This window comes from Odocoileus virginianus, chromosome 1, assembly GCF_023699985.2.
Source record: "Odocoileus virginianus isolate 20LAN1187 ecotype Illinois chromosome 1, Ovbor_1.2, whole genome shotgun sequence".
NCBI classification, from domain to species: domain Eukaryota; kingdom Metazoa; phylum Chordata; class Mammalia; order Artiodactyla; family Cervidae; genus Odocoileus; species Odocoileus virginianus.
The window spans coordinates 21,755,433-22,332,148 of NC_069674.1; the positions used below are offsets into that span (position 1 = coordinate 21,755,433).

General features: G+C 48.2%; 1 protein-coding gene and 5 long non-coding RNA genes across 8 annotated transcripts; 3 read left to right on the forward strand and 3 right to left on the reverse strand.

The window, feature by feature from the left end:
• Nucleotides 1–9,682: 9,682 nt before the first annotated feature.
• PLXNA4 (plexin A4) lies at nucleotides 9,683–482,189 on the forward strand. Of its 2 annotated transcripts, XM_070465677.1 has the most exons (32): nucleotides 9,695–10,611; nucleotides 81,995–83,246; nucleotides 102,249–102,431; nucleotides 314,726–314,857; nucleotides 370,606–370,706; nucleotides 380,817–380,940; nucleotides 381,612–381,765; nucleotides 383,017–383,116; nucleotides 385,494–385,608; nucleotides 397,456–397,656; nucleotides 404,294–404,390; nucleotides 404,756–404,946; nucleotides 409,355–409,506; nucleotides 412,239–412,356; nucleotides 417,927–418,063; nucleotides 419,344–419,508; nucleotides 422,229–422,322; nucleotides 422,808–423,047; nucleotides 423,705–423,851; nucleotides 424,765–424,999; nucleotides 427,964–428,106; nucleotides 436,366–436,634; nucleotides 439,525–439,591; nucleotides 440,323–440,469; nucleotides 445,509–445,668; nucleotides 458,215–458,318; nucleotides 458,849–458,948; nucleotides 460,467–460,657; nucleotides 461,623–461,792; nucleotides 465,818–466,030; nucleotides 472,587–472,737; nucleotides 475,051–482,189. In XM_070465677.1, exons 2-32 carry the CDS (start codon nucleotides 82,062–82,064, stop codon nucleotides 475,144–475,146), a joined length of 5,682 nt encoding a protein of 1,893 aa, XP_070321778.1. In that variant the 5' UTR covers nucleotides 9,695–10,611; nucleotides 81,995–82,061; the 3' UTR covers nucleotides 475,147–482,189. The 2 variants fall into 2 exon arrangements, with proteins under 2 accessions (XP_070321783.1, XP_070321778.1); XM_070465682.1 differs by lacking the exons at nucleotides 314,726–314,857; nucleotides 370,606–370,706; nucleotides 380,817–380,940; ... (24 more) ...; nucleotides 472,587–472,737; nucleotides 475,051–482,189 and adding an exon at nucleotides 144,622–145,358 and having other exon boundaries at nucleotides 9,683–10,611.
• Nucleotides 15,400–16,716, forward strand: LOC139035279 (uncharacterized). Its single transcript, XR_011487954.1, has 2 exons — nucleotides 15,400–15,697; nucleotides 15,958–16,716. It is a non-coding gene; the product is annotated as an uncharacterized lncRNA (long non-coding RNA).
• LOC139034430 (uncharacterized) lies at nucleotides 38,675–48,429 on the reverse strand. 2 transcript variants are annotated; one of them, XR_011486933.1, is made up of 4 exons: nucleotides 46,726–48,429; nucleotides 44,368–44,526; nucleotides 42,761–42,947; nucleotides 38,675–39,447 (listed from the first exon to the last, which is right to left on the reverse strand). It is a non-coding gene; the product is annotated as an uncharacterized lncRNA (long non-coding RNA). The 2 variants fall into 2 exon arrangements; XR_011486932.1 differs by having other exon boundaries at nucleotides 38,675–42,947.
• On the reverse strand, nucleotides 52,958–57,296 carry LOC110127715 (uncharacterized). The gene is made up of 3 exons (XR_011486934.1): nucleotides 56,559–57,296; nucleotides 55,548–55,666; nucleotides 52,958–53,384 (listed from the first exon to the last, which is right to left on the reverse strand). It is a non-coding gene; the product is annotated as an uncharacterized lncRNA (long non-coding RNA).
• Nucleotides 82,839–83,458, reverse strand: LOC110127716 (uncharacterized). Its single transcript, XR_002310896.2, has 2 exons — nucleotides 83,362–83,458; nucleotides 82,839–83,135 (listed from the first exon to the last, which is right to left on the reverse strand). It is a non-coding gene; the product is annotated as an uncharacterized lncRNA (long non-coding RNA).
• LOC110127714 (uncharacterized) lies at nucleotides 180,155–189,525 on the forward strand. The gene is made up of 3 exons (XR_002310891.2): nucleotides 180,155–180,245; nucleotides 187,288–187,447; nucleotides 188,318–189,525. It is a non-coding gene; the product is annotated as an uncharacterized lncRNA (long non-coding RNA).
• Nucleotides 482,190–576,716: the final 94,527 nt, after the last annotated feature.

Sequence of the window (576,716 nt, forward strand, 5' to 3'; positions counted from 1 at the left end):
CCAAGAAAACCTTCCTCGATGCTGTTTCGATGCATTGAGGATGATCTTTGGGGTTTCACCACTCAGTCAGTTGATCCATCCAGCCCACATTACCCTGTGTTCTAGAAAGATCTTATTAAAGAATCCTTGATCAATTCAGATAGTCTCTCCCACACTTCTTTGATGTGAAAGCCTCACCGCATTGTTGAATTAGGGAGCAAAACCAACCTGGTAGGGTTTGTTCTTGGCAATCACAGGCCCATTCCTAGCACTCACTGTATAATTTTGTAAATAATCACATGCCAGCCCTTTACTGAGCCAATGGTCAATATCTGGGCCAGCTCATCTGTTTGTAGTTTTCAGAACTTACATTATTTTCACCTTTTGAAAAATGAGAATGAGGTTTGCCTGTCTCTAGTCCTTTCCCTGTCCCTACACAGTTCCTGGGGCTTCCCAGGTGGTGCTGGTGGTCAAGAACCTCCCTGCCAATGCAGGAGACATAAGAGACGCGGGTTCAATCCCTGGGTCAGGAAGATTCCCCTGGAGGAAGAAATGGCAACCCACTCCAGTATTCTTGCCTGGAGATTCTTGTGGACAGAGGAGCCTAGCAGGCTACATTCTACGGGGTCACACAGAGTCGGACATGACTAAAGGGACTTAGCATGCACACACTCACAGAGTTCCTGATGAGATTAAAAACACAATATGGAGTTTTTCTCCTGTTAATATCTAAATGCTTCCTGGCATTATTATGTGTTTAGCCTGTGCCATTTCTGGGTATCAGTGTCCATGAGTTTACTGACCACAGTGGAGAAGAATACTGCCTTTGACTTAAAGTTACTTGCTTTGAGCCTTGCCATGTGGCTCGATGGTAAAGAATCCACCTGCCAATACAGGTAGTCCTCGGGTTGGGAAGATCCCCTGGAGGAGGAAGTGGCAATCCACTCCAGTATTCTTGCCTGGAAAATCCCATGGACAGAGGAACCTTGCTGACTACAGTCCATGGGGTTGCAAAGAGTTGGACACGACTGACAAACTGTGCAGGCATGCAAATTTACTTGCTTTAGCATGGAAAGAATGTTCTGGATCATTCCCGGAATCTCCCTCCAGTCAGTTAGTACCAATGGAAGTCCTCAGGGCAAGTCGGATGGTGGCTGGTCTTTAGGAAATGAGAGCTGAGAACTAGAACTTGGATGTTGACCCCATCATGCTGAGCAGACAGACTGCTATGTGACCTTCATGGCAGCCGGCAGAAGACAAGCAAGATGGAGCAGATAGATAGTCAGAAAGTAGAACAAAAGCAAACTTGAATATGATACAGATGGGGTGGAGGAGTGGTTGGCTGGATTCGGGAATCGAGAGTGGTGTGATGAAGATGCTTTTAGCAGCAGTGTTTTTTTGTTCCTTTTTAACTAGCCTTTTTAATACTTGCATGGAGCATGTAATACTTGCACAGGGTAAAATGTCAAAAAGAACAAAAGATATACAATGAAACAATAAAATAAATATCACCCTGGCTCCCACTCTTAAGATTTCTGCTGGTAAGTATTTTTTGTCTCCTTCCAAAATGTTCTATGTATATATAAAGCTATATAGATATGTATGCAGTATTCTCTATATTCAAAAATATGCAAGCATACACACAAATACCTTTCTGCATTTTTTCCAGAGCATTGATTACATAGATTTACTTCATTTGTTTAAGAACTACACTGTGTTCTGTTGCATGGGTGTACCGTAATTTTAACAGCAGTGCTTTAAGGGAATGAAAATAGAATTGTTGCCAAATCCAAGGTATTAATCTGAAAGTTGAAGTGGTGAGAGTAACTGACAGGTGTTAACAGGTTTACATTTCAGATTCCTGTGTAACCTGAGATACGTCACTTCAACATCTCTTGCCTCAGTTTGCCTGGCAAGGAAAGGAAATCACTTCCCTTCTTGATGCTAGTGTCAAAAAACATGAGGCAAGGCTCCTTAGACACAGGACTTGGGGAAGAACAGCTACTAGGAAGGGTATGCCTTAACATTTTCTCCTTATCTAGAGGTGGGGCGTGGGCAGACGGGAACGCTCACTCTGGCCACAGCGACACTAAATTGAGCTCCTGTGGCTGCTGCATTTGCTGGGCACCCATGAACAGTCAGCCGAACAGCTCAGCCGGCCTGGCCTGCGCTGACCTGCCTCATTTTGGGCCCATCACTGGCCTGCCTGGGGCCTTTCTGGAAAGGTTTAACAAGTGCCGGGCTGAAGAGAGATCACAGTGGGACCGCCCAGGCACTTAACTACCAAGCACCAATATGACCTTGGCTACTCCATAAGGGACAGACACCCAGCATTGTGTCTGCAAAGCTGGCGGACAGGAGTGCTTTGGGAGGAAGCCCGTTTAAAACAGAGGAAAAGAGAACGAAGGGAGATGTGAAGGAGGAAAGAAGTCACCTTCGGTCTATGCATGGTCCCCGGAAACTCTGTGAGGCGTCATCTGCAGCTCTTTCTGCGCCAGCTCAGTTCAGGCACCTCTTTCCCTTCATTTTCTTCCTCTTGGCTTCTTTCCTTCCTCCTTTCCTCCTTCCCCTTGTGGGTGCCTTGGCCCCTGACGACCCTCAGGCGCTGTCTGGCTCTCCAGAAGCTGCAGAGGGCTGAGGAGATTCCTCGAAGTGGGTGATGGGCGGAAGTCCTCACAGGGCACCGCGTGGAGGAGAAATGGCCGCCTCCTGTTTCCGGTCGCTTCCTGCTGTCTTCTCTTGAGCCCGCGGACCTCCCCGCTGCCTGGCAGTGCAGGGAGGGTCAGACTCAGCGGGGAGGAGCTTTCTCAGTACCGCAGGGATGCTGCTCACACCAGAGTCCACTCAATCTGACCTCCAAGAGGCTCCCCGTGAGGGCAGGTGCCGGGCAGCTTGTTAACATGAACAAGATCCAGCCCCACTCTGTGCCTCAGTGTGGGGCGTTTCTGAAGCCGCGCCTCTGGAAATGACCACATCCTCTTAAAGTGAGCATGACCCTAGCACTGTGTGTGTTGTGGCTTCCAGCCCCCTGCTTGGGTCTTCTCATTTCCACGTAACACAGTGACATATGGTAAGGGGCTTGATGCAGGAGCTCTGCAGGGAGTTCCTGGCGGGGCACATACATACTGGTGCCCAGTCCTGCCTGGTATAGTTGGTATCATGCATCAAGCATGTCCCTCTCTGTCTTTCTTTCTAAAGCCAAGTGAGCTCAAAGAATAAGAGTAAGAGGCTGATAATGCCAAGGTTAGGGGGAGGATTCCCTCTCTGTGAGTCACTATATGATTAGTTATCCACAGCTGAGTAACCCACCTCCAACAGTATCCGAAATCACTGTGGATGGTGACTGCAGCCATGAAATTGGAAGATGCTTGCTTCTTGGAAGAAAAGCTATGACAAACCGAGACAGTGTATTAAAAAGCAAAGACATCACTTTGCTGACAAAGGTCCGTCTAGTCAAAGCTGTGATTTTTCCAGTAGTTGTGTATGGATGTGAGAGTTGGACCATAAAAAGCTCTGAGTGCCAAAGAATTGATGCTTTTGAATTGTGGTGCTGGAGAAGACTCTTGAGAGTCCCTTGGACAGCAAGGAGATCAAACCAGTCCATCCTAAAGGAATCTTCATTGGAAGGACTGATGCTAGAGCTGAAGACGTAATACTTTGGCCACCTGAGGTGAAGAGTCAACTCATTGGAAAAGACCCTGATGCTGGGAAAAACTGAAGGCAAAAGGAGAAGAGAGCAACAGGGGATGAAATGGTTAGATAGCATCACTAACTCAATGGACATGAGTCTGAGCAAACTCCAGGAGATAGTGGAGGACAGGAAAGCCTGGCATGCTGCAGTCCATGGGGTCCCAAGGAGTTGGACATGACTGAACGACTGACAACAGCAGTATCTTGTCTCTGCTCTACAATGTCTGGGACCTCAGTTGAAAGACTTAAAGCTGGAATCATCTGAAGACTTGACAGGGGCTAGAGGATCCACTTTCAAAGGAGTTCCCCCATGGGATACCAGGTTGTGCTGGCTCTTGGCGAGAAATCTCACTTTCTCTCCTCAAGGACACTTGAGGGTTCTCACCACCTGGTGACCTTCATCCCCAAGAGAGTGACTCAAGAGACCAAGCTGGAAGCTGCAATGTCTTTGACAACCTAGCCTTGGAAGTCACACATCATCTTTTCTTGGTCTCCTGAGTCAATTTCTGTGGGAGGAGACTGCAGGAGGGCATGAATACCAGTTGGCAAGGATCACTGGGGCCATTTTGGAGGCTGGTTATCACAGTCACGTAGAAGATTATACTCAGACCACCTGGCAATCACCTTGGAAATGTGTGTTACCAGATAAGGTATTTCATCCATTAGCGCAAATCCATCTTCATTACGAGGAAAACAACCGGGGCCTTTGTGCTCTTGGAACCCCAGTCAGAGGGGCCAAGTGACTCGCTTTAAGCTACTTGGCAGTGAACGGGGCAGAGGCAAGATGGAGCCTTCATGTGGAAGCCATGAATGACATCTGGTTCTTGGAATTCAGGCATGCTATAGGACCTCATGCCTCCTGGGGCCGAACCGCCAAGAAGGATCACATAGAAGTGTTTACATTTTCTTGTTGTAGCAAGATATGGAGTTGGCCAGAATGGGGACTCTGCTATTTCTGGCCAATCGAGTTAGGTCACATCCCCACCACCCACTGTATGCTCCAACTTCTGGTTCCTGCAGTTGAAAAGACAAGTGGTTCATTAGTTGGAAGAGAAGGGAGAATCCTGGAGAGAGGTGGTTGGTGAAGGGTCTGGGGAGGGTCTTCTTGCCTGGAGAATCTTATGGACAGAGGAGCCTGGTGGACTACAGCCCATGGGGTCACAGAGAGTTGGACACAACTGAGTGACTGACACTTTCTCACTTTCTGGGAGTGAAGGGGATTAGGGCTTGAACCCTGGGAGGCATGGGATGACCAAAATCCCCCAAGCATGTGAGTGGGAGAAGTGAGCGAGCATCCTCCCTGCCTTGGCACTGGACCCCTGGTGTGGCCTGGGAAGCCACAGCAGAGCAGCAGGGCTGGCCATGCCCAGCGGTGTAGGCGGGCAGCGGCGATGCTGAGATGTCCTTCCATCATGTGGCATGTGGCAGTGGATGTCTATGACGAAGCCTGCGGAGGATAACATGATCAGACTTGTTCCTCAGCACAACAACTTGGGGTCTCTGACACATGCAAAGAGTCAGGGAGGGGCTTGTCAGTGGAGGCCAAGTCTGAATGAGCAGGAAAAGGCTGGGAGATGAGATTCAGATGTCACTGTGAGATTCCTCGCTAGCACCCACAGGCTGAAGAAGCCTGAGGTGATTTGGGTCTACTAACGATACCCAGTCACCAGAGTGTCAGTCGCTCAGTCGTGTCCAGCTCTTTGCAACCACAGGGACTGTAGCCTGCCAGGCTCCTCTGTCCATGGCATTCTCTAGGCAAGCATACCAAAGTGGGTAGCCATTCCCTTCTCCAGGGGATCTTCCCAACCCAGGAATTGAACCTGGGTCTCCTAAGTTGCAGGCAGATTCTTTACCATCTGAGCTACAAGGAAGCACCACCCCCCCAAGTCACCAAGGTCAAGTACAATTGGGAACTGTGTTGCCACAAGGATGTTCCCCCCGCCATCCTCCTCCAAGGGAAGTCATTTCTCTGTCCCATTTTACAGCGTTATAGCCTGGAGTCTTGGAAATGGAACCCTTAGGTTAGAGGCTAACTTAACCTCTTGTTTCTTGTTGTTTAGTCACTAAGCCATGTGTGACTCTTTTTTGTTCGCCCCATGGATGGTAGCCCACCAGGCTCCTCTGTCCATGGGATTCTCCAGGCAAGAATACTGGAGTGGGTTGCCATTTCCTTCTTCAGGGGATCTTCCAGACCCAGGACCCAGGGATGGAACCTACATCTCCTGCATTGGCAGGTGGATTCTTTACCACTGAGCCACCAGGGAAGCCCAACTTAACCCTTTAGGAGACAGGGAAAAAATGTTTGTTTTCACAGACAGAATCTTGAGAACAGTTGTGGACGCCTCGAGATGGCAGCTTTCGGGAGGATGCAGATTGAAGCTGGCAGGAGTGTGGTGGACACCTGGTGACACACGTGGAAATCAGGGATCACTTGGGGGAGTTGGGGTCCTTCTCTCCATCTGGAACCCTGACCCCCTGTTTCCAGCGCAGTGTCACCTCTTTCCTCCCCGTCTCCGCTGCTTTGGGATAATGTTGATATTTCTAGTCGCCTGCAGGTGGCGCCACAATGTAGGTTTTTAAGCTGCGGACTTGACTTTTTTTTTTTTTTCCTCGATCCAGCGCCGGGTGCCCTGTTTCATGGGGCCAGTTATGGGGGGAAATTTTTCTCTATAGCACCACCAGGCTCTGGTGATTTATTTAACGAGCAAATCTGGCTTTTATCAACTTAAATAGCGGTTCTGTTCCTAGACTAATAAAACGGTGGTGGCTAAGTGAAGGAAAACTCGAGGATTTCTTCTCCCCTCTCCTGTTAAATCTGGCCTTTTATTCAGCCTGAGGGATGAACCACTACTCTACTCCTCAACTGCCTCTAGAAACCACCACCAAATTGCCACCAAAATAGTCTCCTTAGAAAACAGGACTTTAGGAAGCAGTGTGCCATTTAGTTTCTCCCTCTTGTGGCCGTAAACCAGGCAATGACCTCTGCAGTGTACCCACTAGCGCAGGCAGAGAGTGGGTGACTTGCAGACCCAGGAGAAAGCTCCGGTCTCTCTTGGCCCCCTCCCCGGCAGACAGGGGCCAGGGGGTGTGCAGGAGCTAAGAGGGTCTGTACGTCCTGCAGAAACCCACTTCCAACTGGTGTAGAGGCTGTGTTTCCCAGTGTCGGAGAATGGTCAAGATGATAGAGAACCTTCTGGCCCTCCCTGCTATTTTTAAAAAGACATGGTCCCCTGAAAAGCATTGCTAATCCCTTAGGTGTGTGTCATGCTTACCTTAGAGTCTCCAAGCACGTGGATAGCATCTTCTTGAATGTCACTGCCTCCAAAGGGTAAATGGGGCAGGTGAGAAGACATTGTCACTGAGAAGGTCTGATTCACCCCAAATTATAGAGTGGGCAGGTGGCAGCATCAGGACTAGGACCCAGGTCTTCTAACATCCCATCTAGAGCACTGCTCATCCCAACCCAGCTCACTCTCCAGTGCAGAGAGAGTAAATACAAGCGGCTATCATAATAAAAAAAAACCCCAAAAAATGAAAACAGGTCCAACGCTGTTGCTAATTTGGCCTTTCATGTTCTTCCTTGCAAGGACCTTATAACCACCCCTCAGCACACCTTTCAGCTGGTTAAGTGGCAGGTTAAATGGAAGGGAAAGGAAGGAAAATGGCCCTGTTGACTACAGGAGAATCGGCTGGTGGGGCCCCTCACCTGCCCACTGTTGGGCCAGCTCTTTGCCTCATTCCTTCTCTGTCATTTGGCTCTGTTATTACTCTTCAGGCACCACATGGCATTCATTTCTTTGAATGAAAATAAATGACGCCACACACTAGGCAGGAGATAAAGGAGAATAAATACATTTTATTTGCTACCACTAAAAAAAAAGTCTTTGACTTCCCATCCATCAGAAAATGGACCTGGGGCTTACCAGCAATATTCTCACACACACACACACACACACACACACACAAACACATACACTCATGTGCACACACAAGCTACAAGAGGGAAAAATCAAGTTGTATTAAAAATACATGCTAGATGGCTGAGAAGGGAAGCAGGGCTCTTTTTCTCACTCCCCCCACCTTCGGCATTTTTATGGCGTACCCTGAAAGCTGAGTGGTAAACACATTTGAAAGGGTTCCCCCTCCCTCCTGCTTTTATGGAACCATATTCCGTAAGTAACCCATTAGGGTTTTCCGTGGGGCTGTCACCTCTGGGAGAGGACTGTGATGGCTTCATGCAGCAATTTTAGAGAAGATATCTTGAAGTGGGGCCCAAACCAGGGTGAGAACCGCCTGACAGGAAGGCGCCTGAGCATGCGTGCCTCCTGAAATTTTGCCTCCTGGGCGCCTGGCTTGTCTCTCCCTAGTCTCGGTTCTGCCTGGAGAAACATTTGGTCCTGGGCTTTCTCAAATCCTGATGGAGGTCCAAGAAGCAGCAGGACTGAATTATTTTGTTCTGTTTCTCTGGACTTCTGAAACTAACCTGATAGTGTGTGCTTTATCTAGAGTCTGGGATCCGGGGTTTCTGAGAAGAGAAGAGACAGATCAATGTATTAACACAAGCTAATAAGATAAGTCCTTGCTGCTTTCTGGGCCTTGCAATGCTCAGCGGAGGACCAGAAGCTCCCAGGGCTCCACTGTGTCTCCTGGAATACCCTCTCACCAAACAACCCCCATGTCTGGCTTCCTTCTCACTGGGTTTTGGCGCTGTCCTGCTGATCCAGGCAGCCACCTCTCCAGGGCAAAGCTTCAGCAAGGCCTGTCTGGATGGGTCCGGCCTGACCTGAGGGCGCTGTCACCTTGGGGCTTGTATAGCCTGCCAGTGCCCAGCTGGTTTCAGTCTCCCTGGTTTACAGCCCTGATCTCTGAAAACAGAACCCCTATAGGAAGGCATAGAAATGTACGCTGTTGTCAATCATTTCCACCCAATAGGAAGATTCCCTGAAGATGTTTTGATGGGAGGACAGTAATGGATAGGAAGTTGCTGGGTGTGGGGGGAAAAAAGGGAAAGTTGAAGACCAGACAGGAAGGAGGAAGCTAGAAACCATGGGCTCCTTTTGAAGGTCATCCTTGATGGCTGCCCATGAGAGGAGGTCCTTGGAGGGCAGAACTGATGGTGCCACTTTGGGGGGTGGAGGCTGTAGTGTAGCTGGGATGAGAGAGAGACACGTGGATGTCTGGGGCTAAATTAAGTGTGGAAATTGCAGTTTCTTTTGCTGGATGGGGCACAGTTCTGGGAGGATGGAGACAGAGGTTTCAGGGATAGAGCTGCTCACTTCCATATTTGCTCCCTGCCCCATGGCTCTCTAAACCTGAGCAACTGTCGTGATTGTTTTCTTTGGACTTCAGAAACCACCCTGATGTTGGTATTGTCTGTTTTGGCTCTGGTCTAGGATCTAGGGTTTTCAAGAAGAGAGGAGCCAGATCGGCCTCAGTGTGAACAGGACTAGAGAAGTCAGGTGAGCAAGGGAGCTCTAGGGCCATTGACCACCCATAGTCTCTCAAACAAGCCTCGCATCCTCAGGTCCCTCGCTGGGTGCTGGGGCGGGGTTCTGATTGGGGCACGGGTGCCTGTGTCGGTGTGTTGGCTCTGAGCACCTGGGGGTCCCTCCGACCATCGGCGCCCACATCCGGACCTGCAGGAGGCGGCTGTGTGCCCCATCCCACGGGCGCGCCCGGCTCCAGTGCCACCAAGTACGCGCCCCTCCGCCCCACCTTGCCGCCGGCAGGGTCGCCCGGTGCGGGCCGAGGGCACCAGGCGGGTCTCCTTCAACGTGGGAGCGGGGAGCGCGGGCGAGGCGGGCGGCGCGGGCGCTGGGTGCGGGGAGGCGCCCCCTGCCCCCTCTGCCGGCCGCTCTCGGGCGGTCTAGCTGTCAGCCGAGCTCCGAGCCAGCAACGCGAGCCAGGGAGGGAGCGGCGGCGGGCGGCGGGGAGGGGCGGGGGCACCGCAAGGGAGGGAGGCAGGGAAGCGGGGAGGGCGGGAGGGAGGAGAGGAGGACCCAGAGAGCGCCAGGCAGCTGGAGTTTTTGCAGCGCTTGGCCGGGCTTCAATGCACAGCAGCAGCGAGCCGCGGCGGCAGCAGGCAGCCCGGGAGCTCCGGCGGCGGCCGAGCCAGCGGCGGCCCCGCTCCCTGCCCCCTGCAAACTTTGCTAGCAGCCTGCCCGGGGGGCCGGGGGCGCGCCCGGGAGGCCCGGCTCGGCCCGCGGCCGCGCTCTCCGCCGCCGCAGCGCCGGCGGCCACTGCCGCCGCCCCGCGCCTCCCCGGGGAGCAGCCGGCGGCTCCCGCGGCCCCCCAGCCCCGGCCCCTCGGCCCGGCCCGGCGAGTCCCCCAGCGGGGGCGGGGGCAGCCGCGGCGCGGCAGACCGCGGGTGGCCGGGGGGTGGCCGCCGCTGCCCAGGGAGGCGCGCGGAGGCGCGGACAGCGCTCCCCGGCGGGTCCCCGGCGCACTCGCCGCGCCCGGGCAGCGGCCCGACCGGGCGAGCATGGGCGGTGCGGAGTGACGCCGCCGTGCCCGCTTGGCATCAAGGACATTCAGCCCGCGGGGGTGGGGACGAAGGGGGGCGGCCCCGCGTCGCCACCGCAGCCCCCGGGAGCCGCCACCGCAGCTGCTCGGGCTTCGGGGCTCGGGGTCTCGGGGAAAAGGGGTGCTTGGAAGCTAGCCGCATTTCCCGACCTTTCTGTTGGACATTCCGCCCACCCTGGACACCGCCGGAGGAGCTGTCAAGTCTCGCAGGCTCTGATTTCGCCCTCCACTTCCCTGGCCTCCCCCCTGGGTTCCCCGCGCCTCTGTGGAGTATTCGCGTTGGTTCGGGGCTGGGCTGGAGGAGGCAGCCACACGCGCGCACACGCACACGTTCAGAGGAGGGCGAGAGGCAGCGGCCCCAGCACCATCTGCAGTGTCAATGCGGCGCTCCCGCTGAAGCAGGCAAAGCGGCGCTTGCAGGTAAGGAGCCGGGCGGGCGAGTACAGCGCGGGCGGAGATACCCGCGCGGTCCGGAGTCCTAGGCTGCCCCGGAGCCAGCCCCCTGCACGCACGCACACACACACACACACACGCGCGCGCACACACACACATACACACATAGGCACACGCCGCGCATTCGTACCTGTCCACGTCCCACCTGGACACCCACGTAGGTGCGGCGCTGCCGAAGCAGGTTTTCCCGTGTTCTTTCTCTTCTGACGCTCTGGGACTCAGACTTCGCCAACCGGGACTTTCGGGTGGGATTCTGTGCCTTCTTGCCTTTCCTTCCCGGCCAGCCAGGTTGAGGAAGCGATTTTTCCCTCCCCCAGTTCCCAGCCACTGGCATCCCTAGCTGGTTTAAAAAAAAAAACAAAACAATAACAAAAAACCCCCTCCAGAGAAGTCATGGTCTTGGGAGACCTGCCCCAGGTAATCTCTGCTCCGTGGCCTTGGCGCACCGGGGGGTTTTAACGCTGGGACGGACCGACAGATATTCAGACAGATCTTTGGAGAGCGGGGTGGCCCGGCGCACGGGAGGAGGCCACAGAGGCGGATGGGGCCGCAGTTCTGTAGGGCGGTGCGTACGGAACAGGCACTGCGTTTCCCCAGTAAGAGGCAGCACAACCGCCTTTCTGAAGCGAGGCACCGCTTTCCCGGGAATGCGCCGGGGTTTCAGCAGGAAGGGGCTTAAGCCTCGCTTTGGGTGTGTGGCTGGTCTAGAGAGACTGTATGGGGCCGGATACTCCATAGAAGGTTTAACCTACTAGCATCTCCAGTCTGAGGGCAACAGTAATCCTACACACGCCTGGGGCTCCCTAGCCTTCCCTCTGCACTGTGCCCCGGGAAACATGGAGATGCTTTCCCCTGCCTGCGCCTAACACCTGCCACATGCCTTTCGAGCTGTGTGTCTGAGAAATAGAACTAGAAGGGAGATGGAGGACGGCGCACTGCAGGAAGGGAGGAGGGTCCCCCCCACCCACCTTCATGACCACCTCAGCGGTTCTCACCTTACAAAAAGGCCAGGCATTCTTGGGTCTGGCAGCGTCTCCCAGAGCCAGGCTGCTCCTGACATGTGGAACCACAGGGTCTCCAGAAGCCTGTGGTTCAAGGCTCTGTCTCCCTTAAGCTTGTCTTTTTTTTTTCTCCCTGGCTGGAGTGTCACAGGCTGCCCATTTTCAAACTTTTTCTGGAGGAGGTGGGAAGTGATAGGGTTCCCAAAGTTTTTTTTCCCCCCACAGTTCCCATTTGGGGATCAACGACCAACCCGTTCAGGGCTCAGTTGTAGGGAGCAGAATGTGAGATCCATTACAACAGCAGTTTGGAGTTGAATATAGATTTAGCGAGGTTCTGTGTTTCTAGAGCTGTCCCTTTTGGCAAGCTTGTTGGGCAACTTGGCAAGAAATGGAATCAGCTTGTACTCTCTATACAAGATCATGTGTTCAGCGTGTCCTGCAAACCCACCAGTGGGAAAAATATGTTGGGAGTTTTCCAGAACATTAGGGGGAAGGAGGCAACATTCTTTCGAACAAGTGGGCCTCAGTGCTGGGCACAGGATTGGGCTGATTCTGTAAATACTGAAGATGGGTGCTGAACTAAAGGGCTCTCTTCCTACCCCCATCTCTCTGCTATTTTCAAACTTTTTTCAGCTCCTGCAAAGGTCTCCGGTTAGGCTGGGAAGGAGAGAGCCAGACATCCCCCGGAGGGAGATTGTATTCCCCGCTGTGTGCTGTGTGAGCTGCCCTTTGATTGATTGAAAAGGGTAGATGGAATAAAGCAAAGCTCTCACAATGGGGAGAACCCAGTCGGGAAAAGAGACACTATTCTCTTTTTAAGAATGGTGGGTGTGTGTACACGCACCTAGATATACGCGCACCTTCTCAAAGAGCCTTGCTATATGTGGTCAGCTCTTCCAACGACATAACAAAGGTTGACAACGGGGCCCACCTCTATCTATATCTTTGTGGTTATGGAAGAGCCTTAACGTTTCACACGCATGCCCTGTGGGTGCGTGGACAGGGAGATCCCATGTATGCGTGGAGCAGCACATGGTTTTCTACAGAAATAGGGAGCACCAGTGACGATGGGTGGCTCCCAGGTAAACATTCCCTCAGGGCACCTTGAAAGGGCAGAAAGGTGGGGTCCAAGCTTCTGGAAAGGTCTGTGTGCCTTCCAGGGGAAATCTCTGCACATTTCTCTCCTTCCTTCCCCAACCACTTTTCTTTCTTGATTATTTACAGCCTCAGGATCCATCATATTCACGCCAAGCCAGCAGTCACTATGCTGGTGACAAGCTAAACATTTTTTTTTTTTAACGTGGATTCAAAAAATCCCCACACTTTCGGAACTTAGTGTTAGGTACCAATTTGGTTTCTAGGACAAAGCAGGCATTAATTAACATCTGTGTAAAGCTGGCTGTATATCTCATTTTTTCCCTGGCTCTCTGGCCCAGCCCTGGAGCATGTCACGTTCATTGTCACTCTCCCTCTCCACCAGTCCACCGGTAGCCTTCCAGTTAAGTTCTCGGGGTTGGGGGGGTGGCTCCTCATTGCTCAGAAGGGAGTCAAACTAGCTTCTCTGCAGACCCTCGCTGCTGCGGGGCTGTGCTCCGGGCGCCTCTGCTATGGGCGCGCGGCGTGGCTTGCCCGCGAGCCCTTTCTTCTCGCCGGATCCAGCTACTGCTGGGCTTGCCTCTGTCCTCCCAGCCCATCGTTCTGGATGCCCACCGACGCTCGGGCAAACGTTTCCGGAGGAATCCGAGGCCACCAACTTGTTTCCTTTCTGCGTCTCTGCACCTCTTCCTCCCCGCGGCCGCCGTTCCCCGCAGACAGGGAAGTCTGCGCCGCAGAGTCTGCCTATACTTGGCCTCCCAAGCCTTCTAATCACGACGAAGGCTGCTGGGAATTAAGGGAGGGGGGCGGGGGGGTGTCTTTCTAGCGTGGCAGCGGTCCTGAAGTGGAGAGAGCGCTCAGGGGCGGGGAAATCACCCGCTCTTAGCTCCTTTTGATGCAAAAGAAATCGCCGCCCATCTCTCTCCTCCTAGCCAGCTAGGGGGCATTTTTCAGTCGTTTTTCTCCCCATCCTCACCCGGAGAAGCCAATCCACAGACAATGCCACTTCAAGACCTGTTGGGGTGGCTTCAGCGAAGGGCTGTGCTAGGGTGTCTGCCCTGCAGAAAACCCGCCCGAGATCCAGGCTGGGATGGTCTGGGATGCAACACACGTGCTACTCTTTCTAGCCTCTTTTCTCCTCTTCATCTGTGTCCAGCGCTGCCCGATGTGAAGCCAGTTGGGACCCTCGGGCAGTGGAGCAGGGCTCATGTCCCTCCCTTGACACCCCCTCTTCCCCCCCCTTTCCTCCCATCCCCGCCCCTCCCCTTGCCAATCCACCTCGTGGTTTTGTGCACACATCCGCTAGCCCATTCGCCCTCAAATTTGTGGCACTCCAAGAGATCAATATAACATGAATTTAACGACAGCTGGATGATTAAGTGTTATTTATATTTAAGAGCGGCATTTTAAAAAGACGGCGCACTAATAAATCAAACGGCTGTTGCGGAGATGCACGTGATTAGGGTAATTGCCCTGTAGGTTCTGTGGAGCAAGGCTTGGGCGAGAGGAGCCCTGCGGAGGCTACATTTTTAGCAGGTATGCACCCCACTGCTCTCCACCCTGCACCCCGACCTGATCCCCTCTCTTGGTCCGGGCTGACCGGTTTTTCCTTCCTCCCTCCTCACTGCCCAGGTCACAGCTCGCCTTCCAGTTGTGGCAGGAAGGTGTTGTCAGCAGGGAGGCGGAAGGGGGCCCTGCTGCTTAGTGGTAAGCGAGGGATCTTTAAAGTGGAGGGAGGCAGGGGGTCCTCATTCCCAGAGCAGGGACCTTGTTTCCAAAAGAGGAGGCTGCTACCCTGCTTGGTACCAAGCAACTTGGAAGAAAAGCTTCCGGAGTCCCAGGGCAGGTCTGCATGAACCCCCCCATCTCTGTGCTTATGATCATGTGACATCAGCCTCCCCAGGGAAGAGGCTGTGAGGATGTATTTGTCCTTGTGAAAATAACAGAATGAAAAATAATAATAATTAGTGGTGATAATGGTGGCTAGTATTTCCTGAGCACTTACTTGGTAGAGGCATCGTTTAAGGGTTTGCACAGGTTGGCCCAGGTCTTCCTTGTAACAGCCCGGAGGGACAATCACTGTTATTATCCCCATTTCTTCCACCAGAAAACTGAAGTGGGGGCAGTGTTGGGGGAAGGGTAAGGACTTTGTCCAGGATCACACAGCTAGTAGGGGGTGGAGTCAGGTCTCAACCCTAGGCAGACTGACCTGGCCCCTTGTCACTGTGCTGTTTGCATCCTTAGCAAGCCAGGGGGAGGTTTGCGGGGAATGTGCTGGGGTGAGGTTTAGAATATCTGGTTTCTCCTTTGGACCACCTCTGTGATCCCAGGCAAACCTATTCGTTCTTTGAACCTCCACTTCCCCTATCGCCAAATGGGGTTGGGCCTTATCCTTGACTGCCGTTGGTTGTGAAATTTCGAGGATCATTCTGGCAGAGTGCTCAGTTCCTGAGGGTGACTCTTGCCTCATTTGGCAGCTCCCATTTCATCCTGGGAAAAACCTAAGGAGGAGTGAATGAGTGCAGTTCTGATCTCTGCTTTTGACTCTGTGAGGCTCTGAGTCTTACACTGGTAGGAGTCTAGTTCTCCCAGAGGCTGCTTCACACTCTCATTTAATCCTTCAAATCACCCAGTAAAGTGGGGATTATTTATTCTCATTTTGGTGGTCTAGGAACTAAGATGGAATGAATGCCCAAGGCCCCAGTCTGCTATACAGCGCATGGTCTTTTCATTCTTTGGGAAGTATGCACACAGTATGTGCTCACCACTTTGCCAGCTCATTCATTGATTAGCCGTCCTAGGGTTCCAGATTTTGGAAGCCAGAGACAGGAAAGGAATCTTTGCTTGTGAATGTCATAATGTGCTGGGGGCCTGGATCGTATGGTGTTGGAGCGGAGATTCATTGGAAATTGGTGCAAATGGCCTGTGGGTGGGGAAGGTCATTGTGCAGACTTACGGTAAGTGTAGCGCTTGGCCAGGAATGACATCCTGATTCTGAGAAATGTGGGCAGCAAGGCCCTGATGGAGCCTATTCATCCAGCTGGGTGCTGTCCCACCTGGAAGTCGGGCCTAAGCTACCTGACTTGGTCTCTCTGGCCTGAATACTGTAGGGAACATCCACAGGTGATCTGCTGGTGGTTAGTTTGTTTTCTTGTCTCTCCGAGAGACAAACTTTCATTCTGTGTGTTATTTATTTGGCTTCTCCTCCACGCTGAAGTGAGTGAAGCTTCTGCTAAACTTGAGGCGGCTAGAAGGGTGCCCTTGGATTTCATCACCTCCCCTCCGGGCCGCAGCAGGAGTGGCTGCCACCGTTGGCCTGCTCAGACTCATGCCAACAGGTGTGTGCGAGACCTCCAGCATCCTCTTTGCCGGCTCAGCTTGGCTACCCGCCGCCCTCTTCACGGTGCCTTCTCCATGAACCAGGATTCGCAACAGCAAATTGGATTTTGGAATGTTTTGTCACTCCAACACAAAACAGATCACTAGCTAAGAGGATATCGTCTCCGCAGTCGATGTGCTGAACACAGTCTCGTTGAATCAATCCCCGAGGTCTTCCAGGGACGAGGATTTTCATTAGGAAGCGCGAGGAGAGGGGCATCAGAGGACGAGGTCACTGAAATCACAGGAAATGAAAACCAGAGCTGGTCAGAGGCTCTCCTGGTCTCTGCTCAAGTTCGGGTTCGTGTTTGACAGCCTCGTTGAACTTTTCTGCTATGAGCCCAACTGACTTTCCCTCTGGGTAGTGTGGGGCTGGACACCAGAGGGGGAGCAAGCCATTCCTTGGCTTTGGCCCAGAGCTCAAGAGGAAGGGCAGGAAGTAGAGATGGATGTTTGCTTCTCCTTTTGTGGAGGGAATAGACAAGAGGAGGGCCTGGCAGGGCGGCAGCCAGCCCCCCAGAAAGTGGGATTGAACCAGCCTGCATGGAATGCCGGCTGACTTTGCGGAGACGATTAAAGTGGATTTCCTTCCTCCTCATCTCAGTTCTGCTTCCTGAAGGTGATACCTAAAATAGAGCAGAATTTCACATTGCGTACTCTGTGAATAGGTGTTACACATACACAAAGTTTCCATGGCCAAAGAAGTTTGAGAAATCCTGAGTGTTAAAAGCAAAGGGAAAGGGGTTCTTTGTTGCAGGATTTCTCAGAGCCTTTAAACACGTGAACATGCATTGGGAAAACCACAGGAAGTAGATACAATGTGTTGTGGCCCTGGGAATCCCCCGAGATGCCAGACTTGACAAGCACTTTCATTCCTCTACTCCTGTGAAAGAAGGAGTGGAATCTATCTAAAAAGTTTCAGTTGAATCATCATGATAAGTATTAGGTTCTGCTGATTATATAGACACTAGGGTTTCAAGCAGAATTTTGCCAGGTGGGTGGACAGTTCAACTCCAGACTCAATGTTTGGCCCTTGTCCTTCCAAGGCAGCTGAGAAGTTCTCAAGACAGTAGTGAGATCCAGGAGGTGTGTATTTTCTCAGGTTCCTGGATGATGCTGTTGTGTCCCCCTGGTTTAACAGCACTGGTGTTTTGGGGGAAGGCTAGGTTTTGAAGAGGGCTTGCCAGGTGGCTCTCGTGGCAAAGAACTTGCCTGCCAATGCAGGAGACTTAAGAGACATGGGTTCAGTGCCTGTGTCAGGAAGATCCCCCGGAGAATGGCATGGCGACCCACTCAACTATTATTGCCTGGAGAATCCCATGGACAGAGGAGCCTGTCGGGCTACAGTCCATAGAGTTACACAGAGTTGGACATGACTGGAGACAGATGTAGATGATCCCAGCTCTGTCACTTACTAGCAAAGGGGTCTTGGGAAAAAAATCACCTTATGTTTCAGTATTACTGTTTATAAAATTAGGGAGTTGGTCTAAATCAGTGATTTAAAAAGTGTTTATGCAGTTGCATGCATGAAAGCTAAGTCCCTTCAGTCATGTCCGACTCTTTGCTACCCCATGGACTGTACCTTCCCAGGCTCCTCTGTCCGTGGGATTCTCGAGGCAAGAATGCTGGAGTGGGCTGCTACGCCCTCCTCCAGGGGATCTTCCCAATCCAGGGGTTGAACCCGTGTCTTTTATGTCTCTTGCAGCAACAGGTGGGTTCTTTACCACTAGAGCCACATTATGCAGTGGAATTCTCTACGAAGGCAAAGGAATTCTAATGCACAGAACAGATGCTAGATGGGTTGTTCTGGTGCAAGCAATGTAGAACCCAGGGCCTGATACCCTTCTGTTTCTCACCACCCCCAGTCTTGGCCTGGATTCTCTGGAAAGCAGAGCCCAAGGCAAAAGCTGATGTGGCGACTCTTCATTGAGGGGTAGAATCCCAGGGCAGCAAGACTGAGCCAGAAGAGAGGAGAGGGAGGGAAAAAGCGTACAGAGAATGATGTATTACCAAGCCAACCACTGTGCCCGCAGGAAACAACTGGTGGCTCAGGCTCTCAGGATGTAAGGAGAGAAGCTTGATGAGAACATGGTTTCAGAAGAGCCTGGAGGCCAGGCACGGCCAGCATCCATCTGCTTGCTGGGTCCTTCTTGCTGCAACTCTCTGGGCCCTGTTTACCCCACGAGGTGGGAACTCCCCTGCCCCTTGGGGTCATAATGGCAGGTCATTCTGGAGCCTGTTTGGTCAGGCCCAGGGACTGGGCATCCGTGGCTCCCCCACGGTGGGTCTGTAGGTGTAATACCTGCAGGACCCTGACCTTCACCCCTGAAGGAAGAAAAGGAGCAGGAACTTTAGGAGCAGAGGAATGAATGGGGCAAGGTGTCTATAGGGCTTCTCTGGCAGGGAGCAAGCATGGCCAGGGGTTGAAGTTCGGAACTGGGAACGGGGTGGGATGTTAGGTGGGGCTCAGTGACATGAGCAGATACATATCTGCTGCTACTGCTGTTGCTAAGTCACTTCAGTCGTGTCTGACTCTGTGCGACCCCATAGACGGCAGCCTACCAGGCTCCCCCATCCCTGGGATTCTCCAGGCAAGAATACTGCAGTGGGTTGCCATTTCCCTCTCCAATGCATGAAAGTGAAAAATGAAAGTGAAGTTGCTCAGTCGTGTCCGACTCTTAGTGACCCTATGAATGGCAGCCTACCAGGCTCCTCCATCCATGGGATTTTCCAGGCAAGGGTACTGGAGTGGGGTGCCATTGCCTTGCTCTGGGGTCTGTGATAATGGGTTCCATATAAGGAAGCAGTGATTCCTCAGAATAGTCAGTGAACCACAGCAGCTGCTCCAATAAGGCATCATTCAGCCGCTAGAATCATGACTCTGGCCGAAACGGCCAAGCACAGTGTGGTTTACCCAGTTTAAACCCTGAGAAACCACATGAAGAATGCGATCCAGCCAGGTTTCCTGACCTCTAGGGCTTATTGACCAAAGGCATGCCTTCCGCGTGCTGGTGCGCAACTAGCTCAGACACTTCTCTTGGTGGGTGCAGAGGGGCATAGCCGCTGGGAAGCTGGAGGCAGATACAAATGACCTTTGCCTCCTCCCAGTAGTTACAAAATATTGTAACCATTGGCAGACAAAGCAACAGGGGACATTTCTGCATAAAATATTTCCCATAGATCATTGCCTGGAGTCAGTCCCCTCCCACCCCCGTTTTTAACAACCCTTGTTCTTTGATGCATGCTTAGTCAGACTAACTCTTTGGGTCCTCATGGACTGTAGCCTGTCAGGCTCCTCTGTCCATGTAATTCTCCAGGCCAGAATACTGGAGTGGGTTGCCATATCCTCCGCCAGGGGATCTTCCTGACCTAGGGATTGAACTCACATTTCCAGCATCTCCTGCATTTGCCCTGAGCCTAGCTCCTCTAGGGTCTGGTGGAGCAAAAGTTTGATGGCCACACGGTGCTTGTGACCACCATCCCCACTCTCGTCGCCATTAGATAACTGACCCCTGTCTTCTTCCCCTAAATGCACTTGCCCTTAACTACTGATTGATGCAAGGAGCTTGCTGACTTTGAGACAACATCTGTGTTAGCACGACGGCTCCCTGAGGTTTCCGGCTCCCGGAGGGTCGGAACCAGCCCCCCTTGAAGCAGTCTCTTGTGTAATCGGGAACTTAATACATACTTTTTGATGGTGCTAAAGAAGCCGCCACTGGCCATAGCAATGATGAAAATAGCATTGAAATTACTGATTTCTGTGTGCCTTTAGATGACAGGGCTTGTTTGTTACGTCTTTTGAATACTCAGTACCCAGCTTAGGGCCTGTCTTACTGGAAGCAGTCAGTAAATATTTGCTGAGTAGAAAGAATGAATGAGTGGAGGAGGAGAGCAGAGGAACAGTCTATAAATGAGAAAACTAGGGAGTTGAGAACCAGCTGCTCTGGCGGGTGCCTGCTCCCTGGCAGGGGCTGGCTGGAACCACATCAAGGCTGGTGGCTGTTTCACAAGATTAAGATGAACAAAGGCTAGCACAGGCTGAACCCATCAGTCACCCTAGAGTGTTCTGGGTGATGGTGGTTTGGAGGCTGGCAGGTACCATGGTCTTGTCACACTGATGCACACAGAATTGAATTCTTGCTCTCCATGTAAAACTTGCTATGGGTTTAGATGCCAGTAGATTGGGAGAGATGACCAAACTGCATTTACCAGAGCATTCCAAAGACAAGCTCCCCCCACACTCCTGCACCATGGAAAATGCATTCGTGGCCAAGCAAGTCTTGGAAACACTTTATGCTGTGTCCTCCTCTTGGAGAGTCAAGATGCACATTAAAGGCAAAGGAGTTTGGCTATAGAGAATCCTGGTTAGTTATTCTTGAAGTGAAGGAGTGAAAGTGTTAGTTCAGTCCTGTCCGACTCTGCGACCCCATGGACTGTAGCTCGCCAGGTTCCCATGTCCATGGAATTCCTCCAGGCAAGAATACTGGAGAGGGTAGCCATTCCCTTCTCCAGGAGATCTTCCCAACCCAGGGATCAAACCCTGTTCTCCTGCACTACAGGCAAATGCTTTATCATCTGAGCCGCCAGGGAGGCCCTATTCTTAGCCAATCATTTTTTTCAATGGAGGGATCCCTTTGTGTGGGTGTATTTAAACCTGTTGACATTTCTTGGAATGAGTGTTCCCCAGAAAGCATTTTGAGAGATACTGGCCTTCATCTGGAAGCTTTCAGGTTTGAGTTTAGTTTGGAGGAGAAAAATCAGAACAAATTTACTGTTCTCTTAAAACAAGGACTGGTGAGGTGCTGGCTTCCGCTTATCCTTGTCAGTTGCTTTTGGGAATCTCAGAAATGGCTGTGAATTGCTATGAGACATTGGCGACCCTGTGCCTTCAGCTGTATGTTTTCTAAAGGGACCGTTTTAGGAGTGTGACTGCAGTTCTGACAGGTTTGTGGCAGCGTTTCCAACAAGTAGCACTTTTCAGTTGCGCGTAATAGATCAAGATGGATGTCTGCAAGATACGTGAGTAATGACATTCACCTTCTCAATATATTTTTTTCAGCGGCACTTATTGAATAAGAGACTTCAATGTAACTGGCAAAGATAAATGGTCAGAATTAACAAAAAAGGCGTGAGTTATTAAGATACAGCTCCCTAAATTTTGGATGGTTGAAACACATTTTCTCTCAGGGAAGAAACTTTGCTATCCCTGAGAGGCTGAAGGTTTCTAATTAGACTGTAAATCCATGGTTTCTACCATTGGGTAGTGACCCAGAGAGCAAAGCTAGGCATTTCCCATGGGAAGACTTTCACCGGCTAGGATTTGTCTTACCTAAGTAACGATGTGTGTGTGTGTGTGTGTGTGTGTGTGTGTGTGCTTGCATGTCTGTGTGTGTGTATGCTTGCGTGTCTGTGTGTGTGTATGCTTGCGTGTCTGTGTGTGTGCATGTGCATGGGTCAGGGCGGGGGTGGGGTATCACCTCCATGGTCCTTGGCTTTGGCTCACTTGCGGACACTGACTGATAAACTATGTGCCCAATTACAGGGCCTCATCACGCTTTGCCCAAGCACCGTGCTCCTTTTCAACGTGAGTAACAGTTGCTAACACACACTCACTAACAAAAGTCCCCTGACGCCCATTCATAAAGCAGAGTACTGGTGACTCCAGCAGCATTAAACTGTTTGGTGACCGAGTTTAGAATTATAGGAATCGGGGAGATGAATTAGCAGTAAATCAAGTCCCAGCTGAGTTCGAACCCAAGTGCGGCGAGTTTTAAATTAAAAATATCTTGCCATGATGAAGGCGTTGTAAGTCAAGCGCTGGAGCTCTGCCACTCTTGACTCTGGAGGAGTGTGGCAGTCACCCTCTGAAAGGAAAACCCCGACCGCAGCTTGTATTGATTCCCAGGCATTCTGGGAAATTGCCACTTCATTTCTTCTTCATAAACTGTTGACTTTCACTTTTTTTAGAATAGGAGTCCTGTTCGCCGGGACTCAGTGGGGCTCTGGGAACAGGCGGGTGGGAGAGCGCTCAGGTCCAAGGGGGACCAGACGGAGCCTTCTCTTTGGTCCTTCTCAGGAGGAGTCATGTGGAAGGGGGACCTGGGTCCGTGAGTGCGGTGTGGTTTGTTTTCCTGCTTGGACTGTATTGGATTCTTTTTTTCTGGGGGATCCGTACAGAAAAACAACAAAGAGAACACTTCAAGGAGGCTGCAGCACAGTTACATTGCAGTGACAATTGCAGTGTAATAGGAAATCATTTATGTAAGTTATGATGCCCTCTGAATGGAGCTTGGTGGAAATATGGCTACAGCTTCTTGAGGCTTATTTTTTTCTCCCCCTCCTGCAAAATAATCCTGAGGTTTTCATTTTCAGAGCAATTGAAGAAGTATTACGTGCTGGCCAGGGAATTGGGAGCCCCGGCTTCTAATCCTAGGGTTGCTGAATCGCTTTCAGCGAGTTCCCTCTCTGGGCTCGGCCTCGATTTCTCTTTCTTTCAAGCCACAATAAGCCCTTGCTGTTTCTGACCTGAAGGCCCAGACGTGAGGTTGAATGTTGCCATGCATAGAAAAGGACCAGGTGAGCATCAGAAAAAAGGTTCTGTTTACATCAGTGTTAGAGAAAATCAAGTAAGAGGGAAGAGTGTCTCAGATTAGGCCTCTCATCATCACACCTTTACCAGCTCCTGTGTGTTTGCTGATCTGATGAAGAGTGATTAGTGATAAAAACAGCTTGCAGAGGGTCAGACAGGAGAATGCCCGTGGGATAGCAGGAAACCTGGGGGACAATGGTTAGCGCGGCAGTCCAGAGGCTTGGATGTGAGGCTGGGGGTGGGGAGCCCGATCCTGGCAGTAGTATGTTAATCAGGGACCATGTGCATGTGCGCATGCTGTCGATTCAGTTGTGTTCAACTCATTTTCAACCCCATGGACTGTAGCCCACCAGACTCCTCTGTCCTTGGGATTTTACAGGCAAGAATACTGGAGTAGGTTGCCATGCTCTCCTCCAGGAGATATTCCTGACCCAGGGATCGAACTCACGTCCTTTATATCCTCTGCATTGGCAAGCGGGTTCTTTACCACTCGTGCCACCTGGGAAGCCCAGTCAGGGACCACAGAGATACCCAAAAGGTCTTTGATTTCCTTCCCTATCTGCCATTCCTACTTGGGACCATATGTATATATTTACATACTGTAGGTAGATTTGAGCTAAGGACTGTTTAACCAATGAATTGATCAATTACCAATGAATCCATCAATTAGTATTTCCTGAGTGCCTACGATGTGCTAGGCATGATGCAGGAGTTTGGCTGGAGAGAGATGAAAGACTCAGTTCCTGCATGGAGGAGCCCGCACACAGCTTGGTGTGGCCACAGTGCACACATTTCTAGATCATTAAACGCAGGATGGTGAGACATTAGCTCTGTGCATGCAGAGGACCTTCTGTGAAGGTGTAAGAAGGGGCGCCCATCTAGATATGAAGCAGGACATGATGAAAATCTTCTGGAGGAGGGCAGCATCAAGCAGAGCTTTGAAAGGTATTTTGAAGGGAGAGCAGGACTGGGCTCATGAACACATGGGGAAGAGGTGCTCTGAGGGAACAAGCAACATAGACAAGGCACCCACAGCACAGGTTGGGAAGTGGACCAGATACAAACACTGTTGGAGGCCGGGCCGGGACAAGGAGAAGCGTCCAGATCAGGGTCTCATCCAGCAAGCAGTGATGAGGCCTTGGGGATTTCCAAATGAAAGAAGCAACAAGACCAGCTTTGCATTCTAGAAAGATCCCTGTGGGACCGTGTGGGGAAAGAATCAGATGCTACTATGGTAATCCAGAAGACGTGGAAGAGGGCTACCCAGAGGTGGTGGCCAAGGAGAGAAAGGGACAGATTTGACAGGTCCATGGGCGTTAGAGTTGACGGATGGTGAATATGGTGATGAGGGAGGTGGGAGGGAGGGAGGGGAAGGGGAGTTGGGGACATCTTGCAGGCGTCCAGCTCGGGCAGCTGGTGAAAGGTGACCCCACTTCACTGAGCTACAAATTTCTAAATTGAGACTTGGTTGAGGGGCAGGATGTGGTCTTTTCTGGATGTGGTGAATTGAGGTGCACATAGATTTGCGGGTAGAGGTGACCAGGTGGCTAGTGGCTATATGGCCTCTGTGTTCCTGGCAGTATCATCTCCTTGCTTACTATGCTATTTACCGCTGATCCCGTTTGTAGACTTAGGAGCTCATTTTGGGATCTGGCAGAAGCTTGGTAAAGAAGCAAGAAAACCCACATATAGATTTTTACATTTTTCAAGTAGTTCATGTTTTGAATTAAACATACTATCTTGAACATTTTGCTTGAGATTATTCTGAAAACATCCAGGCATTCACCTTGCCTTAGGAAATTTTTACTATTTTCCAATGGAAACAGCATGGTCCTGGAAGGTTGAGTCATATACAGCTGATTACAGAGTAGGATCAGAATAAAGGCAGAAGTAGAATTCGCCAGAGCAGAATCACAGGCCTTTGTTCCAGGCATTAGCTTGTTCCTCTTCTTGGTGTGTTCATCCCATTTTCAATGTTCAGTTCAATTCGGTTGCCCAGTCATGTCTGACTCTGTGACCTCATGGACTGCAACATACCAGGCTTCTCTTATTATCAATTCCCAGAGCTTGTTCAAACTCTTGTCGAGTCAGTAATGCCATCTGATCATCTCATCCTCTGTTGTCCCCTTCTCCTGCCTTCAATCTTTCCCAGCATCAGGGTCTTTCCCAATGAGTGAGTTCTTCGTATCAGGTGGCCAAAGTATTTGAGCTTCAGCCTCAGCATCAGTCCTTCCAATGAATATTCAGGACTGATTTCCTTTAGGATGGACTGGTTGGATCTCCTTGCAGTCCAAGGGACTCTCAAGAGTCTTCTCCAACACCATAGTTCAAAAGCATCAACTCTTCAGCTCTCAGCCTTCTTTATAGTCCAACTCTCACATCCATACATGACTACTGGAAAAACCGTAACGTTGACTAACAGACCTTTGTCAGCAAGGTAATGTCTCTGCTTTTTAATATGCTGTCAAGGTTGGTCATAGCATTTCTTCCAAGGATGTGGATACACTCAAAACAGTGTTGTTGTTGCTGTTCAGTTCCTCAGTCATGTCTGACTCCTTGTGATCCCATGAACTGCAGCACACGTGAATTCTCTGTCCTTCACAATTTTCACAAGTTTGTTCAATCTCATGTCCTTTGAGTCATTGATGCCATCCAACCATCTCATCCTCTGTCGCCCCCTTCTCTTCTTGCCCTCAATCTTTCCCAGCAACAGGGTCTTTTCCAATGAGCTGGCTCTTTGCATTAGGTGGCCGAAGAATTGGAGCTTCAGCGTCAATCCTTCCAGTGAATATTCAGGATTGATTTCCTTTAGGATTGACTGGTTTGATCTCCTTGCTGTCCAAGGGACTCTCAAGAGTCTTCTCCAGCACTACAGTTTGTAAGCATCAATTCTTCAATGCTCAGCCTTCTTTATGGTTCAACTCTAACATCCATACATGACTACTGGAAAGACCATTGCTTTGACTAGACGAACCTTTGTTGGCAAAGTGATGTCTCTGCTTTTTAATGTGCTGTCTAGGTTTGTCATAGCTATTCTTCCAAGGAGCAAATGTCTTTTAATTTCATGGCTCAGTCACTATCCACAGTGATTCTGGAGCCCAAGAAAATAAAACAGTGTGGTCTGGTGAAATGAGCCCCACCCTGAGCTGAGGGATGGGGATTAAAATTTTGACCTCGCCGTTTAGAAGTATTATTTGTCTAATTTTGTGTCCTGTGTGCAGGAACAGGTTTGCACAGTCTAGGCTTGCAGGTAGGATCTGTCCACTAGTGAGGTTTTGCTTGGTCCAAAGAGCCTTCAAGAGAAATTTGTGTGATTCTCATGATGAGACGTTGGGTGGGATGGTCCCTCCTCAGGGGGTGGGAGGTTCCCCTCCCTGTAGTCACACCTTTGTTTCACCCATTTATGGTGGAAATATTTGAATTAAAACACCAGCAGCCTAATACCTAAGAGCTACTCAAGTAGTGGTCCTTTCCCCCTCTTTACAGTATGTGGGGATAAAATGAGTTATTTTTGCATCCAGTGTTCTGCATTCTGCAAGGACGCTTTGTCATTTATTGGTCCCTGTTAAGCCCAGGAGACAGAGACATGGCTGCTGGCAAAACTTTTAGGCACTCTGTGCTTATACTATGGAAACTTTAGGAAGCAGGATGTTTGGTTTGAGCACTGTGTAGAGAGAAAAATACCTGCTTCAAGTCCACCTAGACCCTTTCAACCCCCAGCCCTGCTGTGTGCTGCTGTGGAAGGGTCACCAGGCTCCCATGAAGCTGGGGGTCCTCCGATGAGTTGAGCGGTCCAGCTGGCACAGATGCCATTCACACCAGCCTTCCTGAATGAGGGATTCTGGGATTTCAGCTCCAAAGAGGGTCTCCAGCTGCAAAGTCGCCATGCAATTTCGAGGGAAACAGTGTGACTACTCTGGGTCGCCCCTGGGTGTCAGAGCAGCTAATCAGAATGGCCTGTGCTGCGGTCTCCCGTGTGGAGAGGGAAGAGGGGCAGGATAGGTGTTGTTGAGCTCTTACCTCCTCAGAGCCCCGCAGAAATGACAGGGTTTGTGTTCTTCCCACCCCATGCCTCTGTACCAGCCCTTCTCAGCTCCACTCAGTACGTACTATATTTATGTAGGCGTGCTGCTGGTCTCAGGGAACTCAGTAGCTTTTCCCACTTTATCTGATGGCGGCTTGTTTCTCTGTTTGAGGGCAGAGGGCAGGGCCTGGAGTTGTAAGAAGGGAAGTAATTTAACCACAGTGATGTGTGGTGAGGACCAAAATAGACTGGTTGACAGCGCCCAAGGCCATGCTGGTGGCATCCCCTCTGCCTGGCTCTGAGTGCTGGGAGGCAGGGGGCTCCGGATCGCTGGGCCACGTGCTCTCCGAGGCTGCCTCTGAGTCTGGGACAGAGGCAGGTGATCCCCACTGCTCCTGCTTTTCTACTTCGCTGCCCCCTTACGTATCCTCGTAGGGACTTCCCACTGAACCTGTGCTTAGCTGACGCCCTCAGAGCGGGTAGATGGGAAGATCCAGGAAAGGTACAGGTACCTGAGCTGTTGACTCTGTGCTCAGAATCAAACTGAGCAGAGGGTCTGGGCCGTTGATGGGCCCTGGGCTGGGTGCTGGGGGAGGTGAGGGAAGTACACTTTGCTAAACCCAGGCCTGGTTTCACGAGGAGGTCGCTTTTGCTCATTCTACCCTCCTTACTCCTTTTTTTTTCTTTAAATTAAAAAATTTGGTGGCTCAGATGATAAAGAATCTGCCTGCAATGCAGGAGACCTGGGTTCAATCCCTGGGTCAGGAAGATCCCCTGGAGAAGGGTGTGGCAACCCATTCCAGTGTTCTTGCCTGGAGAATTCCATGGACAGAGGAGCCTGGTGGGCTCCCATGGGGTCCCAAAGAGTCAGACACTACTGAAATGAAGGAATGTACCCAATTTCTTTTTGGCTGCGTGGGTCTTTGTTGCTGCTCGTGGGCTCTCTCTAGTTGTGGTGTGTGGGCTTCTCACTGGGATGGCTTCTTTTGTTGTGGAGCACAGGCTCTAGAGCATATGGACTCGGCAGTTGTGGTCCACGGACTTAGTTGCTCTGCAATATGTGGGGTCTTCCAGGACCAGGGATTGAGCTCATGCCCCCTGCATTGGCAGGCAGATTCTTAACTACTGGATCACCAGAGATGTCCTCCTCATTCCTTTTTTTTTATTTTTAGGACTTGATACTAGTAAGAGCCAGTGCTTCTTGGCAAGTACTAAAAAGTAAATCGATTGCATATTTTATTTAATTATTTTTAAAAATTTTTATTGGGCAATAGTTGCTTTACAGCGTTATGTTAGTTTCTGCTGTATGCAGCTGCCCTTATAGGGTAAAATGGTATTTCCCTGCATCCTTATTGAAGATGCAATAGAAATTCTCTTGCTTTAATTTGAAGATGCCTGTGTTTGAAGTGTTCCAGAGAGCTTGAGTGTAAAGCTTGAGGAACATCATGTGGCCAAAGAGAGAAAAGTGACTCCTAAAAATATCAAGCAATATTTCCCCAGCACATATTGTTTTGAAAGAATGGCATTTATATTTGCAAATTAAAAAAAATTCTTCAGGCCTGGGCAAGTTTTTCCTAGCTAACAAATTTTGCATGTAACCTTGTCCACATTCCAGACATGAGCCAGGAACTTCTATGTCAAGATAGCATTCGTATAGCTAGAATCTCTCTGCAAATTCAAGCTGCCAAGAGTTTGTTTGTCATATATGATTTACTGACTTGTATTTTTAACATTTACATCTCATATCTCCCTTTAGCTACAAGCTTCTTGAAAGCAGACAATTGTCTTATTTCTTGTTCAATTGTTAAGTTGTGTCTGACTCTCTCTGACCCCATGAACTGCAGCTCAGCAGGCTTCTCTGTCCATCACTATCTCCCAGAATTTGCTTAAACTCATGTCCATTGAGTCAGTGATGCCATCCAAACATCTCATTCTATGTCGCCTCCTTCTCCTCTTGCCCTCAATTTTTCCCAGCACCGGGTCTTTTCCAGCCAGTCAGCTCTTCACATCAGGTGGCCAAAGTATTGGAGCTTCAGCTTCAGTCCTTTCAGTGAATGAATATTCAGAGTTGATTTCCTTTAGGATTGAATGGTTTGATCTCCCTGCTGTCCAAGGGACTCTCGAGAGTCTTCTCTAGCACCACAATTCAAAAGCATCAATTCTTTGTGCTCAACCTTCTTTATGGTCCAACTCTCATATCCATATGTGACTACTGGAAAAGCCATAGCTTTGACTATACAGACCTTTGTCGGCAAAATGATCTGTGCTTTTTAATACACTGTCTAGGTTTGTCATAGCCGTTCTTCCAAGGAGCAAGCGTCTTTTAATTTTGTGACTTCAGTCACCATCTGCATTGATATTGGAGCCCAGGAAAATAAAGTCTGCCAGTGTTTCCACATTTTTCCCATCTATTTGCCATGAAGTGATGGGACAGGATGCCATGATCTTAGTTTTTTGAATATTGAGTTTTAAGCCAGCTTTTTCACTCTCCTCTTTCACCTTCATCAAGAGGCTCTTTAGTTCCTTTTCACTTTCTGCCATTAAAGTGATATAATCTGCATATCTGAGGTTATTGATATTTCTCCCTGCAATCTTGAATCCAGCTTGTGATTCATCCAGCCCAGCATTTCACATGGTGTACTCCGTGTATAAGTTAAATAAGCAGGATGACAGTATACATCCTTAATGTACTCCTTCCCCAATTTTGAACCAGTCCATTGTTCCATGTCTAGTTCTGTTCCTTGTTTTCCTGCATACAGATTTCTCAGGAGGCAGATAAGGTGGTTTGGTATTCCCATCTTTTTAAGAATATTCCACAGTTTGCTGCGATCCACATAGTCAAAGGCTTTAGCATAGTCAATGAAGCAGATGTTTTCTTTGAATTATCATGCTTTTTTCTATGATCCAGGGTTTGTTGGAAATTTGATCTCTGGTTCTTCTGCCTTTTCTAAATCCAGCTTATACATGTGAAGTCCTTGGTTCATGTACAGCTGAAGCCTAACTTGAAGGATTTTGAGCATAATCTTGCTGGTATGTGAAATGAGTGCAATGGTACAGTAATTGTACTGTCTTACATGCATCTGCAATTCATTTGGCTCCAATAATAGGGTAGTTTGGTTTTCTTCTTGGTTTCCTGAGCTAAAAAAGAGGGGTACTGCAATGGGCAGATGGTAGAGGGCATCATATATAATGAAGAAACTTTGAACCCACAGGAAGTGGGAGGTAGTTTCACAGGGAAATCAGCATGCCATGATGTCTGCGTGCTGGTGTGTAATCTTCCATCTAATCATAGTTGCTCAGTGATTGTGAATGGAGCATCTCCTGAGTTGTATAGTCTTGACCACAGACTTACTGTAATGCTTGGGAAGACATAGGAAGACTTGGGAAGATCCAGTCACTTTCCTTCCCAAAATGAAAACCCCATTAAACTAGTCTGCCTTCCTGTGGTCTTTGGCTGGAAGGTTCTCAGGTTTCATAAAAGTGCAAAAATAAAAAAGATAATATCAAAGTGAAATTCAAGGAAATAAAGAGATTTTTATTTAGGGGCACGGATGGATTGCCCCTTGGTAGTTACTGGCTTGCTTTTTTGTATCTCCTTCCTCTGCCCACCCCATTCCTTCCATTTTCTGTGAAGAAAATCTTAAATTCTCAGCTTGTATCAACTCTCCTTCCACTCTTTTCTCTGAGCTACACGTCTGGGCTGTGCATCTTTGTGGGGGGTGTGAACAACCCGTCTTGGTGACACATGATGGTTCTTTCTCTTCTAATGACCTTCCCACATGGACTGAGAGCTCATTGCTGCCAGGAAAGAATAGGTCTGACTCCACATCTGACTTGGGGACAGATGTATGGAGAAGGTGGGAATCTGTGGGAGGTGGGACACCAGATCCCAGTGTTAGAATTCCCCTGCATCAGAGGTGCTGGGCACAGGCTCCCATACACTCTAGGAGCAGCCCCATCCCACAGCTGGCCCAGAATTGGGGGGTTTCTAGATGCCTCCCACACTCATTTGATATATATTTTATGTTAACTTCTGCCGCCTGGTACCTTATTCACTCATGTGTTTTTTAAACCTAAATTTTGAACTTAGTTTTTGTTGTTGTTGTTTAGTCACCAAGTCATGTCTGACTCTTTGCAACCCCATGGACTGCAGCCCACTAGGCTCCTCTGTCCATGGGATTTCCAAGGCAAGAATACTCGAGTATTCTTTTGGCAACTCAAGTTGCCACTTCCTTCAAGATCCAGAGGATCTTTCCAACCCAGAGATTGAACCCGCATCTCCTGTATTACAGGCGGATTCTTTAGTGTTGAGCCTCGAGGGAGGCCCTGAACTTATGTTTATCACATTCAGTTTCATCTTGGAATCAAGTTTGGGTCTGTTCCAGCCTGCTAAGATAGTTTTGAATTATGTGTCATTATCACCAATAGAGACCACATAACTTCTCCCATTGCCTCTCATTTGACCTTCACAAATCCTAGAGTTTGTCTTCTGCAATTCTGAGAATTGTCTTCATTCATATTACTGATAAATTGTGAAACTGCAGAGCAGCAAGGACAGAACCCTTCGGCATGGCATTTCCTGGAGAGCTTCCCTTATATGTTTGACAAATAACAATTGATTAAAATTCTTTGGGGGCTTTCCAGGTAGTGCTAGTGGTAAAGAAGCTACCTGCCAATGCGGGAGACACAGGAGACCAGGGTTCAATCCTTGAGTTGGGAAGATATCCTGGAGAAGGAAATGGCAACCCATTCCAGTATTCTCGCCTGGAGAATCCCATGAACATACAGACCTGATGGACCATAGGGTTGCAAAGAATCAGACATGACTGAAGCAACTTAGCACACACAAGTTTCTTTGGACTCAAAAAGTAATGGAACCACAAGGACCCAGCAAACACTTTGGAGGCACACAGACCTGGCATTGCAATATGGCTTATGCCAACTGGTCATTCATTCCCAATGAATAGATTATCTGGGGGCTCAGTTTCTAGTGATTATGGATGAATGAGAGCTGTAGGTCTTCTCCTCCACAACCTTCCAACAAAGCAAGTATCAGACTGGATTCCACCACACACATCCATCTTGTTAGTAAGCAGACAGAAAAGCAGTTGCACTCCTGTCCTGAAAGTTCAGGGATGACCCTGTCTTCTTGATCCCAGTTAGTGCACTAGGGATAGCAAGTCCCCTCAGCCCCGCTGTGGACATATGGGGCATACAGATGGCAGAGCCCCCAGGCCAGCCCTCTCTAGCTCCAGAGAGTAGCACAAATGTTATCATTTTCTTCATGTGTCAGGAAGTGAGAAAGTTTGGGGAGCACTGACTTAGTGACCATCTTGGTCAGTTTAGGCTGCTATAACAGCATACCGTAGAAAGGGTGGCTGGAACAGCAGACATTTTTTTCATAGTTCTGGAGACTGGAAGTCCAAGATTAGGGCACCAGCATGGTTCAGTTCTTGATGAAGATTCTCTTTCTGGTTTACAGGTGACTGCCTTCTCCTTGTATGATGTGTGTGTGTATATATATATCTATATATACACACACACATATACATACATATATGTGTATATATATGTACATATATATATGAGTGTATATATATGATGCATATATGATATGTATATATATATGATGTGTATACACACACACACACATGGGGGCAGGGGGACACTTGTTCTCTTCTTATAAGGACACCAATCCTATTCAGAAGGGCTCCACCCTTATGACCTAATTGCCTTGCAAATGCCCCATCTCCTAATAGTATCACACTGGGGGTTAGGATTTCAACATATGAGTTTTGGGAGGACACATTCAGTCTCTAAAATGACTCTGTGAGGTTTATTTGAAGGGAGGTTTACTTGAGGCAGAGGCAACAATAGTTTGCTTATATGTTTCAGCTCATCTTCTAGTGGGATCAGAGGACAGAATCATTTGAAAGATGAAACATAGATCTAATGGGGCCCCTAAGCTACAAACTCCAGTTTCTTGTGCCATAGAGCAGAGGAGCCCAGACAGTATTTCAGTCCAATTGTCTATCTTTGACACCACTTAATTTCCCACTGAAAAATTATTTCCAACGTCTCTTATGCTTTTTAACAAACCCAGTGGTGCTGATCAAGATAGTGAAGTTGAAAGACTCAGGGTGGACTCTGATGTGAGTCTTTCAAAAGCCAACTCAGCAACCCTGGAGTGTGTGCGCATTTTTGATGTCAGTACTTCAGATATTGACTAACTGTCCTTGGGTGTAGATTAAAAGTAACTTGCATACATTATACCACACTGTCTACACTGAAGTGTTTTAAAGTAAGTTACAGATGTCATCAAACCCTGGCTCCTTGGCTGTGTGACGCCGGGCATGTAACCCATCCTCTCTGATGTTCAGGTTTCTTATCATCACAAAGGTAAAATAACACATCACAGAATTACTAGGACAATCAAGTGGCATAATGCACACTGCTTGGCACATATTAAATGCTCATAATTTTGCTGAAAATTATTGCCTCCTCCTCAGATACCTACTGATAGTTATGATTCTTGCTACTCTGTTCTGGATTAAAGCACTTCACCTTTATTGGCTTATAAGTAGTCACACCTGTTTCTAACACTAGACTTCAGTATGCCTACCGCTTGAGATTGTACATGCACATGGGAGGAGAAGAGAGGCGGGTGGCTGATCCCATGGATCCTGGCTCTCCTTCTAAGTGTGGTGTCCTAGCAAAAGATTTAAAAGTTTCTGTAGGAGTTTCTTCATTTTGGGAAAACCCAGTGTTTTCCTGGAGTTTAACAGCAGTATGTATATCTTTGATCTGTACTCAGCTCAGCCATCCATTTTGCCACTGCACTCCTGTAAACACACATGGTTTTATGTATGTTTCACCTTCAGTGATATCTTAATGTGTTCTTCTTGCCAGGCGGTGGCGATGGTCGCTGTTTTTCTCAGGCTTACCACCCAGACCCCAAGATTTGGTTTAAGGGAGAGCAAATAGGAGACTCTTGGCTTTAACTCAAGGCAGTGACTAACCATTAGTGGGTAATTATTGCCTGGAGCCTACCTGATAATTACGTCAAGCTCTGCAGGATGGAGCATCTGCTGTTTGCCTGCTTCAAAGTCATAAAGCTGACATGGTCCATTGGAGACCAGAAGGGTGGGTCCAGTGTACATGGCATTGACATACCTGGAGATACTCACCTGAGCCCAACAGGAGATATTTATGAAAACAGCCCATCTCAGTTGTCTTCAGTTCCAGGCCGATTTCCTGGTAAGATAGCCTTTAGCTAGATTATAAGGGCCTCTGGGATTTTTCTGCATGCTTTTCACTGTATGTGTCCAGTGACCCAGTCAGAATCCATTGCCTCGAGACACCCTGATTGTCAGAGCACACCCAATTTCTCCTGGTCACTCAGTTCTGAAAGCAGTTAAATCTCTGCGTGATGATGGACTATTAAGCTTGAAACATGAATTTTCCCCAGCAACATCCTGGCTGAGGGAGGAAGAAACCACTGGTTGACTGTGGAGAGAGGTGATGAGCCTCTGTGGAGAGGGAACAAAAGCCTGGGAGCTTGGGAACTTTCAGTGCATTGGTGGATTTTGAAGATGATGGAGCTCTATGAACGGTGAATTTAGCCAGCTTGGAATGAGATGGTCATTCTAGAGCAATCACACCACAAAAACACCTATCACTTCTCCTCTGTTCCCTGAAGGAAAAGAGGCACTTATTGGCAGTATCACCCCCATATCCTTGTCACAACCATCCTCCACTCTTTGGCCTGTCAATAGTGACCATACACCCTGGGTTTGCTAGAAACAGACTTCAGATATTCTATGCCATTGCCCAAGCATGTGTCCTGGTATTTTTGGTTTAAAAATAGTCACTGTGTAGGTATAGATATAGATATGGACATAGATATGGGATATACATATATCTATATGTATAGATACAGAACCCACATACACATATACATATATCTATCTCCATATCTGCTTGTGCCATCGACTCAATGGACATGAGTTTGAGCAAAGTCTGGGAGATTGTGAAGGACAGGGAAGCCTGGTGTACTACAATCATGGGGTCGCAAGGAGTTGGACATGACTGAGCAACTGAACAACGTATCTCCAAAGATTATCCTTGGAGAAAACTGGGAAGTAGTTGCCTTTCTCCTTAAGAACTCAGAGTGAAACCTCTTCCTTTCTGCCTCTCTCATTTTCTTTCGACAGGCCCTCGGGGGTCTAGTTGTATATCCATGACTCAGGAGTGAGTGAGACCTGCCGCTGTGCCATGTCCCGTTGGCCAAGCTTTGTTTCATCTCCTTGCTGAGGAAAGACTTGTCTCTTTCTTCTACCAAAATCCTTCTGCTCACCAAGCTTTAGTTGACCAGAGAGGACGCTTCCCCTCGGTCTCACCATGTAGCCTTGGAGAGCAGTGGGCCCCTGCTGTTTGAACCCTCTCCATCACCTCTTCTGCCTGGTCTTCTGTCCCTCTGTCCACAGGGAAAGGGAAGTGATGGAGGAGCCACAGTGAGGGGTGGGTTGTTGGGAGAGAGAATGTAGCGCTTGACTCAAAGACACAAAGCTCCGATGGTGGCATTTCAGGCATTTCAGTGGAGACGGTAAGGTGAAGACTGAGGCAGGGGGACTTCTCTAGAACTTCTCAAACCCCTGACTACCAACTTTCAGGTGGTCAGTCAGTTCAGTCGCTCAGTCATGTCTGACTCTTTGCGACCCCATGAATCGCAGCATGCCAGGCCTCCCTGTCCATCACCAACTCCTGGAGTCTGTGTTTCAGATTGGGCCTGGGGCAGTTGTCTTGGGCCCCTCCTTCTGCGTTTGATTTTGTGGCCCTGTCTGGAAGCTCTGCCCCTGCACTGAGGCTGTCACCCTTTGGTTTCTCTGATGGATTTGGGGAGGAGCTCCTTCCAGCAGTGTTATGAGCTTCCTGGGGCAAAACACCATTAGTTGTCCTATGGAAAATAGCCTCAGGGGTGGCTGAGAACTGCCTTCTCCCCAAGGCCCCATGCTTCCTTTTACATGTCTCCTCACTGTCACTCCAGGAAATGCTGGCTTTCCAGTGAGTGGGTCACAGGCACTACCTGAGGCTGGCAGAAACACACCTCATTATGTAGTCTCTGCTTCTGGGTCATCTGGTGTGGATGCAAGTGCTAGGGATAGGTGTGCAGAGCAGCAGGATTTCTGCCTGGGGCATAGCTCAGAGAGACTTGCTTCTTCAGAAACAGGAATTAGGAAGACCCTCATTTTCATGGGGGACCTTACAGCAACCCAGAACCCTGGGTCACACACCCTATCAGGGCTAACAAACCAATCCCCTGCCTCCTAGCAGAACCACCCCAAGGGGTTTGTCGTGGGTAGTGCCAGCCCTAAGGCAAGATTTCTTTTTCTGAGTCTGTTTCATCTGAACAGTTTCCACTTCACTTAGTATCACTTAGCTGGTATCTACTTAACAAACATCTACAACCTAAAAGTTGAGCGTTATGTTTGATTTGGTGTCAGTTTTTAGGACTTCAAGTCTGAGAGACAGCATCTCAAGTGATCCTGAAAGAACTGCTCTGAGGAGGAAAGGGGGGGTGCCAGATTATATAGAAGTTTTGCAACAAAGGACAGGTAGTCTGAACGTCAACAGATTATTGATTAAAGAAAACCAGATCTCCCAAGTTAAGGAATTTAGTGTTTTTCTATGTACTGAAGGATGCAGGAGTGGGGACTCACTGAAATCATTTCTTTGATATGCACCTCAGCTATTTGCGGGCCAGTATCCCTTGTGCTTTCACATCCAGAATTTCCTCAGGGCTCACTGGGAGTGACTGTGGTCTGATGGCTGCTAGATGTCAGATATCCTTTCCTTCCTGAGTTCCCTCAGGGCTCACCAGCTCCTGTTGGCTGGAGGGCTGCAACTGCTGATGACTCTGACATCCTTTGTTTACTGATATGGCAGGCAATATTCCATTTATCACTGGTATTGGGGAAGGGGCTGAAGCACTGAATTGGTTTTGTACTGAAGGGTGTGACTCCTGAAATTAATCTCCAGGGAAACGAAAACCCAGGTTTCTTTAGTTCAGAGTTTGGGAGCCCAAAGGGGTGTATTTCCAGGTGGAGGAAATGCATTGAGGGTATCAGTGCTAACCTGAGCCCCAAGGAAGTGGGGTGGGCTTGCAGGTAATCAGACCACCACTTCAGCTGGAAACCTCATATCTGCAAAAAAAATTTCCTCTTTTGACCTTCCTGAGCCTTCCTGGTCTGAGGTACACTACAGGAAATTGAGGGCTGATGAAGGGCAGAGTCTGCCCCATTACCACCCCTAAAGCTGTCTCAAGCCCTCCAAACCCTTGGCCTCCTAGCACCCCATCTCTGGGAGCAGAGGTACTTCCAGCTACTCTTTATGGACTAGGAGTTTGGAAGGGGAGTAAGAGTAACAAAGAACCTGTGACAAATAACTCCCATCGTGGCTTCTAGTTTAGAGCAAATGTTTGCTAAGGATGAAATCAACCCTCCTAGCTTGTTATTTTTCAGTATTTTAAATAAGGGTCTAGGAGTCAGGTCTTCAGCGCTGAGGTTCTGGGTAAAAACTTTGCCAGCTGTGATCTGGACAGGATCTCTGAATGGCTTTTCCAGCCCCAATTAACATCCACCCTGCCAGTCCCATTAACTCTCACCAGGAGCTTTCCTGTTAAAGGGAGGAGGCGTGCAGGCACTCAGCTTTACACACACCCTCCACTTGGGCTGCATCTCAGTTGCATGTGGGACGTTGATTTTACACATTGCTCCTCAGCAAACCTGCTAATGAGATCCTTTTCCCTCCCTCTCCCTCCTTCCAACCCCCTTCAACCTGGCCCGACTCCTGGTCAGACCTTGATTACATGTCTCATTGATTCCATTCAGCTATTTATTAATACACTAATTAGTATGTTCATTTAAAGGAGAGTGACATCGCTTTTTAAAAATAAATGTACAGAGGTGCAGGTTAATGGAAATTTCTGTTTATTTAACATTGACGTCTGGTGTGAAGAGGATTAGTTTTGGATGTTAAAAGGACACGAGGGTTTTTTTCTGGGGCTTAAATCACTTGTGCTGACAGTCTTTGAAAGGTGACACCTAGAGTCATATTGCATTTTCCTTCGGAGATCAGAGGCTTTCTCCACTACTCGAGTAGGGAAACTGGAGGGTGTCCGAGAGAGTGTGGGACTGTCTGTACTCCATCTCTCACAGGAGGCTCTGGTTTTGTGTGAGGGTGGCTGGCACATCCTCATACACAATGGTGAGTCACACTTACTGCTCTGCCTGTAGGGCTGTCTAGAATTTTGTAATTCAAGGTCAATGAATGGATGGCCATTGCTTTTCTAGTGTAAGCTTGTTCTGTTTGTTCTTGAGTTGCTCATGAATGGTGTATTAGTCAGCATCAGTGATTTCTGTAGCAAACAGCCCCAAAGATCAGTGGGTTTGCACATTGCCATCCAATATTGGTTCATATGTTATGGGGAGATTTTGCTCTGTGTAGTTATTGATGTGAGATCCTCCTTGGGGGCTCAGATGGTAAAGAATCTGCCTGCAAAGCGGGAGACCTGGGTTCAATCCCTGGGTTGGGAAGATCCCCTGGAATAGGGCATGGCAACCCACTCCAGATTTCTTGCCTGGAGAATCTCCATGGACAAAGGAGCCTCGTGGGCCACAGTCCATGGGGTCACAAAGAGTCGGACACGACTGGGCAACTTTCACTTTCACTTTCTATCTTTTAATGCTAGATTGGGAATTTACCAGAAAGCACCATAGAATTCTTGGTGTTTGGTGAGAACTCCCCAACTTTGAGTCAGAACAGGTGTTTCTGGGATGGGTGGTGGGAACAGAACGCAGACTGCCTAGCATGCGTTCAGCTACAGGCTTGTCCACTGTTGGCAGTTTTGTCTGTTTCTAGCCTGTCCCCGTCTTCTGGACTCTACCCGCCAAGCAAAACCCCCAAAGGTAGACAAAATGATGGGACATTACAAAAACAAATAAAACCTCCCCAGAGCTTGAAATGGCCCTAGGCTCATCGGCTTATCATAAAATCCTTTGGCAGTCATCTTGAAGTTAGAATTACACTGTACTCTGAATTAATTTTGCATTAGGCTTTAATTTGATGAAAGACCAGGGCTACGCGAGCCTAGACTCCACTTCCTACTCTGACAAGGAAGCGCTGTTCAATGCCCGGGGCTCTCCAGACCCCTCCCAAACCCCACCGGATTTGGGACGTGGCATTCCTAGAAACTCTTTTGAGCCTTTCCAAAGCGAGGCTTTGTCTGTCTTCACGCTCTCCCCATCCGCGATCCTGGAGCGAAGCCATCGATTCAAAGGGCTCTGTTTGGCTGGGTGTTTTCTTCGGTTTCACGTTTTGTTCGACAGCATTAGATGCGCTCACGCTCAGACTCCCTGGGGCCCGTGTGTGCGTCAGTGATGGCTTTCTGTCCTAATTTGGTCCGGGTGATCTGGGGATCTGGACTTGTGGTTGCAGAGAGGTGCTCTCTGGTTTCTTCTCATCCCCAGCATTCAGCTGTAAGCTGGGGCAGGGGCTGAAATGCAGGGCAGCCCAAGGAACAGAAATCCAGGCAACTAACATACTCTCTTGTCTTCACCTCTGATTTGATGCTCTCGGTGGGTGTTTGTGGAATCCTGAGGGCTTTCACCCCTTCCCTGTCTTCTCTGTGGTTTGGGAATGCCTGTCCTTTGGTCCTTCTGCACAGTAGACATAAATCAGAAATCCTAGCATCATCAGGCAGTCCTGGGAGGAGGCCTATATATAGCTCCCAGCCTCTCTCTGACCTCTGCCACCCGCCTTGCCCTCAACGGTGCCTGCACACCTCCAGGAGGGCCCTCACATAGGGGCTGAAGGAATTATGTTGGCGTGGAGGGGATGTTTGTTCAGTGACGTTCAGAGATCCAGGAACAAGCAGAGATGTAGATGTGGGAGGGGTGAAGGAAGAAGCATGCTGCAGGCTTGAAGGTAAAGACTTGGGTCAAATGTAAGTGAAGTTCAATCTTCCCACTTCTTAGCCTGGGCAATGAACTTAACCCTCTACTTCTTCATCTGTCGCATGGAATCCCAATCATTTCCTTATAGGGTTAAGTGAGGTGATGCATGTAAAGTGCTCGACTCTATGCCAGGCCCAGAGCAGGCATTGTCAAAGAACGTGGCCTCATATCTCTTCCTTTTGGAAAGGATTTTCAGTTTTAAATGATCTCTGTGAACTGGAATTGGGGAAAATACCACTGTGGAACTAACCTGATGTAATTCAGTGTATTCTTTAAAGAGAGGAAGTATTTGAAAAATAAATGTATTTCTTAGGCCACTTGTAATGAATTAACATACTTTGGGAATCTCCTGCCTTGAATAGTAGAACCAGCTGGGTTGGTTTGATATTTGGCCTGCATATTTTCATTCTGTGAATCTCAGGGTTGACCCCATGGTTCCCAAGCCCTGCTTATTTTAAGATTCACCTAAGAAAATTTGAAAAATTGTAGATATCCTGGCCTCAGCCCAGGCTGATGTAATCAGAGCATCTGAGGGTGTTGGGAGTGGGGGGTTGAGAATGGAGAACCTTCTGGAAAGGGTTTCAAGGAGGATCCGATGATCTGTCAGTTTAGGAAGCCTGAAGCGAGATCACTGACTTTGGAGTGCAGGGCATAGGAGGGAGACATGTGTTCCTTCTCCCCGCTGCCCACTTTAGCTTAAAAAGCTCAAAGCTCAGCACTCAAAGAGTTATCAGTGTCTGCCAGCTTCTGTTCTTGAGTCTGGATGAGTGTCTGAGTTGTGCATGGCTCTATGGGGGTGACAGTGATGCTATAATCTGAAGATAAGTTTATGAATGACTTCCATTGGCATTGTGCTTTCACTTGGGTGTTTGCATCTGACATATGCATTGGATAACTGTCTCTTTCAGTTCCTACATCCAGTAGTATAGTCTGGTGAACCCCCTAGGGCTGATAGAAGCAGGGGAAAACCCACTAGGGCTGATAGAAGGTGGGGCAAGATCAAGACCACCTCAAGCAAACCCATGTCAGTGTGATGTCCTTTTCCCTCCCTCTCTCTTATCTTCAGATTCTCCCTAGCTGTGGCCTTGGGGAGATGTGAGGGGAAGAGGGAGAAAAGCAGGAGATTGGGTGTGAGGGTGGGTGACCCGCCTTGACCCTTCCTCGCCTCCCCTTCATTGTTCTGCTCGGCCCCATTGCCCAGGGCTCCTGCTAGAGCTGAGGCAACAGCTCTCTGCTGATCCTCTCAAGGAAGATGCTTCTGAAGGGTTTTCCTGATGTCCGTAAGAGCCACTGCCGGGAGGACAGACTTTAGGAAATACACTGGGTGATTTTGTTTCCATTTCGTTTTCTGCTTCTCAAGGAGGGATTTTAGATGTTGTGAGGGACCATATTTCAGAATATGCCAGCTTTATTCCTCTTATAGATTCTGGGAGCTCAAGGGAGAGACCTTGGAGCCTGAAATCTGTGAATTTCCAAGAATCTTGATGGCTTCTGGCAGGTCAGTGAGGACCTCAGTGAAGCAGAGAGTGCTTCAAGCCAGGAGGGCATGCCTCCTGTGACGGGAGCTGTGGATCTGCCCCCGATTTGATGGCGGGGACGTGAGACCACATCCCCTGGGGGGGTCTTGAAAAAGTGGAGTCTTCCTTCTCTTCCCTGGGAGGAACCAGAAGGCTTCACTCTAGCAGACTAGGCAGCCACTGGCTCCTTTTGCTTCTGTGGTCTGATTAAGATGGGAAACAGAGGGTCTTGCTAGGTGTGGCTGAGAAACATTCTCAAGTCTGTTGTTATTGAGTCACCAAGTTGTATCTGACTCTTTGAGACCCCATGGACTGCAGCACACCAGGCCTCCCTGTCCCTCACTGTCTCTCAGAGTTTGCCCAAGTTCATGTCCATTGAATCAGTGATGCCATCCAACCATCTCATCCTCTGTCACTCTCTTCTCCTTCTTCCTTCAATCTTTCCCACCATCAGGGTCTTTTCCAGTGAGTCGACTGTCTGCATCAGGTGGCCAAAGTATTGGAGCTTCAGCATCAGTCCTTCCAATGAGTATTCAGGGTTGATTTCTTTAGGCTTGACTGGTTTGATCTCTTTGCTGTCCAAGGGACTCTCAGGAGTCTTCTCCAGCACTGCAGTTAGAAAGCATCAATTCTTTGGAACTCAGCTTTCCTTAAGGTCCAACTCTCACAACTGGATCCTCAAGTTTAGCAGTTATTAAAATTGATCCTAGACTAGTGGTTCTCAATCGTGACTATTAAGTGGAAACCCATGAGCCGAAGCACACTTGTATTTCTTTTAGGTATATGGAATATTTCCCCATGGCCAAAATTTAAAGATCAAGAGATTTCATGTAAAATGTGGTTTTTACACATCTGAAGAAATACAGGCATATCTGAGAACACAGAGCTGTTCTTCTCACATGGCAATCACAGAGTTGGCTCGAGGCCACTTCCCAGAGGACATGTTCTTCAGCTTGCAAAGCTACATGCTCTCTGCCCAGCTTGCTGTGTTCTCTGTGCTATTTGCCTTCCTTGCCTGGGGCCCAGGGTTGTCACTTGATTTTGGGAGCCCTGCCTCCTGGTGTCATAAGAGACACCTAAAGATCTATTATCTAGAAGTTTGCTTCCTGTACCCTCAGAGGTTCTGATCCCATGGGTGCGATTCTGCTGCAAGAAACTCCACTTGGAGAAATACTGCCCTAGAGTTCAAGGCACAGTTTCTTATGAGGGCGAGTCTGTGACCACAGAGAGGTCCAGGCAAATCCCACCAAGGAGAGCAGCCTCAGGTCTCCCCATCAGCTCAGTGTTAGTAGTTGGTATGAAGACATCTCACTTCTTTTTCTTCTCTGGAGCCAGGGGTCTTGGGTGGGGAATAGCATCTGTCACACAGCTGAGCTCTGCGTTTGCACCTGTCAGTGGAACGTGAAATTCTGCCTTCTTGGGGGCTCTGCTTAGTGAACAGAACTTGCCCTGATAAGCTTTCCAGGAGAAATAGAACAGCCACTCATTCCTCCACTCACCGTTCAAAGTGGAAGCCCTGCTCTAGGCCCTGGATGGCTGGACAGTGATTTCTGAAGAAACGGAGAGGGGAAGCCTGAGTGCAATCCAGGTTGGGCCAGAAGCAAGCAGGGGATGGTTGAACCACATGTAGAGAGTCCCTGCTTCCTTCACTGGTCAGGGGCTTCTGGAGGAAACTGTAAACTCTGCCTGGGGTAGACAGATGAAAATAAAGAGAATTCAGACTTCTGGGCCCAGAGATGGGAGGAGCTAAGAGAATAAACCAGAATAACCAGAATAACTATGAGGCTCTCTAATGCATGCCCACTCCTGGACGCTATAATTTTTTGTGGTCCTGGAAGCATCCATTTCCACATATCTGCCTTCAAACATTTTCTTTTCAGTGCTGCCCTTGTTTTTTTTTTTTTTTTTTCTTCTGGTTACTCTTTATTTTGGGCTTCCCAAGTGGTGCTAGTGGTAAAGAACTGGCTTGCCAGTGCAGGAGACACAAGAGATGAAGGTTAGATCTCTGGGTCGGGAAGATCCCCTGGAGGAGGGCATAGTAACCCACGCTAGTATTCTTGCCTGGAGAATCCCATGGACAGAAGAGCCTGTAAGGCCGAAGTCCATAGGGTCATAAAGAGTTGGTCATGACTGAAGCGACTTAGTATGCACGCACACCCTTATTTTGGGTTTCCCAGGTAGATCAGTGGTAAAGAGCCTGCCTGCCAATGCAGGAGCCACAGGAGACACCAGTTCAATCCCTGGGTTGGGAACATACCCTGGAGTAAGAAATGGCCACCCAATCTGGTATTCTTGCCTGGGAAATCCTATGGACAGAGGAGCCTGGCAAGCTACAGTCCATGGGATTGCGAAAGAGTTGGGCATAACTTAGTGACTAACCAACCAACCTTTATTTTATTATCAGTTTTATTTGAGTATAATTGGTTTACAATGTTATGTTAATTTCTGCTATACAACAAAGTAAACCAGTCATGTGCATGCATATATTCCCTCTCTCTTGAGCCTCCCACCCCCCATCTCATTCCTCTAGGGCATCACAGAGCACTGAACTGAGTTCCCTCTACTATATAGCAGATTCCCACTATCTACTTTACACGTGGTAGTGTATATATGTTAGTCCTAATCTCCCAATTTGTCCCACCCTTCCCTGCCCCACCCCCATGCCCGTTGCATCCACATGTCCGTTCTCTACATCTGTGTCCTTATTCCTGCCCTGGAACTACATTCATCTGTTGCTTTCTATTCCAGAGGTTAGCTTTGGGAGTAGGCAAGATACAATTCCTGAAATTGTAGCTGGAGGACAGGACCCCTGGCCCTTGGGTGGTGGCCAGGGCATCACAGAGGGAAACTGTGGCATAGTTCTGGCTCAGGCCTGTGCACCCCTCTGGAGTGCCTTGTCCATTGCGGACAGTTGTTAAAGCCACTGTTGCTCTAGCTAGTGATGACTGGAGTTATCAGAGATAATTGGTTACTCAGCACTAGTCAGTTTCCAGGGTTGGTGGGTTGCTGGTGGCCCTCTTCTCATCTCCCACTTTAGCTGTGAATAAACAAAGTTATTCCATCAGTCAGCAGGAATATACCTGGCTACCTCCTGCTGGGTCCTTACCCGCAGGTGCTGGTAGCTACGCGGTGGATGGTGTCAGCCCTCAGCCTTGCAGATTCTCCACCCCAGCAACACTCTTGACTTTTCTTAGCCTCTTCTTTTCTGTTACACTTCTTAACACCTTCATCCCAACTTAACCTTATCCTCACCTTCTTTCTCTTCCTGCAAAAAACCACAGGAAAGTCATGTAGCCCTCCCTTTCTCAGGAGTCTGGAAATCCAAATGGTCTTTTGCTTTTTTATGGAACGAGTGCTTTGAGAGGCAAAAAGAACACATTTTCAGGATAGGGGGACCCTCCTTGGGATGATGTAATGAAAGAGTTAGAAAAATATTGTGCCAATCCATTGCCTGGCTCTCAGATGGCAAAATATTTAAGAATTATTTTTAAAGACATGATGCCTGGCTTGCTTTCCTCCTCCCTGGAATCTCAGTTCAACAGTTCTGGCATTTATGGAGTATGTCCCATAAGCTAGGTATGGTGCCAGAACCTGGGGTTCAGCGGCAAATCAGCCAGTAGGACTCCGCCCTCAGGGAACTGATGATCCATTCCTGGAACACCTTTACACAGGCCTCACTATGCCTCCATCGGTTTTCCAACCTTCTAGCACACCCACAGCTTCTCTGATGGCCCAGTGGTTAAAGAATCTACCTGCAATACAGGAGACTCAGGTTCGATCCTCAGGTTGGGAAGACCTCCTGGAGGGGGAAATGGCAACCCACTCCAGTATTCTTGCCTGAAAAATCCCATGGACAGAGGAGTCTGGCGGGCTATAGTCAATGGGGTTACACAGAGTTGGACACAACTGAGCGACTCAGTGAGCAGGTAGCGTAACTACAATCTAACTTTCATTGGGTTAAATGTAAGCTGCTTGCAGGACCCGAAGACCTGATTGCAGGAGATGGGTTCCTTTGGGGAGAATTAGTGGGAATTTTTTGAGCCCAGAGGATATTGGGAGAGAAAGCACATTTGCTTTCTGCAGAGCCCATTGATTTGGTGCAGACAATTAGTAAGAAAGTCAGGGGCAGACAGGTTCTGTACACTTGGTGAGCTTTGCCTGATGTGGCCGTCCTGTTCTCTTCTGTCTGTAGCCCGAGTTCAGCTGAGATCGATGCCAAGCCTGGTAATTTATTTATGAAATTATATAGCCCTTCCCAAAGTAACATTTTACTTTTATTTTATTTCATCTCCCAGATCCCTACCATGAAAGCAGAAGTTATTTTCTCACAGGTGGCTACCTTTTGACACTCATTCATATAAATGGAAGGGAGGAAGGGGGAAAAATATCTGTTGTACACGGCAGACGTGTAGGCTGAGGAAGACGTGATGATAGTTTAAAGGTTTACATTTCTATTGCATTGAGTCTCTAGCTGGAAACCTGGGAGTTCAGTCCTAGTGGGCACTTTCTGTCGCTCAGGGGAACCAGTGATGGCGGTCTTAGGAGTCTCCAAGGACCAACTGTCACATAGTGATGGGTCTGCACTTCTTGCCCTCCGCGCATTTAAAATCCATTTCTATGCTCTCTATTTTCTATGGAACTTCCTGGCTTGTGTTCTGATGTCCCAGAATTTCTGGTTATTAACAAAGTGCCCTGAGAGCTTTCTCCCTGCCCTGGACGGCATTGTATAGTCAGTTAACATCACTTAGAGAATCTTTGAAATCACAAAATGAGTTGATCTCCCTCTCGCCACAGGCTGGTCCTTCCTGCCTGATCACATGCTATGCCGAGTGGATGCTCTAGTGGCAGGTTCCGTATTTTAGCCTGAATTTCTCCCTCCCCTGGCAGTTTTCTCCATCGGAGAGTAGCGCCATCACTAACTTCAAAAATGTTGTATCTCCCCATATCTAGAAAAGTACTAAAATTCTTCGTGGTGATGACATTCCTCATGACTAACAAAGCTTCACGAGACTAGTGGAAACCTTCTGGAAAAATATGTGCTTGACTGCACGCATTCCCCCTTCACCAAAATCACATGTACACTGACCTTCCCCCCCCACCCTGCCTCTTTGGAGCAGTTTCTCAGAGCTTTATGAGCTGCTGTCTCCTGGGCTTCAGTCCTCATTTTGCTCCAGATGAAACTTCACTGAAACACACACACAAAAACCAAAACCAAAAAACCTGATAGCATGCTAGAAATTATAAAGAATATATAGTAGATGTGCAACCAAAAAGATGTTCCAGAACTGAAAAGTAGAGCAACTGAAATTAATAACTCAGTGGATGGACTTTTAAATTCTTTAGACACAGCTGAAGAGATAACTAATGAAGTGGGAGACAGGGCAAGAGAAACTATCCAAAATGGAAGGTAAAAAGTACAGTAAAGGGAGTAAGGGACATAGTGGATACATTGAAAAGGTCTTACCTATTTGATTAGATTTCTCCAAAGAAAGAGAGAGAACCGGGAAGAAGTAATGGCTGTGAGTTTTCCATCAGCCATCAAAAACAGATTCTAGGAGGCCTACAAACTCCAAGCAGGATGAATAAAAAGAAATCTACATCCAGATATGTCATAATGTACATGTAGAATGTTGAAGACACATTGTATTACTTATGATTTCCCAAGCAAGCCCCCTGTTTCCTGTACCTTTGCATATACTATTCCTCACGTCTTCATCTTTGTCTCCTCAAGCTTTATCTGATAATCTTCCTGTTCTTACCACCCACTAGATTTATAATTAAAACTATAAAGATTTTTAATGTCATCAGTGTCAATTCTACTTCCTGATGACTGCTCTCATTATCGAACACTGAGTTAGTTCCAGGCACTGTTTGAGTACTCATGATACACGATCTCATTTAATCCTTTTAAAACTCACCAGGGGTTTCTGCACAGGAAAAAGTGCGGCCACCCAGCCCTCTTCTGAACCTGAAGCATTTTACCTGTCTTATACCACCTACACTCTTTTCCCTTGCACTACTGTAATTTCTGAGCCCTTCTCATCCAGGGGAGGATCCTTTTTCTTCTTTTTCTGTCTCACTCTGTGCCTTGCACCTAGCTTTGCATATGCGAGGCAAGTGCCCATTTACTTGTTGAGTGAGTCTTGCATGTGGTTTGTCCCCAGAATGCCTTAAGTGCCTGTGGATCTGTTAAAAGTCTGAGCAGATGCACCAATGGAAGCTGTGAGCCCGTCTCCACACCTTATCATCTCTGCCTGCCTCAGCGGCTGCCGTTCACACGTTAAATTGAAAGCAGCGACCGATGCTCTATTTAAAGTGTCCTCGAAAACGGTACTCAAGTGTGTAACACAGCTATTTCACTGATGTGGGCAAGGTATTTATGGAGAGGTTGTTTTTCCTTTGGATAGGAGGGTTTGTAACCAGAAGCCATTATAGAACACCTATGTGGATGTCAAAAGGAAAACAATGAAAAAAAGCCCCCAAACTCCTCTGCTTGTTACCTCCAGCTCTATCAAGACATCATCTCCCTGGTTATTTTCTGCATCAAGTCGTGTCTCTTCCATCAGCATCCAAAGATCACAAAATGTGACCCGGGGCCAGTAAAGTTGAACAAGGGATTGTCCAGAGCAGAAAGAATAATTGCAGTGTTTGCCATTAGCATTCCAGCTCTGGTGTGCTCTCTGGATTTGTTCACCACCTGCCTTGACAGCTTAATGGCTTGCAAGAGAAGAAACGTTTTAGCACAGTCTCTACCCCTTGTAGGGAGGAGTAACTGGTGAAAGCACTGGGTGAAGTCTCTGGAGGAAGGAAGGGGGTGGTGTATGGGAAAAGAGGTGTTAAGTTAGGGGGAGCGGCCCACTTCATCAGGGTCACACACTGTCCCTGCTTCCGCAAACTGGTGACTTGTATGCACTGTTGCCGCTACCCTTTCCCTCCTCCACTCTCTGTCTGGGCACCTGTTCACTGGGTATCCTTTGAAATAAACTTTTACTGATTCTACTGATTAAGTCCACTTCTTGCATTTTTGACATCCAGGATGTTTTACTTTGAGAACACCATTCACATTCTGCTTCCTTTTCTCTCCTTCTCCCTTTCCTGGGCATGTGTGCTCAGTCGTGTCTGACTCTTTGCCACCCCATGGACTGTAGCCCACCAGGCTTCTCTGTCCATGGGATTTCCCAGGCAAGAATACTAGAGTGGGTTGCCATGTCCTTTCACAGGAGATCTTCCCGACCCAGGAATTGAACCTGTGTCTCCTGCATTGGCAGGTGGACTCTTTACCACTGAGCCACCTGAGAAACCCTCTCCCTTTTTTAGCAGCACATAGTAAATAGCACAAAAATTTTAAGGTAAGTCCCATCATACCCTCTAGTCTCTGCACTCAGCGGCTGTTTCCCGTACAAGCTTCTGGAGAATCCTCAATACCACAGAGCTGGACAGCATTTTCCTGGGTTGTGGAGGTGGAGGCTTGTGTAGGTTTGGTGGGAAGCTTTAATCATTGCATGTTCAAGTGAGAACAAAATGTCAAGGCTAAAACCAAGCCCTCACCACACTCGATGTGGGAGTTTTGGGGACCCTAGCAGGAATCCTGTCCCCTGAAATTTCCAGCCCTTCATTGCAATGACTGTGATTTCATTGCCAGGTTCTCCAGGCAGCCTCTGACACAGAGTCCTGCTCTTTGTAGCTCTGAACCTCTGGGGAAGCCTATGTTTCTTGATGGAGGTGCCACTGGGCCTTTTGGTCAGGATAGTTCTTCATTATGTATGACTGTCTTCCAAAATACAGGGTGAGCATCCCTGCCCCACTGGGGGCTAAAAGCCAGGGGTCCTTGGTCAACCAAAAAAGCCTCCATACATTTCTGGATGCCCATGGCAGGCACTCCAGACTGAGAACTTCTGCAAGTCTGAGAAGAAGAGCATGATTTACACTCTTCCTACACGTGACACCTGTTCCTCTTTCGTTATCTTAGAGAAATGACCTTGAACAAATCATATCAAAGACTCTCTGAGCCCTCAGGGTCCTCACTTGTTGAATAGTGATCATAGTAAAACCTATGTCTTAGATTCAGGAGGAAGATTAACATTAATGTTTGTGAAGGTTTAGGCAATTTGCTAAGCATGTTACATGCAGGATCCCATGTAATCTTTGTAACCAACCACCTGAAGAAGTGGGTCTCATTATTATTCCCATGTCACAGATGATGGAACTATTTTTAGTCCCATCTTACAGATGCTAAGACTCAAGATTATTCAGCCACATAGGCTATAAGTTTAGTCAGTGGCTCTCAAACTTCAGAATCTCCTGGAGGGCTTGTGAAAATCACAAGTGGTGGGAACCCACCACCTGAGTTTCTGATTTCAGTAGGTCTGGGATGGGCCTGAGAAATTGCCGGGGCTGCTGTGCTGGGCGCCACCTGTTGAGAACCACTGACTTAAGTCTGAGAACCACTGACTTAAGTCTTCCAGTTTATTACTTCCAGCAATTTGCCATGTATTGTAAGCTCTGAGAAGACAAGTGGAGAGTATGTCCCTTATCCCCTTGCACACATAACACACACACACACACACACACACACACACACATCCACACATCAAGGGATTTTGTATGTTTGATGTAGCCTTGGAAGGGCTCAGTCCCTGGGGCAGGGGACAGAGTGTCACTTGGGTTGTGTCTTCACTGTCAGTCTGCTGAGGCTCAACATGTCCCTGAGCTCTAGCTGGAGAAGCAGGGTCCTGAGAAGTCCTAGTGAGGTCCTTTAATAGGAGAGAGAAGGGGAAGGTGGGTGATGGGGGTGGCAGCAGCCACAGGGCTACAGGCAAGGGCTGGGAGCTTGGAAAGTCCTCTAGAATGTGCTATTACAGATCCTGGGACTTGTGCTCAGGATGCTTTATTTCTACTGTGTCTGAATTTTTGGGCACTATTGGGTTTTTGTTTCCTCTACTGACACTGTCAACCTCTGCACACAGGAAACAGAAGAAGGGGTCTTCTTCCTTCCACACCTAATCCAGGATGTTAAGAGGGGAGCTGCATCGCTCAGTGGCTGCTCATGATGGTGACCAAGTGAGGGAAATCCAAAGAGAGGTGGACACAGGGCAGGACAGCTGCCAGCAGCATCCAGGCCTGGTTGGTCCAGCTGCCCTCCCCACCCAGAGATCCTTCCAATATTATTATAACTGCCGCTCATAGCTGCTGATTGCTTACTGTGTGCTAGGGCTTAGACTGAGCACTTTATAGTAGTTGTGGGTTTGGAGCCTATTTTCAATTCCATTTTATGGACAAAGAAAGTAAGTTTGGAGATCCAAACATTTGGAGATCCAAAAATTTGCTCAGGTTCACATCAGGAGCAAGCAACAGAGTAAGACGTAGGGCCCAGGGCTGCCTGAGGTAAAGCCCATGCCCTTAACCCTTTCACACTGAAGTTCAGTAAAACCTTGGCACTTTCTCTGTCTCAATTAGGGTGGCTCGGATGGTAAAGTGTCTGCCTGCAGTGCGGGAGACCTGGATTTGATCCCTGGGTTGGGAAGATCCCCTGGAGAAGGAAATGGCAACCCACTCCAGTACTCTTGCCTGGAAAATTCCATGGACGGAGGAGCCTGGTAGGCTACAGTCCATGGGGTGGCAAAGAGTCAGACACTGAGCGACATCACTTTCACTTTCACTCACTGCAGGAGTACCTTACCCAGGGACTTCCCAGGTGGCTCAGTGGTAGAGAATCTGCCTGCAACGCAGGAGACATGGGTTGGATCCCTGGATAGGGAAGATCCCCTGGAGGAGGAAATGGCAACCTACTCCAGTATTCTTGCCTGGGAAGTCCGATGGACAGAGGAGCCTGGTGGGCTACATACAGTCCATTGGGTCACAAAGAGTTGAACACGACTTAGTGACTAAACAACAGCAACTCCTCACCTAGAAGCAGGTACTCTCTGAGTCTCATGGAGCTGACGATGCCCCAGGCTTCAGACCAGGTTCTGCCCGTGAACCTGAGCTGGTCCTCCAACTCCATGGGCCTGAGTGTCTGCCCTTTGTGAGGTGAGGACCCCTCTCCCCTCTTGTGGGGCTGCTGTGTGGACAGCTGATACACTCAGGCTCCTGGGAAGAAAGGTGGTGATGGTGTCCTCTATCCAGACCTGTGCAGGGGCTGTTTCCGCCCCCCCGCCCCCAGGACTGGCACTCCTGGTGGTTGCATGGCTCCCACACACCTGCCTCCTCTGTGCGGGCAACTGCACCAGGAGAGCTGGAGAAGGGATGTGAGTGGGGATGAGATTGGGTCAGGGCAGGTTCAGCGATGCTCTGCATCCTGCAGAGGAGTTGCTGTGTGCTGGGGGATTTTCCTGTCTGCTGACTTGATAAATGATCCAGGGCTGGGTGTCCAGGCCGAGCCGTGGGTCACGGTGGCCCCCGCTGCCTGCACTCCTCCCTATGAAATTGACAACAGAAGTTCCTGGCTTGAAAAGGGCTTGATCCAGATAAAGACTTTTTTTTTTTTTTTTTTTTTTTTTACCTACCAGTCTTATCAGAGGTTTCCCTGTCACTGTGGACTTGACACCTCACTCTCAGAGGGCCTTGGGTCTCCTTTTCTTTCTTCCCACATGTGCCTCCCTCCTCCTTTTTCCTGCATAGCACGAGCTGGAGACATTGTTTCAGGGAAGGGACCCCTGCCCTGTGCTGAGACACTTGACTCTCAGTCCAGGTCTGGCCTCCTGTTTCAGGCCGTCTATCCCGACCTGGGGAATCTCAGTGAAAGTCCTTTAAAGGGGTCTTAACTTTCTTTCTTTCTTTTTAAACTTATTTAATTATTTTATTAATTTTTTTTCTTTTTGTGGCTGGCTGGGTCTTCGTTGCTGCACACAGGCTTGCTATAGTTGTAGTGAGCAGGTTTCTCTTCGTGGTGGCTTCTCTTTGAGGAGCACAAACTCTAGGGCACGCCTGGGCTTCAGGAGTCATGGCACACAGCCTTAGTTGCCCTGGGGCATGTGGAATCTTCCTGGACCAGGGATCGAAACCGTGTCCCCTGCATTGGCAGGTGGATTCCCAGCCACTGGACCGCTAGGGAAGTCCTTAACTTTCTTGAAATGGTATTTTGGGTGCTGAAAATAACCACATTCAGGGCAATAGTAGACTTGAAGGATTAAGACCCCCTTGAAAAAGGCTGTTTTTATTATTTTTGGCTCAAAAGAACTGCACTATCTTATCACTGGATTAATAATTACCATAAAAGCTATCATAGGCTGAGTGCTTAGTAGGTGCTAGATGCTGCTAAGTGCTTCTTTCAGCATCAGTTTGTGCACTCCCCTGCTTCTGTGCACAGCATCCCTGCCAACTAGACACTTGGCTCCTGCCTGAGCCTGTCTGGGGCGGCCATGTCTGAGCCTGTCTGGCATGATTGGACTGGTCCCCGGGACTCAGAGAGGATTGAAATCTCTCTGCCTCATGACCTCTGCTCACGGGTCCTATTTCTGCCTTTTGGAGTCATCCAGAAAGGTCACTCTCTCCTCCCAGCAGCCCCCAGCTTCAGCCGAAACATTCCCAGCCCCTTCAAGACTTCCTGGTCCTCTGTAGCTGCTTGGTTCTTTTCATCTTTTAAGCAGCCTGATACCTCTGAGAGTACGGTCAACTTAGTAACTCTTCTCTGCAAGAAGCAGAGTCTGAGACAGAATAGGAATTCCACAGTTCACTCTCAAAAAATATGCTTTTTTTTTGTTTTTTAAATACCCTTCTCATGAACATCTCTCCCAACTCCTTGCAGTTAGGACCTCCGACTAGTCAAAGTCAGCCATCTCTGTAGATTGGCTTCTCACTGCGGGGAGGGCTTCCGAGTTCTGCCCCTGCCGCCACAGCTGCTGGACAGGGCAGCTCCTTGAAGTGGCTCTGTGATTGCAGCCTTCCAGCCTCTCTCAGCAGCTGCCTCCTGTTGGGTCCTCTGGGCTGATTTGCCCAAGGACTGGCTGCCAAGTTAGTCTCCAGGTGTCTGGAACCCCAGCGAAGCAGCCTATACTGGGCAGACTTCCTCGGAGGAGAAGGCTGGATGCGCCAGGTGGCGGCTCTGCACGGGCTGAAGGAGCCCTGAAGCCCGCATCTTTCTTCTGCCCGATTCGCTTCCTGGCTCCTTTGCTGAAGACCTGGCTGTGGCAGAGAGCTGTGTGAGGAAAGGGGAGTTCGGTCTTTCCCCTCTGTGATCTATAGCTTCTCCCCAGGCCTGGAGCAAAAGTCGGGATTGGGATAAAAATGACGAGGAGTAGTCTCTCATGGGGGATGAAAAGAGAGACTAAGCTTCCTGGGAGAGCAATATAACCCAAGGATGATGGCAGTAATCACGGCAAACACTGATGTGCCCAGCACTGTTCAAGGCATTTACACCTGTTCACTCATTTAGTCCTCACAAAAGCCCCACATGGTTTGTGCTATTGTAACCCCAGTTTTTAAATTAGAGTATGCTGCTTTACACTGTTGTGTTTGTTTCAGCTGTACAACAAAGTGAACTGGCTATGTGTATACACATATGCCCTCCCTCTTGATCACACCATCATGGTTGTATGGGTCATGAAGATCATGAGCACTGAAGAATTCATGTTCTTGAACTGTGGTACTGGAAAAGACACTTGAGAGTCCCTTGGACTGCAAGGAGATCCAACCAGTCCATCCTAAAGGAGATCAGTCCTGAATGTTCATTAGAAGGACTGATTCTGAAGCTGAAAAACTCCAATACTTTGGCCCCCTGATGTGAAGAACTGATTCATTGGAAAAGACCCTGATGCTGGGGAAGATTGAAGGCAGGAGGAGAAGGAGGTCACAGAGGATGAGATGGTTGGATGGTATCACTGACTCTATGGACATGAGTTTGAGCATGCTCCAGGAGTTGGACAGGGAGGCCTGGCGTGCTGCAGTCCATGGGGCTGCAAAGAGTTGGACACGACTGCGCAGCTGAACTGAACTGAACTCCCTCTTGAGCCTCCCCCATCCCACCACTCTAGGTCATCACTGAGCACAAGCTGAGCTCCCTGTGCTATACAGAGCTTCCCACTAGCTAGCTCTTTTGCACATGGTAGTGTATTTTGTATTATGACCCCATTTTATACATGGGAGCCTGAAGTTCAGAGAGCCACTCATCCAAGGTCACAAGACAGATGCAAGTTTTTCTCTAGACTCAGCACTCCTGACCTACTTGAGAAGCAGAAGAGAGGTGGGGAGCTGAGATTCCAAGCCTGGAATAGAGTCTGGACTCCAGCCCTGAAGAATGCCTACCCTCTATGAACCCCAGTTTCTCCCCTTGTCAAAGGGCAAGAGTCATACCTCCCTCAAGGGGCTGTGGTGAGGATTATCAGAGGTGATGGGGTCAAGCATAGACCCCAGTGCTGGGCATGTGGCGAGGTCTCAATAACTTGCTCTTATGAAGGGGAAGATACCTTGATCTTCATTCACAGAGAAAATCTCCTGACTGTGGGGACTGCCAAGAGGCTGTCCATCCAGGACTAAAGCAAAGTCAGGGCAAAGGCAAGGGACCTGAGTCCTCATTTCTTGGCAACACACTTTTTTTTTTGGTTCTCTTGGGTGAACTGCTGGAACAAGGGGGCACTGGCCATGGGGTAGCTGCCATGAAGGTGAATGAGACAAATGAAGTGCTTGAAGAGGAAGGGACCCCTTCCCTTTTCCTCCGGAGCCCCAAATCTGTGACTGATGTGAGAAAGAGGGTGGGAGGAGAAATGAGTTAGCTGGTTGGTCTCAGCTCAAAGGCCTTTAGGAGGAACTGGATCTTGAGATACGTGAGAGTGTAACCCCACTCCTTCCTCATGGTCCCACAGGAGCCCACCAGCCAGATCACAGGTCCTCCCTGCCCCAGCCCACCCACGGAAGCCCACGGTGGACCAGGACACGGACTATGGTCTGCCACATTTCAGTGTGTTTTGCCATCCTTGAGGCGGTATCTCAAGGTAAACCAGCGCTTATGGGGAAGGTCAGCATTCAATGCATTCACAATGGTGAATAGAAACCCAGACATCAAAATAGTCTTCTGAATAATTTTGATTTCTTTTTTTTTAGAGAAGGGAGTGACTTCTGGTCTGGTTAGGTGGCCCTGTGACTTGTAATGCGGATGGTGAAGAGTTTGTGCTGGCAGTAGAAGGAATAGAAGGATGACCTCTTCATTCTCTGATTGCTTGCTAGCACTTGCCCTTCGTATTCTTTTCTAGCCATACTCTTTTTATAGGAATATTTTAAAGCCATTTGTCCATTTTGAAAAACACAGGATGGTAAAAATGCAATAATGCAGTGCATCATAAAACCCCTTACCTGATGCAGATATGCAGCCATATCTTGCTCATACTGCTGGCAAATTCAGGTGTGAGGGGACCACATGAGTCCCTCGGCATCACGAGAGCCCAGCTCTGCTCTCAGGACACCTGCTCTCCCTGCAGGGCACAGAGCTGTTGATATGTTAACCCAGGGCCATGCTAGTTCTCTGTGTCAAATATTTGTAGAGCTGTTATCTTTCATTCTTTTGAGATAAAAATACATTTAAGTAGAAACTCTAGTATATTCTTCCCATATCTCCTTATTTTGGAGACCTCTAAAAGAAAATACCTTCTGCACCAGCCAACCTAGCATCTGTCCCATTTGCTCTGACTCTCACTCGGAGACTCCATTCTCCTCCGTTTGCGCTCTCCTCTCCTCCCTGCCCCTTGTGTCTGTAAGCATGTGTATGTCTCCATGCGGATGTCCCTTAGAGCCAGGCTCTCGCCTCTGCACTGCGGTAGGGACATAAGCATAGGGAGACCATGCTTCTCTCTCCTGGAAGATGAGGTGCCCCTTCCTTACTGGGACCCCTACAGCAGGAGTGTGTCTAATGGTGGGAGTAATTAGTAGGACAGGTGGCCCCGTAGTGGGTCAGTTGGGGAGCCCTAGATTAGGGTCGGGGAAGAACTAGAATTGCTGATGGATCTCACTGGGTATCCCTCTTCTGGCCAGGCAGAGAGAAGCAGTGCATCCTTTCTTTGTTTATGCTGAACAGTTACCTGTTTCAGTGGTGGCTCAGATGAAAAAGAATCTGCCCACAATGTAGAAGACTTGGGTTTGACCCCTGGGTTGGGAAGATGCCCTGGAGAAAGAAATGCCAACCCACTCCAGTCTTCTTGCCTGGAGAATCCTATGGACAGAGGAGCCTGGTGGGCTACAGCCCATGGGTTGCAAGGAGTTGGACCCGACTGAGTGACTTACACTGTCACTGTCCATTTCAGTGTAAGCTCCTGCTCCCCCTTCCTCTTCACCTGCCTCCCCCCACCCCTGCAACCTTCCTTCTCTCACATCAAGCTTCCTCTTTACTGGCCTTTTCTTCTGAGTTGGCTCAGCCCTGGAAGTCATCACTGAGCGGCCATTTTGTTTCCCAGCCTCCCCTTCTTCAGCCTTCCCCCTCCCCCCATCAAAGGAATGTCCTTCAGTCTCATTGCTTCTGTTGCTTGGCGAGATGCCAAAACAAACAGAACCCCTTTATGTGTCCTTTAGAACCCACAGCAGTCTGGTTCTGCAGGCAGTGGGCCCAAGCCAGAGTTTCAGAGTCCCAGGATGATGTGGCTTTGCTCAAGGAGGTGGCTTGGTCTGGGGTGATGGTACCAGGGATGCCCAAGGCAGGCAGTGAGCAGAGGGGAGGCGAGGTCGTGCTGGCAGTGGGTGGAGGAGGGGGCCTGCTGTGCTTGCAGCCTGTGTGTGGAGAAGCCCCCAGACTCCACGGAGTCAGAGCTCCCTGAGGTGGGCAGGGCAGCTGCAGCTCCATGGACAAGCAGAGCACCAGAAAAACAGAGGCCCAGAAGCATCAAATGAGAGAAAAATGGTTTTCTTGTTTTAAGTAAGCACAAGGGACTCCTGTTGTGGAAGAGAATCTTTGAATTATTGGAAGATGCTTTGGGGATGGAAAACCAGGCTGAGGATGGCCTCTGGGGATTTGGGGGAACTCTTTGAACAGGGATATCTGGAGACCCTTCTCAAAAGCTTAGCAACGGGTTCACAGGATGAATTAAATCTTTTCATGTTGGACGCCTCAGTTCAGTTCAGCCACTCAGTCATGTCTGACTCTGCGACCCCATGGACTGCAGCACGCCAGGCCTCCCTGTCCATCACCAACTCCCGGAGCCTACCCAAACTCATGTCCATTGAGTCGGTGTTGCCATCCAACCATCTCATCCTCTGCCATCCTCTTCTCCTCCTGCCTTCAATCTTTCCCAGCATCAGGGTCTTTTCAACATCAGGGTGTTGGAGGCCTCACCCCCATCTGATTGCTGACTCTGTGGCCTGCCCAAGGATGTGGCTACCATGATGGGGCTGAAAGCACTGGGAGGGACATTCTAGGGTCCATTTATGGTCACACGAGACTGATCATATATCCTCCCAACCCCTATTGGACACTTTCACTGGGTTAGATGCTGAGCTCTGAGCCTTGAACTATACATAAGAAGCATGTCTTCACCTCATTAGGGCTTAGGTAGCTGCCAAATGAATACAGGCATAAACATGATGGCAAGTGCAAAGTTCAAGTGGTAAGTTCTGATATTTGCACACATTGTTTTGGAAACTCAGGGAAGGAGAGAGATTCCTTTGGCTTAGGTTAGGGGGGCTTTGTGATGATGGTAACCATTTATGCTAACTGCCTCAGTTATTCTCACCACAATCTAGAAGGCAGGACTTACCCTCATCCCCATTTTACAGTTGAGGAAACTGAGGCCTAAAGGGAATAAGTAATCTGTCCAGGGTCAGATTTGTAAGGGCAGAGCTAGAGAAGAGAGAAGAAAGGAATCTTAGGCAAAGGGAACAACTTGATGAAGGTGTGAAGGCAGGAAAGCATGGGACATGTATGGGCAGAGAAGAGGAGTTCTATTCAAGTGAAATGATGAAAGTCAGATGAAGGAGGTATTTGAACACAAAGCTAAGTCTCTCCTTCATTCTGTAGACAATAGGGAGCCACTGAAATTCCCCAAGTAAGAGAATGTCTTGATCGGAGCAGACAAGCAGTCAGGAAAGAAGAGAATCAGATGTGTAGAGAATTAAGAAGTGACTCTTACAGAGCACGTGAGAGGTAATTCACTGTGCCCAGAGGCGTATTACTCTGGACAATGCAGGAGAGAAAATTTCTTTTCATTTTGATAAGAGGTAACTCATTTCACAAGAATGAAGGGAAAGTGGTCCGCATTTCAATTCCTTCCAACTCCATCTACACATTTGCACCTATTACCCTGACCCCTAGACTGGTCTCTAGTTATTACTGCTTCATTCTCTTCCTGTCTCCTTACTGGATGTTTTGATGCCAGTGCCAGTTGCTTTCTAGATATCTCTCACAACATTTTAGTGGAATGAATCTAAACATTTTTTATGCCTTCAGACACTTATTGACTTTGAGGGAGGTGGTTGGTGAGTGCACAGAGCACTCAGCTCGGGTTCTCAGTCCAGGCTATAACTCCTTTTGTGGTTCTAGGACAAATGATTTTTGATATTGAGTTTCTGCATCACTTTGCCAACAAAGGTCCATCTAGTCAAAGCTCTGGTTTTTCTAGTGGTTGTATACAGATATGAGAATTGGACCAAAAAGAAGACTGAGCACTGAAGAATTGATGTTTTCAAATTGTGGTACTGGAGAAGACTCCCAAGAGTCCCTTGGTCTGGAAGGAGATCAAACCAGTCAATCCTAAAGGAAATCAACCCTGAATATTCATTGGAAGAACTGATGCTGAAGCTGAAGCTCCAATACTTTGGTCACCTGATGTGAAGATCTGACTCATTGGAAAAGACCCTGATGCTGGGAAAGATTGAGGGCAGGAGGAGAAGGGGATGACAGAGGATGAGATGGCTGGATGGCATCACCGACTCGTTGGACATGAGTTTGAGAAAACTCTGGGAGATAGTGAAGGACAGGGAGGCCTGACATGCTACAGTCCATGGGGCTGCAAAGAATTGGACACAACTTAGTAACTGAACAACAACAGCCTGCAAGATGGGGATTATAACACTGGAGCAAGTGAGAAACATGAGATGGTGATAAGAGAAATGAGAGTCCATGTATCAGTGGTCCTCAAAGTGTGCTCCCCAGGCCAGCAGCAGTGTTGCCTGGCAGTTTGTTAGAAATGCACATTACTGAGCCCTGCCCCATCATGGGAAGATACCCAGACCACTGGTGTTCTAGCTCTATGGGTGGTGGAGGCTGCTGTCCAGTGGCCCCTTCCCTTACCTGGGCTTGCCGCCTCTCCTGCTCAGGATTGGCTGTCAGGGGTACTTATCCACTCTGCATATTAGAGCAATCACTTGGGAAGCAAGTGATTATTGCTTATTTTAAAAAGCAGCATTTTATTGTTTTATAATTAATTTTGAATAATTATTGCTTTAAAAAAAATACTGCTGTCTATCCCACATCTTTTGGATGAGAGTTTCTGGGGATGGGATCCTGGGTCTTTGCTTTTTACAAAGCTCCCCCAGTAATTCTGATGCACAGGAAGTTGAAATGATTTTCCTCACAGCCTTCTTTTTTTTTTTTTTTAATTTTTTTTTTCCTCACAGCCTTCTTATCCAAAATTCCATGGTTTATATGTCACTTTGTATTCCTCATGTTGATTTCATTTTACTCTCAAGAACACTGTGAGGTAGGTAAGAGAGATGTTTTTGTTTAGTCGCTCAGTCATGTCTGACTCTTTGAGACCCCATGGACTGTAGCCCACCAGGCTCCTCTGTCCACAGGATTCTCCAGACAAGAATACTGGAAAGGGTTGCCATTTCCTCTTCCAGGAGAATTTCCGACCCAGGGATCGAACTCCTGCATTAGTAGGCCGACTTTTTTTTTTTTTTTTTTAAACCACTGAGCCACCTGGAAGCCCCAGGAGAGATGTAGCTTGTTTAAAAACGAGGATGCAAGTGCATAGAGTAGATAAGGGACTTGAGTGGATATAAATAGGTGGGGCTGGAAGGAGGCATGTGTTTACCATTGTTCCCTCCAATTGCTATTAAACAAGGTGACACCAACATTCAGGCAGCAAGTGGCCTCTGGGTAGGGTACCCCACAGTGGAGTTACCATGGACCAGGGTCTGACTCTGCCAGTGTATCCAGAGATGGAGAGATTCTCAGGACTAACTCAATATAATTCTCTGGGGTATTGATATTTAAGGTAAAAATGCCACTTCATTCATTGTCGTGGAGTCTGTTTTAGTTAATGGAAGAAAGGTGCTTGCTCTCCTAGATACCCTTCTTGGCTTCATGGTGGCAGGGTATCTGGAGCTGCTGCTGCTGGTGGTAAGTCGTTTCAGTTGTGTCCGACTCTGTGTGACCCCACAGCCAGCAGTCCACTAGGCTCCCCCGTCCCTGGGGTTCTCCAGGCAAGAATTCTGGAGTGGGTTGCCATTTCCTTCTCCAGTGCGTGAAAGTGAAAACTGAAAGTGAAGTCGCTCAGTCGTGTCCGACTCTTCGCGACCCCATGGACCGCTGCCTACCAGGCTCCTCCAACCATGGGATTTTCCAGGCAAGAGTACTGGAGTGGGGTGCCATTGCCTTTTCCTGGTATCTGGAGAACCCCTGTGTAACCTGAAGGTTTTCTGGGTGAGTCAGTGAGAGGCTTTCAGCTGCTGTTAACAGAACCCAAAGGATAGTGTGGACGGTAAGTGAATGATCGTCTTCCATGAGACGACTGCGGGTTGGTGCCTCCAGGTGGGATCATTCAGTGGCTCAGCATCCAATGATAAGGTGGGGTGATGGGTCACACCGCCCCCCGCCCCACCCCCAATATTTTCTGTCCTCTGCTCAGCCATGGTGGGTGTATCCGTGATGTCTCCCCTGCCGTTCAGGAGAAACCTGCAACAGTTGATGGCACCAAGGGCGGTGGACAAGTGAGGACGAGGACTGATCCTCTGTGTGGAGTCCCCAGTAGGCTTCCCATTTGGTCTAATGGGCCAGGCTTGAGTCTCATGGCTGTTCCAAAGCTCATCAGTGAAAGGGCGAGGGAGACCCCCATGACTGGCTTAATCCAGTCATAATTACCCACTGGGACTGGGATTCACTGGCTTATTCCAATCTTGATTGGCCCCCGTTCTGAGGTGAGGCTGCCTATGGAGGCTGTACTCCTGAATAAAGTTGGGGGGATATACCAGCAAGAATGAATCAGGGGGTTCAGCTGGCTCACTGGAGTAATGTGGAATTGGAACCAGGAGGCTGGTATCATCCGTGCCATGGAGAAGCCTGGTAACCAACTGCTGTCCTTCCTCCCAGTGAATAAGCCCCATACTCATGTCTGACGGCCACCCCGATGCTCTCTCCCTGGTTGGTATGAGATTAAGACTCAGCAGTGCATGCTGTTTTGCTCTGTACTCCAGGCCGACTGCCCTGAGTTGGCTGATATCTTCTTTATTCAGACTACAGCCTTCTAGAGTTACATTCTTGTCTTGAGGAAGAAATCATGTCACCCCAAGTGGACTTCGGCTCCCTGCTCTTTCAGTAGTGATCTGGGGACACTTAGTCCCTGTAAGGTGGCTTCTGCAGATATCTGCTGCTTCCGTGAGGATGTCTTTATTGTTACTAAATTAACTCTCTGAAGGTGACCTTATCTCCTCGTTCCAGGGGCTTCTTTCTGTAGCCTGTCTGTGCGAACTCCATCAGCTACCTCTCAGGGATGTTTGAAGATGCTGTTCGAATCAGCACCGTGGGGCACCTAGGTGGAGGTTGAATCTGGTACTCGGGGAATATGCTGGCAGGTGGCATGGGGTGTTGGTTTGGGCAAATACAAACGTGACCATGATGTGGTCGGGTGTCAATTCAGGTGGGAATACGGGTCGTTGGTCGGTTGCCTCATCGATCTTTACAGGCTGAGCATTTTGCCTCATTGATTTTTCACTGTCGACTGACTCTTGCTCGTTGTTCACTTAGAGATCACTTCATTTCTTTTCAATTCATTTTTCTGTGCCTGTTTGACACTTTACCACACTGTGTTATCCTTCCTGGATGTGGTTGCTGATCACTCCTTTCCTGGGACAATCTCGGTGACCTTTGGAAAGGCCTTTAACCTCTCTGAGCCTCTGTTTTCTCATCTACTCAATGGAGAGGATAATTCCTGCCCAAAGCATCTAGAAGGTGGAGAGGTGGGCAGGAGGGGATCTGGGAAAGTAGAGGTGATGGCAGGATTTGCTGTCAGGGAATGATGGCCTTGCTCAGACCTGGCACTGGAGGAAGAACCTCCACTTGAAGGGGAGAGGCTGAGATCCTGCAGCCTTGACTCTCCCCGAGAGATTGGGGAGAAATCCTGCTAATAACTGCAGCTTCAGCTGCATTGGCTCCCAAGGACAGGATGTATCTTCCTTAGAACCTCAGCCCAGGAATGGATTTACAACTGCCCATTAATATCTAATAGCATGGTTGAGACAAGGCTGGACATTTTAATAGTATTTTGCCTAGGGCCTTGGTATCATAAAAGGAAAATAAATACTGTAACAAGTCATTCTGATTTCCAAGTTATGGTTTATTTTTCTTCATTGGTAGATGAACACGCACTGTGCTGCCATGTCCACTGTCCTTTTTTGACCCCTGGCTAGAACCCTAGAGACCCTTTAAAGTTCAGGCATAAAGACTGGGGCCCAGAGAGGGATGGGAATTCCCTCTCCTACCTCCAAAGTTGTGCCATTTGGGAAGCCACCTGTTACTTGGATGACTGATGCCATTTTAGTCACCCCTTCATGAGACAGGATAGAGGCTCATCATCCTCAAACAAAGCAACTGCCCCCACAGGGGCACCGCAAACACCTTCACTACAGGCTGAGAGGCAGTGAGGCTTCCAAGCCAGGTGCCTTGAAGTTGAACCCACTCTTTGGCTGGAAGATGGAGGGGCCTTTGAACCTGGGAATGAGTTAGGAATGTCTGAAGCAGAAACCCATCGTTTGTTCAGAGAGACACATTTTATGTGTCTTCCTTTGTCAGTGTTTATTTCGTTTCCCCATCAGATTTCATATTATCATAGGGAAAATTGTGGCCTCTCTCAGCTGTGTAAGGAGGAAGAAATGGCAGCCTACTCCAGTACCCTGGCCTGGAGAATCCCCGTGGACAGAGGAGCCTGGTGGGCTACAATCCATGGGGTCACAAAGGGTCGGACACGACTGAGCGACTTTCACTTCACACTTCACTTCAGCTGTGTAAGAGGCAGCAGGAGAGGCTGTTCTCACGACCATGTAGTCTTCTGCCAGAAGGTTAGAAGGGGGGATGCTGTGTGTCCTGGGGCTGTGGCGATGGTGGACATGGTGTGTTATGTGAGTGGGCTTTTAGCCGAAAGGGACATCAGGGGAACAGAGTCCAGACCACTTCTTCCAGATGCTTCTCTCACCTGGACATTTTCCTTCCAGACCTAAAGCTTGATAGTTTTGTGTGTGTGTGTGTGTGTGTGTTTTAATACGTGAAGCAAATTAACTTAAATTTCTCAATCTACTTGACAGGATTTTTATAAAGACTAAGTGAGAAAATAGATGGAACAGTATTTTGAAGACTGGAAGCCAGCACACCAACATTTCCCAAAGTGCGGACGTGGAACAGTGTTCCTAGAGACATTAAAAGGTGTTAAGCAATGGAAGATATTAATAGGTATTAAACATCTTTAGTCAAACATGTTTGAGAAACTCTGATTAATAATCCTTCAATGAGTGTCTTCATCAAAAGACTTCTCAGGACTATTAACAATAAGCACATGGGGTCGCAAAGAGTGGGACACAACTTAGTGACTATACAATAGCAACAAATATGCAAATTAACTGTCTAGGAGGGTGACTGGTGTTTCCCAAACTTGCTTCATCAGGGACCCTTTTAGGGCAGAGCTTTGTGAGGGACTGATGTTCTTCGTGTTGCCATGTCTTGAGTGTGCAGGTTTGGAGTTGCAGGTATTGCAAGGGGGTGTGCTTTCATTCAAGAAGCTTCCATGGGCATTTATCCTATTAAATTTTCTCATTTCAACATTTCTTCCCATTCTCACCAGTGTCCATGAAATGGCAACTGTGAGCAGGAATTACTTAGAATCCAGAAAAGTTTTTTTGACAGGGGAAGTCCATGTTTTAAAATTAAACAGTGTCTTACTCTACATGCTACAACCTAGATGAACCTTGAAGACATTATGCTAACTGAGATAAGCCAGACACATAAGGACAAGTACTGTATGATTGCAGTTAAGTGAGGTCCCTAGAGTGGTCAAATCCATAGACAGACAGTGGAATATTAGCTGCCAGGGGCCTGCGGGGAGAGGGGTTTGGTGAACTGGTGTTTAATGGGTACAGAATTACAGCTTGAGATGAAGGGAAAATTCTGGAGATGGATGAGAGTGATGGTTGCACAACAATACAAATGTTCTTAATGGCACTAAACTGTACAGTTAAAAATGGTTATATATACAGTGGTTATAGCCCCTATATGTAGAATCTGAAAAGTAATGCAAATGAACTTGTTTACAAAACAGAAACAGACTCACAGACATAGAAAGCAAGCTTATGGCTACCAAAAAGGAAATGGTAGGGATAGATTAGGAGTTGGGAATGAACAAACTACTATATATAAAATAGATAAACAACAAAGATTTACTGAACAACACAGGAAATACCTGGGCTTCCCATGTGGTTCAGTAGTAGAAAATCTGCCTTTCAATGCAGGGGACACAAGGGAACGTGTGTTCGATCCCTGGGTCAGGAAGATCCCTGGAGAAGGAAATGACAACCCACTCCAGTATTCCTGCCTGGGAAATCTCACGGACAGAGGAGCCTGGCGGGCTACAGTCCTGGGATTGCAAAAGAGTCAGACATGACTTAGTGACTAAACAACAGGCAACTATATTTAATATCTTATAATAACCTATCATGGATAAGAATATGAAAAAGAATGTATATACACATATGTATTAACTGAATCATTTTGCTGTACATCTAACACAACATTGCAAATCAACTATAGTTCAGTAAAAAAGAAGAAAAATGGTTAAAATGGAAAATTTTTACCTTATGTAGATTTTGCCACAATTTTCTTAAAAGTTAATATTAAAAGGTCTTATCCTTAGCTTGAATTCTTTTGATTTCAGCCTAATTTCTTAAACCCTCACTAGTTAGCATAACTGGGTGCCCAAGATGCTCTTTATAACCTGGAGAGAGAACGAAGAGAGAGCTCATTGCTAAGAAGTATATGACTGATGCTGAATATCCTTTGCCATTTCCACTCTTTTAATATTATTAATTTTCGCTACAAATTTATGAGGTTACAAATTAGCCTGTACTTCATAAGCATTTGCAATTTCCCTTTAGTAAAATGGAAACTTTGATGTGATAGTTTTTCTTTCACAAAATGTAAGTGTAAAATGCTAGGTCTCTTAGGAAAATATTTTAGTTGGCATCCCCCTTTGCCAGCCAAGGTCCCTTGGTTCAGTCTCTGCCTCTACCAAAGGCTGATGCAAGCAGGACGCCCTGATACCTCTGGGGTTTTCTGCAGGCTCAGGTTCAGATCTCAGTTTCACTTCATATTAGGTACTGAGAATCAGTTTCTTATCTAGAAAATAAGGATACCATTAGCATCCACTTGCAGCATTTAAATGAGATGCTTTATGCAGACCACACAGCTGGGTTCTCTGTAAGCCACTTCCCTCCATGACTCCCTTCCATCCCAGCATGGCAAACTCTGCAGACAGCCTTGCCCTTGATGTTCCAAACCAAACTCTTGACATCCTTCCTTTCTTGCCCTGTTCCTCCCTAGCCTTCCCCATATCAGTAGAAAGGCACTACCATTCACCTAGGTGCTCCAGCCAAAATCAAGGTGGTATTATAAATATTCCTCTTATTTCCATATTCACCAGTAAGCCCTACTGGAAAATGATTACCCTGTTTTCACCTGTAACACCTCAGTCAGGCCACCATCACCCCTCAAGGAACTCTGGCAGGTCACCTGTTCCACCCTCAAATCATCCTGCACCTGGAGCCGGACTGAGTTGGTCAATGATATATTGATCGTGTTACTTCCTCGCTCAAGACCTTTTCATGGCTTCCCATCCCATTTGGAATGAAATCCTCATTCCTTCCCTGGATTTGAATGTCCTCTATCATCTGTCCCCTGCCTTTCCCTCGGACCCCATTACTCACACTTCCGTGCTTGCCCAGTGCCTTCCGGCAGTTCAGCATTCTGCCTTTTCCTTGCCAAAATCAGCCCCCTCCTCAGAGTGTCTCACTCATTCTGCCTTTGCTCTGGAATGCTGTGTCCCCAGACGGTTGCATAGCTGGCTCCTCCTTGTCGTTTGTTAAGTCCCCTTCAAGCATCACCTACGAGGCACCTCTACTGGCCACTACAGCTGGGGAACACCCTGCCTGAAGTTATTCTGTATTAAATGACTATTCTTTTTTTTTTAAAAAAACAACTTCAAAAATTTGAAAATAACACTATCTGAAAATAACTGCTTTTCCTGTTTATTGTCTGTCTTCTTCTTGTTAAATGTAAGCTCTGTGACATCAAAGATCTTTTTGTCTTACTCACTGTGTACCCTTGGAACATAGGTTTCTGGTATGTAGTAGGAACTGATTAAGTGTTGTTGATGAATGCAGAGATGGACTTGGGTCACCCACCCTTCTTGCTACTTGGCCCCTTATATCATCCTTTGGCCACTGAGAACTTGTCCGCTTGTGCCATCTCCTTGGTCTGAAGGGAAGGGTCCCCTCCCATCACATGCAAGCCATCAAAGTATATGGAGGTCATGACGGTCCAAAATTGTTTATACTCTAACAGGCTAGGAGGCCTCCCTTTCTTCCCAGCTAACCACTGCATTGGTCATAGTGTCTTTATCTTCTCGACTTATCCCCATCCCATTTTTGATATACCATCTTCATTGATGGCTCTGATGGATGGCCTTGTGGTTTACAGGGAAGTGTTGGGTCCATCAGAAGACTTGAGTTGTGGGCATATGAAGAGCAGGGCTTTGGGAACTTAATGGAATTCTCTGAGTCTTGATGTCCCCATCTGGACAGTAATAATAATGGGTTGGACAGGGATGGATATATATTTTTGGAGTCATGAGGGCTGATTGCATATGAAGGAGCATATGGAAAGCCAAATATAACCCACAAACAAGAGGTGATGGTGGTGGAATTTCATGCTGTGTAACAGGAGGAGATGGCCGGTGCTGGCAGATGTTCTCTCTCAGTGGAGCATGGTGTGTTTCCATCCACTGAGTGATGTGCAGAGCAGATTCATAAGGACTGCAGGGTCTACTTCAAGGTCTCCTGGGTTTCACAGTGGGTTTGATCCTCTATCACACCTTGGATCTACCTCTTGTACTCTTGTGCCTCTGGTAACACAGCTTCTGAACAGGTCCTGAAACAAGATGTCGGCAGCATCCAATAGGATTCCTTCCTCTGCTTGGCCTTGCTCTGGGCCATCCATCACCCTGCCCCCCATGTTCTTGTCACCTGGAGAAGGAGGAGGGGTTGACCGATTCATAGGGGTGCTATGGACGGGACCAGCTTCCCTCGGGAATGCTGGTGAGAGGGCCTGACATTGATCTGGGGGAGAGGTGGACTTTGAGACCCATGCTGTGTGGCTTCTCCAGTGATGGGCACCTTGGAGAATGGTCTTGTAGGGCCTTTGCCATTCTGTGCCTCGCTTGAGAAATGGGGGCAGAATGGGGGTTCAGATTTCCTGCTCCTTGTTCATATTGTTGCTGGCACCAATATGGAAATAGAGTGAGGTCTCAGCAAAATGGTGTGGGGTGGCTGGGAGCAAAGGAGTTGGAAGATAAGACTGTGTTAATGGAGAATCATTGCCAGAACCCACAGGTCTCCTTGGTCCTTTGATTCATAGGTGTGTGTCCAGCAGGTGGGAGAGGCAGGATGAGACGGTGGCTCAGATCCCCCCACTGCCTGGGACCCAAACAGCTAAAGCCCATGGGAATAAGGAAAGAGCGGGGGGGCTAAGAACCTTCTCCTTAGGAGGTACGGCCTCCTAATACTAGCATTACTTGATCAGATATTTTAAAAATTCAGTGTTGCCTTGGGGTTAGGGATTATTTCCAAACTTGAAGATATCAAATACCCTATTTTGCTAGCTCCTTGTCTGTTTACATGTAATAGTGCCTGGTCTCCAAACTTTGTTCCAGTCGATTCTGAACATTTTTTTTTTTTTAAAGGAGTGAATATAGCTCTGTTCGGCTTCCGGCTGCAGGGGAGATTTCTGCCAAGATTTGCGGCACGCAGCTGAAATGTGTTTTGTATTTTATGAGCTTTGGCTCATCGTGGAATTAAATAGCACTAATTACATGAATATAGACCAGCAAGGGAGACAACTGTTCACTTCCTGATTTTCTGGGGGATTGAAAAAGAAAGGGAGGAGGAGGAAGGACAAGGAGGGGACCAGGGAGAGAGCTCTCCCATCAGACAATAGGTGACACAGAAGTGCAGTTATTTAGCTTAAATTTGCCCCAAATGGCCTGTTCCCTCATGTTGCCACCGTTGGGTGGATTCACTCACTCCCTATCAGCAGGAAGACCCTGTGGGCTGGAAGGCAGGAGGCTGGGCTGTGGGATGCAGGTCTACTCTGAAGGAGCTGGCGTTGATGCTCTGGGTGGGAAGAGGCATTCTGGGAACAGAGTGGTACCTGGGAGAGATGCTGAGTGCAAGGATCTGAGTGCAGTGGGTTCCCATCTGGGTCCCCCTAGCAACCTGCCTCTAGCATTCTTTCCAAACCTATTGACATTTTTTAGTTAGAAAAGTCTACTGAGAGATTTCCAGCCGTCTAAGGTGAGAAATTTCCATTCCTTTAAAAATTTTCTTCTCCTGCTCAAGATAGGAGATGAAACAGGCAGGATCTCCTTATCATGGGGTGGTGGTTAAGCCCTTAAGTGGGTGGGGGAGCCTCAGAGCTTGGAGGCCTCCTGCTGATTCTTCACTCAACTGTCGAGAGACTCAGTGTCCTTAGAGGCTGGAAGCAGTGAAGACCCCTCCTTGGAGAGTTAACTTGCTCTCTGGAGTCTGACTCAGTGAATTGGCCAATGCCTGAGCTGACAAAGTGTGTCTTGCTCCAGCAGTCCTTACTGAGAGAGAGAAAATAGGTTCAATGAGTGTGATGGAAGCCAGCTTAGCAGCTGCGTGCCCTGCGTTCTCCAGGGCCAGGTCGTGGGACTCAACCAGCGGGCCCTCCCGAAGCACCTCACAATTTGGACTTTAGCCACTACAAAGCCTTTAAGTGAAGACGCAAAGAGACTCGAGAGAGAGACTTCAGCACCAGCCTTCAGTTTTGCAGTGAACACCCACCCCTGGGTGTTGTCATCCTCACCATTTCATGGCAAAGGCCACTTGTGGAACCCTCCCCACATCATTGTCGGCCTGTGCTCCACGCAGCCTGAAATGCCTCACTCTCACTCCTTCTAGAATTAAACTCCGAAAGAAGCATAATGAGTGACCTTGACTCAGCACCCTGTTTCCAGAAATGCCATTTTACAGATGGGGACACTGAGGCATCAAGAAAGCAGGACTGTGGCCAGCAAGGAGGACCACTCCTGATGCCTGTAGCATCCTTGCCACTGTGATCCAGAGAGAAAGGGGTTCTTAGGGGTGACATTGGCTGACAGGTCAACGGCTCTGAACGAAGAAGATCCTGCCTCTTCCTGCGCCCATGGCAGGAGAGAAGGGCCTTGAGAGAGAGGAGCTTGCTAGCCTGAAGACCACAGGACGTCACTTGGCTTTCAGGTGCCAGGCTGGGGGTCCAGGGCGAGAAGATGGCCAGGCTCAGGGGAGTGGTGAATGGGTGGCTGGGGAAGCCTCCGTTTTAAATGAAGATCAGACAGCCAAGCAATCCTTCAGTCTACTTCACCCCAGGCCACACACTTGAGATGGGGCTCTGTGGATCGATGTCTGTTGGGCCCCCCAGACCCCTATCTGTGATGTGAATGTCTACCCACATCTTGAGGCAGCAAAAATGACAACAAATACTCCCTTTGTCACAGCTTTGGGGTGTCTTGAGCATCTTCCCATGATATGCCCCCATTTCTGCATATCCACAGGCCAGTGGGGACGCTCAGAAGTAACTGGGAGCCAGCCTCCCTGGACAGGGCATTTTTCACCGGCCAGACCAAGGATTGGGATGGGAGAGAGTGACCACACGGATGCCAAGTCAGCTTGGGACATCTGCCCCCCAGTTCCTGGCTGGCCGGTTCCTTTAAATGAGACCCTGGAAAGAAGCTGACAATTGTGTCCTCCCAGTCCAGGCTGCCACTGAGAGTGTTGTGTTTTGAAAGCCTCGCAGCCAGACTTGGAGTAAAGAGACTCATTGCTTAGCGACTCCCCCGCCCGAGCGCAGCGCCTGGAATATAAAGGACTGCCGTGGTGTAATAATAGCGTTCCATATTGGGCTGCCTGGGCTTCTGGAGCTCCCACTCAGCTCTGCTGGGAACGGCAGACTTGGCCAGGAACAGGTGGTTCTGCACCCTGGGAGCGGGGGCTCCCTCAAGGCCAAGGAGGGGAGGCTTGGGGGAGGGGAAACCACAGATGGGGGCCTCAGGGATCCAGCAGGGACCTAATCTCTGAATGGGGGCGGCTCCCTGGCTCATTCTCCGGCAGGGGCTTCTTCCAGGCTGGTTGCAAAGGCTCTGCCCATGGTCATCGTGTTCCCCCAGCCCTGTCTAATAAACTGGGAAGTAAAGGATTCAGTCACCGAGCTTGGTGCGGGATTTCCCGGGGACTGGGCTGGTTGCCTGGCAGCCAGACTCTAAGCTTGGGCCTGGCTCCCCATGTCTGCCTCTCCGTAGCTTTTATGCCCTTCCCTGACCCCGGATGGCACATTTCTTCTTGCTCAAAGGAACAGATCAGAGTGAAAGCAGACTGGAGGGATTGATCCCTGGGCTTGTGACCTGCCCCTGCTGTTGCTGCCTTCTGCTTTTGTGCTGGGTTTCAACCAGTCTGACCCTTCTAGGTTCCCCCCTCCACCATCTCTGCATAGGAAACTGTTTAGTCACAGCGCTGTGACCTCCTCTTGGGAGGACAGTTCCTTTGACCTGACCTTTCCCCTAGTGGTAGCACTATGACATCCACACCGGGAGTGCTCTTCCTGCCATGAATGCGGCGGGCGTTTCTGAGACATCGACGAGGAGGAGCGGTTGCAGCAAAGGCCAGTACTTGGCAGTGCAGTGCACAGGGGATGCTATAACCATCGTGGCTTCAGAAGGCAGGCGCAGATGTTCTATGAAAATAATAATTCTCTGGAAAAAGAGGGAGAATCACAATTCATGGCTCCTTCTTCTAGAAACCAAGAGTTTAAAGTGAGAAATGCAGACAGGAAAAAATACCAGTTACTTCCTGAGGATGTTCTTCTGAATGCATTGATTACAAATTGGAGGAGGAATCTTACAAAGGCCTTTGTCCATTTTGCTGACTCGGATCAGTGCTTGGCTGGTGTTTCTTAGGTGAGATAGACAAGGGGCCTGGGCTGTCCCCTCACTGCTTCGAGCTGCACACACACAAGGTGCCTCCTTGGTCCCAAACCTCAGAAAGACCACTTCAGAGTAACATGAAGATTTTTTGCCCCGGGAGACACTGGCATGGCCATCTCCCACCTCGCTGGGCTTGGTGACTTGCCGTCTGGCTTTGGGAACAAGGAGGGAGCTACTGACACCTAAAGAGGACTTTCCCTGGGGTCAGCCTCATGCACTTCAAGGAACAGAACCCCCCAGGTACCAATCTCGGGTTGGAATCGGTTCAGATACACTGTGTGCTGGCTGCCTTCTGTGTTCATTTGGTTGGCTGCCAACTGTTGGGACATACAAGTCCATCAGTTCAGAGCCTTGTCCCAATTCAGTTCAGTTTAGTCACTCAGTTGTGTCCAACCCTTTGCGACCCCATGGACTGCAGCATACCAGGCCTCCCTGTCTATCAATAACTCCCAGAGTTTACTCAAACTCATGTCCATTGAGTCGGTGATGCCATCCAACCATCTCATCCTCTGTCATCCCCTTCTCCTCCTGCCTTCAACCTTTCCCATCATCAGGGTCTTTTCCAGTGAGTCAGTTCTTCACATCAGGTGGCCATAGTATTGGAGTTTCAGCTTCAGCATCAGTCCTTCCATTGAATATTCAGGACTGATTTCCTTTAGGATGGCCTGGTTGGATCTCCTTGCAGTCCAAGGGATTCTCAAGAGTCTTCTCCAACACCAGTTCAAAAGCTCAATTCTTTGGCGCTCAGCTTTCTTTATAGTCCAACTTTCACATTCATGAATGTCTACTGGAAAAACCATAGCTTTGACTAGACAGACCTTCATTGGCAAAGTAATGTCTCTGCTTTTTAATATGCTGTCTAGGTTGGTTATAACTCTTCTTCCAAGGAGCAAGTGTCTTTTAATTTCATGGCTGCAGTCACCATCTGCAGTGATTTTGGAGCCCCCCAAAAATAAAGTTTGTCACTATTTCCATTGTTTGCCCATCGATTTGCCATGAAATGGGACCAGAGGCCATGATCTTAGTTTTCTGAATGTTGAGTTTTAACCCAACTTTTTCAGTCTCCTCTTTCACTTTCATCAAGAGGCTTGTTAGTTCTTCTTCACTGTCTGCCATAAGGGTGGTGTCATCTGTGTATCTGAGGTTATTGATATTTCTCCTGGCAATCTTGATTCCAGCTTGTACTTCATCTAGTCCAGCATCTCTCCTGATGTACTCTGCATATAAGTTAAATAAGCAGGGTGACAGTATACAGCCTTGACATACTCCTTTCCCTATTTGGAACCAGCATGTTGTTCCTTGTCCAGTTCTGACTGTTGCTTCTTGACCTGCATACAGATTTCTCAGGAGGCAGAGTGGTTTATTTCTTGTCTGACTTGGATGTCTGTGGTTGGTTGGTGGGTCCTTCCATCCTGAAGCTCCACGGTCTTGCAGGGCCTCAGAATTCTCTTTATTCAGCTGGTGAAAGGCTCTGTAGAGAAGACATAGCCATTTCTTACCTGCTTTGGCATGAAAGTGTCACCATGACTCCTTCACCAGTCATGCAGTCACGCCTGGAGGTCATGTAGATGCAGAGAAGCCGGGGAGACCATTGCTGGTAGGCATCTCTTATCAACAGCTTTACATCAGCAGCTACAGTGATGGAGAAGCATACCGTTTTGGTATGTTCTCTGTTCTCTACTGTTCTCTGCTTTGGAGTGTCTGTAGCCCTTGACACCCAGCTCAGAACCCCACACGTGATAACATATTCCATCAACACTCATTGGCCGAATGAACAAACACATCCTGACTTCCAGCAACTTCATCTCCTGTGTTGTCTCTTTTCCTTGCTGCAGTTTAGTTTTCAGGCCCAGTTCCTTCTTCTCAACAAAGTCTGTGCCGAGTTCCTCTGCTGAGTAGGGAGATGGTTCTCAAGTCTAATTTGTGGATGCCAGGCAACCTATAATGATGTTCCACTTGGTGGACTGGCAGCTCTCATTGTAAACCGTGTCTGAGAGATGTATTTTCCCCGTTGCATTTGAAGTCATGTTTTTAATGGACAAAATAGGCTATTTAAGTAGCTTCATGCCCTGGATTAGAGTGGGTAAAGTCAGCATTGTGAGTTGGGCCTAAGTGGCTCAGCACTAAGATTTCCATGGCACTTCAGTTGTAGGGGAATCCCAGCTGCCGTCTCATACACTCTTCTGTGAAGTCGTCATTCATTCCTCGTTTAGTCACTCATCAACTCATTCATTCATAATTCATCCATCTACTCGCTGATGCATTCCCAAACATTTATGACATACCAACCATGTATCCAGCTCTGGGCTTGAAATAGAAGAAAATAGTGGCAAAAAATACATAGTAATTTCTAACCTCCAGAAGCTCATATTTTTTAGACAAAGGGGAGCATCAATGGACAAATATAACAGCGTTTGTGGAATGTGAGACTGACTTGAGTTCCTGCGCTAACGTATGGGTGGGGGGCTGTCCTAGACCCATGCCAGAGTCAGACATGATTCATCAGAAGAATGAGGCCTTAGGGGAGGGGATGGGGTGGTCATCCCAGGCTGGGTAACCACCTATGCAGAAGACACAGGGGTGTGGACAGGTGAAGATCCCAAGAGACTTGTCAGCATGGCCTTCAAGGCAAAGGCCCAGCAGACAGGGGAGCATCGTGGTGGACTGTGAAAGTCAACAAACACATACAAACTCGGTATTTGCAAAATTCTAGTTTATCTCTGGGGCAGTGGGACCCGGGCATGCTTACTTCTTCTTGTGAAAGGACAGTCTATTAGAGAGGATGTGGTGAGAGACACTTATTCTTTTGGCTGGAAGGCTGGATTTTTCTGTGTATGGGTCATAATTCTTTCATTAACAAGTGCCAGAACCCTCGCTGGCTTATGTAAAAGGGGAATTTTTGGCTCCCGTAGCTGGAAAGTATAAGCATAGAGCTGACTTCAGTGCACGTGATCCAGACATCTGTGTGATCACCAGGACCTGGGACTCAGGACTTCCCGCGCCCTGACTCAGCTCTGCTCTCCCCGTACTAGGCTTCTTTCTCTTCAGGCTCCCCGACCCCCTCCAACCCCCAGGTTACAAGATGGTGCCCAGAGTTCTTAAGCCCACCCCTTTCCAAGGCCACAGCCAATGGCAGACCTAGAATGTTTTCCTCAGCACTCCCGTCCAAAGTCTATTGCCTCCCAGAGATTCTGATCCAACCAAGTGCCCATCCCTGAACCAGTCACTGGGACCCGCCTCTGCTCTGTGCTGATTGGTTTGAGCTTGGGTGACGTGTTCTCTCCTGGACTGGGGGTGAAGTTAATTTTCCCAGAAACTTTTGGCTGAGAAAGGGTGAAGGGGTGGATCTCTAGAGGATAAATGAATAGTAGCAAAAACAACAGGTGTCTACTGTCTCTAACAGCGCCTTCCAATTTTTGTTTTTTGATCACAACTGTATTAATCAGGGTTTTCCAGAGAAGCAGAAGCTCTGTGTGTGTGTGTGTGTGTGTGTGTGTGTGTGTGTGTGTATGTGTGTGTGGAGAGAGAGAGACAGAGGGATTTATTTTAAGGAATTAGGCCATGCAATTATGGAGGCTCCAAGTCCAAAATCAGCAGAATAGGACTGCAGACTTGAGACTCAGAGGAAAGCCCATGTCGTAGTTCAAGTCCAAAGGCATCGGCTGTAGAATTCCCTCTCCCTTGGGGAGGTCAAACTTTTGTTTGAGTCAGTCTTCAACTGACTGGGTGGCTGCACACCCATATGATAAGGGGAAGTCTGCCTCACTCAAAGTCCACTGATTCAAATGGTAATGACATCCAAAAACACCATCTCAGAAACATCCAGGGTAACGTTTGAGCACATATCTGGGCACCGTGGCCCAGTCAAGTGGACACATCATAGTTACCATGATAGTGACTGACCATAGGAAGCAGACTTACTTCACACTCATGCATGCGCTTACGTGGCTGAAGCATAAGTCTCACAGAAGTTTTATCCTTCCTAAATGTGACATGCTTTTTATTTCTCTCCTCTATTTTATTTCATTAAAAAGAGCACATGTGGCCTGCTCAGTTGATTTCTAGACTCAAGATGGATTGTGATTTGTCTTTTGAAATTCCATCCCAGAAGACATTTTCTGGATATCCTATTATTCCATAGCAAAGGTCCTGAGGACAAGAGGATTCTGTTCAGAGGGTCAGGGAAGGTACCGTGTGCCACCGAGGGAGACCTGAAGAGATTTCCCAGTCCCAATATGACTGGGCGTGACCCCAGCCAGGACCTCTAACTACTCATGTGTCTGTTTCCTTATCTGTAAAGGTTGCCTGCTTACAAATACTTCTGCCTAACAGGATTGCCATGCACAGTACAGTCAGAACAAGGTAATATATATGAAAACACTTTGTAAACTCTGAAGTAATTTTGTGCAGTAATTGCTATTTTTAAACTACTCTATAATAACTTTCTTCTCTGCCACTCAAGAATCTGAGATGATGCTATTTCATGAAAATTAGTTTGAGCTCTTCACCACGTGCCACATAAAACAAAGCCCCAATTTCTTTAATCAAAATGATGATCAGCTTCTAAAAATGAGTCCCACCTCTCCTGAGATGATTTAGAATTAAAATTTGATTTCAAAGAGGGGAAAACAGCAGCGTGTTTGGGTTTGATTCAGAGTCTTTCAGTCCCACCTTCCTGAGCCTTTCCCATTCTTCCTAGTTCCTGAGCTCTTCAGGGCCATTTGGGGGTCACTCGGCTTCATTATTTGCCTTAAAGCATCAGAACTGGGCTGAATGCCACCTCCAATGCTTGGTTTTTCAAATCAACTGAGTGATGACCGAGAGGGAAATGGTGGATGGGACCTGGAATCTCAATGGGGGTTTCCTAAATCACATCCTCACTTACCAGGATTAAATCCAGCTTTGCCAGGACGGACAGCCTCAGGCAGCCTTGGGGGGCAGGGGGAAGGGTGGGCAACTTTGCCCACCTGTGGGTCTGGCACTGGGCTGGGAGGGCAGCAGTTGGTTCACCCTGGGTGGTGCCCGGTGGGGTCTCTGATGGGGCAAGCTGGAGCCCTCCACATCCCTGGAGTTCACATCCCTACCTCCCCCATTCTCTTCCATTTCTCTTATTTGTTTTCTAATCAGTCTCTTTCGTGGTGTGTGAAATGAGAGGCTGGTTATTCCTATCACACGTTATTGTTTTCTGTGGGTTCCCCCCTCTCCAGGCGCAGTAATTTCACCATCCCCAGATGAGGGTGACGAGTGTTTGAGATGCATAACTGTGTCTCATTTCAGTGCCTAATAGAAGATGGGGAATGAGGCCTGGCACCTTTCTGCTCAGTAAATTTATAATTACAGGCTTCCTCGTCTCGCCTCTTGCAAACCAGAGAGCTGTTGATTGGCTTGCGGGCCCGTGAGTGGGTACAGTAAGGCAGGGCTGTGGCAGGCACGCTTTCCTGGTGCTCGGCAGGTTCCAATACGGGGACTGTTGACAGTTTCCTCCAGAAGGCTGGTGGCTGAGGCCTGACCCGCACCTGCCTGTCTGGAATGAGGATTACCAACCCTGCTGGAATTTGGCTGTTGGCAGCAATGTCCTCAGAGCTGCAGTAGCCAGCAGATCACATGGCGCCCATACAGCAGGCTCCTCCAGACAAAGGCTGAGGTGGGTTCAGGTAAAGTCGGGAGACAGGCCACGGGTGGTGAGAAGAGCCCTGGATTGTGAGTCCAGGGACTTGAGCTTGACCCCATCCCCACTGTGAGCTCATTGCATGACCTCCGGCAAGTCATTTAATGTCTGTGGGTCACAGCTTTCTTGACTGTAAAATCAGCAATTGGAATTGTCCAAGTGGATCATCTCTTTCAGATAAACTCTCAGATTCTTCTCTGTTACTTAGATGTGCACAGGCAATTCATGATGAACCATCCTGACCCCTCATCACTTACAGAGATGGTACCTTTGGGTATTTTTTGATCCTCGTTCTTCTAATCTTGTTGAAGTCTTGTCAACAACAACAACAGTGACATCCACAACAACTCATACATAAGAAACACTTACTTGAGGCTGGGAGAGACTGTGTGCCAGGTACTTTCCAGGCGTTATTGCTTTTAGAAATAAATGCCTGTGCCTGCCTGATGGGTGTTACCTGTGAGGTTATGCCCCGGGGATGCCAGGGGCTTTTGCTCTCCTCCTACAGAACTAGGGGAGGTATTGCTGGGTGATATATTGGGATTTCTGTGTGAGGGAACTTAACATGGATTCAAATGGACTTCCAGGACTTCTCTAGTGGTCTAGTGGTTAAGACTTCACCTTCCAATGCAGGAGGTGCGAGTTCGATCCCTATCTGGGGGGCTAAGATCTCACATGCCACGTGGCCAAAAAAAACCAAAGCATAAAACAGAAGCAGTGTAACAAATTTGATAAGAGCTTTCACTGGAAAGAATCAAAATTTAAAAATAAATAATAAAATAAAATAAAATTGACTTCTGGGGGCTCTGGAATTGTGCTTTCCTAGAAAGAGGATGGCTTTTGTAGTACTACAATGCTGGGCTTCACCTGAGCTTCCCTGGTGGCCCAGTCGGTGAAGAATCTGCCTGTAGTGCAGGAAACCCAGGTTCGATCCCTGAGTTGGGCAGATCCCCTGGAAAAGGAAATGGCACTCCAGTCCAGTATTCTTGCTTAGAAAATCTCATGGACCGAGGAGCCTGGTGGGTCGCAAGAGTCAGACACAACTTAGTGACGAGACCACCACCACCACCATCGCTCGGTTTCAGCCTCAGCTCTGCCAGCTTATGAGCCATGAGCCATGTGCTCTTGCTGAGCTGGCTTCCTCACCTGCAAAGCAGATCAAACACTTCTGACCCCAGCCAACATTTCTCTGATGAGTGAGGTCATGAGTGTGCAAGCTTTTGGCTGGGGCCTGGGGTCCTGTAAGTGATACACAGATGCTAATGCTCCTCCTCACCTCCAGCTCTCTTCCTACCAGCCAGAAAAGAGGTCTTGAGTCTCCATCCCATGTCAGGTGTGGGTCTAGCATGGTGGACACACCAGTGAACAAGGTACTCCCCGCTCCTGTGGAGCTCTCACAGGCCTCAGCTCCAAATTCAGTTCTTTCAGCAAAGGCTAAACTGACAGGAGCATGGAGGTCCTTTCTGGGAGTAGGACCCAAGCTCTTCCCAACTTTCTTTCTTCGATACCGTGTATTTTAGTCTCAACCTCCCAGGGACACCTTGACAAGGTCCTGTCTCCCTTTCTCACCCTATGTCCTTCTGACTCACGAACCGTGTTTTCCAGACAGACCCCTCCTGGCATGCACCCTGAGGGTGCCCTTGCTGTGGCTCCAAGGACCCCTCCCCAGGGAGGCCCTTCCTTTCCAGCTCTTCACATCCTCTCAAAGTTCAAGGCTCAGCCCAAATGCCCCGGCCTCTCCAAGGCATCCTGCAGCCTTTTCCTAGTTCCCCTTGCCCCAGGTTAGAGGTCAGCTGTACTCATCTGCGCTCTTGCAGTCCATCATCTAACATTTCATCATCTGAGTAACTGGGGTTGGCGGTTCTTCCAGGGCCTGGTCCAGCCTCGGCCATCCTTGGATCCACAGTATCTTGCTCATTTGGAATGTGCCCCGAGCGCATGTTTGCCTTGTGGGGGAAGAGATGAAGGTCATCTGCTCACAGGACTGCTGTTGGTCCTGGGTGTGCTATCTGCCAGTTCCCCTCCTCTGACGTTTTTTTTTTGAGAGGATTTGTGGTTTTCACTGGGACTTTTTGCTGACAATGTCAAGTCTCTGTTTTGCTTTCTTCTTTCGCCTTTTGTTGTTCATTCGCTCAGTTGTGTCCGACTCTTTGTGACCCCGTGGACTGCTGCACACCAGGCTTCCCTGTCCTTCACCATCTCCCAGAACTTGCTCAAACTCGTGTCCATTGAGTCAATGATCCCATCCAACTGTCTCATCCTCTGTTGCCCCCTTCTCTCCCTGTCCTCAATCTTTCCCAGCATCGGGATCTTTTCCAGTGAGTTGGCTCTTCACATCAGGTGGCCAAGGTATCAGAGCTTCAGCTTCAGCATCAGTCCTTCCAATAAATATTCAGGGTTGATTTAATTTAGGACTTTGCACTCTCTCTCTTTGGGATTTCCCTGGTGGCTCACATGGTAAAGAATCTTCCTGTAATGTAGGAGGCCCAGGTTCGATCCCTGGGTCGGGAAGGTACCCTGGACAAGAGAATGACTACCCACTCCAGCGTTCTTGCCTGGAGAATTCCATGCACAGAGGAGCCTGGTGGGCTACAGTCCTTGGGGTTGCAAAGAGCCTGACATTACTGAGAGACTAACATTAATTAACAAGCTGCTTGGGGTGGGGGATGGTTCTTTGGCTCAGTCATCTACCTCTTCCCATCAGCTTGTTTCTGAGTTATTTGGGCGGGGACTGGGGGGAGAATGAAAGAAATTCCACAGAGGTGCGATGTCCCTGAGTAAGATATAGGCCATTCCTTCCCAGATTTCTCCTGAACTGGAAGAAATATGAAAAACCATTTTCTGGAAATGCACGCCGAAAGGCATCTTGAATAGAAATGAATGAGACCATTAGGATGGAAAACTATATTGTTCCACAGGGAGTTGTTTATTTATTTATTTACTTGACCATTTCTTAAAGCATTTGTTCTCTGCCTTTAATGAAAACCTCTCAGAGGAGGCCTCACTATGGGCGGCAGCCAAGATCTGCCTCATTAAAATGACATCGAGGCTCAGAGCTGGGCAGTGGACCCAGAGGACCGGGTTGCTGACATGCAGTGAAGGGATTTGGGATTTGGGCTGTTAATTTGGCCTGTTGCAGGGATTGGGGTGTGGCAGGGTGGGGCAAAGGAGAAACTTCCCTTGCAGTAGGTGCAGATCCAGGGGGCCAGAGCTGTAATGGACAGTCCCCAAGGAAGCGTTGTTTGAACTGGTTGATTGTGTATAAGCCATCAGTGGTGGACGTTCCCATCTGTGCCTGGCTGGGGTAAACTGAAATGGTTTAGCAGGACAATACGAGACTGTGGACCTCAATTAACCTTTGTGCCAATGACCTGATTTGCATGTATGATGTTTCCATGTGTGTATGAGTCGGCCTCTCTTGCTTTTTTAAAAAAATGAGTCAGTTTATTCAAGTATAGTTTAATACATATATAGCACTTCAAAAAATTTATTTATGTTTGGCTATGCTGGGTCTTTGTTGGTGTGCATGGGCTTTCTCTAGTGCTGGTGAGCAGGGGCTACCCTCCAGTTGCAATCCATGGGCTAGTCATTGAAGTGATTTCCCTTCTTGAAGAAGCATGGGCCCTAGGTGCAAGAACTTCACTAGTTGTGGCGCAGGGGCTTAGTTGCTCTGAGGCATGTGGAATCTTCCTGGACCGAGGATCAAACCCATGTCCTCTGCATTGTTGGCAGGTGGATTCTTAACCACAGGATCACCAGGGATGTTGGATGACCTTTACTGCTTTCACCTGTGCATCTTGGATAACTGCCCTCAGCTCTAAAGTGGGAATGTCAGAGGTACTTACATCAGGAGGCTGCTAGTTAGGGTCCTAGTAGGAAACATCGTACATGCAAATCAGGTCATTGGCACAAAGATTAATAGAGGAGCTGTTGACCAGGTGCCTCCTCAGAGGCAGGGTGGTATTTAGGGGCAAAAACACAGAGGCCCGTTACCTCCCCCAGGACCAAATGGAGGCAGACAGGAAGCAATTCACAGACCCCGGGGATGGGGAGGCTGAGTACACACAGCCCACTTCCCCTCTTCCGAGCCTCTCCCCCTCCCACTGGGCTTCTGCTGATTATCCTCAGTTGGCTGCACCTAACTCTGCCCAAGGGCAAGTAACCTGCAGATGTAAGGGTGTCTGGGCACAGAGAAAGGAAGAGAGAAGAGCTGGGTGTGTGTGTGAGTGGGGGGCAGGGTGTGGGGCAGGTGGAAGATTCACAGCACTAAAAATTTGTTCAAATGAAATGAGAGTCCCTGGAAGGTGCTGGACAGTGACTGATGCAAAGTCAGGCATTCTGTGGGCAATGACTATCTATCATCAACATCAACATTATCATCATCATTACCACCACCATTATCACTGTTGCTACCATCGCTAATCTTATTACTAGTACTACTACTGACATGCCCGCCTGCCACCACTAGCTTGGGCTGACTCATACACGTATGCTGGGGACCAGCCCCAGCTTCCCCCCTTGCAGATCTATTTCAGCGTGTGCAGGATGCTTTGAGGGCCCAGCCAGACAAGCTATGGGATGAAACTAAGACTTGACCTTTGTCATCAGCATCACCTCTTTCCTTTCCCCCACAGGGAGCCTGCACTCCTCACGTGACACTGCTGTGCCCAGTGCCCCGTGGCCCGAGGCCGCGTCTCTGAAATGAAAGCCATGCCTTGGAACTGGACTTGCCTGCTCTCCCATCTCCTGATGGTGGGGATGGGCTCCTCCACTCTGCTCCCCCGGCAGTCGCCCCCACCACCCCAGAAGCGGTCTTTTGTCACGTTCCGCGGGGAGCCTGCCGAGAGCTTCAACCACCTGGTGGTGGACGAGAGGACAGGACACATTTACGTGGGGGCCGTCAATCGGATCTACAAGCTCTCCAGTGACCTGAAGGTCCTGGTGACCCACCAGACGGGGCCGGATGAGGACAACCCCAAGTGCTACCCACCCCGCATCGTCCAGACCTGCAACGAGCCCCTGACCCCCACCAACAACGTCAACAAGATGCTGCTTATAGACTACAAGGAGAACAGGCTAATCGCCTGTGGGAGCCTGTACCAGGGCATCTGCAAGCTTCTGAGGCTGGAGGACCTCTTCAAGCTGGGGGAGCCGTTCCACAAGAAGGAGCATTACCTGTCTGGGGTCAACGAGAGTGGCTCTGTCTTTGGGGTGATCGTCTCCTACAACAACCTGGATGACAAGCTCTTCATTGCCACCGCTGTGGATGGGAAGCCGGAGTATTTCCCCACCATCTCCAGCCGGAAACTGACCAAGAACTCGGAGGCAGACGGCATGTTCGCATATGTCTTCCACGACGAGTTTGTGGCTTCGATGATCAAGATCCCTTCAGACACCTTCACCGTCATCCCTGACTTTGATATCTACTATGTCTACGGCTTTAGCAGCGGCAACTTTGTCTATTTTTTGACCCTCCAGCCTGAGATGGTGTCTCCCCCGGGCTCCACCACAAAGGAGCAGGTTTATACGTCCAAGCTTGTGAGGCTTTGCAAGGAGGACACGGCCTTCAACTCCTATGTGGAGGTGCCCATCGGCTGTGAGCGTGGTGGGGTGGAGTACCGCCTGCTGCAGGCCGCCTACCTGTCCAAAGCCGGGGCCGTGCTCGCCCGGACCCTCGGGGTCCGCCCGGAGGACGACCTCCTGTTCACCGTCTTCTCCAAAGGCCAAAAGCGGAAGATGAAATCCCTGGACGAGTCGGCCTTATGCATCTTCATCCTGAAGCAGATCAACGACCGCATTAAGGAGCGGCTGCAGTCTTGCTACCGGGGCGAGGGCACATTGGACCTGGCCTGGCTCAAGGTGAAGGACATTCCCTGCAGCAGCGCGGTGAGTCCAGGGAGGACCCGCGGGCCGGGAGGGCACAGTGAGGAGGCCCAGGCTGTGGCCTCCACAGGGTGTGAACCACCTGTCCCATTTTGTAGACAAGACAAGTATATCCCACCTCTGGGGCTCCTTAGACTCGGATCATCACCAGCTCAGGCATGCTGTGACTACTGGCACTGAGCTTATGAGAGTCAGAACCGGAGCTGAATGTAGATTTCCTATCGGCACTTTGCCCTATTCTGATTGGCTCACTGGCTGAAAGAGGTGGGGCTAGAATAGGCGGGCATTGTATGCTGTACATTCCGCATGGACCAGGCATTGTTGAAGGCTGCATTGTGTGTGCTATGATACCAGATGTGTACCCAGCTTCTTCTTTTTTTAAAATTAATTGATTTATTTTAATTGGAGGAAAATTATGTTACAACATTGTGATTTTTTGGCCATACATAATCATGAACCAGCCACAGGTATACATGTGTCCCCCCATCCTGAACCCCCCCTCCCACCTCCCTCCCCACCATATCCCTCCAGACTGTCCCAGAGCACTGGCTTTGGATGCCTCACCTCGTGCATTGAACTTGCACTGGTGTACCCACCTTCTTACCAACCACACCTGTTAGTCACCCTTCTGGGAGCGTAGAATAAAACCATTGGGTGATGGGGGCAGAGCTTAGACTAAAACCACTACTGGGAGTAGGGAAGGCAGTCATTTCACATTTGGAGTAGATGTAGAACTTCTGAAGAGGTATGTTTTTAGCCCCTTGTGTCTTTAGGAAATGGCAAAATAAGATCAGAAGGAATAGGATGAGAGTCCAGTGAACATAGATGAAAAACAGAGCTTGCTTAGAAAACTGCATTTGTTAAGTATCTTCTCTGTGAACAGTGCCATGGAAAAGATATGTCACAATGTCCAGAATCAGCCATGTAGCAGTGCTGGGTGACAGAGGGCTGAAGGAAACTGGAGGAAGGGGAGAATGAAGGGTTGGTTTGGGAAGCCTGCCCAGGGTCCTGATGGACAGACTGGACCTCAGGTTGCTGGGTGACCACAGGTGCTACGGGTAACACAGACTCCTCCCTCTCCCAACCTAACCCACTTGTGACCAAAGTGAAAAGCATCTGCCTTTCTACGGCTTGACTTCTGTTCATCTTCATGATTGTTTTTTCTCAACCACTCTTCAAGTGACTTGGAAGGTTTAGCTATTGGCATCTTTTATGCCCTATGTCACTCTCCTTTCCCTTTTTCCTATTTATTGTCCATTTGAAAAATTATGAACCTTGTGTGAGAAAATCTATCCCATAATATTAGTGTAGGAGAAGAAAAGTCAGTTCATTCATCAGGTAGAAGCATGCATTTTTGTGGATGTAGTTCTTGACTCCTAGTCGAACTTTGGTGGAATCCCATATTAGGGGAGAGTATTTGGATTGATTAAAGAAGTGCAATAAAGTGTGGCTGCTTGCCAAGCAGCCCTCAGAGGACACTGGTGCCCCACCCCTAGCATGTGGTGAGGTCATTCCTCAGGGCACTGGGATTTGGGGTGATGGCAGGGGAGAGGAAGAGAAAGAAGGAACTCACTTGCCACCCAAAGTTTGTCTTTGGTGCTCTGGCATTTAGGCTCAGGCTGTTTTCTAGTGATGAGTTTTCCAGTGGCTGAAATGAAAAGGTGTCATTTCTTCTTGGGGGTCCTGAAAAGCCAGGAGACCCCCTAGTGTCACAAAGGGAATTGAAGAGGCATTGAAGAGGCACCATAAGCCAAAGAAAGAAGCAACACATTGAGGGGACTTGAGGCCAGGGAATGGAGGGGACTCCCTTGTGTCTGCTGAGCCCTAGGGACTTTGGTTTGGGCAGTAGGTGATCCACTCAAGAATCTATAAGATGGGTTCATGGACTTCCTGGGCTGTGGACAGCTCCCACATGAAGGCAGTGAATGACAGGCCAGATGCTGTGCTGTGTGTGTTTATTACACATTCAGATGTAGGTCCCTGGGGGAAATGCCCTAAGAGTGTTTCCATGGGAAGGTGCTCAGAGATCTCCCAATCTATACCTTTGTTCTGAGGCCCAACAACTTGAGTGAGTTGCCCTAAGTCACATACTTTGTGTGTGCATGGCAGAGACTGCATTTGAGGAGAAAACCCTTGCCTCTCACCACCACGCTTGCACACATGCCCACACACACTTCTATACACATGCATATGCATGTACACAAGAAATACCCCCATGAGCTCACACACATGCTCCCTGTGTTAGAAAATAGTAAGTTTATGCTGTGCGATTACTTAACAGCTAGTTCTTTTAAGATTAGAGGGGTTGGCTATTTTTGCTGCAGAAAACTTGCTCCTAGCCTGTCTTTTGGGGCAATGCTTTTGGGAGTAAAATCAGCAGCGGGGATCAGCCTGACTGCCCACAGACAAGCATTTGTCTTGCCCTTGCTCCCTGCCATAGCACAAAAAGCAGAGTTCATCACAGGGAGTCTGCAGAGCTGTAGGTCCTAACATCCGCCTGGCGGCCTTGGAGAGAACAGAGGAAAGGCAGCTTTGCAAGACAGGGTAATGCCAGTACTGGGACTAATGGAGCCAGATAACAAGCTTTTGATTTTTCTTTGGGCTTTAATTAGCCTTTTCAAGTTCGAGGCAAGTTCAGGGTTGAGAGCAGAAAGGAGGAGGCCAGAAACTCCACACAGGGCTGAGGCTGTCTCCCCAGCCAGTCTAAAAGGCCACACTGGCTTTTAATGCACAGTATCAGTTTCCTTTGATTCAGCCGATGCTCGAGTTACTTTGCTCTGGGGCTAGGCTATGGTTCTTTTGGCCTCAGCCCAGACCACACAGGTTTCACCCTCCGTCAGCCAGGCCAGACTCCTGAGCATTCCCGATGAGGAGCACTCTCGGGCACTGTTTGCAAACCCAGCTTTTCCCGCACTCTTCATTCTCAAGGCCATTGCATTCCTTTCTCTTTTGCCTTCTTACCTTGAGGCAATTAGGGATGGGGATGGGACAAATTCTAGAATTTTGTTTTGTTTTGCCTCTGAGTCCCAGATTCCCTTGAGGCCTGAGAAAGGGAACCCTATCTCAGATGACCTCTGTCCTGTGATGTTTCAGCTGCAGGAAAGTGGAGGAGGGGTGTGTAAGGCACAGGAGGCTGACTTTAGGACTTATGTTTTGTAGGGTTGGGTCCCTTATAGGTTTTGTCATAGTTACAGCTCAAAGAGCTTGCAAAGTGGTTCATTTTAAAGTGGAGGTGAAATTGACATGTAACATGACATTAATTTCAGACATACAGCATAATGGTTCAATATTTGTATATACTGCAAAATGATCACTGCAAGAGTCTAGTTAACAGTCCATCACTGTACATAGTTACATATTTCCTTATGACCAGAACTTTTAAGATCTATTCTCTTATAGCATTGACATATATACACTGCCATGTGTAAAATAGGTAGCTAGTGGGAAGCTGCTGCATAACACAGGGAGCTCAGCTCAGCGCTCTGTGATGACCTAGAGGGGTGGGATGGGGGGGGGGGGGGAATGGGAGGGAGGCTCAAGAGGGAGAGGATATATGTATACATTTAGCTGATTCATATAGTACAGCAGAAACTAACGCAACATTGTAAAGCATTTATACTAAAAAACAAAAACCAAACCTCTACTCTGTTCAGTTCAGTCGCTCATTCATGTCCAGCTCTTTGTGACCCCATGGACTGCAGCACACCAGGCCTCCCTGTCCATCATCAACTCTCAGAGTTTACTCAAACTCATGTCCATTGAGTCGGTGATGCCATCCAACCATCTCATCCTCTGTCGTCCCCTTCTCCTCCCACCTTCAATCTTTCCCAACATCGGGGATCTTTTCCAATGAGTCAGTTCTTCGCATCAGGTGGCCAGAGTATTGGAGTTTCAGCTTCAGCATCAGTACTTCCAATGAATATTCAGGATTGATTTCTTTTAGGATGGACTGGCTGGATCTCCTTATATCCCTAGGGACTCTCAAGAGTCTTCTCCAACCCCACAGTTCAAAAGCATCAGTTCTTCAGCTCTCAGCCTTCTTTATAGTACAACTCTCATATCCATACATGACTACTGGAAAAATCATAGCTTTGATTAGATCGATCTTCGTTGGCAAAGTAATGTCTCTGCTTTTTAATAAGCTGTCTAGATTGGTCATAACTTTTCTTCCAAGAGCAAGTGCCTTTTAATTTCATGGCTGCAGTCACCATCTGCAATAATCTTGCAGCCCAAAAAATAGCCTCTCACTATTTCTACTGTTTCCCCATCTATTTGCCATGAGTGATGGGACCAGATGCCATGATCTTAGTTTTCTGAATGTTGAGATTTAACCCAACTTTTTCACTCTCCTCTTCCACTTTCATCAAGAGGTTCTTTAGTTCTTCGCTTTCTGCCATAAGTGTGGTATCATCTGCATATCTGAGGTTATTGCTATTTCTCCCAGCAATCTTGATTCCAGCTTGTGCTTCATCCAGCCCAGCATTTCTCATGATGTACTCTGCATATAGGTTAAATAATCAGGGTGACAATATACAGCCTAGATGTACTCTTTTCCCGATTTGGAACCAGTCTGTTGTTCCATGTCCAGTTCTAACTGTTGCTTCCTGACCTGCATACAGGTTTCTCAGGAGGCAGGTCAGGTGGTCTGGTATTCCCCTCTCTTGAAGAATTTTCCACAGTTTGTACTCTCTTAGCAACTCTTAAATATACAACACAGTGTGTACATGCTAAGTTGCTTCAGTTGTGTCTGACTCTTTGCAACCCCATGGACTGTAGCCCACCATGCTTCCCTGTCCATAGCAAGAATACTGGAGTAGATTGCCATTCCCTCCTCCAGGGGGTCTTCCCAAACCAGGGATTGAACCTGTATCTCTTTTGTCTCCTGAATTGGCAGGCAGGTTCTTGACCATTAGCACCTCCTGGGAAGCCCATACTACACAGTATCATGAACTGTATTACCATGCTCTACATTACATCCCAAGACTAATTTATTTTGTAACTGGAAGTCCATTCCTTTTGCCCAGTGACTCATTTTTAATGCACTCTTGTTGTCCTAATTCCTTGAGCTAGAATACTTGTCCCATGGTGCTCTTCAGGCTTTTCGGGTCTCTTCCATTTTCTGGGATTCACATTTCTTCCCCTGAACTCATGCCTCCAGGACTACAAGCAGGAAGTGGTATGAACCTGAGGCCCCAGCTCCTCACCAGGTCCCTGCTGTATTTGGCTGTACTCAGGGAAGATGAGGTCTGAGGGTCTGCATGTGTGGGGCATCAGTGGAGCCATGTGGTGGCCCATAGTCTGGTGACCAGGTGAGAGGACAGACTTTGGGCTGGGAGCCTGGAGTCTTGATCTGCAGATCCCCAGGGAGCAACCTGTTGTCTTTACTCTTGGAGAACCAGGGAAGTCTGGTTGAGCCCCCATCATGGATAAGGGCCGGTCAGTGAGGAGTGGCCTCCTCATTGGATTGTGTCCCTGTGAGTGTCAGTGAATATTGCAAATGCAAATCCCAGAATAGGCATTGGGTGTAGAGGCTGGGGAAGCAGGCCAGGTGTTTGCTGGTGCTTGGGGAGGGCGGCGTGGGGAAAGGGGGAAGAAACTTCTGACTTTGTCTTCTGGCCCATTCCTTCTTGGGGGCTGTTTCTTTTTTTCCCCAGCTTGGATGGATGGTAAAAGGTATCCAAGATCAAATGGGCTGGTGTCTGAAAATTGCTCTAAGGACCTCAGGAGGGCCTGGGCAGAGGATGGGTCCTAGAGGGATCGACCAGGCCTCCTCCCAGTACGTCTTAGGATTTGGGAGGCTGTAGGCCAGCCTAAGGTCCTTTGCTGGTGAGCATCCAAGGGTGAGGGTTAAGGATGGTGGTGTAATTTCTGTGTTTCTGCTATTCAGCACTGAGATGGTCTCTATCTTTGGTCCCTTTAAAGGCTACTGCCTGATCTCCCCAAACCTTCTTCTGTCTGCAATTGGAGTGAGAAGCTCATAGCCTGAGGCTATTGTCATGTCCCATGACCTGAGCAGGCTAAGGTAACAGCTCTCTGTCCCTTTCTGGGAGCCCCAAGAATCCTGACCTGGAGTAGGCCACCAGGCTGGAGAGTGTGCTGTTGGGCTCCAAGACCTTGTGTTCTTTGTGGGTGGAGAAGCCAGGCATCCTAGTGCTCCCCAGGCATAGCTATCTACACCTCCTCACCCTTTCTTCAGCCTTCTGAGGTCATCTACAGAACACTAGACCTTCTGCCTACAAATGAATTAATGAATGGATGAAATTTTTATTAGGCCCTTGGCAATATACTGTCTCCTGGCTGATGCCAAGAATCATGAAATGACATCAGTCTCTAGGAGCCTAGGAGTCCAGAAGAGAGATGCCTCTGAGCAGGTCATTATAGCCTCTGTGATGGGAACAAGGGCTGTGGCCCTGGGAGTGACCATCACTCACGCCACTTAAGTCTTCCCTAAGTTTTGAACCAGTTGAGAAGTGGGTGTAGGAGTTAGGCAACATTAGCTTTAATGCTGAGAAGGCTGGGTAGGGCAGAAAATGTCAGTCTCCAACTCTTTGTGACCCCCTGGACTATAGCCCGCCAGGCTCCTCTGTCCATGGAATTACACAGGCAAGAATATTGGAGTGGGTTGCCATGCCCTCCTCCAGGGGATCTTCTCAACACAGGGACTGAACCTGGGTCTCCCACATCGCAGGCAGATTCTTTACTATCTAAGCCGCCAGACCTCAGCTGCTTAATCTCCGCCTCCAAGACTTGAACTTACAGTGAACATCCAATAGAAGACATTGGTCCACGGGGCAGAAACTGTGACCAGAATCCCTGCATCGCCCCTGTCTAGCCTCCAAGCAGAGCATGTTGGCCTCCGAGCCACCTGACAATCCCACTGGAGAGTCCTTGTGGGGTCTGACAGCTTATAAAGGGCTTCATTGCTTCCTCTTCTTCTCCCAGCAGTTCTGTGGGATAATAGGAAAGGCAGACATCCCATCTAGTTGAGGAAATGGAGGATCAGAAAAGTCAAGGACTTCACTGAAGGTCATGTAATCGGTGGACCAGAACCTTCTATACATCTTAATTCTCAGCCTGGGGCTCTTCCCACTGGTGTTTATCGATAGGGCCGTAGGGGGACCTGGGGCAGGGGCATGGTTGGTGGCGCTGGGCACTCACGTTGCTGGACTGTAGAACCCTATGTGCCCACGGCACTCTGCAGTCCCTGCAGAACCAGGAAATCCCTCATGTTTCCTGGAGCCCCTGATTGAGAGCCGTTGCCAGACCAGGCGTCTTCTCGCCTTCGAGGTTTACTTGCCAGTCTCGCTCAGACTCACAGAGGCACTCGGACCGAGCTTTTCATTTTTAACCCCAAGCTTCGCATCCAGCAGTGGGGAGAACCCACTGGTGTGTGCTGTCGCTCTGACTCACTTCCACAGCTCTCGCAGGGCAGCCCTGGGAGGGGACAGGGTCACTCCCTGGACGCGGGCTGGCCTCCCAGCCCAGCCTGGATGGCCACTCAGTGAGGTCTGGCGCCTGGGATCCTGACACTCCACCAGAGTCCGTATCCGGAATGGCCAGGCAGCCACCCCAGGCTCCAGGGGCTGGATTGTGCCCATCTGCTCGGGCTGTTTTCTTTTCCTGTCGGCAGGAAGTGCGGCTCTGACTAGATGGGTGTATCCTGTTGTTTATGGTGCAAGGCAAGGCTTTCTCTTTCTGCTCAGCCAAAGTCCTCTCTTAGACCATGATCTCCCATCCCGCCTTCCTCAGCTCCACTACATTCGAGACTTATGCACGCGCACACACACACATACATACTGGGACCCAGCCCATACGCCACACTCAGGTCCCCCTGCCAATACACATCACAAATCTCCTTTCATGTCAGTGCAAGCCCTCCCCCCTCACAGTCCAATTACCCCTTCTGGTTTAGCTTTGGGGGGCTTCCAGGTCACAAAGTCTCCAGGTCTCCAGTCATTATAGATTCAGACTTTTCCCCCTCCCCTAGAGAAGACCCTGTCCCAAGTATTCAGGTGAAAAGGACACCTACCTCTTTCTCTTTGGGAGAAAGCATTTGCAATAAAAGTTGCATCCCGGCCAAGTACATGCGGTGCTTTGGGTCCCTGACGGTGGCCAAGCTCTAGGTGATGAGCTGGCCTGGTTAGAGGAAGGGGCTTGAAGCTGGCCCCCTCGGCTGGGTGTGACCTCCCAGGAACCACTGTGGAGCCCATCGGGCCTTCAGGGAGGGTGATGAGATCCAGGAATCAAGTCTGCAGATGTTAACCCAGACAGCTGCCGTGGCTACAGGGCAGGGTTTACCGGACGGGGGATTAGGACATGGGGCCAGCCTTGCCATATCTTCACACTGAGAGCCTGACTCTGACTTCATGAAGCCCTGCATGGAAGCGTGCACCCTGGTACACACCCACTCGTGCACACGCATCCTCTCTGTCTGGATGTCCAACTCACCCTGTCTGTCCCCTGTCTTTTCTCTCTGTCGCTCTCTCTGCTGTGCTTCACTTTCTCACTTACACTCATACCCTGTGCAAGGCACCCCCGAGGCTCCCCGTTTCTGTGATGGATCCTCCCCCACACCCCCACACCACACACAGCAGCTCACACCATGAGTACAGCCATGGACACACACCCATGTACACACACACTCGTGCACACACACCCCTAGACGGTGTGCAATGACCCAGCCCAAATCAGCCACCGAGCCTCTCATTCGGTCAGCACCCAGACCAGCCCAACTTATCCATCCAGGTCTGCCTTTCCTTCAATTCCTATCACCCTCTCAGGGTGGCGTCTTGGCCAGGATGCTGGCCTGCAAGCTTGGGTCTTTGAGTCTCAGCCAGGTCCCGCTCATGAGAGGTCACTGAGCTGGTGAGTGGTTTCCCTTTTGCTTTGAATCATGCATTTCATCTTTTAGAAGGAGGTGATAAAACCATATCCCTTTAATAAAGTGTGCCGAGACTCCTAGGGAAAGAGAAATACAGAGACATTCATAAATGATGATAGACATAGAGCACCTTATATTTGTAGAACACTGAAACAGCTCACGGCATCATCCACATAGTCTCCTTTGGTTACAGTAACCACTTGAGGAGACAGAAAGGGATTTAATAATATTGCTGTGCTTTCATACCTACCTTTTTTTCCTCCACTGATGTCTGCTTTTGAGAAATTTGGGCTGTGCCAGACCCAGACATTATGTTCGGAATCCCATGCCTGGAGTGTGCCCACCCGCCTTCCCTGTCATCGGCACATGATATGAATGCAAAGGCAAGGCCTTTGAGGGAGAGGAGATGTTTCCAGCTAGATCCTCCCTGCGGTCACCTTCCTGTGCCCCTCTGGTTTTTGTAAGGCAGAAGGGAATGGCTCCACGTTGGCACACGGCACTGGCGTCACTTCATTTACAAAGTTAGTGGAAAGAAGGAAAAAAGACAACTCACGGAGTTCTCCATTCAGTCTCTCAATTTACATATTTTTAAATTTTTCCTAGTGAATTGGGCCCCGAATGTTGTCTGCATATATGAAACGGGATCAGCCAGGGGAGAAGAAAGCCCGCATCTTTTCCCAGTCTTGGTGTCATTACTGTGTCTCTGTCAGTGTTCCAAAATATAATGGGATTTGTTTGGCTGATTTATCCTGCATGCCAGCAACATTATCCAGACCCACACTTGGGCCCGAGGAGCAAAGAGGGGGAAGATGCATGGCAACGAGACTGGGGCTAATAAAATTTATTCCTCCTAACAAGGGAATGACCTCCCCCGTAATTCAGCCTGGCGAGCGGGGCCACTGCTTCCCAGTGCTGGCCAGAAAACACGCAAACTTAATCATTGTGGTGTGCCCCGCTCCAATTACAGTTCCGGTGGCGGCTCAGGCTGTCTGCAGTACACAGGGAGAGCAGTGGGGACGTGGAATTGATGGACTGGGGGACAGGGAGGTGGCTCTTGATCCTTGACAGGCAGCCACTGGGGACCTCTGAAGCTTAAGGTACCCAAGGAAAGGGACAGCACCCATGTGAGTTTTACTCGGTGCCATTCCAAGGCCTTTCCTGGTCTGTCCCAGGGGTCCAGCTTTGGCTTCTGCACTGAACCCATCGTGGAGGTTACCTGCGGAACTGGACGAGTGGTTTTGTCCATGCTTCTCTTGCTTGGCCAGCCTGAATCTCTGGTCATGGTGTCATGGCCCTCTCTGCTTACCTAGAGGGAGGAACCTGGGTCTCTCAGCAGCTGAGCTAATGAGGAGAAGGTCAGGGGTTCGATCCCTGGGGTTCCTGACTTGGAGCTGCTCTTTGCCTGCCATGCTCAGCAATTCCTAGGAGGGGTGCATTGCTACGGCTCGCCATTGGTTACAGCCTGGAGTGGGCAGCTCGAATTAGTGGCATTAGTTGCCTATTAGAAAGATAACTTGTTATCAGGATGAGAGAATGGCCACTTAGATGACCTGTATTTTGGTACCCATCTCTGTGAGATGCTTAGAAACAGGGTGCATAGCTCGTTGGGAATCTTGGTGTGATTCATTGGGTTCTTTTTCCAACCCCAAGACACTTTTCACAAAGCCCCTTCAATAATGTGTCGGTCTAACCAGGTTACTGTGATTGAGGTTTGCTGGCTTCCTCTCTCTTTCTCTGCACATTCATTTCTCCTTCAATCTCATTGAAAAAGACACAATGAAGAGCCATTCGGAGATAATGTGTTAGTAACTAAGTGGATGAGGTCTCCTTCATGCTCTTTTCTTGATATCTGGGCTCATGGCCGAGGTGTGGGGCCAACCTTTGCCTCTACTGGGGTTTCTCTGGCTCTGAAGTGAGTTTGCCTGGGATCAGCCTGGGCCCTGGGCAGAGCTTTGGAGAGGGTTAGAAATTATGAAAAAGAGGAAAGTTTGTGAAAAACAGCAAGCAATCATAGGGCGATATCGTCTGAGTTTTTGGATCTCTTTTTTTGTTTTAGAAACGAGTGTTCAAGGCACATGGGAATATCTTATGGTGAAACAAGCTTTCTGATGAAAGTAACCTTAAGCCAACCAGAGCCTCCCCATGAGGTTCCTGCCTCCCTGAGGGTTCTCCCTGCTTCCCTCCCGCCCTGCTGTCAGAGGGCTAACAGAGTTGTCTCCAGGGAGAGATACACTGTGGGCATCAGAGCCTGGCACATCTAGGAATGCCGTGGGGTCAGCGGTTCTATTTGAGATCTGGCCCCAATAAGCGGGGATCATTGCCTTCCTGCACTGCAGAGATATACAGCTAGAGTCTGTATTTAGACATGAGCTACTGTACTTACCTGATCAATATCTCCCTTTATAAAGGAATCCCTCATGTGTAATTCACCTATTCCCTGTTTCCTGTGGAGCTCTACTCTGGTCAGCTCCCAGTGTGTGTGTGTGTGTGTGTGTAATTCATTAGTGGGTATGTGTTTGGGGCCGCTGAGCATGAAGAATCTAAAGGCCTTTACTCTTCCACATCAACAGGCACCTCTTTTCTCCTAACTTGTGTTTCTTTTCTAAACTTCAGCTTTCCCTCTCCTTAGGGACAGGTTGGTCCAGGAAAGGAGGAAGCACACTCTGATGACTGGCCAAGGGCCTCCTCCAGACAGGAGGGTCGGTTCCTCCCAGAGATCACAGAAAGGCAGAAGGCTTGTCCTGGATGGTAACAAAAAGAAGTCAGGCCTGCCCCTCCAGCAGCCTCTCTCATCCTGACATGTTGAGGGACCAGTTCCCTGATCCTCCTCCCTTTGGGGCCACCCTCCACCACCCTAGAGGAAGCCTCTATGTAATACCACATTTTCCCCCTCCAGACTCGGAATTTAGGGTTCTGTTATCAGTAGCTTGATAGAATACAAGAGGTCATTTCACTCTCTAAGCCTCCATTTATCTCTTCTGTAAAATGGGACTGTTCAGTTCTAAGCCCTGGGGTCATTTCCCTCTGAAATTGCACAAGGTGTGAAAGCATGACCGTGCCCTGTCCTGGATGGAGAACCCACAATTGACTCCCAATGTTGCCTCTTCCTTGAAACCTAACTGCCCGCCCCCCCCCCCCCCCAGCAGTCATGGGCCCACTCTCTGTCCCTCCAGCCCTGGTGCACACCTAAAGCTGGGCATACATGGCCTTGTCTAGTCATGGACCTGATCTGCAGGTCCTCTAAGCCATCTTTCTATTGTTAGGTCCTCACTTGCTGCTTGGTGCCTAGTAGATCCTCCTAAACATTCTTAAGCAAAGTAATCAGTGAGGAACAGTAAATCCTGTTGTCTTCATTTAGTGCCTCAGTGTCCTCTAGTGGAAACAGAGAGTTCCAGTAGCCTAAGAGACCAAAAGTTGGATGGAAAAAGGCCCAACTGGAGGCCTCACAGTGGGTGAGCTTGGGAAGGTCTCTGATGCCTTCTTCCCCATAATGGTCCAGACTTTTAGTTTTGCGGGTGGGTGTGGAGTGCTCAGGCCTAAACGGCTTGAGGCTGGATGCTACTTTTGCCTTCAGAGAGAGCTGGAGAACCAGTTTGCTCCCAGGTGGAAGGATTCCTCTCTCTCCTGGGCCAGGAGCTACCACGAGCAATGGGAGGACGAGGTCTGACCTTGTATTTTTCCTTCCTGGGTTCAGAGACGGCGACTGCCAGCTCAGAGTAGTTGGCAGCTGTATCCCCAGAGGGAGGCTTCGCCCATCTCCGCAGGCTCACCTGGTCAGCCTTCTTTGGATCAGTCTGGGATATTTGTAAATGTGGACATCTGGGGTGAAAGGGGCAGCCTATGGCTATGGAAGAGACCAGGTCCCAGAGCTGAGCTAATTGGCCCACAGGGGCATGGGCCTGGTGATCTTTATCTCATTAGCACTGCTTTTGGACCACTGAGCTCTGGTCTAGTTCTGATCTTTCCATAATAAGGACTACATCTGGGGTTTCTGCAAAGGTAGGGTGAGTAAGGGTGGGGCTAAAACAGCTCCACCCGGTAAGAAGCGTGCATCTAGAACCAGGCCGGGCGCCATGCTAGCCAGGATAAAGAGTGATTTCAGAATCAGGTCCCCACCCAAGGCCTCATCACCGGAGGTCTTCAGGGTAGATTGTGCCAGGTTATGAGGGTGATGGTGGGGCAGGGGTTGGAGGGTGATGCCCACTGTCTCCCAGGTCTACTCCTTTCTCAGGCCTTCTCAGAGGGTCTCCGTGGAGACCACTGGGGTCCTTGGGTGGCTGTTCTGTAGCTCTGCCCTGGAGCCTGGGGAGACTGAGCAGGAAGGATGCTGGCAGCACTTAGAATCCCCTTTCTGTGGAGATGATAGAGCTTTTCAGAGTGCCAGTCTCTCTGCAGAGTGGGAGCAATTTCCCTGTAATTGGTAAAGTAACCGTAACTGCTCTGTCATTTGTATGTAGCGACACGTAATTGCACGGTAACCTTTGCCGCTGAGTGCGAGGTAAGCGCGGTAAGCTATTAGATTGTAATTCGGAGTGTCAGCTCTGGCTCCCCACGCCACCGCTGCCACCGCTGCTCGGCTCGGGGAGGCTGCCACGGGGCCCCCCTGCCTCCAGGCCTAGCGGGTCCTGCTCCCGTGGTTATGCTTGTCACATGGTGCTCTCTCCTGAGTCTAGTCTGTGGCACCCTCACCAGGAAGAGACCCCTCTGGTGACCTGGGACGGTGCTTCTCACTAAATCACCTGGGAAAGGGTTAGGATACAGATCTCTGAGCCCCAGCTCCAAGAGTTTCTGATCCAGTAGATCTGGGGTGGGGGTGACCAGAATTTGCATTCCTAAGGAGCAGCCCTAACTCTAGCCAGTGCTTCCCTGGTTGCTCAGACAGTAAAAAATCTGCCTGCAATGCAGGAGACCCTGGTTTGATCCCTGGGTTGGGAAGATCCCCTGGAGAAGGGAATGGCACCCCACTCCAGTATTCTTGCCTGGAGAATTCCATGGACAGAGGAGCTTGGTGGGCTACAGTCCATGGGATTCTCCGGGCAAGATCCTCTCAGACCTCAGAGTCAGATGTGACAGAGGGACTAACACACATACCCAGCCCTAACTCTTCTGGACCTAAGACTATTTCTCCTTTATTCAGCCTTATTGACCTGATAGATCTTTAGGAAGAACCACCGCTGCTCTTTCATCTTGATAACCTTAGTGCCTTTAATCTTGATCACACCTCTCTGGGACAAGTATCATGAATTTCCCCAAAGATGCTAAGACTCACAAAGATTATTTGAATTGTCTATGGATGACCTGGGTTCAATCCCTGGGTTGGGAAGATCCCCTGGAGAAGGGAAAGGCTCCCCACTTCAGTATTCTGGCTTGGAGAATTCCATGAACCGTATAGTCCATGGGGTCACAAAGAGTCGGACACAACTGAGCAAGTTTCACACGCACAAGGATGACCAGCAGTAGCTAGAGCTAACCACTCTCTTGTTCATTGTTGCTGTTTAGTTGCTAAGTTGTATCCCACTCTTTCGAGACCCCATGGACTGTAGCCCACCAGGCCCCTTTATCCATGGGATTTCCCAGGCAAGAATACTGGAGTGGATTGCCATTTCCTTCTCCAGGGTATCTTCTCAACCCGGGAATCAAACTCAGGTCTCTTGCATTAGCAGGTGGATTCTTTACCCCTGAGCCACCTGGGAAGCCTGACACTCTCTTAGCACTTACTAAGTGCCAGACATTGTTCTTCATGAATTAGCCATTGAATCCTCTCCACAGCATTGGAAAGTATATGCTATTATTATTATTATCCCTATACTATCCATGAAAACCTGCGGCACAGAGAAGTTCACTAACTTGCCCAAGGTCACACAGCACCAAGTGGTGAAGCTGGGATTCTAACTAGGCTTCCTGGCTCTAGTTCCAAAATAGTGTTAGCTGTTTTGAGACTCAGGTCTTTATTTGGTCGCCCATCAATTCATCCATGCATTTTCCATTTAATATATATGTCTTAACCTATTATAAACCGGGAACAGAGCTAAGGGTACAAACATGCCTAAAACTTGGTGCCATCCTTGAGCTCATGGCCAGCCCCTGGAATCCAGTGGATCACCAGTCTCACTTTACAAGTCAGGCACCCCATGAGGATATCTGTGGAAAGCAGATCTGGTATCTTCATTATGGGCCAGAAGGGACCCCAGAGGCTATGGCCCTGTCCGAGGCTTTGGGGTCTATTCACAGAGGTGCCCACTGCATACATTCCCATGTAGCAGACCCTAATCTCTTTCCCTGGTAAGAATGAAGCTGCTGTCTAATGAATAAGCACTGGAGCGGTGGCCAGAGCTCATTCGTGGGTATTTGTGGAATGGCAGGGGAGAGGGCCTGCAGGCGTGCCCGGCTCCTGATTACCACGGAGACCAGCCCCTTCCTGGCTCCTCTGGCTCTAGCTCTGATCTTACTGTTAATGGGGCCCAGGGGAGGGCTCGGCTAGGGCCGAAGGAGCACACACTCTCCTCTCCTGTTGCCCAGGGTGCTCAGGAATCTGCTCCAGCCTTCGCTTGTCGAAGGTGTTCTCCAATTAGCCTTCCCTTCCAGGGGCCCTGGCATCTGCTCCCTACACCCCAGCCCCCCGGGGTCTGCAGGCCCTGTGGGACCCTCCCTCTGCTCTCCTCTCCTTCTGTGCTGCAATTACTCTGATGCTTTGGCTTAGACTCAGGGTGGTGTCCTCAGGAGCTATGCTCTGGCCGCAGGCATGCAAGGGCCACTCCCTGCTGCACCATCTCCATCCCCCCCATGGCTGTTCTGAGGAGTTCCATCAGAAAAATGAACCCAAAGAAACACTGTACCTTGAAGGGCACTCCAGTTTAGCCAGTGCCTTCACACCTGTTGTGTCACCTGGGTCTCAGGATGAGCCCGTCTTGCTATTTTACTGTCAAGGAATGGTAGGCCTAGAGAGCAGCAGGAGGAGGCTGTGCCAAGGTGTATGCTTGGGAAGCTGCTCAGCTGCCATGTGAACCCAAGTCCTATGTTTTCTCCCACTCCATCACTGTTAAAAATCCTTCCCTTATCAACCCCGGCTGGAGGAAGTGAAGAGTAAGACCCCACCCCCACCCCATGCCACAGCTGGGGACCTCAGCATCCATGCCCACCTAGGCTGCTCCTGGTCCAGTATCTCCATCACCCTTTCATCACCTGCGGCACCGCTCAGAGGGAGAAACCAAGGCACAGGGGAGTCTGGGTGGGAAGCCATCATTGTCTCTGGAATCCTAAGGCCACAGTAGGAGCCCCAGTTGTGGCCTTTGCTTCATTTGAGCCTGATGACAATACCATGAGGTCAGTAATTTGGGGACATACCTGCAGGTCTAGGTGAGGAGCCCTGGATCTGCCTCCTGTGTGGGTCTCGCAGGGAGCTGTCCTGAGCTGAAACTGGTGGAGTCCTGGCTGCCAGGACACCAGGCTGAGCTGTTCTCACTCCTCCCACCTCAATGAAAACATTCCTCACCAGGCCTTTGGCGGTGCAAGATGCCACCGTGGTAAAGACTCGTGGGTCCCCGACTTTCTGCCTCTGAGCAAGCAAGGATTTAATGCAGTCATTGGCTGAATGTACACTTTGGTTTTTGTAGGTAGTTGGTTTTCACCTCATGTTCTGCCCAGTGAAGAAGAAAGGTGTCTGGTAACTTAAAACTCAGAATTGCAGTTCTGGGGGCTGAACAACCTGAGCCTCATCAGGTCAAGGCAGCGTGTTTGTGCCAGGTGCGGTGGGAAACATGGACAGCCTTGTTCCCTGCCTCAGTTTCCCCTTGTGGAGAGTGGACAGTCCTTCAGCCTTATCTACTTGGAAAATGGCAGTAGTGGGCAAGGTCCTTTGGCTAATGGCAGACATCCCGGCAGCACAGTTTAGGGCTGAGAAAGTCCAGGGTGAGGACAGGACCAGAGGCAGGAATGTGCAAGGCCATGAAGATCCCTAAGCTGCCCTCTGAAGGCTTGGCAGTCACCGTGGTTATGTCCACCAGGGAAAAGACATTGTCTGTCCTTTACCTGTTTCCTCTCCATCTCTTCTACTCTCCACCCTAGCTGTCTCTCCCATCCCCAGTTCCTCATTTTAGGAAAGAACCGTAAAGGTCAGTCTAGACCTTGAAAGCTTCCTCCTGCCTTTGACTCCTGGAGTTGTTTTTGGAGGGAATGGAGGTAGTAAAGGCTTCCCTGGTAGCTCAGACAGTAAAGAATCCACCTGTGATGCAGGAGACCTGGGTTTGATCCCTGGGTCGGGAAGATCCCGTGGAGAAGGCAATGGCAGCCCACTCCAGTATTCTTGCTATGGACAGAGAAGCCTGGTGGGCTACAGTCTATGCGGTCGCAAAGAGTTGGACTTGACTAAGCGAGATAGGGGGTGTGTTTGGTCTGGGCTGTTGGATTAGACGATGCAAGAGAGGCCAAAGGCAGGATGTGGGGTGGATGTCTGCTCTGCACGTGGCTGTATGAGCTCCCTCCCTGCCCTGGCTGCCCCCACCACGATAAGAGGGAGGTCAGCATGCTTGGCACACAGACATTGCCTGTCACCCCCGGCCCCATCGCTGGGAGGGAGCTGAGGGCCCCTGCATCCCTGGAAAGCTCGGAGTTGGCCACTTTGAGCGGCTCTGCTGGTAAGAGCCTCCCTGCTGGTGCTCCAGAAGCCTCTTCCTTTGGCTGGATTGGAGCCTTTAAAAAATGACACCTTGCATTTTATTTCCCTGCTTTCTCTGAGAAGTCCAAAGGCGTTTACAGGCATGAGTTCTATAGGCTTTATGGACGCCCATCAAAAAGCAGAGGTTGTTTCCTTCATCTTTATAGAGTGGGAAATCAAAGCACAGAGAGATGGAATGACTCAGGAGAGACAGTTCTTCTGAGAAAAAGGGGGAAATCCGTTGTAGGATCTTAGAGCCTCAGGGAGGTCTGTGCCAACCCCCAAGCTGCTCAGTGGGGGGCCCTGGAGGCCCCTCAGCAACCACTGTCAAGGTCTTAGCCACTCCCCGGGAGGACTGCCTAGCTGTGACCCTCTGCTTACCTGGGGATCTGGGAGCCTGGAGTAAAACAGGTAGAGACTCAGCTAAAACACTGGGGGGGGGTAGGGTAGGGTGGGGAAATGGCTTCACTTGTTGGTTCCTGACTCCTGAAATTGTCCCAGAGTCATAAGCAAGAGTTGGGTCCCTGTGTCCCACAGGGTACCTGGGAATCCAGGGAACGTTCTCTTTAAGGGATGCTAAGAGGTGTTCCCATGGAAAAATGGTTTAGGAAATAAATTGTTTGGAAAAAATGCTGAGAGAATTTTAAACCTATTTCTTCCTGAAAAGACTTTTCACACCTTTTTTTGTGTGTGTAACAATTAGGAATATCTTACATGATGTTGTAATGTACTGGGTTTCAGGATATTGCCCAAAATCATTTGCCCAAGGAACCCGTTTATGGTAGGAAATCTTGTGGGACTTGCATTTTGGGAAATGCTGGTGAAAGTATGACAATGTCAGGGCTGCCCTTCTTCACTATGCTGTAAAAGAAGAAGGAGCCTGAGATGGGACATAGGAAGGCACCTGTGGCCTGACTGAATTCATCCACAAACTTTCCACTCCTCCCATTCCTCCTTTCCCCAACCAACTGTCCATACATGTCTCTGCCACGGTGTTGGCTTACGTGTATTAACATTCCTGTTTCTCCATTCCCCACCTTTGAGTCCTGACCTGTGTGTCTGCTCAACACTAAGTGTGCAGATGTGGAACCCTCGCCCCTCTCACTCCCTAGCAGGGATGCCTGGGTCCCATGCTCGTGGGTGGTGGCCCAGTGTTTTCCCAAGTCTTGGTGATGATGGGCTATCAAGATGGTACCTGGAGTGGTTGGAGGTGGGGCAGAGAGGTTGCCGAGTGTGGTAGAAAGAAGACTCCAGGGATCTGTGACTTTCTGCCATGGTCCTGCAACCTACCTAGATGACTGTTGACAGGCTACTTAGTTTCTCTGGAGCTGAGTTTTTCATGTGATAAAGCAGGGATTTATACCAGATGATTCACCTCTAAGGATTCTCCTAGCTCCAGAGTTCCCTGACTCAGTACCTCTGCAAATTGCCCTACTGTTCACTTCTAATTCTTCTCCCTCTTCATTTTTAGCTCTTAACCATTGATGACAACTTCTGTGGCCTGGATATGAATGCCCCCCTGGGCGTGTCGGAGATGGTGCGTGGCATCCCTGTCTTCACGGAGGACAGGGACCGCATGACTTCTGTCATCGCTTATGTCTACAAGAATCACTCTCTGGCCTTCGTGGGCACCAAAAGTGGCAAGCTGAAGAAGGTAGGACAAGGGGTAGTTATTTTGGTGATTGTGCGGACAGCCTGTCCCCAGTGGGACGGATGTTGGCTTGCGTTCTCTTGCTACCCCGGACCTGGTTGGCTGGTGATACAGGTTTGTGCTAAGGAGGTGTGTTGCTGTTTTGAGGCAAACAGTGGTACTCTTGTCCCTTCTCTGCCTTCACATGGAGGATTGCTGTGGGACTCACACTGGGTGAGTGTGTGGATCCACCTCTTGGGGCTGGTGTGTTCCTGAGAGGTGTGCGTCTCCAGGCTCCTAGTCTAAGTGGTGTGCTCTGTCCAACTTGGGCTTATGCCCCTAGGCAAGACCTTTATTAGGCGTGGATGGTTGGGGAGGATGGACGGGGGCAAGGGTTGTGCCTGTTCCTCCCGCTTCAGCCCTTCTGGCCGGTGCATCCATCTGGAATCCATTCAGGGAACAGATGGAGGAAAGTATATGGTACCCGTGGGAATTGCTACTGGGGCTAAGAGCCGGATCGTGGGATGAGGAAACCATGGATGTTGTGGGAGCACAGAAATGCCTTCAGGTGGAGTGGAACCATGTGATCCGGGGACATGAACTTTCCTCCTCGTGCTCCAGAAGCTTGCTGGCTTCAGCGGTACTGGGTGACCTCGGCCCATCCGCCGTGTTTCACGTCTCCATCTATGCAGAACTGCTCTGCCACCCGCCTCTGCGTGGGCTCTCATCTCAGTGGGTTGGCACTGGTCCCCCAGAGTGCCCTTCTTGCTTGGATCAAAAGCCTTTCTAAAACTCAAGGCAGTAGGTCCCGTTTTCTGTTGGCCAATAATCATTCTTGAGTCTTTCTCCTGGGAAATACTGATGATGCTGTGTGGAGATCCTGCTTGTTTTAATTAGGCCTACCCTGGAATTTTCTGGACATCATGTGGTTCAGATGGATGAAGCAGCAGTGCCTTATCTGAGACCGAGTTTTGATGCCTACTTTTCTCTTTGCTGTGTTTGTGGGTATATGCTTGATGGTCAAGGGGAAATGCTCTCTGCAAATCTCGAGATTGTACCTGTTAAGCTGTCCTATGGTGTGACAGCCCATTCCAGCCATTGTTTTTCTTTCTTCAGATTGTGCATCTTTGTGGAACAGGTGGTGGGGCTGGAGGGTGAGAGTGTGGAGGGGGAGAGGCAGGGAGCAGAGTGTGTGTGGGTTGGGGACGTGTGTGAAGCAGTTACATGGCTAGCGGCTGGAAGAGAAAACATATGTTGGTGAAATGCCATGGCACGTGGCAAGGGTGATGCGGGCAACCCAGCACGCACTGGAATCATCCACCTCATTGTAGTGTACTGCCTTCTATGCCAAATGAATAGATTAATTTAACCTTTGTCCTTACAGCTTGCAGAATGGTATTTCCTAGTCACCTGCCTTTCTGAGGAGACTATATTAAGCACAACTGAACATGGCCTTCTTGTGGTTACTACTCACATGGCGGCCTGGCCTCATGGACGCCCAGGAAGGCTGCTGGAAGTGCAGACGAGTTGTGTCTGATTGTTGCAGCTGTTGCGGCTCTTCCTCTAGAGCACCTTGTCACTCATCACTTCCAGATGCTGCCAGGAATCCTGGTCCACATCAGCACCCTTCCTCCTCCCTGAGCTGCGGCTTCCAGCTTTCAGTGAGCTGCGAAATCAGATAACCAAACTTGCTGAAATTGTGTCTGATAAGCCTCCGTATAAGCCAAGTTGGGGGGAGGTCCACGAGCTTTAGAGCAGGGACTTCGGGAAAAGATGATTCTGTTGGGTGCTCAGGTGACTTCATTCTTCATGAGGATTCAACGAGTTCGCTTTGCTGGCAAATACCAAATACCAAAGTCTAAATACCAAAGTCATTCCCATATACAAGTCACACAGTGAAATGTCTGTTGACCTGCTTTGCTAAGTAAGCACTGTTGAGGGTAAATAAGTAAGCATAGGAACTGGGAGTGCTTTAGGTCTTGTCTCTACTAAGCCCATCTCAGTGGAAGGGAGAGGTGACTTCCTTCAATGTTCTGGAAGGTTCCCACCCCCTCAACTTCCTACCAGGGGCCAGAGGATCTTTTCACTTGCTGGCCAGACCAAGTAGACCCTATAGAAGAATTTTTTTTTTTTTTGCTATTGTCTGAGCTGGTGGGTATATGGTGTCCATGATATAAACATTGAGAATTCACTGCACATAACAGAACAGAAGTTATTTTCTCTTGGGGGGAAAAAAAAAGATGTTTCCTGGCCATGGCTGCATCGTAAACCTAAGTTGGTTGACTTGCAAATAAATGTGTGCTCTTGGTCAGAGGGTTGTTGGAGGCTGATGGGGGCTGACTCTCTCACCTGTAGAAGCTGGTCCCTTGATGGGGGGTCAGAGTGAGGCCCATCTCTGTGAGTGGGGGCTGAGGACACCTCCAGGACCCCAGGCAGGCCAAGTGACACAGACATCCATTGTGGGATAGGCTGTGGCCAGAGCCTTACCTTGAAGTGTCCCCCGAGGTCAGCCAGGCTGGCCATGACAGGCCACACCTGATCAGGGGCTTTAGGGCTTTATAAACCATGGACTGGCATTTCTCATCTTTTACTTTGGAGCAGAGGCTGGGGGCGAGGTTCTATTTCAATCACTTGGGACATTACATTTAATTTCCAGAGCTGTAGTGGGACTGGTGAAGCATAAACATTTGAGAAGTAGGGCCAGAGAGTCATGTGTGGGGGAATGAGCCAGTGGCCCTCCTGGGGGAAAGCCAGGCCATGGGGGCAGCAAAACTTTCTGCTCCGAGAGCTCAGAACGGTGGCCTTTTTAATAGTTTTGCTGAAGCCCAGCTACACTCCTGCAGACTCAGCCGGCCCTGGGGGACAGTCTGAATAGGGAAAGGAAAGCTGGGCCGCCGCGTCTGTTGTTTGAAATAATAAAAAGCGAAACTGGCCCATTTATTTATTTTTTTCTAAACAATAGAATTTCCCACCACTCTGGCTCACTGAGCACCACTCCCCTTCCCCTGTCATAACTCTGTCCTGCTTTTCCCAGAGGTTATCAGGACCCCATTCACTCTTTGGGCAGAGGCCCAGCCATGAAAAGCTGTGGGGCTGCAGGAGGATTTAGTGGGAAGTTTTGTGAGCTACTGAAACTGGGGGCTCAGGATAATAGAAATCATATGGCTGCCGTAATTACAGAGCTGGCTTCTCTGAGCCCTGTAATAATCTCCCGCGTGAATCAAGGGCCTTGCAGAGTTCTTTGCAATATGACAAGGGACTCAAGGTGGGAAGGCTGGGCGGGAGGGAGTTAGGGGCTTTGCTAAGAGTAAGGGAGTTTGCTGTGAGTTTCAGGAGTTCAGGAGCTAGACTGTAGCAGCTATCCATGGGCTGCCCTGAAAATTACTGACTTTCCAGTTTGTTTGAAAGGTATGGGTCCCCATCATTGGCAACCTTGTCTCTGATGACCGTAATTTTACTCCTTTAGTGCACACATCACATGAGGCAGGGGGAAAGGAGGTGAGGAAAGTACCAATTTGGATGTCTTTTATTTTTTCTTGTGTGTGTGGGTGTGTGTGGGTGTGTGTGGGTGTGTGTGTTACGGCTGGCATTGGCACATACATGCTCCAGTCATCAGGAGGTACCTAGAAATTTAGGAATAAGTTACAGGCTGTTACAGTTTCAACTACAGGTTAAATTCTTAAGGCCAGTACCATTTCGATTTGCTTTAAGGTGTCTGTGTAAATCTGAAAACCTTTGACCCAAGTTGGGGGAATGAGGTCAGTGTTGCCTCAGAGGACAAGATCTCTTTGCTTAAATATTCCAGCTCTGATTTCTCTGTCTCTGGCATTTTTACCACTAAGTGATCATATTTTATGGCTGCTGTTCGGCAGTGAATTACTGCCTGACATTAGTGGGAGAGACTAATGTTCGTTGTGAACCAGAACATCATAAACTTCCACTTGAGGTGTGATTGCTCCTTTCATTTTGTGATTGCATCTTTCCTGGGTGTTTTGTTAGGTTGAACTGCACACACCAAGGGGCGGAGCACTGGGAGAATGTTGGGTAAGCAGAACCCTGGCTGGCCTTGCTGTTGGCTTGTAGTAGGATGTGTGTGTGTGTGTGTAGGTGTGTGTCAGCGTGGAGAGTCACAGGAGTAGAGAACACCAAGTCATTCTTCTTGGGAATTGTCATACAGCTTAATTCAGTCTTCCTAATTTTTTTTTTTTTTGAGCCTGTTTGAATTTTTTTTTTTACTTTTAATTTTATTGACATATGGTGGATTTATACATAATATTGTGTTAGTTTCAGGTGTATAGTAAAGTGGTTCAGTTATACATATCTAGCTTTTCTTTTCAAATTCTTTTCCCTGACAAGTTATTACAAAATATTGAGTAGAGTTCCCTGTGCTATACAGTAAGTCCTTGTTGGTAATCTATATCTATTTCATGTATAATAATGTGTATATGTTAATCCCAAACTCCTAATTTATCCCTCCTTCTCCTTCTGCTTTGGTAACCATATATTTGTCTTCTATGTCTATGAGTCTGTTTTGTATATAAATTCATTTGTATCAGATTTTTTAGATTCCACACATAAATGATATCATACGTATTTGCCTTTTTCTCTCTGAGCCTGTTTGGCGTTGATTCGCCTGTGTGCCATAGGCCCTGAACACGGATCCAGAAGCCAGAAGGGCACCTAGTAGAGGTGGAGGGAGACTCGCCTGAGGCTGTCGTTCTGAGGACAAGCTCTCTGAAACAGATGCTCTGTGTGTGTGTGTTTCTGCAGTGCTCGAGTCACAGGGCAACACCAGATCAGAGATGTGCAGCCCCTGCCTTGCAACTTCCTCAGGGTATCCGAGAACTCTTTAATAGACACCTGGAAATTTATCAATAAATCAGTTGATAATAACTAATTACAATAACAATAGCAAATAAAAGAACAAATAACAAAATAAAAACAATAACAATAACAAAAATAATAATAACAATAAATTAACTAAAAAGAAATTCATGTCAGGGAAAGCTCTCTAGATGGCTGGAGGCATCATGAAATTCAGTGGAGATACAGTTAAAGCTAGCTTGCCCTGTGATCAGAGCGGAAGCTGAGTGTACCAGATATAAGGTTTGGTCAGTTCCCTCTGTTATGCTGTTGTTGTCGTTCAGTCGCTCAGTCGTGTCCGACTCTTTGCGACCCCATGGACTGCAGCACGCTGGCTTCCCTGTCCTTCACCATCTCCCAGAGTTTGCTTAAACTCATGTCCATTGAGTCAGTGATGCCATCCAACCATCTCATCCTCTGTTAGGAGTTTTTCAAACCAGAGAGGCTGGCCGCTTTGCTTGTGGGTAGTCACTCAAGGAAAAGGGAATAAGAAATATTGAAGAATCAATGCCAGACAATTTCCATAATGAGAAAAGTGCATCAAAGTTGTTGCCTTTTTGTTGTCATTGTTGTTATTTTTGTCATGCTGTTTTTGCATTTCCCACCCCCGGTTTTGCAAGTATTAGGCCCGTGTAGATCTTAACCATCCTTTTTGTGTAAATGTGTTCCCACTCATGCTATTTTCTTATCATTCCCTACTTTTCACTACTCAGCCCTAAGGCTCACCCCCTGTCCTGCAGGTCTCTGGGCGGGGATCCCCAGTGGTCACCAGTGCTGACCTGAGAGGCGTTAGAGTGGTGTCCTCTCAATGGTGCGTCTGCTGCAGCCCCTCTCAAGGCAGTTGGACCCCAAGAGCTGGGGCTTAGACTTGTTCTCCTCCTGGTGTCCTCTTGAAACACACTTTGAGATCCCCAGAAAATATTACCCTGGAAACATTTGTCGTTCTATTTTCCAAATGATCATTGCTAGCGCACATGACTTAAGGAGATGATTTCAAATGAGCTTTGCCAATTCAAGATTTATTGATACGTGTGTGCCATTTTTTTTGAATCATGTGTGTGTGTGTGTGTATATATATATATATATATATATATATATATATACATTTGTGTAGAATGATCCTGATCATAAATTAAAGCACAGACATTAAAATTAAAGAAAGTGCTGCAGAAACACCCCAAATCATAGAGTGTGCTCAGTCAGCTGATGCTCAAATGCCAGGCACGCCAGAGGAATTTATCCAGTGACACATGCAATTGAAGTAAAATATTGTGCTTTACAAGAACATATCATTAAAATGAAAACTAGCAGCATATCAGGAGTCTGGCCATGTAACCAAGACAACAAAGATGGGAGAGGATGAAAGGCATGATGTACCAGAGGAAGAGGGAGGAGGCAGGAGGCAAGAGGAGGAGGTGGGGCACCTAGCTGTCAATGGTCCCCTCACTGCTGGGCTCGTAGCTGATTAATCTTGGATGGGAAGAGGATAGAATCTGGGTGGTGATCCTGGTGGAGGCTCCAAGCCAGGATAGGACCAGGGATGGAGAAGGCAGTGGTAGCCAGATTGACTCAGAGTATGCCAGTGGAAGCTCTGATTGGGGGACGGGGTCTGCTTATAGTTCCTACTTGTTCTCGAGTGACTTCCCATGAATGTGGCCACTGGACTTGCTTCCTGGTGGTGTCATGGTGCTTCTTCCAGCAGCTTTGGTTTTTCATAGAGGGATTCCTGGTGACTTCTAAAATGACTCCTCACATCTCCCACATCACTCTGTGACTTCTATCCCACCCCCAGGGGACACAGATGTGTTGATTATGGACTGCTCTGTATGTAACAAATGACCCCAACACAGAGGCTTTAAAAAATTTATCTCACAGAGTCTGTGGGTCAGGAATCCAGGTCTGGCTTAGCTAAGTCCGCTGGCTCAGAGGACTATAATCAAAGTGTTATCTGGAGCATCCATCATCTCCAGGCTCAAGGCTGGAGTGGGGGAGGATCCTCTTCTAAGATGATGCACTTGGCAGTGTGAGGCCTTAGGTCCTCACTGGAGACCTCGGCCCCTGGCCACGTGGGCCTCCCCATGACAGCCACTCACACAACACGTCAGCTGAGAGAGGGAGCCAACAAGAGGCGGTGAGCATGAGGAGAGCCCGATTTTCTGAATCCTAACTTCAGAAACGACTTTTGTGGCATCCTGTTCTTAGAAGCCGGTCACAAGATCCTGCCTACACTCAGGGGAGGGCCTTCCACAGTGGTATGGATAAGGAGGCAGGGGTCATTAAAGTCACCTTAGAGGCTGCCTGCCACATGATGGCTTTGTTTCTAAGCCATCAAGGACACCGGAACCTGTGCTTTTAAAGTTCAGGTTGACTTTTAGTGGTGTAGGAAGAAGCACAGCCTTACTCAGGAACCATCATGGCGCCAGCACTGAATCCTGACTTTGGGCTCCTAGAGACTTTGGTTGACATAGTAGAGAACCCAAAGGATGAACCAGAAGGGGCGAAGTGGCCTGCTACACTCACAGGGCCAGAGGGCACCACATCGTCTTGAGTGTGTAGTCTGGGAGCTCAGGAAGGCGTCCTTGGGGATTCAGCTCATCTTAGGGAAAGGGTAGTAATTTGTGATGGTAGATGAGCGAGATTTACCTTTCATGTCAGTAACTGATGAGAGCTCTGATTCCATGGAGAATCCATGCCCCATGACTCTGGCCTCTTTGGGGGATCACCTAGCTTTTAAAGTGAAGTGAGGCAAAGTGAAAGTCGCTCAGTCATGTCTGACTCTTTGCGACCCAATGGACTGTAGCCCCCCAGGCTCCTTTGTCCCTGGGGATTCTCCAGGCAAGGATACGGGAGTGGGTTGCCATGCCTTCCTCCAGGGGATCTTCCCCACCCAGGGATCAAACCCAGGTCTCCCGCATCGTAGGCGAATTCTTTACCAACTGAACCATGAGGGAAGCCACAAGATGGTGGAGTAGAAGGACGTGTGCTCATCTTTGACCTAGCTTTTAGGAAGTGTTATTTTCCTGTGGATTGCACCTGGCAGGAAAGAAGATGGGAAGGGGACTACCATGCTTTGGACACCTCATAGGCACCAGGCACTGTTCTAGGTGTTTCCCTTGTGATGTGTACATTGGTCATGTCATGCATCCTCAGCCTTTCCTTTCGGGTAAAGACTACAGCCTCCCTTCTACACAGGAGGAAAGGGATTGAGTAACTCGCTGGAGGGTGCATGATTTGATCTAAGATCTGCGCTCACTGATACAGGCAAGTCATGGGCTCCACCTGTGGCTACGTGCTCAGCTTGTGAGTAAATCTTACCTCCTGCATCTGGCCAGCATACCTGTTGGCCAGAACCTTCCTACTTTCCCTTCCTTCCCTCTGTCTCTGCCCTGGCTCAGGGCCCCAGTGGTCAAGTGTGGATGTTTGTAACTGAATTCCCCATCTCAAGGTGCTCCCCGCTTTAATTTCCTGTAGATTGTGCCAGACTCATCTATCTAAAACAGCTCCAATTCTCTAACACTTCCAGTTGAAAACCTATATATCTTTTTGTCCAAGCTTCTGTGACACCCCACTGCCTGTCACCCACCTGCATGTCAGAGGTCCAGCCTCTCCGAGGACACAGGCCCCCCAGCTCAGCCCTTCAGCCCTGCATGCTGCCTGGCCCCTCAACGTTATGAGTCTCCAGGATCCCAGCTAAATTGAAGTACCAAGGAAGGGGCTCCCACCTGAGAAATGGTGGGGTCCCACCTCCGCAACAGCTCTCACATTGCAAACCTCCTTCCAAGAACAGCCTTCTCTCTTGAGGGGCAATTACGCTGGAGCGCATTGCGCAGCAGAGTGGGCGGTGGTCCTGAGGAGGGGCCGGAGGCTTTCTGGAAAACAAGCTGTACTTTATCACTTACCACTGACCTGCCACCCAGGACTCACTTGGGGTGTTTGTCTTGGGGGTTCTCACTAGAATTCTGTCTCCCAGCAGCCCCGGGACTATGCTCAGGGGTTCTTGATTACTTTTCCTGTTATTGGTCAACCAAGGTCCCCGTGACTGGATCGTATCCCATAACTTCTTGGCAAGCCCCCTGCAACTGAGGACCTAATTATACCGTCTCCTTAGACCACGTGGTCATTGTAGCATCTACCTCCACCGGTCCATCCAGCCTTCTTTTTCCTCCTCAATGCTGGTCCCGTCCACCCAAGCCTCGGGGCTTTTCTCTGGCCTGGACCTGCTCACCCCACGTTTGCTCTCTCAGCTCTTGTCCTCTGCTTCTTGTTGTTGTGTGGCTTGTACATTTTACATAGGGGAAATCCGTTCGCAGATGTTATCTTGACTGATTACCCAGGATGACAGTGGGGTAGTAAGTCCCGAGGCAGCTCTGGATCCACAATTTCTCCATAGATTTAGTGGCTCGAGAGACATTGTGATCGGATGGTTGACTCACTTGACCTGCTTTGCCCTGTTGGTGCCTCTGTGAGTCTCATTAGGAAAAGTGGGCCAAAGAGTGGGTCCTTGAGCAGTGGGTGTTGGCTCAGGGGTCCTCCCCCCTCCACTGGGTCTCTTCCTCGGGGCCACTCTCTGGCATCCCCAGTGCCTTCCCTCAACCCAGTTTTTCTGCTTTGAGCCCCCTTCCAGAAGGTTCCTCCCTCACCATCCCCCACTCCAAAGGCTCCAGAGGGCTTGGGAGCAAGAAGGGTGGAAGGGAAGGCATATAGGAAGGACTCTCGCCAGGGAGTTGGATTGTCTTTCTGCTTAACTGAGGCTTCCCTGGTAGCTCAGGTGGTAAAGTGTCTGCCTACAATGTGGGAGACCTGAGTTCGATCCCTGGGTTGGGAAGATCCCCTGGAGAAGGAAATGGCAACCTACTCCAGTACTCTTGCCTGGAAAATCCCATGGACTGAGTAGCCTGGTAGGCTACAGTCTATGGACTCCAAAAGAGTCGGACACGACTGAGCGACTTCACTTCACTTCACTTCTACTTAACTACTCATATCTCCCACCAGACTGAGAGTGCGCTGGGGGTGAAGGAGCTGAACTTGGGTGTGTCCTCAGTGGCTGGTTGGACTTGAGGGGCCAGAACGATGCTGAGACCAGCTTATGACCCACTCTCATCACTGCATCCACAAGTCACATCAAATCCTGATGCTTCTCAGGTCTTCCCAGCAGGAATCCCAGATGCCAAATGTTGCTTCAGGCAGGTTTATACCTATAATCACATGGGTATCTTACACGCTTTGTGGTTTCTGATAACAGTGAAGATGGTTAGATACCTTTGATTCATTCTTAAAGATCTGTAAGTGGATGAATTCTCTACCTTGGTCCTTCTGCTAACTTGCCAGCCTTCCCCACTGTGATCATTCAATTCTCTCTATTTTGTCCTACCTGCCCCCAAAGAGCACAGCATTTATCCATGCTTTTCTACCAGAAACAGAATCCCTTTACAGCGATTTCTCATGATTGAGGCACCAGCTTTTTGAAAAGTTGTATGTACCTAAAGCCATATTTTAAATGCTTTATATGAGCATACAATAAGAATGTCTTATTTAATCTTTATGATTAAAGCTCTTCTGGGCCTTCCCCCAGATATACCAGGCTTGGGAGAGGAAATTACATTTAAATATCACTCACAGAATCCATCTTTCTTAAATCCCATGAAGTTTTATCAGGCAGGATCATCTGAGGCCTCGTATGGACCTGAACCACGCTGTTGGCCTTAAGTGCCCCTGTGGCGGCTGGGGAGCTGGTCTCCTCCATGAGCTGGGCAGGGTCAAGGACACCTTGACTGACTGCTTCATTGCCTCAACAAGGCTGTGGGCCTCTTCAACCGATGGAAAGATCATGGGCTTAAGAGATAGGAGTTCATCAAAGGAACCAATGAATCCTTTTCTAAACTGAAGAATGCTTTCCTAAAATTAATAGCTTCTGAATATATTTATTTTACTAAGTTGAGTTTTTATTCAGTCACAGTTTGATGACCCAGAAATCATAGGCAATAGTTTCAAAATCTTAGGATTTTTCCCAAGAGGAATTGGTTCATTTTCTTTGCATTAAAAAGTGGTTTTCTTTTCTTTTCTTTTTTTTTAACTTCTGGATCAGACTTCTAAACTTCTCCCCCAGCATGTCTAAACCTTTCCTAGTTAGATGTAGGTGTCCAGCACAGTGCTTTCCTGAAATGCTAAATAAAAAACGTGTTTGAAGATTGACTCTTGGGGCTTAGGGTCTTATAGGACCTGTGTGTGTGTGTCTGTGTTTGTGTGTGTGTATCAGCTAGTTTAGGCTAAGTTATGTCACAGTAACAAATAACCCCCAATTTAAGTGACTACCGCAGCAGCATAAACTTGTTTCCAGCTCATGTTCATGTGCACCCTGGTTTGGCTGCAGCTATGCTCCGTTCACTTCTTTCGAACAGAGGCTTAAGACATGCCCAGATCCCTCTCAAATGTTAATATTGTGGCTTGGAAGCAGCACATGTCACTGCCCCTCACATTTTATTGGCTAAACCAAAGGGCATGGTGTGGAGACTATTCTCTCACCACAGGAAGAGGCCAGGCACATATATGTTCCTGGAGGGAGGAACAGAGAATATTCTGTCAATAATGCAGTTTACTTTAAGGATTATTATTGTGAACATCACCTTGAGTCAAGACATATCTACCTGACCTATCTGTAATATGCTAGGTGTTTCTTGAACTAAAGAGCACATGGTTATCTTCTTACTTAATATTGGAGAAGATGTATGAAAAATATAGGATGTGGCTGATTTTATGTCATCGAGTTCAGAAATAGTCTTGGAGATTTTTAAAAATAAAATGCTCTATCAGCTTGTTTTTCTGTGATTTGCTTTTTCTTCTGAAACTGAAATTAGAATCACTCAGTCCCTTCCATTAGTGAGGGCTGTAGTTGTTTGTATTTCCCTGCATCCAGTTTTCCTTAAGAGTGAGGGTACTTTTCTACTTAAATACAAAGATTAGACTGTGCTCAGTGGATGTCTCTTGGAATAACTAAATTATCCAAATTTATTAAATCATTTCTCATAACTACAATTAAATGGAATCTTCCAAGTTAATTTTCCCCATGTAATTTACTCCACCCATCCATAAATTCCCCCATTTCCCCTCCGTCCTCTTCTTTTTTGACTATGAATTCTAAAAAATTCACTCTGGACACAGTCAGGACCACTGGCCCTTGAAATTCATCCTCCAGGCAAGGAACCTAATTTGGGAATTCTAGTTCCAAAGCTGGCTACTGACTCAGGGCCAGGTTCCCTGTCAGGCTCCCCCACCATCTCCTCCTCTTTGGAAAAGGCAGAAGGGCAGAGCTGGAATCCTGCATGGAGGAAGCAATCCTGCAGCCTGGTTTGAAAAACACTGATTTTTTTCAGCCTTCAAACTCATTCTGTGGATAGCCAATTTTTTGGCTGACATGTCTTAAACTTACATCATATTGACGATGCCTGAGGAGTCCTTGAACATCCATAACTGGATGGCACATGGAATACTTAAATGACATGTATTTTCATGGCTGAGTTAGTGGCAGCCACTGGGTGGATCTTGGAAATCAAAGAAAGCTTATAGGGAGTTGCCCTGTTGCAGATGTGCTAGAAGAAAACCTCTGATCCTTTCTAAGCTCTTCACCTTCGATTTTCAGGTGATACGAGATACACCCGCATATGCGTGACTGTGGACCCTCTGCCACACATACACACACATTCATGTCATAAACATGCACATGTACTGAATTCCATACATACCTGTGTGCACTCATGCATGCTGATGTGTACCCATGCATGCACACTTAGGAGCCAGACCCGTCTTTTTTTAAAAAAATTGAAGTATAGTAGATTTACAATGTTGAAATAACTTCTGCTCTACAGCAAAGTGGCTCAGCTACACACATATATGCATTCTTTTTCTCAGATTCTTTTTCATTATGATCAGTCCCAGGGGATTGGATATAATTCCCCATGCTATACAGTAGGACCTTGTGTGTATCCATTCTAATGTAATAGTTTGCATCCACTAACCCCAAACTCCCAGTCCTTACCTCTTCCTCCTCCCCTCCTCCCCTTGGCAATCACGTGTCTGTTCTCTACATCTGTGATTCTGTTTCTGCATTGAAGAGTGGCTCATTTGTAGACCCTTCTCTTTGCACTCAAGCCTGGGGCAGGTCCTTCTGTGCTCTGCCCTCTTGGACTGAGCCCACTCCCTTGCATTCTCTTTGGGAAATTAGCAGCACACCATCTAATCAGTTTACCTCTGACTCGCCCACTTTGGCTTTGAGATGATGACAGAGTGCAGCTATTTAGCTGTCAAACGCTCTGACTATTGCCCAGATGGACAGCGCCTTAAACATCAGAGTGGTTTCTTGCTCACTCGTGGGTGGGTGGGGGGGTAATGAGTCTCCCAGTTGCTTTTTTAAGTGCTTCATGCATCTGCCTTTAATTTTAATGCCTCTTGCCTGCTGACCTCGCTTCCCGGCAGCCAGCCTAAGTGTGATTCCCATAATTAACTTAGTGATAATTTAATCTCTCTGCTTTAAATTTGATTGTTTTTGAGGGACTGGGGTCTGGGGACAGGAGAAAGGGGAACTTTGCGCCTCGTTTGACCTTTGTTTTTGTCTGGACTCTTTCTTTGACGGCAGCAAGACCAGAGGGATATAGCTGGGTCGGGTGAGGGGACACAGAGAGAGAGAGGTTCAGGGCATCATGGGTAGATGCGAGAAAGGATGCTAAAACAAAACTCTCTCTCCATTCCTTTTCTTGTAAGAAGTCATCTTTCTTTGTCCCCATTTCTCCCCTGAAAAGGTGCAAATATGTGAGCGAGAGTACACAAATGCTTTAAGATGCTTTGATGGGGAGTAGCTTGAAAATGAAAAATAATAAACTTCCTTTTGGTCATGGCAACCATTCTCTTAAGCCAGAAGAAGGCGAGAAGGGGCAAGAGGCACCATTGGATGCTACCCTGCTACTTCCCATGTTCACTTCTAGGCCCGCAGCCTTTGTGCCCACATGTCTGCCCAGGTCTGTGTCAGGGGTTTCCCATGCTTCTAAGCTGCTGAAACCAAGACCGGCAGATTGCCTGAAGAGGTGGAACCGACAGCTGGGAAATCTCGACTTTGTTGCTGGCTGCACTCCTGATTTTGGACAAATTGTTTATCTATACATATTTCACCTTTTGAGCAACTAGCCTGCTACTATATCACCCTCCGTCTCTCATATGAATAAGCTGAGAATAAAAGGTCTTCACATCTGGAGAACATTTCTTGATTCTGTAGGAGAAACAAATGAATAAAAATTAAGACAATGACAAGGACCAAATGATTTTCTGTGCTTAGTAAACTTCTAAGGAGAGTCTTCAAACTCCATGATGTAAACACCTATATGAATCCAGGCAGAGTGTTAGAGCAGAGGGTGGAAGTTCCCCAGGGAAAACCTCAGAGATTCCAAATAGATGCACTAACCAGTCCCTGTGGGATTTGTGTGTGTGTGTGTGTGTGTGTGTGTGTGTGTGTGTGCACGCGCATTTACATGCTCAAGATCTCTTTGGGAGAACTTCAGGAAGCCACCCTTGGTTCCTCTCTAGATTGCTACTGCATTGAGGTGCATACTGTGGGTGAAGGAAGGGGGACACAGGGCAATACTCAGTTCTGAAAAGCTTGGGATTCTTCCTACCACCTCCTGCAGCCTGGAAACAAGGTCTTTGATTTATGAGCTAACTTTTAATTAAAAGAACAGCAGAAAAAAAAAAATCTCATTTTGCCTCTCCAGGATAAATGGTTCACAGTCTGAACTAATTTTGTTTCTTCTCCGAATGCCCCGGTGCTGCAGGGGTGTGTGAATATGTGTGTGTGTGTGCACACGTGTGTGTGTGTGTGCACACGTGTGTGTCATGGGATGTTGGCTGAGTGCTCTGTGTCTTTGCTCCTGCAGCTGACCCTGCCTCTACCCTCTGGGTCCTGGCGTGTAGCCCTAATGCTAGCTTCTTGCTCTGTATCACAGTTTCTCCCTGCAGTTTTTTTCTGACATCTTTACTTAAAGAGACGCTGCTGTCAGTTTCATTCTGACTTGCTTATAGAACTTTCCTTCCTTCAGCCACAATGATGTCTCTGCTGTCTTTGGTGGAAGAGATTTTATTTTGGTGGTCACCCCAAATTCTCAATATGTTTTGATTTATTTCTCTGACAGCCCCTCATTACCTCCCATTGGCACTTCCCAGAATGGAATTTATCAGACCCACAGCCCTTCTTCTCCAGGAGTTGATCTTCCCTAATATGACTGAATCTGACATGCAACTCACCCCTAGTGGGTTGGGATATAAACCAGGCCTTTCTTATATGACAACTTTTATTCTCCATCACTATCCATCACCTTTAGCAGTGTGATGGGGACCACTCTTTTCTGTGAGTCCTACCTTCTAGGAGTACCAATGTTTATTTGGTAGTTAGAGGTGGATTTCTTTACGTAAGAGAGGTATCAAGTCCACTCTGTTAGAATTTTCATTCCTCCCTTCATCAGAAAGGACTGTGGAGCCCCATCCATTGACTGCAGAAGCCAGAGCCAGGGGTCCTTGTCTCAGACTAAGAACCTGCCCCCTCCACTGCCCTGCTGGGTCTTTGGGGGCAGCGTTGGAGGAGCTGCTGTGGCTTCTTTGTTCTGGAGAGAGAGCAAAGTGTCTGTCCATGACAGACATTGAAAAACCTCAGGAGAACTGACCAGCCAAAGTCCCTAGTTAAGATAAGACAAAAAACCAACTGCGAGGCCACAGAGAGGTGGCCTGCGCCAGCGGCAGAAATTTGGGTTTGCACTCGATGACGAATTCTCAGCCTTCTCTGCTGCTGACTCACTTCAAGGGGCAAGGGACAGTCATCACCAACCTGGCCCTTCTCAGGGCTTTGGTCTTATTTGCAGTAAACAGCAGAGGGAATGAGCTCTAGGCCTCCCCTACCTTCTGCCGCCGCTCCATTTATAAACACTCTATCACAGCATGTCCTGGTATAAGCAGGAGCGGGGCTTCACAGGAACATAAGGCACCAGCTCATGGTTAGGATAGCTGTTACTGCTCACTGCTCATCACAGCAAAGCACGTTGGTATATACAGACTCACCTTAAAGCGCCAGCTGACTGTACCTGGGTTCTCTGGGCTGCGGGAGAGCAAGGTGGCAGCAGCCCAGGCCTCACCCAGTGTCCCATCTGCTCCCATGCCCTGGCCATCACCCACACCTGCTCCTCCTGGGTGAGCCAAGGGAGGGACCCCTGGGCACTCCACCTACCTGATGGCACCAGCAGTGACGTCCACTTTCCAACTTGCCAAAGTGATGTTTCCCAGAGCACTCTGAGGCCCTGGGGCTGTTCTGCAAGATGAGATCATTGGTTCTAAATTTGTCTTTGCTGACAGCCCAGAACTGGGTTTCAGGGCCCCTGGCAGGCTTGGGAGGTAGACTGCTGGAGGAGACTCCCACATATGCCCCAGCTCCTGCCACCACCACTGTCCCACAAGAGGGGCTTCCTTCTCCTCCGACAGTTCTCCTTGTGTCTTCAGCTTCCCTGGGTTCCCTGTTCTGAAGATTAGCTTTTGTGCCTAGGACCTCAACTTAGGAAAGAGCCAGCATAAAAACCAGCCTAGAGAGTGCGCCCAGACTCAGAACAAAGGGCCAGGTTCTTCCTTGTTTTTCCTTGCTTGTGGGCAGTTGTCCTGCATCACAAGCACTGGTGCTTGATGTTTTTCAAGTCTACCTCCGGGTGCCGGAGCATCCTCACCCTCCCCCGTGTCTGCAGTCCATCATCTGACAAATTAGCTTGCAACTCGAAGGGTCCTAGGAATAAGCCTTGGGAGTGTCTTTAAGGAAGCAGAGCTGTTTGAAACTGAAAGAGAGGACAGACTGCTCTTCTGGTGAGGGCCTGGGCCAGAGCTCCACAGAAGTAGCAGGTGAGGCCGGTGAGCTTCTCTGCTGGGAGGACTCAGCCAGCAGCACCTTTGGAAGAGTCAAGCCCTGGGGGAACGTGGGGAGGGAGTGGCAGACGCCTTGCCGGGGACCAGCAGTGTAGGTGTGTCTCCTATCACTGCTGTGACAGATTATGAAAATTACTGACTTAAATCAGCACAAACTTACTGCCTTACAATTCTATAGGCCAGATGCTCACTCGGCTGAAACCAAGGTGCCAGCAAAGCTTTACTCCTTCCTGGTAGCTGACACGGTAAAGAGTCCACCTACAATGCAGGAGACCTGGGTTTGATTCCTGGGTCAGGAAGATCCCCTGGAGGAGGGAATGGCAACCCACTCCAGTATTCTTACCTGAAAAACCCCATGGACAGAGGAACCTGGTGGGCTACAGTCCATGGGGTCACAAAGAGTTAGACACAACTGAGAGGCTAACATGTTCACAAAAGTTCTGGGGGACAATCTGTTCCCTCCCCTTTTCCAGCTTCCAGTGGTTGTCCACTTTCCTTGGCTCATGGCCCCCTCCCACCATGCTCAAAACCAGCAGCATGGCATCTCTCTGCCACTTCCTCGAGTGCATCTCCTACTAACCACAGCTGGAAGAGGGTCTCTATTCTTAAGGATTCCTGGGATTGGATTGGGCCCACCTGGCTAATCCGGGATAATCTCCCCAGGTCCTTAATTTGTGTGTTAGTCACTCAGTCTGACTCTTTGCAACCCCATGGACTGTAGCCCACCAGGCTCCTCTGTGCATGGCATTCTCCAGGCAAGATTACTGGAGTGGGTTGCCATTTCCTCCTCCAGGGGATCTTCCCGACCCAAGGATTGGACCCACATCTCCTGCATTGCAGGCAGATTCTTTACCACTCAGCCAGCAGCTGCTGCTGCTGCTGCTGCTAAGTCGCTTCAGTCGTGTCCGACTCTGTGCGACCCCATAGACAGTGGCCCACCGAGCTCCCCCGTCCCTGGGATTCTCCAGACAAGAACACTGGAGTGGGTTGCCATGTCCTTCTCCAATGCATGAAAGTGAAGTCGCTCAGTCGTGTTTGACTCTTAGCAACCCCATGGACTGCAGCCCACCAGGCTCCTCTGTCCATGGGAGTTTCCAGGCAAGAGTACTGGAGTGGGGTGCCATTGCCTTCTCCGCTCAGCCACAGGGAACCTGCCAAATCTCCTTTTCCTTGTGAAGTAACATAGTCTCTAATTCTGGAGGTTAAGATGTGGACATCTTTCTTTGGAGGGGCTGTGATGCTGTCTACCACAGCAGAGATGGTTCTATATAGCTGCAAGGTTGTTGGGGGAGACGTGTGAGGGTGGAAGTTTGGGGAGGCATTTTGGGACCAGGTAGGACCCGTGAGAGGCCCACCCCTAGAGGGGTAAGATGGGAAGGGGTGGGAGAGAGGCTCAAGAGGGTGGGGATATATGTATACTTACGGTTGATCAATGTTGTTATATGGCAGAAACCAACACAGCAGTGTAAAGCAATTATCCTCCAGTTAAAAAAAAAATAAAAGAGAGAGAGAAGTAAAGTGTTTAAAAAGACTGAAAATCCCACCAGACTTTGGCATAGTTCTCAAGCAGAGCACTTCAGCTCCTCCCACCCCAGCCAGATGGCATGAGGATGGTCTCCCATGTTTCTGAACCCAGGAAGCTCCACTGATCAAGACAGCTTTGGGCTTTCCTTCTTGGACATTGGAATGAAAGGGGCCTTTCATAAACTTAATCAGTTTCAATGACTTTATTTGGAATTTCATTATCTGTAAGTTTGCTTTCCCTTGGTTTCAGAAGAGCTTTTTCTGGGCGAAAAAAAGGCTTTTGGAAAGCTCCTGTTTCTCTTGATTTTACAAGGCAGAGGAGGCTTCATTTCCTCCACCATGTGCAGCAGCTACCAAAGCCCAGTGGGAAGAACTGGAAGGAAACCTGTCAGCAGGAGGGTCAGTTGTGACAGCTGTGAACAGTGTCCCCTCCCCCGAAAGGGAGTCACCACTGACCTTGATGATTTACCGGTTGGGAAACTGTGATTGGCCAGGCTCATGTTTGTGTGTCTATTTTTGTTTCCGTCCTGTAATTTCCCAGCGCCATGGCCAGCTTCTCCTAAGGTTTACTGTTGAGCAAGATGCAATTTTAGGCATTGTGAGATGACCAAACAAGAGAAAAAATAAGGCCCTTATGGCCTTGGTGACTTTAGGTGGGCAGAGCGAGTGAGAAAGGGCCAGTGGGTTTGTTAAACCAGATTGAAGCCCGCCTTCAATCTCAGGTGTACGAAATAGAACTTTCAGCCCTGGGTGAATTGTCAGTGAGAGCTGCTTCTGCTTCTAAGGTGGAAAAAATGACTGGGTCTTCATTAATGGCTGGGGAGGAAAGAGAGAAGCTGGAGGTGAGAAAAAAGTGAGCAGCTACTGTGTGCTGTGTCCTTTGTGGCTCAGACCTTACAGTGACTGTCTTGTGCCCTGGCAGCAACCCTGCATGGTGAGGATTTTTGCTGCAATTTTGCCCTTGGAGAGATTTGTATTCAGAAAGGTAGAATGCTAGCTGGCACATAGACTCCAAAATCTATGCCCTTATAATCCATTATGCAATCTCCACCTTTTATGAATATAAATGACTTTTTTGTTCCTTTTGCCAATGTGCATTTTATTTTATTATTTTCATTTTTTAAAGATTTTTTTTGGATGGGATCATTTTTTAAAAGTCTTTAATTGGATTTCTTATTTACAATAGTGCTTCTGTTTCATGATTTGGTTTTTTGGCCTCGAGATATGTGGGATCTTGGCTCTCTGACCAGGGACTGAACCTGCTCTTATGCATTGGAAGGCAAAGTATTAACCACTGGAAGACCAGGGAAGTCCCCCTGAGTGCGTTTTCCAACTCAGTTTTGCTTCCCCATCAAATATCCAGTTTTGTATAGGGATGTGTTGTTGCTGCTATTTAGTCACTAAGTTGTATCCAACTCTGTGACCCCATGGACTGTAGCCCACTGGGGTCCTCTGTCCATGGAATTTTCCAGGCAAAAATACTGGAGTGGGTTGCCATTCCCTTCCCCAGAGGATCTTCCCGACCCAGGAATCGAACCCGGGTCTTCCGCATTGCAGGCAGGTTCTTTTATTGTCTGAGCCAGCAGGGACACCCAAGTATACTGGCGTGGGCAGCCTATCCCTTCTCCAGCGGGTCTTCCCAGCCCAGGGATCTAACCCATACCTCCTGCATTGCCGGCGGATTCTTTACCATTGAGCCTCCAGGGAAGCCTGGGTAGAGATGAGGCTGGGGCATATGGGGAGTTTGAGGCTCCAGAAGGAAGCATTTAAGACTAGCGTTTTTGGGTGGCTCTGCATGCTGGAAGCTTCTAGGCATTTCAGGGCCTGCGTTCTGAGCCTGCGAGAGAGTGGGCCTTTTCCCTCACTGCCGGTAGCAATCCCTGGACTCTCACCACAGGCTTCTCTATTGCAGGATTGCTCTCAACTGGGCTTGTGAAAATGAACAGCTGATGTGTTCTATAATTCCTTGTCTCTTCGTATGTGTGTGTAACAGTATGCACATAAATATAGTTGTGTGTGTGGGGGGGGTGGTGGTGGGGTTGTTCCTGGAAAAGCTGAAGAGGACCTGTTTGCCATTTTGATGACTTATTCTAAAGCTTGGCCTTGCCTTTCTTCTCATCTCTTTCTGCTTCTTCTCATCCTGAGGGAAGAAGGAGAGAAGTGCTGGAACGGCAGGCCTAGAAAGGGACCCTGGAACTCTGTGTGGGCCCGCTACTGTCTCTCCTACTTTCTCACCACGAGTCAAGACTTCCCCATCTGACCTCAGTCTTTGGGTTCCCAAGATGAGGATTTTTTTTTTTCCCTTTGCAGTTCATGGGGATTGAGTGTGCCAACTAACACTGTTAGGAAAATGTGTTTGTGTAAAATATATGTGTGTATGTGTAAACATTCACTTACAAAATGACAAATGGGGGCAGTTTCTAAATAGAGTTTTTAAAATATGAATTATAAGTTTTCAACAATATCCTATGTGTGTATATCAGTCATTTAAAGCCTGGCAATTTGAATGTAAAGATTTCCCTGACTCTGGGACATCCCTGGTAATCCAATGGTGAAGACTCTGCACTTCCACTACAGGAAACATGGGTTCAATCCCTGGTAGGGGAACTAAGATCCTGCATGCCATGTGATGTAGCAAAAAATTAAAGGTTAAGTTGTTTAAAAAAAGATTTTCCTGGGCTTGCCTGGTGGTCCAGTGGTTAAGACTCTGCACTTTCATAGCAGGGGAGTGGGTTTTGATCCCTGGTAGGGGAACTAAGGCTTCCCTGGTGGCTCAGATGGTAAAGAATCCATCCACAGCGCAGGAGACTCAGGTTTAATCCCTAGGTCAGGAAGATCCCTTGGAGAAAGGAGAGGTAACCCACTCTAGGATTCTTGCTTGGATAATTCCATGGACAGAGGAGCCTGGTGGGCTATACAGTCTATGGGGTCACAAAGAGTTGGACACGACTGAGTGACTAACACGCTTACAGGAGAACTAAGATCCCACATCCTGTGTGACATGGCAAAAAGAAAAAATTAAGTTGTTTAAAAAAAAGAGATTTCCCTGGTGGCTCAATGGTAAAGAATCCGCCTGCCAGTGCAGAAGACAAGGGTTCAGTCCCTGATCTGGAAGATCCCACATGCAATGGAGCAACTAAACCACGAGTATTGAGCCTGTGTTCTCAGGTCTGGGAAGCGCAACTACTGAACGCACGTGCCACAGCTCCTGAAGCCTGAGTGCCCTAGAGCCTGTTCTCTGCAACAAAAGAAGCCATCGCAAAGAGAGGCCCGTGCACAATAATTAGAGAGTAACCCCTCTTCCCTATAGCTAGAGAAAAGCCCACACAGCAATAAAGACCAAGCAGAGCCAAAAATAAATAAATAAAATAAAAAATAAAGATTTTCCTAACTCTGTCATAATTACTTCAAACTTATCTAAGCCCAGTTGATACCAGACTACAGAATTTTATGCCAGTTTTCCTAGAGAATTAAGAAGGAGGGGCTCTTCCAACTCGGTCATGCCAGGATTGACAGGGAACACACCCAGGTATATACCCAGGGAAGCAGCCGACGAGGCAGGTGGAGGCTGGGTACATATGATTGTATGAGAGCCATATGTAATTACCTCTGATGGTGTTAGAGAGGACAGGTGTTTCATTAAGTTTGAGAGATTTGGAACATTTCAGCTATGCCGTGGTGGGATGCTGGCATTCCAAAATGAGCTAGCAAGGATCCCACTGCCAAGAAGCTGTATTTCTCAGCAGCACTGTCATCCATGCATGGCACATGTTCCCACTTGGAGACCACTGCCCTAGATGATGAGCTTATTTGAAATATTAGAATGACTTGGAAACAAGGTCCTTCCATACCGCCTATGGGAGTGCTCTCTTTGACTATCATGGGAGTAGATGGAAAGACTGATCCCTGGTTCACTGCTTTGACATGTTGTGATCGTGCGCAGTAACCTTGGCCTCCCTGTGTATTCATTTCCCCACTGTCTACTGCAGGCCAGAAAATATGCTTGTGAAGCAGACCTTTGAGAAAGCCCTTGATGAGAGCAGCCTGGGAGTGGACCAGTTTTCAGAGCCTAGGATTGGTGGGCCAAGTTGGCCAAAGCAGGTAGTAATGAGGCCAAGGTCTTTCACATGCCTGCCTCCCCCCCACCCCCCACCACCCCTTGCAGGGGGACAGCAAACAATTCTGGCTGGTGGCCTCAGGCAGAACCCTGAGCTCTTGCCTAATGGGTCACCTTGACCACAAAAGAGTGTGACTGTTGCAGCTCTGGAAGAAGAATGCAGGCTCCACACCATCCCCACTGGGGGTGGTGAGCCTCACACCTCTTTTGGCCCCAGACCAGCCACTCTGCGAAGCTCAGGGGAGGACTCCAGGGCAGGCGGACTGGGAGTTCCTTCTCTTATTTGATTACTTGATTAAGTGAGGAGACAGGCAAGCTGTTAGGAAGATCAGAGCCTGTGGGACCTCAACCCCTTCCCCACCAGGAACCTCTCTGGCTGTCTTGAAGCTTTCCCATGTGTGAAACAAGTGGTGAGCGTTATTACCTGACGGAGCTGTTTAGGGAGTTGCTAATGACTATGTTGGCCAGTTAAGGTTGGAGGATGACAGTGTGAGTTTCTCTAACAGGCTAAAACACATTCCAGGCAGGTGATAACCCTCCCGCCCCCAAGGTACTTTTATTTGTGAGTCGATGACTGCATCCATGACCATACTCATTGAGACTTCTTGAGAGTTGGCTTGGTGATCTGACTTTATGAAAAGAGCACAGAGGAGGAACTTAGAAAACGTTTACAAAACTTCCAAAGAAGGGAAATGGAGGGGTTGGGGAAAAGAAAAGATGGAAGAGATGGAAGTGGGGTGGATGCTCCCTAGGAGGCGGTTGTGCCTAGAGACAATTGCTGTTCACATCCTGCTGCCACCTTGAGAGCCTGAATGATCCACCTCATGCCCATCAGTTAGTGGGGCTGAACCCAGTGGGGCTCATTACAGTTGGGGGTATTTATCTGGGACTTGTCTGGCCAACATTTTGTGCATGGTTGCTAAGCATGGGCACTACTCTGGGTGATGTAATTTATTAATTAATTTATTCGATCCTCAGGACTGCCCTGCAAAGTAGTAGTTGTGGTTTCATCACTAAGTCATGTCCATCTCTTTTATGACCCCATGGACTGTAGCCCACCAGGCTCCTCTGTCTATGGGATTTCCCAGGCAAGAATACTGTAGCGAGTTGCCAATTCCTTCTCCAGGGGATCTTTCTGACCTGGGGATCGAATGTGCATCTCCTGCATTGGCAGGTGGATTCTTCACCATCTGAGCCTCCAGGGAAGCCCTGCAAAGTAGACATGCTTGTTATTGTCAAGGACACTTGAGGAAACAGGCCCAGAGAGGTTCAGTGGCTAACCCAAGATTATATGGTTAAAGCTGTGGAGGCAGGATCTCAGTGCAGGGTGCTCAGAGCCCATGCTTCTGCTCATTGTGCTTTCCTAGTCTTGGCTGAGCCCATCATCCATGATGCCCACAGCCTCCCAGAAGTATCAGATGGTACCCTCGGCTTTCTGTTTCTCCCATGGACTCAAACAGGCCCCCTCTCTTCATCCTCCTTGCCCTGAGATATTTGGTAACCAAGCCCTGAAGTGTAAATCCTCCCTGCCTATCTGGATGATGGCTTCAATCTTCTCATGTCCCCAGGGAACAAGCTGGGGCAAGTGGCTCTCCCACTGGCTGACCTCCTGATGGTTCCCAAGTTGGGACCCAGCCCCCGGCCGTGTGGGTACCGGGGAGAGTATGCTGTTGTTTCTTGAGTGCTTTCTGCTCCCTTTGAAGGGATGCCCTCCTGCTCTAAGTGGGCATCTCTTCTTCCCGAGCCTCCTCCTCCTTTTCCAAAAATGTGCATTTCAGAAGAAGCAGATGGGCTCACGGGTGCTCTTCTAGCCCCTCTCTCCTCCCGCTCCATGGGGAGTTGCCTCCTCTCGGTCTTTCTGCTTTCTTTCCTTCCCCCAAACCTTCTGTCCATGTCCCTTCCAACTCACTGAGAGTGCTTTGCTCATTTGGGCTCATTGGCCTGAGCTGACACCCCTGGCGCCCATGGTCCTCGTACTGCTGCCCACGAGGAGGAAGAGCTATTTCTGTGAATGAGACAATTCCTTGTCCTCGGGCTCAGTAGCGACAAGTCCAGGGAAATCCTAGATGGTGTTCCTATTGGACTGCGTTTTCTCACTTAGAAAACATTGTCATTATTTGGGTAGGGAAGAGGCCCTTAGGTGACTCTGTTGCAGCCCAGGGCCCAAGATCCTCTTTCCATAGACTTATTACAAGCTTCTAGAGCAAAGATTTTTGAAGCTCTTTGGAGAACTTTTTCTTCAAAGAAAACCTTACGAGGAAAGTGAGAAGTGAAAGTGTTAGTTGCTAAGTGATGTCTGATTCTTTGAGACCTCGTGGACTGTAGCCCACCAGGCTCCTCTGTCCATGGAATTCTCCAGGCAAGAATACTGGAGTGGTAGCCATTGCTTTCTCCAGGGGATCTTCCCAACCCAGGGATCGAACCTGGGTTTCCTAAATTGCAGACAGATTCTTTACCATCTGAACCACCAAGACACCAAGCCACTAAGCCCCCAAGACCCTCTGAGACACTTTCACACTATGAGGAAGTCAAACATAAAATATAAAATTCAGTCTAGGTTGGTGTTGGTGGGATAGGTGAGGGGAAGAGGGACATGGTTTCAGAGCTTCCCTCTCTGTCTTCCCAATGGCTCCCAAGACACTCCTAGGATACCACATGGATTGTAGGAAGCATTATGGAGCACAACAGCATGTCTCCACCCTACACTGTTGCCTTGTGGGTGGTCTAGACTGAATGATGAACTCATCCTGGCATCTGGGCTGTGTCCTGTGTCCCCTGGGTGGGGTGCTGGAGAATGAAGGCGGTAACTGCAAGGGGATGGAAAAAGAGAAAAGACCTTCTGTTGACTGACTGTCGCACCATCACAGAAGATGTCACCTGGGTTCCCTGGGGCTATGTCAGGTTCTGAGTGACGGTTCTTACAGGGAAGCTAGCCCTGGAGAAATGCCTTGAGTGTGATTGGGCATCTGCTCTCTCAGTTGAATATCTCAGGGCTATGAGGACAGTGGCTGTTGGCCAGGCCACCTTTGTCTTGAGGATGAGATATTTCCATTTGAGAAACATCCTTGAAGACAGGTGCGGACCCATGTGCTAGATCAGAAATGATGTCTACTGAGCTTGTGCAACAGAGTTATCTGAGCTACTAGTGTTATTTTAACCCTGCTGAGAAGAGTGAGGCTAACTCAGGATAAATTTCATTTTGCTAACCAGTGAAGGTTGCATTGGGCTTCTCTGGTGGCTCAGCAGTAAAGAACCCACCTACAATGCAGGAGACCCCCGACAGTGCAGGAGACATGGGTTTAATCCCTGGGTCTGGAAGATCCCCTGAAGAAGGAAATGGCAACCCACTATACTATTCTTGCCTGGGAAGTCCCACAAACAGAGGAACTTGGTAGGCTAGAGTCCAGGGGATCACACGAGTTGGACATGACTTAGTGACTAAACCACCACCAGCAGGGTTGTGTTGGCAAATGTCACCTGCTTCATCACCACCACCAGAAATAATACCTAGGGACCTCCTCTAACATCTGAGTCCCACATTACAATTTACATAGCTCTTCTGTATGTTACCGCCTTTAAGTGGCTCACACCCCTGTGAAGTAGGGGCTGCCAGTCCTGACTCTCATCTTGCAGATAAGGAATCAGTTTAGAGAGGTCACCTGACTCAAGTGAGGTCACAAAGCCAGTTAGGATCAGGGTGGGGACTCAACCATCCCATCTCTGACTGCGAGTTCAATGCCATCTTCACTCTTCCATAGGTGTCTTTAGTGCGCACATGGGGGGGCTCAGGTCAGAAGAGGGTCAAGATGTAGAAAGGTGAGAAGAATGAAGGCATTCTAGCAGGTTCTCTGCAGTCTTCTCCGAATCTCCCCTCATATTCCTGCCTGCCTCCCCTGCCCTCTAGGTGAGACCAAGCTGAGCTCTTCCCCAGCACATCCCCATTGTTATTTTCCATATCTCGCACCACGTGTATTGCTATTTTTATCCTGTACTAGAAACTACTGAGTGGGGGAGAAATGTTAATTGGTATTATTACAGCAAACTGTGTCCTAGTAACATTGCAATTCAGAGGTAAGCTCTCCATTCCCCTCCCCTGCCTTTTTGGAGAAGATAGGGATTTTATTCATTTGGCTGACGGCCAGCTTGGGTTTCTGTAGCTGCTGCCGAGCCTGTGGGGAGATGGCTTCAGGACTCTGACATCCATTGGCCAGACTGCTGGGCCTCCACCGTATGCTTAGTTTCTGAGCGAAGGACGTGGGGGTGGGTGGAGTTGTGATGAATTTGGTTCGGTTTCATTCTGCTGAAACTAGACTGGAGGGATAGTCTGTCTGCTCAGGAAGTTCTCATGGGGTGCAGCTTGCAGGGTCTTTGTGCAAGAAGCTGGGGCATTTGTATTCACGGTCCAGCTGAAAGTAAGAGATAGCAACCCTCACAGTATGTCCTCCTAAGCCAGCGCAAAGTAGGGACAGATTAGAAAAGAATAGCAACGAAGTCAGACAAGTTTTGCTTAACTTCCAGAAGAGAGAAAAGAAAGGGGATTTGAGAAACAGTCTGTCCACTGGCTGCCAGTTCAAATCCTGACAGTGTTCCTTCCCAGCTGTCTGACCTCAAACACGTCTCTCCTCCTCTCTGGCCTCAGTTTCCTCGTCTGTAAAAGGGGGCTAGTGAAACCTGTCTCTCTGGGCTGCTATGAGGATTAAAGCACGTGGCACAAAGCGCAGAGTAAAGACTGGGAAAAGTAGAGCTCTCATGGTAAATTATTTCTCAGAGGGTCCTGAGACTCCTGAGGGCTAAAAGTGCAGAGGCAGCGGGAGATGGAAAACCCAGATACCAGCTTATAGTGTCCCCTGATTGCTTGAACCCAACCCACACTGATAATATCTTCCAAATCCTCTTGGTCCTCCATTCTGTACTGAGGGAAGAATCCTCAGTTTGATGTCATGGCACCCTAAAACTTATTTTTATAGTGCTTGTTGCTTTCTGAACTTATTGTAGCAATAGCTCTGGGCTTCCCTGGTGGCTCAGATGGTAAACAATCTGCCGGCAATGCAGGATACCCGGGTTTGATTCCTGGGTCAGGAAGATCCCTTGAAGAAGGGCATCACCACCCACTCCAGTATTCTTGCCTGGAGAATTCCATGGACAGAGAAGCCAGGCGGGCTACAGTCCATGGGGTCACACACAGTTGGATATGACTGAGCAACTAACACACACATAGCAATATGTATTATTTGTGGAAAATGTTCAGAAAGAATATATAAGAAAATGAAAAATCACCTGAAATCCTACCACCTTCAGAAAATGACAATTGACACAAGCATGAATTTTTGTGTTTTTTTTTTTCTTAAAAACATACCTTAAATATATGCATGTTATTGCTGCTGCTGTTTAGTCACTAAGTTGTGTCCAACTCTTTCAACCCCATGGGGAGCCTGCCTGGCTCCTCTGTCTATGGGATTTTCCAGGTAAGAATACTGGAGTGGGTTGTCATTTCCTCCTCCAGGGAACTTTCTGACTCATGGATCAAACCCGTGGCTCCTGCTTGGCAGGCAGATTCTGTACCACTGAGCCACCTGGGAAGCCCAAATATATGCATAGATGATCTAAAAACCTTTCATCTAAAGAAGGGAATCTTTCTTTAGCTCAGGGTGAAATTTTCTTCGGTTATTTCTCATGAATGTTTCACTTCTGTTTGCTTGGCTTTTTCTTCCTGGAAATCCCATTTTATTTATCTCAAACAGGTGCTGTCCCATAGACATAGAATTCAAGCCACATGGGCAATTTAAAATTATCCAGTAGCCACTTTAAAAATAGAAGTAAAATTTTAGTATTTATCCAAATATATCCAAAATATTATTGTTTTAAAATCTAATCTAAGAAGTATAACTGATTCACTTTGCTGTATACCTGAAACTGATACAACATTGTAAATCAACTCGACTCCAATAGCAATTTAAAATTAAAATGTAAAATGTAAATATACATGTAATTGAGATCATGTAACATCTATAATATTTGCATATGTTTATATTGTGCCTTTGCCCCACTTTTCATTTTGAGCATATTCCCATATGATTGAATATCCTTCTAACATGACTTTTAATGACAGACTATTATTTTATAAGGCAGCCTTTGCTCTTCTGTATCTTTAGGCTTTCTAGCTTCCTTTTAAATGCATTTATTTCCTATTTCCTTTTTATCTGTTAATTTTTGCTCTGTGGCTTGAATTTTCTCTGCCTTCCTTCCCTCTGGTGATTTGGCAAATATTCTCCCTATTTGAACTTAATAGAGATCATCCCTAAGTTTTTAAAACTGGATTTAAATTCATAAGCATCAAAGTTAAGGATTAAACACTATGGTTTTATGTCCTTTCCCTCCTCCAACTTTCCAGTTTTCCTTAATATGACATAAGTTTCGAAGCTCATACTAATATTTTTACATTATGATCATTTCAGTATTCATTCATCCATTTCAAACATTGTGTTTTTGCATTTCCACTATTTTGAATAGCTATTCATTGCTCAGGGTTTGTCAACCTACACATTTCTCACCTATGGATTCTTAATTTTAAATTGTCTTTTGGTAGATCAGCATTTGCCTTTAAGACATTCTTTTTTTCCATGAAGGGAATATTGGTAATGTGATTTTTAAGCCCTTGAATGTTTGAGAATGTCATTCTCTTGACCTTACATGTAAATGGCTACTTGGTTTAATATTTTTCTTTCCTCAAAGTTGTTGAAATTACTCCATTGTCTCTGAGCAATGAATACAGGAGAGAAGCCCAAGGCCAACTGGATTTTAGTTCTTTTGTATGTTTTTCCCTTTTACTTGTCTGAAGGTTTATAGAATGTTCTCTAGATACCAAGGAAGTGTTTCATGATGTGTATACTTGTTGATTTAATTTATTTTGCCCTATATTTCAATATGATCTTTCAATCTGTAGCCTCAAATGTGCAGCTCAGAAAAGATGATGATGATTATATATATATATGTATATGTATAATATAATATAATGGAGGCAGGGCATGGCAACCCACTCCAGTATTCTTGCCTGGAGAATTCCCAAGGACAGAGGAGTCTAGCGGGCTGCAGTCCATAGGGTCACACTGACCGACTAAGCACAGCACATGTATATATATATGTGTGTGTGTGTGTTAGGTCCCCTGGTTTTGTCACCCAGGTTTCATTTTTTTTCCCCTCGCTATCATCCAGGTTCTGGGAGAGCTTTTCAAGTGTATCTTTACTTCTTTAACTTGATTTTTTGCAGTATGCTTTCTGCTGTGTTCAGTGAGGTTTTGACTCGGGCCACTCATCTAAACGTGCCTGACGTGAGCTCTTCCTTCTAGATCAGATGTGAAAGACAGCGTGCGGCTGCGGTCTAGATCTGTTCCCACCCATCCCCTGCCTGTTGTCCACTGGAGCCAAGCTGAGCACTTGCGAAAGTTGAGTGATTGCCAAAGACATCATGTGGCCCTCAAAACTGTTAATGTTTACTCTCTGGTCTTGTAAAGGAAAAGTTAGCTGACCTCTGCTCTAGATACTGTTTACTTTGATTTTTTTCAGACCAAAGTCCTCTTGAATCTTCCTGAAAATCGAATAAGAAAATTTCCCAAGCATTCTCTTTCTCTCTTTTCCTTCATGGTAAATCTCTCTCATAGGAAGATATTTGCCAGCCATCTTTTTTACTTTTTGGATGTCCTGATGTTAATTTTTGCTGTGTGTCCAGACTTACTAAGGGGGGTGTGGTGGGTTCACAAAAGAGCAATGTGGACTTTGCTTCGGAATGTTTAGATTTCTCGTACCTCTCTGCCTTTCTCAATCTCTCCCTTTTTATGTCTCTCTCTGTGTTTGTATTTCACTGAAAAGCCAAATTCACCCTCTTAGGGAGTGATAGGTGCGATTAGCAGAGGTTAGGATTCGTTCTTCCTGTTTTATGCAGTAAAGGAAGAACAGAGAGAACCTGTGGGGCAGGGAGGCTGTGACAATATACAGTTTTGACTTGAAACACTGCCTTCTTGCTTTGAAGCCCCCAGTCCACTTCTCAGCTGGAAGCCCACCTCCAAGTGTGTTGACTTGACTTGGTTCCACTGTAGTGAAACCTTACCTGGGACCCTTTGACACCTGAAGCCCTTGAAGTCTGCAGTGCTGTCATGCCAGGGATGGACTCAGTGGAGCCCCAGGAGGGAGGGGTAGCCATGCAGCTATTCTTGAAAATATTTGGAGAATTTATGATTTGAATTCTTTCTATGTTGTACATGTATTGTACATAGTCATAAGTATTCTTGCCACTGGTTGCCATCTTGTAATTTCCATACCTGGACTTTTGGAAGCAGAAGGTGTGAATGTTTACCTGCAGCAAAGCTGGGTATATTCGCTAACTTAACTTAAAATATTGTTTGAGAGTGGTACTCCTTCACCATGCATGTCCTCACAGGCTGGCAGGGTGATGTATTGCCAGCGTGTGCGTAAGTGTGATCCTCAGAGGGGAAGGGAATAGAGAAGGGGCCAGGTGTGGGCTCACTTCTTTCTACAGATGTGAATTTGAAAATTAGGCATATTTGCAAGTTAATCAATTCCAGTTATCTGTACTTCTGGAAGGGAGATGTGATATGGATAATTGAAACCAGCAGATGATTGAAAGATGATGTCCACTTTGTTCTGGGATTGTTGTTGTTTAGTCGCTTCAGTCGTGTCCGACTCTTTTGCGACCCCGTGGACTATAGCCCTCCAGGCTCCTCTGTCCATGGGGTTCTCTAGGCAAGAATACTGGAGCAGGTTGCCATTTCCTCCTCTAGGGAATCTTCCTGACCCAGGGATCGAAACTGAGGCTCCTGCATTGGCAGGTGGGTTTTTTGTTTCTACTGCTGAGGCACCAGGGATAGTTTGCATTAAATGCAGAGGAATCTCCCATTTCACATCAGGCTCCTCACCCCCGACCCCTGCTCCCCTGGGTTTACCCTCTGGTCAGTGCTTACTTGGGCTGACAAACCCAGATTCTCCAACACGCTGACCATTGGCCTGAATGTCAGGAGGAGTGGGACTATGGATTGGAAATTCTCAAGGGGAATAAACCCCCACAAAATCTCAGGACTGGACCCCCCTCCATCTTCTTCTCACAGCATCACTAACACCCTCTTGTGCTTCATCTGAAAGAATCTTACAAAATCAAATTTACTCCAGCCCACTTCTCTTCTGTCCCCGGCATTCCTCTCTGTACTGTCAAGGAAATATGATCATTCCACTTCACATTTGCTGCCATTCGTTCTCAGCATCTCTAGAATGATAGATTATAACCAAGGGATTGAATTTCAAATAGGAAAAGAAGATAGGGGGTCTTTTCCTGAACAAAAAATCTTATTGGTGTTAAAAACAAGATCTTAGTTAAAATTTTACCCTGTGCTTTTTCACGCAATTTTAAAATTAGGGATTCTGTCCCAGAAAATTTGCCCCCAAAGTTGCTGTCTTTGTTCAGACGAGAAACCCAATGTGACCAAGAGCTTCATGGCTGGATGGGAGGAGGCAGGTGGAGGCTGGGCCGCACTCTGCATCGGTCACGCCGTGTGAGTGGACCTGCCTCACCCAGGCTCTCGGAAATGTATGCATTTATGCTCACTAAGCTGCATGTTTCAGGGCTGTAATTGCATCCCGTGTCCCCACAACATTATAGACATGAAAGGAAAATGAGGGCTTTGCACGTTCCCAGCGATGTAATTATGGTAATAGGCAGACCTTGTTGGCTGTGTTTGTCCCGTTCGGCGTTTAGCCCAGCTCTCCGCTGCAGTGGCTTGGGAATGGTTGGGCTTGGTGGAGGAAGTGTTTCCCAACTTTGATTTCTTGGATGACTTCTTACTCAACTGTCATATTCATACAGGGAAGGGCACACCTCCTAAGTGTACGCCTCAGTGAGTTTTCACCTGCAGGACTTGTCCGTGTAACCTGTACCCAAATCAAGAACCACAACAGTCCCCACCATGCGCCACCCTCCCACACCCGCCAGCCCCATTCTGGTCATTACCCCTGCCCTCCCTAGGGTGGCCACCCTCTGAATCTCTCACAGTACAGATTAGGTTCTCTGGTTTTGTACACTATACAAATGGAATCCCATATCCACTGACTCGTGTCTATTCATTTTTCTGTCTTTTATTCAAGACATGGATTTCTATCACTGCACAGAGTTGCAGCTTTTTCATTTTTGTGTTTGTATAGCACTCCATTGTGGACTATACTAAAATTTACTTTTCTGTTTCATTGTTGATGAGCAGTTGAATGGTTTCCCATTTTTGCCTTTTATAAACATATGTTTAATCACTAAGTCACCTCCTGACTCTTTGTAACCCCATACACTGCAGCACACCAGGCTTTCCTGTCCCTTACTATCTTCGGGAGTTTGCTCAAACTCATGTCCATTGAGTCAGTGATGCCGTCCAACCATCTCATCCTCTGTCGCCCACTTCTCCTCCTGCCTTCAGTCTTCCCTATTATCAGGGTCTTTTCCAATGAGTTGGCTTTTCACATCAGGTGGCCAAATTATTGGAGCTTCAGCTTCAGCATCAGTCCTTCAATGAATAGTCAAGGTTGATTTCCTTTAGGATTGACTGGTTTGATCTTCTTGCTGTCCAAAGGACTCTCAAGAGTCTTCTTTAGAGCCACAATTTGAAAGCATCAATTCTTTGGCACTCAGCCTTCTTGATGGTCCAACTCTCACATCTGTACGTGACTGCTGGGAAAACCATAGCTTTGACCATACAGACCTTTGTTGGCAAATTGATGTCTTTGCTTTTTAATATGCTGTCAGTTTTGTCATAGCTTTTCTTCCAAGGATCAAGCATCTTTTACTTGTGTGACTGCCATCACCGTCCACAATGATTTTGGAATCCAAAAAAATAAAGTCTGTCACTGCTCCCACCTTTTCCCCTTCCATTTGCCATGAAGTGATGGGGCCAGATGCCATGATTTTAGTTTTTTGAATGTTGCATGTTAAGTCAGCTTTTTCACTCTCCTCTTTCACCTCCATCAAGAGGCTCTTTAATACCTCTTCACTTTCTGCCGTTAGGGTGGTGTCATCTGCATAGTCATTTCCTATGGCTGCTGTGATAAATGTCCACAGAGTTGGTGCTTATACCAACACAGACTTATCCTCTTACAGTTCTGGTGATCAGAAGTACAAAATGTGTCTCAGTGGGTCAAAATCAAGGTGTTAGCAACACCATGCTCCCTCCAGAGGCTCTACAGGGGAGTCCATTTCTATCTCCTTGCCTTCTCAAGCTTCTAGAGCTGCATTCCTTGGCTCGTGGCTCCCTCTTCCATCTTTAGGGACAGATCAGCATAGCAGCTTTCAATCTCGGCTCTGTCTTCCCATTGCCTTCTCCTCTGTGTAGCCAAAGCTCCCTCTGCCACCCTCCTATAAGAACACTGGTTATTGCACATAGGACCCTCCCACCCACATGGCCCAGGAGAGTCTCCTCATCACAAGACCTTTAACTTAAATCACATCTGCAAAGTCTCTTTTTCTGTGTGAGGTAAATCATAGGTTCCAGGGATTAGCGCCTGGATGTCTCTGGGAGGCGTTACTCAGCCTTGTACCTTGAGTTTCACCATGTTATCCATAATACCCACCTTCGTAAAGCCTCGTCATCCTACATCACAAGGTTGCCGAATTGTTCCGCCATTCTCTATGCTTCTCATTGCATTGTGTGAAAAAGTCACTGAGTGGGACCAGAGAAATATATTTAAAGGATAGATGATGAATTGTTTCATCAAATTATTAATTCACTTTGTTACTTTGGTAACAAAACTCTCAAATGGATAGGAAGGAAAATTTCAAAATATAAGTCACCCTGAGAGCAATGCGGGATCTCGGATTGAGTCCTGGAACAGAAAATGGGTGTTAATAGAAAAACTGGTGAAATCGAAACAAAGTCTATAGTTTAGCTAACTTCATCTTGGGAATTATACCATGGTGATGTATGATATTAACATTAGGGGAAGGATATATGGGAGCTTGATCTGCCTGCAATGCCAGAGACCTGGGTTTGATCCCTGGGTTGAGAAGATCCCCTGGAGGAGGGAATGGCAAGCCACTCCAATATTCTTGTGTGGAGAATCCCCATGAACAGAGGAGCCTGGTGGGCTACAGTCCATGGGATTGCAAGGAATTGGACACGACTGAGCGACTAAGCACAGCACATATGGGAGCTTTCTGTATTATCTTTGTAAGTCTTCTGCAAATCTAGAATTGCTTCAAAGTAGAAAGTTTAAAGAAATGCAGGACCCTCAGGTACTGGTGGGAAAGTTCCAAACTCCATCTGTTTTTGTGACATGGGAGAAAGGATCCAGAGTTGGCAGAATGTGTTCAGAAGATCCAAACAGAAATGATGAGGTTTACAACACATAGAAGCATTTAAGTGTAAACAGAAGTATGAGGCAAGACGGTGTTTGTTATCTTGCTGGGAACATGTGGGTCATCTCCAAACCCACCCAGGGCTCCCCCTGGGGAGCGGGGAGCGGGAGCTGGGCTGAGGGTGGTCCTCCCGTGTGAAAGGAGGAGTCCCGCCCTCAGGCTCTGATTGATTCATCAGCTCCTGCCGCCCCCTCCCCTCTTTTCCGGGCCCCATCAGGGCTCAGGCTAAGGGCTCCCGGGTGGCCAGCCGCCTCACAGCTGAGTTGTTATCTTCCCGTCACACACTTATCTGGGCACGGTTAGAGCTTCCTAATAACATTTGTCACTGACTGTAATCCCATCACTGTCCAGACCCGCTTGATTAGCCCCTCTGGTTGTTTTGGCTTTGCTCTGCCCCTCAGCTTCTTCCGAGGAAATTGGTAGAGAGACGAGTGCAGAGAGAGCTCCTGGTCTTGGAAAAAGAGAACAGGGACGAAGTAAACCAGGACCACCAAACTACTTCTCCAGTAATTAGACCCAAGTGGCTCCGCCTCCCTCCTGCTCCCCATCAACCCTACTTCAGGCCCAGAAGTAGGAAAGGGGCCGTCTTCTCTGGTGGTACGTCAAGCTGCAGAGTCCAGCCTCGCCTCCGTTGTTCTCCTGACAGCTCCACTTGTTCCCTGCGCCCATCCTCGGTCTCCTGAGAGGGGAGAGGGGACCAGGGGTCAGGGAGGCGGAAACTGCAAGCCCGCTTACTGGGAGCCATGCACCCACAGCCCACACTAGCTGTGAAGAGTCAGGGCCACATTCCCCTCCCCTCCGCCAGGCTCCAGGGAGTGTCCTGGCAGGCCCTGTGGTTGTGTAACTCTCTTCACAGCTGTGTGCTGGAGGGCCGGTTCTGCAGCCCAGAACAACAAAGTATGTGGTGAATGCAAAGGGGGGAATCCTCTAAGGGGCACCCTCACTCAGCAGCTAGCTTGTGCGTGCGCCCCAAAGATGTGTAGACTGTGCCTGGTGTGGGAGTGCGGGTGGACATGTGAGGGCAGTGGGATCTGCTGTGTCTGAAAGTGTTACGTGCAAGCAGTCCCCCCAAGTTGTGTGTGTGTGTGTGTGTGTGTGTGTACATGTGTACGTGTGTGGCGTAGACGCTGGCATGCTTGGCTGTGAGCTGGCCCTTCCTCCCTCCTCTTCAGTTCTGCTTCCCACACAGCTGCTACCCACCCCCCGCCCGTCCCCTCTGCACAGGGTGGGAGCCAGCTGCCCCTCCCCGCTCTCTCTTGAAGGTATCCTGTTCTTGTGAATTTCCCTTCATCTCTGGGCTTTTCCTTCCTCCATGGTCAGGGCTTTTTGCTCTCACTCTCTCTCTGGGCACCTGCCAGACAGGAGGGAAACCCCGGAATGGCTGAAGTGAGCACTAGCCGTGTGTGTGCATAGGAAGCCCCGGGAGGCAGGGCCTGGAGGCCGTGCTGCCCCCCAGAACCTCCTATCTCCCTGCGGTCCTGGCCCCTCTGCAGGCAGGGCAGGGCGCCTCTGCAGCCTCCAGCCCCTGCCCAGGGCCAGGATGAAGGGCGCCTGCACCGCTGGCCAGAATCAGGCCCAGAGGGGGCGCGGCAGGCGCTGTGAGAAGGTGGACGGCTCACAGAGGGGACGGGAGGGGGCAGCGTAACGGAGGTCCGCAGGCTAGGTGGCTTACAGCAGACGTTTATCGTCTCATAGCTCTGGAGGCTGGAAGTCCAAGGTCAAGGGGTTGGCAGGGAGGGATCCTGCCGAGACTTGTCTCCTCAGCTGCAGATGGCTGTCTTTGTCTTCACATGGCCTTCCCTCTGCGCCTGTCTGTGGCCACATTTCCCCTTCTTATAAGGATGTCAGCCATACTGGATTAAGGCCCACCCTAATGATCTCATTTTACTTTACTTACCTTTGAAAGACCTTATCTCCAAACATTGGGTTGGCCAAAAAATTTGTTCAGGTTTTTCTATAGCGTTTTATGGAAACATCTCAATCAATCATTTTGGCCAACCCAGTACATCTTGAGGTGCTATAGTGAGGAGGGCAGTGTATGAATTTTAGAGGACACGGTTCAGTCTATGACAAGGTCGTCTCCACCTGCTCTCTGTAGGGCCATTTTCCAGCCAGCTCTGGCCAGAGCCATGGCCTGCCCCTCACAGAACTCGAGCTCTTTGTCCTGCATGGCTGATATGGCAGCTCTGGGTGTCGTGGCTTGCAAATTAACTGCAAAGAAAATGGAGGATTTGGGTTGAGGGGCTATTCTTTTAATAATTTTAGAGAAAAAGGCAATGCAACATAGTGGCACAAATGGGAGACAATAGTTGTGTGGCCTCCGTCAAATTACTTCACCCCTCTGTGTGTGTTTTCCTATGCACACCATCAGACTCTGTGGGGATTAAGTGGGATCCCATGTGTGAAATGCCCAGGGCAGTGGCTGGGCACCTACTATGTGCTCAACACTTGCTTCCTTTACTTTCAGTTTCAGTCCGGATACCGCTGCCACCCCTGCAGACAGGACAGTGTGGTGATGACAGGTACCCTTCACCTGATGGGCTACTTGTCACATACCTGCTGTTCATATAAGGGAGCTGAGACAAGGGTATGCTGAGTGCTGCACGCAAACTGCATTCTGCTGCTTCTGAAAGAACTACGCTCAAATGTCATTTCTGCTGGTGTGGTCAAAGGCAAAATCTCTGTCTATAAAATGATTTTATTTTCATGGAAAGCAATGTCCAGTCTCAAGGGGTGTTTTGAATACAAGATTTGAAGAAACTCACTAGCGGCAAAGGATGGAACCCCAAATTAGAATCCCCTGTCCCTACGGAGTGGTTCTCAGACTTAAATGTGATACAGAATCACCCAGTGGGGTGGGGTGGGGTCTGGTCAACACACAGATTGCCAGGCCCCAGCCCTAGTTTCTGATTCAATACACCTGGAGTGCATGCGTGGATGCGTTCTAAGTTGCTTCAGTTGTGTCCGACTCATTGCGACCCTATGGACTGTAGCCTACCAGGCTCCTCTGTCCATGGGATTCTCCAGGCAGAAATACTGGTGTCGGTTGCTATTTCCTTCACCAAGGTATCTTCCTGACTCAAGGATTGAACACAAGTCTCATGTTTCCTGCACTGGTGGGTGGATTCTTTACCACTGTGTCACCTGGAAAGCCCCAGAGTAGGACCTGAGAAGTTGCATTTTTAGCAAGCTTCCAGGTGATGCTGCTGCTGCTGATCCAAGGCCACACTCAGAGAAGCACAGAATCCAGCCCTGGCTAGGGTCTGTGTCACCTTCTCTCTCCAACCTGTCCTGTCTTTGCTGTTGTCCTACCTGCCTGAACTGATTTTTCTGCTCTCATCCTGGGGGGTGTAGGGCAGTTTGTTGAATCTGCTCCATCTTCTCTCTGATTTATGTAGGCTTCTCACCTGCTAATGGGCAACTGTTTCTTTGACCTTCTTCTCTCTTTTTCTGTTTCATTCCCTTTTCATGTTTGGGCCTCCAGATACTTCATCAAGAATGAAGAGTAGACCCAGGTGAGGGTACAGCTCCCTCACTGAGGCCTGTGCTGACCCCAATTAGGAAGAGTCAGATGCGAAAAGAGCATCTTTCCCATCACCGGCCTCATCTTCCGTACCCCCGTGTCCCTCTACCCCAGCGCATCAGTTCCCTGGCCCCAATTCCCTAATCACTTTGGCAGAGTAAATAATTGCCGGTGTATGGTGACCCCAGGTCATAGCCAATGGAGGAATGTAATTAGGGCCTTCATTTCCAGCCATCTTGGGAGCCGTCTTCCAGCTGATACTTGTTCCTCTGGCCCCCCGTGCTGGTGTTCCTATCTTTCCAACCCTTCCCTGCTCGAGACCAGAGAGCCTGGGTTGGATTGAGTTGCTCATGAGCAGAGGTGGGTGTTGCCTTCCTTTGTGTCTTTCCCTACAAACATCCTCTTCCTAGGGGCTGGGTTCCTGCCCCTCATGCCTCTCACACCACGCCTCAGTGTGTGCATGTGTGGTCAGTTGCTCAGTCATACCTGACTCTTTGTGACCCCGGGACTGTAGCCTGCCAGGCTCCTCTGTCCATGGGATTCTCCTGGCAAGAATACTGGAGTGGGTTCCCATGCCCTTCTCCAGGGAATCTTCCCCACCCAGGGATCAAACCCGTGTCTCAAGCGGCTTCTGCATTGCAGGTGGATTTTTTTGCCGCTGAGCCGCCAGGGAAGCCCATAGTATGTGAATGCTCTTTAGTGACCATTTCCGGGAGAGCTCTGAGCCTAGAAGCTTGCTCTGTGCCACGTCTTTTTTGGACTCTGCAGCACACATGGCCACCCTTGCTTTTCCAGTGTTAAGACTGTCTTATGATCTTTTCCCCTTGGTATTGGAGCCCTGCTCATTTCTGCTTGCTGGGAATGGGCCTGGGCAAGCTCCCTTGGGTTGAGAAGGCCTGAAGGACTTGGTGGCAGGTGGGACCCTAACATGGGAAGCAGAAGCCTTGCCTTTTCTTCCTGCCTCTTCTATCTCTTGATCCTGGATTGATTTCCCTTTGTCTTAGACACATGGTGCCAGGGTGCTCCAGTGGGGAGATGATGACAGATAACTGTTTTTGAGTTATTTTGGAAATGTTCCCCCCCCACCCCAGTCAAAGGAGGGGAGGAAAACATCTTGCCTTTTCTCTGACTCTTAAAGCTCAGCCAGATTGGAGGCAAAAATAAACCCATGACTACTCCAAGAGAAAGGCCAAGAATCACTTGTATGTCCTTCCAGAGAGCCTTTTTGGAGTGGGGAGGGGACTTTGAGGGAAAAAAAATGGGCGGTAAATGTGATGTAATGTTTTGGTGTCTGATGCCTTGAGCCTCATTTTGGAAGAATGTCCAATCTAACCCTGAGGGAAGCAGAAATTTTATTGATTTAAGAAAAGGAGGCTCATTGGCCGTCATCTCCAGGAGGATCATTGCTGCAATAAACTTGCACAGTCCCCACACCCCACCCCTGTGCCTGGGGACCCCAGCCTGGTATGCCCGGTCTGTTCTGGGCTGCTGGGGCAGCCAAAGGGTGCAAGCTTGCTCTGTCCGAGTGGGCCTGGCCTGGCCTTCCCTACCTGGCATCCCACTGGGTCCAGGGATCAAGCTCTCACCTCCTTCTTGTCCCTGAAAACTCTCCACAGGCAAAAAAAGAGTCTTGACAGCTCACCCCACTGCTGTCTCCCCTCCGGACACAGCAGACACAGCCTACAACAAAATGCAAGGGGGCCACGAAAGAAACATTTCTTTCCTTGCTGGGAATCAGTGTAAGAGAGCCCTCTCCAAAATTTTTACTTGGGAGTAGGTATCTCCATTGCTTAATGCTTGTGTTTAATATCTATTCCCATATGTTGGTAAATTTCCCCCACTGTCTGGGGACCAGAGCTGTCTCCACCCTACCTCCTCCTGAGCTGTTCAGCACATCAGCTCATGGTGGTGGAGGTGATGCTAGTTGGAAGGACACTGCCACTGCCTCCGGCTCCCTTTCTGTGGAAACCCCTAGAAGCCTTAGGATGGGGGGTTAGTGAAGAGGGAGCCAAAAGCAGACCTCAGCCAGAGGACATGGAGGCAGAAAACAGCTGTCTTCCCCACTGCTCACTGGATGAGCACTCTTGGCCAGCGTGGATAATGCTTTGGCCGTGAAGGGTGAGCCCTCATTCATTGTGGTCTGGGCTCACTCCACCTGGCCTCTCACTTTCTATCAGTACACGGTCTCCTGTAGGTGTAGGAGAAAATTGCCACTTAAAAGGAAGGGGCAGGTGGGTCTTGGTAGCTAGGAGCTTATCTCGAATTAGCAGTCAGGAACCTTTGAGTTTATACAATCCCTGTTTGGAGGGGTGGATACAGAAAAGAGTGTTATCCAGGAGTCGTCCTCAGGCTTGAATCACCTTCTTTCTGAGATCTCTAGGATTTGGCTCCTGCCTGGAGTCCTGAGCTGTGAAGCAAGAGGCCTGGGCACAGATTTACCAGCTTGGGCCTTTCTGGATCTCCAGCTTGCCCAGAGCACCTCGAGGTCAGAATGGAACAGAGTCTTCACTTACGGACATGCAGAGATGGTTCTGGAGGGGAGGGCGAGGTCCTAACTCCCATCCCTGCAGCTGCCTGGTGGGGAACAGCCCACGCCAGCTGCCGAGTGGTTGGAGAAGTTAAGGAGGGGGTGTGAGATGAATGTGTCCACTTGCTGGAGCAGGATTAAAATTAACAGGATCTTATAACTGCCCCATTAATGCTGGAGTCAGTGCTGTGTCCATTTCCAGCATCAGTCCTCTAGATGTCAGCTCAGGATGGACAGAGATGCTCTGCCTAGTCTGTTTAGAGACTTCCTTCCCTTTCAGAAGTGCCTTTCAGAAGGCACTTCCTTCCCTTCTGAAACCTTTTGGTGGGAATTCCTAGCTGAGGAGATGTTGAAGGCCAAGGTTTTAATGTGGTTGTTTCTGAGATCTGCGGAAACTACATCAGGTAGCAGCATCATGTAGCTGCTTTGAGTACGAGAGAGAGCCCCTCAGATACGCATCCCAACCCCAGCTCTCTTAGTAATTTACTGTGTGGGCCTGAGCCTCTTCCACAGCCTCTCTGATGTCAGTCTGTAATGTGCAGGGATCCCATTCAGTAGTCCTCTTCCTTCCTGGAGACAGGGAGGGATTCCAGAGATGAAAAATAGGAGCTGGTGTCCAGGAAGGAAATGGACAGTGTGACTCAGAGAGGCCTTTCTCCTGGTGTCCTCAATCTGGAGTCACTGAGCTTTTGGAGCCTTATGAACCCTCTGAAGTCATCTATGAAAACCGTGGGTGAGTGAGCACTCTTCAGAGTCTCCAAGAAGATTCTCAGAGAGGTCTTGGCACCCAGGAACACCCACTGGCAGCTTTCGGTGAGAGCAGTCACGAGACTGGGGAGAGTTGACCTCCTCTTTAGAGGCGGCATTTGAATCAGCATCTTGGCCTCTAGTCCAAGGGACCAAGAGCACGTTGATCCTGATTCTGGGGGATTTGGGGGAAGGAAGAGAAGCATGAGAGATGGAGGCTGCTATGTGTGACGGGGAAGTTGGAGAAAGACAAGTTTCCAAATGAGGTGCATCTCATCCTTTGTGGGCACAGAGCTGGGGCTCAGAGACCAGGATATGTCTCTTCAAATCCTTGGGCACTGGTTTTCCTGTAGGGGATCAACTGTGGGAAAAGCACTAATAAGGCAGGAGGTTTTGGGGAGATGGTTCCTCTAGCTTCTGAGCCACTTTGGAGGTGGCTCCCTTTGTTGTCTTGGCCTGACTAGAATTTGAGTTGCCCTCATCTGGGGGTGTCTCAGGTACACAGTTGAGTATTATCAGTGACCAAGTTAGCAGCTTACTAAGAACCACAATCTCAAATAGAATCATTCTTAACAGGAGATCAGGATCCTGGGAAACTGGGAAGAAGGAAGATAGCCTGCTGGGAAAATGAGAATGAGGTGGAGCCATAGGCATGAGCTCAAGTAAGTTCCAAGATCAAGATCATGTATGACCTAGTATCTGTCTGCCTAGCCAACAGCTAAGTTTCATCTCATTAGAAAAAAAAAGGGCTCTGATAAAAAGTCAGTGGTTGGTTTGTCATCAGTTCGATTCAGGTCAGTTAATAAACCAAATGTATGGATATGAGAGTTGGACCATAAAATAAGCTGAGCATCAAAGACTTGATGCTTTTGAACTGTGGTGTTGGAGAAGTCCCTTGGACAGCAAGGAGATCAAACCAGTCCATCCTAAAGGAAATCAGTCCTGAATATTCATCGGAAGGACTGATGCTGAAGATGAAGCTCCAATACTTTGTCCACCTGATGCAAGGGACTGACTCACTGGAAAAGACCCCGATGCTGGGAAAGATTGAAGATGGGAGGAGAAGGTAACGACAGAGGATGAGATGGTTGGATGGCATCACTGACTCAATGGACGTGAGTTTGAGCAGGCTCCGGGAGTTGATGATGGACAGAGAAGCCTGGCATGCTACAGTCCATGGGGTCACAAAGAGTCAGACATGCCTGAGCTGATCTGAACTGAATAAACCAAATATTTGTGGGTTATCTGTTTGTCTTTGGTACCTTATCAGACACTGTCAAGAATGTATAAGAAATAAAAGGTACAGTCTCTGATTTTGATGAGCTCATCAGTTGGCTGGGTAGAATAAACATTTATATAAGGAATAGCTGGAGACAACCATGGCTAAACTTCATACAAGTGTACATCTAGAATTCAGCCTCTGGTCAAGTGCTCTTAGCTGGTTCTTTTATCTCCAATTTATGTCTTTCGATAAATGATAGAATTCAAAGATTCACCTGTCTCTTCAACCTTTCCCATTTTAGGTATGAAAGTGTGACCAGTGATAGTTTTCCTGGGAGGAAGTGACATAGAAATGAAGAGAGAATGAGGTTGTACCAGGCTAGGAGATGAGGAGGAGGGGTGATTATGAAATTAAAGGTTGTTCCTTCCAAGAGATTTAAGAATGTGGATTCCTCGACTTGCCTCTGTTCCTTCCATCTTTTACTCCACCTGTTCTTTGCCTTCTGCCTCTATTTAAGCTTATCACCTGACCGGGGACTCGTTTCAATAAACCCCTCATTCTCTAGGGAAAAAAAAAATGTCCTGATTTATAGCATTTTATAATGCCCTGATGTATGCCAGTTTCTGTGGTGTAACTGTTCCCTCCATGATGAGCTCAAACTACCAATGATTTAATGGCCAGATCCCAGAATCCCTAGAATTTAACACTCGGCTGTCCTGAGCTGGCCTGCCACTACAAATTTTCTCTCTGTTGAGCTGGTCATCCACCGACCACTTAACAGAGCACTGGGTCCAGATGTTATTGGCAGAGTGGTGGCTTCCATAAAATTCCAGCTTGGGTATCACTGGGCAGCATCCACTGGGGATGGAAAGTTCAGGAAGGAAAATGTAGCTCTGTTTGGTACCTGTTACCCCAACAGAATGATCAGAGACAAAAACTGAAAGTTGAGAGAGAGAGCGCATCTATGCAGTTGACTTCTTAAACTCAGGACAGAAGCTCATCTTATTGAGATATGCTGTGTGGCCTGGACAGAGGACTGGCTTAGATGACCTCTGAGGATTATGAAGCCGTTTTTAATAAACCTCTCTGAAGTTTTCTCAATGGGTTAGAGATCAGGACCCCTCTGTTTTCAAGATCGTATCCCACTGCCTTTCCACCCTGCTCATTGAGCCCATCTTCCTCATAGCTTCTGATCCGTTTTGCTCCAGGATAATCCCCTTCGTCATCTACAAGATGTCGAATTACCCATGTCTGGTTGAGAACGTCAGTACTTAAGAGGTCAAGGCTTACTGGTCCTACCTTATAAGGATATGCATTTTTTGCAATTTTCCTCTGCTCCCCTGCACGTTGAGATCCCTGATGGATTGAGGAGTGTATGCCCATCCACGAGATACATTGGGAACAGAATCCAGGGGGCGTTGAGTCTTGGCATCTGTGAGCAGGTAAGCGTTGGGTTGGGGAGGTTCAATTCAGCTTTTCCAGGTCAGTGGTCCTCAACCTTTTTGGCACCAGAGACTGATTTTGTGAAAGACAATTTTTCCATGGACTGGAATTTGGGGAATGGTTTCAGGATGATTCTAGTGTATTAGATTTATTGTGTATTTTATTTCTAATCTAATACCACTACTCACTGATCTGACAGGAGGTATCAGTCCCCGGCACGGAGGTTGTGGGCCCCTGATCCAGGTGATGTGCTATTCCAACCCGGCTCCTGTGGGAGCCTGGAAAGTCTACTGAAGGCCTCTAAGGTGAAATCAACCAGAAGTGTCAATCAGGCAGTGGAGCGGGGCCAGAAAAATCAATGCTGAATTCCAGATGCCAGGAGGGCAGGAGAGGGGGGAACAAGAGGACAGAATGAGAGCATTTGTTTGCAATTCTAATATAACAAATCAACAGATCACTGGGCAAAGATGCTTAATGAAAATGCACATGGTGGATGTGTGTGGGGAGAGAGAGAGAGAGGAATGGAAGGTCCAGGCGTGGGGCCTGCTGAGAAATTCAAAGGTATTCACATCCATGCCAACCATGCTGCCAAGGGCAAGGGTGCCCAGGGCAGCTAGCCTTGGGCTGAAACCTTAAATTTGCCATTTATTCATCATGCAGCCTTAGACCAGTTACCTCACTTTTTTGCTCTTCCATTTCTGTATAATACAAACCGTGTAGGGGCTTTGTGAGAATAAAAAGGGATAACCAGGATAGTTATTACCCACTATATGGAAACAGCCATTATTTTATATTCTTATTTAAAATGCTAATTATGGTGACTGAGGATAAAGTTAATTTCCTTTCCTTTCTGGGGGGCAGTTTGAAGGCCTTCACCAGGTTTCCTGTCTGGGCCCCTTGGAGGGAACCAGAAAATTCCACTCTTCCATAATTTTGCTTCCAAGTCTCTAACTGTGTGATGTGGGGCAGATTTCACTGGCCTGAGGTTTGCCCTTCCTCATGTGTAAAGGGATGATCACGGTGCCTTGCTGCCTGAGGTGCTGTGAGGTTGAAATGCAGGGTTTTATGGAGATGGTGGTTGTCCTGACCTCACCTTTACTGCTGAGAATGACGGGCAGTCTCTGTTCTAAGGCTGCCACATGTAATATCTCATTTAACCACAACATCTGAAGCACCTCGTGTGTGTTTGTGCTCAGTCACTCAGCCATGTCCAACACTTTGCAACCCCATGGATTGTAGCCTGCCAGGCTCCTCGGTCCATGGGATTCTCTAGGCAAGAATATTGGTGCGGGTTGCCATTTCCTTCTCCAGGGGATTTTCCTGACCCAGGGATCAAACCCATGTCTCCTGCATTGGTAGGTGAATTCTTTACCACTGAGCCACCTGGGAAGCCCAAGCACCTAGTACCGTTATTCATTTATGACTCAGGGAGAAGGGAAGTCAGACTTGGTTACATCCAAGAACAAACCTGGTATCTCAGCCTTGGCACACTGGCTCCCCTGCCTCCGTCTGGCGTGGTGTGCTCTCACTAACACGATGCAGGACTGAGTCGAATCCATTAGGCAGATGTCAGCTCAGCTTTTAGAGTGGGGCAAACAAACCCCTTCATCAAGAACTTGTGAATTTAACCCTTTAGCTATGGCCTTGATTTCATCACCTTATCCTGTGAGCCCAAGAGGCTGTGAACAATGTGGATGTGAAAATGCCATCATCTGCCCAGAGGTGAGTGTCATAGTCATGCAGTGGTGGCTGTGTGCTATAGACAGAATATGGGTGACCCTCAAATTTGTATGCTGGAACCTAACCCCCAGGGTCATGGTGTTAGGAGGTGGGGCCGTTCAGAGGAGCTTAGGTCATGAGGGTGGGGCCCTCATGGATGGGATTTGCATCTTTATAAAGGAGGCCCCAGAGAGTTCCCTCACCCCTTCTGCCATGTGAGGTCACAGAGAGATGACAGTCGGCTATAAACCAGGAAGAGGGACCTTACCAGATCAGAATCTGCTGGCTCCTTGATTTTGGACTCAGCCTCCAGAGCTGTAAGAAATAGATTTCTGTTGTTTACAAGCCACCCAGTCTGTGGTATCCTGTCATAGCAGCAGTTCATATCTTATGAACGAAGATAATGCAATAATTTCTGGTTTGCACCAAGGAGATAGTCACTTAAGCACCACCCCCTAGGCAGCTAGATGCATCTCTGTGTCTGTGAGGTGCCTGCTATGGGCATGATGAGGGTTGAGTAAATGGACACCACAGCAGGCATGCCCACCCAGCTCCAGGGAGGAGAAGGCTGTGAAGAACATCAAGATGCTATGCATGTGGGTTACTCCAGACAAAACTCTGCTCATCTTCTCCATAGATATCAGGGAAGAAGGAGCAGGTGGCAAGTGTTGAGAGCAGCTGTGGCTGTAAGGGTGGTGGTGGGGAGGTGGTCTGTCTGGCCAGATCAGGAAGTTAATGAAAACCCAGCTTGAGGAGATGCCCCTGGAAGGGCCCAAAGCTACCCTTATTCACCCTGGGAGTGGGAATGGCAACTGTCAGCTTCCTCTGTACCTTAAAAAAATGATGTAGCATGGGTGCACTGCAGGTGTATCCAGCCGAGTCCTTGTTGTGTGTGGTTGGGGGCTGCACATTCACGGGTAGGCACACCCGCACTCAGACCTCACAGTCCCTCCCACCCTACACTAGCACCCACCTCAGCAAAGCTGGGCCTCAGGCTGCCTGGTGTGGGGTGGGGGGGTGGGAAGGGCTGGAACATTCATCCCTTTGGATGCCACCACCAGTCAGCACACTGCAAGTACAAAACGTGGTCCTCTGTGTCCAGAAGGGAGGTGATTGCTGATGACAACACCCAAGAGAAAGGCATGGCTAAGTGGGTGAGAAGATGCATGTTTGCTGTGCTTTACTAATTTAAAGGGGAGCAGTACGTGTGGGAGAGGATTTCAAAACAAAATGGTCAGATTCTAGAAAAGAAGAATAATGAAGACTGAAATTCAGCAAGATGACGCTCTTAAGTTCATGTGAATGTTTTTGATCAGGCTCAGTTTATAAGCAGGGTGTTTCGAGAGAGAGAGAACAAGGTAGGGGGTTCCCCCAAGTTCACGGAGGGGTATGTGGCCCTGTTGGCACCTGTTATAGTATATGCCGACCTGTATTGAAGCTGACGGGGTCCCTGATCCTCTCTACCCATTGATAGGATCGACCTGTTAATTGTGTTTCTGGACTGGAGGCACACAGCTTTTAAAATGAAGTTCTGCCAGAGACGTTTTAATTTGAGAGAAGTGCCAATTTAGAAAACGAAGGGGAACCCTGGAGATGCCAGTCTCAGGAAATTCTGCTGAGTCCTTCAGTGACAATATTTTCCCTTCCATGTAATAAAGAAAGGGTACAGACATGAGGTTAATTAAGAGGGATGTATCCAAGGAAAGCTGAGCGCAGAGCAATCCAGGGGGAACGCGGCCGTGACCACCTGCGGCATGGTCGTCACCGCCCTTGATTCCTATCGACTGAGAAAACAGACCACGCGCCCACTGGCAGCCGCAAATTGATTCTGGAAACGTCGAAGGTGAGAGGGCATGGAAGGCGCGATCATGAAACCATCAGTGTCTCTTATCACTGTTCAGAAGGACGAAAAGAGACAGTCTGCAGGGTGTCAGAGGAACCGGGTCCTGGGAAGAAAATGGCTTGGTTGGCTTTACCTTCAGGGAGCGTGGCTCCTCTTTGTGAAGTCTTGGAGCTTTAAGATGCCACTGGGAGCAGCCTGGAAGATGGACGTCTCCCCTCAAAGAGAACAGGGTGGGAAGAAGATGATGCCACTGGTGGGATTCGCCTTTGCTGTGGAAAGAAGGCTACAGAGACTGGAGAGGCTCTGAGCATTGTGAAGGCAGGTCTTCCAACTGGGGCGAAACGTTCTGGGAATGCTGGGTGTGTAAATTGTGGTGGAGAAGACTGCTTTCCTTGGACCCCCGGCCTTCTCCTTGATGAAGCACCAGTGGTCAGGGGCACAGCTGGAGCAGCACAGACACTGCCACTCAGAACCGGCCCTGCTTGCAAGCAGCCCATCGGACCCCATCAGTGTCACCCTGCTCGGCATTGCCAGCCTTAGGCTCACATAGGGGTTTGGCTTCTCAGAGCCATGCCAGTCCCAACAACCCATAGCCTGACGACTATCAGATCAGGACAAGGGGAGGCCTCCAAGGCCTCCAAAGGACTCCAAGAAGAAGCCAGACAGAAAATTAGGTGGCAGAAGAACTTCCCTGGTGGTCCAGTTTTTAAGACTCTGAGCTTCCACTGCAGGGGGTGCGGGTTTGATCCCTGTTCTGGGAACTAAGATCCCACATGGCCATAAAGCTAAAAAAGAAAGAAAGAAAAAGTCAGGAGGCAGAAGGTATTGCTTTTAGGGGCAGCCTGGTTCCTTGTTAAAAGCTCTGTGTGTGTGTGTGTGTGTGTGTGTGTGTGTGTGTGTGTGTGTTAGTTGCTCAGTTGTGTCAGACTCTTTGCAACCCCATGGACTGCAGCCCCCCAGGCTCCTCTGTCCATGGGATTCTCCAGGCAAGAATACTGGAGTGGGTTGCCATGCCCTCCTCCAGGAGATCTTTCCAACCCAGGAATCGAACCCAGGTCTCCTGCATTGTAGGCAGACTGTTTACCTTCTGAGCCACCAGAGAAGCCCTCTTTCATAGTAAATTATAAGCTCCAGGATGCCTGGGACAGTTTTCTGTCTTAGCCACTGTTTTGTGCACATTGGTGCTTAGCCCAGGGCCTGGAGCATAGGGTATGCTTCATGAGTGCTACCTAAATGCATGAAATGAGTTTGCAAAGGGGGACTTTTCTGAGTGACAACTTGGAGAGGACAGAGGTCAGCATTTAAAAGAAAAAAGGAAAAGAACAGGAAGAATCCTAGAGAAGGAGCAGATTGGAATCCAGAAAGCGAGCGTAGGTAGTGGAGTTAGCTGCCCACTGCGGAGAAATGAGGTCCTGAGGCATTCCCAAGAGATGGGGGTGGGAGAGACATCTGCGAAAACTTCTGAAAAAGGAGTGGGTGCTGGAAGGATGCCTCATTCCCATCTTTCCAGGATTTTTCCCGTTTGTTTCTTGTTTCCCGGCTTGCTTACCTGCAGTCTTATACACACCCTGCAGGCTACCCCCAGCTGCTGGCATCTGGGACCTTTGGGACCCTGGAACCCTAAAATCCAGGCTGGTGACATCTCAAGCATGTTCCTTTCATCACCAGCTCTTTGCTCCTGACCGGTGACTTTTCTCCATCCCTTCAGAAATGTCCCAGCTATGTCGTCGCTTTTGCCCCTGGGTCTCCCAGGCCAGACCCAAAGGCAAGTGTGACTCTTCAGGGCTGGGGCTCCTCCTCAGATAGGATGAACCAATGGCCCCCCAGCCTCAGCAGATCTAGGGCTTCCTTTCAGTGGATGGAGCGGTGACTCGAGGCCAGAATGTCATTCTTGTGTGCATATTTTCACTGAGAGTGCTGGTGACATGCTACTTTGCAAAACGGTTGGCACTCCTTTCCCCGAAGGGTCCCTTTCCAAACACAGCCCAGTTTAAACCTCTGGCCTCATTAAGCTGGGTCTGCCTTTGGGAATCTTCCATCTCTGACGTTCAGCCTTGACTGGCCTGGGGCAAATCGTTCTTTGAGAGGCCTTCATTTCCCTGACTGGCGGCCTAGCAGTCGGATTATCATATGACTGAATAGGTTGTTTAAATGTGGTAGATTCAGAATATCTTTATCTTTGAGCTTAAAAAAAATAATTCCATTCATTACTACCTAGAAAGGCAGAGCTGAGTAGAATAAGCACGTGGACACACCGCTGTTCTACCACGTTGGGATCTGTGGGCAGTGTCCTGTGCTTTCAAGCACGTGTCCCTCACTTGGAGACATCAGTGGGAGGTAAACGAATTCTGTTGTTCTCAGTGTGGAGGACACAGACTAGCCCAGGCACTGTGCTGGGCACTGCAGACCCTGAAAGAATGAACCACGGCCTGGGGAGCTCCCAGTCTTATAGCTCAGTCTTCCAGGATGCTGTAAGAAGGAGCATCTTATCCAGCATCTCACAACAAGTTCAGTGACAGAGCCAAGTTTAGAAATCCCTTTTAGACAAAATTTGCATTTTGTTGCAGTGCAGGCCAGGTGCAGTCTCATGGGGCAGAAGCGAGAGGGGGCAGGGAGGGCACCTGGGACCAAGTCAGGAGATGTGGGCACTAGCTCTGACCCTGATGGAAACTCACCACGTGATCGTAGACAAGCCACAGTGTTGGGATTTACACTGGAAGGAACCCAGGGTCCTCTGTTCCTAGCATGTGATTAAGGAGGCTGAGTGAGTCTTTATTACTCCAAGCCTCTGATTTTTCTGTGTACTGTATAAAATAGAAATAATAATAAGATGATGCACTTCCTTACTTTACATTGACTTTTAAGAAATAAAATGTGAGAACAGCCAGCTGTCAGAATGTTTAGGAAAAGCCCGAAGTCCATAGGCGTCTGGATTCTGGTTTTAGAAGCATCATCCTGTGTATCAACCTTCTTTGGTCTTGATTCCCTTTGGGACCAGGTGTCCCAGTGAAACCCTATAGAGCCCAGCACAGTTGTGGCAAAAAGAGTCAAAGACGATTTTGGAAAACACTCCACTTACGGGCAAAAATGCCTCCGCAGCATCTGGGCCTTGACCTCTACAGAGTTGGCTCTTGCCACAAACCTGTGCCTGATCATCACCCTTCTTGATGAACTATTTGATTTATTCAATGGAGGCTCATTGGAGAGCCTTTCTAAGAGGAAACTGTGTAATAACATTTACCAGCAGCTTCAGGGACAGAGTGGAAGGAACAGAGAGAATTATGACCACACACCCCTGGAATTGTTATCGTATTAAACCTGTGTTCCCTGAGTGGATGGATTTTCTGATGCAGTTGGTATGCACTGCCTCTGGACAGTGAAATTGCTATCCTCTGCCACAGAATAAATTACCTGTCAGGCTCTTTTAAGCAGTTTCAGGATGGTTAGTTTGAAGACAGCAGCACACGCTGGGGAAGGCAGGCGGGGCCCCAGGGTGGGGAGAGCATACTTTCAAAAGTTGCCGGTTGCGTGTCATAGTGTTATTTGCTGTGTCGTGTTGATCTGGTGCAATGTGACAGCTCCTCGTGAGAGGCAGAACCTCAAAGACTTGCAAACTGCCTGCCAGGTGTTTGTCTGTGCACCTACGTCTGTGGAAGGCATGGTAAAGGTAAAACAAGGCTCCCTTTTTAAATACAGGGATCCTGGCATTTTCCTGAGGTTGAAGCGCAAAACTTTTATGGTGGCCTCCTTGTGGGGAAATGGAAGGATGTAACTGAATCCTGTAAAAATATAAGTGTGTCCTATGGCAGCAATGCACAACCTCTTGCAGACTCACACATGTGCGTGCGCGCACACACACACACACAGACCACATACACATACATGGAGTAAGATTTTCCAATTACCTTGTCAGAGCATGTTATCCTAATCTCATAAGCTTCAGAAGGTACATGCTGTTAACTTATATTTAGGACATTTTCTGGGGTCAAGAACCAGGTGCTTTTCACCCTGGTAATCCCCCAGCCAGCAAAGCCTGGAGGACTATACATTAAAAGGTGACTGTATTAAAACATGTGCAACTGGCTTTAGAGAAAGGGAAAGGAAGAGAGAGCAGAGAGGATCACTCCCATGGACTGTGGCTGATCATCTATCACCTGATCTGAGTTCAGGTCTTGCCCCTTTAATCAGGGGTTTACAAATGTCTTTGGCCACCTGATGTGAAGAGCTGACTCACTGGAAAAGACCCTAATGCTGGGAAAGATTGAGGGCAGGAGGAGAAGGGGACGACAGAGGACGAGATGGTTGGATGGCATCACCGACTCAATGGACATGAGTTTGGGTAAACTCCAGGAGTTGGTGATGGACAGGGAGGCCTGGCATGCTGCGGTTCATGGGGTTGCAAAGACTTGGATACAACTGAGTGACTGAACTGAACTTACAAATATTTGGATTCCTGAAGCTGTTTGAGCCACAGAAAATGCTCTTCTTTCTCCCACTAACATCCCTGGCAGTCGTGTCACTTGAGATGAATAGGAAGTGTGGTTGTTTAGTGGCTAAGTTGTGTCTGACCCTTTGCAACCTCATGGATTGTAGTCTGCCAGGCTCCTCTGCCCATGGGATTCTCCAGGGAAGAATGCTGGAGTGGGTTTTAATTTCCTTCTCCAGGGGATCTTCCCGACCAGGGATCGAACCCGCATCTTCTGCACTGGCAGGTGGATTCTTTACCACAGAGTCATCAGGGAAGCCTGCATAGGAAGCGTAGTCACGCACTGATATATGCATATGCATGGATCTATGCATATGTATGTCTATGTACTGTATGTGTATGTGTGTGTGTGGATGTGTATATACGTGTGTGTCATCATATAGTATGTGTGCATACATGTTAAGTTGCTCAATTGTGTCTGACTCTGCAACCCTGTGACTATAGCCTGCCAGGCTCATCTGTCCACGAGATTTTCCAGGGAAGAATACTAGAGTGGGATGCCATGACCTCCTCCAGGGGATCTTCCCGAGCCAGGGATTAAACCCACGTCTCTGATGTCTCCTGCATTGGCAGGCGGTTCTTTACCACTAGTGCCACATGAGAAGCCCCAATCATATATTATATGGATAAACATTATTTATTCATGTGTTCTGAGAGTGGATGGTCACCCCTTCTGGGAGACCTGTCTGCAGACAGCCAGGAGGATCTTGTGAGGCACCCAGGGATGATTTCTTTCACAAGGGCTGGCCTCCTTAACTGCCAAGCCTGGGCAAGGCGGGCCACCGCGTCTGTGGTCCTTGTGTCTGGAACTCCGACACCTGCCAGCTGAGATGCGAGCGTCAGGGCAGCTGGATCTGGCAGAGCTGATTTTCTGCTTCTCAATTCCCTCCAGGCTCGAGATAAAATGAGAAGTGCAGTTTGTGAATGAACCAGGGACAGTTAACATTCTGGCTGAGAGTAAAGCACGTTGTATGTTATACGTGGTGATAATGGTGAGTTCATGCTTGCTGCCTGGGATAGAGAGTTTGAAAGGGATGTGGCAATTTCTCTCAACGGTGGTGGAAGAATTAGTATGTCCATATGCTTCATAGAATCGTGGCCTGTTGAACCTTCCATGTGCGTGCATGCTCAGTGGTGTCCGACTCTGCAAACCCATGTACTGTAGCCTGCCAGGCTATTCTTTCCATGGGATTTCCCAGGCAAGAATACTGGAGTGGTTGCCATTTCCTCCTCCAGAGGATCTTCCTGATCCAGTGATCAAATCCGGGTCTTCTGTGTCTCCTGCACTGGCAGGCAGATTCTTTACCACTGAGCCACCTGGGAAGCCCAAACCTTCCACACCTTCCTGTAAAAGTCTTTTTAATGACTTACTATCCAGCAGTAGCCAGCCGATATGAAACAGAATTTTTTGTTTTGATATGCTGACAAATAGTCATACAAGAGATTGAAAAGAAAAAAAAAAAAAACAACCATGAGATCCAGAATAGAATTGTCAATATAAAACACATTTAAAACTACACAGGATTATACTTTTTAAAAACATTTATTGGGCTGTTAGTAGGTGCTGATTTGGGCTAAGCTAGGCTAATTGCTAGCAAGAGGTAAATATGGGATAATACCACAGTCTAGTATCAGAGTCTTTGCTTTCCCATTAAGCTATATGACTCTTTTAAATGTGTGTAAGACTAATATTGAGATTATCTAGCTAGGATGATCGTCTTATTCTTATATTTACTGTGTGATTAGGAAGAGAGCCTTTCCATGCTGGGTAATGTGAACAATAGCTGTGCTGCAAATCATAACATTATGTATCAAACACCCCTTTATTTTTGCTGTCATTTTGGACCTTAGATGGTGGGAGCCTGGAAAATAACAATAAAAGAGATGAATGTTTATTGAGTGCTTACTACATGCCAGACACTGAGCCCAGTGCTTTTTTCATGGATTTTGTCATAAAAGCAACCAACCATCACTTAATATCATCTGCATCTCATAGATGAGAAAATTGAAGCTCCAAGTGGGCACATTTTAACCAGAATCCTAGCCTTTACCTCAAGTTACCATCATGTGCTTTGGGGTTGTTATGTGCAAACCCCTTTATATGTTTTCTTATCAGTAAGCTGTGCTGAGACTTTCCTGCAGATACTGTACCCAAGAGGAGCTTCTTAAAACCGTGCTCAGTTCCCCCACAGATGGCCCCCCTCCTCCCACCAGTACAGCCACGTGATGGATGTGGCTCCTGCCACTTCCCTCCGGCTGGCCTCCAGCCTTCCCTCCACAGAGCCCTTGGCTTTCTCCTGGCTCTTGCTAACCCCACTTCGCCCTCCCGCCCTCTCCTTCAGCTCCCGTCCTAAGCCTGCTGGCCCTGCTCTAGTGACTGTACCTGCCCTCATCATCGTGGTCCCCTCCTCTGGGTCTTCTTGTATCTTCCAGGTCATGGGCACTTAGTGACTTGCATCAACCTGGAGAGGATGAAATGAGGGAGATCTCTGCTTGGTTGGCACTGGGCCAGGTGATAGAAGGAGGAGCTGAAAGAATGAGTGAAGGCATAGGAGGCTAAAGAGCTCTTGGTTTAGAGGTTCCGATTCAGCAGGTTTTTTGACGTCAAGTGCTCTCCCTCCATTCCTGATCCTGAGATACACATAGTCACAACACTCACATCCATATACCACCAATTATTGTGGCTTCATTTCCTGAGAATGTGTGCATTTGCGTGCACTCACTCGCACACACTGTGGCCACACCCCTCCGTGATAGATTTCTGCCCCTCACAAGTCAATTTCATCAGGGTCTTTAATGATTTTAGCTCAGGCAAGGAGATCCAACCAGTCAACCCGGATCTTCATCGAAAGGATGGATGCTGAAGCTGAAGCTCCAATACTTTGGCCACCTGATGCGAAGAGTCAACTCATTGGAAAAGATCCAAATACTGGGAAAGACTCGGGGCAGGAGGAGAAGGGGGCAGCAGAGAATGAGATGGTTGGATGTCATCATTGACTCAATGGACATGAGTTTGAGCAAACTCTGAGAGATGGCAAAGGACAGGGAAGCCTGGCATGCTGCAGTCTGTGGAGTCACAAAGAATTGGACACCACTGAGCGACTGAACAGCAGCATCAGTGGAGTATTATGACCGGGAAGCCACTGCAGGGACTCCATCCTTGCTTGGGAGAGGGACTGGGGATTTCAGTAGTCATTCTTAGCCAGTGGCAGACACTCTTTAGCCAGTCCCTTCCCTCTCCTGTTCAATGACCTTCTCACTAATTTCTATCCTGTGCTGATTTCAGATCTCCCAATGTCTTTGGGCTATCAGCTGTGAACTGAAATTCAAGACCCCAATTCTCCATGTAGCAGCTTGGAGGGGAGATTGGAATGGGAGCTTTTCTCTAGGACTCCCTAAGGGTTGGGAATTGCAGAGAAGACAGCGTTGCTTCCTCTGGGATCTTCCACCCCTCTGGCTCCTTCAGCTGTGTTTCCAGGGGAGGGTGGAGTGCTCGCAGCGTGGGTGCAGGTGGACAGCTGGCACTCCTGGAGCGACTGGCTCTGTCTCTGCTGCTCACCATCCTTGGGGCAGACCTTCCCCTGTGCCCCTCTCCCCTGGCTCCAGTGTGGTGTGGCGGTGTGGATTATCCTGGACCGCTGCACAGTGTTCATTGCCATGGCCTTACCTCATCGGTCCCCTGTTTTCCACTCTAGCTGCTTAAAATATAAACCAGACCCCCTGTACCTACCCCCGCTCCAAGCCCAGACTCCCTTCGGAGTGGGACGGAGTGTGGTGCGTCATGTGTCCTCTGATTTGTGGTGTGTTTGGGTGATGCCAGATGGGTGTAGAGGGAGGGAGAGGGCGGCTCGGCCCATTGCAGGGGGAAGGGAGTTCAGTTTTCTGGGGACCCCAGACCCAGAAGGTGACCTTGCTCGATGCGTGGTTTGCCTCTGAGGTCCCATCTGCAGATCGGAGGTAACCTGTAAGTCACCGACCATTTTCTGGGAACTTAGAGGAGTCTGGGGTCTGTGTGGCGTCCCTAAGCCATAAACCCTTCACTGCAGCGTGACTCTGGAGAACGTCGGGGACCGCAGCTGTCTTCATCCCAACTCACCCAGCTGGGGTTGGGGGCTGTGGCGCCTGTTTCCTGCTGGGCACCGACCCAGCCCCCACCTCGCCTCTGCCTCCCAGGGCTTATCTTGGGGCGTCAGAGCTTTGTGAGAGAGGAGAGAGAGAAGACACAGGAGGCAGGGCATCAGAAAGGGGAGGGAGGCGTGGGCAGGTTCAGCTGGCGTGCCCACGGCAGTCCCGCTTGTGAACGGGCCACTGTCGTCATTGTCCCACCAGTGCCCGGGGCTCGCTGGTGCCCAAATAAGCATGCCTGACTTGGGCAGTCCCAGCACACACACACGATTATTGCTCCCACACTTTTGCTCGGAGAGATTCTCAGTCTTCCTGCCTCTTTTCACTTTCTCAAGCGCCCTTCATCTTCCTTCCCTCCCCAGCAAAGCCCACCTTGTAAGCTCAGGCCTTTTCTCCCTTACAGGAAATGGGGTCACAGGAGGGGGGGAGCTCATGGTCTTTCTGAAGGAATGGAGCTGGGGGCCACCATGGACAGGGTTGAAGGATCCATCGACAGCACTGATTAGAAAGGCTGCGGTAAAACGGAGCGTTGTCACGGAAACCAGTTCTTGATGTTGTCCAGATTTCAGAATCCCTCCCCTCTCCGCACCTTCGTTATTTTCCCTCCTTCCTGGTGTTTAGCCCCAAGGCTATGGCTCCATGTTTGGCAGGAGTTTGTGGGCCCACAACCGAGAGTGAGGACCTCGGATATCAGCCAGTCCCCGCCACACACTGCCCTTCTAAGTGAAGACCTGGCCCTGCATGACCAGGAAGCCTGAGGCGGGGCCCACACTCTTGTGCTCTGATCCTGAAGGTATAGGCGGTGTGTCTGGATGCCAGAAGCAGAGCCTGAGCCCCTGAGACATGCCCTCTGTGTGTGGAGAGGAGTGGGGGGGCTGGGAAGCTGGGATCAGAGAAGCTGGGAGGGGGTGGCAGACTTGGGATGCTCACTGCAGGCGAAGAACCAGAGCGCAGACTTCGGTTGTCACCACCCGCAGGGCCAGAATTCAGGCGTGGCTCAAGCGTTCCACCTGCACGGGGCACATCCTCTAATCCCTCCACCTACAGCCAGTCAGGGTCGTGCTTGACTGGCTGAGGGTGATGAGAACCAGATGTGGTGGCATTTAGACTCAGTACGGTGTCCTTCAGTGCTGTGTGCTTCCGTGTCCCCAAACTGCAAAGTGGGGCTCACCTCCTCAGGTCTGACTGCATCCATTCCAAGGTTGAGATCAGGCTAAAGAGAGACAGCAGAGAGCAAACTCTGGAACCGAACAAGTCACACACACAGGAAAGATGTCATCGTTGTCCGGAATTTACTTGTGAGGTGGACTTGGAACCACAGGACTTACTAAGAGCACCGCACTGGCCCCCTTGTCTCAGAGAACCTGCACGTCTGAGTCTGAGTTTTGCTGAATTTCTGGGAGAGATGTTGTTGTTCTTGCTTAGTTGCTTCATTGTGCCCAACTCTGCAACCCATGGACTGCAGCATGCCAGGCTCCCCTGTCCTTTACTATCTACTTGAGTTTGCTCAGATTCATGTCCATTGAGTTGGTGATCCTATCTAACCATCTCATGCTGCACAGTGCCTAGAGCACATTTATCCACCTTCCCTTCCTCTTTGATCACCCCCGTGGGCATTGGCATGGGCGTGGCAGAGATGCCACCAGTCTGGCCCATGTGAGCTGGGCCCCAGCTACAAGTGAGGTGGACACCCAGCGTGGCAGGAGACCATGCCAGCTAGGGGTTAGGTGCAAACTGTGGCCAAAGGGAGCATTAAAATTCGATGCTGGAAGTGCCAGGTCTGGTGCCAATGAGGAGACTGGGGATGAGGAGCGGGAGATAGGAGCACAACATCCGAAGCTGAGTAGACGTGGGAACAGAAGGGGAGGTGAGACCACAGGCCGACAGTGGGCGGCCAGCTGTTAACTGGCCGTTGCAGTCATCACACTGAAGTGCTGAGCCCTGTTTGGTTGGTTAACATGGGTCACTGTCAATCCCTAGGGATCTGGATTCTCGGTGATTCTCTCTGTGTACCCTTAGTCTGAGTTCAGGCACAGGAAGCATTTTGTTTCTCATTTTCATCCTCTGTCTACTCAATTGAGTATAACGAGGGTATGGAGGGAATTCCCAATGTGAGTTCTTTCCAGAATCCAGGGAGATGTTAGATGAGTTATCAGGAGGGATGGGATGCCCCAGGTCCCTTTATCTGACTTTTCAGGAGGTCCGCGGTACCCCAAGCGGTCTTCTGTCTGGGGGCCTCTTTTGCTACTGCTACTGCTAAGTCACTTCAGTCGTGTCCGACTCTGTGCGACCCCATCCCTGAGATTCTCCAGGCAAGAACACTGGAGTGGGTTGCCATTTCCTTCTCCAATGCATAAAAGTGAAAAGTGAAAGTGAAGTCGCTCAGTAGTGTCTGACTCTTTGCAACCCCATGGACTGCAGCCTACCAGGCTCCTCCATTCATGGGATTTTCCAGGCAAGAGTACTGGAGTGGGGTGCCATTGCCTTCTCCGGGGGGCCTCTCCTAACAGGGACTAAAACGTGCCTCACTCTAAGTTCTGTTGTGCTTAGTCGCTCAGTCGTGTCCAACTCTTTGCGACCCAATGGACTGTATGTAGCCCACCAGGCTCCTCTGTCCATGGGGTTTCTCCAGGCAAGAATACTGGAGTGGGTTAACCATGTCCTCCTCCAGGGGATCTTCCCAACCCAGGAATCGAACCAGGGTCTCCTTCATTGCAGGTGGATTCTTTACCATCTGAGCCACCAGGGAAGCCCATGGATACTAGAATGGATTGCCATGCCCTCCTCCAAGGGATCTTCCCAACCTAGGAATCAAACCAGGGTCTCCTGCATTGCAGGTGGATTCTTTACCAGATGAGCTACCAGGGAAGCCCCACTCTAAGTTAGGAAGATAGTAAAAGCTGGGGTGGAATACGGCTGATTCTCTGTCCTGAGAATTGAGAAGCAACTTCACATACAAGGCAGCCACGCTCTTCTTTCAGTGGTGTCCCAGAAAAACATCCTGTCTAGGATGGCCCTGCTCATGGTCACTTATGTCCTCTCCCAGGGGTGTTTTATTTGCTGTCCTTTTCCTTCTAGCTCCCTGTTTAGCACTGACTAGCAAGGTGGGCACCAAAGTCTTTGCTGGTGTTTATTTTAGGACGGAAGGTGTTGAGAATGTGCCTCGGCCACTTTTAGGGACCTGAAGGCATGTTTCCAGTATCACGTTGGCTGTTACAATTTAAGGGTGACATCAAACCAGTTACTGGGATAACAGGCAGCATCACATAGTTGCCAAAGTGAGGAATGACTTTCACAGTCAAAAATATTGATTTTTTTAAAAAAAATTTTACTTGGGTAAGGGGATATCCGTAGAATTTTGGAAATAAAATATAGCTCCTGATGTTGTCAACCCAGTTGAATGCTTTAATCTTGTCATTTATCCCTGTTGCCAATTGAGTACTCGCACCAAGCAGAATTCGAGAGGAGAATTACCTACATGAGAGCAAATAGAATGAGCATTTATAGTGGGGTGATGGCAAAGCATAGAAAAGACACAATCACTCTAGGAGCATGTTATAATTCTTTGCAGAGATGTTATAGTGAAAAAAAAAAAACCACACTGACAGGGAACTCAAAAGCCCAAATTCGAGTTTCAGCAATGCCATTTCTAGCTGTGTGACTTTGGACAAATCACTTAATCTTCCGAGCCTCATCTGTAAGAGAATGAAATGAGCCTGCCTCCCAGGGATGGTGTGAGAAATAGATGGAGAATACCCGTGAAAGCCCCATCACCTGCCAATCACTGTTAACAATACTCTCTTCTCACTGTGGGCAGTGCTTCACAGCCTTCCTTTCTTGTGCCTCCCCTCAGTTTTTCCATCTGTTAAATAGAGGCATCAGTTCCATCCTGCCCCACCCCACCCGCTGCTGCACACCTCCTCCGGCATCTCCCCCAAGTTAGTGCAGAAAGAATAATGTGAAAAGCTTTAAGTTCCTTGAAACCAAGGAGGTGGGGTAAATACTCTACTATATTGATTATGATGATTATATCTGGGACCAGGAAAATATGATTGCCTGGTTGCCAATGGCAACCAGATGGCAACGCAGAAGGAGGACTGTGCGCAGAGGTGCCCTGGGAAATGAAGGATGTTTCTTTTCTTCTCTTTAAAAAAAAAATCCCCATTCCTTCTGCCGTGGTCTGGCATTCCTGCTCTTAGGAGATGTGGTCAGTCATAAATGGGATTTGAAGGGAGTGGCAAAGCGGGCTGACTCAGGGCGTCCACAGGAATGGCTCACGAGTGACTGGTGCCTTCCTTCGGAGTCACGTTTCCTTCAGACGCAGAGTTGGGAGATCCAGCTGGTTGGCAGGGAGGACCAGGGTGGACCCAGGAGGATAAGGGGCCGTCTGAGGGGGTGGGTAGAGCCCATGACTGAGGCCCTGGGTTGGGGGTGGTGGGGGGTGGTGGGGGGAGCCTGGGTTAAAGCCACTTCCTTCTCCCAGGTCTGAGGCCGATGTGGACTGAGGGAGGAGAAGCCTCATCCTCTTCCCAGGAGGTGAGCAAAACCTCAGCGTTTTTAATTCAATGGCACTGACTTCCAGAGTCCTCCGCCTTCACGCCAGAGGTCCCAGTGCTGGGCTACAGTGAGGGCCAGACACTCATGATCTCACGAACCCTCCCTTGACTGCTGTCCTTGTTTACGTTTACGTAGCCAGGGAGTGGGGACATTCAGGTCAGAACCCCAGCATCGTCCGCACCCCTGCTCTGCCTTCCACGATGCTGACCACTTTCCGGGCAGGTCAGAGCCTGACAAGCAACTGATCGCTAGTCTCAAGCGTGAGGGATCTGAAAGGACAGGCTTGGCCTATGAGACGACCCTAGACTTGTCTGCTGGCCAGAGGCCTTGGCTCGGATCCCTCTGTGACGCCTCTGTGTTCTGAGATAGAAGGCCTTTGGCCTGTGGGTCAGGACCCCCTCCCTCCCACAGTGCTGGGGGCTGGGAGCTTTCTGCAGAGCACAGTGACTTTTCTTGACTAAGGTCCCGTGTGGGGCCACACATTTCTGGCTGCTGGCGGCCACTAGCTGACTCTGGGGAGTGACTGGGAGGGTATGTCTGCTTCCTGAGGATATGGTGGTTCCGTGGTCCTGGGCTTGGAGGATGAGAAAGAAAGCAGTGGGGAATATAGAGTGTTCTTGGCTATCCCCACGCTCTGCTGAAAAGAACCTGAAAGAAAGTGAAAGTGTTAATAGCTTAGTCATGACCCCGTGGACTGCAGCCCACCAGGCTCCTCTGCCCATGGGATTCTCCAGGCAAGAATCTTGGAGCGGGTTGCCATTCCCTTCTCCAGGGGATCATCCCGACCTGGAGATCTAACTCTGATTGCTTGCACTGCTGGAGGGTTCTTTTACCTTCTGAGCCACCGGGAAAGCTCAAATACCGGCTCTGGCCCAAGTGTGACTCCTGAACAATGGAAACAATTTGACTGCTGGCTGCATAGAACTGTGTACTATTTATCACAGCCCTCAAAAGAGCACTTGTGCGAGTGACTCTGTCATTGTGGCGTTTTCCTGGAATACAAGAACACTGACAGCTAATGTATATTGAGCATGTATAGGCATGTACATGTGTGACCTCGCCTAAACATCACAGTGACCCTATGAGAGAAACCATATGAGTACTGAGTGACCATATCAGAGAAAACTGATATGCGGTGATTGTCTCATTTTATTACATTTATCCTATTTCATGGGTGGGGAGGCTGGGCCCTGGTGAGGACTGACCACGTACAGTGACTAAGCCCTGGGGCTGGACCTGAGCCCAGCTTCTCTGACTCCTGGGTGTGCACTGATAATCACTGATCGTGTTATGAGTCCCACGTCATCGCAGGCCACACTTCTCTTCCTACCAGGGGAATGGCCCAGCTTGCCTGCTTTTGTCCTTCTTGCTGACTCCTGTCTTGATGTTCTCAGCTGCCATATTAATTTTAGTAATCTCATTGCCACTCGACGACCTCTGTTCAGGAGACTCAACACCTACACAAGTTTAAACTTCTTTGCCTGACATCCTGGGCCCTCTGGTGACCTAGATAAAGCTCACCTCCTGGCTTCTAACCCTCATTGTCATTCCTCTAGTTGCATGTAAGAATCAGCAGGGTAACCTGTTGGTGTCCTTACAGATGTCATCACTCCTGAGGCCCTTGCTGGCTATCCCTTCTGGCTGTAATTTCTTCTTTGCTCTTTCTCTAGGCCCCAGTGGTACACGCCTAAATCTCACCCATCTTGTTAGCCTTAGCTCAGTCACCTCCATTGTCACTGGGCCTTTCTTGATTTTCTCAGAAGGGCACAAATTCTCACTCCTCTAAGCGGGCATAGGATTCGATCCATCTTACACCATTAACCATTTCCGTCTCATGCCTTCATTCTTTTACTCATCCGTTCAACATTTTCTGAGCCTCTCCCATGCAGTGCCAGGTGCTGGGGTTGAAAGAGGAATCGTTGGTCCCAGCCCTGAAGCCACTAACTGCACGGAGACTTGGACCTGTGTGTACCTGACCTCCTGTGCCCAATGGTCACCCGGCATAGAGCCGTGGAGGACACTCAACACAATTGCTTTGAATGAGTGAAGGTGCTTGATGTTCCCCAATGCTAAAAGGAGAGACTGCAGGAGGACACAGGGGTAGGTTGGCATGTGCTGCGTCTAGAGCCAGGAGGTTGGTCCTCAACTAGTTTATATGCCAGGAGACCTTCTGTCTTGTCCAGAAAGAGGCAAACTGGAACACAGCCCCTCTTCCATCCTCTTCTGGGAAGGGACTGTTTGCCCGGCTGGGGAAAGCTCTCCTCTGCCTGCCTAGCTTCCTCCCGGGGCCCAGGTGCTCACAGATGGCATGCCTGCATGCTAAGTCACTTCAGTACTGAGTGACTCTTTGGGACCCTATGGACTATAGCCCACCAGGCTCCTCTGTCCGTGGGATTCTCCAGGCAAGGATACTGGAGTGGGTTGCCATGCCGTCCTCCAGGGGATCTCCCCAACCCAGGGCTTGAACCCAGGACTCCTTCATTGCAGGCATCATGATGGCAAGGATGTCTTTTCTTTTCTTTTTAAAATTTGGCTGCACCAGGTCTAAGTTGCAGCATGCAGTATCTTTAGTTGATGTTGTGCTCAGTTGTGTCTGACTCTTTGTAATCTCATGAACTGTAGCCTGCCAGGCTCCTCTGTTCATGGGATTTTCCAGGCAAGAATACTGGAATGGGTTGCCATTTCCTTCTCCAGGGCATCTTCTCAACCCAGGAATTGAACCTGCATCCCCTACATTGGCAGGTGGATTCTTTACCACTGAGCCACCTGGGAAGCCCAGAAGGAATGTCTTGAGTAAGACTAGTAGGATGACGTCCTGAGGGCATCCCATGGTTAACATGTCAGCATGACCTAGCAAACACTGACCACCAAGACTTTCCAAATGCCATGCTGAGTCCACAGAGTCCTGTTTAGGGTCTGGGTATGGAGCAATCAGAGAAACACCAAGTATTCTAGCAATGTTCTGGAGCAGGGGTCAGCAAGCACCATCCACCATCTGGCTGGCCACCTGTTTTTGTACAGCCTGCAAGAAGAGAATGGTTCTTCCATTTTTAAGTGCTTGGGGGAAAAAATATCAAAAGAAGAATAATATTTCATGACATGTGAAAATGATATGAAATTCAAATTGCACTGTCCATAAATAAAGTTTGGCTGGAACTCAGCCCTGCTCGTTTGTTTACATCTTGTCTATGGTTGCTTATGCAGTGGAATGGCAGAGTTACAACAGAGAGCACATCGCCCACAAAGCCTGAATATTTATTCTCTCGCACTTTAGAGGATAAGTTTGTGATCTTGTGCGAGAGGATAAAGTTCTTTCTATACCTATCCTTCTTGGTCAAGAATGAAGGGCTTGGGGCTTCCCTAGTGGTCCAGTGGTTAAGAGTCCACCTACCAATGCAGGGGACATGGGTTTGATCCCTGGTCGGGAAGATTCCACATGCCACAGGGCAAAGTAAGACCATGCTCTGCAACAAGAGAAGTCACCATAGTGAGAAGCCTGAGCGCTGCTCCCAGAGAGTAGGGAAACAAAAACCCAGTGCAGTCAAAAATAAATAAATTAATTCATTTTAAATTAATTAAGTATTTTTTTAAAAAAGAAGGAAGAACTTTCCAGTGTGGAGAGCAGGTCAGCTGCTGGCTTTGAGAACAAAGCCAGGTGTTCAGGGTGTTGCAGATGGATGAATCCTTGCCTTGGGGATCGGTATCCTGAGTTCTGTGTGGTTTGGGGATGAGACCTTTTCTTCTCCGGATCTTTGGTCCTCGTAAGTTTGGGCTGCATGCTCTCTAAGGCCCCGTCTTCTTCACAGGTGGGCACACTTCTTTGGTCTAGGAGGCTTGTTCTGCACACTACCATAAGGATGACTTTGGGCCTTCCAGACTTGTGCTTTGCGGCTTTGGCCTGGGCAGCCATGAAGGCCCCAGCTTGGCCAGCTGATGGACACAGTAGCTCCTTGGCTGCCCCCATCTCCCTGGGCCCCAGCCCTTGCACCCCCACCACTCACCAGGACCACCGTCTTCTCCCTCGCATTGATCCCTTTGGATTTGAATCCTGGTTTTGGACTCAGTATGGCAGTGTTTTTGAAGCACCCCGAGATCTAGGCGGACTGTAATTATATAATTCATCCTTGTTATCGTTTCTAATTGTTCTCAGAGCTGTTTCCTAAACTGATTGGAAACAATTGCAGACAGGGAATGGAGTGGGAAGTAGGCGAGGACCTGGCGGCTAGCCGGGGCTGACTGTATGCTGGAGGCCACGTCAGAGTGGGTGGGCACAGGGTGGGGGCAGAGAGGGCCCCCCTCGTGTTTCCTTGTGTCTGGGTGGTGAGGGTGACAAGAAGAAGCACGCTGAGGTGCTGGGCGCTTTGGTTTTATCACTCATAACTAATAAACCTCCCTCCTGCTCCCAGCCCCACAGGCCGGCTGCTTTCCCTTTCTCAGTGGCCTCCATGACGCTGGTGGAGCTCCCAGGGGAGCCTGCCAGCGGGCAACAGGGAGCCTGGCCCTTCCCTCCTGGCTTCAAATTGTTTGTGCTTCCTTGACACAGAAAGAATGCATCTCTTGAGCCATACCTCACCCCCAGAAAGCCAAGGAGAGCCCGTGGAGGGAGAATGGGGTGGGTAGCTTCCTCCTGATTTGGGCCTGAGCAGGTGAAATGGGGCTCCTGCTTATGTCCTCTGGGGAGAGCAGCCAGAACCCCAGAAAAGGGACCCAAATAAGTGTTCCCCGCAGGGCCCCGCTGTTAGGAACATGTTCCCCAACTGCACAGTGCTCTGTGCCCCGTGGGGCCAGGCAGAGAATGGCTCATTTGGGGGTGTGTGTACCTGGAACATCTTTCCCCCCGACACCCCCACCACCACCAGGTGTGTGACCTGGTCTGAGACCCTGTCATCCTTCTCTCCCCCATTCCTCTCCCCACCTGCCTGCAGAAATGAAATGAGACAACTTCCAAGAAAACCACTGAATTTCTAGAAAGGGTGGAGAAGCCAGAATGGGGCGGAGACCCCCAGGCTATCTGGTGCTGGAAGAGATGCTCACCCTGGCAGGTCATCAGTGATGCCTCTGTTCACATTCACCAAGACCTTCTGAGGGCAGGGAGACCGTGATGCCCATGTTTCTACTGGGAAGCGAAGGATTACATGATTCCAGAGACAAGTTGAAGCACCTGAACGTGGCATGTACTGGAGGAGGCGTGGGGCACAGAAGGTGTAGGCCAGTGGAGCCAGGCCTGGGACCTTGACTTCCCAGGTTCCCATGATGTTGACGCCGTACTTGTAGCCACGTGTGTCTGACTCCAAGCTCTTCCCACAGGCCAAAACTGCCCACTGAGGCAGAGATTGGTCAGGCGGAAGCCACACCACTTGCCTGGAAGACTCAGCCCAGGGTCACTTTCGGTGGGGTGAGGTGGGGTCCCAAGGACCTTCACTGGTGCGTATTTAAGTGGGTCAGAGGGCACAGGTGTCCATTTTGCTGGTGTTTTTTTTTTCCCCTCTCTCACTCTTCAATTCTAGTCTCTGGAGCCAGAGAAGCAGGAAAAGGAAGTATGAGGGGTACCTGAGGAGTTCAGGGACTCAGAGTTCCTCCCTCCCACCCAGGCCTTCTCCCCAAGCACCCTGGCTCCACCGACCATGTTCAAGGACCTGCATCCTCTCAGCCCCACCCTCCATTCCTGCCCTAGGAGTCCGCCTGGCCAGTCCATCGGGTACCCCATCTCTCAGGGCTTGAGGTCTGCGGTGAGGGGTGTGAAGAGCTCTGTGTTTTGTGTTCTGGAAGCTCTTTCCTGGGACCTGGAAGGATACACAGCATTGTGGCACAGTTGCCTACACTGGTGCTGCTTCAACCCCCAAGACTGCTGGACTCTCCCACCACCTCTAACGCTTAGAATTATCTTTGTCGGGATGTCTAGGGGTTACCCACTAAGACAGAGCCTGCTCCTGTGCCCCATGTCCCCTTCAGTCAGCTGAGGTCAATCCCCATGGGCAGGACATCAGCGAGTCCAGCCTGGATGGCCATGGAGGTGGACCCTGGGGTCTAGCGTTTCTCAACCCTTTTCTCATTATCACTTTCCTCCACTAGGAGAAAAAAACAACTAAATTTAAATTCTTTCAAATGCGAGACTATGCTAAGCTATGAGAATTTGGGCTTTGGAGGGCCCAAACAGACCACCAAAATGTCCAAGAGGGTTTTTTGCCCTCCACTTTCACCCTCTTGGGGGTGCTCATGCCCCCTTGAGAATGCATGCTGTAGGCTTTCCAGAATGTGTTTCCAAACTGGGTGTAGTTTCTCTGTAGTCTCCTTCACCGTATAGAACCAAAGGTCTTCACGAATGAAGAATATGGTCTCAAGGACTGAGGCAGACATACACATCTGCTACTGGAGTGAATGGTTTCTCATGTCTGAGGTTCACTTGTTTTGCTTATAAAACTCAAACCCTCGCTTCTGCTCACCCAACATGGAGGCCACACCGAGGATGGGGCATGCATAACACTGGCCGCTGTGTGTGGGCCTCGCAGGGGTGGGGGGCCATGATCTTCCCTTAGCCTCTGCCCCACAACCCAGTCCGAGGCGTGGAGCCCCCGGAGGGGGGACAGAAAGGGGGCACCCACTCTTGCCTCCTTGGCTGGCAGCTCTCCTGGTTGTGACTGTGGGCAGCAGAGGGTTGGTGATGGCCTGGCGCTGGTGGGTAGGGTCTGCAGGAGGGGTGGGGGACACTGCAGAGGTCACTCTTCTCCCTGGCCTCCTTTCTTTCTGCAGCCTCCTCTGGCGGGGAGGTCTTCTCATCTCTTCACCCGGAACCAACACCCCACTGTACAGCCATCCCCCTGAATGAGGCCCCTCAGGACCTCTACCTTGCATGTTAGGATGTGTGTTCTCAGTTTTGGGACCAGGCAGTTCTCAGTTTTGGGGTCCACTGGGCAGGGTGTGCCTGGAGGAAGCAAAAGGGCTACAGAAGCCCCGGGGCCTCCCGTTTGGAACCAGCTAGGCCAGGGAGCACTTTCACATGCAGCCCCCTGGAGTCCTACCCTGCACGTGGTGGGTAGTTGAACAGGAGGCCTAAATGAGAAACAGGTTCCTGGAATCTAGCCATGGCTCCCATCTTCTCTGTTCCCTCCAGCAGCCCTCTCCTCCTGCTCTTTTTCTCTTCCTTTTTTTCTTCTTGTATCCATACCAGGCTGAGTGTCCACCTGCTGTCCAGCTTCACATTCATGCAAGGCAGGTGCCCCTGATCAAGGCAGGACATGAGATGGGGGTGGAGGGGGAGAGGGAGGAGGAAGCAGAAGGGGAGGGGGAATAAGGAGGGTTCCATCCATTCCTATAAATAGAAATTAACCCTCCCAGCCCAGGTCAACCACCACCCCCCACCCCCCCACCCACTTCCCTCCGCTTTCCCACCAAGGTCATAAAATTCGCTTCTAACTCTTACCAATTCCCCTGTTAGGACCAGAAGCACACAATTAGCTTTCAAAGTGTCTCCAAGCTGTGGCCAGTTAGAAATTTATGACTTTTTTTTTAAAGGTTTCCTTTAAAGTGGCTAATTAGGTATATTTCTCCAATGGTAATTTTAAAAATGCTAATTGGTCTGTTCTCTGGAAGGAGGAGGAGAAATCTCCCCCCTTATTATCTCAGCGCTGGGGAGGCACAGAAGAGACCAGCCTGGCCCAAGCAGCCTCCAAGGACCAGGTCCCGGCGCCAACCCTGTTACGGGTTTGGCAGCGAACAAGTCGGGGATCTGGAGGAAAGGTTCTCTGTGTCCCACACACCTCCTTGGGAAGGGGAAGCAGCAGCATGTCTGGAGATGGTGGCCGGGGTAGGGCAGGGGTCGTCACGACTCACCCCACTGGTGCGTGGGGCCAAGATACCCAGTCCCATGGCGAACCTGAAAGACACCTTCACAGTGCCTTCCAGGGAGGATGCATGAGCAGGGAGGATGTGTGGAGGGCTGATCTCAAAGAGGACTTACCTCCCAGTCAGGATGTAACAGCCCTAGCACAGAGCTTGACAGCTAGTAAACTGCATGCTAGCAGAATATGCCATTTGAGAGAGGGTGTTTATTAAAAGTACAATTCCAAATTGAACCTAAAGGGGGCAGAGTTCAGGTGTATGGTGTCCTCTGAAACCCTTGTGGGGTGCTCAGGCGTGTCCAATGCTTTCCCACCCCACGGACTGTAGCCTGCCAGGCTCCTCTGTCCATGGGATTCTCCAGGCAAGAATACTGGAGCAGGTTGCCATTTCCTCCTCCAGGGGATCTTCCAGCCCCTGGGATTGAACCTGCATCTCCTGCATTGGCAGGCAGATTCTTTACCACTGTACCACCTGGGAAGCCCCACAAACCCTTCGTTCCTTGGCTAAAGGGCTTGCTCAGGAGATGGTCTGGGGCAGCTCTGGCTGGGGGGGGGGGGGGGTTGGCCTGGGTGTCACTCCACTTGGCCCAGGGAGCCCCGGGGGTGAGCAGTGCATCATCCTGGAGGGGTGTCCAGTCTTCCCCTTGGCGCAGGCGCTGCTGGCTCTCGCCCTTCCATCCTGGTGCGTTGCTATGTGAATAACACAATTATGAAGACACAGGACAGGGATAAGCACAAAACATTCTGCAGCAGAGAGAGCGGGAGGGAGAGACAGTCACAATCAGATATTTTGTTATTGACTCATTTCAGGGAAGAGTAGAATTCTTTAAAACCCGGCGCTATTGCAGAAGGGAGGTGTGATGAACGATTAAACAGATTGCTCAGTTTTACTTTTCAACATTAGCTTTTATCAAGGATCTCTCCCAGCTCACCTCCTCTCTTGGACTCCATCACCATCTCTAGGAAAGCCAGATAGAAGTGTGACTGGGACTCTAGTCCCGAGTCTGCAACCACTGCCCTGCCCTGCTCATGGACTCAGCTTCCTCATCAGTCAAATGGGAGGTGGGGCTGTCCCTGCAGTATATCTGGGGCAGAGGACAGATTGGTTAGAGTGGGCGGAGCACGGTCTGAATCCTGGCTTTTACACTTCTCAACTGGGTGAGGTTGGGAGGATTACTTTACTTTATAAGCTTTGGCCTACTGGGAACAATCAAATGAAATAATGCACAAATTGTGCAAAGTGGAAATAAAGACTTGATGTTATTGTCCTAAAAATGAATTGAGATGATGGATGCAAAGTATCTAGCACAGTGTTGGAGATGTGGAGCCCCCTGGAGGACAGATTTTTGCTTGATGACCAGCCCTTCTTGGATAATTCTGCCCTGTTCATGCTGGAGGCTAGAGAGGAAGAACACTTGTGACCTGTGTAACCATTTCCGAGCCACCTCAAGGGGCTGGAGGGACAGGGATGATAAATGATCCATTTTCCTCTCCCCTGTGTCTCTGAGGCTGATGAGGCGAAGAGACTTGGTGGCCTCAGCTATGGGAGAGTTAGTTTGAGGTTCCCATGGTGCTATGGACCACCTCGTCCATTCACCTCCTGGGTTGTCTAGAGTTACATAACCTTTCTGATACTCTGTCCAGTGGGGAAATTACCCCCTTTCCAAGGTTATTATGAAAACTAAGAGAGCTAATGTATTCCAGGAGTTCCTAGAATAGGGCTGGGGTCTTAGAAAGCACTCAGTGAAGGCTACTTTCCTTCCCTCTATGAAGCCAGTGGCCAGAAAATTGGCAATTGGATGTTGGACTAAGACCATCACTAATTAGCTTCAGCCATAAGGGGGAGAGAAAGGAAACAAGGGCCAGGCCTTTAGGTAGGACCAGTGCGAGTCCATCTCTGATGGATTTATGATGGATATTTAGGATTGGGTTTTATTAGAACGGCTGCGTAGAAGAGTAGATTTATAGAATTTGGAGGCAGACAAAACTATTTTTGATCTCAGCTTTACGAGATACCAGCTGTGTGGCTTTAGACTAATTACATATCCTCACTGTGCTTCTTTCTATGTGCTCACATATGGGAAGGATTAAATGTCATTGTGGGTGTGGAATACTTGGTAATACACAGTAGATCCCCAGTAGATGTTAACTTTCTCCTCTCTGAGGTGGGTGATCAGTTTGGTCTGCATAAGACACCCATTGTTCTCTCAAGTCACAGTCTCTGGGTCACACATGTGCACAGTCATGCATGGTGATGGGTAATGAGGTCACTAGTTCATCTTTGTTTCCTGGCCTCTCGGATGGGTCTTGGCATCAGGTGAAGACTCAAAGCATTCAGGGAGCAACTGGGTGTTTTAGTTCCCAAGGTATTAGCATTTGTTGTAACCACATGTGTACATTTGACAGTGACTTCCCTGTGAAAAGCTCTGAGCCCTTTGAAGCCCTTGTCTCATTGTGAGCAAGATTTTAGAGCCATTATTTACTAAACTTCACAGAGGAGGAGGCTAGGGGATAGAACGACGCTGGCTTGCCCAGGTCACAGGAAAGCAGTGCCATATTTGACATCTTCCCAGGCTCTGACTGTGGTCCTTTTTGTAGTAACTCAGTTGGCATCTCAAAAAGAGGTTCTGGGATTTTCCTGGGGGTATCTCCAGGGTTCCTTTGGGATACTAGGAACCAGACTGTGACCCTGGAAATGATTAATTGGGTGAAAAACAGTTATAATTTTGAGGACTAAGTTCTATCTTTGTGTTAGACAATTTGCTTTTCATCTCAGTTTACTTTTACAACACCATTACATGTAAAGTGGATGTTTCCATGTTATAGATGAAGTTTTGGTCAAAACCTTTAGCTCATACAGTGAAGAAGCAGCTAAGATTTAAATCTGGGAGTGTCAGCCCCAAATGAAGCCTGCTTCCTCCTTCTGACACCACACTAAAGAGTGGGAGGGTAAATTGAACCAGGGAATGTTCTAAGAACAGGGTAATGACAAGGAGATGGAGTGGCATCTAAACTTTATATTTCTGGGGGAAAATATAAAGAAAGTTTGTCTTGAAATCTGTATTAAATTTGGGAAAGGCCCAGTTATATTCTCACTTTCTAGGAATGTCCGGGGAACCCACCTGTTAAAAGAAAGTGATCTACTCAACTTTAAGAAGCAACTGACATGTACTATGATAAGGATGAACCTTGAGGACATTATGCTCAATGAAATAAGTCAGTCACAAAAGACTTCCCAAGTGGCACTAGTAGTAAAGAACCCACCTGTCAATGCAGGAAACATAAGAGACGCAAGTTCAATCCCTGGGTCGGGAAGATCCCTTAGAGGAGGGCATGGCAACCCACTCCAGTATTCTTGCCTGGAGAATTCAGTGGACAGAAGAACCTGGCAGGCTACAGTCCATAGGATTACAAAGAGTCGGACATGACTGAATCGACTTAGCACAGCACAGCAAAGGACAAGTACTGTATGAGTCCGCTTACAGGACACCTAGAATAGTCAACACACAGAGACAGAAGTTAGAATGGTAGTTTCCAGGCCCTGTGGCTTTAGATTAGCTGATGGGGCTATGTTCAGCCAAACCCAAGAGAGGAGGCCCAGGGAATGAGCTCCCGAGTAGATGGTGTCCATGAGCCAAGAAGAGGCTTGGAAAGATCAGATGCTTTCCCATCTTCTGCTGGACCAGCAGCTTCTGGGATCTATTGCCTCACATTCTCATGGAGACCATAAGCAAGCAAAGTGATATTTAAAGACAGTGGGAAAAACTCATGTCAGAGAAAGCACACTCTCTCTGAACAAATTGTTAACTGAATATGTTAGAACTCAGATTCTGCCACACAGGCATGAGATCAACACGGGCTTGACCCTGATTAAGGGCACCTGTGAGGAGGAGGCGTTGCTAGGACTTTCCACAGCCCTGTCTGTTCATGGATACCAAACCCTTGAGAGAAGGATTAGGAGCACACCCCAAGCCTGGTGGTGGACATGGTGTGGGCTGGGGGCTGGCAAACTGTGGCTGGACCACATCCTGACTGTACAGCCCAGGAGCTAAGGATGGTTTCCATGTTATTTAATGATTTTTAAAAAAAATCAAAAGATGAACAGTATTTCATGTCACATGGACATTATATGAAATGTGATTTATCATGTAGCTCAGGGAAGTTGTGTTTGAACACAGCCACACTTATGTGTTCACTCATCATTCGTGGCTGTTTCCTCTTGCAACAGCAAAACTAAGCAGTTGTGACAGACGATGTGGCCCGCAAAGCTGCACGTATTCTCACCTGGCTTTTACCGATACGTTTGCTGACCCTGGTCTACTCCGATATTTTTTTTTCAAACTCTGGGTCACAACCCTCAAGTCAGTTATGAATCAATTTAGTGGAACCTGATGATCAGCATTCAAGGTGGAAAAAAAAAAACCAGAAAGATGGCAGAAAATATCAGAGTACATCATTTGTTGTAAGGCAGTTTTGCTCCTTATAGATTTTTTTAAAATTTCACTTAAGTATGCATATGTGCCCTCAGTCATGATGTGAACTCTTTCTTTGATTTATGGGTCTTTGTTCAAAACGTAAAGAAAGCTACCAATCTAGATGAACCTAGGAAATTTACTGTTGTGTACCTGGATATTGGGGATGACATTTGGACACATGCCGCTCAGCTACGTCTGCTCAGAGCGTGGTTGTCTGTGCCCAAAGTCCAGCTTCAAGCCAGGTGGGTGTGGATTCCCCACTGCGTCTCCCTCCCCCAGAGCACTGTGGTCCAGGATGGTCGAGATGCAATGCCTGATCCCAGGTAGGGCCATTTCCTCATTTCTGCCCAATTTTTCTCCCATTTGAAGAGGGAGGTTTCAATTTTCCCAGAGGGCAGTGAATAAAGAATGTTTGCTCTTGAGCAAAGAGAAAAACAAGCAAGACCCAGGACCAAGGCCACAGAGCTCCCTTCCTGACCCGTTCGATTGGCAGGTGACACGGAAGTGACAAAGGATGGCTCTTGTGCAAGGTGACAAGAGGCAAGATCCAAGGAGGCTTTGTGTTTACAAACATATTGCCCAAAGTGTCATGGATATCATTGAAAAACATCAATTATCGATCGAGGGTGACAGATCACGCGTCCCAGCCATTAAAAATAGAACAGAAATTCAGGTGTGGAGGAAGAAAAGGGGAAGAATGTGCAGAGGGTGGAAACACTGGTGTAACATCCCCACTACGTCTCCCCTCCCCGTCCCGACCTTGCTCTATCTCCGTTTTCCTTTCCCTCTGCGTCTCTACCTGCTCGTCACTGCCGGTTCTTCTTTATGCAATGGAAGGAAAATTATTGATTTGTTCAAGAGCATTTGCCCCAGTCTTTACAGGCTACCTGGTTTCCCTTTCTTTTCTCTCAACTGTGTCTGGCATGACTATAAACTAGACAAAGTAATGACTCCATGATTTAGTGCTTAGCCAAGCTTCCTATTCTCAAAGCTGTTTAATCATCAGCATCCTCCATAAAGACCTTTAACAACCAGATAACAAAAGCCTTTACAATACAGTTTGCTTAGCTGGAAGCAGACTCTTCCAGGCCTTAAGAACTAAGCTGGGTTCAGTCCATCTTGATTCTGGGAGTTTGGGAAGGTCAAGGGGACATGTTCATCAGGAGGCTTTGACCCTCATATCATAGTATAGAACAGATCGCACCATCCTGTAAGGAAGAGCTATCCACAGGTAAGGCTTCCAAGAATTTAAGGTGAATATGCCTTTTCAGTCCAAGGGACGAGGGTAGACACCTGGGATGGAGAACCTTGGGGAAGAATGAATGAACCCTGATAGAGAGTGAGGAGAAACTTTATTAGGTTCAGGTCACTTTAGGATGTGAGAATGATAAAATAAAATAAGATAAAATACTATAATAAAGTAAAATAAAAAAAAATAAAACCGACAGCAGCAGCGGGATGGCTTGGTATGGGTGATGGGGCTGCCAAGGGGTCTAGGGAGACCCGATCATCTAGAGGACAGAGTTGGCTGGGTGCTTGGTGGTAGATGATCACTAAGACTTTTTCAGTGCCCAGCATCTCTTATTGTAAATCAGCTCAAAAGAATCTTAAACACAAAAACATTGGATTAGGGGAATTTGATCCTAGTAAACCAAAATGAGAGGGCTTCCCAGGTGGGTAAAGATATGCCTGCCAATGCAGCAGACACAGGTGTGATTCCTGGGTCAGGAAAATCCCTTGGGGGAGGAAATGGCAATTCACTCCAACGTTCTTGCCTGGAAAATCCCATGGACAGAGGTGCCTGGAGGTCTACAGTCCATGAGATCTCAAAGAGTAGGACATGACTTAGCAATTGAGCAGGCACACACACAAACCAAAATGACCTAGGACAAGAAACTTTAGAGGGTGAGAATCAAGCGGTTACAGAGAAAGCAGTTTCACCACAGAATTGAAGGAGGTAAATGGGGACCTAGTAAGAAAGAGAAGGGACCCAAGGACCAAGTAGCAGGCCAGCCTTCCTGGGGATGAAACAAGAACTGGCTGAGTACCAGCTGAAGTACCAGGGATAGTGCTGGCGGGGTCTCCCTCAGTCTCTCTCCCTCTTTCTCCCTCATTTATTTATTCACCCTTTATATTGGTGGTTTATTATTTGCCAAGCATTTTTCTGCATGGTGGAAATTCAGATTTAAAAGATACAGAAATAAAATCTCTGCCCTCAAGGAATTTGTGAGCTAAAGCATTATCTCATTCCTTATCTACCAGGCAGTGTCTATATCCTGAGATTTCTCATTTTGTCTCAAAACAGTTTAATCATTTAAAGGGCTGAATGTGTAGTTGGAGGGAACACCGTGGAACGTGAGTCCAGAAAGAGAGAGAAACAAAGGAGGCAGCCCCCATCCCTAGCCTGGGCCCTGTGAGGAGGGCAGCAAACCTGCTTGTCTAAGGCATGGAGAAAATGGTGCCCAAGAGCCCTCAGATGAGGCACCCCTTCTGCCATTTCATTTCTGATTGTCAGAGGCTCCCCAGTAGTCCTTTTCACTAAGTGAGGTGTTAGGAAGATGGATTGGCCTTGCAGTGAGATGGGTAATGATCTTTGAGGCTGAATGGGAAGCAGGAATCCCTGTAGAGTGGTTGCATGCTTGGCTTAAAGTCTGTGGATTTCTAAAGCAGGCAAAGTGGCATCCAACAACATTCCTCTGCAGAGACACAAACCCCTTCTTTGTCCTGATATTATCAGTAGGACTACACTCACTCTCTAATATTGGGCTCAGATCACAGTTGAGTTTGTTCTACATTCTGAGATACTTCTCCTTTTCTGTAGTATGTGAAGAAGCACCCATGCTTGCAACAATAGCAGTGGGGGGTGAGAGTGGAGGGGTTGTGGTACCAGCCCATGAAGTGGTTAAAGAACTTCTATACAGGTGTCTTCTGTCCATCCATCCATCCATTCATCTACCCATCCTTCCACCCACCCATCCATCCATCCATGCATCTATCCAATCAACCAACCACCCACTCACCCCACCCCACCATACACTGGTTTACTTGAGAAGTATCTACTGACATCCCATAATGTGCCCTAAGCCACGCCCTAGGGACAGAGTAGAAAACAGTCCTACTTCACAGCTTCCCAAGCCCCAGGTGTGCCATTTATCTTTCCAGTGGCTTCCCTTTTACAAAGGCCTGACTTTTCATTCTTGAGCAGCCTTGCATCATTACAAGAAGGGAAGAGGCAACTAGTGGGATGAAGGCAGTTTATTGCTTCCAAGCAAAACTTACCCAATAGGAGTCAGAATAATGTGAGGTCATGATGAGAATCACCTCTTGAGTACATATCTCAAGAGGGATCAGGAATGAGGACAATGGAAAGGACCCAGGATGACAGGCTGGGTGGGATGGGGAGAGCCCTGGACTTAGTTAACTGTGTGCCCCCAGGGCAGTGGCTTCCCCAGTGGTCTCTGGCCTCCTTTGTAAGGGGAAGGGGTTGGACGTGTGAATCCTCAAGGTCCCCTCCTTCTGCAATATTGAGTGAATCTATTGATCTGTCTCTCACTGCCTCCACTCTCTTCTTTCCTGTTTTGTTTCTTGTCCTTTCTAGATCTAACCAGCTCACAAGTTGATGCAATCCTTCCTCCAGATTTTTTTTTTTTTTCTGAAAAGCATTCCATTTTGCCAGCATCTTAAATTATCGTCTCACCTGCTATTTCCCAATAGATCTTCCAGCGATGATGGCAGTAGTCATTTCTGCACTGGTCATTCTGGTAGCCACCAGCCCCATTGACAACTGAGCACTTGAAATGTGGCTAGTTTGACTGAGAAACTGGACCTTAAATTCTATTTAATTTTAACCTAACATATGAATCTAGTAACTGCCTTATTGTACAACAGCTCTAACCTCTTTTCCCAATGCTCTTTAGTCATTATTGTGTTTATCTATTTATTCTTCTTAAACAGATAGGTTGAGAGCTTGGTATCTGTATTCACATGTCCTTCACTTGAATTCTGCATAACCACTCATTAGCCATGGGACCTTGGGTAATTAACTTTTTCAAGCATCAGTTTCCTCACCTGTAAAATGAGAGTACTGATCATCCTACCTGCTAGGATTGTTGTACATATTAACTGAGCTAATGAACATAGAACATTTAGCATAGTGCCTGGCACTTTGTAATTGGTAGGTGAGTGTGGGTGCATGCTTAGTCACTTTAGTCATGTCCGACTCTTTGTGATGCTACGGACTGTAGCCCACCAGGCTCCTATGTCCATGGAGATTCTCCAGGCAAGAATACTGGAGTGGGTTGCCAGGCCCTCCTCCAAGGGATTGTCCCCACGCAGGGATAGAACCTTGGTCTCCTGCGTCTTCTGCATCACAGGCGGATTCTTTACCACTGGGCCACTGGGGAAGCCCCAGTTGTTAGATGAGACTAGGGAAGAAGAAGGAGGGGAAGAGGAGAGGGAAGAGAGAAAGAGGAGGGGAAGCAGGAGAGGAGAGGTATTTCATCATTTCTTTTCTATTAGAGTGAACTCTTGGGACTAAGACAATGTAACCTTTAGTTATTACCAGTTAGCGTATGAAGACCATACTGTCTCCCAGGGTTCACATAGGTATCCTTTTTATTTGATCCTCAGTCTCCGCCCAGTTACCAGCTCTCCCATGTAGGTGCCCAGATACCCCAGTCCTCTGCCCAAGGGCAGATACACACCTGCTACAGGGCCCATCCTGAGGAGGTAGGTGAGGAGAGCAGGCAAAATGGCATCCAACAGCCTTCCTTTGCAGAGACACAAACCCCTTCTTTGTCCTGATATCATCACTCTCTAGTATTGGGCTCAGCTTGCAGTCGAGTTTGTTCTACATTCTGAGACACTTTCCCCTTTTTGTAGTGTATGAAGAAGCACCCATGCTTGCGTGAATAGCAGTGGGGGGTGAGAGCTGAATGATGGTCACCCCATTCTCACACACACATACATGTGCACAAATGCTCAGTTCTCATGGAATGGATGGACCCGCGATTTCATTCCTTCAGACACATCTGTGTCTCCTGCCGCTTGCTCCTGCTCTTCTGAGCGATGGGGGACAGGGAGATGACCCCATTAACTCCAGGCAGGTCCTTGTTGCTCAGCAGGTCCCCGACCCCCTTCAGACCTCCCCTCTGGCCAACCTGATCTCCCAAGTGACACCTCTCAATCCTGCCCCAGGAATCAGATGTCTAAATAGCAAATGAAAGATTAATGCCAGTGACCAAGATTGGGGCGTGAATAATTTAAAGGGCAGAAAAAGAGCCGGCTCCGCTTACCCACAGGGCTGCCTGGGCAGAGGTCAGGGAGAGGGTAAGGGCCAACTCCGGGCCAAGGATAGGAGGTGGCAGATTCTAATGAATTGGTCTGGGAGAGGGTTTGCTGTCCTTGGTGTTGGGAGGAATTTGTAGTCGCAACCAGGAAATGGGTTCTTTGGCAGTCTTATCAACCCAGAGCTTGTGGGTTTCATGAGGAGTGTGGGCAGTTTTCAAGTGGGTGCCACATTTCTGTGGATATTGTAAGGCTAGGGACTGCCCATCAGATGGATATCCTGTGCCCTTCACCATGAGGACCACCCCTCACCAGGGTCTCTGTCCTTGTTGCCGCCTTGAACCTGTCGGGCTCCAGGAGTCCACATGACTCGGGTATTTGGTGGAAGGCTGCCTGGGGGCATGGGATTTGAGGTGAGGAGGGAAAAGCAGCCTGATGTTTGTGAATCGTGCATATATCTTACAGTCAATGTGGCTCTTGTCCAGGTAGAAAACCTCCATGTGGATATTTTCTTCCTCTCTTCCTACCACCTCGGTCACCTCCCTGCTATCCTGGCTTCCTATTAGGTTTACCGCAGCCTCTCCTCTGATGGTTTGGGGGTTTGATAAATATTTTCCCCTCCGGAAGTCTTTAGCAGTGCAGCAAGAAGGTTACATGATAGATTCTCCCCATCACTTAATTGAAGCCATAAAAAATGGAAAGAGAGTCTCCAATAAACCAAACCATTACTCACTGGTGGATAGAGAGGGGAGCCGAGAACCGGGCCCCCGGGGGGCGCAGCTGGGAAGCCCTCCAGCTGACTGTCTATTATGATTATTAATCACAGCGGCAACAGGGTTCATCTGCACGGAGCTTCTTAATGAACTTGGACTCATGTCCTTACAAGGTTGTAGCCATTATAGCAACCAGGCCCTTTTGGTTTCAAATCCCTGAAGGCTTGGTTGACTGGGATGGATGTCCGAGTGGGCACGTTTGTCCTGGTGCTCCCCCGGGTTATGAGATATGTGTGGTTGTGTTTAGGGCCCAGCAGTGGAAGGGAGGAAGTTCACCTGCTGCGGTTGGGAGACTGGGGTGGGGACTAGGAGTATGAGACTATGCCAGCTGGTGGCTGGTATATTATGTGTGCCTAATATTGATGTGTGTGTGTGATGCACCCATTGTAGATTAATGGTACACGATGTGTGGGAGGTAGTGGGTGGCGGACGTGGGGGTCAGAGTAAGGCATTTTAATAGTTGTGGGTGGACATACTTTAAAATAGGCTTCCCTTATAGCTCAGTCAGTAAATCGTCTGCCTGCAGGAGACCCGGATTTGATTCCTGAGTAGGGAAGATCCCCGGGAGAAGGAAATGGCAACCCACTCCTGTATTCTTGTCTGGAGAATTCCATGGACAGAGGAGGCTGGCGGACTACAGTCCATGGGCTTGCAAGAGTCGGACACGACTGAGGGACTAAAACCACCACCACACTTTAAAATAGTATCATCTCTATGAGGATTCCACACATTTGAGTATCCAGGTGCATCACAAGTAGGAAGACTCTAGAATTTCTTGCCCAAACGAAGAGTTTTAAAGTAAAAGGGGGCATTATTAATAGTTTGCCTCGACCACTCACATAAAAGAGGATTGCTCCAGGCAATCAGAGATGTGTGGGAAGTCTGTTTGTAAGCCACCCCTGAATGGCTTAGATATGTTTTCCACTGTATTGGGTGAGTTTATGCTGAGAGGGAGTCTGTCCGAGTTAGAACTTAGAGGCATGGGCGAAGGGTTGCCTCTTGGTGGCCTCATAATTGTGATGTAGGCCCCAATTGCTGCCACGTGCTGGGAAAAGCAGTCCATGGACCCTGCCCTGGCTCACAGCTCCTGTTTCACAGATGTCCTGGTGGGGCAACCAGGTCTTGATACCTGGGGAGCTTTGGCACACACTCTAGGTGTGTGTGCTCGGTCACTTTAGTTGTGTCTGACTCTTTGCAAGCACATGGACTGTAGCCCACCAGGATCCTCTCTCTGTGGGATTCTCCAGGCAAGAATACTGGAATATTCTTGTGGACTATTCCTGGAGGGAGGTTGCCACTCCCTTCTCCAGGGGATCTTCCCGACCCAGGGATCGAACCCATGTCTACTTCATCCTGCACTGTAGGCGGATTCTTTACCCACAGAGCCACCTAGGAAGTTTTGGCATACACTCTAGGAGCCCTAATTCATTCAAGATGGAAAGTGTAGCCAGTGAGCCAGCAGGCTTGCAAGCTCACTGCTCTGGGAGAAGGTGAAGCTGCCGCTGTCTGGAGAGTCTTTAGAGTCATCCTCCGGGGGTCTGCTGTATGTGCCCTGTGTCACGGTGCATGGTGAGTCAGGAGCCAGACTCTGTTTTATTGTAGTTGGATCTGTCCTGGACTGTTCCCAGGCCTCAGTTTATCTCTACGTGAAACTCAGGGAAGAAGAGTATTTACTAACAAGAGTGTGGAGGTTTGAGATAGCGACTAAGATGAGCTAAGAGGAAAACACCCTTTTCTGTTTCCCTCCATCATTGTTTAATCCTGCAGCCCTGCAGTTCTCTTACGTGTCAGGTCACCTTGTCTCTAAAACCCTACATTTTGTTCCTGGGAGTTCTTCCACTTCAGCAGTGGCAGCCCTGAGGTTTGGGAGGGAAGAAGAGTGGAGCCTCATCCAAATCTTGGCCTGTATTTTCTGAGTGGAGGTCCCGGCCAGGGGCCCTCATTGTCTTTCTGGCTCACCCTGTGATTTTCAGCAGGCAGTGTACTTCCTAGTTGCTGTTTAGTTGTTAAGTCATGTTCGACTCTTTTCAATCCCATGGACTGCAGTCTACCAGACTCCTCTGTCTGAGGAATTTTCCCAGTAAGAATACTGGAATTGGTTGCCATTTACTTCTCCAGGGGATCTTCCCAGGAATCAAACCCACATCTTGGGCACTGGCAGGCAGATTCTCTACCGGTGAGCCACCTGGGAAACCCTGTGCTCCCTAGAATATCACCTAAAGGATTCTGTGCAGGCTGCTTTCCCCAGAGGCCCTCTCTCCCACCTTCTCTCTGAAAACCAAGAACTCCCTGGGCCGTAAGCAACTAGATGTAAACAGAAATTAATCCATCTGCAAAACCTCAACATGTCACCTGATCCTTATCAGGGCCTCATAATCGCCTCCAAGGAAGATCTTATTATATTAAAAAGCAATTGCCCTCCAAGCCAGTAGCACTAATAGATTTTCTGTGATATTTATACCAGATTTAGCTTTCGGCTGACGAGATGCCGTTCCCTTCCTCCTGCCTCTGCCTGAGCTCCTTCGTTTTTGCATAAGCCTCCTGCAATTTCAGTTTCTCATAGGGCCTCTCTCTGCAAGATGAGAAGCCCCATGAGGCCATCTGTCTGGTACAATGTTGCATCACCTGAGTTGGAAAAATGCCTGGCATGGAGCTGGCATGCAGTTTCATTCATCCATCCAATTCATTCGTTTGTTCATTCAACAAAGGGAGTCAAATTATAAACAGGGAAAGGACAAAAACAGATAAAATAATGATAAGTAGTTCTAAGGACTTTGGAAGAAACAAATAGGGTGTTGAAATAGAAGATAATCAGGTAGGGGGGGGAGGCCCTTACTCTGAATGGAAGGTAGGAACACCCACCCTGAGATCTGCTGGGTGACAAGGAGCCACCCCGAGTGAGCAGAGGGGAGAGTTTCTAAGCTGCGGGATCAGCTCTGTAGGGCGTTGTTGTTGTTGTTGTTCAGTGGCTCAGTCTTGTCTGACTCTTTGCAACCCATGGACTATAGCACGCCAGCCTTCCCTGTCCTTAACTATCTCCCAGAGTTTGCTCAAACTCATGTCCATTGAGTCGGTGATGCCATCAACCATCTCATCCTCTGTTGCCCCCTTCCCCTTTTGCCTTCAATCTTCCCAGCATCAGGATCTTTTCCAATGAGTCGACTCTGCATCAGGAGGCCAAAGTAGTGGCACTTCAGCATTAGCTGAAGTCCTTCCAATAAATATTCAGAGTTGATTTCCTTTAAGATTGACTGATTTGACTTCTTTGCTATCCAAGGAACTCTCAAGAGATTTCTCCAGCACCACAGTTCAAAAGCATCAGTTCTTCAGCGCTCAATCTTCTTTATGGTCCAACTCTCACATCTGTACATGACTACTGGAAAAACCACATAGCTTGACAATGTGGACCTTTGTCAGCAAAGTGATGTCTGTGCTTTTTAATATGCTGTCTAGGTTTGTCATAGCTTTTCTTCCAAGGACAAGCGTCTTTTCATTTCATGTCTGCAGTCACACTCTGCAGTGATTTTGGAGCCCAGGAAAATAAAGTCTGTTGCTGTTTCCGTTTTTTCCCCATCTATTTGCCATGAAGTGATGGGGGTTATTACGTTGGGATAAAGCTGAACACCTTTGAGGGCCTAGGAAAGGCTCCCTGAGGATAGAACTCTGTAAAGGGAAGTGTTTGTTGGGTTTGGAGAGGTAAACCATTTAAAAAATATCTATCTGGTCAAGACACTCCAGGATGTGGTTGGTGAATAGAATTTGGAATCCCTCATACTCCAAGCATAAGGATCTATATGATCTAGAGGAAAAGGCCCTGGGAAGTCTGGGTTGTGGAAATGAGAAGTCGAAGTGGTGAGGAGTGCACTTTAAACAATGGGTGCTGGGCAGTGGGTTGGATGCCAGAATTTCTTGGTCCTTTTCTGCTCACACTTCAGTGGGCACATCGTTTGCTTGTGTCTTTGGCTTGTCTATGGGCTTCCCTGCTACTCAGACCGTAAAGAATCTGTCTGCAATGCAGAAGACCAGGGTTCAATCCTTGTGTTGGGAAGGTCCCCTGGAAAAGGGAATGGCAGCCCACTCTAGTATTCTTGCCTGGAGAATTCCATGAACAGAGGAGCCTGGTGGACTAGAGTACCTGGGGTTGCAAAGAGTCGGACACGACTGAGTGACTAACACTAACATTATTCTCTTCCTCTATGCTAACAAACATGACGTATCTATAAACAGTGCATCTGGGCCCAAGTGGCTCTTGCTTAGATTGGAACAGAACTTGAAAGCAGGACCTTGCTGAAGACTCGTGATGAGTTGATAAGACTCAGTTTTCAAAAAAAACAACCATGAATGTAACAGTGGCAGTAGCAGCCCATTCCTACATTCTGGGGCCTTTGTGTCAGTACATTGAAAGCAGTTTCAAGTTGAGATAGATTTGGTGGCAAGAGCCAAGCCTATAAAATGTCTTTTACTGGTCTTGTCAATTGCGCATCAGAACTATTAATAGTTGTTGATGAAGGATTTCAGAACTGAGGCTCAAGTAGGAATGAGAGGTGCCAGCACGCAATCTCATTGGTGGGAATTACTTAACAGAGACAGGGAGATAGAACCTGTGTGGAGCATCAACCACTCCAGGAGATAGGGGTGGGGGAGACTTCATCTGCAGTTGGGGGGAGAAAATGGAGCAAATCATTAATGAGAAGTTAAATGACCCACTTTCTCTGCCAGATCTGAATACATTCAAGTGAAAACATATGAGCACAAGCTTGTTCCTTTCATTCTGTTTCTAAACATTTCTTTGCGTTAACCACCACCTCCCGCCCTGCGGAGGTGCTGGGCACCTCCTTTCATCCATGACAGCCAGATAATATCATGGGCAAACATAATCGGGATGATGGCCAAGACACCAGAACTTTTTCAACAATACACTACTGAAGACTGGGGCTTGCCTCCTGGGCTGTTATCTCCTAGAGTTCACGTCTGAAATTTTAGCTTTCAGCAGAGTCCCTGCCTAGGAGGGATGCTAGACTGCAGTGAGGGGATGGACAGACGGACTGACAGACAGTCAGAAAGGGTAAGATCTAGAGTCCAGAGAGGTCCTTGACATCTTCTACATCTCCTGATGAAGAGTCTGTAAAGCTATAACTTGATGGTGGCCTTTCTCAGCAGAACCTGGGGGTGGGGTGAGTTCTAGGAGAGGGCAGGCCAGAAAGACAATGGTTTTCCTATCAAAAGGCAGCACTTTGACCTCTCCTTCCCTGAAGCCAATCTCTCTGGCCTCCATCTCATAAACCAATCTCCCACACACAGCGAACAGAATGCAATCCTGCCAGAGCTCTCTACTGATAGGAATGGAGGTGATAATTCCATGATTCTCCCATGGAGGGGAAGGGGTTAGGCTAGGTCTGTTCCCAGCTGTCCGTATGATAGATGAGGTGACCCAAGGCCATCTGCTCAGCATCTCCATCCTTCTCTTCCCCTTAGAGCCAGGAAAAGCATCTCTGCTTCCTTCTTCCTCCTCAAGATGCCAGGTGGGAAACACAGTGACTGCTCAGTAGCTGCTGGAAGAGCCCAGAAGGAAGGATGGTGATGTTTGTGTGATACTTCAATGTCTGTTCACTCAGTAGGACTTTCAACCCAGTCGGTAAGGAGGAAATGGTGAGCCCTGCAAAGAAAGCAGTGGCACGGGGCAGATGACAAAGCCTACTTTTCTTACCTGTTTGCCATCACTGTGACCTTTTCCTCACCTCCCCCAAGCAGTAGGGACAGCTGGGTGATCCAAACCAAAACTTGTCCTTTTTGGTTTTAAACCATCCTGGTTATCACATACAACTCTCTCCTTAAGGATTTTCAGTCTTAGCTTCTCTCAGCCCAATAGATTCAATTTATGTAGAAGGCACATGAGCGGTCAGACTCAAAACATTTCACCAGCAAGGGCACAAAGCCTAATGCTGGATCCTGGAGGTTCCCTGCAGGACCAGACCTTAACCCTTTAGGTGATGGATGTTAGTGAGGTCCTTGAGCAGTATTCTAGCGGGAGAGACTGGGCTGCTGGGCAACAGGGGAGGTGTTGAAAGGCAGTGGCTACTTACCAACCAGTGTGGAAATATTTCGCTATTTTAACTTCTATCCTTCCTAGCATATATAGACCAAATAGCAGGTCTAGAAACAAGTCATTATTTTCTCTGAACTGTAGGAAATATGGTCAAGGTCCAGAGGAGAGAGGCAGTCAGCCCTCTATCTGCGAATGTGGAACCTGTTAATATAGGAGGCTGACTGTACTATGTTGTTGCATATAAGGGACTTGAGCATCCGTGGATTTTGGTACCCGTGGGGGTTCCTGGGACCAACCCCTTGCAAACCCCAAAGATGACTGTGCAATCACACGAGATTATCCAGTTGTGGAATTCCACCCTGGAAGGGACCTGAGAGATCCATTCATCCTCTTGTCCAGGGTAGGAAGCCAGTTTCTATGTGAGTTCTCCTCATTTCTCCTCCCCTGTGAACCATCCAGGTGCAGTGGGATTATCCAGAGAGGGGAAGACATCAACACCACATCAACACTTCATTGCCAGATAACACCACTGAAGAACTGGGACTCAAGGACTTGAGATGACTACAAACTGGGAGAGGGGGCTTCCATGCTCAAAACAGAGAAGAGCATCCATGGGGTTTGGTCAAGGGGGGGATGCTGGGGGGCTGGAGCTGCTGAGGAGGTTATAGGATGTGAGATTTGTCCTGCTGTCCCAGCATGGGTCATCATGCTGTCTGCCCTGGACTCGCAAGATTAGCTACAGCCAGGCTGGTGGATGGAGACTCAGGGCTGAGACCCCACCTCCCCCAACCGCCATTCCTGGTTTCACAGCACAGCTGCCAGCAAACCCGTTCTTTTGGGTGTTTGGCTCCAGATGTCCAAACCCAAGGACATCATGTCAGCATGTTTCTCCGCTGACTGTAAAAGAACAGCTGCATCTTCTAGAAGACCCTTCCAAGTCCATTGCTTGTTAGGATGATTATAGTGTTTTACTCGTAAGCTGGTTACGCCTCTTGGGCCCCTTTTTGAGATTCCATCCTCGAACACAGGGGGATGATATTTTGAGACACAGAATGTTAGAGGAGAATGGATTTTGGAGCTCATGTGATCCTACACACTCATTAGTGATTGAGGGGAGGGGTGATGGGTAGTGGAGGGAGGGAGGTAGAAAGGTCACATAACTTCCTTGAGGTCACCTGCAGATGTGGTTGGTGGCAGAGATGTGACTGGTCTTTTCCCTCTATAACATACTTTCTTGTTCAAAGTTTTTAAAAAATGAATTTAAAACGAAAAATTTTTAGTTTTATTCCAGAAATACAGAAATGGATAAAAGAAAGATAAAAGGAAATGCATACCCAGAGTGCTACCACCCCATGGTCATTGTTAATATTTCCTTCCAATTTTTATGTTACTTATTTTTCATAGTTAAGGTTATTTTATATACTATATACTATATATATAGTCTGGAAAGAAAATCATACACACACACACACACATATGAAACCTTGTAACTCAAGTAATTTCCTCACTTGTAAACTCTTCATAAACATAATTTTAAACATGTGCTTAATATTCTATCATGTGCATGCAACATAATTTACTTATCCACTCTCTTACTGTTTTATATTTAAGTTATTTCTCATTTTCAGATGATAAATAATGCTAATATAAAAATGATTGTGCATAAAGTTTTGCTTTCCTTCTTTTTAATCTCTGTATTTCACACTATTTCCTTTGGCTAGATTCCCAGAAGTGGTGTTTCTAGGTCAGAGGGCATAAACACATTCAAGATTGGCTATCTATTACTAAATTGCTTTCTAAAAGTATTGTTCCAATTTATGTTCCCACTAGAAAGCTATGAAATTTTATTAAATCTTTGCTAATGTGGTAGACAGTCCTCATTTCCGATGTGAAAAATCTCAGTGTTGTAAGTTTAAGTGTGTCTGTGAGGCAGCCAGGGATTGTGATATGAATAAACTCTTTTCTTGAGCATTTTTGAAAATACAACAAAGCCCTTGAACCACCCCCACTCCCCCCACCCCCCGCCAGAAAGCAAAAGAATTGACCCCATTCAGTTGAATTGACTAGGGCAAACCCCACAAACTAATGCCTGCACCCCAGACCAAGAGAGATGTATTGATATAGCCTCAGGAATTTTTTTAAAAGCTGATTGGTCCCTTGAGACACACTGGACTGTAGGATCTGAATGGTGCATGTGCATGCCTTCGTGCCTCTGTATAAGTGTGCATGCCACCAAAAAACATCTCCATCCCTGAAGGAAACCCTGAGAGCTGGATCAATGGACTCTTGAATAAGTGTTTCCCAGTAGGAAATAGGACTGATGCCCCATCCTGTGAAAATCACCGGGATGGCTCATCGACTTCTATGAAGTGCCCCCTCAGTCCATCTCAGCCCTGCTGTTCAGAGAACAGCCCAGGCCTGGGGGGTGGGGTGTCCCAGCAAGGGTGAGGCCATCTTAGCCAGGCTCAGGGGGATAGGCCAGCTGAGATAATGAGCCCCTGCTGATCACAGGGAGGTCTGGCAGGCAGGGACCACTCAGGACAAATGAGAGTGTCGATATCTATCCCTCCAGATCCATAAACCTAGGACAATTAGTGTAGGTATGACTAGAGGCCCCGTGCCTTCCAACTTCACGTGAAATGTGAAGATGCTGACGTGATTTGTCCCCATAGAAGCAGATATCCCACGTGGCCTTGCTTTCCTTCTCTTTAGAGAAGGAGGAAATGAGGCCTGGAAGGTTGAGTTTTTCCCTCAAAACCATCACCTACTCCTTTTCAATTCTCTTGAGACACCCTCAGCCTCCTCTGCTAATACATCAGAGGGTAAACCTTGGAGTATCAGAAACTTGTTCTTTCTTTCTTCTGTTCGTGAAGGGTGGTGTGGGATGCTGAGGCCAGGGGAACACATCACCTGAATTCTAGCCCCTGACTCCAGTAATCCATGTGTTTCTAAGCAAGTCATCAACTTCCCTAGGTCATGCTCTTCTTACCTGAAAATAGGAGTCTGGATTATGTGAACACTTGTCCTCTCTAAAAGTTTTATAAGTTTGTAATATGAGAAAAAAAAAATCAGGTATGCCTAGATACTTTCCTTCTTGGCAAGAAGGAAACAGCTGCTGTGAATCCAAGAGGCCAGAGAAACAGTCCTTTTTCTCTGTCTCATGTGGGTGTCCTTGAACATCGAAAAGAATTAAGGGTGACAAGCACATGAATTAGAAAGGGCCTGGGTTTCTGCATTCCTGAAAGTCTCAGAAGTGAGGGAAAACCTCCGTTGGAGTAGTTTAGTACCTGCAATTTCTAAGTTCTTGGAGTACATGTGCCTTACCAAATGCAGCTTCTTTCACAACCCACGTGGACGGTGCATGCATGGGGTCTCCTGGCAGGAGGAGTGTACTGTGCTTTTTAAATGGGCCAGCTGAGGTCTGTGCTGAGAGTTAGTCACCGGAATGATACAGAAGTCCTTCTCCAAAGTGGCCCAGGCCTCTGGAAAGTCCTTGTCATTCTTCAGTTTAGCCCTAGTGCTATTCTGTCTCTGAATATGTCAGATAGTCTGTCCCTCCAAAAATCAGGGTCTTTGCTTACTTTGCAGCCCTGTGGAGTTATTGCCTCTCAAACAGTACTTTCCAAACCAAGGTCACAACCTCTCAGCAGACCATTAAGTCAATGTCATGGGCTGGTCCCAATGTTTTTAAAAATGAAATGGGATAAGAAAATATCAGAGTGCATTCCAGGAAGCTAAGGTAAGACCTGTTTTCCTGAAAAGTTTTGTTTGATCCTGGGCTTCCCCGATGGGTCAGCAGGTAAAGAATCCATCTGCAATGCAGGAGACAAAGGAGATGTGGTTTAGATCCCTGGGTTGGGAAGATCCCCTGGAGGAGGGCGTGGCAACCCACTCCGGGATTTTTGCCTGGAGAATCCCATGGACAGAGGAGTCCATGGGGCTGCAAGGAGTCGGACACACGCACGCACGGGTTTCAATGTGAGTGAGATCTCCTGAGCAGGTCTCGATCAAAACAGGCAGAATTGCTCTGAAGGATGGGTGGGATAGGGAGGATGAAGAATAAGGAGTACAGAGGCTCCCTGTCCATCTTCTTAGAGTATTTACACGCCAGGTGGCTATGTGTGGTGAGCACGGCCCGCCAGGCTGTGCTCGGGGTGGGCTGCGTGGAGACGGGGTACATTCCCTCGGTCCACTGACTCCTGGCTCTGTGGCCTGGGTTCTGGACCCCGGAGACCTGCCTCCTCCCCTGGGAGGACAGACACCTGTCACCAGTCCCTTCCAGCTGGCAAGGAACTCTCTGTCTCCCTTTGTCCCTGCTCCTCTGGCTGCTTTCAAGACTAAGGCGGTTGAATGAAAGAGGAACAGAGTCAGAAAGAGAAAGGAGTGAGTCGAGCACCTCACCGTGAGTCAAATGTGGCAGGAATGGAGTCATAGCTCCTAGGATTTAACAGCTAGAAGGAGCCTCACAAACAGCCGGGTCCTGCCCAGCATTAGGCAAGGAACCCGGTACTTGGTGAAGCTGTGGGCAAGCAATGTGCAGTAGGCAGTTTAACACCCAGGTTTTCAATCGGCAGAGTTCACACTCAGTCCCCTCTGAGTGCTGTCCTCATCCTGGCTGGAAAAGTCCTCGCTTCTGAGTGCTTTGGGGTCAGACATACATCCTCAGAGGGGAATGTGAGTTACACGTCCCCCTACCCAATACTCACACACACGTACACCGCCCCCCCCGCCCCCCCCCCCCCACCCCCGCTGCTGTCCTACTGTCTGCAGAAACAACTGATCCCCTGAGGTTCTCAGAGCACAGTGAGCTCCCATCCCAAAAGGCAGGACCAGCACTGGGGTACAGTAGGGGCGATTGGGGGTGACAGGAGGCCACTAACATCTCTCTGTCTGTGTTGCTCCCTCACACGAACCCTGCAGTCCCATCATCCCATCCTAGTCTCAGCCACTAGAGAGGATAATAGTAATAATAAAGAATAATAACATCCATCATGGCGATCAGACTGGTACTCATAGTCTACACTGGGCACCTACCCGAGCTTGGCGCTTTTCCAAGCACTTTACAGGAATTATGTCCATTAATCTTGTACCTCGATGATGTGCCACTTTTGCTCTCACCCTTTGAACAGTAGACCAATCAGGGCACAGGGAAGTTAAAGAAGTCATGGTTAAGGTGGCTCATTGGATCCCAGCCCCACAGTCGGGCTCGGAAGCCCCATTCATAACCACGGCCCTGTACCGTGAGACCTCCCTGTTGCCAGGGTTCACGGCTGGTGCAGGGTGAGGGGATCCGAGCAGCCTCAGCTGAGACCCCACACAAGCCGTGCTGGCCTGGCAGTGTTCCGGTTCTGTCACCCAGCCAGTGACCCCTGCCAGCTGCCTCCCTGGCTCGGGGCCTGTGAGAGCGGGTTTGCAGCAAGTGGTGAGTTGGTGCAGGCTTGCGGCCCCATCCAGCCTCTTTCTGCCCCGGGAGTTCAGGGGGCCAACATCTGGTCCCCCGGGGGTTCACTGGCAAAGTCGCTCGAGGGAGAACTTTGGGAAAAGTTTCTGGGACATCTCCCCGGGTTTTGTGAAACAGGACTCAGCAGGGATCTGGTACCGTGTGCAGCCTCCGTCAGCCTGTGGGAGGGTTACATAAGGTGCAGCATCTCGGGGAGCTATTTAGGGTCAGACCTCCGGGTAAATCCTCCGAGGAGGAAATTCTGACCCATATTGCATCGCAGAGGTGCTTGGGGACCCAAGGAAACAAAAGAAATGAAACAAGATCTTCTCTCACAGCCTCCAACAGAGCTCGGGCCATCCTTGCCCTCAGGTGTGACAGGGTCACCGTCTCTGAGCCCCTCGGCCAACTCAGCGGGGCGAGTTCTGTTCTCCACATCACACTGTGAGATCCAGTCCCACTGGGAAGCCGCATCTTTGATGCATAGCTCAACTGGCCACCATGGGAATGGAGAAGGGGTTTGCCTTGGAAGGGACGCTAACCGGTGAGAGTCTGCAGGGGGGGTCCAGGTGACCACCTTATCCCTCTTGGTCACTCAGGTTCTGTCCCCCCATGTTGGCACCCAAACCCCTCTTCCTTCTCTCTCTGCACCCCCAGAGTGAAGCCAGAAGCCTACCTTTTGGAGTTTGCTCTCGGTCATCGCTTTCGGTAGGGATGAGGGTGGGGGAGGAGGTCAGACAGAAAGAAGAGAAAAAAGCTACGAGGGAACAAAAGTCCCCATTTAAACCCAGGCCGATGCAGGAATCTGGCTGACGCAGCAGGAAAGCAAGATTAGTAACAAGTGAGAGGGGAATGATTTATGTTTTGTGCCTGAGGATCCACGGAAGACTCCCAGCTGTCACCCAGGCTGCCCAACGATCTTTAGCAGCAATTAGAGTTGGAGACCGGGCCCGGGCCCCCGCCCCCTGACCTGCTGCCTGGTTTTAGGCTAATATTTTCATCTACTCCTGAGTGCACAGGGGCTTCTAAGAGCCTCTCTTCCCTGCCTGATTTCTCTTTTCAACTTTTACCTTTGGATGAAAGCAGGACACAGCAGCATCTGGAGAGAGCTGACTGGGGGCTCCGGAGGAGACCATGTGCAGTCACACATCAGGATACTGGGTTTGGAGCCTCTGATCCCCTTCCCTGCCACCTCCAGGGCTACCTGTGTGTGGCAAGGTCTCCGAGTCCAGGGCAGCTTTTTTTTTTTTAAATTTTTTAAAATGTTTTTATTGAGGTATAATTGCTTTACCATGTTGTGTTCATTTCTGCTCTACAACAAAGTGAGTCAGCTATATGAGTACATATACCCCCTCCCTCTTGAACACCAGCCTGTGCCCCCCCTCCCCATCCCATCCCTCTAGTTCATCACAGAGCACTGAGCAACGCTCCCTGTGCTGTGGACCTCTCTTCTCTTCTTTCTCCACACTGAGCACTACTTCCTGGGATGGTTGTGTGGAGTGGGACCGCCCGGCCTGCCTGCCCCCACACGAAGAGCATCCTAGGGGATACTCAGCATCAGCACCAAGGGAGGAGAGTTCTGGTCACTGCACACCGGTATGTGGTGGCATTGGGTCTGCTAAGTGGCTTATGTTTTGCTAACCAGCTCTTCTGCACTAGTCCCTGGATAATGGATCAGTCATCATTGATAATGATCAATGGATCAGCCTGAGCTGGACTCAGGCTCAAAGAAGCAGCTAGGTCAAGGATGCACAGGGTTTCTGACCTAGCCAATGTTGGAGTTCACAGCTGGATCATCTAATGCAAAGGGCTGGTTCTGTGGTCATGATGTGAGAAGTGCTTCTTGTGGTCCCTCGGATGCCTTCCTGTTAAGTTTAATTGAGCTAAGAGACTGAGTAGTTTGACAGCAGCCTGCCCTTTGCATGTCCTGGGAGGGCAGTGGTGGCTGCTATAAGGAAAGGAGACAAGCTTCAAGATGGGCACTCTTGCTTTTGGCAGAGGGCATTCTCTGGAATCAAGAAGGCTGGCCAGCTATCCCTCGCCCACTGGCAGCTACTCACCTTTGTGTATACATTGGACAAATTGCTAACAGTCACAAGGGTAAAGAAGGAGAGACTCTGCAGGGCTTTTAGAACTCGGGCTTGAGCATCTCAAAGCTTTTTCTCTACCTTTACAGCGGAGCCCCTCAAGCTTGCTGAGGTGGCCTTCTTCTCTCAGATGAGCACCTCTGGTGACTTCATCTAATTTCTGTCTCCCCTCTACTGTTGGGGCGTCTCACATCTATCACTTGTCACGGTTGTCAGCGATGCTGCCTCATGTGATACCTGTTTAATTTTGTTTTGAAATTTTTTGTTTACTTGGAAAACGATCATCAAGCTTATTAAACTTGTGTAAAGCAAGAGTACAAAGACATTGAGTGAGTACTCAAAGGATCTGATGTGTCAAGTGCATTCGCTTTGGTATGTAGGCACTGAGATTTCTATCATAGCCATTCTCAGGCCAGTTCTGGGATTTTCTAGCACTTGACTGGGCTCTGGGCTGCTGATGTCTGAAGCCATATGGAGTGGTGGAGATAAGCAAGGCGTTTTCAGCCATGATGAGGACTGCTTACATTTATATCCACTGGTACTATGTTCTGAAGGCTTCCCCGGTGGTTCAGTGGTAAAGAATCCACTTGCAATGCAGGAGGCCTGGGTTCAATCCCTGGCTCTGGAACATCTCCTGGAGAAGGGAATGGCAACCCACTGCAGTATTCTTGCCTGGAGAATTCCATGGACAGAGAAGCCTGATGGACTATAGTCCATGGGGTCACAGAAGAGTAGAATACAGTTGAGTGACTAAATAGCTATATTCTGAGCCTCTCCAAGTTCTCCAGATTGTGCTTACCTGAAAAAGGCCATGGGTCTTCTGGAAAATTGTCTCTGCTGACAATTGCTCTTGGCAATTTGCAAGGAAAAGCTGATTTGGGTGGTCAGGGGAGCCACCTGTCCAAAGACAAGGAGTGAGACAGGTTTTTAGTACCGGCTTTATCCACCCTCGCTCGTCCCTGTGCCAGAAATAGAGTCCTTGCCCTCCCCCTCCCCTTCCTCCTCCTCCCAGAACGGCCACACCATCTCCAAGCCTTTCTCTGATGACCTGCAATGCCCTTTCTTGACTCCTCTCTCTGAATTCTCCACGTCTATCAAATCCTGTTTGAATCCCACATCCTCCACAGTGCTTTCCCCTCATACTACGCCTTACCCTTTCCCTCAACACCCCTGACTCCTTCTATGCAGCTGTTGAGCGGTTAATTTATCCAACAGGTATCAGTGAAGCATTTAGTGCAGAAATCATATGTGGATGATTTCCCAATTTCAGGTGTCTGTCTTACCTTCTCAATCAGCATCTCCACTTCTAGAGTGGTCGGTTTTCAACCTTAACACATAGAATCATTTGGAGAGCTTTGAGCACGCTGGATCAGAAGCTGCACCCTAGATCCATTAAATCAGACCCCTGCAGCACTTTTTTCAAAGTTTTCAACTTTGAAATAATTGTGGATTTGCATGTAACTGCAAGAAATTATACAGCGAGGTCCCCTGTGCTCTCCATTCAGTTTCCCTCCATGACAGCATTTTTACATAACTATAGTACAACAGGCTTCCCCTGTGGCCCAGTGGTAAAGAATCCGCCTGCATTGCAGGAGATGCAGGTTCAATCCTTGAGTTGGAAAGATAACCTGGAGAAGGAAATGGCAACCCACTGCAGTATTTTGGCCTGGAGATTCCCATGGACCCTGGCGGGCTATAGTCCGTAGAGTCGCAAAAAGTCAGACACAGCCGAAGAGACTTAGAATGCACATAGTACAACACCGCAAGTGGAAAGTCATTGTTGGTGCAATGCACCAAAGTTCCCCATTCAGATCTGGCCAGTTTCCACGTATACTCATGTGTGTATGTTTACATATGCGCACGTGTTTAGTTCTATGCAATTTTCTCACATGCGTAGATTCATGTGACTACCTCTTAATAGCGTTCTTTTCCACAACTCCCAGGTGATGATCTCAGTCTGTGACGGAGGCTGAGAACCATGGCTCTGAAAGCTACACCCCATCTGCATCCCACTGTGCCCAGCCCTTGCTGCCCTTCATCCTCTCTGAATGCACGTTTCTTTGTGAACCCACGTGACCCTCTGTGGTCTATCAGACTGCTCCCACTCTCCCAGCTGCAGCCTCCCCCTCTACATCCAGACCCCGAGCTGCGATCTGCATGCTGGCTTGCCAGAGTCCTCCTCTGGCCTGCTTAGCACGGATCACTATTTCCAGGGCTGGGGAATGAAATTGAAAATAGACCAAACAATGTGACAGTTTTCTGCTGCTATTTTTTCTCCCGTGAACAGAATGTTCAGCATTATTTTTTTTCTCTTTTGTGCAGTACTGCAAGTGAGAAATAATCTGATTGGAATGCTGGCTTATGCTGTTTAGAAGCCTACAGTCTCCCACAAGCTGTCACAGGGAGCTTTCCCGGGGACCCTGACCGTGAGCACGCTGGCAAGGAGTCAGCCCTGGCCCCATCCAGGTGCTGATTAGGCCAGAAAGTAAATGGGCCACATGCATATGGATGGTCCTTCCTGAAGCTTCCCTCTGCCCTGGAAGCTGTGTAAATGTTTTAGCATGAAAGCTATTAAGGAGCGGCTGGCTCTTCCACATAGCGGAGGAGCTGGGAAAAAAGAGTGACGGTGTCCGAGGTGGGGGCACATGGTGTCAGACATTGTCTCCAGAATAGCGTAGGGGACAGATGGGAATTCCTTATGGCCCAAGCCTGCTTTTCTTGAGACCCTGGAGTTTGAAGTCTGAGACAGGCTGGCTACAGAAAGCCCAGTCAAGGTCAGGGCTGGGGGCAACAGGAAAATGCTCTTTTGCATGCTTCTAAGACCTCCCCTCCAAGAGGGGGACAGGAAAGTTTTGTGATTGCCAGTGTCATATGGGAACTTAGAGAAAGAGGAGTCAGTCTATCATTTCCCTGAGACGTTAACCTGAGGATATTTGTTCTTTCCCTAATTTAAGTAACACGAGTGGATGTCTGCTCTGTACTACGTATTGGGCACTGTTCCGGAAGCATGAAGATGAGAAATACAAATGCTCATTAGGTGTTTGTCTCTCCAAATATGACTTAATATACTTTATTTTTTTCTTCCGGGATGGGAGGGTGGATCAGAGTTGAGCAAGAGAGGAAGTTGATCATTCTGAGTTCTTCCCATCCACACATGCCCAGAAGATGTAGGGACAGGACCATCGGATTTTAAAAGTCACCTTCGTATTCTTCAGGCTCCATGGGTGTGTCCAGCTCTTAATCCGGATGTTAGTTACCCAGGTGAATACATTTGTCAAAAGCTCATCAAACTGTACACTTGAGATCTGTACATTTCCCTGTGTGTAAATTTTACCTTAAAAAAAGAAAAATCGCATTCCAGGAAAAAAATAGAAGCTGTAAAGCTACAGTTAGGAGAAGAGTTAAGAACAACTTTCATCAGCAATAAAGCCCTGTTATTGAGATTTCATGCTAAAGACATTCTCAGAGGTACATCGCGGCCCCAAGCCTCTGCCTCCAGAGCATAGTCAAGTGTCCTTCGGGGGACCCGCTATGCCCCGGCCCCAGTGTGCCTGCTGCTACTGCTTGTGGAACATCCTTCCCACATTCCAGCAGGGCCAAGACGGTTCTACCTTCCCTGCAAAGCCTTTCTCCATCTCTCCACCCAAAGTGACCTTCCCTGTTTCTGCTTTACTCACACTGACTGCCTTCATGTAATTTGACACATGATGACTCTCGTTTTTATTTACTAAGTTAGTACATTTAAAGAGCTTAGAACACTGCCTGGCACACCACAGGTTCTCAATATATGACCACTGCTACTGTTGTTGTTGTGATATTCTATGCTTCTAAGCCATCTCCCTAGGTTTTGTGTCCTTGATTGACAGACAAGTCCTGGGGAGGAGGGCTGGATGGTGTCCCTTACCTGCTCAGCTAGATGCCGGACATTTGTGCTCATTGAAATCTGCACAGATGTGTGACTTCCAAACACACTCTATGCCCGAATATTTAGGGAATCTGATCACGCTAGAGATGTGACTGAGGAACCTTCTAGCAGAGACTTCTGCTCTTAGATGTAACACCAGCCAGGGTGGGGAGGGAGGTGTGAGGAGGGCGGGCAGGCCAGCATTTTCAAACCTCTCTCCAGCCCCAAAATTGAGCAACCTTGAGAGAAGACTGGTCCCTAACCCAGCCCAGGGGCAGGGGCTGTGGCCTCAGAGTACCCGGTCTTTGTGGATGGTCTCTTAAGTCTCCCGTGGCACCCCAGGGTGGGGTAATGAGATGCCACTTGATGACAACAGCCCTGCCTTTCAAAATGACAATCTGCATAAGGGCAGCACGACAATGACACCTGCTCATCGGCCCCTCCCACCTGGCATCTGCACAGGCTGGGCCAACCTGCTCATTAGGTCGGCATCTGTCCCCATTGGCCTGCCTGCAGCTGATGCTCATTAATCCTGGGGCCCTGAGCCTGGAGGGCAGACGAGGCTGAGCTCTTAGAGCCATTTATGGCAGCGGGCTTGGCTAGGGCTCCTAGATTGATTTATAATTGGGCTGAGGGTCCCCTTGCCTCCCTGGAGCCCAAGCTTCCAAACGAGGCAGTCCAGGAGGGTATTTTGGGCTCCCTGGTCTCATGAAAAGGACCGGTAGGGATGTGAGGCCTGTCAGACCAGCACAGAAGACTCCAGCACACCCAGGGCCTCCTGACTTGAGGATCCCTGTTGAAGAAGCACAACAGAACCTGCATTGGTCCCCTGAAGAGGGCTGGACACTTGTCAGGGTCTTCACAGGCCAACCTGGGGACTGGTCTTCTGAACTCACAACAGTTTTGCAGGAGAATAACGATAATGAAAGCAGTACATGTTATGTATTGACTGCTTACTGTCTCCTTGGAATTGAGCGAAAAGGCTTCAAGTGTCTTGTCTCTTTCAATGAGGTGTAAGAACCATTCAGTTCAGTTGTCGCTCACTCATGTCTGACTCTTTGCAACCCCATGGACTGTAGCACGCCAGGCTACCCTGTCCATCAGCAACTCCTGGAGCTTGCTCAAACTCATGTCCATCGAGTCGGTGATGCCATCCAACCATCTCATCCTCTGTCATCCCCTTCTCCTCCCGCCTTCAATCTTTGCCAGCATCAGACTCTTTTCCAATGAGTCAGTTCTTCAAATCAGGTAGCCAAAGTGTTGGAGTTTCAGCTTCAGCATCAGTCCTTCCAATGAATATGCAGGACTGATTTCCTTTAGGATGGACTTGTTGAATCTGCTTGCAGTCCAAGGGACTCTCCACAGTCTTCTCCAATACCACAGTTCAAAAGCATCAATTCTTTGGCACTCAGCTTTCTTTATGGCCCAACTCTCACATCCATACATGACTACTGGAAAAACCATAGCTTTGACTAGACAGACCTTTGTTGGCAAAGTAATGTCTCTGCTTTTTAATATGCTGTCTAGATTGGTCATAGCTTTTCTCCAAGGAGCAAGCGTCTTTTATTTTCATGGCTGCAGTCACCATCTGCAGTGATTTCGGAGCCCAAGAAAATGAAGTCTGTCACTGTTTCCATTGATTCCCCATCTATTTGCCATGAAGTGATGGGACCGGATACCATGATCTTCGCTTTTTGAATGTTGAGTTTTAAGCCAGTTTTTTCACTCTCCTCTTTCACTTTCATCAGGAGGCTCTTTAGTTCTTCTTTGCTTTCTGCCATAAGGGTGGTGTCACCTGGGTATCTGAGGTTATTGATATTTCTCCCCGCAATCTTGATTCCAGCTTGTGCTTCATCCAGCCTGGCATTTCTCATGATGTACTCTGCATATAAGTTAAATAAACAGGGTGACAATATACAACCTTTATGTACTCCTTCCAAATTTAGAACCAATCTGTTGTTCCATGTCCAGTTCTAACTGTTGCTTCTTGACCTGCATACAGATTTCTCAGGAGGCAGGTAAGGTGGTCTGGTATTCCCATCTCTTTAAGAATTTTCCACAATTTGTCAGAACCGTTATCAGGCCTATTTTGCAGATGAGGAAAAGGGAGCACGGAAGGTTGCATAATCTGCTCAAGACAGCCCTTAGAAGAGACCACACCCCTTGGCCCTGGGCTGGGCTGCAGACCAGGCTTCTCTCAAAGTTGCTCAACCCTGGGGCTGAAAAGAGGTTTGAGCCAGGTGTTTGGGGCCACTGTTTCCCCCTGCCCCGGGCACTGGATGTGGCATTTCCAGCTTAAGCAGTGAGTCTTCTGGGTGTCAGGGATCCTGGGAGCCTCCGCCGTGAGGTGAGAAGCCAGGGCCAATGGAAGGGAAGGTGTCTGGAAGTCAATAAACTGGGATTCCCACTTCATCCCAGCCACTGAGCAGCCTGTGACTTAGGAGGCGTGTTCTCTCTCTGTTCCGTGGCCTCAGGCACACTGTTTTTAAGTAAAAATCCTAGGTTGCAATAAATGTGAAAACACTTGGAAAAAAAGATAATGGCCGCAATAACTGCCCTTGGCCCTGCCAGAAGGGTCCCACCATCCGGAGCCCCTACTTGAAGGAGAGCAGTGCATTTCAAGTGGTAAAGCATGTGCTAGTCTGTCTTTTCCCAGGTGAATCCTCCACTCCCCTTGTCTTCCTTCTCTTCTGGGGACTGGGGTGTGGCTGGGCTTCTGGGAAGCTCACATCTGCCCACCTTCTCTCTGGGTCTCTCCCTCCAGGCACGGCTTTCCTGAGCGTGTTGGGGAAGGCACCTTCTCTCACTCTCCTCCCTCCAGTCCTTCACGCTACCTTGTATCCACTTCTGGCCTCTTTTTGCTGGTTCGCTGTCATCAAAGATGCATCTCAGTCCTCAAACTGTGGACCCAACTGCTGCGTTGCTGCAGGTTTCAGAGCAGCCCTGTGACGCTGACTTTTTTTTTTTTTTTTTTTTTACAGCATCAGAAGCTGCTGATGCATAATTCAACAAACAATCCAGAAATGCATCAGAATTCAAATGACTCACATCAGAGGGAGCTGGATGTTAAACACTGTCTCTTAAAAACCAACTCCATTCATGCCAGTCCCGGCACTTTTATCTTCTAGTATTTGTAAAATTTTCAGGAGGGCTGGGCTACAGAGGGGAGTTTCAGCCTAAAACTGATGACTGGGTATCCCTGTGGAGAACGTGGCGGTGTGAGGTCCAAACCCTCATCCCTGGCCAGCTGTCAGAGTAGCAGGTGTCTGGGGCTGGGTCTTGGGACCAATTCTCCCAGGTCCCAGGAGGGGGTGTAAGCTAGCCCCGGAGTCTCTGGTCTTTCTAATGGGTTTCCCCCAACAGAGGCAGGTCCTGGCTTCAAGAAGGCAACAGCCCCCTTCACTGTGGAGAGGCTGTGCTGTGGAACAGTTAAGAACACAGGCTTTGGGAGGACATGCCAGTGATTCAAAGTCTGGCTCTGGCACAAGTCAGCTGCTGGACCTTGGGAATGTTACTTCACCTCTCTGTGCCTTCCTTCCCTTCTCTGTAAAGCGTGGAAAATAATAGTGATCATCTTACAGTGCTGTTGTGAAAACCAGTCAATGTATGTGACTGCTCTATAAATGTTGGCTGTGGTTATTATTCCAGAAACTTCCATGGATATCTAGGGAACCCCTGGGTCTCCCCCACTCCTTTATGGGACCTTCAGATGTCAAGGCACTCTGATTCTGTATAGGTTGGAAATGCCTGGCTGTCTGTAGGACTCTGTAAATGACTCCATGCCCCTAGCCCATTGCTGCATTCCTCAAATTTATCACGGCCCACAGCCTTCATCAGTGTGACTCTCTAGGGTCTTCTCCTCCAAGGTTTTTATTTATTTCCCCCTTTCACAGGGCCTCCGAGTCTAAAGAAACTTCCCATCCATCTTGCCACCACCCCATATCCTCCTCTCTGCCTGGACCACCACCCGCCAGCCCCAGTTCTCAGCCATGCCCACTAGCTTCCATGAACCCCATCACATGGTCCACTGGTGACAGACTCACCTGTGCATTTTCTGAGAGGCTGGAGGGGCTGCTGTGGCCAGTTTGCCCTCAAGTCCAGGCCTGAATGCCTAATGGGGTGTTTCTCCACTATTCCCAGAAGTGAGAAGTAGGCTTATCTGATGAGTAGCTCTAGTGGCTGCTTATCAGAGCCTGGGGTTGTTACCCATGGGCTGCGGGGCTGGGGACAGGCCCAGCCTCACCTCTAATGAGTATACAGCTGCCCCTCAAAGGTGAGACTTCCCAGAGCGGGTCCCAAAGCCTCTGGGCTGGTGGATCTGAGCCCCAGATGGCCGCAGAAGATGCTGGCTAAGTGAAGGGAGATTTGTAAGTGCTGAGGAAGGGCAGGGGTTCAGAGAAGGACTGAAAACCCAGTGGGTGGGGCAGTTTCTTCCTTGTGACTAGAAGCCCAGCACAGGGGCAGTGGGAGAAAGTGGGGAAAAGCACTTCATAGGTCCCCATGGGTCTTCCTGGGTTCAGTGGGGCCCTTGCTTTATGCAGTTTTAATCTCATGTTGTATGCCATGTGACTTATAAATCTTAGCTATCAGGGCTCCCCTGGTCTCTCAGATGGTAAAGAATCTGCCTGCATTGCAGGAGACCAGGGTTTAACCCCTGGGTCGGGAAGATCTCCTGGGGAAGGAAACGGCAACCCACTCCGGTGTTTTTGCTTCGAGAATCCCATGGACAGAGAAGCCTGGTGGGCTACAGTCCACAGGGTCACAAAGAGTCAAATATGCCTGAAAAACTAGCACTCAGTTGAGGGAAGAGGTGAGGGAATTTACCCAGTGTTACACCACAGATTCATGGTCTTTTTGGCTAGCATCTCAGACTCAGACAATAGGAGCACCCAGGCTCAGAGAGGTGAAGCGACCTGCCCAGTGTCACACAGCTCATTAATGGCAGAGCTGGGACTAGAACCCAAGTTTCCTCATTCTTCATCCAGTGTTTGTTCTGCTTCCCACCGCTGATCGCAGATCACTTTCACCAGTCTCTTCACCTGCTCCCCTCATTAGCAAGGGAGGAGGGGTCCTCCCAGGGACTGGCATCTGCTGGTGCCATCTGCACTGAAATCGGCCCGAGTGTCTCACGGGGGTAGGACAGAGGCAGCCCTGGTGCCTGGGCAACACTTCAGAGGGACGCTGGCCCCATCTGGGCCCAGGGATTGAATGGAAGTGCCGGCTTCGCACAAGCACAAACGGCTCGCGTTCCCCTCCTCCCCCTCCCCCCCAATGTGTTGTGGGTCTGAGCCAGGGCTTGGAACAAAATAAATTCTGGATGGCTGCTAGCCAGGCAGACACCTAGGTTGTCAGGGGATTGGGGAAGGTCAGACAGGGATGCCAGTTAGCATGAAGGAAAAAAGAGAGGGTGGGTGTAAATTAGCAGCTTGCATCTCAACAGCTCTGTGCCTGGAATCTGGAGCAGGCCTCCCCTACACATTGGCTGTGGACTCTGGATTCTAATGCAGCCCCTCTTCCCGGGCCAGCCTGGCTATACCGCCCATGCTGAAGCGGTGCGGCTCAGCATCCACTCAACCTCTCAGATTCATCCACACTAAGCCTGCTCTCATCTCGAAGGGCTCCAGACTCTCACTGTTCTCCAGGCAGCCAGGTGCCTCTTCTGTGAACTGGACAGCCTCTCTGCTTCCCCCACCGTGTCAGCTTCCTTTTCCCTCTTTCCCCCTGGTCTTGGGGTTTCAGAGGGTCAAGGCTATACCTTGTTCCCCTTTCAATTCCCAGGGCTGAGCATGCATAGCAGGTGCTCAATAAATATTCCTTAGATGAATGAATGAATGAATGTCTAACTCACAAAATCAGGACTTGAGAGATGAGCTGGTTGGGGCTTCTAGCATCAGTCAGCCCTGTCCAAAGCTGAAATGTGGTTCTGTTTGCTCTCCATGTGTTGGTCTGACCTCTGGGTCAGAGCCAAATACATCACCTCTGATCTGTGGGCCCCTGAAGCTAAAACCCATTCAATAAACAACTAAGTGCCCGTTGCTTTCTCAGGTGCTGGGCTGATGATAAGATGGGGGCGCTGGCTTCCCTGACTTTGAGATGAACACAGTCTGGTGGGAAGTACAGCATAGGAACCACCAAGCTATAATGGAGGTGCCTACCACCTGCTGTGGGAGCCTGGAGTAGGGAATGAAGCTTCTCCTGGGGAAGGCGGGCTGGGTTAGGCTCTGGGGTCCTTGGTGATGGAAAGGGGTGCTGAAAGAGACGAGGGACAGTGATCCAGACCCAAAAGGGTAAGTTCAACTTTCCCAGTAAAAAGTGGGGGGAGGGTGAGGAACAGCCCACACCAAGTCAGAGGGATATATTGATAGCCTGTACGGGGAACTGTAATTGCTTTATTTGGCTGGAGTGTGGACTCAGGAGGGATGGGTCAGGGCCTGGCTGGAGAAGGGCTTGTGAAGTGGCTCCATGACAGTTCAAGAAGTGCATCTTCCCTGAACCTGGCTGCTGGGCTGCATGATCAGATGCAGAGAAGCAGCGTATCCCCAAGCTGTAGGGTTTTGGGGAATGACAGCATCTTGTCTGCTGACCCACCCCAGGCTCAGCAGAGGCCAGTGTCTGGGTCCACACCCTAGTCTGAGGCACTTGGACCTGTGCTGTGACCAGGACGACCCTGGTTTATAGGATCGTCGCAGCCTCTGACAGCAGGGCACCGCGGGACAGTCTAGAGGAGGCTGAATGCAGGCTGTTGCCACAGTAACTGCGAGCAAGGCACATGGCAACACGTGATGCCTGGCTCCCCACCTCCCCACAGAAGGGCGCTGGGGCCAGGCAGCGGCTACCAGGACCTCTGGGGCACCTGCTGCCTGTCTGGAGTGTTAGCTCCCCGGGTGAGGCTCTTTTCACCCTGGAATATCATGTTGTGTTTGGGAGAGACCTGTAAGGCTCTGAGAGTGATTTCCCTGGGTGGAGTCCAGAGGACAGGCTGGGAAGAACCAGCTCAGCTTCATCCACGTATTAGAGAGCCTACAGCCTAGTGATAACCAGGTTTGCATCTAGATACAATATGAGGGCTGTTAGGTTTGTTTTCACCCTTGATACCATTCCTTCCTTTCTTTATACAGCCACTTTTTAGTGTAGCAAATATTTATTGAGTGTCCCTTGTGCCTGGGCACATAGTTGTTAAATTGCTAAGTGGGTCACTCTTTGTGACCCCATGGACTGCAGCATGCCAGGCTCCTCTGTCCTCCACCATTTCCCAGAGTTTGCTCAGATTCATGTCCGTTGAGTCAGTGATGCTATCTAACCATTCTGTCCTCTGTCACCCTCTCCTCCTATTGCCTTTAATCTTTCCCAGCATTAGAGTCTTTTCCAACAAGTGGGCTCTTGACATCAGGTGGCCAAAATATTGGAGCTTCAGCTTTAGCATCAGTCTCCTTCCAATGAATATTCAAGGTTGATTTCCTTTAGGATGGACTGGTTTGACCTCCTTGCAGTCCAAGGGACTCTCGAGAGTCTTCTCCAGCACTACAGTTCAAAAGCATCAATTATTTGGCTTTCAGACTTTTTTATTGTCTAGTTCTTACATGATCCAGTACATGACTACTAGAAAAACCATAGCTTTGACTGTACATACCTTTGTTGGCAAAGTGATGTCTCTGCTTTTCAGTATGTTGTCTAGGTTTGTCTTAGCTTTCTGCCAAGGAGGAAGCATCTTTGAATTTCATGGCTGAAGTCACTGTCTGCAGTGATTTTGGAGCCCAAGAAAATAAAATCTGTCACTGCTTCCACTTTTTCCCCTGTCCTCAAGGAACCTGTGGTCTAGAAGGAAGGAAGGAAATATGAACATGTAGTTCCCCCATGTCCTGTGAGGTGCCCCTGTCCCATCTTTTGTTTATGCTTTGCTCCCTGCTGCATCCTCTATAAAGTGTAAGGGCATCTCCGTGGCTCCGTTGCCTCTGACTTCCGGTTGAGTTTGACAGTGAGGAGCAGAGGACAGAGAACGGGGTGGAAAAGAGAGTACTCTCATGCCTCTGGCTGGAGACAGACTCACCTCTCCATGATTTAACTCTGGGAGTGAAGTAGAAACACCATCTGTCAGCCCTTTGCTTGTTTCTGAAGGAGGCTGGGGCAAAAGGGAAACTGGTCAGCTTAGGCTGACCAGGGATTCTTGGGAAAAACAATTTGGCCTCACTCTCCCAGCCTTTTCTTTTCCCTGGCTTTTGAGTCTCCAGAAAAGAATGTCCCTTATTTTCCATTGTTTTCCCAGATTCAAAGCACAAAAGGAGAAAGAGCACACCTTTAACAGTCTCTTGCCCAACCCATGTGAGGAAGTAAAAGCTGACCTGAACTTTCAAGGAATCCCGAGCACATGCTGAGATGCTGGGTGTGGGTGGGCATTTCTCAGAAGACACTGAGGATGCGGTGTTGCTGGTGAGAAAGGAGGTGACCACAGAGGGCATTTTCTTCTGAGCCAAAACTGGGGTGGATTATTATGCCATAAGGAGAAGGAAATGGCAACCCACTCCAGTGTTCTTGCCTGGAGAATCCTGTGGACACAGGAGCCTGGCAGGCTACAGTCTATGGAGTCGCAAAGAGTCGGACACGACTGAGCGAGTGACACATTATGCCATAATATTGAGTACAAAAATTGTCACTGTAATAGCATATCTGGGGGCTGAGATTAATAGGAGTGATTGACTCCTTCATGGCTGATTTTCTTACACTATCTCAGACTGCAACACAAACTAGCTAGGTAACTCTGGCAAGACATTTAGCCACTTGGGCCCTCAGTTTCAAGAGTCTCCCAGCTTCGTGAATTGAGGATTATTGGTGGAGGAGGAAAGGACTTATGAGACTTACGAAGTAGAGTCACAGTGCAGGTGGGACAGCAAGGGGTAGGGTGGCAATTGAGAAAGGGAACCCAGTCCGTAACTAGAGAAGGGTCCCTGGCAAGTCAGTGCCTCTTGATTTTCTTGGACTGTATAATAGGGCTGTGGTGTGCAGGTTCACTGTTTTAATGAAGCACCCAGGCCTCTCTTCAGCGAGAAGTGATGGAAGGGAGTCTGCAGCCCCAGACAGAGGCACAGACACTCTGGAGGAGGGGCGCAGGGCACAGCCCCCTCCCCGGGGCTGCCAGCCTCTCCGGCACTCTGCTGGAGACAGAGCAGGGCACAGAGAGCCCTTAATAGCCCAGCAGATTAGGAACATGGTTCCGGCTGAGGGCACAGAGCCCTGGAGAATGATAATCAAACTCCTTGCAGCCAGTCAAGCAGCTAAGCAGACAAGATCTAAATCAACACGCTTCTGTCTCCAGTCGGGCGGGCCCCCCTCTCAGTGGTGGAATGGGGTTGTCAGCTGCAACATCCTGACCTTGGATTCCCTACTTGACCCTGGTGCGGCACCAGATTTCCCAATGTCAGATTCACAAACATCTCTCATCCTTTGTGCTCACTCCCCTGGGCTCGTTTTAGGTCTGGCAAATGCAAGTCATCATTCTCAGGTGGCTCCCAAGCCATCGAGTGATCCAGCCACAGATGGGCAGCTCAACTCCCATGAACTATTTCAGCCTGAGGACGTGGCTGAGTTTTTTTAGCCCCCTGTCACTCTCCAACATAGTCAGGATGCGTCAACGTTGATTCTTTATTCAGAGGCATTGTGAGGGTGGAATGTGAAGAAAACGTTTGTGATCTATTAATGTGCAAGTCTGGCCTGTCCCAGTGCTTCTCAAACTTGAACATGCACATAAATCATTTCAGGATTTTATGCAAATACATGCTGCAATTCCAGAGGCCCAAGGAGGGGCCTGATACACTGCATTTCTAATGAGTTCCCAGGTGATGCTGATTCTCTTAGTCCTTGAACTGTAATTCTAATAGCAAAGGTCTAGGTCAGTGCTATTCCAAACATGTGAATTGTTTGTTAACAGCTTGCAACGAGATACATACAGACATTGAGAATGAGCTTTTAGAAATGTGGATAGTCATTTGACCTTGCTGCCACACCTTAGAGCGTGGTTGGTAAATCTGTATTTCGTGTCTTTAAATTTCATTTTTCTAATCATTTGTCTCTGTGGTTTTCGACAAAAGTGACCATCTACAATGGATTGGAAATTTTGCAGAACAACTCCTCAGCATGTATAGAGTGAACCGCGAAGGACTAGGTGATTTCTGGCATGCTGTGCAGGCGCTGAGATTCTCTGAATCTCTGCAGCTCACGTACAAAGGTGCCCTGTCCGTGGACGACAGACCCTAGCGGCTCGCGATCCCCATAGAGGATCCCCTGTCGGTCCTTGGCATTTCCTCACGTCGCCTGTTTTCCAAGCTCAGCTCAGTGTTTTCTTTCCCAGGCAGCATTCTGGGTATTTCAGACAAAGGTTGAACGTGTCAGGGGAGTTCAGGCTCTGCTGATGCCAGGAAGTGCCAAGTAGCAAGAGAGATTGCCAGCCAGAGAGCCTTTGAGCTCATGGCCTCGGAGGCACCCAGGCTGGGTCTGAGCACCCTACTCTCTCCATCCCTGGTCACTGAGCAGGATATAACTCTACTGGAGCAACCACCTGCCCAGCTCTGAGAAAGAAGAAGGCAGACTGAATAAAACAGGCCGGCGAGAAAGCTTCCTGCCTCGCGTGCCCTTGGGGGAGGGCTGGGTGTTAATGAGCCCAGCGCAGTCACAACAGGAATGAGGCCAGCTGGCGCCCGCCCACGTTTGACCCGTGGTCCTTTGGCCGGACCCAGACTGCTGGGGGAGTGGTCGGAGATGAAAACAAGTCCGGCTGTCTCCCTGCAGCGGCGTTCTCTGTTGTTCTTGGCCCTGGTGGGCTGTCCCACAGGCTAGACAAGGCTGGGGGCGGGGGGGCTGACCTAGGGGAGGCAGGGTGGCAGGACCCATTTCAAATCTTGCCTCCTCTCTTCTACTCCTCACCCTTGGCGGGGGCTTCCCAAGTGATTTAGTGGTCAAGAATCTATCTGCCAAACAGGAATAGTGCGTTCCATCCCTGGGTCTGAAAGATCCTTTGGAGAAGGATATGGCAACCCATTCCAGTATTCTTACCTAGAAAATCCCATGGACAGGGTACCTGGCGGGCTACAGTCCATGGGGTCGCAAAGAGTCATACAGGACTGAGCGTGCATGCACGCACACACCCTTCATGCCTGGTCCAACACTGGGCAGCTGTGGGTCCCCTTCTATCAATACTTTTTTCTCGATTGATGGTACACGCTCCCCTCTTCTGAGCTACAGGTGATCCCTCAACCATAGATGCTCACAGAACACCTCTTCATCTTTAATAAGTGCTAGTTAGGTTGGAAAATCACAGAGAAAGGGGGTTAATATTGAATAATCCGGTGTTGAATTATCTTCATACATCCTTTGGAAATTAGCCACTCTGGTGTTCAAAAAGATATGATTTCAGCTAAACTGGATTTAATTGAGTGGTTAGGTTTTGATTTGTGCTTTGGTTTGATGACCCGAAGCTGCTTTACATTTCAACTGGGGTAATTCGTTAACAAGGTTTTAGTTTGGCCGCAGGAGGACTTGTCATTGAAAGTGTGTACATGTGTGGTCAGTCTCACTTTTGTAAAAGGGACTACTTGATCAGGCAGGCCTTTTGAGTTGTTCTTCCCCAGATGGAGATGAGCCAAGCTGTTCTGGTTGTTCCCCCTTGTTGTCTAAGACAAATGCCACTGCACACATTCCTGAAACAGGTATCTGGGGCTGGGGGTGGGGGGTGGGGTCCATGGCTAAGGAACCAAAACAAAGCTATTTGGTTGATCCAGCATTTGGATCCATGACAGTGGTCTTGTTAGCCCTGTTCCATAGCTTTGGGCCTCTTAACACATTTTGTGAAACTGAACTTTAGTACAAGTGTTTACCAAAAATGAGAAGGGATAAAGGGTCTTTGCAACCACATCTGTGTACACTGTCCAAGTCTACTAAAACACTAAGAAGATTCACCTTCAAGATGTCTGGTACAGGCCTCTTTCCTTACCTCCCCCCTCACCTGGTATAGATGGGCCTTTGGATTCCCCAGAGCCACAATCACTCTTCATGCTCTGCTCCCTAGCTATAGCCAAACTGAGACAAATTTCAGAGTGGCAAGGAACTGTTTAGCATATCATCTGCCTTGGATATTTATTGTAAAGACAGATGCTGAAGCTGAAGTTCCAATACCATGGCCACCTGATATGAAGAGCTGACTCATTTGAAAAAATCCGGATTCTGGGAAAGATTGAGGTCAGGAGGAGAAAAGGGTGGCAGAGGATGACATGGTTAGATAGCATCACCACTTCAATGGACATGAACTTGAGCAACATCGGGAGATAGTGGAGGACAGGGAAGCCTGGCATGCTGCAGTCCATGGGGTTGCAAAGAGGTGGACATGACTTAGTGACTGAACAACAATAACAACTGCCTTCAATGTTGGAAAATAGAGGAGCCAGCATCTATTCAGTGTGACTCAGCCAGACATCATAGCTCAGAGCTGTATACCCCAAGTTCCTAGGGTCTAATGACTTCTGATAATGTCTCCCCACTTTGCTTGTTGGGTAGTTGGTCTTTTTCTCCTGCCTCAGGCACACTGTGAGCTCTCTTGGACATTATATGACACCATACGTCAGGTCCACTAGTGCTGTGTTACCACTTGCGATGTTTAGCTAAATTGGCTCCCTGATCAGAGCACAGTTGTCTCTTAGATCTGGGTCATATTTTCTCTGATAGGGTGAGATAATCTCATGCTCATTTGTCCACTTCTGCAGCCACAGTCACTGGATACTGTGTGTGTGTGTGTGTGTGTGTGTGTGTGTGTGTGTGTGTATGTGTGTGTTTGCATATGTACACGAGGCAGAGAGGCTAGAGCCTACCTTATTGTAATGTTAATTAACTCATTACTCAGAACCACACCAGCCTCTGCAACAGGAAAGAAAGGGGAAGCTGGAAGTGCTTGCTGTGGCCAATCATATGTGCTAAAGCCGTCTGAGCATCTGGAGCAAGAGGGACCCCCAAGAAAAGTTAGTGTGGTCCCCTTTTCTTTCCTAACACAATGGGCTATGACTTAGCATGACTGTGTCTCCTGCATGACCAATATTTGGTCCAATTCCATAATGCTCAATCAGGAAAGCCCAGGAAGAGGAGGGGAGTGGGGTAGGAGGTGAGAACACTTGGCATCATATATTCCCATATTTTTTACTAGTTCAATAAGAAATAAAAGATGGCAAAGAATGCATGAAGGCCAAGTGGAAGGTTAGAGACTAGTGTAGTCACCTGATTATTTGAATATAAGTGAAAATGCTACGAATTCTCTGTTCTTGAGAAACACCATACAATCCCCCAAACCATTCCTCTGAGATGTGCATCAGTGCAATTCTTATTAAGGGTGACCACAGGGTCCTGTCCTGTGGGAGTTGATGGGTCAGGGGGTGCTCACAAACCTTGGGCCAGGTGGTTGCTCCAGAGTTGGGGCTGGAAATTAGTTCCCCAAATGGAGACTTCATTGGAAGGGTTACCCCTCTGCCAGACAACGGTCTATATCTGGGGGGTGTGGTTCATAACAGGCCATCTGAGCCTGCGCAAGGACAGGTAAACAGAGACTCTGAAGGAGTCAAAACGCATTGTAAATAGTTCTTCGGAAATGAGTCCCAGGAGTGTGCTATGAAGCTGGCTCTGTTTGCATTTGAAGCATGGCTGCTGGGAATTCTAACTAGTACAACACGGTCAGAAGACAATTTGTAAATATTTAGCAAGAACCTTTAAAAGATTCAGATCCTTTGAACCAGTGATAATTTCTTTTTTGGTAGGAATCAATTCAAAGTTTAAAAAATGATGCTAATCATCAGGATACATATATCAGCATTATTTAGCTGAATTGGAATTAATCTAAATATCCATTTATAGAGGAATACTTAGGTAAATTATACGTATTATGCAGCCATTTAACATTTAGTTTAGAAAGGCCAGTATTCTAACCAATTCTTCTGTAATAACATTAAGAGGAAAAGCATGATACAATTAAAACTTTTTACAATGCATAAAAAAAAAAAAATCCACCCAAAGTCTATTAATAGCCATGCTTGGAAAACAGGACTAGATGCAATTTACTTATATTTTTTCTATTTTTCTGTGTTTTTCTAAAGTTTTTGAATGCATATTTATTGTTTTTATAATGGAAAAAAATTAAAACTTTTAAGTGGAAAGAACCCTAGAGAATTGTTTAGAGAGCAATGAGGTTTGAGAACAGAGAGGTTTTAAACTATCAACCTCAAGGTCTTCAGCCCACCAGTCAATTAACAGCAGTGGCGGGGGTGTCTTTCTCTGAGTGGGTCAGTGGGTTTACTTGGTGGCTGGGCCATCTCATGACTCAGCCATGAGTGGGCCTCAGATTGGTGGCTTGTGAATGGAGGAATCAGCAAGAACCTTCCCCTACTGCTGGTATAAGTCCAACTGCCTACCAGAATTTATTAGGAGCTTTTAATGAAGGATGTGATGAGATGGTTGGATGGCATCACTGACTCATTGGACATGAGTCTGGGCAAACTCCAAGAGATAGTGAGGGACAGGAAAGCCTGGCATGCTGCAGTCCATGGGGTCGCAAAAAGTCTGACATGACTTAGCAACTGAACAACAATAATGAAGGATGCACCCTGTTTTCAACTAAGGATGATACAGAAGAAGTACAAAGAACAAATGTTACCCCAAAGAACTTGCAGTCTTTTTTTTTTCTATTTTTTGGCTGCACCCTGCAGCATTTAAGACCTTAGTTCCCCAACTGAAGACTGAGCAGTCTACAGTGGAAGGGCAGAGTCTTAACCACTGGACCACCAGGAAGTCCCAGAACTTGCATTCTCATTTAGGAATAAAACACAACTAAGATGTGTAGACATGAAACAGTTCATGAATGTAATTACAGTTATATACATATGCAACATTACACATTATATACATATAACAGCATTTGTGTGTGTATGCATCTGTGTGTGTATTTATTCTGTTCTGTGCTTAGTCGCTCAGTCACGTCCATCTCTTTTCAACCCCATGGATTGTAGCCTGCCAGGCTTCTCTGTCCGTGGGAATTTGCCAGGCAAGGGTACTGGAGTGTTTTAGCCATGCCCTCTTTCAGGGGATCTTCCCAAACCAGGGATCCAACCCAGGTCCCCCACATTGCAGGTGGATTCTTTACTAGCTGAGCTACCAGGGAAGCCCCATGTGTATGTATATGTAAATATACACACACATATGCATAGTCACACATACACCTACAAACCGCACTCTCAAATATATTGGTAGCTCAGCCATTATATGCTGATTGTGCAATGGAAAATAAGCACTTATTGTTCCATGTTAGCAGCGTTGTCTTTGAATACAAAGGATGGCATGTCACTGCAGATCATTTCAATGGCAATGATTGCAGACCATGCCCATCCTCTCCTCTCTGATTAATGAGTGGATGCTGTAGCGATCTCCATTTGCAAAATGCCACACATAGCAATTTAAGAATCTTGATCATTTTGCCTAAATTGACTAGACATGCTTAGGGTGAAAAGCTCCTAGTGAGCTTGGGAGACCCTGCCACAGGTGTCTCATCTTTGTTTCTCACCTGGATTTCTCCAGCTGAGATGGAACAGCCCTCTAGGTGTTCGGGAGGAATGCATGGAGCATAGAGCAGCTTGTGTGACAGGTGCCAGGAGCAACAAGAATTGTGCTTCTGTGCTGTGCTCCTCAGCTGGTCGGATATTACCCAGGCAGACAAGGCAAACAGCCGCCGAGAGCCTTTCACCCAAGCCAAGGGCAGCATCACTCTGACCCCTGAAATCCGGCTTTGGTCTGAGCTCCCCCGCTTCCTCTTCTCGGGGCTTCAGGAGCAAGCGAACAGCCAGCCTGTTTGCTCAGTCTGAGACGGCAAATGCAGACAATTCCTCAGAAGGCGCATCCTGGGGTCTCCCCCTCACCCTGCACAGGAAAGAGACAGTGGCTTCCTTTCCCCCTTCTCCCTCGTCTTTTCAAATCCCTGTGACTTTATTTTATTTTTTTCTTTTTTCTCCCTTAAAGCAAACCAACAGATAGAAGTGTGAATAATTGATTGAGAGAACCTGCAATGACTAACAGTTCTCTTTGGAATCTCTCTCGCTCAGGAAGTCTGGGGTTGCAGGGGGAGGTGATCTGAATGATAACCAGGCTCCTCTTACTCCTGCCCTGGAGGTGCTATAGGGGGCCCAGAGGTGCCGCAGGGGGGCCGGGCCCTGGAGCCTGTGATCACCTGGTGGGGTCTGGGTCCTCAGATAGAGGTCTGTATGCTGGGCAAAAGGTGCCAGATCCTGGAATCTGTTCTAATCTGACTTGGATCACACCAGGCATGGTCTCCGGATTTACCCCAATGTGTGTGTATGTGCCTAATAGAATACGGGCTAGTGGTGTAAATTCTTTGCCTTGTTAATATCAATGCCAGATGTTACCAGACTATGTTGTACACAGTGTAATGTCACCTGAAATTTCAAGTGTTGTATTTGAATAAAAGATTCTGTGGTTAAATTTGGGTCATGCTTTCTAGCCTTCTCTCTGAGATTCACCATTGTTGTTGTGCAGTCACTAAGTCCTGTCTGATTCTTTGCAACCCCATGGACTACAGCACACCAGGCTTCCCTGTCCTTCACTGTCTCCCAGAGTTTACTCAAACTCATGTCCATTGAGTTGGTGATGCCATCCAACCATCTCATCCTCTGTCGTCTCCTTCTCCTCCTGCCTTCAATCTTTCCCAGCATCAGGGTCTTTTCCAGTGAGTCAGTTCTTTGCATCAGGTGGTCAAAGTATTGGAGTTTCAGCTTCAACATCAGTCCTTCCAATGAATATTCAGGGTTTATTTCCTTTAGGATTTACTGGTTTTATCTCTTTGATGTTCAAAGGACTTTCAAAAGTCTTCTCCAGCACCACAGTTCGAAAGCATCAATTCTTTGGCACTCATATACTTAAGTATATTAAAATAACCTAGAAGTCTAGCAGTAAATTTTTTGTTTGCATTTGCTTTCCCCAGACTTTTTTGACATGGAATCACATTTTGGGTCACATTTTTGGGAAAAAAAAAAAAAGAAACAAAAACATTTTGTTTGACACTGGACCATAGTATAAAACTTAGGAAAATACTGATGGATGCATTTCAGCCCTCAGCTCATTCCTAAAACACATGGTGAGACTGGAGATATGAGTTTGAATCCTATTTCTGTCTCATCCCAGCTGAGAGATGTAGCAGGAGTCTCTGAGCCTCAGTTGCCTCATCTAAAACAGGGATAAAAACCAACCATCCAAGTCCCCAGTTTCATGTCCTACTGGGTGTATTGTATGAATAGTGCCTATGACAGTGCTTGAAATGTAGGAGAAACTCTATAATCTAGTAGTGGAACTGAACATAAATATAACCGGTGGTAGATAAAATTGCCTTGAAGCTAAGCAGAACTGATTCAGGTCTGTTGTGGAAAGATGAGTATCCAGCTCAAGAAACTTCAGCACTGTCCTCAGTAACCTGATTTCCTGTCTTATTCCCAGCCTTTGCTGTAGGAAGTTCCTCCTGGTATCTTGCCTAGTTCTCTCTAGTTAGAAGTAATGTCTTCTTCCTCTGCAGCAGTGCTTCCTCAACCAACCACATCGGCATCACTAGCATCATCACTTAGACCCATACGTTTAGAACCCAGACACAGAGTCAGGGACGCTGGAGGTGGGGACCAGCCTTTGCGGTTTTAGCAGATTCTCCAGGTGATGTCATACTTGCTGAGGTTTGAAAAACTCTGCCTAGAAGGATTATCTGTACTGACTTTGCCAGGAACTCTGAGTTCCCTCCTACATGGCCCCTTCTCCTGTTGCTTTGAATCTCTCCTGTCTCCTCTCCAGCCTGCCCACAAAGGACGGTTGTCTGTTTCCTGGGTTCTGGGAATGTTGGGAGGTTTCTTAAAATCACGCTTATGAAATTCTCCAAGGCTGGCAACCCTCCAAGCTTAGGCAACATCACCTAAGGGATGCAGGGCCACATCACCTCGTGTGCTCCCTCCAGGCCTCCCCCCACTAGTCTCTAGGCAAGTCCTCAGATCCACCCATCTGCTTCTAGTGCTGTGTTCCTGCCAGCGACTGGGTGGGTTGAGCCAAGAGGGCCTCAGTATTGCACTGGAGGAAAAACAAACTCTCGGGGGAGAGGTGCTGGCTAAGTGTTCCTCCTGGCTATTACCCTCGGGGCCTGGTCCTGCCCTTAGCACGTGGGTACGGAGCTGCAGATTCCACAGGCTGCTCTCTGTGGGGAGTTGGGCAATAGATAACAAATGTCCGGAGAGCTGTTTCTTTGGTATTTTGGTTCATTAAAAAAGTTGTCTGCAGTTCCCAGAAGCCCCAAGGGGAGGGACTGCTTCTACTCCTGGAATCCCATATGGGGCCAGTTTCAGCAACTCCCAACCAATTCTCAAGCCACAAGTAAGTCAACACCTTATATGAGGTGGTGAGCCTGCCTCGGGGGTATGTATATAGAGGAGATGTTGGTAGTTGGCTTCAAGATCATGTGTGCAGATAGCAAAGATCAGACAAGAATTAATTTAAAAATTGGTCTCCAACCCAAAGCCTTGAAACCTAAAGACAGTGGGGTAGGGTAAGATTGGATGCGATCACTCACTGCTTGGGAAATTCGCAGAGTTAATATGAAGAGCTATTCCCTCGGTTTCAGGAATGTGTGCACTATGCGCTCAGTCGCTCAGTCATTCCAACTCTTCATGACCTCACGCACTGTAGTCTGCCAGGCTCCTCTCCATGGGATTTCCCAGGCAGGAATACTGGAGTGGGTTGCCATTTCCTCTTCCAGGGGAATTTGCTGACCTAGGCATCGAACCTGTCTCTCCTGAGTCTCCTGCATTGGCAGGAGGATTCTTCACCATTGAGCCGCCTGGGAATACTGGTTTCTAATGTTGACTTTGTTACTGTCAGTTTGTGACTTTGGGCAAGATTGTTTTTTCATTCATTCATTTTTTTTCCCTCCAATGTTGGATTAACACTCATTGTGCTCTTGGCACCATGCTAGTCGCCTGGGGTTACATCAAAGAGTAAAGTGCATCTCCGTTCAAAAGTGGCCGACAGTCTAAGGTGACATATAGAGGCAGGGCTTTCATGGAGGTACTCACAGAATTCAATGGGAACTGGAGGAGGAGAGTCATGAATGCTTTTGGAGAGAGGAATGCTTTACTGACAAAACTTTGAGATGCTCCCTCCATTTCTTCCTCCCCTCCAATGATTTCATAAAAGCCAGGTCTTATCAGTGTAGGCCAAGTTCTCTCTTGAGTATCACAGGTTCCCAGAATAAGAAGGGAGATGAAAAATTGCCTGGTTTAGCCACCTTTGGATGTTTCATACCCCCTCCTACAATATACCCCCTCCCTTGCCCATACACAACCACCCAGCCAAGTTTCTGTCCAGCTTACACTTGAGCAGCTGCACCGACTTTTATGGACATCTGTTACACACAAGAGAACTAGTGGTCATTTCAGAATTTTTAAATACGAGAACAGATACCCATTTCAGAATTGTGTTGGCTGCCATGTTGGTTTAAAGGAGACTACGTCCAACTCGAGGTATATCCCAAGACCCTTGAATGGAGTTCCAAATTTCAGTGGCTTCAAGAAAATCAGGGGTGGAGGGACTTCTGAATATTATAAGTCATTCTCATTTTCTCTTTCCTTAAACCCCATTTAACAAATGAGATATCTGGGGCCCAGAGGAAAGAAATGACTGGCCCAGGGTTGCAATTTGCCTTGGTTGTTATTCATGAACCTTCCTGGAATGTCTGATAGTTTCTCAGGGAATGGGGAACTTGTAAGGACACCGCTGTTGGCCTCTGGTAGTTGAGGATGAGCAGCGTCTGCAGAAAGCTGCCACCGGAAGGGCTCAGGATAGCCCCACAGCACTGCACACTTCATACCTCCTCCTCATACCACCCGAACGTCCAGGGGTTGTGCTATATTTGAGAGGGTTTGCATTATCCAAAAAGTCAGAAATAATCACCCGGAACATGCCACATGCCAGCTAGGTACCAGAGGTGGTAAGAAGCAGAAACTGTGAAGTAAATACTCCTCCCTGGGCTCCCCTGGTGGCTCAGTAGTAAAGAATCCACCTGCCAATATAGGAGACACAGGAGATGCGGGTTCGATCCCTGATCCGGGAAGATCCTGCATGCCATGGAGCAACTAAGCCCATGTGCCGCAACCACTGAGCCAGCACTCTCGAGCCCAGGAACCACGACCTCGGAAGCCTGCGCGCCCTTGAGCCCGTGCACCACAACTGGAGAAAAGCCTGGGCAGCAATGAAGACCCAGCACAGCCGAAAATTAATAAATGAATACTCCTCCTCTTTGCTCTAAAGCACATCTCCAGTCCTACATGGCTAGAATAGCTATTTTTGTGGCTTGAGAGCATTCGACCTCTGGCACCTGAGAGCAAAATCGCTCCTGCGATGTGAGATGCTGAGCTGTGAGGGTTAGTGCCTCCACGTGGGTACAGTCGTGACTCCTGAGGATAACGTGGGTGCTTCTGACAGAAACAAGATAATTGGAGAACTTCAGTCTCAGCATAGATGGTTGGTTGTACTGGGAACACACAGCTGGGGGTGGGGGGCGGGGGTCAGGGATGGAGTCACTGGGTGTTGCCCAAATCTTCTCTCCCGATATCAAGGAACAAGGACTGTGTTGGTAGGAGCTGGTGAATTGCTCTGAAGGCCCCATGAGCCTCCCACAGGGTCTCAGCTCCCTTCTCTCAGCACCCAGCTCCTATAGTCCTGAAGCCTGGTTACCCTTTCCTTTCTTTTCTCTCCTCCCAGACAGTGTTGGGAGAAACAGCGCTTTGTCAGGCTGGCTCCTCAGCCCTTCCCTCTTCTCAGCCCGGGTCTCTCGCGTTCTAATCATTACCTCCAGCCACAGCTTCCCTCTCACAGACGTCTCCTGGAAAGCAAAGTGATTTTCAAGTAGAAAGCAGCAGCTCCTCTGCCGTCTCTGTGCTGGTGGCGGCTGAGGGGCACGAGTCAATCAGACAGTCCCTCCAAGCCGCAGAGCGCTGAGGCGGGGAGCGGGCGTGATGGGCAGGAGGAGGGCAGAGGCTGGCTCTGCGGATGCTGCGAGGATGCCTGGCAGCCGTGTCTCATGTGTGTGTGGGTACCACAGGTGGGGGGAGAGTCACATCTTATCCTCCAGGTTTCCTCCCTACTCATCCCGGCCCTCTCTTTTCCTCCTCCTCCTTCTCTCTCTCTTTTTAAGTTTGAGCATGAAGAAACCTGAGTCTGGAAAAGCTCTGTGCTTATCAGAGAAACACATTCTTCAAGAGCCACCCTATGAGTGTCGATAAACAGGAGGCAGAGGGCGTTCAGCTTGGGGGAAAAAAACATCTTTAGAACTGAAATCATTTGAAACAATTTGGGAAAGACAGGAGACCTGGCTGTATTTTGGGGCCTGGCTGTTTTCCAAGTGCGTCTCCGGAAACAAGGCCACTGGGCAGTGTTTAATAATATAAACATCTCATATTCACCGGCTCTTGCTAAATAGCCTTCGGAGACAGAGAGAGAGAGACGGTTCATCTTATTGTCTCACAGAGAATATCTGGGGAGTGCTGTGTAAAATTTTTTCCCTCTGTGTTTTGTTTTTTACAAAATTCATGAGGCTGGGAGAGGAGTTTTTGTTGTCATTCATGTTGAGAACAACTGCAAGCAAGATAAGTTTCTCCATAAACTAGTATTGCCCGGGGCTGGGATTAGGCTCATCCCACTGAAAGCCTGGAGGTGATTAACCCTGCTTCACATCCGAAAGTCAAAAGGTGACCTGGGCTTCGGGGGGTGGGGACAGAGGCACAAGGAAGCTGGGGTGCAGGTGGGGCCTGGTTGGGGTGACAGTCAGCCTGTGTCCCTACTAGGACAGTTCCAGGGACCACATCTCCCGAGAATCCCAAACCCAGACCCAAGTCAGAGGCAGGGACCGATGGGTGAAATCCCAGGCGAGGGGCGTGGCCTCCGCTGCAGAATGGAGATATTAGGAGGCTGGGAGGCCTGTTCTCCTGCCTGCACAGATTGATCAGGGCTCCTGACAAATGGTTATCGCTCAGCAAATCGCTTCCTGCGAGCACAGATTTCGCGGCAGCGATTTCGTTTCCTTATGGTCGCTTCTTGCGGAAAGCGCCTTGCCTAACATCACTGTTTATAGTCTTGAAGTCTGAAGGGCCTTCAAAACAGCACCTGTAAAGGAAGGTATTTGGGAGAGCAGAATCAAGTGTAAATGAAGAGAGGCAGCCACTTCTTGGGATCCTGTTAGTGCAGGACTCTGCATCAGTGCCTGCATGCGTGTGAGCCTGGGACACCCTCCTCCCTTCCTTCCCCGTGTCCGCCTGGCTATGCTCTGCCTCCTGGCGCCATGGGTCTGCATCCCCCACCTTGGCTGTAGGCCCCTAGGACTTTCCAGGGACTTTGAACAATCCGTGGACTGAGGTTCTGTAAGTGTCAGGCGTCTGTCTACGGTCACACTCACAGACCAGCCATCCACTCTTATATCAAGTGAGTTGGAAGGAAATATCACTCCCTGCCTCCCTTGGTTTCTGTTAACCTTTTTAAAAATATTATGTATTTATTTATTTGGCTACATGGCGTCTTAGTGGTAGCACTCAGGATCTTCATTGCAGCATGTGGGATCTTTAGCTGTGCCACGTGGGATCTAGTTCCCTGGCCAGGGATCCAACCTGAGCCCCCTGCTTTGGGGATTGTACCCGGGTCCCCTGCATTGGAAGAGTAGAGTCTTAGCCATTAGAATACCAGGGAAGTCTCTAACCCCTTTCTTTTCTAAATTGCAAGCATGGTCCCCCAGCTCCATACACTTAAACTGCAGCAGTTCCAAGTTGTGCTTTTCTCTGTTTCCCCACCTCCCTGATGAACATATCTGGTCTTTTCTGTCTTTAGCACCCTCCCCACCTTTTTGACTGTCCTGAGAGATCCTCCTCAGCTCAGATGTCACCTCCTCCCAGAAGCCTTCTCTGATCTGTCCCTCTCTCCCTCCGTGTCCTGGAGCAGAACGCATCACCCCACTTAATGGACTGCAGCTAGACTCCTCGATAGCCCCATGTTTTCATAGATCACACTGTTTCGGTCATTTCATCACGTGTCTGTCGTCTGTTCTTCTTGGGTCCTGTATGAGACGCAGTTGGGCAGGGCAGTTGACACCTGTCTGGTCCCCAGTGGCACACGAAAGTACGCAGAGCATTTGTCTTTGGTGAACAGAGTTAAACGCTGGGGGAGCCCTGTCCATAGCACTTTTTTTGAGCCTCCAGTGACTTCCCCACTTGTTGGGGGACACCCAGACTTCTGGACTCTCAGGAAGATGTCTCTGTGAGTTGAATGATGTTATCCTAGATACTCTAGGGCTGGGCTGGGTCAGAGGTAGAGAGTCTGAGTCTCTGGAAGCTGCTCAAAGGCAAGGACCAGGATGAGGTGGATCTAGACAACTGAGGCTCATTGACACCTGCCCCCAGAAGTCTCTGTCTGACCAGGTGCCTTTCCTACCCTGGCCCTGCCCATACCTCCACCAGGATGCAAAATCCCTCTGCTTTGGAATAAAGAACACAGATAGGTGGGGAGCGTCCATGTCACAGCCCTTGCTGATGTGAGCTGTGCTATCCAGGAAGGAAGTGGGGAGGGCAGGGAGCAGTCCGCTTCTGTTGGCCTTTCCCATGCACTCTTGTGCACATTGCTTATCAGAGTAGCTCTCTGATACCTTGAAAATGATGGAGGGTTCGTCCTGGGCAGAAATAAGCTTGTCAGGTAATGGCCGGGACTGACTCTTGATGCCTTACCACCACATGTGTTTCCCCTCTGGAGAAAGCTGGAGCACTTTTGTGGATTTAAGAGCAAGTGTGCCTGTTTGAATTGATAATAAAATTGCTATATGGAAGTGATATGGTCCCTGTTGGTGCCAGCACTTCACACAGATTTGTCTAGAAGTGAAGATCCTGTTGCTAGTTGTGATATTTCTTAGTTTTAGTCTTAGTCTTAGGGCTAGGGTTCAAGGGCTTAACAAGTGGAGCTCCTTGTGCAATAGTGGAATAAAAACCCAGAACCAGCACCAGCTCCCATCTCTCATGAAGACGCTGGGGCGTGTTCATCTCTGTGGGTTTCTGATGGATGCGTTCTGATACCCACCGGTGATTTCTAATTACCAGCTGCTCATACTCCACCTCCCTCCAGCCTCTGCTGGCTCAGACCTGGCATCTCCCAACAGCTCTGCCATTGTGACATCCTGCCCATCTCGTGAAGGAGTCTGTCGGGTGGTATTAAGCATCATGAATCAGCCCTTCAGAACTGAGAGTGAGAGCCCCTGATAGAATTGCACGTGGCAGGGGAGATAAATCTACCACCGTGCCCCGGTCCAAATGGACACGATCAGCCAGCGCTGATGGCAACCTTAAGGGATCAGGCATAGGTTAAAGCCAGGGAGGCTTTCAAATGCAGACGTCCGTTAATAAATCACGTGTTGGAACTGGTCAGCTTACTCCTTGGGTCCCCTCTTAATAAAGACCAGAAGGATGAGCATCTCCGTGCTCCAAGCAGGCATGCATGGGAGTCCGGCTGCCATCTTGGCCTGGCCCAGGTCAGCATCAAACGGCTCATGATTATTCTCTGATGTGCAGCGGCTTGTGTGTGGCTGTACCAGCAGCTCTGCGATCAATCCCAGCTGCTGGGCTGGAGGGTGGGGGGCTGCAGCCACCTGGGCCTCAGGTTGGGATCATCTCTTATATCCCCATTAAACTCTGGGCCCCTACCACATGGGAGAGTTTAAGGGGAAAATGAGATTTTATTAAAGCCAGGGGACCTCCCTGACTGAGTCGAAAGCCTAATCGGAGCCGTAAGGATTTCTTATCGCAGATGAAAAGTTCCCTATTTTCCCAGATTCCTCCCTTTTGTGACTGCTGAGTGCCCCCTCCTCCACCCCAGCCTTTCCATGAGCATCTCATTATTTAAAGTCATGGTGCAAATGCCAGAAAGCCGTTAGTAGCCAAACCATTCAACAACCTTTTTTTCCCCGCTAATGAAGGCCAGCGGTTTTGCATGTATGTGGTTTATAGTCGGAACACAATGACTTCAAAAGGCTCCTGAGTTTCAGAGCAATAATGTGATCTGGATTTCCAGGGGAAAATAAGACAAGCCAGAAAGGTGTATGTCTGCCTCTGAGACTCTTGCACCTGGAGGTGTCTGTGACTTAAATGTGCCAAAACTGCCCCTGTGGTCTCAGCAACTCAGTCTGAGAAGTTGGTGCCCAGCTCCAGTCATAGAATCCTGGTGTGTAAGGAATGGTTGCCTTTTCTTTCCCATCCTCTAGACTTCTCCTCTAGACCTTGGGAAGGACTTTATAAGACTGGGCATGGCCAATAGTGGAGTCACTGGATGCTGAGTCTGGGGATGAAGCTGGCAGTGAAGTTCAGGCAGGACTTATGGGTAGCCAGGGCTGGTCCATGTGCCCTATGAAAGAAAAGTGAAAGTATTATTCACTTAGTTGTGTCTGACTCTTTGCAACCCCATGGACTGTAGCCTGCCAGGCTCCTCTGTCCATGGGATTCTCCAGGCAAGAATACATCCTGGAGTGGGTTGCCATTTCCTTCCATGTGCCCTATAGGCTTTGCTTCCACTGTTAGGGCACATCATCCCTCAGCCACTTTCAAAACTTGAAATCGTCACCCGTGCAAAATGGGGATAATCATATTTACCCACCCCCGTAGTATGTGGGGGAGGGGGTCGCTTCCCTCTTGGCTCCATGGATAAAGAATCCACCTGCCAATGCAGGAGTTGATGCGGATTGATCAGGAGAGGAAAATGACAACCCACTCCAGTATTCTTGCCTGGAGAATCCCATGGACAGAAGAGCCTGGCAGGCTACAGTCTAAAGGGTCACACAGAGCTGGACATGACTGAGTGACTAAGCACATAATGTGTGGTAGATTAAAAGCAATAATGGATGCTAAGCCAATAGAAAAGTGTCTGGCAATAGTAAGTACTTACTAAATGTTTAGTCATTTATAATGGCATTGCATCAAAGTATTTTATGACTTTGCAAGTAGACGCTTATGAAATGTCAGTTTCCTGAGAACTGCCCTCCTCTCCATGCCAAACCCTTTACAGAGCCCACAGGCATAGGTTACTTTCTGTAAGCATCCCAACTTTCCCTTTCTATAGTGACAGAGTTGAGCCTTCAAGAACTTACATAATACCAGCAGAACCAGAATTTCATTTATCAGATATTTATCAAGTGCTTGTTGTGTGTCTAGCTTCCCTCGTGGCTCAGTGGGTAAAGAATCTGCCTGCAATGCAGGAGATGCAGGCAGTTGTGCGTTTGATCTGGAACAATCCTATGGAGGAGGGCTTGGCAACCCACTCCAGTATTCTTGCCTGGAGAATCCCATGGACAGAGGAGCCTGGTAGACTACAGTTCATGGGGTCGCAAAGAATCAGGCAAGGCAATCATCTCAGACTCAGCTTAGTCATTCTGTCCTGCTTCTTCTGAATTGGAAAAGTTAAGCTCTTGGCTGGTAGGAAGTCTGCTCTGCCTTTTTGTTTTGTTTTTTGCTGAATACCTGGCCTTGCAGCCCCTCCTATGGTGCCATGCAGCATGGCCCATGGATATAGGTTTTCTCCAAAGCAGGTGTGTGTATATCTGGTCACACCGGGTTATGGTGAGTTGACTGATAGGAAGTAAGAACCTGGCTGGGGCCAAAATAATATTTGTGTTAATCTAGAGGCAACGATCCACATTAATAACACAGAGTAGTGACACAGAGCATCAAAAGATGGTATCTTTTTGGCTCTGGAATGCACAAGGAATTGCTGGAATTATTCCCGGTTGCACTTCTCACCTTCCTGATCAAGTGTCCCCAGGGTGAGTCCTCAGGCTGTTACATGAACTCCAGCACTCCTCAGTGGCTGAGTGTGAATTAGGGGGGTGTTGGAGGGGGCTGATCAAGAGGCCCCTGCATGGGCTGTGATGATGTCCCTGGCGCTTTCTCACTCACTGTCCCTGGCACCTTCTCTCTGATTCCCCCATTTCGAGGACCGCTATGACCATCCCTCAACCCCCCACCACCCACTCCAATCTGAGGCTCCCTCCCGGGCAGTTTGCTCCCCTCCCCTCCATCTCACTTTAGTCTTGGCCTTCAGACCTCCCAGTGCCTTGGTTTTATTAACTCCTCCACCAGGACTAATGCCCCATCCCAACACTTCTTTCTCAGAGCTCTGTTCAGAGATAGGCTGTCACATCTGAAAGGTCCCGAGATCATCAGAGAGAAATGTCACTAGAAGTGATTTAAGACACCACCTGTCAGCAACTGGCAGCTGAAGATGGGGGGGCCTCTTTGCCTTTGAGGGTCCTGGGCCATCCTTGGGGGACGCCTGGGGCAGTTTTTCATAAACATTTTTTCTCATCCATTCAAATGGCCATTGTCTTAATGTCATTCTTTCCTTCTTCTGCCTTCCCTGCACCCCTCCCTTCCGTCATATTGGTTCCTACTGTATACATACCATGGAGCCAAGGGACATATAACCAATTCCTTCTCTACCCCAGCCTACCTCTCTGCCTTGACCCCAGAGTCCCTTTCAGTCAAATCCTAGCCCCAAGACAGGTCCTCCCCCACTGCATGTTCTTCTGCCCTGGGATTTCCTCTCCACTTTCCCAATCCCCTCTTGCCTCTCCCCCTGCCCACCAGGGTGGCTGTCCACATGTAGCTATCACTCTTTCAGGGGCCCCTGCAAACCAAGCACCAACTCTCACTTCCTGCTGTGAGCATTGCACATCTTCACTGGGGTCCATCGAGGCAGAGATGGGCTGTCAGCTCACCAGATAGCTATGTCTTTTTGGAGGTATTGTTGTTTAGTTGTGAGTTGTGTCCAGCTCTTTGTGATTCCATGGACTGCAGCATACCAGCCTTCCCTGTCCTTCACTATCTTCTGGAGTTTGCTCAAATTCATATCCGTTGAGTCAGTGGTGCTATCCAACCATCTCATCCACTGCCACCCCCTTCTCCTCCTGCCCTCAATCTTTCCCAGCATCAGTGTTTTCCAATGAGTTGCCTCTTCACATCAGGTGGCCAAAGAATTGGAACTTCAGCTTCAGCAGCAATCTTTCCAGTGAATATTCAGGGTCGATTTCCTTTAGGATTGACTGGTTCTCTGTAAATATGGTTCTCCCTACACGCGGGGATTGGCCTGGCTCAGTCACAGCACCCAGGAGCTGGAGCAGGTGAGGAGAAAGCCTCTAAAAATGAGTCAACAGAACACAAGAAAAGCACCTGCTCCTGGCTCCATTGAGTGAATTTGCTTCCTGCTGGCATTTATTTATATTCTCTTGTATTAGTGATATGAGAGGAGTAGAAACAGGCAACACGCACAGTCCAGGAGAGTTGGCACTGCCAAATATAGACAGAGCAAGACAAGTTTTATTATCTAAATATAGACTTTTCTTCCCAAACAAATGGATGATCTTCTAAAGGTTACTTAAGGCCAGGGAGAATCACTGACGGCCTTGGGCTAGGTGTCCTTCGGTGTTTGAGAGGCTGTGTCCAAGCTGAGAACCCATGATGTCTCGGGCCCCAGAGGCCTGTGGGCTCTCAAGGGATCCCCCTTGCAGCTGGCTACCTGCTTCATCCCTGGAATTTCATGCAGGGCAGAGTCTGTGATAGAAAGACGTGGGATCTCTCTGAGCCCACCCACCGAAAGGGCGCTTTGGGCAGAATGTGTCTGGATTTTCCACGCTCTAGTTCCCAAACAGGGTTGAGGCTGGGAGGCAAGGAACCACATTGACTCTTGTTGACTCCATATGAAAAGCTTGGGAGCCACGTTCCAAACTAGCCAATCGGGGCCCCGTGGCAATCAGCAATTTGTACCTACTTCTCCAGGGGCCATAATGGACAGATTCGATATCAAGATCATTCCTCCACAGTCTGTAAAACTTCCCTTTCTTTGAGGAGCCCATTGTTCACAGCAGTGGGCAGACATGACGTTACCTGCCTTTCGGCTGAGGCTTCAGTGGGACGTTGTTCCCTGTTGACATTGGTGATGGTACTCTGTCTTTGGTGGTGACTGTCGCACCTGCCAGGGCCTCTCCAGTAGCGGAGCTGGTGGGCTTGTTAGCTTGACCCCCTTGGGAGGCTCCCCGGGACAGTGGCTGAAACTCTCCATCTGCTCCTCTCAGTTCTCACCAGGCTCAGGGAGCTCTCTGCTCACCTCCAGGCTGGACACCACAGTTCTGTCAGTTTAACTGAGGAGGCAGGAAACTCACATGATATCAGCAAGGGGTCTGGGGCTGCGTCTTAGCAGGTTGCTGGCGCCTGGGTGGCTCTTGGGGCCTCAGAATCAAAGGAAGGGGCTTAGGTCACTCCACTTAGCGTCGCCTTTGCTGCTGATTTTGCTCGAGGGGAAGACTGAGTTGAAAGGGGCTGTGTTGGTCAAATAGCAGAGGCGCTGGGGATCTCGGCTCATGTTAAAGGGCTGGGGGAGCCTCCGGGCTCGCCTGTGCAGCCAGGCACATCAGTCTCCGGCAGATCTAAGCAGGTCACCCAGATGAGGAGCCGGCTGCTTGGGGTGGAGCAGGGGAATGCTCTGGATTAGGGGTGGGGAAGGGCCTGGTCCTCGGGTGGTGCTGTGAGCCGTGGGAGGTGCATGCAGACATGACTGCAGATGGGAGGTGGAGCCCAAGGTCAGTGCTTGAAATCCAATGTCACCCCGTGGCTCAAGGCTGGTGCCTACAAATTCCACCCTGGCCACCCTGCTATTTGAGGGCCTGGGCCAAGAAGCTTTAGGGCTGTGCCCAGCTCCTTGGTAGGTGCCTGTGTGTCAGCTTGCCCCCCCCCCCCAGCTCCAGCCTTGTCTGCAGCTGTTGGCTGAGCTGGGCACACTGCCCAGAGTGGAATGAGGCATCTTTGAGCCAGGAAGGATGAGGCACACCTGTGCACAGGTGTCTGGGCCATCATGGCCGGGCAGGAGCTGCCGAGGGCCCAGCCTGGGACCTCTCCACATGCCAGCTGGAGCAAGGACAGGGCTGACAGGAGAGAGCAGGGCCCTGGCTTCTCCTCTGGACCCCAGGTCAGTGGGGGCATCCCACCAGCTGGACTCGGACCCACGCAGCTGCTCCTGTGGACACCTGACAGGTCTACGGAGCTGCTGGCAGGAAGGAGAGCGATGCGGACAGAGGCCTGCGTGGACCATCCACTTCTGCCCTTCCGCCCCTCCCCCCTGCTCCTTCCGCCTGACATTGTACTCTCCTTGGTGCCTTTTCCTCTTGAATCTTAAGAATTGATCAATAGTTTTTGTATATTCAACCAAAAAAAAAAACAAAACCAAAAAATCCTGACTAGCACAGAATAGTAAAAAGTGCCCCTGTTGTACGCCCTTCCTCCCAAAGTGATCCTGCCCCACCTTGGCTCATGCTCTCAGGATTTACTGTGGTTCAATCAACACCCTGCTCTACGGCCATTTTCCAAGGCATCCTTCTCTCTTACCCATCCTCCTTACTCCATGTGAGTGTTCTCTACGTTATCACAGAAAAGTCCTTGCCCCCTACTGTGGTCTCTGTCTTCCATCAGGCCTGGAGCACCAAGAGAATGGTGACCCAGTGGAAGGAGCTGGCTTTGGCCAGGGGCCCAGCGTGGGGATTGCAGTTCCACTGCTCACCCCTGGGAGGCCAAGGCTCCACTACTCAGCTTTCTCATCTTTTTAACAGGTTCTCACCTTTCTCATCTATAACAAACCTAGACAGAATATTAAAAAGCAGAGACATCACTTTGCTGACAAAGATATGTATAGTCAAAGCTATGGTTTTTCCAGTAGTTACGTATGGATCTCAAGATCCGTACTATATGAACTCCAGAAGTTTCATGAACTTCTAAAGTTCCATGAACTAAAGAAGGCTGGAGCACTGAATCAATGCTTTCGAATTGTGGTGCTAGAGAAGACTCTGGAGAGTCCCTTGGACAGCAAGGAGATCAAACCAGTCAATCGTAAAGAAAATCAACCCTGAATATTCATTGGAAGGACTGATGCTGAAGCTCCAATCCTTTGGCCACCTGTTGCAAAAAGACAACTAACTGGAAAAGACCCTGCTGGTGAGAAAAATTGATGTCAAGAGAAGAAGGAGGCAACAGAGGATGAGATGGTTGGATGGCATCACTGACTCAATGGACATGAATATGAGCAAACTCTGGGAGATGGTGAAGGACAGGGAAGCCTGGTGGGGTCACAAAAAGTCAGACACAATTTAGCAACTGAACAACAACAGACCTGTATTGCCTGTCTGCTGTAAGGACTCAAGTCAATTCAGCTAAAGAGCCCAAGTCCTAGTGAACATTCAGCTCCTGTCAATGCCCTTTGCTGGCTCCTTCTGTCCCTCTTTCTACTGTCCCTGCGGACATTTATTCTCCATGGACATGCTGTCTCCATATGTGATCATCTGGCCCAGCCGTATTGGCTCTTCATCTGGACCAAGTCATCTGTGATATTCCCTTAAGATGGGGGTTCATTATTGGTCCCCCTCCTTCTTCAGGCACTGAACAATATCTCCTCATCTTCACTGTGAACGTGAGTAAGGGGTCAGACCCACCATTGCCCCCATGTTCATCCTGGGTCATAGATTTCTTCCAGTTTCACTCAGTCTGAAGCTTCCTGTAATCAGTCATATTTGAGACAGGTTCACACCTTCTAATTAATCTCACTGTGTCACTTCAGGAGTCGCCTAGCTCCCTGAGCCATAGCGAGGCGCCCGGGGGACTGGGAGGGTGACAGAGTGCCACGTCCTGCGGTTAGTGATACAAGAGATGGAGGCAGGGCCATCCAGCTTTCCTATTTGCAGTGGGCACTGCCGGCCCAGTTTTCAAGTTCTCAGAGGAACTGAGTTTCAGCAATGTCCTCAGGGACACAGGTTTCCATGTGAGAGGACTTGGCAGAGGAGCTATTTCCTTGCAGGTGCCTGTCCTCTCTCTGAATTTCCTTTTCCTCTCTCTGAATTTCCTCTCCTTTGGCCTGAGTAGCAGGAGTCCTGAGTTTGGGCCCCACCCTTACCCTCTGCCTTATGTCAGTAGCCTTTCCTGTCTTTTCCTTTCCTGGTATTCCTATCCATCACCCACAGTCCCAGAATCATGGACCCATTAAAATATAAAGCAGTCAAGAAATGAATTTGTCCAGCCCCTTGTTTTAGAGATAGGAAGATCAAGACCCAGAGTGGGGTGGCTTCCTCCAGATAGAGGTGTGTCCAGAATCCACCAGCCCCCTAAGGGCCCTGGGAAAGATAAGGGGCAGGACATGAAAACACTCAGAAGGAGGTCTTCCTGTTTGTACCCAGGGCCATAGTAAGCTAGCATTTTTATTTATTCACTACTGAGTGCGCTCAGCTTATTGATGGAGCAATTAAGCTCGCCAGATGCAAACTTGGAGGAGGAGGTGAAGTGTCGGGTTTTATTCCTAGACCTTCAAGTTTGGTGAGAAGCCATTGTCATCCGGCAAATGCTAACCCAGCTCTTAGGGGCATTGGTGGAAGAGCATCTGCCCAGGTGGACATCTGTCAAAGGGGCTTTGGGTACCTTCCCTGAGGGGGACACCTCCTCCTGGAGGGAGTATAGCCCTCATAGCTTACACTGTACTCTGAGGTGCCGGGCACCCCGCATCACTCAGTGAGATAAGGCAAGCATTCTTGTTTATCTCCAGTTTGCAGATGAAGAATGTGAGGATTAAGCAGTGTAGTAATTGGAGTAATTTTCCTAAATTCACAAACTAATAACTGTGAGCCCTGGGAGTCAGCCTGAGTTTGCTGGATCCCAAAGCCTGCCTATTCCACCTCCTGTTAGACCGTGAAGATGGAGTGGGAAAGGGACCATCGTTTTCCACATCCCCAGAACAGAGCCCCAGAAGGAGAGTTTTGATAGTGAGAAGAATTCCTAGTGGTTTTGAGCAGTTTTTCTAGTATGCTCTCTAGGCAGGAGTTTGGGCTGAATGACCCTCCGCAGGCCCTCTAACTCCAACGACTTCAGACAACTTTATGGAGAAAGGAAGAGCCCGTTGGGCTAGCTGCCACTCCCAGATGCCAGCGGTGCCTGGGCATGGGATGTGTCCAGGCAGCTCAGCCACTTAATGGCTGTGAGCTGGCATTAGACCACCACCCCGTCATCGGAAGGACAAGAACTCTAAAGCTTTGTACTCTGGCAGGCTAGCTTGGGTCTTGCCAGCTGCCAGGGCCTTTGTGGAACAAAGAAAGGCAATGCATTTCTTTCTTTTCAGCCTGTTATTTGAAAGCTGAGTCTCTATAAGAATATCCTGTTATTTGCAACACATGACAAAGCCCAAGCATAAATATGTTACAACCAAAATGCTAATGGCTTCCTCCCACCATGGCCATCCACCCTTCTCCATCTTTCCCTTCCCCTCACCCTTCCCACGGAGGGGTCTGCGTTCCAGGAGGCAGCATCTGAGCCATCCCCCTGCCAAGGGAAACACTCCTGCCCATGAGCCTCTGCCTTCCCACTAGAGAGCTGGTCCAGGCCCAGGGACCATGTGCTCCCTGCACATCAGCGGGTGGCAGGGCAGACAGGCTCAAGCTGTTGCTCCTCCATCCTGATGCCCTGCTGGAGCCACCTGCATCTCGGGCAGCTGCAAGAGAGGGATGGAAATTCACCGCCTGCTCCTGGCCAGGTCCAGGCTGACTTCCATTTGAGTTTCATCAACTTTTGTCTCTTTGTGATCCTTTAAGTTCTCCATGAAGTATTCCAAACAGGCATTACTAATTGAAATTTAAAAAGAGATGGTAACAGTATGGTGGTTCCTAAAAAAAAAAAATTTAAAAAATGAAGATAATTAGCGTGACTCAACCATTCCTCTTCTGGGGTATATACCCAAAAGAATTTAAAGCAGGGACTTGAATAGCTATTTGTCCACTCAGGTTTAGAGCAGCGTTATTCACAAGAGCCAAAATTTGTAAACGACTCGAGTGTCCATTGAGAGAAGAATGGATAAACAAAATTGGTCTATACAAAATGGAATAGTCTTTAACCTTAAAGAAGAAGGCGATTCTGATATGTGCTGTAACATGGATGGCACAGATAAGTGAAATAAGCCAGACACAAAAGAGGGAATGCTGAATGATCCCGCTTTTATAAGGTCCTAGAGTAGTAATATTCATAGAGACAAAAAGTACAGTGGTGGTTGCCAGGGGCTGGAGGAAGCGAGAATGGGAAGTTGTTGCCTAATGGACGCAGAATTTCAATTTGGGAAGGTGAAAAAGTTCTGGAGATGAATAGTGCTGATGGTTGCATAGCAATATGAATGTACTCACTGCCACTGCACTGTATTCTTAAAATTTGTTAAAATGGTCAATTTTATGTGTTTTTAAAGCTTTTAAAAAACATTTATTTATTTATTATATTGTATGAGGTCTTAGTTGTGGCATGTGGGATCTAGTTCCGTGACCAGGGATCAAACCCAGGACCCCTGCATTGGGAGCAAGGAGTCTTAACCACTGGATCACCAGGGAAGTTCCAATTTTTTGTTCAGTTCAGTTCAGTCGCTCAGTTGTGTCTGACTCTTTGTGATCCCATGGACTACAGCACACCAGGCTTTCCTGTCCATCACCAACTCCCAGAGCTTGCTCAAACTCATATCATCAAGTTGGTGATGCCTTCCAACCATCTCATCCTCTGTCATCCTCTTCTCCTCCTGCCTTCAGTCTTTCCCAGCATCAGGGTCTTTTCCAGTGAGTCAGTTCTTCATATCAGGTGGCCAAAGTATTGGAGCTTCAGCTTTAGCCTCAGTCCTTTCAATGACTATTCAGGACTGATTTCCTTTAGGATTGAGTGGTATGATCTCCTTCAGTCCAAGGGACTCTCAAGAGTCTTCTCCAACACCACAGCTCAAAAGCATCAGTTCTATGATATATATATATTTTTTTTTCCTGGAATTTTTTAATAAAAGGAATAGCATGTGTGAACATGTTCCACAAATTGCTAAGTCCGTTTACGCATATCAGTTTTCTGTCATTAGTGTTAGTTCTAATGAATAGGCCACCTGTGACTCAGAAAGTTTTGGTCTTTTCTAAGGTCAAAGATCATGGTCTTTTTTTACGTTTTTTTTTTTTTTAAATTATGAAGGTATGATAACACACTTACAGGAGACTTGTAAATTACAGAACAAGGTTACATATAGTTCCACTATATATTGTGATTTTTTAAGTAGATAAATTAAGATTTTTAGTTGGAATTTCAATATCAAACTCTCAAAAATTAATAGAATGAATAGACAGAGAAATGGAAGGATACAGTAGACCTGAAAAGCACTGAGAACCAATTTAATATAATTAAGATTTATACAATTTTCAGGCAACAATAGGATACAAATTCTATTCAAGTTCCTATAGATTGTAAACTAGGAGACATGCCCAGGAACGTAAAACAAGGTGCAAAAATTTCATGATCTAAGGTATTGAAATCATGCAGAGTCTGCTGTCTTAACACTATGAAATTATGTTAGAAATCAATATCAAAAGATATTTTGAAAATAACCCACATATTTTCAAGTGCATTGGATCACAGTCCTTTGACTCCATATCTAGTGCTCTTTTCGATTACCAAAGATGCCATATAGATGGCATATGGCCAGTGCTTTCTTCTACCCCTACGGCAGGCATCAGGCAATTGATCACCTTTCCTAATGAAATTCACACATATCCTCAGAATCATTCTTAACACATGTAGTCACTATCAGTCGGTCAGAATTAGTAGGCAAGGTGAAGGTTACATCTCATCTCTGTACTTCTACTATCTGCATCAGGTTTTTTTTAGTTTAGATGCCACTTGTTTATCACTATTTACTCATGAAATTTCAAAGGTTCATGACAGCTGGTGTATAAAAGGCATGACCATCTTTGGAGAGCCACGGAGCTAGTTACACAGATTCCTGACCCAGAGATAAGTCAAGTGCTTGCAGCCTTGTCTTAACTGAATATTGCTGCCTTCTACCACCTCTTTGAGATTGGTGGAGCAACCAGTCTTGTATGGAAGGAATCCCTTACTGCAAGTGGATCTGCAGAAAATCCAGTCACAATGGGAATATAAACTGAAGGCCTCTCTCCACTCACCTTCCATCTTGGTCTGACTTAATCTTGATACCAAGTCCTCTAAACTGTCTCCTGCCTTGCGAACAGACCAGCTGACGGGAGAGGGTCTGTGACTGAGAGAGGGTCCTTGGTGACCTAGTGGTCTTTTGAACTCCCTCTAGTTAAACATATTTCTGGTTTTTATTTGTGGATGTCCTGGGTTCAATAACTGGTCATACCTCACTTCAAATCCATTTGAGTTATTAATGCAAGTAAAGAAAAGAAAGGAAACAAGATTGGTGTCAATTTCTATTCTTCTTTTTCTTTTTCAAATGTTCTTCTTTACTTTGAAAGATCAAAGGAGGGTCAAATAGAACTTTTTTTTTTACCCCTTCCCCCATCATAATATAATACAGGAGGAGAAATTCCTGAACGAAATTGTTCTCAGACATCTCTTTATTTTTCCTTACAGTGACTTTGATTGAGGTCCTGTGGCTTTAATCAAAGTGTTCAAGGGACACAGAAATAATTCTGTTAAACGAGTTCCTTGCTTCCCTCATGCTTCCTACTCTAACCATTCCTTCGTCCACATTTTGTGTTGTTGTTTTTTATTAATGTGGGTTGGAAAAATATTCTCCCAATGAAGGATTAAGTGAGGCTTGGAGAGAAATGTTATTTTCCAAGCTAATAACGGGATGCTGGCTCAGCCACTCTGCAGCTGACAGACCATCCTACAAATGTGATTGTCCCTTCTCTCCTTCTCTCTTTGCTGAATTCATCCATCACTCTCGGCAAAACAAATAAAAGGCCCAATAAACAAATCAATCAATCCATCATTTTCTCTGAGCTCACGAGGTACCTACAGTGGTCAGACAGTGTGTTTCTGTTCTCACAGCGGCGAGTCTCACCAGGCATCACAGACCCACAGGACCCATTGGAGATGCTGGCCTCTGACACAGTGAACGGTCCCTGTGGTTGTCATCTCGGCCTTACGCCCACTTAAGATACTTCTCGCTCTCCCAGCTCGTCCCAGTTTCCCCTGGATGATGCTCTGTGAGTTCACATCGAGCCTTGTAGCAGCAGCCCGCCCCCTGGGGCTCATTACGGGTGACTCCTTGGGGAGACGGGACGGCATTAAGGATCATCCACATCTTGGAACAGGTTGGCAGGCAGCTTGCTGTAATATAATACATTTTACTCATTTCTGTGTGCCATTTAGCGTCCATTCTGCAAACATTTACTGAGCACCTCTGCAGGGTTAAGAGCAGGGCCAGCCACCAGAGATAAAAGGTGAATGTGGTGGGTGTGGCCCCTGTCTTCAAGCTGCATACATTCAGTAGACTGACGCAGAGAGGCAGGGGCTAGACAAGGTGGAGGTCCAGGGCTGTGCTTATTAAATCAGTCAAACAAAGAGGGCAGCACCCACCAGCTATCTCTCCCAAGCAGACCTCTGTGCCACAGTCGAAGCTCCAGTGTGGACCCAGGCACTGGCCTCTCTGCAACAGTCCTGGGTTTGGACTTCCTCTTCTAGATCGGTGTGCGTGCGTGTGTTTGGTTGAGAGATACACCATTCAACTCTGAGATCTCAGCCTATAAAGAATATGCAACATGCGTGCTAAAGAAAGGAAACCTCAGGGCCCTTATTGTTTGGAGTCCTATAGTCTTCAGGGTAACTGAGTATCTTTGATCTGCATTGTTAGGGTGAGCCCCTCCTATGCTTTCATCCTCACAGTCTTCTGTCTTGGTGTAGTGGGGAAGGGCTGGTGCCTGGAACCTGGGGTGGGGGGATAAATAATCGACTAAGCGCATTCTCCCAAGCTGTCCTGGAGTTCATTAGGGAGACATGAAGGGCAGTGAGAACTCTCACGGCTATTTGTTGGGCAGGGGGGAGACCCACTTGGAGGTCCTACCTTGATTTCTCTCCTGGGCCCCTGAGGCCATGAGGTTCTGACCAGCTGAATTGGTAGAAAGGTGAGCTTCAGAGGAGAAAGTGCCCGTGCTTCTGGGGTTGGTAGCCATGGTCCTGAGTGCTGGGTGATTCAGTGAAATGAGAAAAGGGATGTTGTGTCTTTAACATCAGGTCCCTAAAGGGAATATATTTGTTAAACATTATAATTACCCTTCAGCAACTGAACTCCATGGCAAATGAGAACTCAATAGCAATTGAGAACTATATAGCAATTGAAGCCACACCGAGGCCCATTACTGTTTCTCAAATGATGCTTTCATTTAGATAAGGCAGATAATTATACATCTTGATTAGGTCACTGCTCTCAAGGGGATATGGCCGTTCTCAGGATTGGCCCCCTCCCTGTAAATAATGCCGTACAACCGCAGCCATCTCCCAGCTCTGTCTTTCCTTCTTTCTCTCTAGATCTAAATAATGAGATAAAGATGCAGACAGACACAGACAGATATATACACATGCAGGCACAGCTCCATTTTTCTGTTTTAACACGAAGGGACACTGAGACGAGTGAGTCTGTGGCCAGGGTGGAAGAGATGAGAACTAATCATAATAATACCACCTTAGGTATTATACTTCATTTTACAAAACATATTTATGGGCATTATTTCTTTTGCTCACTGCCTCAGTCAAATGAGGCAGACAGAATGGATATTAGAAACCTTGATTTTTGTTTTCTTCTGAACTAGGAGGGAGCTGGACTAAAACAAAACAAAAATCTCAGATGCCTTCCAGCTGTAGTCTTGAGTCTATCTCTGTGACCCTTTTACAGATGAGAAGACTGAGTCTGGGGAGACATGGCTTTCTTAGGACCACCTGGCTCCTTGAGATGTTGACTTGAGTACAGAGCCCAAGTCTTCTGATTCTGGCGTTTTTCCCTCTGTACGATGCTCTGCACACCCTTGGATTCTCACTGCATTCATGATGAAACCAAACACCACGTATGTGGCCTGCCAGATCCTGGCCACTCCTTTTCCCCTTACCTGCTCTGTCCTGGAGCGAACACCCCACCCCTACCCCACCGCTGAGCGACACCAGTTGAGAGCATGTCATCAATACCCATTGGCAGAATTCCTTTCACCTTTTTTTTCACAGGACTTGTCACAACTGTAACAACTCATTTGCAAAAGTTAAAAAAAAAGAAGAGGGAGAAAAAGAGCATGTTTCACCCCTTTATCTCTAGCACCTGCCAGAGTTCCTGTCATATAGCAAGGATCGAATTAATATTTGTTGAATGAACTTGAGCGTTAAAGAATTAACTGTGAATAAATAATGGCCTGGAACCTCTGAAATCACATGTCTGAAGACCCTGTAGAGCTAATTACTTCCAGAGAATTTAATAAAACTTCCTCTCTCCTTTTTCTTCTCCCCCAACACTCTCCTCCCAAACTCTTTAGCGAATTTCTTCTATATTTAGAGGCCTTGCTGCTATCTAGTTAGACCGATCGTACGTATTCTTCAAGTTTTATTCTCCCAAAATGTGGGTCCATTGTTTTGAGATCACTTGTTCGCATAAAGGACATTCGTTTGAGGCAGTTGGGCTTGAAATCCCCCTGCTTTTCAGAGGAGAAACCTGAGTCGTAGATACTCTCTACAGAGGACAAACATCTGGCTTACATTGGAAGCAGAAAAATAAAGGATTCATATATTTCAAAATATCTGGATAATTAAATAAACTTCTCAAGTCCCTTCCAGATGGTTGATGCCACATAGATGCAGCCACGGAAATACTTTGTTTCAGGGTCTAAAAAAGAAGTGAGTGGTGGCGGTGGAATTTGAATCTTGTTCACAAGTCTTCAACTCCACTGAGGTGTGCTGACCGGGAAAATAAATATACGTATCCTTGTCCTTCCGTCCAAGTGGAGTGCTCTATGCTCGGCCTCCTCCTTTTTGGCAGAGAAGTCCCTGTAATTCCTCTCTCTGACTTTGGCCTAACAAAATCCTTCACTCTAACTTGGGCTCAGCCCAGAACTCTTATGTAGTTATTAGTGCTGCCTGTGGAGTTCTAAGACCACCGGGCCTATACTCAAACCCATAAAAACACACGAGGCAATTTCCAAACACTGCAGCAAACTCCCCCTGAAGAGTCCACCATCATGGGGGATCTTAGGCTTAAACGGCCTGTGTTGGAGGCGAAGAGAAGGCTGGCTTTCTTGGAACTGAATGAAGAGGGAGATGAGAAGCCCTTGATTCCTTCTTGAGAAACGTTCCGAGCCCCTCTTCTACCTGAGACCAAATGTCAAAGACTCTGGCTGATCTTTGTGGCAACGTGGGTGGAGAGACAACGTGTGAATTTTGGTGTCTTGATATCTTAAGATTCCCCAAAGTGGACGTGGATTCAGAGGCTACCTACTACACAACTCCTGGGGGGCATAGTTACAAAAAAAAAACCACATATGATTGTGTTTCCAAGAGCTATGTCACATGATGGCGTGGGGATGGGGACAGGAAGTCCCCTTTGGCTGGAATCCTAAATACGAGGAGTTTTCCTTGAGTCATGCACTTCTGACCATCAGAAGGAGGTGTAAGGAACCCCCTTGCAGAGGGGAATCGCAAAGGTGAGAGGATGTGGAAGAGAGGACAGGGAAATGCAGGCAGCAAAGCTTTGCTCGCAGCACACCATGGCCGGTCACATCTTGGTCGAGCAGTTCCGGCTCACCAGCTACCTCCTCTGTTTACCCCCGTGGCCTCTGCAGAGTTCAGGGTTTCCTGCGAGGAAAAACGACTGGGGAGTTCTGCTGATTTTAGATGGAGGTGTCTCTGGACACTAGTAAAATTTCAAGGCTCTTATGTCTGGAAGAGGCTTCTGGCTGAAAAGCCCCGCTTCCCTCCTACCAGTCTGTCCATTTGGATGCTGCCGCCTGCTTAAACAAAGATGTTGCCTAGAATGCTGAAGTCCTCTGTTGGTTCCCAACCTCTCCTTGGGAATCCTTCCATATATCTCTGTCTTCTTCCATCTCTAATGAGAATTCCTCCAGGAGCAATTTGGACTCTCTAACATGTTCAGAGAAGAAGGTCAGTTACCATCATTCCTATGAGAGCCCCACACCTAGAGAAACAGTCCTAATTCAATCCTGCCTCCCATTTTTTGTTTGGGTTAGAGTTTTGACAGGTTCTCTGTTTGACCTTTAAAAATCCCCTTTGCTTGCCTCTGGACATCTCAGGACTTGCTGAGGATTTGGAACCAATATTTCCCGAGCCAAAGTGATTATCCAGCTGTGTCCTTGCTCCTGGATGGTGGATTCTATGATACCCCCACCTGGGTGTCACTTCCGTTATGGTGGCCAACCACAGTAGGCTGAGATCCGTCCTTACCAAACAGTCAAAACAGCTATGGGTGATAAAGAAAAAAAAAAAGGGGGGCTACTCCCTTGCGGGCTTCCTCGGCGGCTCAGCAGTAAAGAATGCCTGCAATGCAAGAGACGGGGTTCCTGGGTCAGGAAGATCCCCTGGGGGAGGGCATGGCAACCCACTCCAGTATTCTTGCCTGGAGAATCCCATGGACAGAGGAGCCTGGCGGGCTACGTCCACAGTGTCACAAAAGAGTTGGACACGACTGAAGCGACTGAGCATGACCACACACTCTCCCTTGCAGGAGTGTGCCGTTCTGTGTTTTTCTTGATTCGGAGCAGAAGTGAGAATATAGGAATATTTAAAACACGAACCCCTCCACTTTTGTTTTCTAAAAACAGCATTGACCGAACGCAGGAAGTTCATCTTTAATATCACTGTTTATTAGCTATTCAGCAATGTTTACTGTGGTTATAATTGGTATCATTAAGCTAAGGTGACATTATTAATGCTGCTGATTAAATTGCTGTAAACCTAACTTTACCATTAACACAGACAGCCACGTCTGAGCTGCTGGTGTTCACACTGGAGCGCTGGGGCAGGGAAGCAGACTTGGAGGGGTGCAATCGGGAAGGAAAAGGAACCCCAGTTTCTCACCTGCCTGGAGGAGCTTCTAAGAAGGTTCAGTTCCAAACACCTTCCCTATTAGTAAAGTGTTTTCACTTTCTGTAGCAATTCTTTAGAGAACTGGATGTCCTGCTTCCAGGACGTCCTGCTTTCATTCCAAGTGAAATGAAAATGTTAGTCACTCAGTTGTGTCCAACTCTGCAACCCCATGGACTGTAGCTTGCCAGGCTCCTCTGGCCATGGAATTCTCCAGGCCAGAATACTGGAGTGGGTTGCCTTTCCCTTCTCCAGGCTATCTTTCTGAACCCTTGTCTCTGGCATTGCAGGTGGATTCTTTACCATCTGAGCCACCAGGGAAGCCCTCCTGCTTCTGTGAGTGCCCTTTAAAAAGGGCTCAGGGCCGGTGCACTGGGACGACCCTGAGGGATGGGATTGGGGGGAAGTGGGTGGGGGGTTCAGGATGGGGGACACAGGTACATGCATGGCTGATTCATGTGAATGTATGGCGAAAACCACTACAGTGTTGTAAAGTAATTAGCCTCCAATTAAAATAAATTAATTAATTTACAAAAAAATAAGAACAAGAAAAAAAGATATCAAATATTTCCCTTCTTGCTCTCCTGTCCCTGCATCTCTCCTTTCTCCTCCCTTCAAACCCCTCATCCGCTGTTGTCATTTCTCAGACTGCACCCTTGTCCCCCCTGTTTGTTAATTTACCCCTTAAAATTCTGTACCCAGTGACCAGTAACTTCCCATTCTCCCCTCCCCCCAGTGGTAGCCACCATTCTGCTTTCTGCTCTTATGAGTTTAACTATCTCATATAAATAGGATCATGCAACATTTGTCCTGTGACTGATTTATTTCACTAAGCACATTGTCCTCAAGTTTTACCCATGTAGCATTTGATAGGATTTTCTTCTTTTTGGTAGCTGAATAATATTCCATTCTATGTATATACCACATTTTCTTTACCCATTCATGCATTGATGGACATTTAGATTGTTTTTACCTTATTGCTGCAATGAATATGGAAGTGAAAATATCTCTTTGAGATATTATTTTTAATTCATTTGGATAAATCCCCAGAAGAGGGATTGCAGACTCTTAGGGTAGCTTTATTTTTAATATTTTACCTCCATACTGTTTTCAACAGTGGCTACACCATTTTACATCCCCACCAGCATAGTACAAATTTTCCAATTTCTCCACGTTTTAACCAACACTTGCTTTTTTCTGTTTTGTTCTGTTTTGTTTATTTGTTTGTTTTATAATGGCCACCCTAACAGGTATGAGATGATTTTCATGATTAGTGAGGTTGACTGTCTTTTCATATGCTAGTTGGCCATTTGTATGTCTTTTTAAGAGAGATGTCTGTTCAAGTCCTTCACCCAGTTTTAAATTGGATTGTTTGAAGGGTTTGGGGGTTACTGAGTTCTTTATGTATTTTGGATTAGTTCCTTATATATTAGCTCTTTATCAGATATAGCGTTTATGGATATTTTTATCACACCTTAGATTGCCTTTTTACTTTGTTAACTGTTTCCTTTGCTGCACCAAAGCTCTTAGTTTGATGTAGTCCTACTTGTCTATTTTTACTTTTGTTTCCTATGCTTTGGTGCCATATCCAGGAAATCATTGCCAAGACCAGTGTTATGAAGTTTTTCCTTTATGTTTTCTTCAAGTGTTTTATAGTTTCAGGTATGACATTTAAGTCTTTAATCCATTTTCAGTTCAGTTTTGTGTCTGGTATAAGATAAGGGTCCAATTTCATTCTTTTGCTTGTGGAGTTCCCAGTGCTATTTGATTAAGAGACTGTCCTTTTCCCACTGATTTCTCTTGGCACCATTGTCAAAGATTATTTGACCATCTACATGTATGCAAGGGTTTATTTCTGGGCTCTTTTATTTTGTTCTATTGTTCTGTATGTCTATCTGTATGCTAGTACCATGCTGTTTCGATTACTGTTGTTTCATGAAGAAAAAGTTGGAAAGTATAATGCCTCTAGCTTTGTTCTTTTTTCTCAAGATTGTGTGGCTAGTTGGGATTCTTTGTGTTTGCTTGTGAATTTTAGGATTGATTTTTCTATTCCCTGCAAAAAAATGCCATTGGGATTTTGATAGGGAGTGCACTGAATTTGAAGATCATTTTGGGTAGCATGGACATTTTAGCAATAATTAAATTCTCCAGTTCATGAACATCAATGTCTTGCTATCTATCTCTTTTATCTTTTCTTTCAACATTGTTTTGTAGTTTTCATTTTACGAGTGTTTCACCTCCTTGGTTATATTTATTCCAAAGTATTGTATTCTTTTTAATGGTATCATAAATTGGGTTGTTTTCTTAAATTTCTTTTTAAGCAGTTTATTAGTGTGTAGAAACCCAAGTGATTTTTGTATGTTGATTTGTTTCCTGCAAATTTGCTGAATTTGCTTATTAGTTCTACCCTTTTTTGTATAATATTCAGGCTTTTTTACATAATGATGTCATTTCCTAGTATCCTTTCTAATGTGGATGTCTTTTATTTCTTTTTCTTGCCTAATTGCTCTAGTTAGGACTTCTAGTATTATGTTGAGTATAGGTGGCATGAGTGGGCATCCTTCCCTCATTCCTAATCTTAGCAAAAAGCTTTTGGCTTTTCACTGTTGAATATTATGTTAGCTATAAGGGTTTCATATATTGGCCTCTATTATATTGAGGCAATTTCCTTCTATTCCTTGTTTGTTAAGCGTTTTTATTATGATAAGATGTTGAATTTTTTCAAATGTTTTTCATCTATTGAGATGAACATGAGATTTTTATTCTTCACTCTATTAATGAGATGTGTCACGTTGATTGATTTTTGTGTATTGAACCATCCTTGCATGCCAGGGATTAAATCCCACTTGGTCATGGTGTGTGGATTTTTTTACTATGCTGTTGAACTTGGTTTGTGAGTATTTCACTGAGGATTTTTGCATCTATATTTGTCCAGAAGTGTTGAGTTATAGTTTTCTTATATCATCTTTGTCTGGCTTTAAGGTCAGAGTAATATTGGTTTCATAAGATGAGTTTATAAGTGTTTCCTCCTCTTCAGTATTTTAGAAAATTTTAAGAAGGGTTGACACTTATTCTTCTTTAAGTGTTTGCTAGAATTTTTCAGTGAAACCATCTGTTCTTGGACTTCTCTTTGTTGGAAAGATTTTATTTTTAAGTTTTTAAAAATTTACTCTCCTCACTAGTTATAGGCCTGTTTAGTTTTTCTGTTTCTTCATGAATTAGTAGTGGTAGGTTGTATACTTCTAGAAATTTATCCATATCTTTTAAATTTTTCAATTTGTTAGCATGTAATTGTTCAAAGTAGTCTCTTACAACCGTTATTTCTGTAGCATCAGTTGTAATGTCTCCCCTTCCATTTCTTATTTATTTGAGTCTTCTCTCTTTTTTCTTCATCTAGCTAAGCGTTTGTCAATTTTGTTGATCTTTTAAAAAAACCAACTTTTGGTTTCATTTTTTCCTATTGCTTTCTATTTTGTTTATTTCTTTTCCAGCCCTTGTTATTTCCTTTCTTCTAACTTTTGGCTTAGTTTTTTCTTCTTTTTCTAGTTCCCTGAGATGTAAAGTTAGCTGCATTTATGAGGTCTTACTCCATCTTTCTCAAACATTTTTTTCTCTTGGCCTTGGATCTCTCTATCCCTCTCTTTCTCTTGCCTCCTCCCTTCCCCTCACCCATTCCTCCTCTCTCTTTTTCTCTGCTCTTTTCTTTCTGCCTTTCTCTCCCCTCTTCTCTCCTGCCCACCTCACTGTTTGCTCCTTCTCATACCCCTTTACTGGAATTCCTTGGCCCATCACCCCTGCCCTTCTTCTTTTCTCTAACTCACTACCTGGAGTGGGGAGGGTCTCATTTAGTTCCTGTCTTTGAACACCATCTAGACATTGGTGATTTACAAAATCACATCTCCAGTCTCATATCTTTCTCTTGAATTCCACACTCATTTACCCACATGCCTGCTCAGCATCTATACTTGGAAGTCTAATAAAGATTTCAGACTTAACATGCCCACTGTTCAACTCTTGATCTCTCTGTAAAATCCTGCCCCATTCCCAGTCTTCTCCAATAAGTTAATGTCAATTCCACTCTTGTTGCTGAGGCCATACTTTGGAGTTATCCTCTACTCTTCTCTTTCTCTCACACTCTACATTCCATTGACTATAATAGTCTGCCTTATCTGTCTTTCAAAGATGTGCAGGCTCTGACCACTTCCACCATCTCTGGAAGACCCATCTAGTTGGGTCACTTTAGCCCAACTCATAATATTCTCTTGCCTGAACTATTACAAAGGCTTCCCCAATGGCTTCTTTGCTTCTTCCCATCCCACCATCCCGAAGTCTATTCTCATCCCAAAGGCAACCAGAGGAGACCTTTTAAAGCATCAGTGGAATTGCATCACTCTTATGCTCAAAATCTTCCAGTGGCTTCCCTCTCACTCAGTATAAGATCCAGTTTTTGTGGTGGTCCCTGATATCCTTTGCCAGATGGCCTCCTGCTCTCTCTCCAGATTCTTTCCCTTGCTCAGTAGTTTTCAACCACGTTTGGCATCCTTGCTGTTTCTTCAACACGTCCTTAAGACTCCTGCTGCAGTCTCTGCACCTTCAGTTCCTTCTTCCTGGAATTCTTTTCTCCCATGTGTCCATATAACTAGCTCCCTTCCTTCTTTCAAGTCCCACTGTCAGTTTACCTTGTTCTGTAAAGTAGCCTTACTCTCACCTTTCACACTCTGTACCCCTCATTCCCAGGCTTATTCTTTTCACAGCTCTTAGAAATACCTGACATAGGAAGTATTTCTATGCCTGTTTATGACTGCCTGTCTCTCCTGCCATCAGGATATAAACCACATGAGAACAGAGATGCTCCCTTTTTCATTGTTGTATCTCATACCTAGAACAGTGTCAGACACATGGTTAGTGCTAGATAAATGTCAATTGAATGAATGAATGAAAGAAAGCGTCTGCTGAGCCCCTGATGGTCTCACATGTCTGGATGTTATATGGAAATGGTGATTGCTATTGGGTGCATTTCTTGCTCGTAGCCAGTGGGACTTGCCCTTCAGCTAATGAAATCTGACGTCAGCTGTCTTGGGGATTTATCAGTTAGGATGTTTCAGTTGCAACTAACAGAGACTGACTCGGGTTATCTTAATCAAAAGGAGAATTTATGGGGAAGGATATCAGGGCCTCCCAGATTGATGGGTAAGCTGGAGGAGCAGGCTTGGATGGAGTACAGGAATCAGGGCACTGTGGCAGCTGGAAGTGTGACAGTCATCTTTTAGCAAGAACATCAGCTGGATGTGCTGTCCCTGCTATGACTCACCCCTGCCATCCTGAGCAATTTCTAACCATTCTTCATGTGCATTGCCTGCTGGAGATCCAGATTCTCTGAAGCAAGTCTCCATTGACCAGACCAGGTCCACAGATGCCAGAGGCAGGAGAAGGGGGGGTCTGGCTCCTTCTGCTTCCCAAGTAGGGGCACTTGGTCCTGCCTGCCACCAAGACCTCCCTTAATGGAGGATTTCTCCAAAGAAGGGGGTGCTTGTATACCAGACTACCTCCCCCGCCTCAACATATAAGTCCAGTAGAGGAAGACATGCATTTGCCTGATCTTTTACCAATCCTTGTTTCAAAGCCACTCAAAGACTCATTTACCCTAAAACCACATCGGTGCTGAAAAGGAACTCGGGGATCTTCTCCACATTTTCCTGGGGCTGTCAGCAAGTTGCCTCCCAGGAGGCCTTTGTGGAACTTCAGATCATTTCTCTAATTCTCTGCCTTTGCCGCATCTGTACGTGCTGGTTGCTAAGCAGGGGGAGGAGCTAGAACATCTTCCTTTTCGAAGGAAAAGAATCCCTCTCCAATAGCTTTCCTTGCCTAGATTAATTAGACCCATCTGCAGAGCAGGGGTGCATCAGGGACACACACATATGTGTACAAACAAACACACCCCCAGAGCCATGCACTAAGCAACCTGCCCTTCGTCAGTAACCTAACATATTAATACTAAACAACACTGATGATAATGACAGTGCTTTCTGATCAAAAGTTATTTTTATGAAAGACACTAGCCTACCACCCTCCACCATCTGAATATTCTATTCCCTGATGAGAAAAGCAGAGCTGTAAGGCACAGCAGAAAAAAAAAAATGTGAACATAAAGCACTTCCACTCCAGATCACCAAGCCCTAAAAAGATTTGAGACCCTAGTGGATTTCAAATAAAAAAAAAACTCTTCCTGTCTTAATTGTGCAGACCATGAGTCTAAAATGATATGGTGCCTGTTGGTGAATTTCAGCTCATCCCTGATCGAAACCCCTCGTTAAACACATGCTCAGAGTGCACTCTTGTGCACACACAACCTGCCAATACCCCCAGCTCACAGGCGTGCACAGTTTGGGCTGTAATAATTCAGATGCCATTAATCCAATCCCAGCAGGACAGTTGTTCCTTTGATGTTCCCTTGGGGGAACATTCCAGGAGGTCCCCTCTCTTATTGATGTGGGAGTCTCTGGGGGCCAGTGAGCAATGAGGGCATGTGTTGGGGTGGGGAGGAGGAAAAAAAAAAACAAAACCTGGGCTCAGGCTCCATAAGGAAAACAGATCTGCCACAAAAAGAGCACAGACATTCAGGAGGTGCAAAGCCTTCAAGAAGCGCACCAGACTTGGTTCATGCCAGACAAGAGGGCCCCCTCTGTTGAGACCAAGACAGCTGGGACCCCATGGCAGGGCCAGGCAAGATACACCCTGTCCTCCTTCTCAGACTCCGCCTTGATTAGTGGAGGGAGTGCATGCTTTCTATGCCTCTCAAGAGAGAACCAGATCATTCATAGACTTTACCAGTCAAATAAGAACAGTAGAAGAAGCTACACACTGCAGAGATGAGATCTTGCTTGTCTGTTTCTCTTTGTTTTGTAACAAGGTTTCCCTCCAGTTTCAGGAAACTCAATACCCCAAACACACTGAACTTGCCAAACAGATATTTCAAGGTGTAATACTCTGTGTTGGATGGGAAAGGTTCCTAATGAATATAAAAGAAATTCGGCTTGTAAACATTAGATTTACAAGCAACTTTCCTACGTACATCCGTGGAACGGAATTGAGTACACCAACATGTGATTAAGTAATAACAATAAGATTATAGCAATTGGCATTGCACTGATGCTGTTTGTACCATAATAATTAGCCCTTAAATGTGAGTTAATAAGGGCACAAACACATAGTTAAGAATGGATCTAAGAACAACTTAGAAAGTAATCACGAAAAGTATTCTGGGATGGAGCCATAAAAACCAGGCCAATAATATCTGCCAGCCACCCAGACATTCTGTTATTTGATAAAGCTAATAATGCAAAACTTATTGCTATAGCAGAAACGTCATAAAAATGTAGTAAAAATAAACAAGCACATGGCTCTGGCAGAAGAGCTGAAAACAAGTGTGGAAATTGAAGACATCAAAGGAAAGCCAAGAAGCATCTTGGCAAGTGGGAGCAGGAGATGTTCACATATATGAGTGGAAAACCTTAAGGAATTTGGGATTTTTTTTCATGTTTGAGCAATATTTTGGGAAGTGGTATTTCATACATACTTGTCTCTGTACCAAGAAATTTCTTTTCCCATCATTATTTTGTAACGTACTTGACTGGTAAGATCTGTTTCCGTTATGATGCCTTTTAGCAGAAGTATTGGAAATTTTTTAAGCACAGGGAAGGGGAGAAGACAGTCATGTTATGAAACCTTTCCCTCGCCATTTACGTACAATAGCTTCCATTAATTCTCAAAACGATCGTGACTGGAAGGAAAGGGTTTCAGTCCTCCCTTACATAGGAGGAAGCTGCAGCTCCGAGAGGCTGATCCCATAGCGGTGGCAGAGATGGGACTGACTCCAGAAACCAAGGGCTTGACCATGGCCCTTGTTGCTTCTTATCCTACTCTTCATTGGAAATTGCAAGAAGAGAAGATGATTCTGGTGGGACTGACCACTGCTGAGCAAATGTTCATGAACATTCCTTTCCGCATTCGGTGTGTGGACTCCTTTCCACATTCCTTCCCTGTTCAGCTTCTGCTGCTGCCCTGAGGGGCGGTCAGGGATTGACCAGAGGGAGCTATTTCCCAGAGTCTGGCCATTGGGAGGGGATGGGAGGAGTTTCGAAGGCCGAGGCCAACATCACTTCTTGGCAGATAGATGGGGAAAAAATGGAAGCAGTGGGAGATTTTATTTTCTTGGGCTCCAAAATCACTGCAGATTGTGACTGCAGCCATGGAATTAAAAGACACTTGCTCCTTGGGGGAAAAAAAATGACAAACCTAGACAGAATATTAAAAAGCAGAGACATAACTTTGCCAACAAAGGTCCATATAGTCAAAGCTATGGTTTTTCCAGTAGTCATGTACAGATGTGAGAACTGGACCATGAAGAAGCCTGAGCGCCAAAGAATTGTTTTTGAACTGTGGTGTTGGAGAAGACGCTTGAGAGTCGCTTGGACTGCAGGGAGATCCAACCAGTCCATCCTAAAGGAAGTCAGTCCTGAACATTCAGTGGAAGGACTGATTTTGAAGCCAAAGCTCTAGTACTTTGGCCACGTGATGTGAAGAGCTGACTCATTGGAAAAGACCCTGATGCTGGGAAAGACTGAGGACTAGAAGAGAAGGGGATGGCAGAGGAAGAGATGGTTGGATGGCACCACTGACTCAACGGACATGAATTTGAGCAAACTCCAGGAGATAATGAGGGACAGGGAAGCCTGGCCATGAGGTCATAAAGAGTCGGGCACAGCTTAGTGACTGAACAACAACAAAGGCCAACAGGGCTTCCAACCCCAAAGACCCCTGTTCATCGGCACCCACAAAAAGCCTCAGTACCTCCTGCGGCCGGTCAGGTCAGCCTTCACGTCCGCAGCTGCCTGGAGTCTGGCAAGGTGAGGCCAGCTCCCTCCCTGGCGCCCACTCTCAGCATCTGAAGCCTCCCCAGCCTCGGAGGGGGGGGCCCTGCTGCTTTGAGACCCAAGTGCTCAGTCAGTGAGGGGCACGCAGATGCACCAGACGGGCCCACAGTGGCCTCTGGGCAGTTTATGAAAGGAGCAGGAGAGGGTAGAGGAGGAGGAGACAGAGGACAGCTGTGTTGAGGGTCTGAATGGGTCACAGGCCCTCGGGTGGCCGCCAGCAGGGAAGTGGGGAGGCTGCGAAGAGAATACCAAGTTCCCCCTTGCAGGGGCCTACTCCAGCTGAAAGCAGCCTCCTCGCCCCTAAATCCAATTAAAGGCCGATATTATGTCAGTGGAAATGTATGCCAATCCTAATATAGTCTAATAAGCCTTAAAATAGCACTCTGTAAGTGGAAAGCCCCGTGCTTTAATTTGATTCGCAGCCTAATAACAGGCTTAATAAGAGGGAATTGGCCCCCTTTTATTTTCCAACTGGTCTCTGCATGCTCTTTTCTTCCCCTCTTTTCTTGCCTCCATTTTCTCTTTCTCTGGAGCTCCGTGGGGTGAGCCGGGAGAGGTGGAAGCCTCAGAGTTTCCAGCTGAGAGGCTCCTGGTCCTGCCACCTGAGGGAAGGCGGCCCTGGCGCCAGGCGGGGACTCCGGGCCCTTTATCCTAGGCTCCGCTCATCCTTGCCCTGGACAGGCAATGGGGGAGACAGAAGTGACTTTCCTCAAGGCAACAAGAGGGGCCTCGTCACTCCCTTCTTCTGAGGTCTGGGGGTCTTCCCTCCTAGGACAATACAGCCCGTATCCAGTCTCACATGCCCACCGCTGGAGCTGATGGGATGGATCCCTATGGGCAGGTCTCACGAACACAGTCTAGAAATTGATTCAAGAACTTTATAGAACCTTGGCAATTCTTGACAGCAAAGGAGTCCCAAACATTTAAAAAGCAGAGTTTTAGTGTACACATTTTTTGCAGCTTTAATGAGATATAATTCACATTCCATACAATTCATCCATTTAAAAAGTACAATTCAATGGCTTTTAGCATAATTACAGAGCTGAGCAACCATCGCCACAATCAATTGTGGAACATTTTTTATTATTCTGAAAAGACACTCCATAACCTTGAGCCATCACCCTCCTCCAACCCCTATGCCTCTCAGCCTTAGAAAACCACTAATCTTTTTTTTTTTCTTTTTAGATTTTTTTTTAAATTTATTTTTTGACTGCACTTCACTGCATGTGGGATCTTAGTTACCTGACCAGGAATCAAACCTGCACTCCCTGCAGTGGCAAAGTGGAGTCTTAGCCACTGGACCACCAGGGAAGTCACAGAAAACCACTAATCATCTTTATAGATTTGCCTAGTTTAGATGCTTCATCTGAGTGGAATCATCCAGTATGGGGTCCATTGTGACTGAGTTCTTTCATGCAACATAGTGTTTTCAACGTTCATCTTTGTTGTACCGTATGTCAATAGTTCATCCTTTGCTATGGATAAATTATATTCTGTTATATGAATATAGCACAGTTTATTCACCCATACTTCATCTGATGGACTTTTGAGTTGTTTCCACTCTTTGGCTATTATGAATAAAGCCGCTATGAACATTTGTGTATGAGTTTTTGTCTGGATATGTTTTCAATTCTCTTGGATATATACCTAGGATTTGAATTTGGGGATAGTATAGCCGATAGATGCCAAACCACTGAAGGAACTGTCAGACCATTTTCCACAGTGGCTGCATCCTTTCCCTCCCCACCAGCAATGTGTGAGGAGCTCTAATTTCTCCACATCCTCACCAATACCTGTCATTATAACTTGTCATTATTTTTATAACCACCCCCCTTTCCCCGCCCAAGCAGGTGTGAAGTAGAGTCTCATTGTGGTTTTGATTCAGATTTTCCTGATTGGGTTTAATGGACTCTTGGTCTAAACCGGTCTGTGAGGAATGAATTCAAAGCTCAACTGTGCTGATTATTGGGTTTTCCTATTGGCTCAGTTGGTAAAGAATCTGCCTGCAATGCAGGAGACCTGGGTTCCATCCCTGGTCTCCAAGATCCCCTCAAGAAAGAAATGGCTACTCACTCCAGTATTCTTGCCTGGAGAATTCCATGCAGAGAGGAGGCTGGCCAGCTACTGGCCATGGGGGTTGCAAAAAAGTCAGACATGACTGAGCAACTAACACTTTCCATCATTTTTTTAAAAATTATTTGGCTGCATCAGGTCTTAGTTGCAGCACATGGGACCTATCTTTGCATTGCACAGACTCTCTAGTTGTGGCACATAGGCCTAGTTGCTCCACAACACGTGGGATCTTAGTTCCCTGAACCCGTGCGTCCCCTACATTGCAAGATAGATTCTTAACCACTGGACCACAAGGGAAGTCCCTAACTGGTTGATCTTAAACGGTTAACTCTTCCTCTGAATGCCAGTTTCCAGATCTGTGAAATGGAGGTTGAGATACCTTCTCAAGTCATGAAGTTTAACAGAGAACGTAGAGGAAGCAGCCAACTTGCAAAGGGTAGGCACACAATCCACCTTCCTTCCCTTCCCCCACCCCTGGGACTTAGACCCCCATTTTCCTGCTGGTCCAATAGGAATGATATGTATAGGTGCTCTGCCGACTTTACAACAAGGTCAGAAGGAAGCATATAACTTTAATAAGAGAAAGAAGGTGATGATGGATTGAGTTGGGACAAAGCAAAAGAGTGTTTGATGCCAGGATAAAGAAATTGAAGTGTTTTTTTTTTTTAACAAGGCGATTCAAAAGGTGAGGAGTGACATAATAACCATTTTCAATATAAGAGAGGTTATTATGTGGGATGGTGACCAGCTGTTCCCCATCTCCAGTAAGGACATCAGAAGGAAAAATGCATTTAAACTGTGAGAAGTAGCCTGTAGCTTAGTTATTAGGAAGAGCTCCTTTGCTGTCAGGGTCGTGAAACATTGGGATGGGAATTTATCAAATTTCCCGTCCCTGAAGGCCTCTCCAAATATGATAAACTGCATCCGGGATCATGAATGAGATGCCCTGAGGCAGGTCCTTCCATCACAAAAACACTGCAATTCCTAGCAGCAGTGCTCACCGGTGGTAGCGCTCCCCGTAAACCCCTCATTTGCACGGGGTAGTATGGTGGTGATCCCTCCACTGCCCCCTCCAGATCCCTCCCCGCCTTCATTCCATCCCCTGCCCACCTCCACCTCCATCCCCCCACCCCGCCCCCAGTTTCCGCTGGATCTGCCTGCTCTCTCTCTCCTCACCCTAAGTCATGGGGGAGTCACTGCTCACTGTTTCAATAGTGAGTGATGTGGTTTCTAAACATAATCCCAGCTTATAACTTCTTTGGCAGCCCCTGGGTTGAAAGGTGCTTTTAACAGAGAGGGAGAAAGAGAGCTAAATAACCCTTTTATTTAAAACACACACACACACTTTTAAGACAAGCTCAAATGTTTGGTCCTTTAACTGATGGCTCACTGTGGCCATGATTGTCCTTGGCAGACCTTTTGAGTTTGGGAACTTGACTGGCAACTTCTGTTGTAAGGATGAGCAGATCAAAGTGCATGCTTGGGGAAGGCATAGCACTAGGATCAAAGAGGGAACATCTCCGACTTGGATACTGCTCCTACTAGGAATCCTGTCCCTGTCTCTCTGTCATGGGCATCGTTGTGGCTTCCACCTCATGGTCATCCCACCTTCCTCCCATGTAGTCTAGTGACCAGGAATGTAGGGGCTTCCAGGTGGCGCAATGGTAAAGAATCTGCCTGCCAATGCAGGAGACTCGAGAGGTGCAGGTTCATCCCTGGGTCAGAAAGATCCCCTGGAGTTGGAAATAGCAACCTGTTCCAGTATTCTTGCCTAGAAAATCCCATGAATAGAGGAGCCTGGCAGGCTACAGTCCATAGGGTCACAAAGAGTCAGACATGACTGAGCACGTGCATACACACACACACACACACACACACACACACACACCAGGAATGTAAGGAGGCTTGTCTCCACTCCCCAGGACCACAGTAGATTCCCATCGACCAAACCCAGTGGGGTGATTCTTCCTGCCTTGTATAACAAAGTTTGTTCCAGATAACCCTAAATCAATAAATGCCCAGAATTTCCCAGGCCCCAGGGGTTGGGGCTTCTGTCAACCCACCTCCACATCTCCACCTTTCATATTTTGGGATGTGCTTTCTTTTTTACAATTAGATTTGGGAGGCAGGCTGCACTGCACAGCTTGTGGGATCTTAGTTCCCTGACCAGATATTGAACCCATGCCCTTGGCAGTGAAAGCCCAGAGTCCTAACCACTGGACCACCAAGAAATCCCCTGGGTTGCGCTTTCTTTGCCTTCTCTTGGATGCAGTGGGTCTAGATACAAGTTCCCTCCCCACCGCTGGAAACCATCAGGAGGGGACTCGGGCAGTCAGAAACCCCTGGGGTCATCTTCCTGCCCCTGCAAGCAGTCCTGCAGGTTACCTCAACACTTTCTACAAATATGACTTCTCTACAGGCATCACGGTGTGAAAATCTGAGCCCATGAGAAGAGGTTTGGATGAGAGGGGTGGGCGGGCATTCCTTCATCCCTTTACTCCTGTACTCAGGGATTTTTCAGCTGTGTCCTCAGACCGAGCTTCCCTCAGTGGAAGGCTAGAGGGCAGCTAGAAACATATTCCCTGGTAGCTCAGCTGGTAAAGAATCCACTTGCAATGCAGGAGACCCGGTTCGATTCCTGGGTCAGGAAGATCCGCTGGCGAAGGGATAGGCTACCCACGCCAGTATTCTTGGGCTTTCCTGGTGGCTCAGTTGGTAAAGAATCCGCCTGCAATGCAGGAGACCTGAGTTTGATCCCTGGGTTGGGAAGATCCCCTGGAGAAGGGGACGGCTACCCACTCCAATATTCTGGCCTGGAGGATTCCATGGATTGTATAGTCCATGGGGTCACAAAGAATCAGACAGGACTGAGTCACTTTCACTTTTCAGAAACATATTAGGGCTATCTGGGTGTTGCTATTGTGTCAAAGAGTCAGAAACCCAGGCAAAGAGGTCACCTGGACAAGGTGGCTCAGTTAGCAGTGGCAGGGCCAGGGTGTCACCCTTCCCCCTCTTCTTTCCAGCTGAGTGATGGGCCAGTGGGGAAAAAGGGCAGGTTTACAGATGACACCTCCTACCCCAGAAATCGCTTCTCTAGCTCCAGCGAAAGGAAAAACCACGAGGCAAATGAGACTTGCACCTCCTTCCCTGCCACGCTTTCTCCCACGTCTGGCCCAGAAGAGTCACCCCTGGGAAGGCACCCAAATCGTAGTGTCTGGCTGTCCTGTGTCCATGCTTTTGTGCAGGGGAAGTCTGGTTCAGATGAGTACAATGGTGGCAATGAAGTGCCTCTGGAGGTCACATGCTGCCTGGAAAGATGGGGAAAGGGGAGATGGAGAGGGTAAAGCTAATGGAAGAAGCAAGGACCGCTCTGGCAGGAGGGTTAGAAGCTTGGCGTGGGATCTGGGCTCTGCCACTCCCTGTGGAATCCTGGACAGCTACCTACCCTCCTGAAACTCAGAATGGTTTGCAGACACTTCTAGGAGCACACCTGTCCCCCGGGGGTAACCTGCTCAACACCAGGCCCTCAGACAGCCGTCACTTCTGTGACCCACCCAGCACTTCCTGCTTGGCCATCTTGGGCATCAAAACTCTTCTCCAGAAATACCTCTTCCCTGGACTGGCATTGATTTTTTTTTTTTTCCCCACTGATTTTATTTTCTAGCCCCTTTCTTGAATCTTTCATTCCCCTTCCCCCTTCTCAGCACAAACGCTCACCCACAAACACACACACACCCCACACATACCCGTGTACAAACTGGCTCACACTTAGGAGAATCCAAACTTCCCGACAGCTACTCGCTCTGTCTGCCTCTTGCTTAGTTTCCAGGTGATGAAACTGGCCTTGGGCCTGGGTGGTTGCCATGGAGATGCATCCCAGCTTCCCACCCCACATCGGCCCTCAAGTTCTTCCCGGCAACCTTTCTGGGCTGGAAAAGAAAGATCTGGCGTTGCCCTCTGCTTCTCCTTCTTTGCAGGGAGAGGATTCAGCTGAGAGTGCTTTGATGCTTACCTAATCCAAGTCGTTGCACTAGGGAGAGGGCAACGGCTGGCAAGAAAAAAAAAAAAAATCCAGGAGTTTTTTTGTTTGCCTTGTGTTAGCTAATTATTTCAAGCAGTGATCAGACAAAAAAGAAAAAAAAAAGAATCAGGGTATCGTCCATGTTATCTATATTTTATCATCTTTTCAAGGTCAGCAGAGGAATGCATTTTTATTTCTTCCTCTGACCCTTCATTTAATGTCATCTTCTTACTGCTGAGCAAATCTTACCACCTATTGATATCACCATCAAAAAATATCTCACCTTCTCATTCACGGCTCTGAATAGACAGCTCATCAATACTATCTACCTTCACCCCTGCAAGGGCACTTCCTCCAGGAGCTTAGTGTGGTCCAGATTCCTAGTAATATATGTGTGTGTGTGTAATTTATCCAGCACTGCTTTCTAAGCATCTCAAAGGACTTAAGCCAGTGTCTTATATAACCCAACCCCTCTCGGCAGGAGAGGGAAACTTCTTGCAATGTGCAAGTGAGGAATGGCTTGTCTTTTCAGAGAGTTTAGAAATTAACTAGGTTGAAATCTATTGACCACAAAGAGAAAACTATCTAGGTTTCCGATTGTTCTGTAACCTTTCTGGCATGCTTGGAAAACAAGCGTACTGCAAAAATTCTAGCCAGAGACTTACTTTACAGAGGGAGGGGTGGGGTTAGTACTGGATGGGGAACTTGATGGTAACCTGGGTTTTAATCCTGCCTCCTCCATTCTGGACTTCTCTGAATCACATTATATTTTCAAACTCTGGTTTTAACTTTTTTTTTTTTTTCTTAAAAAATAACTGAGTTGAAATACCTACCTGCCTCCCCTCTAAGTGACCCAAAGATGTGAAGATACAGTGTAACCTTCAAGGCATGCTAGAAATGCTAAGATTAATTAAAGCCATGAGACATCTTCTTTGGTGCTGACAACCATCCTGTGAGGCTGACATTCATGTCTAAGGATCAGAGACATCAGACGGCTTGCCCAGAGTCGCCCAGGTAGCAGGCAGCCGTGTCTGGACCAGGATGGGCTGACTTCAACTTGAGGGCCTTTCAGCAGCCCACAGCTGTCTCTAGGAACAAGGTGAAACCAGCGCTGAGACTCAGTCCCTGAGAGTGGGTCATTTCAAGGTCATGCCAACAAACAGACCGCTGTACCAGCTCTGGAATTAGATGCAGCTCCGGTGACCAGGAATTAGAGGAGCCTTATGGCTCCTGCAGCAGATGGGGAAAAAGGAAAAAAAAGGAACAGAGTGGAGAGGACAGAAAGTAGAGGAAGCCATGTGAATGCCCATGCTGGCCTGGAAGAGGGGAGGGTAATGAGCCACGCTGAAGGCCTTTGAGCCCGGAGAAAATGTGCGTCTTTATCTCTGTCTCTACAATTTATGGTCCAGCTGGGTTCCCTCGCAAGGCTGGGGCCGCTCTGGTGCTGCCTGAAGAGTTACTCTCGGGGTAAAACACTGGAACCCTGGGGCCCTGCCAGGAGCATAATGTGGCCATGTTTATTGGAGGGAAGTTCCCAAATGGAGTGAGTTGCTGGCAGAGCCCAGAAGATTTAGAGGGTGCGACTCTATGGAGTTTCCGGAGCAACCAAGCAACCAGCTGACCTGAACTCACGTGTGTTAGAACCGTGGGTTGTATTCTCTCCTTTGCTGGCGGTTTCAACAGATGCTCCTCTTGATTCATTCATTCACTCGCTCACTCACCCATTCATTTATCCATTCAACAGCAATGTAGGTGATTGTTACAACCGTAGATGAGATATAACATGTCTTTCTACAGGAGTGTTCCATATACTGGGTAAATTTGAGCTTTCTCACCCTCAAGAGATAAGGGTCAAGTATTCATATTTAATTAATGCTTGTATAACAAGCACCCATGTGTACAAATTATTAGTTTGCCATTGTCCATAAGAAACATGGGTGGATGTATAAATTATTACAGTTCACCACAGTCCAAATAACTTTTTGCAGTTGCTCATTGAAAAAAAATATTATTTATTTATTTATTTATTTTTGGCCGTGCTGAGTCTTCATTACTGTGTGGGCTTTTCTCTAGTTTCAGCGAGTAGGGGCTTCTCTCGAGTTGCAGTGTGCAGGTCCTAGGGCATGCAGGTTTCAGTACTTGTGGTGTGTGGGCTCACTAGTTACGGTTCCCAGGCTCTAGAGCACAGGCTCAATAGTCGTGGTATACAGGCTTAGTTGCCCCAAGGCATGTGGGATCTTCCCAGACCAGGGATCAAACTCTTGTCTCTTGCATTGAGCCGATGAATTGTTTACTGCTGAACCACCAGAAAAGCCTTGGAGTTGTTCATTGACTGAGATAAATGATGATATTCTGGAATGTCAAACTAGCAGAAAAGTTAGTTAGCCAATGCTGATTGTATGTGCCCTTAGAACTCTAACATTAGGTAACCAGTCTTAATTCATTAAGAGTCTAGACTTTAATGTCTGTTTTGTTGATTATTAAACACTGTTCGTCCATGGGATTTCACACCTACACCCATTTCCAAAAGGAGTTATTTTAAAGATCTAAGATGCATACATGCATGCGTTTCCATGTGTTCATTTCACCAGCATTTATCAATTGCTGGTACCTGTTCTGTTGGGGACGTATTTATTATGGACGTATTTCTAATGAGAAAGCTAGGGTCTGATATTCTAAAGGGCATATCCAGTCCATCTTTATTGTTGTTGTTTAGTCACTAAGTCCTGTCCAACTCTTGTGACCGCATGGACTGCAGCCCGCCATGCTCCTCTGTCCGTGGAATTCTCCAGGCCAGAATACTGGAGTGGGTTGTCATTTCCTTCTCCAGGGTATCTTCCTGACCCAGGGATTGAACCCTTGTCTCCGGCATTGCAGGTGGATTCTTTACCATCTGAGCCACCAGGGAAGCCCTCCTGCTTATGTGAGTGCAATTTAAAAAGGGCTCAGGGCTGGTGCACTGGGACAACCCTGAGGGATGGGACTGGGGGGAAGTGGGTGGGGGGTTCAGGGTGGGGGACACAGGTACACGCATGGCTGATTCATGTGAATGTATGGCGAAAACCACTACAGTATTGTAAAGTAATTAGCCTCCAATTAAAATAAATAAATTAATTAGCAAAAATAAGAACAAGAAAAAAAAAGATTTCAAATATTCCGCTTCTTGCTCTCCTGTCCCTGCACCTCTCCTTTCTCCTCTCTTCAAACCCCTCGTCCATTGGCTGCTGTGTTGTTGTCATTTCTCAGACTGCACCCTTGTCTTCCCGACTCAGGGATCAAACACATGTCACCTGCATTGCAGGTGGATTCTTTCCATCTAAGTTACCTGGGAGGCTCACATCCAATCCATGGTGCCTCTCATTTCTCTTATGAGGGGAAGAAGGGAACTCCTGCTGTGTTTTCTATTTAGACACAGGATCCCTGCCTACCTTGGAGAAATCGTTTTCCCCTAGTTCAGTTGAAAAGTGAGTTCTGCTCGACTCTACCTTTCCTTGAAATATAATTAAACTGTAATATAGAAAGTGACAGCACTTTGAAGAGAGAGGTAGAAATACAGTATGTTCCAATGAACAGCCAGTGGGACTCTTCATTCAGTCATAGAGATGATGGGACAACATTGGAACATTGTTATTCCAATAATGGAACATCTCTATCTCCCTAGAGATGATGGAACTTTGTCTTCCTAAGGGAGAAAGAGGAAGGAGAATGCTAAAGTCCAGCACTGAGAAAGCATGTGAGGGGTCTGGAGGCTGACCCTCACTTGGGGGTCAGTGCTGACTATTTCTGCTGCAGAGAGTAGGCACAGTACAGCTTGGTCTCCAGGAACTGAGACTCTAAATGGTCTTTCATTTGGACTGGTCTCCCCACCCCACCTCCTCGCCCGCAAGAGCTCAGAGTTCTGAATTTTTTGGTTGCAGATCCACACCTCAGAAGTCCTTTATCACACTGTGCCATACACAGGAAGTGACCATTTCTGTGGGGCATGTTGAGACTTCCTCCCCAAGAACTGAGGGGGGAAACCAGGTCTTGAATCACCTGTGGCCCCTTGCCTGTGGGGACATGCTCATTTTAGGTGACTTTTCTGGAAGTCATGGAATCTATTCCTCTGTCCCCAGGTAACAGCTGCCCTTGTGTCGTCCTGATAAGGCACAGTGGTCAAGTTGGCAGTTTCTGGTGGGAGTGAGAGAAGGTGACCCCTGGGTCTGAGTGTCTGTTATCAAGAGATGGCCCTGCTTCTGCACTGAGCCTCTTCTTCCTGGGTGCTCAGGCCAGCCTCAGATTCCTGCCTGCTCTCTTTGCAGAGTCTGTTTTGTTGTTGTTGTTGTTGTTTTTAATTAATTTTTATTGAAATATAGTTGCTTTACAATGTTGTGTTAGTTTCTAGTTTCTGCTGTACAATAAAGTGAGTCAGCTATATGTATACATAGCTCTCCTCTCTCGCGGATTTCCATCCCATTTAGGTCACCACAGATCACTGAGTAGATTCTCTAAACTACACAACAGGTTCTCATTAGCTGTCTGTTTTTTACCTCACATCAGTAGTGTATATGTCTCAATCCCAATCTCTCAACTTATCCCAACCCCACTTCCCCCCTTGGTGTCCATATGTTTGCTCTCTCAGTCTGTAGATTCACCTATACCATTTTCCCACATATATGCGTTAATATATGATATTTGTATTTCACTTTCTGATTGACTTCACCCTGTGTGTCAGTCTCCAGGTCCATCCATGTCTATGCAAACGGCACAGCTTCATTCCTTGTATGGCCGAGTAATATTCCATTGTATATATGTGCCACATCTTCTTTATCCATCTCTCTATTGATGGACATTTAAGTTGCTTCCATGTCCTGGCTATTGTAAATAGTGCTGCAGTAAACATTGAGATGCATTCAAACAAAGCAATTGACAAAAGATTAATTGCCAAAATATACCTGGTGGCTTAGATGGTAATGAATCCGCCTGCAATGCAGGAGAACCAGGTTCAATCCCTGGGTCAGGAAGATCCTCTGGAGAAGGGAGTGGCTACCCACTACAGTATTCTTTCCTGCAGAATTTCATGGACAGAGGAGCCTGGTGGGCAATAGTCCATGGGATCCCAAAGACTCAGACATGACTGACTGACTAATACTTTCACTTTCATGAAGCTCAATATCAAAAAAACAAACAACCAAACCAAAAAATGGGTGGAAGACCTAAATGACATTTCTCCAAAGAAGATATACAGATGGCCAAGAGACACATGAAAAGATGCTCAACATCACTAATTATTGTTGTTGTTATTCAGTCCCTAAGTCTTGTCTGACTCTGCAACCCCATGGACTGCAGCATGCCAGGCTCCCCTGTCCGTCACTATCTCCCAGAATTTGCTCAGATTCATGGCCATTGAGTCTGTGATGCTGTCTAACCATCTCATCCTCTGCCATCCCCTTCTCCTTTTGCCTTCAATATTTCCCAACATCAGGGTCTTTTCAAATGAGTCGGCTCTTCACATCAGGTGGCCAAAGGTTGGAGCTTCAGCTTCTGCGTCATTCCTTCCAATGAATATTCATGGGTGATTTTCTTTAGGATTGACTGGTTTGATCTTGCAGTCCAAGCATCTCTCAAGAATCTTCTCCAGCACCACATTTCGCAAGCATCATTTCTTTGGTGCTAAGTCTTCTTTATGGTCACTAATTATTAGAGAAATACAATGATGTATCACCTTACACAAGTCAGAATGACCATCATCAAAAAAAGAGGGTGTGGAGAAAAGGGAATCCTCCTTACTGTTGGAAATGTAAATTGATACAGCCACAATAGAGAACAGAATGAAGGTTCCTTAAAAAAACTAAGAATAGAACTACCATATGACCCAGCAATCCCACTCCTGGGCATATACCCAGAGAAAACCTTAATTCCAGTGTCTCTTTAAGCTAGATGACTCTGGAAGCATGACCCTTCCCTCTTCAAAGGACTAAATTTTCAGAAGACCTAAGGCTCCTGGGAAGAACAGTACAATCATAATTATGAAATGGTCCATTTAAAAAGAACATTCCGGACAGAAAGTAAAAGGGTGGTTGCCCGGGGCCACGGGGAGGGAGGAACGGGAAGTTGTTTCATGGATCCAGAGTTTCAGTCTTGTAAGATGAAATGTTCTGTGGATGGATGGAGGTGATGGTTGCACAATTATGGGAATGAACTGCACTGTACCCTTAAAAAATGGTTAAGATGGTATATAGTTTATGTTTTGTGGATTTTACCATAATTTTAAAATTTTTTTTAAAAAAGCTTTCCACTGAAGTCACACCCCGACTATATCATTTCAAAGTAGCTTCCTTTCTTCTTTTTATAGTTTGTTTTTTCTAGCCTTGAAAAGAGCTTACTCTTTTCGGTGGATCCTCAGCACTAGAACCGTGACTCCTGTTTTTCCTCCTCATTCCCAGGAGGCCCTACCGGACACCGGGGTCCCCCAGGCCTCCATAAACATCTGAGGGAAAGCACTCACTGGGCTAGTCAACTCATCCAGGCTCCGTTCTCCTTAACGTGCATGTACCTGCTCGGTCGTGTCCAACTCTTCTCAGCTATTTGGACTGTAGCCCTCCAGGCTTCTCTGGCCATGGGATTCTCCAGGCAAGAATCCTGGAGTGGGTTGCCATTTCCTCCTTCAGGGGATCTTCCCGATTCAGGAATCAAACCACCATCTTCTGTGTCTCCTGTGTTTCAGCAAGTTCTTTACTCCCTGAGCCATCGGGGAAGCCCCCTTCTTCTTAAGCCAATGTGCAAAAGTCCAAGGTCGCGCACACTCTGGCCTACGAGGGGATCGGCAGGAATGCTGGCCTCGCATCTGTGCCCCCAAATTCCTGAGCCCAAGAAACAGGAGGCGGACCTCTTGCTTTGGGTTGTCTTTTGATGTACATTAAAACCCACCCTTGTTGGTGGCATGAAATTCTAAAGCCTGGCTTAATTTATAATAACAGCAACAATCACAGAAGCTTCTTATTTTGTAGCCAAGATGAATCTGTTTGCAACTCATTATATTCACGAAACCTTTATTTTCCTAAGTATATTACAATGGCTTGTGAATTCTATTGTTATTATCGGCATTGTTATTCCTACTTTGATCCATGTTATTATTTTTATTGAGTTGCCTTTTTCTTTAGTTTTCAGTAATGTCTTAAAGGCTTTGTTTTATTTATGCTCATAAATTCCTTAACGGCAGGAATGATTTTTCTGATGTTATGGGGAAGAGGGATAGTAAGATGCAGAGCAAGACGAGCTGGTCTCCTCAAAGCCACATCGATGCCAAAGGAAAAATCCATGGTGGATGGATTCATTCATTCATGTCACACGTGCTCACAGAGGGTTCCTTTGTGCCTGTGTGATGCCGATGCTCAGGCCGCTAAGAGGCAAAATGATCACAAATGGGGCAATGGTGTCACCAGACCTTGGTTCAATGAAGCCCATTTTGATGCAGGAGTATTTTTAGTCAATAGCTTGTGTGAATTTGGCAGCATTATTGTTTATATCTCCCTCATTAGATAACAATAGCACCCACTTGTTTATGAAATGTATGTATTAATAGTAAACGCTTATCTTATCTGGCACATAGTAAATGCTCAATACATGTTAACTGTGGTTGGCTGTTTCTCTTCAAGGAGCTCATAACCCAGAAAAGGGGCCAGACCCCGGAGTCCCCAGAACTGTGCTATAAGGAAAGGGGTCAGGGCCATGATGGGAAAGGAAAGTGAAGTCGCTCAGTCGTGTCTGACTCTTTGTGACCCCGTGGACTGCAGCCTGCCAGGCTCCTCTATCCATGGGATTTTCCAGGAAAGAAAACTGGAGTGGGTTGCCATTTCCTTCTCCAGGGCATCTTCCCGACCCAGGGATTGCACCGGGTCTCCCGCACTGCAGGCAGATGCTTTACCATCTGAGGCACCAGGGATGCCTGGTGAGGGGAGGAGTCAGAGCCCTGATGAGGAGGCATCAAAGCGTGAGGACTGGTCCAGGCAGAGGGGAGACTGGGCTCAGAGGCTGTCTGCCAGGCAGAAAAAACAGCATCAACCAGGCCCAGAACTGAGCAGGGGGCAGTGTGCGAATGCATGAAGGGAGATCTGGCTGGAGCACTGGGCTTCCAAGTGGGGCCAGGGCCTGAGGCTGAACATTGATTGGGACCATTCTGCAAAGGGCTTGAATGCCATCTTAAGGGCTTTAGGTTTTACTGTATTTCAACACACATTTTCCTTCACCTTTTAAACATCTCCAAACTGAATACATCTTACAATCAATGTGTTGTCATAGTTAATTGCCAGCATTTTTTCCTTTCTTAGCAGTACACAAAATTACAGTGTACTGTACAACCGGTGCCTCCGATTAAATGAAATACGGCGTGTTAAAGGCTGAGGGACCCAAGGCCTGACTGGAGAAAGCTTCGTGTTGTTATTGTTTCCTTTCCATTCCAGTAACTTGTTGACTGCTGGTAAACACATGCCCAGTTGTGCTCAGATGTAATCAGTGCTGATAAAGGACGTGAGTCCTCCCAACGCTTAAGAGCCATTGTCTCAGTGGAGGTCCCTGGGTAGGGTTGAGCCCCCACCCAGGATGAACTGTCTTTCTTCAAAGAGCTGCACATGGAAAACAAGAAGTGCAGGCAAAGCAGTGAAACTGCTGAGAAAAGATGCAACGTGTTCCAAAGACAACTTATACGCAACACTCAGCACCTGCTGTCTTGTCCTTCACATGGACTTATCCCTGTGCCCCTTGACATGTTCCTCCAGGACTGGGTCTCCCTATCTGTGTGCAATTGCTGTGGATTCTGCAGAGTTAAGAACCTGAGCATAAAAACTGAACTGAAGGGATGATGCTATGGAAGGGAGATTTTTTTGCTTTCAGTCTCTTGATTCTTCAGAGTGCCTTCTGTCTCCTCCCATGCATCTTTATGCTTCTATTTTCTGCCTCTCTTCCTTGAGGAGAGCTGTCCTTGGAGTACAAGCAATCAACAGGCCTCCTGTTATGAGGACAGGGACAGGGAGACAGATAGTGAGGAAGAACCTGGAGGTCCCACTAGCTGATGCTCAGAACTGTCTGAGGCTCATCCCGGCAACCGAGCCCCACCCTTCTCTGGTGGCCCAGGCTGGTTGCCTAGCAACAGTGCCCCCTGCTCTTTCCATACAGGCTTCTCAGCATCACTTCTTCTGTGTGCTTCCCTTCAGACCAGTCCATGAGGTTTCATTTTATCCAGTTTTTATTTATTAATATAGTGAAGACAGGTGAGAGAAGTGTGTGGTGTGATCTTCCTTGGATACTCAACCCCTCAAGCTCCACCAGGTCACTAAAGGTGGAGCTTTAGTGGAGTGAATAGAATCCAGAGCTCTCAATCTCAGCTGTATTACAGCCTCACTGTGGGCTAAGAGCAAAGTTTATGGACAAGACCTAAAGAGACAAAAAGATTCTCTTGGGATCTGTCGGGTCCTGAATTCCATGCTATTGCCATTCCCCTGCTATAGCCAGGCAGAGAAGGTGAGTAGTTCCAGTCCTGGTCTGTATTATTTATCATATATATTATGTATGTTCTTACAGGGTCTTTAGTGAGACATCCTCCCTATGAGGTTCAGCTTCCATGCTAGGTCCTTTCAGATAAGAAACACTGGTGGCTCTTTTCAATGCTTTCAAAGAAGCTTCCAGTGAAAAATCCAATATTCTGTAGTCTTGCCACAATAAGTCCTGAATGCGGGCATGGGATGTATTTCAGCATCTAAACCAAGTGTGGGGGCCCTGGAGTATTCTGTCCTAACCTAAAAAAAAGATGGAAAACTTAGGTCTAATCAGTTCCAATTATTGTATACAAAAAAGGGGCAGGGGTGGAGTGGGGAGAGGGAGAAGGAGAGGAAAGCTACATTATTAAGGTTTACTTATTTATATGTGAGGAAATACAGTCATAATTGCTGGTTTTCCTAAGGTGGAACAATTTCCCCTTTTGTATCAATGCCTTGCATATAGTATGTACACAGTACCTGTTTGTGAAAGAAAGAATGAAAGGAATTTCTACTTCATTGGCTTATTAAAACAAAACTTTTGATGGGACTAAACACGAAAAGGTGAGCTGTGGAGAACATGATTGAGAACTGACATTAAGTGTGAGCTGAGAAATTATTTCAAGAGATAAACGTTCATTTTTTTTTTTTTTTTTGGACTTTGTGTGGTAGGAAACTTCAGATTGGGAATTGGGCAATAGGGACTAAGTCAATGATCTCCAGCCTTTTTGGCACCAGGGACTAGTTTCATGGAAGACAGTTTTTCCACCGATGGGGTGGGGAGTGGTGATGATTTCAGGATGATTCAAGCACATTGCATTTATTGTGCACTTTACTTCTGTTATTGTTACATCAGCTCCACCTCGGATCAGCAGGCATTAGATCCCAGAGGTTGGGGAACCCTGGACCAGATCAGAGTTCTGACATCAGAATTTTCACTTCAAAAAAAGTATGTTGTGGGTAGGAGCTCCATGACCTCTGGCCCAGATGTAACTTTCTGTGAGCCCCGATGTCAATTGCTTTTCTCTCACTGGGTCTCAGTTTGTCTGGTCTGTAACATAGCAAGGATGTTGCTCACTCTGTATTTACAAGGACCCCTATGGATCCTTCTCTTTCCTGGGATCCTTACAATTCTAAATGGGGGAAGCTGTGTCTCATCATGGAAGGATCCCTGGGCTTCCATTCCTCCTCTTCAGCCATCCCATCCCCTGAGGGGCCTGGCCTGGAAAACAGTGATGGGTGGTCAGGGTCCTCTGGAGACAGTGATGTGAGCCAACCTTCTTCCCTCATTCGTCGCATGGACAGCCCGACATCCAAGTGTCACTCTAGGATGCTGTTTTGCATCCCAGAAATGTGTCTTCTTGGGGGAAGAAAAGGACTGTTTTCTTGTCCGGAGGATGGGAGCTGAGTGCCAGATGAGAGAAGTGGGTGGCTGGGGTCATCGGTCTCCACAGTTATTATCTGAGAGCAGATCTTGTTCAGTGTTGCGTTCCCAGAGCCAGACCGTCCCCCACACCCCATTATTTGCGATGTGGTCAGTAAGGAATTATCTGTTGAATGTTGAGCATTGTAAGACATTCCACAGCGAGACTAAGAAGATATCTGACTGTCTATAGAACATCCCCATGTGATTTAGAGGGTGAGAATGTTAATCACTGTGTAAATATCTGAGTAATTGCTGCACTGGCAGCATTTTTAAGACGGTTTGTCCTGAAAGTGTGGAGCAAGTCGTTCTTACCGGTTACATTTCATCCAGACTTAATAGCTGGTTGGGTTTGACACCATCAGGAGGTATTCTCTATCTCTTTTCAATGCCATTCTCTATAAAAGGGAGATTGACATCTGCCTTTTATCAGTGTATTTCAAAACATTTGGGGGTCCTAGAATTTGAAAGGGCCTCTCTGACCTGCTCAAGAGTCTCTGCCTCATTTAGAGGCTAGGAGGAATTGGAATCTGTTGGGGTCCCTGGGCTGGTGGCAGGGCTCGAGCCAGCTCTCCTGTCTCCTAGTGCAGTGCTTATTCTCCAAGGCACACAGTAACCTTCAATCCTTGCAGACGTTGGAAATTTTAAGAACCTGCCCTCGCCATAGTGTGCAGGTGCAATGTGAGATGAGTGGAGGCTGAACATGTTTGTGAATTTCAGAGAGCACCTCACCTTTTGAGAAGTGGAGAAATCACAGGTTTCTGCAGTGTGTCCATAGAGAGTGTGCTGAGCAGATGCTTGCCCTCCCCACGAGAGGAAACGGACCTATTGCACCAGGCAGGACTTAGGGCAGATCTTCAGGAGAACTTCCTGGCGCATTGAACTCATCGAAGGTAGATCTTATCAGCTGCAGACTTAGGCAGCTGTTGGCAGGGCCTTCTGTTTTCTCCCAAAGTGCAAGAGGAGCCCTGTTAGTGAGCGAGGCACGTTTACGGAGCCTGGAAATATGTTCTAAGCAGGGCTCATGTCCCCGAGACTCATTGTTTTCTGCTCTTTGCTGAGCAGTCCTGGTTATGTCATTCTGGATCAAGCCAAGCCTGCCAAAACCGTGGAAGCTGCCTTGGCTGTCTTTCCTTAGCAATAGGTCAGGAAGAGAGCGTTCTGGCTTTTAAACATTACTCTGAAAGGGACTGAACTTGCTACTACTGGGGTGCAACTGATTGCAGAATTCTCCAGGGTGGTGACTGGTGACATTTTTGAAGCAAGAATAAAACACATCCCTCTGCCGAAGGTGAACATTTGTACACCTGTGTGGAGCAGCTATGATGTGTGTATCACAGGTGTATGTGTACTGTTTCAGCTGCATTTGTCTGCACATGCATCTGGGTGTTCATTTTACAGTCATGTATGCTTCCACAGCCAGGGGACACGTGTGGACATGGCAAGTGTGTGGGTGTGTGTGTGAACATGTGCATCTGACCCTCGTCAGTTTTTCTTTCCGCATGGCCCGTGGCTGCACACATAGGCAGATACACAGCACATTTACAAGTGTCCATTCTCTCTGCTCATACTATTCTCCCTGCCTTTAGGGGGAAGAAATTGTTAACTGTTGGCAATGCAATAAAGAGAAACTGATTTCAATGGAAAGTTTTCTTGCCCTGCAGACACATTGCCACTGCTTTTATGCTGGGCACATTACACCGCGGTGAAATTTAGTTAATTTTATGGTTTGTTATTACAACAGCAGAGTGGATTGAGAGAGGCAGCTTTTGTTGGCGCCACGTCCCAAATTTCCTGGGTGTGATGGGGAGTCGGAGCAGGAAGCTAGCAGTGGTCGGAAACAAGTCCTCGCAGAAGCAGAGTGGCTGCTCTAGTTGGCTTTTAACGTCTGTCACTTATAGGAATTAGTTAATTGGTCAACAGAGGCTGGGCGACTGCCCTCACTGAGTGTATATTTTGGTTAGGGAATCAAAAGGAGCGGGAAAACAATCAGCTTCTCAACTGTTGGGCTGAAAAGCAACATGTTTTGGTGAAGACAGCTTTGCAGCCTGAAGTGCCCTGTTCAGTTCTCAGCTTTGCCAGCTATTAGCTTCTGCATCTGGGGCCTCAGTTTCTTCATCTGTAAAGTAGGATAATAATGGCAACCCTCTGTGGTTTCCTGGGAGACAAACTCATGGAACATAGTAGGTGCTCAGTAAAAGATTCTTCCTCTTCTCCCTCCTTGCTAGGAAAATCTCTCTGGAGGTGAGAGAAAGTCAGAACCCTTGGGGTTTTGAAATCAGACCAAGTACCAAACGGGAAGGGATTAGGGGTACACAGGTGATGGCATGCATGATTTCTGAACCCCCTAATCAGGACATACAATTCAAGAACCTTGGAAGGATTATTCTGGAAAATCCACAACAAATATGGGTGCTGCCTGGATCAGATGCTGAGGACCTAGAGTAGGAATGTGACAAAATCATTAGCTCGTTGGGAGGTGTGGCTTCAGTCGCTCTGAAGGAAGCAAAGCTATTAGCATTCTTATTTATACTACTAATGAAGCTAATTAAATCTGAAATCGGAAACAGAGTTGGTGGGGACTAGAAAACTTGGAGAGCAGAAGCGATTTTCACAAAAAATATGGCTTTCCTCCTCATTCTTCTCAGCTGGGTCCTTGGATCCCGCCACCAATGGTAGGGCAAGCAGATGACAAAGAATATGTCAGCCCCACTATCATTCCTCCAAGGTCTGGCAACTTCTTCCCCGGGGCTGGGAGGCTGTTTGTCTCTCTTCTAGTGAGTCCTTTGTTCTCAGCAGACAGGAGCCCAGCAACTCCCATTGGTCTTGACAAGTGGCCTGTTCTGGGTGGGACATGTCACCGGCAGACTCCTGACTGCCTCCTAGAATGAATGAGAAAGGTCTTAAGGAGACCACACAAAAACTGACCAATTCAGGTGCTCGCGCCAGCAATTTTATTCTTCCATTGATTCCGTTGCTCCTCTTTGGGAGCTAGTTTTCTGGACGTTTCCTTGCCCTGTCCTGTCTTAGAAGAGCTCTAGGAGCATTGAGATGCCATAAACTCATTTTATCTGATGGTTTGGGTGAGAGAAGAACAAACAACAAGATCTTTGTTTCCTCAGTTGAGACTCGTCATTTCACGGATTATGTCAGAACTCATCAATTTAAAACTTAATATAGGGTGGCCTTATGCTTTAATACTAAAAAAAAAAAAAGGTTCTATTTTGGCCCAGGAAGCCCCAGAATGAAAGTATTTGAAAACCACACAACAAGGCTGACTCATTTAAGGGGAATTTAACTCAAGTGCTTTGGGGCAGTGGGGCAAGGAGGGCGGGGACTTGGAAATGAACACCCTCTGGAGCAGAATGCTGGCTTCTGAGTCATAGGATCAGAGAATAATTAGACTTTGGTGATTTTAGCCATCAGTAAACCAACCCCCTTATTATAAAAAGGGAACAGTGTTTATTTAGTGTTCTCCTGCCAGACTCGAAATATTCCTATTGTTCATCGTCCCCAGACTTAATTTCTGATAAAGCTCACGGTCACTGTGGAGAGTGCTAGAGACAAAACTGCTTATTTATGAAGTCTCTGCTTGCGGAATAAGGTGAGGGTTTTGAAATATTGTGAGTCACTAGAACATAGATCTGGGGCAAGGGATGATGCATTTTCAAAAGATTAAAAAGAAGCAATAAGTTTTCCTTGTCCTTTATGCTTTCTATAGAATAAAATTATGCTGAATATAATATATTTTTTTAAAAATGATCTGGAATCCATCAGGATTTGTCCTGTGCTAGAGTAATCATCCCAAACATGAACCTGTCACTGTAAATGTACAGATATTCTGGTTAATAGAAAGACCCAGTAAACAGAACAGCAGAAACAACATAAAGTACTGCATATTTTATTAATATGCTTTGTAATGGAGTTTGTTTTTTGATCAGAAAGTTAGACTCCAGAGAGAGTCTCCTGTTCTAGTCCAACTGAGTCCTAGTGTCCCAGGCACTGGGGAGTGCCTTCTCTTGGCCGGAGGGTGGGGAGGTAGGGGTGGTTGAAAGAATATCAGGAAGAAACCTTCTCCTCTAACCCAGGAGGGCCACCATTCCTTCTTGCTTAACCCACAAAGTCCAATCCTGACTCTGGCTCTAACATAATGAGGGACCCCTTAATCTAGACTTCCTTATTGTTTGCAGTCAGGCCACAGAATCTGAGGTGTCACTTTCTAAAGTAGGCAAAACTCTCAGAAGGCACCAGAGCATGCATGATTCCTAGCAAAAGATCTACCTCTTTTTAAAAAATATAACCACTGAGATTGTTCTTTGAGGACAGAAGGAAGACAGGGAGGGAGGAAGGAAGGAACACAGAAGGGAATGGACAGAGGATGGATACCTTCCACTCCCTGGTGGTTTGGTCGCTGAGTCATGTCTGACTTGTGACCCCATGGACTGTAGCCTACCAGGCTCCTCTGTCTGTAGACTTTCGCAGGCAAGAATACTGGAGTGGGTTGCCATTTCCTTCTCCAGAGGATCTTCCCAACCCAGGGATTGAACCTGGGTCTCCTGCATTGCAGGCGGAGTCTCTACTGACTGAGCTACCAGGGAAGCCCACTCCCTACCATTTAAATATTTTAGATTAAGCCGCAAGAATTCCTTTAAATAGATGCTACATAGTGTAAAAAAAAAAGTTACAGATGTTATAAAATCATCACAATTATTAAATGCCCTTAATTAGTATAACAACTTTAGTTAAATATGTTTGCACAGCTATGCTCACAGCACCTTATAAACAGGGAAGAATTAGGTCTTCTAGGACCTTGGAGAGGAAGTTAGGTTCTTTCCTCGTAGGAAGGGTCGGAGGGGCTGGAGATTGCAGTGAGTTATGGGCTGTGCCAGGGACTGTTTTCCTGGTGAGCACTGCTGTCTGGGCTCATGGGACAAGGCATGGAGACCATGGCCAGGCTTGGGACAGTGTCTCCCCAGAAAGTCCCCACCATACCCCCCGGGAAGTGTATGGCTAGCTGATTCTCCCCACCAAAGGAAAGAGGTGCTTTCTCCTGACTGCTTTCTCTCAGGGCCCCGCATGCCTTGCCGCTCCCCCCTCAGCAGTCCCACCCTGGTGGTGGGAAGCATCCGTCAAGCCCAGACACCTCCTTGAGCACCCCCAGGGCAGCCATGGCCCTCCACAGCTGAGTCCCAGGCACAATTAGACAGCCCAGTGCCACTCCGGCCACACCTGCTCTCTCGGCAGGGCTGTCAGCAGCAGGAGCCGGCCAGGAGTTGGGGGGAATGGGGGCATGTCTGAAGCCTCCTCTGTCGATCGCCCTGGCCTAGGTTATCCCACGGTAAGCTTGGTATTACCGTCCCCCAGCCCCAGTTTCCCTTTTCTTCCTCCTTGCTTAGCATCCAGGGGAGTACCAGCTCTGGGCTGGGAGCAGGTGCAAGGATGGGGAGGAGCTGGGGGAACCGATTAGCACTTGTACACATGTTGTCTAATGAGCATCAGGCTGGGAATCCCGGTAACAAGCCGGAGTTGGAGACCCCTCCCTGCAACCCTCTCCCCACCCCCCACCCCCAGTCATCCCAGGGAAGGCTGTTGTGGAGGAACAAGCAGATGAAGAAAATGCTGCCCATCCCCGTTTTGAACCCAGAAATGGGAACCAGTCACATCCTTTTGAGATCCTTGAATCTGATGACTTTTAGATTGTGGAGTGGTACCCATTAATGTGTCATGAAAGCCATTTAGTGGGTCCTCACCAGCATTTTACTGTTAAAAATGGAAAAATATCAGAATGCATGTCACATATAAATGGAACTTTTTCTTCTGTTGTCTGTAAGCGTGTGTGTCCTGGGTTGAAATGTATTTCTGATTATAAAGAAAAGCTGGAGAAAGGGTGATGTTCTACCCCTTCTGTGCTGAGTTCCGTCCAAAGCTCCTTGAACCTGGGAGCCACCCAGGATGCAAAGATCTCCTAAAGGAAGTGCCTGACTTCTGTTAATAAGCAGGTCCTGCTTTCATGAACACGCCCCACTTCTGGCAAGTTCTCCCCGACTGTCCAGTCTGAATACCAGTTGACACCATTTCTCTTATTAGGTAATAGAAATCTAACTGCCCTTCATGTAATAATCCTTGGTTAATAATTCCCGGCGAGGAATTTAGAAATGCCACCTCAGATTCTATGGCCTTATCGCAAACAATGAGGAAGTCTGGATTAAGGAGTCACTCGTTACATTAGAAGCAGAATCAGGATTGGACTTTGTGGGTTAAGCAAGAAGGAATGGTGGCCCTGAGCCCTCCTCCTTCATGTGATGTTTCCTCTTCCTGATTTCACAGTTGACCAGGCCCAGGCAAAGGACCAGGAGAAGGCTGTGTCCAGGGCAGTGCATCAGCCAAAGTTGCAATTTAAATCAGAACGTCCACTCTCTGGCCTGAGGGTCTCAGTCATTATGTGCAAAGAACTGTGATCTACACTGAGGTGAACCCAACAGTTCCCTTTCCCTCCTTTCACAGGTGCACAGACAGAGGGATGAGTCAGGGATTTCAGAGGCTTTGGGAATGTTCACTTGATTAGTAATGATTATTAACCAGGTGTGGGTGCTTGAAGAGAAATTAGCAACCATCTATGTCTATTTACATGGAAGATGAACCGACTGCCCTTTGAAGTTCAGTGCCTTGTTCCGGGTGGCTGAGCGAGGTCCAGGACCCACATCTGGACACCCAAGGGCTCTGTCCACTCTCCCAGGGACCCTTGACTGTCACTCTGGGCTCTTGTGGCGCCTCTCCTTCTCCTATAGGAAATAGCCTTCCCCCTCCCCTGACCTTAGCCAGGCATAGTTTGAGGCAAGTGGGTGACTCCTAGTTTTTGCTGTCAGCTCTTCCAGCAGGGGTGCTTGGGTGGGGTGGGGGGAGAGGCTGGTGCTCTGGGCCCTCTGAAGGGAGGCATGGAAGGAGAACCTGCGAGCAATGGCCTCGCATTATTATGATGAGAGAGATACTATAAACTTGAGGTTATTACTTTTATCATTGTTATTATTAGATTTAATGGCTGAGTGAGCAGTTCACTTGGCCCTAATAGAAAATTGCTCCCGACAGCTCTCCATAACCGCAGGATGGGGGTGGGGGTGGGGAAGGAATGCTCTCACCTCCGCTGGGGAGTAACACATGTGAGACTGGGACATGGACAGCCCAGGTCCCCAGCAGCTGAGCCATCATCTCACCCCTCCTGGACCTGTGCCTCGGAGTGGGAGGGGTGAGGACAGGGAGCTGGGGGGTACAGGCCCTGTGGACTCTAAGCAGAGGCAAGGCACCGTCGTCCTTGGCACAGGTGAGGTGTGTATGGGGTGTTAAGGCCCCCCAGCCACTTCAGGGCCCCGGGGCCGGCAGAGGTGCCCATCTCCATCTTCTTTCCACTCTCAGCTGAGTCCATTAAGAATGTATCTCTGTTTCCCGATTGCTCTTCTGTGCTATTAATTTGTGGTTGTATTAATTCCAGCTGTTATTATACAGCCAGGTGATGCAGAACAAAGCTTCTCATTAACATGGCCAGGGAGTTACTGCTTCTGCCAGGGTGGACCCCCCTCCCCCAGCCTGCCCCACCCCCCACCCCCACCCCTGTTCTGCCTTGACATGCATGGAGCCTTGGAAAATGACTGACGGATCCTGAGACCCAGGCAGCCGCTCCAGAGTCAGAGGTGACTGCAGGAATCACAGTGAAGGGAACAGCTGCACTCAGTCACTGCCCTTGCTTGCCCTTCCCCTTTATTAAAATTTTTTTTCTTTTCACTCTTAAGTACCACCTGCAACCCCTGTGACAGGTGTCGTGGGCTGTATCAGTGATGGGAAGGATGGCAAAGGGCATCAGGTCACTGGCAAGGTGGCTGCAGGGTTAATGGTGCTGTGTGGTCTTGGTTATCCTCTCCCTGTGACCCAGATCAGATCCACAGCTCAGGTTGGGTGCGAGGCACCAGCCCACTGTATCTTTCAACTAGGGGCCGGTTTTGGTTTGGGCCAAAGTGGTTCAAACCCAAAGTGGTTCCGTTGGGGCTGCTTACCTCCTCACAGCCACACACAGACACAGTTTGTAATGGAAAGAGTCTGCAGTAGGACTCTGACTTACCAGCTTCTGTTTTGAATTGTGCTGTAGAAATACTTGGAACTTCTTGGGGAGATGGCACGGTTTATTTTTAAGGATGGTGGGCCTTTTCTCTTCTTTCTCGGTACCTGTCCCTTCTGAATCATTCATGGTGAGTGGGTTATATTTCACTCTGAGCAGTGATTACTGGAAAAGTGGGAAAGCTTCATTCTGGTGATTCCTCTGCCAGAGTGAAACCGTTGATTCAGTTCCTGCCGGCATGTCCCTGAGGCCCACTCATGGGAGGTGACCAGCGCTACAGAGGCCTCCCCTGCCCCCGGCTTCATTTTCTTTCCACCACCCCCTCTAGCATCCTCTGCTCAGTTACACTGTAACCCGGACACAGCAGGTCCTTCCCACCTCTAGTCTTCACACATGCTCTTCCCTAAACTGTTCCCTCTTTTTCCACCTGAAGAAGGTCCATTCCTTGAGAATCAACTCAGGGGCATCTGCTCTGTGACCCATCCCCTTGCCTCTCCGCATCCCCACTTTCTGGATTTCAGCTATAGCCCTCAACACACAGTGCAGTGCACCCCTGAAAAGAGTTAGGTCTCTTATACATTATTTGTACCAAATGCCCCATACAGCAAGCACCTGGCTTCCTGTAATGTCAAAAAAAAAAAAAATCTGTTGAATGAATGATGGAATCCTCCCAATTTTGGAAACAGAAGAGCTTCATTACAGGGCTCAGAGCCCCAGGGGCAAGGTCACCGAATAAAGCAGGACTAGAACCTGGGACGGAGAAGGCAATGGCACCCCACTCCAGTACTCTTGCCTGGAAAATCCCATGGACAGAGGAGCCTGGTAGGCTGCAGTCCATGGGGTCGCTAAGAGTTGGACATGACTGAGCGACTTCACTTTCACTTTTCACTTTCACGCATTGGAGAAGGAAATGGCAACCGACTCCAGTTTTCTTGCCTGGAGAATCCCAGGGACGGGAGCCTGGTGGGCTGTCATCTAAGGGGTTGCACAGAGTCGGACACGACTGAAGCGACTTAACAGCAGCAGCAGAACCTGGGAACTCTGGTTCCTGGGCGGGGCCCCACTCATCTGTTAGTATCCCCAGATTTCCAGAGTGCATCCAGAGGCCAGGAGCCAACCTGTTTTTATTTCCATGTCCTGTGATCCCTTGAGAACGGCTGGTGCAAAGGGCTTTGAATTGTCATTATTCTGGTAATTGAAAACAACCCCTGGAGCTGGAGGATGCAAAGGAGCAAAGCAGCAGGAGTTAGTTCCAGGCTCTTGAGCGATGCTGCCACAGTTAAGGGTTGTGCTTAACCGATTCTGTCTGGTTTCCATCAATGCAGCCTGTGACCATCACTGAGGGCGTGGGCCCAACAGCTCAGAGACAGGTGGACTGAGCTCCCTGGGGCAGAATCTTGCCGGAACACAAACAGGAGAAATTCAACAATTCCTATATAAAAGGGGAAACACACACACACACAAAAGACAAAACTACACTGAGCGTCAGTGTCAGGAGTGGGTGAGGAAATGATGGGCCATGGCGTTCCCAAATATTACAGGGGAGGACTTCCCTGGTGGTCCAGGGGTTGAGAATCTGCCTGCCAATGCAGGGGTCACAGGTTCGATCCCTGAACTGGGAAGATTCCACCTGCCATGGAGCCAAGAAGCCTGGGAGCTGCAACAACTGAAGGCCATGCTCTAGAACACATGCTCTGCACAAGAGAAGCCCCCACAGTGAGAAGCCCGCGCACTGCAACTAGAGAGTGGCCCCTGCTTGCCATAACTAGAGAAAGGCTGTGTGGAGCAGTGGAGACCCAGTGCAGCCAAAAATTAATTAATTCATTTTTTTTTAAGTTTAAAAAAAAAAGACTATGAGGAAACTCCAGAATGGGCTTGGGGTTCATGTCAGGAGGCTAAGGTTGGAACTGAATTCAAAGGATAGACTACCTGCGCTGAGGGGCAGACTGGGGGTATTTAGACTCTGCCTAGGGGTTTATTCCTTAGGTTGATAATCAAGTATCCTCTGATTGCAGTTCCAAACCTGAGTGAGCCTCAGCATCATCTGGAGGATATAAATGATGACGATGGCGTTCCCAAAGATTGCAGGGGAGGACTTCTCCAGTGGCCCAGTGTTAGAACACGCACTGCTGGTTCAACCTGAGTTTCTGATGCTGGTCTGGAGGGGGCCTGAGAACTTGCCTTTGGAACAAACCTAGTGATGCTGACACTGCTCACCCCAGGACCACCCCTTGAGAACTGTGGCCTCAGAGAAACCAAACCGAGCTTCCTCGGGAAACAAGACCGTGAGGGTTTCCGGCCAGGTATGATGTCCTCTGTGGCTGGGTCTTCATGAAAGACAACCCCTCCTCATCTACAGTGGTCTCTACCTCTTAGAGCTGCCATGAACATGCCATGAAGTAAGGCATGTAGTGATTCTGATTACTGTCACCCGTGTCAGCTTGCACAGCTAGTTCGAGATGGTCAGTGAGGTGTTCAGGGAAGATCCGGGTCCGATCCATGCTCTTCTCTCCTCTCTAGAGTCAGCCACCTCAGAAGAATGGGCATCTGGTGGCCCAGGAGAGGATACTAGTGTCTACAGGCAGGCAGTCCCAGAGGGGAGCATCCTCTCCGTGAAAAGGCATTCCCCACTGAAGGCTGGGCCCTCCACCCACCCTCAGAAGCCCTCCTTCTCAGCAGGATGCTTCGGTGAAGGGCGTTATTATGCTGAAAGCAGGGGGGTTGGGGACAGAACCAGAGCGCCCCTCTCCACAATAGATGCTGCCAGCAGCAAGTCTCACAAGATGAAGTACCGTATTTATCCCTCATGGCAGGTAGTAAGTACCGTATTTATCCCTCATGGCAGGTAGTGGGGCTCAGCGTGCGCTGAGGCTGAGGCTGAGGCCAGTGACATACCCTACAGCACAGAACCCAGCCTTCACTTCTCAACACCCGCGCTCTCTGCTTTGTGAGCAGGTTCCCTGGTCCTCACACCCCACCCACTCCACCCAGCCTGCTCTCTCACCCCTATCTCGTGCAGAGAGTCCCAGGAGTGCACACGGTGGGCCTCCCGATGGGGGCGGCATGGTCTGTGTGGGGTGAGCCGTGGAGGTGCAGGTTGGTGTCGGTGTGACCTGGATGGGGTGATGGGGACCCCTGGTGCTTGTGAACATCTCATGGCACATACCTGGGACATGATGGCCACCTCCCACAGCCTGACTCCTAAAGCTGCCCCGAGAGCATCTTCCCTGCATGGCTGAGGAGGAGAGCTGCTCTTTTCTGGGCTGTTCTTCCAGCTGATGTGGCCTGGGGGACTCAGGGCTGGTGTGTAGAATTTCTGGATCTGCCCTGCTTTCCTGTCCCCAGGGGATTCTGCAAGGATAGACCTGGGCAGAACACACCACCCTCTCTTGTTCTTCATCCCAGGTTTGGCTCCCATGAAATGCTCTCTCAGGAATTGTCACCCTTCACTCTCTCCACAGCCAGGACTCTGTGGAAACCCCTGGCTTCTGGTAACAAGCCATCTCTCCCGGAGTCAAGAACCCACACCCAGTGGTCCTTGCACACAGCCCACTGGACCAGACGAAGGAGGTGTGGGGTAGGGTTAGGCGGCCTCCCCAGTGCTGCCAGTGTTCAAGCATCGTGCACAAAATGCTGCTTTTGTCCAGACCTACGCGCCTCAGTGATGTCATGATGGAGACTCAGTGGGGAGGGCAATGGAGGGGGGGAGGGTGTCACGGGCCAAGAGGATCAGAAACGCAGCTGAGAAGGTGGCTCAAAATAGCTCGTGGAGAACAGACTTCTGCTTGACAGGCTGACAAAGATGTGCCTGGAGCCAAGCACTCCTCTTTGAATGCTCTGTCTCCTTCTAATTACGGATCTGTCAGGAGGAAGAGAAGCCAGCGCCTGCCCGACCCCAGTGACCCTCCACTTAATGTGGAGATGGGAACGGGAAGCCCAGCTCCCCCACCTAGCAGAGTCAGGCGACTCATGGGGAAGATAGCTGCCCACCCCACCCCCACCCCCCATCCCTTCCTTGGGGACCAGAAGGTCTCTGCCCCACAGCTGGTTCCCTTCCACGTGGAGGGAGAGAGCTCACCTGTGTCCCTAGCAGGGCTGGGTCTCCCCTGTTGTCAGAGTCCAACAGAAAGAGTGCGGATTTTCTCCTCATCCAGCAGGTGGACAGGGAGTGTGGTCCCCAGACGACATGCTGGGAGGTCCTCTGCCATCAGGGACTTCACGTCCCTTCTTTATATGCAGGCCAGAATGGACTGCAAGCTCCCTTCATTTTTTTAAAGGTTTGTTAACTTACACACAAACTTAACTTTCAAAGGATTGAAATATAGTCTAATTTGAGGGTGAGAGGGTTAGATAGCATCACTGACTCAATGGACATGAACTTGAGCAAACTCCAGGAGATAGTGGAGGACAGAGGAGGCCTGGCGTGCTGCAGTCCGTGGGGTGGCAAAGAGTCAGACACGACTTAAAGACTCAACAACAATCCATGAATAAATCATACAGAGTAAAGACAGTGCCTTCCACACACAGTGTCCCCTTCTGTGTCCTGAGGACCTGCAGCATCACAAGCCTTTGGTGCTTATTTCTGAGTGAAGGCTCACTGTGTCCTCACAAGGGTGACCCCTGAAATGCGCTCACAGGGGCCTCACTTTCCAGGCAAGGAAGGTAGATACCGATCTTGTTCTGGAAGAAGAATTTGCCATTTCAGAAGATTTGGGGGATAGAAGTAGGAAAGGGAGGTCAGTGTGCCTGTGTGTGATCGGTCACTGAGTAGTGTCCGACTCTTTGTGACCCCATGGACTGTAGCCCACCAGGCTCCTCTGACCATGGGGATTCTCCAGGCAAGAATACTGGAGCAGGTTGCCATTTCCTCCTCCAGGGATCTTCCCAACCCAGGGATTGAACCCATGTCTCTAGCATCTCCTCCATTGGCAGGTGGATTCTTTACCACTGTGCCACCTAGGAAGCCTGAGAGGTCAACAGAGTTTAATAATTAGCAATCTAACCTTCCCTGAACTTTTATATAAAAGCTCATCTTAACATGTATATATGTGTGTGTGTGTGTGTGTGTGTGTGTGTGTGCACACATATGTATAAAATTTTTATTTACATGACTGACCTATCTCTTGGCACTTCTAACCTCTGGACTGCAGCCTCCCTTGGGAGTATCAAACTGTAGGATCTCTGGTCTTGAGCAGACCCCAAGGGCCCATCTTTGGATGATGGATGGTGGGCTCAGGGTTTGGGCTTGCAAGGCTCTCCTCCTCCCTCCCTCCTTCCTTCCCTCATTCCTTCCTTACTGCCTTCCCTTCACAGAAGTGACTCAGTAGCCTGTGCCATCCATGGGGCACATACACTGGAGGAAGAGCCAAGAACGAGACAGACATGGTTCCTGCCTTCAGGGAGCTTACATTCTAGCAGGGAAACAAGCAATATCTCAAGAGCTGTAGGTTCAGGTTGTGTTATAGATAAATACCTGGGTGAGGGGATGGAGGCAGATTAGAGGTGTGGGCATCATGGAAACGGGGGGTGTCAGGGAAGGCCTCTCTGAGAAGCAATGCCATTTGAATAAGAGACCTGCAGGAATTGAGGGGCAGCCCTTTGAATTTCTCTGGGGAAGCAACCCAAGTGGGCAGAAAAGTCCTGAGGCAGAGACTGAGGTGGGAGGCATAGCAAGAAGGCTAGAGAGACGGGAGTCGAGTGGGCAAGGTGAAGGGTGGGGTGAGCAAGGGTAGAGGGAGGCCCAGGTCGTGTAAATCCTGGAAACATCTGGAATGCATGAGACAAGGACTTCCGGGCAACTGATTTCAAAGTGTGTTAGTGTGGGTTAGTCAGAGAAGCAGAACCAATAGGAGACACAGAGAGAGAGAAAGAGAGAGAGAGAGAGAGAGAGGCAGGCAGGCAGATAGATAGATGGATGATGAGGAATTAGCTCCTGTGATCATGGAGACTGAAAAGACCCAAGGTCTGCAGTCAGCAAGATGGAGACAGATAGCCAGTGATGTAAGCCCCAGTCTCTGAGTCCAAAGGCCTAAGAACCCGAAGAGCTGATGGAGTAAGTTTCAGTCTTAGTCCAAAGGCAGAAGACTGACTGACGTCCCCAGCTCAAAAAGGGTGAGGCAGAAAGAGAATTTTCCTCATTACAGACTTTTTGTTCCATTCACACCTTCAACAGATTAGATGAGGCCTACCCACACTGGGGAGGGCCATCTGCTTTACTCCGTCTACCAGTTCAGATGTAATCTCATCTACAGACACCCAGAATGTTTAACCAAAGATCTAGAAACCTTGTGGCCCAGTCAAGTTGAACATAAACTCATGTTCAATTCTTTGCAACCCCATAGACTGTAGTCTGCTAGGCTCCTCTGTCCATGGGATTCTCCAGGCAAGAATACTGGAGTGGGTTGTCATTCCCTTCTCCAGGGGATCTTCCCAACCCAGGGAATGAACCCAGGTCTCCTGCATTGCAGGTGGATTCCTTAACGTCTGCGCCACTAGGGAAGCCCTAAATGCCCACAGGGTGACTCAATTCCAGGTCTGCGGAAGAGAAGAGGGGCTGGTTAGCAGTGACAGGAAGGCCCGCTGTGTCCAAGAAGTCACTTCTGTGGCATCCGCTGCCTTCCAGGCCCTGGTGGCCCTGCACTCCCATGTCCCTCCCCTCTCTCTTTAACTTCCAAGGATGACCTGCTGGGCTTTCTTGTTCTCATTTCCTAGGGCTGCTGTAATGAAGTACCACAAGCTGGGTGACATGAAATAACCATAGTTTATTGTTCTGTGGTTAGGGAGGCTTGAAGTCTAAGGTCAAGGTGTGGGCAGGGCCATGCTCTCTCTGAGTCTCTGGGTCCTTCCTCTTCCAGCTTCTGATGGTGGCCACCCATCCTGACCTTAAAGCTGTATCATTCCAATCACCACCTTCATCGTCACATGGTGTTTTCCTATTTCACAAGGACATCAGGAGTACTGGATGAAAGCCCACCCTAATAATCTCCTCTTAGCTTGGGTACGCCTGCACAGTCACTGTTTCCAAATAAAGCTGCATTCCCAGATGCTGGGGCTTCGGACTCCAGCATATCTTTGCATGCATGTATGCTTAGTCCCTCAGTAGTGTCTGACTCTTTGCAACTCCGTGGACTGTAGCCCACCAGGCTCGTCAGTCTATGGGATTCTCCAGGAAAGACCATGGCGGTGAGTTGCCACGCTCTCCTTCAGGGGGTCTACCCAACCCAGGAATCTAACTCATATCTCCTGGGTCTCCTGCATTGCAGGTGGATTCTATACTTGCTGGGCCACTGGGGAAGCCCTCAGCATATCTTTGGGGGCACCTAATTCAACTTATGACACTTCTCTTCCTGAGCTCCCCAGAGGAGCCAGAGGCATGTCCAGGGGGCCCTGATTATTAAAATTGCAAGAATTCCTTTGCCATCTTTTAATTACCAACAAATCCCCTGCGTGTAGACAGTCAGGCTTCCCAAAGCATCTGATGAGGCTCTGTAGCACTTTGCCCACACCCCAAATCCAGAGGAAGTTTTATGTATCTTAGAAACGCCTCTGAGAAGTTAGGTGGTTAAGTTGGAGGCTGAGTGGCGTTTTTGTTTTTTTGTTTTTTCCTTCTCCTGAGCTGAGTTAAAAGCTACCTGGAAGAGTGGACCAGTTTCAGGAGCCCTGGGAGTATAAGTGGGTGGGGAACAGGTGTCTGAGCTGCTGAAAGAGTGTACCTGTTGGTCTGCCTGGCCGAGGACCCCAACACTATTCCAGCCAGATGAGAGAAGGCTGCTGTCCTGTTTTATTCTCCATGGAGGGCTTGTGTTCTTGATTTTAATCTTTTTCCTAGGGACACATAAAAAGCTCACAAGTTGGACTCTGTCTCCTGCCACCATTACCCAACACTCACACACCTTTCCAGGAATCTTTGATGCTCATGTTTGGGCAAAACTCAGTTTTCGTGCATTTTCTGATGCCCATGTTCCATCCAGAGAGAATCCGGCCAGAGTGAATTCCAGATGCAAGCATCTCTTCCATGAGCCCTGGGGAAAGGCAGTTTAATCTGCAAAATGACTTTACACTTGATCTTAGCCAAAAGGCCAAGAAGCGATGCAAAATGACTTTAAAGTTATCAGAAGCTCTTTCCAATTCAAAACACTTTTTAATAGCCAGCACTCCTTCCTTTCCCAATGCAAAGGAGAGATTTATTCTGGCCAGTTTATCCCAAGTAAATCTTGGGTATCTCAGTTTTACATTTTAACAAGAAACAAGCACTTTATAATAACTGCTCAGATTAAACTCCAACATACTCTCAAACCATTAACCTGAAGGAATTGTAACGATAAATTAAGCATATTAATGAAGCTGTACTACAAGCTCAAAATTTGTTAGGTAAATTGTAGCATTATTAACAACCAACTTGACTTATCACCATCTATCATTGGAGGGAAATGAACTAAAACAGTGATTACATGACATGCAAACCCTGCCAGAATAAATAAAAATGGAAATTATTGTTAACAGAAAATGCAAATCTACTAGGACATTTTCATGTGCGTGTCAACCCAAGTAGAACTCTTAAGTTTTTCTCTTTTTCTCTCCCCCTCTCTTCTTTTTCCTCCTCGTTCCTTTTCATCCGTTTCCTTCACTCTCCTCTTAGGAGGATCTTAGAGTCCCAATTTGGTTGACATCCTTGTTCTTTGGTTGACACCCTTGTCCTCTGTTCTCCACTAACTTTGGAGAGAAGCCTGCCTTCTGTACATAAATCTCTCCGGGGTACTCGTGACACAGCATTTGCCTGTCTCTGTGATCATCCCTGCATGGCTCAGTACAAGCCAGCTCCTTCTCGGTCCTCAGGTGTATGTTGTGATTATTTGCAGTTGAGTTAGTTTGCACTTCTTATAGCATCATAGCATCTTCTGCTTGGAGGAACTGCACAGATATCGGGCTCTCACTTCCACATGACAAAGCTGAGGCATGGAGGGTGACATCTTTTCCACAGCCATGCAGATATTGAGGGGGCAAAAAAATGGAACCTCTAAGTCTTCCCAAAGTGACGTATGTCTACAGGAGATCACTGCTGGGTTCAGAACTCTGGGCAGAGTCTGAGAACAACCCATGCTCTAGTGGCCTCTCTGGGGCCCGTCCACCCAAGGCCCCGAGGAGCCCCTGGTACCATGACCCTGCCTGGCAGAGCCCGGCCCAGAGGAAGGATCCAGCAGATCTACTTGGGAAGGAGGGGCTGCCTAGAATTGTCCAGAGGGATTTCATATGGACCGAAGTCAGACCGCTGGGAAGGGAGGCTTTGCTTTTACTGCCCTCCTCGTAAGCCTTGGGATGCTAATGTCTAATTCCTCATATTCCTATGAGAACTGGCTGAGGTTTGACAAGTACAGTCCACTTTGTAAACCTGGAACCCAAGCAGGCCTCATAGTACCATGGTAATTATTACTGCATGTCAACACACCCCATCATCGCTTTGCCTGAAAACTAAGAATTATTTCCACCCTCAGTCCCTCCACCTCCTCCCCTCCATCAGAGGTACACTAGGCAATTCCTTAACACAGGGGCAGGGTGGATGAGAAAGGAAGCAATGTCAGGACTACAGAAAGGAGGGGAGGGATGTCCCTGGCAATCGAGTGGTTAAGACTTCACCTTCTAATGCAGGGCGTGCAGGTTCAATCCCTGGTTGGGGAGCAAAAATCCCACACACCTTGAGGCCAAAAAACCAAAACATAAAACAGAAGCAATGGTGTAAGAAATTCAATCAAGTCTTTTAAAAAGGGTCCACATCAAAAAAAAAGTCCTTAAAGAAAAAAAGGAGGGAGAAGAGATGAGAGCATTAGTTGGAGAAGAAACGAAAAGGCAAGAGGGAGGAGACACACACAGTCTGCCACTGGAATAAGAGTAACCTTAGCCTACTGGGGAGCCTGAGAAGCCAGTGGTTGGGGAAGACAGCTCATGGGCTCTTGAGCCCGCACCGTGGAGGCACGTGGACAGGTGTTGTGGAAATCACGGTGTTGGAATCCCGGAATCTCCGCCTCACACTCCTCCACCCCTCACTGTCCTCTTCCCTCCAGGGCACCTGTCTATCGGGTCTCATGAATCAGCCCCCGGCTCTCAGCAGTGTACACAGCCAGTGATTTACAGCCAGGTGTGGGGTGGGAGGGAAGACAGGCTGGACAAGGTGAACTCACGGGGGTCGCAGCCCAGTGGCCACCTGAGTTATGAGTCTCTCTTTCCATAGATCTCCTCCCTCCATGAATTTCCATTATGTCACCTGGTGTATTTCATCCGAGCCAAAGGAGAGTTCACCGATACGAACGCGTCCCCTCTCCAACCTTGGTTTCTGATCTTAAGGCCCTTTTGGCTTATGTTGTCTAACGGGGTCCCCTTGAGAGCTGATGGATCAACGGTCCTGTTTAAAGTTTGAATGGATCTATAAGTCACAGGAATTTGAACCCCAGGGCAGGGATAACCAAAACCTGGTTTGGGACATCCTTTTCTTTCTGGGTCCTTCTGGTTGCTTTGAAGAGTAACCTGATGATCTCCAAAGCAAAATAAGTCACAGTAGTTTAAAAATGTATATGGGATCCCACTCCAGTATTCTTGCCTGGGAAATCCCATGGACAGAGGAGCCTGGCCGGCTAGAGTCCAACTGAACAACTGAACGATTAAGCATGCTTCAGTGTCATATCCTGGAATGGCTTTGGGTTTCCAAGAGACAAAATCATATTAGCTTAAGGGAAGAACTTATCCCAGAGAGAGGACAGCATATCAGGTCATAGAATTTAAGAAGGAAGAGCTTGCTGATCCTGATGCTCTGAAAACACTGGTATTTCAGACTTCATGGTTGGTTCTTTGAGAAGCTGAATTGCTCTCATATTTCAATTGTATCTCATGAGTCAGAAATCGAAAACCACATCCACTTTACATAAACATTAAATCAAAAGCAGCCAAAACAATGTCTAAAAGAAAAAACTGTATATGAGATGTGATGTTCTTAAGAAGAGGTTTGTTGTTGTTCAGCCACTCAGTGATTTCCAACTCTTTGTGACCCCATGGATTGCAGCACGCCAGGCTTCCCTGTCCTTCACCATTTCCCGGAGTTTGCTCAAATTCACGTCCATTGAGTCAGTGATGCCATCCAACCATCTGGAGAAGGAAATGGCAACCCACTCTAGTATTCCTGCCTGGAGAATCCCATGGACAGAGGAGCCTGGCAGACTGCAGTCCATGGGGTCACAAGAGTCGGACACCCCTTGGCGACTAAACAACAAAACCCAGCAGTGGTCATAGAGCAGTCGACTCCCAAGTGGCCAAACACTATTCAGGCTTTGAGGCTGGTGAATGGTCCTCAGAGGTTGACATCACATCAGAATCAGCTGCTGGTGAGGGGACTGTGATTCCTGATGCTTGGCCAGGCTGCCTTCTTGTTGTGCGATAGAAAGTTTAGAGTCACTGCCTCGTGTGTTCCGAATCTCCATCTAGAAGAATGGAGAGGAAAGAAGAAGTTGTAGGGAATTTGAACTCAAGCCTTTGCTCATCTGGTTTCCAGACTCAGTGCAAACGGCGTCTCAGACCAGAGTGCCTGCATGCAAAGATTTCCAGATTTCTCTGCCATGGTCTATTTGCAAACCCTTTCCCTCACTGTTATTCATTTTGATTGGGTGGATTTCTTTCTTTTTTTCCCCATCCACTATGGTTCTACTATAATTGTGCCCAATTTGACAGTTGGGCAAAAAAGTCATGGAAACTGTAATTTGCCCAAACACCAACACAGTTGGCTCGACAGGTGAATATACTGGTCTCTGCTGGTTGCCACCTTCTTTGAGGGTGGGGCTTTGGGATCTCCGCCTGCTCCTCCCCACACTGGCTTCCCTTTCTCCCAGATGCTCAGGTGGGCCATCTCTCCAGAAACTGGGATGTCAGTCACCTACACATAGATCTCCCGGCTGTGGCACCCTAGCTCTGGTCAAAGTGACTTCTGCTCCTCCCTACCCCTCACCCACAGAAATATCTTTACAATCTTATCTTGAACGCTCACCAGACTCCAGCACATGTCCCCCAGGGCTCCCCGCTGCCTGTCTGTCTGCCTTCCTGCAGGTCTGTCACTAGCGCGTGCCGACATAACAAACACACACGGCACACCAACACTTCAGCTCAGTGTCGCTTTGAACAAGGGATCAGCAATGTGGGGAGCAGATGTCAGAGGTGACCCACCGTCTGCTGTTTGTGGGAGCTGCTCCTTCCCTGGGTCGGGGAATGTGTACGGAGGCTGTCACAGCCAGTGCCATGAACATCCGAGAGGTTGTCACTGGTCTCTCTCTCTGGGAATTGGACCATGATTTAAAAAAAAAAAATTTAAAAAGCTTGCCTAGAACACAGACACACTGGGGTAACTGTAGATCTGATGTTCACACGGATTCTGGGTTTGACATCCTTGTCTTCGGCAGCTTGGCAGATAGAAAAATAACAGTTTGTTTTCTGTGTGATCAGACTTATCTTAACCAACCCCTGCCAAGCTCTTCCCTTCATCAGGAGAAAGAGCCAGGGGGAGTTGAGGGCATCTTGTGTTTGAGGGGCAGCAGGCGAGCCAGGGAGGGGAGATAGGGAGAGGGAAACACTGGGAGAAAGGCTGGCCAGTGAGCATGGAGTGAGTTGTGCTGGCATCCCCCAGTGGCTCAGGGGGTGGGCTGACACAGGGAGCCGACAGTGGGCATTGCCAGGATGGGAGGGCAGAACAGGGAGGTTTGGGGCCCCCGGTGTGACAGCCAGTTGCTGGCCCTTCCTGGGGACACCGTGGGCCCCCTTCTGCTAGAGTAAGCATCTTCATCCTCAGCTGAGCACCAAGATCACCAGCAAGGCTTGTTGTATGCAGGTTGCTGGCCTCACCTGAGTTCCTGATTCCAAGGTCTACTATGATGCAGGAAGAAAATGCCTTTCTAACACACTCCCAGATGCTGCTGGTCAGGGGCCCACACCCTGAGAGTCACTGCACCAGGGAACCGCCAAAGCTGACATGCTTTAAACTCTTCTAATCCAGGAAGTCACCAGGGGCTGTGAGTTAACTGGGCTTTCATACTGTGTCCAGTGAAAGAAATCACTTTATTCATGTGAAATGCTTGGGGAAGCAAACCCTGGATCCCTAAACCTGCTCTCCTCTTTAATCAGAAGGTCAGGTGTGAAAGGAGTACCTTTGGTGTATGGGATGTGATAGATTGAATTGGATGCCCCCTCAAGAAGCATTGAGGGTCTTCCCAGGTGGTAATAGTGGTAAAGAACCAGCTGCCAGTGTAGGAGACATAAGAGACTCAGGTTCAATCCCTGGGTAGGGAAGATCCCCTGGAGGAGGGCATAGCAACCCACTCCAGTATTCTTGCCTGGAGAATCCCATGGACAGAGGAGCCTGGTGGGCTACAGTCCATGGGATCACAAAGAGTCAGACACAACTGAAGCGATTTAGCACGCATGCACCCAAAGAAGCACTGAAGTCCTAACTTCCAGGACCTGTGAATGTGACCTTATTTGGAAATAGTCTTTGCAGATGTAATGAAGTTCTTTGGATGTAATTGGAAGTTTGCAGACACAAGTCGTGTTGGATGAGGGTGAGCCCTAAATGCAATGCCTAGTGTCTTTATAAGGGAAAGGAGTGGGAGGTTTGGATGCAGAGACAGAGACACAGGGAAGGGTGCCATGTGAAGTCAGAGGCAGAGATTGGACTCATGCTGCCATAGCCGAGGAATGCCAAGCTTTGCCAGGAAACACCAGACGTTAGGATGAACCAGAGAAGGATTCTTCACTAGTGCCTTCAGGGAGAACATGGCCCTGCCAACACCTGGATCTCAGTCAGACTTCTAACCTCCAGAACTATGAAAGCATAAGTTTGTCACTTTCAGTGACCCAGTTTGTGATCATTTGTTATGGCAGCCCTAGCAAACCAACCCCTGGGGTCTGCAGAGTTTGATGGTACTGTTTGCTTTTGGAGCACCAGCATGACTACTTTGGTGGGGTGGGGTAGGGTGCAGTGGGGTCTTATGTCTGCTGACTTTGAGGAGATGCCCTGTTCCCCAAGCACATCCATGGGTCAGCTTCAAGTTGCTAGACCAGGAGCCCTGCTCAGAGGACACCAAGGGGGTGGGCAATCCAGTTGGGTGGCTGGGGCAGCTGGGGGGACAGAGAAGGGGAGAAGGGGAGAGGGATGGACAGTGGCCTCTGTTCTGCAAATTCCAGTCAAGTCCCTGACAGTCAAGGCTGGGGATAGTGCTAGGGCTTTCAGAACATTAGACACAAATGAAAGAAAGGCTGGGATGAGAGCTAGGCAGTCTGATAAAACCGTCTCAAGGAGCCAGAGGTCCAGGGACCTTAGAGCACCGGGAAAGGAGCTTAAGGAAAAAAGAGGGTGGTCTCTATGGATGTGGAACTTAAACTTCATTGGTGGAGAAGGGCAGTGGCAATATATTTGATATATTAATATGGGCTTCCCAGGTGGTGCTAGTGGTAAAGAACCCACATGCCAATGCAGGAGACAATAGAGATGCAGGTTCCATCTATGGGTCGGGAAGATCCCCTGGAGGAGGGCATGGCAACCCACTCTGGTATTCTTGCCTGGAGAATCCCACAGATAGAGGGGCCTGGCGGGCTAGGGTCCATAGGGTCACAAAGAGTCAGACATAACTGACTTAGTATGCACGCACATATTTAATATATTTGAAGAATAAGAAACAGGTGGAGAGAGTGAAAAATTGCATGAGGCTTAAGAACAGATATTGAAGCCCTCATCATGATACCTGGGGGTGTCCTAGTTTGGGGCTCGCTAGTCACTGTATGGACATCACCAGGGGCGCTTACTCGAAGTGCAGGTTCCTGGGCTCCACTTCAGTCGTGCTGAGTGAGAATCCAAGTATATAGGGGAATCTGCATTTTCACAGACTCCCACAAAATCTGAAAAGCATCCCAACAGATGCTTTGTAAATGTTAATAGGATGTCCCATATGACATAAAGTTAAGGGCTCCGTGGGTAAAGAATCTGCCTGCAATACAAGAGACACGAGTTCAGTCCCTGGGTGGGGAAGATCCCCTGGAGTAGGAAATGGCAACCCGCTCCAGTATTCTTGCCTGGAGAATCCCATAGATGGAGGAGCCTGGCGGGTTACAGTCCACGGGATCGCAGAGCGGACACGACTGAGCACAGGCCCACGCAAGGCGGGGCAAGTGTGGAGGGATGGAGGCGAGGAGGAGAAGGGGTTTCGGAAGCGTTGTAGGCTCGCTATCCCTCAAATCATCTTGCCCAGGACCTCTGTGTAGGCCACCCGGGGGTGTCTGTGGACACACCGTCCCCCTACAGCTGGACCAGTTCTGACCAGTGTTGCAGGGCCAGGCGCCACCGGACTGGAATCACCGGCCTGTTGCAGGTCTGCCACCTACTGGCTGTATGAGGAGGTGCAGAATGCAGTGCCTGGTTCAACCTGGTGAAAGACCAGCTTCAGAAAACAGACACAGCGCACACACACACACATCTGCACACAGGCCCACCCCAACCAGCGCCCCTCTGGCCCCCGGTGGCCCTCAGCAGCAGCTGCCGGTTCACCTGTTGTCACAACTACAGATGCGTTCAATTTCTCTGTTCAGGGATGGGTGAGATTGGAGGGGGAAAAGTGGGAAAAAGGAAAGAAAGTGCATGATGGTAGCCAGAGGCTCTGAAAAGACTTCCTCTTCCTCCTTCTTCCCTGTTTTCCAGAATACGGGAGGTAAAGATGTCAGTGAGAGCTGTGGACGTGAAGTCTGCAGGGGTGGAGAAGGGAGAGGCTCCCGGGCAGAGAGGGAGCGTGTGAGCCCCGAGGCGGTGAGCATGGACCAACCATGCCTCAGACAGGCACCCCTGGGATCCAGAGCAAGTGAGCACAGGCTGACAACTCATCCTCCCCTGAGGCTCTGGCTGCTGGCCAGTATCAAGGTCTTTTCTGCCTCAGTTTCCTCTTATGTGGCTTGAATAACTGTATCCCCTGTCTTAGGAGGGGGCTTCCCAGGTGGCTCAGTGGTAAAGAATCCTCCAGCAATGCAGGAGACATGGGTTCAATCCCTGGATCAGAAAGATCCCCCAGAGAAGGAAATGGCAACCCACTCCATTGTTCTTGCCTGGAGAATCCCATGGACGGAGGAGAATGGTGGGCTACAGTCCATGGGGTCTCAAGAGTCAGACATGACTTAGCAGCTAAACCACCACCCCACAGCACCTGCCTTCAGGACCCGGCCACAGCCTGACCTTCTCCAGGCTCAGAGGAGCAGGAAAGTGAGTGGCTGTCCCCTCGCTGACTAGGAGGGCTCTAGAACCCCCGGAGTCATTCAGAGGAGGGCTGACCTCTGCCCACCTGCCCGCCTGTCTGGCCACCTGTGTGCCCATTTTTCTCTGGCGATGAACTTCTGACCTTGCCTTGTCCTGGGGCCATGACCTACATCAGAACCACTCTGAGTTTCGTGGACCGGGTTACTTCAGGTCTTCAGGGGAAACAGATCACCAGACTCCAGCCGTTGCCAGGAGCCGCAGAGTCCTGCTTCTCCAGAATGAGAATGCTCTCCGGCTGCACTCTCTGCCCCGCCCGCCTCCTCCTCTCGGCCTGGCTCTCTCTGGTCCTCACCCCTGCTCCTGGCTCCCTTCCCTGCCCCTTTCTGAAGCTGCCTGGCAGTCTGCAAGCTGAACCCGCTGAGGAGGGAACAGGCTGGGAGCCCCTGGAGTCAGAGCCCAGACAGTGAGGGCTGACCTTGGCTTGTGGCTCCCAGGTCGCTCCTGCTGTGCATGCAACTTGGACCCTAAAAATTGTGAAACCACTGTGGTGGGACTTTGCTGGTGGATCACTGGTTAAGACTTCGCCTTCTAATGCAGGGGGTGTGGGTTTGATCCCTGGTCAGGGAGCTAGGATCCCACATGCCTCGCAGCAGAAACCAAAACATAGAATGGTAACAATGCTATGGCAAATTCAGTAAAGACCTTTTAAATGGTCTGCATCAAAAAAAAAAAAAAATCTTAAAAAAAAAAAAAAGAAACCACTCTGACTTGGCAAGGGCCAACAAAATGCCAGCGCTTGCCATGGAGTGTGAGCACCAGGGCAAACTTTGTTATACTGAATCACAGACCAGTAAATCCAGTCCAGTCCAACAAAATGCAGCGCAATACAGCACAACACAACACAATCCAATCCAACAAGCACAATGCAACCAATTCACTCCAACATAGCACAACACAGTGTAACCCAACCCAATACAATACAGCACAACACAATACAAGCAACCCGATCCAACATAACGCAACCCAACACAACACAATCCAATCCAGTGCAACACAACACAACGCAATACAAGCAATGCAATTCAACATATCCATTCTAACGCAACACAACACAATATAACCCAACCCAACACAGCCCAACCCAGTGCAACACAATATAACACAGCACAATAAAATTAAATAACTAAGGCAAAAGGCAGTTTCATAGCACCCTATTTACTCATCTCACCCTGCACTGATGGAACTGGGGAGGTAGGTGGCTAAGCAGTGGATTTTCCTGGTCACACCTCCATCCCTTACTTACAGGACTGTTAAAAGGAAGTGAACATCAAGGCTACTTGGTGAGGGCAGCAGGCTCAGGAGTGAAGAGACCTGATGGAATTATAGTGGTGATGTGAGCATGGGTACCATGGAGCTCCTGTCTGTTCATTCCTCCTAGGCTGGAGGGCTGGGGCCTGAGTACACTTTGCCAACCTGGCTCACTACACTGGTGTGGGATACACTGAAATAATGATCACAGAATCCCTCTGCAACGTTTGAACATGAAACTATTGTTAGTTGAGTAACTGCTGATGGACAAGTGAAACCTGTTTTTAAAATCATGGCCTGGAGGCCTGGGAGAGTCAGGGTCTCTGTCCCATCAGAAAAGTGCTACGATGCTGTGACTGAGTCTCACTTTCCGTGAGTCTAGATGGGCTGATTCCATTTATATTAAGAATATCAGGGTTTTCCAAAACCCCAGTTAGAGAGCTTGGTGCAGAGAAATGAGTTATCCCCTTAACTTGAACCCTAGACCTGGCCACAAGGAGAACTGGGAGAATGTGGCTGATTCAATACAACCCACTCCCAGTACAAAGTCCGCAGACTCGTGGCAGTGGGGAAAAATTCCGTATTTAGTTGTTTTAGACAATAAGCAGATTCTCAGCTTTGCTAAAGGAATGAAAGTGTGCCTCTTCCAGGAAGGGTCTCCAGGCTGGGAAAGTGGAGGAAAGATTACTATCTTCATTTCACACAAGTCAGTCTATCAGTTCCCACCTCTACAACATGCAGCGCTTCCCTTTGCCCACAGATAAAAGGCGAGCGCTTTGAAGGGCGTCCAGGAGTCTGCTGTACCTGCATCCAACCTCCCGCTGTGTCCCTCTGCAGTCACATGGCCTGGCCGTTGTGGCCCCTCTCCACTGCACACAGGTGACTCTCACACCCACCCTTCATGCCAGGCAGTCCCAGGATCCATCTTCCTTGCAATTCCTGCCATTGGGATCCCATTCCTCCTTTAAAAGTCAGTTCCAATTGTCACTCTTTTGTGAAGAACCTTCTCCGCATAACCATCCCTTCCTTTCCTTGGAAGGGTGGGGTGGGGTGGGTGGCATCCTGGTCTGATGCTGGAGAAAGGGGGTCTCCATTGGGCCCTGGTGTTCTAATCCTATACCACACTCTGAGCTTCTCTTTTCTCCAGGAATGGGAAGAACTCTAAACTTCTATTCTGACCTTCTCTCCCCACTTGCCTATGCGGTCAGAAGTCAGCATCTGAAGTTCAGCACCACACACTTTTAACAATTTTTGGATAAAGGTTGAAATAAAGTTTTTTTTTTTTTTAAGTACAAGTTATCTGCATGCACTTCCCCCAGGAGGAGCTTAGTGTGGGAGGTAGGGCATGTTGGCCGAAGACCTGGTAGAAAATTATGACGCTACTGCTTGTTAGCTGTGCCTGACTCCAGGCATGTCCTCTCTGAGTCTGTTTATTTACACATGACGTGTGACTAAAGATAACGCTCTCCTAATGTCATCAGAATTATAGCTCATTTATGAAGTCAACCAGTGTTTCTTGTGTACCTACTATGTGTGGTATGAATTAAATCAGAAAAGAGATGTGAAACTGCTTCCTAAATTCTGTTTGGCATCTTAGCTGTTGTCGACAAGACATTATTGAGGGTGGGAAACCAGCCAGATTCTCTTTGACTCCCTTGCAAGATTCCTTGTGAGTCCTCCATGTGGAGATACTTCACAGTGAACTTGAACTAGAGACTCCTACAGGTTGCACACAGCGGGCCAGCGAGAGAGCCCAGAAATCCTGTTTCCCGAGCATCAGTCACGGAAGTATCTCCCTTGCTCCCACGTGCTCCCAGATCCTCCGACCTGCTCATCTTAGGTGCCAAGTGAAAAAGTCGGGAGTGGAAGCTATGGAGGAGGAGTTTGTTTCCCACTGGGTAAAGAAAATGCTTAGGGTAGGGGGAAATAAGATTATTCTTAATTATCTGACACTTTTGTTTATGTAGTGTCTGTAATAATAATAACTGCCCAGGAAGTAAGTACCCGCTTAGAAACCTAGGAGGAAATGAAGTGCTGGAGATCATCTTGTTGCTGGGGTTTTTTTTGGGTCTCTCTTTCCCTGGAGCAACACATCAAGCTGATGTGGGTGGAGTCCTGCTGGCTAGAGAGGAACAAAGAAGTGTTTCTGTCCTGCTTTTTCCTGGTCTACCTCCAGGGATGGGAAATAAAACTTGCCCAGGGGTCGTGGCCAGAAGTCCAGTCAATGGACTCCAGTCTACAGACCCCGGCTTCTGATTCAGGCCCTGGGGCCTTTTGAGGTTGGGCTGGTTGTTGGGGCCTGTCTTGGGTCCCAGAGAGTAACGCCTGGATGGTTTCCTTCTCCCTTCTTGAAGTTTCCCTTCCCACTCCTCCCTCCATTGCCGCTTTCCCCTTCCTGCTGATAGTAGCAAAAGCCGGAAGTCACAAGGAGCAGAAGGGAGCCAGCGACCCCTGGTGGTGGGCACTGGTGTGAGGCTGACCAAAGGCGACCAAAGGAAAGGGTCTGTGAGGAGAAAGAACTCGACCTTCAGAGTACTTCACTTGGTTCTAAGTCTTACATCAGAGCAAAAGATAAACCCTCAGGGTTTGTTTTTTGTAATAATAGAGAAATTCAGATTTTTGAAAATGACATAGACTTTGGGTAGAAATTCCAGAACCAGCCCCAATCAAATCCATGACAACTGTAATGTGAAATGAGATTTCTCTTTAGTTCCTCAGAACTGTCCCTCATTCTCCATTATGAGTCATCCAGGTTTATATTGTCCCTTTGTTAACCTTTCCCTGGGAATCATTCTCGCCCATCATGAAAAAACTGCTAAGAAAGTCTATTTATGAAAGCTACATAATTATATTGTGACCTGGACCTGAAGGAACATCTAAACCCGCCATGTTGCTTATGGTGCCCTAAGCAATTGGGAGACTTGGCTGATGGCACCAGACTCATCTCCTGTACCCCTTTCAGGCCAGGGCCTTTCTCTTTACCCCATGCCCCCAAAGATGGGCTTCCCTGGTGGCTCACTGGTAGAGATAGTGTCTTAAATGTGGGAGACTCAGGTTTGATCCCTGGGTCGGGAAGATCCTCTGGAGAAGGGAATGGCTACCTACTCCAGTATTCTTGCCTGAAGAATTCCATGGACAGAAGAGCCTGGCGGGCTACGGTCCATGGGGTTGCAAAGAGTCGGACATGACTGAGCAACTAACACTTTCATTTTCACTTTCCCCAAAGATAGCTTCCGCTTCATCACGATATTTGTATCATAAAAAGATGTTTCACCCAAAGAAGTGTTCCTCCACTGGAATTCAAGGATAGTGGTGACCATGTAGAGAAGAGGCTGCAATAGGCTTGTCTTTCCTGTGTTCTTCAAAATGCCTGCCTATTTATTTGTAAGCACAAGTAGGTTAAAGCATGGAACCTATTTTAGGGACTAGCCTGGGACATAGGAGAATGTTCCCTGTTCCCAACTGAGGAAGCCTTTGTGGTTGTTTGGGGGCAACATGAAGGGAAGCAGAAAATGTGACTTTATTCCTTTCACCATTGACTTTCTGACCTGTACCTTGTAATCCATGAAGTGTGTCACACCTGACCCTCAGAAAGAAGGTGAGTGGGTCAACCAGGCACAGTGGCTTAAATTCTGACTCTGGGAAATATCTCATGTCATGATTTCATAGTCTGCCTGTAGAATGGCAGTGACCAAAGGCAAGCCCTTAGCAATGACCCAAGCACCAGCCCTGAATTTCCAAGGCAATCAGGACAAGGCCAATTGACCATGCTTCCATAGCTTCATGCCACAGATCTGACTCACACTTCACTTCCCACCCACACCAGTTTCTCCTCCCAACTTGCCCCTTGGTGTGACAATCCAGAGCAGTAACTGGTCTGCAATCTCTACCACTTTCTACCATTACACATCTCCTTGATTCCTAAGGCCTAGAGGCTGGACCAAAGTGAACATCACTCTGTTTCACATCTCTTCACATCCATACCATCCAACATAAGAGATTTTGGTTCAGGAACATGCAACTTCCTAACAAAAAGGTTTCTGAAGTGGAATTATTTTCATACCTTCCCAGACACCCACTATTCAATGTATTTTATCTTTTAATTTATCTTCAAAATGCATTCAATAAAGCATCAAATACATTTCATAAATAAGACTTTGCATAACCATTATTAGCTTAATATTGAGTCTGAACTTGAAGAAAAATGATGGGGCCATGAGGGCATGTTCCTGGGGTGGAGTGTGGTAGGCAGAGGGGGAGATTGGAGTCCAAGGACCATCTCCACCCACATCTAGGTGACCAGCCACAAAGAGAAGTTAGGTCCAGCCCCTACCTCGAGGCTATCAGAAAAGAAGGGAGGAAAAAAAAGAACGTGTGCTACTTATCTTACTGCAAATCTCAGCATCGAGCCTTGCAGGAGACCAAGCCTACCCTCTGTCTCTCACCAGTGATGTAACTGTGACACATGGGTTAAGAGAGATGTGTCCTGGGTGAATGACAATCCTGTGGACCTGCTATGACAATAGCAGAAAACTCGAGTTTAGCCCCAGTTATGTTCCAATCCATGTGCTAAATGCCTTTCCTTTACTAACTCACGAATTCTTCACATCAGCTGAATGCACTGGGTGTTGTTATTATTGATATTTTATGAATGAGGACACTAGGAGAGGTTGACTCATTTCCCAAGAGGTGTTGTATCTAGTTCATGGTGGGGCTGGGTTTGGAGTCCATGGTTGTAGCCTCTGGGATCCATGCACTCCATCACTCAACTGCACTATGTAACTTCTTGGGCAAGCCTGGAAAATAACATCATGACGAACTAAATGCCTGCCAAATGGAGACAGGACCATATTACTATTGCTATGTTAAGATAATATTAGCTTGTCATGTCAATATATTGATTCTCTTTTCAAATATTTATTTATTTGGCTGCATTGGGTCTTAGTTGCGGCATGTGGGACCTTTTGTTGTGGTGCATGGACTCTGTTTGTGGTGAGGGGCTCAGCTGCCCCGTAGCATGTGGGGTGTTAGTTCCCTGACCAGGAATTGAACCTGCATCACTTCCGTTGCAAGGTGGATTCTTAACCTGTGGACCACCAGTGTGTGTGTGTGTGTGTTCTAGTCTCTCAGTTGAGTCTGACTCTTTTGTGATCTCATGGACGATAGCCCACCAGGCTCCTCTGTCCATGGAATTCTCTAGGCAAGAATATTGGAGTGGGTAGCCATTCCCTTCTCCAGGGGATCTTCCCAACCCAGGGATCGAACCCAGATCTCCTGCATTGCAGGCAGATTCTTTACAGTCCAAGCCATCAGGGAAGTCCCCAATATATCGATTCTTAATATTAATTTTCCAACTACTAACTCTTCCACTCTTGGCTACTTCCTCCTCCGTCTCAGTTTCCACATCTGAGCGTGGGGACAGACGACTCCCACAGGGGCAGAAATGGTGGCAGTGGATTTTGCTCAGCGCCTCAGAGCTGCAAGATCAATAGTTTAATTGCTGTGAAACACACGTGCCGTGGTGATGCTGTATAAATAATTGTAATAACTGTGGCCAGTGATGGAGAGGATGGTTTTCCAATATCTTATTTTTAAAATGCATTTCTCTGCAATTAACTCCACATGCTGCTGGCAGAAGGAGTATTCCATACAGGCGCTGGTTGTTTCTTTTTTTCCTTCGAGGCCCTTTAGCTCTGAAACCTCCTGCCTTTTCCAGGCTCTCCCTCACTGGGGTCAAAGTTCACCCGTCTGATTAGAGGACAGTGTCTTTAGGCCCCCCTGCTGAGGGTGGGGGGCAGGGTCAAGCAGAATCTCAATGGTTTTCCTGGGATGGAGGGTGGTCAAAATGTCAATGTATGGCAAAAAACCACTACAATATTGTAAAGTGATTAGCCTCCAACTAATAAAAATAAATGGAAAAAAAAAAAAAAGACCCTTTGCGGTATGACAGCCGAGCTCTCTCCTGGCCCTGGGGCCCCTTGACTCTCCGCTTGTGTGCATTCCAGCCCCATCTGCTGATGTCACACCCACACAGGGATGCCCTTCTCCACCCCAGAATTCTGAGCCCGAGGAATGCCCTTCCCCTTATCTTTGGGAACAGATTTTCTGACTGCAAACCATTCACATGCCTCACCCAGGCCTCATGGATTCTGGGGTTCTCTTTTGAAAGAGTTCCAAGTGAGTTCCTCTGAGCAAGTCTTGCTCAGAGGAGCTGCTGTTTTGTTTTTTTTTTTTTTTCTCGTGTGTGTGTTTTAATGTAAAATGCAAGCAGTGGCTGCCGGGGGAGATGTGTGGAGATAGAGAGAGGAAGAACTGAGTAATCCTTGGTGATCTGTGAGGCAGTACTAAGTGGATTGAAGTCCATTCTTCAAAGAAGATTCGGAAAGTTTTTACTAGATAGTAATGAACATTGCCGCTAGGGCACTCAACAATACCTACTTTTCTGTCAGTTGTCACTGAGAATGGATTTGGAGCCAGAAAACTTAAACTCCAGTCTAGGGCTCCACTCACGGGCTTTGTGACTTTAGGGAAGATGAACATGACATAGTCCTGTGCTCAGGGAGCAGGTGGGCAGGTGGAAAGATGGGTGCACAGAATGACCCCATGTTGTGCGGTGTCCTGAGGGCCATGGTCCCAGCAAGCCAGGAGGAGCACAAGCTGGGTGGGGCGAGGAGGGATTGAATCTATCCTCGGAGGTGGTGGGGAGAATTCTTGGAGAGAGTGATACTGACCTGAGCCTTGAGTAAACACACTCACTTCTAACCCTCATTTGACCACAAAATATCTTAGGTGGCTCAGGATCTGGGGCTTTAAATCCTGGTACAGATCTCAAGTGCACAAAATGTGAATCTCTGCCTGTTTCAGGGCTTTCCAAGTCCACTGACATTCAGTCAGGAGCAGGGTAGTGGCTACAGACCAACATGCTTCCCAAGGGGGAGGTGGCATGCGGAACGTCTGGTAAGCGGTTGATGGAGACACTGCCAATCCTTCTTGGGAAGTTGTGCGTAGCTGACGCCTTGGCCCTTAGCACTAAGTAAGCATACGTTGTTCTCAGGCCCACAGAAACACACACAGCTGTCCTAGGGTGGGAAACGGCTGATCCCCAGAAGTCTGATGAGGCTGCAGGGAGAGAACCCAGAGCTGAGCTCATCAGAGAGAGCAGATGTCAAGGTGACGCGCACTTGTCTGATGCTCCCTGTGTTATTTGTTTGCCAGGAAAATTGCTGAGGGGTGCCTAGGGGCTGAGCCACCAGTTCATGGGGCTTCCCACAGGCAGCTCAGTGCAGGGTCTGGTGGGTGGGAACCTTACAGGGCTGGCTGCTGCTGGAGCCCTTGGTCTTACAAAGAGGACTGGTGGGCCTCTGGAGACGGAACATCAAAAAGACGTAAACTTGGGAGAGAGTCTCTGAGGACCCCGGGATCCTTTTGATCTTTTCCCATTGTGATTGGAATTTGTGCATTCATCTGTTAATTGACTAAACATCTATTAAACAGCTCTGGTGTTCACAGAGCTGCTGGGGACCAGAGGCTGTGCGCCTGCATGGTCACCATCTCATCTCCATCTTCAGACCAACTCACTAAATACCAATAGGTACTAACTATCCACAGCTAGCAGTCACATGCACTATTTTACTTCCAACATGTTGTTGTTTTAGTCGCTAAGTCGTGTCTGACTCTTTTGCAACCCCATGGACTGTACCCCACCAGGCTCCTCTGTCCGTGGAATTCTCCAGGCAAGAATACTGGAGTGGGTTGCCATTTCCTTCTCCAGGGCATCTTCCTGACCCAGGATCAAACCCAAGTCTTCTTCATTGGCAGCAAATTCTTTACGCCCCTGAGCCACGAGGGAGGCCCTACTTCCAATATACCATCCACTTTAGTAAGAGCAACTCATAATTCACCTGATGAAATCCTGACCGCAACCCTGGGCTCAGAATTCTGAGCTCCATATTTCAGTGAAGGATGTTAAGCAGATCTTTAAAATTCTCTGTGAAGTCACAAGGGCTAATAATGGGCAGAATCAGGACTCCAGCGTGGCTGTCTACACAGCCCTGTGCTTAAGCTCAATGCTGTAGACCTGCCCTCAAGGGGCTGACATTCTCACGGCTGAAACAAACACTCTGAAAGCAGGCAAGCAAAGGACGGGCATCCACATGAGCCAAAGCACAGGACAACTTTTAGCGGCTGGGCAGTTGTGGCCAAGGGCGATATGAAACAGAGGGGCATTCACAGTGGGGCAGGTATTATGGCGAAAGCCTTTGGAGGAGTGTCCTGGACCGGATTCAGAGGGAGGGATGTGCGTGGGTTGGTTGAGAGGAAGCAGAGAGGAAACAGAGGGACGTGGTGTGAATAGGACTGTGAACAGGACTGTGGGGAAGGACCAGTTTGACTCTTCGAGGATACAGGAAAGTATAGGCCTGGCAAGAAACACAGGGCTGTGTGGAGGAGTGAGGATGCTGCACCTACAAGTGCTGTGGTGGTCATGGGTGGTGGTTGCTAGGTGATGAGGAGGAAGATGGGGAGGTGTTCCTGAAGTGGGGGAGAGCTGGGAGGAGGCCTGGGCGGCAGAGTTTTGTTCTGCTCTAGGGCAAAGATGACAATATGCAAAGGACCATCTGAAGATGGAAACAGCTGGGTTCAGGAGAGAAAGTAACTAGGAGGGAAAGTTGCTAGAAGACCCAAGTCTTGATCCCTAGATGAGAAGAAAGCAGAAGTGAAAGTGTTAGTCGCTCGGTTGTTTCCGACTCTTTGTGATCCCCATGGACTGTAGCCCATCAGGCTCCTCTGTCCATGGGATTCTCCAGGCAAGAATACTGGAGTGGATTGCCATTTCCTTCTCCAAGGGACCTTCCCGACCCAAGAATTGAACCTGGGTTTTGACTTCTCTGGCGGCTCAGACGGTAAAGTGTCTGACTACAATGCGAGAGACCTGGGTTCAACCCCCGGGTCGGGAAGATCTCCTGGAGAAGGAAATGGCATCCCACTCCAGTATTCTTGCCTGGAAAATCCCATGGACGGAGGAGCCTGGTAGGTTACAGTCCATGGGGTCACAAAGAGTCGGACACGACTGAGCGACTTCACTCACTTCCCACACTGCAGGCAGATTCTTTACTGTCTGAGCCACAAGGGAATCCTGGGTGGGCCTTCGGGACTGGAGCAATGGGGTGTGCGGTGATGGTAAAATCTGAGACGTGAGGGTGTTGGGGGGGGGGGTGTGAGTGGGGGTGGCAGCTGCTTTTGTGCTCAGGGGAAAACCTAGGCAAAGCCCACTTTCCTCGTTCAGTCAACACAAGTCCTAAGTCTTTCCTCCAGGCTAAGCTGCTTGCTAGAAGCTCTATCCTCTGAGCTAAGACCCAACCAGCTGGGACTCATGGAACTTTGGTAACAACTCATGTGAGAGTCCATCCGTCCCCAGCCTTCACTCCACTTCTTGTTTGTCCTGCTTCCACTGCAGCTGCCTTGAACAGCTGCTGGGTCCCACACTGGAGGAGGCTTAGTTTCCAACAGAAGGAAAACGCTGACTGCACCTCAGCCCCTTGCAGTCAGGAAACACCTCTGCTCATTAACCCATAGGTGACTGCAGCAGTTGTGGGGGGCGCAGAAGAGAGGACGTAGCCTCCCCCTCATTTGGCAGGAGGGCACTCTGAGCCCAGAGGATATAGGGCCAGGGGTGGCAGGGTAGAGAGCAGTTTGCCAGAGTCATGGAAGAAGCAGTCCGGGAGTAGGCAGAAGGAATCCAGCGTCCTGGTTCTGGTTTCAAGACTGTAGAGCCACTGCCTCAGCTTTAGGAAATAGGCCTTGCTTCTCCTTAGCATCCTGCCAGCCCTGAGTCCACATCCCACCCTTGATGGGTCCCCAAAGATTCTCCTCCTTTCCATGAGCTGGGCTGTGGTACCCCACTCCCTTTCTGTGGCTTGCCCAAACCATATGCATGAAGCTGCTTTCTCCATAGAGTTGCTGGCTTTCTGAATCATGCCTGAGTGGAACCGGGCTCATCAAGGTTTCTGGACAGTTCCTCTGGCTGGAGGTATCGTGTGATGGTCTCTGGACCACATTGGTGTGATGCCCGTCTGAGCCCTCCATCATGGGCACAGCGTCTTCCAGGCCTAGTTTCCTCTGGCGATGCCCATCTTCTAGTCAGCTCAAATGGTCCACAGCTGAGCCCTGGGGCCTCTTCTCTCTTTCTTATGTGACCTTGTTGGAATTTGAAAGTCCACTCTGTGGGCCACATCCTCTAACCTCTCTTTCTATAGCACATAAGGTTACTGCTCCCTTTGGGGATGAGTGGGGATCACAGGGATCGATTCATTAAAACTGGCTTCCTAGCAATCAATGAGATTACTGAAACTTACTGAACATTTATTGAAACATAACCATCACCCCCTCACTCAGATAAGTATTTTGCATGCTTGAGACATGATCAGACTCCCACAGTAACCACCAAGTATTGTTATGATTATTTCTGGGGTTTTTTTTTTTTTTTCTGAGGAAAGCAAACTCAAGAAAGTTTGGTAGGTTGTCTAAGGCCACACAGTTCCCAAGCACAGAGCTGGGATTCACACCGTCTGCCCGTGGGCTTACCCTCTCACTCTCTGCCTACACACAGCATCTCAGGAGCCAGGGGATTCTGGTCTTCTGAAATACGGAACGAGCAGATTGTGTACAGCACATGGCAGTGAGTGGCAGGCGTATATCAACAGTCTCTTCATGGGTACTTGTTTTTCCAGGAGTGGGGGTAGTCTGTCCATGCTCCTTTGTGGCTAGAGGCACATAGCTAAAAGCCATTCAGGATTTGGGGGTACAGCCTACTCTAAGGTCACAGTCTGGCTGACCCACCAAGTTTCCAACCCAGTAACTTGTGTGTGCAATTCTCTCCAGTAAGATTGGGAAGATGCTGCAAGAGGAGTCGATTTTAAATATTTTGCATTAGAAACATACTGGTTTGAACTTTTTTCTGGTACTTCCTTCATATCAACCATACTGTCTTTCATTTTTATTTCATCAGCATCTTTTTCTCCTGGAGTTGTATCCTGTTCTTTGCGTCACCAGCCAAGCAGATTGGGGGGTGGGATGGAAGCCATTGTCCCTGATTTCTCTGGTGTGGACCATACAGGGCAAGAAGTCCTAATGGCTACCTGGACAGCATCATTCGGTTTTGTGCGTGTTTAACGGGAGACCTACAGGGACCTGTTGTCCCAACAGTGTTTGGTAACACAGTGCAGGTTTCATGTGCGCGCGCAGAGCCTGTCTAATTAATTACTGTTTACCCTCTTGCAGTTTCCTTTGCAAGCTCTTTCTCCTGGCTGGAATCAGGAAATCAAAACAAAGCACCCTCACTGTGCTATTCTGGGGTGGCTTAAGCAGGGTGAATACAGAAGCAGGGGCCCTGCTCGCATTCCAAGCCCTGGGATTCAAGGCAGGGAGGCGAGCCTGTGGCGTGTGGCACGGTCCACTCTGCTGGAGGAATGGGCACCGCCGGCCCCTTGGGTCTGGGTTGGACGATTCCAGCTGCTCCCCTGCTGCTGAACCTTCCAGCACGAACATCCCCAACTGTTCAGTTCCCTTGTCGTAAGATAAGAAAGAAATCTGCATCCTGGGGACAAATGAAGATGTTGATGAGTAGTTTGAATGTTTCCATTCACTCATTTTATTCAACAGATTTTTATTGGCCCCCCTACTATGGGGCATGGTTCAGGGCTTTGGCAGACACCAGTGAGCACAAGAGATAAAGATTTCTGCTCTGTGGTGTTTACATGGAGATAAATAATCATCATCATAAAGGAATAAATTATGTAGTATGTGAGATGGTAACAAGTGCTGTGGATAAAAAGAGAAAGTAGAGCAGGGGAAGGAGATTGGAAGAACCGGAGGAAAGGGAGAGGCTCTGATTTTTAACTTGAAAGCACAGGGAACTCCATCAATATCCTGTAATAACCTCTCTGGGAAAAGGATCTGAAAAAGAATGGGTGTGTGTATATGTGTAATTGAATCACTTTGCTCTCCTCCTGCACCTAACGCAGCCTTGTAAATCAACTATTCTCCAATATAAATTAAAAAATATATATATATTTTTAATGCGCATGGCACTGAAAAAAAATTGAAAGCACTGGGGACAGTTCAAGTGAGTATGAGTGAAGTTTTGTTGCAGATGTCCTTGGTTGAGGGTTATAGGAATTAACAGTGAGCACAAGGGATCTGCCCTCGGCAAGGGACAGACTTGCAGCCCCTGGGAGTCTGATGGGAGCTTCGAGGTCATCCCAGCCACTACCCTGAGAATCAGGCAGCTCTTCCGCAGAGATGCAGAGGCTGTAAAGAGGCCCCTTGCCCTAAGGAGAGGTAATCCTACCACCAGCAAGTTTCTAAGAGATACACGCCTCGTACTTGTGTCTCTTTTCTTGCTGGCATACCACACTGTTCCAGGTCCTCCTCATCCATCACTTTGTCATAGAATTATACATGGAACGTTCTAGAGGCTGTGATTGAGTGGAGACCTAGCCTCACCTTCGGGGATGGAGATGTGTGTGTGTGTGTGTTTGTGCCTGTGAGTGTGTCTGCACATCTAAACGTCCCCATTGTGGCAGCTCGGGCTCAGAGTGAGCTTCTCCATTCATTCATTCATTCAACCAAGGATCAAGGATCATTCAATCAAGGACCATGCACCTGCTGCGGGCGCTCTGCCGTGTACTGGGCCCTCCTTCCACCGGCTCTCCAGTCTTTGTGGCAAGATGCTGAGTAACAGTGACCGGGCTTGAAGCTCTTTCAGCCTCTGGGGACCAACAAAATAAACTGCATAAGTAAGATCCAAAAGTTTCAGTATTTTTCCCTCCTGGGAGATGCCGCAACCCCATATATGCCAGAGAAGCAGATCCTGGCCACTCTTTTCCCACCAAGGGTGCTCACGGCTATTCTATTTCTGCCTCCGTGGGAGGCAAGTTGAGGCCAGGACCTGAGAGAGCCGCAGTCGTGTCTCGCAGCTCTTGAGGGGAGAAGCAGAGGCTGGGTTCATGTGCCTCTGTATTGGAGGCACGAGGGTCCAGGTGGCGAATTCAGAGGGTCCTGGGACACTGGTTTCTAGATTTAGTCTGCTCCCACCCTGCCTCTCCAGCCTCAGTTCACATCCCTGCCTGCCGCGTGAGCCTTGCTGCCTTATTCCTGGGCCTGATCGGGAGGTCTGGCAGGTGTAGACCTTGACCAGGAGGTCTGGGGAGGATGTGAGAGGAGAGAGGAAAGGGGAATCCTGGGGTGGCCTGCATCTTTAAGGATGAATAGCACTGTTTGCTCATTAGGGAGATTATTTCAAGCAAGACGGCAGCCAGAGTGCTCTAATGCAAGCATCTGCCTGCTACCAGGAGACGATATTTATTGTTCAGTTCTTCAATGGCTGTAAATAAAACAGCCCAGCCCAGATAATGTTCCAGTAAACCAACAAGCAGCTGCCAGGAGCTCCCCGGATGGCTGACCTGCTGATCTGGCAACGTAGCTGCCCACCGTGCCAGGGGTGGAGAGGTAGCAGTGCTGCCCGGTGGATGGGCTGGTGGAAAGCGGGGCCAAGCAGATTATCCTGGGCTGGGGACCGAGCGGCTGCGAAGGACCGGTGAGGAGGGCTGTGTGTACCAGAAATGTGGCTGGTCCAGACTGAGTTCTGCTGTCCGTATGAAATACACATCAGATTTCAAAGACGTGGTATGAAAAAGCACATGTAAAATATCTAATTGACAATGTTTATACTATAGACATGTTCAAGGGATACTATTTTGGGGCACAGTGGGTTAGTAAAAAATAGATTACTAAAATTAATTTGGGCATTTCCCTGGTGGTCTAGTGGTTAAGACTCTGAGCTCCCAATCCAGGAGGACTGGGTTCGATCCCTGGTCAAGGAACTAGATCCTGAATGTTCCATCTAAGACCCTACATGCCAAAACTAAAAAAAAAACAAATAAAAAACAGACCCACCCCCCACCAATGCCACAGCTAAGATCCCACATGGTAACTGTAAAGATCCTGCACACTGCCACAAAGATCCTGCACGCCATGACTAAGACCTGGCACAACCAGAGAAATAAATAAAAATAAACATTTTCTGAAAAAATTAACTTTACCTTTTTATTTTGGGAGGCTTCCCTGGTGGTAGCTCAGACGGTCAAGAATCTGCCTGCAATGAAGGAGGCCCAGGTTCGATCCCTGAGCCGGGAAGATCCCCTGGAGGAGGAAATGGCAACCCATTCCAATATTCTTGCCCGAAGAATCCCATGGACAGAAGAGCCTGGTGGGGTCACAGTCCATGGGGTCACAGTCTATAAGGTCACAAAGCGTCGGACGTGACTGAGCGACTAACACTTTTATTTTTTAACCACTGCTGGAAATTTTTTAATTGCACATGTGGCCCGCATTTGTGGCTAGCATTTTATTTCTACTGTCCCATGCTGTCTAGAAACTTCCACTGGGCCGGTGGTGAGGCCTGAAGTAACACCTCACCCTTCAGTCCTTGGAGAACACTTCTGTACTGTCTCTTCAGGACAGTGCTCCATGAAGTTGGCCAAAAGTTCCCCTGTTGACCCCCTTTTTCATGTGTTCATCCTTGCCTCCCTCTGCCAGTATATCTTTATAAAATCTGTTAGTACCACTCATTTTATACTTTAGATCAGTCTTCCTACTGACTAAAGAGATTTCATCTCTGAAGCGGGTGTCTGAATGAACCTGACATCACCCACTATGTGCTGTATTAGTCAAACTCTCGTGGCTGGTGGTGCCATGCGGTGGCCCTGTTATTCTGTGACATACACATGCTCCCTTGAGCCTCGGTTGGCACTAGGCTGATAACTCCTGGTTACACTCCAGTCAGTTGGCCAGATCTCTTGGGAAGAAGGAAAAGAGGCCTTCGAACACTTCTCTGCTATAGCATTTGCCGCTTGGCCTCATCTGTGTGAAATCTGAGCCCATTAGGAGACTAATATCCCAGAGGGTGGGCTTCTCTGGTTGCTCTGCAGTAAAGAATCAGCCTGCAGGGCAGGAGATGTGAGTTTGATCCCTGGGTCGGGAAGATCCCCTGGAGGAGGTAATGGCAACCCACTCCAATATTCTTGCTGTGATAATCCCATGGACAGAGGAGTTTGGTGGGCTACAGTCCATAGGGATTGCAAAGAGTCAGACATGACTAAGCAACTGAACATACACACACACATTCCCAGAGAACAGGGCTGGCACTCACCGATCTCCTGCAGAAGTTGGCTCGGAGCCTAGCATACACTGCACATTCCATAAATGCATGCTGGATGATGAGTGAGTGTAGACTGTCGCTCTGTCAAGGAACACACAGGTTGAGGGTGCAGTCTCCTCCTTGGTGTCAACCTCAGAGAAGAACATCTTCTAAACACCCAGATGGACATGAGGGGTTTCTTTATATTTTCCACCTTAAATCAATGTCTATTTTCATTCTTTCTCACTGCCTGGTTGATACGCAAGTATCACCTGTGCTGTATAACATAATACGTTTTATTTGTCCTAATGTGTAAGATAATGAATCTTGTTTATTCTAAGCTGTCCCCTCCCAAGCTTCAGGGTGGCCCCTGTGATAGTGATGGAACCAGAGCCACTGGCTACTGTGTCTCCTTTCATCTCAGCTGTGTCTTTGTGACCTGGGGGAATCTTTCCCAGGCTGTCCCCAAGTTGCAGGCATCTGGTTTATTCTAACTTATCAGGAGTGGACTGGATGTGATTTTCTGTATCTAGGAGAACTTGGTCAGACTGGACGTGATTTTCTGTATCTAGGAGAACTTGGTCCAGAGAATGTCTTCTGTTTGCCTGTTTTCCCCTGGAATCCCATTTGAAAGCTGCCGGTCATTCTGTTGGACTTTTTGGCTGCTGTGGAGAATTCGGAGCAGTAAATGGTAATGACGAAGCTCTCCCTTTTTGATCCTGCTTCCTACCTTGATCTTGCCTTGATCAGCTCAGACTCCATCCTCTGACTGGTAGAATGTGGCTTGTTTTACCCAGAGGGAGTTGATCAGTTATTTAGTAACTACTTGCTTTTCCCATCCCTGTTGTTTTTGTTGTTGTTTAGTTGCTAAGTCGTGTCTGACTTGCGGCCCCACAGACTGTAGACTGCCAGACTCTTCTGTCCATCGGATTTCCCAGGCAAGAATACTGGAGTGGGCTGCCATTCCCTTCTCCAGGGGATCTTCCTGACCCAGGGATGGAACTCATATCTCCTGCATTGCAGGCAGATTCTTTATTGCTGAGCCACCAGAAAAGCCCTTTCTCCATCTGTGGAGTACAATTGACAAGTTAATATTGTATATATTTAGGGTACACAGTTTGATGTTTTGATTCATGTGTATATTGTGAAATAATCACTGCAATTCAGATAATTCACATATCCACCACCTCACGAGTATGTGTGTGTGTGTGTGTGTGTGTGTGTGTGTGATGAGAACACTTAATATCTACCCTCTTCATGAATTTCAAGCATGCAGTATTATATTATTATTACAGTCACATTGTTGCACATTAGATCTCTAGACCTTATCCATCTAATAACTGAAACTTTATATCCCTTGACCAACATGTGTGCATGCTAAGTCGCTTCAGTTGTGTCTGATCATTTGCAACTCTATGGACTGTAGCCCAGCCAGGCTTCTCTGTCCGTGGGAATTTTCAGGCAGGAATATTGGAATGGGTTGCCATTTCCTCCTCCAGGGGATCTTCCTGACCCAGGGATCAAACCCACATCTCTTATGTCTCCTGCATTGGCAGGCAGGTTCTTTACCATTAGCACCACCTGGGAAGACCGTGCCTTGACCAACATCTCCCTGTTTTCTACTCCCACCATTCTACTCTCTTCTTCTAAGAGTTTGACTATTTTGGATCTCACATATAAAACTGTGCAATATTTTGCCTTTCTGTGTTTATTTAAGTTTGCATAAATGTTCTCCATATTCACCGCTGTCGTTGAAAATGGCAGAATTTCTATTTTAAGGCTGAATTACATATATATAATCACATTTTTTATCCATACATCCCTTGATAGATATTTAGGTTACTTCCATATCTTGGCTATTGTGAGCAATGCTGAAATGAACATAGGTGGGCAGACATTTCTTTCAGATACTAATTTTATTTCCTTTGGGTATATACCCAGGAGTGGAATTGCTGGATCCATATGGCAAGTCTGTTTTTAATTTTTTGAGAAGCTACCTTACTGTTTTCCTTAGTGGCTATACCAATTTGCACACTACCAATAGTGTACAAGGGTTCCTTTTCCCATACTGTCACCCACATCTGTCAGTAACTGCTTACTGAGCACCAGTCGTGCCTTGGGTCCTGTGCTAGGCATTGGGGCTGCAGCATTGGATACACGGAGCATGATCCCTGCCACTGTGAGACTTGACGTCCCAGGTCTATTTGCTCAATTATAACTCCTCCCCCACCCTCAGTTCCCACAGAGGAGGCACTGTCTTTCTGTAGCTCATTTCCATCATGGGCCTTCTGGCTATTCCAAAGAGCTTAGGATCAGCTGGAAATGTTCCTGTTCCCTGCTCCAGACCATTTATAAAAAATAGTAAATAAGACCAGTCGTAACACTACTGCTTGGCGAGTCCCCCAGTTCCCACTTCTCCATGCAGAAATGTGTCTTTTTCTGTCTTTAGTTGGCTCTCTCTCCATGGCCAAACTGCCCAAAGTCCCATGGAGACTCATTACTTTTAAAACCTTTTCATGTGGAACCTTGTCAAAGGCTCAGGGAAAATCTAAATAGCTGAACTGCAAGTTCTGAGCTAGGAATCAGGAGACCTGGGTTCTAGTCCTGACTGTCATTGGTTTATCACTGAATTTTAGAAAAGGCCCCAAACAGCCCCCATCTCAGTTTTTTCATTGTTAAAACGAGAATGATTATGCTGGCAGTCAACATCATAAAAATTTTATAACCATCAGATGAGACAGTGTTATTTAAGAATAACATTCTCAGCGAGGTATAAAACAAAAATATAGGGGATTGTTATTTTGAAAATTTACAACAGTGTCTTTTTCATTCATATGCATGATTCTTTCCCAAAAGGACTGTGGAAGATAGACATGGTTCCTCTGGCACTCCTGGGATGATGCTTGTTTACCGTTAACAACTTTCACTCCTAGAAGAGATTCAGGTTTATAGATCCAGTAGGACCTGGCTCAACTTGTGTTGGTATACTATGTAAGTGCATTGAAGAGTGGACTCTGGAATTGGTCAGACTTCAGCAGGGATCCAGACCACACTGATCACTAGATGTGTGACCATGAACAAGGTATTAAAACCTCTCTGTGCCTTATTATTCCTGTAAATTGAATAATATTAAGGCTTCATGGAGTCATGAGGTTTAAATGAGAAGATAAATACACGCAGAATGCCTTCCATCATGCCTGACACGTGGCAGCCGCTAAGTTGCTAGCAGTTCTTGTTGCCCAAGAGCCAGCAGCTAGTCCAGCCTATCTAAATTTGATGGCTATCCATCATTCAGCACGTCCCATCACAAACTCCTTTTATCTGTGTCTTACGTGAGACTCTTTCAGCAGATGGGTTGAATGGATGCTTTCCTTTCTGTTTCCTGAAACAAGTAGCATGGATGGGGGTGGGGTGATGTGAAGGGAATAACCACCTTTTCAATTACTGATTTCCTGCCCTGGAGGAGTGGGCAGGAGCGGGGCCCATTGACCCATGCCTTGCCTCTCTAGGCCTGAAAACACTTGCGTTAGTGCTCCCTGGTCCACTCCTCTGTCCCTGCCAAGTTCTCCTAGTTTCTTCTGCTGTCCACATCCAGCCCATCACCTCATCCTAAAGAGCAGGGAAGGTGGAGCCAAATGATAAAGACAGTCACTTAGGCACTGAATCCAGTTTCCCTCGGGGATCACAACACAGGACACTGGAGGAGACTCCTTTCTGCCAGCATCCCCGAGGGGTGCCTGCTCCTGCTGGCAGCCTTGAGGGGCTGGAGACCAGCCAGGCTGCACAGGATCACTCTTGTGCTGCTGCTCCAAGGGTGATTCACAGCTGGGGAGGCAGCCTGGCTGGGCTGGAGGCCAAGGCCATCACCGCGCGGTCAGACTTGGGTGGTAATCCCAATTGGTTTTGCATGAGCTCCCATTTCATTCAGATTAAGGAAAGACCTGCCCAGGGTAGACATTTAGTGGCTTGGGGGTGGGGACAGAAGGAGGAGGGTTACTGGAATCCTGGGCATTTGGATTTTAATGGCTAAGCATGTCTCTTCTTAATTCCTTCACCAGTTTTTTTTTCCTTATTGTTGTTGTTTTCCTGAGCTTAATGGGAAATCTGCAAAGAAGAGTTTGAACTTCATTCATTTCTTCATTTTAAAAATAAATATTTGTCAAGCACGAGTGTTTCAGCTTCAGAATTGGGAATTGGCGAAAGCCTCTGAAATTTGTACATACCAGAGGCCCCTGCCTTTGGTGGTACCCCTAGAAAGTAAATGTGCACCTCAATAAGGAACAGGGTCCCTCATGTAACTGGAGTGGTAGGAAAAATACAGATTCCAGGGTCAGACTGGATCCTCATTCATTTGTCGGATTTGGTAGCTCAGGGCAGTTATTTAATGTACTGTGTCCCATTTCCCCCCATCAATTCTATCAGAACATATCATTAGCTGTTGCAGAAAACCTTTCTGTTACTTTAACAATAGGAAATGTCCTGAGTAGCTAGAAAGGCCTGGACACGTGATAGCCTTCGGGGCTATTTTAATTCAGTGGCTCAGGGACATCACCAAAGACCAATGCTTTTCCTCTCTGTCCCTGACCTTCCCTGGCTCCAGCCCCCCACCCCGTTCTTATAACAAGAGGGTTGCCAATAGTTCTGGGAGCTACCTGTTTCTTTGATCTTATCAAGGGTGAGGGGAGGTGCTCTCTACCCCTGTCACAAGACACAGTCCTTGCTTCACTCTAATTGCAAGTGTTGAATCGTTTGGGTCTGCTTTCTCTCCATCGCTGTGGCCAGAGAGTGAGATTAAACCTATTTGTTTCTGCCCATCGAAGACCAGCCCAGGAAGCAGGGGGTGGGTCCAGTCCCACCTAAAAGGTGAGAGTGGTTGGAATGGATCCTGAAGGGGCCATGCAGGCCAGGACAAAAAAGCTCTTGAGAAGATTATATCAATAAGGAATCATGTATAAAATCATCTCCCAGTACCTGATGTCTAGGACGGGCTGAAAAATTGTGCTTAAGAGGAAGACAAGCAAAAAGGCTAGCACAAACCCCAAATCAAATACGTACATCACACACCACCCTGGTGTCAGAGTTCAGTGAATTCAACAGAAATGAGAGACAGCAGAGTTTTGGATGAATTGATGTTATCAGATGGCATTAATGTGGTGTCCTTTCTGTAACTTAATCCCTCTGAATAGCTCTGCCATTCTCCTTGAGCTCATAAAAGGTTAAGAATTACCTATTAAAATTAAAAATGAATATATAATGGGAATATTTGGAATATGATTTTTTTTCTTTAGTTTTGTTATTGAAATTTCCAAAATTATACTGCATTATCTTATAGAGACTTGTACAAATGGCATCTAATCAAGTTTGGTGATCTTAGCTATTGCTTCTCCCCATCTACCTCTGGCATTCTTCTCACCTTCCTACATTCTTATATGGATGGTGATGTTTGATCTCAACTTATGTGGACGGAAATATTAGTGCTCATCAATAGTCATGGCAAATCTATGAGCTCAGAGTGATGATGATCCTGAAGACCTGGGCCAGCACCTTGAATCAGGGGGTGGATGGCATTGGGAAAGTCCTATCTTTTCTAGACTTGTCCTCAGCCTTGGGGAATGTGGACAATAGTCCTTTCTCATGGTCTTCACGTTGTTCCAGCAGTTCTAGGAAGGACTGCCAGATGGCCCAGAGATGACCTAGTCTGTTAAGTGTTCTTGGAAGACTGAGAATGACTCATGCCCAAAACACATTTTCCTGGAATGCCCACATGCCCTTCACTGGGGACATAAATAGAAACTCTAGGGGATTTGGGGACCCTACATCTATTCCAGAATCTGAAGCATAAGCCAGTGGGTTCATAGACAGAACAAGTCCACCTGGTGTGAATCTTCTGGGGTTCTGGCTTCTCCTCGAAGGGCAGCAGTGATCCTGGCTGCCAGTTTCAAAGAATCAGCCCATATCTTTACATCCAAATTTGTTCTGCTAACAAATGTAGCTAATAAGACTGCCTTTCTGTTGTAGGATGATGCTCTGATCCGAAGCTGCATCAGTTTTCCCCTGTTTGCCTCATTCCCAGATTCCTCTTCCCCCATTTCAGCCCCACCATCTTGTCGAAAGATACACAAGCAAGGCATCATAGTTGTGAGCCTAAGGCGTAGTGAACCAGAGAGAAGAACACCAGGTTCTGAGTGCAGCCTGGTTTGGCCTCCCTGCCCCCCTCCAGTATCCCCACCCCTTCTCCCGGCCATTCCCCACCAAGAGGCCCCTGGTGGGATTGTGCTGCTCCTGCATGTTTGTCTTTCCTGATAGTTCAGTTAGTAAAGAATCCACCTGCAATGCTGGAGACCTGGGTTCCATCCCTGGGTTGGGAAGAGCCCCTGGAGAAGGGAATGGCTCCCCACTCCAGTATTCTGGCCTGGAGAATTCCACAGATGAGTCCATGGGATCACAAAAAGTCGGACACGACTAAGTGACTTTCACTTCACTTCACTTCATGCCCCTCCCTTGCCCATGGGGAGGGAAGCTCCCGGCTGAGGCTGGACCACGGGCGGCTCAGGATCTGAACTCACATCTGAACTCTCTTCTTCCTCTTGTCCACAGATCCGGGTAGACGGGCCCAGGGGCAACGCCCTCCAGTATGAAACTGTGCAGGTGGTGGAGCCCGGCCCTGTGCTCCGGGACATGGCCTTCTCCAAGGACCGCGAGCAGCTCTACATCATGTCGGAAAGGCAGGTAAGGCTCTCAGCGCTCTGCCAGACATTCATCTTGCCACTAAAGACTAGCCTGTGGCTCCGTGGAAACCTACAGGAGGCTGGCTGCAGAGAGGGGGTTTGATTTATTGGGCTCAGTGCGTATCCTTTCTGTTCTGCTGCCTGGGGCCGGAGGCTGAGTGCACCTGAAACAGGGAATGAAACTGTTCAAATATCAAAATATCTGTAAGTCAAAGACAAATCCACTGACTTCAGAGTGATGGTGTGTGTAGGGGCAGGGCCAACACTTGCCCTCTTTTGAAGAAACGCGGTATGGATGCTCAAGTTTCTGGTCTAGATTTTCCTACATACTGTATAATCTCCTACCAAGGTCACCTTCATGGACCCTGGAGGTCTCTGGTGGGCAAGGATTTGTCACCTCTCCCCCCCAAATAGTTGCAGGCAGATTATGAAAGAGTCAGATGGATGGAGATTCTGAAAACGAGGTCTATGTGTGTGAAATGAGATGCTGTGGCATGTCCTGAGCCTTTGTGTGATAAGATGCATGGCATCACCAATGCAATAGACATCAACCTGGGCAAACTCTGGGAGATGGTGAGGGACAGGGAGGCCTGGCATGCTGCAGTCCATGTGGTCGCAAAGAGTCAGACATGACTGGGTGGCTGGACAACATCAGCAAGAACTCTAACATGGAACCTCCAGCAAATTCCATGAAGCCATGCCAGGCAGAACAAATGCGGTGTGGGGATGGCTATTAGCTGATGTGGAGTAGGAAGTGGCAAAGCTGGAGTTACTTCTGGAACTCAGCTGCGAACTCAATTCTTCAGGGGTCCCTGAACTTAGGCCAGGACTCAGAAGTTTGCAGGTGGAGGAATCAATTTTGCTTTGGAAATCTGGTTCAATTAAGGGTATGTGCTGTGGTACCCTAATTCACAGAGTGTTCCACCCGGCAAGAAACGCCCCACCCCAAGCGTGGCTTTGCACTGCCATTCCTCCATCGCCTCTCGGGAGGATGGGTCAACGTGGGAGCTGTCCTCCCAGTCCATGAATGTGTATACATTAGCTCTGAGCGGCCAAGGCAGATTCCCTGTCTTATTCATCTTCATTAGCGAGGCCTGGACTCCCCAGAGGATCTGACAGAGTCTGGATTGTCCCCTCTCTGCATAGTGGGGGAGATAAATACCACATTATGCCACCCACAAGGCTTGTGCATTATGCCTTGGGAGCCCACAGCAGCTCCACCCTCCCCCAGAGCTCAATGACATCTTCTCGGGGTGTGGGATCCCCCCATTCAGCCACACTGGGACTCATTGTGATGTCCTGGTTGAGGCTGCCATGGCCGGGGAATGGCCTGAGGTGGGGCTGAGAGAGGAGCCTTTTATCCCAGGAGTCAGGACCCGTATGAAACTGCTCCTTTGCTTTCATTCCTTATTCCCTTCTGGTGGGGCCTCACTCTCCCTCCCTGCATACCTCCAAGGCCCTGGATGCTGAGAGGAGGTAGCTTTCCTTGGTGGAATGAATTCTTGAGAGAAGACCCTATATGTCCACAAGGATTGAATGCTTCAGGATTTCTTACATGACCTGAAAGCCAGGGTTTCTGAACCTGAGACTTAAAGACTTCCAAAGAAGAAAATACAAAAGCTGTATGGAGCCCCCTCTGATAGGTGCCTTGGGATTTGAGCTTCTGGACCTCAGCTGTCCTACTTCCCTGAGGGCACAGTTAGTGTTCAGCACCCATTCATGCTTGACCCGCAAGGCCTGCTGGGAGCGCTAGATTATGGGCACTTTGGAAAGAAGGCAGGAGTAGATGGAGTCACGGCCTTCATCCATCATGGCGCTGCTTCTCACAGAGAAGGGGTGGCTGCCACCCAAATCACAGCTCCAAGGCCCGGATATCTGGGCCAACAATCCACTGGGGTTGCAGATTCTCGGTGGGGAGTGGTAAGGTAGCAAGACGGGTAAATAACCAGGCCTTGTTGTCAGGATATCTGATCATAAACCGTGGTCCTGCCATTTGCTAACTGTGATCTCAGGAGCTGTTAAGCTTTGTAAGCTCTCCTTGTTCTCAGCTGGCACATGGAGGTAATGATAAAATCCAGTAGTGTGGTTCCATGGATCAAATGATGTAATGCATGTAAGCAGCATGAATCAAGCCTGGCACAGAGTAAGGACTGGATCAGTAGAGGCTCTTATTCTTAGGACATTGCACCAGGAGTGTGTGGACCTGGCTGCGTGTGGAGTCGGGCATCAAGGTTCTGGGTGACCTGTGAAGGGTGGAGCACAGGGCAAGGTCTAGCCAGGCCCCTGAGCAGGGATCCAGTCCTAGTGGAGAGCAAATCAAGAACCCACAACCTGTGGCTCTGACGGGACAGGAGCAGCCTAGTAAATGCATCTGGAGATATAGAGGCCCCAGGGCATCAAGTGAGTGAGTCATGAAGGATTAGAACACTTTGCAGGCCAGGACTATAGGCTAAGGGTATGGGCTGATGACACTGATGCCGGCTATGCCTGAAACGTGCTGCAGTTTCTCATCTGGCTGATATGTTCTTGTCCTTAAAGCTTATCTCTGCTGCCACCTTCCCCACTGAGCTGTTCCCGACCCGGGGTTTACACCTCTATGGTAGTTCTTCTCTGACTGAGCCATGATGACTTTCTTATTTATCTATTTTTAATTGAAGGATAATTACTTTAACGAATTGAAAGCTAAAGCCATATGATCATCTCAATAGATGCAGAGAAAGTTTTGGACAAAATTCAATATCCATTTATGATTTTAAAAAAATAAGAACTTCCAGAAAATAGGCATAGAAGGAACATAGCTCCACGTGATGACTTTGATTTTTCCCTCCTACCAGACTGTCAGCAGATGGAGGACAGTTCTTTGTCTTCTTCATCTGTCTAAACCTCGACTTTAAAGCTTTTATAGTTATTCTGATGAATGAATGAATGAACCCCCAGCGTCTTCACTGAGCCAGAGTTAGAAAAGAGAAGGACTGATACAAATGATTTATTGCTTATTTTAATTCCAAAGTTTGAACTTAGATAATAAAAAGACTACACTTTGGATAAAGGAAACACCACCCCCCCAAACTTCAGTCCCCTGTTTATCACTGCCATGACTTTTGCCCTGTTCTGAACTATTTTTTTCTTTGTGTTTTCCCTTATATAAACTTGCTGATTAAACTTAAATAGCCTACTTTATCTCTTAAATAATAATATCATACATCTCATGTGCTAGTCATATGTAATATTCCTAACTGTGATATTGTGATTTAAAATAAGAAAAACATACCTGGTCTCCACCCTATTTATGGTACAGAATTATCACAATCTTTGGAACTTCCCGAATGAAGAGAGTAATGGTGCTACTATTACAATTATTTGCAAGCTGAATAATTCCGTAGCCAGCTCTTGTTTCTGTTGTTGTGGATATATGAGTTCCCCTTTATTTCTCGTCCAGCAGGGGCTGCCTTCCATGGACACTTTCTTGGGAGTGGTTGAGTGCTCCCTGCTAGGTATCAGCGTCATTTTGTCAAGGTCTGCCTGTCTCTTGCTGTGCTATATTGTGTTTCTGTCTCTTTCCTTTCTTCTGCATGACTCTGGGTATCTCCCTAGGGTGTGTGTGTGTGTGTGTGCCTACACACACCTTCCCCTGTGTCTGACTCTATGTGTCTCCATCAGTCTGTGTGAATGTATATGGTATATTTGCTGCGACTGCTGCACTCCCCAGGGAACATCTATATACACTGAAACCAGTGCGATAAAAACCTGCCAAACTGGTGGGAGGGAAGTGAGAAGGAGTGTCAGTGAGGCAGACGCATGAAGAGATGAGGTGGCAGAGTGGTGGCTGTCCTCAGGCACCCCGGAGCGACCCCCTACGGGGAGGAGAAGCAGCTATTACCCCCACCAGGCAAGTGTCTTCTTTGATAGCCTCAGAGCAAGTGGCAGATTTCTCAGTAAATTTCAGCTTCCCTGCCAGCCACACTCCACCTCTCCCCTGCCTGAGAGCCAGGGGCCTTGGACACATGTTTCTGCTCATGAGATATACTTTCAGTTGTGTTTGGGCCAAAGCTGTCTCTTTCGGAGCTCTTTGTTTTACTGACTCCTGTTGACAGTGGGTCAGCTTCAGGTGCCTGGGGACATCACAGCCTGTCCCTCTCTTAAGCCAGTGGCACTCTAGTCCTAGCTGTGAGCCAGGATACGGATGCCTGCAGGAGCGGAGGAGGTGGGTCCACCTGTGGTTGGAGTTACCTAGGAAAGCAGGGTCAGGCAGGGGCCCATCATAATCTGGTCCACTTGGCTCCATCATAATCCAGTAGGGAAGCAGCGAAGGCCATCTCGCTTTGTAATGGATCACCCAGGCCTGATTCATTCGTTCACTCAACAGATTCACTCAACTAGGCAACTACTATGTGCTGAACATGAGCTCAAGCACTGGGGATTTAAAAGTGAAGAAGCATAAATATCCTTGACTTTAGGAGCTTGTGGTTTCAGCAAGAGGGAACAGTCAAGAAGAATCAACCTGCTAAAAAGTCCTATAGTAGATGATCAGGTAACACATGCCATCATTCGGGAGGACTGGTCAGGGTGAACGGCTTGAAATTTTTAAAACACAGTGATCAGAGAAGGCTTCCCAGAGAGCAAGGACATCAAAGTGAAGGGGCCTGTGGAGGACCCCTCTCCTCGTCTGTGTTTTCTATATTTCTGTTCGAGCTCTTTGCCTGGGATTGTGAAACTGAGAGATGGTGAAGAATGCATGGTGGGAGAGAGGGGTTTGGGGAAAGGATGCTTTGTAAATGATTTGTACCATGTTGTGAGTTTCAGAAGGAAGCTCAGTTCAGGGGAAGGTGATACTGGGGTTCAAGACAGGCTCACGCCCCTTGGGACTTGCACCCTCTCTGGGTGGCGCTTCTGCCGAGGACCCTCTGTGTAATAAGCAGACCATTATTGCCCCTCTGTGCCTCAGTGTCCCTCCCTGCCCCCACCTGCCTCCCGGGATGTTCTGAGACTAGCCGACATGGAGTCTGACAAGCTCAGAGGTCCATGGACCTTGGTCTCATACAAGTGCAGTCCTGGGGTCCAAGGTGATGGTTCCTGTAAGAATGATTTCCCTCCCTTGGTGCTGGGTCCCCAGGCACGTGTTATTCCTCCCGCCCCTGCAGGGCCGAGCTGTCCGCTCCAGTTTGCATTTGGATGGCTGACACTCTGACAAGGCCATTTGGACATTTGCTCCCGGTACCCAGACAGGGCTATTCCCGATAGCTCCTGGGAGAGGGGGCTTGAAGTGCAGGCCTGAGAGCAAAGCGACAGCCCGTGAGCCACTGCAGGCATTTGCAAAAAGAGAAGAGCTGTTGCCTTGTTTCCCCCAATTTCACTCAGGTGGAAGCCCTCCCACTTGTCTGGAGCAATTCCCAAAGCATCCTGTGCGTAATGACTGAGATGTTCTACTTCTCCCTTCCTTCTAACAAAGGCAGAACCTGAACTTCCCTGGTGGTCCAGGGGTTAAGAGTTCTCCTGCTAATGCAGAAGCTATGGGTTCAGTCCCTGGCCTAGGAAGATCCCACATGCTGCAGGAAAACTAAGCCCGTGCACCACAGCTACTGAAGCCCTCCCGCCCTAGAGCCCATGTTCAGCCATAAGAGAAGCCATCATGATGACAAGCCCATGCACTGCAACAGGAGAGTCGCCCCAGCTCATGGCAACTAGAGAAAGCGTGCACACACCAACAAAAACCCAAAATCAGCCCCAAATCAATTGATTGATTAATTTTGAAAACATGGCAGAACCACTCCCTGGGAGGGACCTGGGCAGGGGAGATGGCTTCCTGTTCCAGGTTCGACACTCTGGTGCTGGCAGCTGAATTCTCCATAGCACCATAAAACCTTAGGACTGGAAAAGCCTTCAAGGCTTCTCAGGTTCAACTCTCTCCTGCTGCTTTTCCCGCTATGATTCATGAGCTGACTGAAGCCCAGGGAGGTAAATGGCTTGTTTAGAGTCACACAGCAGGTTGGCAGAGGAGCCAAGTTAGAAGGCAGCTCAGCTCGTCCTGCAAGGTCTGCTTCAGGCCCCCCTTCCAACGAGGACCGTGGAGCTCTTGAAGGGGCCGAGAGTCCTCTTCATCTCCTAGTCTTCCCAGCAGGACAGTTCTGTATCCCAATCCTTGGCCACCAAAACAAGCTTTAGAAATCGAAAAGGCTTGCTGGGGTGGGGTGAGCTGATTGGGATGCTGCGGGTGATGATAAGAACTCAGAACCAGGACTTCTCTGATGGTCCAGTGGCTAAGACTTTGCACTCCCGATGCAAGAGCCTTGGGTTCGATCCCTGGTCGGGGAACTAGATCCCACATGCCACAACTAAAGATGTCACATGCTGCAACTAAGACCCAGTGCAGCCAAATAAATAAACAAATAAAATTAAAGAACTCAGAACCACCCCACTGCCCCATGAAGAAGGGCCCTTGGTTTATTCTCCCACTCCAGTGCACACTGGGACAAAAGCCCCCTTCTATTTTAGAACATCCTGGGAGTACACAGAGCTCTAGACATAGCCAGGATACCACATAAGGGGAGTGGGTAGCAAAGCGCTCTAACCCCACATTCCTTTTCCAACAGACTTGCATCAGAGAGGGACACTCATAAAAAGTGTAAAACCCTCTAACTTCTGAATAGGGTCGAATTCAGCAGCCTCCATAAGAGGAAGAGAATGACAGTGGCCTGGCATCTGTTAGATGACCATGGGGGTGACTGGCAGACAGAAATGTGTGCAGCATGGAGACCCTGGAACAATAAGGAATAGGCCATGTAGATGGGGCTTCACCCTGACCCTCAGAGTTCATCTGCTCTGCTCCCCGGAGCAAGTCACTCAAGCAGAGTTTGTGCTTCAGTGTCTTCATGTAGAAAGCACAAATGATAATAACCAGCTTTCAGGGCTTTTAGGACTAAAGGTATTACATGTAAAGTGTTGGGCGTGGGTGGTATCACTATTGTCATTACTATTATTACTAACACTCTTAGGAACACCCAGACGAACCACTTAACCTTTGGTGGCTAAAAGCTAGTTCACCTTCAGCCACCAGCCTGCCCCCCCCCCCAACAATCCCCGTTTAGAATCCCCCAGAAAAGCCTGAGCACCACCCCCTTCACATCTGTTAGCACCAGGAGACTGAGGGCTGGGGGCCTGGGGTTCCCCATCCCAATCAGATAGAGCTGCATCCCTTCAAAGGGCTTGGCGGGGTTATCTTCATAACTGTGCTTCTGCTTGTACATGCATGCTAAGTCATTTCAGCTGTATATGACTCTTTGTGACCCCATGGACTGAAACCTACCAGGCTCCTCTGTCCATGGGATTCTCCAGGCAAGAATACTGGAGTGGGTGGTCATTTCCTCCTCCAGAGGGTCTTCCTGACCCAGGGATTGAACCCTGGTCTCTTATGTCTCCTGCATTGGCAGGCAGGTTCTTTACCACTAGCGCCACTGGGGAAGCCCTGGGGAAGGCATTTAGTTTGAGTCCAGCCCCACAGGACTTGAGGTCATCACAGACTGGGCATCTGAATAGTTTCTGGCTCCTCACCTGTCAGGACCTCTAGGGCAGACAGGAAAATGGTTTGTTCTTCTTCTCTGTGCCCCGAACTAAAGAAGAGCTAGTACTAAAGGGAGGGCAGGGGTGGGCAGAGAGGGGGCGGAGTGGGAGGAAAGACAGGAAACCCGAGGGCCAAGTGATCAGGGGAACGTCTGGCAGCCCTCTGATCCTGAACTCCGCTCAGCATCTGTCTCCAGCACTTGGTCTGACAATCAGATCCTCTCACCACTCGGTGCCAGGGTCCCCATTATTTCAGGGCACTTGAAGTGGTGTTGTAAAGGCAACGACCTATAATATCCCACTCAGCAGCACGTGCGGAGACTCCACAGCATGGGCAGACAGGGCCAGGGGCTGCGTCTCTGCCACCTTTCAGGAATCTCCCCATGTGTGTTTACTGAGTGCCTACTGTATGCCCAGTGCAGGGCCAGGCACTGTGCAGAATAGAGAAAAGCAGAGTAAAGTATGTTCTGGAAGCGTTGTGGGAGTGACATGGATGCAAACTCCAGCCTACAGGGTGTTGAAAAGAAAGGGGTCCAACTGCTGGGGTTACCCTAGAAGCACAGTGTGTATGCTAAGTCGCTTATGCCCTCCTCCAGGGGATCTTCCTAACACAGGGATCAAACCTGCACCTCTTATGTCTCTTGCGTTGGCCCATGAGTTCTTTACCACTAGCACCACCTGGGAAGCCCTGTGCATTTGGGGTCCTGGAGAGACGATGTTAGCCTGAAGGGCACACTCTCCTTGCAGCTTAGGTAGGTATCGCAAGGACTCCCATCTGGAGACAGAGTTTAGGGTATGTGTCCCAAGATAAGCCTCAACTCCACAGGCACCCCCATCCCCTAACCCAGGGTGGGTGCAGATGGAAACCACCCCCCACAACCCCACCCCTCTCCCCTTCCTCCATGGATGGCATCTGAATGGAAGTGGTTAAGTTCAATGAGAACTGATCTGAGTTGTGCTTGAAGTTCTGCAGAAAAAGAGAAATACTGGATCCTTAAGTGAGTTGTGTGCTCAGTTTGAATATTGATGAGAAGTTTTCGAAAGTAAATAGATGCGTGTTAATTTGTGCCATTGTTCAAGAGGACTCGTTGGCATTAGTGGCATCACATGACTTTGCTAAACACAATATAGGTATAAAAGTAGAAATTACAAATAGTAGAATTATATCTGATCTGTCTTGTAATTGCCTTTCAAGTATTACATGGAGACAATGGAGACATGAATTTGAAACTGACTCAGAGACGATGCAATCATTTCAAGGGAATGTATGTTGGTTGAGGAAAAGACTGTCAGGATATTTAAAGAAAGTTGTGCAAAACAATGAAATAGAGAAATAGGTATATCATCCTCAGAAAGGGTTCCGTGCTGGGGTGGAAGGCGTTATAATATCTTCTGGGTGACTTGAGGGTGTCCACAGCATGAGCCAGAACCACCAGTCCTGATTTCTGGTCTTGGCTCTGCCACTTTCTACCTATATGACTTTGAGCAAACTATTTAACCTCTGAGTATTTCATTTTTCTCAGCAGTAACACAGGGATGGTCTAGTGCCCACTGACTGAATGGTTACAGTGAATAAATTAAATAATATATTTAACTCTTTGTGCAGGGCCTGCCACTTAACAAGGGCTCAACAACTCTTAGCTTCCATCTTTATTATTAATATTTTCTATTAGAAGGGTGCCTATATTTTATTGAAATAAGTTCCACCTATAATATTTTTACTTCCCTCATTCATACACTCACTCTTGTCTTCTCCAAGACCTGTGAGGCCCGTTTTTTTTGGTGCCTAAAATGGCAGCGAGCAAACCAAGGCAGCCTCCATGGACCACACTTCCCATGTCAGCTCTGGCTCCGAGCCCGAGCCAAGGCACTGAGGCTACACTAGTGGGCCATTTGTGCACATCTCACTTCCTTGAGATGTCACCTTGGAAGGGGGTCATCACTCACATCTGCGGGTCCTTCAGCGTAGGAGGAGAGACCCCTCAAGGGAAATCCTACTTCCCTGCAGCCTCCTTGAGTCCACATGACTTGGCGATAAACGTTCACTCTCATTAAGACAAGAAAGTCTCAGGAGACTGGCAGTACACACGTGGACTGTGACACATACACAGCTTCTCCCGCTTGTCCCTTGCCTCGGCGCCCCTTTAAACATCCGCTAGTCCAGAGCTCCCCAAATTTCATCCTCAGAGCCAAAGTTTTGCAGGATATTAAAAAATAAAAACAAGCCTTCTTTGGTCTAATGCATTTGGAGTATTCTTGCCTGGGAAATCCCATGGACAGAGGAGCCTGGTGGGCTATACAATCCATGACATCACAAAAGAGATGGACACAACTTGATAGCTAAACAGCAGTGAGTAAGCAGATATCTTGACCGTAGCATTTCTTAGAGCATCAGTGTGCTAAATCTCCAAGCTAGGGGAGCGCTGGCAAATTTAGGAGGTCCTGTCTCCCAGACTCCTTTGACCACAAAATTCACCTTACTACGAGCACTCAGGGTAGAACTTTCACGGGGAAAGACTTCATTTTTATCTCTTCCCAGCCTTTCCAGGTTTCTCTCAAGCTGTTTGCCTGGCTCTAGGCCTGGAACTGGTCTCATCTTCTGCACTGTTTCATTCGTAGGCACAGACTGGATTCTTGGTCATTACTCCTCTGAGTTTGGGAAAGGAGGGTTCTTTGATCTTTGCCTTAAAGTCACAGCCAGACTTTGGGGCTAAGATTCTCTCCTTCCAGTTTACTGACCACCACCCCCCACCCCCCCACCATCCCCTAGGCTCTCTCTGCTCATAAGTGCTCCCAGGACCATCTCTCCTCCATCCTAGGTTCCTTCTGCCCTCTTCAACTCTGAACTTAGCCCACCCTTAATCCTCAGTTCATTGTTCTCTGAAAGTCACCAATTTTATTAAAATTATTAACGTTCTGCCTCTTGCCTACTATCACCATTCAGATGTATACTGTTCTCACCTGAGATTCATAGATTATATCACTTTGCATCTTTTCAGATGGTTCCTAATGCAGGAGCCATTGTTCTCAGATCTTTATTAGTCTATCTTCAATAATTCAATAATGCTGATAACCTGATATTCCTCAATTCACAATGATTTAGAGGAGACAATTCCCTGGTGGCTCAGATGGTAAAGAATCTGCCAGCAATGCAAGAGACCAGGGTTTGATCCCTGTGACAGGAAGAGCTCTTGGAGAAGGGAATGGCTACCCACTCCAGTATTCTTGCCTGGAGAATTCCATGGACAGAGGAGCCCAGTGGGCTACAGTCCATAGGATCACAGAATTGGACACAACTGAGCAACTAATGCTTGCTCCAAAACACCAAAGACCAAACTTTTAATATGTGGTACACTTTTTTTCTCTTTATTGTAGTGGTCTTAAAGTATACTTTGATGCTAAATGGTGCTAAGAAGGATCAGATGGTGCAAGGGAAGAAACGATTAGAACATCTATTTATTTTTCTATTTAAAATAGGAAATTAGGCTTTGCTCTTTTAATATACAGTGAATACTGTGTGCCATTTTCCTGACTTGGTCTATACATCAGCCATTTATGTGTCTAGAAGGCATGGAGGTATGTGGAGGGGCCTACCTCTCCCAGTGGTAGACACTGGCAGTCTTACTGACTGATTCAGTTTCATATATATGACAGAAAATTTGTACGTGCAACTGATACTGTCAATATTGTTTTTAAAAAATCCTTTAAATAGAACCCACAGTATTTTGCGATGAGCTGAGAGTGAGCATGAAAATTTATTTTGTACAACATAGAGGTTTTCTGGTTATGGAAATGTAAAGAGTTTTCTTTTAAAAGAATCAAAATGTTCTACATTTGCTGACCTTTTCAGTTCTGACAAGCAGCTGTCAGAACTATGCCACTTTGCTGATAACTTTGAAAACGTAAAGAGTTCATCTGCCCCCTTAATGTAAAAGCAATGTGTTAACAATGATTTAGAAAGTAACTACTTTTAGAAAGCATTTAGGGTAAGGAGAGACCATTTGGGAAGAGAAAAAAGATGTTTGGAAATATTTTCACCTTTATATGATTTGATAATGAGGAAATATGACACTTTAAAAACTCATATCTCAATGCTTTAAAAACTTGAAAATAGAATCTTCTACTTGCTTAAAAACCTTCTAAGTAGTTTCTGAGAGTTTTAACCCATTTGTTAAAAAATATAAAAATTTAGCATCTTCCTATTAGTTAAAAGAACAGTTGATTGACATCAGAAAAGATGGAAATCTATTAGCTGAATTTCAATAAGAATCTTCATATAATTGGTTCATGAAACTGAAAAGATATATACATATCTTGATTTAGTCAGCATAGCCAGCAGTGTACTTTTTGCATCTCTGTGTCTACATGAAGTGCCTTTTTGCTGTTGTTATGACAGCCATTGAAGCAAAGTATTGAAATAAACTGGACCCTAGACCTCAAAACCCCGTATCACAAAGTGATAAACAACTATTTTCAAAAGTAATGAAAGCAATCCCAACACATCAGTCTCACCACTATTTGTAATAATTTTCATGGTGATAGTAAAATGTTTGTATCATTCATTAATAATAGAAAATAAAAATTAAGATGGTATTTTATCTTTATCTCACTTCATTATTTCCTCATTTTGTAATAATGCAATGGTGTTAATAAGTACTCTTTGTAAAGAAATAGATGAGCTTTGTAAGTGCATGCTCAAAAATTGTTTTTTACTATGGGGTATGCAATCAAAACTCTTTAGAGACCTACTGGTCATTGGAGTGTGTAAAGTTGCAGCTGTTTCATAAATTGCTCTCATCTCAATCTCTGATATTCACTTTCCTGTTACCTTTTAAACCAACCTCCTTTGTACCCAAGAGTTTGTTCGTTTAGACCCAGCTCAGAAGCTCATAGTCTTCTGTGAGCTGGTGCATCCATGTGGGTGGAGTCCCTGTGGTCAGTTTCTTTATTCCTCAGTAATTTGCCCAATGCCTTCTAGATCTTTCTAGGGCCAGGATCCCTGAACAGCAGATTGAAAATTCCCTGTGGGAGCAACAGTAAAGAATTTGAGATGATGCTGACAGATGAGCATCAGATAAGTAGATAGCATTACCATGGCTATGCTGTGAAAGGTGTTAGGGAAAATTCTTGCATCTAAATGCTCAGAATGACCGCGGAGCTTGAGAATCATTGTGTGTGTGCTGTGCTTATTTGCTTTGGTCGTGTCTCACTTTTTGTGGCTCCAAGGACCACGGCCCACCGGGCTCCTCTGTCCATGGGATTCTCCAGGCAAGAATACTGGAGTGGGTTGCCATGCCCTCCTCCAGGGGATCTTCCCGGTCCTGGGACTGAACCCACATCTCATGTGTCTTCTGCACTGCAGGCAGATTCTTTACCACTGAGCCCCCAGGGGAGCCCGGTGAGAATCATCACATAGACAGAAATCAGCCAGCCCGGAGTCAGTCTTTTCTCATCATGTCTCTAGTCCCCACTCTTTCCTCCTTGGTCTCATTCCATCCCCACTCTTTCCTTTATTCTATTTTCGACCTTCCTCCCACCATCCTCCTTATTTATCCCAATCTCTTATCTCACTCTTCTCCACATCCACCTTCCCTGTTCCCCTCTCTGGGGAGGGAGGCAGAGCTGGAATGGGGTCAGGCCAGTGTTTTCAAACTGCTGGTCATGACACATTAGTGGGTCGAGAAATCAATTTAGTGGGTCACGGAATCAATTTAAAGGGTCATGACCAGAACGTTTTTTTAAATGGAATAGAGGAAAATCAAATAGAATAGTGTCCATCAAACATAGTAAGGATAAGTGCTATCTGTAAGACTATATATGTGCCTGTATGTGTGTGCCCTGGGTTGCAACGTAAAGCCTATCAGTTGCCGAGAGTCCTGGAATCCTGATTGGAATGAACACGCTGGCCTAGGGGACAATGAGAATAACTTGCACACACTGGCAGTAAGTTGACTTCAGCTTTGAACTTCTGGCTCACATTTCAAGCCGTGCTAATGACATCATCTGCTCCTCCACTAGTTTGTAGTCAAGCGATTTCTCAGTTCTAACAGTTTGGCTTCAACAGCTGTTTGTTAACAGTTTGGTGTGACAGCTGTGGGCTGGTAGGCAGGCATTGGACACAGAGTAAGGCTAACTGGAACTGGAATCAAAGCTTGGCTTGATGTGAGTCTAGACTTCTGAGTCTCTGTTTTCTCATTTGTGCACCAGATCCATTCTTTCCAATATGTTATTTTATTAAGGTTTTGTCTTTCAGTCACTAAGTCGTGTCCAACTCTTTTGTGACCCCATGAACTGCATCGTGCCAGGCTTCCCTGACCTCCACTATCTCCCAGAGATTGCTCAAATTCATGTGCCTTGAGTCGATGATGCTATCTATCCATCTCATCCTCTGGCACCCCTTCAGTCTTTCCCAGCATCAGGGTCTTTTCCAATAAGTCGGCTCTTCGCATCAGGTGGCCAAAGTATTGGAGCTTCAGCTTCAGCATCAGTCCTTCCAATGAATATTCAGGGTTGATTTCCTTTAGGAGTATTAAGGTACACATGGAAAATAAATTTATTTGCACAGCTCTCTAAGAGGCTGGAGGTCCCCCCATGACCAGAGGGCACCAGACTGGAGGACACATCTCCTCTAGGCATTTCCCAGCATCACTGCATGCCACCACTCCCCAGGTGGGAAACGCTGTCCAGATGACCACAGTATACAAACAGGTCTGGAAATATTTGTCCCTGTAAGCCTGTGTGTAGGTCCCCGTGCTGGGAACATACAAAGATGTGAAAGACATCAGTGCCATCTAGAAGCTGACTGTTTAGCAGTTGTCCTCACCACCTGCAGTTTGCAAGAGACACAGTGTGGTTCAGGGCCAGCTGAGTCCTGATCAGCGTTTATTTGCAGTGGCCTCTTTTTGCCTGGGGCCCTGACACTTGAACATTTCTTTTCTTTCTGTGGGAACTGAACATAGCCTCTGAAATGCCTTGTAATCTTGATATTTCTCAGTTACAGACATAAACCTGAGGTGAGTCAAGAATCTAATGGCTCTCCAAATCCCAGATTCTGCTGCATTCACCGTGCGCACCAAAGGGAGTAAAACTAATTACTACCTTCTTAAAGAGCTGAGCCTGGGTGGATACACCCTTGAAAGTGGCCAGCAGAAATGCTCCATCCTCCCTGTGCAGCTGCCTGCAAGTCTTTTGCTAAAACCTTTGATGCCTGAGGACCCCTGCCTCGGGCCATTAGCAAGAAGGCTGGTGGTCATTATTAACTAGCTGGCATTGACTGATGGCACCAAGTTGCTTTTTTTTTTTTTTTTTGGCCACACATGGGCTGGTGGCAGCCGCTTAGTTGACCCCTGGAATTTGGAGTTTATTCTGCCATGGAAACAAAGAAATAAATTAGAGCAATAAACAGAAGCCCCCATGGTTAAACACACTGGTTAGAGCCACTCACTAGCCTCTGCTGATTGCCTCCCCAAAACCACACACACATCAGAGAATCCTGCCTCTCAGCCCCTTGGTTCTCACTCCCAGATTCCTGGCACTCTTCCTCTCTAGACCATTAAAATGAAGAGAGAGATTTTGTCCTTTTATTTTTGCCCTCTTGAGCCCAGTGTCACAGAAAGAGATGGTGTTTGTGCAACATCTTGCTTACTAAAGATTCGGGAATTCCAGGTTTATGTAAGCGAGCTTCCTTTAAGATATGCTTATATAACAGATTGCATGTTAAGAGTACCATGGAAGTCTCTCTGCATAGAAAATAACTCTTTAACTTTGTCAGGTCATACTTGACGTTTCTTAAAAGTGAGAGACACATGTTATTAAATGATATCCTTTCAACTCAATTCCACAAGCACTTGTTATTGACCTACTAGAGAGACTGGCAAGTGACAGTTCAAATCTGATTGGCCACTGCTTTTGTAAATCAAGTTTTACTGGGACCCAGTCACACCCATTCATGGACGTCTCATCTACGGTCGCTTTTACCAGGACAGCAAGTTGAGTAATTGAGACAGGCCATGTGACCTCGCCAATGCCTGAAGTATAAACTATCTGGCCTTTTATAGACAACAGTGTGGTTTCTCCTGACCTACTCTATGTTACATCTCAAGGTCAGGGGGAAAAGAGAGCTGGATACAGAAGAAGTCTGACAGGGTCTTCGTCCTCCGGGAGCCTGCAAGTTCACTGGGGAGAAGGATCTTCTTCATAAAGCGTGAACTGCCAACAGTCCTCAGTTTTCTGTTCAGCTACATGGTGTCCGCCCTCACCTTGGGCCTCTGCTTCTATCTTACCATCTATCCAGGATGCCCCATGACCTCTCACCAGAGAAATCTTGTGCATGCTTCAAACCTGCTTCCTCTTCCCGTCATTCTCACCCCCAAACTCTGTGTGACACTCTCCTGCTTGTTTGCCTTTGCAGGCCCAGAAGATAATTTGTATTATGCAGATGTTCAATGAGCATCTGGGATCTTCAGATGAATCCCCACACTGATTTGGGGAAGAAGGGGGAAACCTGCATGAAATTACCTTCTCATTACCAATTAAAAAATATATATATATATCCCAAGCAGAGCCCAGGCAAAACTCATGAGCTGGAATACTCGACATGTCATCTCAGGCCAAGACCTTGGCACGGGCTCTTAACCAAGTTCCAAGGATTCCCCAAATAATGAAACCATGTGGGTTACTGTCTTCTATCGTCTGTCTGTGTCTGTGTTAGTCACTCAGTCATGTCCGATTCTTTGCAACCCCATGGTCTATAGCCTGCCAGGCTCCTTTGTCCATGGGATTCTCCAGACAAGAGTACTGGAGAGCGTAGCCATTCCCTTCTCCAGGGGATCTTCCTGACCTAGGGATCGAACCTGGGTCTCCTGCATTACAGGAAGATTCTTTCCTCTCTGAGCCACCAGGGAAGCCCACTGTCTTCTGTACAAATCACGATTTCTGGAGAATATCTTTTGTACATTTTTGGTCATATAGGAAAAAAAGAGGGCCAAATAACATATTCTTCTCCTGCTTTCCCGCTAACATCTTCTAAACCCCACCCCTACAGAAAAGGAATCTTTTTTAAAAAATCAAAATGAGAACAGTAATTTTATGTGATAGGATTATTTATACGGCTGTTCTCCCCATGATGAATCCATCCAGGGGCTCAGCACCTCCCCCCAGGTGCTGATTCATAAATCAGGAAATGCTATTACCCACTGGCCGTAAGAACAGAGCCCACCCCAACACAGAGGACTCATTTCAGGAGCAGCTGCCACATTTCCAGCATAGAAATGAGTTCAGAAAAATCCACCTGGCTGTCTAGAAGGAGGAGAAATGTCTTTTATTTGATAAGTAATCAGTCTTTCCTTCTTCTCAATCCCTTCTCCCCTAGAAATACATGGAATTAATGGCCCAGATATATGCTATTCCACAGAAATAATAATAGCAGAGCTAACTAGATTGAAGTGGGGCAAAGGGCACTAGTGAGGATGGTGCAGATTTCTTAGGAAACCTTTCCTATTAGCTTAAATCAGTTCATAAAAAAAAAGCATGGAGACAATTTAGTGGAAGTCCTCCTTTCTGGTTGTCTCTCCTGCAAACATCCATCAAGGGCAGGCAGAGAACCAAGAAAAAGAGTTGAGAAGGAGGAAGTTAATGCAGAAAAGACTGCAAAGTGGTTGTTAGTGATTTCTCCAATGTAATCAGGTACTTAATTTTTATCTCAATGGATATGTGTTGGACTGAAAGTGAAAATGTTAGTTGCTCAGTAGTGTCTGACTCTTTGTGACTTCACGGACTGCAGCCTGCCAGGCTCCTCTGTCCATGGAATTCTCCAGGCAAGAATATTGGAGTGAGTAGCCATTCCCTTCTCTTGGGAATCTTCCTTACCCAGGAACTGAACCTAGGTCTCCTACATCGCAGGTGGATTCTTTACTTTTTGAGCCACCAGGGAAGCCCAAGTTGGAATGGGGAGGGACCATAAAGAGAGTTAAAGAAAGAGAAGAAAGGAGAGAGAAATGAGAAGGAAGGTGGCAAGAAAGTGTTCTAGGGGTATGACCGTAGTTAACTGGCAAATAGGAAAGATACAGCAAAACAGGTGATGCCTGTGCATCTCTGTAGTTTACATTCTAGAGGGGATGGTGATACACAGTGAGCAAGTAATCCAATAAGCAACCGAGATAATTTCTTCTAGTGCTGAGTGCTATACAGGAGTCACATGGCAGAGTGGAGCTGGAATTAGCAGTAGGGAGCAGGTTTAGGCTTGGTGGCCCAGGAAGCCCTTTCTGAATAGATGACATGTGAATATCAAGTATCTATGAGGAGAACAGTCTAGACAGAGGGAACAGCAAGTGCAGAGACCTGAAGCAGGGTGCACTTGTACATTCAAATAAGAGAAAGGTGGTTGCAATGGAGAGAGATGCCAGGGGCAAACGGAAGCCCATGCAGATGTGTAGGAGACAACTTTGGAACTCTTCAACAGGGCCAGGTGTCCGTGACTAATTTTTTTTTTTTTTTTTTGGCCTCACCAAGTGGCATGCAGGACCTTAGTTCCCTGATCAGGAATTGAACCTGTGCCCCTGTGTTAGGAGTGTGGAGTCTTAACCACTAGACCACTAGGGAGGCCCCAACCATGACTAATTTTGATCTAATTCATGTGGTAGAGCAACAGTCAGGAAATTGTGCAGAAAAAAACAAAGATGAAGACAGGGAAAACCCTGTATTCTGTTTTTTGCCTGGACTGGGCTTTGCCTGAGCATCGTCTAGAACAGGAGAGATAAAACAGCAGCAATGATTAGAGCTAACAGCACAGTTCAGTTCATTCAGTTCAGTCACTCTGTCGTGTCCGACTCTCTGCAACCCCATGGACTGCAGCACGCCAGACTTCCCTGTCCATCACCAATTCCTGGAGCTTACTCAAACTCATGTCCATTGAGTCAGTGATGCCATCCAACCATCTCATCCTCTGTCATCCCCTTCTCCTCCCACCTTCAATCTTTCCCAGCATCAGGGTCTTTTCAAATGAGTCAGTTCTTCGAATCAGGTGGCCAAAGTATTAGAATTTCAGCTTCAGCATCAGTTCTTCCAATGAATATTCAGGATTGATCTCCTTCAGGATGGACTGGTTGGATCTCCTTGCTGTCCAAGGGACTCTCAAGAGTTTTCTCCAACACCACAGTTCAAAACATCAATTCTTTGGCACTCAGCTTTCTTTATAGTCCAACTCTCACATCCACACATGACTACTGGGAAAACCATAGCCTTGACTAGATGGACCTTTGTTGGCAAAGTAATGTCTCTACTTTTTAATGTTCTGTCTAGGTTGGTCATAACTTCTTCCAAGGAGCAAGTGTCTTTTAATTTCATGGCTGCAGTCACTATCTGCAGTGATTTTGGAGCCCCCCCAAAATAAAGTCTGTCACTGTTTCTATTGTTTCCCCATCTATTTGCCATGAAGTGGTGGGACCAGCTGCCATGATCTTAGTTTTCTGAATGTTGAGTTTTAAGCCAACTTTTTCACTCTCCTCTTTCACTTTCATCAAGAGGCTGTTTGGTTCTTTGATTTCTACCATAAGGGTGGTGTCATCTGCATATCTGAGATTACTGATATTTCTCCCAGCAATCTTGATTCCAACTTGTGCTTTGTCCAGCCCAGCATTTCTCATGATGTACTCTGCATATAAGTTAAATAAGCAGGGTGACAATATATGGCCTTGACATACTCCTTTATACTAATAGTTACATATTGCTTAATGTTACCTTGCAGTGTCTTTTTGTGTGATTGTGTATGGAGGGACTTCATGTTTTGTCAGCTTTATTGAGGCATAATTAACATAAAATCACTTGTTAAAGTGTACAGTTATATGGTAGTAATGTTTATATGCTGATTGCAGTGGTGGTCACATGAATCTATACAGGTGATAAAATGACAGAACTATATAGACACTTCATAGCAATGTCATTTTCTTGGTTTTGATATTACAGTTTTGTACAATGCAATCATTGGGGGAAATGGGTGTTGGATACATGGGACCTTTCTATATTATCTTTGCAACTTCTCAAGAATCTAAAATTATTTAAAAATTTTTTAATTAAAAAGCAAAATAAAAATTTTAAATGTAGATAGAGGAAAACAATTTTAATTACACTACACTAATCATTGTTGCAGAGAGGATCCACCATTGGATACAGAAATTAATGGGCAAAAGTTAGAGGAGAAAGAGGATATTTGTATAGTGCCAATGTATTTCTTCCAGATATTTATTCACTTCAAGGGGAAAAATAGTAACTTGACAGTGGAGAAACCACCTTAGTCAAAGTTAACATCATCAGTAACAAGACATATCAATATGATGAGTTCCTTGAGAAAATGCACTGACAAGGACATAATATCGCTTTTATAGCATTCTTGCCCAAAATGCATATACTCATTCTAATTATGCAAAAGCCTCAGACCAACCCAAAACAAAACACATTCTAGGAAATAACTGACTGGTATTTGTGAAAAGTGTCCAAGTCATGAAGACAAGGAAAGATTGTTTAAAATTACACATGACTGAGAGTTACAATAACTGAATGGAATGTGAGAGTCTGGAAAGGAATAGAAAATTAAGTAGAAGAACTGGTGAAATTAGAATCAGACCTAGAGTTTAGTTAGTTGTATTTTACCAATGTTAATTTCCTGGTTTTCACAGGGGCAACGTGGTTATGTATGCTTTTAATATTAGGGAAGCCTGAGCGAAGGGGATATGGGAAATATTTGTGCTAGTTATGCAGCTTTCCTCTATGTTTAAAATTAATTCAAAATAAATAGTTCTTAAAAAATTTTTAAATGTATACAGTAATGTAGTCACAACTGCAATCTAGATATATTGTTGTTGTTCAGTTGCTAAGTCATGTCCAACTTTTTGTGACCCCATGGACTACAGCATACCAGGCTCCTCTGTTCTCTCCCAGAGTTTAGTCAAATTCATGTCCATTGATCAGTGATACTATCTAACTATCTCATTCTCTGCCACCCCCTTCTTATTTTGCCCTCAATCTTTTGAAGCATCAGGGTCTTTTACAATGAGTAGGCTCTTCACACCAAAGTGTCAGAGCTTCAGCTTCAGCATCAGTCCTTCCGAGAATATTCAGGGTTGATTTCCTTCAGGATTGACTGGTTTGATCTCCTTGCAGTCTAAGGGATTCTCAAGAGTCTTCTCCAACACAACAGTTCAAAAGCATCAATTCTTCCTGCTATGGACATTTCCATCCCCTCATTTTTTTTTCAGCTATAGATTTAAAGGTTTTTATTTTTCTATTATGTCAAGACTTAGTTTACCCTAAGAGACATGCAGCAAATAACAGATTGCTGACCTAGTCATTGAGAAAATTACTAAACACGTAAAATTGTTTCTCAACAGGTCTACATCTTAGACCTGCCAGTGAGATATCTTTAAAAAGCTGAATTTCCCGTTTTTTTTTTAACCAAAAGCATTAAACACCATACCCTTCAGACACATTTCTTCTTCTCTAGATATCAATTTTCCTGAAACTTTTCAAATAAAAGTAGCAATATTAGCTCATTGTACACTTTTATCCATTTCTTCCAGCTTTATGTCAGTCTCCAAAAATCACTCCATCCCCCAAATTCCTTCCCTGCTCTATCATAGACAAACCCCTCGCCCATCACCAAACCCTAGACTCACAGATTGTCATTCTATCACTATAGTTTGCCACTTCTAGGAGTTGATGCAAATGAACCATGCAATATGTAGTCTTTTGTATCTGCCTTATGTGACTCAGCACCATAATTTAATATTCATTTGTGTTTTTGCTTGTTTTATTGCTGAGTCATATCCTGTGTTATGGATATACCTCAGTTTATCCATTTACCTATCAAATGATATCTGAGTTGATTCTGGTTTGGGGAAAAGTGTCTATAAACATTCTTATACAGGTTTTTATATGAGAATAAGTTTTCCTTTCTTTTGGGTAAATATCCAAGAGTGGGATTTCTGGGTGTATTATGAGAAACTACTAAACTGTTTTCCAGCCTGGCTGTATTTTGCATTTTCACCAGTGAACTACGAAAGTCATGGTTCTTTTCTCCCACCCTCAATAAGTGTTGTCTGTTTTTTTTTGGAGGGGGGCTTGTTTTTTTGTGGGGGTGTTTTTGTTTTGGGGGGAGGCTGCCCCATAGATATGTAGGAATATCTTATCATAGTTTTATTTTGCTTTTTCTTAATGACTGAGGATGTTAAGCTTATTTTCATTTGCTTATTTGCCATCTATATATTGGGCTTCTCAGGTGGCACAGTGGTAAAGAATCCACCTGCCAATGCAGGAGACACAGGTTTGATCCCAGGGTTAGAAAGATCCCCTAGAGAAGAAAATGACCACCCATTCCAGTATTCTAGCCTGGGAAATCCCATGGACAGAGGAGCCTAGAGGCTAAATTCTATGGAGTTGAAAAAAGAGTTGGACACGACTAAGTGAGCATGCGTATATGTACCATATCTTCATTGGTAAAGAGTGTGTTCAAGTCTTTTGCCTCTTCTAAAACATCAGAATATTGCTTTCCTTGTTGTTGAATTTTGAGAGTCTTTATGTATTTTGAAAGCAAACTCTCTGTCAGGTATGTGATCTGTAAATATCTTCTCCCAGTCTGTGGCAAGATTTGGACCCATCTTAAGGAATAGCAAACCAAGGCACAGAGGTTAAGCAACCTCTCCAAGATTACACAGTTCACGAGTCTATACTCTTAGCCTCTCTCTTATGTTGCCTCTGTAGACACTCTCTGTTCTAGGTGGAGACAAAGCTGGGTAATCAGCATGACCAGGTCCACCCCCTTTCCACCTGAGGCAGCTTCAGAGTGACCCTGCAGCAGCCAATGGGAATCTTTTCAGTGGGATCTGCTAGAGGCCCTGATGCCTTTATAAGTAGGACACTACTACACAACATTAATCTATCAATGGAGGGGGTGCCTTGGCATCCTTTTGGATTCCATAAGAATGATCACTCACTAATTAAAATATTTTAACCACATATAGAAACCACACATTCAGAAAATAGAAGGGAAACTCTATTTTCTTATGTTAGCCATTTCCTGAGTTTATTTTAGTCTCTTCTACCTGATTTTATACAGCCTAGCTTGGTAGACCTAATTAGATACTTCCTCAAGTGTTCAGGAAGTCAGTGCCTGTCATAACTCCCGCAGGGGATGTGGAAGAAGATGGACTTTTTTGTAGCTTGAGGTTCTGCAGGTAAGACCCCTGAAAACCATTTCCTACTAAAGCTCCATCCCTTGTTGAAAATCTGGAGCCTGCCTCTGATCATTTGGGATATCTGTGGTTAGGTGCAATCTAGAATTAAAGAGCCCTCTACATATTAAAAATGAAATAAAATAAAAATTTGGATTTTACCCCCATAAGCAATAGTGATTCACTGGAGTAATTTAAGCTATGGTAAGACAGTGACATACTTGAAACTCAAACAGAGTATTCTGATGGTAACATGTGAATTGAAAGTCACTCAGTTGTGTCTGACTCTTTGTGGCCCCATGGACCATACAGTCCATGGAATTCTCCAGGCCAGAATACTGCAGTGGGTAGCCACTCCCTTCTCCAGTGGCAACATAGTGAATGAATTAAAACATTGGAAACCAAGAGTTAGTGAAACCAAGTAAGTATATGTTTGCCATTACTGTGCCAGGTACTTATTTAATTTAATCTTCACAGCAGTACTACAAAGTAGCTGTTTTTTATTTTTATTTTCTAGATGAGAAATTGAGAGGTTTGTAATTCACCTGAGGTCACCCAGCTGGCAATGGGTAAAGCTGTGATTATGATAGTTCCATTTGAATTATGGGGCTGGTATAGGTATAGGTTTAAGGGACGTTTAGAAGGGTAAACAGCCTTGGTGATAACAGCACATAGGGGAGACTGAAGGAGATAAAGGATTTCAAGATGACTCTTGGGGTGTTTGACCCACTGGGCTTTCCTGGTAGCTCAGATGGTAAAGAATCTGCCTGCAATGCAGGAGACCCAGGCTCAATCCCTGGGTTGGGAGGATCTCCTAGAGAGGGAATGGCTACCTACTCCAATATTCTTGCCTGGAGAATTCCAAAGACAGAGGAGCACGGTGGGTTACAATTCATCGGGTCACAAAGATTCAGACATAACTGAGCTACTCACACAACTCTCAACAAATTATTCTTAGAACCTGGTTGTATGATGATGTCATGGACTCAAATAAGAAATAAGAAATTCAGTAGGAAAGCCCTTTGCAACCTTAATCTTTTCCCCCTCTTTGTAACAAATGTCTTCCCCCTCTTTGTAACAAATGTCTTCCCCCTGTTCTCTGAATGTTACTCTCTTCAAACATGCAAGGAATTTTCTGTCCACAGTTTTAAATTTTCTATTTCTTCCTGTCACCTTGTTCCTGCATCTCCATATTCAAACTCAAGGTTTGCTTTCTCTTTTAAACTACAGCCCCGTTTCTTTCCTTTGCCACCAAATACTCTGAGTTTGTGGTTTAGACTTTCTACTGTCATTTTTTCTACTGCCAACTCTTTCCTCAACCCTTGCAATCTGGCTTTTCTGATGAGACTACTCTCTTTAAAAGGTAGCCTGTGACCGCCTCTTAACCAAATCCCATGGTTTCTGTTCAGTTCTTATCCTCTTTGACCTCTGCTTGATGGTTACATCCATCATTTGATGTCAGTGGTTGACCTTACCTTGGCTTCTTCATACATTGTAGAATTCTGATCATCATAAATCCAATATAGATTCTTTCACCATTTTAAAAGGAATTTCAAAAATATACTTCAATGCCAAATAGAAACTTCAACCTTTTGGGATCACTTTTCCATAGTTTTCCCAAACAAACCAACATACAAGTCATCACTGTGGGGACATTGCCAAATATATTTCCATTTTTTCCCCAAGTGATCAAACTTCTTTTCCTCCTTGTGTATTTATTTGATGTCTTTGGTAGCAGCATGTAGTTTATTGTGATAGTCTTGGCTTTAAGACATCAAAATGATTAACCAGGTTTATCAGTTAAGGATAGAATAGGATAAACCTCATAATTTCAGAGATTTAATACATGACATTTTATTTCTTATTTATTCAGAGTTTACTATGGGCCCAGTAGCTCTCCAGACAGGAAACTTTCCAAATGGGAACTTGGGGATAGAGGCTGATTCCATCTTGCTTCTCCTGTATCAGACATGGTCTATATCACTGCTGCTGCAGAGGAAAGAGAGGAGCTGAAAGGTTATGAACCTTAAGTGCTCTAGCTTAGCTGTTATACATATCACTTTTACCCATAGGCCAGGATTATTCAGGGACCCATATAACTGCATGGAGTCTGCAAAGTTCAGTGTTGGGGTGCCTAGAAAGGAAAGAAGAACCAGATATGAATGAGCACTACTTACTTCTAATGCACTAAAAAGCTCCAAAGAATATTTCCCTATAGTGCTCCCTAAAATTTATCCTCTAGCTATGGGATAAGTATTCTCTTAGCTTTACATTGGTCCTGGATGGTTGTGCAGCAACTCTGCTCAGCCAGGAAAAGACATTCCTTCATATTGTAGAGGCACTTCAAATGATGAAACTAGTGACTCTATTTCAGCACCAGAACTTGAGGACAGCTCCCTCGCATTGTCAATGATTCTGCCTGGACATCAGATTTCTTAGCAGTAGTGATTTCCTGAATTTTTAAATAGATAGAGACATACGTATACAGTCAAATACTTCAGTTAAAATCCGCATTACTCCCATTCATCTATGCCACACATTTGAGCAACGTATGAGCAGGAAGGGACAGACCATCAAAATGCCATCCTCTCTAAGTGTTTGGTTGACAAGTCCATCTGCATTTTAAGTGACAACATTCACTTGTGAGGCTGTGCTACCTTTCCACCTTAATAAAACTGCCAAGTAATTTTGGAACCATGGGGAAAAGTCTGGTTCTAGCCCCCAGGGGATCTATTGAATAACTTGTTTCTTGCTGACCTCAATCAGTCTATAATTTCCAGACGTTTCTGCTCTCATCTGTGAATCTGTCCCTCTCTCCAGGCTCTTATTTGGAAACCATCCCTGTGGCACATATAACTTAAGAAGTCACAGGCACAGCAATTACTGATGAAAGATATTCACATGTGGCAGTTTCCTCCATATGTGGTATGGAAATTAATGAGCATTTATTTTATGGCAAAGTAATAACAAAACTGTAGCTAGAAATATGTCCTCATTTCTCTGTATGTACATAGCTCTTTACACGTAGTATTTTCTCTCTCCAAATAAACATTTAAGAAGATGAGTTCAGCTTTTAGAAAGCCTAAGAGTGAACAGAATGGATTTATGAGCATGCTGGTGTTCTAGATTATTCCTGTCAGCCCCTCAAGCACGTTTCTTTGTGATTCCCATTAGAGGCGGGGGCTCAGTCTTGACTTTGCATCACATACTAAGGGCAGCTCCTGCTTGCCTCTGTAGGCCTCCCTATTTGCCTCATTCTTTCCTCTTCTCTCTAGTGATGGAAATATCAGACGTCCCAGCAGTGTGTCCCCTGTTCATCCAAACCTGGCAGGATCTCAGGGAAAAGAAAAGGGCAACAAGATGAAATCACTCTCTCAGAAAAAAATAAAATAAAACCACTAAAGGGACATGTTTTTGGAAGGGCAAGAGTTTCTCCCCTCCATCCCCCCAAAAAGCCCTTTTTGCGGGGTACAGGAAAAAAAGTGTCAGAACCATAATCACCAGGTAGCTTTTTATTTCTACACTAGGGCTGCATCTACACCTTCAGATCTTACTGGCTTTTTCAGGCACACCTAACCCCTCATCAGAACCCTCCCCAGCTCTGAGGCAAAGCCAGTGTGATGCTCCATTCTGCTCTGGGCATCAGTAACAGAATTCTTCAACTCCTGCCCATCTGTAATGTTTGCTCCCCACTTGGCACATCTGGACACATTCCAAAAATTAAGAACATAAGCTAATAGAATAAGAACACCTTGTATTTATATAGCACCTTCCTTGGAGGTACTACAAAAGTGAAAGTGAAAGTTGCTCAGTCGTGTCTGACTCTTTGTGACCCCATGGACTATACAGCCCATGGAATTCTCCAGACCAGAATACTGGAGTGGGTAACCATTCCCTTCTCCAGGGGATCTTCCCAACCCAAGGATCAAACCTAGGTCTCCCGCATTGCAGGTGGATTCTTTACCAGCTGAGGGACTTTGCCAGTTGCATCTCACTGAGACCCCCACTAGCTCTCAGCAAAGGCTTTCTCCCTCTGCTATAAGCAGGGACAGCCGAGACATCACTGGGAGTGACTCAGGGAAGTGACACAACCCTTCTCTGCAGCACACGCACCAGTCAGGCCGGCGGTGGACACACACACGTGCCTCAGTTGACTGAGGAAGCAGTAGTGACATCCAAGGGAAGAAGGCTGAGACCTGCCCTCCACTGAGTCTGGCAGCTCACCTCCTCCTGCAGAATCCACTGCTTGAGATGCCCAGAAAGAGAGAACTGCTCCACGGACACCTGCGCTGTGTACAAACAGAGCGTTTAGCTACTTCTCTTAGCAGCCTGAGGGTTGGTCCCCTCAACCCCCAAGTAAATGAGTCCTGTGTGCCTCCCACTAGCCACACTTGCTTTGCTTCAAGTAATTTTTCATAAATATTTCCTAATCAAGTCAGTGATCCACACATATTTTAAAAGTCACCGTGAGGACTTCCCTGGCAGACCTGAGGTTTAGACACTGTGCTTCCACTGCAGGGGGTAAGGGTTCAATTCCTGGGTGGGGAACTAAGATTCCCACATGCAGCACAGCCAAAAAAAAAAAAAAAATGTCATCATGCACCTGATGAGGATAAAACAAAGGATTACACAGAGTGGGCTGGGAGTGTACTGTCTTTGGAACTGAGGGCAAAGGGGAAAATGGCCAGGTGGCGCTAGTGGTAAAGAACCTGCCTGCCAATGCAGAAGACATAAATGACCTGGGTTTGATCCCTGGGCCGAGAAGATCCCCTGGAGGAGGACATGGCAACCCACTCCAGTATTCTTGCCTGAAGAATCCCATGGACAGACGAGCCTGGCAAGCCACAGTCCATAGGGTTGCAAAGACTGAAGCATAGGGTTGCATAGGACACAACTAAGGCAACTTAGCACACACACACAATCCCATAGTGCTGTAGGGTTCCCCCTCAGATACTCTACAGTATGCTCATGGCAAGCACAGAGGACTGCTGCCTGCAAAGGGAGACCATCCCATATGTTTCCCTGTGTTATATATATATATTACCAAGAGGCCAGGGCAATCTTGACAAGTTAGGAAGTTCCATGCCAGCCATGTCGTATCTCAAGACCCTACAAACCATGGAATGGCACTAGAGGCTGGCAAGTTCATCAATTATCCTCCCAGTCGATTGCATTTTTAATCAGGGTGTGTACCATGATCACTAATGGCACTTGCTTACGGGATGAAGCCCCAGTATTTATCTTGTTTTAATTATATTAGAAAGCAGTGATATTCAATTAACCAACTAATCATGCAAGCTAATCAATACTGGTCCTGGCAAGATTCTCCATTTGCCCAGCTCCCTGTGCGGGGTGGCAGCCCACACTTTAGAGTCAGATGGCATTAACTCTTGATGGCCAGGGTCATGCTGCTAAGAAATAGGCAAGAGATAGAAATTCATCTCTCAGATAGGCAAATAGGCAAGAGATAGAAATTCATCTCTCAGATGGGCAAAAACCTGGAGGGCTCTTTCCTTTGTCCAATTCAGTGAAGATTTGCAGCAGGTGTTATTGAATAGGGGTGTTATTTGTTCTATAATGTTTATTTGTTTTCCGAGTACGTATGCTAAGTCACATCAGTCACGTCTAACTCTGCAAACCTATGGGCTGTAGCCTGCCAGGCTCCTCTGTCCGTGGGATTCTCCAGGCAAGAATACTGGAGTGGATTGCCATGTCTTCCTCCAGGGGATCTTCCCGACTCAGGGACCAAACCCATATCTCCTTTGCTCCTGAATTGCAGGCAGATTCTTTACTGCTCAGCCACCAGGGAAGCCCTTCCAAGTATATAGAAGGAGCTATTTTTCTCACCTTGTGGTTTATAGATCTAAGATCCCTATGTCCTGTAACAAGCCAGTGGCTGAGCTCTAAATATGAAGCAGACCCACTCATGGAATAGCACAAAGTGTCTTGCCATGTTCCCTAGGACTGCCAGGTGACTCCTAACTATACCAAGTCGTCCTAAGAGCAGGTAGACCAACCTGCAGAGCCTCCACCAGGGACATTTTGGGATAAGTGTCGGGGCTTGTGAGCAACTGGGACACACAGTGCGTCCAGAGCAGAGCTGTTCTCAGGCAAAGGCTCGATGAGCCTGACGTACCTCTTGCCCCATGCACACCTGTACAGAGACACCTGCCTTTGAGACTGTGTGGTCCAAAGCTGGCTAGGAAGTAGTCGGTGACCAGAAAGGAAAATGATCCTCTTGGGCTATGCTCATTATGTCTTCACCTTCTTCAGGTTCCTCCTAAAGGCACAAATGGAACTCATGTAGCAACCCACTTCCCAAGGTAAACCAATCACTGACTTTTGAGCAGCATTGTGCAGTCACCCGATTATTTTTTCTGACTTGTAGGGCAAGAGTCAGTATAGAGATTACCCCTGAATGCTCCCTAAGTTAAGTGGGGGTTATGCTGTTGACTGGACCCTATGCCCTGTGATGGTTTCAGGAGCCCTCACTTTTTACAGAGCTGAGGACCTCAACAGGAATCTCTGTAAATGTCTGCTTCAAGGTGAGGATGGCATTGGGAGAGGAAAAAATATCCAGAGAAGGTGGGACTCTGGGTTCTAGCATCCCCATCGCTTCAGGTCACAATTAGCTAAGAAGCAGCGAGCTTCCCAGGTGGCGCTAGTGGTAAAGAACCTGCTCACCAATGCAGAAGACGTGAGACACAGGTTCAATGCCTGGGTTGGGAAGATCCCCTTGTGAGGGGCTTGGCAACCCCCTTCAGTATTCTTCCCTAGAAAATTCCGTGGACAGAGGAGTCTGGCAGGCTACAGTCCATGGAGTTGGACATGACTGAGTGACTTGCACGCAGCATAGCCCAAATACAAGTTTAACCCCTTTGCCAACCAGTTGCCCTAAAAGGGGAATTCACTCCAATGACCACAGACTGCACCCTAGTAATGTATTCAAATGCATCCAAGTTCCCAAAGCACCCTTGGAAGACAAGTAGGAATCACTTGTTGCAGCCAGAAAGCTGATGCTGATGCAAGACAGCACATTGTCCTTTGGAGGACCAACCCAAGCACTCAAATTCTTGCACCTCCATGGGCATCTGACTCCCTGCTGCTCCAGGTAGGCTAAGAATCAAAACCTGATTCATTCTGTGCAGCTGCCTGAACCCGAGGACAGGTTTTCAAAAGTTTCACGCAGAGACACATTAGAAGGAAAAGAATCTCAAGACTGCTGTTCGTTTCCAAACATTTGATAAGTTGCAATTCATTAAGAGTTTTGTAGGTTTACTAATTTAATAAGAACAAGTGGTGCCCTAATGTCAGACAACAATCAGTAATTTAAAGGGGGCAAAAAAAAAATAAGTAAAACAGTCATTACCTAACACAATGTTTAATCAAAAGGCGTCAGAAACTTTCAACTCCATGGTAACATTTTCAAAGGTTGGAGATATCAAATGCACACAGTTTTGGACTTTGTCTGGCAGGCTGGAAAAATGGACATAGTTGTGATAATCGGCTGTAATGGAATTTGAAGGTCTAACCTCCCCACCATTTGCACCCATGTGTGCACACACACATAGGCACACCTACAAACCCACACACGCATGCATGTACGAGCTCACTCTTTCCCTTGAGTTGGGTTAAGTTTGGGTTCCAGCCCAGTGAATTTCAGGAAGCGGGGCTTCACCTTGGCATTTGAGGTCTGCTGAGCCCCATGTTGATATTGAGAGTCAAGTTGTTCTTAATTTTGAACCACTGAGGGCTTCCCTGGTAGCTCAGCTGGTAAAGAGTCTGCCTGCGATGCAAGAGACCCCTGTTCAATTCCTGGTGTTGGGAAGATCTGCTGGAGAAAGAATAGGCTCCCCACTCCAGTAATCTTGGGCTTCCCTTGTGGCTCAGCTGGTGAAGAATCCGCCTGCAGTGCAGGAGACCTGAGTTCAATCCCTGGGTTGGGAAGGGCTTCCCTGGAGAAGGGAAAGGCTACCCACTCCAGTGTTCTGGCCTGGAGAATCCCATGGACAGTCCATGGGATTGCAAAAAGTCGAAGACGACTGAGCGACTTTCACTTTTGCTTTGAGCCATTCATCCTTCCTCTCTTTCTGATGAATTTTTTCCTTATTCTCACCTCATCCCCTTCCATGCTATTGGGCCTCTGTGTGTCTCCATGTCTTCACTGTTAAGGAAGTGAGCGTGTGTTGTTCTCTGGGTTCCCCAAGCTCTCTGGGTGCCCTGTCCCGGGTGGGGGTCCTTTTGACCTGTTGCTCAGGATATTCATGCCCACATGAGTGGCCTGGCAGGGTCTCGGTGCACAGCACTTGCAGCTGTGTCCTGTTCTTCGAGGACTGTCCCATTCACAGGTCTGTCTTCCAGAGCCTGTGTATACTCGCTGCAGGTATAAAGGATGTTTACACTGAGAGTCAGAGACCCATGCTTACCTAGAGAGGACCATGTGGATCTCATCTGCCTGCCCTCTCCTGGCTCTCTTCTTTGCCTCAAACAGAGAATGACCCCAATCCTGGCGTATTGCTCTTTTTCTGCTACCCCGTCCTTTCTACATAGTACCCTGTATATGCCCACCCAGTTCTTAACTGTTCAATTCATGCCGACAGGTGACCATCCAAGAATGAATCATAGTTCCCAAAGCTTTCCTTTGATTTCAAAGATGCTTTCTTGTCTGACTTGACCAGTTGTAGCACAGTACTTAACCTGGGATAGAGACCCAACAAATGCTCGATAACTGATAAGCAAAATATCACTCTAAGTATATGAAATCACTCCATCTGTTTTGATCCAGTTGCTCTCTCTATATATATACCTGAGTTGGGCTTCCCAGGTGGCACCAGTAGTAAAGAACCTGCCTGCCAATGCAGGAGATGTAAGAGACGTGGGTTCAATCCCTAGGTCAGGAAGATCCCTTGGAGGAGGGCATGGCAACCCACTCCAGAATTCTTGTCTGGAGAATCCCATGGACAGAGGAGCCTGCTGGGCTACAGTCTATGGGGTCACAAAGAGTTGGACATGATCGAAGCAATGTAGCAGAAACAACAGCATGCCTGAGTTAGGCGGGACTCAGCTGACCCTTAAACATGATTCTAAGGCTTCCCAAAGTCATGAACCTAGGAAATGGTGTAGCTGAGACCCAAACCCAAGTCTCTCCAGGGCTCTTTCAACATTTTATCAAACTGTCCCCCACTGCTCTCACCTCATTGCTTATTATATATTTGCTGTTATTTTAAGCATGGTTTAAAAGTTTCTGTTGTATTTACTTCTGGCATCTGGCTGCTCTAGTGGCATCAAAAGGGAAAGATAGCCCAGGTATTTCTTGTAGCCCTTGTTGTTAAGTCACTAAGTCGGGCCTGACTGTTTGCAATCCCATGGACTGCAGCACACCAGGTTCCTCTGTCCTCCACTATCTCCAAGAGTTTGCTCAAATTCATGTCCATTGACTTGGTGATGGTTTCTAACTACCTCATCTTCTGCAGCCCCCTTCTCCTTTTGCCTTCACTCTTTCCCAGCATCGGGGTCTTTTCTAGTGAGTTGGCTCTTTGCATCCAATATTTTGCATCAAAATACTGGAGCTTCAGTTTTTGCATCAGTCCTTCCAATTAATATTTACAGTTGATTTCCTTTAGCATTGACTGGTTTGATCTCCTTGCAGTCCAAGAGACTCTCAAGAGTCTACCCTTGCACTGCAATTCAAAAGCGGTCAGTTTTTTGATGTTCAGCCTTCTTTATGGTTCAGCTTTCACATCTGTACATGACTCCTGGAAAAACCATAGCTTTGACTATCTGGCAAGGCTATACACCTTTGACTATATCAGCAATGTCTCTGCTTTTTAATACACTGTCTAGGTTTGTCATAGCTTTCCTTTCAAGGAGCAAGCATCTTTTAATTTCATGGCTGCAGCCCACCGGTGCCCGTGAGACAGTGGCTGTGGCTCAGGGACATCAGGATTCCAGGAGAGCCAGAGCGTTGAGAGGTGTTAGGAATCCGACCCTCTTACAGACAGTGGAGCAGCAGAAGGGCTCCAAAAGCAAGTGTTGTCTGCTCTACAGATCCCTGATAACCAGCCCTAAGCAACAGCGTATGTTGCCCTTTGGCAGAAGGAACGAGTGAGGTCCAAGTCAGGGAAATTCAAGGACAAGGTCAGGTTTGGCCCAAGGTGTTCACGGCTGTTACCCAAGCCCCACACTAGACAGTCACCCCAAAATGATCTCTGGGCTCTGTGGCTGCATCTGCCGAATGACAGAAGCAGTCTGAATGCCCAGTTGAAAGATATAGGGAGCGAACTCCAGGGAGGAAGGTTCTGATGGGATATAGATTCCTTAATAACAATTACCACAAGCACCAGGGTTTTCAATTTAATTAAGCCATTCCTCAGCTTGGGGATCTATGTCTGAGCTTAGTTGCTTTTTCTTCTTTCTTTTCAGCTCTCTCTTTTATAATGTTCTCGTCTCCTCAGCCTTGCATCTTAGTGTAGCAGGATGTCTGAAATGATGATGAGTAGATGAAAAAAGAAAAATGATTTCTCTTCTGGTGCCTTAATGGAAGGTAGTGAAAGAACTGAATCAAGAAGTTAATAGTTACTATCATTTATGCTCCCTAGAAAGCTTGGTACAGGCAAACTCTAAATTATTTTTTGCTAATGGGGCAGTGGGAGCAAATGAAATGATATCACGGATCTGTTTAGTACTTGCCATCTCCCTAGTGCCTTCCACACAATACCTCATTGAGCCTGCCCGGCAATGCTTTGAGGTTGTCATCATTATCTTACGTAACAGATGAGAAAGGTTAAATGACTTCTCGAAAGTCACACAGCTGATATGTGCCACAGTTAGTCTCCAATCCAATTTTAAATGTTAAATTCGATGCCTCTGCAATGACTCCATAAACAATTCTAAATTCTCATTTGGGGTGTCCCTTTTAATTTTTCCTCCCACAAAAATCAATTCAGGCAAATGGCCAATTTGTTCACTCTTGAGTGATATCTCCTTTCAGTCTGCAGGAAGAGATGCTGATGAGCAGTGAAATATTCCAAACCAGACCTACTGTGTGAAATACTCTCACAACAACCAAGGCAAGGACTAGAATCCTTATTTTACCATGAAGGAACTCAGACTCAAAGATACTTAACAACTTGCCTGAGGGCACAGATCTGGCCCCAGCCTGCTCACTGTGATTTGGATAGGGTGACTGCCAGCCTGGCCAGTGGAAAATGCTGGAGGTGTCCACTTCCTGGTAAATCTGTGCCAGGATGGCAGTGAATTTAAGTGAACAGGACAAATTTGCCCTGGTCAGTCCTGCGGTCCCTTGATAAAAACCACTCATGTTTCTGCCCCACTGATGGTGGGTCAACCACATGAGTTCTCTTCCTCACAGGACACCAGTCTCGCATCTCTACTGTCTAGGTGATTAGCAAAGAGGACACAAAAGCCCAACTATCCCAGGGGAGAAGTCTGGCCTCCCCCTCCTGTCTGGACATGCCATTTTCGCCAATACCCTTGTTCAGGCTGTGTGAACAGAAGTCTCTAGGGCCCAGGCTTGGCTGAGGGCTGGCAACGAGCCTCTCTCCAGGAAGGAAGTGAGACTCTGTTCCCACTGCTGGAAGGATGTGGTTCCAAAAGTCAACTGCTGTTGCCTGTTGACTGCCCTCCCTGCCTCCATCTAAGCCTAGGGTTGCAGTGTCACACAGAGGGGGTGGACTTGAACCCTTGACCTTAGCTGGGGTTCACAGATGACAAGCAATCTCTAGGGTTCAGTAGCCCCTGGATGTTTTGACCCCTCTTTATACCCAGTAACTTTTACCTTCTTCCTCAGGTGTGTTGTAGAGCTCATATAGGATAGGGGCTCCCCCTTGCCCCCAAATGGCCATTTGAAGCAGATGGCCCTTCTCTCCTTAAAGCACATAAAGGATAACCCTCACAGCAATAATAATCGATCAGTTAATTAATTTAAAAGACTCATAGCCCCAGGAAGCTGATATATAGATAATGCAGTGCTGTCTGTCACCATTTATCTATGCCACTGCCTCATTCAGACCCCTGGAAATGGAGCCACCTCAAAGGACAGTCCCACCCCCCCGCCATTATGCATTTCCCCCCACCACCACTAAGAAGGGGGAGAAAGCCCATCTGGGTCTTCTGTCAAGGGGTCGGCTGGAAATCAAGTTACAACCGACACCATGTGTTTCAGAGCATCTCGGCTCCCATCCACCGGCCCAGGGCATCATTAATAATCCACAGCCTAACGACGGAGATGAATATAGGAGCAGGAGTAGGGGGCAGCCCGGTGCAGCGAGGCGGAGGGAGAGAGTGACTTATTAGCCCTGCTCCAGGTGTAACCTTCTCCCACAACCAAACCGGGGCCATGGTGATTTATTGGTACAGTAAACGGATTTTTATAATTAAAATTGATTTTCGGTTTTAGCCTGGTTTGAAAGGACTTGGTCAAGTTCAAGAGGGGAAAGACGGGCAATTGAGGGAAAGGAAGGGAAATGTACTCTCAGTTGCCTGTGTGTCTTAGGTTGCTGGAACAGGAAGGAACCACGCCTTTTATAGTTGAGGAAACTGCAGCCTGGGAGGTTGAAATACTTGGCCAGTCTCAGATGTGATAGTGAGCTGGGATTCGACCTGGATCTCCCTGATCCCTGAGACACACTCATTTCCCTGGGGCTGTTTGTGCACGCACTCAGAGTCATGGTATCATGGGGTGCAGGTGTTCATTGCACAAGGATGCATAACCGACGGTATTTGTCACAGACTCCTGGACACCTGGCCATGTCTCGTGCTCGGGCTGGGACCACTGCGACCCAGAGGATGTATTCAGAGGTAGCGACTGGGACTGTTTTCTCTAGGGGTCAGCTGGCAAGCTTTCTCTTGCCAGCCAGCAGCTGCCTGGGTTCTCTGGGCCTGTGCCCTTGCAATCCACATCTCACGGTTCAGCCCCCTGAGGCTGTTTATTGAGAGCTGAGGGCCCTGCAGTAGACGGTGGAGACACACTGGGCCGCCACGTGTCCAGCCCATGTAATTCACCAGCAGGGAACGTGCGACTCTGGGAGTGGCAGAAGCTAGTGTCTAGGTGGAGCATGTGTACTTAGGAACACACAAACCGGCACGTCTGGAAGACTTGGCTAACCTTCTGCGCATTGCTCTCGACCACCCACTCTGGCGAAGCCCATGAGAGGGAGAAGGTGAGCCCACGTCCACTGTCAGGCTCCACTTAGGAAGCGTCTTCTGTTCTGACCCGTCACAGGGCATCGCAGTCACATCACCCCCTTGCCTGGCTCTTCGTACCAGGTCTCAGCAGGTGGTGCTTCCGGCTGGCTCTGGTTGTAGCATTTCTCCTTCTGACCCCTCCCTGTATCCCCTTGGACATGTCATACCCAGCTGTGTAAGAGCAGGGGAAAACAGGAACATATTCTTTTTAAAACGACAGAGGAACGGTATGTTGCCTCTTTTCCTAGCATAATATGTTTTTTCTAAAAAAATAGACTTTAATTTTTAGAGCCATTGTAGGTTCACAATAAAATTAAGGAGAAAGTACACAGAGTCCCCGTGCACTCCCCTGCTCTCCTCTCCCTGCTCCCGATAATCAACATACCCCGGCAGAGTGGTGCATTTGTTACGATCAATGAACCTACATTAACATATCATTATCACTCAAAGTCCAGAGTTTACATGAGGGTTCACTCTTGTACATTCTGTGGGTCTTGACAAATGTAGAGTGACATGTGACCACCATGAAAGTACCCTACAGAATACGTACACTGCCCTAAAAATCCCCAGGGCCCCACCTATTCCTGCCTCCCGCCCCACTGGCTCTTGGCCACTATTGATCTTTTTAGGGTCTCCTCATTTTGCCTTTTCCGGAAGCTATACAGTTGGAGTCACACAGTATGTAGATTTTTCGGATTGGCTTTTTTCACTTGGCAAATTGTATTTAAGCTTCTTTTGTGTCTTTTCATGGCTTGATAACCTGCTTCTTTTTTAGCACTGGATAATATTCTGTTGTCTGGATATACCACAGCTTATTTATCCATTCATTCACTTACTAAAGGACATCTTGGTTGCTTCCAAGTGTTGGCAATTATGAATAAAGCTGCTACAGACATCCATGCGCAGGTCTAGGTTTTCGTCTCCCTCTGGACCACCAGGCACTGTAGGGAGAAGACCCGAGACCCAGGTGCAAAGACTTCAAGGAGCCCAGGTTGGCAGAAGGCCCTTGGAGGACTCACCTCATTCCACAGGTGTCTAGCCCACACCCTGCACTCAGAAGGGTCTTGATATCTGTCTGCTAGTGACAGAGGAGAGGCCTCTTTAAAAGCCGGAGGAACCAAGGAACATAAGGAATGCTCCCAGTCCTTTGTTTTTGTAATTATGAGTAGATTATCATGGTACACGAGCAACAAATTAGGGCCCCAGTACAGATAAGCACGGCTTAATGCTGCGTCAAACTCTTTCATAAGTCACGTCTGATTACATTTAATGATGTGAACAACTCTTATCATTCGTCCTTTGAATGGGGTGTAACTGGCAAACATTGAATAGCTAGCTATGCAGGGTGCTTGCCTTCAACAGAAGACAGGATTAGGTGGCCTGAAGGTCTCACCCAGTGCTGGGATTCTTGGCTCCTTGTATTAGGTTTTAGCCGCCGAGCCTTGCATTTATAGTTACCTTTCTCTCCTCCCTGTGGATTTTCTTGGAGCTGTGCTCTGGGTGGGGGTGGGTTCTTGTTCCAAGCATCCCAACAAGCCAAAGCTTTAGCTCATGTAGTCATGGATGCGAGAGTCCTTGGAGGACTGGCCACAGGAGACAGGGAGGAGGAGATGGGAGAAAAAGCGGATTCCAAAGGTGGACGCTGTGGTCAGGTAGGGTCCCCCCATTCCTGGGGTCTTTGGGAACACAGGGCTCTCACTCCTGCCCCTACTCTGCTCCCGGGACCAAGCCTTCAGCAGCCGCCTCCAGGGAGAGCTCATTTATGTGGCAGGATGGGTGAGTTATCCTGCCTAGCAGTTTCTGAGACAGTAAAAGGGAGAAAGAGAGAGAATCACATGGCGTGGGGGTGGGGGTGATGTCAAGGTGGGAGGAGCCAAACCGGGTGAGGGTAGCTGATTGTTTCCCCCTGTGGCATTAGTGGTGCCAACCTTCGTTCTGCCCCCAGCCTTCCTTTTTCGAACACGGTGCTCTCCTTTGCAATGCTTTCATATTCCCTTTATTCCTCGACGGAGCCACGGACAGAGAGGCACCAGGGTGGGAGACCCTCCAGGCTTTGCTGAGTCTAAGTGAACAGGACATGGAGACCACGGCTCTTGCAGAGACTGCAGGGGACCCCCGTGAGGGAGCTTTCTCATCAACTTTTCTGCCTTCAACGCCTTCCTCTTCAACTGCAAAGAGGTGGATTGTTAAAGCATGTGCTGGCAAGGATGCCTGTGGGTATCTGTGGTTTTTGCTGTACCTGCCCTGTGTTGAAGAAGTTGAGTTGACAGGACCAGTTGAGTAGCACGGAAGACCAGGATGGACCCTCCCAGACCGCACCTTCTATAGAGAACCTGCAGGGTCAGACTTATTCCCCAGCATAGCTGGGGAAGATCGCTCAGAGCTCAGCCTAGGAAAACCAGCCCAGTATTCCTTCAGATCTCTAGGACCACACATGAGCGACTGAGAGCAACTCCAGGTGCGATCAGGCTGCCCACCTGGCCCTGCCATGCTGCCAGTGGCGTGGAGTTCAACTTATCCAGATGTGCTGCCAATCTGCAGTTCAGGCTGCTCCACGCCCCCCAGACCACACTCCTGGGCCCCCAGACTGCGCGCAGACTCACAACTGAGCCCTTGGGGAGAAGCCGCCCCAGGACGTGAGCCAGTTCTGAAGTCTGCAGTCCCCGGAGCCAGTGAAACAATTCCATAATTGGTAAAGTCTCCCGACGTCAGGCACACCATACCCTCCCGCTCCTGCCAGGGTGACACCGTGGCACAGAGCGATGGTCTCGCATCCTGCCCAGCCTGAGATGAGAAAAGCCTTATTTGGAGATGTGAGTCTTGTCTGTTGACACAGATCTTGCCATGGAAACAAGGCGGCCAGAGAACAATTCTCAGAGATATTTAAATGAGACCTTCCAACCCGATTCTGCCTTCATCAATTCCCATGATGTTCGGAGCTGGCTCGGGCAGTTGCTGCCGCTCCTCATGAGGGAGTTATGGCCACTTGGCACCTGCAAGAAGGGATTCCAGTGAAGAAGGGAGGCTGACCAGCCCTGGAGGTCGTGGACTCCGAAAAGCCCGGCTCTGCCACTCCCTGGGCATGTGACCTTGAACAAGTCACTTAACTTCCTCCAACCTCAGCTGTAAAGTGGAGACTGTCATTGCTGACCTGGCTGTCTCACCAGGTTGCAATAGGGGCCACACACAACCATGCAATGGGATTGCTTTATAAATTGCAAAGCCAAGTGCGAGGGTCTAGTGTTATGTGATGCCCAGTCTGCCTGTCTCTGTGCCCTGGGAGCCTTTGATCTTCCGCGTCTCTCAGACTCCAGGGCAGAAATACACTATCCTTAGTTCCCAGCTCCCCTTCTCCCATGGCCAAAGCCAGGTGTCCCAAACCCAGCCCATCATCCAGGTCACTGGTGAGGGATAATGGAAGGAATATAATGCTTTGAGAAAGACACAGATGCTCGGCTTCTGGAAATTCTGATTTTGCTGGTCTGATCTTGGTCCAGGTGTGATTGAGATGTACATCTCGGTTTGAGTCACTTGGCCTAGACCCCACCCTCCCCACCTGTCCCTCCTCCCAAGCTTGTATCACGTGCCCTGCTTCTCTTGTTGAGGCAAAGTTTTCCGGAGGACGTCCACCCTTAGCAAATGGTGCCATAGGGAGCTTGCCAAGGAAGTCTTAGGACCAAAAGCAACTCCCCACACTCCCCAGACTACCTTCCAGGCCAGGCTACATTCACAGCAGCATCCCAAGCAAGCTTAATGGAGGAGAAAAGCTTTTGTAAATGGGGATTCCGCTCGCGGCATGCTACCTGCCCTAAATGGTCACATTTTGTTTCCTGGCCGCTGTGTCAGTCCTGCAGTCTTGCGGGCTCGTTTGCAAACTCAGCAAACACCCTGTGTCTAGTCGTGTCTGGAGGCCGCATCCTCATGTCCCTGTCACAGCAGCGTCTGCTGGACGCTGTGCCAACACCACCACGCTGGGCCTTGCTGCCCGACCCGGGCCTGCCAGACGTGCCCTGCCAACCAGCGGACCCACATGCCAGCACACAGCACGGCCGCTTGTGCTTGGCCGGGAGCCAGCTCAGTGTTCTGTCCCAGCCCCACAGCCAAGTTTTGATTCCACCTTTGTGCAGAGGTCAGGGGAGAAACTGAATGCACGGAGGCCGCAGAGAACCCTGACCTCATTTCTTGTAAGAGTTAGAAGGTCTTCCTAGCTTCATCTCAATTTTCCTGGGTGCTGTGTGCAACACAGTCGATTCATTGGGATTTTTTTTTTTCCTCCTCTTTCTGCCATGTGCTCTTCAAAGGCAGAGGAAAGGCTATCAGAAAAGCAGGAGAGAGGAGAGGAGGAGGCAGGGACCTGGCTAGAAAGTTCTGAGCTGGCTGTAGAACCAAACCCCAGAACCACAGGGCTCCCTCAGTGAAGTTGGAGGCGTCAGGACTCAGACAGATCCTGAAGTCCCAGTACAACGTCTCTCAAGTTCAAACTCCTTCCCCACACTGCTTATAAAGTACCCAAGGGCAGAAATGTTCCACTATTACAAAGGCACATCTGGAAACCTTCAACTGAACTTTACGTTTAGGAGAACGTTGTCTGTTTCAGAAGGAGAAGCAAACCCTAAAGGTGAGCCGGCCGTGCTTGTCATCACTGTCCTGATAGTGGCCACTTATTTGGTATGGACGTTGCCGGAACTGTATGGAGTGTTCTACGTGTATTGTATTATTTAATCAGCATAACCTTTGTGAGGCTGGAAAATGTGAAGTGCCAAGCTATTAAGTGGCAGAGCTGGAGTCAGAGTGGCAAGTCCACAGATTGCAAAGCCCAGGTCCTAACAACTGCACAGCTGGCTCCCCGGGTAACCCCCTGCCCCACGGGCTGTCCACTCCTAGACTCCTCCACCAGGTGCTCCACCTACCGAGCTCATCTGTTGTTGGCAGCGGCATTTGGATGTTGAAGGCCATTGGTTCCTGTAACAGAGACCTGGGTAGACAGGGACAGAGTGGCTGAGGCTCCATACCATCCATCCTCCAGCCACGTGTCCTCTGAGAATGGGCACCCGTAGGCCAGAATCAGACACCTCCTCCTCCCACCCCCATCCCGGGCCAGCAATTATATCTGACCTCGCTGAGTCCCCATCTAAATATAGCCCTGACCAGCCGTTTCTCATTTCAGAAGCGGCAATCTACTCCAAGTCTTAGTCTGATGTACATCAGAGTCCCCAGCTGCACGCAATGTGAAATGAATGAGCTACCCACCCCCACAGCCCTCTCACCCCTGGACAATGAACCTCTTAATGGAAACCAGCTGACCCGCAGCTACAGTCCAATGGGGTCAGTTCCTGGCAGATGCAAGTGAGAGACCCTGCCTTACCTCCTCTGCTCTGCTGCCTGGAATATGTGAAGCTTGGTGAGGATGGTGTTGCTAAGTACTTACTGTGTGCTGGAATGTAACTGTCATCTAACAGCAGAATATATTGTTTATTTCCATTATGCATGAGGAAACCGAGGCTCAGAGACATAAAGTAACTGTCCCCAGGTCATGCATTTGACAGGTAGCTGAGCCAGGATTAGAACCTAAGTCAGAGTCTGAAAGCCTGTGCTTTTCCATCCTGTCAGGCTGGGCTTGGTACAGCCACCACTCCTGAGTGTTGAGGCCCCTTACTCACCCCACAATTGTTTATATTAGTAATAGATAGAAATGGTAATAATCAACACTGGTGCTTTTGCAGTTGATGATCACAAGCTGCAGTTATTTTCTTTCTGATAATAAGGTAAAGTAGCTTCCCTGGTGGCTCAGTGGTAAAGAATCCACCTGCCAATGCAGGTGACATGGGTTTGATCCCTGGGTTGGGAAGATCCCCTGGAGAAGGAAATGGCAACCCACTCCAGTATTCTTGCCTGAGAAATCCCATGAACAGAGGAGCTTGGCTGGCTACAGTCCATGGGGTCACAAAAGAGTCAGACATGACTTATCGACTAAACAACAACAATAATAAAACATATATTTCAGGTTGATGTCATCTAACTGTTTCAAGATCATAAGAACTAGAGAAAGAGGCAGCTCTGAACCTACCTATTATGCAAAGTTATCAGGATGAAAATAGGGAAAGATACTGGAATGAAATTCCTGGAGCCTTTTCTAGCCTTTAACTCTGATGGAATCTTCCAGCTGGAAAGGACAATAGAAATCAAGTTGTGTTTGGAAACTGAGAGCCTGAGAAGCAAGGACTCCTGAGGGTCCTTGACCATGATCTCCTAGCAAGTTAGAGGCAAGTCATAGGCTAGGGCCCAGGTCTCAGGACCCCTAACACTGAGATGCTCCACCACATCAGGATGACTCTGCATGGAAGCTAAGCTGACCCAAACGGAAGTGTGTGATGGAGTCTGAACACGTGGGGACAACAGGCAGAGGTGCCCCTTGCTCAGTATACCCATGGAGCAATGGAGTCCCCTCTGTGTTGGGTGGGGATGAGGTAGTTTTCACGTTGGGGTCTTCTGGGTGAGCACATGAGCTTGCTCAGTGACCAGCTACCTTCTCAGAAATGCCCCTCCACTCAATATGAGCTAGCGAATGCTCCGAGGAGAAGACTCGTCTATGACTCAGGGTACGCAGACGTCTAAGGTGCTGGTTATCATGAGACAGCCAAAAGGTACAGACCAACCAGTTGTGGATCCTTTTCATAGTTCCCAAATGTGAGAAATCAACAAGTATAAAGAAAAATAGCAACTTTGACCCTAAAATATATTTGGAGCTAATTAATTGGGTTTAAAAGACTAATGTTTAAAACATCTTTTGAAAATTATTTTAATTTGCTAAGTTGAAAAATTTTTAATTATGCCCTGTCTGTGAAAAATGCGGACTTTCCAGAGCTGACCACTGTTAGCAGTTTTACTATCACTCCAGATGCAATTCTCTGCCCCAAAATATGTCTGTATTATAAATACAGAGTTGCCCCTTAAAAGTAAAAATTGAGTCTTAATATACTTTTCCTGTAACTTGTTTTTATAAATTGAAGTATTGTTGATTTGGGGGCTTCCCAGGTGGTGCTAGTGGTAAAGAACTCACCTGCCAATTCAGGAGACATTAAAGATAAGGATTCGATCCCTGGGTCAGGAAGATCCTCTGGAGGAGGACATGACAACCCACTCCAGTCTTCTTGCCTGGAGAATCCCATGGACACAGGAGCCTGGCAGGCTACAGTCCATGGGTCACAAGAGTTGGACATGACTGAAGCTATTTAGCATGCTCACGTAGTTGATTTACAATATTGTGTTAGTTTCAGGTGTACAACAAAGTGCTTCATATATATATGTGTGTATATATATATTCCTTTATTGATTATTTTCTATTATCATTTATTACAAAACAATGAATAGATTCCTGTGCTATACAGTAAATCCTTGTTGTTTATGTCACTTGCTTTTTTAACTCAAAGATGGGTCGTGAATATCTTTCCATGTGCATGATGCACACATACTTTATTTCAGAGTATGGATGTCACATGATTTATTTTATCAGTCCCCTAAGGATGAACATTTTAGGGTCTTTCCAAATAGTCGTTATCACATAGTGATTGTTCACAGCCATGCACCTATGTGTGTGTGTTTAGTCGCTCAGTCGTGTCTGACTCTTTGTGACCCCATGGACCCACCAGGCTCCTCTGTCCATGGGGATTCTCCAGGCAAGAATACTGGAGTGGGTTACCATTTCCTTCTCCAGGGCATCCCTCCCACCCAGGGATAGAACCCAGGGCTCCCACATTGCAGGTGGGTTGTTTACCATCTGACCCACCAGGGAAGCCTTGCACCTGTGTGCAGGTGCTAGTATTTCTATAAGAAAGATTCTAAGAGGAAGACTTGCTGGGTCATTTTAGATTTCGGTAATAACTACAGAATGACTCCTCAAAAAGGTTGCACGAATCTAAACCCCCCGCCAACAGTGTATAAAGCATAAAAACCCTTGAAAATGCTGGCATTTTAGCTGCTGTCCTTTCATATTTGAAGAACTCTGAAAAACGCCCTCAGGGCAGCATCTCTTAATGAAAAGGTCACATTTGCCCGAGTGGGCAAAGATGATGCACATCCAAGGATGACTCAGACATCAGAGGACCCCCTCCACTTCCCCCAGCAGCAAACTGACTCCTGACCTCACAAGGGGAGCTCACGTAGGTCTGTGAGAGTTTGTTGGCTACACTGAGGCGGGCAATGAGAGCGGAGAAAGGGGATTTAGGTTTCTTTGGGTCTCTGTGGTCTCTGTCACCTTCCTAAGCCAGTAGCACCTGGCTGTGTGAGAAGAGACGCGATGGTGAAAGGACCTCAAAGGCTCCCTGCTGAAGGGTATCCGTTTCCTTTCATCTGGACACCATGATTTTTCCCAGGGTCGAATTCCTTTTTTTGAAGGAAGATGTTTGTCTGCCATCCAAAGGAGCCACCTCACCAGAAAGGGATTCTGCAAAAACAGCCGTATTGGTTTGCAAAGCTGCTCCCATGGCCCAGAGAACCTCTGCCTGTTGATGCATGCAAACAGAACCCTTGCTACCAGGCACACGAGTCTGGGCATACACGCTTGAGCCACCGTGCACTCATTCACATCGCTGTGCGATTTGCCCACAGCCACTCTTGGGTCTGAACGGTCAGACCCGAGCTGGAGATGCTACCAGCATTGCCCTCGACAGAAGGCAGTCAGAGTGAAGGCGGGGTGCTGGGTGGTGGAGGCCTGCCCTGCCGCTTCCCACAAAGCCGTGCCAGCGAGCCAGAGGGTCTCGGCATATGCCTTGGAACTTGCTTGGCTCAGCAGCTAGGCCTGGATAAAGGTGTCACTGTGCCAGCCCCTCCTCCATCCCCTTCTTGGATGTGGGAACAAAGGCCCCCCTTGAGCAGGCTGAGTTTGGGAAACTCACACCAGCAGGTCCCCCAGTCCCCACTTGGATGGGTCCATAGTCTGTCAGCGGAGCTCGGTGAAAGATGGCTGGACCAGGAGCAGCATTTTGATCCCAGGACAAAGGCTCCTTCCCACCTGCTGGGCTTAGGGGTGGAGTGGGGAGAGAGGTTCACATTCTTCTCTCCCTGGGTGTGGGTCCCGGGGCTCGGCCTCCTCCTTCATCCCTGACCCTCGGGCTAGGTCATGAGCAGATACCTTGGGCAGGAGCCTGTATCTAGGGGTTGGGTGTCAAAGGGTAATGTTGGTAGCCACGTGGCCCTGGACAAACCCTGCAGCAGCTGAGCTTCACCTGAAAAAATGAGGGGACTGGCAGCTAGACTGTTTCTAGCTGTCCCCCTTCTTTGGCCACCTGATGCTCAGAGTCAACTCATTGGAGAAGACCCTGATGCTGGGAAAGACTGAAGGCAGGAGGAGAAGGGGCGATAGAGGAGGAGATGGTTGGATGGCATCACCGACTCAATGGACGTGAGTTTGAGCAAGATCTGGGACATAGTGAAGGACAGGGAAGCTTGGCATACTGCAGTCCACGGGGTCACAAAGAGTCACACACGACTTAGGGACTGACCAACGAGAAACACTCCTCCAACCCTGGGTGCCTTCTCACTCACATGTTGGGTGTGGGTCTTTCTGGGCAGGATATGGGTGTGCTGACTGCCCATCTCCTCTATCAGATGCACTGGATTGGCCCACCTTGCAAGGTCTCCTGAGCTCACTGTGAATGAGAGCCCAGAGAGGGCCAAGAATTTGACCTTTACTCAAAGCAACGAAGTTGTGGCAATAATCCAGAAATTGTAGATTTCGGGGGAGGGTAGCCAAGACTATCAAGTCGTTGATCTCCATGGGGTCCTTGGGATATGTAGGAGCTTGACAGGACCAAGTTTATTTCTTCATTCATTCGTGCATGGAAGCCTTCAGTCTCTTGCTCATTAATTCTCATTTGCTGTGCCTGAGCTGAGTGCCAAGTGTGGTGGGCTAAAGATGACTTTGCACCTCTCCTCGGGGGGCATTTCACCTGAGAAAGATGCTGAAATGACAGAGTTGTTCTTGGCATTGCACTAACTTGTTCGTATCTGTCATCTCAATTCATCCCCGAAACAACCCTTCAGGGCACTCCCTCTCGTCCTTAGATAAGGGAAAGAAGATTCAGATAGGTTAAGGACATTGTCCAAGTCACACAGGAAGTGGCAGATCCAGGATTGAAATCCAGGTGTGCCTTCCCCCAAATCTCTGCTTCTACTTGGCTCTGAGAGAAAGGACTCCAAACTCTGTTGTCCTCTCCAACCATGCTTAAAAGGAGCCAAGGGACCAGCCTGGAAGAAGGAGAGATCTCTGAGACCTTCTGTCAGCCTCTCTTTAGAACTCCTACTCAGTGATGGACCTCTTTGACGCTGTGAAGGGGCCCCTCGGCCCCTGAACTCAGCCAGAGCTTCCTCGTTTACAGTCAGCAGCCTCCAATGCTGTGGAATTCTCAACCCTGGAACCTGGGTTCGGTGGAGGGACTAGGGGTTTCTCAGTCCCCTGACCTGGGTGCAGGCAGTGGGTGTGTGCTGGCTGGATGCAGTCTGCCCTAGCTTCATTTCAGTTCCCACCTTGGCCGCCGCCCTGCTGTGTGACCTTGGGCAAGCTGCTCAGCCTCTCTGGGTTGTGGCTTTTCCATCTGTGCAGCGGGGAAGGGGATGGCTCCTCGCTTGGTGAGAGGTCTGGCTGAAGAGAAGGCATGCCATTGTGGCGGAGCCCACACCAGGAGGCGTGAGGGTGGGGTAATTTCTCAAGGCTGCAGAAATCGCGCGGAGCGCTCCTGGCCCAGCTACTGCCATTTGCTAATGAGGAGCAGCATATGTTGATGATTCCGGCGGCAAGCTCGCTCCTTGGCTGTCCGAGTTCCCAGAGCAAACTGGCTTCCTATTAGGCATTTATACTTATTAATAGCAGCAAATTGCAGCCCTCCGCAACATCTGCTACTTTTTATTTGCAAAGAGCTTCCCAGACTATTTGTATTAGTAGTATTTTGTGACGGATTCTCTGAGGCAGAGGAGGCCCGGGTCCTCCAATCTGAAAACGAGACCAGGGAGGCATGAGTAAGGGAGAGGGTTTGTCCAAGGTCACCCAGACACCCAGAAGGGATGAGAGCTCGGGACCTTAGCCCCCCAAGCCTCGTGCTCTGGGGCTGTCATCCTTGCTAGATCTGAGTATTTATGGATGAACTTGACCCCAGAACCCCCTGCCGAGAGGCAGGTGGGGACAATGGTGACGGTGCCCTTGATCCTGGGCATCAGTCTGCTCTCAAGTAAGTGAGGCCCCTGCTGAATGAGCCCGCTGGCCAGAAGGCAAGCAGAAGAAATTGCAAAGTTCAAGGCAAATTATTCCTGAGGAGCTTTTATTACTGCCAAGTAGATAAAATCATTTCCTGGCACTGGAGCCGCCAGGAGGTCAGAACAGAGGGTCCTGCAAGCATCTATGCTTCCAGTCAGCTCTCCACCTCTTCAGAGCCATAGTCTCTGTCTGGAATCTTTTCAGGCATTGTGCTAAGGGCCCGGGCCTCCCTGAGGTCTACAGATCTATGGTCATAGAGAGTTTGGTCAGCATAGGAGATACTAGGAAGTTTCATTTGTCTAGTCCCAGTCTTAAATAATTTCTCCCACATGGTACCAGATGCATATAATCTGAGTGTTTATGTAGACCTGTCTGGTGGTCAGGATTCAAACTACCTATACCACATTGCTACCTTACCCCTCCTCATTCAGCCTCTCCCCTCTTCCCTTCATAGGACCTTTGCACCCAGATGTGACTTTCTTCCTTTATATTGGACCTGTGTATCAGTTAGCTATTGTCCCCCAAACCCCATGTAACAAACCACCCCCAAACTCAGTAGCATACAATAGTAAGCGTTGATTCTCACTCTCACAGACCTGCAGATCCATTGCACGTCTGCTGATCTAGGCTAAGTGAGGCAGTTCTGCTTGAAGCTGCCACAGCAGCTGGATTCCTTTCCTTTCTGGGGGTTGGGTTCAGGTCTCTCCACATGGGTTCATTTTGCAGAAGAGGAAGCGGCTACCTGGGGAAGTTCTCTTCATGGCAGTGGCAGAAGCATGGAGGGCAAGACCAAGCACATGGGCCTATCTCAAACTTTGCCCTGTGCTTGCTGCCATCCCCTGGGCCAGATTCAGTCCGGAGGCCAAGCCCAAGGTCGAGGGATGGGAAGAACACTCCACCTCTCCATTCACCATGAGGTCAGGTAGGAATAAGCGTGGGGGTGTCAGAAGCTACTTCAGGGAAGTAAAGAGTTGGGCCTCATAACACAATCTGCCAGGGGCTGTGACCAGCCTTCTGGCCCCAGCCTCTCTTGCCAGTCTGCCAAGTGGAGAAATATCTGCCACCTCTGAGCAAAGGTACTTGGCTTCCCTGGTGGCTCAGCTGGTAAAGAATCTGCCTGCAATGTGGGAGACCTGGGTTCAATCCCTGGGTTGGGAAGATTCCCCTGGAGAAGGCAAAGGCTACCCACTCCAGTATTCTGGCCTGGAGAATTCCATGGACTGTATAGTTCATGTGGTCACAAAGAGTTGGACCGGGACGTGACTGAGCGACTTTCACTTTCTGAGCAAAGAGGATATGAGTGGCTGTGTTCCAGTCACCTGGAGTGACAGGAAATAAACACAGCTTCCTGGACCAGTGCTCAGCCACCACAAGCTCATGTCCTGGCAGTGAGGGGCTTAGAGGCCATCAAGGGGAGACAGGGCTCTGCAAAACCCCTTCATGGCCCCACGGCAGCAGAAACAAAGCCTTGGAGAGGCAATCACAGGCCACCAGAGGAGGTACTTAGGGAGGCTTTCCCGAGACCATGATGCTAGTACCATACATATTGCTGAGCTAATAATTTTCTAGACAAGGACGGACTTTTCCCAACTCTCCTTCCTCTGCTTGGGGACAGGAGACAGACCAGCACAGGGGACGGTGAGTACCAGGCACAGCATCTCCACAGGTTGACAGCTCACAGCAGCCTCTCGGAGCTTCTTCATGCGTCATCTTTCCTCATCTTTTTCTTTTTTTGACAAGTTTGAAGGAAATTGGGTACTTACGAAGCCTTTTGGACATTTAAATTAACTCCCACCATCAGGCTCAGTGTATCTACTGTAGCATTAGCATCCAATTATAAGACGAGAGCTGGAGCAATAACTCACACTTAGACCAGAATGTCAAATGCTTAAACAAATTAGAGGTACACATACAGACTGGATGCTCTATGTATGGAACATTCCTGAATGTAATCAGCAGAACAGCAGGCACCCTTTGGAATGTTAATGGCAACAGGCAGAGTGGGACCCTATTGCCAGAGGAAAGCATCTTTCAGAATATCAGGGAAACCAGACAGGGGCTTGGCTGTAGGGGACAGAATTCAGGGCAACTTTGAAAATTCCTCCAACTGCCATGAGCACACCCGGGCCCAGGCCCCAGGCCCAGCAGAGAATAGGTTCCATTGATTAGAGTGAAGAAGCTTATAAAGACCAAGGTCGTGAACTGAACCCTGTGTGGGCTCCTTTGCTCTGCGGTCAGCCACTCCTTGTCTTCATATCCCAGGTCATTGTTTTGTAACTTCATGGTCTTGCTCATGGGGCTGGACAGATAAAAGAGTAGAGAGGATGATTCTATGGAGCATAGTTTCAAAGCAGAAACAACTACAGTGTATTATTTAGGGAAGTTTACCTTGGTGGCCAAAGGATAGAGCAAACCATTGTGATTCCCAGGAAGGTCATGGAGGGGAGAAAGAGGTGAGATGCAGATGCGCACATAGATGCTCCTGGTCATAATTAGGAATGAGAAATGCTGAGGCAGAGGCTGAATTTGAGGACAGTTGGATAAAACCAGGGGCCATTTGACCACACAGGAAGTGTGTGAATTCCAAACCTCTCCCCAGTGCCTCTAGGAAGGGGTGAGATGTGAGGCATGGTTCTGGATGGAACAAGACTAAGACGTTATTTTTCCAAGTCAGGAAACAGAGGTGCAGAGCTTGAGAGTGACAGGTCCACTTACATGACAATACAAGATAAGAGACATTCATCCCAAACTCCTTTGTCCATTTGAGATTAAATTGAATAGTGATGCCTATCTTTTCACTCAAGGATCTCAGAATATTTCATGCATATGAAATTATTATCAGTCTACCAACAGAAAGCATCTCCCCCTTGATCCAGGCTCCTAGGCAGGAAATAGGTGTTCTTATATCCACCCAATAGTGTTTAAAAATTTTTTTTTTATTATGGTAAAGTACACCTCACATAAATTTGCTATCTTATCCATTTTAAGTGTTTGGTAGCATCAAGTGCATTCTCCTTGTGCTACAACCATTCCCACCATTCTTCACCAGCAGCTGTTTCTTCTTCCCAAACTGCCTATTAAATAATAACTCCCCATTCCCTTCCCCTCAGCCACTGGCAACCACTTTTTACTTTCTGTCTCTGTGGATTTGACTATTCTGGATCTCATGTAAGTGGCAGCATGCAATATTTGTCTTTTGTGACTGACTTATTTCACTTAGCATAATGTTTTTAAGGTTCATCCATGCTATAGTCTGAATTTCCTTCCTTTCTGAGGCTGAACAATGTTTAATTGTGTGTATATTCCACATTTTATTTATCCATTCTTTTTTTTTTTATCCATTTCGGTCCATGGGCACTTGGGTGTCTGTCTTCAGGCTATAATGAATAATGTTGCGATGAATATTGGTGTATAAGTTCAAGTCCCTGCTTTCAATTCTTTGGGAATATGTACCCAGAAGTAGAATTACTAGATAGTATGATAAATTCTAAGTTTAGTTTTTTGAGGAACTGCCAAACTGCCCAATAGATTTTTGCCTAAAGCTGACGGAATGACCCTAAAGGGTCAGGAAGACTGCCCTACTAGAACCTTCCGCCCCAGGAGCCCCACTCTCTCCCAGCATGGTGTAGACACACAGAGGTTCTGAGAGGCAGTGGCAGGGGTGGGGTGCTCCTGTCTCTAGAAGCAACGAGGGGGCAATAGCAGCCCCTGAGTCAGCACCTCTCCTGGAGTCCAGTGGCCAGGGGACAGCCCTCCCTGCCTGTGGTCTCTGAGACCATCTGCCACTAGGGTACACTCACCTCCAGATACGTCACGTTGCCATCTGACTTGTTCTCCAAGCAGAAGCCCCCCTCCATGACTTTCTTTTTTCACCTCTTCCCGTGGTCTGAATTCCCTCACTCGGTTAATTAGCATGCCTGGCACTGTAGCTGAAGACTTTAATCAGCGTGGGGTGCTTTTAATTAATCGTGGCTCTGCATCTGGAGTGGTTTGTGTTCCCGGGTCAGGAGAGGAGTGGAGACGGGGGATGGGAGAGGCGGCTTTGTTCCGTGTCAGGCACAGGTGGAGAAGTTACATATCTGGGGAGAGAGAATCCAGGCGCCAAGGTGACTCCGAATCTATTGACCACCGGTGCAGCTTCCTAGCAAGGTGTGGCCAGTAACCAGAGCCGCTAGGGTACAGAATGGCACCCAGATAAATGGTGGGCTAAATCTAATTTTCAAAAGCAATCTAAAGTGTCAGGCAAATTTCTGATGCTCTCCAGATTACATGGGGTAGGGAGTGAGGCAAAGCAATGATGTACATTGGGAGTTATGGGGTCCCCCTTGGAGAGTGGTCGTGCTGGAGAATACTGCCTAAAAGTGGGACTTTGGACGTTTCTCTGGGCCTGGCTTTCTTTGGGAAAGTCCTGCAAAGGCGAAGGGAGGTGGCACTCAGCTTTTAAATAATGGCAGCTCTTCTATGTGGACTGTCAGAATCCTAGTGGTTCCCCCGTTTTAGCATCCATTCTTTGAGGAGAATGGAGAAAACATAAGTAAAGTTCAGAAGAGTAATAACAAATGACTGAACATATAGATGGAAAGAGCCTCTAAGAAAAGGTGAAAGGAAGTTAGGTAGCATAATAACTTCCCAGGACTTCCTTCTACAGGGATTTCCCTGATGAAAAGCAAAAAAAAAAAAAAGTTCCTAACTGATATAATAGATGGTAGAATAAATCCAGGAAGCCAGGCCAGGGTGAAGCAATGGATGGTTTAGGAGCAAACATCACAGTTCAAGGAGGAAATGATGTGATCAAGTTCCTAAAAGAGAAAAGTTCTTCCTGGCATTAAACTCCTGACCAAGTTCATGAGACCTAGGAAGGCTGTCAGGGCAGTTTTGGGGTGACGGGGGAGGGGGAAGTAAAGTGACAGTGCGGTAAAGAGTGAGTATTAATGACAACTTTCCTTTCTCGGTCGGCTTTTCCTGCTCTCTTTCACCATTCTGTAACTGACTGGGGAATTAGAACTACTAACCTAACCTGTCAGATCATAGACTTTCAAGGCACTTGTGATCCATGCTGTTACTGTATGCTTTTACTTAGACCCCCCCAAGCTTGGGCTTCCCTGGTGACTCAGAGGGTAAATAAATTGCCTGCAATGCCAGAGACCTGAGTTCAATCCCTGGGCCGGGAAGATCTCCTGAAGGAGGAAATGGCAACCCACTCCAGTATTCTTGCCTGGAGAATCCCATGGACAGAGGAGCCTGACAGGCTACAGTCCATGGGGTCACAAAGAGTTGGACACGACTGAGCGACTAACACTATTAATGACAAAGATGACAGTAATAAAAACTTTTGCTTATGATGTGTTTGATCAGTCACATAGTGAGAGAAAGTGAAAGTGTTAGTCATTCAGAAGTGTCCAAAATTGATGGGAACTCTGTGAATTAATGGGGACCTTTATCTCCACATTGAAAGATAAGGGAAAAAATGGGACTCAGAGACAATAAGATCTCATTGCCAGTAAATAGTAAAACCAGAATTTGAACCCAGCTCTGAAGCCTCATACACTCTTTCCAACCAAACGTAAATGGCTCTTGTTTAAAATCAACAGAGGAGAGGCTTTACAATTCCAGTTGGTGGTGGTGGTGTTCAGTCGCTAAGTCATGTCCGATTCTTGGCAAGCCCAAGAACTTCAGCACATCAGGCTTCCCTGTCCTTCACTATATCACAGAGTTTGCTCAAACTCATGTCCACTGAGTTGGTGATGCTAATTAACAATTCCAGGTATTGGTGTTATTAAATACCGGTTGCAAGATGTTTTTAGAAATGTGAATATAAAGGCTTTGGAGGAGATCAGATTCAGCAAGCAGCTGGCTCTATGTGCTGTACACCCCAGAATCCCATGGCATGGCCATCTGAGACAGATTACAGACCATGTCCCTGGGAGAAACCAAGGAGGATTAATTAAGTTTAGACCAAGAAAATGCTTTTGATTGAGCAAGCCATGATTTCCTCTTTAAGCCTGTGCAAAATATGGAGTGCTAGACAAGCAGCTGGAACATATGAAAACATTATTGTGTGCTTATGTTACCAACTTTCATCATCTATGGCCCCCTTTATTACTTTTTTCATCACTAGGCATCCAGTTTTGAAAGATTTTTGCCTACTAAACCAACTGTATTTATTAAGTAATAATATATTTCCTGTTTTTAATATGGCAAATACATCACAGAATATGCACACAAACAGAAAACAGCAACAATCCAATTTCCATTGGGCTTTTGGAAATATTAAGAATAGCTGTGGATCTCGTTACCATTTGTGAATTCCTAGGAGTCTATGTGCTTCGGGCTGGGTACCATTATTCATATGCTTACATGGCCTGTGTGTCTATGCCCATTTAATGGGTAGGTAAGAAAATGAAAGAGGCAATTAGAAGCAGGTCGGTTCCTGGCTATGTGTAGAGTCAGGGGTGTAATTTGTAAGAGGCTGATTGTCAGAATCAATTACAAAAATGGGAAGGTTATATGTATGCAGAGCCGAGGCATGGCCCAGGCTGATCGCGTGAGAGGTCATAGAAGGAAAGATAAAATTCCAAATGTCCAAAAAGACATCTGAGAGTGTGGAGAAAGGGCCACCAAGGCCAAGGGCAAATCTATAGGAACAGGAGCAGGAGCAAGCTAAAAGGTACCTTGGAAGAAGTGAAAACACATGGTGGTCATTAATATTGCCCAATGGGCACGTGAGAAAACAGGAAAAATATACAAAGGGAGGAATAAAATTAAAGTAGAAAAGAAAAAGAAATCATGTGGGATTGGAAAATAGCAATTAATGAATTATTAATTCCAAAAGAGTTCTGAGACTAATTGAGCAGACTCTGGTGCCAGTTCGCCTGTGCGTGAGTTACAAGTAGCCCCTGCCAAGTGCTACATAATTTTATGGAGGCAGATGCCCCATGAAGCAGCAGGGAACACACAGCCTCTGCATTTGCTCCAAAGCACAGCGGCTCAGCCAGGTCAGGTGATTTATCCTTCATCATGTCTACTGTCTGATGGCAAGAAATTAAAAAAGGATAACCAGCCTGGATGGGACAGGAGTTTAGGGGAGAATGGATATATGTGGATTCATGTATATGTATGGCTGAGTCCCTATGCTGTTTACCCGAAACCATCACAATATTGTTAATGCTGTGATATAATCGCCTATATGTGCATGCATGCTAAGTCGCTTCAGTCGAGTCCAACTCTCTGTGACCCCATGGACTGTAGCCCACTAGGCTCCTCTGTTCATGGGATTCTCCAGGCAAGAATTCAGGAGTGGGTTGCCATGCCCTCTTCCAGGGGATCTTCCCAACCCAGGGATCGAACCTGAGTCTCTTATATCTCCTGCATTGGCAGGCAGGTTCTTTACCACTAGCTCCACCTGGGAAGCCCATATTTGCCTATACCCTAATACAAAATACAAAATTTGAAGAAAAAAAAAAGGATAAGCACATCAAATTCTCTTAGCTCAAGCTTAAAGATTAGGTAAGAAGTCCTCCCCTGAGATAAAAAGGTATCCCAAATGGAAAAGAATGATTACCAAAAAATAGAACCTTTTTGTAAAGAAGAAACTGGCAAAAGTGGAGAAGAAAGACCAAGGCTCTAGGAAGAAAATTAAAATTCCATTTGATCCTGTGTATCGCTATTAAGTACCTCCTATCTCTCAGGCCCTCAGAAATCATGTCAAAAGACATCGGGGCAAAGCTATGTTGGAGAACAAAGAAATTCAAAAGATCTTTATGGGGATGCAGGAAATAGAAGCATCTGGGCTAAACAGAAATGTCATGTGGAACATTTTACATTAACAAGCGGCTGGTGAAAGTGAAGATAAAGTTTTGGGGTTGGAGAGGAAGCCTCTAGTCATGAAAGGAGTGTGGGTAGGAAGAGAAATAGCAACAGCTGCTCTTTAAAAGCACCAGAGTGAACAACTCTGCGAGCCAGTTGGCCAACATTATAAGAAAGAGAGAGTGGGCAAATGAGAGCATGAAGCGAGTGGATTACCCCTTGTTACAGAGAGAGAGGAAGGTACTGGACTTGGGTGCAATGCTCTCTGGAACCACAAAAATGATGAAACTTGAAGGAGAAGGTGTGGGAAGTGGGGGGAAGGAGAAACATAAATTGAGAAAGAAGGAGCATCTATGTTGACTACATTGATGAGAGAGAAATGTGTGATGAATTGCATGTTTGTAGCAATATTTGAGGGTTTGGATGGTGGGAAAATTTAAATGTACAGGATATAAATATCTTTGACAACAATGTGATATAAATTCTTTGGCGTCTATTCCCAGGGACTTCTAAGAAAATAACCGATGCTTATATGGCCATCTGCTCAAATACGATCCTCCAGGTCCTTTTCAGATCTGGGGCTCTAGGACCCTTCCTGCTACTGCACGGTCTTAGATGATGATACACTTGATGAGACAACATCAATTCCTGGTAGACTACAGGCTATTCTACAAAGTCTTGACCTCTGTCTCTCCTGTGGTCCTGTCCTAGCTCACCAGAGTCCCCGTGGAGTCCTGTGGTCAGTATCGGAGCTGCAGCGAGTGCCTGGGCTCAGGCGACCCCCACTGTGGCTGGTGTGTGCTCCACAACACGTGAGTACCTCTGGACAGTTTCCTCCTGCTTCCCACGTCCCCAGGTAATTCTGTTCCTCTTTGTCTTCTTCTCTGTCACTGCTCTCCTATGATTTGTCCTCTCTCTTCCTCTCTTTTCTTACTTGCATCCTTACTTGTATCCTCCCTTGTATCCTTTGTCAATCTTATCTCCCTTCTTGTGCTCTGACTTTGCTTTAAGTTGTTAATTTCCCATAAAAATGTATGGAAATATCAATGTGGGAATGGTGAACGAGTCAGGATATGGGGTCACCTGGGATCATTACACTCTAGGGGGCTAGAGGGAGATCTCTGGACATTTGTGGCTGCCGTTTGACTGCAGACTGACATTCCAGGGCTGAACCGCAAGAAAAAGGTATTGGACTCTTTTCTCCAAGCTCACATGGGCTGCTAAATCATGTATGCCATTAGTGATTCCACACTTAACAGGCTTCAATGCCTCCCCAGAATCTGGTATTTTAGGGTTAAGTTCAAGTGTGTAGCACCTAAAGGATCTCCTTGGGGCTGTCCAAATATTCAACTGGCTGTCAGAGCGCCCTGTGCCCGGGGTTACTAGACCAGCGGGTGAAACTCTGCCCTAGTGTTGGCCACTCCCACCATGTGCCTCTTCCTTGCTGGCTCTGTTTGACTCTCCAGAAGTAGAAAGAAGGTAATGGTGCACAGTGGAGGCAGATGGATCCTGATAAATGAATTGAAGGATGAAAGTAGGGTATAGACAACCGCCCAGACACATGGGGAGAACTGAAAGCCTTTCTTGTGGGATCCAAAGACCCTTGGCCTTGGCATTGCTGACTGGAAGAACCATCAGTAGTTGGGTCCCACTCAGTGGGACTTAGTCCCAGCCAAGCCTTCATTGCAGGAACCCCAGGCTTCTAGTTAACAGTTGAAACCTGACATGCTATGAGTTGGATATGTGCATGCCTGCATGCTACATTGCTTCCATTGCGTCCGACTCTTTGCAACCCCATGGACTTTAGCCCACCAGGCTCCTCTATCCATGGGATTCTCCAGGCAAGAATACTGGACACAAGTATCATAAATTAAAAAAAAAAAAGACTTAAGATTTCTTACTAAGAGCCTGAACTGTGTGTGATCAATGATATTTACTAGTAATTTCCAACTATAAGAAGGTGGAGGCAGGGTCCTGCCTCACTCTACCCTAGGAATGCCTCTGAATGTTAGAGTGACCCCTTAAATTATCCTCTCCAAAGGGCCCAGGATGGGCAACCTCCCTTCTCTGGGTGACAGTTTTAGGCATCACGGGACCTTGAGTTCGCTAAGGAAAGCTTTGAAAGTCCTCAGGCATATTGTGGGGGTGGGGAAAAGTGGAGGCCCATCGACCTACGCTGAAATACACAAAGCTCAGAGATGACGGGAAAGCTGGGGAGGAGCATACCCAAAGCTGTGTATGTATCATAACAGAGAGCGGTGATGCCTGAGACTGGCTGGCATGCAGAGGATGGGAGAGACTGCATTCAGAAGCCAGATCAGCTCTGATCAGCACAGAAGAGTTGCCCGGATGATATTTTACAAGGCAGCGGGGCAGTCGTCTTCTTCGTCCCACTCAGTGAGGCCTCTCAGAAAGGGGCCAAGCTCCAGATCCATGGCTTCCTTGGGGGCCTTCGACAGCTGGCGTTCAGCTCGGCCAAGGATGGCTCAGCTGCTCCTGGCGTGAGGCTCCCACACCTGGCATCGTTTAAGGGCGATCAGGAAGGCCAGCCCCCCTCTGACACTCTATGCCTGTGGGACCTGAAGGCCAGCCTCTGTGTCAGCTGTGACCCTGCCTGGTGATGCTGGCCTGCCCCGCATAGCACGGAGCCCTGTGAGGAACAGGGGCCCTGAGGCTCTGAGACAGCGGCATGGGGGGCTGCAAGTACTCCCACCTCCCTGCTCTAGAGCTGAGCTAAACGAGAATGACAGGAGCAGGTCCCAGAGATGACCTCCTACCTGGCCTCAGTTTCTCCTCAGTAACCTAATACCTGCCTCCTGTCAAGTGGCAGAAAACAGGAGTGGACTGGGTCCAGACAGCTCATGAAGGAGGCCGCCAGCCTGCACTGAGAAGCCCAGCCGCTCTATCCTCAGCATGGCCTAAAGTAAACAGCCATGGATGTGAACTTTGGGCGCCTGCTGCTGAATCCAAATTGCACATCCCCCAGCTGTGCAGCCACCTGGGGCAGCAACCCAGCTCCAGGGTGCTCTGCCAGCTCAAGGTGTGGTTCTCTGTGACCTTGAGCCTCCTGCTCGTGGGAAGGCCCTGGTGCTTGGGGCTGTGCTGATGTAAAGCCCAGCTCCCCGGGAGCACTCAGTTCATGAGCATCCTAGACCAAAGTTGCCTGCCCTCCGTGACTCTGTACATGGATCCTTCCTCCCTCCCAGAGTTAATAACCAGGAGAACCCCCTGGTCGACATGGTCAGGTGAAGAAGAGTGGATCCCTGGATCTTCTAAGATGCCTTAAATCAGGATTTACTATTTCATTTACATAGAGTGAGAGAAATAGACGCTCTGTGTACAGTCTGAAAAATTTTAATCAATGCAAAACCCAGGTAATCCACACCCCATCAAGATATACAATATTCTCTTATCCAGAAAGGCTATGACAAACCTAGACATCATATTAAAAGCAGAAACATCACTTTGCCGACAAAGGTCTGTACAGTCAAAGCTATGGTTTTTCCAGTAGTCATCTACTGATGTGAGAGTTGGAACATGAAGAAGGCTGAGCGCCAAAGAATTGATGCTTTCGAATTGTGGAGAAGACTCTTGAGAGTCCCTTGGACTGCAAGGAGATTAAACCAGTCAATCCTATGGGAAATCAACCCTGAATATTCATTGGAAGAACTGATACTGAAGCTGAAGCTCCAATACTTTGACCACCTGACGTGAAGAGCACACTCATTGAAAAAGACCCTGATGCTGGGAAAGATTGAGGGCAGGAGATGAAGGGGATGACAGAGGATAAGATGGTTGGATGGCATCATCAACTCAATGGACATGAGTTGTAGGATGCTCTGGGAGATAGCGAAGGACCAGGAAGTCTGGCATGCTGATTTCAGTGGGGTCACAAAGAGTTGCACTCAACTTAGCAACTGAACAACAACTTATCCATAAAGTTCCCTCATGCCCTGTCTTAATTCTTCCCAGGGGGCCTTTCTTTCTTATTTGCTTAAGTTCAGGGCAAAGCCAGACATTGCTTCTCCTAAATATCCCATTTGCATCCCTTTCATCTGAAATAGATGCCAACTGGGCATGCACAGCTGCAAATTGATAGATGAGGACTCGGGCTGAGCAGGAGGTAAGGGAGCAGACTGGGGTTGGGCAGAGGCAGTGGGGAAGGACAAGGATGCCAGAGAATGTGTAGATGCTCCACCAGAGGCATCTTGCCCATACACACAGACCTGTCCCTATATTTCTCACACCAGCCCTGGGCCTCCTGTGCCAGGCACTCTGCTAGGCTCAGGCACACAAAGGGACCCATATTAGACCTTCTGCCTGGAAGCAAGTCTCTGGGAACCAGCCCTGTGATCCAGGGATGCAGTGAGGGTTGCAGTCAATAGTAGAATCAGCACATTGGTCAAGTTTGCACAGCAGGCAAGGCCCTGCGCTAAGTGTTGCGATTTGGGCCAGCCCACCCCAGGAAAATCCGTGCAAAAGAGCATCGGTAATGGGGTTCCTTGTGATTTCAAGATACATCCATTTTCTCTGTCACTTTTGCCAACTTTTCCCATGGTTGGAGGGAGTGAGGGGGTGGGGAAGTTTGCAGGAAGAGAATGATGGCGGAAGCTATGTCTGTGTATGTGTGTGTGTGTGTGTGTGTGTGTGTGTGAGACAGGGGGAAGGACAGAAACAGACGGAGAAGCAGGAGGAGAGAGAGCGTGTGTGAAGTTCAAGGAGGGGCCCCCATCAACAGGTGGCTCAGGTGGCTGAAAGGGCTGTTTGTACCAGCAAGGGCACAGGTGGGCTACAGACTGAACGAGCTTAAGATATGCTCGTGTAATTGAAACCCTCCCTCCTGTTGCTCACCCTCAGTCAGGCCTGCCAACCCAGTTGCACAGAGGGTCGCTCCTGTTGCCCTGTCTCGCAGCCCCAGGGCCCAGCCCATGGGCTTGCTGGGTTCCACTGGTAACAAAAGCTTCAACAAACTGGGTATCTATTTGTCCATTACCTTGAGCCTTTTTTATTTCGCAGGGCCTCCACCCTACTGGGCCCTAGCGTATTCTGTCTTATGTGAAGGAATGGAAATGCGACAGCCCACCTACAGCCCTGAAGCCCACCCTTCACTTGTCCTGGGCCTGGAACCCTCCCTCCAACCACCAAGTTCCCATCCCCCTCTTCCACTTCCCCTCCCACACCCAGTCCAAGAAGGTAACGGGATCACCTACAGACCCAGCCCCATCGATTGGCCCAGATGTTACCTTTCTTCATCAGGGTCATCAGTGTCACTCCTGGGAGGCTCATGTAACCCAGGACATTGACGGGGAGAGATAAGATCAGTTTTGAGAAAGTCTTTCCCTTCCCAGTCCAGGGACCCCTCCTCTTTGTCGATTTCTTCTCCTGGAAGGATGCCCTCCTCAGGATGGCTTGGCATGGGTCACTCTTCAGGACTCACTTTGTATAGCTTCTGCCAAGATGGAATGAAGGAAAGAAAAGGAATGAAAAAATGCTGCTACTTAGAGCAGAAGTGGTGGGTTAAACTAAGAAGAACCTGTCTGTGGACAGACCCGGTCTGGACTCAGTCTCCTCTGCTATATAATGGCTGTGACAAGAGCCATCTTATAGCCATGCCTTGAAAATTAAGGAGAGGATGTGCGGGCAACCCCTGGGGACCGGGAGTAGCTCTGACTTTAGTGGCAGGGTAAGCAGGCGTCGTGTGTCTGACCCAGGGCCTCCTCCATGGTCCCTGTCCCCTTCCTGCCCTCCCCGGGACTGGAGGGCTGTGGCGGGATGGCTTGGACAAACCCACTGCTGGGAAGTCTTCCTACTTTGGGCCACCCCAACCAGCCACGCCTTGTCTGAAGCAATCGTGTGTGTGGCTGCCCCAGGGCCACCTGGGAAAGGGCAGAGAGAGAAGTTTGTTCCATTGTTGTTCTTGTTGTTTAGTTGCTAAGTCATGTCTGACTCTTTTGCCACCCCAGGCTCCTCTGTCCATGGAATTTTCTAGTCAAGAATACTGGAGTGGGTTGCCATTTCCTTTTCCAGGGGGATCGAACCCACATCCCCTGCAATGGCAGGCGGGTTCTTTACCACTGAACCACTAGGGACTAAATGTCCCCTTAGTCAAGTCCAGACTGATCCAAAAACGCAAGTCCTTTTGTGCCCCCAGGATCTCCAACTTGAGTAAGGTTCCTCTTAACTTTTCTACAAAGTTCATTTGAGAGCTCCACCTCCATTCCATTTTTCCCAACCCCTTCACATTCTAAATACAGATTCCCCAAATATTGCACTTCAAACAAAGACCATGACCATTGTGAAAGATTGAGGACTAGGGATAACCTGTAGGGAGAGGCAAGGAGCTAGTTCTGATATCCGAGGCCTGCCGCTAGACCCACCCTGGAGGGCCTGGGGAGATGGACCAGCAATGATGTACACCCCCCGCTGACTCCAGTTTAGAGGCTCGCAGAGTTTGGACTCACAAATAGCCCCACTTCCAAATTGAAATTTGCTTGCCCGGCCGGCAGCCCTGGGAGTTAATATTTCTATCGCCGTATTTAGGAATTAATTTCTGGAGAACTTAATCACCACCTCTTTCTCTCTCCCTCACCCCCTTCCTTCTTCCATTCCTCTCCCTTCTAATTTTCCACTTGGCTGGGAACTCTCCAGCAGTGAAAGTTCAGGCTTAGGGGAGGCGGTAGGAGCTGCTTCATTAGACAGGATAATCTCATTGGAACCACTGACTTGAATAATAACCCCTCCAGGGGCCAGGGCCTTTGTCCCCAAGGGCTTTTAGCACCTCTGGACTGGGGCTGGAGGACCCTCTGCAGAGAAACTGGAGTGAAGGGGAGAGGGGAGAGGAGCTTAGCAGGGTCGGACTCTAATCCCAGGCCCAGTCTGTCTTGCTGGGCCCCGCTTCCTGCAGGTCTGTGTTCAGTGGGGGCGGCCCTGATGCTAGCAGGGATGGTTGTCTGGAAACTCAAAGCCATATGGCATGCACTATTTGAGTCCTGCCTGGAAAATGGATGAAGCAGGGTCTTCTGCCATGTCCAAGGTGCCCCCACAATGGAATGCAAAGAGATGCTTCGGGAAGTCCCTGTAGCTGCTTTGAAGGAAAGATCTAAGCCAGCAGCACCACCTCCCTACCAGGGGTCATGAATTAACCCTTTGCACATTTCCCAGCTCTTGCCTGGGCTAGTGAGGTATCCGAGTGCCAGGAGCACTGAAGCCATTACCCCACCAGACCCTGCAAGAACCCAGAAGGAATCCACACTTCCCCTCCATTTCCCCATCACTTCTAAGGTCAATTGTCTGCTTTTGGACATTCACAGCTTCCGCCCTTATGGGCCCTAAGGGATAGTAGAAATGTCAAAACATCCCTGACACTGACCTTAAACTTGACTTTCTGTGAAGAGAGCTGAGTTCTCAATACCCTTTGACAGCTGGGAAGAAAGCAGAGCTACAACCCAGGCTTTTCTTCTTTGCTCCCTGCTGCCCTCTGGGGCTCCCCCTCCCTCATTAAGAGGAAAAGTGCTGCCTCCATCTTTCTCTTTTCATCTTTGATTTGCCTCGTGGGCCAGACTAAGAGGAACTCTGTACTTCTGCATCAGCTGTGATTTGGAGGGGTTGGATGGGGAAGGTGGAGGAGGGATGGGACAGTAGCATTAGTTTTTATTGAGGGCTTATTATACATCAGCTGCTGTCTTCCATGCTTTAGTCACATCCTCTTTTAGCCCTCATGAATAACCACATTAGGTAGGTACTATTTTGTCCCCATTTTACAGATGAGAAAACTGAGGCAGTTCCGTTCAGTTCAGCCACTCAGTTGTGTCTGATTCTTTGCGACCCCATGAACTGCAGCACACCAGGCCTCCCTGTCCATCACCAACTCCCAGAATTTACCCAGACTCATATCCATTGAGTCAGTGATGCCATCCAGCCATCTCATCCTCTATCGTCCCCTTCCCCTCCTGCCCTCAATCTTTCCAGCATCAGGGTGTTTTCAAATGAGTCAGCTCTTCACATCAGGTGGCCAAAGTATTGGAGTTTCAGCTTCAACATCAGTCCTTCCAATGAACACCCAGGACTGATCTCCTTTAGGATGGACTGGTTGTATCTCCTTGCTGTCCAAGGGACCCTCAAGAGTCTTCTCCAACACCACAGTTCAAAAGCATCAATTCTTCCGCGCTCAGCTTTCTTTATAGTCCAACTCTCACATCCATATATGACTACTGGAAAAACCATAGCCTTGACTAGATGTACCTTTGCTGGCAAAGTAATGTCTCTGCTTTTTAATATGCTGTCTAGGTTGGTCATAACTTTCCTTCCAAGGAGTAAGCGTCTTAATTTCATGGCTGCAATCACCAACTGCAGTGATTTTGGAGCTCCCCAAAATAAAGTCAGCCACTGTTTCCCCATCTATTTGCCATGAAATGATGGGACCAGATGCCATGATCTTGAAGTAATTTGCCTAAGAGTACAGAGCAGGATGGGATCTTGAAAATTGAAAGCTATAGATGGCTTCCATGTTCTTGTGCTCAGGGTTAGTCGCTCAGTTGTATCTGCCTTTTTGCAACCCCATTGACTGTAGCCTGCCAGTCTCCTCTGTCCATGGAATTCTTGAGGCAAGAATACTGGAGTGGATAGCCATTCCCTTCAAAGTGAAAGTTTTAGTCATGTCTGACTCTGTGACCCCATGGATTGTAACCCATCAGGTTCCTCTGTCCATGGAATTCTCCAGGCAAGAATACTGGACTAGGTAACCATTCCCTTCTCCAGGGAATCTTCCTGACCCAGGGTTCAAACCTGGGTCTCCTGCATTGCAGATCTAAATCTGCAGGGAGATGATACACGGTTAGTTGCGGGCTCTTGGGAGCTGTGGAAAGATGCAGTCCCATGAGCTCTGGGAGCAGTGAACTATGAAGCTAGACCTTTGTTGTGGTTTTCTCCCACCCAAGCTCCTTTGCACCCCCTGAAACAGAGGGAGAGTCACCTCTTTTCTGCCTGGACTCTATTTGGTAACTCCTGGTGATGTTTGGGCTGAAAGTAGCTTCATTTCTCCTCTCTTCATAATTTAATCAAAGCCATTTTTCAGATCTACTGATTGCTCTTGGAAATAGGAACTTCAAAGTTGGGGAGTCAGTGAATAATTGAAGTTTGTACCAGCTCTCTGGGTCTGCTGTTAATGGGAGTAATAACACTATTAATAGCGATGTCAGTGCAGACACCCTGGAAAAGTCCATAACATTAGCTTAATGGCTGGAGGTAATGAAGTCCGTGCTGAGGAGCTCGCCTAGTAAATTAACTTCCCAGACTTTTAGGCAGATGCCCTTGTTGCCGTGGGTCTGCCGGAGCAGCCCGGGGCGCCTTGGAAATGACCACACTCTCAGCTGACCTTTCACCCTTGGGATGTGATTTCTAGATGAGTCCTGGAGGATTCACAAGTCTCAGTGATATTCGAAGTGTTTCCAGTGGCAGGCAAAAACAGAGATTAGCCTAGAAAAGAAGATTGAAGGGAAATTTTTAACTTGTACTAAGCACAGAAGGGGACATCAGAATGGCAAGGGAAATGGGTTTAGTAGAAGCTTTGCGGAGGCAGAACACAGTGGGTGAGAACGGAGGGTCCAGAGTTGATCTGTGTTCAGATACACGCTCCTCTGATTAGCTGGTGACCTTGAGCAAGGGGAGAAGGGAATGGCAACCCACTCCAGTATTCTTGCCTGGAGAATCTCATGGACAGAGGAGCCTGGCGGGCTATGGTCCATGGTGTCGCAGAGTCGGACGTGACTAAGGACTAGTGACTTAGCGTGCATGTATGCACTGAGCCTGCTTCCCTGATAGCTCAGTTGGTAAAGAACCTGCCTGCAACGTAGGAGACCCTGATTCGATTCCTGGGTCAGGAATATCCGCTGGAGAAGGGACAGTCTACTCGCTCCAGTATTCTTTGAAAAGAAGCCTCCTGGAATGCGAGAGACCTGGGTTCAATCCTTGGGTTGGGAAGATCCCCTGGAGAAGGGAGAAGAGCTACCCACTCCAGTATTCTGGCCTGGAGAATTCCATGGACTGTATAGTCCATGGGGTCACAAAGCATCGGACATGACTGAGCGACTTTCACCAGAGCAGTGACCCTGGGCCACAGAGCTCCTTGGTGTCTGGATCTAGCTCAGCCTGGCTCCAGGGCGCACGCTGAACTTCTACACTCTGCGATGTTAATCACTCCTCCACCCACCCCACCCCCTCACCCCCTCCTGCTCACTCACATTTACCTTTGTCTGCTGGGCAGGAGGTATGCAGGGGATTCCAAAATAAGTCAGGCATAGTTCCTTCTTTTGAGAAGTTCACACTTGATAGGAGAGGGCTGCATTTAGCTTAATAATTGTCATAGAGTCCAAGAAGTTCTAGACGGCAGGAAATGCCACAGTGCTGTTAATTTCACTTGGGGTAGGAGCGGGTTGGTGGGGGGGGGGGGGTGCGCCATGGCAAGGGCACTGTGGTTGAACCTTGTCTGGAGGGATAGGTTGGATGAGGGTAATGTGGTGAAAGGGGCACCCAGACAGAGCAGCTGGGGTGCACAAAAACAAGGAAATCAGAAAGAGGAGAAATCTGGAAAGAACAGCCTCAGTTTGCTAAGGAGGGAAAGGGTGGTGAGGGCTGAGAATGAGTGGAGAGGGGGACTAGAAAGGACTTCCGCCTGTTTCTGTGAATGAGGAGGCCCTGAGGGCACTTTGGGGTGATTATCAGGGTTTTTCATGTGACAACCAGTGATTGGAATTGCCTTCTTCCATTGAGGGCGTGATGGGGGTTGGACAGGCTGGTGGAAGGAAACTAGAAGGTTAGTCCTGGGCACCTCCTAGCTGCTGCTGGCAATGCCTGACCTCCGTGCCAGCCCCTCGGTGGACCAGGAGCAGCATCCTGAGCCCCCGTGGCCTCTCTATCCTCCCCAGATGCACCCGGAAGGAGCGCTGTGAGCGGTCCAGAGAGCCCCGCAGGTTCGCCTCCGAGGTGAAGCAGTGCGTCCGGCTGACCGTCCACCCCAGCAACATCTCCGTTTCTCAGTACAACGTCCTGGTAAGACAGTGGGATGGGGTCGAGGGACTTGGGAAAGAGCCCTCTCCCAACCAAAAGGGCTGCAGACCCATCCCCACCCCTGGGACGGCTGGGCTGTGTCTGGCCAGCAAAGCCACCCCAGAGCAGGGCAGGGGTTAAGAATGTGTCCCTGGAGATGAGAGAGGGGATCATTTGCAGGAATATTGGGGAAGAGGCGCTGTGCATGATAGATAGAAAGGCAAGAAAAACTGAGACTCCAGAAATGACGGGAAGAGTGACCAAGACAGGGAGAGTGTTGGGAACGCTATCCTCATCTGTGAGATGGGAAAGATGCACATGCAGAAGGAGAAGACGGGACATGGACACCTAGATGATTGATGTTCCCGTTTTCCAAAATTGGGGATAATGGGATCATGCCCGGCTTTCTACCTACAAATCGCCTAAGCAGTCATTTCCATTTCCTGGGCCAACTATATTCAGACGCTAATTTCCTTTTTCTCTGTCTCTTACTGTTTTATCTTCTCCATCCGCTCCTGTCATAAACTGGGTCTTTTCTTCTTTATGTCAATATTGCCACGTGCTTTTCTCTCTTCTCTTTCTCTCTGATCTCTCTTGCCCTCCCTCTTTCTTACTTTATTCCCATTTCCTCTCCCATTTCTCTCTCCTCTCTCCCCACACTGGGCTGTTCGCAGCTGGTCCTGGAGACATACAATGTCCCGGAGCTGACAGCTGGCGTCAACTGCACCTTTGAGGACCTGTCAGAGATGGATGGGCTGGTAATAGGCAATCAGATCCAGTGTTACTCCCCGGCAGCCAAGGAGGTGCCCCGGATCATCACAGAGAACGGTGAGCGGTCCCTGGAGGTAAAGCTAGGTGGCAAGTCCTTCCTCCTGCTGCCTGGACCACGAGAACTCAGGACAGATGCAGGGGGTTGGAGTGGGGGAGAGCACACAGGAGGGGAGGGTTCGAGGAAAGGGTGTACCTTGGTGGGGATGCTCCCAGAAGAGGGGGATGGAGTGTCCCTCCACTGCCTTTGGAATTGAAACCCGGTGAGCATCCAGGAGTCAGCCTCACCATGGGTGAGGAGCAGTGCCACGAGGGCAAGGGAGGGAACAGCCAGCACAGCATTGGAGTGTGCCAGCTCAGAGATCTTGCTGCAGCGTGGGAGGGCTGGCATGGACAGGCACGGGAGGAGGGATGGGGTGTGGGGGTCATTTGGCTCCTTACCTCCTGTCTGCCCTGCAGGGTCTCTGACCCTGACTGCTGTCCACTCCATCCCCGACCTGCCCAGCCTCCCCAGAGCTGCCTGTTCATGGCCAGCTGCCATGGGAAGGATGGAGTAGACAGAGGCCCAGCACTGAGAGGCACAGGTCGGCCTGGGCAGCCTGATTCCATGTTGGTCCTCCCATTTGGGCTTGTCAGATTTGTTCCGAGCTGATTGATTAATGAGGCTCTTGGGGAAGGCTCAGAACAAGGGGCCTGGGGTCAGGGCTGTGAATTAAACATGGGCCCCAGCTCCTTCCTGGCGCCAGCTGAGGAGTCCAGGGATGCCCGCCTGAAGTGGAGCCACCAGTCCACCCCAGGAAGGGGTGTCAGAGTCTCCCCTTACAGAAGTGGAAAGGGCTCGTGGGGCACTTACGTACATGCAAAACTTCTTGCATGGTTTGTGGCAACATTGCCAAGTGTCTACACGTTTCTCCTGGTAGCTAGTCAATGTGTGTGTTCACAGTTCTGTGTGGCCTGCATGGACATCATGCATGTGAATGCACATGTGAATACCTGTCAGAGTGTGTGTGTGTGTGTGTGTGTGTGTACAGGAAAGAACCTGGTGAGCAAGTGAGAGATGGATGCTGGGACTAGAGTGAGGAAGAAGGAATAGACTAGACCTGATGTCTGCAGCTATTCTGTTCTCAGATTATTCTAGAATAGAATAATAATAATATGGCCTGGGCTGGGCCCAGCTGATTCCAAGTCCTATTAGAGCAAAGCACACCCCCTGGGGAGTGGGCTGCCCTTTCCCAAGGTGTGTGACTCTCAGTGGGACCTGACGCAGGATCGTGGCACTCCACCTGACCTCATGGCCGGCTCTGCCCACAGGGGACCACCATGTTGTCCAGCTGCAGCTCAAGTCGAAGGAGACAGGCGTGACCTTCGCCAGCACTAGCTTTGTCTTCTACAACTGCAGCGTCCACAATTCGTAAGTGTCCCCCAGTCTCACTCAACTCCCTGTTTCTGGGGTCAAAGCTCATCCAAAGATAGGAGGCCCCACCCTTGTTCCATCTTACCATCTGAAGGCCCTGTAAGGTGACCTCTTTCACCTCCCTCCTCTGGCACCCACAGGGTTAATGGGAAGAGGCTAGAATGAGCAGAGTGAGAGCCTATGAGCTGGGGAGCTCCAGGTCCCTCGCCCATACATCTTCTCTGGCATAAATCTGTCTAACCTGATTCACCTTCCACCATCTGTTGAGGAGGGAGTGCTTTTCACCTGCAGAACAGAGCAGCCAGCACCCCGGGTGAGAGGAGGAGGCTGGGGAGGGAGAGGGCCCATGTGTGTGGGCAGGTGGTCCCACAAGTCACCTGAATGCTCAGCTTGCACAGTTCCCCTGCAGAGGGGTCAGGACTCAGCTGGCAAGGGTCAAAGGAAGGCTTTGACCTGGGGCGGGGTCTGGCTCTTGCTCAGGCTCCAGCTCTGGCTCTGTTTGACCGGAGCATCTGCTTCCTGAGGGAAGCCACGGAGGACAGAGGCTCAGGCTGTGGCATCAGGCCAGCTAGTCCACATAACTATTCTGCACCCCAGTGTCTTCTGTAAATGAGGAAGCAGCAGTTCTCCTTCTGGGGATGTCACCCGCATACTTAACAACTGACATGGCGGGGGCTTGGTCCCATTGGCTGGGACATGGCTGATTGCTTGCCAGCCCCCACCAATGGCTGTGAGAGCTAAAAAAGCTAATACAAGGATAGCACTTAGATCCACATCTGGCCCATTGTTTAGGCAGTGTGCACTTTACTGTTATTATATTATCATTTCCTCTCTAAAAGGATGGATTTGGACCATACTGAGAAGGTACAAACCTTTCTTTTACCGTAGAAACCTTTCTTCAACTAAAATCAGGTGTGAAAGTCCAAGATACAAACTGAATGGAAGTAGAGATGGTTGAGAGTTAAGGGCACCTGGAACCCCTCTGTCTAGGAATCCCTCACATTTCACACAGTCTCCAGAAAAGCTCCATGGAACTCCCAGGGTTCCATAGAGCACAGTTTGAAAACCACAGAGCCTGATCTCAAAAAGCTTTGCTGGCTTTAACATAATGTTCTGTTTCCTTCTCCATAGAGGACAAACTAGTTAACATCACCAAAGATATTTGGGGCTCTGGGCTGTGTTTATGGCAGCTGTGAGTCCAGAGCATGGCTCTCTTTGGAGCCCCACATAACAGGCAACCACTCCTCCTAGCCAAATTGGAATTCTCTTCCTCCTTCTTTCCAAAGAGCTTGCCATGGCTTTACACTTAGTGACCTAATAGCTCACTCCCCTTTTGCCCCTCTAGGAAAGTGAAGTCAGTAGATGAAAGCATATTCTAAGTTTCCATTCAGTCCATCAAATGACTTTAAGCTTCCTATGTGCAAGACAGTGTGTTACTCATTAGACAAGGAGGATTAGAAATTAATAATGTGCAAAGATTCAATCCCTACCCCCCCCCCCCAAGAATCATGGCCTAGTGGGCTAGCAGATGAACAGGACAGCAAATAAGTAAAATATAATATAGCAAGATCAGTGCTGTCTCAGAGACAGAAACAAAGGGATGAATGGGATGAAGGTTTCAATGAGACCAACTCTCCATCAGTCAAAGAAGCAAGAGGAGACGGTGAGGCCGAAGAAATGGTACTCCAGGTAGAAGGACAGCTTGGGGACAGCATAGCATGTTCTTGGGTGAAGCACCAGACACGTGCTGGGACAGTGGGCCTGGACCACAAAGGGCTTAGCCTGCATGGCAAAGCATTTTGGTTTGACCTTTTGGAAGAAGGGAACCATGTCGGGTTTTAAACAGGAAGGCCCTTTTATCAAGTTGCCTTGTGTTTCCTGGGGTAATGAGTGGAGGTTGGGTTGCCAACTCTGCGAGAGCCCACCATACTGAGGGGGCAGCCTCAGGACCTTCCTCTACCAGTGTGGGTCCACGTCAGCCAAGACCCTGGAGTCACATGGGGTTAAAACTCAATTTCACTGTTTGTCCTAATTCTGATGGGTTCTCTGGATGAGCCCCTCAACCCCAGACCTCACTATTTCCCTATTCAGCCAATGTGAGGGCCATCCTGTAAAAATGGAGGGAGGTTGATGAGGTCCTGGTGGATCAGATTGTCAAGTACCTGACTAAAAGGGAGGAGGCCAGAGACTCTCAACTTCCTGAGGACTTGGAGAGAAAGGGGCTGAGTTTTTAACCAGATCTGCTCTTCCCGGGTGTTTCAGGGTGGTTTTTCCTACTATGAGAGCATGTTTTGCTAGGCCCTAGAGTCTTAGGCTTTCTGCTTTGGGTACCTACAGGTCCTGTGATGTGTGCCTTTTCCTCCTCTGTGCCCAGGTGCCTGTCCTGTGTGGAGAGCCCGTACCGCTGCCACTGGTGTAAATACCGCCACGTCTGCACCCACGACCCCAAGTCTTGCTCCTTCCAGGAAGGCCGGGTGAAGCTGGCTGAGGTAGGTCCCATAGCCAGAGCCATGAGTGCTGCCTGCCGTGAGCAAGGGACACACAAGGAGGCTTCCCCTTAAAAAGAGGAAACAGGCAAATCCAGGAGGACCACCCCCTCACTCCCCAACCCCACCTCTTAAAGGATCATTTCTCGAAAGCAGTAAACATGCGAAGTTCTCCACTCTGGATTGGTCCTGGGGGTTCAGTTACAGGCAGGAGTGCATTCCAGGTCACTCCAGCCAGCAGGACTCTCCACACACCAGGTAAGTTCCAAAACAATTCCAGAGATGTGTGTGTATGTCCTGGAAATAATTGTACAGAGCAGGATTGTATGTAGAGTCCTCAGCTTTCCCTTGGAGCGTTGTCCACAGAGCCTAGCTGAGATCAAACAGGTCAAACTGAATAAACGAGAGAATATGAATGAAAAGATGGTCAGTAAATCTTCCCCCACCCTCCACACCTGCAGAGTGGTGGTTCTCAAAATGTGACCCCCAGACCAGCAGCATTGGCATCATCTGGAAACATGTAGAGATGCAAAGTCTCCCAGACCAGCTGATGGCCCCTTGGGGTGAGGCATCTGTGATTCAGCTGCACAGTCCACGCTGTGAATCACTGATGCAGAGTCAGGCTTCACGACCATGGCACCGTTTCTATTCCCTCCTCATCTTTAGTCTTATCCCTGAAAAATCTTCATCATCATAATAGACATCCTCTATGCCTATGTTGTTTCCTCTCTGATAAGGTAAGCTTTCGGGCAAAGACCTCAAGGGTAATCGGTGTAAAATCACTTTGGAAAAGTCTGCTGTTGTTCAAACATGATGGTGCTGTGTGATACAACCATGGAATCAGTAGTTCTGAACAGAGTGGTTTAGAATGCTGTTGCTTAGAATAGAAAGATGGAGAAGAGATATCTATATCATGTTGGTTAGACTCCACTGGATGCAGGGGCAGGGCACTCTCTCAGCCAACGCTGGACTCAGATCGGCTCTGATATTGCCCCCACCCCCAGGTCATGGATGTACCTTCCAGCCCTCTTCACACACCCACATGAGTGCCATGACCATGTGGCAAACCATAGCTGTGAGAGCAGGGCCTTTCCAGGTACAGAAAGCATAAGGGCTCTTTAGGGGATGGATAGGGCATGATGAGAACAGAGACCCACCATGGTGCCCCCTCCCCTTCACACTAGATTCCCACCCCACCAGGAACCCTAATTTAGGCCAAAGCCTTAAGGGCAGGAGGGAAGCTGTCTTGTCTCTGAAAGGCAGGAACAAAGGACACCTCACTACTAGCATCTTTTTTTTTTTTCTTTTTCTTTTGGCTACACTGGGTCTTCGTTGCAATGTACAAGCTTCTCCTGTTGCAGAGCATGGGCTCTAGAGCACGCAGGTTCAGTAGTTACAGCGTGCAGGCTCTCTAGTTGCAGCATGCAGGTTTAGTTGTCCGGAAGCATGTGGGATCTAAGTTCCCCAACAAGGATCGAACCCTCGTCCCCTGTGTTGGGAAGCAGACTGTCAATCACTGGACCACCAGGGAAATTTCTCACCACCAGCATCTGCTGCGTTGGGCCCTCCTCACCCAGGAAAAGTAACTGACCTGTGCCTGGCGATGATGAACTTCCAGCCCTGGATCCCGTTTTCCCAGGATGTGCTGGCCAGGCAGGCCTTCTCTGGGTAGAGAGTGGGCAGAGCCGTCCATGTAGAGGGAAAGGCAAGCAATGGTGAGGTTGTCAAGTAAGGTGATGATTCCAGCTGGGTGGGGGATCAAAGGAACAAAGAAGACAGAAAAAAGCAGAAATGTGAAAACGTTCTTCAAGGTCATTAAATGATTAGGAGCTTTTGAAACCCATCAGATAGCTCAATTTTCTCTTGTTTCTGTCTCATTCTTGGGCCCCTCCACACATGAAATCCCTGCCAGATACTCCAGCCTGGGAAGCTGGACAGAGGCTGAAATCCTCTTTTGCTCTGCTCCGGTCAAATCCCTTGTAGGTTTCAGACCGGGACAAGAAGAGGCTGTGGAAGTCTCTAGATGCTCTATGACCCTCTGCCTCTACGACCGGGTCTGTCTATGGCCGGAAATGGCTGCTCTGAATTCATAATCCAGAGAAGAGCCCCAGACGTAGACCATCCCTTCATGGGGAAAGGAAGAAAAGAGGTTATGTCCTGGCTTTAAGTAGGAATGTGAGTCTAATTTTTACGGTTCCATTCTCTGCTTGTCTTGAACTAAGAGAAAGGAGAGCTAAAGCTAATAAGACAGACAGGGGTCTGACAGCCACGGGGCACATCTTGGCATGAAGACCCTGAAAAAAGGCTGTGCCATCTCCTCAGTCCCGAGCTTTTGTCTTAGACTGTGAGGTCAGGAGCAGAAGAAGGGCTGGTTGACCACCAAGCCAGAGACTAAGAGCTCAGGAAGCACGTCTTCTTATGTTGCTCAGAAACCTACGAGTAACTTGATGGGAGCAGAGACAAAGAGATTTTCAGACTGTCTTTGGCTTCCCAGACTGGTGTATCTGGCAGGGATTTCGCATGTAGAGAGGCCCGAGAATAAAATGAAAACAGAGACAATTGAGCTATCTGGTGGATTTCAAAGGCCCCTAATCATTTAATTACCTTGAAGGAGGTTTTCACATTTCTGCTTTTTTTGGTCTCGTTTGCTCCTCCTGTCCCAAGCTCCTTTCTTTTAAATATGTAAAAGGAGCTGGCATCTGCTACTCAGAAAGAGGGGGTGGGTGGGGGACAACAGAAAAGAATAAAGCAAGAGCCCACCACGTTTCCCAGTGCCGTTCAGTGATCTCCATAAAAGAATAATGTTTTCAAGTGCCCAGATCACAAGTCAGGCACAGCTCCCATCTGTACCTGGCTGTGGCAAAGGTCACTGGGGATTCATGGAACCTCAGAGGGTGTGGTGCCAGGGTCCTTGAGAGAAGTAAAAGCCTGGAGGAGCGTGATGGATGGAGGAGCAAAGAGAAGGACTAACACATTGCAGTCCAATCACCATTGTTATGGCAAGCCATCACAGTGATAGGCTCCCAGGTAACTTGGAAACACCATGCCTGTCTTATCACAACACTGAATGGAATTAACATTGGTTTCTTTTTTTCTTGGAGGCTTATGTATTTCAAGAGAGGGAAGCCTTAAGCTGTGCTCCTCCTGGTCCAAACTTGAAGGTTGCGCTATACCCAGATCAATAACAGACCATTTTGAATATAACACAAAGAGGCCAGAGTTCTCCAGTTCATCGTGGTGGTTGTTGTAACAGCGTCTTCCTTGAGACTGTACCAAGAAGAAAAGAAATAAGTAAATATCTATGGACTATTGGCTGATTCGAGCCACTTTAGGTCAGCAGAGGAAGGTCATTATTCTCAGAGATTTAAAAAAAAAAGTCCTAGCTGCTAATGGAAATATGATGATTTTTTTTTTAATGTCATTGTTTTGTTTTCTATATTTTTGTCTCTCAGAAGAGCTGGTAACAGGAATAAGGGGTAACAAAGAAATTTACACATTTGAATGGTGATTTTGAGGAAGCCTCCAGACACAATAACCCAGTCTCCATGCCAGGGGAAGAGGTTATTCATGGCATGGTACTCTGAAGCATTGTCACAGGTCACCTCTCATCTTGCCTTACCCACTGCTGAGCATTTCCTACACACAAAGCAATATGGGAGGTTTAACAGTATATAAAATTATATGGTGGCTCAGACGGTAAAGAATCTGCCTGCAGTGGGAGACCCAGTTTCAATCCCTGGGTTGGGAAGATCTCCTAGAGAAGGGCATGGCAACCCACTCCAGTATTCTTGCCTGGAAAATCCCATGGACAAAGATGCTGGGAGAGCTACAGTCCTTGGGATCACAAAGAGTCAGACACGACTGAAAGACTAGTACACGCACACAAGAGACTGGTAGATCTGTATTTAGAGATGTGTAAAATTGGACCACCGGTCCACGTGATTGGTGAGGTTCTGTAATTATCAGTGGAAATAATCTGGAGAAACCCACATCCAGGAAGTGGCCTTACCGGGTGAGTGTCCACGTGTGGCCTAGGTCTCCCAGTTCTGCCCAACGAGGGGCTCACATAGCCTCAGGTCTGCAGCAACCCTGAACTTCTAGGCCCAAACACACCCTGGGAATGAAGGGGAGACTCAGGCACAGCGATTCTTCTAGAAGTCCCTGGATTTTCATTTGCTTTCCACCTTTGAGTGTTTGGATGTAGACAGAGGCCTTTTGTTAGCCAAGAAGGAGGCTGCCAGGTGGCCCTTATACTCCCCAGCAGCATCCTGTATCCCTAAGAAGATTTTCATCCAGGCGTCTTCCAGTTTCAACACTGGCTTTGTTGACTGACTATCACCACGCATGTTGAATTACCTCTTTTTTTTTTCCTGAACAAAGAGGGCATTCAGGTGAAGTTATTGGTCTGGAACAGAGAACTGGTCAATCATTGTTGTTATTATATTAATGGCAAGTATTCTACAGTAATTACAATTATTAGAAATAGAATGCCCAATAGCATATGTCGTTTATAGTCACTGTATTCCGGTTACAAGGAATGATTTTGTTTCAACTAATGATGGCATTGTGATAACAACCCTGGGTCTTTAGATCAGCTGCCAGATCCTGGGTACCGACAAGAATAGGAAGAGGAAGGCGAGGGAAAGCTGAAGTGGGATGGCAGAGTTTTCAGTCTTGTTCTTCCAGTATCAGCTGAGACTACTGGCTTCCCACTGAAATGGCCTTTCACCAGGGCAGCTAAGAACAAGGCCATGCTCTCAGCTTCACCAAGAGGGAGGGCCCGCTGGTCTCCAAGTGGTTTTGGAATCCTCTGCTAGGTGACCTGAGCCCCTCATCAAGCCCACGCACTTAATAACTGTGATTCTTGGGGAACAAAGGCAAACTTCCATGGGAAAGCAAATTCATTGAGAAGAATTTGTCCTCGAAGGACTATTTTGCTGTTATTTCTCATCTAAACTGAACAAGAGAGTCAGCTGCAGTTGGTGCTATGTTGTTCAGGCTCCAGCCTGGCTGAGCTTTGCGAGGAAGGTGAGGCTCACCTAGTGCCCCATGAGCAGGCTCATAGAGGAGCTTCCTGTAGCCCCTCTCTTCCTGAAGTTCAACCAGAGCCTTTCTCCAGAGAACTGTTGTGAGATCAAAGAGGCAAAATGAATTCTGATTTCCAAAGCTGTGCTTGAAAGCCTCTTCCCAAGTCCCCTACCACCCTAGAGCACTGAGATGAATCCATTGCCAGGACGGGTATTGGGAAACCTGCAGATCCCAAGGTCAGTCCTCCCCAGGACTGCAGAGCTAGTAAGACAGGGAAAGTCCAGGCTCGGGACAGGCTGCTAAAATAAGCCCCATGCCCAGAGATAAGGCAGGCCAAGGACCTGTCCCCCAGCTGGACTTGAAGGAACTCAGATCACCTTGTCAGTGACTCTGCTCCCCTTTTTGCAAAGAAACTATCCCTGAGACCCAACTCAAGGAAGCGAAACCACCCTTGTCATGCCTTTCACCCTCCTTTGAGAAAACAAAGCCAAACCCAGCTCAAGAACTCGCTTGCCCCTTGAGCCCCTGCCCCCGCTGGGTTTCTATTACTGGGTTGCCATTTCTCCACTCAATTGCACTTTCCATCAATCTCATCTGCCCCTCCCCCTGCTTAAGGTTATGGGTCTTTCCTTTTTGTATTATTACTTGGCTCTCTCCATAAACCGGCCCGTCGTAGATCACACTAATGGCGTTATAAACTTGGGGAACAGTGAAGAAAATATATGGTGCGTTGCATTTTTGTATTGGGCACCCTGGGTCTGAGAAGGTGAGTGTAAATTTGGGGGTTGAGGCTGGGGCTGACTTGGCTTTGGAATTGATGGCGGCTGAGGTGACATGGGGGGAGGGGTGACCTGCAAATTACTTATTCCTTAGCTACCCTCCTGTGCTGCCCCCACCCAGCTCCCCCCGCCCCCCCAGAACATCACATCCCCCCAGTCTTGCAGTAACAACTGAGAGAATTAGAGCCCTCATCTTGTAAACACACTAGGGGCTGTAAATCCACAGCCTACCACCACCCCTCCCCAGGCACCGCCAGTCCTGGAGGCAGATTTTCCTCTCCCAGCTGGGCAACAATCTTTATGTCCTTGTTCAATTATTTAAATAGGCAATGAAACCTCTGTATAAAGCAGCCAATGACATGCTGGACATGGTAGACAGAAAGGCATGTTTGTTGCCCTCATGTGTCGGCTTGGGGTTGACACTGCCCCATAATTGGTCATGCTGTCTTTACTTCTGTGTGCATTTCAGTGGAAAAGTGGAAACTAAAACATACACGAGGCTAGATGGTGGACATGGAGTCCGCCAGAGCCTCTTCCTGAAAGCCAAACCATTAAAGATGTTCTTGCACTTCAAGGCACCCTTCTCCCCACCCTCAGCTTATTCTTAGGACTGTAGAATGCAGCCACGGGCAAAACAGCCTCCCCAGGAATCTGGCTCTTAATATAGGCATGCTGCTGCTACGTCGCTTCAGTTGTGTCCAACTCTGTGCGACCCCATAGACGGCAGCCCACCAGGCTCCCCCGTCCCTGGGATTCTCCAGACAGAACACTGGAGTGGGTTGCCATTTCCTTCTCCAATGTGTGAAAGTGAAAAGTGAAAGTGAAGTCGCTCAGTCATGTTCGACTCGTAGCGACCCCATGGACTGCAGCCTACAGGCTCCTCCATCCATGGGATTTTCTAGGCAAGACTACTGGAGTGGGGTGCCATTGCCTTCTCCGAATATAGGCATGAGTCTCCAAATAATCTTGCTAAATGCAGGTGTTTTCTACTCTCCAGGAGCTGGCCCTCTCAGATGATTGTTTAAAGAAATATCTTCTTTGGAAAAAGAAGGGCAGAATGTTTTCAAGGAATTCAATTGTAAGGGGGTTTGGTCATCATGTGGGGATGAAAGAAAGATGATGATGGGAGTGTCTTGTTCATGGTCATTGTGGGGACCGAGTAAGGTAACTGGTGTTCTTAATTTCTTGCTAATGGATATGGGGGTGACCATATGTGCTATGAAACGAGATAGCACATGGCAAAATGTGTGTAAGGTGATAGAAACGCTGGGTTGTGGGGTGAAGCCTTGTACTTCTTGCACCGTGTTAATTGTGTGAGCTAGAATAACAGTATCACATGCTGCCTATCAGAGCTGTGTTCACCTGTATGACTATGTCAGGTTGCAATACTGTTGTTTTTGTCCAGTCACTCAGTTATGTCCGACTCTTTGCAGCTCCATGGACTGCAGCATGCCAGGCTTCCCTGTCCTTCACTATCTCCTGGAGTTTGCTCAAACTCATGTCCATTGAGTCGATGATGCCATCCAACCATCTCACTCTCAATATATCAGTTATTAAAATACTTCCCTCCTAGTAGGTAAATGGCCCTTCCAGGAGACCAACCTCCCCCACAAAATCCCCTGCCCCTTCTAGCATGCAATGGCCGATATTCTGAATACCACGCTGTGAACAACTTGAACAGGCATTGTTTACCCCCATTTTAGAGATGGGAAAACTGAGTCTCAGAAAGGTGATATAAGGATGTGTCCCTGATCATCTACTGGGTTGATAATAGAACTGGGACCGTAAAATTCACTGAATGCAAACCAGCCTCTTCATTTTATGGATGAGGAGTCCCAGAAGGTTTGGGGACTTATCCAAAGCCATGTGGTTGGCTGCCTGAGGTCCTCTCTCAGAGCATACAGAACCTTCTGGAAGAGCGGACAGCCTTTAGATGAGCAGTAAGCAGAGCCGGGACCTCTCTTCCCATCTACCTTGTGTTAGGGGCACTGGGAGCTGTTGAAATTGTCAGGCTCTGAAGTCAAGAAGGGGTGGGTAGACTGGACCGTGGGAATTGATGAGAGTTTGTGGAACAGAACAAAAGAACACAGGGGCGAGGCGGGAGCAGGGTAGCTGAGAGACCAGGTGCAGCCTGAGCTGAGAAGGATGAATGAGGAAAAAAAACAACTTTTTTTTTTTTTGAGCACTTGCTCCTCTGTGCCAGATGTATTGTACATGGTAGTTCATGAACTCCCCTCAAATGACCCTATGGGGATGGGTTTTTAATCCCCTTTGGTAGGGAAGCACTGTTCAGAGCCCTTTCAAGAGTGAAATTAGCAAGAGCAAGAAGACAGACTTGCACTTGTACAGGATTCCCAAACCAGGTTCTTTCTAGTTGAGAAAGCTCAAAGGCGAGGACCATGGCTGAAGTGCTGGGGAACAGGGCCTCAGAGAAATGTTTCATGGAGAAACATGGAAGTTGCTCTGAAATTTCCCCTGAGCAGACTCAGAGGTGGTGCTGTACCTGGGATCTCGGCACGAGGCTGGGCAGGGTCTGGGGCGGAGAGGGGAGGAGGCAGCCGGGCGGCAGTGGTCCCTCCATGCCTTGTTGCCTGGGGAGAAATTGCCGTTTTACTTTCAATTAGGAGGGACACTGTGGTCAGTCAGTAGCGCCACCAGAGGAAAATGGGCCCAGCCCAGCCCTGGCTCTCTCCAATTATAATTAATGAACTTAGTCTCAGAGCCGCCAACCTTTTTATATGCAAAATAGGCCTTTATGGGGTCACTGGCAACCAGGACTCATTAAAGAACAAATCTCAGAGAGAATCTTACAGGGGACGAGAGAGAGGCTTAACTTCCATCCCAGACCAGAACGGGTCCAGCCCTCAGGAGAGGATCCAGCTCACCACTGGAGGATTTCGAAGGCCCCTAGTCCTAAACTCCTCTCTGGGGGATCTTTCTGACCCACCACCCCATCCTAAGGTGGGCCGATCTGCCAGGGAGAACTTGCCTCTTCCATTAAGAGGACGAAAGATGGCAGGGCAACATCTGAGTTCTTTAGCTGCCAGTGCATCTGCTGACATTGAACGGTTATTTTTTTCCTCTCCCCGCCTTGATTTCTCCTGTGCGAAGTAGAAGGGATCCTTGGGTTGACTGAGAGGACTCTGAGATTCAGACGTCCTTGCTGTACTGTTCTTGAGCTGCCGTATTTTCCGGTAGGACTTGGGGATGAGAAATCCCAGCTCTACTCCTCTTAGTCCAAATACAACCCTAGACGCAGCTCCTTGGGCAAATGTGGGTATCAGTTCAGTCCAGTCATGAAGTTGTGTCCAACTGCGACCCCATGGACTGCAGCACGCCAGGCTTCCCTGTCCATCACCAACTCCGGGAGCTTACTCAAACTCATGTCCCTCGAGTCAGTGATGCCACCCAACCATCTCATCCTCTGCCATCCCCTTCTCCTCCCGCCTTCAATCATTCCCAACATCAGGGTCTTTTCCAATGAGTTAGTTCTTCGCATCAGGTGACCAAAGAATTGGAGATTCAGCTTCAGCATCAGTCCTTCCAAAGAATATTCAGGACTGATTTCCTTTAGGATAGAGCGGTTGGATCTCCTTGCAGTAGCAGGGGGCAAGGTCAGCCTTGTGCCACTTTTGGAGAGGGAGCGCCACTACAGTCTCGGGGAGGAGGAAAGAGTGGAGTCAGGATGGGCCCAACCCCTTGGGCTCACAAGTCCCCACTTGGCATCAGTCTTCTCTCCTGAGTCTCCAGCATCCCACATCTCCTACTCCAGCCCGAGCTTCACCCTTTCACAGAATCGTTCGTCTTGTGTCCCGAGCTCTTATCTTGCCTGAGCAGAGGGGCTGAGATGGCAGCAGAGATAAGGGCACGGAATGGACCTTTAAGACCCTCTATCCACGTGGGACCTCAAGGTCCCGGAGACCCACATGCTCTTGAGCCTCAAGGCCACAAGCAGGGTTCAGGCTCCATCCCTTCTCCCCTCCTGCTACTCCTCTCTGTTTTATTTAGTTAAAACTGGGTCAAAATACACATAGCATAAAATTTGCTATCTTAGCCAGTTTTAAGTGTACAGTTTAGTAGTGGTAAGTGCATTCTCATTGTTGTATAGCCATGACCACCATCCATCTCTAGAACTTTATTCATCTTTCCCGACTGAAACTGTGCACCCATTAAACACTAACTCCCCCTGAAACTCCTGTTCTACCTTCTGTCTCTATGCATGTGACTACCCCGTGTAGTCATAAGAATGGAATCGTGTAGTGTTTGTCCATAGTGATCTGCTTGTTTCACTTGGCAGAATGCTTTCAAGATTCACCCATGACTTAGAGTGTGTTTAAATTCCCTTCCTTTTAAGGCTGAATCATGTTCCATTGCATATCTATATCACATTTTGCTTATGCATTAATCTACGATGGCACCTCCGTTGTTTCCACACTTTGGCTGTTGTGAAGGATGCTGCCTTGAGTGTGGGTATCAAGTATCTCTTGGAGACCCTGCTTCCGGTTCTTTTGGATGAAAACTCAGACGTGGATAGCTGGGTCTGCTGCTCCTTGTCTGGCCTCTCTTCAGGTTAAAGGCATGGATACCCTGGAAGAGAGGAGGGGCTTTGTTTAATGGGGCCTGGGGTGCTCCTCTAAGGCAAGGCTACAGGGTCTGGGAAAGGATGGAGGTGAGACCACCCTAATCATGGAATCATGACTGGTTAGAGCCAAATGGGTCCTTGGATTCCACCCACTTGACAGATGAGGAAGTTCAGTCTCAAGTGGGGATGGATGTGTAATGTGGTCAGGCTTCCATGGCTTGTCAGAAGTTCAGTGGCTCTAGAGCTCTTCTCCCTCCAGTTTTCAGTGACTGAGGGGCTCATGTTTGCTTTCAGACCCAGGGGACACAGCTTATAGGTGCCTGATTGCCTGGGACCCCGCCCATCAGGGTCCCAGGCCATTTCCTTGCCTGGGACCCCTCCTATCAAGGTCTCAGGCCTTCCCTTGGCCTCTTTCTTGCCTTACTTTACTGGGGAAGAGGGCTGAGGTTGGGGATCTGAGAGTCTGCAGTGAGCCCGTGGGGCAGCATCCTTATGAAGGATATATGAGCCACGCTTTGACCATTGACCTGCCCAGAGCCATCTGTCTGGTGGGCCTGCCCCAAAGAGTATCACACTGGGAGGAATCTAGGGATGGAAAACCCACCTGACCCAGGGCCTCACTCCTGCTCAGGCCAAGGCTTTCTTCCACCCAGCTCCTGAGAATCCAGCCACATGCTAGCACCCACCTCCCAGCTGGGCAGAGCACCGTACTCCTTACTTGACCCCCTTTCTGCCCCCCAGCCCTCTCTGGACAGAGCTGATTGCCCAGTGAAAAGGGGCCCAGTGATCCACCTCCTCCATCCCCGAATGTGCTCACAAATCAGCGGCTTGCCCCATCAGAGGGAGCTCAGTGTGTGTCTGCCGAGGGGCACTTCTCTGGGGTCAGCCCATCCCCAGAGCTCAGGCAGAAGCTTCTGGATTTCAAAGGTCTCTGGGGCTCATTCCAGAACATTCCCAAATGCCAGACTCAGCCCACCTATCGAAGGTCCCCTCACACTCACCTGGGCCATGGTCCAGACTGACGTTCTAGAGCCTTTGTCCCAGTTTTGGGGGTCACTGCGGGGCTGCTGGCATGGGTCCTTTTGTCCCAGTGTTTGGCAGCCCGAAACCAAGGGAAAGGGATTGGCAGCCCAAAATGAGACAGGAACCCCAGCCAGCAGAGTTCAGTCTGCCAGGGTACAATCCCCACCCTTGAGAGGGGACCACTGGGAATCTGGACCACAGGGGCTGGAGAGGGTGGGGTGGGGGTCGACCTCCGTGGGGAGTGCCTCAAGGATTCAGGACACGGGATGCTCCGTCCCTCTGCCTGTCTGCTGGGGGCCGGGCATGGGCAGCAGTGCAGAGGCCCCACGTGGTGAGCCCCTGGGAGGGGCAGGATGATGCGGAACATCCGGGGGATGTCGGCGGCTGCTTCCCCTTTGGCTCCCTGTGCCCCGGCTGAGCCTCGCTGTCTGTCCACAGGACTGCCCCCAGCTGCTGCGCGTGGACAAGATCCTGGTGCCCGTGGAGGTGATCAAGCCCATCACCCTCAAGGCCAAGAACCTCCCGCAGCCGCAGTCGGGGCAGCGCGGCTACGAATGCGTCCTCAACATCCAGGGCAGCGAGCAGCGGGTGCCTGCCCTGCGCTTCAACAGCTCCAGCGTGCAGTGCCAGAACACCTCCGTGAGTGCCCGCCTGCGCCCAGACCCTGCGCCCACCCCCACCCACTGCTCTCTCCTGGCCTCAATCAGCTCAGCAGGGCAAGACTGCCCCCAACACCAGCAGAACTGTTCAGCTCCCCTCCCACCGCTTCTGCCAGCCCTGCCGGCCCAGCCAATCTCACCACGCCTTTGCCTGCAGGTGTGGCCCTGTCGTGGTGACCCAAGGGGCTGGGGACCAGCCGTGGGGCCACTAAACACTGTCTGTGGGCTTAGATGTGTTTGCGAGGCTCCATCCTCCTTCCTGAGAGGATCTCTAGAAACCCTGGGCCCGGACTTCCTACCAGGGCTGACCTGACGGTCTCATCTGAGCCCACAAAGGCCCCCCCATCAGCCTTTACACCCACATAGAGGCTGTTTCCCAGCACACGAGACTTCTGAGCCAGGTCAACATCCACAAAGATGCTGGAACAGGAGGGAGCTGGCCAAGGCTCTGCTGCAGAGATCCACATGAACCCTGCCCAGTATTTAGAAATTCACATTAAATCTGTGCTGGACCAGCTATGGCTCAGCTGCCTTCTACTGCCCACAGCCTTTGCCTGATCCCTGGTCACCACACAGTGTCCCTAATGGTGCACCGCCTGCCTGTCTGCTGGCTCCCCTGATAGCCTTTGACCTTCTCTCTTCCTGGGCTACTTCTATGCACCCAGATACTCAGAGACAAACAGTAGACTTAAACACTTGTAACATTTTCAAGCTATATGAGACTTATACTCTTCTTCATGGTACAGAAGAGAAACTGGAGGCCCAGAAGAAGGGGCAGGATTGGGTTTGTGGGGCTGAGAGTTATACAATTTGGGGGACCTTCTTTAAGAATGAAATACATCAATACAAATGAGATACACAGGCAGGCCTTAGGATGATCTGTGCAGGCTCGTGCAGGGCCCTAAAGCTGACCCTTAGGCTCCATTCACTTCAGGGTAACCCATCAGGGCATGATGGTCAAATCTGCTTCTCATGCCCGGAGGCCCCAGTGCCAGCCCACTCTTGCTCAAGGTCACACAGCTAGTGAGTGGCAGGGCCAGACCTGGGTACAGGGGTCTCCTCCTCCGCCACACTGCCTGCTGTCATTCCTGTCATTGCTTCTGGGTACTTACAGGTGATGACTGTAGTTAAGGATGTGACGTGGGACCAGGAGAGCCCCTGACAAAGCTCTTCCCGGGGCACCCTGCTCTTCCTGCAGGAAGCAGGCTGGGGTGAACGGAGCTCAGAGAGGTGAACATGCTGGCCCGGGGCATGATGGTCATATCAGCTTTGGGTCCCTGGAGGCCCCAGTCCACAGAGTCCTGCCCAATCAGCCAGCCTCCAGGGTATACGGGCTCAGACACCTGCGGACCTGTCTCCAGGGGTTTGGAGACACAAGAACCATGGTAGAAATGTGACACTGAGGCTGGAGGCCTGGAGCCCAAGGCTCTGACTGCCAAGGAGAGGAGGTGACTTCTAAGCTCCTGACCTCCCCTGCCCTCCCCTCAGGAGTGGGGGAGGGCCTGCACTGACCTCTGGCCCACTGGACTTGGGGATCCTCTGGAGGCCTTCCCACCCCCATGGACAATTCTCAGTGCCTCCAAGGCCCTGCTCCCAAAATAAACTTTTCCCTCCTGCCTTTTTCACTTCAACACCCTAGGAGGGAAGGGAAGATAACATTTGTTTCTCTACCATCTTAAAGTCTTAGCAACTGAGGAAACAGGAGGTGTACCCCACAAAGAGTGAGTTCTAAGAAGATCCAGGACCTGCTGGCATCACACAGTTCAGGAAGGCTTATCAGGAGCCTATCTTTTCAGGGGGATCAATGGGATCCCAGTTGAAATGCCATCTGGGCCACAGTGGTGCTTAATGTCAAGTGACTTCCTTAAAAAAAAAAAAATTGGGGTCATTATCAGGGGCAAGTCCCCCTTACCATTGTAATAGAACACAACGTACCATCAGGGCAGGAAGAGACCTGAGTATTTACTTGATCTTGTGACAGGCAGGGAGGGGATCTCCAAAGCCCAGAGAGCGCAGGTGAACTGCCCTCGGTCACACAGCTTGTCATAGCCAATTTAGGACTTAAACCCCATCTGGTAACACACCCCTCATCAAAGACTAGGCCAAAACCAGCAACTGAGCACTTTATAGTAGGGTCTGATCTGCCTCAGAGAGGATGGTGGAAGAAGAGGCATTGTTGTTTTGTTTCCTAAATGAGCTCTCTGGAGAGGGGCAGGAGGAGAGAAGTTTCTAACAGAGAAACCAACCCCTGCCCTCACACCCCCAGTTTGTGATGGCAGAGATAGGAGGGTGACCAAGAGGTCTCAGAGGAGAGCAGAAGAGGAGAGAAGGAAAAGAGAGATGCAGGAACATTTTGCACGGGGTGACCCCAGGGCTGGTAGGCAGGCAGCTCACTTCCAGCCAACTATGCGGGGACAGGCCCTGGGCCAATCGCCGTAGCCCTCGGGGGCCTGTAGGAGGAAAATCAGGGCAGCTCTCAGGCAACAGGGGGAGGATGGAGCAACTGTGGGTGTTTGAGGCCTCCTTTAGACTGTGGCTCCAGAAACGTCAAGTGCTGCTAATAATAGCGTCCAGTCCCACCCCGCAGTCACTGGCCATCATGATAGTCAGTGGGCCGCCGGGGGGTGGAGGGCTGGCTGCACTTTGGACGTAAGGCTCTAGGCCCAGCTTCCACCCGCCCACGGGGAGCCTCACAACTTCTTGCGGTGCCCCAGTTTACTGCATGCAAAACAAGGATGGGGAGACCGATGGGGCGTGACATGTCCCCCCTTCCTGCTTTACTGGAACACAGCTGGGAGTGTGTCTGCTGAGCCTCTGAGGTCCTGGAGATGGACACAACACATATGCGTGTGTGTGCGTGCTAAATTACTTCAGTCATGTCCGGCTCTTGTGACCCTGGATTGTAGCCAGCCAGGCTCCTCTGTCCATGGGATCCTCCCGGCAAGAATACAGGAGTGGGTTGCCGTGCCATCCTCCAGGGGATCTTTCCAACCCAGGGATCAAACCCCTGTCTCCTGTGACTCCTACATTGGCAGGTGGGTTCTTTACCACTAGCACCACCTGGGAAGCCCTGGCATCTTATTGTGGTGATAGAATTGATAGAACTTTCCACCAAAATATCTCAGACAGGGGAATGGCTGGAGGGAAGAATGTCCAAATTATACAGATGTCCTCTTTTTCCTTTTAGAAGGCCGGGAAACTGAGGTTCACAGGGAATGAGTAACGTCATCCTTGAGCTGGGCCAGGGTGAGCCAGACCTTGATTGAGACACTTAACCTCCTGACCCCTGGGAGCCTGAAACACTCTTCCTTCAGAGCTGAGCTTTGTGCAGATTAACTGCCCACTGATTACACAGAGCTATATAAATGCTAAGTGGAGCAGAGGTGGGGGGTGTTGAGGGATGGGAACCAGTGGTCCAGGCTCCCCTGCAGGCTGCTTCCAGAAGGATATAGGTCAAAGGAGAGGGAGAGCATCTCCAGGAAGCAGAGTGACTTCCCTGGAGAACTAGAGGGTGGTGGGGAACACCTCGGTTAATGATTTCTGTTAATATTTCAGAATTGAGGTCTCAGGAAGGGGAGGAGAAAGAGGAAGCAATGCCCTGAACTTCTGATCCTTAAAGCCTTGTAATTTCTATTTTCTTCAAAAAGAAAATATGTGCACATACACACACACATACACACATGTCTGAACACGTGAGTGTTCTCATCTGCATACGTCTCCGTATGTACCGAGTGTCTGACACATAAACACTCAATAGGCGCTGCTATTATTCCACATAGACATAAACACAGGAAATGCAAGTTGTTTTTGCACAGCACCCTTCAATGTACCCACACAGATTCAAATAGACAATAATGTTTGGGTGCCCGTTCTCTGTGACAGGCACTGTACCGCCCAGAGCATCAGATGGTTGTCTCGAACCCTCCCGACAGTCCCGTGAGGTACGCAGTGTATGTAATTCCCACTTTTCAAGTGGAGAACCTGAAACTCAGCTCCTCTGCCCGCATTCACACAGCCGGTCACTGCGGAGCCCCTTCACAGCAGTAGATGTGTGTACCCATGTATGCTCACGGGCGCACACACGCCTGAACGCACAGAGATGCACAGGCCTCTTCTCACGTCCGCACGCATGCGAAGACGTTCGTGCATGCAGACACTCCCGAGCACACATGGGCAGTCGGTCTTGCCTCGCTCTCTGGGGGATCTCAGGGCCTTCTGGAAAGGGCCCTGAAGGTGCTCTTGGTCTTTGGCTAACACATCCCTGGGTGCTGCCTGTCACATCCACTCTGGGTCCTGGCCAGACCCAGACCGAGACCTGAGAGGCAGGAACCTGGCTCCGATGCTGATTTAGGCACTGCCAGCATCCTTCCTAGAGGTTTGGGCCGCCTGACACTTGTCCTCACCATCTGTCTCTCACTGGGGTCTCAGAGGATGGGGATGGGAAGGATGAGGCAGAGGAGCTTGGCCACAGGAGGAAATGGGAAGAGGGTGCCTAGAAAGTGTTCTCTGCCTCCCCGACCCCCACTCCTTTCCTACACACATCCCCCTTGGCAGGCCTCTGTCTCCCTGCTGCTAGCAGACGGGCGGGCGAGGAGCAATGATTCTCTACATTCTCTAACTTTAGCAGCACCAGACTCGCTAGAGTGCCTCCCTGGAAGTGCTCCTGTCTCCAGGGATTCCGATTTAGCAGGTCTGGTAGGGCCCTGGAATCTGCATTTAGCAGACCTCATTCCCCACCCCCGAGGCCCCCCTGACTCTGATGAAGGCAGTCCTTTTCTTTCTTTCTTTTTTTTTTTTTAAAGAAAACTCAGGGCAACTTGGAATGACCCACCCAGATGTGAAACACTTAACCTCTGGGGAATTGATTACTGGCCTGCACGGCAGAAAGCTTATGAGTCATCAGCTGAGTTATAGGATAACCAAAAATATTCTCCAGTATTGTTCCCGCAGGAGTAAGAAGCTTTGCTTTATTCTACAGTTCAGCCCAAACCCTGACCCTGGCCCAGGAGTCAAGGAGGAGATTATGCAAGAGTGTGGATGGTGGTGTAAACCACCACCACTGGGGGAAAAACACTGCAAGTGGCTCCCTGGCCCAGGCATCATCAGCAAAGAGTTCGTGAAAACCCCTGGTGTGCTAGGGTAGAGCCTGAAGAAGGCTGGACACACACCCTGCTTGTGATTCCATATGAGGACAAGGTCGCAGCATGCTCATCATGGAGCGCGCTCTGTCACTCAGGAATATAGGACAATTTCCCAGGTTCAGATGATAACATCTCCTTTAGAAGCCCCCGCGGATAAGCTGCAGAGCGGAGGCCCTCGAGACCTTCTGCAGCCTGAGCATTCCGAGTTTCTGTGCTGTCCTCCCCTCAGGGAAACAGAGCATCAGCTGCCTGCCACAATAGCCACGCACATCCCCATGGCCCAGCCGCTCCAAACATAAACTGCATTAAGAGAGCCTGCTGGCTCTGCAAACACAACTTCAGACCAAGTCCCCTGGATGGAACTTTTCCAACCAATTGCCCACCCCCAGTGCCTCCTCCTCAGAAAACCTGTTTCAGCTTCAATCTCCCATACCACCCCCTGTGGTGGGCAGAATCTAGTGGAATAATGAGAAAATCACCAGGTAGGGATTGGAAGCACTACCCTGGGTGGGCAGCAAGTTCCTGCCGCCTGCCCTACTTCTCTGGGAATGGAGAAGGGGATGCTGGCAGAAGGCAGATGGGGGCTGGCATGCTGGGGGCATCCCACTTCCCCGCCTCCCTCCTTAGCACCACAGTCCCTTGGGATAGACCCAGCCTGGGGCAGGAGCAGGGACATTAGAGGAGAGCTAGGTGGGGAAGCAGGGCCCAGAGGCCTGGAACAGCTCCCCATCCAATGGACTGCTGCGGGACTGCAGCTCTCTGCCCTATCTTGGAGCTTCTGGTGTCTTGACCCAGATTTCCAGGTTTGTGCTATAGAATGACCTCAGGATTTCCCACCTCACCTCTGAGCTCTCATCCATCCTCTTCTCTGCTTAAACCCCAGCCACTCACCCCTGAAGAGAGCAGCCCCTTCATGTCTTCCCCATTTCTCCCCTTCTCTCCCTGCCTGCGAATTGATCAGGCTTGGCCAGTTCCCTGGTAAAGCGCTCACCTCCCCTGATCATGTCCTAGAAATGAAAGTTTTCAAATCACATCGAGGGCCTGGCAAGGCCTAAAGGTCAGAGCTCCCCACCTGGGCACCCAGTGGGAAGCAATCTCCTCTCTCACTTAAACGTCCAGGGGAAGGCTCAGCTGGCAGGAACAGGCGTCCAGAGAAGGTGGCCAAGACTTACTGTAGTCTGCTTCGTGAACCCACATTCCAAATGTGTGTCCCACCCAGGCCCGGCCCCTCCCTGCCTTAGCTTCTTGACCCCCTGCTCTGGTCCCCTGAGACGGGCATCCCCACCTTGCTTGCACATGCGTGTATGTGTGTGTGCTCGAGTGTGCTTGCACATACACACACACGTGAGCTCACACAGTCTTGGCCTGTCCTGAGCCCCGTGCACTCTTGCGGGCACTAGGCTGAACAGTGGGCACCCCTCACCCCGTAGAAATCTCTATGACCAGCTTTCTCCTTTCTTCCCATCCTGGCCGCAGTACTCCTACGAAGGGATGGAGATCAACAACCTGCCGGTGGAGCTGACAGTTGTGTGGAACGGGCACTTCAGCATTGACAACCCGGCTCAGAATAAAGGTGCGGAAGGCGAGCCGGGGAGGCGGGCAGGGAGGGGCCACTCCTATTCAGGGCCACTCCCATTCCGTGCCCACCCTCCACGCCTCCCAGCACCCCCACTGCTCTGTGACTGCTCCAGTGGGTGGGCAGCTTAGCGCAGTGGAGGGAGCAGGGTTAGCAGGGAGCAGCTAGCTAACTGGGCCCCTGGTTATGGGGCAGACTTCCCCTCCCAGCCATGTTCTTCTGCCCAGGCCTTTTTTGCATCCAAAAGGCAGAGCGGACAAGGCTGCCCGTGTCCCATACAGAGGCCAGGACTGCGTTCCCAGTCCACACTCCTGGCTCCCCCCCGCCCCCACCTCCAAGCCTCTCTTGTCCTCTGCCTGCAGTTCACCTCTATAAGTGCGGGGCCATGCGTGAGAGCTGCGGGCTGTGCCTCAAGGCAGACCCGGACTTCGAGTGTGGCTGGTGCCAGAGCCAAGGGCAATGCACCCTCCGGCAGCACTGCCCTGTCCACGAGAGCCAGTGGCTGGAGCTGTCGGGCGCCAACAGCAAGTGCACGAACCCCCGCATCACAGAGGTGAGCCATGCTCCGCTGGGCCCTGTCCTGCCCCCCGGCTGGGCCCTGAAAGACATGCCTGGCATGGTGGCTGGCACCCCATGGTGACGACCAGGTGCCCAACTGGCTGCAGGCAGCCTCGTTTTCCTGCAAATCTGCAGCAGCTCTAGGCTTGGCTCAGAGGCCCTTCCCACATCAGAGGAGGTCGAGAGCCGAGAGGGCTCAACTCAGCTGTCCTGTGGCGTCCCCGTGTGCCAGGAAGGACGCCCAGTCCCGGACTCCCCTTACTGGACTCCAGGAGTCTCAGTGATGAGCCCATGAGGGTTCATCGGCGGCAGCTCGTTAAGCAGTCAGCGCATGAGCCCAGGCTGCGTGGGGGTCAAGGGCATGGACCCCAGCCCTGGAGAGGCGGAGGTCAGAGCGGAGAGGCTTCAGGGTGAACACAGAGCGAGACCTAAGCTGTAAGATGGAAACAGCTGGGGAGCACGGTTAGGAGGGTGCAGGACACAGGCAGTGCAGCCAGGAGCACTGATGGGCAGGGCAGAGCGAGAGATGCAGATACTGCGGTCACAGAGATCCCTGTGCCATCAGCTGATCCCAACTAACTGTTGGGTCCCATGGCCCTAATTCATCTCTATCTCCAGGCCTCAACTTGCTCATCTGTGCCATGGGCCTAAGCGCCCACCTCCCAGAGCAGGGACAGGGGTTATAGGAGTACATTCGTCCAAACGCTTGGTTGACACCCAGCTCGTGGGGATCTCATCACCTTCTTCCTCCTCATTCATCATCAACCTTGTTAAAATCATTGTTAAAGTGTCTAAGCCCTTTACTTCCCTGGTGTCTTGACAGCCACACTCCCTCAGAACGACCCCCTAAGGTACCCCCTACCTTGATGGAATTCCTTACTCTTCTTGTAGAATAAGGAAGAGACATGCCTGTCTCAGTGACAGGACGATGTCTGATACGTCGACTCCTGACGCCCAGGATTTAGCACATAGTAGGTGCCTCGGTGCTTGGTGCTGATAATGATAATGTCACAGCAGGGACAGAGGGAAGAAGAGGAGAAGGAAGCTCCGTTTGCCAATTCATAGTGAGTGGACGCTGGGCATCCAGCCCTGGGCAGTGTCACACATGCCCACGTCTGGTACCCTAGCAATTGTTGCTTGTTATTTAGTCGCCAAGTCGTGTCTGACTCTTTGTGACCCCAGGGACTATAACCCACCAGGCTCCTCTGTGCAGGGGATTTCCCATGCAATAATACTGGAGTGGGTGGCCATTTCCTTCTCCAGGGGATCTTCCTGACCCAGGGATCGAACCCAAGTAGCCTGCGTTGGCAGGTGGATTCTTTACCACTGAGCCACCAGGGAAGCCCAGAGTTACAGGCTGCACATTTGTGTGGTGCTTCAGAGTCTGTGAAATTGCCACCTATCCTTTACCGCATCTGGGCTCACAGCAACCTGCTGCGTGATTTCCTAGGGCTGCAGCAACCAAGCGCCTGAAACAACAGAAACACATTGTCTCTCAGTTCCGGAGGCTGGACATTGAAATCAAGGTGTTGCCAGGCTGATTCTAAGGGCTGTGAAGGGAAGGGTCTCTTCCAGGCTCCTCTATCCATCTGCTGATGCAGGAGACGCAGTTCAATCCCTGGGTCAGCAAGGTCCATGTGGTTGCAAAGAATCAAACAGGGCTTATCCACTAAACAACAACAACAGCAACTCCTTGGCTTGTAGGTGACTGTCTTCTTCCCGTGTCTCTTCACATCGTTTTTCTTCTATGTGTGTCTCTGTACAATCTCTTTTTATGAGAACACCAGTCATATTGGATTAGGACCCACCGGAATGACCTCATTTTGACTTGACTACCTCCATACAGACCCTTTCTCCAAAGGTCGCAATTCTGAGATACTGGGATTTAGGAACTTTGACATATGGATTTAGGGGGACACAATGCAACCCATGAATTGGGGGTTATTATCACCCTCTCCTACATAAAAGATCGACACTGAGACCTACTCTGACCAAAGTCTAAATCAAAGGAGTCCTGAAAAGCTGGTCTCTTGATTCTTGGATTGCTGTCTCCCGCCCTGCAAAGGCGGAAGAACATCCACTCATTCCCTGGCTCCTCCCCTCACAAGTAATGCACACACAGCAGGGATGTGTAAGACAGGAAGGGGCTTGACTCCTGAGTGAGCAGCTCCTCCAGCAAAGCAGCCTCCTGGGCGTGGCCCCCTGGGTGTGGGCCCCCACCAACGTTAGTGCCTCCCCCCACGTTAGCTGCTTCACTCTCCACATCCCTGGTTCTCCAGATGTCAAGAGAGCTTCATTCAGTCCTGACTTCAGTCTCCTGCATGAGTCAGAATCTCAACAATTGTTCTCAGACCACGGAACGATACTCATGCATTTTACGTACAGAATTATTTGGAAAAGGCAGGCAGGTGGATGCCTCTGGTCCCCCTCTATATGAGGGCCCCCCTCCTTTCCCGCCACCCCCTACCCTCAGAGCCTGTAGCAAGAAACCATCCCCCGGGGCTGCCTTGCAGGACTGCTAATGGTGCGTCTGGCAAAAACTATGGGACTTGCTTTCTTCTTGGCCCGAGACCAAGAAAATCGCAGGGAGGAGACGGCAAATGAAACAAATCTCCCTGTGACAAAGGCTATTTACTGGCTCCATACTGGTATCGGCCCTCCGGGGATCCCGGGCACCTGAGGACTGACACAGAGATAAAACTCCCATTTCAGGACCATAGGCCAGAGCTGGAATATCCTGATGCTGCTGCTGCCAGGTGCCAGCGGCGCCCTGGGGACTGGCTGGGCAGGCATCTGGGGAGGACAGGGGCTGCCCCGGCCCACCCCCTTCTGTCTGGCCACCTTCCTCACACAGAAACAAGCCTGCCTCCAAAGAATCTCTTTTTTTCACTGCAGTGGGAATGTGCGTGTGCATGTACGCTCACTTAGAGATTGCACAGCTACACATCTGAGAAGCAAAGTGTCTTGGCCTTTGCAGGTGAACAGCCTAGAAAGCCCAGCAAAGCTGTTACCCCCTTCCCCATCTCTCACCCTCCTGCCAGGATGGAGTCCCCACTTGTAACCCTGGAAGGATAGAGAGTAGGTAATATTAAAGAGGTACCCTATCTGGACTCCTCCAATTGTGATCCAGTTGACATTGACCAAGAACCAGATGCTGGTGCTCAGCAGCACCGAGAACAAGAAATTGGCCCTTCTCTGGTCTGTCAGATGCCAGGAGAGGCTAGCATGGAGTGTCTTCTGCCATTCAGCTCACTACCGTGTGGGCTCATAATTAGATCACATAAAGTGTATGGAGTCCCCACCACAAACCAGGCCCTTGGTTGTTGAATTCTAACATTCCAATCATGGGTTTTTAGCATCAGTGGTGACGTCTCAGGAGGGAAAGCCAGTCATTTTGGCCAAGTTTATGAAAATAAAGTCTAAATTAAACCCATCTCCTTAGAAACCAAACCAGATAATGAGAGAGGAGCTGTGACAAACATTTTTCTAACTCCAGGAAGATGCTTGGATAGTTGTGGTGTTCAATACAATTACAACTTAAGAAAATAACTATGGTGCTGTCACGAGAAAATCCATGAGGAGAAAAGGGGCATCACTGCCTGTGCTCGCAGAGACTCAGGATCTGAAGAGGAGAGGGCAGGGGGATGGCAGTGCGAGGAATCACACAAACGTATGATGAAAAGAGCATACAGAGGTGTCCTAAAATTTCAGTGGAGAAATACAGAGCTTCTGGTGATGGGGAAGTGACTGTTGACAAGGATCTTGAAAGGTGGGTGGATGCCATCGTGGGGAGGGCTGTGGGTTGATAGGAACCTTGTTCATTTTCATTGAGAATGGAACTAACACGAGCAAATACTGCTGCTGCTGCTAAGTGGCTTCAGTCATGTCCGATTCTTTGCGACCCTGTGGACCATAGCCCGCCAGGCTCCTCTGTCCATGGGATTCTCCAGGCAAGAATGCTGGAGTGGGTTGCCATGCCCTCCCCCAGGGGATCTTCCTGACCCAGGGATCAAACCTGCATCTCTTTATGCCTCCTGCATTGGCAGGCGGGTTCTTTACTACTAGCGCCACCAAATAAATGCTGGTAGGCTTTAATTCCGATTTTCTATGAATTACCCAGTAACATTGCAGATCACATTCTATCTCTTCTTCTGTGAAATGGGAAGAGGAACAAGGGGCTTTGAACCCTGCTCCTAAAACCATCCACAAACACAGAATACTCTTCCAGAAGCTCCTGCCCATCCACAGTCCCAGACCTGGGTGCCCTTGTGGACTTGAACTCAACTCAAGGAATTGGGTGGAGGGAACGGGGTATAGAAGGGGAAGAGACTCTTCCTGTGCCATCAGCCGGTGGGGGGTGATGCTCTGTCTTGGTATCAGATTATCGTGCTTCCTCCTTCCAGATAATCCCGGTGACAGGCCCCCGGGAAGGGGGCACCAAAGTCACCATCCGAGGGGAGAACCTGGGCCTGGAGTTCCGGGACATCGCCTCCCACGTCAAGGTGGCGGGCGTGGAGTGCAGCCCTCTCGTGGATGGTTACATCCCTGCCGAACAGTAAGTGGAGGCCTCCAGAGACGTGGGCAGGGCAGGGATGAGAAGCCCACGTAAAAAGGTGACTGACGCCGACGTCTTCTCTGGTCAACAGCAGAGGCTCATAGAGCTTATGCACAGAAAAGGAGAATGTCCCTCACCTTCTAGGGTGTGTGTGGGGGGGACTCCTACAACTCCCCAGCTCCTGAACTAGCCAGCTGCCACATTGGGGGAAGTCCAGAAAGAGGAAGGGGAGAGGGCAGGGAGAGAAGGGGAAAATGATCATTAGCTCTTTGGGGGTGTGGAGATGAGTAGGAGCAAGATGGATCAATATAAAAATCTTCAGCAGTGAGAGTTCAGTTCCTCCCCCTGACTCACTCCAATGTCTCTAACTCCCCAGTCCTATCCACTCTCGGCTATGAAAAAAGCTAATCCCATACAACCATCTATGGAGGCTGAGAATGGACCTCCACACCCACTCTCATGCCTGTAGGGACTTGGATTGTTTTCCCCCAGCAAAATCTGCTGGTCCACAGAGAGGGCCATTAGACACATGATCTTGACCATGGCCTTGACCTCTAACCTACCTGACAAGGGAGGTTTGTGAATCATGTATTGCCTTGTAAATAAGTAAAGACAATTTTCCAGCCCAGCAAACACAAGCATGAAATAAATGTTCACCAGCGCAGTAGAATCTATATTCTACACCCTCTATATTGCCCCTCCCAGAGTGAAACCTTGCCACTTATCCCGTGTGCATAAGTTTTTAACTCTTTGCAAGGTCTCACTTAAGTAGGTGAATGCATTTACACTGTGTTGCCTGTCTTCTTGCCTGGGAAATCCCATGGACAGAGGAGCCTGGCAGGCTGCAGCCCATAGGGTCGCAAAAGAGTCTGACATGACTTAGTGACTAAACAAAACAACAAAGGAAAGCAAAACTCATTCAATTAGTGGTTCATTTTCAATACCTGGAAAAAAGTATAATATCAGATTTTTATTTCACATTATACACCAAAATAAATTCTAGATGGATTAAAGAGCTAAGGGTAAAATATAAAACTATAAAAGGATTAGAACAAAATGCAGGTGAAAATTTATTTGATTTCAAGAAAGGGAAGGTGTTCCAGGTATGACTGCAAAAGAAAAGATATAAAGGAAAAGATTAGGAAATTTGAGTACATAATACTTAAAACTTGTGCACCAAAACCACTGTGTGCAAAGTAAAAATATGATGGTAAACCAAGAATACAGTTATACCCTGTTACAGTATGCTTTTTCTTCACATATAAAGAGGTGCTATAGATGAAAGGCAATTATCACAAAATTAGCAGAGTGTGCATGTGCGATTCACAAGACAAAGAACCAAAGTCATATAAAAAATGTTTAATATCAGTAGCAACCAATGGAATGCAAATTAAAACAGTGGGGACAATTTTTAAAAGTTAATACCCAGTTCAAATGAGAGGCATGAGAAATAGCACATTCATACATTCAAGTCAGGAGGGTAACTTGGGATGACCTTCCTGGAAGGCAATTTGGAAATGTAGGTCATGTGTCTTTAGCCTGGCCATAATACTTCTAGAACTTTCCTCAAATAAACAGAACGCACAAATATTTATTTGCAAGAATGTTTATTTTGGCCCAATTTTTAACAGTGAAATTGTAGAAGCAATTTGTATGTCTAAAAATAGGGAATTAATTTAATAAATTATTGTATATACCTAGGACACTAAACTACACCGCCATTAAATTTGATGCTGTAGGAGAATCATGACCAGGCATATACACAAGTTATATTAAGTGAGAACACAGGTTACCAAGCAGAAAAAAGAGCCTATAATTAATTTTGTAAAAGAAAAGCAAGACTGGAAACATAAACACCAAGATGTTGACAGTGGATATTTCAGGAGCTGCAATAGGGGCCCAGGGATATATATATGGCAGGTAATTTTTTTGTCCTTTTTTTTTTTTTACTGACCATGTATTAATTATGTTTTGAGGACAGAAAAGCATATATTTTTCTGTGCTTCAATTCTTCATTTATAAAATGGAGATTATTTGTATTATACATTTGCATAGATCTAGAGAAAGGTCTGCACAGATTTATACACCAAGATTTTGAGAGAGATTTTTGAAGAAAGGCACACTTGCTTTTTACTTCTGTACTGTGTTCAAGGGTATGAACCATTTTATAAGTGAAACAATAACAATTTTTTAAAAGGGGAGATGTTCAGACTTTCCCTTACCCCTTCCCCTGCCAGATGGACTAGGAGCAGAAACCACTGCCTGGGGCAGTCCATGCCTTGGGAGCAAAGAGCTCTGAGGCAAGGACTTGAAAACCTTAGGTCTGCTCTGAGGTCCCTATCTGGTGGCTGTGTGCCCTGGGGTAGGTCACTTTACCTCTCTAGGCTCTGCCATCTGTATTGCCTAAGCTATTTGGCTGCAACTTTCTCTGCACTCTAATTGAGAACTGAGTGGACAATTCATGAATTAGGGACTGAGTATCTGGGGTCCTCTCCGAGGCACCCCGTTTTTCCAAGGGCCCCCAAGGAGACCCCTGTAGATCACACTTCATTTCCTGAGAACCAGGGAGGAGCCCTTGCCGGAGGAATCAGTGTCTTTCACCTCCTCCTCCCCTGCCCACCCCTGAGATGGTACTGCAGAGAAGGAGACCCAGGTAGGCGTGGGGCCCACGGGTCACGGCAGGGAGGCCTGTTGCCTCCTGTGATCCTTGGGGCCGTCCTCTCCTCCTGCAGGATCGTGTGTGAGATGGGGGAGGCCAAGCCCAGCCAGCACGCCGGCTTCGTGGAGATCTGTGTGGCCGTGTGTCGGCCTGAGTTCATGGCCAGGTCCTCGCAGCTCTATTACTTCATGGTGAGTCCTGACCACCAGCAGCATGGCTGGGCAAGCGCTGGCCACCGGCATCTTTACCATGGCTGTTGGACCTCTGTGGGCAAATCCAGGCCAAGGTCTTGGGAGTCCCATCCTGCAGCGCCTGAGAGTTGGGGAGACGTGGGTTCACATCCTGACCCCGAGGGGCTGGGCTCCAGGGAAGTGGCTTTGACTCTTGGGCCCCAGTGTCCCCTTCTGGCTGAATGTCAGCCTGACCTGGTGGGTGAGGGTGTGGGCTATGCATGAGAACTGTTGGGATTTGAACCCTGGCTCTGCCACTTAATAACTGGATGAACTTGGGCAAGTAGTTTAGCTTTCTGTGCCTCAGTGTCTCCATTTGTAAAATGGGGATGACGATAATAGCAACTACCCCGTGGTATTGTGGTGAAGATTATATAGAATAGATCGATCACTTCTAGGATTACTACCTTGATGATTTCTAGGGTTGCCACCTTGCCTACTATGCCCCACCCTCTCCCTGTGTGCTGGCAGCCCGCCTCTTCCATCCATCATCCCCACTCACCAGCATCCCAGTCCTCAACCTCCTTCACTACAGTTCCTCACCCGCATCTCACCCACACTCCACCTGCCTCCTCCCACATTCTTATCCCCGCCTGCCCCAACACCCTTCCCCACACCTCCCTCCCCACCCCACAGCTTCCACAGACCCCACAGTTGCCCTCACATTCCCTCCAGTCCAGACCCTCCCCAGACCCTGAAAAGGCTGCTGACCAGCCCTGGCCAGGGATTCTGCAGCAGGGGACCATCCCCTACCACACACATGGTGTCATTTACAAAACTATTACCATCCAGTTAACTTCTCAGGTTAATGACAGATGTGATGAGATCATTTCCTTGTGATTCTCAGCTGCTTTTGGAAGTGGAAGCCTGAAATGATGGATTTTACATCTGGGCATCAAATGCCCTGAAATATGTCATAGGAGCCTGTTTTTCTCCTTCCTTCCTTCCTTCCTCCCCCCCCCCCCCTTCTTTCAACTGCCTTCCTCCTCTTCCTTCTTCCTCCCTTAAGCTGAAAACCACATATCTCCTTGCACAGTACCCCTCCCTTGGTTATTTGATAAATACTTGCTTAATTGGTTGAATGCTATAATTTGATGGGCCTGACTTGCAGGTGACACAATGATGAATCAGACCCCATGCAACCCCTCCCTTACACAGCCCACAGTCCAGAAGGGGAGAGGAGATGAAGGACTCCTCAGGAGGGAAGTACATCAGGTGCCCCTCCCTGCCTCGGTCTTGGTCTCTCCATTTCTCCACTCTACTCTTTGAAAACCAACCAACCTTATGAACATGGCTGACACTGAACCCACACACAGGAACTCATGGAGAAGAACACACACATGTCATGGACTTAGCGGATGTATAGTTTTACCTATTTGTTTAGCATCCGTACCCACAGCTCGTTCTGAAAGTTTGAGGGAATTTTCAAGTTAAACCCAATACACTTTAAGACAACTAGTGATACATGTATATATATTTATATAAATGCATATAATATACATGGGCTTCCCAGGTGGTGCTGGTGGCAAAGAACCCTCCTGCCAAAGCAGGAGATGTTAAAATATTCAGATTCGATCCCTGGGTACAGAATATCCCTTGGAGGAGGGCATGACAACCCACTCCAGTATTCTTGCCTGGAGAATCCCATGGACAGCGGAGCCTGGCAGGCTGCAGTCCATGGGGGTCTCAACGAGTTGGACATGGCTGAGGTGACTTAGCACGCACACATGCATATAATATATATACATTTATATGCACAGGCACTCTTATTCCAGCAGAGCTGAGACGCAGAGGCCAGCTGAACCGGGGAGGGTCAGTGACAATGCTCCCCACGCGTCTGAGAGGTGTGGCATGGGCGGCAATACTTGGGCATGAAACGTGGCTCTGAATTACCTGGCGGCTGTGGTAAAAGGGAGGACACCGCTGCATGGCCAAAGCAAGCGCTGGACTCGGTGGAACGGTGTTCATCCCGTGGGCTCTTGGCAGAGACCAGGTGAATGGTACCAGAAGCGGCCGCCACCTCAGGAGGCTGATGCTTGCTTGTGCCTCCGCTGTCTCTGTTATGTTTCCAGCCGGGCTTCTCACCTTTGCGACTAACTCCAAGGCCACTGTCCCTGGATGTCCTGCCATCACCTCCCATGCTCTACCTGTGGGAGGGTAGACCCGCTGTCAGCTCCTGTAAACAGTGTTTCCCCCTCACTTGCCCATTTCCTGTCACCCAGGCCCACCACCTTGGTGGCCTTGTGATTCAGTGTCCCCTGACATCTGATATCAGTCCCTCCATTACCATGTCCCGGAGTCTGACTCTCCTCATTCTCTGTGCCATTATACTGGCCCCCTTAAATCCCCGCCATTGGCCTGAGCCCATTCTAATCCAGCCACATGAGGGGATACCATGTTCATCATGTCAGCTCCAGGAGAGCCCAGGGTGCCCACTGCCTCTAGACTTTGTCCAAGTTCCTCTGTCTGCTCTGCCCACCTATCCAATCCTTCCTCAAGCCTTTGAGTGGCCTGACTTCCTTCCCTTCTCTGTCTCCTTCTTCCACTGCTCCTTCTGTGCTGTCTGCTCTTGGGTTTAATTCTTAGAACCTGTCCAGGCAGGAGACATTCAAAAGCCCCTTCCTTTTGCTCTCAGGGAAGGTCAGTCTTGCCAGCATAATCATTTCTACCCCAGAGCAGGATATGGTTGGATGTAGGGTATTGAGGGAAGGCTTTATGGAAGGAGCCAGAAGGAAAGGCAGGATCTGTCTGAGACGGAATACAGCTTTCCATATGGATCTCGAGTAGTGGGAGGCTGTTCCTGGCATAAGGTGTGACATGGAAGGGCACCAAAAGATGGGAGCAAAAGGGAGCTGGGAGGCAGGGGTCGATGGGGTAGATGAGAGATTGGAGCAGAAGGGCATGTGAGGTGTGGCCACAAGGCAAAAATGCACTGGTCCAGTGGGTCCCGGGGACCCAGACGTGGGTTGCTTTTCTATTTGACGAACTATCCTGGGGACATACGTCCTCTTGGGAAGAACTTCAGGAAGGGGGAATGGTGCTAGGAACTCCAGCCTCCACCTACAGCCCACGTTGCATTTAAAGATCCGGTTGTTAAGTGCCTCCATACAACTGCCAGCAGCAGAGCTCCTAAGAGTCCATGGTGGGAATGAGGAGCAAAAGTCCCCCGGCGGTGAGTCACACCAAGGAGGTAGGAAGGACAGAAATATCCTCCATCATGTTCCCCTCCTCCCAGCACTTCAGAGCCTTCACTGCCTTCCCACCCTGCTGGGCAGCTTACCGGGGGCACTCTTGGGACCTCCCTCAGAATCCTTTCTGATTCAGCTGGGGAGCCCTTTCCCGCCTCCTCTGGGGAGCAGGGGTACTTCTCAGGGCCTGTTGGTACTGGGGAGCCCCTTCCAGTGCCAGTTCAGTCACTCAGTCGTGTCTGACTCTTTGCGACCCCATGGACTGCAGCATGCCCGGCCTCCCTGTCCATCACCATCTCCTGGTGCTTGCTCAAACTCATGTCCAACGAGTCGGTGATGTCATCCAACCATCTCATCCTCTGTGGTCCCCTTCTCCTCCTGCCTTCAATCTTTGCCAGCATCAGAGTCTTTTCCAATGAGTCGGATCAGGTGGCCAAAGTATTGGAGTTTCAGCTTCAGCATCAGTCCTTCCAATCAGACTGATTTCATTTAGGAAGGACTGGTTGAATCTCCTTGCTGTCCAAGGGACTCTCAAGTCTTCTCCAATACCACAGTTCAAAAGCATCAATTCTTCAGCACTCAGCTATCTTTATAGTCCAACTCTCACATCCATACATGACTACTGGAAAAACCATAGCTTTGAGTAGACAGACCTTTGTTGGCAAAGTAATGCAAGGTCGGGGCAAAGTTTGAGTCTGCCTCAGTTTCCCTCCACAAATCAAGCCAGGCTCTGATGTGTGGGTTTATTTACCCCAAACCCTGATGCCAAGGCCAACAGACTCCAAGTCAGCACTCTTGAGCTTGTCACCAGTTCCATCCCTAGAGATCTCTGTGAAGGGAACGCTCTTCCCTGCCTCCATCCCTGCCTCCATCCAGGAGGGAGCCAAGGGAGGAGGTGGCAAAAAATGTCGGAATTTGATTTCCGATGCAGACCCACTGAGAAATATTTGTGAAGCAAGCCTTGGATAATGAGTAGTTTCTCAGAATTTTAAAACACCTGCCCCTGTCGCCCTCTCCCGGGCCCCTGGAATAACTCCATGCCCAGCCAACCCCATGCAGAAATGCCACTGCAAAGCCAGGATTACTCACCTCTACCCCTTCTGCCCATCAGGCTGTCAGAAAACCTGTTTTCTGTTTCCCTTTGCTCGCTACCCCTAAGGAACTCACTCACATCCCCTTTCCTCTCGGCAGATCAGCAGGAGCCTGAAAGTTCTCCCTTTACAGACTGCAGGACAAAGCCACCATCGGTGGGAAGTTAGAACCAGAAATTTGTCAGGCGCTTCTGAGAAAACCATTTTTTTCCCCCATTCTTTGTGATCAGAGAGGTTAAGTGACTTGCGCCAGGTCACACAGCGCAATCTAGGCAAAGCTGAGAAAAGAAGGCTCTTTCCGAAGCTTCTTCCCACCTTTGCGCGGCTCTCAGAGTGAGCCAGCATCAGAGCCAGAATAAGCCTTTCCTAGGCTCGGTGGGTGCCACGGGGCTGCCAGAATCGGGATCAGCGGGGAGCCGGTGGGCGGGCCCCGCGAACGCGCCTGCGCAATGGTACTCGTGTGTCCCTCGCGTCCCCGCGCGTGTGCCCAATGCGGGAGCCGAGGCGCGCCCCTATCTGGCCGCCAGGCTGCAGGCTTCGCTCGACACTTCTCCTCCCCTTGTGTTATCGATCGAGGCCTCTCCGAGCGCGGAGGTGGCCTGCCCGCTTCGAGGAGCTGAGTGGGTTCAACTTTTGGTGCTGAATTCTTTAAGGAAGTAGAGAAGAGAGAAATCTTCATTTAAATGCAGATACAGGCTTCTCACCTGGGACTAAGGAAAGTTTTTTCCATTAAAATGCTAATGAAAGAACAAACTGAAACTCCAAATCCTCAGCTCACAGAGCTGTCTCCCGCCCCCTCCCCACCCCACCCCCAGCCCGACTCTTCACTCCATCCCCTGACCCTTCTTTGATTCTTCTCCTGGCTTTCCCTGGGACTCACACATCCTGCGGCCCTGGCCGCTGGGAGCTTTGGGCAGCTCTCTGTGAGAGACCTGTGGACCCGGCAACTCACCTTCTTGAGAGCAACCCACGCTGTAGACAGGAGAGGGGGTGAACTCCAGCCCCGGAGTCATGTCTCAGGCCACTGCTTCACTCTATGACTTAACATCTCTGACTCTTGTCTTTAAGAAGGGCAATAATGCCTACCTTGTAGAATCGATGGAGGGATTAAGTATATATATATATGAAGGGCATATGAGCCTGCTCGCTGGGAGGCTGCCATGACTAAGGATTCTGCAAGGCGGCCCCAGGAGTGGGGCACCGCCCCAGGCCTGCCCAGAAGCATCCTCAGGCCAGATCCTTTCCTGCACAGACGCTGACTCTCTCAGACCTGAAGCCTAGCCGGGGGCCCAGGTCCGGAGGCACACAGGTGACCATCACGGGCACCAACCTGAACGCGGGCAGCAACGTGGTGGTGATGTTCGGCAAGCAGCCCTGCCTCTTCCACAGGTAACTCAGCTCACAGCGGGCTCCAGGGATCCCAGCGCAGAGGGTGGGCGGGGCTGAGCGTGGCAGACTCCAGCTGACCTTTTGGAGGTGCTTCTTCCTTCCTGAGAAAGTGACCATTCTCTCTGAGAGGAGACTTTATGGGCATGCTTGGCTGTGGCTCAGTCCGGGGATCTGCCAGGGCTCCCTTCCCTGGATGGACCTGTCATGCTGTCTCATACCATTTAGCCTGGATGCCCCATACCACCCACTGTGCAGGAGGACCCTAGGGTTCCATAGGACAGGGTTTGGAGTCTAGGGTACCTGCCCCCTGGGTTAGCTAGCTCCTCGGCAGCTACTGCCGGGCCAGCCAGGACTGCTAAAACCTGGCCGAGGGTCACAGAACCTCCAAAGGCACCTGACTTTCCTTTCCTTCCTCTGGTTCCACTGTCCAGTCCCAGGAGGACACACCTTCCAGGAGCTGAGCCAGGAACCTGGGGTGGGGGTGAGGGTTAGAAGGGAGGCGGGAGGTGAGAGGTACATCTACTGCACAGCTAGAAGAGGTGTGGTTGGCAGGAAGCTCTGCAGAGAGAGATTGTCCTCTGCAGAGAGAGATTGTCCTGGGAGAGCGCTATACTGAGGGCCTGATCTGAAATCAGGCCGGGCCAGACCTTGCCTGAGTGTTCCAGAAAACATGGCCCTGACACTTGTTAAAATGGTAAGTAGGAGCTTGTTCAGGACTACTGCAGTAGGTGTCGAGACTATCACAACGGGGATAGAGATCAGACTTCAAATACAGCAGACAGCTGGGGATTTATAGCCAAGGAGCAGAGTGAGGGAGGCCGAGGATGGAAAATTACTAAGAGGAAACAAGGTTAAGAGGATTCTTGCTAAACTGACTTAACAAGACTCTTGCTGAAGGCAGTCAGGGTGATCAGGTATCAAGAGTGAGGGAGGCAGAAGCTGCCCAGATATCAAGGGTATTCAGATATTAGAGTGGGGTGGGGGATTCTTACTAAATTGAGTTAGCAGGATTCTTGCTAAAAATGGGAGTAGGCAAGTGGAAGGCAGGGCCCCAGAAGGAAGCCTAGTCAAAAAAGCGGGCTCAGAGGAACCTGTCTACAGTTCAGTCAAAGACAGAGTCTTGATCAGTAGATCTCAGGGCTTAGTGTCCAGGGCAGTGCTCACCCACTGCCCCCAAGGAGTCTGATGAACCGGGAGGGGTGCAGGAGGGCCCTGACCCCAGACCGCAGTCCTGCGAGACACCCAGGAGCCCAGCTCCCCATCTCCCCTCCTCCCTCCAGGCGTTCTCCGTCCTACATCGTCTGCAACACAACATCCTCAGACGAGGTGCTGGAAATGAAGGTGACGGTGCAGGTGGACAGGGCCAAGATCCACCAGGACCTGTTCTTCCAGTACGTGGAGGACCCCACCATCGTGCGGATCGAGCCCGAGTGGAGCATCGTCAGGTAGGGGCTGTCCCGGCCTCAGGTGTCCCTCCCTCTCAGAAACCTCGGCGACAAACTGGGAGCGGTGTGGGTCAGACCTTCCTGCCGGGGCTCCCTCTTTCTACTGAGAACGCCTTTGAGCGGGACCCAGCCCTGGAGGCAAGCTCTGGCCAGCAGGAGCTTACAGTCCCTGATCTGAGGATTGGTGGGCAACTAGGAAAATGGTGAGCGCTCTGGACTCTGAATCCAGCTATCTGAGTTCAAATCTCGGTGGAACCTTTGGGCTTCGCAGGTGACGAAGGAAATGAAAGGGATTCGAGTTCGATCTGTTGGCTGGGAAGATCCCCTGGAGAAGGAAATGGCAACCCACTCCAATATTCTTGCCTGGAGAATCCCATGGACAGAGGAGCCTGGCTGGCAGGCTACAGTCCATGGGGTCGCACAGAATCGAACAAGACAGAAGCAACCTAGCACGCACGGGCAACTAGGAGGCTGGACGGGGCTGCTGAGGGCATCGCTGATGGCATGGATGCTCCCTGGTGATCATTGGGAAACCTTTGTATCAAGGCCTGGATAGGGGGCTCAGGGTGGGAGGTAGACTTAGGGTTAGAAGGACTGAGTACAGCTCAGCTCCACTGCTTAGCAGCCAGGGGACCTTAAAGCTTAGCTAGCTTGTCTGGATTCAGGGTTTCTCATAGGACCCCAAGAGAATTATGTGAGCTACAAACACCCAGTGCGGTGCCTGGCTCCCCTTCCCTCCCCTCCTCCCCACCCCCCATCCCTCCCCATCCTCAGGCCACCCCACTGGCTGCTTCTGCTCTGGGAGGCCGTCTGGGGTCAGGAGACCGGGCAAAACATGAAGATGTGGTCTCCGCAAGCTGAGAGAGGGGTCAATGACGACTCCAGTCCAGAGAACAGTCTTTTGAACAGGGTCAGTAGACTCCAGCCCAGGGGCCAAATCTGGCTGTCTGCCTGCTTTCATAAATAAAGTTTTATTGGAACATGGCCATACTCATCCGTATATGTTTTGTCTCTAGCTGCTTTCTCACCATAGCAGCAGAGCTGAGTAATTACAACAGACCACATGGCCCCGAGGAGCCTGAAAGATTTACTCTCTGGCCCTTTACGGGAAGTTTGCCACCTGGCCTTACACACCCAGACGAAAGGCAGCCTCTGGGAGCCTTTGTTGTCCTCAACTGTTACTCTCTCTAAGGCCCAGGCCTTATAAGCTTTAACTGTAACCTGAAAGCAGATAAATATAAAACACAGAGAGGGGCAAAGAGCCTGTAAAAACTATTCCAGGATTTGCCCCCAGGGCCTGGTGAGTCCAGGAAGTTGGCATGGCCCCCTGTTCTTAGACAAACTCTATGGTTCCCCAAGGCATTCACAGCCTAATTTAATTCAGCTCTTCCTCGTGTCGCTGTCACAGAAATAGAGGTGTTAGAGGTGTTGGCCTTCCCGGTGCTCGGCAGTCACCCCAAGTCACCCTCACATTGAGAGGAAGGCTGGAGGTGCGTTCTGAGTGGCTGAGGCTCCAGGAGGGGGTGTCACTGCAGTTAACGAAGTTTGGAATGGGAGTGGGGCTCTGCAGACCTCTAGAATTTCCACTGCTTGCAGCTGCCGGAGTTACTGATCAACAGTGATGGGGTGATGGGGGCATTTGATAAACGTGTGTGGAACTGAGGAATGAGAGAAGATCAGGAGATGGCTGGACACTGGAGGCTCATTTGCCAGCCTTCCTGGGGGCAGAGAGCCTCTGTGGGTCTCACCAGAATCTTCCTTCATGTGCGTGCGTGTGCATGCATGTGTATTTCAGATGGGACAGGTGGAGGGCAAGAGGAAGAGAGGGCAGTAATGAATAGAGTGGTAGAGATGAATGTGCATGTCAAGGATTCTTTACCCTAAATCTTATACCCACTTACCCGTTTTAAGTAGGTTCTTCTCAGTGATATGCCCCTGATTGTAGATAACTCGATTCATCACTTCCCTTTGAGTAGCCCCCAAGGAAGTCAGCCCCCACCCCATGCCAGCACATCTCAGTGACACTGAGGGTAGGACAGTGGCATCCAGGTTTCCAATGCAAAGCTACCCAAAGACAAATCCTGTGATCTCTCCTATCGGCAATCCTCCAGCCAACCCCCGCCCAGGGTGCAAGAGCCCTGGAGTGTTTCATATTTGCATTCTTACAGGAGGTTCCTGAGTGTCTGAGCCTCAGCCTTTCCCAGGTCCCAGCCAGCTGAAGCCTCTAAGGTAGAAATTTGTAGTGTGATTGTCCTGTGCTTAGACTTTGGAGGGTCTGGTAGAAGATGGTCTGGAGCAAGGCCAGTGTGAAGAAAGTTCCATGAGAGTAGGAAGGGCAGGGGAAGAGACCCCAGGGGGGCTACAGAGAAGCAGCTGGCTCAGGTCAGGAGGCTGGGGCAGGGGGCAGCAGCGGGGAAGGGGCAAGAGGGCTGTGCTGCAGGTCTAGCCTCCGTGGGGCGTCCACACTCTGAATGAGCTCAGCACAGGATGGCTGCGGACATCTGGTCATCACTGTCTTCCCCTTGGCTGCTGAGAGCGCATCCTTATTATTATACAGTCACTTGTCATCTCATCCCCATGAACGTCGTCATGCCCCCCGGTTATCACTGTCTTCAGTGCCAGAGCACAGCCTGATTGACTGTCATCATCATCATCTTTGTGCTCAAGAGTCATTGCTATTCCCGTCCCTGTCTTTACATGCCTTCTTTCTCCCCGGTCAGTGGGAACACACCCATCGCCGTGTGGGGGACTCACCTGGACCTCATACAGAACCCCCAGATCCGGGCCAAGCATGGAGGGAAGGAGCACATCAATGTGAGTCCCAGGCTGGCAGGCTCAGGGTGGGGGGCTGCCCTAGAGGATGTGGGGCTCTCTGGGGACTCAGGCAGGCTCATCTCAGACACTGATGACTCATCACGTGCAACGCCCCTGGACACTGGGATGGTGGGATGGGAGAGCAGGCATGAGGCCACTTCCACACCCTGGCTAAAGGCATGGAGGAGCCATTGCTCCTGGGTTGCTAGGGTTTCAGACCCTCTTCCTTCCTCCTCTGACCTGCAGTGCCACTCCTTAGCTTAGAGATAGCCTCGTGCCTGCCACAGCTGCTATGGGCAGAGCAGAGGTAGGGGCCAGCTGCAGAGCTTGTCCTTGAGTGTCCAGGTCAGGCAGCTGGGACCCATCTATGACGGTCCCGTGCCAACACCATGGTGCAACACCACGGAGGGAGGCCCGGTGGGTGGCTGGGGCTGTGCAAGTGTGGAGACCCAAGACATAAACCTCCTTCTCCGGCTCCTCCCCAGCTCTGCGAGGTTCTGAACGCCACTGAGATGACCTGCCAGGCTCCGGCCCTCGCTCTGGGACCCGACCACCAGTCTGACCTGACAGAGAGGCCCGAGGAGTTTGGCTTCATCCTAGACAATGTCCAGTCTCTGCTAATCCTCAACATGACCAACTTCACCTACTACCCCAACCCTGTGTTTGAGGCCTTTAGCCCCTCGGGAATCCTGGAGCTTAAGCCCGGCACACCCATCATCCTGAAGGTAGATTGATGGGGGAAGTAGGAGGTATGCAAGGGGAGGCTTTCCGTGCTCCCAGGAAGAGGCCAGGAGTCATGGCCTTTTTCCAGATCTCATGGTGGCATCACTAGCTAGCAGAGGTTGTGTTACAGCCCAGACTATGGTAAACACTCCCCATGAGTCTGTACTAAGATGAGCACTCTCTTTGTGGGTCATAAAAGCCTAGTCAGGGCAGCCGGATCCACGCTGGCCATCTGACTCCCAGCTTTGGCTCGAATCCAGGACTTGGAAGGTCAAAGACTCATACTGCTTCCTCTTGCAAAGCCCTTTGCAAACCACCTTCTAGGGCTTCTTTGCAGCATGGATAATAAATTAATTTTAACTCATATGACAATTTGAATTAACTGGTAGTGACTGACTACAGCTCTGTGTTGAGAAAGATTCTGAGGCTGCCTTTGGGAGAAGCTGAAAAGAGTGCCTTGATTATTGATTCCCACTGAGGAAAGGGGAATAGTAGTATGGTAGTATAGACGTTAAGCATTTTTTGGACTTAACTAGGGAAGGTGGCTTCTCCACTAGCTCCCCAGAAGGATGGGGCCTCGGGGTGGGAGGACATGGTGGCCAACCAACATCTGTGCTCCTGACTCTGGAGTGGGGACTTGGGTGCTTCTGTCCATGCAGGGCAAGAATCTGATCCCACCTGTTGCTGGGGGCAACATGAAGCTGAACTACACTGTGCTGATTGGGGAGAAGCCGTGCTCCGTCACGGTGTCGGATGTGCAGCTGCTCTGCGAGTCCCCCAACCTCATCGGCAGGCATAAAGTGATGGTGAGGCTGGTGAGACCCACCCCAGATGGGCGGGCACCAGGGATGCTGTCGGGCGAGTGGTCCCGCTCCATCCTGGGCCACCGGAGCTTTCCGAGAGGGGATTCTGGCTTTCTTGAACTTTCCTCCTGGCTCGCCCACACACCCCAGTTTCTTCTCCCATCTCACTTCAGATTTCTTTCTTCTGTATTGTCATTCTCTCCACACTGGCTGGTGCTACAGTAAGAGCAATGCCAAACAGCATCCCGTGATATACTCAGTCACCTTTGGGCTTCCCAGATGACTTGGTGCTAAGGAACCCACCTGCCAATGCAGGAGAAATAAAAGGCATGGGTTTGATCCCTGGGGTCAGGAAGATCCCCTGGAGAAGGGAATGGCAGCCCACTCCAGTATTCTTGCCTGGAGAATCCCAGGACAGAGGAGCCTGGCGGGCTACAGTCCATGGGGTCGCAAAGAGTCAGACACGACTGAGCACACACGCACGCAAGTCACCTGTTAGAAGCAAGAGATGCTTCCCAGGGAGGACTGCTGTTGGCCCAGGCTGGACATAATGTTACGTCCTGTGCCCGAGTCATCTGTCCTCAGGATGGGATGAGTCTTTGGGGAGCCAGTCTTTGAGGTCATGTAGGATTTTTTTAGATTCCAATTGAATGCCATTTCCTCATGAAGATGGCCATGTTTGCTCCCGAATAAAATGATGCGTGGTTTTTCCAGTTCTGGGGGAAAGCTAAGCTATCCATCCTCCCTCTGCCCCTGATGCCCGCTCGTCTGCTTTCACAGCCAATGATAATCCTCCTCCCTGGAGCCATTTCCCTCATCCAGCCCTGGTCCCCGGCTCACTGGTGGCTTGGGTCTGTTCCCTGGGATGCTCTGTGCCCACACCCAGCTCCCTCTCCCCTGGCCTGTCCACACCTAGGCCCGAGTCGGTGGCATGGAGTACTCCCCGGGGATGGTATACATAGCCCCGGACAGCCCACTCAGCCTGCCCGCCATCGTCAGCATCGCCGTGGCCGGCGGCCTCCTTATCATCTTCATCGTGGCCGTGCTCATCGCCTACAAGCGCAAGTCCCGCGAGAGTGACCTGACCCTGAAGCGGCTGCAAATGCAGATGGACAACCTGGAGTCCCGCGTGGCCCTGGAGTGCAAGGAAGGTAGGAGGGAGTGGTGGGACGTCGGGTGTGTGTGCTCATGTGTGTCTGTGTGCGCATCTTCCACACCAGCAGCAGTGGGCAGTGCTAGGCCTGGGTCTCCTGCCTTCAGAACCTCTACCTCAAGCCAGGTAGGGATCATTTCAAACCGCACTAGAGCCATTTCTAGGCTTCCTTGGCGGCTCAGACAGTAAAGAATCTGCCTGCAATGCAGGAAACCCAGGTTCAATTCTGTGGAGAAGGGAATGGCTACCCACTCCAGTGTTCCTGCTTGAAGAATTCCATGGACAGAGCATCATTGCGGGTTACAGTCCATGGAGTCGCAAAGAGTCGGACTCGAGAGCGACTCACACTAGAACTAGAGCCGTGTCCAGCCCAGGATCCTGGCCAGGATGGCTTTGGCAGTCTCTTCTCAGGGAGACCCAGCAGTGTCCTACCATGACACACTCAAGCAATCTTCAGCTCTCCTCCTTCAGAAGGAAGGTAAGGCTGGAGGGCTGATCTGAGACTTAAAGGAAAGAGTATTTCACAGCTTATATATTTTTTAAAAAATTACCAACAACACCATGAAGTGCAATCAGCCACACTAAATCCAAGAAGGAAATTTAGGAGTCAGAGTCTTGTCACCCCCAGGATATCATTTGTGAGTCACCCTGCAAGGATCTGGGCTGGTTCTTTGTGGAGCTTTATACATGGAGTGATCAGACTGTACCTGGGGCTCTGGCATTCCCACCGGGGAGGCCACGGTTCTCGGATGGAGAAGCGAACCTCTTCCACCCTCTCCACATCTTCAGCTGTCAACACAGCATCCGCCTTGTGGGACTGTTAATTACCGCCTTTTATTATATTTATGCTGCTTAATTTTTTTCTCCGCAATGTACTCTTCCCTCTAATTAGGTATAGTGATTAGAATCTCTTTTATGTATGCCAGGCGTGAGGCTTTGAGTATTGGAGGCGCTCGGTGACTTGAAGGAAAGCTGCAGACCTATAAAAAGCCAACCGCCTCCTTCTCCTCCCGCCAGCTGAGCCCCCCAACTGGGAGGAGGGCACAAGGAGAGCCTGAAGCTGGGTCCTTCTCGGAAGACATTCCGAAGAAGGAGGAATTAGCGGTCAAACAGTGGCTTCCGGCTCAGGAGAGGGCCGTCTCTCGTTGGTGGGAGATGATAGAGCAAAGGACACATAGGATTGGCCTTGGAGGTATTTTCAGGTGTGCCCAGAGCCAGCTCTTGAACATTGAAAGGGCAAATTGGGTCCAGGGAAGGCAACCTCCCAAAGACTTGACAATGAGCCAGGCCGTAACCCAGTCACAGACTCAGAAGAGGCCCTGCCGGGGTCCTCGCTGGCCTGACCTTCGGTTGTATAAACACACATATGCGTGCACACACACCCGCAGACACTCGCTGACTCATACTCAGGCGGTCACTCATGCCCTCACACACCTCTACAGTCATGCCCATGCACACACACATTTCCACAGACAGACACACACACGTGTGTTCCTCACTCGGCACACACATGAGTGCTCATCAGGGCTTTTGGTGACAGCACTTCCCAGAAAGGCTTACTGACTCTCCTTTCACACACACTGGTGTAAGCTCACACATATTGGTGCAGGTTCCATTCAGTTGTGTTAGGGTTACTCTGCCTTCTGAATCATTTTTCTTTGCAAGGGCCCCCCTATTCCCCATGTCAGTGTGACCAGGGGTGCAGAGAGAGAGAGCAACACCGAAGGGGTCTACAGTAGCCTCTGAGGGGTCCTGGGACCTTCCCATTGTTCAAACAAGAAACATTGGTATCCTCAAGGATCTGAGACCCAGGGTCACAGACAGGAAGTCAGCACTTCTGGGGGCAGTGGGGCCCACTGACAGTGCCTGGGCAGCTGTATTATTGTCATGTCATCAGCAGAGCCCATTGGGCATAGGACTGGCATTTTCAAGGGCCCTGGACCTACACGGTGCTTGTGAATTCCTTCTGAGCTCACAAAGCATTTTTTTTCCTACTTTTGTCTGTATAAATAGAAAGAAACATTGCCTAATCAACGTCCACTGGCTGTTCTTTGCAGGTGTATTTTAATCCATCGTGGTATGAGGTGTGTTTGTGCGCATGCACACACACATTTGCATGCATGTGTGTATGTGTGCATTTGCACGTGCTGAGGGAGAAGATGGAGGCGGGAAGGACCAAGCACATTACCTCTGACAACCTCCTGGGGAGGAGGGCTGTACCCAGGACAGAGTGTGATCACATGGCTGTGTGACAATGGGTCCATGTACAGAACTTTCTCGGGGGGCCCTGGGGGTTGTTCTTGCAACTTCAGGACCATCTGGAGGTCTGGGCTATCCCCACAAACAGTGGTACCCATCTGCAGATCATGACTCACCACTGGGTAGCATCACCTTGAGCAAGAAAAGACAAAATGATATCCTCTGTGTTTATCCAGGAGGGATGTATCAGTTGGGCAGAGCCTTCATCTGGCCCCATTTGGTGATTTGAAGGCTCCAGTAATCTTCAAGGCCAAGAATAGGGACTTTAAAAGAAATCATTCCTAACTATAAGGAAAACCCACTGTAAAGCACAGAATCCAGAGCAGACCCTCTGGAACCTCTCCCTCACTCCCCATGTCCTTTCACATCCCCCTTCCCCTCCATGTATTTTGCGAGAGCCAAAGCCCTTGTCTTCAGAGTGGGAGGTCCTCATGGCCCCAGCAACAGCACAGATCTGTGGATCTTCTGGCCCCCAGTCATGTTTTGAAAGGATCTGACCCAGGACAAGCTTCTTCATTCTGCATCTTTCTCTCGTTCCTATATTGTTCACCTTGGCTGCATTAAACAGCCCCTCCTATTCCTACACTACTGCGGTCCATCATGCAGGTCTCAGGGGCCTGGGAGAGGGTTCTGAGTGTTGCGAGGCAGAGTAGCTCTTGAGCTGGCCCCACGCAACAGTCTCATGAGCTTATCTCTGTGCCAGCCTTTGCCGAGCTGCAGACAGACATCCACGAGTTGACCAGTGACCTAGACGGAGCCGGGATTCCCTTCCTGGACTACAGAACCTACACCATGCGGGTGCTGTTCCCGGGAATTGAAGACCACCCCGTCCTCCGGGACCTCGAGGTGAGAAGCAGTCGCCATGGTCGAGTCCTTTCCCGTCACAGTGTCCGTGCAGAGAGAGACATCGGTGACCAAGTCCAGCCCCCTCATTCAGAGGAGGGTCAGCTGAGGCCAGGGAAGGGACAGGACCTTGTGGTGCCAGTCTGTCCCTTGGGACGAAAGGGATCTTGGAGCAGAGGTGAGAGTAGGGCTTTGGGTCTTAAGGGACTATGGATCCCCTGAGAATTAGATGGAAGTCAAAGACCTTTCCCCCCCAAAAAAAACCTGTCCATGTAAATACACAGAAACAGGAAATCTGGCAACAATGTAGGGGGTTTGTGAACCCTTGTTTAAGAAACCACAGTACAAAGGACTTCACCACTTAGTTGGTGCTCAATAAATAAATGTGGAAAAGATAACTGCTGTGCTCAGGAGGGAGGTGGGAATGTGAATGATAAGAATGTAACTGCCTTTGTACCAGCAGGGACCTCATCCTGTGAACGCTTTATCCCACTTACTGTCTAGTGTAGTGTCTGGCTTATGCATATATTCATATTACGCTTTGTTCTGAAAGGGATTTGGAATGACTTATAAAGATAAACACCAGAGAAAAGCGAAACATATAAATGAGGAAACCAGGGCAAAGTAGTAATCCTAAAGAATAATTGCCCTGAGTTGACTGCTGACTAATATTCTGGTCTGGTTTTCAGTACTTTACATGTACACATTGATGTAACCTCCCAGGAGCCCTCAGAAGCAGGTACACCCATTTCACAGGTGATAAAACTAAGATTACACAACAGGGAGGGAGTGGGGCTGGGATTTGAGTCCAGCAGGTAGACTCCAGAATCTATATTCTTAAGGATGAGGCTATACACTTGGCTTCTCAGAGACTATGTCCATGTCATAGAAGTCTGGAGACTTCTTTGGATGGATCAAAAATCTTCAGCCAGAGCACCACGGAAGACAAAACTAATTCCATGTTTATATTGTCCATAACCTAGAACAGACCTGTTACTTGAAGTACACTGTTAAGCAGGTGCTGACCCCCTTGGGAATGTCTGCATGGGTTCTCCAAGTGGAAACACAACAAGTCCCCAGTGCTCGGGGCCCACATGTTTCTCTGACTTGATTGTGGAATGAAGCTCAGGAGCATGTGTGTGTGTGAGTGTGTGTGTGTGTGCATGTGTCTGTGTGTATGACTTTTGAGTGGACTATGCATACCTTATTTATCTTTGTCTTCCATACCTTTCATATCTTTGTCTTGCATACCTTATTTATCTATTGTGTCTTCCAGCAACAGTGCTCAGCACATAGTAGGCATGCAGGAACTGCTGAATGATTTGACTAGATGAATGTATGTCTGTTTGAAATAGGGTAGAAATGGCAGTCCTAGGAAGGGAAGTTGTGTTTGAACATGCCCATACCCCTCAAAATAAGAATTCAACTAGGATGAGTACATAAAGTTATTCTCTCTTTTTCACTAGCTCGAAATTCCAAGTAGATTTCCCTTAAGCATTTAACTTTTAAATCAGATTTGCTGAGACCACTTCTAAGCCAGCATCCCTGGAGGGCAGCCTGAATACTTTGGAGCAGGGCTGGGGTACAGCCTTCTCCCACACAATGGATGCATACTCACTCCACATTGCTTTCCTGACCAGTCTTATGGCCTAGATTATAAAGCATGCCACATCCTATGTATGATCTTATTCCTCATTTGATCCTATCTCATGTCTTTCCCACCTGCCCTTGCATCTCCGTAAATATTTTGTTTTGTTGTTTTAAGATTTTTGATGTGGACCATTTTTAAAGTCTTTATTGAATTTGTTACATCATTGCCTCTGTTTTATGTTTTGGTATTTTGGCCATGAAGCAGGTGAGATCTTAGCTCCGCAACCAGCTCCCCAACCAGGGATCATACCCACATCCCCTGCCTTGGAAGGCAAAGTCTTAACTACTGGACCACCAAGGAAGTCTCTCTGGAGATGTTTGGATTGTCAGGCCTGGCTTGGTGCTGGAATAGTGATCACCCAAGAGCAGTACATGCCAAAGGACTGCTCCAGGTGGCGGAGGGGAGTTTCAGGGCTCATCCCCCCACAGGATGTTGTGGGTGGCGGTGCAATTGAACACGGCACTGCTCCAGACTGCACTGATCATATGCAGCACTTCCTGGAATTGTGCAGTGCACAGCCTGCCTCACTGTCCATAGCCCTGTTTGCCCAGGAACAGAATCCTAATGATTCCCTCCCATTGCCTTTTTGAACTGTACCCCGCCCTTTGCTGAAAGCTGGTGGCATCCTTACCCAGCAGCACTTCCCTGGGCCTTTCCTTGAGAGCTAGTTCTCCTAGAGAAGCTGCTGCCCAAGTCCTAGCCTTAATCCTCAGCAAGATGCACAGTCCACTAGCCCTACCCAGCAAGCTGGGCTCAACAGACAGAAACTCTGGGCCTCCTCACACCAGCCCCAGGCCGCCAAGCATGGAGCCAGCTCCCTCCCCCACTGTGCACGGCCCTGGCCCTGCCTGCCTTGTCCCCCTGCATCTAAGGCACCCCCTACCCAGAGGCTTCTGGGGCTGCAGAATGAATGGCAGCAGACGCCTTCCTCTACCCAGAAAACTTCAGGAGTCCTTCTTCAGTACAATCCAGAGCACTGAACTGTACTTCACTTCATGGGGACACCACCCACCCTGCAGGCTGGACGCACAGGAGGGTACGTCCAGGGCTGCACCACCAGGAGTCCCTGACACTCCCCCCCCTACCCACCCATCTGTCAGGGGCTGTGGAATGAACTCAGTCCATGGAGGGCTGCAGAAGAAAGCCTCTGAGAATCAGGGCTATTGGATTCTGCCGATGACCTGACCAGCCTGTATGACCTCCTGGATGCTCTCTGTGTGGATACCCCATCTATGCCTGAGACCGTTCCTATGGCCGCCCGTTACAAGTCACCTCATGTCCTGACATAGTCTTCTTCCTCATGGGGTACCTTAAAATCTCCCCTCCAACCTGAGGCTTCAGTCTTGTCCTTGCCTTTATCACGAGGGGAGACTTTCTGGTCCTACCCTCGTGCTCAGGAAGGAGTTAACAGCCTTGTTAACACAGACTTGTAAAAATTCTGGCAAAATATACATAACATAAAATTTACCATTTCAGCCATTTTTAAGTGTACAACTCAGTAGCATTAAGTTCACTCACATGATCGTGCAACCATCATCACCATCCATCTCCAGAACTGTTTCATCTTGCCCACCTGAAACGCTGTACCCACTGAAGACTAACTCCCCATTCCCCTCGCCCAGTGCCTGGCAACCACCCTTCTACTTAGTGTCTCTATGAACTTGACTACTCTGAGTACCTCGTATGAAAGTGAAAGTCGCTCAGTCGCGTCTCACTCTTTGTGACCCCATGGAGTATACAGTCCATGGAATTCTCCAGGCCAGAATACTGGAGTGGGTATAGCCTTTCCCTTCTCCAGTGGATCTTCCCAACCCAAGGATTGAACCCAGGTCTCCTGCATTTAGCCGGATTCTTTACCAGCTGAGCCACAAGGGAAGCCCAAGAATACTGGAGTGAGCAGCCTATCCCTTCTCCAGCAGATCTTCCTGACCCAGGAATCAAACTGGGGTCTCCTGCTTTGCAGGCAGATTCTTTACCAACTGAGCTATCAGGGAAGCCCATATCTCATATAGGTGGGATCATAGAGTATTTGTCCTTCTGTGACTAGTTTTTTTCAGTTAGTAAAATGTTTTCAAGGTTCACCTGTGTTGTACCATGTGATAGAATTTCTTTCCTTTCGAGGCTGAATAATAGCCTGTTGTGTGTAAAGACCATATTATGTTTATCCATTCATCTCTCAGTGGACACTTGGGCTAGTGTGAATAATGCAGCTATGAACATGAGGGTACGAATATCTGTTGAAGCCCCTGCTTCCATCTTTGGGGTTCTATATGTAGAACACAGGAGTTTCTCATTTCCATTGAACTCATTCATTGATTTCTTGCAGACAGAAATTGCCTTTTACTGTTCCACATTAGCCTGGGGCTATGTGAGATCCAGCCTCCTACGCACTGTCCAGAGATCTCGTGTGGATCACTCTTTGTTTCCAGCCTCTCCCTGCTTCTGGATTAGTTTCTCCCTGTTGGTTTTCCAGGTTTGGAAACATCCCCAGGGAAGCCACTGACTAACCTAAAGCAGGGTCTCCATCTTCTCAGTTGCCGGGATGGGCATGAACGGTCAGTGCTTGTGAAGAAGATGGGGTCCTCTGGCTTCAGGCCGCCCCGGAGGTCAGGCCCCCCAGGCCCTCTCTTTTATGACAATCTGAGTGCAGTCTGGGCCTTCAGATAAGGGGCTGCCCAGACACTGGTTACACACCAATCCTTTAAAGACACAGGGCAAACAGTAACCGCACACCTTGTTTTCCATCTATCCTTGCCTCCTAAACTCTAACCTATTGGGTTACAATTAAAATTTACTATCCAGTTTTATTCTCACAGACTTCAACTAAATTATCGAACCATCTGGTGAATAAAGAAACTCTTGTTTCAGCGTGCCATTTGCTTAGGAGGTGGGGGTGGCAAGTTACAGAGGGGAATTGTTCTGGATACTTTTTACCAAGATACTTCGCTTCCTTCTCCTCTTCATAAAATTGGGGAGAAAATGCCTACTTTCTGCCCCCGGACACTGTGCCAATGCATTAGGTACCTTGGATCAGTGAAAACAGCCAAGGGAGGAGAGGCAGGTAATAAAACTGCTGCTGTCTCAGTGCGTTCTGTGTGTGCCAAGCACTTTACATACATTATCTTATTTAATGTTCATAAAACATTATGACATAGGCACTCATATTCTCATTTTATAGATGAGGCAGTAGAGCCCAGAGGTGACAGAGCCTTCCTCCGTGTACAAGTCTGTTAGTCTCTCTGATTCCATATGCTTGCTGCTACAGGGATGCTCTTTCCCTGCAGGTCATTTTGCTGAATCTTCCTGCCCAGGGCCCTGGCCTTGTTGCCTGGAAGGAGCATGCAGCCAGGGCAGGGAGTCCAGAGCCAGTCCTCCCCTCCTCCCCCTCCTCCCCCACGTCCCCCTCCTCCCCCTCCTCCCCCTCCTCCCCCTCCTCCCCCTCCTCCCCCTCCTGCCCTGTGCTTGGCTCCCCTGTCCTCCTCCCACCTCCCTCCCAAGGGAGCTCCAGGAGGCCTGGCAGGGGGAGACTTGGAGCTGGCTGTCAGTCACCTCCCCCAGGCCCAGGGGTAGGATACACTGGCCAAGGATGCAGAGGATGGCCAGGGACTAGGAGCCAAACAAGCTGGGGTTTGGCAATGCAGCCCTGCCCTCCACCAGCTGCCTGGCCTTGAGAAACCGCAGTGGCTTCCCTGAGAGGCGGCTGTTAAAGGGGTCACAACTCACCCTCGCAAGGTCATGAGAGGGCTTTGTTTGACTGATGCGTGCAATGTGCCAGGACTGTCCTTTGCACAATGCAGGAGCCTGAGAAATGACGTTACCTCTCATCATCATCAGGACAAATTAGAGAGATGTTGCTCTGAGGGGTCTGAAGGCGAGAGGAAGTAAAACGTGCACACGTGTGTGGGAGGGGCTATCTCAGGGCGAGGGTCAGAGGAGACAGTGGACAGATTGAGGCCCTGCCTGATGGCACAGTGAGGTGGCTGTGTCCCCCTTGCCCTTCACTCAAGAGCCCCTGTGGAGTGTGGGACTCAAAGAGCCAGGCCGGAGGTAAGCTGAGGTTGGAGACCTTGAGAGGTTGCCAGGAGGGGCTATGCTGAGAGCCAGGATGAGCCCCGGGGGGCCTCATCCAGCACCACCCTGGCTCTGGAGAGTTCCCATATCTCCTGAGAACTGACCAGAGAGGTACCAGCCCTCCATGTACCAGCACAGCAGCAAAGGAAATACAAATGAACCCAATTTGGAAACCCGCCTCTTCCTGACCCGTGTGAGCTTCTGATGCCAGGCAGCAGGAGTTCTGTGCGCGTGCTTCTCTGAAGAGTTCAGGGATCAGGGCTTCCCCCACTGAAGGGACTGCATGATTCCTGGCTGACGATTGGAGGGGAGGGCCTGGGCCTGACTGGACTCTGCTTCAGCCAGCACCAAGCCCCGAGCCCAGAACACAAGGCGGCACCATAAATGAGTGGCAGGAACTTTGCAGCTCTGTGTCTGCCAGCTTCGTGGACCTTGGCAAATGGGGTTTCTCTGGCCACCTCCATCCCCCCTCCCCAGTTTAAAATCTCTAGAGGGAAGCAAGATACACTCAATAGCCGGACTGTGGTCATGCCGAGCGTTTTCACATGTCTTGTTCAGCGCTCTCAGAAGCCCTGGGAGGGGGAAGGACACCATGCCGCTGCCCACTTCATGGCCCAGCTCTGACACTTTTCTGTCTTGGGATCTTGGAAAGTTTCTTATCCTCATGGGGCCCTGGGGTAATAAGGGCCCCTGCCTCATAGGCTGTTGTGTGGATTACATGGTCAGTATTTCTAAAGTATGAGGAACCGTGCTTGGCATAGATAAGATTTGCATATGTATTAGCTGCAGTACCTTTTTGTCACTGATAAAGGAACTGAATCTCCTAAGGGTTCTGGAATTCATAAGTGGCTGTGATGGAGTTAATGCAAGCTCGACGAACACTGAAACTGTGTCCTTTACTGCTCCATACACAACACTCCTTCCCAAGGACCTGGCACATCTACCCTCCCCACATCCTTCAAGACAAGGCTTCGAAGGCACCTCCTATGGGTGCCCCCCGCCCCCAGTGCATCCCTCCCGAGCAGAAGCTGTGCTTCATTTCTTAAACGAACTTTTTATTTTCATGGAAGCGTACAGACAGAAGGCTTCCCTGGTGGCTCAGACAGAAAAGAATCTGCCTGCAATGCAGGAGATCCGGGTTCGATCCCTGGGTCGGGAAGACCCTGGAGAAGAGAATGGCTACCCATTCCAGTATTCTTGCCTGGAGAATTTCATGGACAAAGGAGCCTGGTGGGCTACAGTCCACGGGGTCGCTAAGAGTCAGACACGACTGAGTGACTAACACACACACACACATGCAGATAGAGCAATGCACAAATGATCAGAACACAGCTCAGCGCATTTTCCCCAAGTGAACACAGCCGTCAAGCAGTGCACAGACTAAGAAGCAGAATTTTACAGTCTCCAAAAGTTCCCCGGAGCCCCGTTCCAGTCACAGTCACCACCCAGAAAACCCTTTTCCTTCCATTATTGAAGAATTGTAATTTTTTTTAATCTGGGTTTAAATGACATTATGCTCTCTTTCCCACCTGACTTTTTTCTCTCAATGTGTTTACAAGAGTCATTCCTGTTGTGAGTGGCAATAGGCCCTTCCTCCATGCTGCCCTGAAGCACATCCTTGGGTAAATGTACGACAGTTCCTGGAGCTCTCTTACTGTTGCCTGACCTCTGGCCATTTCTGATTTGGGGCGTGACGCATGGTACCACCGTGCCTGACCTCATGCAGCTCAGAGCTGCTGCTCCCATGCCTGGCTGAGTTGCTAGCTCATGTTGGCTGAGTGGATGGGACACCCTTGCACGGATCTCCCAAATGGACAGAAGATGCAGGCAGGAAGATAAAACCCTCTTCCTCCCCCTCCCCAGCATGGAGCAGGGTCTCAGAAGGAATTTCTAGGAAAACGACAAATGCTAGAGTTAGGCAGTGCCTGAGAGACTCTTGGGCTTAAACTTCCCCTTTTTTCGAGTGAATGAACTCAGAGAAGTTCATTCATACAGAGAAGTAAAGTAACTTGCCCAAGCTTCCATGGCGTGGGGGTGTCAGAGTGCCTGTGGGAGCCCAGAAGTCCTGATTCCGAGGCCACTGATCTGTCAACAGGAACCCCAGCATCAGAGATGGGTCAGCATTAGGTCAGCCGAAGGCCCAGGTTTGGTGATCCCCCAGCCAGGGGAGCAGGGATCAGAAGCCCCGACCCCCTGGAGTCACCTGGCATGACCTGGAGTCACCTGGAGCTGTGATGGTGGTCTCCGATGGCGAGGGGCCCCCTTCTCAACTCCGTACTAACGATGATGTTCTCCCTGTCTCTGGAGACAGTGACCTGGCTCGTGGGCTGTGACACGGGTTAGGTAGGCACCTAGTATAGTGCCTGGCTCGAGATAAGGACTTGGTGGCATCAGCCACGTGGCCTGTCGTGAGTGAATGGGAAGTTGGGAGTCTCTACACTGTGCATGGCCAACCCCTTGGGGCATCCCTGGGGCTCGGCCTGCCTCACCCCGATGTGCGAGGCAATCAAGACTCCCGCACCCCTGGGTCTCCCCCGCAGGTCCCAGGCTACCGGCAGGAGCGCGTGGAGAAAGGCCTGAAGCTCTTCGCTCAGCTCATCAACAACAAGGTGTTCCTGCTGTCCTTCATCCGCACGCTGGAGTCTCAGCGCAGCTTTTCCATGCGCGATCGCGGCAACGTGGCCTCGCTCATCATGACGGTGCTGCAGAGCAAGCTGGAGTACGCCACCGATGTGCTGAAGCAGCTGCTGGCCGACCTCATCGACAAGAACCTGGAGAGCAAGAACCACCCCAAGCTGCTGCTGAGGAGGTAGGATCATGGCCCAGGGGGCCCCAGCCAGCCCCGCGCACCAGCCCGGCCCTTCTGCCCTCGGGAGGCCAGGGCGGATCTCCGAGGAGCAGCCAAGCGCAGCACTCACCTGGCCAGAGACTGGGGTGAACCCATGCCCTCTTAGAAGAACTTGCCCCTTCTGTTGCCTGTGACTTAACCAAGCTCATCTTCTTGCCCCACAGTTTTTCTTCTGCCCCTCTCTTGACTTTCCATTCTCCTCCCTCTGCCCTTACACTCCCCTGATTGAGCCTCTCTACCAGAATTTTTCTCTTATGGATTGTTCAGAGGTCATTTTTCCATCCCCTCACCTTTTCCATGACTGAACTTGAATTAGAGCTACCCCAGGGCCTCTCTGGGCACCCACCTCACCATTTCAAGATTGGCAGACTTCAGCCCCTTGTAATTCTCACTGCTGTCCAGGACCAGCAACAGAAGCTTGACCCAGGGCTTGGTGGAAACGCAGACCCTCAGGTCACCCCACACCTACCGGATCAGAATCAGCATTTTAGTGAGGAACCTGGGGGATCTGAATGTGTATTAAAGTTCAAGAAGCACTGGTCCAGTCAGCGTTTGAGTTCAAGGTCTTTAGTGGTGACTTGCCTGATACAACACAACAGGTATTTCCTGGCATCTGCTGTGGGTTCTGCCAGTTCCAGGTCCACCTCTTGAAACCGTGGTTTGCCCCATCCTTTACACTGTTTGGAATCTGCATGGTCATGTGTGCAGACATAACCATATGCTGTGGCTTTGCCTTGTAGGAAACATAGACCCTCTGCCTCTGTCTGTTGTTATTCAGTCACTAAGTGGTATTCAACTCTTTTGTGACCCCACGGACTGTAGCCCACCAGGCTCCTCTGTCCATGAAATTTCCCAGGCAAGAATATTGGAGTAGGTTGCCTTTATTTCTCCAAGGGATCTTCCTGACCCAGGGATCGACCCCGTGTCTCCTGCATTGGCAGGCAGATTCTTTGCCACTGAGGCACCAGGGGCTTCCATTCAAATTGTCCATGCGCTTGAAGACCATTTCTCCTCCAGGCTATTATTCCATTGCTTTTAGCCTTTGCATAGATGAAGTTGAAACCTGCCCCACTCCCCACATCAAGCTATGACGTTCAGCCCTCTGCCTGGACTACCCCACTTATCGCCTGCCTCTGCCTGGCCCGTGCCTTCCATCCTTGGTCTCTGAGCGGGTTCCTGCTCAGTCCAGTGGGTAGTCTTGGCTTTGTGAAGTGTTTACTTCTGGCTTTTTCCTGGTGCAGTGGGCATTTGCAAGGCACAACTCCAAAAGGTTGTTCCATATAGGCACAATCATACAGCTTTAGAAGCAGCAAGGTAGATCATTTTGCTTTTTGTTTTACTTTCACCATGCAGCCCCCCACCGGCATAATTCTAGGGTTGCCACCTCCCGCCAGAACTCCCACCAACAACTTGCCGGTGAGGTCTCGCTCTGGATCCATGTGGTCTCCTGCTCTTGTCTTCCACTGGCTCTCTCCCAGATGTCCTCTCTCCCTCCTGCTTTCCTGCATCTCCTTTTCTTCTTCTTGTCCTTGGCCGCCCTCCTCCTTTCAACAGTTTTCCTTCTTCTCAGCTTCATTTGGTGCTGGCAGCTGTCCAACCACCTTGAGAGCTGAGATGTTAGTATCTTCTGGCAACTGCCACTTTCAACTCTATCCAGACATACCTGATGGATCGCTTTCTCTCTGGAACTGGCCGCACTCTTCCTGCAAGTTTGAATGTAGTTCTTTTAAGTGAATGCAACCGGAAGTGTCCTTTAGTTGGTCATGCTGCTGTGATGTTCTCACTTCCCAAAGTAAAAAAAAAAAAAAAATGGGTTTGAGTAGTAGCATAAAAGATGCAAATTAGACTCAAGAATGAAATCGCTATCATTGCAAATAAAATTCTAGAAAGGCTCTCAGGAGAAGTTCCAAAGTACATGGAAGCTTTTTAAATAGGATAATTTGGATATCTATTGGAATGAGCTAAAATTCCAGCTCCCTGTTACTACCTACTCTGGGGGCCTTTAGCTTAGGGGATGGTCTCAATCTAGTCTGTCTGGCCTTTGTCCATGACCCATGTGCCCTGTCACTTTCTTTTCCATCCCCAGCCAAATGAGTATCTCAGGGGTTCTTTTTTCTTTTCTTACTCTAAGGAACACACCTATCTTATAAATTTCTCTAGGATGATTGTCAGTGTGATAGCTATGAGCCATATGTGACTATTTAAATCTAAGTTAAAGCAAATAAAATAAAAAATTCCACCTCTCCCCATTTCAAGTCCTCTATGGCTGGTGGATACCAGGTTGGACAACACAGAAAGTGCTCTTGGACAGTTGGAAATGATGCTCTAGCATATTCTCACAGAAACTCACTGAGGAGCCTACACCCAGAAAGTTATCTCCCAGCTTGGTAGGCAAAGCTTATCTTATTAATTACCTTAATCATTATGATGTGTCTAGGAGTCCATGGAACTCAGGTATCCCTTCTTGTTGTTCAGTTGCTCAGTCATGTCCAACTTTGCCATCATATGGACTGTAGCACACCAGGCTTCCCTGTCCTTCACTATCTCCAGGAATTTGCTCAAACTCATGTTCATTGAGTTGATGACGCCATCCAACCATCTCATTGCATCGCCCCCCTTCACCTCCCGCTTTTAATCACTCCGAGCATCAGAGTCTTTTCCTATTAGTCGGCTCTTTGCATCAAGTGGCCAAAGTATTGGAGCTTCCAGATATCCCTTATGGTCTTAAGATTTCTCAAACCCTTAAGCAGCAAGATCCAAGTAGACTCGTCCTGCCCTCCTGCCCTTGAGGTCTGACCAGCTGCCTCTGTCTCTGTCTTGCTCTGTTGGGTCCCTCCGTGACTGCTGCCAGGACTGAATCAGTGGCTGAGAAGATGTTGACCAACTGGTTCACTTTCCTGCTCTACAAGTTTCTCAAGGTATGACTGGATGCGGGAGGGAATCTCTGGGCCTGCCTCAGCTTCCCCACCAGCCTGGGCACCAACCTGCAAGCTCCCAAGTTCACAGATACCAGGACCTTGCTCCTAGAATCCCAACAAGAAATGGCATTTCCCTCATCATAGTCATGAAGGGAACAGGCTCCTGACCATCTTAGGAGGCAGAGCCCCACAGTCAGGCCTGGCTTGAGAGGCATGGTCCCCACTTTCTCCCAGGTAAGGGGAGATGAGCTCTAAGAAGACCCTTGCATTCCCATTTCAAGCTGCAGACAGTTCACCCCTTCTTTTCCTCTTGCTCTCCTCCTGCCCTGGCCCTAGCTTCAGTCTTACTGATGCTGATGAGGGCTCTGGGCAGGTATCGAAGCATGTGTGGGGGCAGTTAAGCTGCAGATGTGACTGGGAGGCAGAAGAGCTGCTTGGCCTCCAATTACTGACTTGTAAGGAATTTATGCCACTGAGGACTGACCTCTGTCCCTTGATGGGGCAGCAGAGAAAGCAGGGTGCAGGGGGGAACTGGGAGAGGGACAGACAGGGGCGTGGGGCCAGAAACATGAAGACAGGGCTCTAGAACAGAAGTGGGAAAGAGCAAGAGGGGGAGCAGAAGAGAATCAAGACAGAGAAGTGGGAAGCAGCCCCTTGGAGAAACAGAGGCCATGGGAGGCCAGGCTCCGCACATCTGGGGTCCTCCCAGCATGGCTCTCCTCCATGTACAGGAGTGTGCCGGGGAGCCCCTCTTCTCGCTGTTCTGTGCCATCAAGCAGCAGATGGAGAAGGGGCCCATCGATGCCATCACGGGCGAAGCCCGCTACTCTCTGAGTGAGGACAAGCTCATCCGCCAGCAGATTGACTACAAGACCCTGGTAAGCCAGCCTCCTGGCTCCTCCCCGTGACTCTGGTCCCGCCCTGGTCCAGTGCAGCCCCTGCCCGGCCCAGGGGATGCTGGAAATGCTGACAAGCCACCTCCTGGGTCCCCACTGCACAGGGCCAGCCTGGCCTTCCCCCTGTGCATGGCACCACCCCGACTTCCTCATCCCACCACACCAGGGGACCAGTGGCTCAGAACATATCTGGGCAACAGCCAGAGGCCAACATACTTCCAGGCTGGTACCCTGGATTGTGAGGTGGTAATCCCTTGCTAAGAGCTGGCTGAGTGTGAGCCCAAGGAATGATGCTTTCTCAACAGTTTCTCCCAGTGGAGAACCCACACTTTGCAGATCAGTTCCAAACAGGTAGCAGGTTGATGATGAAGGAGGAGAAGTCAGAAATAGTTGCTCATGGTCCCAAAGCCCACACTTGCATGACTCAGGCTATAGGATGGGATGCTAGGCTGGTCTGTCGGTATAAGGTGTGTGTCCAGGGAACAGATGGATACCTGTATCCACCCTCAATCAAGCTTACACTCCCTTTCCTGCTAGAAACCATTGTCTAGCACATAGGAGCACGTGGTTTGGAACCAGGGAGACCTGGATTGGAGCCCTGATTCCTTCTGACCAGCTGGAGGATTTGGGTCATGACTCTTAAAAAAAAAAAAATCTCTGAGTTTGGGGTTTTTAGCTGAAAAAATAAGTGAAAAGTTAAGTCACTCAGTCGTGTCCAACTCTTTGCGACCCCATAGACTGTAGCCCACCAGGCTCCTCCATCCATGGGATTTTCTAGGCAAGAGTACTGGAGTGGGTTGCCATTTCCTAATAAAAAAAACAGGGATAATGGCACTATTTACCTCACAGAGCTGTCCAGAAGATGGAGTGTGATCAGGTGTACAAAGCCCTGAGCCCAGGGTCAAGGTTCCCCACTGCTGGCTCATGTGAGTCCTGCTCCTCTTTCCCCCGTGACTGTCTGCTGGTGCCCAGGCCTGGGCTTTCCAGGCCAGGGAGCTCACTCTTGGACTTTTCTGGGAGAGAGCTCTGATCTCCCACCAGGCCTTCTCCAGGAAAGAGGAAAGAAGGTAGAAGAAGTGAGTGAAAGTAGCTCAGTCATGTCTGACTCTTTGCGACCCCATGAACTATACAGTCCTTGGAATTCTCCAGGCCAGAATACTGGAGTGGGTAGCCTTTCCCTTCTCCAGGGGATCTTCCCAACCCAGGGATCAAAGCCAGATCTCCCACATTACAGGCGGATTCTTTACCAGCTGAGCCACAAGGGAAGCCCAGAGTGAGAAAATGAGATAAAAGATAGCCGTGGAGGGTGATACATGGAGGCAGCACAAGAATGGAGAAGAAAATGTTGTTCAGTCACTAAGTTGTGTCAAATTCTTTGTGACCCCATGCACTACAATACGCCAGGCTTCCCTGCCCTCCACTATATCCCAGAGTTTGCTCAAATTCATGTCCATTGAGTCAGTGATGCCATCCAACCATCTTATCCTCTGTCATCCCCTTTTCCTCTGCCCTCAATCTTTCCCAGCATCAGGGTCTTTTCCAATGAGTCAGTTCTTCTCTTCAGGTGGCCAAAGTTTTGGAGCTTCAGAATCAGTTCTTTCAATGAGTATTCAGGGTTGATTTCCTTTAGGATTGACTGGTTTTATCTCCTAGCTGTCCAAGGGATTCTCAAGAGTCTTCTCCAGCACCACAATTCGAAAACATCAGTTCTTTAGTGCTCAGTCTTCTTTATGGTCCAACTCTCACATCCAGTTGGACCATAAAGAAGGACAGAGAATAGATGAGTTTAAAATGCACTTATCAGGAGATGAGATACACAACAGCCTGAGGCAAGGCAGAACTGGGCAGAAGCCCTGAGCCGAGGATGAATCCCAGACCCCGAGGCCAGCTGGGGAGATCTCTCGGCCACTCTGAACACAGCTGGTCCTGCTGGCTGGAAGTGTTGCAGCCATGATGCACCTGTCGCACTCCATCCTCAGAGGGCCCTGGGGATCCCAACAGGCATCTCAATGAATCTGCCAGGATTAGTTCAGTTGACAAGGCTTCCCGGCAGCCATGTCTGAGTGAGGGCCCAGCTTCCTTGCTGTTGTGGTGGGCTCCAGGGGAGAGTTAGAGTCTCTGATTAATATGAGAAAGGGAAAAGAGAGAGAAAAAAAAAAAAACTTCCAAAAAGAGAGTGTGAATAGATTTCTTAATGAGCTAAAAAAACTACTGTTGAAATGTCTCCTGCCTGGTCTCTCCCTCTCAGCTGCCTTTCCTTCCCATCTCATCAGCGGTTCCCCAGTATTGAAGCCAACACAATGAGTTGTAATAACACTGTGTCCCCAAATTGCAGCATCCTTTATACCAGAGGCCAAACTATTGTTAGCACAACCAGCTTGGTTGCAGATGACTTGACTTCAAGAGATTGTGAGGAAATTGGAGTGGGTCAGGAAAGCGCATCCGTTGAGGTAGAAACATTTGGGGAAGAGGCACCGTGAGAGAAGGGGAAGGAAATTACAACTGCCTTGCCCAGAGGGAAAAAATGGCTGCTGGGAGATTTAATAGCCACCCTCAGGCCTGTGAGAGGAAACCCCTCCTGTGGAAGGGGGAGCAGCCTGGTCATTGGTGAGGAGGGGTCAGGAAGAAAGTGTGTGAGCAGTGGACGGGGCTGACCTGAGAATTGAGATGAAGGGGTCAAATAAAGTCCAGGACATCCTAGAATTCAGCATGGCTGGAGGAGCCCAGGGCACTGTGGGCCAAATGGTGGTAACCTCGTGCTGTGCGGGAGTGAAACAGGTGCCGAGAGGCGCGGCAGGCGTCACTTGACAGTCAGATGTACCTCCTCTGTGCTGAGTGATGAATTAGATTGAACTTAGACTAGCATGCCTAGGACCCTGCTGCTGGGGGTGCCCGAGGGCCTAGCTGGGAGCCTGCTAGAGTGCTGGGTGCTCACCTGGGAGCCTGCCTGAAAGCAGAGTCTCAGGCCCAGTCCTCCACCTCCCAAGTCAGAATCTGCATTTTAACAGAACACTTTGGTAATGTGGGCTTCCCTAGTGAGTCAGATGGTAAAGAATCTGCCTGCAATGCAGGAGACCTGGGTTTGATCCCCGGGTCAGGAAGATCTCCTGGAGAAAGAAACAGCTACCCACTCCAGTATTCTGGCGTGGAGAATTCCATGGGCAGAAGAGCCTGGTGGGCTACAGCCCATGGGGTCGTAAAGAGTCAGATACGACTGAGCAACTAACACCTTATAACCATTTTAGTGATCCTAGTCACAGGAATGTTTGAGAAGCAATGACCTAGCAGAACAAACCCCAGGCAGTCTGCTCTGAAATAGCCCAGAGGCATGGGCATGGGGAAGGGAACTTCCGGGGGAGCTGGGGCTTAGCCTGTGACTGGGAACTCTGTCCCTTGATGGGACCACTACTGCCTCTCCAGATGCCCTGAAGCACTCCACAAAGCTGTTTCTGTGGGGCCACCATGAACTCCAGGGGCAAGCAGAAATGTTGAGATGGGGGCGGGAGGGGAGGCAAACTCAGGTGGCAGCCTCTGCCTCGTGATCTCGCAGCCCGGATAGAGCTGTGATGTTGCCTGGGGAGATCAACTTCCCCCCTCCCAAGTGGCCCAGAGCACAGGAGCCCAGGGCAGCACAGAGCAGCGCAGATGGCCAGGCTGTGCTTGACCACTGAGGAGGCCCGGAGGGGGGCCCAGAAGGCTCTTGGAAGGGAATGGTTTGGAGAGTGCACGCACTGGGGGTGCATGGTCCCGAGTTCCTTCCACCGTTGTTTTCAATTTAAGACATTTTGAGGGTGAGAGTTTGGTTTTATAGATTTAGGAGGTTTTCTTCTTCTTAATGGAATAAGCATGTTCTGGTTTGAGCTCACAGCATTCTGGTCGCTAATGAAAGGCAGGCGTCCAGGGGCCAGGGCTCTGATTGCCGCCACATGGAGCAGGAGGGGGTGGGAGGAGGAAGGCCGTTGTCTGAATCTGCGAACCAGACATGCAGTTGGGAAGTGGTTGTGGGTGGGGGTGGGGGGGTGGTGATGCAGTGAAAGTTCTGAGGAGGAAACGCAGAGAGGGTGCAGGGCGCAGGGTCAGGCAGAGGGTGCGGGAGCCCGGAATGGCAACTTGACAGCATCTGTGACCCACAACACCCAGCCCGACCAGCTCTGGTCCCCCCACCCACCCACCACCAAGGATTCCACAGTCTCACCGTGTAGAGAGAGCCCACGCTGAGAACAGCAAGAGACACAAAGCTGTTAGAAATGGTCCAGAACATTTTAAAAGAAAAAGTATAGCTTGGTGATTTAGGCAGAGTCTTGACTTACCCAACTAGTTCCAAAAAGAGAACTTGAGGTCCTGAGCCAGAGTGGCCTTCTCCCCCAACTCCAGGTTTCAGGTTCGGGGCCAGGATGGGCTTGCGGGTGGTCTGAACCTACAGTTTTTAGAGGGTATCTTTTTATTTTTTAAAGATCACATTAAGCTTCTTACAGATTCTCCAACCTCCAGTCAGCCTGGAACCCACACAAAAGTCAAAGCATATGAAATCTTAGGAGAAAGGAGCCAACTTCCCATTAGAGTGTGAGAGACAGAGTGACCAGAAAGACAGACTGACACACAGGGATGGGGCAGGGGTCTCAGAGGTGGGTGAGGGTCTGGTTGTACGTGGAGATGGTGCCTAGTGCATGTGTGTGAGACAGTGGGGCATGCAGTAGTGTCCATTCTCAGACACATTGCCCCTCGCTGCCTCCTCCTGCTCGGACAGTGCTCCCTTTGATAACTCAGGGTTTTAATGGAGTCTGTTGTGATGAGGAATTAAACACACAGCTCCTACTTTTGCAATGACACAGAAGCCATGGTACCTTCCTGTTGCTCGCGGGGATGGGAAGGGACGAGGGCTTAGCTGGGGTCACCCTACCCTACTCCAGTCCAACCCGCAGAGATGGGAGCCCTTCAGGAGAGGACCTCAGGCTGCTGCTGGCGATCCCAGAGCCCTCCATGCTGCCCTCCCCACGCGCCTCCTCTCCCCACCCCACCAGGTCCTGAGTTGCGTCAACCCCGACAATGCCAACAGTCCCGAGGTCCCAGTGAAGATCCTCAACTGCGACACCATTACTCAGGTCAAGGAGAAGATTCTGGATGCCATCTTCAAGAATGTACCCTGCTCCCACCGGCCCAAAGCTGCAGACATGGACCTAGGTGAGTAAGCAGCCCACCCAGGAGGCTGTACTGTGACTGGTCAGAAGCCCCTCCTACCCACCAGTGGAGTCAGGGTGCACGGAGAAGGTATGCACGGCCCCCGGGAGCCCAGGGGCTGCCTCTTCATGGCCACTTAGTGAGAAATAAGCAGAGAGGGGACCACAGTCTGCTGGTGATCTGACTGCCTCTGGGGTCTTTTGAGCAGCGGAGGAGTGGCAGTGGAGGTGTCAAGTCTGCAGCAAAGATTTAGCCTGAATCCGCATGGCCCAGGGTCTTGCCACCACCTTCTCTGTGCCCCGAGGCCTTTCCCTTTGCCTCTGTGCTATGCCTCTAATTTTTGCTGACTACCAAAAACAGAAGGGATCTGGGTCAGTGATGGAGGAAGGATAGAGAAAAATGAGATATGACAGCCTACCATGGAGCAGGGTGACATTTTATTTGAATGTTCCATGAATAGATCGCATAGCCTATATAAACAAGGGTTTGCCACTTAGGGCCAGCTGAACTTAGATCCAGTTACAGCTTGCCTGAGTGTTTAATAAGACACTCAGTGACCTGGGGAAATCCTAGTGGGGAGCCCAGGCTCCAAAGAGGCCAGGGCTGAAGAGAAGCAGTTTGGCATCATGGATCAGCATCACACCTGCCTGAGTTTGGATCCTGGTTCCACTGAGTTCTGTGTAAGCTTGGTCTAGCTACTTAACCTTTCTGTCCCTTAGTTTCCTTGCCTATAAAATTGAGATAAATACTAGTGCCTGCCTCACTGTAAGAATGAAAGGAGAGAATACATATAGAAGCCTTTAATGCACTGCCTGGTCCATAGTACCTCCCAGGAAGTATTGGCCACTAATATTACTGATTATGAAGATAATACTGGTGAGGAAATGGTATGTGTCTGTTTGTTGATCCTGGGCATGGAGGGAAAGGTGTCTATGTGTGTACATGGTTGAGTCTGGAAATTCATGGCAACATAGAGGGGAGAAGACCTCCAGAGGCCCCTAATGCATCCATCTGGCCTCTAAGCTGGCTTCAGCTAAGCTATCCAAGGCAGATGGGCATCTGTGCTATTTTCTAAAATCCATGGGGAATTTTCATGCCCTCCCACTGCTTCGCCATCCACCCACCTCCCCCAAATTCTGATGCCTAAAGACTCAGGATCAGGAAGTTCACTCACCTCAATTCTCACTGCTTCCCCCACCCCCACCTCTCCTCTTGGTTGGCTCTTGGCAGGATGTGTTTGGCCCTTTGCCCAGAGTTTGGCAGCCCAGAGAGAAGAGACTGGCCGAGCACATTCTTCCTTTCCCTTTGGAACTGTCTCTGTGTATGTTGTTTCTGGGACAAGGAGGAAGCATCTGTGAGACCTTCAGAGTATAGGGTACCAGGAAAGTGTGTCCCCAGCGCTGGTTCCTAGAGTTGGAGTAGCCATTTGTGTCTGTGTGGGGGGGAATCTGCTGCCAGGAAGATCCCACAGACTTGATGGAGTCAACGGCTCAGTTATAGAACCAGTGGGAGAGAATATAGTGCCAGGGAAGGAAGACCCCCATATCCCTACCCCCAAGCAATTAAGTGGGCTGATCAATGGGTCTGCCAGGGAGAATTGAGTTCACTAGGGTCACCAGGTAGTATTTACCATGCCTTTTATTCATCTGTGAGAGCCATGGCTTGTCAAAGTCCTTATCTACAATATGCTAGGCCAGGAGAGCCCTGGCCTAGTAGGACCAAGAGGAGGAACTATTACAAGAACCTTTATCTTCATGCTGGAAGGTGAGTTTCAAAAGCTTGTGCCTTAGTTTAGAACATGGCGAGAGCTCAGTGGGTGGGTGCATATAGAACCATGTACTTCTGGTGCTTGGGAATGAGCTGACCTCCCATGGGGGAGAGAGACCATGTCATGGCTGGTAGGTAGATATTGCTCAGGATCAACCATCCCCACCTGGAAGCCACACACCCAGAGCTTAGCAGGGGGAAGGGCTTCTTTAACTTTAGAACACTTGTTGGGTGCAAGTCCAGCAAAGCAGATTGTTAATTAAAGGATGTAATGAATCTGGAGTGGAGGCAGCAGTATCCAAAGCAGCCATGGCCCTTTCCTGCCATCCACTTCCTGCTATCCACTTCCTGCTATCTACTTCCTGCTATCCACTTCCTGCCATCCACTTCCTGTTGTCCACTTCCTGCCATCCACTTCCTTCCATCCACTATGAGTGAAGGAAGTCTGAGGGCTGTGCAGCAAACAGGGCCCACCCAAGAGTTGCTACTCTCTCAAGCTAGAGGCTGTTCAGACCAGGGGTATGGTGCTCACTGGGTCCCAAGAGGGCAAAGGAGCCATCTTTCTCATCACAGGACTGCTGGGGAGGACGCAGCATCACTGGATGGATGAGGCCTCACAGCAGGCAGGGTAAAGGGGAGAAACCAAAGGAAGGAGACAGTTTGCGCATCTGGGGCCTTGTCCTTCTGGGGAAGTGGTGTCATACTGAACTTCTTACAAAGGCCTCCCATGATGGATGCTCTTCTGAGGAATTTCCTTCTTTTCTATTAAGTGCAGGGTCTGGAGCCATCCCTGCAACTCTGGTCTTCTTTCTACCAAAGCCAGATTCCATAACAAAGAACACAGGGCCTCCTCAGAAACCCAGATGCTTCTTCCACAAGATTTGCTTCCACTCAGTTGCATGACCCCCATGGGGAGAGACAGGCAAGGCAAGTTTTTCCCACTGTGTAGGTGAAAGTGCTTTGAAAGCCTGAAAGCAGTTTACAAATACAAGGTGAGACTGTTACCAAAACTTCATCTGTGCCAAAGGGATGCATGGGCTTCCCCAGTGGCTCAGCAGTAAAGAATCTGCCTGCTATGCAGGTGATGCAGGCAGGAGACTTGAGTGCAATCCCTGGGTTGGGAAGATCCCCTGGAAAAAGGAAATGGCAACCCTTTCCAGTATTCTTGCCTGGAAAATCCCAATCCATGGGGTCACAAAGAGTTGGACACAACTGGACAACTAAACAACAACAGCAACAAAAGGACACATAGCATGTAGGCACAGAGAAGACTGTAAGCCACATGCATTGGAGGCAAGACAGCCGAGCATACCCCTCCACTTCATTTCCCTCCATGCCACCTCTTTCCATAGCTGAGGGCATTGGGCAAAGACTGCCTTCCCCCTCCTGGCAAGGCATGGACATCTGTCCCAGGCCAGCTTAGAAGGAAACGAAGACATTTTAAACCACCTCTGTAATTACCCTAAGCACAGCCAGCCCCAACCCCTTCCCCCTGCCTTTCATCATCACTATGGTGCCTGGCCTGGCCTAGTCCTCCATTCCCAACACTTCTGTTCATTGTTCCTGGGACTGAAGCTCTCCCACCCTGCACATTCCACCAGCTTCTCCAGGCATTGAGGAGCCAAGATGGGGAACCGTATTAGCCAGCATTCTCCAGAAAAACAGAACCAATGGAATGGGATATGTTTATATAGAGAAAGCTTATTTGAAGGCATTGGTTTATGCAGTTATGGAGGATTTCATAATAATGGACAAGGAGGAATCTGTTTGGGCTGCCATAATGGAATACCATAGCCTGCTTGGCTTATAAACAACAGAAAATAATTTATCACAATTCCGGCAGCTAAGAAGTCCAAGATCAAGGGGTCAGAAGATTTAGTGTCCAGTGAGAACCCACTTCCTGATTCATAGATGGCCATCCTCTTATTAGGACTATATATGACAGAAAGTGGGCAAGAAAACATGTGTTCAGTCGCTTAATCATATCCAACTCTTTGTAGCCCCATGAACTGTAGCCCAGGAGGCTCCTCTGTTCATGGGATTTTCCAGGCAAGAGTACTGGAGTGGGTTGCCATTTTCTTCTCCAGGGAGCATTCTGGGATCCTCTTTACAAGGGCACTAATCCCATTCATGAGGGCTCCACCCTTATGACCTCAGGTACCCTCCAAAGGCCCCACTCTAAATGCTATCTCATTGAGGGTTAGGAGTCAACATATGAATTCTGGGAGGATACAAACATCCAGTGTCTAGCGTGAAGGCTGGTAAGTCCAAAATATATAGGGAAGGCCAGCATGCTGGAGACCCAGAGAAGAGCTATGTTACAGTTCAAGTCCAAAGGCATCTGCTGCAGAATTCCCTCCTGCTCAGGGGAGGTCAATCTTTTGTTCTACTCAGCCCTTCACCTAATTAGAAGAGGTCCAACTACATTATGGAGGGCAATTCGCTTTACTCAAAGTCAACCAATTTAAATATTAATGTCATCCAAAAACACCCTCACAGAAACATCCAGAATGATTTTTGACCAGCTATCTGGGTGGGTACTGTGGCCCAGACAAGTTGACATATGATAGAACTAACCATTGTAAGAATCAAAGCAAAGGACACAGAACCTGCCTTTCTTTCATTCTCTTAGAATCTAGGGAAGGGAAGATATCCCAGGGCAGCTGGGGCAAGTGGACCTTGGGAGCTTTGAAAGCACAGTGCTAGGGCTCCCTGCTTTGTTATATGTGAGGCCGTCCTTGTCAAGTTGATGCCCCTTTCCACCCACAGGTATTGGTTATAGGTACTCCCTTATACCAGACTTAAGTGGTGGCTCAGTGATAAAGAATCTGCCTGCCAATGTAGGATCCCTGGGTCGGGGAGATCACCTGGAGAGGGTCATGGCAACCTGCTCCAGTATTCTTGCTGGGAAATCCCATAGACAGAGGATCCTGGTGAGCTACCATCCATGGAGTCACAGAGTTGGACATGACTGAGCGACTAAACAAATCACAACCCTGTTACACCCCCAAACTCCTCAACCTATGTACCATAAGAGCCTGCCCTGGGGAAATGCCTGGTACAGAGGGAGCCACATGACTAGGAGTTCCTCTTTTCTTCGCACAGTAGCAAGAGGCTGGACACTGCTCTTTCTGAGCCAAGGGACTCTTGTCTCCTCTGTTCATTCCCCAGAGGACATAATTGATGCCATTCTGTTCCACTGCACAGGAGGAGACTCTGTAGCTCAGAGAGGCACAGAGCCTGGGCCCTGGTCACACAGCAGAAAGTGAAGAGAACAACCACTCCCTTCCCACACAAGCTCCTCCACAGGCCATGACCTCCCAATTCCTCTGGTTTAATGCAAATGCCCCATCAATAGCCCCAGAAATCCGCCACCCCTTCTGTCTGAAAGGGTATATTTTTTCAAATAAGTAATTCCTGTATGCAACAAAAAGATACAGTATCTTCTGAGTGAAATATAAAGAGTTCACAGCAGCTGTCGCCCCAGTTTGCATTTTTTGCTGCACCTGATGGGAAGGACAGATAAAGATAATGGGATTTTTTTTTTTCTTTTTTATTTCACCTCCTTCTCTCCCTGGAAGGTGGAAGTATAACAAATTGGATTGTGAGTGTGTCTGTCCTTTGTGCTTGGAGCCTGGAGTAGGGCAGGGGGCTGCAGGCAGAGCTGTGAAGAGGTCAGAGCCAGCACTTTTCCCTCGGTGATGTGCATATGAATACCTGGGTCACCTTTCCTGCCTGTGTCACCTTCCTCCTTCCAGCCGCCCATCCCTTGCCTCTTAACTCTTCTTTGACACAGCACCCTGGAGCACCACCAGAGCCTCCATATTATTCCATGTTCAAGAATATCCTTTAAGCTCTAGCTCACCTCTCTTAAACCGAGAAGCAGAGTCCAGCCGCTTTTTCCTTTAGCTCTCCAGACTTCCCCAAAGCGACAACTAGCTGGTGCACCACACTTTACAGTTTGCAAAGACCTAGGGCTTGACAGTAGACGGCACTGTTCGATTTAGGGATTTCTTCTTTTAAACACCACATTTCCTAGTTCACTTCTTTTATATTTTAGAACTTGCTCTCACCATAAAATGATTCCTCTTTTAGCAAATCATGTTTAGATGCTCCCCTCCCCAATTCCTGAGTCAATTTCCCAACTATTTGTGTTGACACTGATTCTGTTCTGGCCTTTCCCCCACCTCTTCCCCGAAGCTGCTCCCTCCCACAGTTCGGAGTGGCTGGGTGCCGAGGGCATCCGGGCTCCCTGCCAGGTGTTCTCCTTGGGGCTCACCTGAAGACAGGTGTGCGGCAGTAGAGTTGTGTCTCCTCCTCTAGCCTTCTGCTCAGGACTCTGGTTTGGGAGGTAGAGAGGAACCTGTGCAGGCTGGCGTGTGTGCCTGCTGAGACCCTGCTCAGCACCCGGCAGGGAAGAAAGGCAGCCTGGGGTGGGAGTGCAGGCAGCTAGTTCTGAAGTTGGTTCCCTGTGGATCAGAAGGGTTGACTCAGCCAGTTCTAACCACCCTGCTGGGCACCTCCTGCATCCCTCCAACTCACCCCCTCCTAAAGCTTCCTGTAATGGCTCTGAGGAGAGAGGCGGACGCGAAGATGGGGCTGGGGGCCGGGGCAGGCAGAGTTTGGTGGCTGCAGAGACTTAGGGGGTGAAATGAGGTACCTGTGCGAGTGTGTATGTGCGTGCGTGTGTGCATGTGTGTGACTATGCATGTGTGTGCGTGCACCCGTCTGCATGCATGCCAGGAGGCCCTGAGCTAGTGAGGGGATCATGCTTCCCGGGGGGTTCCCTCTCTGAGTGATACCTGCTGGTGGGTGGGGGGCCTTCCAGGAGCCAGACCAGTTATGTACCGGGTGCCAGTGTTTCCTCCAGGGTTGGCCTGCAGATAAACCCCTCCTTCCTCTACACCTCAGCTCCCCACTGTTCCTCCAGACACCTTCTCAGAAATGTGAGGGCACCCCATGCTGCTCCCACCCCTTCTTCTCCAAGAACCTCCAGGTACCATCCTATCTCCTGAGCATCCCACCCCACCCCAACCCCCGCCTTTGGCCAGGTCCTCCCCTTCTTGGGCAGGGCCCCCCCCCCTTTTCATCCACCCCCGTCTCTGGTTTTCCAGCTCAACCCTAGATGCCTTAGACACCAGGCTAAGATATTAGTAAGGTAATGGTATTCCAGACCTTTCTTAACTCAGTTCCGAACTTCCTTCCTTCCCATAAGGACTCATCCTCATGGATCCCTAGAAATGTCACAGAAGTGGCACCTGTGGACCAGAACACCTCCCTGCCCCCCCAGATACCCCTCTACCCTCTCCCTCTTCTGGGTCTGATCACCCGGTCCTGTGCACCTTTGTCTTCCTGCATAGCCTTCCACACAGAGGCCTTCAGGGGTCAGGGCTTTCGTGTTAGGAAGTTTTCTTGCTTACCTGTGTGATGCCCTGCCAGCACAGTGCCAAGCATACCGTGGGCACTCAGTTTTGAGTGAGTGAGGCTATAGCTCTAACACTTTCTGGATGTGGATTCTCACCATGGTGGCCATAGGAGATGCCTCCTGTGTCCTAGTCCGGGGGGAGCAGGGAGATGACCTGGTCCAGTGTGGGCATGGTGAGGAGCCCCTGTCTCGGGATTCACTGGGTCCATCACCGAGCTCACATCATTTGGTGCCTTGAGGCATTTTCCAGTCTCACTGTGCCCCTTGGGCAGCTGGGCATTCATCCAGAGGATGCTGGCCATTGGCCCAGCTGTCACTTTGCCTCTCAGCTGTTCTAACGGGGTCACCTGGTACACAGCAAGGTGTGGACACAAAAGAGAGATATTTTTAGTGCTGTTTTCACAGGCAAGACAGAAGGAGCCTATTTGGTGGAAAGAATGCTGAACCTGGGATGAGGAGACCTGGATTCTGTTGATTTCCATTACTGTTACTAGGACTAAGCCTATGTTGAATATGCAGAAGTACCCAGAGCACAAAATTAGATATGACCTTGTTCAGGGGCCTCGTGATCTGACCAGCCGCCCACACTGCCAAGGACACCAGACCTGAAGACTGCAGGTCTGCCTTGCCCTCAACTGGCCCACCCCGCCCTTGGAGCTCCCTACTACTGGGCAGGGATGAGGGTTCATGAAGCCAGCCATGCATTTGTAGGCTGGACTCTTCCTGGGACAGAGGGAAGCCAGCAGCCTTGATCTTTGACCTTGACTGTTCCTGGTCCCAGTGTGAGCTCCACAGCCCCCACCTCTGTCAAGAGCAGGTCTGGAAGGAGCACAGGAGCATTCCAGAAAGCGGAGCCTACCCTGTTTGATTTTCTTGAGATACCCCATGGTGAGTCTGGGGAAAGAGAGGCCCCAACTGGTTTGGATATGGGGTTTCAGAAAAAGAAGGAAAAGAGTGACATGGAAACGACATGTGTTCAGGCCACAGGTGAGCTTAAGGACCCTGGGCAGAGAGGAGTGAGTTTGAGGGATGGGTTTAGCCCACTTATGTCACTTGGTGCCAGGGACTCCCTGCCCTCATGTTGCGTCCACACTCTTCCATTCTGGGTCAGCTGGGCAGGCCACCCACGGGCTCTCTTCTTCCCTGCATGTCCCAGGATGGAGCTGCCAACACCAGGCTCCCATATTTCTGGGGTTTATTCTTCAGGATTGGTTTGGAGATGGGACAGAGGTTTTCACTTTTTCACCTTTCTGATATTTCGGGGGGAAAAAGCACATAGCATCCTTCCTGTAGGAGGAGAATAAAATAACAGGCTTGAGAGATCTAAGAGAGCTTCCCTCATGGCTCAAATGGTAAAGAGTCTGCCTGCAATGCAGGAGACCTAGCTTCAATCCCTTGGTCGGGATCTCCTGGAGAAGGGACTGGCTACCCACTCCAGTATTCTTGCCTGGAGAATTCCACGGACAGAGAAGCCTGGTGGGCTACAGTCCATGGGATCACAAAGAGGTTGGACACGACTGAGCAACTGACACTTCACTTGAGAGATCTGAAAGTAGGACTAAGTGTTCTCCAGCTTTCTATAATCATATTGGCATTTGGAGGAACATTCTTAACTTTTTGAGATAATTGCCAAAAAGGCAATAGTCACTGCCTTCCTGCTGCCTGCTGGCACCCCACCAGATGCACGGTCCAGGCTGGCAGGACCAACGGACAGGACACCTCTTCTGACAGCTCTTAAAACATGTGACTAAACACTGACATCAGTGATGAGCAGGCTTCCTGCTGCCCTTGACCATCCTCCTGCCCATTTCATGTCATCACTGACCACAAGCCTCAGCCAGTGTGGAAAGCATGTAACCCCATCCGCATGGACTTGATTTTGTGGAGGTGGAAGTGCTGTGTCCCACTGGGATTCCTGGAGCTCAGAGTCTGGAGTAGAGGGGAGGCAGCTACCCACCAGCATCCCAGTGTGGCCACAGCCCAGGTTCCAGTCCAGCCATCACCGTCCACACTCCCAACACTTGAGTGGCTCACACACATGGTAGGCACCACACTACAGAGCTCCAAGTTGCAATGACCTCCAGGTCTGCCTTCCCAACCTTCTTCTTTAATTTCCCAGTTGTAAAACTGGAAGAACAAGTGATAATCATTCTGGAGAACTTTCACTTTGGCGGTGAATGTGCCCAGCTGAGCTTCTGGAGGTCAGCTCTTCCTTTGTCCCAGGTTCTAACAGCTCGGCTCACAGTTGACCTGGTACTGTAGCTTGCTGTCTGCCCACCATGGAGCAGCAACCCACGGGCAGAAAATCCTTTCACTGCTTGGAAAATAAGCCACCATTACTCACTCACTTACTCTTTCTCCTCTTTCATCTATTCATCTATTTCACTCTTTTCACTTATGTATTATTCATGTAATAAATCCTCATCAGGTACTTACTGTGTCCCAGGTGCTGGGTTAGCCCTGCTGGTGGGCATCTGGCGGCATCAGTTTTGTACTCCCAAGGACAAGCCATCATCCCTTGGCTGTCCTGGGCGGGGGAGGATGACCACACTCTGCCCTACATTTTTTCCAGTTGAGGGCAGAGAGGCAGACTGACTTTGATTTGCTTAAATAATTGCTGGACACAATTTAGAGCCAGGGCTGCCACAGAGGGCCACACAGGCTGCGCACTGCACAACTTCAGGGCAGTTGTATAGTGAGGAATTCTGCATCCGGCTCCAGAATTAAGTCACCAGCTGTCACTGCTCAGTCCCCCAGGTGGTTTGGTTTGTTCACATCCCCCTGAGAGGTGCTACAGAGCCATCGGCAAGGGAGCCAGTGCACCCCAGCAAGCTGGCCTTTGGTGGGTACCTTCCCCACGTAATCCTGGCCAGCCCCACGGCCTCTTCAGTGAAGCGCAGTCCTCCTCCCTCGGGCCTGGCCAGGGGACTTAGTGTCCAGAGCTGGGCCCCTGTTCCCCCTCTGGCTCCCATGTGGGGCATGCAGAGCACTGCCTGCCTTCCAGGCCCCCACCCATGTGTTCTCCTCTGACTTAATGGCCTGGCACCGTTCACAAGGCAAGAGGGGAGACCCATGAGGCTTTATCATTCAGGGCCAATTATCTTTGTGCAACTGGGACAACGTGTGCCCCTGCCTTATCCTTGGCCCAGGCTGGTCCTGTCTGACTCTTTGCGACCCCATGGACTGCAGCACACCACTGCAACCACTCAAAAAACATGCAGGTAAAAAGCATGCATCCACAGGGCTGGTGCACTGGGAAGACCCAGAGGGATGGGATGGGGAGGGAGGCGGGAGAGGGGATCGGGATGGGGAACACATGTAAATCCATGGCTGAGTCATGTCAATGTATGGCAAAAACCACTACAATACTGTCAAGTAATTAGCCTCCAACTAATAAAAAGAAATGAAAAAAAAAAAGACTTAAAAAAAAACATGCACCCATACCTACCTGCATAAAATCTAAAACAAAAAAACCCACAACAGACAACATGACAACAAGCTAACAAAATGCTGCGGACCAGGTGCCCTGGTGGGGCATCTCCCCTTTTGTATACCACCCCACCTGCCCTGAGACCCTCACCACCATGATTGAGTCCAGCCGTGCCATCAACAGCACTAAGTGACGGGTGGTCCCCAGAGACCTCTGGAGGCTCCTCTGCTCCAGTGAACCCACATGGCACCCTCATGTTTTCATTCCTGGGACAGCCCGTTGCTACCAGAAGCTCTAAACCAGGCAGCAGACAAGCCCGGGAGCTAGAGGCACAGACGTGGCTGTTAGGAACATCTCTGTTCCTGCTGAAGGCAGGCAGCTCCCTTCCTGGGCCTGATTCTCATCTGTAGCACTGGCCACACCCACAAGGCAGGAAGGAATCAGTCATGGTCCCTCAGCCTGGACGGGAGGGAACAGAGGAGGGAGGCCGAAATGTGTGTCTGCGGAGCCAGAGTAAAAAATCCAAGGCAGGGTTAGACCAGGACTGTGGGTAATTCACGCCAGCCCCCTCTCGCGCGCCACAAAACCCCAGTGCTCTCACCCGTTTCAGAATCTCAGCATCTGTGAGGTGCCAAGTGGGGTCATGGCTGCTTGGAAACCAGATCCCTGGCTTCCTGACAGGCACATATGTTGTATTTGAATTGAAAAGGCCATTTTCCTTTCTGGTGTGTGCGTGTGTGCGTGTGTGGATGTGGATGCATTCGTGCACGAGAGCTGGCGTGTGTCTGGCATGCACCTGGGTCTCCATGTGCTAACTTTTCAGGACAGGAATGTGCATGTCCCCATCTCCTTTTGATTTGTACATGTGTGGTGGTGAGGGTTTGGGGGATGAGAAACAGTCTCCTGTTCCCTCATGTGGGATCCATTAGCGAACCCATGTGTTGTAAGTGTCTGGGACCCATGAGGATAAGGTGGGAGGTAAGCGTACACTTATGGCATCAGATAAAATTAGGTGTCGGATAGATCACCAAGATGCTGTTCGCCACATCGACTTCGTGGCTGTTCTTGGGCATGAGGATAGGTTTTGCTGGCCCCTCCATGTACTTTTACTCAATCTCTCTGCCAAGACTGGCCCACCTGCTGGCTTTTGGGTCCAAGTTGCACCCCTGGAATAGAAAGAGGGTGCCCAGTGATGGAATTTGCAGTCTTGGTCTCATTTGCTCCAAGACCTCACAGTGAAGCAAAGAGTACGGGACAGAGGTGATGCCACCTTGCATTTGCTTAGTATGTTCTTAAGTGTCTTCACTTGCCTTTTTTTTAATACTCACTTTTGGTTGTGCTGGGTCTTCGTTGTTGTGTGGGCTTTCTCTAGTTGCAGGGCAGAGGTTTCTCATTGCAGTGACTTCTCCTGCTGCCAAGCACAGGCTCTAGGATTTGTTGTGGCATGTGGGCTCAGAATTTGCAGTTTCTGGACTCTAGGGCACAGGCTCAGTAGTTGTGGTGTACTGGGCTTAACTCTTCCACAGCAGGGTGAGATCTTCCCACATCAGGGGTCAAACCCCTGTCTTCTGCTTTGGCAGGATGATTCTTTACCATTGAGCCACCAGGGAAGCCCCCTGCCTTCTTCATTCACTTAATAAGCATTGACTTCTTGCCGGTGTGGCCGCCCACCAGGAACAAGTGGGCAGTGGAGGTGACGTTATTCCTGTGTCTGTCACGTAGTTTGTTACGATGAGAACCAGACCTGGGAATCAGGGTTCCCCTGTGCTGAGAGCTTCTGCGCCCCTCCTCTGGGAGCGTCTGCGAGCACCTGTCTGTCTTCGGATGCACCCTAAGGTGATGCCGTGCACTTGCCTGCACAGGGGTCCTCAAGATCCCATGGGAGGGGTCCAAGGACCTGTCTGAGATGGAACTGCTCCTCCTACAGAGTGGCGACAAGGAAGTGGGGCGAGGATGATCCTGCAGGATGAAGACATCACCACCAAGATCGAGAATGACTGGAAGAGACTCAACACCCTGGCACATTACCAGGTATGAGGACCATGAACGGGGAGGGGCTAGCAAGCTAGGCAGCCAGGCCCCTGTGAGTCTCCATCCGTGAATAGCAGGGTCCTCCTGAGGCTCTTACCAAGCCCTAAACCCACTTCTTCACCAGCACTATGTATGCTCTTAGCAAGCCAGGGAAAACGTGGCCCCCCAGGACACCCTGACCTTCTTGGAGATAGCATGCTGGGTGTGTGTTTCCTGCAGGGCATGGGCACAGACCCTGAGCAAAACCCTTTCTTAGGTAAGCCCTGGAGTTTAAGGCTGGGTGCTCTTCCAGGGAAGCATAAGGACAGAGGGTGCTGGTGAGAGGGTCTTGCCTGAGTCACTCCAAGAGTGAGCCCCACCATGGACTACAATTCTATATTCAGATCTGTCCTATTTCATCAAAGGAAAACTGACAGCCTCCTCCATCCCCTGGTTCTTGGTGAGGCCCTGATTGTCCCCAAGGACTACGTTCATCCTGACTGGGTGACAGAGCTTCTGTGCCCAGGCCCTTACCTGCCTTTCCCCGGTAGGTGCCAGATGGTTCTGTGGTAGCCTTAGTGTCCAAGCAAGTGACAGCGTACAATGCGGTGAACAACTCCACTGTCTCCAGGACCTCAGCGAGTAAATACGGTGAGTTCATCAAACCTTTCTGGGGAAGAAAGGATACCCCCTGAGCAGGTGTGGTCACCATGGCAGCACTGTTGGAAGACAGTGGGTGCCAGGGATGTGGAGCAGGGAGGGATGAGGGAGTCAGGCAGGCTGGCCCCCGGAAAGTAACACTGGACCCAAAAAAAAGCTCCTGGTTCTGGGCAGGGACTCTGATGCAGGAGCAGGAGCTTCATCCCTGGAAACAAGAAGAAAGTCTAACCTTCCTGAGCATCCTATAGTCTCTAAGATGCTTCCACGTTTGTGATAACTCATTATCAAACATCAGGTTCATAATAATCAGTGAATTAAATAATTATTATTTCCCCCTATTATGCAGATTAGCAAATTATAACTCCAATGCACAGAGGCTAAATGACGTGTAAAGGTCACACACTATGAAGCAGTGGAGGGAAAGTACAGACCCAGGTCTCTGCTCCTCAGGGTGGGGAGAAAGGCGTCAGATGTAGGCTGGATGCCCTGGTGCCTTCTTACCAGCAAAACTGGCTGAAAAACCTACCAGCTTCATGAGATGGTTCTGGGAAATAAATAGAAGACAACACACAATGGTGCCCAGACACAGAGGGACCTACCTCTTCTTTTTTTTTTTTTTTAATTAGTTGGAGGCTAATTACTTTACAATATTGTAGTGGTTTTTGTCATACATTGACATGAATCAGCCATGGATATACATGTATTCCCCATCCCGATCCCCCCTCCCACCTCCCTCTCCACCCAATCCCTCTGAGTCTTCCCAGTGCACCAGGACCTACCTCTTCTTTTCCTGCTTGGGACTCATCTCACCATACCTCACATTGCAGCAAATAAATGGTCTAAGCGAGAGAGGCAGGTGAAGGTACACAAGTGACAGGGCAGTCACTCAGCTGGTTAGTCACCGATTAAGGGAAACAGGCTCCCAGCTCTTTCATGAGTGCGTGCTAAGTCGCTTCAGTCATGTCTGACTCTTCACGACCCTATGGACTGTAACTGGCCAGGCTCCTCTGTCCATGGGATTCTCCAGGTAAGAATACTGGAGTGTTGCTATACCCTCCTCCAGGGAATCTTCTTGATCCATCCAGGGATATAACCTGCATCTCCAGCATTGGCAGGTGGGTTCTTTACTACTGACGCCACAGGGGAAGGCCCCCCACCCCCAGCGCCCAAGCTCTTTCATTGCTACTTAATTGGTGACACAGAACACATCCTGAGACTTGAGAGCTCTTACAAGGAAAATACAAAAAAAGACAAGCTTGTATTTTTTACAAATTGAATCATAAGGGCTGGAGAGATGCAAGTACAAGAGGGAAGGGAATCTGATTGGGTGGACAAGCCACAGAGAATTTCCTGGAGGCGGTGGGAAAGATGTTCCAGTTTCAGGAACGTACAGAAGCGCCTCCAAGGGTGAGTAGATCAGAGTTGGCCTCAGCTGGAGCCGAGCTGTGCCATAAGCAATAGGCTGGAAGGCTGGGTGGCCTTACCCCCATGGGGTCCTTGCATTGGCAGAAAATATGATCCGGTACACGGGCAGCCCCGACAGCCTCCGTTCGCGCACACCAATGATCACCCCCGACCTGGAGAGTGGAGTCAAGATGTGGCACCTGGTGAAGAACCATGAGCACGGGGACCAGAAGGAGGGGGACCGGGGGAGCAAGATGGTGTCTGAAATCTATCTGACACGACTGCTGGCCACTAAGGTACAGGACATCAGCCAGGGTGCAGGGCATGGGTGGGTTATGGGGTGGGGCGTCATCACCCCACAGAAATGTCAGAGCTGGCAAATACCTAGCATCTGTGCTGGTGCCCGCCACCACCACCACCCGCCGCCCCCCCCCCCCCGACCCCCGGCCACCTCAGTCATCCATCCATGCAGACCCTGCTCATCAGCCTGATCTTCCCAGCACAGAACCTCAGCATCCTTCTCAACCAAGTCCTGCAGCCAGCCCCTCCCATACATCCAGGCTGGCACACAGTCTGAAGTCTTGATTCCATCCCTTCGCTTGCCCTTGCTCAAATAGAGAGACTCTAGCCATGTGTATTCGTGGTCCTCTGCCATGCCTTCTGGAAGACTGGCTATATATCTCTGGGGTGTCATATACAGTCTCTAGTGGTGGAAATTGGGGCCCCATCAGTGACTTTGCAGGCCCCATTTCTAATCCTGATTCTGGGGACCCTGTGTGCCTACAGTTAGTCCCTGAAGGCCCGAGACTGGCCCCAGCTCCGCTCTCTGTGAAGCCAAATGAGTAAACTGTTCATTAGCTGACGTGAATAATGCCCAAACAGAACCAGCAGATTGTGCTTGTCTGCTCTGACCGAGTGAGTTGTTCATTAGCATTTGTGAAAAGTGCTAAAATAACACCGCCGAAGGGTGTTAAAACCAAATCGCAGTGTTGGCAGAGGGAGGTTTCCTTAGGTCCAGTCATCAGTATTATATCTATTTTCCACGTGCCGGGGAAATGGAAAGCTGCTCCGAGACAGATGAGAGCAGGCAGGAGGAGGGTGCAGATTCTTTGCACGCGCTTATGCGATTTTACCCAAGCAGGCCTGGCTGTGTGCTGGCCTCCCCTCCCCTCCGCCATCTGGGAGGCCAGGCGATCGTACAGCCCTGTCCTCAGAGTTCTCAGGGCGGGCGAGCTGCGTCTGAACTTGGTCCCCTCCGCAGGGCACGCTGCAGAAGTTCGTGGACGACCTGTTCGAGACCATCTTCAGCACGGCGCACCGCGGGTCGGCCCTGCCCCTGGCCATCAAGTACATGTTCGACTTTCTGGACGAGCAGGCGGACAAGCACGGCATCCACGACCCACACGTCCGCCACACCTGGAAGAGCAACTGGTGAGTGAAGGACGAGTGGAGGCCGGACGGGGAGAGGCCAGCCCGGAGTCGATGGTCGGCCTGGGAGACCCTCAATAAGGGGCTGGCCCACCCTCCCCCGCGGCAGCTCTGCGCAGGCGCTCTCTGGGGCTCCGCCTCCTTCCGGTCCTTTTGGGTGTTCACTTCCTCTCTCCCTTCCCTCACTGGAGTCGTCCATCTTGGCCATCGGTCCAGTCAGTCAACAAACATTCAACCAACTAAATGAGCAAACATGAGCATGCCAGATGTCACAGCCAGGTCACTCTCACATCCTCGTCCTTTCCCTCTGCCTGACATCATGCTGGACCCAGAGTCTGCAAACACTATCGGGACGTGGCTTCTGCCCTCTGTGGGCTGACAGGAGGGCAGCTGTTTGGATAGAGGGGCACATGTGAGGATGTGGGGTATGTGTGTGCAGCCGGGCTGTAGACAGGCAGCAGCTTACAGAGACTCTTAAATGGAGCTTGGAGCACAGCTCGGAGTCACCTAGGTGAACATGGGAGTGTTTCCAGGCCACTCAAGACATGGTTTTCCCTTTCCAGAATTCCCTTGGGGGAAGGAACCGCCCCATAACTAGGGTGTCTTTGAGACGAGGGGAGTCTCTAACTCTTAAATGACACTCTAGGTGTCTCATCACGGTCCCCTCTCTCCTTTAGCCTTTATCCGCCTTTCCCTTCGTTCGTGTGTCGGTTGTGTTTCAGTGTGAGACTGCAAGGTCAGACATCAGTATGCAGCTCTCGTGGCAGAATCTTGCACAGAGCTGGGACTCAATAAATATTGATGGAGATGCAGAGGCGAGATGGTCTTTACTTGAGAGTTCCACCTGGGGTAGAGCCATCTTATATTTAGTCCCTTCAGTTCCGGAATCGCTTCCTGGTAGCCTTTACACAGTCCCTGTCCTGGGGTGTTCTTCCCCAGCACATTCTTTCAAAGCAGCACCTGCCGACTGCCAGGATTGACATGGTACTAGGGCTCAGCCAGGCACCCTGATAGCCCAGGGTCCCAAACCAAAACCCGGATCTAGGCAGAAGTCAGCCTGGGGCACTGAAATGTTACTCAGGGTAGGATGCTCTGGCTTCCTCTCTCTTTCCCCTGAAGAATAGTGCATCTCCACTAAAGTTGGAAAGTCAGGCAGGAACAGTTTTGGACCATAAAACTGAAGAGTAGGGTTGCTCCCACAGTAATTCTGGGTGCATCATGGAGTTCTTGTGACCTTTTGGAAATAAGACACTTAGACTCTGGACCCCATCTGGTCCAGCACTGGGTGAAGGCTGCTCCCTCTTCTGAAAGGTCTGCAGGTCTGGCCTCTCCCAGTGCCTGCCCATAGGTAAGATTGCATTTGAGGACTTGCCTGGTGGTCCACTGGTTAAGACTCTGCACTCCCAATGCAGGGGGCATGGGTTTGATCCTAAGTCCGGGAACTAAGATCCTACATTCCGCATGGCATGGCCAAAAAAAAAAAAGGATTGCATTTGACTCTGCCCACATTTTCAGCATGACTCTGCAGAGCTATTCCAAGGACATGTCCCCAACCCACCCAGTCTGTTTCTCTCTGCCACGGAGTCTTCCTTCTTACCACCTGAGTTGTGCCTGCAGCCTTCAAAATACAAGGAATGCCCTGTCCAGACCTTATCCTGGGAGGGCTGCTATTTACAAACAATGCCCTTGTAACCTTTACAAGTACATCCCCTGAAATGGTATCTGAACCAGCATACACCTCCCACTGGGCTAAGTCCACCTCCAAGATCCAATAAAGTCCTTGGGGGAGAGAGAAGAATCTTCCTTCCCTCCAGCTCTTCCAAGTGCCAGCTGTTCTCAGAAAGAGCGCCAGTCCCAGTGAAGGCAGTCAAGCAGGAGTACCAACTCTCAGGTCCTCTCACCAGAAAACACACTTCCCCAACCCTGACCATGGCCACCTGGGCAAGACTCAAATCAGTCCAGGAATTATGAGATCTACATACTGACTTGGGGTCCATTGCTCCTGCTTGGAAGGAGACTGTTTCCTTATTCCTGGCCAAAATTGTAGCTCACCCTCTCCCCTGCCCCCTTCCTCCTCATCCCCCTGCCTTTTCTCTTTTAAATAAACCTCCTGCTCATTTAGCCTGAGTGGCTGCAATCAACCAGAGATTAGTGCCACCACTAATGTTAATAATATGCTAATATTTCATTAGGCAGGAGCTGCTGTGGTTTCCCTGTTTGATTTGCCTGTCAGCACAACTGGCTGAAGGAAGGAGAATGTAGGAAAAAACAGCCATGTGGCAAATGTGGACTCCAGGGTCCCTCTCTGGGTTGGACTTCGGGAAGTAGGAAGATGTGACTGGAGATGTCATCCTTTGGGCAGCCCTGCATCCAGGGCTCTGAGCCCAGATCTCAGAGTCTCCCCTGGGCAGCTACAGTGACCCTGACTTTGCCCCGAGTGTCAGAACTTTTACTGTCCCTTTATTTGCTCTTTGAATTTCCCAGGATGAAACAAGGGCCACTTAACATTGTTAGACCTCAGTGCTGGCTGCACAGCACACTTCGTAGGAACTTAATAAATACTTGTTGACTGATTGGCAGTCTTGAACATGAGGTCTTACTGTATTTTAGCATTTGTTGTCTGTATATGCTGGCTGCTGGGAGATACAACGAATATAGAAATCTTGTTCTTGCTGGGTTGAAATAATGTAATTCAAAAGACTTTTAGTTCTAAGAAGCAAGCCAAACACATAGGAACATTATGACTGTTACCAACTATTACCAACCGTGAGAACAACCACCAAAGCAACAATAAAACATCAGGGCACATGGCAAGAGGTGAGGAGGTGGGGGCAGAAGGAGGGAAATAAGTGATCCCTTGCTGGGTGCCATCCCACTTCCTGACCTACGTCTCCATAGGTTGGATGGCAGTTACAGGATCAGAGAGCCAGCGGAATACAGTCACAGAGGGGCATGTGGGCAGGCTTTACTCAATGCTCCAGGATCCTTTTTAGCACTAGCTCGAGGGTTTATGGTTCCCAGACCTCACTGCACATTTCATGTCCTGTTTGTCTTTGTTGAACTGATTCCCCTTTGGAGGTACCTTCCTCCTCCTTTTCCTCCCCCTCTTCCTCTAGGCTTCATTCAGCTAAAGAACACCTCTGTATCTTTAAAACAGAGACAGTTCAGCACGGTCCTGTCTGTGAAGACTTTCCAGATTTCCAGACACATCCCTCTGGGTAGCTTTGGTCACACCAACCTGGGTCTTAAACTGGACCCCCTCCATCCTCTGGGTCCAGCACCTAAAATTCTTGATTGCTTGCCTGACCTCCCTATGAGCCCACCAGAATGCAGGCTTCTCAAGGACTGGGGATGGGTCTTATTCACACTGTACCCACAGTTGCTAGCATGGCTCTTGGTGTACAGTAGGTGCTGACTGGAAGACAGGGAGAGGAAGGAGAGGACATAATGGGGCAGGTGAGAGCCAGAAGTGGGGTTTGTTCAGCTTGCCAGCTTGGAGATGAGAATCAGTAAGTTTTGCTTGAACTGTTAAGTACCAGGGCCCTCACCGTGTAAAAACAAGCTGATTGGGTCAGGCGGGGAGGAAGACTGTGGCTTCTTCCACATGTTACAGTGAGGGCAGAGAATAATAAACAGCCTAGGTTCCAGGCTATTTAAGATTTGCCAACCAGTTATGTTTTGAATCTGACATGGGGGCAGACGCTGGAAGAGAGAGTTAGACATTCTACTTTCTAGCACCTGTCATGACTGCTTCAAACCCCAAAGCCTTGTGCTCTCAAGGCAGCTGGGGAGTCCTACAGTCCGGACTTGGCATTGAGGCCTCCAGTGCCCATCAATGCTGTATCTCTGAATGGATTGTTCAGCCCTGCTGATCTTCAGCTCCCTGGAAGGAGAATTGATGGCATGGAGAAGGGCTCTTCAGAAGGCTTGCTTCCCAGTCTTTTCTCTTCCTCCAGGGACCTCTCTGGGTCAGTGTCCAGCTCCCCCACCCCATCTCCCTTGACCATCTGCCTCTTCCCTCTACACAGCCTGCCCCTGCGGTTTTGGGTCAACATGATCAAAAACCCCCAGTTCGTGTTTGACATCCACAAGAACAGCATCACCGACGCCTGCCTCTCCGTGGTGGCCCAGACCTTCATGGACTCGTGCTCCACATCGGAGCACCGGCTGGGCAAGGACTCCCCCTCCAACAAGCTGCTCTATGCCAAGGACATCCCAAGCTACAAGAACTGGGTGGAGAGGTGAGTGCTGGCCCAGGGAGCTCAGGCAGGACCCTGGCTGCAGCAGGCACCTTCTCTGGGGGTATGCAGGGGGGCCCCCTTCCCCTCCGCAGTGGGTGGGGCTTGCAGACTGGTCCATGCACAAAGCCCCATCCTGCATTGGGACACCCACAGCTCGAGAATCCAGTGCTGTCAGTCAAAACAAGAGTGGGACATGGCTAGAAGTTGCCATGGTGCTCTGCTCCCGTGCGTGGAGGACCCAGATCTTCCTAGGCCCAAGGGAGAAGTATAGTCCCCTGCTCTAATGCTCACCAAAAAAAGAAAAACAAAAAAGGCTTCCAGGGACCGAATAGCATCTTGCCACAGACAGGCTGGAGCCCTTTCCATCTGGCATTTCTTCCAGTGTCCTGTGGGGATGTCATGGTCACCCTGAAGAGCTTCTTGCTGTTCCAGTCCCTTGATGCTCAGGCAATGAGCTCTAGATGCTTCAGGCCCTGATCTAATGCTTCAGCTGTGCACCTGTGTGTGTGGCGGGGAGGGCACCTGTATGCCATTAAGCTGGGTTCCTCTTGGCACAGAGCTAACTCTCAGTAAACAACATTCATGGTTTGTCTGAGTCGCATCAGCTCCACATACCAAGCACCTGAGCTAGACAACCAGCTGAAAGTCTGTCTATTTATTCATCACAGCAGCCCTGGAATGTAAGAGGACAGGCTTTATAACCTCATTCTGTGCCCATCAAGATGAACTATTTATATACAGAATGGCTGAGTAATCAGTCCAAGATGACTTAAGTGGCCAAGAGAAAAGTAGATCCCCAAATTCAACTGACTCCCAAATCTCCTTTCTACCGTTTATGATCCTTTTAGACAGGGCCTCTGCCAACCCATATGGTGTGAATTAAGGAAGGTGCTCCTTCCTACAAGAGGATGTGGCCTCACACCAGAATGTGTGGTTTGTTGAGTGACAGGCTAACTGTCAGCCCTAGCTCATCCCCACCTTTGTGCAGTGAACAACCTGCACAGATCTACATGGCGATTCTGATTTTAGAGTCCCTTTCTCTTTCTTCCAAGCTTAAAGACAGGAAACCTGGATGGAGACTCAGATTTTGTGTCTTTTTGAAGAGTCAAAGAAACAAGAAGTTGTTCTTAACTTGGCAACTGAGACAGAATGAACAATACCTGTTTTGCTCATGGTAGAGACACAGTCCCCATCTTTATACTGAAAACTGCCTTCCCTTGTACAGAGGGAATAACCAAGAGAGGGTGGGATCCTGGCCATTCCCAGTCACAAAAACTGACCATCCCATCCCAGTTCTGCTGAAAGAGTTGCGTTTTGTTTTCCCTCTCCCCTGTCCTTTGATCTCTCCCCCACCCCTTCCTGCTGGTGCCCGTAGTGCGGTGCGCATCCAGCCTTGGCTGTCAGAGAGAGAGCTCACTCTTTTGTCCTTGTATCTGATTATGTCTGAGTCACCAAAGAGGCTTTTACCTCCCCCTGTGTCGCCAGCGGCTCACTCTTCTGACTACAGAGCTGCCAGGAGTGCGCTCTCCCCTGTGGTCAGCGAAAGAGGCAGCAGCTGGGCTCTTGGGCATCCCTGCCCCAGTGCATTGTCACTGCGATGGGACCTCGGGCAGGGAGGGAGAAGGCTGGGATGAGATGGGCTGGGAGCATTGATGAAGCATCTGCTTAGAGGATGCTTCCCCAGAACGGTGCACTCAGTTGGAGGTGAGAATAATGCAAGTGCTGGGTAAACAGTCTCCCTCTTGCTTGGTGCTAAATGAGAGGTGGGCCACATAGTTGCTACAGGTCACGAGTCACCCCAGTCCATCTGGTTATTTTTAGGAGTGCCTTGATGGTTTCCATTTCTTATCTCACTAGTTTCTTAGCAACCAATGGCACTCTCAGGAAAGTCATCTTTCACTTGTTTGGGGTCCCAAATCCTTCCTGTTCTTCTGGGGTGAGGGTGCAAAGAAGGAGGGGATGAGAAATTGCATGCCCTGGTCTGGAGATCACGTATAGAGACCTTCTTCCTTTGGTGATCAGTTCCACCCTCCCTTCTCCAGGAGGCTGACCTGCTGAGGGCCCTGGCAGCCTTGAGGTCTGAAGAGTGATGGTAGAACCCCCTTTTCTCGTGGCCAAGGCTTTTTCATTCCTGATTTTGTGGTCTGGCTGCTGTGCACACACAGAAAGTCCATACTTAGGGCCTCGCGGGTGTAGAGTGTGCCCTACATGCATTTGGAGAGGGCCTTCTGTCCGCGCCACTGAGAAACGGGGTTTACTCTGGCTGGCCCTCTTTCTAGGGGATTGGGACATATATGGATTCCAGAGACCCTACTAACTCTGCTGGTCGGGTAGCCCAAGTCATCCTCTCCCACCTGAGCTGTCACATCTCCTGGAAGTACTTCATCTACCTATCCCTGCACCATCCCCCCTCCCAGCCTCCCACCTGTCCTCCCATCCCATCTCCCTCCCATCCTTCCTTCCACTTGTCCTCTCACTAATCCTTCACCTCATTCCTGCCTGCTTGCAGCACCAGTGGTTGGCGGCCCCACTGTAGACTCCCAGTCTTTGCCACCTTCATCCAAACATGAGTTTTGCTTACGGCCACATCTAGAGAAAGGGAGAAGAATCTCTTGGTTCCCCAGTAGCAACCACCCACTCCACTCATCTTAGGGAGCAGAAGTCAACAGTGTTGTCACCAAACTGGTGTGTCACAGTCAGCAGTCATTCCTATCTCATTACCAATAGCAGTAGCATTTTCATGTTGCAGGGATTGCCTCTCATATTAAATTGAAATTAACCCCAATAATAAACCCCAGCCTCCCTTGCTTGCAGGCACAGGTTTTCTACATAGGAATGAGTGAGATGGAACCACAGTTGACCCCTGGGAATTGGACCAAAGGGCGCCACACATTGGGATGCCATCGGTCACCTGTGTCACTTGTGGAAAAGGCTAAGAATTTTAACTATTTAAATATGCCTCCTAAAGAAGCCATCACTCAAAATATAAAACTGTGACAGTTCACCCTGGGAGCCATACTGGAGGTGGAGTATGGACTTTTCATTAACGTATTCATTCATCCATGGGTCAAACATTTTATGGTGTCCATCATGGATGCACTGAACACTCAGGATGGATTAGACTTGATCCTTCCCTTATGGTCTTCATGGTTGAGAAAGATACAGATAGGCAGGCACCATGAGCTCTACTCGTGGGGGCTCAGGAAGCAAGGAGTTGGGGGAGGTCAGCGAATGAACACAGAGGAAAAGACTTTTGTGCAGTACCTTAAAGGCAAGCATCTCTACATCAGAGCCTCAGATGTGTCTTCTGTGTCTACATCTTCATCCTTGAGGTGTTGAAAGGGTGAGGATACATTGGGCTCCACAAAACATTCAGGGCATTGGAGACCCTCTTCTTAATTACTGGGGCCATCCTAGAGACAGAGATGGGTGCCACCATCACACTGGGCGCATCTCATAGAAGCCCATGAATGTAAAACGCTGCAGACTGGTCCACAGCCGTGAATCCAGCTGTTAGTGGTTGGCGGCTGGATTTGTAGCAGCTCCTGGGGGCCAGTGTCAGAACCACGTTAAAACCATGATGGCGCTGGCATCCCACCTGGTATGACCAGGCACAGCACAGAAAGCTGGGTAAGGCCGGTGGTGGGCCCCCTCAGCAGGCCCGGCCCTGGCCAGCTTGAGGGTGGGTCCCAGGAGACTCTTGGAGCACCAGTCGCTTCTAGAGAAAGACTCACCTGTAGGAGGACATCCCATGAGAGCAAGTTCAAGAAGAGGAATCCAGATTGACCTTTCCTCTCCTCACCACGCAGCCAGCAGATAAGAACACTTGTGTGAAGTTCACGAATGGGGCATAATTGCATTCTTGACAATCAATAAGACTGCCCCGTGGCAGAGCCAGCACAAAGCCCCTGCATGGCAGGTGCTCAGGAGAGAGCAGTTTTGCCCACAGCACAGAGATGCCAGAGCTGGGCCATCGGCAGGCTCAAGGGGTGCGGGTGGGTAGAGCCCTGGAGAGAATCGGAGAGAGGTCAAAGCAAGGGCCGCAGAGACCTGCAGCCGGGGACCGGCCCACTTAGCTCCAGGCTGGGCTGGGGACCAGGACGAGCTGAATGCCAGCCGGACCCGACGCCCCACACTCCTCTAGGACATCGAGCATTCCAAAGCCACTCAGCTCAGCCATGTAGGACTTGCTGAAGATGAGGACGTGTGGTCCATCGCCGGGTGGGCTTGCATGTGGCGCAGACGGGCAGGGCCCCTTGACTTCGGTGAGGAGTCAGAGCCCTGCCCTCCCCCACTTTACTCTCGACTCCACCCACACTCTCTCCCTCTCTTTCTCTCACACAGATTCCTTTTCTAAATATTCTCTTTGGAGAAACCAACTGGGCTTTTAGTGCACTACGAGGCAGGCCATTCAGAAAGGACAGGGTGCTGGGTGTCCGCTGTTTCCATGGGAGACGATGTGGTCCCTGACCTGGGCTCTCAGGCCACCCAGGAACCACACAGGTTGCAATAGGAGCCCCAATGCTATCTGCAGAAAGCCTGATAGAGCCATCCTCCTACCTGTAAGGTTTCACAAGCAGGTAACAGAAACGGCAGGAGCCTTTGCTTCTGATGACAGTCCCGTTCCACCAGGGGGATGCTGGGGTTTTCCTTGCGGTCAGCAGCTCTGACTGTGGTGACAGACTGGAACTGCCTAGAGGACACTCTGGACCCAGCTGTGTCATCAGAGCCACGTCTGGCTGCTGGCCAGGATGCAGAAATGAGGGAGTCGTCCGTTCCTGTTCCCCCCATGCGACCTTTGGACGTGACCTCTTACAGGACAAATGTATTTTGCTTGGTTGGCGTGCAATTGCGAGGGAGCGATGGCACAAATATCATTGAGCGTGACGGGGCTGGAGCCTCCGCTGATGCTCCAGGTCTCTGCTATAAAATGGAACATTGCATTTACTGTCTTCCAAAATGGTGGCAATGAATCCAGTCTCTCACTGGAGTGCTTGTACCTGGGGTGTCGTTCCCCAGAACTCCAAGGAACCTGAAGATGTTTCGGGGTGGGTTGCAGGCCTGGAAGAGAGTGGGCTCTTCTGGATGGAGCAGAGGACCCAGAGTGACACAGGACAGGGAGCCGAGCAAGGGGCCCAAGGGCTCTGGAGATGGGGAGTGGGAGGCACGGGGAGAGAGGACCCCGCACCGAAAGGCTGTGAGGAAAGGAAGTCCACATGAACCAGGGGTGCAACAGCCTGAGTAGGCTCAGGCAGCCCCGGCCTACTCTTGCTGGCCTGGGGATGCTCTGCGCAGATTAACTAGAACTGTCATTCAGGCAGGGTCTTGAACGTGATGCTGGCATGGCACACAGGTGCCACCTCTGCCAACCTGTCACCCAGCTCCAGTGGGCCCCAATGGGCAGAGGTGGAGGCGGGGAACAGAGCGCAGGACAGATGGATTCATGGTCAACGCAGTGAGGGATGCGGAGGGAGGGACACAGGACTGCGGTCCAGGGTGAGACTGAACCAGTGCCTCCAAGAATGTGCCCTCTGCTCACCTGATCAAGCCTTGAGTTCTGGGAACCCAGGGCTCATCACTGTCACCTGTGCTTGCCCAGGTGAGACTGAGTAACTCGACTGAAACATTGTGCCCCAGTTGCCTCACTTGCCTCACCCTGGTCCCCACCCTGGTGACTGTCCCTGCCACCCTACTCTGTTCTGAGCCCTCAGGCTCACTGTCCCCAGCGTTGAAGCCGTGGGCATGCAATGTGGGCCGAGCTGGGACACCGTGAGGACCCCTGGGAGCGCTGCCCCGAGGTCCTGACCCTACCCCACCGCTGCCGGTGCATCTCTTCCACGTGGCCCAGTGCCGGAAGCACCCAGGAGAGGGTGGCTGTCTTTGGGACACTGGGGGCCTTTGGTTCCTCATTAGGAAACGACCCAGCTCCCCTCTTGTGGAAGATTTGGGGGTTGCTGCATAAAATGTCAAACTGCAGAAATTAAAAATGTAAATGTTGGCATCTAATTAACCAGTTGACAGGAGTGCACAGCTGCTAGTGACAGTGACTGATTGCCTTCTCCTAGCCTCTCCCCCCGAAGCACCCCCAGCCCCACTCTTCTCCCCGCTAGTGCTCACAGACGGGGATGACGTCAGGGCAGAGCAACTGCTGAGAAGAGCCTTCAGGCCCCTGGAGGGGACTTCCTGCTTCTGTGGGAGGGGGTGTTAGAAGGACCTGCGAGGCAGACTGGATCACTCCTGCGGGAGCGGGGAGCAAAGCCAGTGCAGGAGACAGCCCCTCCTTCCTCTGGGCCCCACCCTGTCCACTGTCTGACCATGTCTGGGGTCACCCCTGAATCCCTTCTCTCTGCCTCCTGCATCCGGAGCTCACTCAGAAGCCCAGCTGGGGGAGAGCCCACCATGATGCCTAAGAAGTCACACACAAGCATCCACTGGGCCCAGACCCAGTACTGAAAGCACCCATCTCTCCCCTACGCCCCCCACTACACACACACACACACACACACACACACACACACACACACACACACAGTTGCTCACTCCCATGCCGCCACAGGTATTACTCAGACATTGGGAAGATGCCCGCCATCAGCGACCAGGACATGAATGCGTACCTGGCTGAGCAGTCCCGGATGCACATGAATGAGTTCAACACCATGAGCGCCCTCTCTGAGATCTTCTCCTACGTGGGCAAGTACAGCGAGGAGGTGAGTCCCGCCCTGCTCTGCTCGGGGGCCCCTGAGGAAGGACTGGGGAGAGACCCAGATATTCCTGCCTGGAGCAGCTTCTATGCCCAAGAGCACCACCCCAGGCATCCCCACCACCCACTTCTGCTGGGGGAAACTCCCACCCAGGACTGGGGGGCTGTGCTTCAAAGACTGGGACGCTAGAAATGTTCCATTCTGTAAATTCTATATAATCCCTATTCTGTTCAGATATACACATCAAGTCTCTGCTTCGTTCATTACTCTTCTCTTTATTTTTTTCTTCCTTCTTCTTTCTTTCTTCTATATCTCTCTCTGACTTCATTCTTTTTAGTCAAGCAGTTCCTCACATTCATGGGCAGGTCATAAAGAATAGAATAGAATAGAAACAGTATGATAGGACATAATCAGAACAGAATGGATACGGACAGAGTAGAATGGAGTCTATTTTTAGTTGCTGTGTTCCCTAGTTAAGAAACCTCACCTGGGGTCATTGCCCCTTCAGACAACGGCCATCTTTTGGCCGGCACAAAGGTGCCTGCGGGAGTTTTCTTGGCCACACCAGTGTAGACCCAATGGGTTCAGAGTCCAGGCTCCCCATGTCTGAACAGCAGCACGGCCACCCTCTCTGAGTGGAAGGCTGTAACAGGAGCCAAAGCCAGTACCCTGGGTTCTCCACGTTGTTCCAGCCTCGTCCCCAAGGGAGGATCTAGGAGCCCCAGCAGGGCCCAGTCCCAGTGTCCACAGGCCGTGAGCTGTTAACAAGTGTAGAGAAAGTCGGCAGTAGGTCCTTTAGGAGAGGGACCCTGAAGCCAGCCTGTGGGCCAGTGGTGGTCCAGGACAATTCCCACCTGTCTGTGGCCACTTGTGAAGTAAGGACAACGCAGAGTAGGCCAGTGTATGAATGCCATTGTCTCATCTGGAAAAGGACTGTCAGAGCAGGTTCAGTCCTCTTTTATCTTCTTATGCATGCTGTCATGTCCAACCCTTGCTACCCCACAGATTCTATCCTGCCAGGCTCCTTTTGTCCATGGGATTCTCCAGGCAAGGATTCTGGAGTGGGTTGTCGTGCCCTCCTCCGGGGGATCTTCCCAACCCAGGGATTGAACTTGAGTCCCCTGCACAGCAGGCAGATTCTTTACCACTGAGCCACCAGCTTCCCAAGTTCACTCTTCTGCTGTCAATATGAAAATGTCCCATCTTCATGAAATGTTAGGGCCAATCACTGGTGGTTCCTGGCCTCAACTGAGAAGTTGGCAACTGACTTGGTCTCCCCAATTAAAAATAGATTAAGTAGGTCAGGAAATCCAGAGCTCTGGGCAGCCCTCCTTCAGCCTTCAACCTCCTCTTTCCTCCTGCCACCCCCCTGCCACCCTACTCCCTCGTTCCTCAGACCTCAGGACTCCTGTCTGTCACCTGCCCCTCCTGGAGTAGGCATGGTGTGACAGGTGCTCACGCTTGTTACATGACTTTATCTCCTCTCTTGGAGCAACCCAGAGAGGGAGTCGTAGGTCCCAGATTTTACAGAAGAGGAAAGGAGGGTTCAGAGAGGTTTCATGTTTTGCTCCGGCATCACCCAGCAAGAAACTGATGGAGCCATTATTCAGTGCTACACCTCCTGAGTCTGAGCCAGATTCCCACACATCTTCCTGCTTATGCACACAATTCCTCCCTGTTATTCTCATCCACCAACCATCTAATCTCAGCAAAGGCTGTGTAGATGCTGGCTGGTAGATGTCTGTCACCAGTAAAGCTTGAGATATCACTCTTCGAGGGATATTTGTTTCTTAACAGGCAAAGTGGAGTCAGATACCTTTCTGCATGTGGAATTTCAGGCCTTGGGCTGCTGATGGCAAGATGTTCCTTTCTCACAGGGCAGTGGGATGTCTTGATAGTGTGAAATCATAGTTGCCCTGAGACACTAAGCCCTGTACTTTCCGTTGGGTGTGGACCCACCTGCTGTTTAACCTAGAGGTAACGGCAGCATCTCGGCACAGGTGTCTTCTGCCCACTCTCAGCTGCCGTACGTAGGGAGTGAAATGTGCACGTGTATTCAGACATGCCGACGTGTGTGCTGGCGTCCTGTGCTCACTGACACACGGATGCCCATGAGTTGGTTCCCTGTGCCCGAGCGCCCCCCACAACTCCCCACCCAAGTCGTGCAGGCCGTCTGCCTCCCCAGCAACTTTGTGAGGGCTGCTTTACCTGCGCCTGTCTTCCCAAACTCTCTGACCACAACCCCTGTCAGTGCATACCCTAAGAACACAGACGCGTGCACACAAACTGGTAACCACCCTGTTCTTGGCTCTTCAACAGATCCTCGGACCCCTGGACCATGATGACCAGTGTGGGAAGCAGAAACTGGCCTACAAACTAGAACAAGTCATAACCCTCATGAGCTTAGACAGCTGAGAACCGTCCTTCCAGCTCGCCCGCTCCCCCCTCCCCCACTGGAGGGAGGGACACACCAAGCCGTGCCTCAGTCTAGATTATCATCTTTACCAAGTGCAAGTTCCGACTGGCGTCAGCAGCACCCCCTCAGCAGCGCTGTCTCCCTCTCCCTTTCTCTCTCTGCCTGTCTCTGTCTCTCCCGCCTCCCTGGATTCCCTCTCTTTCAGTTCCTCTGCCAACACGGTTGAACCAAGCTGCCGACCCTCAAGTTAGTCCAGGATGGCCGGTCCCCACCGCGCCGAGGGGCCTGACCTGAAGACATCAGAGGGGCCCTCTTTCCCAGCTGACCCCGAGCATCAGCAGCAGGGCCCGGATACAAATGAGGAGCCATGGACGAAGGTGCTTCTGTGCTATTACCCTGCCTTCCGTCTTTCCGTAGTCCCCACATGGGTCTGACCTTGGCCTGGGGAAGAGGCAGGGAGCTCAGTATTATCTTCACGGGGAAGATGTCACCTGGCCCAGGTTTCTGTCTTCGCGGGGTCCCCCTGCAACTCTGGGAAGAAAGGCTGCTCCTCCTGCCTGTGGCTGGAGTGGGGACCATGAGCAGTTGAGGGGCGCCTTGCAAGCTGCCTCTCACATGTGCGATTGGCAGGAGAGGCTCCCTTGTCCCCTTCTGATCTTTTCGGAGTTCTTCAAAGCACCCACAGGTGCCCGGCCTGCCCAGTCCTGGCCTGTGGAAAACCTTTCAGGAGAAAGAATAGCAGTTACAGCCCACTGTGGAGATCCTCCCGATGTGGCTCATAGTGGCAGAAATGTAACATGCAGGAGGAGAAAAGAAGAGAGTTGCATCCACCTGGAAGCAGAACTGGTTGTTTTCCATTCACCCCACGTGCTAACGAATCACCTCATAGTCAGAGGTCTAATCCCTTGTAGATCCCCGAGCACCATCTAGAGGATGCACTTCCATCCTCCTTAGTCATCCCTCATCAGGGGTCAGGGTCAAACACCAGTGCATCCAGGAGCTTCTACCTCCAGCGGTCCCCGTGGCTCCATCCCCACCATCCTTCCTGAGAACTCTAGAGAAGATTGGGGCGGACAGCCTCGCTCCTGACTCCCTGCAGAGTCTGGTGCCGTTGCTATGCAGATGACTGTGTGACTGGACTGTTCAGACCTCCTCGGGAATTATTTCATCAACATCTCAGCTGTCACTTTAGTCACTCTCCTCCCTCCTCCCTTCTGCAGTCATCCCGGGAAGAAACACTTGCAAGCACAGTCTCTCAGAGACAAACCAAAATGCCAGCCAGACTCAGCTCCAGGTTTGTCATGTGTGGGGAGGACCGAAAAATCAAGAGGAAGGACCTGTCCAGAAATGGGAGGAGGGACATACCACTGACCCTGGCCCTGGCATCGTGTCTCTCCCTCTGTCCTTCCATTCACGAATACATCGTCAGCCAGCCAGGCAGATACGTGCTCAGACATGCGTCCTAGGTGAGCAGGGGCTATGGTGAGAGAGTCTGATGGAGGGCCGTGGAAACCTATAACCTTGAAAGGACCTTAGACACCATCTCCATCTATGGTCCAGTCTCCGCCATAGACTCTCTCCAGGCATCCCCTGTGTGAAGTTGTTCACCACTCTGGGGGACAAACAGAGGCATCCATGGGGTTGGGAATGAGGTTTCTACAGTCTTGCCTTCACTCCTCAAGCATCAGACATCTTCCACTGCCATCCACTCCAAAGGGGCCCCTCTTTGAGGAAGGGACCAGCCCATTTCCGGCAACATCTTTGGAACACCCTATATTTGAAGAATGCTAGCCCCTTTGGATATGAGCGTGTGTGTGTGTGTGTGTGTGAGATCTCATGTGCACATGCACCTCTGTGTGTGTGTGTGTGTGTGTGTGTGTGTGTATCTGTCTGCCCCGTGAGTAGGCAGAGAGCTCAGAAAGCTTTCTGGTCCTACTGCGGGGTGGGGTGGGGGGGGTGTCTGAAGCATTTCCCTTCTCTGCCCTTGTCCACCATTCATTCTGCAACTTCAGGACATTTCAATACTTGTTTTCTGTGCTGCGTGCTGGGGGATGAAGTCACCTGTCTATAGGAAATCAGGGTGGTCACTGACCAAGAGAAGCCTGGACGTAACTGGAGGCCAGGCGGTGGTGACAGAGAGCAGGGCATGATGTGGCGTCGAGCAGGACAAGTGATGGGCAACACGCAAGTAGCCTAATCAACGGGAAGAGGAGAGTGAGAAGCGATGTGTTTCAAGTGGGAAAAACATAACCAAAGGTCTCAGCAAATGAAGTGCCAGGTGTAAGAAGAATGGAATTTCTCCCCTTGATCATTTGATTTCCTCCCCGGAAGCCACGAGGCCTGGCAGGCCAGGAAGGAAGCATGCGGGAGGTAGGCTGAGGAGGCACCTGGGCCACTAACATATATTTGCACATGTGAAGGGTTGGGGAGAAGAAAGACACAAACATATTTAACACAGGTGTGCTGAATGGAAGCTGTGAGTGTGTGTGCATGAGTGAGTGTGTTTTGATTTACTTTTTAAGTTTTGCACAGTTAGAGAAAAAAAATGAACAAGCAGAGAAAAAGACTGTTACCATGGTTCTGCTGAAGCTTTTATTTTTTTTTTTTACTGGATTATTATTATTGTTATTGTTTTGTTGTCGGTACATGACTTTTTCTCCCCATGTTTTTATTATAAGGAAAACCTGAAACCCATCAGAGAAATGTCGGGAAGAAAGAGGGGAGGAGGATGGGCAGGTTTCCCTGGTTTCCTCCTGTCTCCTGGGGGAGGGTTTGGGGCAGGTTTTCTTTAATTGGTGGGGTGGTGGTTTCTGGTGCTTTGCTTGCCCGAAGTCTCTGTGGCCTGTTGGGGATGGAGAAGTAGGATAGAGTCATGCAGAGCCGCAACCCGTCTTGCCCATAAGAGCTCTCTTTCCGTTCGCTGTTTGTTTTCCATTTCTTTTGTTTGGATTCTTGGTACACGTGTGATACGTTTCAAAGTAAAAACAAGGCAGCGTGATTAAAAAAAAAAAAAAAAAAGCTGCTCTTTCCCCCAGATCTTCTTTCCAAACACCCCCTGGAACCCCCAACCTCCTCCTGGCTGGCCGGAGACACCGTGCTATCCAGCATGCACGAGAGAAGGGACTTGGGCCGATTAGGTCCTGTAGAAGGGAGGTCTCTTCAAGGCCCCTGCTCTGTGTCACAGTTTATGTGCAGGGTCACAGTTCTGTTCACGGTGGGACCTTTATCTGACTCCTAGAGTCCTGGGCAGAGAACACAGGAAGAAAGGCCATGTCTCCTCACCCTCCCTTCATCCCATCTCTTTCACTCCTTCAACCCCTTGAAACCACCAGGGTCCAAAATGGTACCAGGAGATCACACAGTCAGACATAACCGACCTGGACTAGGTGAGGAGTTTGAATATTGTAGCGAGATGGGATGGTGAGAAGCAGGGAGGAAACGCTGTGAGGTCCTGAATTTAAGAATGAGTAGAGAGAGGCTGGGACAATTAGCTGCAGACTGGTCATCTCTCCCGAGGGCACAAGTCTCCCCAGGTGTGGGCATATTTACTATTCCTTGTCCTTTCCTAGAAGGAGAGACCCTGACATGTCCTGGTAACCACAAATAGCAACACTGCCTGGAGCTGGCTTTTGTAGCTATTAACTTCCTCTTGCCTTCTTTCAGCATAGTTTGGAATTCAGGGACTTGGGAAAACCTGGGCATCCCATTGACTGAGAATACCATGCACACCCAGAGCCAGCCTAGAGCCTCTCTCTCTTGAGCCCATGGGCGAGTGAGTGAAGCCAGAGATGCTGGAAAGAGACAAGTCAGTTTAAACGTTAGAGGCAGACTGGCCAGGACTGGCCCCTGGCAGCAGTGGGAGTAAGGTCTCCGGCTCTCACCTCCCAACCCTGGGGTCAGCGTTGATGTGCTATCCCAACATTGCTGCCTCCCCTTTCCCTCATCACAGGTCCTCGACCTCTGATCCCCTTTGCATGTCTGGCTCCTCAGTGTGCCCCTTCCCCAGCAGAGTGTCCCCAATCCCCGTTCTTGCCCACCTCCCACACGTGAGACTCTGCCCCAAGGCCATGTATCCACTAAGTTTGGGAGCTGTTCAGCCCCAGGTGGACGGCTCCGCCCTCAGTTCAGCCTCCTGGGACCACCCCAGCCCTTTCCTGCCCTCCAAAGTTGCCCCCACTGAGCCCTTGCAGCTCCCTAACACAGCCGGGGCCTGGTGGGTCTCCCATCAGAGGAGCCACAGAAGTGGTTTCCCCAGTGACCTCCGTTCCACAAGGCAAGTCCTACTGACACTTTCAGAGCCTCAACAAGGCCTCATTCCCACCCTACAAATGGGAAAGCTCCGTATGCCATCCATCTCTGCTCTCAGGATTAAGGGACACTTCTCCTTGACCTCACAGAATGCCAAGTCAAATATTTAGCCTAGTGAAGGTTAAAGTTAATTATAGTTCATCAAGAATAGACATTCCCACCTCACAGAGACCCATGGAGGGAGAGGGGCCTTGGGGAGGCACTCTGCAGACAGAAAGCCCATAGACACTCTTTTCTTGACCCTGGACTACAGTCCTTCCAGGAACAGCACCCCCACCCCCAATGAGGACCCTAGGGCGAACCTCTGAGAGGCACGTCCGTGGATAAACCGCCTCCAGGTACTGGAGGCCCCAGGGTGCTGCCAGCACCCAGCAGACCCACCCGGGCAGATCCCACCTGCTTCCTGGCCCTTCCGTTTGCGTCTAGCTCGTGTAGTCACCAAGAACCTTCTTTCAGCCTCCCACTCTCCCTGTTGGTTCTCAGGACAGACCACTAAGGACCCCTGATTCTCAGCCCTTCCCTTTGTCTCTGAACCATTGGTGGGTTGTCTGGGGATTCGTAGTTATTTTTTGTTTGTGTCTTTTAAAAGTTTGAGTTTAAGGAGGAAGCCCAGGTGCGGATGTAAAATCCAAATACTGGGGTTGGTGGGGGGCACACAGAACTCTTTACCTGTGACTTCCAAGGGGCTGAGGAGAAACTGGGAGCAGGGGACAGAAGAAATCCCGCTTGTTAAAGAAATGGGTCAGGATATCCCTGGGCCGGGGCCCTGCCAGGGGAAGTAGCCGGGGGCTGTTGACATTCTTGGTGCTTTCCCGCACCTTCGCTGGCTGGAGCCTGCAGCGCTACCCTGCTCCGCCCACCTGTGCTGCCTCACCCCACAGGTGAAGCAAACGAATCATCCTACAGACAGGGAGACCAAGGGACAGCAGTAGGTGACGCCGTAGAGGCAGCTCCCGGGAACAGCTGACGCTCCGGGAGCCTCTTCCCGTCAGGGTGCTGGAAAACTGAATGACCCAGCCTCCCATTCGGAGAGGAATCTCTGCAGTAAAACTTCATTCAGGAGAGACCTTTTCTTAAACTATGAATTTGTGTTCCCCGATAAAATCATTTTTTAATTAAGGGGAGTATCCAATTTTATTGTATAACATAAAGGATGTTTTGGTTGTCAAAGTAATACATACTCATTAGAGATCCAATTAAATCCCTTGAGTAGGCAGGTGACTACCCTAAATCAAAACAAAACAGAATCCCTAATGAATAAAAAGAGATTTCTGTTTGTACTGGCAGAGACAGTGAACTGGGTGGGGATGGGGACGGTGGGTGACCTTGGTAGGGTGAGCCTCACCTTCCCGCCACTCTGTATCCTCTTTCACTTCTCCCCAGGCTTCCCCTGGTGGTGTTGAACCCCATGGCTTCCCCCAAACAGCAGGGAGAACCTGTTATGGATTGGTTGTGGAGGAATCATGAAGACAGATGCACGTGGCAAAGGGGTCTGTGCATCTCATCTTCCACCAGTTTCTTTGTCTGGAATTAGAACTTCTTTTGTTGGTATCTTTGATCTTATAACTCAAGCACATTTTGGAAGGGCTCCCTTATAAGAGAATTCCAAACAGAGGATACGGTTAAAGAGCGATGCAAAGGACACTTAAGAAACTGAGACACCACTTTACCAAGCAGGGCTGTTGAACACAGTTCAGGCAGATGACCAAGAAGGTATGCATGTCCTTATGTGTTCTCCTTCCCTCTCCCTTCCCCAGTGTTCCCGTCAGCTTGTTGGCTTGTTAAACCTTCCGTTCTTTAAAGAGAAAAGCTAGCTTACCTCAAAGAATCTTGTTTCCATTTGGAAACCATGACTTTGTGTTTTAGGGTGAATGACTCTCCGCACCCCCATCACTCTCTCAAGGCCTGGCATCCTTGAGGCTGGAGGTCTTGGCTTAGTCATGTGTTGGCTGCACCGACCAAGAACAAGAACCCCAGGCCCCGAGATGGGAAGGAAGGGTGGGAGGCAACCGCCCTCCTCCCCACTTTAGCTAGTAGAGACCAGCCTGTGTCTTTCAGCAGGGTCCTGCCAAGTTACCATAGCAACCAGCAACTCCAGGGTACCACAACAGATAATGGCTCAATGAGCCAAGGGGTGGGGTAGAGGAGTCTGGCCTGGTCAGATGACCCAGAGTTAAGTCTCAAATACTAGAGAGAGGAGGAGGGGCAGGAAAGGATGAATGGGTGATTTAAGGGACAGGCAGGGGCCTTTGAGTCTCGGAGACAGGTGGCTGAAAGTGGTAGGTCGGTCAGTCCTGTTTCCATCACCACTCCCAGCCTCATCCCACTTCTGTCTCCATAAAGCTCCCACCTTGAACACCAACCCTTTGTTAGAACAAAGCAAAACATATCTTTAGACAACAGTGTTATAATGAGCCTCAAAGATATGTGGATGAAATCTATTAGAGGAAAGAGGGTCTTCTGGTTTGGTTTTTAAAGAAGCGTATCCAAGTAAGATTACAGAAAAAAAAAGATTTTAAATAAAAGTTTTTAAAAAGGAAACCTATGCTATTTAAATTGGAGCCCAGTTGTAACTTGGTAAAGGCAAGCTTCTGTACCTTTGTTATAATTAATTGTATACCTGTGTATGTAAATATAAGGCATTCCTATTTTGCAGTTCAGAACAAAAAAAAAAAAACCTATTTGTAATATAGAATAAAGTTTATTAAAAAATAATAAAAAATGCAGTTTGGGATTTGGAATCTTTATGTGTCTGTCTGGAAGGGAGAGGCGGGGCCACAAGTAGCCGCTGGTGGCCACTATACCCTATGGTGTGGACACACAGCCCTTTCTCTTTTCAGCTATGTGATGTCTGAACTCCACCACCTGCAATTCATATGTTTACTTAAGGCTCTGTCCTCAGCCACAGAGCAGGCATCTCAGGCGATGATAACCCTGCCGAGCTGGAGAAAGCAGACGTATTCCCGGTCAATGCCGTCAGCAGACATTGCTTTAGTACAGAGCCCATCAGTCCCTCAATCTCTCTCAACAAGCTCTCCAGGCATACACTCTGGAGAGAACACGTTCTCCACCGAGGTCCTCACTCTAGATGGCAGCTGCCTCGAGGAGACAGTAAACGACAGCCTACTCTGATGTCTAGAAAGGCTGGTCCACACACAGGGGCTGGCTGCTGTCAGCAGCACCTATGGATGCCTGATTCTAATAAAGGCCTGACAATCCCTCCAAGACAGGGGTCCCCAACCTCTAGGCTCCAGACTGGTACCCCCTGTCAGATCAGCAGCAGCATTAGATTAGCAATAAACTGGTGCCTCAGACAGGGAAGAATCTGCCTGCAATGCCGGAGACCCGGATTTGATCCCTGGGTTGGGAAGATCCCCTGGAGAAGGGAATGGTGACCCACTCTAGTATTCTTGCCTGGAGAATTCCATGGACAGATGGGCCTGGTGAGCTACAGTCTCAGAAAGTCAGACACAACTGAGCGACTAACACACACACACACAAAGTGCACAGTAAATGCAATGAGCTTGAATCATCCCAAAACCATCCCCCCCCATCCCTGTTCAGTGGAAAAAAGGCCTTCCGTGGAACTGGTCTCTGGTGCCAAAAAGGTTGGGGACTGCTGCTCTAAGACCCAACCAGGGGAGAAACACATGCTTCCAGAAAGGACCCTTCTTACGCTTCTTCCATATTGGAGTTCAGAAGTTCAGACCTGCTGCTTCCACACCTGCCAGATTCCCCAGCTGTCTGGTCCAACCTGGCCAACTCTAGCAACTCAAGGGCAGGCCTGGGGGTACAGGAAACAGAGCCGTCAGTGAGTGGGGGCTGGCGGGTCACTAGAGATGGCTCTCAGCCCACCCACGTCAACTACAAGGACTTAATCATGGCACGCCCTCCCCAAGTGCCTGCCTGCACTGACCCTGATCCCTCAAGGCCCTTCTCATTCCTTCTTCTTCGGTGGTTTGCCTCCAGTTGTATGAATTCTCACGGGCAACACAGGCGGGATACACCTGGGGCTCAGAATTGTGTGAGCACCCCACATCCAGACAGCTGTGACCTCATCCCCCTTTTGTGCCTGAACCCATTCTCTACATAGAGTAATAGCAATGACCCCACACACACACACCCATCACTGCCTAGCACGGTCAACTGGAGCAAATTCCCATCTCCAAATCTTGGTTTTTCTCATCTGGAAAGATGGGAATAATAATGCCTTCCTCACAGAGTTGTTGAGAGGATCACATGATGTAAGGCTTTCAAAGGACTTGGAGTGAGTCCCAACATCTTACAAGTTTTTAGCTGATGGGGGCTTCAGTACGGAGTGACGGGCTCCTGAAGGAAAGACCCCACATGTTGACTCTCTGTCTCATGCTTGGGACAGTACCAAGCACGTAGTAGTTGCTCTAAAAATGTCTGTTAAATGAATGAATAAAGTTAGTGCAAGAATCTCTCAGTTGCCCAAATTTTGAAATATAAGACTAAAGCTTTCCAGGACTTCCCTGGTGGTCCAGTGGCTAAGATTCCATGCTCCCAGTGCAGAGGGCTTGGGTTTGATCCCTGGTTAGGAAACCAGATCCTGCATGTCGCAACTAAGACCTGGCACAGCCAAAAAAGAAGAGAAAGAAAGAATATGGCTTCCCAATAAAATAGAAATGGATAACTGAAAACGATAAGTCCCGCTGGCTCTGTGACCCAACACATTCACAGGTGACTTCTCAGAGGGACTGGTTGCTGCTCAACTTCCTCCAGCACCTCTGCCTTTCCTTCCTGCACAATTAGCACCTTATCCTGGGTGGCTAGAGCCTCTAATTGCCTGTAATACAGCGCTCAGCACTTTAACAGAACCAGCGCTGATGTATATACATGATAATTTTATTCCCTAATAATTTCACCTTGTTTTAAGTCCTGTCTCCTCAACTCAGTAGTAGACCGGGTCTTAACATTTCTTTTATTCTGAACTCAAAGCTGGATACATAGGAATAAGACAAACGCCCACTGTTTTCTCTAAAGCACTGGGCCACAAGATCAGATACCTGAAGAAGATCATGTAATGAAACCAAACTGATCCTGAAGACAAGGTTTTCAAGATGTCATTAGTCTTTGGTATCCCATCAATTAAAAAATTTAGGAGCCTTGAGATTATATAGTATCTGGGAGGAGATGGAGAAGCATATACAACTGTAGGGGAAGACTGTAACCTTGGTTTAATGCCCTGTGACAAGAGGATCATCATCTCCCAGGCCAGAAGGAACTGCCTTAGAGGGATCAGCTCATAAAATGAGTTGATATATCACTTACATACATTACTTCATTCATTCTCAGGATCCAGCCTGCTGCAGTAGCTGTCACTGCTATACCCATTTTATGGATGAGTACATTTAAGCTCAAAGCAATAGCAACTCCCATCCCACAAATGGCAAATGATAGGGGTGATGGAGCTGGAATGGGAATCTAGGCTTCTCTGACTCTAAAACTTATACTCTTGATTGGGCTCTATTATAACAAACTATAAACAAAGAGCTTCTCTCTCCCTCTCTGTTTCCTTGGTAGGTTGATTATCGCCATAGCACTGGAAATGCAAAGGACATTGCAGAGAAAATGAGAAAAGATAGGCACTGGATTGCATCTGGGAACTAAAGCAGGGAGAGAAGAATAGAAATTGAATGGGAATTTAGCTGAAAAACTTAGACACTGACATTCACAGGGATGAGATGCTGGCAGGCTCCCTGGTGGGATGCACAAGAGTGATAAGGGATCTGGGTTCTAATCTTCAACACCCTACTTAGCTGTAGAGTGGCTTAGACAAATTGATTTGCAGCTCAATGCGTCACTCTCCTCATCTGTGAAATGGAAGTAGCTTGTGAGAAAATCGTGAGAAGTTGTGAGATGGTAGGATTATGTATACAACGTCTGACTTATAATAAGCACACCTCGAAAAAAGGTAGCTATTTTTTGAGGTAACACTGATTTAAAACCTTCTGTAAGAATCACATCTAAAACATGACATTCCTACTTCTGTATACCCAACAATAAGCTCACCACCAAAACCTTAGTTTCCATCCATCACCCTCCCTCTGCCCCTTCTCCTCTGGTCGCCACGACTGTTCTCTGCAGCTACATTTCTCATTGTTTGGTTTGGTTTGTTCATTTACTTTTTTATTTTTTTATTAGGCTTTCTTAAGATTGAAGTATGTTGATTTACATTATCACTTAGTTTCAGGTGTACAACATTCAGTATTTTTATACATAGTAGTTTGTATCTCATAATCCTATATCCTTAATTTGCCCCTACAATTCCCGCTTCCCTTTGATAACCACTAGTTTATTTTCTATACTAGTGAGTCTGTTTCTATTTCGCATTTACATTCATTTGTATTATTTTTTAGATTCATGAATAAGTGACAACATACAGTATCTGCTTGGTTTCCATTGCTTGCAGAGACATATCTAGAAAGATATTGCTAAGATCGATGTCAAAGAGCATGCTGCCTATATTTTTTTCTAGGTGTTTTATGGTTCCAGGTCTTACATTCAAGTCTTTGATCTATTTTACATTAACTTTTCTGTATGGTGTGAGAGAGTGGTCTAGTTTCTTTTTTTTTTTTTTTTTTTTTGTATGCAGCTGTCCGGTTTTCCCAGCACCATTTATGTTCTTTACTCCTTTTCCATAAATTAGTTGTCTATATATGCAAGGGTTTATTGCTGGGCTCTCATTCTGTTCCATTGATCTGTATATCTGTTTTTCTGCCAATACCATGCTTGTTTTATTAAATAGCTTGAAGTCAGGCAGTGTGATGCCCCCAGATTTTTTCTTTTTATCCTCCTGATTGCTTTGGCAGTTTGAGGGCTTTCATGATTCCGTATAAATTTTAGAATTTTTTGTTCTGTTTCTGTGAAAAATGTCCTTGAGATTTTGATAGGGTTCGCACTGAATCTGTAGATTGCTTTAGGTAATATGGGCATTTTGACAATGCTAATTCTTCCGATCCATGAGCATGGAATATCTTTCCATTTATTTGTGTCTTCTTCAATTTCTTTCAACAATGTCTTACAATTTTCAGTGTACAGGTCTTTTACCTCCTTGGTTAAATTTATTCCCAAGTATTTTATTCTTTTTGTTGTGATTGTAAATGGAATTGTCTTCTTAGTTTCTCCTTTTGTTAGCTCATTATTAGCATATAGAAATGAAACAGATTTTTGTATATTGATTTTGTATCCTGCCACTTTGCTATATTCATTTATTATTTCTAATAGTTTTTTGGTGGAGTCCTTAGGGTTTTCGAAAAGCTTCTATGCTTAACAGGGCATCACTGACTCACCACTGGAAACATATTTCCTATGGCCTTTTTATAAACCCCGGACATGACGAGGCCATGGCTGGAGGCAGGGGGATGGTCGGCATATCGTCAGCCACGCCCTGCTCCTAACCACCGCACATCTTCCCAGCTGGAGGGAGGTCAGTGCCAGCTCCCCCAGCACACAGTCTGCGAGCCCTTCTGCAGCACTGTATTGACCAAAGGGGCCGTTTTGTTAAAGGGCCAACTAGAGAGGTGGCTCAGACAACGGAGGAGAAGAAAGGCGGCCTCATGACACGCTACCGCATCCAAAGAGAGAAGCAGCTCCTTGCGGGGTGGGTCCAAGGGACCTAGCAGCAGGTGGCTGCCCACCCCCCCCCCCCCCGGACCCCTCAGAGCCCCTTCTGTCTGGTGTCGAGTCCTGCAGACCGGCTGTCCTCTTCAGGCTCGGCCCTTCAGAACTCCCACAGACCCAGCCCCACCGAGTTTCTGAAACTGAGGCCCCTCTGCCAGCACCCAATGCACAAACAGCCACGGGGGCCACCTCCCCCCACACGCCCCAGAGAGCCTTAGAGGGGCTTGCTTAAGGCCTCTGCCAATCAAGTCTCTCATTGTGGGCACCCTGATCAACATTTCCCAGGGTCGGGGGTGGGGGGCTGAAACTAGGTTGGGGGAAAGAGTGGGCCCCCATGAGTTATGAGGCTGTAATTCTATCAAGGGCTTCTGGAGAAATCATAAACTCACGGCCCACATCTCGCCCGTCCCCCTGGCCCTCTTTCTCCCCAGAGTGATTTACAAGCCTATAATTCTGAGGCAGGACTGCTTCTTATTTCACATAATCCAAATATTTTCCCAAAGCAACATCAGTCTTTCTCTTGGCTTCCAGCGGCCTGCGTCCAAGCCAAGGAGCAGCAGCAGCGCCCTCTGGTGGCTGGAGGCCCAGGCGGGTTCTTCAGTGGAGCTTCTGGCACTTGGGGGAACCCAAGTCCTGTCCGAAATCCACGGAGTATCAAGGGCCTCTTCGGGGTTCAAGGTCATGCAGATGTGGGCGAAAGGGACTTACAAACCGTTGATTTCTGCTGCACCATAGATTCAACTGACAAGCATTTTTTTGAACCCCAGCTTAAGTGACACTTTCTACAGACCCTGTGAATCATATTACCAAAATCAGGGTCTTCTTTTGGCGGCTGTGTGTTAGCCCTTCACATCACTTCAGATGGGCTTTCTAGGTGGTGCTAGTGGTGAAAAACTCCCCTTGCCAATGTAGGAGACATACATAAGGAAGGGGTTTGATCCCTGAGTTGGGAAGATCCCCTGGAGGAGGACATAGCAACCCACTCCAGTATTCTTGCCTGGAGAATCCCCATGGACAGAGGAGCCTGGTGGGCTATGATCCACAGGGTCGCAAAGAGTCAGACACAATTGAAGCGACTTACCACGCACGAACACATCCCCTCAGATTCTAAAGTCTGCTTGTAAATATTTCTGTCACCACTGCAGCCCCTCCTGACCCAATGCACCACACCGAAGCCAATGGAATGTATCATCACCTTGCCTTGTGGTTTACACTCCCATCGTCTATCTCTCCCATTAGAATAATATGAGCTCCATGAAGGCAGAGACCATCTTAGCTTGGGCTCTGCTGTATCTCCAGCATCTGGGACAGGTTCTGGCCTCAAGCAAGTGCTCTAGAAATGTTTGTTGAGGGAAACAAAAATGAACAAGCACATGACTGAACCTGTGAGGCAGAGGATGGCCCAAGGTACTGACCCCAGTCGATGATAGCGGAGGAGGGGCTGGACTGAAATCCTAGTCCCACGCTTGAGCACGCAGGCCACTGGGGCTGGTACAGGTCGGCTCCCGCCGCCTCTCCCTTATTGCTAACTTTGCTTTGGGTGAAGGTCCACAGACCACGGGCTTCGTGGTGGTGAAAGAGGGTGACCATCCTGGAGATGGCCCTGGGAGAGGACCAGAGAGGGGGACCCCTGCAGGGTACCTGCTGCCATGATTAAAGGCCTCTTGTTGGCCTGCCTTGTGTCCTTTATGGACAGCTGAGATGGCAATGTGCCATCACTGGGTCCCCAGGGCATCTGCCTCTGGGATCAAGACCACAACTAACGGTCTCCGCTACCTAGAGTAGTGGTCCATTTTCCTTTTGGGGTCCATAGTCCGCCCCACCTTTCTGACTTCTGCCCGTGCCAGGCTTTTCCCTTTAAAATCTGCTCATGTTCTCCTCGGTGGTGGCTGGTAACTATGGAAACCACAGTTAGGCTGTTTTGCTCAGTGTCTCTAAAAATTGCCAAGTGCAGGCAGCAACAGCCCCTGACTTATCAGAGAGACCCCGCCCCAGCAATTCCATATGCTCTTTTTGGGACACACCCTCTGACCATCTAGGAAAATGCTCCTCCAGCTACCTGAGATGCAAGACCGGGTTCTCTTTGTAAAAATTTTCACTCCATCACAGTTCCAAGTTTTTACAAAACACGATGGAAACAAATGAGAAAAATGAAAAGAAGAATAAAGATATACACCTAATAAGCCCCAATTTTCTGATCAGTAAATTCAATAGACATAAAGGACTCTTTCTAATAGCTATAGAAGCTTCTCAACACTTACCCTCTCTTTCCATCTTACATCATCATGGGTGAGCATCAGTTTGTGGACAGGCTTCAGTCATGGGCTACGCTTTGAAGAGGGATTGCCCAGAATGCAACCCGGGATCTCACCCAGGTCCAGAGGCATCTCTAACCAGGCCTGCTGGCCCCATCCAGCTTGGACCTGTATTCAAGGATGCCCCAGGGTGGAAGGTGGGGCTTCACTGGGAACACTGACAACCCATAGAAATGTCAGCCCTTGAACTTGAGCAGATGTATGTGAGAGAAGCAGTTTTGCCATGCCAGGAACTGCTCTCCCAAAGCCAGGAATTGGGGCTTACTCATCTAGCCAGGAGCAGTCTTCCATTTTCTGGATTCCAGGATGGGATCCGTTGGCACAGTGCCAGGGTCACTCGGAGGAGATGTGACCAGGGTTACACTGCCCTACGATTCACCAAATAACCCCATCACGCTCTCCATGTTTACTCCTGGAATAGAGCGTAGAGTTTACATGGCTCAGAAGACATTCATCATTTTTTCTACCTGACCTCTGAGCCGCCTTTCCTTTTAAAAAAATCGAGGTCTACTTTTGGTACTCATTAGAAAAGACCCTGATGCTGGGAAAGACTGAAGGCAAGAGGAAAAGGGGACGACAGAGGATGAGATGGTTGGATGGCATCACTGACTTGATGGACATGAGTGTGAGCAAGCTCCAGGAGTTGGTGATGGACAGGAAAGCCTGGTGTGCTGCAGTCCATGGGGCGCAAAGAGTCAGACATGACTGAAAGACTGAACTGAATTGAACTGAGCTTGTTTATACAGTAAATTATGAAAATATTAAGAATACAACTTGAATGTTCACATATGTGTGCCAACCAGGTCAAGATACAGAAGATATAGCATCTCTGCCAGAAGTTCCCTCATGCCCCTTCCTTCTAAATACTATCTTTCCCAGGTATCACAGTGGTAAAGAATCTGTCTGCCAAGCAGGAGACACAGGTTCAATCCCTGACTTGGGAAGATAACCTGGAGAAGGAAATGGCGACTTAGTCCAGAATTCTTGCCTGGGAAATCTCACAAAAAAAGAGTCTGGCAGGCTACAGTCCATGGGGTCACAAAAGTGTCAGACACGACTTAGCAACTGAACAACAATGACAACCAACCAGATCAAGATATAGAACATATGCATCACCCCCAGAAGTTCTTTCACGCCCTTTCCTAGTAAATAAACACTAACTTTCCCCCACCCTCCTGATCTAACTGCTATTCTAAGTTTTAGCACCATAGGTTAGTTTTACACAGATTTCATATAAACAATGTATAGTCAGTCTAGTTTTTTCCTTCTTTCCTTCAATATAATGTCTTTGAGACTCATTCACACTGTGGCCTGATATCATTGAGTTCATTCTTGCTGTTTTATATTTCATCGCTACTGTGAACATTCTTGTGAACTTTTCTGTGCACAGGTATTTTGCTACTTTCAGATAAATATTTAATAGAGGAATTGTTGGGTCCTAGAGCAGGCCTGTGTTTAGGTTTTAAGTAGACACTGCCAAACAGTTTTCCAAAATGACTGAACAAATTCATACTTCCATCAGAAATGTCTAAGAATTCAGATCACACCACAACTCTGCGAGACTTGGTTTTTGTCTTCTCTTTCGTATTAGCCACTCTGCTGGGTGCATAATGGTGTCTCATCATGGTTTGAATTTGCATCCATCTGATGAATAACGGTACTGAAGACTTTTTCATGTACTCACTGACCATCGGAATAGCCTCTTTTGTAAAGAACATGCTAACTCTTTCACCCTCTTTTCCAATATCAGATTTTGTAAAAATCAGATGTATAGGTGTATGTCAGAGACATTGTGGGTTTGGTTTCAGACCACCACAATAAAGTGAGTCTCACGAACTTTTTGGTTTCCCAGGTATATGAAAGTTTTACCATCATCATACTGTCTTCCATTAAGTGTGCAATAACATTAGGTCTAAAAAAAACAATATCCATACCTTAATTTAAAATGCTTATTGCTAAAAATGCTAACCATCACTTGAGGCTTTAACAAGTTGTAATATTTTTGCAATAGTAACTCCAAACATCACTGATCAGAGATCATCAAAACACATATAATAATAAAAGTTTGAAATACTGCAAAAATCAGTCAAAAGTAACCCAGAGATACCAAATGAGCAAATGCTATTAGAAAAAAATGGTGCAAACCATCTTGCTTGTGTCGGGGTTGCCATAAAACTTCCCTTTGTAAAAAACACAAGAAGACAGTATCTGCAAAGTACAGTAAAGCAAGTCACAATAAAACAAGGTGTGTCTGTCTTGCAAATATCTTCTTCTTGTCCATGGGCTGCTTGTTCACTGTCCAAATGATGACTTTAATGGAAAAAGATCTTATTTTAATATAGTCCAATGTATTACTCTCCCCTAACATGGTTAGTATTTCAGTGCACTGTTCAAGAAATTTTTGCACATCCCCAAGGTCATGGAGATATCATTTGTTATCTTACAGAAACTTTCTCATAATTTGAGGTTGTCGTATTACTGCTGTGGGTTTTCATGTTTTCACAAATGGAATGTTGCTTGCTTGTACTGAGGCTGTCTTAGTGAAAGGAAAGCAGAACCTCTGAATATACAACTAAGGCAGAAATGACTGCCTCATATGCGTGGTGAGTGAGTGAAAGTTGTTCAGTCATGTCCAACTCTTTGTGACCCCTTTGTGAACTCTTTGTAGCCCACCAGACTCCTCTGTCCATGGAATTCTCCAGGCAAGAATAATGGAGGGGGTTGCTATTTCCTTCTCCAGGGGATCTCACCAAACCAGGGATCGAACCCAGGTCTCCTACATTGCAGGCAGATTCTTTGCCATTTGAGTCACCAGGGAAGTGTGGTGGGCCCACTGGAATGAGCTGACTTGGGGCCATGATGGAGCCAGAGATGACCCAAAAGGACACTGACACTCCCATGCCCAACTTTCCTGCTAAGATGGGATGACACCTCCTCTTGGCCCTGATCTGTGCTACACTTTGGGGGTGATGTAACTGGTTGTTAATTGTTGTTGTTAATAGATAAGACATGTACACAAGACCCAATTCAAGAGGTGTAAAAGAGCTTCATCCTTCCCATGGTCCCCAGTTATCAGTCCCCTCTGCCAGGAGCAGCTGCTCTCTGTCCATCTCTTTCTTTCCTAGAAACAGCCCATGTGTACTTCGTGATACAATTATTCCCTTTGATGTTTGCTGAGAACATGAGCTTCAACTCAGGAAACAGCAGCATGAGTATCTAAAGCTTGTCTAGCTACATGTCCGAGCTCCAGAAGCAGGGCTTGTGTGGTTTTTTCCCAGGGGAGTGGGAAGGGTGGGTATTTTGATAAGACCATGGGCAAAAAAGAATAAGGCAAAACAGTGAGAACGAAAGGGAGCGAGAGCCTGCTCTGTAATAAAGCTATCCATCTGCCCAGCCTGCTCCAGCCAGTTTCCAGATTCTGGGCCCTTTGCTCGTTCCCAGGGACCCAGCTGGACTTGGCTAGAAACGCGTGGAAGCCATGGGGCCAGGGCTCGGGCCAGGGCCTCCTCTGCTGCTTCAGTGGCTCTCCCTTATTCGCACTGGGCTCCTGGAAACCTTGGGTTGGTCTCAAAGTTTCTTCTTCATTTTTTAAAACATAATTGTATAGGTTGGAATCTCTCTCCACACAGTTTCATTGAGAGGCTTAGCCGGGCCTTCTGGGACCAAGATAAGAGCCTGCGTGGGGCAGGGCAGGGATGGAAGGGACGTACAATGCAAAGCCACTCTCCCCAACATGGACATGTGAAAGCAAAGGGACACCTGGGGAGAGGCAGAGCCCCTGGATTCTGTCTTAGGGAAGTGTGGAAATGCAGGGCCAGAAATGGGAGGCGCATGCGCACAGGCTCACTCAGGCCAGTCCTGCCTGGGCTGCCAGCCCCAGACATGCTCCTAATAGAGGCTGTGACCTTAGAGACAGCCATGAAAGGCTGTCTTACTCCCTTTGGTCGTAGTCAACTCAGTCGGTGGAGGAAGTTCGCCCTCCCCTCTCTGGAACAGGAATCCTGTGTGGAGGTGATACCACAGGCAGAGTCAGTGTCTGCTAGTGCCTCCACAAAATCACCAACTCAATGGATATGAGTTTGAGCAAATTCCAGGAGATGGTGAAGGACAGGGAAGCCTGGCATGCTGCAGCCCATGGGGTCGCAAAGAGTCGGACACAACTGAGCGCCTGAACAACAGTAACCACCATACAAGATAGACGGTCTTCACTGCTCTGTCATCGAGCAGAATTCAAGACCATAGAAGGGCTGGTCTCTGCCCTTCAGAGCTCACAGTATAACCAAATAGACTATAAACGAGAGTTAAACAGATGACTTAACCACACTTTGATGATGGCAGAAAGATATGCTACAGGACAGTTTACTATTAATCGGTAAATGAGCAGGAAGAGTATAATTGCCGTAGCATCATGGATGGAGCAGATAGCAGAGCCTTCTCAGGGGAGCTGAGATCTGCGCTGCACCTCGGAGGGTGCCTCAGTCACAAATAGCAGAGAGCAAAGTGACTGAGCCCGCATAGGAGAGAATTAGCAGTCTCCCCAGAGCTCAGAGCGCCGGTCCCCTGTCTGTCCAAATACACGCAGGTCCTGACAGCTGGGAGAAGTCAAGATCATGCACAAGGTCGACAGTTGGAGCAAGCAGGGTAGCAGAATTTCTGGTTCCCTGGGTTTGCTCCAGCAATGCCCCTGGTTTGCCCTCTTTGCCCAATCACCTTCCCCTGCAGGGACCTGAGAGACAGTGGCAGGCAGGCCACCATCCTAGAACTGATGGCAGGAGGGGCTTCAGCATAGCCCCCATGTGAGCATCTGCGGTCCCCTCTCCCAGTTCCTCTTGGCTGTCTGATGGCAGCTCAGCCCACCGCCTCTCACTTGCCCACATCTAAGCACTCTAAACTGTTATTGCCATTCCTTTTTTCTTCTGGTTCCCCGACACTTTCAGGGGGGAAAAAGATCCGAAGACACAGAAGAAAATTGCTGCTAATGTTTCCTTCCCTCCCTCCATTAGAATTGATGCTTATAAATATTGAAGCGCCAAGCTCCACCAAGCTCTGGAGTACCATTGTCTGCTGGCTGCTCCCTCCCTCCTCCGTCTCCTAGGGCAACACATCCCTGGAGGCAGAGGGAAGGACCCTGCTCTGGGAAAGCCAGGGAGGCAGGCAGGGGCTGCCTGAGTGAGCTGGGTCTCAGGGGGTGCAGGTGAGCCTCCTCCTACTGGGATATCTGGGAGCCCAGAGTGGGAGTGACCAAAATAGCTGCAGTCCCCATAGAGGCCCAGGGGAGCCTGACCTCACGGAGGCAGAGGACAGGTTCAGGGAACTTGAAAGGGAACTGGGGTTCCCTGGAAGACATTTTGGGAAATAAATTACTAAAAACAAAAGGCTCCTGATATAAAGAAAAAAACAAAACTTGCTCACACCCATCCCTCCCACTGACTCCCACTGAGATTCAGAGTCAGGACTCAGGGGGTTGCTGATGAACTCTGCTATTCCACAGCCTTTAGTACAGAGACCCCCCCCCCAATATCTGAAGAAGGGGATGCTGAGGGATTTGGAACCCAGGCCTCCTTGACTCACAGACCCAAACAGAGAGGCCAGGCCAGGACAGGTCCATCAGTGGCCATGCCCTCCCCATGTATATAGGTGGGATGTGGATGGGTAGACCCACGAACTAGACCCTGGAAGCCCCCCCACAAACCTCTCCTCAGCTTCACACAGCGTTTTAGTCCTTCCACTCATGCAGCAAACCTTTCTGCTCAAAAAACTCAAGGCCCTGGCCAGGCCATCTCTGGAGGTGTTCTGAGCCCAGACATCCTTTGAGGGCAGGTGCAGAGCTGTCAGGACACAAGCTGTACACCAATAAATCAGTGGGCCCAGCCCTATCCTGTGACCACATTAGCTTGGCGTGGATTACCATACAAATTAGATTTTACTGCCATTTACAGTCTTCCTCTCCTAATTTACCTTTTCTACTTCTCTCTGCCCCAGTGAACCTCTCTCTCAACATTCTTCTATTCCTAGGGGAAAAGAAATCCTTTCTGTGTGGACTCCAAGTCTGCCCCCACCCAGCTAGTTTTGCTTTTCTCACCTGCCTGATCCAAAACCGTGATGCCTCTGGACTGCGCCCATAGACTTGACGCGAGTTAGCCTGACCTTGTCATTCCTGATGAATCTGTATTTTGTAAAGTACACCTGCAGTCTGTTTACGTTTCATGGCCAACCTACCAAAGTCTATCTTCTCAGTGCGGATGGTCTTCTTGATGCAAACCATAGAGCTTTGGGGACTTCCCTGGTGGTCCAGAACCCTGGGCTCCCAAGGCAGGGGACCCAGGTTCAATCCCTTTTCTGGGAACTAGATACCTCATGCTCAACTAAAATTTACATGCATTTGTGCTCAGTCGCTTTAGTCATGTCCAATTCTGCGACCTCGTGGACTAAAGCCCACCAGGCTCCTCTGTCCATGGAATTCTCCAGGCAAGAATATGGAAATGGGTTGCCATGCCCTCTTCCTCCAGGGGATCTTTCCAACCCAGGGATCAAACCTGTGTCTCTTAAGCCTCCTGCATTGGCAGGTGGGTTCTTTGCCATTAGCACCACCTCTCTCAGTCGTGTCTGACTTTTTGTGCCCCAAGGACTGTGGCCTGCCAGATTTCTCTGTCCATGGGATTTTCTAGGCAAGAGTATTGGAGTGACCTGCCATTTCCTTCTCCAGGGGATCTTCCCAACCCAGGGATTGAACCGGCGTCTCTTGTGTCTCTGCATTGCAAACAGATTCTTTACCCACTGAGCCTTTGGAGAAGCCACCTGGGAAGGTTGCAGCTGAAAGATCTCATGTGCTGCAATGAAGACAGAAGATCTTGCATGCAGTCCCGCAAAATAAATAAATTAATTAAAAAAATAAACCATAGCAACTTGGGCATTTTGTCCTAAACAGACTCAGGTTCCCTAGATTTAGGATTGATCAGTGGGCAGAAGGAGTTCCACCACCCCCACCACCTTGGCCTCTCCAGCTCTAAGCTATCTCATTGCAGCAACTGGCTACAAACTGTCTCTGCTGAAAGGAAAGGAAAACAGCTCTGAGCTGGAAGTGGGTGATGGGAGGCTGGCACCAAGAGGCAAGTGAGCAAGAAATACATATAATGAATACAGGACTCTGATGATTCCTATTCATTGTCTTGTCTTTTCCAAGCTGCCGTGGGCTTTCATTTTCTCCCCCAAAGACTGAAATTGTCACTCTGACTAAAGCCCACAGTGCGACTCATAGAACAAGGGGTGATTTTGCCTACCACCTACCTCTTCCCTATTTCATCAGCTAGAAGACACTGAATGTTGAGCCTGAGAGCCAAGGTCCATGGAGGAAATTTCAGCCCCATCAAAGAGTGTTGAGATCTCAAATCAGTAGCTTTTTTTTTTTATCTTGCTGACTATTTGACAGCCAAATCAATGCTTCCTTTTATGCGACAAATTTTACTCTCCCTCTGATCAGCTCACAGCTGGTGGAGAGAGACACTCTTCTCTTAAAACCACTTCCATGCTCTTGATTGGGGTTTCTTAGGACAACGAGGAGAGGACCCTGACCGCTTATGGTCATTCTTGTCTGGCTTCAGGAGTTGTGATAGATGCTAAGTTCCCAGGGAAGCCATGGAAAAGAAAGATCTCTAGAAATTGGACAGTTATTCTACTCTAGGAGAGAGATCACCTTAAAACAAGTAGAAGCAAAGAAAGGAGCTGGGGGAAGGAGCAGTAACTGAGTGTTTACAATGTGCAAAGTATTGGAAGGCAACTTACACATAGGAAGAAAATGCATTAATATATTAATCTGCCATCTCTCTGCTCCCTCAACCTTCTGATCATCTAGACCTGCCTCCGTTTGTCCACCCACACCCACTTCCTGTGAACATACATACGTTCTGAAGGGAGAAATTTCCACCAAGATTCTCAGGTCTTTTGATAGAATGAGGAGAATGGATGGTTAGAATCAAAGAGCCTAGATACAAAGGGAAAGCAGGTGGGGGGTGGTTAGACCAAAAGGCTAAGATCATATAGACAACAGAAACCTAGAAAAGAGGGAGAAAGCCAGAAAGAGTAAGAAAAGTCCAAAGGAGCATGGATTAAGAGAGTTCGGAGGACTGGTGGGCAGGAAGATTCTGGAGAAGCACAAGACAGACAAGAATGGCTTCCCAGGTGGCTCAGTGGTAAAGAATCTGCCTGCCAAGGCAGGAGACACGTGTTCGATCCCTGAATCTTGAAGATCCCCTGGAGAAGGAAATAGCAACCCACTCCAGTAATCTTGCCTGGGAAATCCAATGGACAGAGGAGGCTGGCAGGCTACAGTCCATGGGGTCACAAAAGAGTCGGACATGTTTTCTCCCAATCTGAGGGCTGTCTTTTCACCTTGCTTATAGTTTCCTTTGTTGTGCAAAAGCTTTTAAGTTCCATTAGGTCCCATTTGTTTATTTTTGCTTTTATTTCTAAAATTCTGGGATGTGGGTCATAGAGGATCCTGCTGTGATTTATGTCGGAGAGTGTTTTGCCTATGTTCTCCTCTAGGAGTTTGATAGTTTCTGGTCTTACATTTAGATCTTTAATCCATTTTGAGTTTATTTTTGTGTATGGTGTTAGAAAGTGTTCTAGTTTCATTCTTTTACAGGTGGTTGACCAGTTTTCCCAGCACCATTTGTTAAAGAGGTTGTCTTTTTTCCATTGTATATCCTTGCCTCCTTTGTCGAAGATAAGGTGACCATAGGTTCGTGGATTTATCTCTGGGCGCAACAGACAAAGGATTAATCTCAAAAATATACAAGCAACTCCTCCAGCTCAACTCCAGAAAAATAAATGACCCAATCAAAAAATGGGCCAAAGAACTCAACAGACATTTCTCCAAGGAAGACATACAGATGGCTAACAAACACATGAAAAGATGCTCAACATCACTCATTATCAGAGAAATGCAAATCAAAACCACAATGAGGTACCATTATACGCCAGTCAGGATGGCTGCTATCCAAAAGTTTACAAGCAATAAATGCTGGAGAGGGTGTGGAGAAAAGGGAACCCTCTTACACTGTTGGTGGGAATGCAAATTAGTACAGCCACTATGGAAAACAGTGTGGAGATTTCTTAAAAAGCTGGAAATAGAACTGCCATATGACCCAGCAATCCCACTTCTGGGCATACACACCAAGGAAACCAGATCTGAAAGAGACACGTGCACCCCAATGTTCATTGCAGCACTGTTTATAATAGCCAGGACATGGAAGCAACCTAGGTGCCCATCAGCAGACGAATGGATGAGGAAGCTGTGGTACAAATACACCATGGAATATTACTCAGCCATTAAAAAGAATTCATTTGAATCAGTTCTAATGAGATGGATGAAACTGGAGCCCATTATACAGAGCGAAGTAAGCCAGAAAGATAAAGACCATTACAGTATACTAACACATATATATGGAATTTAGAAAGATGGTAACGATAACCCTATATGCAAAACAGAAAAAGAGACTCAGATGTACAGAACAGACTTGTGGACTCTGGGAGAAGGCGAGGGTGGGATGTTTCAAGAGAACAGCATCGAAACATGTATATTATCTAGGGTGAAACAGATCACCAGCCCAGGTTGGGTGCATGAGACAAGAGCTTGGGCCTGGTGCACTGGGAAGACCCAGAGGGAACGGGTGGAGAGGGAGGTGGGAGGGGGGACCGGGATGGGGAATACATGTAAATCCATGGCTAATTCATTTCAATGTATGACAAAAACCACTGAAATGATGTAAAGTAATTAGCCTCCAACTAATAAAAATAAATGAATACACAAAAAAGAAAAAAAAAAGTGAGCAGAAAAGATTAAAAAAAAAAAAAAAGAGTCGGACATGACTTAGGGACTAAACAACAATAAATGGGACAGAGGAGGAAGAGCCCTCAACAGTGGCCATTAGTTTGGAATTTGTATTTTCTTTAATGTTCTTTAAGAGAGGCAGGTTAAGTTTGGAATTTCTTTTCAGTTGCCATTTGGCTGGTTTCTTTTTTAATTGAAATACAGTTGATTTACAAAGTTATATTAGTTTAGGTGTACAGCAAAGTGATTCAGTTAGATATCTGAATATATACATCTTTTTCAGATTCTTTTCCATTATAGATTCTTACAAGATATTGAATATAGTTCCCTGTGCTACACAGTAGGCCCTTGCCATTTCTATCTGCACCTCTTTAAATGCAGTTCTGTACAAAGACTGAGCCATGAGGGTCTGCAAGATTTATTTAGGTTGTATATAAAGACTCATTTTTAATCTAAGGTACAAAATTCAACTGGATCTCAGATAACTAGCTATCCTAGACTTGGAAAAGTGAGCACAGAGCACAATTTCTCCTTGCCATCTCAGCTACAAGAGTCGTCCTGAAAGGAGAGGGAGGGTGGGTCAGGAATCAAACAAACGAAGAGTAGTTGCCTCGAATGAATCTGAACTGATCAGGCATTGACATCCTTTCACTGCTCAAAACATGATTCCAGTTTCTTAGGAAAGTCAATTTATTGAGGCTGGAATAAAGATGAACTTCTCAGCTTCATCATGGATTTTTTTTTTCTTTTTAAGTACCTTAGTTCAGTACTCTCACAAAACACCACCTGGTACACCCTGTTCCATACCCTCCAGTGTCCTGCACATTGCAATGCTGGCTTCTTCATCTCCTTGATTTTTTTTTATTTTGAGGTTGCACTGAATGAGCCACATGGGGTCTTAGGATTTATTTTGGTTATGTATACCCTTTACCCCTTAATGAGATGAAGACACAGTTTTGTCTTCAGAATCTATTGTTGATACTTGATGCTTTAAAATAAAATTGTGGCATCTGACCCTTTCGGATCCAGTGAAGCTGGGATAATCGTGAACTCAAAGTAGTTTCAGCCCTGGAGAAGGAAGTGGCAACCCACACCAGTACTCTTGCCTGGAAAATTCCATGGATGGAGGAGCCTAGTAGGCTATACAGTCCATGGGGTTGCAAAGAGTTGGACACAACTGAGCAATTTCACTTTCTTTCTTTCAGCCATGATACACAAAAATGAAAAATATTCAGCCATGATACACAAAAATGAAAAAGAAAACTAGAAAAGGACTTCTCCTTTATTTCAAGTTGCCCTTCTCTATTTTGTCCACATGTTTTTGAAATAAAATAGGTCATACATAATGCAAAAGTGACAGAGTTTTACAATGAACATACTTATACCTCACTAACTAAATTCTTCCATTAACATTTTCCTTGACTTGCATTATCATGTTTCTGTCCATGTATCATCCCTCCGTTCATACATCAACACACCTTATTTTTTATTTTACTGTGAAAAGTGAAAGTGTTAGTCCCTCAGTTGTGTCTGACACTTTGCGACCCAATGGACTGTAGCCCGCCAGGTTCCTGTGTCCATGGAATTCTCCAGGCAAGAATACTGGAGTGGGTAGCCATTCCCTTTACCAGGGGATCCTCCTGACCTAGGGACTGAACCCAGGTACCTTGTGCTGCAGACAGATTCTTTACCATCTGAGCTGCTTTACTACTTATATTTATTTTTTATTGAGATATAATTTGACACATAGTGTAAGTTTAAGGTGTACAATGTATTGATTTAGTATTTTATACACTGCGATATGATTACTGACGTACTAGTTAACACCTTCATCACATCATATAATTATCATTTCTTCTTGGTGACAGGAACATTTAAGATCTAGTCTCTTAGCAACTTCTAAGTTGATAATACAATATTGTTGTCTGTAATCACTATGCTACACATTAGATCTCCAGAACTTATTTATCTACTAGTTGCAGGTCTGTACCTTAAACAACATCTCCCCAGTCCCTCGAGCCCCCACCCCTGGTAACCACCATCCTTCATGTGCGTGCTTAGTCATTTCAGTCCTGTCTGACTCTTTGCGACCCTATGGACTATATCCTGCCAGGCTCTTCTGTCCATGGGATTCTCCAGGTAAGAACACTGGAGTGGGTTGCCATGCCCTCCTCCAGGGGATCTTCCCAATCCAGGGATCGAACCCCATCTCTTATGTCTCCTGCTTTATAGGGCGTGCTCTTTACCACTAGCGCCACCTGGGAAGCCCTTCACTAATTTGTAGGAAATGTTTCATGAGGCTTCTTGAGCATCTGGATCTTCTGGAGCTTCATAGGATGACTTGGGCTTCCGTGGCGCCCACAGTTGGGAATCACATGTACAATCCCCTGGGTCTTTGTAAACCTAGCGTGGGTGTGACTTGCTTCACCTCTTTGGCCCCAGGATTGCAGGCATCCTCTCTTGGGTCCTTCGTCCTGGAATCAGAGTTAAGCTCTGAGCGATCTGCAGAATGTGTGACGAGGGAGAAATGTCTTGTTTTCCTCATGCTCTCTACGGGAGAGAACAGCCAAAGGAAGGAGCTGTCTGCATTGCCTGTGGTGTAAGACCACCCGCTAGCACAAAATAGGAAGCAGAGGGAAGTAAACAGACCAAATTCTGAAACGCACTCATCAGCGCAATCTGTCCTCTGAAGGGTTGTTTCTTTTTTCTTTTTTTTTTTTTTTTTGCAGTGAGAGATTATCGGATGCAACCAAGCGGAAGGAGCTAATCAACCAGCCTCAATGACAGCATTAAAGAGAGGGGAGGAGGCATCCAGACTACGGTGTCAAGCCCTCACAGGAGCACCAGGGCAGGGTGCTCTGCCTTGGATGCAGAGGGCTATCGGCCTCAGTCACATGGCTTCCAGGTACATGAAGGTTTTTCATCAGTCACCACGGCCTTGAGTGCCAACACCACTCTCCTACATGCCCAGTGCTGAACGCAGGGGTGGCATGGATGGGAAATAGGGTGATGATGATAGCGTGGATGGTGGTGGTAATGATGATATAAAATGAGGCTGTACGTAAAGTAAGGATTCTTTTCAACCTCCCCTGCCTACATCTCAAGGGTGAACAAGACTGGGTATTCACAGCACAATTCTGCAGAACTAACCTAAGGATGAGGCTCCCCAAGCGGGGTGCAGGAGGTGTAAGAGACTAGCGGTTTAGACTTCCCTGCTGGCTCAGACAGTAAAGACTCTGCCTGTGATGCAGGAGACACAGGAGACATGGGTTCAATCCCTGGGTCTGGAAGATCCCCTGGAGGAGGGCACGGCAACCCACTCCAGTATTCTCGCCTGGAGAATCCCCACGGACAGAGGAGCCTGCCGGGCTACAGTCCATAGGGTTTTGAAGAATCAGACACGACAGAAGCGACTTAGCACGCACATGCACACAACCTAGGGAAGAGTAAATGTGAAGCCAAGTGATCAATGAGGGAGGAGGAGGAGAAAGGAGAAGAGGAGGGATCTCCTCTCCTTAGCACAGCTAATTGAAATTAGTCTAATGTTCATAAATATTAAGACCCACATCCTGCCTTAATGGGGCCGCAGGTGCAGAAATTGCTAATGGGGAGAGTCCACGGGTTCAGAGTTTCTGGTTTGGACCTAATAAGAATGCTAATGGAGGTAATTAGAGACCAATTGATTATCAAGGATGAACGCAGGAGTGTCATGGGTTGGTATATATTAAAGCTCGAGGACCATGTGTCCTGGAAGCATGAACCAGACTGTGAAATCCCCAGCTTCTCAGGATGGGGTGGGGAGGCTTGGAGTCCTGTGCACCCAACCAGGGTGTGAAACAAATCTGCAAGCAGCAGGTGGCAGCTGAGGAAGCCCCCACAAATTTACCTTGAAGCTAAGGGTCAGCGGGAAAGCAAGAAAGATTTTTTTTTTTCTCTGTCTTCCTCTCTGTAATTCCCAATTTTGAGCCATGGTCCTCCTTGGAAACTCTATTCAAAAATATAAAATGACCCTATACCCTGTGTCAGAAAGGACTTTGTCCTAGATGCTCACAGTCTAACTCAGGGACAGCAGGGTACCCCCCCCCCGTTTCTACTTCCTCCCCTGCTTCATTCCCTCCTCCACCCTTGACACAAGAATAGGAAAGACAAGAGACCTAAATATTTAAAAAGTAAGGCAAAGGGAGGGGAGAACAGGATGTGATGACTTGGCCTCCTGAGCCCCAGTAGCAGTAGTGCTAGCTGCTCAGTCATGACCGACTCTGCGACCCCACGGATGGTAGCCCACCAGGCTGCTCCATCCATGGGATTCTCCAGGCAAGAATACTGGAGTGGACTGCCATTCCCTTCTCCAGAGGAGCTTCCCAACCCAGGGATCAAACCTGGGTCTCCTGCATTGCAAGCAGATTCTTTACTGTCTGAGCTACAGGGAAGATCCTAAACTCTGGATGTGTAAAAAACACACGTGGCTACTCCCCTCAATTATTCAAAAACAGAGCTATCACTTTGCTGACAAAGGTCTTTATAGTCAAAGCTATGCTTTTTCCAGTAGTCATGTACAGATGTGAGAGTTGTACCATAAAAAAGGCTGAGTACTAAAGCATTGAGGTTTTCAAACTGTGGTGCTGGAGAAGACTTTTGAGAGTCCCTTGGACAGCAAGGAGATCAAAGCAGTCAATCCTATAGAAAATCAATCCTGAATATTCATTGGAAGGACTGGTGCTAAAGTTGAAGCTCCAACGCTTCGGCTACCTGATGCGAAGAACTGACTCATTGGAAAAAACCCTGATGCTGGGAAAGATTGAGGGCAGAAGGAGAAGTGGACAACAGAGGATGAGTTGGTTGGATGGCATCACCGACCCAATGGACATGAACTTGAGCAAACTCTAGGGGATAGTGGTGGACAGGGAAGCCTGGCATGCTGCAGTCCATGGGGTCACAAAGAATCAGACATGATATTGACTCAGCAGCAACAACCACCCTCAAGGGACCTACTATCCAGGGTCAGGCTAAGAAACAAACTAGATGAACCAAAAGTTTTTCAGATGGGGTGTCTGAACTGGGGACTAAGTGGCTACTCCAAGTTCCAACAACAAATGCCAAAGCTAAGAACTGATCCCAGCATTCTATGATATATATTAAAATCTAAATCCCTGCAGAAAAGCTTTCTTGAGAATTAACCCACCCTTACTCCACCTGTTTCCATCTTTCCTCACTCAAGTCCTGGTCTCTCCCTGCCTCTATGCTGGCTCCATCTGCCCCCTACTATACTCCTTCCCCGCCCCCCGGCCCCCCCCACTGCCAGTCCAGGACTCTCCTTCCTCCTGGGCCACCTCTTCTTCAAACCTGGGGACAGCATGGAGAAGTCCCCACACTGTGCCTCCCAGGCAGTTCTTTTTATCCCATGCAAAATGTCAGGGACACCTCCTGACTTCCTCCTGTGCCAGCTACCCAGGTGGAGTCCCCGCAAAAGCCCAGAGCTATCAACCCGGTGGCAGAGCCATGTGTGCCTGGAGGGGCAGAGTCATGGTGAAAGCCCAAAGCAGGGCTCAGTCCCTCCGGAGCCCCCAGAAGGCCTGTGACATCGGCTCAGCGCACACTGGCCCCAGATGGTGCAAACTTACCTTCCCGGGAACCCTCACAGCCGGACCATCAAACGGCCTGTCGGGCTCATGTTGGCCACTCTGCTCCATCTACCTGCTTGTCTCTCTGTCACCATTTCATGCTCCCTGAACATTTATGGAGGCAGAGGTGACTCCGAGCAGGGTCCCCCTGCCCTCCCAGCAGCTGCAGTTCAAAGCACCTTGCCTTCCTTGACAATTTAAAGAGCAATAACTGTCATATCCCAGGGTTTTGCGCTCAGTCAAGCATTGCCAATTAAGTCTCCAGGGAGGTAGTGTCTTTGGGGAGCCGCTCAAAGGAGGGCAGAGCCTCAAGGGCTAAAAACAAGGGGCTCCCCTCTGGGGATGCAGAGGGGGCCAGCTTCAAAGAAGGGGTGCCCAGGGAACTGATTCTTTCTCTTGGGCCTTTCTAGAAGCCTGGAGACTAAGGTAAAACCTCCTCTTCTTCCGGGCATTTGAACCCCTAACCAATCAGCACCTTTCTAGTCTCACACACACATACACACACATACATGCTTCTACTCTCCTAGCAGGTACTGTTATCCCCAGTCACACTTCACTACCTGAAACACTTCACAACAAGACAACTGCCCAATTAGAAGCTACAGAAGAAGTTATTTGTAATTTCTCAATGTGTGACCATCTCTGAGGAAACTACCTGTTCATTCTCTTCAATGTCATCTATCTCTAGTTCCTAAAGGGTGATGACAGGGCCCTGCCCTGGGGTGCGGTGTCCACGCAGGTTCACAGGCACTGATCCTAATGAAGCAGAGTGGGGATCCAGTCCTAAAAAGAGCACCTCTCAAACCACACTAATTGGATTTTAAAGGTGGGATGCAGTTTCGGCAGCAGATTGTTTACTTAATAAGAAAATGGGTTTCAATTCCCAGCGTGCATAGTGGTTCTCGGGATGCGGTTTTGGAGGAAGGTGAGCGAGCACACACGTGTGCTGGGAGGAGGGATGGAAGCTGGCCTGGGACCAGGAGGACCCCCTGCTGAAGGATTTTCCAGGAGGTCGCTGAGGGCTTTCCCCCTGGCCTGTGAAGATGGGAGGTCCTGGGTGTGCAGTTTGGGGAAAACACAGCAGTAGATCTGGGATCGACCTCAGAAACGTGCTCTCCTGTCCACACAGCATCCAGACGAAGTTCCCAAGCCCGAAAGGTTAGGACCTAATGGAGGTTACAGCTAGCAGGGCTGGGTCGGGACTGACCTCTGGACACACTCGGTGCTGCTTCCCCTGCAGCCCACAGATATGTGCATGGTTTTGCCCCCAATAAAACCCTTGTGAGAAACTCCCCTGGTGTCCAGTGGCTAAGACTCTGTGCTCCCAATGCACGGGGTCTGGGTTCAATCCCTGGTCAGGGAACTAGATCCCACATGCCACAACTAAAGATCCTACATGCCACAACTAAAGATCCTACATGCCACAACTAAGACCCGAGGCAGCCAAGTAATTAAATATATTTTTTAAATACTATAGTTTAAAAAAACATTTGTGGCAGAGCTTCCCTCGAGGTGACAAGTGGAAAAGGCAGATGAGTCATGTCTCCAATCTTAGGACAGTGAACAGTCTTCTCTGTTCTCCTCTGGACAGAGGGTACTGGCATTCACTTCCGCATATCCTCTGGGTCCCCGCAAAATCTATCTCCATAGCCCCCATAGCCGGGGGGAGTGTGACTCATAAGGATGGTAGAAAAGAGGGTCCCTGACCCCCTAGATTGGAAGTTATCAGCAGATTCACCTCATTCTCTCTCACCCAGCACCCCTACCTCCATCCAAGCCCCACGGGACTGCCAGCTCCTCCAGGCAGGGACCACTCACTCTGTGATAGCTCCAGGGCCTAATCCAGAGAACTCCACACACAGGTGCTTGATACCCATTGAATCGAGCTGGACTGGATTAGCAGGGAAACAGTCGCTGGCTGCGCTGCGACTTGGATACACCAATGATGGCAGCAGTTCATGAAAGTGGAGAGGCAGCCTTCTGCCAGGTGACAAGGACAGAGAAACAGATTAGAAGGTTGAATCAACAGTGGGGGAGTGGCCTCACTTGGGGAGCGGTATCAATCCAAAGGAAATATCATGCAATGTAGTGTTGACAGAAATTTATAGGATACATATTTGGTCACGTGTACTTTAGAGGTGCTGCCGGCTGAATTCTCAAAACATGGTACTGGCCTTGGAGAGTCATGAGGCTTAAAGCAAGTGAATTCAAGGGCTGTGGTGCAGATCTTGAAATTCAAAAACCCAGAAATGTTGGGGAGGGAGGGCACACAGGAATCATATAATAAGCTTTGCACCTTCAGAGGAAGGGACCATTGGCAGGAAAGGGGAAGCAGATATTGAGTGAATAATGCCCGAATTCCAGGCTCCTGCCTCCTACGCCAACAGGCCCTCCCCGCTCCATCCTGCTGTATAAGGAAAGGTAATCTGGGATAAGACACCCATGGACTTAAATGAAGAGCTCAGGGATGGAGTCTCTGGAGGCCTGCCTGGGTTAAAGCTAAGTGGCCACCTAATAACCCCACGGAGTCCAAGCCAGCCTTCAGAAGAAAACGAACAGGCCTGGGAAGGCCCAAGTCCGCTTTTCTGCCCAGTGCCCTCTCCTGGACTCCTCTAACTCACAGGCCCATGCCCCACACGAACAGGGAACAGACAGAGAGGAAAACACACTGGGCATATTGGCAGGCTGAGCGAGAAGGCAGAACAGGCTGGAAGGAGGTCCTGTAGAAACAGCCCTTGCCCCCGCAGGACTTGCAAACCCTGTGACCAGTACTGGGGCAAGGGGTGGGGAATGGAGAGCAAGAAGGCATCCTTGTGGTAGAATCCTTACATGCAGGGCCCTTCAGTCCCTCTTTCTGCATCAAGACGGAGCCCCACGTTCTTCCTCAGGGTTCAGCCCATGGGGGCCGGGTGGCGGGTGGAGGACATGCCGCCAGGAGGTGGGGAGGGGTCCTTAGCACTGCCACCTCCGGATTCAGCTACCAACCTCCATCCTGGTTCCAGCCCCTCACAGCAGGCAACACAAGCCCCACCTTAGGGTCAACGGGCTTGACCACCCGCACTTTCCCCCAGAGTTCTCCAGGCAAGGGAGCAGATGGGATGCCAAGCTGAGGGCAAAGCCCCCAAGGGACCAAGGAGCCTGTAAGAGATGAGTGGGCTCCTGCCGGCTGGTTACCAACACGTCTGTCTACTCTGTCAACTGTTGGGGGGAGTGGCAGCTTCCTTTTCAGCCTTCTATCCCTTCCCTCGACCTCTCAAAGGATGAAGTAAAGAAAGCAGAAAGCGCACTAAACTTTAGTGGACGTGTGAGTTCTAATCCCAGCTCTACTCCACACCTTGGGCAAGTCACACCAAGGTCACTGTTGTGACCTTGGGCAAGGAACCCAAACGCTTTAAGCCTTTGTATCTTCACCTCTAAAAGGAAGCTGACACCTCCTCTCTTAGGCTCCTGGTGAGGGTAAAGGAAAATACTGATATCAATGTGTGTGTGCAGACGAGTGAGGGCTCATAAGAAGTGCTTCGTACCCTTTCTTCTTTCGTAAATGGCCATTGAAAGGCTTGGCTCTACTCTCAGGAACCCCTTTACCAATCTAAGACATCATGAGAAAGGGAAGCGGGAGCAAACAATAACATCTGGGGACAATTTACAAGCCAGACACTATGCTCAGTGGTTCATAAGGATCTCCCATAACTCTTTGGTTATGCGATATGCATAACCTCAGATATGAAGATGATACCATCCTAACGGCAGAAAGCAAAAAGAAACTAAAGAGCCTCTTGATGAAGGTGAAAGAGGAGAGCAAAAAAGCTGGCTTAGAACTCAACATTCAAAAAACAAAATCATGGCCACTGGTCCCTTCACTTCATGGCAAATAGATGGGGGAAAAATGGAAACAGTGACAGACTTTATTTTCTTGGACTCCAAAATCACTGCAGACAGTGACTGCTGCCATGAAATTAAAAGACACTTGCTCCTTGGAAGAAAACCTATGACAAACCTAGACAGCGTATTCAAAAGAAAAAACACTACTTTGCCAACAAAGGTCAATATAGTCAAAGCTATGGTTTTTCCCATAGTTATGTATGGTTGTGAGAGTTGGACCTAAAGAAGGCTGGGCACTGAAGAATTGATGCTTTCAAACTGTGGTGCTGGAGAAGACTCTTGGAGAGTCCCTTGGACAGCAAGGAGATCAAACCAGTCAGTCATAAAGGAAATCAAGCCTTAATATTCTTTGGAAAGACTGATGTTGAAGCTGAAGCTCTAATACTTTGGCCACCTGATGCAAAGAGCTGATTCATTGGAATATTGCTGGGAAAGATTAAAGACAGGAGGAGAAGTGGATGACAGAGGATGAGATAGTTGGATGGCATCACTGACTCAATAGACATGAGTTAGAGCAAACTCTGGGAGGTGGTGAAGGACAGGGAGGCCTGGCATGCTGCCGTCCATGGGATTGCAAAGAGCTTGACACAACTGAGCGACTGAACAGCATATAACTGTTCAGTCATATAAATGACATATAAATGACAACAATAACTTTCTGGATTGTAAGTGAGGGAGCTAGGGCTGTGCTTTCAACCATTAGTAAGAGGAAGACATGAAGAAATGGTGCCCAAGGAGGGAGGCCAGGACTGCCTGTGGGCTGCTCATTGAATCCAGCCTTGTGCCTGGACTCTGCCTGAGGGCAGAAGGTGCGGGGCTGTGAGACTCGCTCCAGTCACTTCTGTCCCTCCAGGAGCTGAACTGAGATTAAGCATGTTTGATGATGGATATTTGTTTTGGAAATTACCTAATGAGCTACAAGATTGTTATCTGGCACCCAAATGGTATTATCATAACTCTTACAAATTAAATTAGGCCACCTTTGCTAAATCAAACAAATAATAAGAGTAATTGCAATGATAATAAACCAGAGGATTCCAGCCCACTTGGTTCCTCAAGATGTTCTTGTTGATTTATGTATTCACTTTGGACCATGTGGGCTGGAGATGGAAATTGATTCCGTCATCTGTCAGTTCTGTTGTTTTAAAGAAATTCTCCCTAGGAACAAAGTGAATCTACATGTGTAATGTGATAGACAGGTCTGTAAAAGAGAGAAGTGACTCTATGGTTCCAGACTTCAAAGTAACTCAGGTCTTGTTTCTTCAGCAAAACTACACCATTCTCTACTTTTCACTTACAGACAGAGATGGATTTCATTTTTGACATTTTTATCCATAGTTTAAGAGAACAACATTTCCTACTGGGATTGGCTGCAATGACCCAGACGGTTTTCTTTTATCATCGTTAAAATGTTGAAGCACTACTTTAAATAATTTATTGCAGAAGAAACCGGTCTTCTCTCTTTCAATTATTGAGCAATCACCGTCTCTCTTCTTAGTCATCCCATTCAATCACCTTTTGAAATAACCAGTATTTTATTTTCAAACCAAAGCACCAGCCTACCATTGGAAAAATTAGTTTTGAAGCTATATACTTTGGTTAAGATGATTCAACAGAGAGAAGATTCTGCAGACTTTGCTCTGCACTTACTGATGCTTCCTCTTTCTAAACACCAGAGAGGCACTGTCTCCCAAGCTCCTTGAAATGAGGCCGAGGCCACATGCATGAGTTCTGGCCAGTGCGAGGTAAACAGAGGTGATTTAACCCACGTCCAGGCCTGATCCTCCACCACAGTGACCTCGGAGATCAGGTGTCCAGGTGTTGTATCTGCAAGATGAAGACCTAAGTGAAAAACTTTGCCGTACATATACCACATCTTCTTTGTCTATTCATCTTTCAATGGACATTTTGGATGCTTCCATGTCCTGGCGACTGTAAATCATACTCCAATAAAAGTTAATTTTTAAAAATATTAAAATAAAAAGATAATCAAAAAACTCTTTGATGCACTAAACACTAATTACTGATTAATGTAATCTTGCTATGGCAGCTCAGATTCAGCTAATATTTGTGGACTTTCTTTCGTGTTCTGAATAGCATATATCCGAGGTTAAAAGCTCTTTGTGTCTATCCTCACCACTAATTCATCTAATCTCTCCAATTCTGATCACATTTTTTGGTCCAAATAGCATTCCCCTTTTGTTTGTTTTTTTATAAAACCTCACTAGGAATGTGTTCCTCTGGCAGTTCAGTTGGCAATAAAAAAAAAAAAATAAAGCTTTTATCTCACATAATAATGAGATGGCAACTAATGGTTTAGTACATCTCTCTCTGTAATCCTCACAACAATCTAACAGATAAATAGTATTATCCCTATCCTACAGATGAGGTGATTGAGTATCAAAGAAGTTAAATAATTGGTCCAAGGTGACATAATTGGGTAAAGAGAAGAGCCAAGATGTAAACTCAGACCTTTCTGATCTCATACTTGCTTTTACTTAAGCTACATTGTCTCTTTACCCTGGAATATCAATATAAAGGTAGAAGAATGTACAACATGATGCATTAAAGTGTCTCCTTTGTATCTTCAAGTCAGACAAACGTTAGTCGGTAGGTAAAGAAATACACCTTAAAGGAGCTAACAGGTCAGATTTGTTTTAAATTAATAGACATTATTTTTAGAGCATTTTTTTTAGGATTACAGAAAAAGTGAATGAAAATTACAGTGAGTTTACAGCAAGCTTCTCTTGCTTACCCTTATTAATATCCAAAATTAGTCTGGCACAATTTTTACAATTGATGAGCCAATAATGGTATATTATTGTTAACTAAAGTCAATAGTTTACATCAGGGTTTACTCTTTGTGTTGTGTAGTTCTATGGGCTTTGACACCTCTATAAGGACATGCACCTACCTATAACAGTATGGTACAGAATAGTTTCAACGGAGCAAGAACCAGCGAAATGTTTCACAGGAGTGGAATGTTGGACTTTTTTAAAAAATGGATAAGATTTTCAGATGAATCAAGAACCCTGAACAAAGATAGAGAGGAAGGAATGCACAAGGCATTATTCAAGAGGTAGTGTTAGATGTGGTATACACATACAATAGAATATCAGTTCAGCTCAGTTCAGTCACTCAGTCGTGGCCGACTCTTTGCAACCCCATGAACCGCAGCACGCCAGGCCTCCCTGTCCATCACTAACTCCTGGAGTTTACTCAAACTCATGTCCATTGAGTTGGTGATGCCATCCAACCATCTCATCCTCTGTCGTCCCCTTCTCCTCCTGCCTTCAATCTTTCCCAGCATCAGGGTCTTTTCAAATGAGTGAGTTCTTCTCATCAGGTGGCCAAAGTATTGGAGTTTCAGCTTCAATAGAATATCACTCAGCCATAAAAAAGAATGAAGCACTACCATCTGCAGTAAGGTGGATGGACCTAGAGATTATCATACTAAGTGAAGTAAGTAAGTCAGAGAAAGACAAATATCATATGATATCACTTACATGTGGAATCTAAAAAAAAATGATACAAATGACAGACTTGTAGACTCATAGACATAGAAAACAAACTTATGATTACCAAAGGGAAAAGAGGGGGAGGGGTAAATTAGGCATTTGAGATAAACAGATATGCATTACTATACATATAATTGGAGAAGGAAATGGCAACCCACTCCAGCGGTCTTGCCTGGAGAATTCCATGCACAGAGGAACATGGTGGGCTACAGTCCACGGGATCACAAGAGTCAGACACAACATAATGACTAAACCACCACCATCAAACATAAAATAGATACACAACAAGGTCCTGCTGTATAGCACAGGGAACTGTATTCAATATATTGTAATAATCTGTAATGGAAAAGAATCTGAAAAAGAATATAAATGTATATATATATGTGTGTGTGTGTGTGTGTGTGTGTGTGTGTGCGCGCACATACGCATATATATAACTGAATCACTTTGTTCAAAACATTCAATACCTGAAAATAACATAGCATTGTAAATTAACTACACTTGGATAAAAATAATAATAAAATTAAAACGTTTGCTTCAGAAAAAAAGGAGTGGTTAGATGAGTTTGTCTTAAGCAAAGGTCTCATATTTGGGAAAAGAACAAGGGTGAAAATTTTATTTGGTACCATGAAGTATCAGGCAATCACTAAAGTTTTACAAGGGTTATATGGATTAAATAATCTAGAGACCAGTTTATAACATAGGTACATAACTCCCATTTTTAATAAAAGGTGTGCAAATTAAAACTTGGAAGGGTTTTTAAAAACTTCCTTGAAGTGACTTAATAAGTATTTGGAAGATCTGGAATACAGACTGGGCAGAATGAACCCAGAGCCCTTTGTCAAAGCCGCCATACTCTAAGGCCTCTAAAATAAGACCAAAAGAAGATAGCAGGTAAATTAGAAAAGATAATCTGCAGATAATTTGAGATTGACTTGGATGTCAGGCTAAAAAGTTGTTTTCTTTCAGCAACAGAGTTTTCAAGATTAGTATATACTAATGTTCCCTTTGGTTATTGAAACCAGGAAAAAAGGAAGATATGAATCTATAGAATTTTGTCTGCTTCACAACAGCTTGTGTGTGTGTGTGTGTGTGTGTGTGTGTGTGTGTTCAGTTTCTAAGTCATGACCAACTTTTTGTGACCCTGTGGACGTAGCCCACCAGGTTCCTTTCTCCGTGGAATTTTCCAGGCAAGAATACTGGAACAGGTTGCCATTTCCTTCTCTTGGGGATCTTCCCAACTCAGGGATTGAACCTTCATCTCTTGCATCTCCTGTATTGGCAGGTGGATTCTCTACCACTAGCACCACCTTGGAAGCCCTCATATCAGTTTATATAAGCTTTAAAAAAAAAACCCTCTGTTCATGAGAATGACATGATAAAGTCATATCCAGGGATGTTATCCTGAAGGTGATATGCAGAGTAGATTGGGGATAAAGAGTTAGAATTAAAGGAGAATTAGTTAGAAGATTACTGACATCCTTCAGGTTCTGGGCCAGAAAAACTTGGACATGAAATGGCAGCTGTATGAACTGAAATAAGGGGGTGATTATGGCAGAAAATGTGAAAGAGGAATTGACCAGTCAGGGAGATAAGGAAGATGTCTGGAAAAGTTAAGGGTGACTGGGAGAATCACAGAAGTATTTTGAGAAATCCTAAAGGTGAAAGGAAGGGATAGTATCAGAGAGAAGACAAGTGTGGATATCAGCTGACCATTGAACGTTGTGGCATAACTATCCAGCAGAAAGTTGGAAATAGTGTCAGAGGTTCAGTGAGAGGGTCAGGTCTAGAGTTACAGATTTGAGAATCACCTTCATAATAGAGATGAGAGTGAAGGTGAAACGGGAGAGAGGGAAGAAGAAATAATTGGACTATGCGCAGAGGTAGGAAGACCACTCTCAGAGACAGGAGAGGGGCACTTAAAAAGGCAACAGAAGAGTCACTAGCACGGAAGTCTCAGAGTCAGGAGTGAGAGGGTTTCAGTAGGAAGATGGAGACAAGACTGTCAGATGCTACCCTGAGACCAGAGGTGACCAGGGTAGGGCCTTTGGGGTCCTTCAGCATGAACCCGAGAATGTCGAGGAGAGAAGAATGGAGAAGCTAATGTCTGGGGAGTGGGGAGCAGGGCCTGGGGATGCCGGAAACACAGGAAGAACACGACTTTTCTCTGGCATTGAAGACCCAAGAGAGTAGATTTGCTCAAAGCTGTTGTTCAGATGCCAAGGGAACAAGCAAGGATATCAGAGCTCAAGTGACTGTGAGGAGAGCTGTTTGAAACTGAAACTGAGCATGTGACTTAAGCAGAAAGAAGGGACCGTCTCCCAAGTGATCTGCGGAAAGCACTGCAAGAGGTGACCCTGAAGAGAAATGGGCAGGGGGAGAGTGGAGGGAGGGAGACTGAGTTATCACTGTTTTGTATATTTTTGAATTCCATACCACGTATAATCATTACCTGTTTGAGCAAATTCTGTATTAAGATAATAAAAGGTAATAAGAAATAATACCGATTGGGACCAAGAACCTGGATTAAAGGGAGTCTGTGGGCTCCAGGGCAAACAGGTAAGAGCCCTAACATCAGCACCACCCTTACAAACTAACCTGCATCAGGCTGGAATCAGAAACTCTAACGTTACACACGGGAAAGGAGTATTCTCCTCTGAGTAGAAAATGTGCAATAGGCTTAGGTTCCAAGATCTGACTCCACTTTTCATTCTTTGACTAGCTGTGACAAAAAATGTGGAGGCTCCTCCTCCACCACCTTTTTTTGTCTTTTTGTCTTTTTTCCCTCCTGTTATTTTTTTAAGGTCTTTTTGATCAGATGCAGTGGATTCAACATGTTTACTAGCTCATCTTATTTTTCATTGGAAAGAAATGTCAGTTTTAACATTAGTCCAAGAAGAGAGACTGATTAGGAAGGCAAATCAGCTCCCAAGAATGATCAAATGGTGTTTCAAACACAGATGGTAATGATTTACAGATTATCCGTCGGCTTCAGATTACTCTCGCTGTTGCTCACCTCCATCAGCACCACTAGCCATGAGGTTACTGTGGAATCTACAAAATCCTTTAAAGTAAATGCAAAAGTCCCAGGCATCACCCAAAGCCTGGCCTTTCCCCCATGAGATTGATTTAGGCTGCAATCAATTGTGTGTGTGCTTGGAGCGGGAGAGAATGTTAGAGTTAGCATTCGCCAACAGCTAGTCAGAGTTAAGGGATATTTTGTTTTGAAACTAATTTTGTTCTATCTCCCCCCCACCTCCCCCACCCCCCGCCACACACACACACACACTGCAAATATGGAGAAACCCAGGCTAATCTCATTGCTGAGCACTGGTGTTGATGGAATTACTCTCTTGAAATCCAAGTCTATGTGTTAAACTAGTCGCGGGCCCTGGGCACACAGAAGGGGGAAACCACTTGGCTTGGAAATGATCGGATTCTACTCTTTGACCCTGTAGACATTTGTATTTTGGGCGTCTAGAGTCTTTTGAGCTCCAGAGTCAAGTCCTTGAGACAGAAAACAAAGGCCAGTGATGCAAAAGGCAACCTATGATGAGCTTTTTCAGGAGCTCAAAACTGGGAACCTGGAGCTGGACTGAAGACAGCATCTAACTCATGGGCTCCATTTTCTAACTGCATCATGGCAGCCTCCCAGGGCAAGGCCAGGGAGCTGGCCCCAGTTCTGGGCCAACTGGGGCCTGTGGAGGAGAAGGCAGGAAGCTGAGGTCCAGCTGCCCTTTGGGGTCCCCAAAGACACCAGGACCAGGCTTAAAGTCAAGTATTACAGACTACATAACATCTTACAGAAAAAACCCAAACGAACATTTTGGCCAACCCAATATGTGGTTTGTGGTCATGCAAAAAGTTTGTGCACGCCAAGTGTGAAAGACAGTCTTAGAGACACAGTATTAAGCCAAAAACTTCAGAAGTTGAAGGATATTCTGAAAGTTTGTAAAAAGCAGTCGAGCAGCCTGTTTGATAATGCTGGCCTGTCCTGGGCACTTGAGGATGTTTGCTCATCCTCTACCCCGAATTCACTCCCCACTCGTCACATTTGTCTTTGACCTCATGGTTCCTGGAGGAGTTCCTGGCAAATGGAGACCAGTATCTGCCAACTGCCTTTTGAAGTGAACTCAGAACCCAGAAGGAGCCCTCGTTTTGAAAATTATGCCTTCTTTGGGCAAAATGAGGTGCCTGTGTTTGGACTTACTGGGACAATCTGCTTCTTTGGATGACTCCACCATCTGGAAAGGAACCAACTACCCTTCTTGACCCCCAGGCAGCAGGATCAGGATGCAGAATGTTTTGCACATTCCGAGAGCCCTTCTGGCATAAGAACAGTAGAGAGAGAGAGTTACTCATATTAATGTTTAAGATTCTGACACTCAGATAGGATCTTGCAGTCAGAGAGCCCTGGCCCATCATGAAACAAGAGACAAGTGGGTCCAAGAGGTGAATCTGTCTCCCTCCCCAAGGAGCCTGCAAAGCACCACAATGCTTATCTCTTGTAGATGGACGTGGGGCATGAAGTGTTCTTAAATCCAAGATGGCACCATGCAACTGGACCAAGAGAAAGGAGCTCAGAAACACTGGGGTTTGAGTTTAACTGTCCTGCTAAAACTTGTTGGCTGTGTGCTCCCCGGAGGACTGATTTCCTCTCTGCAGAAGGAAAGAACTTAAGACTCTTCTTCCAGCAAAAGGTTCACAGAGGTGATTAGCATCCACTTCTGCCCTGCCTGCTTATACCACTGAGGCAAAAAAATCATCATCCTGCCAGAGGGCTCCTGGCAAGGACTTAGCAACAGACTGTCAGGATCCAGGTGTAGACCCCAGAAGGGCAGGAAAGGCAACCCAAGAGGGTGCGAAGCATCTGGAAGGTTCATGCCTCCCTTGAGGGCAGCTGGGGATGGGAGTTGTACCATCTCGTGTCAAGCAGCCATGAACTACAAGGCCCTGGTGCAGAACTGTCAGTTACAGCTGTCCTAAGAAGAGGAAGACAGGACCCAGAATCTGAGGGCAAAGAAACAGACCTGTGAAGAATCCTAGAACCCCATTCTGGGAGTGGGTACAAATTCAGAGCTTGAACTGGTCAGACTAGAGGCCAATAACTGGAATCAGGGAATAAAATCAACATGGGAGCCAAAAGGATGATTTGATACTGAGTAGGGTTGGGGAACTATTGTCACAAGTCCAAGATAATAACTTAACAGCCAAATACAGCACCAGTGGTGAACATAGGGGTTCAGTCTTCTAACATTCAACAACCTATCCATGCTCTGGGGATAGAGATAAACAAGGCCATTTCCTGGTCTCCAAGGAGCTTACAGCAAGGAATGAGAAGACAGCCTCGTAAACTAGTAAGAGTTGCTCGAGGGTGCAGCATATCCTCAGGATACTAAGCATTGGAACTGAGGAGAGAAGAGAGGGTGGATAGGCCCTCAAAGTGAGCCAGGGTCAAGTCAGGGGGTGTCTGTCTAGTAGGTCTCACTCCAACCTGACCCACAGGTGGTGAGGGGCCACTGAGAGGCTGTTGACATCCCTTCAGGCTCTTCAGTCGTAAGCAAGAGAAACTAGCTCTCACTCAAGCAAGAAGACACAGGTGGTGGAAGCATGAAGGCTGTTCACCAACCTGAAGCGCAGCCCAGCAGTTTAGGGAAAGAACTGAAAACCAGGACTGCTCTGGGACTCCAGAGCTTCAGGGAAATAGAACAAATCAACTGCACCCCACTCCACTGGCAAGCCAGATTCCAGGGAGAGTCGGACAGCAAGCTGGGGCCACATACCTGCTCCTTCGCTGACAGTCGCACCAAGACCAGGCCAGGTGAGAGGCACTTCCTTAAACGGAGCTCAGGGTTCTAGAGCCGAGGAAGAGGATTGATTTCCCGGGGGTCCGAAGTTACCTGGGAGCATGCCTCAAATGTTTAGGCTGGAGAGTGACATAACACATCTAGAGTTTGGAGCCCTTTCTGTAAACGGCCAGATAGCAAATATTTTCAGTCTTGTGGGCCATATGGTTCCTATTGCATGGACTCACCTCTGATGCGTAGCGTGAAAGCAGACAGACAATACATAAAAATTAAAGTAAAAAAATGAGCCACAGAAGGGGAAAGAAGCAAAGAGAGTTAAGAACTCATCCTGTCTACGAAAATACATCTGACGAGTTTTCTAGCTAAGAGCAGTCTGTTGGGAAAATTTCTTCTTTGGGGAATAAAACTACCCCTCGATAAAGAGCCCTTTTATAGACTTTATTTTCATGAGTATTACGTTCTGTTTCCTCTTGTATTTAGCTTCTTTCTTAATTGTTTGTTTCCATAGGGGGTTCTGTTTGTTTGGTATCTTTTGTAGGCTTTTTATTCTGGCAAAGGTAGCAGCAATCCCCCCTCAGCAGGGTATCAGCAATTCATTGCCTTGTTTTGTTTCCCTCATTATTGTACTGGAACCATGGGTTTCCCAGTGTGGTACACCTGTATTTATTTGAGTCAATTTTTTAAAATACAACAACACAACCACATCCGTACTTCCTGCGTTGCCATCTAGCTCGCTGCTGGCAACCTCAGAGCCTTGCTCTGCATTGCTTCTCAGTCATTACGGCTCAGCCAAGAAGAGGGGGCCGGGAACTTGGACTTGGCATACGTGGTCATGGCCAGGCGAAGACCTAGCCCCTCTTTTGTAATCACCTCTTCAGGATGAGGCAATATGCTATGAATTAGTGTGTTCCAGGCCTGGAGTGGTAACATATGGTGTATCTCTGCTCATTCTACATTAAATCCTGACATTTTGCAGCTGTCGAGATAAAGCTGTTTATATGAGTAACATTGTAGTTTGTTTATAGCGAAATAATGTGTAGCAAGTTATGATTAATCAAGGTGTCTAAAATCCGCTGGAGGCTTCTAAATAAATTTGTTTTCACTGCCATGCTTTTTGTCTCCTAAATTGGGGGTTAGTCACTGCCCACCTCCATGCGCTTTGAACCTCACCCACTACTTGGTCCCAGGTCTTCCAGGGCTACCGAGGGGTATGTTGCAGAGGCAAGAAAAAGTGTATTGCTTAGGGCTGGGTGATGGAAGGAAATCACCTGAACCCTTCTGAACCCTAGGAAGTCCCTCAACAAGCCATGTCTGCTTCATCCCGGTATTTCTGCACTTGGAACCCCAATCTCCAGCTGGATTGTTGTCATAAAGCACTGTGAGGTTTTCCAGGGTCTGTGAGGTCATAGGGTCTTCAGATCATGCAGACTTTGGGGTTCTCAACTTGCTACAGGTTATCTGATCTTCTCCTTATGCCTGTGGTTCTGGGTTCAAATTTTCTCTTTGGAGGATAATTGGTTAGAACACAAGGAAAGCCCTTCACACAGTCTCTTGCAGAGTTTTCCCCCTAGATGCCAAAATCCTTCAATGATGCTGATAGCCAGTTTCCGGTCCTGCCTGCTCCATCTCAGCAGGTGGAGTGAAGCCACGTGAACAGTCATGGGAGGGTCAAACTCGGGGAAGAAATCAGCCCTCTAATCCTGCACTTCATTCATCCCTAGTTTCATCTTCTAGGGCAACTTGAAGCTGGCTGATTACATCTCTGCTTGAAAACCCTTCAAGATCTTGGTCAACTGCCACCATCTGCCTGCAGGCTAAAGCTCATTGCTCCTCCGTGGTGCTTGTAGCACCCAGCCCTCCTCAACCCTGGCCATACTACACCAAGCACTTGCTGGCTTATCTTTACTCACCCAGAAACCTGAGCCCAGAATATACCCATGTGTCCAAGGTGGAAGGAAACACCAGCTGAGCTCTCTTGCCCCTTGTCCTTCATTCCCAGGCTCACCATGGGGGTGTGGTCTAAAGAGTATGTATATTCTAATGGAGTCTCCAAAGAGTGATCATCATTATTATCAGCCTTGATATTTCTATAAAACTTCTTGACACTGTAAAGGACTTTCTTTTTGTTCAATTATTTCTTGATCGAACAATTATTTCTCCAAAGCAGTGTCTCTCTATCAGACTATCTCATAGGTACTTCAGTTCAGTTGCTCAGTCATGTCTGACTCTTGCGACCCCATGGACTGCAGCACACCAGGCCTCCCTGTCCATCACCAACTCCCGTAGTTTACTCAAACTCATGTCCATTGAATCGGCGATGCCATCACTGATACTAGGTATACTTATTTTAGGGCTTCCCTTGTGGCTTAGACAGTAAAGAATCTGCCAGCAATGCCCTCCCCAGTTGGGAAGATCAACTGGAGAAGGGAATGGCTACCCACTCCAGTATTTTTGCCTGGAGAATTCCATGGACAGAGGAGCCTGGCAAGCTATATAGTTCATAGGGTCACAAAGAGTCAGACGTGACTGAGCAACTAACATATACACACATACTGATTTTATGCCTTTGAGCCAAATGCACAGATATTGCTCCGAAATAAATCTCTGCATGCAAGATGCTTGCTTGGATACATACCCACGTGCATGCTTCAGTGCTGGGCATGTGTGATCCTTGCCCCAGCGCTGGCCAGGTGGAGAGCTGAGAAGCCAGCTGCCACCAAAGGGGCATGAAGCAATCCAAGACAATGTGGGGGCAGCTTCATGCACCAACTAGAAGATGCATGAGCAGAGACACATTCTTACAGCTCTGTTCATGATGTAGCATTGAGGATCAGCTGCCTCTTTGGCCAGGGAGGCAGAGCCAGCAGTAAGTAACAGCAGAAGTAAGTTGCTAGAACCTCACAACCCTGCTGCGTCTCCTGCCTTTCCAGGCACATGGAAGGCAGCTGGTTGAAAGGCAGGCAGGTAGGATTTTGCTGCCTGAGACCACGGAGCAATTCCACTGCTAGGGAAGACCTTGAGTCATCATCAAACTCTTTTTCAGCAAATAGCCCACCCTCCTTCAGATCATCTATCGGGACTTCTATGAATGTCCACTGTGAATGTTTACAGAAAAAAGCAGATGGCTTAAGCTGGGGTCTTAGCAGCTGCCCCAGTTCAGAGTGGAGGGGAGGAAATGAAGACATTTGAAAGAAGAGCTCGGGCAGGACTAGGCCAAGAGGCAAAGACCACGAGGCCAATTGTGAGCATTAGCCAAGCATAGTCAGTCCTGAGACAAGGATGAACTGACCTTGCTGGGTTCGGGTGTTGAGCTTGGATCATAAGCTGTTTAGTTCAGCATCACTGAGCCCTGCCCTGCCATGGGGTTTGGAGGTGATTCTGTCTAGTTGGTTTGGAGGTTACTTTATCTCCTTAAAGGGGGAGATTCCCCTCCAGTCTTGCCACGTGGCAGAGAGAGAGGAGCATTGAGGTTCCCATTTCACATGTAAGAGCACCCAGGAAGACCAAGTAAACAGCAGACAGAGCTCACCCAGCCAGGGAGGACAGATGTAGGAAGAAAGGATTACTGCAGAAGAGTGCCTTCTGGAAATAAACAGGACAGGCAAATAAAGAACTGAAACCAATCAGGAACCTGAAAGCCTCCCTCCACCCCCACCACCTCTCTACCTTCCTTTTCCTGCCGGGACAATCGAGTGAGCCTCTTGCCAGAAATGAACATTGCAAGGGACAGTTAATCAAAGCTGAACTGCACCCCCACCACGCCCATGAGTGAACAGTACCCAGAGCTGAGCTGACAGCGTGGCAGATGAAGGAAGGAGAGGTGGCAACCCTTCCCCAGCAAAGTCTGCCTACAGGGAGGGTTGGGGTGGGGGTGCAGAAGAAGCCCAAAGCCAGTTCCTTCCCATAAAAAATGATAGGAGGTGAAAAATCGTTCACTGCATATTAGGATCCACGGTTGGGCCATTTATATGTTTTACTGGGATGGTTATGTCACTAAATGAAGCCTGAAAAATCCATCATGGGCAGGGAGCCTGGCAGTGGCCCGGTCAGGGGAGGGGAGTTGGAGTGTGGTCGGCTGGGCAGGAGAGGAGAAAGAGGAAAGGAAAGATATTGGTGCTGTGGGGGACCTACATTCATCCGCTGTCCCCAGATAGCTTAGGATCACATTGAAGGGCCTGGTGAATCCCCCAGCAGCCCTGTGGTTACTTGTCTTTCTAAATAGAAAGTTCAAAGTTTCCCTCTACCCGAGTCTTTCCTGCCTGGTTGTGGGGAAGCACTAATCCATTACCCCTCATTCAGTGGGTGACCTTTAGTTAAACACTTACGTGCTAGACTGAGGACCCGGGGCTGACAGCAGCCCTGTTGTCTCCATCAGGACTAGCCCCTCCTTCCTTTGGGTCTTGACCAAACCACACTGGTGATTAAAGAAAAATGTGACTTAAGAAGCTCCCAGAGGGACTTCCCTGGTGTCCAGTGGTTAAGACTGCTCGCTTCCACTGCAGGGGGCACAGGTTCAATCCCTGGTCAGGGAATTAAGATCCCACAGGCTGCCTGAAAGTGAAAGTCACTCAGTTGTGTCTGACTCTTTGCAACCCCATGGACTGTCCATGGAATTCTCCAGGCCAGAATACTAGAGTGGGTAGCCTTCCCCTTCTCCAGGGGATCTTCTCAAACCAGGGATAGAACCCCGGTCTCCTGCACTGCGGGCAGATTCTTTACCAACTGAGACACAAGAGAAGCCCATGAATACTGAAGTGGGTAGCCTATCCCTTCTCCAGGAGATCTTCCCAACCCAGGAATCGAAGGGGTCTCCTGCATTGCAGGTGGATTTTTACCAACTGAGCTATTAGGCAAGCCTGTCAGTCCAGGGAACAGGCCCCTTTTTACAGCATGTGGGCTGTACCAGGCAGCCCCCACACTGCCTGGTACAGCCAGAAAACCCAAAACCAAACAAAAATAAAAAGAAGCTCCTAGAAAGTTGGGGACTGGATACCCAGGTATCAAATGGAGCAGAACATGGCACGGGGGAGTGTGGGAAAGTCATTGGAATGGATGCTATTAATCAGGTGCCCTGTTAATGAATGCCAGAGCTGACATGTGAAATGCCCATTCCCATTTCCCTAGCCCCACTTACCTCTGAGCACAGTGTCTGGCTATAACTGGCCCATTTGTTACATTGGCAGTGTAACTCTAGGAAAGGGGTGCCTTCCTGGTCTCCCTGTTATACCACAGACCTCCTGCCATGTATCACCCTTGGACTTCAGAGCCAGAGAAACCAAGAGAATGTCTGTCCTGAGCTCCTTGCTATCCAGGTAAGGAGACTGAGGCTGGTACTAGAAGAGTTCTCCTCCTCATTCCCGGTCCACCCGTCCACACCCGGCTCCTGCTCTTCAGCCAAGTTTGCAAGCACACAGAGCACCAAATCACCATCTCCTCCGACCATCCAAGGTATAATCCACCACATCTTAGTTATAGGCAGGAAGGATGTTTTCTAGAACACGTAGTATTCTCATCCAGCCTCCTGCCCCTCATCTCCCTTTCCCTTTTCGTATCACATTGAGAAATAAGGACACACACTGTGGGGACTGGTATACCACAAACCACCTCCAGTGCCTGAAGGAATGTCACGAGATGCTGGGGGAGTGGAGGGGCTGTCAAGATCACTGCCCAGATTCCCAGAACCACAGAGAGCCATGAGATAGATCAAGGACAAGATGAATGGAATAGTCAATGAAGGTCCTTGACCACAACTGGAAACAATGTGCAGTAGCCAAGCAGACTGGCACATTGCTGATTTTTGTGACAAGTTCATCTGAGGACAAATCAAATGCTGCATTTACACAGCATCAACTCGGCTGTTCGATTCATCCTTCCAGGTGAAGGAAATAGATGCCAGAAGGAGAAAAAAAAATCCCACATGTCAGATAGCAAAGATGTGTGTCCAGTCCTGACACGTGCAATTTCCCATGGAGTGAGAACAAGGTGCGAACCTCCCAGGGACCTGAATTGACAGCAGAAGGAAAGGATGTTTGTGGCTGGGAGGCAGCCTGGGGCAACAGGCAGACACAAACCGTGGCACAGGGGGGCCTGAGTTTTAATGCCTGATCTGCCACTTACTGGGGCTTCCATGGCGGCTCAGAGGTTAAAAAAAAAATACACCTATCAATGCAGGAGACATGGGTTCGATCACTGGATCGGAAATATCCCCTGAAAAAGGAAATGGCAATTCACTGCAGTGTTCTTGCCTGGGAAATCCCATGGACAGAGGAGCGTGGTGGGCTACAGTCCTTGGGGTCACAGAGAGTCCGACATGACTTAATGACTAAACGACCATGATAACTGCCACTTATTAGATGCAATTACCTTGAACAATTTCATGAACCTCTCTCTGCCTCAGTTTTCCCATCTGTAAAATGGGGAGAACAATAGTGTAAGACCGTCTAAGAATTTAATAGAATATTACTTACAAGAGTTCAAAATAGTGCCTGGCACATAGTGAGTTGTGTAGAAGTATTAAATGAAATAAGCCTAATGCAAACCAAGAAAACCAAACTTTGAAACAAAAGGCAGAAGTTTTTCTCAACCAAGAATTTATCTGCAGGCAAAAGTGGAAGTGGGTGATAGGGATGCCACAGACTCACACCCAGTGCCTGACAGGTATGCCCTCCTCTCCCCCTAATTCCTGTCCCATGGTACAGGCGTGCTATAAGAATGTTGCCTATGAAACAGGATCCTCCAACATGCAACTTATTTTCAATTTCAAGGTAAAATTAGGCTTGCATCCCTGAGGGAGAAAAATCTGTCCCCAAATACAAGAAACTCCCCAGAGAAACCTGCTAAAATCACATATTTAAAAGGACATCAATATTTTTCTGACAGAGTATTAGCAACAATAAATAAATTGCCAAATAGAACTGCAAACTAGTGAGACTGCTCAGTATTTGAGTGACAGTTAACGTCTCTTGGGAAATAGCAGAGACAGCTGAACATGTCACCAACGACATGGCCTCTATTGTACCGAATATGAGGGGCTCCTGCTGGGAATGGGGACAAGCCAGGTGATGACAGCCAGGCCAGGGGAGATCCAGGCTGCCACAGTGCCCTGTGTCCAGGTAGGGTCAGAGGGCAAGGTCCAGGGCTGGGACCATGGGAACAGAGTAAGGTCTCCCCCATCTGGGGTCAATGAGCCAGAAATTGACATGAGTTGGGAGGCAGGACACTGATTCCAGAAACTGCAGCCAGTCCTGGTCAAGGAGCCCATCAAGGGACTGGAATGTTGGGGTCAAGAAGGGTAAAGCCTGCCCATGATATAAAAAGAGGAGGGAGGAAAATGGGAGTGGGGAGAAAGTCTGGGTGCAGGACATCCAAACGGAAGACCAAACTGTGGGGCTTGGGGCTAAGGTAGTTGCTGGTCTCAGGGAGACCACATTCCAGTGCAAAGGACACCAGGGGTGGGTCAGTAGGATGGTTCCAAACCTTTCCAAGCAGTGGGGCAAGGGCAGGATGAACAAAGCTGGGATAACTGCCAACAGCGAGGGACTGTGAGATAGAGTGATTGAACCCTTGATTTTGGAGCATCTACCAAATTTTCATCATGGGCTGATACTATTAATAGGGAAGAACAAGTTTGACTCCATATCAGATCTGTTTCTTTTTTTTTTTTTTTTTCATAAAGTTCTTAAAGGAATATTACTTCATTTTTTCTTTTGAACTGTTCCCAAATATATCTGGAAATATTTTCAAATAGATATTATATATATATATATGTTTGTATTTTTTGGCCATGCCACACAGCATTCAGAATTGTAGTCCCCAGACCAGGAATCGAACCTTCCCTCTCAGCAGTAGAAGCACAGAGTCTTAACCACTGGGCGGCCAGGAAAGCCCTATTAGATCTGTTCCTTTAACTTTACCCTTCATATTCTATTGCTTTGAGTTAAGAATGTTGCATATAGCCTGAACTATACAGGATAGCCTGTTCTCAAGGCTCTTTAACTTTTAAGGGTATAACGCTTTCCCATTCACGTAGAGATAAAAAGTTGCAGAACAGAGAATAACATTTGTCTTGTGACCTGACCTTTGTGGATAGCTGAAAGAACAAAGGATTCCAACATCAAGAAGTTTGCCACAATCAGCCACACCCCCTTCCCTTTTTTGTACAAAAGAAGCCCGAATTCTGACTTGGGTAAGATCGAGCCATGGTCATAGCCTAAAGACTGCCTCTGGGGTTGCCCTGGAAGTAGCTGCATTTTTGAAAAGAGTAGGTCACCCTGGACCTGCAGAAATCCACCCCAAGTCAAACAGTCTTGACACTGAAAGAAAAAAAAACAGGTAGAGGAGCCTCAACACTGGGACCTGATTTTTGGTGGTGGTGGCGATTAGTCCCTCAGTTGTGTCCGACTATTTTATGACCCTGTAGACTGTAGCACGCCAGACTCCTCTGTCCATGGGATTTCCCAGGCAAGAATACTAGAGTGAGTTGCCAATTCCTTCTCCAGGGGATCTTCCCAAGCCAGGATCGAACCTACGTTACCTGCATTGCAGGTGGGTTCTTTACCCCTGAGTCATGGGAGGGGGAGCCCCTAGGACCTGATAGGAGTACACAAACTAAGTAGGGATGCTCTTCCCAAATCACCCAGCTCAGGGCACCTGGAAGGGGCTTTCACATCGAGTGAGCAAGGGTGTGTGACCAATCAACTTAACCATGCTTATATAAATTGCTTTAAAATATCTGTTGGACATAAAACTTGTCAATGAACTTTTGGTTGGGAGAGAGGTGAGTGACCTGATTACAGAGTAAGGGGGACCTTCACCTACTCTATTATATACTTCTTTCATATTTTAACTTTTATAATAATCCTATATTTTATAATAAAAAGATATATTAAAGAATATGTTATGGCAATACATATAAGACTTTTAAAAATAACTTCTGGAAGGCTTCCTTAAGAGTCAATTTACATGCATTTCTGGTATCTTTAAGCTGAAGCAAGGAAACAAGGAATTTCTTACCAGGAGGTTGTAGTGGAAGTAGCACTCTCCCCTCCCTGTCTTTCTGCCTCACTCCAGGAATCAGGAACTTGCACTCTTGCTGAGCTGTTGGGAAGATAGTTCCTGTCCCTTGAGTAAGCCCTGCCTGCTCTGAAAGAAGAGTAATGCATGATGGGAAAGGAAAGGCTTCAAACCTCCAGGAGCTGCTCCCCTCTGCCTAGCAGAGTTCATGTTCACCTTCAGATGGCACACCCCTCGGGCCTCTCTGAGCCCCCTGAGGCATCGTTGCTCTTGGCCATCCAACCTTTAACAGAGCAAATTCAGGTCTAGAGTTGATGAACTGTATTTGGAAGAGGGGTTTTTGGGTCTAATTGTCTTTCCATAATCCAGCTTTACCAGCAATGAAAATGATTTTTTTCCCTATCTATCTGACTTCTGGAAGGATTCAAGGCTCACAAAGGGAAGGGTGTGATTAAATGTGATTTTTCTCATTGCTCAAAAGGAAAAGCCAACACCATTAATGCAGGGGTTGGCAAAGAAAACTCCTGATTGGAGGAAAAGGGTCAAGAGGATTTATCACAAATGACAGCATCAACACACCTACAACTAATATTTGTTTACTGAGTGCTTACCAGAGGCCAGGCGTGGTGCTAAGTACTTTACACACTTTAGTTTTTGTTTGATTCTCACCACAACTTCTCAGATGAGGGAACCGAGAGCCAGAGAGAGCAGGAGGAGGGCTGGCCACAGGAGAGCTGGCATTCACACCTGGACTGACTTTGCAGGACACACTCTTGAGTCTCACCCACTATAGCTCTGTGTCCTCCTGCCTTGAGGGAGGACCCTCCATTCGCCTCCCAGGAATGGCTGGGTAGACAGCTTTTGTAGGTGGAGGTCACAATAAAGCAATGCTCACATCAGCACAGAAGGAGTAAATGGACTAGAGCAGGATGAATTAGGACCAGGGCATGTGTCCAACTGCCCAGATAACTGGGGGTGAGGTTCAAGATGGTCTGAGGAGCAGGACAGGTCTGCCCCATAATTCCCAAGAGAATCACACAAAGTCAGCCCCTTGAGAGAGATATTCCTCAGGAATCCCTCAAACCTGAAGCTTAGGCTGACCCCATTGGCTTACCCATTCCCTACACCAATAGGGTTATTAACATGCCCTCATTGCTTTGTTCCAGGCTTGGTTATAAAATCATGAACTTTGAACTACCATGAGGCTTAGAGAACTATTCAGCTCTCTGGATTTAGAGAAGAGTGTATGGGTTTGGGGACCTGAATGCATTGCCTGAGTTCACAAAGCCAATTAATGAGGAAAAGGGGAGTTCTGGCTCCCCTTCCAGTGCTCATCCCATAATACCATGGTAAGGCTTGGAATTCTGCCCCATATCTGGTCCTACCGACTTTTAGGGAACATCCACTTCGGATTGAAGATTGAAGGCAGGAGAAGCAGGGGATGACAGAGGGCAAGATGGTTGGATGGCATCCCTGACTCAGTGGGCATGAGTTTGAGCAAGCTCTGGGAGACAGTGAAGGACAAGGAAGCCTGGCATGCTGCAGTCCATGGGGTGGCAAAGAGTAGGACAGACTGAGCAACTGAACAACACTTCAATTAGGCACTGTGACACCCGAGCATGTGAAAAGCCCGGGTTGATTTCCAATCTCAACTGCATATTTCTGGGGCAGTTCGTAAGATTGTGACCAAGTTCTGGGATACACTGAGAATATGTTCAGCTCTTTGGACTAATAAACATGCCTCTTAAACCTTGCAGGGTATAAACAGATGACAGAAAATGTGATGGAGGAATAGAGGATTGATTTTCTATGTCAAGAGCTGCTCCTAATTTATACACTCTATAATTGCCAATATTCCACATCTTGGGAGACATCTATTTCAGCCACTCAAGATGTGATCTTATCTCCCTCTCCCCCTCCTCTTCCCTAAAACACAGCCCTTCGACTGAAAAAGGGCCCTGGAGAGTTCTATGGTGGCCTGCCCAAGGTCACAGAACAAGCCAAGGGCAGGATGGATAGAGAGCACCCAGGTCTCAGTGCCAGGCCCCCCTCACCTTGCACAGATTTCTGTTGCAGAGGAGAAAAGATCATTCAATCAGGAACTTTAACAGAAATAAGGAAAGACAAGGGTCTCATCCCTGGGGAGGACTGATGCAGGCACACAGAAGTGCAAGAAAGTTGTGTCCTCAGGCCAGGTAGCACTGATTTAACAAAGGTTTTATAGGCAATGACAAAAGAAGAACCCCCCCTCCAAACTCCGCCCCTCGGCTAAGTGCCCCTGCTGTTCTTTTAATAGAAGCATTTTCCCTGCCTACCTCCCCTCCCTCCAGAAAACCTCACAAATATGGTGTGTGAAATATCAAAACTAATTAGACCAAATGGTGTTCATATCTGTCACTGGCTTTTCTGGGGGAGCACAGCCTGTGTCGGGGAGGGAAATTTTGTTAACTAATTAAGGACAGTTTTTAGGGGAGAGTGTCATGGTGCTGTGGGAAAGAGGGATGGGAGGATTGGAGAGGGTTCTTGGATGGGCTGATTAAGGAAAACCAAAAATAGAGACAAAAGTGGCAGTGACCGCAGGGTGACCTAGAAGATGATGTGGGAGAGAGGGAGGAACAGAAGTGAATCAGACTGGTGGGCAGCCAGTATTACGGTTCTTATAGTCAAAATAGGACACAGCTTGGTGGCTCAGATGGTAAAGACTCTGCCCGCAACACGGGAGACCCAGGTTCAATCCCTGGGTTGAGAAGGTCCCCTGGAGAAGGGAATGGCACCCACTCCAGTATTCTTGCCTGGAGAATTCCATGCACAGAGGAATCCTGCAGGTTACACAGTCTGTGGGGTCGCAAGTCAGACAGGACTAAGTGAATCTCTGTCCGTCAGTCTGCACACAAGTATGAGTGTGCTTTCTACACCAAGAAACAAATCCATAGGAAGGAGGAGGCAATTTGTCCAAAGTTGGTACTTCGTAGTTGTTAATGCTATTGATTTTGGATGCGCAACAGCAGTACTCAGCAGCTTGCAAGAAGCAGTAACTGGAAACAAGGTCTTAGTTTCCGAGACGAGGAGTCCCAACCACTGGACCACAGGAGCCATCAGTTAGGGCTAAGGTCCCTAGTTTTTGCTTGCCTAATCAAGAACATATTCAGACAAAGAGGCAGAAGGTAAAGAGTAAAGTAAAAAGTTTATTGAAAAGAAAAGTACGTGCAGAAAGACGTACGAGCGAGCTCAGAGCGAGAGTCGCATATTTGGGAAGTTCAAATCCTTTATAGGGGTGGAGTTTTCAGGGTCTCTGTCTTGCCTCAGGCCAGTCATCTTGCTCTGTCCTCCCCCACCCAGTTAATTTGTCTCAGGACCCTCCCCTGGGGTACGCATGCGCACCTTGGCCAAGATGGATCTTGAAGTGAAGGCTTCTAGGAGAAACAAGACTCGTTACGGATTGGAATTGTCCTCCAACTTTCGACTCCAAGGAGCTTTTCTGCACATGTGTAGTGTCTCCCTTGTCTCAAAAGAAGGGGAAGGGGAGTCCTTAATCCTTTTATTCAGACAGGGTTTTTGCCTCTCTTTGTTCTTGCCGTGATTATTCCCTTAAAGTATTTACAAGAGACAAATACTAGCTATTCACCCTCTTTCTGCTGTTCCTTCCATTTTGGAGAGCTCAGTCGTGCCCGACTCTGAAACCCCATAGACAGTGGCCCACCAAGCTCCTCTGTCCATGGGATTCTCCAGGCAAGTTTACTGAAATGGGTTGCCATTTCCTTTTCCAGGGGATCCTCCCGACCCAGGAACTGAACCTGGGTCTCCTGCATTGCAGGTGGATTCTCTACTATCTGAGCCACCAGGGAAGCTTTTTTGGGGGAGCAAACAGAAGGGTGATTGTAAATTCCTCAACTGGAGCCCCTCTGTGTCTTGCCCCAGGAAATTCGAAGAGGAGGTTGGCTGATTGTAACTTTCCAACCTGGAGCCCCATCTATCTCCTACCTCACTACTATCACACAACCAAGAACAAAGACCCCATCTTATTTTCTTTATATTTTCCAACTCTCAGTACAATATGTGGTGTTGGTAGCAACCCCAAAATTTTGACTGAAATACCATAAAGGAAGAAAAGAAAGCATTTTTATGAGTATGATTTGTGCTGGAGACAATTTAAGATCTTTTGATATTTTTGAGATCAAACTAGGACTGATTAGTAGAAGTTATCAGGAGGCAGACTTTGATCCAGAGGAAGGAAGAACTTTTTAATGATTAGAACAGTTCAAGAAATTAAACAGGCTGCTATGTGATGGAGGTGGCCCCTATGTTCCTGCATGTTTGAGGTAAGACTGTGAGGCATCAGGCAGAGATGGTTGGAAGGAATTCCTGAAGTAGAGCATTGACTTTGGGGTCCCTTAAACATTGAGAGTTCACCAGTCTGTAGATATTGAGCTGCAATAGGCTATATTTTTCAACTGCATACAATAAAGAATATTTTGCATAAGGAAGTAATAGGGCAAAAGCCTCTGGAAAAGGCTTTGAAACTCTCTTCATATGAAAGTCTTTAAAAATGGGAGGACATATCGAAATCCTTCTGGAAATATCAAGGTGTTGCTTAGCCCAGGAGACAAGGTGGGTTTACAGGCAGGTAAGGACATGACTTTAAGAGGTCTTTCTTCTTCTCACTTCCTCTGCAACACCCACAGATTCCAGGCAAAGGCATCCTTGGGGTCAGGCGGCGGGGAAGAAGTGAGGAACTAAAAGACATTTTGTTTAGTTGGCTCTCACATTCCCAACTGTTGAACAGTCGTCCAGACCCACACCTGTGCCGCACGGCAACCTAGGCACATGGCCTCTGACCTGAGTGTGACTACTCAGGATTTTTCCACTTAGCAGCCTGGAAGACCCTCTGGAGGAGGGAACGAGGGGCAGAGGTGAGAAGAGACAGCCAGGTGCAATAGATGATGGTGAACCTGAGCCTGGGCTGGACTTGAATTCTGGCCCTGTCGCTCCCTAGTTACATGGGAAAATTTCTCAGTCTTTCTGGCCTCCTTTTGCTCTTAAAAAGGAATGATACCGTACTTAGATCATGGGATTGTTGTGAGGGTGGTGAATTCATATGGCTGGTGGATGCTGAGCACAGAACATGGGATACAGTAAGCGCTACATAAGTGCCTGGTCCAGGAGGGCCCTTGGTATTCTGCCCCCCAGACTAGCACCACTGCCCTTTGAAGGGATGACACAGTGATCTGGGATTCCAGGAAGGCCTCCATCAAGTGGCTAAGACACCACGTGTAAAGGGAAGTGCTAGGAATGGAGACAGCTCAAAGAAACCAAATTTCAGAAACAGATCAGGGAGTAAGGGAAGGAAGACCAGTGCAAAATGTCCCCTGAGGACCGGGGCGGGGCTGGGGGGTGTCTGCATACCATCTCTTTGACTCTAGAGGTCACGTGGCCCTCTGCTGGGGGCTGCAAGGGAGCTCTCCTCCACCAGACAGGCTCCTCCGCGGCCCCACACAGGCATCCACCCACCGGGCTCTCTGCCAGCAAAGGCTTTTCTTCTAACAACTTGTAAGCGCCTCCAAGACAGACTTTGCAACTCATATAATGGATGGGGGGCCCTGAGACAGGCAGCTTCAACTTGCTCAGAGTCACAGTGTGAGTCTGTGTGGGGCCTGGGGCCAGGACCACCCCCCTCTCCCACCTCCTGCTGCTGCCTGGCACCCCCACTCCAGCCATGGCTCCTCCCCCTGCCTGCCTGTCTGCCCCACATCCTCCACCAGCATTTGCTTGGCTAGTCTAATAACACTGGCCCTGCTCTTTGGCTCTGCTCGCGTTAATATAGACATAGATTATAGCTACGTTAAAGAAGCCCAAAAATACCAAAGCAGAACTAAAGCAATTATTATAATGCGGCCTTAACAGCAGCTGTAATGAGACAGAATTAAAAATGCTCCAGCATAAACACAATTCACTGTTCCCAATGACCTTCCAGAACTGCTTTCATTTGGAAAGTAGCATCCAGTTCTGAACTGTCAGATGGAAGGGGAAAATTCAATTGTGCCTCCCAGCGTGGCCTGGTCCCTGGCTACCAGGAGATCTGGCTGTTCCCTGTGAAGACATCTGTCCCCGGGCTGATGCTACCTGGTATTATCCATTTGCTTAGTGGGGGTTGGGGCAGCGGGAAGGGACATAGGGGCTGGGTGTTCCTTCCATGGCACACAAGGTTGGCTTATTCCTCTTCCCTCCATTTGTCACCGGGCCTGCCCGTTCCACATGGAGCAAACCCAAACCTGAGCAGCCATCCGTGCCCAGCTCACCGCATGTGCTACATGTTGCAGACACTGACAACTCACATTATTTCAGCTGATCCCCACAGTTACCCTGAGAGGCAGCTTCTATTATTTCTCCAATTTATGACCAAGGGCACAGAGACTTAGAGAAGTAAGATGACCACTCAAAGCCACGTGAAGTGACTACTAGAGTCACGACTCAAATCCTCACCTTCAGGGTGTGAATCCTCAACCTGACTTTATGGAGCTGATATTCTAATAGAAGCCAAGGAGAACTCTCTACTTCATTTTGAGGCAAGGGACCAGGGAGGGGAGGGAGAATGTTGAGAGAGAAAAGATGGAAAGAGACAGAAAGCACACCCAACAGGAAAGTCTTCCCCAGGGAGCCCATTTCTGACGGATGAGTCAGGGGCATCCATGTAACAGAAGCGCTTACTCATCTTTCCTTCCCTGGTTCTGTACCAAGAACAGAAGTAAGAAGGCAAAGTGCCAGGAGATAAAGCAGCCTGCAGAGAGGGTGGGGGAGGATGCAACAAAGGTATAGGCTCTGCTCTTCAAGGATGCTTGGGAGCAAATGCTAAGACTCAGTGACTTTGCCAAGCTGGCTCCCAGCCCCAAGCTGAGCTTTCTGGAGCCTCACCAAGGGCAATCTGACCACTTCCTTCTGAGCATGCTCAGTTTACTCCAGAGACAGAGATGGAAGCTTACCTGGCTCTTCACTCGTATTCGGTTTTCACACCTGTGAACGTGGGATAGCTCACATCTCGTCATGTTGAACCGGGAGCAGACCCAGCAGGATGGACGAGAATGAGGAACCACTTCCTTATCTCCTTCCTGGCTGAGCCAGCAGTGGTTCGGGGGCAGTCAGCCTTCCTTCTCTCCCCCAGTCCCGGGCAGGCGGTGCCCTACAACACTGGTGCCGGGAAGATGTCCTGAGGACTTGGCTCCAGAAGCCCAAGAGCCTTGAACACCTGCTGACATGTCAAGCAGCTGTTGGGTGTAGAGACTGAATCTGTTCCGCCAGCCTGGGCTCCCAGGGAGGGTCTTTAAAAAAAAAAAAAAAAAACTGTTCCATTTATTCTGGGGCTTCTCTGGTGGCTCAGGCAGTAAAGAGTCTGCCTTCAATGCAGGAGACCTGGGTTCAATCCCTGGGTCAGGAAGATCCCCTGGAGGAGGGAATGACTACTCACTCCAGTATTCTGGCCTGAAGAATTCCATGGACAGAGGAGCCTGGTGGGCTACAGTCCATGAGGTCTCAGAGTCAGACAGGACTGAGCAGCTAACACTTTCACCATTTATTTAACCAGTTCACTACAGGACTGAGCAGCTAACACTTTCACCATTTATTTAACCAGTTCACTATTTTTTTAATTTTAATTATTTATTTTTGACTATGCTGAGTCTTCGTTGTTGCATGTGGGCTTTCTCTAGCTGCAGTGAGTAGGGGGTTACTCTCTGGTTGTGGTGCATGGGCTTCTCATTGCAGGGGCTTCTCTTGTTGGGGAGCACGCGCTCTAGGGTGCACAGACTCAGTTGCTCCGAGGCATGTGGACTCTCCCCTGCCCAAGGATAGGACCCGTGTCCTCTGCACTGGCAGATGGATTCTTAACTCTTGGGGCACCGAGGAAGTCCCTGGGGAGGGTCTTGAGCCCCACACTGCAAACTCTCCCACTTGCCACTCTCACCCCGATGAACTTTCCAATAATGATTTCCTCATCCTAGGTAAGAAATGGTAACAAAGCACTTGGTGATTTGACAACAACTGCATGGAGGCTCATTACCATTTCCAGGAGCCTAGCTCTAAAAGGTCATTACCAAGCTGAACTTCTTGCTATACCAACATTGCTGGTCCCCTGCTTGCCCTGCTTCCAGGGTAGGCAGAATCCCAGAATCAAGCTACAAATGCTAGCATCATGGCTTGTCTTTGCTGAGGGAGAAAAAAAAAAGAGTTGTTGAGAGAAGCCACCTCCTGTTGTTTCCTGTGGACTGTCATCCCTCTCTCTGTGAAAGTCCCTGCTTCACCCCCAGCCCTATTTTCTGGAAAGAGAAATGAGATGAGTAGGAATCTGACTCAGAGTAGGATAAGGCACAGCAGTTCCTTCCGGCATAGAATGAACTGGGAGGGGAAATCTGGGAAAACATGAAAGGGCAGTTCAGTTCAGTCACTCAGTCGTGTCTGACTCTTTGTGACCCCTTGGACTGCAGCACGCCAGGCTTCCCTGTCCATCACCAACTCCCGGAGCTTGCTCAAACTCATGTCCATTAAGTTGGTGATGCCCTCCAACCATCTCATCCTCTGTCATCCCCTTCTCCTCCTGCCTTCAGGAGTGAAAGGGCAGAGTGCCTCCATTACTGGGGGCTGGATGGAGCTGCTGTTCCTTTGTGAGGGGACAGAGGAGACCGTGGCCACGTCATGTCTTACTTCCCTCTTCTAGGCCAACATTAGCTTTCTTGGAAGGCTGGGAGCTTGAGTATACAAACATGAGTGATGAGGGCATAGGTGGGAAAAAATGAGGGGAACTGCTCTGGATCTAGGGGGTCTAATTTCCAGCCTAGACAACAGGATGTGCCCTCTGGAGGTGAGTGGTGGCCTAATTGTGGCAGTGAGTGGGGGTGTCTATGAAAAGCACCCTGACCTCCAATCACCATCAGCCAAATATAGCAAGTCCAAGTCATGAGGTCAGCTGAAGACACAACCCCGCGGGGACACGACTTTCTTCTTTTTTATATAATATTTCACAACCATTTATTTTTGTTTGGCTTTAATTTTTGTTGGAGTGTGGTTGATTTTAAACACTGTCTTAATTTCTGCTGTGGTGGGGGGGGGATGCGGCGCACTCAGTCACGTCCAGCTCTTTGCAACTCCATGGACTGTAGCCCGCCAGGCTCCTCTGTCCATGGAATTCTCCAGGCAAGAATACTGGAGTGGGTAGCCATTTCCTCCTCCAGGGAATCTTCCGGATCCAGGGATCAAGCCCGCATCTCCTGCGTCTCCTGCTTTGGCAGGTGGATTCTTTATTACTTCCCAGGTGGGAAGCCCCAAGAAATCATATTAAATCCTCAGGGTTCAGAGATGTGGAAGAGGTTCTTCAAGACCTGGCCGGTTGGGGAATAGTAGACTAAGAAACAGTGTCCAACATGAAAAGATTCAGGAGTCTGATACTTTTTGTAAAAATCCACACACAAGGGAACAAATAAAGAAGCACAGCATCCGAAAGGCCTTTTGGCAGCTAGGCGCTGGGCGCTCCGCCCCCTCGGCTGGCTCGCACTGGTGTGAGCACCACTCGTAGGTGGAGGCTGTGGCTGTGCCAGCCCCTCTCTTCCCACCCCCAGGCGCTAATGAGACCCAGGGAGGATTGTTGCTGTGTTCACCCAGACGTCTTTCCCCAGGCTCTGCTACCAGCTTGTTAGCACATGGCATTAGCGAGTGAGAAGGCTTTGGGCTCTCAAGATGGGGTAGCACCCTGCCTCAGCTTCCGAGGGGCTATTCTCAGGACACGGGTCCACAGCATCTCCAGAGAGATGCTCCAGGATCCTCCAGCAGTCACCCAGGCCCTGTGTCCAGGGAGCCAGGTTGTAAAGCCCACTCCCCTACTTGAAGTTTCTTTTCCCATCCATCTAGCGAAGGTGTGAATGGAATTAACAAAGGATGAGAAAGGAGGAAAAGGGGAGAGAAATTAACTGCACCCTGTTAACACCACATCACTATCATCACACACACATACATCATACGCACACATACATACACACACACACACACACACCTCTACTCATACACAGGCAGCCAGTCATCTGCCAAAGTAGACTATGGCCAACACATTAAGACCAAATTGGGAAGCTAGAAAAAGTGTTCCCACTATGGTGTGTAGTGTGAAAAAGTGTTAGTCACTCAGTTATGTCCAATTCCTCGTGATCCCATGGACTGTAGCCCACCAGACTCCTCAGTCCATGGAATTCTCCAGGCAAGAATACTGGAGTGGGAAGTCATTCCCTTCTCCAGGGGATTTTCCTGACCCAGGGATGGAATCTGGGTCTCCCGAATTGCAGGCAGATTCTTTCCCATCTGAGCCACCAGGGAAGTCTTGGTATGTAGTGTAAAAAGCTCTACATGTGGACTGCCAGCTAGCTGACCTCAGACCAGGCACCTGTCATTTCCCCGTACTGCAGCGTCCTTCCCCCAACTGTCCATGCTTTTCTAGAAGAGTAATATGATTGTTCCAGACCACCTATAACTTAACACCCAGGCCCACAGTGGATAATTTATTCAGAGGCACAATCCAGGTGGAATTTGTTACAGGTCCGGGAGCAGAGGAAAACAAGCTTTTACAGGGATGAGTTCCTGACTTTAGTCACCCAACATCAAGCTCTTCGTCTCCCCAGTCACTGGGGTCCATGCTGCCTTGATTTCCCCCCTTTGTTATAAAGTCCCAAGACACATATGTCAGTGACTGAAACAAGCCTTAGTTTACTTGCTACATGGTTCACAGGCCACCCTCACATGAGACCTATCTACACAGTGTGTTCTCTATACGGAACCCACTTCTGGACCATTTCACATCAGATCTGCCACTATTTCATCTGAATTCCTAACACCTGCTTGAACTTCTCATCTGAGGCATATCTTATGTCATCTTCTATTGGATTTAACTTTTTATGTTTCCTCTCAGCTAGATTGTTCTGCTTGTTGAAAGGTAATGAGGGGCTCCATTCTGCATTAATGTGGAGGGGATTTTGCCTTAAATATATTTTATTTCCTATTTTTTTAATGCAGCAGTTTTGTTTTGGTTAGTATTTTCACAGTATGCCTTTCTTCATTGTTAACTACTTTCAAACATTCTGCATCTGTCTTCCATAGGTGTGAATGGATTTGACAAAAGATGTGGTAAAAAGAAAAAGGAAAGAAACTAACCAGTCCTCCCCGCTACTAGTACATCAGCATTACCACCAACACACACACACATACAAACACACACAAATACACACTCATATTATACAGACAACCAGATATCCTCTATTAATAAAATAGAGTTTGGCCAAAGAACAAGGTAAAAAGAACAAGCTGTTCCTTATGAATCATACATTTTTCAGACCCAAACTTAAAAATTCTCTCTTTAAAAGGGCAAATTTAATCAATTTCTATTTATTGTGGTTGCTGGTGTATTCTAATTCGTTTCTGTCATCTTGTTTTGTGTTTGAAAATTGTTTGTAGATAAACCCCTCTCTGGCTTTTTCCTGCTTCTCCGTGTCTTGCTGGGTTTGCCAAGATTGTAAGGCTTGGACTGCTTATCACCTAGGTCATTTCTCAGGGTTGTGTTTGCTTAAAAAAAAAAAAAATCTAACAACATGAAGCAACATCTCCCTTTAAGACATAGAGAAAGTTCACGGCCTGCTAAGAGATAGATTCCCCATGGACATTGTTCCTCAGCCGCAACAGACTCACCAATATGCAACATCTATCAAGATCCCTCCATGTCATCTCTCCTGGCACTTAGGGACCAAGAAGAACTGAAGAACCCGTGACGCTGAAGGTGGTCACCAAATGAGGGTATTAAGGTCCTTTATCTCTGACCCCCAAGTTCCACGTCTTATGTTAGCATCCAATAAAGAGTAAAAGGCTAACATCAGCTTCTAAGTAGGATTAATCAAATCAAAGACCCTTCACAAACCTAATAATAGTTATCATGATTATTTTCTTGTATCATGGTTCCTATTGGGGTGATTCTGCTTTATTTCCTTTTTAGCCTCTATCACTTTGAAAATTATGCATTGTATTTCTCATCTTTTATTGGTTCCCATAAATAACCACATTTTAAAAAAACCTCTGAAGTTTAACAATGTTTAAAGGTTGTCAATATTTCTATCTCCCTTCAGGACATTCTCTGGAGAAGGAAATGGCAACCCACTCCATTACTCTTGCCTGGAAAATCCCATGGACAGAGGAGCATGGTAAGCTACAGTCCATGGGGTCGCAAAGAGTCAGACATGGCTGAGCAACATCACTTTCACTTTTTCTTTCAGGACATTGGGCTTCCCAGTGGTACAGTGGTAAAGAATCCACCTGCCAATGCAGGAGATATGAGACTAGGGTTCGATCCCTAGGTTGGCAAGATCCCCTGCAGAAGGGCATGGCAATCCACTCCAGTAATCTTGCCAGGATAATCCCATGGACAGAGGAGCCTGGCAGCCTCAGTACATAGAGTTGCAAAGAGTCAGACAGAGCTGAGTACACACACACACACACACACACACACCCTTGGCATACACCCTTCAGGACAGTAAGTAAAATTCCCCACCCCACCTCACTCCTATCTTCTATGATACCTTCTGTTATCCAACATTTTAGTTTCACCTTGCTTTTAATCTACATCTTTGTTATTGGTGTTATTATATTCCGTGCTTACTTAGATCTTTTTATTGTTGTTAATTTTTTCACCTTTCTTCTGGCTTTCTACTTCCTCCATCTGGCTCAGCTCCATCTCACTAGTTGTATCCTTTAGTTGTTTTCTCAACTAGGATCTATGATCATAAATTCTCTTGGGTTTTGTTTGTTTTAAAAACTCCTTTTCTCTTATATTTGAATGATGGTTTAGTTAGTTAGGATTTGAATTTTAGGGTGTTAGTTATTGTCCTACAGGGATTTGAAGATACACTTCCTAATGTTATCTATTTTTGCTAGTGATAAGTCTTTTAATTGAATTGTAATTCCTTTGTGTACTCTTTCATCTCTGAAACTTTTTAAAGATTTTCTCCTCATTTTTTATTTTCTGTAATTACCTACTGAGTGTCTAGAGTTGCATTTGTTTTTGTTTATCATCCATGGGACCTGATAGTCTTCAATTTAAGAATTTAAGTTCATTTAAATTCTGAAAAGTTCTGTCATTATCTTTTAAAATATTACCTCTCTCACATATTCTTTGTTCTGTTTCTGGTAATTGACTACATGCATTTTGACTACATACCTGTTAACTCCCTTTCATATTTTTTATTTCAAACTCTAGGTGATAGTCTCAAACTATCTTCCAGGTCATTAATTCTCTCCTTGGCCATGTCTAATATACAACATCACACATACAAAATTTTTAATGATACAGCTTTTATTTCTAGAAGCACTCTTTGCCTATTTTTATTTATTTTTTAAATTAATTAATTTATTTTAATTGGAGGCTAATTATTTTACAATATTGTAGTGGTTTTTCCCATACACTGAAATGAATCAGCCATGGGTGTACATGTGTCCCCCATCCTGCGCCCCCTTCCCAACTCCCTCCCCATCCATCCCTCAAGGTTGTCCCAGTTCACCAGCTTCCAATGCCCTGTTTCATGCATCAGACTGGGACTGGTGACCTATTTCATATATAGTAATATACACGTTTCAATGTTATTAAATATATTTTTTTATTGCTCTGTCCTGTTATTTCATTCCTCCTTTGATGTTTTTAAAATAACTTACATATACTTAAATTGTAGTCTGTTAAAAATTGTTCTATTTCCCCTAGATCTTGGAATGCCAACTATCCTGTATGCTCTTTCTTCTAAGTGTCCTTCATGATAGCTTGTCACTTTCCATAAATTCTAATTTTTATTGTGAGTTTTTCAATGGCATTAGTTTCCTTACAGAATGTCATGTCTTCCGAATATAAATGGTGATGGCATCTCTCTATATAATATGTATATTTACCTTTGCTAGCTTCCCCTGGTTTTACCAATTCTGGACCAGCATTTATGTTAGTTTCTAAGCATTATTTTTATGGTATACATTTGTACATGTATTATGGGGCTTAGGTTTCCAGTTTGTAGTACCTGACTCTCTTCTACTCACGGCCTTGGCAGATGTCAAATTTCATTGAAACTTCCCCCAAATAGATCTGCTGAGTTTTTCTTCTCCCCTAGTAAATTCTAAACTTATGCCAGAAAGTCTCTATCCCTGCCTCTCAACTCACCTAGATTTGAGACCTTAATTCCTTTCCTTGGATGGATGTTAAAATATCCACACTACTATATATAAAATAGATAACCAACAAGGACTTATTGTATAGTACAGGGAACTATACTCAAGATCTTACAATAACCTATAATGGAAGAGAATGTAAAAAGGAATATATTTAACTGAATATATGTAATGGAATCCCTTTGCTGTATACTTGGGCATGCTAAGTTGCTTCAGTCGTGTCCAACTCTTCGAAACCCCATGGACTACAGCCTACCAGGCTCCTCTGTCCATGGGATTCTCCAGGCAAGGATACTGGAGTGGGTTACCATTTCCTCCTCCAGGGGATCTTCCTGATCCCGGACTGAACCCGAGTCTGTTACAACTCCTGCACTGGCAGGTGGGTTCTTTACAACCAGCGCCACCTGAGAAGCCCTACTGCACAGTTGAAACTAACACAGCATTGTAGATCAACTATATTTCAATACAAATTTTAAACAGTTCAAACCCTAAGTCCCATCTCTTGGCCTTAAACCTGCTTGGACTAGCATGGCTTCAGGCCTCACTCAGCACAGTGGCTTTGAATTCCTCCCCCATCACTGACACTGGAAAGTCCTCTCTCTTTCTTTAGAGTCCTGTGTGTAATTGAATTTTTTCTGTTATATTGTATGCAGATTTATATATGCATTGTTGGAAGAAACACCTTTCCCTTTCCCCTCAGTCCATCATACCGGCTGGAAGTTCTCAGAGTGTAATGAACTAAGAGCAGAAACCCTGTCTCACCCTTCTGTGTATGCCTATCCTATAAGAGCCAGGCTTAGAATCAAACACAAAGTCAGAGTTCAAAGGGGGTTTGTAAGACCCTCAGGGTCTAACAATAGTGGCTTTGTTAACTGGATCATGGTACAACAATGCAATGGAGTGTGATACAGCCGTTTTAAAAGATACGGGAGAAAATTTAAGTGATATAGAAAATGTCATCAACATTATTTTAAAATGCAAAAATACAGGTTAGAAAATAGTGCGCACTGACCTATCATATATATGGGCTTCCCTGATAGCTCAGTTGGTAAAGAATCTGCCTGCAAAGCAGGGGACCCCAGTTTGATTCCTGGGTCGGGAAGATCTGCTGGAAAATGAATAGGCTACCCACTCCAGTATTCTTGGGCTTCTCTTGTGGCTCAGCTGGTGAAGAATCTGTCTGCAATGTGGGAGGTCTGGGTTCGATCCCTGGGTTGGGAAGATCCCCTGGAGAAGGGAACAGCTACCCACTCCAGTATTCTGGCCTGGAGAATTCCAATGGGGTCGCAAAGAGTTGGACACGCCTGAGTAACTTTCACTTTCATCATATATATATCATATGTAGAGAAAACAGCCTAGAAGAAAATATATCAAAATGTTAGCTCTATTTGATCCCTCTACAATGAGAATATGGGCCATTTTATTTTCTTCTTTTGATTTGTATTTCCTAGAGTTTACATTTACTTCTTACAAGAATGACAGATATGAATTTGAGTTAAAACCTGGAAGAACCCCAAATGCGAAGTAAGTGTTAAACTTGAGATGCTCTCTTGACTTCCTCCCATCCTGCAACCTTTGTGGGTTGACACTGTCTCAAAGGCAGCATCCATTTGTCAACCACACCAGGTGGAGAGCTTGTGGCCTTCTGAGCAACTCACAATGGCCCACTTCTCTCTGCCACTGGAGGATGCTCTTGAGCACCGAGCCGACCCAGACTGGAAACCGCCCACCGGTCCACTGTTACAAGCCTCCTTGGCTCAGGTTCCTGCGGCAACCCTCAGGACAGGTGATCCCACGTCTAGCGTCTCTCTTCACTTCCCGCCTCAGCTTACTTACACTCCCACATGCTCGCTGAGGGCACAAGCGCTGTGCCAAGCTGCTGGGTCCAGCTGGGACTTCCTTTTTTTGGCCTCAAAGTATGTGAAATCCTAGTTTCCCAACCAGGGATTGAACCTTCATCCCCTGCCTTGGAAGTGCAGAGTCCCCACCACTGGACCACCAGGGACGTCTTCCCAGATGGAATTCTGACAGCGGCCACCACTACTACACACAGACTTGCACTCTTCTACCACCCTGGGCACTTCCTCACTAGCCTTTGTTCTCTCTTTCTTTCTGGACCCTCATAGCTCTCCCTTTCCACCAGCCCTTGATGGGATGCTCTCTATTTTGTCTTCAACAGGTTTTCCTGGCTTTGAATTTCGGGACACAGGGATAGGTGTCTATCTTCCGTGTGCAGAAGACCCTCTGAGCTCTTTTGGGAAACTAAGTCAACTTCTGCAGTGATCAGTATTTACAGTTCCAGTAGAGGCACCTTGCTTGGATCACAGGAAGTGGTTTTATACCCTGACTGCAGAGAGATGGCTTCCTGTCCTCCGTTTGTTGTTTTTGTTGTTGAGTCACTAAGTGTCTGACTCTTGGCGACCCCGTGGATTATAGCCCGCCAAGCTCTGCTATCCATGGGATTTCTCAGGCCAGAATACTTGAGTCAGTCATCATTCCCTTCTCCAGGGGATCTTCTCAATCCAGGGATTGAAGCCTCGTCTCCTGCATTGGCAGATGGATTATTTACTGCTGAGCCAGCTGGGAAGCCCTATCCTCCATACAATTGCTCAATTAGAAGATAACTCAGGTAACACTATGCTAGATACAGAGCAACACTTATATGTGTAATTTTGGTGGCTCAGACAGTAAAGAATCTGCCTGCAATGAAGGAGACCCAGGTTCAACCCCTAGGTTGGGAAGATCCCCTGGAGAAGGGAATGACTACCCACTCCAGTATCTTGCCTGGAGAATTCCATGGACAGAGGAGACTGACAGGCTACAGTCCATGGGGTTGCCAAGAGTCAGACACAAGTGAGCAACTAAAACACACATAATTTTATTAAAAAAACAGAGGGCTATAATGTGGCAAATCAGCATAAGGATTTGTATGGGGTCCTGCAGATAAGGGTGGGGTTGCAGAATGCAAGACCCATAGCCCAGGAAGAAGGCAGGTGGTACTGAGGTTCCACCCTGGGATTTCACCCCTGGCCCAGCTATCAGCCTCACCCACCTGCTCAATGGAGGCTAACAAGCTATACAGAGAAGTCAGTAGTTTATACTCTCCCTGTAGTAGCATCCTTCTTTTCCTAGCTCCATTTTTGGCTGTCTGAGCTCCCTGAAGCACCGTCCAAGGAGGGATCAATTAAAAGCAGGGGTAAGGACTGCAGAAAGGACTGGAGGAAAGAGCTGTCGGAGGCCCCAGAATCCCTTGTCTGAGAAATCCCTTTTGTCACCCACTCTTCACCTCACTCTCTTCCTACTCCCAACTCTTGTCTCTGGAAGTCAGGGCAGGGCAGACTCTGAGCAGGTGGCCCTGGCAGGTGCCCGGGCTGATGTCAAGTTGGGCAGGAAGATGTTGTCAGCGTATGGGCCAAGGCAACACATGTCCCTGAGTTCCCGGGGACAGGAGGGGAACAGCCAGGAGCAGATGAACTGCTAAGCAACAGGGTTGGTAATTTCAGCCAGGAAACTTTCCAACGATAAGAAATAAGGGAAGGCAGCCAGTGGCGGTGCATGGGAAAGGAGGCAGAGAGACTCGGTTGCCCATCTCTGCACAGTGATGTCTCTGTTTATTTTCTTTTAAAAGTAAAATGCTCTTCCTATAGGAAGCTTTTGCTTCTCCCAAGTGGCAAAGCCAAATGCAGTGAAAAACCATCAATACCCATCTTTACCCTCCCTAGAGAATAAAGCCCCTCATGCTCACATTTAAATCATTTCTGAGCTTCAGGCAGTCCAATGGTTGAACTTAACTCCAGATCAACATACAGGGAATGGAGCTGCTTGGGGCAGGGAGGTGGGGGAAATACCAAAATTAGGGCAGAAGGACATGTACCAGGGTGGTAACAGTGGTTGCCTACATGTAATGGGATTATATGTGATTTTTTTACTTCCTTCTTTATACTCTTCCATACTTTTCATGTTTTCATGATATGCATGAGTGTTTTTTTTATCATTTTAGAAAGCTATTTTAAAATGTAGACAAAGGCAATACTCATTAATAAAAAGAGGAACACCTGTGGACCAGTGTTTCCAGAACCTTCTATGTAGCAGAATCTAGGGTTGATCTTTTTCTTTAAAAGAAAAATATTTATTTACTTATTTATTTATTTGGCTGTGCTGGGTCTTAGACATGTGGGATCTTCGATCTTCACTGCAGTATGTGGGATTTTTAGTTGCAGCATGTGGGATCTAGTTCCCTGACCAGGAATCAAAATAGAGCCCCCTGCATAGGGAGTTCAGAGTCTTAGCCACTGGACCACCAGGGAAGTCCCTAGGGTTGATCTTCATGTCTGTTATTTGATTTGACCGTCACAAGCATACTATCGTATTGATTGTACCCTTTTTACAGGTGAGGAAACTGAGACTTGGGAAGTAATGAGCTTCTCGGAAGTGACACAAATGATCACTGGCAGAGTGAGATTTCCACCCAGGCCTGTCAGATGGCAGGCTGTGTGTGGGAGCAGCAGGCAGTATCCACGTATGTCCTATCATTGGGTGCTTATGCTTAACAGATAACTTTATGATAAAAAAGCCATAGAAGAGACTCAAAGTGCCCATGTCCTGAGTGAAAATGTGCCTTGGGTGTTTGAGGAAAAGTTAGGACACCAGAGCGGCTGGAGCAGAGGGAGCAAGGGGTGACGGGCAGGAAGGGAAACCAGAGGTTGTGGGGCTAGGTCCACAGAGACTGACCAGCCTCCGTAAGAGCTGTGGGAAAACTCAAAGTTTATACTCCTGCTAACGTGCGCGTGGCTCAGCGTGGTTCCTTCAACCCCTAGGTTTTCATGGTTTGTCAACACAGACACTCACCAACTAGAAAGTTCTTCTGCTTCTCTTAGTACAGATTCCCCAGAAGTGGCTGAGTCCAGCCTGGGCACTTCACATTGAGGTTCTTGTCCCCTCCGTCGAAGGGTTGAGTGGACTGGCTGTCCTGTCGTTGGTTGGGACTCCGGTTGGTCAGGCAGTGAAGACATCCATGAGGGGAAACTCTGGACCAGAATTATTCAGGGGACTTAGGCAATTAACAGCTTCCCTGTGGCTTAATAGTAAAGAATCCACCTGCAATACCGGAGCCGCCAGTGATTCAGGTTCAATCACTGGGTTGGGAAAATCCCCCGGAGGCAGGCATGGCAACCCACTCCAGTATTCTTACCTGGAGAATTCCAAGGACAGGGGAGCCTGGTGGGCTGCAGTCCATGGGATCGAAAGAGTCAGACACAACTGAAGCAATGCATAGGCAATTCCGAATTGATGGGAGGAAGTATCGATATCTCTTTCTATTTTCCATTCTAGTCTTATCCCTTCACGGTGACTGTTAGAAGGGGCGCTAGACAGGGGCTGAAGGGCCTTTGCGACTTTCTGCAGAGTACTGTGGGCAGTTTGATTCTAGTGAAGGATGAGACCAGGCAGGGAACCAATAGCTTCATTTGATCTACTTGAAATGATGATAGGATGAAAACACACCTTGATGGGTGTGAAAGATTCAGAATTCAATCTGCTCAATCTATCCAAAGCCAAACAAAAAGTTTTTCCTACTTCTTATCACCTGGTCTCTTGAAAACCTTGTCTCTTGGGTTTCCTCGTGTAGCACACAGTTATTTCCTAAGCATCAAAGGAAAGCTGCTGTGGGCCCTGGGAAGGAGTTCTCACCCTCATTTTCTCAGCTGGGAGGGGCACAGCCTCCTCTGACTCTCATATCAGGTCCCTTAGAAGCCTCTCCTGGCTGAAAACAAGGGACGGTCTCCCAGCAGAGAGCAGAGGAGCTGGGGAAGGTCATGCATGAGCCTGGACCCACATCCCTACCCAGAGCATACCCAGAGACCACCAAGAGAGCTCAAAGCAGGCCAGCAGGAGGCCAATTGCCTTATCTGTTCTCCTCCCTCCCGGGAGCCCCTCTTGACAGACAGTCCCTGCATTCCCTCCAGCAGCATGTAAATCCATCACTGTCACTCTGGTTCTTACCAGATTTTAATGTCCTCATGTCAAGAAGTCTCACTTCCTCTGTATCAAGTTCATGTCTCCTTCTGTAGAGAGAAAATGACTCAAGTTCCCCTTTTCCATACAAGAGCCAGTGTCTCTGGGTCTGCTTTCTCCTTCTACCGCGTGCAGAGCCCAGACAGAAGGTCATGGAGATGTAGAGCAATGTGCAATAACCCTGGCTAAGTCCTGCTGTCCAGTTTAAGTACTGGTGCTGCCCAGCCATCTCTCTGTCACCCAGGCCCCGAGCTTAACCAACAGCACTCCTCTCATTGACTTCTTAGAGTCCAGCCTAGATCTCAGAACTTCAGCTGCTGGATGAGTCACGGGATAAGGAGCTGACATGGGCAGCTGTTGGCATGCTCTCCTCCAGGGGATCTTCCCAACCTAGGGATCGAACCCAGGTCTCTTCATTGCAGATGGATTCTTTACCTTCTGAGCCAACATACACACACATAAATGGGTTCCCCAGGTGGCACTAGTGGTAAAGAACCCTCCTGCCAAGGTAGGAGACATAAGAAATTCAGGTTTAATCCCTGGGTTGGGAAGATCCCTGGGGAAGGGCATGGCAACCCATTCCAGTATTCTTGCCTGTAAGATCTCCTAGACAGAGGAACTGGAGGTCTACATACAGTCCTTTGAGTCTCAAAGAGTCAAACAGGACTGAAGCGACATAGCATGCATGCACATGCACATAAATACATAGCATATTCATATCTACATAAATATATGTATAAATATAACACTGATTATTTATATCAGGTAATTACCCAGAAGCGGAATTGTTTAATCAAGTGATGTGCACATTTTTTTAAGTTTTTGATTCATTTTGTTAATATTGCCATAGTCCTTCAAAAAGATTGCACAAATTCACCTTAAAGCAGTAGAATATGAGTGTCTACTTTTTCCCAGAGCCTGCTGACACTCACTATAGTTAATGGAGCTTTTCTCTCTGTCTGTCCTTAAAAAAGTTTTATTGATGAATAATACTATTTTGCCTTAATGAGAATATATTTTCCATTACTTGTAGAGCTGAACATTTTTCATCTATTTGCTATATTAAATCTCTTTTTAAATTGCCTATTTATTTTCTTTGCTTTTTCTATTAAAATGATTCATCTTTTATTTAAAAATTAATTTTAAGAAATCTTTTTATAGTAAGTATATTCATCCTTTATTTGATATGGATGTTACAAAAATGTTTTTCAGTTTATCATTTGCCTCTTTATTTGTTGGTGGTATTTCCACATATGCAATGCATTTATGTCATCAAACTTATTAGTCATTTTCTCTATGGTTTCTGCCTTTAGAAGTATGCTTAGCAAGACATTCTATACCCTTAGATTATATAACCACATCAATATTTTCTTTTGAGACATTTGCTTTACATTGAAATCTTTAATCCATCTGGAATTTATTATGATAAATTATGCAGATAGAAATCTTATCACACACTAAAATCTGGTACATTTATTTGGGACTGTTCCTGGGTTTTCACTGAAATCCATCGATCCATTGAACCACTAATATGTCAGCATTACAACTCTCTAATTCTGATGATTGAATAACACATCTTGACATGAGGCATTACATTTCAAGAATGATGCCAACAAACCAGAAAGCACTGAACAGTGAAGTTAGAAAACCACTTCATATAAAAAAAATTTTTTTTTTAACTAGAAACATTTAAATTTGAAAAGAGAGGATTCAATTCCTGTCAAAAGGGGGAATTCAATAAGTAACCTAAGGGGGTTACTTCAGAGCCATTTTTCAAATAGTTAAAGATCTGTTCTATGGATTGGAATGAATCTGGATGGCTCTAGAGGAAAGAACTAGGGCTAATGGATGGAAATTATTAGAGGAAAATTTGGGTTCAACAAGGGACTTTCCCTTGTTCAGCAAGAGAACAGACTGTCTCAGAGGAAGCTGAGAGAAGTCAGCTCCTCTTCACTGAAAAAAGCTAAAAAATAGGTAACTAATTTTTCCAGGATGCAATGAAAGGGACATTTGTCACAAATAAGTGGCCTGGCTATTTGAAGGACATTCAGACTCTAAAATCTTCCCATCTACAATCTTATTATCCTACAAACAAAACAAACAAACAAACAAATCAACATCATAACTTTACTGACATCAAGCCTCAACCACTGAGAAATCAGCACTGAGGGATCTTTAAGGCAGTATAGCTAAGCCATTGTTTCCCAAAACCTTAGAAGCTGTGGTTTGTTTTTTTGTTTGTTTGTTTGGGAGGTGGTTTGTGCAGGGCTGGGTTTGGGTTGCAGAATCTAAAGCGAATAGAAATGCATTAGGTACCCACAGAGCCTTCTTTATTATTTACACGTTTAGGCACATCTCAGGGTGCCCCGGGGTTCAAAGGGACATTTCCTCAAACAACCAGAAGAAAGTAGCCCAGAATCCTGGGATCTCATTTTTATCTGGCTTCTTCAGACACCATAGCACTGAGCAGAAGTCTGCCCTGTCCCCTCCTCACCTCCACGGGGAGTGGGGAAGAGAATTTCCTTTAATGCCGCAGTAAAATATTCTGAGGTCCCGGGAGCTGTCCCATTCAAATGCAGCGATTTTATCTATTATTTATCCCAGGGCTTTCAGAGAAGAGATGTCTCAGTCACGCAAAGAAGAGAAGCAGATCTTTGAAGCAGCCCTCTGGGTCATTTCCTTAGGAAGGAAGCGACAGTCCAGAACAGGACAGCGGAGGAGTCTTCTGTCTGGGGCCAGTGTCTCTGTGTGGGAGCTCTCACCGCTGAGGACATGGGCTCAGCAGCGTTCAGTGACTTAAGTACCCTGACTGTCATCCTCTGAAGACCCACAGTCCTGACTTCATTAAAGGATAGGTAGATGGAGAAGCACTACAATCCATCATGGTTAGCAAAGCCCATCAGCTGCCTAAAAATACTTTATGGGCACAAGACATGGAGCAGAAAGTGAGTCATACAAGATGCTACAAACTATTAACAGAGATACAATTAAGCATTAAATTATAAAGAGAGGAGTATATGGGCCTTATACACGTAATGTTGAGCAAAAAAAGCCAGACACGAAAGTTTTGTATTAACCCATTTATATAAGAAAAAAGCTCCCCTGCTGGCTCAGACAGTGAAGAATCTGCCTGCAACGTGGGAGATCTGGGTTTGATCCCTAGGTTTTGGGCTGATTCCCTGGAGAAGGGAATGACTACCCATTCCTTTTGTTCTTGCCTAGAGAGTTCCATGGACAGAGGAGCCTGGTGGGCTACAGTCCATGGGATTGCAAATATGTGTATATTGCTCTATGATTACCTGGTTTTATTTAATAAATTAATATTGAACATCAAAAAAATTTTTTAAAAATTTTTAAGGGATTACGAAGAGCTGGACACAACTGCGAGACTAACATTTTCACTTTTTTCATTTATATAACATGTTAAACTGATTTATGGTGTTGAAGTCAAGGTATTGGTTACCCTTTGGGGTGGAGAGATGGTAGTACCTGGAAGGAGGCACCCAGGGCCTTCTGGGAAACCGGTGATATTCTGGTTGTTTTTTTTTTTTTTGGCTGCGCCATGCAGCATATAGGGTCTTAATTCCCTGACCAGGGATGGAAACTGTGTCCCCTGCATTGGAAGTGTGGAGTCTTAACCCCTGGCCCTCCAGGGATGTACCGAAGTTCTGTTTCTTAATTGAAGTGCAGGTTACTTCGGTGTCCTCAATTTGTGAAAATTCACTGAGTTGTGCATTTATGATTTATGCACTCATTTGGATGTGCTATACTTCAATAAAAAATTCTGAACCAGAAGGGGGTTAAAAAAAACGTTTTTCCATAGGGTACTGATTAAATTGGCAAATACAAGAAAAAATGAGGAATTTTTTCAAATAATCCAAAACAAGAGGAAGGTGGTAATTGGCACTTCTCAGCACAGATCTGAGGGCTCCCACGGTTCTGTGCCATTTAAATCTCCTAACAGTGTGAAGGGAAGGATGCTTTACCTTTCTGCAGTGAAGGTACAGAGAGATTATGTGACAAAGTCGAATCACATGGCTGGTAAGTGTGAGTCTTCTGGACTCAAATCCTAGGCTCAAGTTTTCACTAAATATTTACAACACGCACAGCAAAGTTATACCCTCAAAACCCAAGAAGGAGAGGAGAGCTTGGTTTAGATCCTCTCCAGGCCAAGAAACTGAAATCCATGATGTCAAGGAGAACTTGCAAGTCAAAGAAGAGTCCAAGTATTCCCAGGGCCACCAGTGGGTCCCCAGTTACTCAGAGACTCCTCACTTAGGCTTGATACAACACTGGAAATTCACTTTGGGTGTCCTCTGTCATCAGACCATACCAGTCCCTCAAGCCACAGCTGACTCATGGTATTTTACAGACTCTTCCAGAGCCAGAGAAGGGGAAGGGAGTCGGGGAGAGATGCAGAAGACGCAGGTGGCCTGTCCCAATTCAGACTTAATCAGATCAGTTAAGCAGAAACATGGGCCTCTGACAAAATTAAATTATGGTTTGTTCATGCCCTAATGGAAAGTTCATTGCCCCAGGCTTCAGGAAACTGTTCCAGTTACTGCCTTGGCCATTAAGTATCCATTCTAACCTCTCTGGGCTTCATTTTCTTCATCTGTAAAATGAGAAATTTAAAAGAAAATTTTTTTCTGTGGCCCTTCCAGCCCAGACTTATGACCTAAAACACCAGAGTTCACACTTCTGCCTGGGAAAGGATGCTAACCCCAGATTTGAGCATAGAATTTAGTGTCAGGAAACCTGAGTTTGTTTTTTACTCAAAATATGATGCTTTGTCATTTCATTGGCCTCAGTTTCCTATTCTGTAATAGGAAAGGGCTGTAACCGAGATTAAATAAGCTAATGAATGGTTCTCAGACTTGACCTTGTATAGCATCAGATGGTGAGGCAGGGGGCAGGGAGCGGAAGCTTATGAAAACACAGGTTTCTGGGTCTTACTCCTGGTACTTTTGACTTACTAGGCTTGGAATGGAGGCTAAGAATTTGCATTTCTTTCCCATCCCCAGGTGATGCTGATGCTGCTGGTCCCAGGATCACACCTTGAGGACCTCTGAGTTCAAGTGTTTAAAAGCTCATAATAGAGTATGAATCTAAACTGTTTGGTCTCAATCTAAATAGGAAATGGTTTCTACGTGCTAAAAATGCAGCCATGTAGATGATTCATGTTCTTATCTGACAAGCAGTTGGGATATAAACCAAATGTCCCCAGGCTCTACCAGCGTATGGGTTCTGTGGGGATGGTATTAACGCTGATAGCCCTCACAAGCCCCCAGCAGATAAATTCCAGACCAAGTATTTGGGAGACTCCATATGTCTACACACAGGTCTCATGTTCTTCTGTGAAGTTCTCTCTTTGTTGATCTTCTTCCCCACACTCCGAAACACGTGAGAGTGGTCCCTGGTCACAACTGGTGAGCCTGGAGGATGAAGCTTTCCTGACCGGGGTGATACAGTGCTGCAGCCTCAAAACCATGAACATGCCCATTCCCTCCAGCCATCACAGAGGCATCATTTCCCCACAGAAAAGCGAGAACTCCCTCTGTTCAACCCTGCTGCCCTTGTCAACGGAGCCCTGATGGAACACTGTCTGTGTCCTTCACAGAAATACTTCATTGCAGAGATCAGATTCAGTGCTCATCAAGCCTCCTTTCCTTTCCCGTGACTGCATTCCAAGCTGCTCTTGCAATCAAGTTGGGACCATGCTCTGGTTTATAAGGGGCAATGATGTATCTGCAACTTCTGGGCCATATCACCAAAGAGGGTCTGTGATTTCCCCATGCCCTTTGTTCTCTCTCCAAGGACATGATGCTACAGGTTCCAAAGGCAGAGTAGACACAAATGACTTAGATTCCCAAGACACCCGACAGACAAGAGCAGCCTTGGGGAAAGACAGTCAAAGTTGACTTAGTGAGCAATGAACCTTTATGATTAACCACTGAGTTTTACCCCACAGCACAGGTTAGTCTAACCTGAGACAAAACTCTTTTTTACTTTGCTTACTAGTCCACATCCTCTGGGTGTGCGTGCATGCTAAGTCGCTTCAGTCATGTCTTACTCTTTGCAACACTATGAACAATAGCGTACCAAGTTCCTCTGTCCATGGGATTCTCCAGGCAAGAATACTGGAGTGGATTGCCATGCCCTCCTCCAAGGGGTCTTCCCCACCCAAGGATCGAACCCCTGTCTCTTATGTCTCCTGCATTGGCAGGCAGGTTGTTTTTACAACTAGTGCCATCTGGGAAGTTCCCTTGCCATCTAGGGCTCAGTCAAAAACTAGGAGTGAGGCTGGAGAGAAGACACCATAAATTCCTTCCCATCTCCACATATTTTGCATTTCCCCCCTTAATACATTTCCCTTCTACTCTACATAAATATCACCTGCAAATAGTCCCAGAGAGCAGTGTCATAAGCTCACTGCTCAGGAGAGCAGTCAGATTTAAGTCACAAAAGGAGCTGCTTGGTGGTAGTGATGTGTGGGGAAGAGCCCATTTGTTGTTATTGGGGGAATGGAGTGAGAATAGTACCTTACTGACTATAAACCACTCCCCAGAATATGATGCTGCCAGGTATGCCTGAGAATCAACTATGCAGAAAGAATCAGCTTTCCTGGGGAGGGGAGGGGGAGGGACTGCACGTCTTTCTTTTGGGGACAATCCTACCATTGGGATAAAAGCATGTTGGTTTCCTTCAATCTTCAGTAACAAGACAAGAAAAAGCACTGGGATTTCTCATGTGCCTAATTTCAACATCCTTAAACATCCATTTTCAAAAATGAAAATGCCTTTCTAATGTTCCTGGGATCCTGGTACATGCGCATGGATCCTAGTCTGGTTCTCCTCCTAGTTGTTGGTCAAAAAAATATACCCAGTTTGGCAAATCTTTAACTTGGTGATCATAAAAAGCAGTAATCAGTCTTCAGAGTAAAGAGAGAAAGAATGCATGCTCAGCAGGTGAAATCTAAACTAAGGAAATCTTAACTAGCTATGACTCAGTGTCATGATCCAGTAATTGTGGTGGGGCCAGGATAGTTGTGTTGGAAAGGAGAATTGATTTTCCAGAGTTTGGGCCTCACTGTGGATAGGCAAAAAGTTGACAGACAGAGCCACCATGATTGGGTCACTTTTCTGCTCGCTCACTCCTTAGGTCAAGGAAGATGGCAGTATCCATAAGACAGATAAACTTAAATTGTTGCCAAATTTGCCTCAGGGTTAAAAAGCTTTTCATAATATATAATACTTCGCTTTTTAAAATAGAGTAAGTCCCATACATACGAACCTTCAAGTTGTGAGTTTTCAAAGATATGAACATGTGCTCACATAACCAATCACACAAGTTAATTCATGTGTCTGGCATACATTGTCACGTGCATGCATCCTCTACAAGTGGTTTGCTTTTGTGTATTTTACTGTTCAGTACTATATAGAGTACAGTAGTACAGTATCTTTATTTCCAGCCCAGGATGTTCCAAAGCAAGCATAAAAGCAACATTGATGTAGCTGGTACTGTATTGTACTTTTCAAGGTATTGCTGTTGTTTAGTCGCTAAGTCCTGTCCAACACTTCTGTGACCCTATGGACTACAGTCCATCAGGCTCCTCTGTCCATGGGATTTTCCAGGCAAGAATACTGGAGTAGGTTGCCATTTCCTTCTCCAGGGATCTTCCCAACCCAGAGATTGAACCCATGTCTCCTGCACTGTAAGATTAAAAGTTTTTTCTGTATTTTTTGTTTGTTATGTATTATTTGTGCTGTTACTGTTGTTCAGTTATTAAGTCGTGTCCCTTGGCTCCTGCTTGGGTAGGTGAATTCTTTACCACTAGTGCCATCTGGTTAGTTGGGTTCCTAGGTTAACTTTGTCGGACTTATTAACAAATTGGACTGACAAACACATTCTCAGCAAAACTTATTTGTATATAGGGGACTTCCTGTGCTTTTCTTCCTTTCCTTCAGATAATTTTTGCATGTCCTTATTATATCTTATCCTCACAACTATGATATCTGGTGCATGCATGCGAGCTCAGTTACTTCATTCAAGTACAACTCTTTGCAACCCTGTGGACTATAGCCCGCCAGGCTCCTCTGTCCATGGGATTCTCCAGACAAGAATACTGGGATGAGTTGGTGTGCCCTCCTCCAGGGAATCTTCCTGACCCAGGGATCAAACCCACATCTCCTGCATTCTTTACCACTGAGCCACCAGGGAAGCCCATGTTATCTAGTAGATGTAATAAAAATGAAGGGCAAAAATAGAAACTGTTTACCTGGTCTCCAATAATGTCCTACTTTATGTAGGACAAGTGAACTCATTTAGTCCTCATTATATTCTTGTGAGAAATGTCATCTTTGTTGTAAATCAAGAAACCAGAGCCCAGGGACAGTAACTTGCCCACTGTCACATAGGTACTAATAGCCATACCCAGATTCCAAGCCAAGTGTGTATGGACTCAAAGCTCTTTGCATGGACGTTATTATATTTGTTGACCAATGTCATAAAGCAAATCCATGATGTAGTCAAGCCCAGCAGCAGTTTCTGCTAATTCCCCTGATGCCTAGTTCTGAGCCCCATATGGCATAAGAGTCAGCATCTTACTGTAAACCAAAGAGGCGCCATGGTGCCTGATGGTAAAGGGCAAGCCCCTGCCCACCTCCCACCGTTTCCCCCACCCTACCCACACCCTACCCACTCCCAGTACCTAAGCAACTTCCAAAGTAAAGAACAAAGATAATTTAAAAGCACTTTTAAAAACTGCATCCAGGACCCAAATTGTAAGATTTACAAATGACACCTTCCTATTATACTGCTCTAGTTCAGAAATAGAAAAATTAGGGAGTAAAACTGTTCTGCATTGTTAAGTTGTTTGTACCCCAAATATTTTGCAAGTTCATTTGAGATTGTTTATGAAATGAAATAAGTTCAATTCAGTTCAGTTCAGTCACTCAGTCCTGTCTGACACTTTGCAACCCCATGGACTACAGCACGCCAGGCCTCCCTGTCCATCACCAATTCCCGGAGCCTACTCAAACTCATGTCCATCGTGTCAGTGATGCCATCCAAACATCACATCCTCTGTCATCCCCTTCTCCTCCTGCCTTCAATCTTTTCCAGCATCAGGGTCTTTTCCAATGAGTCAGCTCTTCACATGAGGTGGCCAAAGTATTGGAGTTTCAGCTTCAGCATCAGTCCTTCCAATGAACACCCAGGCCTGATCTGCTTTAGGATGGACTGGTTGGATCTCCTTGCAGTCCAAGGGACTCTCAAGAGTCTTCTCCAACACCACAGTTCAAAAGCATCAATTCTTCAGCGTTCAGCTTTCTTCACTGTCCAACTCTAACATCCATACATGACTACTGGAAAAACCATAGCCTTGACTACATGGACCTTTATTGGCAAAGTAATATCTCTGCTTTTTAATATGCTGTCTAGGTTGGTCATAGCTTTTCTTCCAAGGAGCAAGCATCTTTTAATTTCATGGCTGCAGTCACCATCTGCAGTGATTTTGGAGCCCAAGAAAATAAAATCTCTCACTGTTTCCATTGTTTCCCTTCTATTTGCCATGAAGTGGTGGGACCAGATGCCATGATCTTAGTTTTCTGAATGTTGAGTTTTAAGCCAACTTTTTCTCTCTTCCTCTTTCACTTTCATCAAGAGGCTCTTTAGTTCCTCTTCGCTTTCTGCCATAAGGGTGGTGTTATCTGCATATCTGAGGTTATTGATATTTCTCCCAGCAATTTTGATTCTAGCTTGCACTTCATCCAGCCTGGTATTTCACATGATGTACTCTGCATATAAGTTAAATAAGCAGGGTAGCAATATACAGCCTTAATGTACTCCTTTCCTGATTCGGAACCAGTCTGTTGTTCCATGTCCGGTTCTAACTATTGCTTCTTGACCTGCATACAGATTTCTCAGGAGGCAGGTCAGGTGGTCTGATACTCCCATCTCTTGGAGAATTTTCAAGCTTGTTGTGATACACACAAAGGCTTTGGCGTAGTCAATAAAGTAAAAGTAGATGTTTTTCTGGAACTCTCTTGCTTTTTTGATGATCCAGTGGATGTTAGCAATTTGATCTCTGGTTCCTCTGCCCTTTCTAAATCCAGCTTGAACATCTGGAAGTTCATGGTTCATGTACTATTGAAGCCTGGCTTGGAGAATTTTGAAATGAAATAGTATAGGAAATAAGATAATTTTTTAAAAATTCAAACATCAAGTAAATAGAGGTTACCAAGTACTTGAAATGAGTTAATTATCACTACTGCGTCTGAAATTTAGCTGTATTTCCTAGCAGGTAATGCATTAAAAGGAAACACGGTTCTCATTATCTAATGATGCTGCTTCTGCTAAGTCACCTCAGTCGCGTCTGACTGTGTGTGACCCCGTAACGGCGGCCTACCGCTGCTCCGTCCATGGGATTTTCCAGGCAAGAGTAGTGGAGTGGGTTGCCATTAATAATTTTTAAAACAATTAGTTTTTAAAAACTGTGCATGCATGTGTGTGTGTGTGTGTGCATATCACTGATTTCAAGGAGAAATGTGCCCTGAGGTTATTTGTATGTGAGAGTTTATAAAACCATAAGTACTATTTTTTTTTCCCTTCCTCCCTTTCTTTCTTTCCATCTCTCTTTCTTTCTTTCCTTCTTTCTTTCTCTCTCTTTCTTCTCCTCTTCCTCCTCCTCTTCCTTTCTCTTGGGTTTAAGAAATATAGAAAAATACAAAGAATAATAAATACCACACACTCAACACCCAGAAGTAATTTACTGTTTATTTTCTAAAATGAGATAAATGGAACAATTCTAGAAAAAAAGAAAGCTATTCCTATTATCATCCTCAATTACATTTTCTACCCTCCCTTACCAGGTACAACAGCTATCACCAACTTAAGTACATTTTTTTCTGTCTTGTTTTTACATTTTGTATAAAAATAAATATATAGACTATGTGTATGCATATGAATATTGAGTTTTGTGTAAATGGTATCAATGAACACAGTATTCTGTAATTTACATTTCCACTCAGTATTATGCATCTGATACATACCCATGTTGATATATGCAGATCTAGTCACTTCATTTTACTTTCTGTACAAGATTCTACCATGACCATATCACAATTTTTTTTTCTTTATCTACTGGACATGTTCATTTCCAGTTTTTTAGCATTATGATCAAATTTAACATGGGTACTCTTGTACATAACTGTATACATGTTGGAGAGTTTTTTCTTAGGATATATACCTGGATATGGGATTTTATATATATATATGTTATATATTATATATATATTTATATATATACTTATTTATAAATATATAAATAAATAAATATATTTTATTTATTTAAAATATATTTAATTTAATTTAATTCAAAAATATATAATAAATATATTTATTTTAAAATATATTTAAAACTATAAACATATAAATAAATATTTATTTACATATATTATTTATAATATAATATATATTATAAATATATATTTATATATTATATATATTTCAAATTTTCCTAGTTGCAGACAACAGAATTCACTATAGTTTGTTTAAGCAAACAGTGGCATAATTAAATGATATCAGATAGTCTATAAAAATTCTGGCAAGGTCAAAAAAGTAGGCTGGGAAAGTATTGCCAGAGATATCCCAGCTTGGAGAATACTTCAATATGCCACAAGATTGTTCTAAAAGAAACACCAAAGTGGCTTAGAACCCATGACTTTGTGATCCAAACATCAGAAATTTGAATTCAGTTACCCCAGAAGAAGATGGCTTTCTTTCTCTATCATTTTATAAAGCCTCATTTATCAAATATCAAGGATCTATATGTGCTTGAATCTGTATATGGACTCTTTATTATGCTCTATTGATCTATTTGTGTATTCCTATGTCAATAATACATCGACATTTTTACTATGAATTTGTCTTTCTATTTAGTAAGACATCCTCTCTTCTTTCTCAGAATTATTTTAACTGTTTTTATACATTTGTTTTATATGAATGTTAGAATCAATTTGTCAAGTGTGAAGATAGTCACATTGAAATTTCTGTTATATGTATGTTGAATGTTTAGCCTAATTTTGGGAAAATCAGTATCTTGATAATAGTGTTTCCATCCACAAACATGGTCTATCTCTCAATTTGTTTAATTCTTTGCGCATTACTTGGATTCTTGTTATAATTATTAATGGATTTTTTTTTTAGTTTTTCTTGCTATCATAAATTGCATCTTTTTAAAATTAAATTTTTTTAATTAAAATTTCTAATTTGGTTAACGTGCGTCCCTGTAGCTCAGTGGTAAAGAAACAGCCTGCCACTGTAGAAGACGTGGGTTCGATCCCTGGGTCAGGATGATCCCTGGAGAAGGAAATGACACCCCACGCCAGCATCCTTGCCTGGGAAATCCCACGGACAGAAAACGCCTGGCGGGCCACAGTGCTTGGGATCACAAAGAGTCAGACACAACTGAGCAAATAAGCATGCACACACATAATTAATTATAACATTTGTTGTAAATAGTGGGTACCAATATTAAGTTAAGAGGCTACTCCTAATTTGCTAAGAAATTTTTCTTTAATCATGAATGCATATTGAGTCCTATTGAATCCTTTTCTCTGCATATATAGAGATGATCAATTTTTCCCCCACTTCATCTTTGAAGAAAACAAACTGTTGTAGCCGGGATAAATCACAGAGTATTAGATTATTAGAACTGGAAGCATCTTAAGATATCATCTCATATTCCAAATGCCAAGTGGGACTCCCTTGGCATTTGAACTGGGGAAATCTTTACTGTTCCAGATTGTCTTACATATTACAAGAGCAGTAACAAATCTGGTGTACCTGTTAGAAGCCAGATACACTCTTTAAGTCATCCAGAAATCAAAAACTGCCCCACATATTTACAATGTCCTTGGAGGTACCACGGCATCACTTTGACACCCCAGGATCCCCAGAAACCTCTCTGACACCTAGAGACCTGTAGGGATTGTCCTTCCCAAAAGTTGCCAAATGCCTCCTTCAGACTAGCTTTAGGACTATTTTGACATTACCCTGCTCTGAAATCTCCACTCCTGCACCCCACCCCCATCCTTACTAAAGAGTTGCTGAATTATCCTAACTCCTTCTATTATCCTTTGTTCCTGCCATAAGCAACCCTTCTGGGATCCCTGTGTTCCCATTGTAAACCACTCTAAAGACCCATCTCTTTTCCCTACTCCTTCTGGCACTTCTCAGGAGAGTCATGCCTGACCTGACACCAACCAATCCCACCAGGGGTCTTTGCAGATACAGCGATGAAACCAAGATGCCACTGCCTTCTGCCCCTCCTCACTCAGCCATGGCTTTCTGGTAAGAGAGGAGCATTCAACAGCTCCAAGCTCCCTCCCCACCTCAGGCTGCAAGGCACGTGCCAGCAGGCACCAGGGGAGCTCTGCCCAGTCTTCTCCAAGCCTGACCTCTCGTGGGTGTTGGGGCAGCTGCCCCGCAGCCTCCTGGGAAGAAGAGACACAAAAGTAGGTCTTTATCATACATCCTTCCTTTCTAAACCATTGTTGCAAAGGATATGGAGGCTCTGGGTTGGAGGGTTTGTGTGTTTTGGGGAGGAGGATGGCAGTGGTGGCTGAGGTGGGTGGACGAAGTTATGTCCAGAGGACAGACCCCATTGCCTTCTCCTTGGAAAGGGAAGTCGAAGCAGCTAGTTCCATTTGGGATGTGAGTCTACCAAGAGGCTTGTGAACTCATTTCATCCGCTCCAGCCAAAGCATCACATGTATATCAGAAGCTTTGCTTTGTCTTAATGCATTTCCTTCCTGTCACTCAAACACTTATTGAGCATCTGCTTTGTGTTCAAAGACAAAGAAGCCAGTTCTCAAGCTCAAGAGCTTCCAGGTCAGGTGGAGAGAAATCCAGGAACATTTCAGGAGATGGTGCCCAGTGTCCCAGCAGAGGTATGAACTAGCATCTATCTACAGGAGTGGGGCTCAGAAGGCTTCTCAGAGGCGAGTGCTGCTTGTCCCTCTGTCTGAGACTTACTTGGAGGGTAGGCAGGCAGGTACAGTCATCCCAGCAGACATGGGTGGGCAGCACCATTCTACAGCTCTTGCATTCCCATATCTACCTGCCCCTTAGGAAGATTCTATTCCAACCATAATGAGGCCCTAGACTCCACCCTTCGGTCAGCAAGTATCCAAGGAAAGAGGAGGAGGGAGCAGTGTGCAACCCCAGACACCAATGCCAGGGAAGGAAGTGGTGGTGGTGGTTTAGTCCCTGAGTCATGTCCCAATCTGCCACTCCATGGACTTAGCCTGCCAGGCTCCTCTGCCCACTGTATTTCCCAAGCAAGAATACTGGAGTGAGTTGCCATTTCCTTCTCCAGGGGATCTTCCTGACCCAGGAATCGAACACATGTCTCTTGCATGGCAAGTGGATTCTTTATCTAAGCCACCAGGGAAGCCTAGGGAAAGAAGAAGTATGTGCAAATCTGGCCAACTGGCTCAGCAATGAGAGCTGGCCAGAGATGGATTCCAAGTCCAACATGGGCTTCTTTGGGTTCTCAAAGTATGCACATTTGAATCACAGATGCAAGCAACTGAAAGAAATTCTAGAAATTATTATTAAAGAACTTTCTCCGTATTAAAGCTGCCATAACAACTTCTTAAGTTTCAACTATTTGATTTTTTATAGTCATGAAATAAAAGAACTGTTAATGAGGAAGAGAAGAAAAAACAGAATTCCTAAACTCCTTACTAATTTACTTTGATGGACAGAGGGCATTTTTCTCCTGCTGCTTGCTAGCTGTGTGATCCAATACAAGTCACTGAACCTCTCTGAGCCCTTTACTCATTTATAAAGAAGATGTGGTACATATATACAGTGGAATATTACTCAGCCATAAAAAGAATGAAATAATACTGTTTGCAGCAATGTGGATGAACCTAGAGATTATCATACTAAGCAAAGTAAGTCAGAAAGAGAAAGGCAAATACCACATGATATCACTTATATGTAGAATCTAAAATATGACACAAATCAACTTCTCTATGAAACAGAAACAGACTCACAGACACAGAGAACAGACTTGTGATTGCCAAGGGTGAAGGGGATGGGAAGGGAAGGATTGGGAGTTTGGGATTAGCAGATGCAAACTATTATATATATATTTATAGTGATAAACAACAAGGTCCTACTGTATAGCACAGGGAACTATATTCAATACCCTGTGATAAACCATAATGGAAAAGAATATGAAAAAGAATATGGATGCATCACTGAATCATTTTACTGCATAGCAGAAATTAACACAACACTGTAAATCAACAATATATCAATAAAATAAAAAATCAACCTGTCAGGAGACATGCCACCCACACACCCAGCCATCCATCCATCCACGCCAGGAAGGGAATGGGAATAAGGACACACAGATGCTATGAATTCCTGGATGTCACCACCATGCCCTATCACAGAGGACAGAAATAGGCAAATCAACAACAACAAAAATACAGATGACCTAATAACAAACTTAAAACGTTTATTTGGCCTTACTAGAAATTTTAAATCTGTAAATAAAAATACCAATTTCCTCCACCTAACACTGTAGCAAGTGTTTTGGAAATGAGAATTCTTGGTGTTTATGTGGGAGCTGGGAAATAGTTCCTCTTCAAACGGTGGTGCTGGGAATCCAGATTGTTGTAACCTTTCCAGTGGGCAGGGGGAGAGGGTGGAGGGGTGGCGAGCAGGTGTCTCCTCCCCCACAATGCCTCTGAGGACTGCCAGCCCCTGCTCCCCAAGCAACTCTTCTAAATCCATAAATATGTGTACTCGCTCTGACCTCCCTGCTTCGTTTCTAGAAATTTATCCTTGAAAATAACAATGGCATGTGCAAAACATATAGCTATAAAGATGTTCTTCACAGCTCTGTTTGTAACATTTAAAAGCCGAAAACAACCGAAGTGCCAGCAACGGATGCTTAGCGGGGGTGGCAACACAGCGCGGAAGCCGCTCCACTTGGGAGCCAGAGAGAGCGTGGTGGGCTTCAAACTCCAGCTCTTCTGCAAGCTTCCTGGGTGACCCTGGGCAAAATCTTGCCTCCACACCTCATAGTCTTAATTTTTAAATGTAGAGAGAAATAGTATTTACCTCCTAGGTATGTAACAAGGAATAAATTAGATGATGTGTATAAAGCTTAGCCCATGGGAAGCATTTTAAAAATAGTTGCTATTATTAAATAAATTATGTTATAACCATATGATGAAATTCATTGCAAACATAAAAGAGATGCTAGATGTATAAAACTATCTAATGATGCTGGGCACTGTTTATGGGCATTGTTAAGTGCAAGGACCAGGTTATATTACTGTATGATGTCTGTTTTCACTAAAAATACATATTTTTTTGACAGAAGTAGACTCACAGAAAACAAACTTCTGGTTACCAAAAGGGAAAGTGGGAAGGAACAAATTAAAAGTTTGATACTAACAAATGCACACTATTATATATAAAATAGATAAACAATAATGACCTACAGTATAGCACAGGGAACTAAATTCACTTTCTTGATGATAAACAAGAATCTTTTTTAACTGTAAAGACACTCTAGAAAATGGAGGTAGAAAATACTGTCCTGCAAAATTCTCAGCAAGGTGTCCCTACTTCATGCTCTTCCAAAGAGGAAACCACCTAAGACACCCCCTAGCCAGGGGGTGGCAGGTTCCTCAGCTTGTGAACCCATCCTGAAGCTGTGGGTGCTGCCACCCACCCTCAGTCACTTACTGCATGGATGCAGCTAAAGAAGAGAGACTGAAAAGGCCCAGGAAACTAGAGGAGAGGCAGGGGACAGTCTCCCCTTTGCCCTGGCCCTTGCCACCCTCTCTGACCCAGCTTGCCCAGCATCCCTGTTTCCCCACTGTGTAACGTTCTCATGTTTTTCTTGACCATGGGATCTCACTGGACAGAGCCAACTTGGCCCCAGTACCACAGGGGAAGGTCCAGGGCAGGACTGGCCATTTCCTGGCCAGGTCCCCTTCCAGGTCAGGCCAGAGCAGGGCTGGCGGGGATAAAAGGGAAAAAATCACACTGAAGAAAGAGGTGTATCCTTTCTGTTGAACAAAGGGAAGAGAAAGTGGGTTTGGGACGACTTGGAAATAGTCACCTGGCCTCGACTGCTCTTCCCAGATCCACCTCCCAAGCGAGCACCGTTTTCCAAGCACACAGGGAGATGGAGGCCCCGCAGTTATGGATGGATATGGAAGGAGCCTTTGGGGTTTGGCTTTTAGGCTGGAACCCATGGACAGGTGCAGAGTCCTGTTCATTCCTGGGCCTTATCATTACCACTTAGCATCTATGCTGCTCGGCCACGTCCACAGAGGCCTTCCCATACACGCAAGAGGTGTTTGTGGAGCGGTAGTGGCTTCCAGCCACATGCAGTAACTCTCCAGCTCTCCTGGGGACTGGCACACTTTAGGGTGGCTTTCTGAGGAGGTTTTCTGGAGGGTCAACCCTTGATTGGGTGTACTTAAACAACTGGGACTTGGGGTGATACTCCAAGGGTAAGAAAAAGCTTCTCACCCACGTCTTTAAAATAAAACAAAAACAATAGTGATACTTGCTGACCTGCCAAAACCACAGGACTATTGGTGATGAATGAATGGGATTGTCCAGGAAAGACTTGAAGGGCCCCAGGAAAAGAGGTATTTTAACACAGAGAGAGGGTTGAGGCTTAATTCTGTCTGACAGCAAAGCCCTGCTCTTAACTGCTACAGTCTACCATCTTGGGAATAATTGTAGCTTGCAGATAGAGCTAGCTGCCGTGTCCCAGGGGACTCCAAGTGGCATGGCTACATATAGTCAGGGACTGGACCTCTTCAGCTTTGAATACTTCAAAAGGCGAAAGCATTCCTTTCTGTACCATCCCCACTCGAGAGCTTTGACTCTTACAAGCCTGAGCCTTGTCTTTTCTCGATCTCAGGGGAAAGTGGCAAGGAATGCTTTTGGGGGATAAAGATGGAAAAAGAAAGAAAAGGTGTTCTGAACAAGGTTACGTGGGGGCTGGTGGCAGCCATTCCCTCCATTTGAAAAGCCCGGTTGTTCATCACCTGCTGCCCTTCCCACCCTCCCAGCATTGGCTGGAATGCAAAGCAGGCCTCCTTGCATCCCACTCTTACCCTTGACTAATAAAAGTTCTCTTCCTCTTTGTGGGAGCTATTTCTTTTGTTCCTGAGCGCTTAAGGCCTTTTGGAACGCCAAAAGACAATGACAGGACTCTGAGTGGCCCTACCTGGGGTACATTAAGAGTGAGTCATAAACTGTGTTTGCCTAATTGAGTTAGGACCTGTCAGTCATCAGTGATGTTATAAATACAGTGAGAGCTGGAAACTCTTCTCAGACAGGAAAATAACAGGCTATGCAAAGTAGATCTGGGGCTTTGAGATGAAACAGCCTCGGTTTTAGAGGCTGCAGGTGAAACAGCAGGTGCCTGTGTGACCTCCACGGGGGCAGACACACTTACCCATCACAAGCCTCCCTCGGTCTTGCACGAGGGTGAGTACAGAATTCATAGGTGAATGGGGACCTGTTCTTGGGCATGTTCGAGTCAAGGTGTTAGCAGATATGATTCTAGAGCAAGCTCCTCTCCCTTGGGGGACCCCCATAACACATTCTCTGTTGCCAGGAGAGGAATTTCCCATCATCCTCCCTTCCTCTTGTCAACTGCTGGCACTGTCTGAGTTGGAAGGCAGGCTGACAAGGTTAAGGGGAGAGAAGATCTGATATGCTATCATGCTTCTCAGGTCTGTGATAGGCAGGCTTGTGTGGAGTGGGCCCATGGCCTCCCTCCGTTCCCCTCCCCAAATAACCCTCCGATGTGCCAATCAGAGACAAAGATAAGACACTGACTCCGAGTCTTCCTCCCAGAGCCTAAACCTCGAGGCAATTATTTATGGGAGCTCCGCAGTGTCTATCAACCAGCCTCGAGCCCGGGGCCTCCTTTCCACATGGTGCTGCCACAGTAACGTGGACTGCAGTGGTTGGGGGGGATAGCTCTTACACACTCCCACGCAGCATCCTGGTCCCCATCACTGGATAATGACAGCCACTGAAACTTCAGGCCATGTCCATCGATGAAACTGTCGCCCATGAGACAGACCTGCCATCTGTGACCACACTCCCACCGCCAGTCACCTAGACCAAGGCTCCTCAAAGTGCGTATCAGGGCTAAGCTCCAGGTTGTCTGTTTCTGGTCCACTGTGGTTTTAAGTACAGCAATCAAGAGCAAGCATTTGAAACTTTTAGAGCAGTCTGGCAGAGTAAGGTTAACATGTTTATTCTAATAATTTAAAAGGGAATTGTATTTTTATCTTTCCATTTCATTTTCCCAGAAATGCAGTCTAGAGAATACATTTTAAGAAAAATATATATAGCATCAAAATACCATTCTGCAATAAACTGTCCAAGAAAAACCTCTGTTCCTTCATTCCAGATAGTTTGAGGAGAACGAATCTAGTTGCATTGACTTCTCCAGGAATATGGCATCGAAAACCCTAGGCTGCTGCCTATCTGTTCTTTTATAGGAATTATTATAGGCCTAAAGAGAAAGAGAGAGAGAGCGGAAGTAGGGAGGCAGACTAGAAGACAGAGAAGGTGCATCCTTCCGGGGAAGCCAGCTCCACTTACAACAAGACAGTCTTCATACCAATAAACTGATGGGGTGAACCCCGCCCTTTCTGGCTCTCTTTCCTGAGATTTTTGGCTGTGGAGCAAGTCAAGAAGGAGGGCAGTACACCACAGACATGGCCTCTCTGGGGGGCTGACCCAGGAAGCCCAGGGCATGGGGAATATAACGCCATCGGATTCTCCTGGCTCAGCCTGGCTGCCCCAAGGCCCTCTTGACTCTACCCTGCAAGTCTAGAGATCTTTGCCCCTAAAGAGTACAGGGTGACCAGATCCCCAGGGTTCCCTGTCGTTGGAGTTCAGCAAGACTTCCGAGGGAGTTTTTCAGCTCAGGCAGGATACCCAGGCATTAAGAACAAAAGCATATAGTCAAACATCCTCAAGTCCCAAGTCTGGTTTCTCCACTTCCTGCCTACATGACACTGGGCACACAAGTATCGAAGCCTCAGTGTCTGCATCTACAAAATGAACATAATGGGACTTCTTAACACTGGCAGACCCGTGGTTAAGACTCTGTGCTTCCAATGCACAGGTTTGACGCCTGCTCAGGGAAGTTCCATATGCTGCGAGGGGCAGCCAAGAACAAACAAACAAAAACGGAAATGGATAGTGGCTGACTTTATTTTGGGGGACTCCAAAATCACTGCAGGTGGAGACTGCAGCCATGAAATTAAAAGACGCTTACTCCTTGGAAGGAAAGTGATGACCAACCTAGACAGCATATTAAAAAGCAGAAACATTACTTTATCAACAAAGGTCCGTCTAGTCAAGGCTATGGTTTTTCCAGTGGTCATGTATGGATGTGAGAGTTGGATGATACAGAAAGCTGAGCGCAGAAGAATTGATGCTTTTGAACTGTGGTGTTGGAGAAGACTCTTGAGAGTCCCTTGGACTGCAAGGAGATCCAACCAGTCCACCCTAAAGGAGATCACGCCTGGGTGTTCATTGGAAGGACTGATAATGAAGCTGAAACTCCAATACTTTGGCCACCTAATTCAAAGAGCTGACTCATTTGAAAAGATCCTGATGCTGGGAAAGATTGAGGGCAGGAGGAGAAGGGGACGACAGAGGGGGAGATGGTTGAATGGCATCACCGACTCAATGGACATGGGTTTGGGTAGACTCCGGGAGTTGGTGATGGACAGGGAGGCCTGGCGTGCTGAGGTTCATGGGGTCGCAAAGAGTCAGACATGACTGAGCAACTGAACTGAACTGAAATGAACTGATATTTTCTGATGGTTACACATTATATGCTGGGCTTCCCAGATGGCACAGTGGTAAAGAACCTGCCTGCCAACGCAGGAGATGCAAGAAATGCAGTTTTGATCCCTGCATTGGGAAGATCCCCTGGAGAAAGAAAGGGCAACCCACTCTAGTATTCTTGCCTGGGAAATCCCAAGGACAGAGGAGCCTGGCGGGCTACAGTCTATAGGGTTACAAAGAGACAGACATGACTGGGCTGGTACACACACATATACACATTTATATGCTAGATATTGGCTATTGGCTTTATCTGGAATGTCTCAAAATAACCCTATGAGATAGATATGTTTATTCCCATTTTCTAGGTGAGGAGTCTGAGGCTTAGAGAGATTAAGAATTTGTCACATTCACACAGTAAGTAAAAATCAGGACTCACTCTGTCTTCTGCATTCCTCTTCCCTGAGTTACTAGGTCTAATCACAACGGGATACCTGACTCACCGGATGGCTGTGAGGATAAAAGAATGCATGTATCACGGTACCTTCTACATATGAATTGCTATGGCTCTAGACATTATTTTCCCAGGGCTATCCTGGGACCTTTGAATGTCCCCTAGCTTCAAGGCTACAACCTAGGGCAGCAAAAGCCTGGCAAGCTCCAGGCAGAACCAAGCCAGGGTTTCCTTGGCAGGTGGCCCAGCCTGCATATCCTTTAATAGCCCCGGGTCTTCTATAAATATGCCAAAGGCTCTGAAGCAAATCACAATAGTTACTCAATTTCAGGCTCTGAAGCATTAGCCATCTTGCACCTTTCACATCAGCTGAAGAGTTCTTCCAGTTTCCCAGCTCCTGGATCCCTCTATCTCTTCTTTCTAAAGGCTGAGCCTCTCCCTTGCAGAATACTCCAGATATCAACCGTTGAAAGAGGAAAGCAGGGCCAACGCATGGGGAAGACATTTGGTGAGGTTGCCTAACTCTTAATAAATATGCCACTTGGTGAGTCCGTGTTGGAGCCAGGACTTCAGCCTGGGCTTCCCGTGGAGGAATTTTAGTGCAGGATGAGGGGAAAGCTGAATGCCAGCATCTATCCCAGACATGCCCTTGAAAACCTCAGACCCCTGCTGATGGGTACCTTCTGTTGAGGGTCAGTGCTGTGCCGGGCGAGGTGTCCTTGGTTATCTGTAATCTGTGCACTGCAATTTAGGGATTAGTGTTCTCATTACACAGACATGGAGACTGAGAACGTGGACTTCCCTGGTGGCCCAGTGATTAGGAATCCCCCTGCCAATGCAGGGGACACCACTTCGATCCTGGTTCCAGAAGATCCTGCAGGGCAACTAAACCTGTGCCCCACAACTACTGAAGCCCACACACCCTAGAGCCCCTTTCCCACAAAAAAGCCAGCACGGTGAGAAGCCAGCGCACTGCAGTGAAGAGTAGCCCACGCTCACCGCAACTTAAGAAAACCCGCAGGAAGCAGCAAAGACCCAGCACAGTCAAAAGCAAGGGTAAAATTTTAAATTTAAAAAAAAGAAAGAAAGAAATTGAGTCTAGAGCAGGTATCCGGACCTGAGTGATACAGCCAACACTCTGCTTAGCACCAGCGACTAGATTCTTCCTCTCCAGGAGGCTGTGTGCTCTCCCTGCAGGATGGGACCCTGGTCTCAACTGGGTCTTAGTGGCCTCTCCTCCTCCCCTCTGCCCTGTGCTCAGCGGAGGGTGCCTGACTACTAGTGTCCCGAATGGTCCCTCAGGAATTCTCACCCCCACACCGCCCCGCTGGGGCTGCGTGTGTGCTCTCTTTATCTGTCCCTTTCTGTTTCCAAGGTGGGGAGACAGAGAGGAAGAGACCCTCTCCTTTACTGGGCTGATGCAGGGTGATTAGAGACCTTGCTTCTCAGTGCTTAACTGCCTCCCAGTTTAGAGAAGGGACTCATGTTAAAGCCCCTATTGGAGGCACCCCCAGCATAGCTTTGTTGCAGGCTTATGGGTTTCTGAAAAAACACAGAGGAGAAAAATGTCATAGCCTTTGTCCCCCGAGGGACAGTGGTGGGTATGGCAGAGGCACAGTCTCAGCCCCTGGGTAACTCTGTTCCGTGTGGGTGATGGCACAGTGCCCAAGTGCCACCATCTCAGAACCCTACTGGGTGCCTGCTTGTTAAAAGAGACTCTAAATCACAAACACAGTCTGTGACAGAAGCCCGAGGTATTCCCAGGCTCCCAGTGATTCTGATGTTTACAGAAATTGCACTTAGAACATGGGTTTTGGATCAGAACCATTTGGATTCAAATCCCAACTTTGGGCAGGTTGCCTAACTTCCTTGAGCTTCAGTTCTCATCTATTGTGAAATCATAAAAAGAGTGTCTCCTAAGACACTGAGAAGAGACAAAGAGAACATACTTTGTTTGCAGCGGCTGAAGAGCTCTTCAAAGTTGCCCTTCTGTGCAGAATTTGAGAGGTGGTAAGTATTCAAGAAATGACTTGAATTCACTCTTATAAACCAGGCAAAATTGAGAAAATTCATTGATGAGGTCATCACAGGTGAAGGAGAGTGACTAGAGCAAAACTCTTCCTAATTCTAAGCAACCAATCAACACATCTGTAGTGAGTGTCTGCTGGGATTCAACATCACAGAGCACTCAAAGTTCTTACCTATAAAACTCAATTTTAGTTAGAGTTGAGGCAAAAACATACAAGTTTAAGCCAAATAAAAAGTAACTAAAAGAACAAGACAGTCATCCAAAGATGCCCTGTGTTTCTTTATTCATTCACCATATATAATCATTAATAGCCTCTGGTATACTATGGACTAGACTGGAAACCAAAGATACAAGGTTGGATAATATGGTCCTTCCCTCAAGGTATTTACAATCTAGAGAAGGAGATTGATGAGCAAATCAATGCTCATGATTAATTCAGTCTCTTCTGGCTTTGAGTACTGAGAAAGGCTAAGTTTCACAGTATTTGAAATACTTCCTCCAGGGGCTGGGAGATCAAGTCTAATACTCGAAGCAGAAAGGTTAGCCAAGGTCTGGTTTCCCACCTCAGAGCATTCAGAGCTTCAGACCCAACGTCTAGAGCCAACAATACTAGGTAGATCACATCAGGGCAATGGTGGCAGGCAGTTCTGAAATTCTTGTATAAATGTAGCTGTGAGGGTGAAGCCATGAGTAAATCTGTTCAAAATGGCTAATCAAAACCCAAGGAAAGGGGAAACATGGAGAACTCCTAGCCCACCTTTAATGACCCCAATAGTGTGCAGAGGCAAAGACAAAACTAGAGATGAGGGAATTTCATCATGTCCACATTTTCTGCAAAACTCAAGGCTTGGTTACTTGAGGGCAGGAATAGCACCTGTTGGTTTACCACTCTGTAGCTGGCACATATCAGAGTGGATTACATTAGGTTTCTAATGAACACCTGTTGAATGAATGAACAATGAAGTTGTCCAGATCTGAGAAAGCAAAGCGGTCAGTAGGCAGCCAACCATCAGACCAATGGATTGGTAGCAGACCGCTCCTTTTAGAGTCCAGGGTTCTCTGGTAGACCTGTGTATCCAACAGTTCATTTGTCAACTCCTCTGTGATGTCTCAAAGTCAACCTCAATGTCCAAAGATGTGTGACTTTTCCATGATCATGCTTTCCTGCAGCTCCATAGCTCAGTGAATGGCACCACTCTCTGTCTAGTTGTACAAACCAGAAACTAAAGACACATTATTTCACATTATTTCTCTCCTTATCACCAATCCATCCCTCAATGCTAGCTATCTACCTCCTAAAATTCCCTGAAACGTATCCCCTGCCATTTCTCTGATCCAAGCTTCCATCTTTCTCCTGGGCTAGTACAGCTGCCTCCTGGCTCATCTACCCATGTCTCCCCTCCCCAGCATCACTCCACCTTGCTCCTCTCTCCCACTTCAACATTCTTTCTTCCCATATCCATTAACTCTTTCTTATCCAGTAGATCTCAGAGACATGTGCCCACTCCTTCTGGATTATGCCATGAACTCTAACATACTTCTCTCCCGTGACATGTGTCACAGTTGCAATTTTACAGTCTACTGTCCAGAGGCCAGCAGGCAGCTCCTCTCCCAGAGTGGTCACATATGTTTACTCATGTGCCTGATAACAAGCAGGATGGTAGAAGGGAGGTAGTCCCCATAGTAGGAACTCAGTTTAGGCTAAAGACTTTTTCAAAGGAAGGGAGAGAAAAAACAGTCCCTCTTGTACTTCCAGTAGTTTTCAGGGTTAAAAAAGGAGTGAGCCCCTGGCCTCTGATAGGTTTAACTTAGGGAAGGTGGTTGGTCCCATCAGTGAGAAAAGCAGGCTCAGGGGAGATTAAGGGAGGATGGGGCTGGTTCACAAAGGAAAAGACAGCCACCTGAAAGGTAGCTCCAGCTGACTGTTGCCTGGTAGGAACACCTGTACACAGGTCTAATTTTATTTTTTCAAAAGAAATCCCAAATCAAAATTTTACATAAAGTCTCCTGATTTTCAAACGCTGGTGACCAATTAATTTGGAAATAATAATAAAAAAAAAATTCCAGAGCCAAACAAAATGTGCCTGTATTTAGGGATTTGCAAGCAGACTCCCGCTTGTCACCTGTATGTTAGAGTAGTCCTGTTCCCCCTGTCCCCCGCCCCAGCCCTACACAGCCTCAGGTTTAATTCCTCCTCCATCCTCCAAGGACCTTCCCATAAACCAGACCAACTCTGGCTGCCAGTGAGCACTGCATTAAGCTCCTTAACTTCATCCTGCATGGGTTCTCCCCACTCGGCCCACCCTTCCTCTCCCTGATCCTCCCCAGCAAATGACACTCAACTCAGTTCTCAAAGACCAAGCTGGTAGAAATGAGTCCCCCTGCACCATAAAGTTGATATGTGCAAATCCTACTGCCCAGCCATCCTCTAAACCCACTTGTAGGGGTGCTGCTGCTTACAACAGGGCCACCCAGATGGTGCCCACTTCAGAAAATGGGAGTTAGCAGCAAACAAGAAAGGGATGAGGCTCCAAACTGCCTCCTTCTGATGCCCTGCAGCCACTTCCTGGTTTGTCCTCTCTGGGTGTCCTAAGCCCTCCCTTTGTCCTCCTCTCCTCCCCATCACTGAAGATGGTACCCCCAGTCACCAAGTTGGACTCTATCATGTGCTATTATAAGATATTCCTGTGTACATGGAAATCCTGGAGAATTCTACAGACAGAGGGGCTGGTGGACCGTAGTCCATGGAGTTGCAAAGAGTTGGACAGGACTGAGCACCTAGCACATATACACACAAGATATTGAACATGTTTCCCTGTGGTATACAGTAAATCCTTGTTTATCTATATGTAGTGTGTATCTGTTAATCCCAAACTCCTAATTTATCCCATTCCCCTGCTTTTCCTTTGGAAACCTTAAGTTTGAATTTCCATGTCTGTGCATCTGCTTCTGTTCTGTAAATAGGTTCATCTGCACTATTATATAGATTCCACATGTAAGTGATATCATATGTCTTTCTCTGTGTGACTAATTTCAGAGTATGAGAAGCTGTAGGTCCATCTGTGTTGCTACAAATAGCATTATTTCATTCTTTTTCATGCCTGAGTAATATTCCAGTGTGTGTGTGGTGTGTGTGTGTACCACATCTTCATCTTCATCCATTCATCTGTTGATGAACATTCAGGATGCTTCTGTGTCTTGGCTATTATAAATAGTGCCCCTATGAATATAGGGGTGCGTGTATCTTCTCAAATTAGAGCTTTCTCCTGATGTGTGTCCAGGAGTAGGATTGCTGGATCATATGGTAGCTCTACTTTTAATTTTTTAAGGAACCTCTGTACTATTCTCTGTAGTGGCTATACCAATTTACATTCCCACCAACAGTGTAGGAGGGTTCCCTTTTCTCTACACCCTTTCCAGTATTTGTTACTTGAAGACTTTTTAATGATGGCCTTTCTGACCAGTGTGAGGTAGTATCTCACTGTAGTTTTGATTTGCATTTCTTGAATAATTAATGATGTTGAGCATCTTTTCATGTGCCTGTGGTCCATCTGTGTGTCTTTTTTGGAGAAATGTCTATTTAGGTCTTCTGTTCATTTTTTGACTGGGCTTTTTGTTGTTGTTGCGTGGTACGAGCTCAAACCTGATTCTTTTGACAAGCCACACTGAAATCATGGCTCACCAAGTCCATGGATTCCATCCCTCAAGATGTCCCAAATCCATGTCCTTTTCTGTGTTCTCCTTCTCAAGGCTGCAGTCCCTTTGCCTAGATGACGACTATCATTATGCAGATGCTCTCACCTCCCCCAGTCTTCCCCCCGCCTAATCCCCCACGATGCTGTCTGAGCAATCTTCCAAAAATATAAATCTGATCACAACATTCTGCTCAAAGTCTCCCAGTGACTCCCAATCATCTTTCAAAATATAACCCAGACCACTCAGCATAGCCTGGCCGTATCCGGCCCCAGGGGTCTCACCTTAGCCATGTCCCCAGGTGCCCCCCACAGAGCAGCCTTACAGGGCTGCTGGCATTTTCCCAGAGCACACCCAAGCTCCCTCTGGCCTCCACATCATCCTGCCTGGGAGTCCAGCTGCCTCCAAAGTCCTTTTCCTGCCCTCCTTGTCATCGTGATAGTGCCTGTTTGTCCTTTCACACTCAGGTAAGTTATCTGATTCTGCGGAAAGCCTCTCCTAACACCAGAACCCTGCTTCCTTCATTACGGAGTGACATCGGATATTGTCATCAGATTACTTATCCCGTGAACACTCTGTGCATCTCCCAATAGAGACTGTGAGGGATTCCAAGGCAGGAACCGTATCTCAGACACACACTGGAAGCTCAGTGCCTAGCACAGAGCAGGGGTTTGCTGTAGGTGTGCTGAATAATTGAAACATCCCAGCTTCTGCATTGTGCCTGGGGCTGCTAATTCCAAACAGCCCCTTCCTCAGCACACGGGGCTTATTTTTAGCATTAGAAGTTAATCTCCCGGTGAAATTTGGTGCCAGCTGTGGTCACCTGTTTGATTGCTCTCTGAGTTCTGCCTTTAACTAGAAATTAATTTGGATTACTTAAGCTTTCCTTGCCCAGTGGAGAAACTCCGGCTGGGTAAATCCAAAGCTCCTGGCAATTTTACTTATTCTGTTTAATCTCTTTCTCTCATGCGCCAAGTCCAATTTTGTGCTTTCTGGCTTCCTTCCCTCTCAAAGCCCATTTTTAATCTGCTATCTCTGACCCTTTGCAGATGGTGACTCACCTTGGATCTTCACCTTCCCATCTGCCCATCTCAGGGAAACTGAGGCCCATCCTGCCAAGGAAGTCGGCCACATCTCTTGGGAGCTCTGGAGCAGCTCTAAGGTTGGAAACCAGAAGTGAGATTCCTAAAGCCCAGTCCACTCCCCTCTCAATTTCAGATCATGCACTGATGCTTAGAAAGGTCAGGGATCTTAAAGATCAGCTCCTTGGCTGTAAGTTCTGGCCATCAGCAAAGAAGGCATGAGGAATGGTAAGGGGTGGGGTGGGTGCGGTGAGCACAGAAGCCAGCACTCACCAAGCCATATTGTTGATATTAATAAGAACGTGTCCTCCCCTACTGGGGGTCTCCTAGTGGTTTATGCCTAACAAGGAACGTTTCCACTCCACCCCCACAACCCAAGAACCCTGCTTTACACACAGCTATCTCATTCTGAAGGCCTCCTTTCCCCTGATCTGCCTCCCCAACCCCCATCAACCTCCTGTTCTGGTCTCTTGACAAGAGTCCCGTCACACCTCACACAGACTTGGAAAGCAAGACCAGCATATCTCTTTTGAGAAAGTTTGCAAAACACTAAAGGAGGGCTAGGGTGGTGGTGGAGGAGGGAGACACCTACTGCTCCCACATGGGACTCAGAATATTCCAGGCACTTTAAAGAAACCAAGGACAAAAATCCATGGTGAGATTTTCAGAGCACTGAAAAGTTAAGGAACCAAAGCACATCAGAACTAAAGCAGAGGAACCACCAGCTCCAGGTCTCACTGTTTCAGCAGCAAATGATTTTGTACACAGAGGTTCATGACCTCCACTACATCGCCCAGCAGAATAGTCCCTGTGAAATGAATGTTGCTATTCAGGGAGAAGGTTCTGCAATGTCAGATCCGATTAGAACTCCCTCCTTTGAGTGACCAGCAGCTGTAAGACTTCCAGAGGAAATCTTGTGTGGCTATACTTGGTGATTTGACAAAGCTTTCCTCGGCACCTGCCGGGGCAGGGCACCATCTCCCTCACAAGGCAGGCCTACTCTCAGGGAGCTTGCAGTCTTGTGGGGAAGAGGGCAGAGACGTAAAGAGCAGTGTGAGATTAATGTAAAAGACTGATCCATTAAACTAAGTTCCTGGGTGTAAGATTATATAATCCTATGGAGTTCATAAAAAGCAGCCATCAAGCAAATCAGCCACCTTGACATTATAACTCAAGTTCCTAAACCAATTTTAGTTCTGAAAATAGAGAATTCGAACTTCATGCTTGTCTGTAAGTATGCAATTTACCTTTGCTGGAATTAGCAGCAGA

Excerpts from the sequence above, each read along its gene's own strand:
- PLXNA4 (XM_070465677.1), top strand. The coding sequence starts at position 82,062 with ATGAAAGCCATGCCTTGGAACTGGACTTGCCTGCTCTCCCATCTCCTG. Across the intron at positions 397,657-404,293 it reads TGCAGTGCCAGAACACCTCC|TACTCCTACGAAGGGATGGA; the intron begins GTGAGTGCCCGC and ends TCCTGGCCGCAG. Across the intron at positions 472,738-475,050 it reads TGGGCAAGTACAGCGAGGAG|ATCCTCGGACCCCTGGACCA; the intron begins GTGAGTCCCGCC and ends GCTCTTCAACAG.